This window comes from Plecotus auritus, assembly GCF_963455305.1.
Source record: "Plecotus auritus genome assembly, chromosome: 9".
NCBI classification, from domain to species: Eukaryota; Metazoa; Chordata; class Mammalia; order Chiroptera; family Vespertilionidae; genus Plecotus; species Plecotus auritus.
In genome coordinates this window covers 22,824,138-23,388,771 of record NC_137783.1, presented here as the reverse complement: position 1 = coordinate 23,388,771, position 564,634 = coordinate 22,824,138, and the positions used below count along the sequence as shown (strand labels likewise).

General features: G+C 43.3%; 8 protein-coding genes and 1 pseudogene across 23 annotated transcripts; 3 read left to right on the top strand and 6 right to left on the bottom strand.

Moving 5' to 3' along the window:
- The first annotated feature begins 20,692 nt into the window (after positions 1-20,692).
- On the top strand, positions 20,693-68,857 carry ZNF518A (zinc finger protein 518A). Of its 10 annotated transcripts, none has more exons than XM_080688285.1 (7): positions 20,748-21,117; positions 44,906-44,988; positions 57,337-57,488; positions 60,049-60,164; positions 61,474-61,525; positions 62,058-62,172; positions 62,326-68,857. In XM_080688285.1, exon 7 carries the CDS (start codon positions 62,455-62,457, stop codon positions 66,901-66,903), a length of 4,449 nt encoding a protein of 1,482 aa, XP_080544411.1. In that variant the 5' UTR covers positions 20,748-21,117; positions 44,906-44,988; positions 57,337-57,488; positions 60,049-60,164; positions 61,474-61,525; positions 62,058-62,172; positions 62,326-62,454; the 3' UTR covers positions 66,904-68,857. The 10 variants fall into 10 exon arrangements, with proteins under 10 accessions (XP_080544413.1, XP_080544411.1, XP_080544408.1 ...); XM_080688280.1 differs by lacking the exon at positions 20,748-21,117 and adding an exon at positions 42,394-42,501; XM_080688286.1 differs by lacking the exon at positions 20,748-21,117 and adding an exon at positions 42,872-42,988.
- Positions 68,858-83,474: 14,617 nt separating this feature from the next.
- BLNK (B cell linker) lies at positions 83,475-155,106 on the bottom strand. The gene is made up of 17 exons (XM_080688402.1): positions 154,874-155,106; positions 133,676-133,741; positions 129,923-129,972; positions 123,390-123,430; positions 118,596-118,752; positions 114,087-114,247; positions 111,610-111,691; positions 110,374-110,445; positions 102,298-102,370; positions 101,504-101,531; positions 100,645-100,687; positions 96,106-96,190; positions 95,594-95,625; positions 92,612-92,688; positions 91,736-91,819; positions 89,448-89,603; positions 83,475-84,221 (listed from the first exon to the last, which is right to left on the bottom strand). Exons 1-17 carry the CDS (start codon positions 154,918-154,920, stop codon positions 84,102-84,104), a joined length of 1,374 nt encoding a protein of 457 aa, XP_080544528.1. The 5' UTR covers positions 154,921-155,106; the 3' UTR covers positions 83,475-84,101.
- Positions 155,107-162,122: 7,016 nt separating this feature from the next.
- Positions 162,123-177,648, bottom strand: LOC308257798 (sodium-dependent serotonin transporter-like; the record flags this gene model as incomplete). Its single annotated transcript, XM_080687866.1, has 13 exons — positions 162,123-162,197; positions 165,195-165,362; positions 167,074-167,174; positions 168,598-168,697; positions 169,735-169,866; positions 170,550-170,662; positions 170,914-171,041; positions 172,267-172,370; positions 172,843-172,977; positions 173,524-173,662; positions 174,416-174,635; positions 175,056-175,190; positions 177,306-177,648. 13 exons carry the CDS (start codon positions 177,646-177,648, stop codon positions 162,123-162,125), a joined length of 1,893 nt encoding a protein of 630 aa, XP_080543992.1.
- A 28,473-nt stretch (positions 177,649-206,121) lies between these two features.
- Positions 206,122-228,697, top strand: DNTT (DNA nucleotidylexotransferase; the record flags this gene model as incomplete). Its single annotated transcript, XM_080643036.1, has 11 exons — positions 206,122-206,324; positions 214,064-214,238; positions 214,947-215,075; positions 216,240-216,410; positions 217,418-217,489; positions 219,103-219,226; positions 221,923-222,055; positions 223,099-223,207; positions 224,063-224,308; positions 226,407-226,490; positions 228,416-228,697. The coding sequence occupies 11 exons, from the start codon at positions 206,122-206,124 to the stop codon at positions 228,500-228,502; spliced, it is 1,533 nt and encodes a 510-aa protein (XP_080499162.1). The 3' UTR covers positions 228,503-228,697.
- Positions 228,698-228,842: 145 nt separating this feature from the next.
- OPALIN (oligodendrocytic myelin paranodal and inner loop protein) lies at positions 228,843-244,614 on the bottom strand. Of its 6 annotated transcripts, none has more exons than XR_013959130.1 (8): positions 244,119-244,611; positions 241,183-241,218; positions 238,039-238,074; positions 237,913-237,948; positions 235,286-235,408; positions 233,704-233,760; positions 231,387-231,636; positions 228,843-229,304 (listed from the first exon to the last, which is right to left on the bottom strand). XR_013959130.1 is itself a non-coding variant. In XM_080643038.1 (8 exons), exons 1-7 carry the CDS (start codon positions 244,215-244,217, stop codon positions 231,460-231,462), a joined length of 564 nt encoding a protein of 187 aa, XP_080499164.1. In that variant the 5' UTR covers positions 244,218-244,614; the 3' UTR covers positions 228,843-229,304; position 231,459. The 6 variants fall into 6 exon arrangements, 4 of the variants coding, with proteins under 4 accessions (XP_080499164.1, XP_080499165.1, XP_080499163.1 ...); XR_013959131.1 differs by having other exon boundaries at positions 228,843-230,475; positions 230,572-231,636; positions 244,119-244,610; XM_080643038.1 differs by having other exon boundaries at positions 231,459-231,636; positions 244,119-244,614.
- A 5,505-nt stretch (positions 244,615-250,119) lies between these two features.
- On the bottom strand, positions 250,120-347,603 carry TLL2 (tolloid like 2). The gene is made up of 21 exons (XM_080641231.1): positions 347,142-347,603; positions 330,850-330,960; positions 308,302-308,379; positions 299,021-299,176; positions 296,550-296,667; positions 293,330-293,508; positions 292,265-292,370; positions 289,133-289,257; positions 286,630-286,745; positions 281,198-281,300; positions 273,964-274,080; positions 272,764-272,909; positions 272,077-272,272; positions 264,462-264,587; positions 263,588-263,748; positions 262,799-262,979; positions 260,963-261,088; positions 258,843-258,970; positions 256,091-256,304; positions 253,561-253,811; positions 250,120-251,761 (listed from the first exon to the last, which is right to left on the bottom strand). Exons 1-21 carry the CDS (start codon positions 347,326-347,328, stop codon positions 251,627-251,629), a joined length of 3,060 nt encoding a protein of 1,019 aa, XP_080497357.1. The 5' UTR covers positions 347,329-347,603; the 3' UTR covers positions 250,120-251,626.
- A 7,256-nt stretch (positions 347,604-354,859) lies between these two features.
- On the bottom strand, positions 354,860-407,465 carry TM9SF3 (transmembrane 9 superfamily member 3). The gene is made up of 15 exons (XM_080640419.1): positions 407,194-407,465; positions 398,276-398,471; positions 396,384-396,506; positions 383,051-383,211; positions 381,962-382,039; positions 377,258-377,389; positions 374,890-375,056; positions 372,241-372,335; positions 369,110-369,240; positions 366,377-366,516; positions 363,372-363,440; positions 360,188-360,334; positions 359,697-359,780; positions 359,495-359,571; positions 354,860-356,210 (listed from the first exon to the last, which is right to left on the bottom strand). The coding sequence occupies exons 1-15, from the start codon at positions 407,287-407,289 to the stop codon at positions 356,143-356,145; spliced, it is 1,764 nt and encodes a 587-aa protein (XP_080496545.1). The 5' UTR covers positions 407,290-407,465; the 3' UTR covers positions 354,860-356,142.
- A 7,086-nt stretch (positions 407,466-414,551) lies between these two features.
- Positions 414,552-520,000, bottom strand: PIK3AP1 (phosphoinositide-3-kinase adaptor protein 1). Its single transcript, XM_080687895.1, has 17 exons — positions 519,851-520,000; positions 513,929-514,345; positions 462,323-462,459; positions 459,875-460,019; positions 457,547-457,689; positions 457,287-457,419; positions 454,859-455,055; positions 451,829-452,018; positions 439,841-439,936; positions 437,740-437,934; positions 435,101-435,166; positions 432,774-432,979; positions 431,328-431,400; positions 425,627-425,782; positions 422,785-422,855; positions 421,274-421,392; positions 414,552-416,001 (listed from the first exon to the last, which is right to left on the bottom strand). The coding sequence occupies exons 1-17, from the start codon at positions 519,861-519,863 to the stop codon at positions 415,944-415,946; spliced, it is 2,415 nt and encodes an 804-aa protein (XP_080544021.1). The 5' UTR covers positions 519,864-520,000; the 3' UTR covers positions 414,552-415,943.
- Positions 494,931-495,276, top strand: LOC308257698 (large ribosomal subunit protein P1-like; annotated as a pseudogene). Its single transcript has one exon. The product of its transcript is annotated as a large ribosomal subunit protein P1-like (transcript).
- Positions 520,001-564,634: the final 44,634 nt, after the last annotated feature.

Here is a 564,634-nt window from a genome sequence, read left to right as displayed (position 1 = left end):
CCCCCAACAGGGTGGTACATTTGTTACAATTGATGCAGCTACATTCACTCATCATAATCACCGGAAGCCCATAGTTTACATTATGGTTCAGTCTTGGTGGTATACATTCTTTGGGTATTCACCATTGTTACATACAAGTATTTTAACTGCTAAGAACCCTCCTTACCAATTTATCCCTCCCCATGCTGTCCCCTAACCCTTGGCAAAACACTGATCTTTTAGTCTCCATGATTTTGCCTTTTCTAGAATGTCATACAGTTGGGATCATATAGTACATAGGCTTTCCAGATTTTTTTTTCACTTAGTAATGTGCATTTAAGGTTCCTTCATGTCTTTTCATGGTTTGATAGCCCTTTTCATTGTCTGGATGGATCACAGTTTATTTATCCAGTCACCTACTGAAGGCCATCTTGGTTGCCTCCAAGTTTCAGTGATTATGAATAAAGCTGCTATAAACACCTGTGTGCAGGTTTTACTGTGGACATAAGTTTTAGCTCCTTTGGGGAAATGCCAAGAATCACAGGGCTAGAGTATGTTTAGTTTCATAAAAAACTGCCAAACTATCTTACAAAGTGGTAGTATCATTTTGCCTTCCCACAAGCATTGAGAGTTCCTGTTGCTCTACATCCTCACCAGCCTTTGGTGGTGTCAGTCTTCCAGATTTTGGCCAAATAGATGTGTAGTGGTATCTCATTTTAATTTGCATTTCCCAAATGACAATTGATGTGGAGCAATTTTTCATATGCTTATTTTCTATCTGTATATCTTTGGTGGGTTGTGCATTAAGATCTTTAGCTCATTTTAAAAATCAGGTTGTTTTCTTATTGACTTAAGAGTTCTTTGTATATTTTGGACAGCAACCCTTTATTAAATGCATCTTTTGCAAATATTTTCTTCCAGTTTGTGGCTTGTTTTATTCTCTTGACATTGTTTTTTGCAGAACAAAGTTTCTGATTTTCATGAAGTCTAGCTTATCAATCATTACTTATAGAAGGAAATTACAGATACTAAAAGTCTGGCTAAATAGAGAATTGGTATTATACAATCAGGGCATTACCAAAGTAACTATTAGAATAAAAGTTAAACCTTTCTAATTATTAAAAGAAATACAGCAAACAAAGCAAGCAGTCTATGTAGTAGTAAAATATTTTTAAAAGATATAAATACAGAAAGTGTAGCAAAATAATGTGACAGAACTAAGACCAAACATTAAATTAAAAAATGTAAATGGGCTAAACTCAAGCTATTAAGAGAAAAAGAATTTTAGACTAAGTCACAGAGCAAAACTCAATTCTGTGCTATATAAAAGGCCAACAAAAATAAAATGATGCACACGAGTTGAAGATACAAGGATGAGCAAAGAGATACTACTCAAACAAACAAAAAGCAACATCTTAATAATAGATGAGGCTGAATGCTGGTCCAAATGTATTAAACTAGACCAGAAAAATGGAGGGGGGCACACTATAATGTTAAAGGTTAAAATCTATATATATAAAAAGCCAGTGAGTGACCAGAATGCTGTAACAACTGGAATGACCAGTTGCTATGATGCCCATGTGGGGCTGGCCGGCCAACCTCCCACAGCCCCACCCCCGAGCCAGCCCTGCCCCTGATCAGCCTCTCCCACTCCGATCGAGGGTGGGGCACTGGCTAATCCCCCCGCCCCCGCCCGTGGCCCTTCTCCCCAACCCTGATCCCTCCCCCTACCCTAATAGGGGGTGGGGCCAGCCAGCCAACCTCCTGCAGCCTCTCTCCCCACCCGGCCCCACCCCAGATCAGCCCCCCCACCCCAATTAACCCATGACCCCTCCCCCCAGTCAACTCTGCCCCTGATCGCCCCCCCACACACACACTCCGATCAGGGACAGGGCTGGCGGGCCAACCAACCATGCCCCCCCCAGGCTGCTGGCCCCAGATCGGCCCCCCAACCCCAATTGGGGGTGGGGCCCACCGGCCAATCGCCCTCAGCCCTTCCCCCCAACCCGTCCAGCCCTGATCAGGCTTCAATGGGGCCGGCCGGCCAGCCGACCTCCCACCGTCTCCTCCTCCCAACAGGCCTGGCCCTGATCCACCCCGATTGGGGCCTGGCTGGCCAGACCCTACCTGTTCACAAATTCATGCACTGGGCCTCTAGTTTATGATAAAGATAAACAGTTATGAATATCTGTGGATTAAATAACCTTGCCACAATATTAAGTAAAAACTGTAGAGGATATAAGGAGAAATAAAAGAAAAACATGGGTAGTAAGAAACTAGTTCATCTCAGTCCATGATGATCAAAAATTTAAAAATTAAGTAAAGATATAGAAAATCAACATTATGGAGATCTGATTGACATATATTGAGAAATTCTTAGAAGGGAAATGGTACAGATCTGGCATAACTAAAATGGACAAGATAACAAAGGACATGACAGACAGAACCTGTCACCCATGTCAATAGCAACATTGTTGCCGAAACCAGTTTGGCTCAGTGGATAGAGCATCAGCCTGCAGACTGAAAGGTCCCAGGTTCGATTCCGGTCAAGGGCATGTACCTTGGATGCAGGCACATCCCCAGTGGGAGGTGTGCAGGAAGCAGCTGATTGATGTTTCTCTCTCATAGATGTTTCTAACTCTCTATCCCTCTCCCTTCCTCTCTGTAAAAAATCAATAAAATATATTTTAAAAAAATAGCAACACTGTCACAGTCTTCTGAAAGTCCTCAGACAACTGGAATTGCTTTCGTTGTTTACCCATCTACTAGTCCTATTTAATAAAGAGGGAATATGCTAATTGACCCTCACGCCATTGCAAAAATGGTGGCACCCACAGCCAATAAGGAGGGAATATGCTAATTGACTGCCATGCCCTCAAAGATGGTGGCGCCCAGTCCCCTCAGCCCCACCGGGGCAGCAGGCACCTGGCCGCTCCACGTGCCTGCCTCTGGAGTCCCCCAGCCCCCTCAACCCCCCAGCAGCCCAGGGCTGGCCTGAGGCACAGGCAAGCCTCGGATGGCGACTGCCCAGCCACCCAGGGCCTCCTGGGGCTCAGGTAACCAGGACTGGCCAAGGCTTGCGCTGTCGGCAGTGGCAGCAGCAGAGGTGTGATGGGGCATCACCTTCCCCTGATCACCGGGTTGCCTCCGGCCCCTGAGGGCTCCTGGACTGTGAGAGGGGGCAGGCTGGGCTGAGGGACTCAACCTCCAGTGTGTGAATTTTCATGCACCAGGCCTCTAGTAAGTGCATAAGATCAGAAAACACTGCTAGCTGCCAGCTAATCCTGCAGCTCAGCCAAAGGAAATAGAATCTGTTGCCAATCTGCAGAAGTATTCCCATTTTTGCCTTCATTAGATGAATGTAATCCATTACTGGTTTTCCTTATGCACAAGTAAGTAGTGTACTAATAATTAACTGTACCTAAGTTTTCCTTGATAATATTAAACTCCAATGTAAACTTGCATATAACTTGACTGCATTAATCCATAAAGAAAACTGCAATCAGTCCCCCAAACTAGAATTACTGTAGAAAACATACTCCCATGAAAATGCAATTAATAAAATATATAGAATAGGGCTCAAAAAATCCCAGACAATCCTTCAATCAAATAAGAAATCCAAATCAAAATTTCAGAGTATCTAAAGAATCACTATAATGAAAATTCAACACAGCAGGAACTCAGGGATAAGACTAAAATAATGCTCAAAAGAAAATTAAAATGCACTGAAAAAGTCTAAGAATGAACAAGTAAACCAAACAAAAACAGAAGGAAAAAAATAAAAGCAGACATTAATAAAATAAAAGATTAAAAAATGCATGTATGCAATGCAGCTACACAAAAGAAAATAGAGTTTAAAAGTTGCAAAGGAAGAGGTAAAATTACCACTATTTGCAGATATAATTGTAAACCTGGAAACTCCAAGATAGTTAACTAAAAACGATTACAGACAATAAGTGAATTAAGTAAAGTGGCTGGGTACATAATTAAAATACCTTTTATATATACACACAACTATCATATTTAATAAAAGGTATACTCAGTTATAATGGCCATCAAAAGAAGATAAAATGCCTAGCAATAAATATAAGAAATGTGCAAGATCAAGATGAATAAAACTTTAAAATACTTGTGAGTTACACAAATAAGTACTTGAGTAAGGCATACCATGTTCTTAGATAGGAAGTATCAACATCATAAATATATTGATTCTCTTTAAATTAAATTAATTTATAAATTTACAATCAAGCTAATTTTTAAAAAGAAGTGAGCAAAAAATAAAAAAATGAGCAAGAATGATCAGGAAATACTGACCTCTGACATATTAAAAATATTATAAACCTGAAATAAAACACTATGCTACTGGCATATGAGTTGACAGATAATTCAATAAAAAAAGAATAGATTAAAAAAATAAACCTAAACATGTGGAATTTGATATGTAATAATTATGGTATCTCAAATCAGTGGAGGAAAATATGCATTGTCCAATAAATCAAGTTGCGAAGCCACCTGGAAAAAGAAAATTGCTCCTCATCTTAAAAATTTTGATTTTGAAAGAGAAATCATGGAAGAATTATTTTATAACTTCATAATAATTATTCATAACTTAGAAAAGGGAATAAGTTTTCTAAGTATGTGTAAGAAATCTAGAAGCAATAACATTTATGTAAAATTAATTCCTGTATGGCAAAAATCACCATAACCAAAGTTAAAAGATAATTAACAACATGGGTAAAGTAGTTGCAACTAATCTCCAGGCAAGGGCTAATTTTCCTAACATATAATGAGGGAATAATATAAATAGGCAGTTCCCAGAAACAAACAAACAAACAAACAAACAAATAAATGTCTTGGAAAACAAAATGTTTAACCTCATTTTTAATGTGATAAGAGTGTTGCTTTTCCTCTGGACCCGCGAGTAATAAATGTAACTCCATCTCAAAAAAAAAAAAAAAAAAAAAAAAGAGTGTTAAGAGTGCTGAGGTGGGGAGGCTTCATACTACATTACTTATGGGCATTTTGGATTAATCAGATCCTACGAAGGGCGATTTGGTAATACGTATCAAAATTACAAATGCAAAAATATTTTGACCCAGAAATTCCACTTCTGGGAATGTATCCTACAGGTAGAGTTATATACATATGAAATGAGGTAGGCATAAATTATTTCACCATTGTTGATAAGAGCAAAATATTATAAAAAACTTACATATTCGTCAATAGATGACCTTATTTTATTATTAGAATGACATTTAAAAGAACGATGTATTTTTTTCATACAAACGAATATGGACCATCTTCAAGATATATCAAAGAGTATAGAGTATGCTGCTATTACACCAATGCTTACAGGATCACATGAATTATCTTTTTGGTTTAATGTTCACTGCTTTTTTTTTCTGGATGGTCAACATGTAAAACAAAATGGCACAATTTATACTTTCTTTTTGGTATCTTTTCTGTATATACATATATGCATACTGAATATATTTTTATATTCTACTTTTAGTATGTCACAATACAGTAACTTTTTACATGAAATTTAAATATATCCAAATTAAAGTATATCTTAGATGATTTGTTTGTATTAAATTATATAAATACAAGTTAATCATTTTCCACTGTTTTGAAATTATTTAAAAATACTCAAACATGTATTTTACCACTTTCCCAACAATGGGTATTATTACTAAAATATTTCATCTCTGTAAATATAACAGGTAAAAACATCTCATTTTTGTGTTTATTAGCATTTTCTTAAATTCTGAATATAGTTGAGTATCTTTGGATAAGTTTATTGGTCACTTATAATAATTCTTCTATGAAATTCCTGTTGAGTCCTTTGCCAATTTCTGGGTTGTTCTGTTTTAAAAAGCATTCAATGTAGTTAAGAATTAGCCTATTTTACCTGTTGCAAATATTTTTACCGGTTAAATTTTTCTTTTAACTTTGCTCATAGAATTGGGGGTGCATCTTCCTATCCAAGAATAAGGTCTACCTTTCTATTCACTGAAATCTGTGATGATCCTTAGTACAATATTAAAGTTTTATTCATGTAGATCTTACACATTTCTTATGTTTACTAATGTGAATCTTACCTTTTAAAAAATTATCACAATTGTGAATGAAATTTCTTTTTCCACCAACTTTTTTATCTAGTTATTGTTTGAATGATTTATATTTACAATACTTTTTCAAGATGTTTTTAATTACAGTAAGAATACATGAATGCATGTTTGCATTTGTAAAAGTTTAGATGAATTAAAATTACTTAGAATAAAAAAAAGCTATTCATTTAAAATGTTTAGCTTTACAACCATCCAGTATTCATTTAATTTTTTTTTACTTTTAATAAAATTCAGTTGATTTCTTTGGGTTTTCATTTACACAATCGTATTAATAGCAAAATGATAATTTTGCCTCATTTCCAAAATATAGTTCTTATTTCATTTTATTGGCTATGTCATCCAAAATTAAGTAACGTAATGGTCTGCTGGTTGACATATTAATAAGGCATACTAAAAGTTATAAAAATAATATATTGAATATATGTACATAGATACATGCATATATATGCCCTTAATGCTTAACTTTAGATTTATTTTGTAGGCAAACATTGTTGAATATTTTTTTATTGGAGACTGAGAAAAGATAAGTTGATGACACATTTTATGAAGATGAGTCTAATTAGTATCAGGAGGGATATTTAGTAATTTGGGAATTTTCTTTTTGCAGACTATGTGGGCATGAAATCCTAATGGGGATTACAGATGTGCTCATGGAATATGAAAACAAAAGAAAGACTAGAGATAATCCTGATGAAGCCTGTAGGACTGGACACCATCCAGCCTTTCTCCTATTGATGACTTGAGTCTCTCCAGAGAACATTAAGTGCTTGGTCATCACCTATGGAGCAGTGGAAGGGGGTGGAACTCTGTGTGAATTGTGATAGGAATTTTTAAGGGTGAGGCTTGGCAAGAGCTGCTGCTTTTTGGGATCCAAATAGCGCTCCACTCCCTAGCATCTGGTAGGTGCCTACGATGACTGTACTGTATTTGGGCCGAGTATCAAAAGACTTGCTCCTATCTGGAGTGCCTATGCATTTCTTTATCAGAGCAAGGGTGTGCTGTGCCAGCACAGCCAAGGGTTCGGTGAGCCTGAGGGGGCATGGAGACAGCGAAGGATGTAGAAAAGACATAGAAAATAAGCTGGGTCTAGGTGGATCCCCTGTGTCTGGCTAAGACCACAGAGGAAAGATCCAGAAGGCAAGCTGATGCTTTATTTTATAGTCAGAGGTAAACAAGATAGTGGTCAACATAGTTACAATGTTCTTGTGAGTTTCACTTGTTTTTGGCAGCACTTGCTGCACCTCCCACAGCCCATTAGCTACCCAGGAAGGATCTAGGGAGCGTCATAAGGTCAAGCTTAATTATGCTAAGAGGACTGTGCCCTCTAAGCTGGGACTTGTTTGAGGCTTTGCCAACAGGTCAGTCCGAGGCTTAACCCTATAGCTGCTCCCTACATAAGGGGATTTGGATATAAGGCCTAACAACATTGCTCAGAGACCAAAGGTCTTCCAGTTGTAGAATCTTAATGTTGAAACATTAAAAGTCATCTAATCCAATCCTCTAATCCAGAAATAGCAAATGATGAACTCTCACATCTCAAGCAGGCAGATGTGTCTGAGCTTAGTGTATAGTTGAATTCCAGAACCTATTCTAGAGCTCAGAGAATATGGATAGAGTGGTGGATCACAAGTGTATGGCCCAGGCTGTGTTAACTACCCTAACACTCTTGCTTTCACTCTGCCTCAGTAACAGAGCCCAAGTTTTCAACTGGGCGCATGGTCACCCATATAAATGACTTTCTCAGCCTCCCTTTCAATGAAGTATAGTCATGTGACTAAGTTTCAGCCAATAAAATATAAGTGGAAGCATTGTTTGAGACTTCCGGAAAGTCTCCTTTAAAAGGAGGGAGAGAAATATGCCCAAGGCCATACAACCTGGCAAATGGTGGAGCTGAGACTTACACTCATAACTGTGTGATTCCACTGTCCCTAAGGGCTTGGTGAAATCTGGTGTACATCTAGAGTGCAGTTTGGCAAGCTTAGACCTGCAGATAAGAATACTTTTTCCCTTTTTTAATAGTTGAAAATGAAAGGTCGGGGAGACTCCATGTTCCTTTTGTTCCATGTCTTCCACCTCGTGGAGTCAGGTTCCTGCCCTAGAACCTCTCCAAGAGCCCAACCCACACCTTTGAATTAGCCAATAGAAATGCAAGGGGAAGGTAAGCCGCACCCTGCCCCCATGTGCAACCTGATCCCGACCAATCAGCGGAGGCCACACTACCTCACTCCTCCTACCTCTCCCAGGCCCCCTATAAATCAGCGCATTTGGGGGCTGACTCTCTCTCTCTCTCTCCACCTTGCCGCTGCGCCGGTGGGTGTGTGTGTGGGACTGAGCTCGAGCTAGCTCGATTAAAAGGCTCTTTGCTTTTGCATCGGACTCGGCTCCCTCGTGGTCTTTGGGAATCACGAAATCTGGGCATAACATTTGGGGGCTCGCCTGGGATCCCCAAGAACCTCAAGGGACCCCCGATCCGGAGAGTCTGACTGGCCACGGTAGGTGTCTGTCTGTTCCTTGTCTCTTTTTTGTTTGAGCTCATTTCTGGATCTCTGGCAGTGCCTGAAGCGGTCTAGGTGGACGCACCGGAGGACCACGGGCGGGAGGAATCGGGAGACGTCCCGATCCTCCTTCAGGAGGGACGTGTATTCCCCTCAAACCTCTGGGACGAGGTGGGTCGCTCCCACCGATCGGCGTGAGGCCGTAGTCTGCACTTTCGGTTTTGTCAGTTTTGTTCCAACGGACTCGCGTTGGAAAGCTTGTCTCAAGGGCCCTTTGTTTTGTCTGTGTCTGTGTTTTTCTGTTTTGTTTTGTGGACTCTCTTGACGGACATTATGGGACAGACTCAAACCACTCCTTTAAGCATTATGGTTGATTATTTCAAAGAGGTTAAGGGAAGAACTAGCAACCTCAGTGTAGAGGTCCGGAAGGGCCGGTGGTAAACTTTTTGTTCTAGGGAGTGGCCGACTTTTAGTGTCGGGTGGCCGCCGGAGGGGACCTTCGACCTCCCCACCATCCACCGGGTGAGGGACATCGTCTCTCAGCCCAAGAAGGGACATCCTGATCAACTCCCTTACATTATTACTTGGCAGGACCTCGTGGAAGATCCACCCTCCTGGCTTAAGCCCTTTCTGTCCCTGCGCTCCCTGGAGCTGAAACCCATACTTGCTTTGCAGGAAACGGAGAAGGTGAAGAAGAAGGACCTCATCCCGCCTTCAGCTCCCCTCTACCCTGTCTTTCAGGGGGGAACTGAAGAGGAACTAATCTTTCCTCCCTCATATCAGCCCCCTAGAAGTTCACAGGGGGGCGATGCTCCCATGCAAAAGGGAGCATCTGGGGGCGGAGTTCGGGGAGCGTCTGGGGGCGGAGTTCCGGGAGCATCTGGGGGCGGAGTTCGGGGAGCGTCTGGGGGCCGAGTTCCGGGAGCGTCTGGGGGCGGAGTTCGGGGAGCGTCTGGGGGCGGAGTTCCGGGAGCGTCTGGGGGCGGAGTTCCGGGAGCAGCTGTGGTTCCAGTGGGAAGCCCGCCTCTTACTAGACAAAGGGCTCAGAGGGAACTGTCTGTCACAGCCCCTGACTCCACTATTAAAGCCCTACCTTTACGAGCCGCGGGGCCCCCAGATGCGGGTGGCAATCAACTCCATCACTATTGGCCTTTTGCCACTAGTGACCTTTACAACTGGAAGGCTCAGAATCTTAAGTTCTCTGAGAAGCCAGCAGGGCTTATTGATCTGTTAGATTCTGTCCTTTTTACCCACCAGCCCACGTGGGATGACTGCCAACAGCTTTTACAGGTCCTGTTCACAACTGAGGAGAGGGAAAGAATCCTCAATGAGGCCCGGAAAGTGGTTCCAGGCGTGGACGGGAACCCAACCACCAACCCGGTCCAGATAGATGTCTCTTTTCCCTTAACTAGGCCTGAATGGGATTTCAACACGGCAGAAGGTAAGGAGAGGCTCCGGGTCTACCGCCAGACTCTAATGGGGGGTCTCCGAATGGCTGCTAGAAAGCCAACTAATTTGGCCAAGGTAGGGAATGTTCAGCAGGAAAGGGATGAGTCTCCAGCTGTCTTTTTAGAACGGATCATGGAGGCATACCGCACCTACACCCCCATGAATCCAGAAGCTCCTGAAAACAAGGCAGCTGTGATCATAAGCTTTGTAAACCAATCGGCTGCGGATATTAAAAAGAAACTGCAAAAAGTAGATAGGCTGGGGGAGAAGAGTTTAAAGGACCTACTGGAGGTAGCCGAGAAGGTGTATAATAACAGGGAGCCCCCGGAAGAAAGGCAGGCTCACGCTGCGGCGGCTGCGAGCAGCAAACAAACCCGAGACCTAGGTAAGATCCTGCTCGCCACCACCGCGGACTCTTCCGAGGAACGGAACCGCCGTCTCCGCTGACTCGCCGGCAACCAGGAGGACGGTAAGGGGACCGCCCGGGGCGGGAGGCGGAAGCTGCAGAAAGATCAGTGTGCTTACTGTAGGGAGATAGGGCACTGGAAACAAGAGTGTCCGAAAAGGGCCAGCAAAAAGGGAGGCGAAGCGGATCGAGTGAAGGTCCTGGAGCTAGATGCACTGAGTGATTAGGGGAGTCGGGGTTCGGACCCCCTCCCCGAGCCCAGGGTAACTCTTAGAGTGGAGGGGACCTCCATTGACTTCCTTGTCGACACCGGAGCGCAACACTCAGTCCTCTGTACGCCTCAAGGAAAATTAACAAATAAGTCTTGGGTACAAGGAGCAACTGGTATGAGCCAGTATTCATGGACTACCCGAAGAACGGTGGATTTAGGGACGGGCCGGGTATCCCACTCTTTTATGGTAATTCCGGAATGCCCCTACCCACTGTTAGGATGAGACTTGCTCACTAAGATCGGAGCTCAGATAACTTTCAGACAAGGGGGGCCTCAGGTTACTGAAGGCAAGGGCCACCCCATTCAGGTCCTGACCATAAGGCTGGAGGATGAGTACCGGCTTCACCAAAAAGCCTCTCCAATAGAGGGCTACAGCAGACAACTGACGTGGACTCGGTTGCCTCGGGTTCAAGAACTCGCCCACTATCTTCGAAGAGGCCTTGCACGAGGACCTGGGAATCCTAGAGCAAGTGAATGGGCTCCGGAAGGACCTGACCAACCAGCCCCTTCCAGATGCAGATGTCACCTGGTTCACGGATGGAAGCATCTTCGTACGGGACGGGAGCAGGTATGCGGGTGCAGCTGTAGACACTGAAACGGACACTGTATGGGCAGAGGCTCTGCCTCCAGGACGTCAGCCCAGAGAGCAGAGCTTGTGGCCCTCACCAAGGCCCTGACACTGGGAGCTGGAAAGCGGCTCAACATCTACACAGACAGCCGGTATGCGTTCGCCACCGCTCATGTTCATGGGGCAATCTACCAAGAGAGAGGGCTACTAACAGCAGAGGGGCGGACTATAAAGAATAAACAGGAGATACTCGACTTACTCTCAGCCTTATGGCTCCCTGCCAAATTGGCCATCATACACTGCCAAGGACACCAGAAGGCTGACAACCCAGTGGCAAGAGGAAACCGCAGGGCTGACCAGGCGGCCAAGGCAGTAGCCCTTTCTCCGATCCTCACCATGGCCCTACAGCTCCCAGACCCAGGAGACCCAGTTCTGCCATTTCAGCCAGGATATTCCCTGGAGGAGTTACAGCACATTAGGAAGCTTCCCCAAGCAAAGGAGAAGGGGTGACGGTATATGCTCGAAGACATCTTGCCCAGGTATGGTTTTCCCGCTGAGATAGGGTCAGACAATGGACCAGCTTTTGTCTCGCAGGTAACGCAGGCAGTGGCCAAGGCCATTGGGGCAAATTGGAAATTGCATTGTGCTTATAGGCCCCAAAGCTCAGGGCAAGTAGAAAGGATGAATAGAACTCTAAAAGAGACCCTTACCAAATTGACCATGGAGACTGGCGGGGACTGGGTGGCTCTCCTTTATCGGGTTAGGAACTCCCCCTACACCCTGGGTTTTACTCCTTATGAGATCATGTTTGTCCAGCCACCCCCTATTATCCCCAACCTTAAAGCCGAATTTCTTACAGAATTTGAAAGTCAAGAACTGTTTCTTTCCTTGAGAGGGCTCCAGAGGGCGCACGAGGACATTTGGCCGCACCTCCACGCTATCTACGAGACCGGCCCAGCCCTGACTCCTCATCAGCATAAGCCCGGGGACTGGGTCTACATCAAGAGACACCGCCGGGAGACCCTCAAGCCACGTTGGAAGGGTCCCTACGTTGTGGTGCTGACGACCCCCACCGCTCTCAAGGTAGACGGCGTTGCGACCTGGGTCCATCACACTCACGTCCGATCAGCAGACCCATCTATGATCCAGGAAGACTTTGTCACCAAATGGAGCATCGATCGAGATCAACGCAACCCGCTCAAGCTCAAGCTTCGGCGAGCTCGACCTGCCTGATGCTGGAGGGGGAAGGAAGGCTACCGGATGGGACACCAGGAAGACTTGGGGACTCCGATTTTATCAGTGCAGGGAATTTGGGATGGTGTACCCTCGTGACCCAGGAATGTTGTTCAGTAGAAATACAAACCGACCCATGATTGGGCCTGTAAGTTTCAAGACAAGGGGGGAATGAAAGGGCGGGGAGACTCCATGTTCCTTTTGTTCCATGTCTTCCACCTCGTGGAGTCAGGTTCCCGCCCTAGAACCTCTCCAAGAGCCCAACCCACACCTTTGAATTAGCCAATAGAAATGCAAGGGAAAGTAAGCCGCGCCCTGCCCCCATGTGCAACCTGATCCCGACCAATCAGCGGAGGCCACACTACCTCACCCCTCCTACCTCTCCCAGGCCCCCTATAAATCAGCGCATTTGGGGGCTGACTCTCTCTCCACCTCGCCACTGCACCGGTGTGTGTGTGTGTGTGTGTGTGTGTGTGTGTGTGTGTGTGTGTGTGTGTGGGACTGAGCTCGAGCTAGCTCGATTAAAAGGCTCTTTGCTTTTGCATCGGACTCGGCTCCCTCATGGTCTTTGGGAATCACGAAATCTGGGCATAACAGAAAACAAATCTAAAGAAGAATATTTTTGTGACAGTTTCAGAGTCCATAAATAAAGTTTCATGGAAACAACCACAGTGATGCATTTATATCTTATCAAGGGCTGCTTTTACAGTGACAGAGTTGAAGAGTTGTGACAAAGTCTCTATGGCCTACAAAGAACAAAATATTATCTGGCTCTTAACAAACTGTTACTGGCACCTGGCCTAGAGAAAGGGAAGGGATGTGGTACAAGTAGGATATGTGACTGGGTAGGGATGGTGTAACTCTGGTGGCCATTCTAAAAATTCAAGTGGGCCAGGGGATATTCGCTTAGCAAATATCAGTTGCTTACAAATATTTATTCACTTCACAAAAGCAGGACCAATAAGCACATAAAAAGATCCTCAGCCTCAGTAGCCATCAAAGAAGTGTAAATTAAAACCACAATGAGATACCACTACATGCCTACTAGAATGGCTACATAGTGTTGGTGAGACTATGGAGCAGTAGGAACTCTAAAACATTGCTGGTGGAAATGTAAAATAGTACAACCACTCTGGAAAAAGTTTGGCAGTTTCTTATAAAGTTAAGCATCCACTTACGATATGACCCAAGTCATTCCACTTCTAAGTATTCACCCAAGATAAATGAAAACATATGTCCGAACAAAGGCCAGCCAAAAAACTGGAAACAACCCAAATGTCCCTCCATAGGTGAATGGATCGACAAACTATGGTGTATACACAAATGGAATAGTACTAAGTAGTAAAAATGAACCACTGATATATAAACAACATGGATGAATTTCAAAAACATGATGCTGAATGAAAGAAGCCAGACCCAAAAGAGAATACACTGTATAATTCTTTGTTTGAAATTCTAGGAAAGACAAGTTTATTCCATGATATTAGATCCTCATCTCATGGGAGTTACTCTCAATGGTTGGGCAGTGGTTCTCAACCTTTCTAACGCCGCGACCCTTTAATACAGTTCCTCATGTTGTGGTGACCCCCAACCATAAAATTATTTTCGTTGCTACTTCATAACTGTAATTTTGCTACTGTTAATGAATCGTAATGTAAATATCTGTATTTTCCGATTGTCTTAGACTCTACAGCAGCCTCTCTCTCAAGGAAAACCGCTGCTGTAGAGCCTAAGACCATCGGAAAACACATATTTACATTACGATTCATTAACAGTAGCAAAATTACAGTTATGAAGTAGCAACGAAAATAATTTTATGGTTGGGGGTCACCACAACATGAGGAACTGTATTAAAGGGTCGCGGCGTTAGAAAGGTTGAGAACCACTGGGGTAGGGACTTGAGTGTGGGGAGGGCTGAGTGGAAGGGACACAAGGAAACCTTATAGGGTAAAGGGAATGTTCTATATCTTGACTGTGATGATGGTTATACTAGGTGTGTATATATTTGCCTAGATTTATTGAATGTATACATATTATTGTATATAAATTATAACTTAATAAATTTGAATTTTTAAAAAATATATTTTTATTGATTTCAGAGAGGAAGGGAGAGGGAGAGGGAGAGAGTGATAAAAACAGCAATGATGAGAGAGAATCATCGATTGGCTGCCCCCTGCATGCCCATACTGGGGATGGAGCCCACAACCTCGGTATGTGTCCTGACCAGGAATTGAACTGTGACTTCCTGGTTCATAGGTCAATACTCAATCACTGAGCCATGCCGGCTGGGCAATAAATTTGAATTTTTTAAAAAGGGACCTACTTCTTTAAGACTCAATAATGGGGAGGGAACGATGCTGAGTATGGTTGTGAATTCATGCAGCCATAAGAAATCCCCATAGGACAGGAAAACGGATAAAAATATTGCCTGGCTGACAAATTTTTCTGAGCCTAAAAGGAAGAGATCTCAGACAAAGTCCCTTTTGGAGGCTCCTTGCAATGGAGTCTGTCTAGTTGAGCCATGGAAACCCCAAATTTTATCCTGTATCAGAGTTACCAAACTCCTATAAGTGAGGCTTTTAATACTTGGACCTCTGGAATTCCTTTAAATTGAATAAAAAGTACTTGTGTCTGCTTCTTTAATTACTCTGAAGGCACAAGTCAGCAAGCTGCCCACTTTGAGTCTTCATCTAGCTTAGCTAACATTTCCTTTAAATGTTTCTGTTGGATATAAAATGATTGAGACTGCAGAAGTAACACATTTATTTACCAGTACTAAAATGAAATCAGTTGGTTTGATATAAGTCCCTGTGGAAAACTTGATTTACTAAGGTAACTGGACCTAATCAATTGGAAATCATTACATTGATGGCAATTAAGTAACCTCAACTAAATCAAAATGGTCATCCTTTCTCATAAAAACAAACAAAAACACTAGATGCTTGGAAGTAAAAGAGCAACATTCCAGTCAATCTGAGACTTAGGGACAAAATTCAATAAAATCGGCATCTGATTCCCCTTTCGGGTACAACCTGGACAATGGGGAAGGTTGTGCCCTGGCTGCTGAAGGAATGCAGAGATGGAGGCAGACTGGTCTTATCTGGGAATGGCCAGATGGAACAGATAGTGCCCAGGAACATCAGAAAAGCTTCTCTGAGGCTCCTCCCACAGGAAGCCTGAAATAACACCTGGAGATAGGGATTGTGAAGGCAGCCCAAAAGGGATTTAGGTTAACAGACTGATGTGGATTTGCAACCCTTTCTAGAGTAAAGTCAACTTTATTTTGCCTCTCAATTGAGTTAGAATTAAAAAAAAATTTTTTTAAGATACTAGTTTCAAATATATCCAAGATAAATCTCTGAGAAAAATTGCAATAGTATATGATGATTCTAGTCCTAAGACAATTAGACAAGTAGGAAACACCTTCAAAGAAAGGTATTTGGGATAATGGGAAACAATAGAGAAATCTATGTCTGATCTGGGTTCTTTGAATTTCCAGGATAAAGGCTGGGACTCTGATCAGTTGTAGGAAAGAGAAAAGGGACTTAATGTAAGTCCCCTCAGGAGATTTGCACAACTGCAGAAGAGAATGAGATCTATACAGGTATAAATTGAATGTATTCCGACTAGAATTCAACTGAATGAGGGTTTCAGGTCCTGGGATCAGTCTTCAAAAGAAGCCAACAAAGAATAAAGAATTAGCCAGTTGCTCAGTGGTTAGAGCGCCAGCCCACAGACTGAAGGGTCTTAGGTTTGCTTCCAGTCAAGGGTGCATGCCTCAGTTGCAGGCTCGATCCCTAGCCCTGGCTGGGGCACGTGCAGGAGACAACCAATGGATGTCTCTCTCTCACATTGATGTTTCTCTCTGTCTCTTCTCCTCCCTTCTACTGTCTCTAAAAAAAATCAATGAAAAATATATCCTCATTGAGAATTAACAACAAAAAAAGAAAAAAAGAAGTCATAAACAGAAGAGCTTATGAAGACCCCTGGCCATAAGCAACAGTGCCAGAGCAGGAACCTCAAAAGTGGTGTGAAAGATAATTTCAAAGGAGAAAGTGTAAAGCTTGTAAGAAGCCAAATAAATTTGCAGGATGTTGAAAATTATGGAAGAAGTGTACCAATTGAGAGCATAGGCTTCAATTTACAAAGTGAATCAAAACTGGGTTCTAACCCATCTTCATTATTTATCAGCTATCCAACTTTGGGGAAATTACTTAATCTCCTTGAGCTTTGATTTCCTTTTCTGTAAAGGGGGAACAATATCCATCATACAAGCTTGTTACAAGGATTAAATGTGTTGATGCAGAAAAAGCTTTGCGCTTGACACCTTAAATGTTCAATAAATAGTATTTATTAGCATTAATAACAACTAGCATCTTATAGGCTGGGAAGGGAGCAATACTATACCACTATCATGAAGAAATATTAGTGCTATCATGGATGCTATTTACTTGGAGAATGATGAAGAAAATCATACTAGGGATTAATGAGAAATGGCATTTGGGTTCATTAGTGCCTTCATTACTTACCTGTCTTTTGATCATTAATTTTACTTCAACAAATATTTTTCTAGTGCCTTTTGTGTATCAGGCAATGTGTCAGCCACTGGCTGCATGTAAGCTGCACACTTGATTCAAGTTGTAGAAGGTCCGCATTTTGAGAACCACTGCTATAGAGATTAAATAGACTTTATTAACTACCCCCAAATCTCAATCTCTTCTCATGAACAACTGGTTTTTAAATAGTGTGTTAATCTCTTTTGAGGTTGGAGGTATTCAATAATTTCATTTACACTGATAGTCTCCCCCTATATTCTTTTTACACCTGGTTTATCAGGAACTCCACTATTCATTCTCTCCATCCTCACTCCTATTTTTCATGTTTTTCTATCTTACCCAGAGGAAAATTAATTTATTTCATCAACTCTGAACAGCTGAAATTTCTTCTATTAATAGCCAATTTACCCAGGTTTCTTTAATCTTCTTTGTTTGAATTGAAGTTGGTAAAATATTGTTTAAATGCTGTCTGACAAAATGGACTTTTTAATGAACCTATTAGATCATAAGCTTTAAAATGTGTGGTCCATTTGTAAAACATGAGAAATTTTTTTTATTATTTTTTCCATAATCTCCCCCTGCGTTTGGTGTCCACTGCTCTGATCCAAGGATTGTTAGAAGACAATAGAGGCATTGTAGTGGATTCTGTTTTTGTCTATTCTAGCATCCATTTCCCCTTCCTCCTAATGCAAACATGATTTCTTATGTGCCCCCAGCCTCCACCAAATATTTGAAGCTGACCCTCAACTACAGAAATGGGACTTAGAGGTCTTAAGAGTAATTCATTCTCTTTTCTGGTGCTTGGTTTAGAAATGAGCAGAGACCAATGTGTTGTCTGACATTACCTCACATTGTTGGCTTTTCAAGCCACAGAATAACACTTAAATGATTATCCCAGAAACAGTCTAAAACTCTATAATGATTCCTTTGCCCCCCTCTTGGTTCCAACTGAAAGTACAAACATCATCAGACATACTATAAACATCGCTGAGATTTCTCTAGTTACATTATCTTATACTTGCCCACCCCAAAATTTGAACACTATTCTGTCCATTCACACACTTTAAAAACAAGTTTAAATTATAGTTTATTTTCATCATTCATAACTCAAAATGAATTTAATACTATTTATACATTTGGAAGGATGGTATGCTTCATCACCTCAAGAATACTCAAAAATTGAATAAAGATATCAAACATTTTTCAACTTTTGTTAAAATGAAAATCTCTACATATGAAACAGTGTTCCTATACTTTGGGCAGTTTTAAAAATAAAACCAGTCCAATTCCTTGTTAAGTTTATATGCCAGCATTCACATTTTTACTATACCTCTTCAAGGAAGAAAATATACTCCACTCTTGATGACAATCAAAATAGTGAGCCGAAAAGATGTTGGGAAAGAACAACTACTGTTCTTGCACTTGTGAATGTAAAAAACATTAGCAAACAATTATGGAACTGTTGATACTGTTGTATTTCATGCCCAATTCAAGTCAAACACATTTTTTAAAAAATGTTGTATTTGAAATGAAGATTTAATTTATTCAGCAAATATTTACTGAGCATATACTACAAACTAGGCATTGTTCTGGGTATTGGGATTCAGAGGTGAAAAAGAAAGGCATGGTTCCTACTTTTCCACCACCAAGAAGCTTATATTTTATCTTGAATCATTTACATCTCATGCTTCTTTTACCGAAGTTTTCAGTTATATGAAAGGAAGGGTTCTAGAACATGGCTCTAGTTTGGGGATGATGGGAAAGGAACTTAATCCCTCTTTGACTCAGTTCTCCATCTGTAAAACAGTGAGTTTAATAGAACTAACTGATGTTACTGTAAATATTAAGTGAGGTAATGTGTGTATCAGAATAACACAGAAACTGGCCTATGGTAAATGCTCCATAAAAATTAACTATTTGAGATCCAACTTTGTATTTGGTAGGAAATAATTTAAAGTGATCACTAATTATTCCACATATATGAAGCCCACATCCAGTTATTTGACTAAAATACTGGAAGACTAAATAGACTGGTCAAATATTTGAACTGATTAATTAAAATTTCCATCTGAACAAGTTTGTCCAGGTCCATATGGTATTGTGCCAAGACCTACCTGCAAGAAAACATACAAAAAGAATCAAGGCTATCCATGACCACCACGTTATTAAGTACTCTTATGTGTACAAATGCATTTATAAACACAATCTTAAATAACACATCAACAAGAAAAACTATTTAAAATATTTAAACAGGTCATTTATTTTTGCTTTCTTTAAAATATTGGTATAACTGGTATATCTCAATGCTAGTATAAGAACCACAAGTTTTGGAGGTTAAAATGTACCACAGGGAGCCGAGACTGGTTTGGCTCAGTGGATAGAGCGTCGGCCTGCGGACTGAAAGGTCCCGGGTTCGATTCCGGTCAAGGGCATGTACCTTGGTTGCGGTCACATCCTCAGTGGGAGGTGTGCAGGAGGCAGCTGATCGATGTTTCTCTCTCATCGATGTTTCTGGCTCTCTATCCCTCTCCCTTCCTCTCTGTAAAATATCAATAAAATATATATTTAAAAAAAAAATGTACCACAGGGAGACATGATTTGGCCAGAAGAGTAGTGATTGACATATTACTTTATATATCATAAAGCACTTCTTCAGCCATTACCAACTCAGTGCTTTATATATAGTATGTAGTTGTATATGCAAATCCCAGGTGCTTTTTGTTCAAACAATGGAATGTTCTCAGAAGGGATAAATGTCTAGATTTCTTATTTTCTTTTTTTAGCCTGTCTAGGTGAGCTCTTCTAATTCTGAGTTTAGGTAAAAATTCAAATTATAACACACCATGTTATGTAGAGTCAACCTGCTTTAAATATTAGTTTCCATATTTTTGTTTCTATAAAAAGTAACGTTCTAAATCTGTATTACATATTGTCACACTTAAAAAGTAATTTTAACTACCAGGATATGTTAATACATCAACTCACATTTTTTCCTTTCACCCAATGACAAAACTTACAGGATACCCTGCAGTGAGGAAAACAAACTAAAATTAATATATCTATATCTAAAATTACTGGATTTTTCAGACACGTCTGGCAGTTAAAGCCTTATGAGGTACAATTCTGGCGTCTTCAAGTTTCATTGTAACGACTGTACAGTAGCTAAGCTCAACAACTGGTTGAATATTTTAAATATTAGCCTATTTCCTCATACCAGTGAATTTAAAAAGAATGCTTTTGGTAAAATCTCACCATTATCCAAATTTAAACCTTAAAAGAAAACCCACCACATGAATCAAAATGGGAGCTCTCCCTATTAATTCTGAAAATTAAAACTAACATTATCAGTTTGCTTTGGGATTTAAAAAAACCAACTACATACTGCACTGTACAAATCCTAGGTGTTTTCCAGGATAAAAATCTACTGGTTGAGTATAGTTTGGTCGGCTGGGAGGGGCCCTATGAGGAGCATCTCAGGCGAAATGACCAGGGACCAGACTGCAATGCGCAGCAGCTCAAGCTGCACTTAGTGGGGCGTCCCTTCCCGGGATACTCGGCCCCACCTCTCGGTCCTAGCTGCCCGCCCCTTCCTCCTAAGCCAGCTATGGTAAGCCCGACCACTTCCGGGGCTGAGGGGAGTGACCGGAACAAAAGCCTGGCACATCAAGAAGGTCCGGGTAGGAAGCGAGCCCCACCCTGCCAAGAGGAGCCACTGTTTAAGGAAAACTTGGCGGCAAGTTAACAGGAAGCGAGGAGACGCGGTCCTAGGACCATTTAGGGCACATTGATGCCCAGCAGTCTCATCTTTTGTCTTTTGGAGAGGCTTTCTTGAAGCCCCAAATTCTGAGGGCTTTCCGGGCAATTCGTGGCTCTGCCTTCGTTGCTTCCCCTCACTGATGGCAGCCATGATAATTGCATCCGGGTATTCGAGGAGCCGCGATCAGTTCTCCCGGAAGTGACGCGAGCGCGGAGGAACCTGCAGTTTGGCCGAGGGAGACTGAAGTGAAGGCGCTCCCGGAAGCAGGGCCGGTAGGGTCGCTGGCGGTGGCTGGGGAAGGTCGGGGTTTGACGACAACCAACGCGTTATAATACGTGTTTACTACATGTCAGGCATTGTGCTTAATAGAAGCATTGAAGCATTGCCATTGCCATTTAGTCCCTTTTCCACAACAGTCCCAGGAAGGAGAAACTTCCACTTTCCAAACGGAGAAACAGGTTAAGAAAGAGCCTGTGATTTGTCTAAGAGTATGTAATACTTGGAACTGGTCCAACCCCGTCAGTCGGGCTGCAGAACCTGTGCTTTCAACCTCCTCTGTGGTGCTTCCATTTGAAAAATCCAAACCCCTGGTGCCACTACTGCAAGGGCTGTTCACCTTCAGCTCAGCATCCCGTTGCCCAGGAAGCGTGGCCAGGCCACAGCCACTGTGCTCTTTACGTTGGACACAAGACCAAACTTGGTGCCTGAGTCACTTTCCCTAGCATGAGGACCGGAAATTTCACTTGGTCTCCTGCCCTTGACTGCACATGCAGGGCTCTTTCATTGCAGCGCAGGTTAGCCAAGGAGACTGGCACTGGTTGTTGAGCTCTAACTCCTGTTAGATAGATACTTGTAAATTCAGGACTGTTCAGACAACTCGAGGCTGTCACCATCATAAAATAGTCTTTGGTCTTAACTAAGGACTGACAATTATCTTGGACTTTATAACACATCAGTTGTTTCTTCTGGTTTCCATTTCTAAAGAATCTGACTGAGAACCAATCATTTAATCTTATGTCTACATTTACCAGCCCTCAAATAACGTGGGAATAGCTGCTAAGCTCATAGTTTTGTAAAAACAAATTATGAATAGAAAAAAGCACTAAAAAATACATCAAAATTAACAGTGATAATATTTAAAGAGGGACCATTTAATATTTTTATTTTATTTCCATATCTGCTATAATATATTTTTAATATTGAAAAATATTAAAGACGATAAAACAGTCTTAATTGCCTGCCATTACAGTGAAGAGAAAGGCATGTTGTCCCATTTTGACAAATGGCAGTCCTTGGTACAACTTACATAGAGGAATCCTGTTTGGAATGCATTGGGTTATTTTGTTGGTTTCAAATTTCTGCAAGAGAAGTTGGGAAATACAGTAACGGTCAATAATCCTCATAGGAAAAATGAAGCAAATGAGTAAAACTTGCTGTTTTTTATACACTTTTGTATACAAATATATGACAATCAAAAGTTTTTCTTCTAAAAAAAGGGGGGAGAGGATTTGGGGCACTTGAAATTCAGGAGAACAAGTATAGAGAGCTATTTTTACTTTACCTTTTTTGTGTTACAGCTTTAAGCACTTTATTCAAAATAACGTCTTCATTCTCTATTCTATCCCTATTTTATATGGTGCTGCTTATATTTATGACATTTGACATTTTAAAAAGTTACAAAGTATTGGTTGAGCAGAAAAGATATCTTCTTACATCATTCTTACAGAGATAGGAACCCAAGTAGTTAGTTGTAAGACACTAGATTAATATATTAAGAGTGAAGTGTAATTATTTCTTGGCCTTTTGGTTAAGATCAAATGTAAAAATAAAATGCTGTTAAAAGAAATAAAAGAATTGGATGACTATGTTCACAGAATTGTATACCCATCACATCAACTTGAATCCCTCAAGAAGGCATAGTTGCTTTTTTTTTTTTTTTTAATATATTTTATTGATTTTTTTTACAGAGAGGAAGGGAGAGGGACAGAGAGCCAGAAACATCGATGAGAGAGAAACATCGATCAGCTGCCTCCTGCACACCCCCCACTGGGGACGTGCCCGCAACCAAGGTACATGCCCTTGACCGGAATCGAACCTGGGACACTTCAGTCCGCAGGCCGACGCTCTATCCACTGAGCCAAACCGGTTTCGGCCATAGTTGCTTTTTTTTAATTCTATGAGGCCTTTAGTAGTTGGAATGAGGTTCAGCTGTGAGCACAGAGTAGTGTCTCCAAAATAACAGTTATTTAAACTGATATAGATTTATTTTTTCTTTCAAGAAATCTGGATGAATTCAGTTTGGGATTGGTATGGCTCAGGCCTCTGCTATCTTATTGACCCACTATGTGTTGCTTCTATTTTCCAAAGTCACTTTATGGTCCAAGATGGTTACAAGAGCACTATGTATTCCAGTGAACAGGAAAGATGAAAGGATTAAAAGAATAGAACACCTCTTCATTTAAGGACATTTCCAAAGGCTGTACACAAATTTCTGCAAGAGAGGTTGGGAAAGATAGTTTTGTTTTGTTTTCTAGTAAGCCAGTACCCAGCTAAAATATTTGAGATTTTATTACTCTAGAACAGAAGTAAGAAAATTGGCCCATGAGTCAGCCACCTATTTTTAAAAATAACAGTTTTTTTTTAAATACAGCCCTGCCCATTTTACCTATTGTCTGTGGCTACATGTTTTCTTTAAAACATCTTTATTGTCATGTAATTCACATGCCATACAATTCACTCATTTAAAGCATACAATTCAGTGGCTTTTAGTATATTCAAAGACTCATGTACCACAATCAGTTTAGAATATTTTCCTTGCCATGAAAAGAAACCCCAAACTCCTTAGCTGTTGTCCTTGAACCCTCCATGTCACCCCACATCCAAGACCTAGGCAACCACCTAATCTACTTTCTGTCTCTATAGATTTGCCTATTTTAGACTTTTCATATAAATGGGATCATACAATATGTGGTCTTTTGTGGCTTCTTTCACTTGGCATAATGTTTTCAAGGCTCATTTTAGTTGTAGCATATATTAGTATGGCCAAATAATATTCCATTGTAAGAATATACAGCATATTGTTTGTCTCTTCATCAGTTGATGGAGACTTGGGGTGTTTCCATCTTTTGGCTATTGTGAATAATGCTTCTATAAACATTTGCCTACAAGTTTTTGTGTGGATACATGTTTTCATTTTGGGGGGAGGGGAATATAGCTTGGAGTCAAATTGCTAGGCCATATGGTAACCCTATGTTTAACCATTTGAGAGATTGCTAAACCCCTTCCTCACCCTATTTGTTAACCTACGTTAGACTGGAACATGAGAAAACAATAATCCTTTATTTAAGACACTGAAATAAAGCAAACAAGCCAGCAGTCTACTCTGATTAATACATGAACAGTGTTAAAACATTGCCTTATGGATTTTGATGAGACTGATTTGGGCCAAAATATCCACCATTTAAAGAGAGAAATGTGATTAAGATTTAACCAAGGACCAACCAATGTGGCTCAGTGGTTGAGCATCGACCTATGAACCAGTAGGTCACGGTTCAATTCCTGGTCAGGGCACATGCCCGGGTTGCAGGCTCGATCCCCTGTGTGGGGTGTGCAGGAAACATCAATGATTCTCTCTCATCATTGATGTTTCTATCTCTTTTTCCCTCTCCTTTCCTCCCTGAAATAAATAATATATATTTAAAAAAAAGACTTAACCAAGCTTTATTGAGAAAAGATATAATACTACAGCTATTGGCATCATTCTTTATTCAGAATACATACTAGTTACAAATCAAGTTTGTAGAAGGCCTCTCAACAGTGCTCTAAGATGATCTATTACCTACAGATTGTGTGAACATAAAGACATGGATGATCGCCGAAACCGGTTTGGCTCAGTGGATAGAGCGTCGGCCTGTGGACTGAAGGGTCCTGGGTTCGATTCCGGTCAAGGGCATGTACCTTGGTTGCGGGCACATCCCCAGTGGGAGGTGTGCAGGAGGCAGCTGATCGATGTTTCTCTCTCATCGATGTTTCTAGCTCTCTATCCCTCTCCCTTCCTCTCTCTGTAAAATATCAATAAAATATATTTTTTAAAAAAAGACATGGATGATCTAGAACACAGAGTCAGTTTCCCTGATGACAGTGTAAAAGTTTTCACTGTGTATGTTTGCTACTAGCTATTAGAATCTCGCATCATTTACATTATTCTAAATGTATTCTGTTGAGGCAAGATAACTTGGAATACCAGCTTGCCACATATGTGGTTCTTTACAAACTATCTCCCTTACTACTTCCTCCTTCACTTAGGACAAACTACTGATAAGTGTACAGGCTCTTTGAATGGTTCTAATAAGGCTTTGATGAGGCTGAAGGGGACACCTCTAAACTTGGGTAGCAGAAGCATGGCAGTGAGGTAGAGTGAAGCTGACACGCAAAGAGAAGCTAAGATAAAAGGCTCATGGAAGGAGATCTGAAAATTTTGGTATGTCTGTTTCTGGGAGTTTCTGAGACCCATTATCATTCCTGTCCTTTCAGTAGTCATTTCCTTTTCATTAAAAATCTGCCATATCTTAGTATTTTTCAAATAAATTAATATTTTTCAGACTAATTTGCTTGCTTGAAACAAAAACAAAGACTCAAGCATACATGACTGTTACAAAAATATACAAAAATTATTAAGCAAGAAGTGGGCAGGTTTTCCCCTCATTATACTGAGTTAACTACTCTTAACAATTTGCTTAATATCTTCCCATATTTTTTATAGGTATGTTACACATATGAAATCATATCACCTTATAATGTACTCCCATTTACATTTCACTGTTTTACTAAGCAATGTGTTGTGGAATTCTTTTTATATTAAAACATATAAAATGTACTTCATATTTTTAGTAGGTACATAATATTCTATTATGTGGTTTTGCCCAATTTATTTAACTAATTTCCTATTGATGAATATTTGAAGGATGTTCCCAATTTCATGGTATTACAAAACAAAGATAAAATTCTTTTATTTATTAATTTAGCAAAAATTATTATGCCCATACTATGTGCCAGGCATTTTTCTAGGCAGAGTAATTTCTTAAGTGTTTATTTGTGGGGAGGGGAAGAAATAAACAAGAAAATAAATACACGTGAACTAAATAATTTCATCTAGTGATAAGTTCTGTGAAGATAACAAAACATAAAGATTTGATAAAGAGTGAAAAGTGTGGGTGTAGAATTTCTTTCGATGGGGCATCTGGGCAACTATCCATTTTTGCCTTCTTCTGTAATAATAGAAGTCTCAAATTTAGTGGGGCAAAGGGCTGCCAAAAATAAGATTCAGCCCTTTGCAGTTAGGTCATGTAACTTAGTTCTAGCTAATGAGACATGAGCAGAAGATGTGTGCAAATCTAAAGTCAGACCATCAAAAGGAAGAGTTGTGCCTTTTCCTTCTCCCTCTCCCTTCCTTACTGACTGGAATCAAGATACAGTGGTGCATCACCTTTGGCCATAAGTTAAGGGTAGCAAACTAGAAATGACTGAGCAACGAAACAGAAAGAATTTGATTCCTGACACTGTAAGTCTCCATACAAATCCAACATTGCTTAAACCTAGATTGTTACATGAGAGAGAAATGCTATCAACTATAGGCTGCTGTATTTGCGGCTCTCTATAACAGTAGCTGAACTTATAACCTAATGAATACAACCTACTTCATTGAATTGTAGTAAATATTAAATGAGATAATATAAAAGTACCTAGTAGAGGGATGTAATAAATGTGTACTGAAGTAACTTACCTTGAGGTCTCAAAACAAGCCATGGCAAATTTTAAAATTTAATTCAATTTCTTTTTCTCCTTTCTTTGTGTATCTAATAAACACTTACTGAGCATCTACTATGTGCCAACTACTGTGCTTGTCCCTAGGTACAGAATGGGGAACATATATAATGATATATAGTAATAAAATACTCACAATGAAAAGTACAGGTGTTTACTCTCCAGATGTTGAGATGGAGGAATATGTCTGATGTTACTGGGTAGCAGTGAGTTGCAGCCAGAAGATAAGATACTCAGGTACCCAGATTGGCATCCCATCTTTGCCCTACTGCCCTTTGTATAACAAAGATCACAACCCTGAGCAACTTGTTTTCATCTCCCTGTCAAGAAGGCTGCACTGAGGACTAGCAGGAAATCACAACTATAAAGATGAGGTCATAGTCATTTATCACTAGTCATTTAAGGATTGCAAACTCTAAAAGAAAGAAAATAGATAGGAAAATCCACACAATGAAACAACTTACAACTAATAAGTTAATATTTTCAGATAAGAGGGTATTTGATACATAAAGCAAGAACAAATGATTTTTCAATAATAATTAAAATTTTAGAAATGAAATATATAATTGTTGAAACTAAAACCTCAGTATGTGGGCTGAAGAGCAGAGTAGACATAGCTGAAGATTGGTGTGTTGATAACTAAGTTGGTATGTTGAGCAGTGGAAAGAGAATAAGAAGAAAGATAAGAATAGCTAATCTTATGTAGTGCTTACTATGTTCAAGGCATTGTTCTAAGCTCTTCACAGATTTAAAACTCATATAATTCTCATAACAAGCTTGCCAGGAATGTGCTGTTATTCATATTGTACTGATGAGAAATATAAGGCACAGAAAGGATTAATAACTTACCCAAGGTCACACATCTAGTAAATAGGAGAGCCAGCATTTGAATTCAAGGTTTGGTTCCAGAGTCTATCTTTTAAACAGTAGACTATACTGGAATAATAGAATTTTTAAATGAAATATTGAGAGACATAAAGGATCAATCCAGGAGGAGAAAATACAGAGATGGAGAAGAAATCACAAACGAAAGGCATGAATTCCTGCTGGCCAGGTAGCTTAGCTAGTTAGAGTATCATTCTGATCCACCAAGGTTGTTGGTTTGTTCTTCGGTCAGGGCACATACAAGAAGCAACTAATGAATGCATAAAATAAAGTAAGTTGAACAGTAAATATAAGCCTCTCTCAATCTCTCATATCAATAAAATGTTTTTAAGAAAATATAAGAATTCTTAAATTAGAAGTATCCTTCCTAGTAGGATAAATAAGACATATTAAACATATTATAGTGAAGCTTGGACAAATTGTAGTGAAATTTTAGAACAAAAAGGATGAAGAGACAATTCTAAGAAAGTAGATCTTAATTGTATCCACCCTGCCCAAAGTACTTTGTGAGGTGATAAAGATGTTAATTTGTTTCATTGAAGTAAATTTCACAATGCATACAAATATCAAAACTAGAGGCCCAGTGCACAGATTTGTGCACCGGTGGGGTCCTTTGGCCTGGCCTACGAGGATCAGGCTGAAACCAGCAGTCCGACATCTCCTGAGAGGTCCTGGATTGCAAGAGGGCGCAGGCCAGGCTGAGGGACCCACGGGTCCCTCTGAGATTCATCATTCTGTTCTCCCTGCCCTCTGAGATTCATCAGTCTGTTCCATGTTTCCATGCCTATGGTTTCCGCTCCTGCATTGAGCGTCTGCCCTCTGGTGGTCAGTGCATGTCATAGCTACCAGCCAGTCGGCTGGTCGCTTAGGCTTTTATATCTATAGATATGTCATACACCTTAAATATATGCAATTTTTAGTAGTCAATTATACTTCAGTAAAACTTGAAAAAAAAGAGGCAATCTAAAAAAGTTATTGGAGATAACCTACAAAAGGAATGAGACTCATTGAAGTCAAATTCTCATCAGCAATATTGGATGCAAGAAAAAAAATGCAGCAATATCTTCAAAATGTTAAGAACTTTGAACCCAGTAATCGATTGCTAGCCAAAGCACCTTTCAAATTAAATGATGAAAAAAAGAATATTTTAAGACATCCCAAAGACTAAAAAAATCTATCAGCCACAGATCTTCTGTGAGCATGTTGTCAAAGGAGCACTTCTGGAAAGAAGAAGCAATGAAATATAAGAAAAAAAGATGGATATGCAATTAGTAAAATTTATTAAGTAAATATTGTTTACAAAAAGCTTCTTAATATCAGTCTGGCATATATATTCTAAGTGATATTGATGTCAGTTTGTATTTTCCAAAAAAATGGACATAGGAATACTTTCAGTCCTAAATGTTTTTCTAGAAACTTATTACCCTCCATCAAGAGGTATAATCTATTTCCCTTTGATGTTAGGTAGACTTTTGACTGCTCTGACCAATAGAATGCACGGATGTGATGCTTGCAATGTGACTTTTGAGAGTAGGTCACAAGGATACAGTGTCAGCCTCGCTGTCTCTTATTGGGAAGTTTGCTCTGGCAAAACCAGCCACCATGCTGTGAGGAAGCCCAAACGAGTTTACAAAGAGAGGCCAAACAGAGAGAGCCATGTGAAAAGGAAGTGCGCCTCCCAGCCAGCATCCACCACTAGACTTCTGGGTGAATGAATCATCAGATAATTTCGGTACCCAGCCTTTGAGTCTTCCAACTGAGATGACAAACATTGTAAAACAGACAAGTCATCCCCTTTGTGTCCTGTTTGATTTTCTGACCCACAAAATCCATAAGCGTAACAATTGGTTGTTTTATAATATTAAGCTCTGAGGGTTCCCCCTCCCCAATCATAGAACCTGAAACAGATATCAATCTTATAAGTAGTATACACAGAAGATTGAAGGGAAGTAAAAGCATGGTAAGTTTTTGTCATGTTTGGGGAATGAAATGAATATTGATTAACTCTAGACATGATAGAAAATGGAGTAAGTGCCCTGGCTGGTGCGACTCGGTTGGTTGGAGCATCATCCTGTACACAGAAAGGTCATGGTTTTGATGCCTGGCCAAGTCACATACCTGGGCTGTGTGTTTGATTCTTGGTCAGGGAGCATACAGGAGGCAACTGATCCATGTTTCTCTCTCCTTCTTCCTTCCTCTCTCTCTTAAATCAGTAAGAACATATCCTCAGGTGAGGATTGAAAAAGAAAATTTAAGAAAGTATATGCAAGTGTATTTAAGGATAATAATTAAGTGAAAAGATGCAGATTCAATTTTTAAAAATTAACTTTATTTTGTCTATAAGAAACATCTGAAAATAATACTACAATGAAAGGTTGAAAGTAAAGAGAGAAATAAATAAACCAGGAGACATAGTCTAGCAAACATTATATCAGGCAAAAGACAGTTTAAGTACAATTAAGAATAACGAGACAATTTCATAATGATAAAAGTAAAAATACATCATCAAATCATGAACTTTGCTTTGTCTAACTTGATAACTCAGCATGCATATAGAAAAATGATATAATAAAGGGAAGAAATAGGCAATTTCAAGCCATAGATGAAGATTTAAGATACTCTCAGAAAATGATGGCTCATACAGAAAAAAAGATTATAAAAATATATATCTAAACCTACATGTCAATTTAAATACATATATGTAATACTTTACATCCAACATAGGAAATATGTTCTTTTCAAGCATGCACAGAATATTTACAATAATTGATAAATATATTGAAACATGAATCTTCAACAAACATTTAAAAAATGGTAATATAGAAATAATGTTCTCTGAATGACATGTAATAAAATTAGAAGCCAAAAACGTAGTTTAAAAATTAATCTGGATAACAAAATCTTCACCTCTGAATAACTGAAAGTCCAAATAAGAAATCAAAATGAAAATGATGAAAAAAGTTTAAATGAAATAATTACTTATACATAATTAGTCAGATGCAGTTAAAATGGGGCTAAAAGGGAAATTGGTAGTCTTTATATATTAGAACACAAGAAAAATGAAAAAGAAATAAGCTAAGCACTTAATTCATAAAACTAAAATGAATACAGAGCAAACCCAGAGAGTATGGAAGAAAATAATACATGTGAAAGTAAAATTTAATTGTTTAACAAAACAGGAGAAAAAGAAAGAATACCACTAGAATCTTTTTATTAAAAGAAAAATAGAGAAAGAAGGCAAACATAAAAGATCAAATGGGGAAAATGACTATTGTAGAGTTAAAAATAGCTATAATACACCTAAATTATCATAGGAAAATAATTTGAATGTATATATTCAATAAGTTGGTAAAACTTGGATGAAGTATGTTATTTTCTAGGAAAATATAAATAAAAAATTTAGAAAATTAAGCAAACAATCATTCAAAATTTTAATAATTATTGCCTTGGACAGTTTTGCTCAGTGGTTTGGCCCACACACCAAAGAGTCATGGGTTTGATTCCTGGTCAGGTTTGATCCCTGGCCTCGGTGGGGGCAAGTACAGGAGGCAACCAATTGATGTCTCTCTCTCATATCGATGTTTCTATCTCTGTCTCTTTCTCTCTCTCTTCCTCCCTCCCTCCCTCCCTACCACTCTCTCTAAAAAATCAATGGGGAAAATATCCTTAGGTGAGGTTTAACAAAAAAACAATTATAATCATTATTAAAATTCCTACCCCATTCCCCCACCCCAGATAGGTTTATAGGTAGTTCTAACAAACTTTCAAAGAACACCTAATTACTATCTTATACAAACTGTTGAAAAGGTTCCTTAAAAAGAAAAGGAAATATGACCCAATACTCACATGAAGCCATACAAAGTCAATGAAAAAATTATAGCTAAAATTAATACAGAGTAAACCCTGAGAATGTGGAAGAAAAGAATAAATATTATTATTTTGAACATGGGTGTAAACACACGATCGAAAAATTGAATCAACCCAGCCGGTGTGGCTCAGTTGTTGAGCGTCAACCTATGAACCAGAATGTCATGGTTTGATTCCTGATCAGGGTACATGCCCGGGTTGTGGGTTCGATCCTTGGTGGCAGGCATGCAGGAGGCAGCCAGTCAGTGATTCTCATCACTGATGTTTCTCTCCCTCTCCCTTCCTCTCTGAAATCAATTATATATATATAAAAATTGAGTCAATTATATATATATATATATAAATTGAATCAAGCAACACACTAAAACAATGTATCATGACCAAGTTTAAATCAGAACTTTAACAGTGGTTGAACTAAAGTTTTATTAATATAACTCACAATATTAACAAATCAAATTAACAGTATGACCATTTCAATGGTCAATGAATGAGGCAAAACTGATGATATTAAAAATGTATTCATTATTTAAAAAATAAACCTTTAGCAACCAAGATAAGAAATTCCTAAGTATCATAACTGATATCAATGAAAAGCCCATAAGAATATATTAATGACTAAATTTAGAAGCATTTTCTTCAAAGTTAGGACATGGTGTGAATATTTTCTATCACACCTCTGACTCAAGATTCTACTGGAGACTGCAGCCATGTTGAGATTGTCTTCACATGCATTTAAGATTGTTCCAGGTCTTTCTGGATTGGTAGTGCCTTTCTTTTTATTGCTTAATAATATTCTATTGCATGGATGTACTACAGTTTGTTCATCAGTTTATTCACCCTTTGAAGGACATCTTGGTTGCTTCTAGTTTTGGGCAATTATGTATGAATAATTGTGTGGACATAACTTTTCAATTCATTTGGGCATATACACAGGAGGGCAACTCCTGGATCATATGGTAAGACCATGTTTAGCTTTGCAAAAAATTGCAAAACAATCTTCTAAAGGGGCCGTACCATTTTCATTCCCACCAGCAAAAAGTGAGGGTTCCTGTTGCTCCACATCTTCTTCAGTCTTTGGTTTTTGTATTTCAGATATTCTAATAGGCATGTAGTGGTATATCATTTTAATTTGCATTTCCCTAATGACATATGATGTTGAGAATCTTCTCAAATATGTATTTGCCATCTGTATATCATTTCTGGTGAGGTATTTGTTCATATTTTTAGCTCCTTTTTTTTAAAGTAAGTTGTTTTCTTACTGTTGAGTTTTAAGACTTCTTTGTATATTTGAATAAAAGTCCTTTATTGAGATATTTTCTCCCAGAACATGGCCTCTTTTTTTCGTTCTTTAAATAGTGCATTTCACAGAGCAGAAGTTTTAAATTTTAATGAAGTCCAACTTACCAGTTTTTTCTTTAATGAATCATGCTTTTGGTGTTGTATATAAAAGTCATTGTGAAACCCAATGTCACCTAGATTTTCTCCTGTGTTATCTTCTAGAATTTTTATAGTTTTGCATTTTACACTTAGATATATGATCCATTTTGATGTGAAAGATGTAAGGTCTATATCTAGATTATTTTTTCATTCTTTCATTCATTTTTGTCCATGTGGATATCCTTTTGTTTCAGCACTGTTTGTTAAAAGACTAACCTTTCTCCATTAAAGTGCCTTTGCTCCTTTAGCAACAATCAGTTGCCTGTATCTATGTGTATCTATTTTGGGGTTATCTATTCTGTTCTATTGACCTATTTGTCTGTTCTCTTACCAGTACCACACTGCTTCAAGTATGCGCATTTATAGAAAGTCTTGAAGTCAAGTTGTGTCAATAGTCACGTTATTTTCCTCTACAGTATTTTGTCAACTATTTTAGGTCTTTTGACTTTCCATGTAAACTTGAATTTGTTGATATCCACAAAATAACTTGCTGGAATTTTTATTGGAATTGTATTAGCCTATAGATCAGGTTGGGAATGTTTTAATAATGATTATTAATAAGATGTTTAGATATTTGAAAGACCAAACATCTTAGTAATATTGCTGCTTCTTACCCATGAAGTGGGGCATCTCTCCATTTATTTAGATCCTCTTTGGTTTCTTTCATTAGATTTTGCAGTTCTCCACATGTAGTGCATTTCACAGAGCAGAATTTTAAAATTTTAATGAAGTATAACAATCAATTTTTTCTTTCATGAAAAATGCTTTTGGTATTGTATTTAAAAATCATTGTCAAACCCAGTTTTGTTAGATTTATTCCTAAGTACTTAATTTTTGTGTGCTAATGTAAATAACATTGTGTTTTTAATTTCAAATTTCAATTGTTCATTGCTGGAATAAAGGAAAGCAACTTAATATTTTAAAATATATTTTTATTGATTTCAGAGAGGAAGGAAGAGGGAGAGAGAGACAGAAACATCCATGATGAGAGAGAATCATGGATTGGCTGCCTCCTGCAAGTCCCCCACTGGGGATCGAGCCCACAACCCAGGCATATGCCCTTGACTGGAATTGAACCTGGGACCTTTCAGTTCGTAGACCGACACTCTATCCACTGAGCCAAACCGGCTAGGGCGAAAGCAACTTAATTTTGTATATTAATGTGGTACCCTGAAACCTTGCTATATAACCCTTTATTAGTTTTAGGAGTCTTTTTTTTTAATGTGGTTTCTAATTCTCTTGGTTTTGCTACACAGACAACCATGTCATCTGCAATCAAAAGGAAGTTGTATTACTTCCTTCCCAATCGTATCCATTTAGTTTATTTTCTTTACTTACTAAGAATTTCAGAATGATCGTTAACAGAAGTGAAAGGGGACATCCTTGCCTTATTCCTCATCTTAGCAGAAAGCATCTAATTTATCAGCATTAGGTATAGTGTTAGCTACAGGTATTGTATAGATTTTTAAAAATCAGGTTTAGGAAGTTTCCCTCTAGTTTGCTGAGAGTTTTTATTATGAATGAGTATTATATTTTGGCAAATGCTTTTTCTGTATTCATTGATAGGATCATACGATTTTTTTTTTGCTTCCTAACTCCACCACTCTCATATATTATTCTTGGAATAATTTTCTTTCTAAATTATGTTTTAAAGTTTCTTCAATGAAAGTTGATTGATTGTGAACTTTTTCAGATTTTTGTCTTAAAAATGTCTTTATTTTGTCCTTGATGTTGAAAGATATTTCTGCTTAGTATACAATTATAGGTTATCAATATATCAGTATATTTTTCAGTCTTCTATGGGCAATGTGCTATTGTGCCCTTGAAAAATCATTACTCAATCTAATCATTGCTTTTAAAAAATATATAATATGCCTTTTTTTTTTTTTTTTGCTGCATTTAAGGTTTCTTCCCCCCCCTCCCCCTTTTTTCTTCCCTTCCTTCTCCTTTTCTTCTCTCTCTATATCTTATTTTGGATTTTTTGGACTTTCTGAATATGAAATTTGGTTTCTTTTTTTTTCAATTATAGCAATTTTAAAAATTGATTTGGGGGGCAGAGAAAGAGAGAGAGGGGGGAAGAGAGAGAGAGAGAGAGAGAGAGAGAGACACACCAATTAGTTACCCCTTGCACATACCCCAACCAGGAATCAAACCGCCACCTTTTGGTGTATGGTATGATACTCCAACCGAGTCACATCTGCCAGGGCCAATTATAGCCACTTTTAAGAGGTTGTTTCTTCAAGTATTGACTCTCCAGTATTTTCCCTATTTTTTTTTTCCTGGAACTCTGATTAGATATTCTGGAATTATCACTCTTTCTTGTATCTTAGTTCTTTTTTATTGTTTTTATCTCTTTGACTTTTAAAGCTGCATTTAGTAAATATCTTCAGATCTGTCTTCCACTTGATCACTCCTTTATAAGTTTCCAATATGTAGTTTAATGCAATCCTTGAGTTTTGGTGTTCAATTACTATATTTTTATTTTCTAGAAATTCTGACTGGTAGTTGGTAAATTTCTCTGATCAGTTTTGATAAACTCTTGATTTTTTTTTCCTGAGAGAATTTGTCAACTTTTAGAAGAGAGCACAGAAGAGCCATTTCTTAGAAGGGCAAAAAAAAAATAAATCAACTTTAACAAAGCCTAAAACCAAACCTAGATACCATTAAGATGACCTATTTGTACCATACCTGTTTGCCAGAAGAAAACTTAACTGGCTCAGGAAAGAGATAGGTCATTAAAAATTTTAAATGTTTTCAATACACACTGTCTGGCACCCAGTAAAAATTATGAGGCATGCTATAAAAATATCCAAACAACCAAAAACTAGATTAAAAAGAGATGGTAGAAATATTCTTACAGGTGATTCATATATTGGAGCTATCAGATTGAACCACATTCAGCACGGCCAGATTCCCTGAGCCTGAGGAGGGTTAGCGAGTTATTAAAGAAGATAGACAAGAGAATACAGCTGGAGCCAGCTAGCTCTCTTGTGCCTTGATGAGGACACAGAGAGACCCAGCCTGCAAGCCAAAGTTTTATTTTATAGTCAGAGCACACAAAGCAAAACAAGGGAAGTGGTCAACATGTTTACAATGTTCTTGTGAGTTTCACCTTGTTTTGGCAGCACTTATTGCACCTCCCACAGCCCATTAGCTACTTAGGAAGGAACAAGGGAGGACTATAAGGTCAAGCTTAATTATTCTAGGAGGGCTCTGCCTCCAAGCTGGGACTTGTTTGTGGCCCTGCCACAGGTCAGTCCCAGGCTTAACCCTATAGCCGCTCCCTACATCAGATGATTTAAAATAAAATCATTAATATAGTGAAGAAAATGGAGGAAAATATGGAGAATTTCAGCTGACACTTGGAGCCTATTAAAAAGATCACGTGGTTTTCATTAAATCTATATATTGCTTTCAGTAACATGGACATTTTAACTATGTTGATTCTTCTAATCCATGAACACAAATGGAAGATCTTTTATTTTTGTTGTGTCTTTTTCAATCTCTTTTAATAATACGTTGTAATTTTCAGTATATAGATCCTTCACATCCTTTTTAAAGTTTATTCCTAGGTATTTTATGCTTTTGTTGCAATTGCAAAAGGAATTGTTTTTTCCATTTCTTTTTCTAAATTTCATTGTTAGTATATAGGAATGCAGTAGATTTTTGTACATTGATTTTGTATCCTGCAACTTTACTGTATTTGTTTGTTGGTTCTAATAGTTACTTTTTTGGGGGGAGGGGGAACACTTAGGTTTTCTATATAAATATGTCATCTGCAAAAAGTGACAGTTTTACGGTTTTTTTCTCAGTTTGCATGTCTTTTCTTTCTCTTGCCTGATTGCTCTGGCTAGAACTTCCAGTATTATGTTGAGTAAGAGTAGTGAGAATGGACATCTTGTCTTGTTCCTGATCTTAAGAGGAAAAGCTTTGAGTTTTTCACCATTGAGTATGATATTAACTGAGGGTTTGTTATAGCTCTTTATTATGTTGAGATACTTACCTTCTATACCCATTCTATTATTTTAATCATAAATGGATGTTGTATCTTATCAAATGCTTTTTCAGCATTGATTGATATGATAATATGATTTTTATCCTTTATTTTGTTAATGTGGTGTCTTATATTGACCAATTGGCATATGTTGAACCATCCTTGTGCCCTTTGAATAAAACCCACTTGATCGTGATATATTATTATTTTTAATATATTTTATTGATTTTTTACAGAGAGGAAGGGAGAGGGATAGAGAGTTAGAAACATTGATGAGAGAGAAACATCGATCAGCTGCCTCCTGCACACCTCCTACTGGGGATATGCCTGCAGCTAAGGTACATGCCCTTGACTGGAATCGAACCCGGGACCTCTCAGTCCACAGGCCGATGCTCTATCCACTGAACCAAACCAGTCAGGGCAATATATTATTTTTTTAATGTATTGTTGTATTTGATTTGCTAGTATTTTGTTTAGGATTTTTGCATCTGTATTTATCAGATATATTGATCTGTAGTTTTCTTTTTTGTGTGTTATCCTTGCCAGGTTTTGGTATCAGGGTTATCTTGGCCTCATCAGGGTGAAAGCTGAGGGGCAGCTTTCTTCCAGACAGAAGTGCTGGCACTTTGATGAGCCCTCCCTCTCCACAGAACTGGCAGGGTGACACCATATCTGAGACTCCATCAATCTGGCTCACATTATTGCTCTGACCTGGTGATTCCCTGAAGCCTCAGCCTACTCAACTTCCAGGCCCACCTGAGCTGTTTTCAGTGGCTTTTTCACACAAATGGCCTGTCTTGGATCATGCTTCAGATTTTCCTAAATTCTCTCAAACGAGCAGCATTGGCCTCAGCGTGCCCTGTATCTCTTGCTAAATGGCTCCAGGCACAGCACTAGCATCAGGTGGCCTTGGTTTGAAGCTTGGCCTCACCTGGGTACTTCCAAGCTCAGCCCACATAGAAGCCATCTGCAGATTGCTTTGCATGTAGCTCATGCTGTGTGAACCTGGGCAGAACACAGGTGGCAGCTGATCTTGGCCTGCACCTCCAAGGAGGTCCCAGAACTAGTGCACCCAATAGATAACTTCAGACCACATCACCCAACCCTGTCCACAAGCGATACACTCAAGCTGTTACAGAGCCCTGCTGAAGTAAGTCCTGCTGTGTGGGGTGGGCCTGGGCACAACTGATCCTCCACAGTGGTCAGAGGTTGGTGGTCAGTGGTTGCAGCCAAATCTTACAGCTGATAGGCCTGGGGTTAAGTCCCTCCTATTGACATGACAACAGCAATCAAAGCTCAACTACAACAGGAGGGTTATATACAGCCCACACAGGGGGTACACCTCAAGTGCCCTGCTTGGGTGATTGGGGAGGCTGTCCCACTTGACCATACAGAACACCTAGTACATTAGGCCACTCTACCATGGCTGGGAGACACAGTAGCTCTATCTAATACAGAAAAAAAAAAAAAAGAATCTAATGTAATTGGGGACAGGGAAAGGTACCCCAAACTATTTAAGTCCAATATAGTTTATATAGTGTAAATGTTCTTCACAGTTGACTATAGTATCCACTGAAAGAGCTAAGAGTAACTCTATATTTAATACAAATTTAACAAAAAATAACTATATCCAGAGTCTTGATCATCTAGGAAGTATGAACTGCAAGGAAACTGGAAGAGATGCCTACCTTAAAAAAATATTTCCCATCACCTATTGTAGCATCTGAAATTCCACCTTTGTAATTGCTTTGTTGAATTATTAAATCTTTCAGAGGTTTAAAATTCTCCCATTGAACTGGTGACTACTTGAGGGATCATGCCTTATTTTTTATGGCAGTTTCTGTAACAGAATGATGTTCAAGAAAGTGTCTGCTGAATAGATATTAAATTTTAAAAACACACACACCACATTGCAGCCTAGCTGGTGTGGCTCAGTGGTTGAGCATCGACCACATGGTTCGATTCCAGGTCAGGGCACATCATGCCCAGGTTGTAGGCTTGATCTCCAGCAGGGGGTGTGCAGAAGACAGCCGATTATGTTCAGTTTATGTTCCAACTGACAGATTGAAGAATCAATCAATAATATTCTTTTTTGTTTAATTTTTTTTTTTATTGATTTCAGAGAGGAAGGTAGAGGGAGAAAGAGAAACATCAATGATGAGAGAAACACTGGTTAGCTGCCTCCTGAATGCTCCCCACTCGAGACCAAGCCTGCAACCCAGGCATGTGCCCTTGAACAGAATCAAACCCAGGACCCTTCAGTCCACAGGCCAGCTCTATCCACTGAGCCAAACCGGCGAGGGCTATAATATTCTTTTTTAAAAATTAAATCTTTATTGTTACAAGTATTACATATGTCCCTTTTCCCCCCCATTGACCCCTTCTAGCCCGCCCCTGCCCCTATCCCCCACCACAGGCCTTCACCACCCTATTATTTATGTCCATGGATTATGCATATATGCATACAAATTCTTTGGTTGATCACTTTCTACCCACCATCCTCCCTCCCTTCCCTCTGAGATTCCACAGTCTGTTCCATGCTTCTATGTCTCTGGATCTATTTTGATCAACGGTTTATTTTGTTCATTAGATTCCACATATGAGTGAGATCATGTGATCCTTGTTTTTCTCTGACTGGCTTATTTTGCTTAGCGTAATACTCTCCAGGTTCCTTTATGCTGTCTCAAAGGGTAAGAGAACCTTCTTTTTTACTGATGCATAGTATTCCATGGTATAAAAGTACCACAGCTTTTTAATCCACTCTTCTACTGATGGGCACTTGAGTTGTTTCCAGATCTTAGTTATTGTAACCTATAATATTCTTGACCAAGCAGTGTGACCACTTGAAGCTAGACACCCAGGCTCTTTGTATCTCTTTTTCTCATTCTGGCACTTGATTATATTGTTGGAGGTAGGGAATCTGGACTTAAGTTGAGAGATCAGCAAAAAGGAGAGAGCCATGTTTAAGAGACTCTTGCTGTTAAAATTAATGTCATTTAAATCTTTATGATTATAACAGTTACCATTTATATAATGTTTGTGATATACTAAGACAGTGGTTGGCAAACTCATTAGTCAGCAGAGCCAAATATCAACAGTACAACGATTGAAATTTCTTTTGAGAGCCAAATTTTTTAAACTTAAACTTCTTCTAACGCTACTTCTTCAAAATAGACTCGGCCAGGCCGTGGTATTTTGTGGAAGAGCCACACTCAAGGGGCCAAAGAGCCGCATGTGGCTTGCGAGCCACAGTTTGCCGACCATGGTACTAAGCTATCTATGACTAAAACATGCTTACATTTAAAAAGTATTTTTATTGATTTCAAAGAGGAAGGGAGAGGGAGAGAGAGATAGAAGCATCAATAATGAGAGAGAATTATTGATTAGCTGCCTCCTGACAGCCCCTACTGGGGATCGAACCCGAAACCCGGGCATGTGCCCTTGACGGGAATCAAACCCCAGACCCTGCAGTCTGCACACTGATGCTCTATCCACTGAGCCAAACCGGCTAGGACCAGACTGTGCTTACATTTTAAAAATGCATATATGTTTGTTGTGACTCTTATGGTATGATGTTTTCTGTAATTCAGAGGTGTGAATCTGTAGAGTGAAAAGTAATTCCCACCTATATATTATTTTTAGGAGAAAATTTCACTGTCTTGAAGTGATCTGCTTTATGGCACAACGTCCATGAATTATATATTGAAAAGCAGATAAAAGTTTGTAATCAAGATGGAATGTTTTTGACTATCACCATTTGCACTGTGGTGCAATGGTGTTGGTTACTCTTCTCCAGTCTGTCAACTGTGTTAGTTATGCATTGTATAATTCTGTGAAGCTCAGAAGTTAAATGCACTCAGCCAGGAAATAGTACATCTAGGTCTTCTCCAGAGGAATCAAGTATTTAAAGCATTAATTTAGATGCCCTATCCCCATCAAATACAAACTATTCCAGGATCCTTTCTTAAGCTATGATTTAACTTTCTCTCCTTTGTATTCTTTCTCTCTTGTAAGCCTCTTCTGTCTTTCCTTTCTGTTTTACTCTATTTATTTGTGCTAACCTCAATGTTTAAAATCTAAAAAGAGAGGAAGAGAGTTGGTGGCAGTTATGTGATGCAGATGGAAGAAAAAAGGAGGAAGAAATAAGGTTGGGGACGAATAATTTTACTTAAAAAACACTCCAATTCTTCCATATACGCAGATTTTCCAGGTTTGTAGGTGACTGTATATGTATACGTGAGAATGAAGTTATAAGGTAAATACTGCAGAGAGGGGTGCAATTTCTTAATCTGTAAAACAAACACCACATCTAAACACAGAAGGAACAACTCTGTCCATGTTCCCAGCAATCTTTTTATCTTTTGTTTGCTATTGAGAAAAATTCGTATCCTCTTTCTTCTGTGATGTGTGGGGATATTAAGACTTGGGCAAGGGACTGGAGGATGATGTTTAAGGCAAAATAAAATCCATAACATGTTTCTCATTCCATAATGGCATTCCTTTTGTTATTAACTATAGATTCCTCCCGGTGTAAAGGCGTAAGAGCACAAGATATACAAAACACATCTAATGTGAGTTACCTCTCATTTGCCTTTTCCAGGAGGAATCCGTAGACTAACAGACACTGATAAAAAAGCTCCCTGCAGACAAAATGAGGTTACTTCAGTGTACTTTTTAGTAAAGCATGGAGAAAATCTTATGTATGGCTGGCTACAGGTCGATTTTTTCAAAAGCATACTCTGAGACAATGAGAAATGCTTATGACAGACAACTTTTTTTCAATTATAAACTCCATGTGTACTTCCAAAAAAAAGGGGGACATGAAAATTAGACCAACAATTCTATCGTGGTTTCGCTTTCAATATTTTAGCATATTTCTCTGCTCCAGTCAGTTTTTTTTGTATCTTTGTTAAAAGTAAGATAATTTGTATAAAAAGTGAGGTGAATGAATAAGTTGCGTTTCAAAAATGCTCCAGAAGAGAAACTAGGAGCCATACTGTTCCTTGGGAGGGAAACCCAGTCACGATATTGACCTCTTTGTCAAGCCCCGTCATCATGCGGAGGGATTCTTTCGATGGGATGAGAACCTCCCTTGTTATAACGATAGTTTTCAGATCAGTTATTAAATGTGTACATGTTTGGAGTTCAGTATGTCTTCCACAGCTGCTTGTAGCATCTTTCTTCACTGACATGGGCTGCAAAGGCCGCAGAAATCTGCCTCTCGGAAACAAGGGGCGGGGAGACGCCATTTTCAAAGCCGGAAATGATTAAACCTCAGGATTGAGACCATTCCCAGTCAGCAAGGGCTTGCCAGTAGGACAGTTTTTGGTGAATGCTTATCTAGCATCCCATTGGAAGTAGGATCTCTCGAGCTACTGGTGAACAAAGGGGGTCAGTCACTAGCGCGGCGAACGCCAGGCAACCGCGCTACTTTGAGAGGTCAGCGGCCAGTCCAACTCAATGGCCTAGTCCCGCCAGGCACAGCGCGGGCCCTGCCGGCCTCCGTCCTCTTCCGCTTGCTCCAGGTGCGGCGCGGATCCATCCGCCGCAGCAGGCGCTCCTGGTAGTGCGGCGATCAGCTTTCGGCAATACCCGGATGGAAATGTAATGGCCGCCATCAGGGACTCGCAGGCAATGGGGACCACGACAGGTATTCCCTGTGAGCGGGGCCGCCCAAACTTGTTAGGATGCCGAGACTTATGAAGGGACAGTCAGGGGGCAAAAGGCGAGTTTGTGGGGCGTCAGGGCACCCCGAACCGGCTCGGGAGCCGCCTCAAGATAGGAAGCGCCTGTTAAATAGTCCCGGCCATTTAGTGCTTTCGCCTAACTTGCTGCAAAGTTTTTCTAGGGAAGTTGGTTCTTTCAGTTGGTTCTCTTGCAGGCTGCTAGGGCTAACCTTAGCCTGTGCTTGTTTTCCGTCCGAGCTTTTTCAACTCCCCACTGCCCAGGAGCTGGAGCGGGCGTGCGACACTGTGTGCCTCCGCGCGCCTGAGAGGCAGCGGAACCCCGGAGGAAGGGGCGGATCGGGCGCGGTGTTTGGGACCGAGCGGGGCGCGCGGCGCTCGAAGCACCCACTCGGTGCGTTCCCGGGCCGGTGGAGACTGCTTGGGCGCCCCTCGGACCGCACCTCTCGAGCTGTAGGTTCGCAGCCCCACAGCACCCCAACTCGACGGCGTCCCCATTGTGGGTCCAGTCTATGTTTTTGGAGGTCTTTAATTGCGGATATGCTCAGTTCGCTGGCGCGCGGTCTTCCTCGGAGTTGGCCAAAGGCACTCTTCCCTGCAAACCTCAATCACACCCAGTGGCAGATGGATTTCTTTGTAACTGGCTTTCTCACTTGTAGGGTCCATTTTGAGTCTCTTCTTAACATGGTGTCTTCATTGTCAATTAGATAGTCTCTTCCTAGATGGCTGTAGTAATTGAAAATATATAGGGTTAGTGCACATGAGGTAAAATGTTGTAACTCTTAAATAGACCAACAAAACAGACATGGTAGCTTTGAGGTTAAAAATGCAAAAGTTAAGGTTCAGTTTTCATTTAGGTTTAAATTTGGAGGCATTTAGTGTTTGTGAGGTATTTATCAAAAGTTTAAAAATCCCTAGAAAAAGAAAGTCAATGTTTAAGAAGTCTTAAGAATGTTGAACTTGTTATCATGATTAAACATGAAGACACCATTAGGTTATGAATTTTATGAGCTTGCGCAACTGTTTACTGATATTGTTGAATTGGTTTTTATGCAGCAAGAGATCTGATTCGACTGTACTTTGATGTTATTATCCTCGGGTTGAATAGATAGAAACCATTATAATTGATTCAGTGAAATACCCTAACATTTTCCATAATTTAATTGCTAATCAGTAGAAGTGGGTTCATTGTCTTTCAGCAGAACTATTCTTCCAAAACTGATAAAGACGTTGCATTGTGTTAACATTTTTAGTATGTTACATTTCATAGTGAAGGGTAAGCATACTAGACCATGTTAATTTTTGTTAAAATTCTCATAAATAATATGAGCCCGTACTCTGAAACATTAACAAAAGGGGAGAAAGGGATAAAATACAGGTATCTAACAACCTGTTTTGCAAAATCAAATTTTTCCTTATAGTTGCCATCAAAGTAAGTATAAATATCAATTCAGAGCACTTTATATCTGGTTTTATGGAAGAATTAAAGGAGAGTAACCACAATGGATATCTACTGTGCACATTGATAACGTGTGAGCTTTATATGCTTGAGGTTTTTATCATTAACTTCAAATCCTATCCTACCCTGTCCTGTCCTCTCTGGTAACTGTGATCCCAAAAGTTTTTAAATTTTGAGACATACCAGAATGTATTTTAAATGTATAAATGTACAGACAGGTTGACTTTAAAATATATTTTACACATGCCCTTTGATGTACTTTCATTGTTTACTTTTCTGTTTGGAACTGTTGTTATCAGAAGCATTGTGCCCTTTAGATCCATTAATACAACTTTTTGTTTTTTAATGATAAAATACTTGAGTCTTGCCCAGTTTCCTTCAGGTACTAAAAGTTTTTTGGCAGAGCACTATACACAGAAGAAAAATTTGTAATAAAGTTGAAATTTTTATTAATTATCTGACCTTAGGTGTGTAGGCTATAAATATATTAGTTCTGTATGGTGTATTGGCTTCACACAACGAGCAATTTTCATGGGATGTTAGTTATCAGAAGTGTGTATTAAGAGGTAGCATTGTGGTAGGATAGCTGGGTTGGAATTAGATCCAAATTTTAGTTCTAGCTTTTTGACTTTGTGCAAGACTCATTTTCCCTATCTTGTAATAAATGAGGATATTGAATTAGTTTGATTCTAAGCTTCCCTTTAAGCTTTGAGTTTTCTGACTTTTGTAAATTCATGACATTGTCAGTGGGTAGATATGATAGGTTATTTGCCTAAGTGCAGAGAAGTTTATTTTTCTTCTAAATTTATACACTTAAGTTGAATATGAAGCATAACTGAATTGACAGTATAAAATATTTTACTAATAGTTTTTTGCAGTCAAAGTTTTAAAATCTTGATCTTTATTTCCAGATATCATCTCTTGTGATCACTGTTCCTGATTATGGCTTTGTCCAGGCATTAAATTGTGTGCCTTTTGTTCCTTGAAGAAAGAGGTATGGTAAAGATTGAAGTATTATATAGCCCATTAAGTAGTAACTTAATGTGTTTTAGTCTTAGACAAAATAAAATAGTTATGTATATGAGTTTTCATAAGTTACAATTTTATTTTTGGCTTAAATATTATACATAGTTTTTCATTTTAATAGGAGCAGAAAAAGTAGTTTTTTGTTTTATTGTTTATTATTTAACATTTCATTAGAGAGCCAAAGATGATTTTAACCATATTATCCTTCTAAATATAATGATGGCATTAAGAGCTTTTGAGTAATAAATGATGATAAATATGTTAGGAAGATGTTTTGAAGCTGTATAGATGGCTAGGAGAATGTTTGTGGTTTTCTGTAATTAGCGCATAGTAATGCATCTGAAGAAAGATTGTCTAGTATGATTAATGGCATCTACATTATAAGTCAGAAAAGGACTTGGGAATCACTATAGAGTTATGACTGGTTTCCTGGAGACAGTCATCTGAATATCTTTGTGTGGACAAAAAGAATGGGAAAAATCTGCTGACAGATCCATGGTATTCTAAGGAAAGCTTTTTAAATTCAGTGGAAAATATTGTAGCCTTATAAAAAAACCACAACAACAAAACAAAAACCTGAAATACAACTGTCTTTAAACATGAGTCTCTTGCTGTTTGTTCTTGTGATATCACAGTGTCATAATTCCCCTCATCAAATGCAATAAGTATACACCTAAGTACAACCCTAACTTAGGATTAAGAATATGTACGTAATTACTAAAATAGCTGAAGTAGACAATACCAACTTAAGTTATTACTTTAGTTCCATAAACTTTACCATAAATGTCTTTCTTTTCAGAGCCATTTCCACAAAGGCATGAATTTTTTAACTTTATTAGAAGTTAATTCTAGCAACTACCATAAGTAGAGAGTAACAGAGCTGAATTGAGATACCAGGTTATCATTTATGTTCATTTACCTGCATAATTTCTTCCTACATAATGTTTGTCTAACCTCTTACCACATGAGATTCACATGGGTACTGTGTTAATCAGGAATAGAGACAGTAAGTGCAGAGTGCTAAGAATTTTCTTTACTGTGTTTGATCCAAACTATTCAGAAAAAGTAATAAGATGAAGAATGAAAGCTTCAGCCCTGGCCAGGTGGCTCAGTTCGTTGGAGCATTGTCCCATGCACCAAAGAGTGGCGAGTTCGATTCTGATCAGGGCACATATCCAGGCTTCAGGATCAATCACCAGTCGGGGAGTGTACAGGACACGACCAATCAATATTACTCTCTCTTCTTTCCTCTTTCTCTCAAATCAATAAAAAACTAAAACAAAAAACCCACGACGACACATCCTCTGGTGAGCATTGGAAAAAAACAGAATGAAAATTTCAAATATAATGAAGTAAACAAGAGGCTGCTATATGATGACTGACCAAAATGATTTGGATTATTCCATCTTGAAAAACGGAGCAAAGTGTGACTAAAAATTTAAAATTGTAATTGGTATGACTACATGAAACAAATGCTAGAAAATTAGAATGAAAGTGCATGACTTGAAGCTTAAGAAAATTAAGTGGGTCTTACCTGGGTCTTATTTCAAGAAATGGTCATAGCCTAAGCTGAAAACAAATATTGGCTTTTAAAAGTCAAATTTCAAAATGTGGTAAAATCGTCACCAATTAAAGTTGGGTTGTCAGAGGTTGTTTGTCAGAGAAGATCTATCTATCTGTCTTTCTGTGTACAGTTTTTGTCACCTCAGTATATCATCATTTTGGGAAACCATCCCTTTTCTATTGTGAGTGGTTGATGGGCTATCAGCCAGTCTTATAAGTTTTATAACCCAAGCCTATTCATTCTGTTGCAACAGTGATTGCCTGTTACTCATGCAGACCAAATCAGAATCCTTTGAAATTGATATATGAATGCAAGGAGAAAGATGCTCTCTTCTCTCTAAAGTTGTTAATTTGGGAGTGTGCTAGTGACATTCCCACAGGTATGAGAACCTCTTTGTAGTAGGAATAAGTGGAACCATATAGAAATGGAAGATGGATGAAATAGTGCTAATTTCAGTTAGGGACTATAACTATGAGATATCAGTGTTCTATCTTTTAACTAGAGGCCCGGTGCACGAAATTCGTGCACGGGCGGGGGGGGGGGTATCCCTCAGCCCAGCCTGCACCCTCTCCAGGACCCCTCGAGGGATGTCCGACTCCCCGTTTAGGCCCGATCCCACTAAACGGGCAGTCGGACATCCCTCCCACAATCCAGGACTGCTGGCTCCCAACTGCTCGCCTGCCTGCCTTCCTGATTGCCCCTAACCGCTTCTGCCTGCCAGCCTGATCACCCCCTAACCACTCCCCAGCCAGACTGATTGATGCCTAACTGCTCCCCTGCCAGCCTGTTTGCCCCTAACTGCCTTCCCTTGCAGGCCTGGTCACCCCTAACTACCCTCCCCTGCAGGCCTGGTACCCCCCAACTGCTCTCCCCTGCAGGCCTGGGTCCCCCCCAACTGCCCTTCCCTGCAGGCTTGATCGCCCCCAACTGCCCTCCCTTGCAGGCCTGGTCCCTCCCAACTGCCCTCCGCTGCTGGCCATCTTGTGGTGGCCATCTTGTGTCCACATGGGGGCAGGATCTTTGACCACATGGGGGCAGCCATCTTGTGTGTTGGAGTGATGGTCAGTCTGCATATTACTCTCTTATTAGATAGGATAGAGGCCTGGTGCACGGGTGGGGGCTGGCTGGTTTGCCCTGAAAGGTGTCCCAGATCAGGGTGGGGGTTCCCTTGGGGTGTGGGACGGCCTGGGCGAGGGGCCTATGGTGGTTTTCAGGCCGGCCACGCCCCCCGGCAACCCAAGCAGAGGCCCTGGGATCTGGGATTTATTTATCTTCTACAACTGAAACTTTGTAGCCTGGAGTGGAGCCAAGCCTTCTGCTCGCTCAGTGGCGGCAGCCATTTCTGTTGGGATTTATGTATCTTCTATAATTGAAACTATGTAGCCTTAAGCGGAGGCCAAAGCAGGCCAGGGCTGCAGAAGCTTGGCTTCCTCCATCGCCGCGGGCAACCCTAGCCTCCTGCTCTCTCCAGCTCCGTGGCTGCCGCCATTTCTGTTGGGCTTTATTTATCTTCTATAATTGAAACTTCGTAGCATTGAGTGGAGGCCTGGGCCGGCAAGGGCAGGCGGAAAGCTTGGCTTCCTCTATTGCCAGGTAAACGCAAGCCTCCCTCCTGCTCTCTGTGGCCATAGCCATCTTGGTTGGGTTTATTTGCATATTCCCTCATGATTGGCTGGTGGGCGTGGCTGGTGGGTGTAGCAGAGGTATGGTCAATTTGCATATTACTCTTTTATTAGATAGGATGTTGCGAGCTATTCTGGTGTCCTTCCCAGTCCCTTGGGCCAAAATTCTGTATATAAACTAATTTTAATTGGATTGCAGCAGAATAAATTTAAGACCTGTAACTTCATGTTAATCATTTACATCCATCCATGTACAATTTGCCCTTTTCCTCCACCTTACCAAAGATGCCCTTTATTCATTTATCACTTATGCATGCATGCAGTCCTTCATTTGTTCAACCTAACATTTATTGTCTACTATGTACAAATATGTGCAACTGCATGGTTAGTCAAGGATTATACATACTAGGCTGAGTGAATGGTGGACTTTCTCTAATATAACACACTTTTGTATACTTAAGTTACACAAATCAACAAGCATGTGTTGAGAATAATCAGTGCTGTGCTTAGTAATATCTAGGAATAAATTCTTGATCTTCAAAGTGCTTATAATTTGGTTGAGGTATCCAGATTAATGTATGTGAAATCCTATATAATAAAAGCCTAGGTAGTGTCACGCCCTTGCGCGATGCCGCCACAAGATGGCTGCTACAAGATGGCCGTGTGCACAGTAGAGGCGGGTCCAGTGGCTGCTCCGTGCAATGAGGCCTGGGGGTCCCGTGGTTCTGCGTGGCATGGAGGAGGCCGGTCCTGGTGTCTCTGCCACCTCGCGTGCAGGAGGCGGGTCCTGGCGGAGGAGGCAGGTCGCGGCAGGGAACAGCAGTTGTGTGTGATCGGGCCGGCAGGGGAGGGCAGTTGTGGGTGATCAGGTCTGCAGGGGAGGGCAGTTGGGAGCGATCAGGCCAGCAGGGGAGCGGTTAGAGGGCGATCAGGCTGGCAGGCAGAAGTGGTTGGGGTCAATCAGGCAGGCAGGTGAGCGGTTAGGAGCCAGCAATCCCAGATTGTGAGAGAGATGTCCGACTGCCGGTTTATCAGGCCTAAACTGGCAGTCGGACATCCCCCGAGGGGTCCCAGATTGGAGAGGGTGCAGGCCAGCTTGAGGGAACCACCCCCCATTCGTGCACTGGGCCTCTAGTCTATAATAATACAAGTGTAATATGCTAATTAGACCAGATGTCCTTCCGGACATCCTTCCAGACAGACTTCCGGATGAATCCAGGGCTGCAAAGGAAGCCCAGGTCCAGGTGCCTGCCGGTGGCAGGAGGGAAGCCAGGGTCCCTGGTGCCAGAGGGAAGCCGGTGCCAGCAGCCGGGGGAAGGAAGGCCTACTCTTGCACGAATTTCGTGCATCAGGCCTCTAGTACAATATAAACAGCTAAAACAGGAAAGTGAATGCACACTTGTGTAGTCTGGTTTTTAAGTGAATTTTCATAGGTAGGAAATTAGTTAGGGCTGGCCCAGTCTAGGAAGGTGTCTTAAAGGAGGTATAACTTCAAGTAGATTTTGACTTAATGAAGTGGGTTTTGATAGCCACAGGGAATCCTATATAATAAAAGCCTAACATGCAAATTGACCAAACTGTGGAATGACCAGTCGCTATGATGCGCACTGACCACCAGAGGGCAGATGCTCAATGCAGATTATTAAAATGTCAACTTTCTGCTTCTGCCTAGTCTATCCTTTATATTTTTCTATAGCACTTGTCATCTTTGAATATATTACATAATTTACTTTGTTTATTATCTAAATAATCAGTAAAATGTTAGCTGTTTGAGGGGAGGGATTTTAGTCTGTTTTGTTCCAATACTTGAACAAAGACTGGTACAGATTTGTTGCTAGCTACAAGCCCAGCACTATGCTAGGTGCTGGTAATACAGCAAAGAACAGGACAGATGTGCGCCTTATGCTTATGCAGCTTTTGTTCCCCCAGTGGTAGAGATGGAAAATAAATTGGCCAATAAATAAAATACTGCCAGAAAAAAAATTACAAAAAAAAATACAAAAGACTGAAATAGAGAATTTTTTTCCTGTTTGAGGAGGGGATGACTTATAGGTTGGAGGAGACCTTTCTGAGGCAGTAACATTTGAGCTGAGACCTAAAAGATGAGAAGGATCTAGCCTTATGAAGAATGAGAGAAAGATTATTTCAAGCAGGGAACAGCAGGTGCAAAGGCCTGAGATATGAAGAGAGCAGTTGAGGAACTGAGACTACCTTTGGTAGCTTACTGGAGTATATTTACAGATGGAGAGAGAGTGGTGTGAGATGAAATTGAATAGAAAAGTCCCAGACCAGATGTCACTGTTTCTTGCAGGCCTTGACAGATTAAATCTTATTTGAAGTGCCTTGGGAAGCCACTAAGGAGTTTTAAGCAGGGAAAACTCTGACCTATTTATATTAAGACTAATGGCCCGGTGCATGAAATTTGTATGGGGGGGTTCCCCTCAGCCCAGCCTGTACCCTCTCCAATCGGGGACATCCCTCTTGCAATCTGGGACCACTGGCTCCTAACTGCTCACCTGCCTGCCTGCCTGATCACCCCTAACTGCCTTTGCCTGCCTGCCTGATCGCCCCAACCCCTCTGCCTGCCTGACTGAATGCCCCAACCTCTCTGTCTGCCTGATCGCCCCTAACTGCCTCTGCCTGCCTGCCTGATCGCCCCTAACTGCCCTCCCCTGCTGGCCTGATCTCTCCCCTAACTGATCTCCCCTGCTGGCCTCATCACCCCTAACTGCCTCTGCCTGCCTCATCACCCCTAACTGCCCTCCCCTGCCGGCCTGATCTTGCCCCCAACTGCCCTCCCCTGCTGGCCTGATCTCGCCCCCATCTGCCCTCCCCAGCCGGCCTGATCTCACCCCCAACTGCCCTCCCCTGCCGGCCTGATTTCCCCTAACTGCCCCTGCCTTGGCCCCCACCACCATGGCTTTGTCTGGAGGGAAGTTGGATGTCTGGAAGATGGCTGGTCGACCCGGTCTAATTAGCATATTACCCTCTTATTAGTATAGGTAGATTATACAGTATAGGATTGCTTAAATGGGGGTGGGGGGATTTTTCAGCAGGAGGAGATGCTCTTGGCAGACAAAAATACATTATCTGGACTGATAGCCAGCCATATGCACTATACTGCCAAACCGGTTGTTAAAAAATTGAACCGCCTTCTTACACCTTACACTAAACAGCTGTTGCCCTTAAAACACCCCTTCAGCCTTCACAGTTCACCCAGATTAGGTTCTGATTGGTCAGTTGCTATGCCAGTAAGTGTCAAAAGCTCCGCCTCCTAGGCAGCCATTGGCTCCTCACAGTTCACCCAGATTTGGGTCTGATTGGTCGGTTTCTATGCCAGTCAGCATCTCTGGGCCTATTGCTGGACCTGATCAGAGCGGCAGGGCTCATCAGCAGCTGCCCCAGGCTACTGGTGAGCAGGCTGAACTGCTGACCTCTCAGAGAGAGAGAGGCAAGGGCTGATCAGCTCTTGCCTTTCTCTCTTTCCGGGCCTTGCGAGCAGCCTGGGGTGGCTGCTGAACAACCCCGCCTCTCTCTCTCTCTCTCTCCCCCCCCCCCCACCCGAGCCTGCTGCACGTGCAGCCTGGCGATCGGTCGTCCCTTTAGTCATTTTGGACGTTACAGACCCTGGATCTTTATATTATATAGATTACTCTTGCTCTTGTGTGGAGAATGGAGTCAGTGGATGATGATGGGCAAGGGGAAAACATGGAATGCCACTTAGCAAGACTAGTATTTTAATCAAAGTTGGAGAGAAGAATTCAAAATGTATTTTGACAGGATTGCTGATGGATTAATGGGGAAATAAGAAAAAGAGACTTAAGAATGATTGCTTGATTTTTGGGTTTGGCAACTTGCTACTCTCCAAACATGTTAGACATGCTGTGCTCAGAGTATTAGCACTTACTACTTCTTTTCTTGGAATTGTAGTGCCATATACACTGAGTGGCCAGATTATTATGATCTCTGAATGCATAATAATATGGCTACTTAGTGTGTGTGTGTGTGTGTGTGTGTGTGTGTGTGTGTGTGTGTGTGTATTAGAGTCTTGGTGCATGAATTCATGTATGGGTGGGGTCCAGCCAGCCTGGCCAGGGGGAGGGGACATGGGCGGTTGGCCAGCCTGCCTGCTGGTCAAACTCCTGGTCGAGGGGACAATTTGCATATTAGCCTTTTATTATATAGGATATACACTGAGTGGCCAGATTATTATGCATTCAGAGATCATAATAATCTGGCCACTCAGTGTATATGGGGAAACCTGGAGAGTGGAATTTGTTTTATCCATAGAGGGGGTATTTTGTAGAGCCAGAGAAAAATTCAACAGAAAGTTGAGAGGAAATTCATTATATGTTCTCCCAATCAGGGAGCAATAAATCTGTTGACCCTCTTCCCCCCATCTTGTGTTCAAAATTGTAAGTAAAATCTTCCTATTTTCCTACATCACTGCCACAGCAAGATGACAAACAGAAGAACGAATGAGAAATAAAGTTAATCTTTCTCCTTCCCATACAGAATTTAGTGGTCTTTATTTCACTTTGAACAGATTATTTCTTTCTTGTCCTTGCATTTTACTTTAGGAATTGTCTTTTTAAAATTCTCTGTACCTACTGTGGAATTCTAATCTATGCTAACACTGCCAGTTCTCTGGATCCTCACTTTTTATTTAGATTTCACTTAGTCCTTCAATTTTTTCACTTTCATTTTTACACTCTTTCTACACTGTATCTTGCTTGATTTTTAGTACCATTCTAATATTTCTAAAATAATGCTTTTATAAATTCTCTCTGCTTGAGAACCAACAGTGGTTCCTAGTTACCTTTTATTTCAAGTTTAGCTCTATTCTCTGTAGTTTGTTCTCACTTAAATCCTTATTATACATTCTCTCTTTGATCTAGATCCTACTGTGCAGTAAGAGAAAAAATTTCAATATATATTTTTGTTGATTTCAGAGAGGACTGAGAGAGAAAGAGAAACATCAATAATGAGAAAGAATCATTGATCAGTTGCCTCCTGCATGCCCCTACTGAGGATTAAGCCTGAAATCTGGGCAATGGCCCTGACTGGGAATCCACCTGTGACCTCCTGGTTCTTAGGTTGACACTCAACCACTGAGCCACAGCAGCTGGATGAGAAAAATGCTTTTTTTCCAACATTTCTTTGTTCTGTTTTTCTGGTCCAGGTAGCTTTGCTCCTTTCTTACATATTTAAGTCCCACTACTCTTTAAAGAATCATCATCTTTTCTGTGAAGTAAACACAGTTAACACTGATCTATCACATAATGTCTTAAGAGCCTTTGGTTACAAGTAAGAGAACTAGCTTAAACTAGTTTAAGATAGTGTAAGCTGAAAAGTGGAGATTATTTTAAGGATACAGGATTTCCTAGAATTCAGGGGCAGGAATACACAGGCAGGCCTCAGAACGGAAAAACTTGTGGTGGTGACATTACCCTCTTGGTTTCAATCAAGGTACCCAGAAGAGCTGATGATTTTCTCCCTATTGTTTTGGTTTGTTTTGTGCTATGCCATGGTGTCATTCCTTTAAAAAAAAAAAAATTAACCTGTTTTCAGTAGTTTGGAGGATATCTGTCTATAGATTTGTCTTTGTTTACATAAAAATACACTTATGGACCTTTCCTCTTGATATAAAAACGAAGATCTTTTCTCCTAGTTTAAAAATGCATTACTTGCCTTAATTGGCAACTTCCTTTTTTAAAAACAAAAATATTTGGAATAAACATATTTCTAAGTAATTTCAATACATATACTTCTTTATAATGTTTTCATGTGTACTATAATTTAATCATTTTCCCATTCATGGACATTTAAGTGATACTGCTATATATGTATATGTTGTGCTTTCATTTGAGGTTAGAATATAAAAAGTGATTATGGGAGTATACTTAGAAAATGTGAAGGAAATTGATTTTTAAGGAAACGATAAATTGCCAAAAGTGACTTCAAGCAAACTCGAAGAGCCCAGAAACCGTAGAGTAATTTGTCAAATTGTGAGGCCTTAACTCCACAGAAGTATCAAACTCCATATGGTTTTGTTGGTACAGTCTATGCAGTTTTAAGAAGTGGGCAATTCTCATGTTTAGTGAACTATTCCAGAGCAGATGAAATAACAAAACTCTTAAAGCATCAAAAAAGAGAATTCTAAATAAAATTTTGTCAGAACACAACCAGAACTTTATTAAAGAATGATATCCTTAGCCCCAACCAGGTGGCTCAGTTGGTTGAAGCATTGTCCTGTACACCATATAGGTTGCAGGTTCAATTCCCAGTCAAGGCACATACCTAGGTTGCAGGTTTGATCCCTGATCGGGGCGTGTATGAGAGACAACTGATCAAAGTTTCTCTCTCACATAGATGTTTTTCTCTCCCTCTCTCCCTCTCTTTCGAAAATCAGTGAACATATCCTCGGGTGAGGATAAAGAAAAAAGAATGGTATGCTTACTTAATGCAAAAAGTTCAACATTATACTTGCTATTTGTGTAGTATATAGAAAAAAATAGACTGATGTTACAATTTTCACTAATTCTTTTAGCAATGTACCAAGATCATGAAGCATATTATTAATTGAATATCACTTATTTTAAATTTAAAATACATGTAACTTTTTATATGTATAACAACACTGCATACATAGCTGCCATTCTGGTGGTGCCGGTTCCCTTCACTAGTTTTTTAGGTAACATCATGGCTCACAAATTAATTATTAAATAAACAAAAAAAATCACTTCTCTTAAAGCATGAATTTATGAGTGACATCTAATAGCATAATTCTTCATTCTCTGAGTGTATGTTTATATAGTTAACTTTGTTAAAAGCTTTTCTGCAGTGATGTGATTGGGTACCTATGTGTTGATATGAGGAGTACAACATTGAGTAATATATTTTATTTTAGTTTCTTCTCCATCTTTAGTGTCAACATTCATCAACTTTGTATTGTCTCAAGTTTATTCTTTTAAGTTTGTTCAGGAAAAACTCAGTTTACCACAGAAGTCACTTGCTTTGTTTGAGAATTCCAAAATTTTCATGGCTTCATGCCATTTTTTTTTAACTTCATGCCATTTTTTATAAAGTTTTATAATAGTATGGTCTAGAAGCAAAGAGATTGTCATTCTTGTTACATCCAAATATAAACTATTTGCTTATGCTATGATAAGGAAGTATAGTATGCCAGTGTGGAGGCCATAGTGATCCAAGGACATTTTAAATACTGACCTAAGGCTAGCCAATAATCACTATAAACATTTTCATGTGTGTATGATTGACTTTTTATGTGAGTTTGTATGAGTCCATGTCTGTTTATCTTTCTCTTCTTTATTTTCATCAGTAGTTGTAGCCTGATATATTAAAGCCTGATATATCTACCATTTGTTTTCTGGTTTTTCATTTAATGCCTCTTGGATATCTTCCTATTAATAAATTGTGTTTATAATATATTATCATAAAAATTGAATAATATTTTGTTGAATGAAAATACTATAATTTGTTTTCTGGTGGACATTTAGTTATTTTTAATTTTGTGAATTTTATAAACAATGCTGCAGTGAACATCTCTGATTGTTGTCTTTAAGTACCCACTCTCTCAGCTGTCTGGTATTCCCTATTTCAGTGATTCTGTTTTACCCTCTGTAGAGAATAAATCTTCAGATCTTCTGCTGTGGTGGGGGAACAGCAGTTACCTAGCATAGAATAGGGGAGGGAATCTTAGTCTCTGACCAACTCAAGCAGCTTTCTCCAGATTTCTCTTTATTTTAGCTTTCTACTCCTTTTCCATTTTAGAGTCACTTGGTGCTGCCAGTTCCTAATCCTTTTGAAGATTCAAAGTGTAAAATGGGTTAGTTCTCAGCTTTACCCGCTGTCTGGTATTGTTTTCTTGGGTCTGCAAAGTCCTTTACTACTTATTTATCTGTTTTTTAGTATCTAGAATTTTGTTGCTATTGTTAACTCTTCTGTTTCCCCTTGTTAATTTTTCTTTAAGGACTTACTGTATTTGTCATGTTGCAAATGTTCTCCTTCTCCAGTCTTTCCTGCTTTCTTAACTGTATTAACAAAATACATTTATTTCTATTTTATTGTCAACAGATACTCAAATTATTTATTTTTTTAGTTCTTTTTTTCTGATTGGAATTCAATTTTCTTCAAGTATTTACTTAATACTTTTTTTTCAGAAAGAGATATATGTAGTATATTCTCTGAATTTTTGCATATCTAAATTTGTATTTTCCCTGCACATGTGAGAGTTTACATGGGCATAGGGCTAATTTTTTGGGTTAATTCTTTTCTCTCAGAACTCTATAAATGTTATTTCATTGTTTCTAGCATATAGAATTGTGAGTAAAATGTTTGATTAATATTGTTGTCTGATTAAAGTTGGCATTGTGGATAAAAATTTGAATACCTTTTTAGGTAATTGTTCCTTTCCACCTTTTATAATACTTTATTTTTATCTTTTAAATTAAAAAAAAATTTACTAGGATAAGTTGTAGATACCGAGTTTTATATTCTCCTTCCACTAGTAATCTTGCCAGACATTTGGGGAGCCTTTGATTTGGAAAATTCAAGTCTTAAAAATAACTAAAACCTGTGTAATTTTTTCTTTTTTATTTCAAAATCATTATTTTTCCTACATCTACTTTGAACTCTCATGGCAGTATTTCCCCCCCTATATTATTATTATCTTAAGTCTTAATGAGATTGCCAATTATTACTTGATTTTTTTTTGTTAAAGCTCTCTCCTTTTTCCTACAGTAACTTACATTGTAGTTACTGTTTTAACTGCTGGAATGGGAGAATAGAAGATAGGTTTTGATGAGTGTTCAGGTTATTTGCCCTTTGTTGAACAGCTGCATACAATGATGTTTCTGCCTACTTATCTTTTTTGATGGCATTGATAGTTGAAATGAATTCATAGGCAATAAACCAAGATACTCCTTTTTCTTTTTGGTTAGAGGGAGGGTGGAGGAAAATTAATGTAATGATTTTTCTAACAGCTTAGAGATAACTATTTACTTATGTGGAGAAAGAACAGAAGTCTTAAGCAGAAGGAGATAGCCAGAGATATAGGAAAAGGTATCTTTGTTCAGAAATAATTTCCTCTTCACATCTCTCTTAATAGCTGGTGCTAGCAACCCCCAATTTCTGCTTGGCCTCTGGACCCAGATCAAAGCTTTGGATTCATCCTCTCCTCCTCATACCTCAGCAGAGACTTCTGTTGCCCCAGGGGACTCCACACAGTCTTCCTCTCAAGCCCTTGCTTTCTCTCCCAAGGTATGTTTAGGGGCGGGAGTGGACAGAATTATGTTACTCATTTCTTTAATAAGGGCATAATAGATACTCATTAAATATTTGTTGAGTGAATGCTCCCTAGTAAACCTCTTCTTTAAAAGTGGTGCTTGACAGTTGGTCAACATTTGTTTTCACTCTTCTTTCTCTGGACCATTTCTTACCCAAACACCTGACTGTATATGTATGGAATGTTTTCTAGTTTCTAGCCATTTTGTAGGATTTTGTTAGGTATTCTTTAATTTTTAGTTTGTGTTTCAGTGGGCAATTGGGAAAGGAAGGAAATCAAATTGCTTAAGCTTCCATCTTGGTGCAGGAAGCTCTTCAGGTTACTTTAAAGAAATACTTTATACAAATTGTGTTATTTCAAGGCTTGATGAGACACATGTTGGTCAAGTCTTATGAGGAAATAATCCTATATAATAAAAGCCCAGTGGCTGAATGGCAGAACAAACAGAACAACTGGTTGACCAGTCGCTATGATGTGCACTGACCACCAGGGGGCAGACGCTCATTGCAGGAGCTGCCCCCTGGTGGTCAGTGGTGCTCTCACAGTGGGCTGATCCCCACAGGCCAAGCCCCCCCACCAATGCAGGAATCTCGCGCACTTGGGACTTTAGTACATAAATAGAAGGCAGGAGTTTAAAGAGAAGATTTAAGCTCTAGTTGGGTTTTCTCAGTGGTTAGAATGTCAGCCTGTGGCCCAAAGGGTCACAAATTTGAAATCCGGGTCAATTGATGTGTCTCTCTCACATCAATGTTTTTCTCTTTCTCTGTCTCTCCCCTTTCTTCGACTCTCTAAAAATAAATGGAAAAATAACCTCCGTTTTTGATTAAAAAAATAATTAACAGGTAGATATATCCTTGGATGAGGATTAAATAAGTAAATAATTCAAAATCAGTGATCCTTATTGATGGAGTAGAGATTAGATTTAGTGAAAAGAGCATTAGCTAATAAATTGGAAGATTAAAATTATATTTCTCTTTACTTTTATTATGTTATATGAAATGTCCCCAACATGCTATATATTTTTCCTCATAGGTGGCAATCCCTAGTATAATTTCCTACCGGGGCTTCATCTTTGATTGTTTCCATGTACTACTATAGGTTGAACACAGTTGAAGATAGAATAGATTCTCCAGATTTCAAATTGGAGGGTAAATAAACCCAGAACTACCTAAAATATACAAACTCCATGCCATACGTTAACAATAAAAAAATTGACATTGAACATTAATTATTTAGCAGTTATCAAACTTAAGTAAAAGCTAAGTAGATTTCTTTTTTTTTTTTAAATACATCCCATTGACTTTTTACAGAGAGGAAAGGAGAGGGATAGAGAGTTAGAAACATCGATGAGAGAGAAACATCGATCAGCTGCCTCCGGCACACCTCCCACTGGGAATGTGCCTGCAACCCAGGTACATGCCCTTGACCGGAATCGAACCCGGGACCTTTCAGTCCGCAGGCCGACGCTCTATCCACTGAGCCAAACCAGCTAGGGCTAAGTAGATTTCTTAATAAGTTGATTCCTTTTATCAGCTTTGTTTTGTCTGTGAGGAAAGGGCATGCACTTTAATGGGTAAACTTGGTGATTTGGCTGCCATGTATCCTACTTAATTATTTTCTACTAGAGGCCCAATGCACGAAATTCATGCAAGAGTAGGCCTTCCTTCCCCCAGCTACCGGCACCAGCTTCCCTCCGGCACCTGGGACCTGGACTTCCCTCACAGCCATGGCTTCTTCTGGAAGGACGCCCAGTCTAATTAGCATATTACACTTTTATTATTATAGACTAGAGGCCCGGTGCATGAAAATTCATGCACTGGGGGCGGGGGGTGGGTCCCTCAGCTGCCCCCTCTCACAGTCCGGGAGCCTTCAGGGGCAGGAGGCGACCCGGCGATCAGAGGAAGGCCATGCCCCCTTCACACCTCTGCTGCTGCCACTGCTGGCAGCGCAAGCCTCAGCTGGCCCTGGTTACCTGAGCCTCGGGTGGCCCTGGGTGGCTGGGCAGCCGCTATCCGAGGCTTGCCTGCACCTCGGGCTGGCCCTGGCGGCTGGGGGGCTGAGGGACTCCAGAGGCAGGTGCAGAGAGTAGCTGGGGCCCGCCTAAGGGCGGGCCCAGCCTTGCCGTGTGCCTGCCGCCCCGGTGGGGCTGAGGGGACTGGGCACTGCCATCTTGTGGCTGTGGGCGCCACCATCTTTGAGGGCGTGGCAACCAATTAGCATATTCCCTCCTTATTGGCTGTGGATGTTGCCATCTTTGAGGGCGAGGCAGTCAATTAGCATATTCCCTCATCAGCTGTGGACGCCGCCATCTTTGCGATGGCATGAGGGTCAATTAGCATATTCCCTCTTTATTAGATAGGATTCTTTGTGTAATGAAAAGGTGAGGTTCCTGGATGGTCAACTCTGAATAACAGTGTATTAATGTATATGTCCTGCCTCCTCCTTTAGATTGTAAGCTGGAATAAGGGAAGGACCAACTTTGTGTTGTTTTGTTTTTAATCCTCATCCAAGGATATTTTTCCTTTGGTTTTTTAGAGAGAGTGGAAGAGAGGGAAGAGTAGAAGAGAGAAACATGGATGTGAGAGAGACACATCAATTAGTTGCCTTCTGCACGTGACCCCACTGGAGGTGGGATTGAACCTGTGACCCAGGTACGTACCCTTGACCGGGAATTGAACCTGAGACCCTCTGGTGCGCAGGCTGATGCTCTAACCACTGAACAATGCCAGCCATGGCATGGGACATTTTTTAATCTGTGATACCCATCAAAATGCCTCACATTTGTAGTAAATATTTATTAGTAAATGTTAGTTGATTGAGTTATTTAACACTGGTTATACTTTTACACTGGTTGTCAGATTTTGGCCTATGTGTTTTCTTATAAGAAAAATTTTAAATTGTATAGATATTTTGAAATGGAATTAATGGTATTTAGATATATCAAAATCTGTTCTTTTTTAGCATTACACATATTTTTGGACATATGAAATATTAATGTAAAAACAATTTGCCTTTTGTAATGAAACTCATGATATGGTTTCCTCTTAATTATATGTAGTAATAGAAAAGCTTGGGTATGGATAATCCAGAATGAGCACAATATGATATTCTGGCAAATGAAGAAGAACCATTACTAGTTGTGCTTAAAAAATTTTACATGTTTGCCCTAGCCAGTTTTGCTCAGTGGATAGAATGTCGGCCAGTGGACTGAAGGGTCTGGGTTCAGTTCCTGTCAAGGTCATATACCTGGCTTGCAGGCTCAGTCACTGTCCCGGGTCCTGGCATGTGCGGAAGCAACTAATCGTCTTTCTCTCATATCTACGTTTCTCTCTGTGTCTCTTCCCCCTCCCCCTTTCACTTGCTCTAAAATACCTTTGGGTGAGGATTAACAACAAAATAAGTTTCATATGTTTGAACCCCACCCTCAGATTATGGTATGGTGAAAACGTGATTATGACACTTGCCACTGTTGAGACTGTGATAGTCTTAGGGAATCTTCTCCATTGGTTTGTATTAACCGTCAGATATCATTAAACTTTTTTTCTAGCCATTTATTCTTTTTTTTACTTTTCAAATTTATTTTTATTATTTTTTTAATTCTCAGCTGAGTATATTCTTTCACTGATTCTAGAGAGAGGAAGGGGGTGGGGAGAGATAAAGAGAGAAAAATAAGATAATGTAATTCTTCTAATACACAGTTTGATATTTCACTACTGAACCTTAGATACTCAGATTCCAATCTCAGTAATAAATTATTGTTACATATATTACTTTATTATTTTTTACTCCTTTGAAATTTGAATCCTATTTTCACGTACATGGTAATTACATACAGTAATAATAGTGCCATTTATTTAGCACTTTACAGGTTACTGTTAAATATGTTCTTTATTTAATCTCACAACAATTCCATGAAAGAGGTAGGGGAAGTACTAATTTTTTTAATTTTTTATTTTATAGATGAAGAAACTGAGACACAGAGATTGACACTTGTCTAAAGTTACATAAATCAGTAAGTGTTTGAATTAATGGAGGCAGAAAAGTAATGGGTGCATTCTAATCTGCCAAAGGCTCTCCTTGCTGCCATCTGTCTTAGTTCCAGGAACAAAAAGCCAAATAGTAGATACACTTCAGGAGTACCTCAGGGGAATGTGCTATTCTTTTTCATTTCTTCTGTTTTTTTCTTTTTCTTTTTTTTTTTTTACATGTTAGTAATGATAACATGAGAGAGCAGATAATGTCATTTTGTTGTTTTTAGATTAACAAAACTTTTATTTTAAACATAAATTATCCTTGAGGCACTTAAGGAAGTAGAAAATATGCAGAGAAGTTTGTTGAAATTTTTACAAATTAGTGCTAGCTATAGAGTTAATAGTCAAGTGAGAAAGTTAATGATACTAGTATATGTATATATTTGGAATATAAGGTTTTAAGGGCTCTCTTTTTAAAGATTTAAAAAATCCTGTTTAAAATGAACAATATCATCAACTTACTATAAAAATCTTAGAACTTAAGGGTGCATTTCCAATTGTGGTTTTCTTTAGATGAAGTACAGAGAAGTTGAAGTTTGCTCAGTGCGACACAGCAAAGTTGGAAGTAAAGCTTGTATTCCCTGACTTCCATGTTAGAATTATTTCTACTTCAAACTATTGCTTCTTGGTAAGCTGTTCTTAAAATAATTAACAGGTATTTTGTTAATTTTTTATTCATGTATTTGAGCAACATTCCTATGTTGTGTCAAAATGATCTTAAAAATCTGAAATTTACTGATAACTTTTGTGATGAAAATTTCAACTCTTTGTTTGGTTTTAGGTGAGTTAATGTGGGAAAAATCCTGGTATTGTGAAGATGTTGCGGCATAATATTGCTTCCTGTTTAAATTACAAGTAATATCAAGAGTTTTCAGAAAAAAAAATTGGGATATTTTGTTTTGGTTAAATCATGCCATCTGAACAGAAACAGTTAATTTTTGATGAAAATCAAGCTACTTTAAAAAAAGATTATGATGTGAAAAATGACATAGTTGATACCATCAGATCAGTAAGTAAGCCAGAAATTTTGGAAAGTAGTTTTCATTATAAACTGAAAAATGTGAAAATTGATTTGCCGAAGATAAACATTCCAAATGAAGTCCTATTGAAACATGAAGTTGACAAATACAGAAAACTATTTCAGCATAAACCACAGACTGCAAGGAAATCTATCAATATGAAGACTGGAAGCTGTATAGAGGAGTGTATGTTGCTCCATAAGTCTGAGAAAGTTGAAGAAACGGGTATAAAAATGTCTGCAAAAGTACTCAGTTTCAACTGTTTAAAATGCCAAGATAGCACTCGATATAGCCCAAATGATTTGCAAAAACACTTTCAAATGTGGCACCAGGGTGAATTACCTTCCTATCCTTGTGAAATGTGTAGTTTTTCAGCAAATGACTTCCAGATATTTAAACTACACAGACGAATCCATAGAGGCACTTTAGTAAAATGTGACATTTGTAATGATGAAAAAATATATACTTTATTAGACTTGACAAAACATTTTATATCCACACATTGTGTAAATGGTAGTTTTCAATGTGAAAAGTGCACATTCTCCACCCTGGATGTTGGCACATTTGTTCAGCACATTCATAGACATAATGAAGTCCATTATAAAAGTGATAAATACCATCATATATATTTTACCAGAGGAGAGATTCAGAAGCACCTTCATGTTCATTCTGTTACATTTCCCTTCAATTGTAAATATTGTAGGTTTGGTACTTCAAAGAGAGAGTATCTTGTGAGACATGTCTTAACTTTACACAAAGAACATTTATATGCGAAAGAAAAACTGGAAAAAGACAAATATGAAAAAAGGATGGCACAGACTTCAGTAGGACTTAAGCTAATACTTAAAAGATACAAAATAGGTACATCTAGGAAGATATTCTGGAAACGTAAGAAAATCAATGAAAGTGATCAAAGTATAGAACAAAACACTGAAGTGCTTAAAAACATGAACAAAACACAGGCTAAATCTGAAGACCAGAGCCATCTTACTCAAGAACATTTAAATGAAGAAAAGGATGAACGACTACACTGTGAGAATAATGATAAAACTGCTGAGTCAGAGTCAGAAAAGCCAACTCTTCAGTCCACTGGACAGTATAATAAAGCTGGACAGCTATCAAATATTACTTCCGGTTCCTCAAAAACTGCTGTACAAGGACCTACAGTGGTAACCGTGAAAAATAATAGAATAACAGTTCCAGCTAACTATAGTGCTAAGTTTATGGGCTTCAAGATGGTGGATGGAAAACAACATATTGTAATAAAATTGTTGCCTACCATTAAACAGAATTTATGTTCACCAGGCTCACAGTCAGATGCTGCAAAGGACAGTACTGCAAATTTGCAGCTGCAGACTTTGGACACCACTGGATTTTTAACAAGAGTAAAAACTGAGGTAAGTGACACAGTTTACATGAAAGCACCTACATTTTCATGTTCATCTCCTATACCTGCCGGGAAAGTAACTTCTGAAAAGGAAATAGCTTTGGTATCTCAAATGAGTAATACACTTCAAACAGTGGATGATGAAAAAAGTGTATCTTCTTTGCCAACATCATCAGAATTAGTTACATCATCGGTGAATTTGACCCCAAAAGTTGAAACAAGAGATAATGTTAACTTATTGGGAAGTCATATTACTCATAGTCGCCCTAAGGTATCAGATACTGCCATTAAAAGTCCAGATAAAGTCAACTCTACTACCAAACCAAATGCATACAAAAGTGGAGATATGCATAACTATTGTATTAATTATGTCAACTCTGAATTACCTGTTGAATCTTTCAACCAAGGATCATTACCTTTTCATAATTATTCAAAAGTGAATAATTCTAAAAAACGTCGTAGGTCTTTAGGAATAGCAATGTGTGAAAGCCCTCAAAGAGAATCTTCATCAAGCAAGACGGTTGTTCAGCAACCAGTAAGTGAATCAGTCTCATCACTAGTGAAAAAGGAGAACTCAGACTCAGATAGTATGTTAACTAGCCTTTTAAATACTAAAGATGAAACTTTAAAAACTCAAACTGAAATAGAAGAACAGTGTGTTTTAGAAAAAGGACAAGACATTGATGAACAGAGCCTGTATATTAATGAAAATCAAAATTTAGAGAGCATGACTGAAAAATCTAATGATGACATTTCCATTGTTGAGTCACCTGTGATGCCTAGAATCACATCTGTGTTCTCTCTTCAGAGTGAACAGGCATCAGAATTTTTGCCACCTGAAGTAAACCAGTTGCTTCAAGATGTATTAAAGACAAAATCTGATGTAAAACAAGACTCTAGTAACACTCCAGATAAAGGCCTGTCACTTCACTGTGACCAGTCATTTCAGAAACATGAAGGAGAAGGCAAAATTATTGAATCTTCAAAGGACTTCAAAGTACAAGGCATCTTCCCAATTCCATCTTGTAGTATGGGGATTAATGTGCCACCAAATTATCTGAATTTAAAATGTCATGGAAAAGAAACACAAATGCTGTCAGTGTCACAAGATGTGAGAGATTCAGAGAAGACACCTAAAATTTCAGGTATTGGCACATTACTTAAGACTCAGTCAGATGCAATAATAACGCAGCAGCTCGTAAAAGACAAACTACGTGCCACTACACAAAACTTAGGTTCTTTATATATGCAGAGTCCACTTGTAAATTCAGAACCAAAAAAAGCTGTGTTTGTTCAGACTACAAAAGGCTTTTTTGTACCATTGCACATTGCTAATAAGCCTGGACTACATGTTGTTTCAGGAAAACCACAGGTTAATATGCAAAGTGTACCTGCTACTCTTCTTTTAAACAAGAAACCTGGGATGATTTTAACATTTAATAATGGGAAATTTGAAGGTGTTAACACTGTAAAAAGTGAAAGTGCTCAAGCTGGTGGAACTATAACAAAAGAGCCTTGCAGAACACCTTTTTTAAAGGTAGAACCAAACAATAATTGTCTGACACCTACACTTTGTTCCAGCATTGGCAGTTGCTTGAGCACGAAAAGTAGCTCAGAAAATACTTTGCCATTAAAAGGCCCTTACATTATTAAAACGCCAGCAAGTTCTTCAGGGAAACCTGTGCCTCCTCCTAATATAATAATATCTGAGCATCCGAGCACTAAGTCAAATATCTTGGATCCAGCAAAACAGCAGAAAGAGATTTTTCCAAAACCACCTCTTTTTACCCTCTTGCCTGATGGCAAACAAGCTGTTTTTTTGAAGTGTGTGTTGCCAAATAAAACTGAGCTGCTTAAGCCTAAATTAGTCCAAAATAGTACTTATTATCAAAATATACAGCCAAAGAACCCTGAAGGGACACCACAAAAAATATTGCTGAAAATCTTTAACCCTGTTTTAAATGTGACTGCTGCTAATAATCTGTCAGTAAGCAACTCTGTATTTTCATCACAGAAAGACAATGTATCATCTAATCAGACTGCAGGAGGAGAGCAAAAAGAGCCAGACTCTTCTAGAGATGCCTTACCCTTCTTACTAGATGATATGATGCCAGCAAATGAAATTGTGGTAACTTCTACTGCGACATCTGAGTCTTCTGAGGAACCAGTACATGCCAGTGACCATTCAGAGGCCAGGGTATTGAGGTGTAAAACAAATTGTACAATTGGAAGAAGCTTTAATAAACAAAAGACTTCACCCCAAAATTTTTCAAGAATAAAAACTCATGTAAGAAGTAAAGATTCTGAAACTGGCAGTGTATCTAGAAACAGAAACTGTAAACGAAAGTATAGGAATAGTTTCCAAGAACCTCCAAGAAAAACAACATTACATAGAAAGTGTAAAGAAAAGGTTAAACCTGAAGATGTCCACGAATTATTTGGATTCAGCAGAGCTAGGCTTTCAAAAGATTCAGTCAGAATATTGCGACTTTTCCCCTTTAGTTCCAAACAGCTTGTGAAATGCCCCAGGAGAAATCAACCAGTTGTAGTGTTGAATCATCCGGATGCAGATGCACCAGAAGTAGTAAATGTAATGAAAACTATTTCCAAATTTAATGGACATGTACTTAAGGTTTCATTGTCAGAAAGAACTCTCAGTGCTTTACTGAAACCAGTTTGTTGTAAGCCTTCTAAAACAACTTGTGATTTTTCCAAGAGGCACAAAACATTTAAACCTATTAGTTCAGTGAAAGAAAGATTTGTACTAAAACTAACACTGAAAAAGACAAGCAAAAACAATTACCAGATTGTGAAAACTACCTCTGAAAATGTTGTGAAGGCTACATTTAACTGCTGGTTTTGTGGGAGAGTATTTGACAATCAGGATGCTTGGGCTGGTCATGGGCAGAGACATTTAATGGAAGCTACTCGTGATTGGAATATGTTAGAATAATTTACTGTGAATTACCAAGGAAAAGAAAAAATTATCTTAGGAGAAAACCATGGACTTAACTACCTTAATTTGGACATTTTCTACTTCAATACTGTACCTGAAATTAAACATTTCAAAAGTGACTATATTCCATAGAAGAGAAAAGGTTTTATGTGTGATGTTTGAAAATGTTATTAGTGCACACATAAGTTTTGAAAGAAATTCATCACAGCACAGATGTATCTTGATTTGATTTTTTAAAAATGTGTTCTTGGGAAGTTACGGCTAAAGAAAATTTTGATAAAAATGTTTTCCCAATTTAGTTCTTCAGTGACTTGGTAATGGCTGACAAGCCCCATCATTCCTTCTCTTCCACCAGCCTTATGAATCTGATTAAGTATAGTTCCTCTGTAGAGCTCTTTCACCATGGAACTGAAGGAGTTTCACATCATCTGTGAGGATATATTAAGAGAGCTTGGGTAAAGAACTTACTCTACATCTACTAAATATATAGTTCTTTTGAGAGTACATTTAATTCAGTACAGTACAATTCATAACATTCGAAGACAGTTTTTGATAAGTAAATTATTTTTCTCTCATAAGCTGTGGCCCATGCCAGAGATTGTAACACTCTTCCTAAATGGCAGTCTCAAACATTGCAGTAGACGGGTAGCCTTGAAAGAATTAAACTCTCTAGGTCTAGGATGACGTCCAGTTTAAGAACTTGAACACTTCTGTTGATTATATTCTCCAGTGATCCCCTTACCTAGAATTATGATTATTTGACATAAATTGTTTGTCCCCCGTAAACCAAATTGTCAAATTTTTTTTGGCTGCCAACCCTTTTAAAAAGAGTGGAACATAGAAACACTTTCAAGGGAATGGTTTTTCTCAAAACCTAAAAACTACAGAAACAGTATTTTGAAGCAAAATTAGTAAAGTGAGAAATATTTTTTTCTGTATTTAATTAGTGTCTGAACGTCTCCACATTGGGACAAACCATTTTTGTTAGCATCTTTTCAGTATGTCATAACCCAAAGCAGATTATTTTCTTACTGTTGGTGGTTGAAAATAAGCATTAATAATGTATTCAGTGGCGGTGCATAAAACTTCAGGACGGATTCCTAAGGGACATATCCAACAGAGGTAAAAGTTTTAAAATGGATATATTCATGGCGAGGACAGAATCATCAGTTTAAACTTTTCAGTTTGTAAGTTTGGATCAAGTTTTGTTGGGTAATTGGATAATGGAGTTCTTTTATTGCAAAATTATATACTATATAATTTTTTGTTACAATGTTACTACAAGTATTATGACATTTGACATTTTCATTGGTTGAATGAAAACTTCAGGGCTTCTTTTCTGTACATAAAGAACTTAAACCTTGTACATATTTTTGTAATTTTCAGTTGTGTAAATTTTGCACAGAAAGTTTTAGATATAAAAGTTTATTTTTTTTTTTCAATTTAGTTCTGTGCATGCACTAATAAAACTGGTTGTTTAATTTAAAAGGAATATGTAAGACTTTACCCATGTTATTTTCTTGGTTTTTATTTCAGAAGTAGAATTTTCTTTTTTGGGGTAAATTCATTTTTTTTCAGGGATTGAACACTATTATTAATAAGTGCCTAAAAGATGTGAAACAGTTTACATATATCAACTGTAACAGTAGGTCCCAAATGGGCCCATTCCCCAAATAATTTTATTTTAAAGAAAGCCATACATAGATGCTTCAAGCTAATCTTGCTATGCACATTATACATGTACTGTTTTTGTGCATTTTGTCTACTTTCTTAGTGAAGTATTTTTTGTATAAAACCTGTTAAAATTGTGTTTCTTAAATTGAGCCTAAGAATGGAGTTGATTGGAAACATACAGTGTATATTAATAATGTGTATGGTGTTTAAAGAATGGTAAACATTGTTAATTTCATTGTTAATGGATGTTTTCAATTAAATTTAAGTTTGCGTTTATACAATTTTTCCTGCTGTGCTAAAATTGAATGGGAATTTTATTCTATTAGGAAATAATTTAGATTTTAAAGGTTTGTTTTCTAGTCAACTATGCAAAATAAAGCATGGGCTTCTCCTCCCCCCCAAATCACAGGGGAAATTTGAAACTTTGTTTGAGAAGGGCAACACCATAATTTTACTATGGTTGTGCTTATAAGGAAACCAATAGGGAGCTTTATGCCCTTCAGTAACCTAACAGTAATAAAATTGAAATGCTCTGTTGTTATGAATAGATCTATTACGATGCATCACCCTCTGTGACTAGAGAAGAGAAAGAACAATCTTGCCAATGTTTGCAGCACTATAAAAATACATTTCAAATACCATATGGTCTCACTTATATGTGGAATCTAATGAACAACATTACCTGAGGAACAAAATAGAAATAGAGGCATGGTTACATGGAACAGACTGACAGTTGTCAGAGGGGAAGGTGATTGGGGGACTGGATGACAGAAGGTGAAGGGTTAAACCCCCACCCCTCCCCTCCACACACACACACACACACACACACACACACACACACACACAACAACATATATATGTATACCACATAGACATAGACAACAGTGTGATGATAGCCAGAGCTGGAAAGGGAGGTAGGTGGTGGTGGGCAAGGGGGGATAAATGAGGATGGGAAGAGACTGCTTTGGGCAATGTGCACATGATGCAGTGTGCAGGTGATGTTTTGTTGTACACTTGAAACCTGTATGGTATTTTGAATCACTGTCACACCAGTAAATTTTTAAAAATACATCTCAGAACAGCCAAACCAGTAATAATAAGTAAGTAAGTAAATAATAAATCTAATGTTGAGTTACATACTTTTTACTTAAAGTTTTAAAAGCCGTTTAAAAACACTTAATACCTCAGGTACTCTAGGTAGTCACTTTTTCTGACTATGTTAACATGGATTATTCTGAAGGAGCCAAACCTTTTTGGAGCTACTTTATTGCCAGAGCAGATAATTAAAAAACAAAACTCTCTATCCTTTCTTTTCTCTCTGCTGAAACTGAGCTAAAGATGCCTTTACAAAGAAGAGTAAGTTTTATTTTTGCAATCTAACTTCTGAATCAGGAATTTGTTTATCTCCTCCTCCTCCCCCCCCCCCCCCCATTTATCCATCTCCATTGAAATATGGGCCTCACTATTTGGCACTAACTTCAAAAAAGTTTTAATTTTTTAAAAAAAAATATTTTTATTGATTTCAGAGAGGTAGGGAAAGAGACAAATATCAATGGTGAGATAGATTCATTGATTGGCTGCCTCCTGCACACCCCACACTGGGGATCAAGCCTGCAACCTGGGCATATGCCCTGACTGGGAATCAAACCATGACCTCCTGGTTCATAGGTCAATGCTCAACTTCTGAGCCACACTGGCTGGACAAAAAAAGTTTAATTTTTAAAGTTTACCATCTTCTAAGCATTCAGTAGTAGAGAGTCAAATGTAATAATTTTTTAATGAAATACTAAGGAAATTAATTAGAAGAAAGATTTGTGTGGTAATTATGTTACTGCAAAAAATTACATGTTAAAATAGTATATATAATATAGTATTATAAAATTAAAATACAAAATATTTTAATACCGCTCTTTGTCCTTTCTCTATAATAAAAGTGTCAGAGATGAAAGAAAATTAGTAAAATGTATATGAAAATAATATATAAATTGATAAATAACATGGTATAAAAACAGACATGATATAAAAATTATAAAAACAATGATCGATAAATTGATTAATAACATGATTTAACAACAAAGACATGATATAAAAACAAAAACATAACATTGATAAAAACAATGACTGATAAATTGATTAAACAATAGTTGGTCTTCAGATACATTCTTATCAATGACACCGGCTGCTTTTTGTCTTCAGAGTTATGTTGTGCCAATAGTTGATCTTCAGATACATTCTGGTGTCATGTGCGATTGGTGCCAGTGAGAGCTTTATATGTACCACACATGTACGAGTCAATGTTTATTTTTAAACTAGTGGCCCAGTGCACAGATTCATGCACATTGAAAGGAAATATATTAGAAGAAAAATTTGTGTGGTAATTACATTACTGCAAAAAGTTACATGTCGAAATAGTATATATAATATAGTATTATAAAATTAAAACGTGTGGGATTGGCGCCAGCAAGAGCTTTATATGTATCAGGCATATGTGAGTCAGATGTACCGGCTGGTCAGTCAGTTGGACGGTCAATAAATAAATCGTGATGTGGTTCATGTTGAATGTCAACAAAAACAACCAAATTCACTATCAACAATGACAGATCAAAATGCGTGCGATTGGCGCAAGAGCTTTATACGTATCGCGCATGCACTAGGCAATGTTTGTTTAAATTGCCAGAGACCGTCATATGTACCAGCCGTTTGGATGGACGGTCGGTCACTTAGCCTTATATATAGAAGATTTTGGTTTTGTTAAGGGGTCAGTGAGGTTTTCCAGTAAGGTGTCAGATAGTAAATAACTTGGGCTTTTGTAGGCTATTTAGTCTCTGTCATGACTACTTAACTCTGTCATAATGCAGAAGCAGCCATAGATAATACATTAGTGAATGACTATGCCTGTGTTTTAATATTTTTTAAACATAGGCAGTGGGCCAAATTTAGCCCACCAAATAATTGTCCAGGCTTTGCTATCTCTCAAAATTTTGCTCTTAAGCTAGGATTTTTATTAAAAACAGATGTTTGCTATAGTTTCTTGTGATATACATCACCTATATAAAAGTTACAAACTATAAAAACTAAAATGTATGTAAAGTTTCCAAAGTTGATGTGTTTGTTTAAAAGTGAAGAACTAAATGTAATCAAAGTAATGACTTGGGTAAAGTAGATAGGTCATTTGTGTGCTGAGGGCAGTGCAACTTAGGGAGGTATATTAATTTCTGATTTTTAAAAAATAAAGTGATCCCTTTTCACCACTGACAACTGCTTGCTTAACTTGGAATATGTCCCATTTGTGTTAGGGTATTGGCTCTGTTCCTTGCCATAGCAATTTTCTAGGATCCTTGTTTTCAGCAAAATCCTTGACTCATTATCTAGCAAAACTTGTTGGATTTTCAGGGCATTATTTGTCTCTGGTTAGGAGCTTGGCATTAGCAGAAAAATTCGCTATAATGGAGAGTTGAAATAGCATCAGCTTGATTATTTTGGTGTTCATTGATTCAAGTATGCTTCCCTTAATAACAGGAAAATTAAGAAATAGTCAATATCTTGGGAGCAGTGTTTGACAAAGTCTTCTTTGAATTATTGTTTGACTAGTTTGGTGTCTAAAAGAGTTCTATAATAAATGTCCCAAATTTAAGAATCTGCTTTCTTTAAAAGATGAATATTACTATTAAGACTGTAAACTTTTGGGTGAATAGTGTAGGGAGAGTGTTAATATAATGTACACCAATTTTAAGAATCATGATTTTGGTCAATATCAAGAATGTTCTTAAAAAAAAACCCCACCTCATTCTTAGTAAAGACAGGTATAATATGTTAAAAGAAATTCTTTAATACTTTAGAGTCGTTCAATCAAAAGTCAGGTTATGTTCAGATTACAACTCAAGTTGCTTCTTTCAATTAAGGAGTGCAACATAGATACCTGCTATCATCAATTATTTCATACTAATACAAAAGGATAGGAAAGCAAACTGAAAAACTTGGAAAGAGACCAAATTACTCTGCAAATAACTTGATTTCAGTATTTTGAAAATCTAAAGGAGTACAACATTGAAAATTAGCTTTCCTGAACATTTAACAGGAATCATTTGGGAAACAAAAGAAGACCCACTTGTAATAAAAGTATGGAGCTGCCAAAAGAAAAAAAACAACAAAAAAACTAACAGTGATATTCAGTGTTTCTGAGTGTAAAATTAAATATACTCCTTTTTGGTAGATCCCACTTTTCACACCTGTGTTCCACAGAAGGCTTATATTGAGCAGGTGGTGGCAGCTGGTAGAGGAATCAACCTGCAGATAAGATTGGTAGGGATTATGAAATCTAAAGCACAGACAGAAAAAAGAATGAAGAAAAACATCTTTACAATGCATTCACAAAATTTCAAAGTTGAACCTAAACCAAAATATAAGCAGAAATGATAAAATTGATACTGTAGCAGTAAATAGTTGTGACCCTTTTTTAGGCAAAGTCTTCTTGGATATGACACCAAATTCACACAAAAGAGCAATGAAAAGATACGTAGAATTTTTATTAGAAGGGATCATAGAGCTGATCTATTTCATCTAGTTTGGATTAACAAATTTAATTTCAATAATAAAACTTTGCCTTATATAGCTTCATTTCTCTCCTCCCTGCTGTTGTCACAAATATCTTTACAAATTGTGTGCCCATCAACATAGATTTATAATTATTTATGTATTTGTCTTTTAAATTAGGAGGGGGAAGTTACAAATAATACACTTACTCTGTCTTTTATGTTTACCTGGGCTGGTATTTATATTTACCTTTATTCTGTATTCTTTGTGTGGGGTTTAAATTACTATCTAGTGTCCTTTCATCCAGAACTCCTCCTGTAGCTCTTTCTTTTTTGTAGGACGGGTCTACTAGCAATGGGAATTATCTGACAATTTCTTAAATTTTCCTTTTTGAAGGATAGTTTTGCAGAATATATCTTTGTTGGTGTCCTCTTCTCTCCCCCCCCCCCCCCCCACACACACACACATTCAGCACTTTGACTCATCTCACTGCCCTCTGGTGTCCATGGTTTTTTATGAGAAGTCAGCTGTTAATCTTATTAATGTGATGTGTCACTTCTCTCTGGCTGCTTTCAGGGTTCTCTCTTTGTCTTTTTAAGTTGATTTTTAGAGAGAGAAGAAGGGAGAAAGAGAGAGGGAGAAATACTGATTTGTTGATCCACTTATGCATTTATTGGTTAATTCTTTTAAAAATATTTTTATTGATTTCAGAGAGGAAGAGATAGGGAGAAAGAGAACACCAATGATGAGAGATAATCATTGATCAGCTGCCTCCTGCATGCCCCCAACTGGGGATTGAGCCTGCAACCGGGTATGTGCCTTGACCGGGAATCAAACCATGACTTCCTGGTTCATAGTCGATGCTCAACCACTGAGCCACATCGACCAGTCCATTGGTTGATTTTTGTATGTGCCCTGATCAGGGATTGAACCTGCAACCTTGGCTTACCTGGATGAGGCTTTAATCAACTGTACTACTGGCCAGGGCCTCTTTGTCTTTCAACAGTTTGATTATGATATGTCTGGTACACTTCTCTGAGTTTATTTTAGTTGGAGTTCCTAGAGCTTCATGGATTGGTAGATTAATGTTTATCATCAAATTCTTTCTGATGCATTCTTTTTCTTCTCTCTGAGACTCACATTATGTATATGCTATTCTTGATGGTATTTTACAAATCTCTGAGGCTCTGTTCATTTCATGTTTGTTTTTTCCTTCTGTTCCTCACACTGGTGTCAGTTGACCTATCTTTATGTTCATGAATTCTTTCTTCTGCCTGATCATATCTGTTGGTGATTCCCTTCTAGTGAATTTTTCATTTCATTTATTGTACTTTTTAACTCTGTGTAGACAGTTTTAGAATTAAAAGTTTTTCATAACTTCTATTTATTTTATATATTCTATTGAGTTGAGACATCATTCTCTTTCCTTTTTGTCTTTAAACTTGGTTGGTTTCCTTTAGCTCTTTGACTATATTTAAAACTAGAGGCCTGGTGCATGGGATTTGTGCACTGTTGGGGGCGTGGCCTGCGGTGATCAGCCCGCTGCGGGAGCAGCTGCTCATCCTGGTCAGCCAAGCAGCACTCCCACTGTGGGAGCGCACTGACCACCAGGGGGCAGCTCCTGCATTGAGCATCTGCCCCCTGGTGGTCAATGTGCATCATAAGCGACTGTTGACAGGTCGTTCTGGTCATTCTGCTGTTTGATCACTGGACTTTTATTATATAGGATAAATTAAAATCTTTGATAGAAATTCCAGAGGTTGGGCTTTCTCAGGATATTTCTCTTGGTTGCTTTTCCCTCTGTAGGGGCAATACTTTCCTCTTTCTTTGCAGCCTTGTAAATTTTTTGTTTGTTTTTGAAAACAGGCCATATAAGATGTTATAATGTAGCAACTCTGAAGATCAGGTACTCTGCCTTTCTGTTCCCTTCCCCAGGGTTTGTTGTTGCTGCTTATTGTAGTTGTTTTTGTTTGTTATTAACCTTTCTGAGTTAATTTTTTAAAGTCTCTATTCTTTGTCATGTGTGGCCCTCAACGTTTCTCCTATTTTAGCTTAATGATCAGCTGCTAACTGGACAGAGATTTCCTTAAACACCCCAAGTGAGAAAAAGTCACCCAGTGTTGGCCAAGACTCTCTATTTGTGCTTCTGTGGTGCATCTTTAAAACTCAGCCAGGGACTTTACAACTCTGCCTTAGCCTTCACTTCATATTTTGGCACAGCCTCCAGGTCAGAGATGACAGCTTGTGGCCTTGTCAGGTCTTTCCTTAGCACACACATGGCCCTGGCATCCATGTAGCTTTCTAGATTCCCAGGAATATGTTGAAGCTTTGCAAAGCCCTTTTGGACATCTCATTCCCTGGCTTTTTGGTTAGTCTGTTGTTTGCCTGAATTGTTATCTATCACTTTAGGCAGCAGCAACTAAAACATTTACCTGTTATTCTTTTTAGAATTTCCACTATGTAGCATCTTTAGCTCTGGGTCAGCTTCAAGTCAGACAAAAACCAGTCTTTTAGGAAGTTACCAGACCAAATAATTACAGTTCTTTGTGAATGAGGTCTGTTCTGTTCTCTCTGTTATCAGGAATGGGGACTTGTATTTTCAGAGCTGTGTCTAACATCAAATTAAAAAGTGAAAGAATTAAAACTTAAAAAAAAAAAATCAGGAACAATGAAGGATGTCCAATTTCATTGCTTCTAATTTTTTTGTTGTTGTTGTTAATACTCACCCAAGGATATTTTTCTATTGATTTTTAGAAAGGGTAGAAGGGAGGGGGAGAGACAGAGAAAAATCATGTGAGAGACACATTGATTGGTTGCCTCCTGCACTTGCCCTGACTGGGCCGGGATCGAAGTACATGTCCTTGAATGAAATTGAACCTGGGACGCTTCAGTCCTTGGGCTGATGCTCTATCCACTGAACCAAACCAGGTAGGGCTCACTGCTTCTATTAAACATGGAATTGGTAGTCAGGTCAATTAGGCAAATAAGACATTCAGATGGGAAAGGAAGAATTAAAAATATTTTTGCAGATGACATCATGTAGAAAACCCTAAGAAATCCACTAAAAAAAAAAAACCTCAACTAATAAATGAAATCAGCAAGGATGTAGAAATCAAGATCAACAGAAAAATCACTTCTTCTATACATTGGCAATGAACAATCCTAAAATGAAATTAAGAAAAAAATTCCATTTATAATGGATCTATAGGAATAAAATATTTAGGAATAAATTTGACAAAAAAAATATAAGACTTTTTCATAGAATCTATAAGTATTGTTTGAAAGAAGTTAAGGAAGACCTAAATAATGTGGAGACATCCAATGTTCATGGGTCAGAAGATTTAATTTTGTCAAGACAGTAGTACTCCCCAAATTGATCCATTGATTCAATGCAATTCCTGTTAAATTTCTAGCTATGTCTTTTGCAGAAATTGAGAAGATGATTCTAAAATTCTTATGGAAATGCAAGGGATCCAAAATAGCCAAATAATTTTGAAAAGAATAAAGTTGGAAAACTCATAACTCCCCATTTTAAAACTTACACAATTCTGTAAGACAGTGTAGTACTGACATAAGTATAGACATATAGATCAGTGGAATAGAATTGAGAATCCAGAAATAAACCTACACATTTATGATCAATTGATTTTTGGCCAGAATATCAAGGCAGTTCAATGTGAAAAGTATAGTCTTTTAACAAATGCTAGTGGGACAACTGGATATCCACATGTAAAATAATGCATGTGGACATGTAACTTCACACCATGCATAAAAGCTAACTCAAAATGGATAGACAGAGCTATAAAAGCTGGTGTGACTCAATGGCACATACCTGGGTTGTGGATTTGCTCCCTGCTGCTGGTCAGGGTGTGTGCAGAAGGCACTAATTGATGTGTCTCTCTCACACTGATGTTTCTCTCCTCATCGTTGTCTCCCTGTTACCCTCTCAGGTGAGAATTAAGAACAACAAAAAGTATTAGAAAGAAACATTGGTATAAATCTTTGTGACCTTGAATTAGATAATAATTTCATAAGTAAGACACCAAGAGCACAAAGAAAAGGTGGAATTTGTTAAAATGAAAAAACTTTTGTGTTTTAAAGAACTCAAGAAAGTAAAAAGACAGCCCACAGAATGGGGGAAAATATTTTCAAATCATATATCAGATATGGGAATTGTACCCAGAATATAAAAAAATCACAATAAAAAAATAAAAAGACAACTAAAAATGTTTAAAGGACTTGAATATTTCTGCAAAGAAGATATATAAATAGCTAATAACCAAATGAAAAGATGCTTAATATTTTTAGTCATGAGGAAATTCAAATGAAAACCAAAATGAGATACTTTGCATCATTTAGGATGGGTATAATAAAAAAGACAGAAATTGGAACATTGCAGGTCAGAATGTAAAGTGGTATAGTCATTTTGTGAAACAAACAGTTGGGCATTCCTCATATTGTTAAACAATTTTACCATATGACAGCAATTTATATATATATATATATATATATATATATATATATATATATATATATATCCCAAAGAAATGAAAAAACGTGTACACAAATGTTTATAGCAGTGTTATCCCTAGTAGTTCCAAAGTGGAAACAACTCAAATGATAAATGAATAAACAACATGTTAATATCCATCTATACTAATAATAGAGGAATATGCAAATTGGCCAGGATGCCATCACGTAACGACCAGTCAGGACAGGGCCAGGGCTGCGGCAGAGAGCTGTCAGTACACCTGCACCGGGGGTCTGAAGGGCGTGGAGAGGAAGGGAGAGCAGATAGGCAGTTAGGGGGATCAGGCCAGCAGGGGAGAGCAGTTAGGGCCATCAGGCTGGCAAGGGAGCAGTTAGGGGCATGAGGCAGGCAGGCAGGCAGGTGAGCAGTTAGGAGCCAGTGGTTTTGGATTGCAAGAGGGATCTTGGATTAGTGAGGGTGCAGGCCAGACTGAGGGACCCCTCCCCCCATGCATTAATTTCATGCACCGGGCCTCTAGTATAATATATAATTCAGCAATAAAAAGAAATAGAGTACTAAAAAAAGAAAGAAAGAAATGGAGTACTGATATATTCTATACCATGGGTGAACCTTAAAAATATGCTAAGTGAAAGAACCAATCACATAGGACCATATATAATTCCATTCATATGAAATGTCAAGCAAGAGTATTCAAGTCTATAGATATAAACTTGATTGGTGGTTGACTATGATGGATGTTGATGGAGTGTCTGGTTATGTGTATGGAATTTCTTTTTGAGGTGAGAATGTTCTAAACAGATTGGGATGATGGTTGCACAACTCTGAATATGGTAAAACCCATCAAATTACATAATTGTAAGTGGGTAAATTTTGTAGTATGTGAATTACGTATATCTCTGTAATGCCATTAAAATTATCAACTACTAAAAGTTGATTAACTATTAAAAGGGGAAAACTGGATGCTAGGGAATGCAGAAATGGTGAGTGCAGGAATTAGCTACTATTTATAGGATTGAAAGAGAATAAACAAAAAAGAAACTCATCACTTATAATAGGGCTCTCTATCCCCTAGACCCGTGGTCAGCAAACTTCGGCTCACAAGCCACATGCGGCTCTTTGGCCCCTTGAGTGTGGCTCTTCCACAAAATACCATGGCCTGGGCGAGTCTATTTTGAAGAAGTGGCGTTAGAAGAAGTTTAAGTTTAAAAAATTTGGCTCTCGAAAGAAATTTCAATCGTTGTACTGTTGATATTTGGCTCTGTTGACTAATGAGTTTGCCGACCATTGCCCTAGACTGAGGTTCAGCCCTATTGAAGAGGTTGTAGCTGCCACAGGTACATTCAGCCTGCTAATAGTGAAGAAATTCCCCAGAAATCAGACCTGAGCAGGTCTCTAGGAGTTGTCAATTCAGTGGCTGTGAAACTCATTGGTGGGTACTGATCAGCTAGAGCTGGTCTGCTGTATACAACATGCTGAGTATTAAACCCACTGGGAGCTGTGGGCAACCTTGAGCTGGTCCACAGGAAGTTGCCCCACTGAGTGACAGAGAAACTCACTGTCACTCAGAGGGTGTGGCCAAGTTGGAGCCTATGGGTGGTTGAAAGAAATTCACTGGTGAGCATCAGTGGGCTAGAGCCAGTGAGTAGAAATTGGCCTGGAGAATAGCAGAAAAGCTCAGTGGAGAATGCCACAGGTCAGAAAAAAAAAAAAAGTGACCTGCTAGGTGGCTGAGAAACTCACTAGATAGTGATTGTCACTGGGCTTCCTTAATGCACTCATAAGATAAAAATACACTGGAACCAGGAAGGGATATATATATATTCACCTTTATTGACTGTTCATATCCTGCCTCAGTTGTTTCATTGTTCTGTTAACCTTATCTACAACTCTGAGTCAAGCCCCCATGACTGGCACCCAAATTTTGTCATTTGTTATAATTGAGACTACTGGCTTCTGATCATTGAAGTGCTGCTATCAATGTGCCAGTGTTTATGAAAATTAGCCCTAGCTACCATTAGTCCTGGCTAGCAGATCAGGGCCACCAGTGAATTTCTTAGTGATACCCATCCTCCTCTCACCAGTGCATTTCTGATGGCCATGGTGAATGCCCTTGTCCTTTGGAATGTAATTTTGTGATGGGTCTTATGTCTTTACATAACGTATCCACTCCAGCATGCCCTCTTCCCTGAGTTTTTAAATCCTTCCTCCACTATCTGCCATAGTAATTCAGGCATTTCAGCCTCAAATCAGTAGTGAAGGTCATCATTTTCTCTAGTCTTCCAGAAGCTACCCAATAAGTTTGTACATCTCCTAGGATTTTCGCTAGGGTGTTTAATCCTGTATCCTGAGAATTGCTTCACATGTTTAAATTCTGTTCCTTGGGCTCTCTTTCAGGCAAGTCTGTCACAGCTGCAGTAAGAGTGGTTTGGTTCTCAGAGAGCAGAGTCTCTGAACCATTGCCCTGGTTCAAATTTTCTGGTGGCCACAGGCCTAGTCTTCCCATCTCCATTGTCCCTTTGAACGAACTTAAACAGTCTTCCTATTACAGTAGCTGCAATCTAGTTTACAACGAACGTCCTTGAAACAGAAAACAAGAACTGGAATAGGAGGTTTCCTGCAGCTACTATGCAGTGTACTCCTTGACTAGAACTGCTGTTCTACCACCTAGCTTGCCTGAAAATCTGCTCTATGCAAAATCACTTGTTTGCCAAGCATTGAAAATCATGGACAGGGCCTTTGAGATTGCTGAAGGCTTTTATAATATCACTAGAGGCCCGGTGCACGAAATTTGTACACTTGGGGGGGTGGGTCCCTCAGCATGGCCTGCGCCCTCTCGCAGTCCGGGAGCCCTGGGGGGATGTCCAACTGACGGCTTAGTGGGCCTAAGCCGTCAGTCAGACATCCTTAGCATTGCCACGGAAGCGGGAGAGGCTCCCACCACTGCTGCTGTGTTTGCCAGCCATGAGCCCGGCTTCTGGCTGAGCGGTGCTCCCCCTGTGAGAGCACACTGACCACCAGGGGGCAGCTCCTGCATTGAGTGTCTGGCCCCTGGTGGTCAGCGTGCATCATAGTGACCGGTCATTCCACCATTCGGTCATTTGCATATTAGCCTTTTATTATGTAGGATATGCTGTAGATGAGGCCCCCCAGAACCATAAGAAATGCAAAAAATTCACTGTTAACTCATTCTCGAATTTCCCCCACATAAAATCAAATTCCCCCCCCGCCCCCCGCCCTGTGGGGCATATGCTGCACCTTGGGAACCACTGGGCTTGACACTTTTCCTCTCTGAGCTTCATTTCTGAATACATATGCATATACCATGGGAATTGTAATCTCTTCTCTGCTTACCTCACTGGGTTGTCATGAGGAGGTTCTGAGCTAATAAACCTAGAAATGTTTCATCAAGTAAGTGATGTCTAAATGGGAAGGGATTGTTATTTTTAAGCTCATGGGTACCCTCGCAGGTAGCAGGTGCTGATTAGAGGACGAGGGCATGATTGTTGCCTGGGACTGTAGCTATGGAAGCTTTGCAGAGGGTTCCGCAGGCCTCAGAGGGGCGGGCTCTGGCCAGCAGCCCTGTAGCGGTGGTTGTCCCTAGAGGTGCTGGTGGGGGGCAGGGCGTTAGGGGGGCGCTAGGAGGGTGGCGAGGCTGAAGGGGGAGTAACTGTCAAACCTTCCCGCTTGGTGCCATTCTTTAAATTGTACATGTCTGTTTCAAAGCTGTACCTGCTCAGGGTGGGGCTCCAATCTCCTGGAGCAGGGTGGGGGCCCGAGCCAGGGTGGAGCCAGGAGGGCTAGGAGGGCGGGTTTAGCCACGCCCCCAGCGAGGTTCAGCACACTTCCACTGTGGAGACAGTGCTGCTGCTGTGGGGGGCGGGGGGGGGGGAGGGTCTGACCCTGGGGAGCTGCTCAGGCCTGCTTCCACCTGGGTCTGGAGTTGTAAGGAAGAGAGGCATGCTTGGCCCCAGCGGAGGGGGCCTGGCAGTGGCAGGCCACGGCCCGGGTGCCTCAGGGGCGCTGATTGGTTGCCAGCATGCTGTTGTTGTGGGTGCCCCTGGCGGGGGTGGCGGGGGAAGAGATCAGGAGTCAGAGGTGCAGGCTGCAGCTACCCCCAAGGCTGGGTCTTCTCCCCATCCAGTCAGCCTCACTGTCCCCCCAGGGGTGTGGGGGCTGGGGTAGGGTGTCCGTGCAGGGGGATTGGAAGAGCTTCCCGTGGCTGCTTACTCTTCTTTCTTTGTAGTCCAGGCTCCTGTCAGGCACTCTCCTCAGACCCCTGAGAACTTGGCTCTGGCCGCCTGCCCCCTGCTGTGCGTGCAGCCTCCTGCTGGTCTGTCAATATGCAAATTGGTTGTTACTGGGACACCGTAATGGACAATTAGCATATTACCTCTTTATATGTATAGATAGGAAAGCCTATACCACCTGCAGAGGAGGGTTTTAGAGAAGTATAGAGGGCCGCCCTCCAGTGGACTTCTTGTATGAGGTGGGGAGTTGGGGAGGCTGCTGTCTTGAGTTAGGTGTTTCTCCCAGTTTTGTAGAAGAGTGGATCCCTTGGCAGAGATTGGCTTAATCTCCAAGAAATTCTCATAGCTTCTGCTCCAAGAAATCCACCAGCAGTGCTGAATATCAACCAACTGGATTAATATAATCTCATGGCTACACTCTTCCACTTAGCTGGGTGGAATAGGCCACTGGGAAGAGTAGAGTGGTGATGGGGCAGAAGAGGTTGTTATGGAGCCAGGATCACTGTAGTTACAAAAGGAACCAGTGAGGATTTACTTAAGTAGAAAATAATCCCATGTAACATTTAGGTACACTGATGAACTAGAAAGGTCATACTAGACACTACATATGAATGCTTTGTTTTACAAAGATAAACCGAGTTTTTCCCTAAATGGTGAATTATCTCTTTTAGTACATTCTAAATGATTGTACTGTTTTTCTAGAAGGAAGAAAGATCTTTCCAAACAAAATTTCTAAAACCCATTTGTACCTGATTTCATTGTAAAAAATGTATCTGGATTATATTAGTTTCCTGGTGTTATCATAAAGAAGTACTACAAATGGGGTGACTAAAAAACAAATTTATTGTCTTCCAGTTTTGGAGACTATAAATCTGAAATCAAGGTGTCAGCAGGGCCATGTTCCTTTCGAATCCGGTAGGGAAATCCTTCCTTGCCTCTTCTTAGCTTCTGGTGTTTACTGGCAGTCTTCAGCACGCCTAAGCTTGTAAGTACATCACTTGAATCCTCTGTCTTCACATGGTGTCTTCCCTGGGTATCTCTTCACTCTGTCTTCCCTTTGTGTATGTCTGTGACTGTGTCCAAATTCCCCATTTTTATAAGGAAACAAATCATATTGGATTAGGGCCCACCCTAATAACCTACATCTGTGAAGATCCCATAAGGTCACATTCTGAGGTACTGGGGGTTAGGACTTCAACATATCCTTTTGGGGGAACACAGTTCAACTCATAACATAAATAGTCATCATGACAGTATATGACATTTAAAAATACTTTTACCTTTACAGGTGAGTCTGAGTTACTCTAAAATCATTACCTTCTAGGTTTTCAAAATCCTTTCAGCGATTGCTGTATTATCCAGTGATCAAGTACATTCCTCATTTAATTATTAGATTTATCTTAGTTTATCATTTCAATGCTATCTAAAGTCAAAGTATATTCCATTTTTGGGATGAGCTATGATCTTGGATAGGGCTGCTCACAATGGTATATCTTTTATTCCTTAGTGTTCATCAGTCTGCTTTCCTGCCCTTGTTCTGTGGGATGTTCCCTAGTTTTGTTTTGTCCTCATCTTACTTTGAACCGAATATCAAGTTTAGGGTCCATATAATAGACATGCATACAAAGAGGGTATAATTATTTTAATAAGCAAAGTTAACAACATAATTATGGACAGAAACTTTTAGAAAGGTCATTTATATATCTCCCACAGTTGGGAGTACTCACAAAAGAGAACCATCACACCCCCTTATCTGTACTTATAACTAAACATTGTATTTTATTTTCTACAAATAAAAATTATAACCAAGACATAATTGTCGAGCATTGTCAGTAGATGTCCCGGTTACATTAGTGCACCAGTGAGCAGTGTACTGGCCTAAATTTCCAGCCGTTTTGTTTTATCCAAGACTATACATTTTTCTTACTTTGAGAATAGAGTGTTATTTTCTTACATGATTGAAAATACTTTACACATGTTTCTTTTAAATAAAAACATTTATTGGGAGAATATTAATAGCACGATAACTCAATCTCATTAGATATTAACAGTTCATCAAGTCAGGCAATAGAACAAGTCCATGTGAGCTTCTTCTAAGGAAATGGATGACCACTCCAATAGCTACCTCCATCTTCTATTTTATTATTGGATGATTCATCATCCAAAATATGAAGCTTGGGGACTTTTTCTTAAAAGGAGAAGTAGAGCAAATATCCGACGCAATGATGTTGACCTCCTTTTAAAAAAAATTATGAAACTTTAATGGCATATTTCAGTCTTGTGGAATCCTTTGTGTTATTTTGACTGTCGATAAGAACCAGGGGACTATGTTGATGATTCTTGATAATTTCAGCAACACTTCCAAAATACTAGAGCAAGGAAACATAGATGAATTATAAATTGGTATTAATGTTAACTTTGAGCTGCACTCCCTCATCTCCTTCCATTTCCTCAAGTTAGTCAAAGTTATGAGGTTCCAGCTGACATTCTACCAAAAAAAAAAAAAAAAAAAGTCTAATTTAACAAAGACTGTAACCTTCAAGGTGGCAGACGTTGGCCTTTCTTATATTTAATAATACTAAAAACACAGCGGACAGCTTCAATTAATCTAAGTATTTAGATAAATTAGTTTATTGAGTTATGATGTAATGCTTTAATATTGTCTTTATTTAGTATAAAACTCATACAGTAAATTTCTCTACATTATTCACTGTTAGGCTGCACAGTCTTAGATACAAGGACTGATGTAATAAATTAACCTTAGAATTTAGTGTCAGGAAAGACTTATTTCCAAGATTCATGTTTTTCTTTTTGAATGAATAAGGAGAGCCTTATAAACGATCATATTTCCATTTTTGCTTCAGTGCCCAGTAAATCTAGAGCTAAACTGGTGCCTAATTCATGCTAGGTTCTTACCATTCATACTTATTTTTCAATATATTAATCCCTATTCTCTAGATCTTAAAGTTGTATTTTTTTGAAAAAATGATCAGTGTTTTAAGTGAAAGGTAAATTAAATGTAATACAGACCATGAAATCCAATGCATTGATAATACAAAAGTGCTACAAGCTCACGATCATCAAATAAATGTATTTAGAGTCACTTTTTAAAAAGTGGTGATTGTTTTTGCAGCAGTGCCATGAATTTAGCAATTATTACCAATTGATTTTATTGTCTTTTAATTTTTCAGATAATAATCTGAAACATTTTTAAAAGCCTTATTAATTCTTTAGATAGCTTTCAAAAATCTACATATTGAATAAAGTAAAGTATTCAGAATACTGGCCAACTTTTTCAAATGAAATATCAGTTGTCTCGTAGATAATTGGTCATCTGAATGAGGTCAGGGTGGAGAGGGGAGTGATAGGGACCTTTGAGTATCTTCAGTCTTTATTTCTTACATTCTCTTCAATCATTCATCTCTATTGCAGTTGCCAATGATATTTATAAAGACATTCATTCTATTTGCTTGGCATAGCATGTAGTTAAACTGATGCAGTTGGAAATTAAATTTATGGACTAAAGAACTGGAAATGAAATAGCAAAACCTCTTTGAAATGGATTCCAAGGAAAAAGTGTGTTCTGAACCAAGGAAACATAAGAGAGAGTTGCTATACTTACACAAACAAACATCTCATTCTTTTCTAGTTCCTGAATGTTTTTGAGAATTGCTTAGAGATTTAATGGTTGAAAAAGGGAGTTGAGTTGAAATGTTTGAAGTAGGGAACGATCTTGGCATATTTTTTAAAATTTAAATTGTATGAAGAATTGAACATAACTTAGTTGCATTTTCCCTCAGTGCTCTTTTTTTTCTGTCTATTCTAATTCAGTATATTCAAGATATTCATACATGTAGGATAACTAAAAATCTCATGATTAATAAAATGCAGCAGATGTCAGAGCTATAAAACTACTCAATACTGTATCTATACAATATTAAAACAGTTGCAAAGCCCTGGCTGTTTGGCTCAGTGGATAGAGGGTCAGCCTGGGGACTGAAAGGTCCCAGGTTCAATTCCGGGCAAGGGTACATGCCTGGGTTGTGGGCTCAATTCCCAGTAGGAGGTGTGCAAGAGGCAGCCAATCAGTGATTCTCATCATTGATGTTTCTCTCTCTCTCCCTCTCTCTCTGAAATCAATAAAAATATGTATTAAAAAAACACACAAAACAAACAAAAAACAACAGTTGCATAAAAAAGTTAAACAGTTAATCAATTGGTTACTTTTTCTACCCATATATATCTAAACACAAATACAGACAAACAGACTTTTCAAAGTATCCTCATGATAGACATCATGTAACTAAAGTTTTCATTTTCCATTCAGATGTTTGGTATATGGAGAAATAATCTTTTTATTATAGAACATTTAAGTAAGAATTTTAATGGACTCTGTTAATACTTCCAGATGCCATTATAATAATACTAGAGGCCCGGTGTACGAAATTTGTGCACTGGGGTAAGCAGGGGGTCCCTCAGCCCAGCCTGCACCCTCTCGCAGTCCGGGACCCCTTGGGGGATGTCTGCCTAAGCTGGCAGTTGGACATCCCTCTCGCAATCCAGGATCCCTCGCTCCTTACCGCCCATCTGCTCACTCTTTACCACTTGGCTCGCTGCTTCTTAGCGGCAGGCTCCTTACTGCTCAGCTTGCTGCTGCTTAGTGCTACTGTGAAGGCAGGGGAGGCTCCCGCCACTGCCACTGCGCTCGCCAGCTGTGAGCCTGGCTTCTGGCTGAGCGGCGGTTCCCCCTGTGGGAGCGCACTGACCACCAGGGGGCAGCTCCTGCATAGAGTGTCTGCCCCTGGTGGTCAGTGCACATCATAGTGACCGGTTGTTTTGGTCGTTCTGCCGTAACAGTTTCTTAGGCTTTTATTATATAGATACTACTTATTTTGGAATCCATAGGCTGGATATGTGGGGAGAGAGATAAAGCTCTGATCTATCCATTCTCAGGTAGGGATGAAGATACTTTAGGGCAAGAGAAATTCCTGTTTACCAGAGTTTCCTAGCAGAACAATTAAATCCAGAGCCCCTCTTAGAGCTCAGTTTTAAGATAGAATTTCAGGACCTCTAAAGAAGACAGCTCCCTCACCCACCCTTAAGCCTCATAGAAGTACTGAACCCCTGGAAAGGCTTTAGAATGAAACCACCTGTCCAAAGTCACTCTGTTTTACTAGGGTCATCACCATCTCCTATCACTGATGACTACTATTAGGAGCATTTATTTTAAAAGATTTGTCAGATAAAGTTGCAGTGAGAATGAAAGTTTTTTTGTGAGTAGGGAAAAGCAGACAGTTCTGTTAAAGTTTAACTGAGGTTAATGATAATGCAATCTGTATTTTAAAACCCTACTTTAATCTTGATCAGTTTGTGTTTTCAGATTCAAGAGTTTTGCATTTTCTAACTATCTGAGACTTTATTAAAAGCAAAATAAAATCCCAAACTATAAAAACTCCTATAAGAAAACATGGGAGAAAATCTTCATGAGATTGTATTTGGCAATGATTTCTTGGACTTTATACCCAAAAACACAGGCAACAAAAACAAACTTAAACTTAAAAACTTCTGTTCATCATAGGTCACAATTAACAGAGTGAAAAGTAACCTATGGAATGGAGGAAAATAATTGCAAATCATGTATCTGGAAAGGGGTTAATATCCAGAATAATGAAGAACTCCTGCAACTCAACAATAAAGACTAAATAACTTGATTTAAAAATTGGAAAAGCACTTGAATAGACATTTCTTCAAAGTTGACATACAAATAGCAAACAAACATGAAAAGATGCTAAGATTCACTAACCTTCAGAGAAATGCAAATTAAAACCACAATGAAATATCACTCATTTAGGATAGCTACTAGTTTAAAACACACACCAAATTACAGGGGTTGGCAGGGATGTGGAAAATTTGGATCCCTTGTGCAGTGTTAGTAGGATTATGAAATGATGCAATCACTATGGAAAATAACAAGGCGATTCCCCCAAAAATTAAAAATAGAACTACCATATGATCCAGCAATCCCACTTCTGGATATATGTCCAGAAGAATGGAAAGCAGAGTTTTGAAGAGATATCTGCACACCCATGTTCATAGCAGCACCATTTACAATAGCCAAGAGGTAGAAGTGGCTCAAATGTTCATCAACAGATGAATGAGTAAACAGAATATGAGATATAACAGTGGAATACTATGTAGCCTCAAAAAGAAAAGAAATCCTGTCACATGCTACAACATGGGTGAACCTTAAGGGTATTATGCCACATGAAATAAGGTAGTCACAAAAGGACAAACATTCTATGATCTCATTTATATGAGGTATCCAAAGTAGTCAAATTTATAGAAATAAAATATAAATGGTGGTTGCCAGGGACTGAGAAGAGTGGGAAAGGGGAGTTTTTAATGAGTATAGAGTTTCAGATATGCAAGATAAAAAATTGTGGAGATCTGTTTCACAACATTGTAAATATAATTAACACTACTAGACTTAAACATTTTATTATATGTGTTATGTGGTGTTTTTTTTACCATATTTAAGAAAAAGCAAAATAAAGAATATACTAATTGACATATGACCCTATCAGTTCATTTTACAAATGCTATTCTCCTGCCTGTAATCACTCCATCCCCAAATCAGTTCATTCATTTAATAAGCACTTATCAAGCATCCACTGTAGCTAACCTTGTGCTATGGTTCTAGAAATATAGAGACGAACAAAACATAGTGTAGCCCCTGGCCTCATCTAGTGGAGAAGAGACACTTCAGAAATTATGATACTTTCTAACAATTACTATCTAACAAGTGCTGTGTTTGGAATGGGTGTAGTTATTTCTGAAGGAATACTGAAAATAAACATTTTTGAACTTTTAAAATTCTATTTTCTCTGCTTGGATTGTTCTTTCCACTTCTCATCCATTCCAATTTTCATTCTATTTATTTAAATCAGTGCATCATTCGAGATCAGAACAAGTACCACTCCCTTTCTGACCCCTTATAGGAACAAACTGGCTAAACAGAGATATAGTAAGCATTGAGTTTGGTACAGATTAAAGAGAAGTTGAAGTTCATGTTTGGTTGGTATTCAAGAAAGACCTACTGTAATGCCTTTTTCTTACAGCAGGCCCAAAAGCTCATTCTGGCCCAAGGGTATAGTCTAATGCTTCAACTCAGGTTTTTGCATCTCTTCTGATCCTTCTCTGGTCATCCACCTTGGTACTGTATTTGAATTGAGATCCTAATTCTTGACTTAGGAGCTTTGGACACTGATCTTGATTTCTATAACATTAATTCTAGTTGACATTTCAACCTTGATTTTTATGTTTCCTGGATAAAATACTGAATCAGACTGACCCCACTAAATAACAGAGTAAAAGGACCAAGATGTAGTCTTTACATCATATCAGTCTTTCCTCCTTTCTGTTCTCTCATAGGATATACTGCCCCAATATAGTACTTTATCTACTTATAACATGTGTGCAAGCCTTGGGTCAAGTACTTTTGTATCCTTTCTCCTCATCTCTAGCATCTAATATAGTATGATGCCATTGAGTTCAATACATAGTTATAGAGTTGTATTAAAAGAGAAATTACTGACCTCTTCACCATTTTTTTTTCTGCCCAAAGCATACTGTTTTGTTGCTTCAATAAATCGCACAGGGATATTGTATACTCGCTTATTAAAAAATACAACTAATGTATATGGCTGTTTGGAGTCATGACCAGAGCTTTTCCGAATGAGAAATGATCCATCCTGTTTATTAAATGAAAAGCATAATTATGATTAGTATTACTTATATTTCCACAAGTTAGAAATAAGTTTATGAAAAATAGCTATATTATATTCAAAATACAAGTATTTAGTTATAAGTTTTTCCATTGTTGATAAGTTTGTTTTATTATTTTCCAAGAAAACACTTCAGTAAACTATATATTTATACAAAATATAAACTTATATTTTATACTTATATATGTTTATATATACTTATAAAAATCCTGAAACCAATGCACTTTTTGATGCCCTACATAAAGATATTCTATTTTAGACTTTAGAAATGTGTGAAGGGACACATTAAGATCAAACCTAGAGGGCACTCTTGAACTAGAAACCATGTCCACAAGTTGCCTGTGAATAAAAAAATGTTATCAAACAAATTTTACTCAAAAGTACTTGTAAGAAGAAAGTAGAAATTGGGGGTAAAAATATTTTAGCTGATGAAAATTATCTCCCCCAAAACTTAGATTGAAGCAGATAAAAACTGTAACACAACATTCTAAATTGAAATATTTTATAAAATATTCTAGAATCATAAATTCAAAAATTATGAACAAAAGGACAAAAAAAACAGGAAGAAAATGCTACAACAGTTGAACAAATTCTGCAAAGAAAATAAAGAGAGCTGGCTGGTGTGGCTCAGTGGTTGAGCATCAACACATGAACCAGAAGGTCACAGTTTGATTCTGGGTTAGGGCATTGTGCCTGGGTTGTGGGCTCGATCACCAGTAGGAGGTGTGCAGGAGGCAGCCAATCAATAATTCTCTCTCATAATTGATATTTCTATCTCTCTCTCCCTCTCCCTTCCTCTCTGAAATCAATAAAAAATATTTTTTAAAAAAGACTAAAAAAAAAAAAGAAAAGAAAAAGAAAGACAAACCTGTCTCAGAAATGAAGAAACAATTACAAGATGCCCAAGGGACAACAGCTTCTGAGTTAAGGTATGGAAACCACCAAGACAGAGGGGTGGGAGTGAGGGGAGAGTAAAAAAAAGGAAGTACAACAACAGGGTCAGAGTGGTTGGAATGAAAGAAACAAAAAAGGTCCAAAATACATGTTATTTGAGTCCTTGAAGAAGAAAAACAAAACAATGAACCAGAACTATTCTTTGAGACTATAATTTAAGAAAACATATTGGAAATAAGAGAAAACTTAAATCTACTTATTGAAAGGGCTTCCCTCTGCCTGAAAAAAATTGACCTGGAAAGCAACTCAGAGACATATTCTGGTAAAACTATTAAACTTTAAAAACTAAAATATCAAATTACATATATGGACAAGAAAATAACATTAGCATCAGGTAGAACAAGGCAATCCAGTGGAGCAACACTTAAGCCAAGGATTTTATATCCAGCCAAGATTTCCTCCAGGTATCAGGCTATGAAAAACACTTTTGAATGTGCAAGAAATCAGGGAATAATGTAAACACTGTCCTTCCTGAGACTATAGTACAAGGTGAGCTTCATCAAACAAAAAGAGATAACTGGGAAAGCCAGCAAAGGGAATGATGGAAAGCATTTAATATATTTAATTATAGAGTTAGGACTAAAACAAAGGTGGCAAAAACAGTATGTAAATATTACATATCCTGACAAAGGGTGCAAGTGAAAAAAACAGCAGGGGAAAAGAGAAAGAAAGAGAAATTGGCACTTCAATCTTGGATTGTTCAAACGGTCCCTAGTGTTCCTACATGATTGGGCTTGGATGCTCCCAAAATCTCTTTCCAAGTACTTTGTGCCATCTTGACCTCAGCCTTTGATCCCATGCCCTGGTCCAAAGTAGCCTGTTACTTTGCACTCATGGATGGATCTCATGTAGCACCAAGCCTTTTAGAGATCTCCCCTGGAGCCTTCTTCTCTCTCACTGTTGGGAGAGCAGAGGAGCCTATGGATCCTCGTGGCAATGAAAGGACAAGTAGAGATGAGATGGAGGAACAAAGAGGGAGATGCTTGAAAGAGAGGAGGGAATGGCAGGTCCTTCTGAGTAAGTAAAGAAAAAAGATCCATCCCTGCATCCATAATTATTGCAGTTATTTAATTAGCATATTATTAAGATGACAACTGTGCCTATGACAGGCTGAGGGCAAGATATGAGATTTTAAGCGGCCAAACCTTGTTTGATCTGTATAATGCCTCTTCAGCAGACTTTCGATCACAGGCACCAGCGTACCATGGCTTACAGTGAATGTCAGCTTCCTGCAAAATAGAGGGGATTGCTAAGCAAGAGATGGTCCTTCAAAGACACCATACCTTCTGTGCATGCATGACAGAGTCACATTTTGCCTAACTACGTGTGAACCAGTATTTGTCATGAGTTTATGCTTCCTTTGATCAATCATAGAGTTATACAATTAACTTTTTTTTTTCCCATTTGGCCTTAGCTGCTAACCTTAGAAATTGAACTTAAGAACTAAATCCTGCTAGATTCCTGAACCATTCATTCCTTTCTCCTAAATAAGTTATAATCTCCCTTCCCATTGTGATCTCACTATTTTTGCTTTGTGGAGTGCTTAACAATTTCAAAGTGTTTTCACAGATGTTATTTTATTTGATTCTTGTAACTACTTTGAAGGCAAGGAGGATAAATGCTGTCATCCCTATTTTACATTTGAGAAAGCTTAGAGAGACTTGCCCAAGGACACAGAGATTCCCTTCTCTCTTTATAGACTGTGCTGCTCAGTGTTTTAATATCATATGCCTCCACAGATCTTTCTGAGAAAATTACATAGTTTCAATAGAAACTAGGAGGAACAATAGAAAGCAACACATTTCTTTTCTAGTTTTGAAGAACCACGAAGTGTTATTTAGGGTATCTAGAATACAAAATGGAACAAATGGAGCAAGGTCTTAATAACTGGAAAAAAAAAGTATTCTGTATCCAGCAGTAAATGACAATTTAAAATACTCAAGCTTCACTCCAAACCCTCTCTTCTAAGAAGACATGCCCTTTCTGCAGTTTACCAGTAACAATAAGAGTTCATTTCATACCTGTTCTGACACACTGGAATTAGATGAAAAGTTGGGTAATGGGCCATCCACAGTTGGGCTACCCGCTTCTGGAAATCCTAAAAGGGATTTGGAAAATCAATGGATCTCTGTTATTTCTTGAGCAGTTACTATGCCCATACTTCAACACCATGGTAGTTGCTGCAGGGTACACACACACTGAAAAGTCACACCCACCCACCAAATCCTTAAGAGCAATGGTTCTCAAAGCATAGCCTGAGGCTGCAGGGAATCCCCAAGGTCCTTTCAAGGGGTTTTCCATGTCTTTTTCAAATACAAAGCCTGTGAAGCCCAGTTTTCTTCATGTACTTCAACCAGAAAGACGTAGTGCAACAGATTGAACGTAGAGGCAGATAGGAGGGTCCAGCTGTCTCTATTATTCCAGACATTAGAGAGATCTTAAAAAATGTAAAACAATGCCACTCTTTCCATGAATTGTTTTTGTTTGGAAGATACAGTTATTTTTCATAAAAATATGTTATTTATGTTAACATGCAATGAGTTTACTGGATGACTAAGTATGTTTTAAATGTCTTTTAACGAATACATTCAATATCAATAGAAAGATATAAACCAAAGTTTTTGGGGTCTGATTTTAAGAGCGTTAAATGGTGCCAAGGCCAAAATGTTTGAGAATTGCTGCCTTAGGCATAAATTCAGTCAAGGAGTGAAGACACACGAAATAGAGAAAATTCTTAGCTGGTGTTCATTCGTTCGTTCATTCATTCATTCATGATAATTAATGGGCATGATCAAGGCATTGGGATTACTAGTATACAAGTCAACAAAACAGCAAAATGCCCTGCCCTCCTGGAGCTTAGTCATAAATGCTATGGAGAAAAATAAGCAGGGAAGGGGGTTGGAGGTAGCCTCTGACAAATAGTACGTTTAAATACGCTGGTCAGGGAAGGAAGGCCCCACTGAGGTGACACTTGGGTAAGATCTGCAAATGGAGAGGGAGGAGGCATGTGCTATCCCAGGAAAGAATGTTTCAGGCAGAAGGCGCAGTAAACGCAAGGCCTGGCGTGCGTGAGGAAGAGAGAGGGAGCCCTGTGCCCAGAGTGCAGCGAGGAAAGGAGAGAGCAGTAAGTCAGGCAGGAGGTGAGAAAGGAACCAGGTTTGTAGGACCTGGTGGACCCCTTGACATGACTTGAGCTTTCACAAGCATGGTATGGGAAGCTTTTGGAGGTTTTTGAACAGAGCAGTAATGGGATCTGCGTGTCTTTTAACAAGATCACACTGGCTGCGGGGCTGGAAATAGAAGAGGGCAAGAGCAGAGAGAGGAAGCCAGTTCAGTATTCTGCAAGCCCAGGCAGGAGATGATGGTGGCCTGGAACAAATGGCATCAATGGAAGCAGTGAGAGTTGGATTCCAGATGTAATTTGAAGAAATAGCTGGAACGTGTTTGAAGAAAGCAGGTGAGGAGGTCAGGGTGACCAGAGAAACCAGAGTTGTCCTTAATTAGAAGGCAAAGTCTGCAGGGGAAACAGGTTTAGATACACCGAGTGCTTCAGATAAAAGTGTCCAGACGTTCACAGGAGACAGCAGGATGTTCAAAGTAACAGGAGGGAGCAGGAAGGGCTTGGCAGGCCCAGCAAGGTTGGGTCTGAAGGAAGGGCCGGCTGAGCCAAGGATGGTGGGCTCTCCCCAAGACACACAGTACAAGGTGTTTGGTGGTTTCTGCAGTTTGGGCATTTGGACTTCTAGGCTGACACTTTCAGAACTATAAATATGTGTCAGTCCTGTTCTGTCTTCCACATCTTAGCTCATTTTGTCCTCACATCAGCCCTTTGTGGGAGGAGCTATTAGACCCATTGTACAGAGGAGGCCTTCCCTGACTGCCCATCAAAAACAGAGGTTCTCACTGCCGCCATTACTCTCTTCCCCCACCCTCTGCTCCGTTGCGATGTTTTTCTTTATAGCATGTTAGCATTTACTTGATGTTATATGATTTATCTGGTTGTTTATTTTTTTCCTCTCTGTCGCCTACAGTAGAATAGAAGCTTCATAAGGGCAGGGACTCCGTTTTATTCGCTGTTGTTATTCCCTGTGTCTAGAACAGCGCTTGGCATATGGCAGATGGCCAATAAATACTAGTATTTACCAACTGAAAAAATGACTTTGGGTTGGAAACAATAAAAGGTATCATAAAGCTTTACACAGTGAAACATAGGATTTCTATAGCCCAACCATTTTCACTTTGTGTTCAGAATTTTTAAAAAATTATATTTAGTATATGTTTCATGTAAGATGAATACAAAATTGAATTACAACCTAAAGATCTGATTTCTATTCAGTATAAATGCACAAAAGTTTTTGGTATATAACAATTATTTTCTGTATTTCAATTTATTGAATCTTGATTATTTTGGAATATTTTCCAAATTACCCATGTAAGGTAGGATTTGTTTGTTTGTTTGTTTGTTTTCCTACATTAAATAGAAAGCAAATCAAGGTTTGGATAGTAATGTTTTATAGGCCTAACTTACCTGATGCATTATTTTTAGGGTGATGTAATGTTTGCCTTGGGAAAATTATCCAGATATTTTCCAAATCTTTTCAGGGTACCTTTTGTAGATCGATTTTGTGATAATTAACATGTATTTTAGATTTAATTTAAATAGCTATTATTTATTGAGGACCTTCCATGTACCAAGCACTAGGTACTTTCTATAAATTGTTTTACTTAATCTTCTTTTGAAAACTTCAAAAGAAATTTTCAAACTCTTCTTTTTCTTCTAAAAATGAAAAAGTAAAAATTATCTCAAATCTACTTTTCAAAACAACTCTATGAAAAATATTCTTGGCCCCATTTTACAGATGAAACAGGCTAAAGGGGATACCAAGATACTAAGATCCTCCAGTTGACGTGGCAATGTTGTGTTAGAGCCCAGGTGACTCAGACAGGAAGATCCAGCCTGAACCACTACCTGATATTACTCTTCATGACGCCATAGTACTTACTTGGCAGAGGTTTGGGTTTTTGGTGGACTTGTCTGAAAGGAAGAATTTAAAAATTAATTAAAGGGCAAAGCACAAGATGAATAAGTTTGACTTTCTGTTTACAGTGAATTCTCTATGAACACTCCCATCACCAAGGAATCAACAGGAATTTCCAGTGAACCAGATCTAAAGGTAGGAGAGGCACCAAAACCTTCAAGATAAGAACAATTGTTCCCTTTACTTTTGAAAAAGGAGGAGCCTTGACTAAGGCGCTATATTTTAGTTAATTAAGGCGTTACATTTTAGTTAATTCCAGTAGTGAACCTGAATATTAGGTCTCAGATTCTAAGAAGTTCTTTTAATGTTGTTACCTAGTTAAAAGCTGAACACCCTTTAAAACTTAATTGCAAAGCAATGACATGTCAGATCTTTACCAAGCACCACAAGCGCATGCCACTGTGTGGTGTAACAATGTAGGCATTAATGCCTGCAGCAACAAGAGGAAACTCATTTTTAAAGGAAAGGATTCTTACTTCTGGGCAGGAGGAAGCACTGGTGACTGCATAGCTTCTTGTCTGTGACTAGACCCTCGGTGGCGTTCAGCAGGTATAGGTTTTTCTGTATCAAGAAAATGCTCATATTAGAATTAGAGGGAAATGTCCGTCCCCATGCCCAAACCGAGCAATATCAACCGAGGAGCACTGGATTTGGTCAGATGTCTTCCTATGAACATATTTTCACCAGGGTGCTATCTGTTTGTGCACTTGCCAATCTGGTGATGTGTTTGTGCTATTAGACCAGGACTTTCCCGCTCCCCAGTGTTTCAGGCATGCCCTAATGCCTCTATTTTTATCTCTTAGCAAGGAACATGGGGGCTGACCCCATGGGATTTGGACCTTTAAGTGTGTGACTTCAGGCAGGCGACAGAGATGAGCAAGTTTTAGCTACCTACCTCCTGCTTTCTATGTGGCCCACACACAGGTGTTACCACACCCTGGGTGTGTCTTCATTAGTCATAAGATGCAACTATAAGGAATTTCTTAATGGTAAGTGGTAAAACATGACATTTTAAAAGTGATCTACTCTTTTTGAAAAATTAATTCAGCAAATTCAAGGTTATCTCTATAGCAATGTTCACCTCTCTTACATTTCACCTTGCTTTCCTGAGGGGGAGAGGAAGAGGAGGAGTTATAACTAGTACACAGGGGAATGGGCACAACCCGAAATGTAAGAAATTTATGTTGAAGCCCATCGTGAACTTGCAGCTGAGCCATTAATAGGTGTGATTATAGATTATTTAATGCTTTATCCTCCCTCGAGTTTGGTCTAGAGTGTGTTAAAATCTGGGTATGTCCATGGTGTGTCTCCTGCATGGAAGAAAGGTTGAGAAGTATTGCTCTCCTGTTAGAGGAACCCACAAGGAATAAAAGTAGTAAGATTCTGAGCAGTTCTGGGTTTTGTGCGGTACACTGAAATTCAGAATGCTTGGGCCTCTGAAGATCGTGCTTCAGGTTTGTGGCAAGTTACTCTGAGCTGCCATGGAGACGTTTTGTTCACAACCTAACAACTTGGTAGTTTGAGAAGGAGGAACAATGAACACATTAGGTCCCCACAGCCTTCGGTCACACCTGCTTGGCCCTGCTGTCCTGGAGGCTGCTCCCCATTTGGGGTTTGGATGGCCATTGCCGTGGTCTTGAAATAAGTCACTAAGGAGATGGCATGCCAAGCTCCTGCACTGGGAACGCTTTGGGGATGAGGATATCTGAGCCGCATAGAACATGCCCTGAGCCCTTGCTGAGGACAGCAAGAAATGGAAGGACCTCAAGGCAAAAGCATCAACCAAAAGGCAGACGAAAGCAAAACATCAGAAAGAGAGTGATACTTGGAAATAGTTCTTGGGGGAGAAAAGATGTGTGAGCCGATGTAAAAGCCTATTGAAGAAATTAATGATTAGGACAATTAGACAGACAGGGGAGTTGTAACAGACATTCAGAAAATGTCCACCGTCCATCGTCAGAGAAACCAGAACGCTTTATGTAGATCTGCCCATATTAACTCAGGAAATGGTTAACTCAGAAGAGCACTCCCTAAGCTTTTAACATTAGGTATCCTCAAGTGTGGAATCAGATGGGTGCAGAAATTTAACTCTTACATAGTATTTTAAACGGTGAGATTATGAATGATTCTTACTTCTTTCTGTTTTTGCAAATACAATTTTGTTTTGAGTGGTAATGTTCTAATAAAAAGTAAATGTAAGGAGGATCCAAGATGGCGGCATAGGTAAACACCTAAACTGCTGCCTCGCACAACAATTTCAAAACTTCAACTAAAAGACAAAACGTCTATCACCCAGAACCACGGGAAAGCTGGCTGAGTGGACGTTCCACAACTAGAAGGAAAGAGAAAACAGCATTGAGAGGTGCACAAGCGCTGAAAAGCTGAGGTAAGGAGGTGCATGATCCGGGCTGGCGGCAGGCGTTGCTTTTTTGAACCCGAAGGGAGACAAACCCCCGATTACTCTGAAATCCAGTTTCTGGGGAGACGCGGGGGACCCAAACTCCAGGGGGAAAAGCTGAACTGTCTGCCATCGGGTCAGAAAGTGAGGGTGGCTTGCTTGCAGAGCTGCGCACGGGAATAATTGTTTACTGCGCTGGGGCATGGGTCGCCGGGACGTGGGGACACGGTTGGAGACACAGAGCCGGCTAACTGGCGGCCATCACTGCTTGCCACGCCCTAGCCTAGTGACACCCTGAGACCCCGCCCCGCACAACCTACAAACCCACCCAAGCTCCAAGCAGCAGCTTTAGCATATGAATGGCCTGCCCTATCGCAGCTTAACCTAGCAAACTTGCAGCCTGGGTCAGACAGCTCCAAAACCTCCAAACCCCAAGCAAAGAGGAGAAAACTGTAGTTCTTGCTGTAGCTCCTGCTGGGTGGCCTCAGACAGTAGCTGACCTGCACCCCATTAGAGATCCAGAAGCCAGTGTACCTAGTGGTCAGTGTGAGACACCAGATTTCAACTCCTCACATCCATAAGTGACACATTCAAGAGGCAGACTCAGTGAGCACCAAAGCCCAACTGAAACAAGTCCTGCACCATAAGCGTGTCTCCAGCGCAACAGTTCTTCCATTATAGATACAGCGGGTCCTCATAGCCAATTGGCCTGGAGGTCAATTCCTCGCAGTGTACCAACAGCAATCAAGGCTTAACTACACCAAGACTTTGCACTCAGCCCACAAAGGGGTGTACCAAGAGTGTCCACCTCAGGTGATTGGGGAGGCTGAGCTACTGGCTCCTATAGGCCACCTACCACACAAAGCCACTCCATCAACACAGGGAAGCAGCAAAACGCGGAGACAAAGAAACATGTCACGAATGAAAGAAATGGAGGAAAGCAAACTACTGGATGACATAAGAGTTCAGAACCACATTTATAAGGTTACTCAAGAATCTTCTAAAAACCTCTGAGGAACTTAGTGAGACATTTAAGGATCTTAATGAGAATGCTAAAAAAAAAAAAAAAAAAATGGAAAAGGACCAGTCAGAAATTAAGCACACACTGTCTAAGATAAAGAATATACAGAAACTCAACTGTAGATCAATGTACCCCAAGAATCAAACCAAAGATATGAAATATGCGGAAACAAAAAACACCCAACCAGAAAAACAAAAAGAAAAAAGAATCCAGAAATATGAAGATAGTGTAAGGAGCCTCTGGGACAACTTTAAGCGTACCAACATCCGAATTTTTGGGGTGCCAGAAGAAGAGAGAGAGCAAAATATTGAAAATTTATTAGAAGAAATAATGACAGAAAACTTTCCCTACCTGGTGAAAGAAACAGACTTACAAGTTCAGGAAGCGCACAGAACCCCATACAAGAGGAATCCAAAGAGGACCACACCAAGACACATCATAATTAAAATGCCAAGGGCAAAAGACAAAGAGAGAATCTTGAAAGCAGCAAGAGAAAAACGGTTAGTACCAATATGACTGTCAGCTGATTTCTCGGCAGAAACTATGCAGGCCAGAAGGGAGTGGCAAGAAATATTCAAAGTGATGAACAGCAAGAACCTACAACCAAGATTACTCTACCCAGCAAAGCTATCATTCAGAGTTGAAGGTCAGATAAAGAGCTTCACAGACAAGAAAAAGCTAAAGGAGTTCATCACCACCAAACCAGGATTACATGAAATGCTGAAGGGTATTCTTTAAGAAGAGGAAGAAGAAGAAAAAGGTAAAGATAAAAATTATTACAACAAAATGACATCAAATACATACCTACCAACAAGTGAATCTAAAAATCAAGTGAATAAAAAATCTGAAGAACAGAATGGACTGGTGAATATAATAGAATCAGGGACATAGAAAGGGAGTGGACTGACAATTCTCAGGCGGAAGGGGGTGTGAGGGATGTGGGAAGAGATTGGACAAAAATCTTACACCTATGGATGAAGACGGTGGCAGGGGGTAAGGGCATGGGGTGGGGTGGGGAATCAGGTGGAGGGGAGCTATGGGGGAAAAGAGGAACACCTGTAATAATCTGAACAATAAAGATTTATTAAATTTTAAAAAAAGTAAATGTAAGGTTCGAGGGTTATGATAGAACAAAAAAAGGAAAGCATTTGAAGATGTATTAAGACAGGCATTTGAACTCTGAAAACATTATCTTGAAAACTTAGCAAAAGGACTGATACACATCAACAGGTTTTTAAAAGTTTCGTACCTTAACCAAACAATTAGTCTAAGATACATGAGTGGCCCTGAATTAGCCTTTACACCAATGGAAGGCTATGGCCCTGTTTCTGGCAAGCATATCTGTCAGCAAGCAGACAGGTTTGAGGTGTGTAGACTATAAGCCACCCCACAGATGCTTCCCAGGCAAGCTCAGGTCCTGACCACTGCCACTCACTACTCATTGCAATGGGCGGGCTACTTATTTTAGAAAATTGAGTTGCATGTTTACAATTACCTTATAAATAATGACAGAATTTAGAAAGACATTTATATAGAAATCCTTAATTAAAAAGAGTTTTAGGGGCACACTCCTCCTTTAAAATAAGATAGATTTACCTTCACACACACTTGAGGCATTCTGTTGAGAGGCAAGTGGAGTCTATTAAAAAAAAAAAAAAAGCAAAGATATTCAATACAGTTGAATGTGGAAATAAAAGTCAAAGCAATAATATTATTGAAATAAGTATTTGAGGAGGACATTTCTCTGATGCAAAGCCATTCTTTTAGTCATAAGAGCAACAATCAGACATGCACAGTCTCCAGTCTAACCTTTGCATGAAGTGACAACTCCCTGGAGGTGTCTCATGGGAGGAGCAATGTGGTCTTGGTGTTGGTCCTTCCCTGCGCTGTCTGTGGGGTTGATGGACAGCAGGACCCCCGGCAGCTGCCGGACGGTAGCGCTTATGCAGTGGGAATCCAGCATATGGCTTTTGTCTCAGGACCCACTGTCTCAGGGTTTGGTGGCTGATTATAAATGTCAGGCTACTGAGCAGATACCAGGTCAAGGTGGGCTTCCCTGAGTAGTGGACTGCTCCAGGTTCCCTTTGTTCTGGCCAGAATTTGAGTTTAGTCAGGCCTACGTGTGCCTGCTATGCAATTGTCAGGTCCCAGCCAGAGGGTTGGGAATAGACACAGGGGACCCCCGAGAGGAAGACAGATGTCAGGGGAGGTCGACCCTGGCGACTGATCTGCCAGGGCTACTCAGTCAAGCCGCCGGGGTCAAATGAGGATGAACCCCCAGGCAGCAACTTCCCAGGCTCACTGAGGATTCTGAGTTTTCCTAGGACTGCCCAGATAACACCTTCAGGGCTAAGATTTCTGTGTCCCCTCTGCTGGGAGCATTGTCAACTTTAAATAATGGATAAGAATAAATACTGGGAAACAGGAAGTGTGTTTAACTGCAACAGTAACTTACCGTCTTCAGTGGTGTAGCTGGCTTTTTCCTGGGGGATTAAAAAAGAAAGATTGGCTTTGTTGCAACATGAAAAGATAAAGTAGAACTATCCGCTTATCATTTTCTTCTCAAATTTAAATTAGAGCAATGAAGGTGGTACGAGTGTGTAGGAAGGCTCTCCTGGAAAGGCGGAGAGGAAGGAAGCAGGATTCAGTTGTGCCCGCCCCCCCACCTCACATAGGGTCCACTGGCAGATGGCAAGGGGGTTAATTGGGGATAAACAGGAGCACCAGTAGCCAGGGAGTCAGCATAACTGAGCTCCTGTTCCAGTTCTGGTGCTAATTACTCTGTGACTCGGGCCTCTCTGTCGGCTGTGAGGCTGGTTGGAGATTTAGTTTCCTCATCTGTAAAATGAGGACCAGACTCAGTGTTTTCAATGTGCACACAAAGTCCTCCCATCTGCCAGCAGCACCCCAGGCTACTGCTTGGGGATGGAGACTGGAGATACGAGGGTGGCCATGCAGGTGAGGTTGCAGCTGGCACCTCCTCATGCCAGCTTCCGCCTGCTTCTAGGTGACTGTTCTTTACTAAACTTCTGCCCAGGGTTTCATTCCGAACAGAGAAATCCAAGACCAACACAAGTTTGATCATCATTGTGATTTGTGGTCCTGCAGGTGTGCTCTTCTGGATGGAAACAGTGAGAAAGCACCCTCCACCCCGATTCCTTTTGTGGCTCCTGGCAGGCCCTGCTCATAGCAATGGTGGGACCATCCGCTCCCATCTCACAGAGCTGCTTGTCTGTGGCAGGTACTCACCCGGCCCTGGGCAGTGGGGACGGCACAGCCGGTAATGAAGACGACTTAGTGTCCCAGGCCCCGCTGCTTCGACCTGCACAACATGTACACAGGTCAGTCTCAAGTCCTGAATCTGGGCTGATGGTCACAGGGAGGCTGGGCTCAGGGCAGGCTCAGAAGTACACATATTTATTATTTTCAGTAGAGCATGTATAGGTAATTACATTGAAGCTATAGGGGAAAACCTTTTAGGCAAAGGTGATGAAACATTTTCATAAATATCCACTTATTGGCTCAGAACGAGGATGTGAATTAGGGACTTCATCATAGATACAGAGAACAGACTGATGGCTGCCAAAGGGAAGGGTTTTGGGGGAATAAGGGAAAAGAGTGAAGGGACTGAAAAGTGACAAAATAGACATGGGGATGTAAGTACAGCCTAAAGAATATAGTGAATAATATTAACATTTCTAAGTAACTTCTCTTTTCCCCCATGGGACAAACCCAGAGTCCCTGGTTCTGTGGGCTCAGTGAGAGCCACACAAGGAGTCCTATGGGAGGGAGCCAGGAGCTCACACTTGCACATACGTGCACACCAGAGGTGCCTAGAGATGAGGCACAGACCTGCCACTCCTGATACACACCTGTGGATATTGCTCATTCATAATCACACAAACACTGACACCTACACCTAACTTCACATTCTTAGATACTCATTCATTCATCTGACATCTCAGGGCTTTTGCTCATTGCACAAACAGACAAATCGAGACAAGTTAAGCTACTGTCCTGATCTAATTTCTGAGGTCACAGAAGGGACCCAAAGGGCCTTGTCCACTGCACCCCAATTTTCCCTGACTAATCCTAAAGATAGAAGCCAGACAATCACCATGAGGGAAGAAGATGAGACAGGCAGCACTTCACCACTGGGGCAGAGAGCAGGCCTGGAGGTGGAGAGGACAGAAGCTGAGCCAGCTCCCCTCAGCATCTCCTGGGCCTCCTCTTAGGCCCATGCTCGCCTGCCTGCACATTATTGCTCAGTGAGACAAAGCCTATTTATTGAATTAAATTGAACTGGAAAATATTTTATTAGGAACGTACATTTATAAGTCCACAGTTCCTATTGGACTTAAAGAGGATAGCCTGTAAATGTAGGTTGGACCTGCCCTCAGTCTATGTTATTTTGGTTTGTGAGATAAAGTGCACATAAGTAAACACTGAAGTAATCATCAATTACCAAGAATTCCTGAGGACCTGGTGTGCAGGAAGCATGCAGAGGCTCTATGTTAGGGGCTGGGGAAAAGGGAAGAAGTAATGCTGGGCCGCTGCCCTCACAGAATTTACAACAGGAGAAAACGTGTACCTCATGCCACCTCATCTGATAGGACCACCTATACTAAACACAGAAAAGAAAAGGCCTCATAAAGTATTAAAAATAGAGATCTTAATGTTTATTCTCATGCACTTGACCAGAGAGACCTTTAGGCTTTCCCTCAGAATCCACCTGCTCTTTCTCTACACACAATTCGTTTTCTTTTCTCAATTATAGTTTACATTCCATGTTATTCTGTATTAGTTTCAGATGCACAGCACAGTGGCTAGACAGTCACACACTCTAAGAGTAGTCCCTCCGCTGCCCCAAGCACCACCTGGCCCCATACAGAGCCTTGAAGATATGATTGACCATATTCCCCATGCTGCAATCCGCACCTCCGTGACCACTCTGCAACAGCCAACTTGGACCTCCCAATGCCTTCTTCTACACACGATTCTTACGTAGGGCCCATTGCCACAAACGCTTAGTGGCACAGCGTGGGTGGTGGTGATTTCATGAGCTGCCTTCCCCGACTCCCCATAAAGGAATGCCCCCTCCCGGGAGATTCCTACTTACATGTCACCTAACCTAGATGTGATTTTCAAAACCATTTTGAAAAAGAGACTACATCTGGAATTTGTAACACTGCGTGAGACAATAAACTGAAATATCTGAATATGTAGTATGAGTCCCACTATGTTTCCGTAGCTACTGTATCAAATTGATAGTGTTCTTCAAATTCTTCATAGCTGAGATTGACCTTAAAATACATTTGGCTAGGCCATGGCCAAGTAGCTCAGTTGGTTGGAGCACTGTCCCAATACACCAAGCTTTTGGGTTCGATCCCTGGTCAGGGCACATACAAGAATCAACCAATGAATGCAGATAAGTGGAACAACAAATAGATATCTCTCTCTCTCTAAAAATCAACCAATCAATAAAAATACACTTGGCTACTCATAGATTTTAATGAAGATTTCAGGGGAGAGGAACAAAAACCTTGCCTGAAAAATAAGGAAGTGTAAAGAAGGTCTAAGTCAGCATTTCCTCCCAGGGGTTCTCCTTAAATACCAAGGGCTCGTGTGGCCTGGATTCATTATCATTGTCACATCTGCTGCCTGGTTTTTCTACGCAGCTTCCCTTTCCTTCATATCTCCAAACAGCCTGCCAGCGTCTTCCTTCCCTTTCCCTCCTTATACATAACCTCTGCGATCAGATGGGAAGGCAGGCCCATTCTCCTCTGGTGGTGGGGAGGACAGATTAGTGGAGACCTCTGGTCTCGAATCAAGAACACAAGGTTCGAGTTATTTCTCTGCCAGAAAACTGGCTGGGTGACCGCTTACAAACCACTGTCTCAGTTTCCCCTCTGTGAAACGGGGACACCGCCACCTACCTTACCTAACTCACAGTTACTGTGGTAAGATAATAGGACAACTTCTAAAAAATATATATTTTTATTGATTTTTAAAGAGAGAGGAAGGGAGAGGGGGAGAGAGAAACATCAATAATGAGAATCACTGATCAGCTGCCTGCTGCACGCCCCCTACTAGGGTCAATCCACAATCCCGGGCATATGCCCTTGACCAGAATTGAACCCAGGACCCTTCAGTCTGACGTGCTATCCACTGAGCAAAACCAGCTAGGAGGATAATAGGACAATTTTAAACATGTAAAGCGTTAGCCAAATATAAAGTAATATTGTTGGAAAGGGATTAAAAGTATTTGAGGTTTAAAAACATTACGCTAAGTAAAAAGAGCCAGATGGAAAAGACTACATATTTTATAGCTCCATCTACATGAAATGTCCAGAAAAGACAAATCTATAGCAACAGAAAGCAGACTGGTGGTTGCCCGGGGCTGGGGGTGGGAACAGCATTGGCCATGAATGGGCATAAGGGATCTTTCAGCGTTGAAGTGGGCATGGCAACTTTCTAAAACTGGATTGCAGTTATGGTTACAAAACTCTGTAAATGCAATGATTTGCAAAAATCGTTGAATTGTATATGAAAATTAAGTGAAAAATTACAAGTCATAAAGAAACTTAGTAAATACGATTATTGCTGTTTTTGTGTTACCATCTTGTTATCCACCACCACAGTACCTGAGCACCATACCAGGTACTTTAAATGTGCCTTCTCTGAGCCTCATTTAATGTCCATCGGAGCAAACCGAGTCTCAGAAAGGCCACATGGCAGGGCTGGGGTTGGACACCAAGGCCATTTGAGTTTAAAGCCTGGGCAGCACTTCCCTTTCCAGCCAGTGCCTCATAATGCCACTCTGGGACATGGTTTGGTGTGTGGCTTCACTTGCTGCTTCTCCCTCCATGGGGGAAAGATTAGTGAAACAGAGGTCTGTTTAAAAATAAAAAAATGATTAATAAAAAAGAAACAGAGGTCTGCTTTTGTGGATGCTCATGGAGGCTGGAGCATGACTCTTCTATTTAATGGGCCAGTGACCCTTTCTGCTGTCCTGGGCCTGAAGTCAGACCCAGGGCCACGAATGGACACGACAACCTGGGACCCCCCTCATAGCCAGTAGCTCCCCTCCCCCAGTCCTGACAAGCAAAGAAGTCTTCAGATGTTGCCAAGTGTTCCTGGGGCGGGGGGAGGGAGGGAGGAAGGGCAAAATCACTCTCAGTTAAGAACCAAGTTCTTGGTTGGAATACTCCGAGGGAGAATTTGGGAATGTGATAGAAGGAGACATGTCCAAAAGCATAATGATAAAAGTGAAAAATAAGTTTGTTTTCATTGCATTGAGGAAAATATTATGTTAATAATGATATAGCATTGCAGGCTTTGGACAAGCTGGTACTTACTCAACTAAGAAAGTAATGTACCCTTAGTTTTTCCTTATACCACGTATGTTTTATGCATCATTCTCTTTTTAGTTTTACATATGATGTTGGTAAGTTTCCATAATTCTTTTTTTTTTAGATTTTTTAAATTGAATATATTAGGGTGACCTTGGTTAATAAAATTATACATGTTTCAGGGGTACAATTCTATAATATCATCTGAGTTTCCCTAATTCTTAATGATTCCAATGTTGGCATTCTAAGCCCTCGGGACTGAACTGCCTTTTAGCTGTTATAGACACCACATTATCATTAGGGGCTGCACACCAGCTGGAGCTGCCCTTACTCTCAGGCACTGCAGGGACTCTTGCAAAATAAAGAGATTTAATTGAACAACTTCAGAACAATTTGGCCGATAGGTAACATTTAGCTTACATATTAGCAGGGAATTGTAAATTCCAAAACTCCTCCTGTTTTAGGAAATAAGAGCATAGACTGCTTTTTAATGCTCTTTACTTAAAGAGGAAGTTCAGAAATACAAGCCCTGTTTACCCTCTTCTGACAAAAGTTACAAATCAGCTAGAGGTTGCACACCTTCTTCTAAATGCTCATTTAGAGGTAAGTCACCGTGGGTGTGGGCCTTTCAGTTGGTTTAGAGCAGTGGTTCTTAACTGGGAGCGATTTTGCCTGGCCCCCGACCCCCACCCCACGGACACTTGGCAACATCTGAAGACTTCATTGCTTGTCAGGACTGGGGAAGGGGAGCTACTGGCATCTAGTGGGCAGAGGCCAGGGATGCTGCTAAATATCCCACAATGTACGGACAGCCCCCAGAGCAAAGAATTATCCAGCCCCAAATGCCCATACTACTGAGGCTGAAAAACCCTGATTTAGAGGAGAACTTTATATGAAAAGGAAGATACACAATTGTTTCCTGAGATATGTACAGGATGCTCTGCCAAGACTGTTCATGAATTTAGGCAGGTTAAACTAGGGGTTCTGAATAATAACAGTGATAAGTAACAAAGAACTATCGTTTTAGGAATGTGATTCATATGTCTTTACCCATTTAATCCTCACAATACCCCTAGGTGCAAGTGGCACTTTCTCCTCCATTTTTCAGAGGAGAACACTGAAAAACAGCGAGGTTCCTCAGCTTGTTCGAAGTCTGGTATCTTGCAAGGGTCAGAGCCGGGACCTGAGCCTCTGGCTTTGGAGTCTGTGCTCAGTCCTGCTCAGGGCTTCTCAGTCTGGAACACAAAGGTGAGGGAGAGCCTGCCACTGCACCTAGTCCACTGTGTAACCCCCAGCAAGCACCTTCACAGCCATCAAAGAGCCAAAAGCAAGATTAACCAGAGGCAGCAACATGGTGTGGTACTTGGACAGAAACACCAAGCTGAAACCTTAGCCCTTTCATGATGTCTGTCAGGGCACTGTTGGAAGCTTTGAAAGGATAACAGAGGGTAGGTTATTCTAAGACACACGCATGTAGTCTAATCATTCAAATGATCTCGCTTCCTCCTTCTCCTGTACTTTCTCCTGTCTGTATCCAACAATCATATAATCAGGATGTTATTTTCTTGTTCAGGTTTAGTTTCTTCATCTGATGCCTCTAGTATTAAAATACACCTATACTAGATGGATAGAAAATGAACGAATAAGTCCAATGGGCTAATGCCCTCATGATGGTGCCACGTGATTCTTTAAATACTATAGCCAGTGTTGGGGACTCAGCCACTCTCACAACCAACTGACCCATCCACATTTCAGCACCGACTCTGAGCCAGTTGTGTCTAGGCCCTGGAAACACAGCTGTGAGCAAGACATGACACTGATGTTCTTATAGGAGAGATAGAGAACTCAGGAGGGATCAGAAGATAAAGGGGGAGTGTGGGGAACTATAGGAGTGTACACCAAGGGGGATCTAGCCCAAAATGGGGTCAAGAAAGGCCTCCTGAGCAAGTGACATTGAAGTCAATGTCTTCAAGGAGCTTTCAATGTAGTTAAGGAGATTAGACTAAGACACAAAGTAATTAGAGGACAGGTATGGGGCAAGTGTAAGTGGGATGAGAGGGCAAAGGTAAGCTCTCTCAGGGCTACAGAAACCATAGGAGGCTTCCTGGAGGGGGAGACCTCAGGCTGGGCCTTGAAGGATGGGTAGAATTTGATGTCATAAAAGTGAGAACACAAAGACCAAAAGGTAGGACCCATGAAGGTTTGAGGTGATCAAGTAAAGGAAGCCATGAAATACAGAATGATTGGAGTATTGGGTGTGTTTTAGTAAGAAAAAGTCCTTGTTTGGTAAGAGCATTTTAAGATGCAAACACCAGAGGTGATTAAACTGTTCTTCTAAAGGAGGGTGTAGGCCTTCATTTATCTATTTCAATAAAAGATCTTCTGTCCAGTCATAGCAGCCCTTCTCCTCAGTTATGAGTCAGGAGTCTCCATTTCAGCTGAGATAAAAGCAGTCATCACCGATTACGTTGATATTGACATTTGTTCCCAGGAGTTCAATGAGCTGGACAAGATGACCCTGACTGTTACTCCACAAATATAAAGAGCCCGTGGCTTCCGAGGGAGAGGATAAATAAGACAAGAACTTGTGAAGAGGTTGAACAATTGCACAAGAAATGAATCTAGGAAAAGGTAAAAAAAAAAAATACTCTTCTTCCATATTTTCTCAAGGATCATGGCCCAGGAAGCAGAGTTCCATCTGCCAATCTCTTGTGTTCAGCCTTTAGCTCTGGAGGGGAGGAAGGGTGGGAGGAGAGAGAGACTGAGAGAGATGATAAAGGGGAGAGGGAGGAGGAGGGAGGACTAGAGAGGAGGCTCCTGAACCTCCCTGTGCTGTAAGAGGGTAGGTGTGTACGTACCACTCAGCTTCGTGGGCTTCAGTTTGGGGGTTGCCAAACCCTACAAGAACCTCTGGGAGTTCATGGTTTGGGTAGTGGTGACATGGTAAAAACTAATTTTGTAATGGAATAAAACTGGCAACATATGGAGGCATTCAGAAGCTTAGTCTAGTGACCAAGAAGAGAGCCCTAGAGCAAGGGTGTGGCTAGTGACACAAACAGGCAGAAGGTGTGAGGTGATCAAGTAAAGGAAGCCTGGACTAGGGTGGTGACAACTAAAATAGTAGAAAATTTTCAGGAAAAATAACTAGCAGCCTTTGGAAAGAACACAGGCATGCTGAGACATGCAGGCTGGAGGCCGACATGCAAAGAGCAGTAGGGGATGCCCAAAGGGTGATGGATGCAGTGGGAAGTAGTGGGAATGTCAAGGTGTTCAGAAGGGAAAGCAGGTCAGCATTGGACACCAGAGTTATCACCACAGACAAGAGAAATAAAACCAGAAGAATTAAGGAACCCTAAAGAAAACACATACCATTTCTTTTGTATTTTGCAGGATTTATTTGGGTGGAGATGTTTAATGTAAAAAATAATACCCTTACTGAGCACCTAATGTGGATTGAAAGTTTCACACTCACAATTTCAGAATTCTCCTGTCTCAGTGCACTAACCCCATTTACAGATGAAACAATCTGATGCTTGCAGAGGAAGTACAGGCCCAAAGTGGTACATCTGGTAACTGGGATTCCAACCCAGATCTGTCTGGCTCAAAACCACGCTCTTAACCACCACCATATTCTGAAAGAAGAGCAAGGCTGAGGACTGAATGAGGCAGACATCCTCAGTCAGGGACAGAGGAGAAATCAACAAAGTGCCCATTGAGGTAGGATGAAAACTAGGGCTGGTCTAGTGGAGGTCCAGGTACATCAGAGGGAGGGTGGGTGGGTCCCTTCAACATGGGTGCCACCATGAGGATGAGGGCTTCTGCTATCATTTATTAAGAAATTTGAAAATACAAGTGATTATTTCTTAATATTTGATCTCAGTTGTTTATCTTATTTGCAATAGATTAAAAACCAACCCCCCAAATGTAATCATTCCATGATTTAAAAAAACAGCACATCACACATATTCTTTACCTGAAGCTGTCACTGGAGGAGGGGCTGGCTTCGAGGAGTTATTTGGCTTGGTTGATCTATTCACCATGGGAGCTTAAACACACAAATATGCACATAATGATTATAGATTCAGTCCACTGAAGGGGATTCACACTTATGGGAAAATGCATTGTGGAAATGATGGGTCAGACCAGAGAGTTTGGAGGGAATGGGAAACATACTCATTAAACATATAAGCCATTAAAAAGCCTCCTCAGGAAAAAACAAAAAACAAACAAACAAAACACACACACAACACCGTTAGAATGAATATATTAATGATTAAAGGGATAATGAAATATTTTATGATAAGCATTTTGTTAAAGTGAATACTGGCTTGGAATCCCCTTTGCTAAACTGGAGTTGTAGGAGATGAATATTTTTTTTTTTTATAAATTAGTAGAAGTGTATTGAACCTAATAGTTAAGGGGCCAAATTAACAGCCCCACCCTCCTTGCCACAGCAACACATACCATTTCTTTTGTATTTTCAGGATTTGTTTGGGTGGAGATGTGTAATAGGTGTTTGTTTTCGTGGTGATGGGTGGCCAGGAATTCAGGTGGGTCTTCAAGCCGTTGGTGATGTGTAGGGAATGCCGGAGAGGGTGGCGACATAATGGCGGCGTGAAAACTGAGCACTGCTACTCTAGAGTTTATTAGCTGAGTAATGTTCCCTGAAGAGATCACTCACACAGGAGTACATTCTTCATAGTGACTATATCCAGAGTAAACAGGTGCTGTTCCAAGGAGGGTATGCGGCACTGGCTTTTCAAGATAATTTGTTTGTAATTGCATTTGTTATTCCGTGAAGCATTTACAAACAAAATGTTCCTGAAATAGCATTAAATGTAAAGAACCAGGATACAGAGCATATTTTACTCTCTCATATTTTCCAGGCCTCTGCAGAAATTGTGCCTGGTGCAATATTTGTAAGGCCAGCATGGTGGCTTGTGACTTTGTGAGTATTAGGACAGCTAATGATATGCACCTAGGTGCTTTCATAATTTAAGATGGGAAGAGGACAGAGGAAGAAGGGAAAGACTATGAAATACAGAGATGGCTCACTCAATCTGTCAAAGCAGGCAAATGCTGTGGACACAGACGAGAGAGGCCTGAGCACCATCACTTCTGAGCCCCTTAGTGCTTGCTACCAAATAGTCTCATATACCCCCCGTCCACTGGTAGAAATGTTCAGGTGCTTAAAACTACAAACACTTGCCTTTTTCAGATGGGAGGGAACTGCTTTCTGTGGGATGAATGTAGTTCTCATCTTCATCTTCTACAGGGACCACATAATCAGCCTAAAAGAAATGCATAAGTGAATGAGAAGAATGCTGTACATTCATAGGTTATTGTATGGGAAGAAGTGATTAAAATGTCTTTACTTAAAGAAATTAAATTAAAAAATACCTTTACTGAGATATAATTTATATACCATTAAATTTCCGTACGTAAAGTGCATAATTTAGTGGTTTTTAGTATAGTTGCAGAGTGTGAAACCATCACTGTAATTTAATTTTAAAACATTTTCAACACCCCCAAAAAGGAATGCTATGCCCATTAGTCACTACCCATCTCCTCCCTTCCCATGACCTAGTCAACCAATAATCCACTTTCTGTCTTTAATATTTGCCCATTCTGGACATTGTGTGTAAATGAAATCATACAACATGTAGTCTTTTGTGACTTCTTTCACTTAGTATAATATTTTCAAGGTTCAACCATATATAGGATATATCATTGCTTCATTCCATTTTATGGCCAAATAACATTCCATTGTATGAATATACCATGGTTTGTTTATCCATTCATCAGTTGATGGACATTTGAGTTGTTTTCACTTTTTAACTGTTATGAATAATGTTGCTATGAACATCCATGTGCAAGTTTTTATGTAGGTGTACATTTCTCTTGGGAATATGCCTAGAATTCCTGGGTCATGTTGTAGCTCTATGTTTAACAGTTTGAGGAGTTGCCAAACTCTTTCCCTCCAGCAATTTCTCCACATGCTCACCAATACTTGTTGTCTGTCTGTCTTTTTTATTATAATTATCATCATGGATGTGAAGTAGTATTAACTATGGTTTTGATATGCATTTCCCTGATGGTTAATGATGTTGAGCATCTCAATTCCTTTGACCATTTTGAATCGGGTTGTTTGTATTTTTATTATTGGGTTGTAAGAGTTCTTTAAATGTTCTAAATATAAGTCTCTTATCAGATATATAATTTTAAAAATGTTCTCCCATCCTATAAGTTGTCTTTTTGCTTTCTTGGTGATAACATTTGCAGCACAAAAGTTTTAAATTTTGAAGCTCATTTAAACTATTTTTCTTTTGTTTCTTGTGCTTTTGGTGTTGTATCTAAGAAATCATTGCTTAATCCAAGGTCACAGAGATTTATACACCTGTTTTCTTATAAAAGTTTTATAGTTTTAGCTCTTGCATTTAGGTCTAAGGTCCATTTTTAGTTAATTTTTATATATGGTATGAGAGAGAGTTCCACTTTTATTCATTTGCATATGTCTGCACAGTCATTCTAGCATGGTTTTTTAAAAAAATGATCCTTTCCCCATTGAATTGTCTTGGCACCTGTGTTCATAATTAATTGATCATAAATATAGGATATCAAAAAATGTATACACACACTTTGAATACAGGCAGTGTTTATTAAAATACATTTCATTTTAAAAATGGAGCTATTAGCTGTTAAATTGTGTATACATTTTTTTGGGGCACCTTGTATAGGGAGGGAGTGATTTTTATATTGATATGAATCAAATGAGGTAATCAGATCTCAAAAGTGATTTTACAACCTGCCTTGGTGGGTAGCCAAGATGAGTACTGAGAGAAAAATAAACTAAACCTTTCTTGAGCATATGTTGCCAGGTGTTCATCTGAGTACTTTATATGTGTTGTGTCACTTAATCATTATAACAACGTAATAAGGCAGGTACTACTATCAGCTCTCCCTGCCCACTAGGGGTTTCCTTTATACATCCCACCCCTCTGCATCTTAGAGGAGGACCATGGAGGAGCAGAGAGAAAAGGTGGAGGAATGAAAGCTAGGTGGGGCAGGGCAGAGAGGCAAAGGAGAATAAAGGCAGGAAACTGTCTTACAGAGGAAAGAGAAGATCTCAGGAAACCAGGGGAAGAGAAAGAGGATGATAAGAGGGGCACAGATCTAGTATTGATATTGTACCATATGCCTCCAGGGATTGAAAATGCAGTCCTAGCCAGTTTGGCTCAGTGAATAGAGCGTTGGCCTGCGGACTGAAAGATCCCTGGTTCGATTCTGGTCAAAGGCACATGCCCGGGTTGCAGGCTCGATCCCCAGTGAGGGGCATGCAGGAGGCAGCCAATCAATGATTCTCTCTCATCATTGATGTTTCTATCTCTCTCTCCCTCTCCCTTCTTCTCTGAAATCAATAAAAATATTTTTTTTAAAAAAAGAAAATGCTTATAGTAGGTCATATATGCCATTTTTTTAAGAGAAAGAAAACCACACCCTTTCAGCATAACATTGGAGAGTTAGAGGGTGGCAGTGAAGGCACGAAGTGGCTAGTGCTGGCCAGAGAGCAGGGATGGAAGGAGGAAGACATGCCCGATCCAGACTGTCCTGACGCCTCCCTCCCATCCCACACCACATCCTGCCTTCCACTAGGTCTGGGGAGCCATCAGGATGGTTTTACTTTACCTCATCCTCAAGATCCTTGGGTTTGGGTGGGACTTGAGGTTTCTGCAGAGACGTCGAGGTGGGCATAGTAGAGGCCAGCCTCGCCTTAGCTGAAGGCCAGCTGGGTTTACTGGGAAGGGTCTTGCTGAAGGGTGGAGACTGCCTCTGGCTTGATCGGTTATCTTGAAAGGAACAACAAAGCATGAAATGAAAGGGGCTCCGGGTCATTCCCTGGGAGGAAACCACTGAGCTCTAGAAAGTATAGAACCTCCAGCACCTAAGCAGCCACAAATGAATTGGGGCATTCCTTAAAAGAGTGAAATGACATGTTAGGTAATAAGTTTTAATTGCCCATTGACTTACATTATAAAAAGTAGAAGGTCCTGATCAAAAACATCCTCCCAGAGGAGAGAGAGACCCATGGGCTCAAGAGAGCTGAGGGCCCAGGACCTTCTCACCAGAGGGCACGATGACCTCAGCAGCATGAGGGTCTAAGAGGGGTGCTCCCCCATGGGTTCACATGCTCCATGAACCTTAAGGGCAGAAATTCTCAATCCCACTTACACACAAGAACCACATGGGAGCTTTAAAAAATGCCAAGGCCCAGGACCCACCCCAGACATGACTGATCCTACTCTATAGGTTTGAACTTGTGGAATAGGATCTAGCATTATAGATTTTAAAGGTGCCCCAGGTTATTCTAAGGTGTATTCAGGGTTGCAACTGCTCACCTGGGTGAAACTACATATTCCTCCCCCTCAATGATTTCTCTCAAATCATGGAGAGCTCATGAGTTTCCCCCCCGTCCAGGACTGTCCTTAAGCAGGTATCAGGGAAGCAGTCTAAGCTCTGAAGCCAAATGGCCCTGAGTTTGGTCCCCTGCTCTGCTGCTGACTAGCTGCACTCCTCTGGGCTAGTTGTTATTCAACCTCTCTGGGACTCACATTCCTCATTAACAAAATCTTTATTGTTGAAATTATTACAGATGTCCCTCTTTCCCCACCCCTCAATGGTCCCCCTCCACCTGGTTCCCACCCCACCCCAGGCCTTCACTACCCTATTGTCTGTGTCCATAGGTAATGCATATATGTATATAAGATATTTAATTTCTTCCCACCCCCAACCACCTACCTTTTGAAAATTGTCAGTATGTTCCATTTCCATGCCTCTGATTCAATTTTATTTACTAGTTTATTCTGTTCATTAGATTTCTTATTCATTTATTTTGATAGGTATGTATTAATTGCCATTTTGTTGTTCATATTTTTTATCTTTTTCTTTTTCTTCTTCTTCCTCTTCTTAAAGAATACCCTTCAACATTTCATATAATACTGGATGGTGGTGATGAACTCCTTTAGCTTTCTCTGATCTATGAAGCTGTTTATCTGACCTTCAATTCTAAATGATAGCTTTGCTGTGTAGAGTGAGTAATCTTGGTTGTAGATCCTTGCTATTCATCACTTTAAATATTTCTTGCCACTCCCTTCTGGAGAGTGATCCCTGCGAGGATCTCATAGTTTCTGTTGAGAAATCAGCTGACAGTCCTATTGGCATTCCCGTGTAGGTAACTAACTGCTGTTCTTTTGCTGCTTTTAAGATTCTCTTTTTGTCTTTAGCCCTTGGCATTTTAATTATGATGTGTCTTGGTGTGGTCCTCTTTGGGTTCCTCTTGTTTAGGATTCTCTGTTCTTTCTGGACTTGTAAGTAGATTTCTTTTACCAGGTGGGGGAAGTTTTCTGTCATTATTTCTTCAAATAGGTTTTCAATATCTTGCTCTCTCTCTTCTTCTGGCACCCCCATAACGGAATGTTGGTATTCTTGAAGTTGTCCCAGAGGCTCCTTACACTACCTTCATATTTTTGGATTCTTTTTTCTTTTTGCTCTTCTGGTTGGGTGTTTTTTGCTTCCTCATATTTCAAATAATTGATTTGATTCTCAGAATCCTCTACTCTACTGTTGAATCCCTGTATATTATTATTTTTTTCAGTCAGTGTATGCTTAATTTCTGAATGGTCCTTTTCCATTTTTTTTTTTTGGAGGTTTCTAGAAAATTCTTGAATAACCTTATAACCATGGTTTTGAACTCTACATCCAGTAGTTTGCTTTCTTCCATTTCTTTCATTTGTGATGTATTTTTTGTCTCTGCATCTTGGCTGCTTCCCTGTGTTTGTTTCTATGTATTGGGTAGAGCTGCTAGGTCTCCTTGAGTTGGTAGAGTGACCTTGTGTAGTAGGTATTCTATAGAGCCCAGTGGCTCAGCCTCCCTAGTCACCTGAGCTGGGCACTCTAGGTGCACCCCTTTGTGGGCTGTGAGCACAGTCTTATTGTAGTTGAGACTTGATTGCTGTTGGTGTCACTGGGAGGAATTGACCTCCAGGCCAATTGGCTGTGAGAACAAGCCACGACTACAGTGGGAGAGCTGCTGTGCAGGAGACACCTTTATGGAGCAGGACTTGCTTCAGTGGGGCTTTGGTGCTCACTGAGTCTGCCCCTTGAGTGAGTCACTTATGGACGTGTAGTTGTAATCTGGTATGGCCTGACACTGACCAGTGGGTACACTGACTCTTGGGTCTCCAGGGAGGTGCAAAGTCAGCCACTTCCTGGGGCCACACAGCAGGAGCTACAGAGAGATCTGAAGATTCCTTCTCTTTGTATTGGGTTTGGAAGTGCCCAAATGAGGCCCAGCTGTGAAGCAAGGCAGGCTGGTGCTGGTGCCAGGTCTTGGGCTTTTTATTGATAGGTTTGGGGCTTCCTGACCCAGCTGCAGCTTGTTTGAGAGCAAGGTCAGGCCATTTATATGCAAAAGCCACTGCACACAGCTTGGGTGGGGTTGTAAATTAGATGAGGTGGGGTCTTAGAGAATCACCAGGGTGGAGCAAACAGAAATGGCTGCCAGCATAGGAACAATGATCGCTGCAAGCACCTCTGTCTGAAAGAAAGCTCCCCCGAGTTTCTGCCCCAATGCCAGACAATACAGTTCCTCCTCGTATGTGTCTGTGTCCCCCAAAGCCTCACCCTGGTGCTGGAGCTCAGAGGAAGCAGGACCTTTTAAGTTCTGTTACTGCCTTTTCAGAGGAACAGCTGGGTATCCAGCAGCTTCTGTGTCAATGAGCTCCAATCCCCACTGGTTTTTACAGCCTGTAGGGACTTCTTTTCCCAGCTCTGGGACCCTGGGTTGGGGGTCTGGTGTGTGGCTGGGACCCCTTGCTCCTCCGGGCAGCCTCCGCCGAGACGATCTCCCTCCCCATTAAAAAAGCAGCACACGTGGGTGCTGGACCAGCCCGTTCCACGCCTCCGCACTTCCTACCAGGCTCAGTATGCTTTCTTTTTTACTTCTCTAGTTGTAGGACTTCCACTCAGCCAACTTTCCAGTGGTTCTAGATGATGATTGTTCTGTATTTTAGTTGTAATTATGATGTGGTTGTGGGAGGTGGCGAGTACAGACGTTTACCTATGCCACCATCTTTCTTTCTCTCTCACATTCCTCATTTTTAAAACGAGGATCATCATATCCACCTCAGAGAGATATTGTTTGATCTGTCATATCTTCTTCCTGCCTCAGAAAACCATGTGGGAGCCCAGCCAGTGTGGCTCAGTGTTTGAGTGACAACCCATGAACCAGGAGGTCATGGTTCGATTCCCAGTCAGGGCATGTGCCCGGGTTGCAGGCTCGATCCCCAATGTGGGGTGTGCAGGAGGCAGCCTATCAATGATTCTCTCTTATCATTTATGTTTCTATCTCTCTCTCCCTCTCCCTTCCTCTCTTGAAATCAATAAAAAATATATATTTTAAAAAAAGCCACATTCAGGCCTGGAGGCCAGACCTGAGCTGTGTCCATTTAACCTATGAGGCTAATTCCAGGCTTAAAGCTCCTCATCCCCACCCCCAGTTAAAAGTCTACGGTCTAGACCAGCCTTGGGCAAACTACGGCCCGCGGGCCGGATCCGGCTGTTCTATCCGGTTCTCTTGCTCTCCCCTCCGCTCCTTTACTTTGAATTTATATTAGTTTACACAAACACTCCATCCATGCTTTTGTTCTGGCCCTCCGGTCCAGTTTAAGAACCCATTGTGGCCCTCGAGTCAAAAAGTTTGCCCACCCCTGGTAGACTCTAGACCCAGTGGGGACAGCCAGCCAGTGTGTGGGTGGGAGTGGAAGGAGTGGCAGTAGCAGACACTGGAATCCTTGGTAGCCACCCCTGTTCTGTATAGACCTCTCAAGAGAAATTTGGAACCTTGTGCACAGGAAGCCCGAAGAGAAGTAGGGACTAACCTCGGGGTTGATTTCTCAGACTATTGGGAATTGGGAGCAACCATCAGGGTGTTTTCATTTATCTTTGGTCTGTTTCCAATATTCCTGATTTAGGAAGGATACTTTCCCCCATCAAATGGGCAAGTTTGCCAGCTGGGGCTCCATTACCTGAGTGACCAGATGACCCACCTGGAGATGGTGGGAATGGGAGGTTCTCCGCCAACCTTGGCCTGTCCCCACCTCCCCGCTGAACACCCAGGGTCTGAGGGGACCGCCTCACCTACATACTCGCCCCTGGTGAAGGGCAGGGCTGGGTGAACTGTCCTCGTCTCCTGCTCGACGGGCGGTGGCTCATAACTGTCATCCCCAGTCTCCTCAGCGGGCAGCACGTACATCTCAGAGTCGGAGTGCTCGTCGGGGTTTTCATAGTCGCTGTCCTGCAAGTGCAGACACCGTGCTCAGGGCCCAGCTGTGCCTGGTCGTCAGGACAGACCTGACCTAGAGGGCCAAGCTGCTCCCCCACTGTTGGGATGAGGAAGCCAGGCCTGGACAGGCTGGCTCAGATGGGGTGGAAGCAGGGGTGGGGAACGGGGGCGGGGAGACCAGGTAGACCATTTAACCCGCAGGATGGCTGAACCGTGGGAGAGAAAATATATTTTAAGAAGACAGAAAAATAGAATAACTGTAGGTTTTATTGTCATGAAGGCTGACAGTTGAGGGAAAAATAAGTTTAATAAGGATAGGGCAGTGGTCGGCAAACTGCGGCTCGTGAGCCACATGCGGCTCTTTGGCCCCTTGAATGTGGCTCTTCCACAAAATACCACGGCTTGGGCGAGTCTATTTTGAAGAAGTGGCGTTAGAAGAAGTTTAAGTTTAAAAAATTTGGCTCTCAAAAGAAATGTCAATCATTGTACTGTTGATATTTGGCTCTGTTGACTAATAAGTTTGCCGACCACTGGGATAGGGGAAGGGGACACACAGGAAAACATAAATACCTTTGAGAAGATGAAGTTTAAAAAAAAAAATATATATATATATATATATAACAGAGCTGGTAAGCTAGAGGGGCTGGGCTTCACACGGACTCCACTCTCTATTCTTTTATTAATATAAATTATATTTAAGTTAAGATGGAAAAATACATTGACATGTTTATTCTAGAGTTCAAGCAGTTTGGAAGAATATAACAAAGCCTCCTTCCCAGCCACTCAGTTCCTCTCCCCAGAGGCAAACAGAACCACTAGCTTCGCGTGCATTTTGTTCAGAGCTAGCTTATGTGCATAGCACGCATGCGTATATTTGTGTGGAAGAAATATTTGGTTCAGGAATTAAGAGGTCCTCTGACCTCTGTGTCCATTGCTCTCTCCCCACTGCTGCCTGACAATGCATGATCCACACATGATTTTCCAATGAGTGGGTGATGCATCTGCCCTTTGGCCTGTTTCATTTACTTGCAGTTGTATAACACTGATGCAGGTGTAGTGTTTCCTTCATTGCTGTATCCTCAGGGCCTGTAACAGGGCTGGCACATGATAGGAGCTCAGTATGTTTGGAATGAATGGATAAATACATGAGTGAGGTCTATGCTTTCCTCCTCAGTCTGTAGAGAGATGGGGAGAGGAGAGGAATAGGATGAAGAGTGGGATAAGAAATGAGAAAGGAGGCTGAAAAGAGGGTGTGTTTATTCTTGTCCTAGAGTGGGAGAGAAGGTAGATGGGGTGAGATAAGAAAATTCCTGGAGGGGGGATTTTCCCACACCCCGATCCCAGGAATAGCAGATTTGCGGGGGAAGGGGGCTCAGTAATTCTTCCTGAACCTGAACATGAACTTAGGAGGAATAGAATAATGATAGTAATAATATTATTCTTATAACTGACATTTCTATGTGCTGTATACCTCATTTACTCCTCACCACAATCATGAGATCGTTTTTTAAAACTCTCCTATTTTATACTAGAGGAAACTGAGGCACAGAGGAGTTGAATAATATGAGTCTGCAATCTGTGTTCTGAGAAGTCAATGACTATTCTCAGGCGGGGGGTCTAGGAGGTGAGCTGGGAGTGAAGGAGTGGCTGAGGGAGGCTTATCACGCAAGAGCCTGGCTTCCCATGGCCAGCCTAGTCCAGCATGAGGTGGTTGGAGCCCTGCTCATCCAAGCCAAGGACCCCGTCATTACTGTGGCGGCCTCTCCGGGAGACATCAGGGCAAGTGCAGCTGCTTTAATGAACATCTGGAAAGTGAAAGAATCAGCAGGGACCTGGACCCACGTGCCTGAGAAGAAGGTTTGGGCATCGCTCTTTGTTTCAGTTTTTATGGACCAGGGATGGGACTTCTGAGACTTAATTACCTGGCGGCTGAGGAGCACTGTATATCCTGGGGAGGACTCTGGGGTCCTTGCAGCCCCTCAGGCTGGGCAGCCTGAATGGGAGGATCACATTGGCAGAGGAGGCAGAAAGGAAGGGGAAGAGGGACTCCATGTCAGCTGTTCCTCTGACACTGGGCTGCCTACCAGATGGAGGCAGGAGGACAGGACTGAGACTGTATATCCAGGACCCAGCATAGGCCCTGCAGTAGGACAGGTGCCCACTACACAGCTATGGAATGAATGAATGATTGAGCTGCTGCCTGGGCTCTGCAGGGACTGAGGAAGGAGTGGCTCTCAGGAGAAGTGCTGCACTGGAAAATCTATTCTGTGGGCGATGCACAAGGAGCCCCTTCTGCTCCAAACACAGCAGAATGCATCAAATGCCTCTTTATTTCTTTTTTTAAAAATATGGACTGCTTCATGAATTTGTGTGTCATCCTTGCACGGGGCCATGCTGATCTTCTCTGCATCATTCCAATTTTAGTATATGTACCGCCGAAGTGAGCACTTGAATGCCTTTTTATCAAGAGAATAAAAAAAGGAATATCTTCAAACTTGTGAGAGTTTAAAAAAAATCCTTATATTATAAATTCTGGCAAATTATTATAAATTCTGGCAAACGAAATTTAATCATTAATTCAATATTCAACAAGTGTAATATGTTGGGTAATCTGATGGACACTTGAAGAAGGGAATGTGTAATAAGACAAAATTTCAAGTTGTGCATTTATTCATTTAATCAGTTATTAATTATTGAGTGCCTAGTATGTGCCAGGAATTGTGCTTGACTCTGAGCACACTCCCTCACAGAGATTATATTCTAGCAAGGAAACCTGATGACACACAAATAGTGAAAAATAAATAACAAGTAGACCTTTAAACCCATAAAATGTCTATCACTAGCGATAGATGCACTTAGGGGAATGGTCAGGGGCCTGAGACAGACGCGTAGGGGGCGCGATTCTACCCTGGATGCGGTACCTGGAAGGCCTGCCTGAGGAGACATTTAAACCTAGCCTGGAGGACGAGAAGGAAGAATGGAAGACTGCTCTTCGTTTCTCCTCTTTTGCCTTCTTTTTCCTGCCCAAGGACCACGAGTCTGAAGTCGCTGAGGCAGGCAGGGCCTTGGCATGCTGTAGGAACGGAGGGCAGGCTGTGCGCCTGGGCTGCGATGAGGCCTTGGGAGGGGGTGCACTCGGGGTGGGGAAGGCGGGACAGGTCCACCGGGCCAGATTTCACAGACCCTAGCGGTGGTACAAGTCTGGATTTCGTCCGTTAAGGTCAAAATAATTGAGTGAATGTTTCTCAATCCTTATTACAGTTGGTGCCTTGATTCTGGTTGTTCGACTTTGAGATACGTCTTTTCCTCATCTTCAGGCTGATTTTATTTTGTGCTTCCTAATTCCCCACTGTGTGCTTTTTTTTACCCAGCCAGCAAGCTGAATTTCCTTGGTTTCCCTCAGCATGAGGACCAGCTTCTTAACTTTACTAGGATGTGTCTCAGTGCGCGTAGCCAGCAGGGGGCGCAGTTGCAGTGCTTCTGAGGGATCAGTGACAGCTGGGCTCCGGGAAATAATTCCATGCCCAAGTGACCTGTATGTAGAGAGGCCATTTGTCCCCTCTTTTAAAAAAATCTTTTCTCTGCAGTCGAAAAGGGAGGAACTTCTGGCTCCTTATACTCGGAGTACACTCCAGGTGGTTTACACAGCATGAGCCCAGGGTCAATTCTGGACTCTGGACAGGAGTCCCCCTTCTCATTCTGGCCGCTGAGTAACTGAACACAGTGGGCAAGTCATTTTCATTCTTTTGGCCTTAGTTCCCTTATATGGTATGTTGTCGTGTAGAGACCCTCTTGGATCCGTTCCGGATCTAAAGTTCACAGGTTGGATTCACAGGCATGAATTTGATATATGAGAAATAATTATTGGGAAGAAAAGTTTTTAGGATGTCTTGTCCCTATAAGACTCAGCCTAAGAGCGAAGTGGCTGCTGGGGTTTTGTGGGTTGTAAAGACACCTCGAAGAGGTTTAAAGTTAATTTGGACATGCCACCCCCTCAATGTCATCATGGCCAGGGCCCCCTCTCTCACTCTGGCCTCCGATGCTCTGCTAGCCTGCATGGTCACAGCAAGCACCTTGGAGCCTGTGTCTGAGATCTGAGTGTCTGAGTGAGAATTTTGGAACTGCAAGTTAAATTCTTCATGCCTTCGTTTCTTCAGCTGTAAAACTGGTGGGGCTAACATTCAAAATGTTTAACAATGGCCCTAAAGAGTGTCCCAATGCCCCTGATGTGCCAGGCATTTACTCTTTGGTTGTTGGTTTGTTAGAGCTTCTGGGCAGGGGCCAGGAAGTGATGGGCACTGGGGAATTCAGGACCGAGGCATTTGCTAACTGACATGGAAATATGTAAACAGTTTACCATCTGTTTTGGCCATGCTGGTGAGTACTCTGAATATTAGCAGCAAATGGGGATAAGAATGCTTACAGAGGGCTGTGGTGGGGCTTAGGTGAGGCAATGCACATAAAGCTCTTAGCCTGGCACGGTGAAGCTCAAAGCAGCCTGTATGAGGTTATTGCTGCCTCGTCTGCAGGTGGCCCAGCCATCTCCTCTCGGTGATGTGCAGCTGACCACCAGTGTGTGATTCAGAAATAAACCCTTAGAAAAGCCCTGGTGGAAACAGTACCCTCCTCGTCCCAGGAGCAATACTTACAAAGTCATCTGACCATTGCTCCTCTTCGTCGGCAGGGCTCTCTGAAACGACACGGAGGAGGCAGAATGCAGAAACGTAAATCTTAGCTGGCAGCTCTACCCCGTCCACAGCACCTGCACCTGCCTTCCCTGCCCTGGGGCTTCCTGGTCCCCTTTACTTGACCCTGAATGGTTATTACAGTCATCTAATATTCACCACTTTCAAATCCTTTTTTTTTTTAAAGTCAGTTCTCACAGCATTCAGAGATGTCTCACTGGGAGCAGAGAAATGGTGCATCTGACCCATGTCTGTCTTTGTCAAGGGACATTTTGGGGACCTTAGAGTAACCCAGTAGGAACCTGCAGTCCATACTGTGTTGCTCCCAAGGATTTCTTTGAATCAGTGTGTGGATGGTGCAGTAGGAAGAGCACTGGACCTGGATTCAGACCTAAATTCTCATCCAGGCTCTGCTCCTAACCAGTTGGAGAGTGGGCAAGAACTTCCAGATTTATAAAAAGAGAGAATAACTTCTAAGATTCTCTCTGAAGAAAATTTGTGTCCAGCGCTTTACCACATGCCAGGCATTATTAGGGATTTGCACTCATTTAGCGCTCCTAAAACCCTATTGAGGAAGCTGCGGCCTCAAGAAAATAGGCCATTTGCCCAAGGTCAGATAGTGAATAGTGGAGCCCTACGGGCTGACTTCCAAGTGCGAGCTCTGAAGCCCCATGCCATGCTGCTCACTGTCTTTGAGCTCCAGGGTGCAGGCACCATCCTAGACTCTGCAGGGGCATGAAAATGGAGATGACAGCCCAGCCGGCATGGCTCAGTGGTTGAGCATTGACCTATGAACCAGGAGGTCACAGTTTGATTCCTGGTCAGGGCACATGCCTGGGTTGCGGTCTTGATCCCCAGTGTGGGGTGTGCAGGAGGCAGCCGATCAATGACTCTCTCATCATTGACGTTTCTATCTCCCTCTCCATCTCCATTCCTCTCAATAAAAGAATACTTTTTAAAAAATGGATATGGTCTTAGCTGGTTTGGTTCAGTGGATAGAGCATCAGCTTGTGAACTGAAGGGTCCCAGGTTCAATTCCAGTCAGGGGCATATGCCTGGGTTGCGGGTTTGATCCCCAGTTGGAGGCGTGCACCTGGCACTTACACCCTACAATGGCCACAGTGGCCCCCATCTCAGTGTCTGCTCCAAGCTAAGTCATGTACGGTCCAGTGTCTTGCTTAAAAGCCTGATTCTGTGATTTGTTAGCTGTGTGACCTTAGGTGAATTGCTTACCCCCAGGCCTCAGTTTTCTCATCACTAAAATGGACATGATTAGCAGTACTTATATCATAAGGTTTTGAGAGAATGAAAGTGAAAGGACACATGGAAAGTACTTAGAGGCGTGCCTGACACAGAGTTAGGGCCCAGTGAATGATAGTTATTACTATCGATTGACTTTCTCCCTAATTCTCACAATAACCTGGAAGATAGGTAATCTTATATAGGGATCTGAGGCCTGGGGAAGTTACAAAACTTTTCTTGGTTCACGCAGTGCTTAAGGGACAAAGCCAGGATTCCACCCCAAGTCAAAAGGACCCCAAAGTTCCAGGTCTTCTCACTGAGCCACCCTGTACAACAGTAATAAAAGACCTAGAGTTGAGGAGAACAATTGTGTATCAGACAGTCCAGGTGGTGTAAAATTTCCTGGTGTTTCAGCACTTGGGGTCATGGCCAGGTGCTCGGAAAGATCGAGAAGGGTGTGGTCAGTGAGGGCATGAAGCTTTCTGTCAAAGACGGAATTGAACTGTGCCCTGAAGGACCAGTGGGACTTGAGCAAGAGAATGAAGATGAAGGAGGGCATCTCCCTCTCATCCCCTGAAACAAGCTTGTGTGTCAGTCCCAGAAGCAGGACTTAGCTGAGGGATGGAAGGGGCATCCATAAGGGACAGATGTGCACAGAATGAATGGGCTGCACTGGAGAGTCACAGGAGAATATGCCAGGAGGGAAAACAAAGCTAGATTCACTGCCAGCCAAGGGGTTGTGCCAGCCACAGTGTACACTGTGGTCCTAGTTACAAGCTGGAGATGGGGAAGCTAATGAGTATGGTGTTTGAGTAACTCAGCCATGAAGAGATGAAGGCTGAAATAGGTTGGGGGTCTTGGGAGGGGAGGGACCAGGGGAGCTTCTGCAATGACCTCAGCAGGCTCTGGGGTCACCACCTCTGGAAGGACAGCAAAGGGCTCTGTGGAGTGATCTTGATTGAAGGGGTGAAGGCAAGGGGATGAAGTCAGCCTTTCGGTTCTGGGTCCTCAGGAGCACCAGAGACTGTGGGGCTGTGCTGGTGGCATCCTGGCCATGGACTTTAGGGGTGCACGCCACAGTTGGTGTCTGACACACAGCCTCAGCTGTGGCTCTGATTCCACTCTGGCTGTGCCCTGGACCACGGATCCTCCCATTTCTCCTCCTACAGAGCTGGTGGTGGGATGCAGGGACCAATGGGAAGACCGCAGTGGGATGCAGGAAGGGAAGAAGGAAGGCAGGTGGACCAGCTTTGGTGGTGGGGACAGATTCAGGGAAGGAATATAAAACAGAACTGTAAAGGCAGGGGAGGCTGTGAGTGGACAGTCCCACTAGGTACACCCTGAAAAGATAAAGGAATATGACTTAGTGTGGGAACTGAGGTCAAGGCCAGATCCAGCCTGGCTAGGAGAGGTGACTTGAATTTAAATGCATCTTAGAAATTCCCTTTTTTGGTATGTTTATTCATCCCTACCTAGGGCCCTATTAACAGGGTGCTGAGTGTGCATAGAGGGGGACATAGTCGTGGCTTAGCCATCACCTGGCTGTGTGACCTTGGCTGTCACTTTGCCTCTGTGGTTTCCAGTTATCCCTAACATGAAAAGCTTGGATTGGGTGATCTTCTAGGCTATAAAATACCTTTGAGTCCAAGTTTCATTCCTTTATTCTTAGTTCCATGAGGCAGGACTGATGTGGAATCAGCTCTCCTCATGTGAACTTTGTTGGTAGCACCAGTTAGAGTGTAAATGAGGAGACAGAAAACCAAGCGCTTGCTGGCTTCACTGAGGACATGGAAGCAAAAGCAGTGCTATATTTCACTTCCTTTGTGGACAAAGGGTTGTTATGCATATCCCATCCTTCTGTGGTGGACATTTACCCAGAAATCCCTGTGCAGGTAACTTCCTCTGCCCCACCCCAGCACTTCTCTGATCTCTTCCCTGCATGACATCAGTGGTGGGAGCAGAGGATGGGCCTCCTAGGGACAGCACAGCAGCCTCTGGCTAGCAGAGCCCAAGCATACAAGGAGAGAGGCCTTATTCAGTTCTGACCTCTCAGGGCTTGTGCAGGGACCAGGGGAGCTTCTGCAATGACCTCAGCAGGCTCTGAGGTCACCACGACTGGTTCTCTCTACATCCGCCTCCCTCCCCACTGCCTGCTCCTGAGCCAGACAGACACTAGAGGTTGTTCAACTATGAAAGCACAGGAACTGGAAAGCGGGTTCTGGTGTTAATGTCAGAGGCTCTGGGAGTTCAAAATAGTAAGAAATTCCCCAGAAAAGTGTAACCATCTCAGCTTGGGTCAAAGGGAGGAACAGCGGAATGGGAACTGGGGTGGGTTTCCTGTAGTGGCTGCAGTAATCTTGGGCATGTTACTTAACATTCCTGAGGTGCATTTTCTTCACCTGGCAAATCAAGTTTGACCAAATATAGCAGGCTAATTTTTAATGATAATTTTGTGTGGCCCATGAATATGTCATAAATATCCAAATGGCCCTTGGCAGAAAAAAGGTTCCTCGCCCCTGTAAGGAGAGGAAGGGCTGTGGTGATTCTTCCGCTGACCGCTGTGGCTGCTGGCCCTTTCCATCCTCTGCTTCCTGAAGGTCACCATCACCAAGGTCAACACATTTTCCTAGGTAGAGGGTGGGGAAGCCATTTGCTTCTGGGACTCGAAAAAGGACAGAATTCCCACATATGGGGGAGAGAGGTGGGGCTGTTTCAGGAGTCTTTGGTCGACCCAAATGCTCCAGAGAGTGCCTGACTGGGCTCTGGGGCTCTGGAGGTCTGATGGGCTAAAGTCTCCAAGCACTGGCACCTTCAGGGACCTTGCAGACTCCTTATGTTCAGGAGGAGCTGTCAGGGATGGTTTCCAAGGCCCCAGGCTTGCAACTGTTCAGGGTCCCCAAGGCTCAGAGGAAGCAGCTGGAAATGTTTCTAGAACATGAGTTGGGGCAGGGGGAAGGGGGCAGAGGGAAATGGCAAGGGAGGTACTCACTGCAGGTGGTGATGGTGGTTTTACCAAAAGGACCTTTTCTGGGGACTGGGTGTCAGAGCAGAGGAGAGTAGGCAAGGCCTGGTGAGGGGATCTCAGCAATAGGATGAATTTGTGAGATCCAGGAACTTCAATGGATTTGACAGTTCAGGAGCAGCAGTTAAGGAGAGTTGGTAGATTATAGCAGGATTTCTCAAATTTAATATACGTACATTCAGATACCCTGGAGCTCTAGTTAAAATACAAAATTCTGATCCCTTAGTTCTTGGGGTGGGGCAGAGAGTCTACATTTCTAACCAGCTCCCAGGTAATGCTGATGCTGCACGCTAGGGATCGCACTTTAAGCAGCAAAGGCTTAGAAGACCCAGCTGAGACCCAGAGAGATTAAGTACAAACTGGAAGATGCAAGTTCCTAAAGCCAGGGGAGTTTAGGAGAAGCTTGCTTCATCCCTGGGCCCGGGGCTCCAGAGACCTGCATTTCTGTGCGTGTAGAGTATTAGGGTTGGCGGGAACGTGGCAGAGCTTCTAGTTCAGTCCTGTGTGATATAGAAAGGAGAGGAGAGTGTGTTGTCCAGGGTTACACAGCCTGTGGCTAGGCACTGAAGGACCTTGTACGCAGGCTCAGTGGTTGGCAATTCCTCCTGCTGCTGATGTAAAGCCATGAGAATATAATGCAAAGGTATTTCAGAACAACTCTCTGGTGGAGGTGAGAGGACCACATGGGATTAGGAATTAACAAGACTATTTAGAGGCTCTGTACTGGGACACGCAGGCTTATGACAGGGCTCTGAACTGTAGCTATGTGAATAGAGAGGGACAAACATATTTGAGAGACACTTAAAAGCTAGAATTAATAGGATTTAGAGATTAATTTTTTTTGTAAGGGGGAAGGAAGAGGAGGAATCAATGATGATCTCTAGTGTGTATGGGTTAGGGCCAAGGATGAATAAATGATGACTGTTACCTGGCTTTTGCCCAAGTAAAAAAATACAAGAGAAGGAGGGGTCCGTATGGCCATCAGGACAGACTATGGAAGCCACAAGGAAATGGGTCACATCTATATCCCTCCAGGGCTGCCTGCCCTTGACTGGACCAGACAGGTTTGGGAGGTCATCCCAGGAGATGTCCCAGCAGAAAGTGGGCCTCGTTTGTGGTACATGGTGGTGGGGTAGGTCTAAGCATTGGATTGGATGTTAGACTGTATGACCTCTGGGGCTCCTATTAAACTCCATGATTTCATATTTTCCCATCTAAGCTTTGGGTACTTAACAGGTATAGCCTGCTTTGTTTTCTTTTCATTTTTAGAATTTGGAGAGAAGAATAAGGGTTGTTTTTTGTTGTTGTTGTTTTACTGAGGGCTATATAGATCTGTCCATATCTAAGAAATCTTTACATTTAAGCCATTAGAAATATATTTTAGACCTATCCTCCTAAGGCATCTGTTCTAGAAAAGGGAAGTATGCTGGATAATTTACTTTGCTCACAACTGCCATAAAAACTACCAACCTCAAGAGTAACTATTCTCCCCTGACAAAGTTGATCCTACTTAGAATGGGAAAGGATTGAGTAACCGTGTGCCCCCAATAATTTATCCCCACGCCCTTCAAATATCCATTTTAAGTTCTTTATCCAGGAAGCCTTCCTTTCCCCGCTTCCCCCACATCTTCCACATCAGATTAGATCAGATACTGCTGTAGAACTTTGTGCTTCCCGATCACACTGAAATGTAATTGCTTTTAACACCATCTGTCTTCCCTTCTAGACAATGAAGTCTGTGAGTGTGCTGCTATCTTATTTAGTACTGTGTTTCTACCTGAGACCTTGTATGTGCCTGACACATGGAAGATGCTTAATAAAAGTTTGATAAATAGATGACTGAATGGATGGATGGTTGGTCGGATGGATGGATAGGATTTGGTCATTCTTAAAATTAAGATGGGCACCTTTTGCCCTATCTGGTTTTGCTCAGTGGTTAGAGCCTTGGCCTGTGGACTGAAGAGTCCCGGGTTCAGTTCTGGTCAAGGGCACATGGCCAGGTTGTGGGCTCGATCCCCAGTAGGGGGCGTGCAGGAGGCAGCCAATCAAAGATTCTCTCTCATCATTGATGTTTCAACCTCTCCTTCTCCCTTCCTCTCTGAAATCAATAAAATTTTTTTTTAAAAAATGGGCACCTTTTGTTTCCATGTGAGTAGAACATAGTTCTCTTTTCAAGAAGTAAATATACACCTTAAATTAGTCAAGAATCCAAGTATTTTAGAAATGCTCTTACCAGAGGCATAGTCCCTTCGAGGAACACTTGGAGGTGCTTTGACTTTCAGCCTGTGGGAAACAACCATTAGACAAAAGGTCAGTGGGTAGGACATCTGTTACCAAGGCCCATAATATAAGCAGATATAGAGATAATAGATAGATAACGAATAGAATAATGGCTTTTTTTGGACCCATTGCATCGAAAGACTAAATATATTGAAAATGTAGCCAGGCCATTAATCAGAGGTTTCCCAGCTCTCCCCTTGTCCCCAGTGCACAATGTGGCTGTGACTTGGCAAAGGTGAAGCCAAGCAGAGAAAGGGCTTTGAGAGGTCAGAGTAGAAGCACCGAGGCCAGAGGTTCAAGGAAGATAAGTGATGAATGTCGATTGGTTGATAGGAATGTAAGGGAAGACGTACTCTACTTTAATAAATAATTAATAAACACTTTAATAGGAAAAATTAGTTATAATGAGCACTTTAATTATAGGTTGGACTGAAATTGTTTTTGCGCTATTGAAAAACTGACAAGTGAGCAGTGAGTATCTCTAGGCTGGGGATTGTGATATTTCGCTTAGTTAGAAGTTGAAGTGCTTCAAGTACTTTCAAAACTTCTGTAATATCTTTATACACATATGAAATGTTCTGAATATTCACAATCCTTCCCCACTCATTAAAAGAAGAAAGTTAAAATTACATTTTAAAAATGCATCCCAATTTTTAGGCTTTTTATGAGTATTGTCAACACCTTCCCTTCCATTACAGGTATTTGAAATGGTTAAGGCTTATGGTAAATTATTATTTTTAATAATGGTTACCAATTTTATTTGAGAATGATTTACTTAATTAAAAATTTAAATATATAAGTGAAACCTATATCCAGTAGACTTTGTTTACTAAAATATCACAATCTTTAGAAGCAGCATACAGTATAAGGTAATCATCACATACAAAGCATATTTCCTTTCTTGGAGAAAAAAAAATAGCAGTTCAGAAATTCATGTTTGATTACAAAAAACAAGACTTATAAACCAGAATTGTAATGATGCAAAAATAACAATATTTATATTTGTGTAGAAATCCTGCTTTTTGTTTTCCCAAAGATTCTCACATCTATTATTTCATTCGATTCTCAGAGCAAACCTGCTAGCAGGGTGTGCTGGGGAAGATACGATCGTTAGACCCGTGATGAGGTCCAGAGAGAGAGAGAGAGAGATTGCCAAAGGTGTTGTAGGGAAGAAAAACAAGGCAAAACTGGGTCTGGGCCAGGTCTCTTCATGGACCAGTAGAATTTCAAAAAGCACAAACCAACTATTTCCCACTTTTGTAATCATTTCCTAAAAGAAAAGAAAGGTTATTTTAATCCCCCCCCCCCGCCCCCAAACATATGAAGGTCATCATCTCAGAATAAAGTACAGACTCAAGAAAGGACTGGGTCACTGAACACAGGCCAGGAATAAAAGGTGTGGCTTGGGCCCCACTTAGCAGCCAGCAGCTACACGCCAACCCCCAGCATTTCAAGATCCTTATTTTCTCAGTTGGCCGTGACCAGTGACGACTCTGTCACAGTCTTGGGTTAGGAAACCAGTGTGTTCAACTGTGCTTCCTCCTTTCATGGGGGCACCTGTTGCCTGGCAATGAGTGAGAGCTAAGAACGACAAGTCACTTCAAACCAAAGGGCCATTGACTTCACCGGGGGTCATGACTATGGCAGCCCTATTTTCCAAGCTGAGAAGAAACCTCGGCTTGTCAAGTGAAAGTGCATTTTTTGGAAAACAAGAAGTGCAATGCGTATACTGCAATGGAAACTGCCTGGAAAAATTTGAGCCCTATGGCTGCTGTAAGTATGATTGACCATAGAATGGCCATTTTATATAGAGGCTTCATACTATTGAGAAAACTGCTGCCTTGTAAAACTGGTGGCTGTGAGATAATCTAGAATTGCTAGTGATTAAAACAATGATAGTAGGGCTCTCTCATTTCAATGAAATTCTGAAATAAATGAAAACAATCAACACACCTCTCCTCTCCCAGTCACAGGGTAGACCAGAAAACGAATTCTCCTCCTCCATGATGACTATTGCCCCACAAGCAGAAGACCATTTTAACTATTTTATGATGATCACTTATACATATTGAGACTCATTTACATTTTATAGTGTGAAAACACCACAAAAGTGATTTATTTTAAGTTTTGCAAAGACCAGAAAGAATGAAGATACTGTGCTCTGAAGGCAATGTGCTTTCATACACCATGGGTGGTACTGGGAAAGCAAATTGCTAACATCAATAAAGACTTCAAGGGCACAAATCCTTCAACCCAGAAATTTCATTTCAAGAATTTAGCTTTCTGGTATACTCAAAGTCGGCAAAGGATATTTGTTAAAATATTATTTGTGTCAGTTAAACTGAAAGAAGTGCCCACAAAATTTCGATCTTATCTAAATAGATATTATCAAATTGCCTTCTAAAAATGTTCTGGCCCTAACCGGTTTGGCTCAGTGGCGAGCGTCGGCCTGCGGACTGAAGGGTCCCAGGTTCGATTCTGGTCAAGGGCATGTACCTTGGTTGCGGGCACATACCCAGTAGGGAGTGTACAGGAGGCAGCTGATCGATGTTTCTCTCTCATCGATGTTTCTGACTCTCTATCCCTCTCTCTTCCTCTCTGTAAAATATCAATAAAATATTTTTTAAAAAAAGTTCTTGTTTAAATTCCCAACCTTTCTCCCCTCCCCCCGCCCTTCAAAAAATGTCCAACAATATATGCTTGGTGAAATTAACAATAATATATTTCTAGTAGACTATTAATCAGCTTTTTAAAAGGGAATATGGTTTATTTTCACATACCAACAAAGAAAGATGTGCATGATATACCATTAAGTAAAATCACCAAACAAAGCAAGTTGGTAGAATGGTTTATAAATATGATGCCATTCATGATAAAAATGTTTTGTGTGTATAGGCATGCATTGTATCCATGTTATTGTATGTATATGTCTGTGTAAGCTTATATATATATAGATTTACATACCAAACTCACACATGACAATGTCCATTTTGGGGAGTAGGTTAAAGTGGGGATATGAAGAAGTAGAAGCTTTTGACTTTATACAACTCTGCACTCTTTGATATTTCCCACGCTGGTGAATCTGTATTACTTTCTTAAAAAAACCAAAACTTAAAAACTTAACAAATAACAGTTCTCCTTTTCGCTTGATTTAGATTTTGAGTGTCAAATGCGGGTATGTACAATATCATGTACAATTTTTCTTCTCTTAACAAAAGCTTAAGAGTTTGGGGTGTGCAGGAAGATTTAGAATTCTAGCTTTCCCTCTACAAGTGCCAACTGAAAACACCATTTTGGGCAATACCTGAAAAAGCAGAAATCACAATACGGAAGACAGGTATGGCGTCCCAAAGGATTCTTCCAATCATGTCCTCAAGACCCTTAGCTAAATGGTTTTGGAAGTTGATTTTCCTACTCTGGTAAATGTCATTTTGACATTTGCTCAGCACCTCAGATGGCATCGCTCACCTTTTGAGCAGGAGAGGGAAAGTGAAGTGCCCTGAGAACCACCCCGTTCGCTCAGCACGGTTCCTGAATGTGGCTCTGAGCGCCGTGGACTCCAGCCACGAGTAAGAAAGGGTTACATGCTAAAGAGGTTGCAACTCCTCACCCGGTAACAGAGAACTTTGTTTTTCTCCCCGATTGCAGGCTGGCATAACATGTTGTTCATATAAGTACTCATATAGTGCTCTGGAGTCTAACTTACTTTTTGATTTTGTTCATTATTCCACCATCATTGTTCTTAATATCATGGACCATCTTTTGAAGCTGCCTGTAAGAGACAAAAGTTAAACATAAATATTAATAACTATGTTGATTTTTTAAAAAAATCTTCTATCCTTCTTGAAAAGAGAGACAGAGAGAGATAGAACCCTACCATAAAATCCCATATAGCATGAATTATATTGCATTTCTTTAAGTTTAATTAATCATATTTAATTGAGTTGACCATCTGCTACTTGAGTAGAGGGAAAGGGTGACTGATTCTATGGTTCTATAAGGAATGTGGTCATTGGGCCATGGCCCCATCAGGCGTCTGTGAAAGGGAATTCTGATTCCCAGAGCTGTCTGTTCTGAGGAGACACGTGAGGTCCAAGCCCTCTGATCCCATCATAAGCTCGTTGTTCATCACTTACTGTCCTCTCAGCACCTATATTGCAAGAATGGGGCTACCTTGAAGCACACAGGATAGGCTGAAATCAGGTCCAACATTTTTTTCGTTAACTTTACTAGGTAGAATTTGGAAAAATTCTACCTAGTAATTTTACATGTCATTTAAAAGTTGCACATATAGAAAATCCATAAAGAAAATGATTAGTGAATCTGGTTGCACAGGTATTTGAAACTTCTGTAGAACAAAAGTAATATGCACAAAAATCAAAAGATAAATGACATGCGGAAGAAATATCTGTAACACATAACAATAATGGTAATGATTGCAATAATGACTACAATTTTTGATTTACAAAGAAATCTTACAAAGTAAAAAATGATTAATGATTCAATAGAAAAATGAGCAAAGGATGTGAACATATCGCTAACAGAAAAACATAAGTAGCCAACAGACCAATGAAAAGATATAGATGTATTTTTAAGTATGTTTTTATTTATTTCAGAGAGAGTAAGGGAAAGGGAGAGAGAGATAGAAACATCAACTTGCTGCCTCCTGCACCCTCCCCGCCCCATACCACGCCCCCCCCCCCCCGCCCCCCGCACTGGGGATAAAGCTTGCAATGAGACCCCGGCAAGTGCCCTGACCGGAAATTGAACTGGTGACCTCCTGGTGCATGGGACGATGCTCAACCAACAGAACAACACTGGCTGGGCCCAATGAAAAAATATCATTTGTATTTAAAGAAATCTAAATCAAACAACAGTGAGATATGCTCTGCTTATCAGACTGGCCAAACTTAACTAGTGTGATAATACCCATAGTTAATGAGGGTATGAGAATACAGATATTCTTGGGAATGTAAACTGTTACAGTCAATATCTGTCAAAACTTAAAATGTCCATGCCTTTTGACCCAGAAATTCCATTGTTAGGAATTGCCTTATGAACATGGTCATAAAACTATACTATATATAGATATCCACATTATACACATATAAGCATTATCTATAATAACCCTCATCCTTTCTGCCTTCCCCCTAATAAACCTGGAAACAACCTAAATACCCATCAGTCACTAAAAGGGAACTACTTAAATAAACTTTGATAAAGCTATATGACAGAATACCACAAACCTTTTTTTTTTTAAAAAGCGAACATCTGTATTGCTAGTATATAAAAATCCCCAAGAAATATTAAGTTAAACAAAAATGGAAAAGGAGGAGAAAAAAAAAAAGAAGGAAGGGCAGTTCAGAATAGTGTGCAGTATGTGTCATTTTTATGGGGGGAAAAGGCCATATACATGCATATGTGCTGGTATGTACATAATTTTTTAGAAAGATACACAAGAGGTCATTAAAAGGTTGTTTTCAGAGTCCATAGAGTGTTTTTACACAAATTAGAAAAGGGTACCCCTTTTTTCTGGGTGGACACTGCCCAGTGGCAGGGCACACAGCTTGGCACACAGACAAGGGGATTTCAGGCCCTACCAGTCCTTATATCTGAATTGTGAGGACTGGTGGCTCGGAGTGGGGAAGAGGGCCCCTACTTTATAAAAAGGAGACTTTTACTTTACAGTGAAAACTTTTCTACAGTATTCTTGATAGCATGACCTTTGTGTATGCCTTTTATATCTGTTTTACATACATATATACAGAAGCATGTTGACAGGGCTGGAGGATCGGGCCATGTTTTATTTTCTTCCCAACAACATGGTTCTGCCCTGAGAGAGAAGAATATTTGAATTCACTTTTCAGGCAAGCCTTTCCTTTGTTCTGAGAAAACTGTTTGACTGGGTTTTTGTTAACAAAATGGAAAGATTATACACAATCATTGTACCCAGAGAAAACTGTGATTTCCCATATACCTGAATGCAGATGTCTGGAAGCGGCGCCTTCTGTTGGGTAATACAAATAGTGGTGCACAATTAAGCTTTGCGCAGGTGTGTAAAACCCTGTGGGTTGAGGGGTATCTGGGAGGAATGTTCTCTAGTTCTGTAAGGATTTAGAACCCATATGCTACAAAGCTTTTCGGTGTGGATGGAGCCGTTCAGAGGATGAAAGGACAGCTTGTCAGGTCGGGAGGAGGGAGAGAAGGATGAACAGGTGAAACGGGATTTTTAGGGCACTGGAGATATTTTGTATGATACTGCAATGGTGGCTACATGTAAGAGATGGTCATTGTATCAAAATTTGGAAATAATACTTAAGATATCAGTCTCCCTCATCATTAACATTTAATTGAAGCCTTCCCATTTTTTACTACGTATGTGTAACATGCATAGATTTCACAGAATTAAGCTAATACTTGACATTGTGTAATCTGCATTTTCCACTCAGATCTTGAACATTTTCATAAGTGAGCACCACCCTTAGGTTTTGTCTGCTTAATCAATTAGTCTTTATTTCCTACTTCAAAAGGCCTTTATTTTTAGGTTAACAGTGGGAAGAATTAAAAAAAATTAAATTTATTAAATTTATTTTCAGTTACAGTTGGTGTATAATATCATATTAGTTTCAGGTGTACAACATAGTGATTAACAATGTGACGTGATCTCTCTGATAAGTCTAGTACCCCCTGGCACCATACATGGTTATTACAATATTATAGCCATCTAGTCTTTATCTGCACCTTTCCTCCCCCTGCACACTGAAGGGTCTGGTCTAGCTGAAACTCTGGTCCAAGTGAACATGATGATGGTGAAATGTCGGGACCCTGTGCTGGAGGGAGGAGAGAGAAGACCAGATCAGACTTGAGGAGACTAGGAAGAGCAAAGCCTGTTGAGAATAAGAACTGAATGCCTTGCTTCTAGGAGCCTTGGATCAGGGGATTAGGCCTGAGGGACAGGAGAGAGCAGACTATCTTAGGTCCCCTCCTATGCCTTCAAACCCAGACCACCCTCTCAAACAATTTTCCAGAGTATGATCTGAAGGCTCCCTAACATTGCCATCTGTAAAATGAAGATAGGAATGTGTACCTTGCAGGCTTGGTGTGAAGATGACAGATAGTGGATGTGAAGTGCCTGCCCACACTGGCATTTTCAGCCGAGGATAATGGCTCTTCTAAGACCCCAGGGACTGGATTTGATCAGGAGCAAACTGAAGTTAGAGCTGCCTGCTGGAGACGTGAAGGGGGAACATTTCCATTGGGTAGATTTCCTCCAAGCCAGAGGTGCTCCAGAATTGGGTTTGATTGTGGTTTTGTTGTTGTTACAGCATTTTAGGGGTGTCAGGGGATGGGTGGTGGTAGGGAGACTTGGCTGATAACCCTCCCTAACCTGGCATGGCTGATTGGTACCAATCGGTTAGGAATGGTCTACTGACCTCGGTTCTGCATACAACCCTGGGTATTTATATGCCCTGACATGGAGTGGCATTTTGACCTCTGACCTACAGTAATGTCATTTGCAAATAGATGCATTTCCTGTCCAACTTGTGTGCTTTTAGCCAGTGGGTCTTCCCTGAGGGGTCCACAAAGAATTCCTATTCTGGTAACACTGCCAGTGGTTCTCAACCTTGACCACACACTGGAATCACCTGGAAGCCAATACTCACAACGAGTGTGCACTAAGAATTAGCACTAACAAATGCTTCCACATAGTCATCTGTGCCCAAGTGTAAGAAGAGAGCATCTTAATCCACACTAAGTTTAGTACAAGTAAAATGATGTGCCTGCAAAAAATTAAATTAAATTAAAAAATATAAAATTTGTGAGGATGCGGAGAAAAAGGAACCCTCGTGCACTGCTGGTGGGAATGCAGACTGGTGCAGTCACTGTGGAGAAGAGTAAGGAGTTTCCTCAAAAAACTAAAAATGGAACTCCCATTTGACCCAGTGATCCCACTTCTAGGAATATATCCAAAGAAACTAGAAACACCAATCAGAAAGGATATATGCACCCCTATGTTCATAGCAGCACAATTCACCATAGCTAAGGTTTGGAAACAGCCAAAGTGCCCATCAGCAGATGAGTGGATTAAAAAACTGTGGTACATATACACAATAGAATACTACGCTGTGGTAAAAAAGAAGGAGTTCTTACCATTTGCAACAGCATGGATGGAACTGGAGAGCATTATGCTAAGTGAAATAAGCCAGGCAGAGAAAGATAAATATCACATGATCTCACTCATTTATGGATTATAATGAACAACATAAACTGATGAACAAAAACAGATCCAGAGACAGAGAAACATTGATCAGACCGTCAAACCTCAGAGGGAAGGTAGGGGAGGGTGGGGGTAAGGGAGAGAGATCAACCAAAGGACTTGTATGCATACATATAAGCCTAACCAATGGACACAGACAACAGGGGGGTGAGGGCATGAGTGGGGGGGGAGGGGGGTAATGGGGGAATATGGACACATATGTAACACCTTAATCAATAAAGAAATTAAATATATATATATATATATATATATATATATATATATATATATATATATATGATTGTTGAGTCCTAAACCATACCAATGGAATAAGAATCCTAGGTGGGGCCCAGCAATCTGCATTTTAACAAACTTCCTGGGACTAATGACTCTTAAGCACACGGAAGGTTGAGAACCTTTATTTTAAAGGACCAGGGCAGGTGTATCTCCTTCTAGGCCAGGCTTAATTGCACAGAGCAGAAGAGAGGGCTTGCCAACCTCCAGAGTATCTTCCCACCTGCCTGCTATCACCTGAAATATCTTTAGCAGCAAATTTTATTCTCTACTCCACGCTGGGAAGCCAAAGCCTTACCCAGACGCTCTCTCCAGGAGAGGCGCACACGGACACTCAGGCGTTCTAGTCAATGGTATGATGTCTGTTTTCAACAGGGAAAAAGAGCAGAAAGAATCATCTGTGGGTGCTGACCCATTTTACCTTCACCTGAGCTCAGATCATTACCAGTTGGCACAGAGATACTTCTCATCTGCCAACCTTCTTTTTCTAGGCCTGGCACCAGTGCGGGGACTCTGCCCCAGGAGCCTAGCCTTCTTCAATGAGTTTTGCTTCCAGGTGATTCCAGTGTGTGGCCAAGGTTGAGAACCACTGGCAGTGTTATCAGAATGGGAGTTCTTTGTAGATTCCCCAGGGACGAGCCACTGGCTAAGAGCACACAAGCTGGACAGGCATCCATAGATGCTTACTACACTTCAGAAGGTGGTTTGTAGGCTGAGAACAGCCCCAGGGATGGGGGTGGGGGTCAGAACAAGTCCAGGAAGGACGGGCTGGCAGGACACAGCTCCACGAGGGCCACGGGGCACTGGGAAGGCATCATCAAAGAATAATTGAAGAAAATTGACAGTATTTTATAATACCTTCCCAATATTTTTATTAAATGCAGGAGATGATTTAAAATGTGGTATCATCTGTGAGAAGTGTAGCTTTTAAAATTTAGTAAAAATAAATAAGGATCAGAAAACATCTTGTTTCCTTTTAGCTCTTTAGTGCATTCACAGATGACCATAAAAAGGCAGGTTTTAGGATATTTTTTCACTGTCTTTCCAGAAAAGGTGGGATGCAAAGTAATGTTAATCAGAGAAAAATCCCTGTTTATTTCTTTACTAGAGGCCCGATGCACGAAATTCATGCAAGAGTAGGCGTTCGAAGCCCCTGCTGCCTCGGCCCTCGCTGCCCTGGCTTCGTCCGGAAGGTCATCCAGATGGTCATCCAGAAGGTCGTCTGGACGGTCGTTCCGCTCTTCAGCCGTTGGGTCGATTTACATATTATGCTTTTATTATTATAGATTATTTAATTTTTTTTTTAAGAAAAAGCCTTTAAATTCTAATTATTTTAGGGATTTTCCTTTTCTTTTTTCTTTTTCCATTCAGTATTATTTTGCATTAGTTTCAGGTGTGCAGCATAGTGGTTAGACAATCATATACTTTACAAAGCATTTCCCATAGTTCCAGTACCCACATGGAACTATCGGGAGATAGTACGTAGTTACTACAGAGTATCTTCCCCCCCGCCCGCTGTTAGTACTTATTACAATAAGAAAATCATTGTTTAATCTGGATTTAGGATTAAAGAAGGTCTCATATTACAGCAACTCTTTGTAAACAAAAAGAGCAGGGAACTCCCTCCTCCTTCTTCATCCCCAAATCTTAACCTTGGGTCTTTCACAGCTTTAAGTTTTATTTTTATGTACCTTGAATCAGTAGCACTAGTTATTGGTCATTTAATCTCCAGTCTAATAGCAATTTGTAAAATATTATTTGGTTCATGTGACATCTTTTGTACCTTATATCTTAAACTGTTTTTTTTTGGGGGGGGGGTGAGGGGGTCCTAAACTGAAACTAGTTTTATTTCTTTAGTTTGTGAAAGTAATACAAGCTAATTTTTAAAAAGTCAGATGATCCAGATAGGTAACAAGTGAAAACTACTCATAATTCTTTGCTGAGAACAGGGAAGATCAGAGAGCTGGGAGGATCCTAAGAAGGGGATAACTGATTTAAGGTTTTAAGATGAAGAGACCTGGGAGCTGGATCCTCATGCAAAATAGAAATTCACCAGGCAAAAGGGTGAGGAACAGCAGCCTGGTAGTGGAACAGCAAGTACAAAGGCTCAGAGGTGAGATTGTCTGGGGTGTTGGGGTCTAGTGAGAAGTTGAGAGTGGCAAAAATTGGGGTATTAGAGGAAGGGGTATAGTAAAAATTTAAGCTTGGGGTGCAAGGAGTTAAGGTCTGTGTTAGGCCCAGGAGATGGGGTTTATAAGCGGTGGGAAGCCCTTGCAGAGACCTTTGCTCAGGGGTGGGTCCTGACTGGGGAGAAGAATGGATTCCCGGGAAGGCCTAGGCATGGGGACACTGCTGGCTGGGAGATCAGTATGAAGGCAGCTCTCCTGGGCCCCAGCCCAAGCCAGGGCCATGGGATAGCAAAAGCACTGGGATAATGTTAGGAGTGTCCTTTCAAGCCTCATCTGGGCAGAAGAAACACTTGATGGCCACAAGGCCAACAGCTCTCAAAGAGACATTTGCCTGGACACAGTGCCATATTGGGGCCTAAGGCAAAATAAATCAGCAGTACTAATCCCACCTTCAGTTTTGTTTAAATCCTCACCCAAGGATACGTTTTTATGGATTTTTAGTGAGAGAGAGAGAGAGAGAGAGAGAGAGAGAGAGAGAGAGAGAGAGAGACATCAATTTGTTGTTCCACTTATTTATGCATTCATTGGTTGATTCCTGTATGTGCCCTATCCAGGGATGGAACCTGCAACCTTGGCATACTGAGATGACACTCTAACCAACTGATCTACCCAGCCAGGGCTAGTCCTGTCTTCATTTAAAATGTCAATATCTTCTTCATCAGGGATTTTTTTTTTTTTTGGTATTAATTTTGATTTTTAAAATATTATACTAAATACAGGGTGTCCCCAAAAAATATATACACTTTTTCCTGATAACTCAATTGATGTTTCTTCCTTTTCAGGTTTAACTCATTGGAATTAAAAATTGTACAAAGTTTATATACATTTTTTGGGACACCCTATATTGTTTATCTTGATTTACTGATTTTGGGGGGCTCCCCTTAAAGCTTAAGGTTATTATTTGTTTTACACAAGACATGTGTTTGTTATTTATTCCAAACTCAGTGAATGCGCACCGAGCAAGGCACATGCAGGGCGCAGAGCTAAGCTCAGCACAGATCTTGCCCTCTTGGACTGTAAGGCAGGAGGGAGGTCCCTGACTAAAACCTTGTGACTTGTGTGAAATCAGGGGACAGGTATAAGGAGAGAAGGGTGATTCACACAAAATACCTTCCTTTGGGTAATTTCTGTCTCAAAGCTGAAGTCTCTGCCACCATCCGTCATTTTGAAACAGAATGGCACTTTGTAGTGACTAAGCTGTTATTTGCATGCAGCAGAACTTGTCCTATCGCCAGCTCCCCCTCTGCTCTTTTCATAGCCTCCTGCCCAACTTCCTCGCGCCCCACTTCCCCCAGCCTGGCCTCGCTGTGACTTTATTGATGTTATATTTAGCTTTTCAAAGTAAGCAGCCAAGTCTGCTTCCATCTGGACCGCGAGGCCACGGTGGAGCCGGCACAGAAGTTTCGACGGTCCCTTCCATGGGCAGTAATCCGGGGCAGCCTCCCAAGGCAGAGTTGGCACCCCCAATGCCATTCACAGATGCAGGTGCTGAGGCCCAGCGAGGTCCTCACGCTTGTCTCAGATCACACAGCTTTGAGAGCCTGCTCCTCATTTTGCCTGTCACTCAGGTAGTCACAGAAATTTGGCGGTGCGGCAGACTTAAGGAATGTCCTGGGTCAACCTCCCTTCTTGAAAGGGAGGAAACTGTACTGTAGGGAAATGTTGCCATTGCCCAAGATGAATAGCTGAGGATTCCCCCAGCTCTTTCCATCATACCCTGTTTTTTCCCTTTCCGCACATGGCTGCAGTCTGCCGCTAGAGGATCAGCTTTTCCATGGCAGGGATTTCTTCCACAGCCCAGAGCCACAGTCACAGTCAGAGCCCAAGAAGCCACTCCAGTCAGACTCAGTTAATCAACAGCAGCAACAGTGAATGCCAGCACTTACTGAGCATGGATTATGTGCCAGGTACTCTGCAGGCATTATCTCATTTAGCCCTCACAATTATAGGTAGGTCCTATAATTATCCCCACTTTAAAGACTGGGATAAAAAATAACCACATAACGTAAGATTTACCACCTTAGCTATTTTTACGTGTACAGTTCAGTAGTGTATTCACATACACATTGTTTGAGCACATTGCTGTGATTATCCCAGTTTCATAGATGAGAAAAATTTGCTCCAGGAAGTTAAGTAATTCCCCCCAGGTCCTTCACCTAGCAAACGACAGAGATGGGACTCAAAATCAGGCGATCTGACACCAGGACCTGTGCTCTCAACCACCCCTGGGTGTCACCTGCTAACTTGTTTCAACTTGGTCCCTCACCAGGGCAGGTGACCAGCTGCACCAAGTGCCTCTTTGGGACCTTCCTCTCTGTCCCTGCAGGAGGCATCTAGTCCCTCTGCCAGCCAAGTACTTTTTTTTTTTTTTTTTTTAATATATTTTATTGATTTTTTACAGAGAGGAAGGGAGAGGGATAGAGAGCTAGAAACATCAATGAGAGAGAAACGTCCATCAGCTGCCTCCTGCACACCTCCCACTGGGGATGTGCCCGCAACCGAGGTACATGCCCTTGACCGGAATCGAACCCGGGACCCTTCAGTCCACAGGCCGACGCTCTATCCATTGAGCCAAACCGGTTTCGGCATAGCCAAGTACTTTTACTGGGGACACATGTACCCCTGCTACTGCCTTGCCTGGTCCCCAAGGTCAGACTTGTTGCTGGAGGGGAGCATGGGATCTTAGGGTTTGTTGCAGTCTTTAGGGAGGGGCAGAGAGAAAAGAGGAAGGGACCGATGACAGGAGGAGGGGGAAAGAGAGATGGTGGTGCAGGCAGGTGGCAGGAGGGACTGTGGCACGAGCTCTCTGGCATGGGAACATGATCAGAAGTAGAGGCTGAAAGCTGGAAGGAGGCCTGATGCCACAGCCTCGTGTGTCCTTTCTCGACAACACTGGTCAGAAAGACAACCTAGGAATGCTGGTGGAAGAAATGTGTGCACGTTGCACATAAGCATCTCACAGCCTGGGTTGTCTTACTAACCACCTATTAAATGGGGAAAGTAATTTGCAAGTTTTTCCAGACACTCTACCATTTCTTTTTTTCCCCATCTGAGATTTGCAAATATTTTGTGGTAGTCTTTGGCGCTTCCGAACTGCTGATCTGGGTTATAAGCAGACAGAAACTGGGCTGACTGGGCATAACCATGAGTAGGGATGATTCTACTAAATCCCTGAATCCTTAAAAAAAAATCCTGGCATGCTTTACCCTATCAGAGGCAGCTAGGCATGGGACACATCCCCCTGAACCGATAAGATGACAAGGAAACCATGCTATATTAGCTTTTAAAAGTTCTTAGAAGATTTCATTTGATGTGACACAAGTTTTCCGGCTTTCCCTGTCCCTGGTTTTATGGGCAGGAGCCACTGGGTCCTGAAGGGCTGGCTTGCTTTCCTTCCTCTTCACACTGAGTAAACCTTTTTGGTTCTTGCTCTTACCCACGCATGCAGCAGGGAGGGGCTTGGGAAAAGGAGATCCATTATCTTCCATAATCTGATTCTCAGATTTGTAATACCAAATGACAAATAATTCTAATCAGGTTTCAGAAAATTCTAGGATGTAATCCTATGTACTTCTAGAAAATGAATATGTTTTAAGACTTTGAGCATAACCTAAGGGGGAAAAATGAGTATTAGCTGTGTGTACATGGTACACTATAATATTGATACCCACTCGTCTGGGCATCCATTTGCACAGCTAAGGTGTTTTCAGGGAGTAAATAGTATGGAATGGTATTTCCCATGTACTGGAAAAAATGGACTCAGTTGAGCTCATTTCACTGGGTTCTACATAAAAGGGTATTAGGGGCCTTGGCCGGTTTGGCTCAGTGGATAGAGCATCGGCTTGTGGACTGAAGGGTTCTGGGTTCGATTCCAGTCAAGGGCATGTACCTCGGTTGCAGACTCCATCCCTGGCTCTGGTCAGGGCATGTGTGGGAAGCAACCAATTGATGTGTCTCTCTCACATCGATGTTTCTCTCTGTGTGTCTTTCCCTCTTATTTCCACTCTCTCTAAAAAAAAATCAATGGAAAAATATCCTCAGGTGAGGACTAACAGCAACAAAAAGGATATTGGAGAACATGATGTGTAGGGATTGAAGTGGAAGGAAGCTTTTAATTATTAAAAAACATTCAGAAATGTTTATCGATAATATATTTTTTAAAAAATTTGAAACAATAATTGGTCAAATAAGAATATGATCATGGGTCCCTTAAATATACTATTTTAAGTAAATATGGAAAATAATTTCAATATCAATTTTTTTAATTGTGGTAAAATACACACAATATAAAATTCACCATTTCAACCATTTCAAAGTATACAACTCAGGGGCATTTAGTCATTTACAATGCTGTACAATCACTGCCACCACCTAGTCACAGAACACGTTCATCACCCCGGAAGGAAACCTCATACACATAAAGCAGTCTTTAGCAATTTTGAAGCAGATTCTTTTTCAATCAACTGTTGAGGTATTTACATGAATAGTTTTTGTTTTAATTCTGTTAAGAGGTTGTCTTCAGAATTCAACAGGTATGTTAGGCCCAATCATCTGGGATTGACTTGGCAACCGTGATGATCTTTGAATGTGGAAACGATGTGAAATCAAAAGTCTTTCCATTGTAAAAAGAGAACTTTGCCCCTGAACAGGCTAAAGAGGCCGTTTAAAGGGCAACATAGTCACATATAGTTTTCCAATGACTTAGTATCCCATTTTCCATGTTCCTTTTTTTTTTTTTTTTTTTTTGGAAGTACATTTCTCATGTTTGTATTTGATTCTCCAGTATTTATTTGCACTAAAATAAAATGACAGTTTCTTTCCTGTTCAGTATTAAATATGGACATTAACATGCTTTATGTGCTTGAAAGATTATTCTTCCTTCTGCAACGTTTTACACTTTGAACAAGTAAAGTTGTCAAGTAAACAGCAACAACAAAAAATTGAACATGGGAGGACATTTCTTCTGACTTTGAACTCTAATCCTCGTCCAAGCACCCTTCGTCATGGCCTCCCTGGGAATTCCTTTACGTAGGTGTTGCCTCCCTGCTCTGACCTTTCCTTCTTTCTTATCACCACTTTCTTGAACAATGTTCCATTCTTTCAGCTAACAACTGTTGATGGAGCCACCTCCGTCTGAGCTGGCTCAGATCATTGATTCCTGCCTGGGTGTTAGTGACAGATAACACTAATGCTTGAGCCTGTTACACTTAGTGCTGTCTAATTCTGACCCAAGAATCAGAGACACTGCCTTATCCAACTGGATGCCTTGCTAATGACACAATTCAGGGCATCAGGAAAGCCCAGGCTAGGAGGATTTAAGGGGGACACTCACTGAGCTCTCTCTCTAGTCAACGTAGTTACTGTTACAACACACCCATTATGGTATATATTATCATTCCCATTTTCCAGTTGGTAAAGCTGAGGCTAAAAAAGACATTTTCAAATGAGCTAGTAGGTACAGAGCAAGTACCCAAACCTAGGTCTGCCTGATTCCAAAGCTCATATTCTTTCCAGAACAGCAAATACACCTCTCTGAACACTTCTTAAATTATACCACATTGGTCCTGTACACTCAGTCCACACCTAAGACCAACTCTGCTCCTTATAAGTCATTTTCAGGTTACATTCGTGTTCATTATTGTGGGAACATTCGTTATTTTATTCATTTATTTATTCAGATGGAACAATGCTTTACTCACAGGGAGAAGAGATAGAGCAAAATCAACATCAGTGGTGTGCAATGGTCCCATGTGGCTAACCCCACCTGCCTGCAGCCATTTGGCCTCAGGTAACCCTCTCTCCTGAAAGGCCGTGGTGTGCCTGAGGGCCATTGCCATACGTGCCTAAGCAGAACAAAGGAACAGGAGCACTCCTTGAGCCTGAAACAGGGAAGGATAGTCTCAAACAAGGTGATAAGCTTGGCACAGCCTGCAAGAACGCCTTATCTCTTGGTAAGGAAGTATTCCAGGCCCAAGGCCCATTCTTACGTGGTTGAGTGGGGCTTTGAAATACTGCACGCAGGCGACTGCCTCTCCCAACAATTCTTTATTGGGATTACTTGATTAAATGTCTTTCTTCCCAATGGACTTTGCGGTCCTCAAAGGCAATGACCAGATCAGTGCTCACTGTACAGTAAATGCTCAGTAAATGTCTCTTCATGGAAGAAAGGAAAGAATGAGGGATGAATGAATGAAGCCGTGAATTGCTGATCAGACAGCTGTCAGAGGGGAAAGGGTTTGGGAGGCTACATGAAAGAAGGTGAAGGGATTAAGAAAAAAACACACCATATATATATATAGCACATATACACAGGCAATAATGTGGTGTTAGCCAGAGGGAAAGGGGGTTGAGGGGCCAGTGGGCAAAGGGGAGGGGGAGAATGGGAACAGAAAGAGACTTTGCTTGAGGCAATGGGCACACAATGCAGTGTGTAGATGATGTTTTCTTGAGTTGTACACTTTGCAACCTATATGGTCTTATGAGCCAATGTCACCCTAATAAATTCATTTAAAATTTTTTTTTAAAAGAGAAAGAAGGGGTAAAAAGAGAAGGCAACTGCAGAGGTGCTAGTCTCAACATAATAAGATACCTGGAAGAGACCTAAATTTAGCACCTGGCCAGTGGGAGAATTCTTTAAAACTGTACATCAAACACGTCTGAGTAAGCGTGAGATTCAAGTTTGGACGTGGAAACATGTAAAAGCCTGAAATACTGACAGCATGATTGGGTAGGGCTTCACTGGGGATTCTGACTAGTAAATTAGTTGCCTTTTAATTTAAAAAAAAATGTCTGGTAAAATTTTAGAATCCAGACTAAGTTGGAATGTTTAATTGGCCAGTAAATGACACGGGCCGGGGGGTGGGGAGGAGGGTGTGGCCTGCTCATCTTCCTGGCTGGCAAACATTAAGGTGTAGTTCTAGAACCGGCTCTGTTGGTGCGAGCTTGAACAGGTAACCTCACCTCTCCGGGCCTTGGCTTTCTTACCTGAGAAATAAAGGGGCAGAAGAGATGGCTCCTCAGTCCTTGGCAGGTAAACCTCTATGATCTGGGTAGGGGCTTCTCCATTGATGTCCATGTCCCTACGCATTGTAGGGGGAGCAGGCTCAGCCTCATGGCTCATGGAACCTGTGGCCAGCACTGGCTCCGTAATTTCTGGGGCCGGTGTGCTATGAAAATGCAGGGCCCCTTGTTGAGTATTATGCAGAGTTTCAAGACTGTGACAGCACGGCATTAACTCCAGAATGGGGCTCTTGGCACACGGGCCCTGTGTGAGTGCACAGCCACGTTACCCGGGAGCTCAGTGGCCCCTGCTGCCTGTGGGAAGGGATGCTGTCTGAATGGAGCAGGTCTGTGGCCCCAGCTAGTCTGGGGGAGGCAGGGGTTATGAGTTCCTTTCTCAGGAAAGTGGCTAATGGAGAAGCATGACTCACCAAGGAGGTACATGTCCCTGAAGCTGGCTTCCTTGCCTTACTTTTGAAATTAGCACTGAAACAGCCATGCTGGACTGAAGGAAAATGGCTTGTTTGGGGGCCTAGACCAGAAAGGGTTATAAAAACATTGGAGTTAAAAATAAGCCTGTGGGTGTAGCTGCCCACAGATGCCCTTTCGGAAGGGAGGTAGGGTGGGACAGGTAGGAGAAGGTGAGCCTGTGGGAGGAGCTCTTTGGGAGCAGACAGCCCTCAGCTGTCTGGGTAAGGGCAAGGCCATTTCTACAGTTGCCAAGAGTACTGAAGCCCCTTTAGCTTGGAGGCAGAATCTGGGATTAACCAGGAGCCTGGAGCATCTGACATTACATCAGACAGCAGCCCCACGCCAGCCTGCATCCCTCACATTCCTGATAGCGCAAGAGAATCAGGAAAACTGTTTTCTGACATCTGGATAAGATCGATACCAACTTAGGAAGTCATGGGGAATGGCATAGGGGGAGATAGAGGATTGCTTTATAATAGAACTGGAATAAGCGTATGTGTTTTTTAAGCTGCACCCTCAAAACCCATCCATCATTTTCACAAAATATAGATCATTGGCCCCCGGGAGACCCAGAGGGTGAATACTGCAGTTGAAACTATCCCAGCTGATGAAAAGGTTATTCCAAATTCGTTCCTCACAGACACAGCTGCAGAGTCTTCAAATGTGATGGAGAAGATGTTAAAGGATAGACAAACAAATACCTATTATCTCCCCTCCACGCCTTGATTTGTCTTTATCAGGCACTGTTCCACCCATGGATCTCAAGGCAATACAAGCTGCTCCAGGACAAGAACAAAATGTCTGCCTCTGTCCAGAATTTGGCCATTGGGTCAGATCTGTGAGCCCTTGGACTTTTTAGTAGCTATGTTGTCACTTTCTATCCCAGCTCTGAGGTTTTCCCCTCAAAGAAACTAAGTCTACTTACAGAGGTAGAAACAGAGACTATTCCAGGAGGATCTTATATCTGGAAATTTTTTCCTGCTCCCATTTCCCTACCCAGGAGAGAACAACATGTACCTCAATGGTGCATGCAGTTCATGGAATCTAGTTTTGTTAGACACAAAGTATTTTTTTTTAAAAAAACACACCAAAACAACAACAAACCATTAAAATATAGGCCCAAGTACTTCTAGCCCTTTTCCTTGGCAACCCTTCACTCAAACTATCCCTGACCGAGGAAAATCAGTCCAGTGAGCAGAGGATGCATCAATTGCAAAGTTGCATATATTATATTCTAAATTTTAAGTACACACTGTCACTATAAAATATGCAAATGGATATGTGCTTCTTGGTCTGAATCAGAGTTTTTCAACATTAGCACTATTGACATTTGGGGCCAGATAATCCTTTGCGATGAGGACTGCTCTATACAATGAAGGATGTTTAGAAGCACCCCTGGCATCTACTACTAGGTGCCTATAGCACCTCCCTCCCCAATTGTGGCAATCAAATGTCCCCTAGAGGACAAAATTGACCCTGGTAGAGAACCACTCATCTAAATGATGCAGCTAAGTCTAGGATTTATTAAAAAGCCAAAGAAAGCCATCCAGTATTTTAATTTCCCTATAACAAGCTGTCATTTACTTTCTCTTTTTTTTCTAAACTGTATTCTTTAACAAGGCTAGATTCTTTGATGTCATTGCATAAGGGCAATAGTTAGATCCTCTTTGAAAATGAACCAAACTAGTAAATTCTACAGAAGAGGTTAGTCATCTGTGTGTGTAGGGCGGGGGTGGGGGGGGCACCAAGAGATTGTCTGTAAATGTGTGTCTGAAGCATTTGGTACCAGCCTAGTCTCCTCTAATCCAGTGATGTGGGAGGCAGGGGTGGAATGTAATTGTGGTTCAGTTCTTGGAAACCTAATTAATTGCATCATAGCCCATTTGGAGATCGGTTGCATAGAGGAAGGACTTGTTCAGACATGGCACATAGGTGATCATTGGATTCAGGAGAGTGCGTGCCTTGGATATGTGGACTTTGGTGTAGATTTTCCTGGCACAGCCATGGGTGAGAAAGAGTGCCATGAGTTTTCTTAGCTGATGATTCTGAGATCCACACACACAGAGCAAATATCTCATAATGTGGCTCCTGGGTAGCTTTTCCATAAGGACAAAGAGGCTTCGTCTGCGTAGTCCATCCATCTGTGTGACACAAGATGGCCCAGCTAAGAGGATTCTCAGATGACATAATGTGAGGAGAATGGAAGCCTATCGGATCTCTATCATCAGAAGTGGTGCCTCCTTTTTGCCTTCCCACATCAGCACTGGTCTCTAACCTAAGCTTATAAAGAAGGAGAGGAGAGATGCTCCCTGACATGTGTGTACTCAAGACTTGCTCTATCCACTGTGAGCCCCTGGACAAATATTATAAGTATATTTCAGTCCATGTTATTTTATTTGGTCTTCACAACAAGCCTATGAGGAGGACATCTCTAGTTTTATTTGACAATTGAGGAAACTGAGGCTTAGAGAAGCTGAGTGACTTCCTCAGGACCCATGGTTAGTAACTGGCGATTGGAGTTCAGCCCTTTTGGGCTCCAATTGCATTGTCCTTGTAAATACATCAGGATAATCTTATCTGATGCTCTTATCTGATAATCTTATCTGATTATCCTTCTGGATAATCTTATCTGGATGCTTTCTAGAATCCTTCTCTGGCCCCAGTGTTCAGAGGTGGGCAGTTTCAACATAATAAGAAAAGAGTTTGAAAACAGCTTGTCTCAAATACATGGATAATTCATTCAGGAAATATTTCCTGAGAGTCATGGGATAAAATAACAATGTTAGAAAATGTAACAAATGTTAAGCATGGTCTCCATGCTTAAAGGATCACACAGAGTTGAGAGGGACTTTGGGAATTGTCTGGCCCAAACTCCTTGTTTTGTAGATGTGCGACACAGGGGAGATGAAATTCTATCCAGATGCTGTGGTAGAAAAGGAAGATAAGGGCATATATGGAGGCATCATAAAGGAAAGACTCTCGGGTGTGGTAGGTGAGTGGAGGTGCAGAGAGAAGGATGACTTTGGGTTGATGATGATACTATTGACAGAAACAAGGAGGACCAGAGAGGGTACTAGTGCCAGAAAGGTGAAAAGAAGGTGAATTTGTTTCTTCAGAAATTGGTATGTCAAGTAACTAGAAACTCCAACTGAGAATTCCATGACCTGAGAAGAGAAGTCATATCCCAGCATTTGTTAAATCAGATCTCCAAGTGAGAGTCCTAGCATTAATCCCAGACACCCATGACAGGTCTCTGTCATGCTCAACAGTTTCATAGCCTCTTAGATTAAGGCGGAGGAGGGGTGTTTGTCACACCAACAGTCCATGCAAAGCTTAATGCCACACATGTCAGAATCAACAGGTAAAATCACCAAAATAGCCAGAAAGGAGAACTGAAACTAACATGACATTTATCCATGATTAATGTAAAGTCCCATGTTTATGTTCAGAAAATCAATTGCATCCTATGGATTTAACAAGAATAATAATATTGATATTAATTAAATATAATTTTAAAACTACCATTTTAAAATCCAATATTACAATGTGCCAGATTCACTGAGTGTCACTGCTTCACAAAATAATTTATTTAATCCTTTCAGCAGCCATATGAGATTGATACTGTTAGTATCTCTGTCTTATCAGTTGCAGAAAAGAAACTGGGACCAGGGAGATTAAATACATGTACCTAAAGTTACATATGTGTCAGTTTGACTGAAAACTACTGTAATCTTTAACCAATAAGATAAGGACTGGGAAGACTTGGCTTAACCAGACTCATGTCCAAGACCCTTTGCATTTGTAAAAATAAGTGAACACGTGTTTGCAGGTGCTGCAAAGAAAAATACAAAAGCACAGATGATGAGTCTCTAGGAGGTTATTAAAAGTACAAAATATAAAATTTCCTTTTCAAACTAGTTTCACTAACTTGAAAAGAACATAGTCAACGTAATCAGGATTGTAAATTTTGAAATGTTTACCTAGAAGTGTAAACTTTTTATGACCATAGGAATGTTTACTGTGGAAGGATTGAGAACCCAGGTCTTAGCTGGGTTTCTGATGATATCATTATAACTTAGCCACCTCACCTTCCTCAGTTCTTCCACAGCACAGTCTCAGGGTGATACTGATCCCCAAAGGTGTTCATCAAGGAACCTTCTCTTTCTCCTTCATTTTGAGGATCCCTTGTTTCCTTCCAATCCTGCCTTCCCTCCTTTCCATGGCTGATTCTGCTTTTCCTTCCTTCCTGGTCACTCCTTCCGCTCCAGTTTTTTTCAGCCCTGGGAATATAGCTCCTAGATCAGGGTCATCCCTTTTAGCCACCCTTGATAGATACTCACTATCTTTATAAGTTTGTGGCTAAGAATTTAAGCAAAGTCTCATATAAACTGATAATCCTAAGAGTGTATATACACAACTCGCCACTTATATTGTCATCTGGTGCCAAATAATTGCACAGTTAGGCAACCTTTTGAACTGGTGTTGGGACAGAGGATTTAAATCACAGGGATCAAGTATTTCATTTACCTATTTCTCATTCTCCCATGTAATTACAGAAAAAGATGTAAGATGGTGCTTTAAGTCCATTGTGCTTACAATTTCATTTCTTTCAAAAGTTCCATGTTGACAGTGCACATTTTGCCAATTCTGTAAAGACAACTGAGTAACCAAGTGGAAAAAAAAGTTATTTCTGCCTAAGCCGATGAGTGTAGTGTATGATTATCCACAATATAATTTTGTTTTTCTACCCCATAATCTATGGGTGTATATTACCTATGACCGCTCTATGATCAAGCTGGACTTTGTCCCAGAGGGAGGGATCATCAAGTGATTTAGGTTCTATTGCCTTTCTTTAAATTCCCACTTGTATTTCCTGAAAGAGGTTCTAAGACTTAGTATAGCTCCAGGTTATGTAATATCTCTGAGAAGGACCTTTGAAAACCCTTCTTCTCATTTGAGAGAAGCCCTAAGATCCAGTCCTTGTTAGTTTCTTTGGCATGTCTTTCCTACCTCTTCTTCCCTTTTCCTTCTCACTGCTGTGCCCCAAATCCAGGCATGCAACACTATATGCTTAGCTTACTTAACTGCCCCACCTACTGAGTCTCCCTGCCTCCAGTTGCCACCCCCCTCCAGTCCATCCTGCCAGCTTCCCATAAGTTTGCTGGTATGACACCTCTAACAGTGTAACCCATTCTCCGACCTTGTCCTCACTGTCCTTTGTAATCTGGCCCCACCCGATGCATCCAGCCTTTTCGGGAACTTCTGGTCCCGCACGCCCTACTTTGCTGTCCCTGCTGGGCAGAAAACTCTCATCATCTCACAATGGACCCTTCCGAAGTCCAGTTCCACGTGTCAGCTCCTGTATTTCCTCCCTCCCAGCACATAACGCTTTCCTTCTACTGTTCTTTCACCTATCTCTCAAAGCCTAGCTCTCTTTTCTAAAATTAAACTTATTGGGATGACATCGGTTAATAAGATTATGTAGCTTTCAAGTGTTCAAGTCTGTGATACATGATCTGTATATCTAACTAAAAAGCTTCTGCTCAGCAAAAGAAACCACCAACAAAACAAAAAGGCAACCAACCGAATAGAAGATATTTTCAAAGCCTAGCTCTTGAAGCAAGCACCTTCTCCCTGAAACCTTCTCCAGCTACCCTAATTTCTTTCTTATATTACTACTTCCATGGTTTTCCCAGCCCCCCTACCATGAGGGAACTTGAGACCAAGGGCTTGACAGAGTGCCTTCTTGTCCCCTGTCCCTGCAGATCAGACACAGACACCCAACAACATGCCCTCAAAATGGCTGACCTTGCGATACCGCCTACTGATTTCACATCAAGTTCACTTCCAACTGCATTTACCACGCACCTGCCAGGCACACGGCCCATATTCTAACTATGAAGGTCTGTCCTGCCAATGCCAGGCTAATTTCTCTTAAATTTGGTCTCGAAAATTTTAGTTCCTTGATATTTGTAATAACTTACTTGCTACACAAGTCACACCTGTGAAAAACTGAAGTTCAAATGGTAGTTGGAATATAAAACAGTCATTGAACATTTTAAAAGTCCCAGTCTCCAAAAACCATGGTGCCCTTACAATGAGACAAAAAGAAGACTTTCAAACTCAAAATTTGGGATGTTAACTTTTCCATAGATCAAAGAAGTTTTTTGATTTTTGCCCGGGGTCATTTCTGGTTTATTTGTTCTAAGTGGATTTTTATAGATAATTGTTACACTGACATAAGGACATGAGAAAAACAGACCCAATCTCCCAAAACACTTGTGATATACACACACAAAGTAAATTAATAACATGATTACAACAACCCTTCACATTACATAGCAACCTATAATGAAATTGTTGAGGACCAGATTAGACTATTCCTTAGCAAAAGCTTGCTGTATTCAGACTCTGAAAGCTGACCTTTTGTAGAATTTAAACTTTTTACATTTCTTTTTATTTTCTCTCCAGAGCTTTACACTTTATTATTGGCAACAGCCAACTAGAACAAACCCACTTATTCCTACACACTTCTTTAAAAATCCTGCCCACTTCCCTATAGCAATTGCCATCACTGCCTTAGAACTAGAAAGTATTCTAGGATTTCAGTTTTTCCGAGATGCAGAAAGATCATTGGGAAAAAGCAGAAGGAGAAGGAGAAGGAAAAAAAAGTATTGATTGGGGAGAGTCTTACCTCAACTTTTGACTGGCAGGGACAGTTATTTTATTAAGCTTGTCCATTCTTTTTGGTGATGATAAGAGCCACAAATAACCGTCCAGTGGTAACGTCAGCAGTCTCTGGCCCTCCTAGGGAGTAGCATGATAAACCTTTGATCTCAAGGGCCCCAGTCACTTGAGTCTGATTTCTGAGAGTGCAGGCTGCTGGCAAACACCCTTGCACCAGGGAGAAGTAAAACTTGCTCGAACACATAGCTAAGTTTCATGTTTCTATATAATCATGTGATCTAGGGAGCCAGCCAGCTTGGCTGACTACTCCACGTTGTGTAAACTTTAATAGTGAAACCTATTGGACATGCAAATTTCTTTCCAGCTGCTTTCTTTTATAACCAGATTTGTAACCAGGTCAGGGCAAGCTCTGCTGGTCACTACTTCCTGTTGTCTTGAACACATCTAGTCCTATTTTCAGCAGGTGTCATGCTGTCCCCAGCAGCTTCCTGGGCTCAAGAAAAAGCAGAATAATCCATTCCATCTGAAGGTTTCTTTGGAACTTTATGCTCATTTGCATAAACTCATGGGTAAACTTTTCCACTTAAAGATGGAAGTTATATGAAAATGGCATTTTTATATTGTTCTGCTTATCCCTTCCACCTTCCAAATATTTTTAAAGTAAATATCAGAGTTGTCAGTGGCATAGTGTACTCAGGAAACAGTCACCTCAGAGAATGAGAGTTTTCTTTTCCTGAAGATCTATCTAAAATGGGATGGACAATTCCCTAGGTCAGGTGGAAATAGGTGATCTGGAAAAGGGGAGAGGCTCTCCATCATAAGATGTGTGTCCTCCTTATCAGATTGGTGGAGTCAGGAGTTATGCTGATAGCCAGATGCTTGCAAACAAAACCAGGATGTACCCAAATGTCAGCTGAGAACAAATCTAACCACCTCCCAACAATGCAAGTCTGACATCAGGCCATTTGGAAGTTCCCTGAGAAACAGGGTGCCACTCTCCTCACTGCCTTTGTCCCCTTCTGCCCTCACCCACTGCTCGCTATCTTCTGCTCACCAGACCCAGTGGAGTGCAGACCTGGGAGCAGTAAGGGCATCCCAAGCACAGCAGGTGAGGCGAGGACCAGGGAGGAGGGAAGCACACCTGCAGGGGCTGACCCACCAGAGCGGCCCACTTCCCTTCTGGAAGACTTGACTATTCCTTTGACCTGTTCTGAAAACCTCTGGTATGTTTGTCATTTAGAGAGCAGAAGGCAGATTAGGGTCAGGGAAGAAGGAAATGAGAGGGACCATTCCTTTTATACCTAGGCACACTCTCCTGTAGCCAGCAGGAATGCCCTGCTCACCTTTGTGAGTAGGCACACATTTCCCACAATTATCCAGGTGACCAGTCCTCTCCCCAGTCTAAAGAATACACAGAAAGGACAAAGTAGAGGGCTCCCAAGTAATTCTCCTGTCACAGACCCAAGGTAGAGGAGGAAGAGACAAAGGAGAGAAGACAAAAGGAAGAGAAGGAGGAGGGAGGCAGAGGTGGGGGTGCCAGAGCAGTAGCAGTAGCAATGGCAGAGGTGGAAGCAGTAGATGGATTTCTTCCCTCCTGTGCCTCACCTTTGTGCAGAGGTTCTGTATTTCTCCAGGCACATCTCCATTATTCACATTCATGTACTACATCTGAATTTCTAGTTCGACCAGATGTTTAGGAGCTGAGTCCTCAGAGCTATTGAAGGGTAGGGCCCTTCTGCTTGGCCAAGCCACCGAATTGGCCAGTCTAGCAAGAAGGCAGACAATCTTCGTAAGAAAAATGAGAGCACTTGTCTCTTGCAATCATTTATTTTCCCCAAACAGCTCAATATTCTTGCAGTGTGTCCTGAAGAAGCTCCAAAACTCCTCCCACCCTCTTCCCAGAGTTCCTAACTGAAACCAGTAGTCTAGGATGATGAAGACACATGTAATGTCATTAAGGATCAGGAAAACCAAGCTTCACTGAATGGAATGATGATAATCAGCTTGTTCCTTCCAAATAATGGTAAAGTACACCCATCAGCCACTTGATTTTTCTCTCAACCAAAACTCTGCTCAGCACCTGGGCTGGCAACTTCTTATTTTCCCCAGAGAAAAAGACTGGGGGCCAGAGTTACACTTCTGCTTTTTCTTTTTACAGCCACTTGTCTTTCTTCTTTTTACTGTATTTAGTCTGACATGATAAGAATGAGAGTCTACTTTTTCAGACTGGACACGTTGCCCCATGTGGTGTGTAGCGTGACAGCCACAATGTTCCAGGCGGCCCCAACCATTCAGCAGGTGTAACCAGTTTCCCACCGAGGTCAGTGCAAGCATGGAAATAGAGGACAATGAGTCTTAACCAATACTTATAAAAGGAATGAGATCACAAAACATGGTTTCCGCAGCACGTGAACAACATATCATGCCAGAACAGCATATCTATGCTCACTGTGCCATGTCTCAATCTACATGTGATAGATTAATCACCAGATTAACAGATGAAAAATGGATAATCTCAACTTTAAAGAAACTGAGAACTCCTATACACTGTGGATAAAAATATAAGCAGGTGTAATGACATACTTACCTATGACACAGCATGGGCCATAGACGTAACTGAGCATGAAGAGTATTCCATGTACATCAAGGTCATGCACAAGAATTGTCATTGAAGCACCATTTCTAATAGAAAATAAAATAACCCAATTTCCTATCAACAAGAGAATGAATAGATTAGTTGTGGCATATTCATGCAATGGAGTATTATTACACAGTGAAAAATGAGTGAGCTACAATTGCATTAGTATGGATAAATAACAAAAATAATTTAAGGAATAAAGACAAGTTAAAAAGATCATCTAGCATGATTACAGTTATATTAAGGTTAAAGACATGTAAAACTAACTCATATAATTTATGACATGTACAGATATAGTCAAACCAAGGCAGGGAACGATAAATGTAAAGTTCAGGAAAATGGTTACCAAGGAGTGGGATTGGAGTGAAGGGGCACACAGGGCTTCAATGGCAATGCCAGTGTCCTATTTCTTGAGTGGTGGGTATATAGGTACCTACTGTAGGTATTACATATTTAATAAAAACAAATGAAAGTATTATGGTCTAAAGCCAGGACAGCCTGCCTAAATCTCAGTTAGCTCTGTGAGATGATGAGTCTTGGGAACAAGAAGACAGATAATGCTGAAGCTTGGCATTAAGACCAGCCCTGGTTTCTCGTGGGCTCTTTTCCTTGCATCTATTAATGATAACAAACAACAACATGCTTATTGAATGCTTTCATGTTTGTGTATTATGATGACATTTATTTTACAGGTGAAGAAACTGATTTATAGACCCCAAACTTATGCTACTCATCAGTGGAAGAGCTGGGATTCAAACCCAAGCCTGTTTCCATTGTCTAAGCTGCCAATCAGAGGGCTTTATCATTGCACAAGAGATCTGTGACTCAGTAGAGGGCCCTGTCCTGGCATTAACCATGACCGTGAGGAATCACTTAGTCTCCCTGACCTCAATTTCTCATTAAGTATAGGAAAGGGGATTCAAGGAGGGCTCAGGCTCCTTCTTGGCATCTGGACACTGGTCCATGTGCACATAAATTGGATTCGACCAGTGGAAACACTCTCAGTTTCTAGAAGAGAAAGCTCTGATTGTCCATACTAGATTGCTTCCCAAAGCGGGGCTAGGTGTGTGGCAGTTTACAGAGCTGTGGAAGTAATCTGAGTCCTCACTGGAATTGGGATATCAGCTATTGTTCACCCTCTCTGTCCTGCCATCCACCTGCTGATGGCTTTTCCCTCGCCAGGTCTGGTTTAGCAAACTGCCAAAGAAAGTAGACAGGGTGTAGCATTGGTACTATGCAGTATGGTTCTAACCATAACCTACCCCATGATAGTCAGCCTCACAACAACTCCATGAAGGGGTGTTATTATCATTCCCCATATTACAATCTGAAGCCTGAACCTCAGAAATGTGACATAATTTACCAGAGGCCATTCATCTTGCTGACCCCTGAGCCAGGAGCCTTAACCCCCAAACCATCATTCACTCTCTTTCCTCTCTTGTGCTGGCCCTACTTGGGGTGGGGTGGGGTGGGAATGGGCATGTGTGTGTCCTGCAGGTACAGTGGCCCTGGTAGCTTTCTAATGCATGCAAGCCAAAGTAGCAGGAGCTGGCTGTTTGTCAGACCCAGCTTGGTTAACTGGCCAATGCCAGTTAGGGGCCCAGAAGGAGAAGGGAGCCTGGGTAAGCCAGTGGGGAAAAATAACAGAAGAGGCCATGAAAAGGCAGAGAGAGAAAAGGAAGTGTGGCAGATACTGGTAGAGGTCTGTCTGCTCTCCTTTGTGGGAACTGGGGGGCGGGGGAGGGGGCGCGCAGGGCAGGAAGAGAGAAAGAAGGAAGAAGAGAACAATTCTGTGACTTGAACAAATGTGAAAAGGCTCTTTAGATCTTAAGCTTTCACTTTCTGTGACACAAATCAGTTCCCTATTTTATCTATTCAGTAAACTCAATATTCTATACATCAAATTAGCCTGGAGTGTAGCCTCTGTATATTAGGAGAATAGCTTAGAAGAAAACAGCCTTTCCTCATTGTTTCAGTCCAAGTCCCTGGTTGGCAAGAACATTACAATAGCCTATAATCAGGATAGAAAATTCCTGGCCTGTATGTCATCTTCACCTCCTTCCTTCTCTTCTGTCCTCTGAGCCAATCTGCCAACAAGATTCTCCTTTGTAATATTGCCACCTTTGCCCTGCTCTCACTCCAGCCTGGCCCTCACCTGAATCGCTACTCAACCTCCTATTACTTTTCTGTAGTCAGATCCACCCCGTTCTCATTCCCAGGCCTTGTTCCCAGATAAGGAAGGAAGAACTCTAAATGGATAAAACCAAGCCTCTGCTATATGGATAGTCTTTCCATAAGTCTATTAAAATTAAGTTTGATTTACATATAGGACTGAAGTGATATGGAGCTAGATAATTTAGTTGTTTTATCATTGATTAGCCTTTATTCCCTTTAAGATTTTGATAGGAAAATCTTACACAAGATAAAATTTGCTTTTCTAACCATGCATCTGAAAGTCATACACTACTAAAGCTCAGTTTACTGGATCTATATTTAAGGGCAATGTGTAGAATTTGAAAGGTTATTCACTTAACCTTTTCCAATCAGCCTTACTTAAACTAAATCTTGAAAATTATCTGGAGGGCTCACAATCCTGGTAGTCAACCAGGAAGGGTCCAGGAGTTGGGGTAGGTGCACTTATTTTAAGGCTATCCCAGACTCCAATTACTTTTGAATTGAGGATGACCTTGGTTTAGGTCAAAGTGCCATATCTACGTGCCCGATAAGTGAGAACTGGATTTATCCTCTCTTCACAAAGCAAAGTAACCTCAACGATCAAACTCAAGCCATTTGAAGTCCACAGCTTGAATCAGATAGCCACTGATCACCGAAGATGAATTTGTCAATATCCATCTTCAAAGTAGTTCACAGTCAAGCCACAGTGACAAATGAAATAGGCCAGATTCACAGTGGCACGTTATCCTAAATGTTTAGCAGAGAGAGACAGGAAGATGGCAATAAAGTTCAGCAAATGCTAAAGTCTGGCCCATAAAAAAAGGTGTGTGAGCTCAAGTAGTGTCACTGGGAAAGGAAAAGGTGGCAGAGCATGTTGTAGTAATTATACTCTTCAAATAACATACGTCCACAGTTGAGTAGGTGGAACTTGTTAATGTAAGAAAAATTAGAGGAAATTCATATAGTTTGTAATGGGCACAAAATGTTGGAATAAAGATAAGTAAGGATATCCTGAAACACAGTACACGCAGACATACATGCTCACATGTACAAATTATTTTTCACTTTAGTTCCTTATATCTTCCTCTCCTGACTCCATAGCAACACCTGGATTACAGGGCTCTAGTGGATCCAGCTATAGAATTCTATGCTATTCAGAAAATATATGGCTAGCAAGACAGCATTCCTGTTTTCTCCTACATGGTCTATGCATCCATGAACAGTGACAACTTTAGAAGAAAACAAATGTCTGATACTGTTACCAGACAGGGTCTAGGCCTGGAGTGGGTCTGCTTTGGGCCGGCCAGTAGTATGTGGGTTCTTGACTCCGTGCAGGAAAGATTTCACAATATGAGTCCAGGTGATTTTGAGAATATGTTTATTAAAGCTGGGACAGTGAAGCAAAGGAAGGGCTTTGGTAGAAGAAGCAACAGGAGAGAGCCTAGGCAGGACTGCTTTGGCTCACTGAGAAACAGAAGTCACAGTAAAATAGGTGAGCCCACGTAGGGCTGCTGTTAGCTCACTGGAAAGTCAGAGAGAAGGGGGCCTTGGAGACAGGTTCCGGGGATTAGCCTGGGATGAGCTGCCGTTGCCCATTGCCCACCTGGTTGCAAGTCTTGCAGGGACCCTTAGAGTTTAGGAGAAAGACAGCAGAGACACAAGGCATGGGTGTGCATTAGTGAGAGTGCACAGTAGGTCCTTTGTCTTGACAGGCTTTTTATCTTTGGCAGGTGGGAATCCTTGGGGAGGTTTCAGGAAGAGTCTTAACAGAATATTCATTAGCTTTCCAGGTGTGTCCTTCAGTATGTTGAGTCATCAAAATGTTCATATAGAGGGATCCGGGTTATTTTCTGGTTGCTTTTATTTTTAAAGAATGTCATTGAAGAGGGACTGAGGCCGGCCGTCCTGGGACAGTCTGGAATGTGTAAACAGTTTGCTCCTAAGTGTCCTTGGTTAGGGAATATAAAACCTTGTGATTCACTAGCTGGCTGTAAATTGCTCAAATTGTTTGGCCTTGCTTAATTGTCTCAGTTTCCCTTATTCCACTTGTCAAGGAATTTCCCTAGCTTCTTACTATCCCTCCACAATACTAATGATCATAACAAGAAATGATACAGGAGACATTCACAGATTTGATTCTAGACCTAATCCTAACTGGTATATGGTGGTTTCCATCCTCCATATACACCCTCATGCATCCAAGATAGTCCAGTTCAGCTGCATCACAGAGTCTAACATGGTAATCTGCTGAGGAGACTTCACAGCAACAAGGCCGTAAGAGTCTGGCACCACAGTCTTTTGGGGCTGTGTCTCTATGAAGAAGGCACTTCCATTGTCAGGTTTAGCTCGAAACTCATTTACTTAGAGGGAGAAGATGAGGTGCGACTTGTCAGAACTGGGGGAAGAGGTTGCTGGGAAGCTACTTTCCTCTCATTGAAGCGTTTTATGTGGCATTCAAGCAGATGTCCCCACAGGGAGTTTCTGTTGGTTTTTCTGGAGTGATACTTTTAATCATACGCTGTTGGAAAGAAAATACGATGTTACAAACATTCTTGTAACTTAACAGTACTGAAAAAATATTTCAACATTAATATTAAAACAGAGTTTGAATGGCATTTAACGGCATTTAATAGTAAATTGGAATAGTCTCTTTGACTTTCCTTAAGAAAGGAATTTCCAATTTATTCATTCTCAGGTAGGAATTAAAATGGAATATTCAGGAACTGTAAGCATCTGTAAACTAATTATGAAAGTCATTATATCACTAATGGGAGAAAATGATAAGCCTTCAATAGAACCTCTGCAGGCTTATAACATGCCTTTGACAACCTGGGAAAATGAATCTTTTTTTTTTTTTTCTGGAAGGAGGCGGTTTCCTGTGGCCACACAGGGCTTGGGGAGAAGAGTGAGTGCTGGATCCTGGCCTTCTGCAAGGTGGTAATCTAAGCAATGGATCGCTGTTGGACGCTTACTTATGAGGGACCAGCATCATTGTGTAAGTCACTAGGGAGGGGCTTCTGTCAATGACCTAATCAAGCTGATTTTCCAACCTTGAGACTTGCAGGCTGCAGGTGCATGTGATACCTTCCAAATTATAGGTGAGCAAGTTGGTGGCTCCCTCCACAAACTCCAACCTTATGTATGGCTAGGACCCAAACGAGTTAAACAATTTACCTTTCTCTTAGTCATTTTTTTTTTTTTACCCATACCAAAATTTCATATGAAGTCTCCCTCCCTCACAGATAAAATGTTACAGACCATTGAGTGTGGTATTCATGAAGAATTATAGTCCCTTGGTATTCTGGGGAAAAAAAACATGGCATGCGTTATCCCTCTGAGGCCGAACATGCAGCATGTTAAGGCTTTTGCGAAGTCCGGCAATAAAGAAACCTATTTCACTTGCCTTAATCCAGCATTTGCCAAAACTTTTGAAACTAAATCTTTTCCCCAAGCATCAGGCCTATTGATATCCCATGGGACTACTGCTCCTTAAAATACACTAACATTTGGCCAATGTTAATCCAGCCCAATGAGCACATTTTAAGGATGAAGAAACTCAGGCTCAGAGAAGGTGCATAACTTGCTATAGCTGATTAGGTCTTGTCCCTCCCAGTCCTCCTTGATTGGCTGTATCATGATATTTTTTTAAATATATTTTATTGATTTTTTTTTTACAGAGAGGAAGGGAGAGGGATAGAGAGTTAGAAACATCGATGAGAGAGAAACATCGATCAGCTGCCTCCTGCACACCTACTACTGGGCATGTGCCCGAAACCAAGGTACATGCCCTTGACCGGAATTGAACCTGGGACCTTTCAGTCCGCAGGCCGACGCTCTATCCACTGGGCCAAACTGGTCAGGACTGTATCATGATATTTACTGATAACCCACCATTCCCTGTATGGTGACCTATGGCAATTTGCCTTCATCTATTACTAATAGCCCTACAATCAGCCTCACCTTTATTATTAATGGATCTGAGCTCTGTTAATTATATACTTTTGGGTGGCATTTCCTTATGACCAACGGGGCTGGGGGAGGGCAGGATTTGCAAGAAAGATGACAAATATTCTAGGTGCAGTCTGTGACCAAAGGATACTGACACTTATTAACCTGAGTTCCCAACCGTGACCTTGGCCTCTGGGTTTGAGTCAATAGAACCAGTGGGCCATCATGACTGCCATAAAGGACAACCTGAAGAAACAAATGTAGTGACCCTAGGTAGGTCTGAGCATGTATTTCAAGCAACACCAGAGCCCAAGGCCCTTTGGGAGAAATGAGGTGGTGACAGGACGGGTTTGGGTGCAGGAATTTAGTAATTCCTTGCAGAGTTCTGTTCACCTAGAATTCAGTTTTCCTGTTTGTAAAAATAAATGAACTCAGTTCTCAAGAAGAGCTGATGTTTAATTGCCTCGTGTTCTCTTGCTTGCTGTTTCTTTTAAAATGTTTTAGGAAGATGAGTGTATTGCTCTCTAAGAGCCCACGGACCATCCCATCTCAGTACTCAATTCATTATAGAGTACTATCCCTCCTAGCTTTCCCCAAGTACCACTCTTCCCCTTTGAGCTTATCCCCTGCGAAAGCATCCACCCACAGACTCGTAGGTGACCTAGACTACCAACTTGAGCAACACTGGATGAAAAATGGCACCTCATCTCTCCCTAACCTCTAGCACCAATGTCTACATTTAGCAAACTCTTAATGGCAAACTGAGGGCACGAGAAACTGCACCTAAAGTGAAAGGGCGTTGGCCCAGGAATCAGAAGGCCTGGACTCTGAGCCTCCCTGTACTGTGTGTCCTCGGACAAGTCACCGAAGTAAGGAAATTTTGAGCAGAATTATTCTTAGCCTCTGTATCTTTGTCTCCTAATAATACTTGCCCACCCGCCTCACAAGGTATTTTGATGACAAAATGGGATAATTTACATGAAGATGCTTGGAAAAAGATACGATCTTATACAAATTGTCAGGTTCTGTTATTAAAAATTTTACAGCCCATTATTAATTAAAGAAATGAACCTTGCTATAATGGCAACTTTTTAAAACTCCAATGGCTTAAGCTAAAACTGTGATGTTATTGCAACATCCTTACTTAGTGATGGTTTTCAAAATAGCCCTTGTTACATTGCTGTTAGAAAAATGGCCATGGACATTTCCCACCATAAGCTCCACTTAAATCAAAATGTGTATATTGCCCCAGACACCACCAATTTGATGTCTAGGCCAATGGCAAGCAGGAGGCAAAGTAGTTATCTGGTAAGTTTAGGATGCTACTCATACCCCACACTGTGCACTGTGGTGCTCTCGAGTGTCCAGCTTGCTCTTTTGCTGTTGTATTTGAGGTTTATGGGGAATGCCTGACAGTGGCAGCCATCAGAGGTCTGCATGTATGTGGGTGACTTACCTCCTGTGAACAGAGCATAACATGCGAACCCTTTTCTCCTCAGTTACCAGTCTGAATACACACACACACACACACACACACACACACACACACACGCACACACGCACACACCTCCTTCAGTGTCCCTGGAGTGATGATGAGCCGGTAAGTCATATATATGGGGATGCAGATGAAAGACGAGGTTCCTATGCAGTAACCCAGGATGATACTCCAGTGAGGATAATCATACTGGAAAAGTCGTAACTGTGGCGGGCTCATCAAAAAACTGCAAATGACAAACTAAAACAGAAATTTCAAGAAACATTAAAAATAACATCTGTGCAGCTAGAGATAGTTCTGATACTACGAACACCAAGTGTAAAGTTAAGATACTTTCGGGAAATTCCCCAAATATGATATATCTTAGATTGAACTCTCATACACAAAATTCATTGATTTCTGTGCCTAATTTTCTGCGGAAATAAAACAGCCAGGTGCTTATCTTGATTCCCCCCGCCACCCCCCACCTCAGCCTCCACGGTGGGGATGCCAAGGCCTCAGAATGTTATTTAAGGGAATTACAGCTCCCCATTCAGGGCAAAGGGGAAGAGACAGGCATCCATCAGAAGTATTTGGGCCCCTCTAATCAGAGGGTGGAGCAATAAGCTGGACAGCCCCTCCAAGGCCCCTGCCAGGCTTCGGGCTTCCTATTCCTCTTTGCTTTGCTTTCATTTCCTCCTGCATTCCTCGGCTGTGATTGGTTTTGGTCAGATGGAAGGTACCCATGTCCAGGGGTGATAATAAGGTTCTTACGACCTGAAGAGGATTTGGACTCCTGGGTCTGTGTTCCTCCTCTCTCCTGTCTGGGACTCTCTGCTTTCTGCATTAAGCCTGGGGTTTCAACAAGGCTGGCTGCGCCCTGCGGCGTCTCAACAATGAATGACTGCCTGCCATAGGCCCTCATAATGGAAGGAATAATGGAAGGAAAATGCAGCTTAATACACTCTTTACTTGAAAATTCAGTGAAAATTTTGACCAAGAAAAACTCCATGTCATGCTTCCAACACTCAGGTTCCGAGTTTTCTTATTTCAGTTTGGTTTTTAGAGAAACCCATGGCATAAATATCAGTTTTTACCTAGTATCCACTATGCTGAAATCATTATTGCTCTTGATTTAATTATTTTATAGTCATAAAGAAGACAGTAATGCAAATTATTTGTGTGGTTGCCCGGCCAGTGTGGCTCAGTGCTTGAGCAACAACCTATGAACCAGGAGGTCATGGTTTGATTCCCAGTCAGGGCACATGCCTGGGTTTCGGCTCGATCCCCAGCAGGGGGCATGCAGGAAGCAGCCAATCCATGATTCTCCTCATGGATGTTTCTATCTCTCTCTCCCTCTCCCTTCCTCTCTGAGATACATATATTTTAAAAAATGGTCACAATATTACTGGAACCCTTCCCAGGGCCTGAGGAGTGCCACAATAAATTCTTCCCCTGTCTTGAGCAGCTCTTACTTGTCATGTAATTTTGGATCCTTTACTTAACGTCTCTAAGCCTCATTTTCCTTAAATGTACAACAGGGTATTAGAACTACACTACTTCATAGAATTATTCTGAGGATTAAAAGAGCAATGGGTGTAAGTTTTGCACTAAGGCCTGGTCCTTAATGTTCAAGAAATGTTATTTATCATCACCAGTGAACGGGGGAGTGAAGCAATAAGGTGACTGAGGCCCAGATGATTCTGTGGTGTCAGAAGAGTGGTTAACCCTGGGGGTCACAGCAACTGGGAGGGGACACAGGAGGGGCTTCTGAAGTGCTGGCCCTGTTTTTGTTCCTTGGTATGGTCTTGGCTACAAAAGTGTGCTCAATTTATAAAATTTCATTGAGACGTACACTTAGGATTTGTACCCTTTTCTGTGTATATGTTACACTTCAAAAAAATTTATTTTTTGTAAGTGTTTATGTGGATCTTTCTCCAGGGCCAGAAGGAGGAGGAAAATGATAACTCACCAGGAGAAACAGAGGGCTGATGGCCACCCAGCAGATCCTCCAAAACCACCCAGGGCTGAAGCCCAGCATTTCCTTCACATCGCTGCAGAACTGAGTGATGCCTACAGTCATCCAAAAGAGAGAGAGATTGATCGACAGGGAGAGGACATGGACTGTCTGATCCCTTGATTCTCAGAGAAGCAGCAGCTCTGAAATTTCTCATGGGAGGAAAAGTGGGACAGGGGGACTTGTCACAGAACTTCATTTCACAGCAAGCAACACAGAGTGGGAGAGTAGGTGGACATGCGGGGAGAAACCTAAAGGCCCCTCTCGGCGCCCACACTGCTTTTCTAAGATCTCAGCATATATTTTATTTTATTGTTACTGTATAAAAGCAAGTTAAATTTTGCCTAGGAATGATGAGCCTGCTCAATAGAGACTGACTTTGACCATGTTAACCATGTAGTGGAAACTTCCAAGAGAACATTTTAACCACACCACGGTCCATTCACGTGCCAGGTCACAACCAAGGATCCTCTATAAAGGTAACTGGCATGGAAGTAGAAGTGAGACTCTGACTGGTGAGAAATTGAGACGGGGAAGGAAGGTAGCTCTGTGTTTACTTCCCTGGAGCACCCAGCAATACTTCAGGCAGACCTATAGTGATGCACACACTTAGTTGTCTGAACTACTGAGGAGGTGGGGAGGACTTCTTTTAAAAAACTGAACTCATATGCAACTCAAAATATGGGGATCCCTTTCTCATACTATGTAGAATGACAAATAGGCTAATGCTGATTTACTATCAGAGGAACTAGGAAAATGACTATATTTCAGAATGAAGTAATCACTTCTTGATTTCAAAGATGAAGACAGGCATCTCTGAACCTGGCTGTCTTTATTCACTTCAATTGCCAGTGCCCTCCCCACCCCACCCAGAGGCTCTTGGGACTCCTGCCAATGGACCTGTGTCAGCTCACTATCTCTGCTCTTGTTGGTTTCATCCTTATCAGATTCCACCCCAGGACCAGGTTTTTGTTTTTTTTTTTTTTTTTTGTAGACAATCCAAACAGGAACATTCTTGCCTCTTCCCTAGAAACTAAGCTCCTAAACTCTCCCTCAGGGCTTGGAGGGAGCTCTTGCAAAATTTAAATTGAGGGCCACTCTGTACAACAGTCCACTCTGCCAAATGCATTCACTGTGTGCTAGTTCCTTGTGTTGGGTCCAACTCTTAGAGCCAGCCAGGATCTCAAGCATCCACTGTGGGTGAGCTATTAGGGAACCGCTTTAGCCTGTCTTCACTGGGTAGACATTTAAACCCAGAAAGGAAAAAATGTCCTCCCAAGGATATGAGCAACCTGCTGTAGAGAGTGTGGAGGAGATGGTGACCTGTTTCAGAAGAAGACGCTCAACTGAGCTTATCTTACAGGCAGGAGGTGACATCTTGCACCCTGCCCTGCCCTTCAGTGAAATCAGCCCTTCTCTATTCTGGGGGCTTCAGGCTGATGTAGAAAGGACAGTGGCGGGTAGAAGGAAGCATCTTACCGTAGAACCAATACACAGCAATGGCTTCCAACAGGGCAACAGTGAGCACTGCGGGCCCCGTGGCATACTCCTCCAGCAGCTTCACCACGTAGGCCCCGCCCTGGAAAGGAGATCGGGACCCTGGTTAGGGGCCCTCTGAGGCATTGCCTCCTCTTTACCATAGGGGCCAAAAGAAGCTTTCTAACTAAGGATAATTCTGAAAATGCCACCTTGGACCTAATATAAGTATCTCTCAGACTGGCCTTCTCAGGGTGGGCCAGATTTCACCCCATCAGACACCTCTTCCTCCCTAGGGAGCACTCTCTTCTTGTCTCCTCTCCCCACTAAGTTCTAAGAGACTAACTCAAAAGGGCCTTGATAAACTTTCTTCAATTTACCAAACACCTACTGTGTACTCTACCTTGGAGAATCCCGGTCCCTAAAGACTGAATCTGAGAGAGTCCACAATACCAGACCCACCCAGCACATTGGTCACACTTCTGCCTTCTGTCCTAAATCACAAATCCCTTGGGTCCGGCTCAGGATGTCACCATCCGCTGAAGCTCCACAGACATTGGAGTCATGGCTTGAAGATGCATATCTGCAAAATCTGCCTTGAGTCAGGACACAAGCCCGGGATGCCTGTGGGTACTATCTAATGCCCGTTTTACAGTATTTGCTTCATCTAGCAACAAACAAACAAACAAATACTGGAGAGGGTCTAATTTCTTAACCATTATGAATTCTCTGGAGGAGACAAGGTGACATTACCAGCCTCCAGATGTTCCACATATCAAGACATGAGGGCACTATTGCCATGAAAGCAGCTCTAAGGACTGAAAATAAACTGGAAAAGCAACTCTTAGTTTTTCTCCAGATTTCCTGCCAACCCTGAAATCTAGTTGGATCTTCTGTAAAATGTGAAGAGCCTCTGGATAACTAGCACAGATTCTACAAACAGGTGCCACCAGAACCAACTTTTCTTTTTATCCTTGATGGCAAGCTTTTTTTTTTATAAGCAGCCACAACCTTTTATAAGCCCTTCTTTTGGCCCCAAAGCCAGGGCACCATGTGGGATGGAAGGAAAGGAACGGCTTCATGTCATGTTCTCTTGCCTCCGGGGAGGCTGACTCAAAGGCTGAGGGTCGTGGTACTCACAAAGGTCAGGGTGACCAGGGACCCAAAGAAGCAGGTAATGACCACACCAAGCACAAACAACTCCCGGCGCTTGGACCAGATGTGGGGAAACTCATCCAGCACACCTGTGACCACTGCCTCCAAGCCTGCAAACTGAGAGACACACACAAATGGTCACAGGGAGGCTTTGGGACAAATCTGTTACCTTCTAGGAGCGCGAACAGGAAAGAGGGATTAAGACTGCTGCGTGACCAGTCAAGCTGATCATGACCAGCTCCCCCTATTCTCCAGCCCTCACTGGAAATATATTTTTTTCTGTCTACACTGTCATTTAGAACCCATCCCAAGGAACATGAAGCAAAGAAAATATAGCATATGGACAGAACTTTTTATGTGAGGTCTCTTGGGGAGGCTTTAGTTGCACCAGAAAAGCCAACTCAAAGCCAAGACTCATTCTACACCAAGTGCATAGCGTCAAGCTGAATGTTGGGTGGCAAGGCACTGAGACACAGAGGGACCTTGCCCTGGCCTTTAGCTGCTGCCCTCTGCTCAAGGGAGAGTGGACAGTAATAACAGTTTACATATGCTAGCCCTTGGCCTGTGCTTGTGTACATACACACAGTCGCCCCATTAATGACTCTCTAGGATATTGGAGGATGATAAGCGCAGTTTATGAGGAGTGAACAATGGGCTGGGGGAGCCCCTGGGGGCGGGAGGCAGGCCAGGATGGGAGGGAATGGGTACAACTTCCTCCTTCCCCTCCCCTTCCTCCTCCCCTCCTTTCCCTCCTCCTCTTCTGCCTCCCCAGAGCCAGATTTCCCTCCCCATTCACTCACTGTGCTATCCAAGCCTAGTGTGATTAACATCAAGAAGAAGATGATGGCAAAGAACGTGGATGCCGGCATGTTGGCAATAGCTTCTGCATATGCGATGAAGAGAAGAGTGGGGCCTGAAACAGAGGGGAGAGAGGAGAAGCCCACAGTGTAGTCCAGGCCCCGGTACTGGGTACAAGGGAGCCGCCCCATTCCTACCATGGCCTGGAAAGGGTTGAGCTCTCCAAGGCATTACATTTCTCTAAAATCTTTGAAATTTTTAAAAGAAACATTTAGAAATCACTCAAAAGTTAGATACTGAACAGATCCAGCGAGCAGCAAAGCAATTCATTGGGAGTAAGGGAGCTAAACAGAAGAAAGGTCCTACCCGCATCCTTGGCCACCTCGGACACATCTTCCTTCCTCATCTCAGCCATATATCCAAGCACCGTGAAAATGACAAACCCCGAGAGCAAGCTGGTCATGCAGTTCACTGCACTCGTCACCAGGGCATCTCTGGAGCAGAAAACCCAAGGGGGCTGAGACATTTCCAAATCAGGAGTCTGAGGAGCGTCTGCCTCCAGCTGGGGCAAGGGTGAGCAGGCTGAGCTCACAGGGACTTCAAGCCTGACCTGGTGTCCCCTCCCCTCCTCCCAGCGCCTGGCCTCCCAGACTGCTTGGATCAGCCTCGAAGCACAAGCTGCCATTGTGGGCTCCCATGGCGGGGAGGACCGCAGGTTAGGGGTGGGTTTCTGTCCTCTTGTGAACCAGCACAGCACCCACCTCTCAGTTTCAAACACAGCTGCTCTGAAGTGGGGCCTGGGCTGGAGTGGAAGCCAGAAGGGGACCTTGGCCTCACATTTGTTAAGTCTTCAGATTTAGACTTTTGACACTATGGGCAAATGAGGTTATAAGACTGCCACAGTGATATCCTGACACTTTTAATAGAAGAGCTCATCATCGGACTTCCAGCTGGTGTCCTAACACAAGGCCATATCTCTTGGGTTGTATGTAAATTCATTTAGAAAAACACACACACAAAAAGAAGTTCTGTAATTATCTTATGAATAGCATAATTTGATTGCTGCACCTTGCCATCTGTGATAGAACATTGAAACAAAGCCCACTCCAAAGATGATGAGCGATATTTAAATCATAATTGGTGCAATGCTCTCTGTTTTGTCAACATTTCTGAACTAAGATTTGCCACAAAAATTATGGCATTTTGCATTGGTCAACATAGTTCAATCATACTTTTTGTGTATATATATAGGTTGTCCCCAAAAATGTATACACATACATTGTTGATAGCTCAATTAATGTTTTTTTTTCTTTTCAGATTTAACTGATTGGAATTAATAATTATTCAAAGTATGTATACATTTTTGGGGGGACAACCTGTATACATAAAAAAAATTATCACATTATAATTGTGTTGTTAAATACAATAAGTCAATATAAACATTTAGTGTCTGTTGTAATTTTTGTAAACCTGCTTTAGAATTTCTGAATTAATGTTTTAGTATACAGAGACTCTCACAAAGTGGAAGTGGCCTGAGGCCTCTCTCAACCCCTGAGTGGCCTGGGTGAATTGGTCAGGGACCTGTGGCACCTCTGAGGGTCAGAGTCTCAGCATGGCCCCAGCCAGGTTGGAGGCCATTGGTTCAATCACCTTCCTCCCGACCAGCTGACTTATACCCATCCCACTTTTCATCTTTGCTTGGAGGCCCTTGATACTCACTGATAGCAGTTGTTGCTGAATTTGTTGTAGCTAGCAAAAGCCAGTAGGACCCCAAAGCCAGGACCAAGAGAGAAGAAGATTTGAGAGGCAGCAGCTACCCACACCTGGAACACAGCAGAGGTAGGGTAAGGGCTGAGACCTGGGCCAACACTGGGTGCCAGCAGGGCCAGCACCCTCGGGCCTCCGCGTGGCTGTGTGCCGACACAAAGAAGCAGCTCTCAAGGCTCGTTCCAGGGATGGCCACATCTCAGATGCAAACAAATGCGATTTCTCTTCTTATCACGTAGGCATAAGCCAATCCAGGGCCCTCAACTGTAGGTTATAAGACTGCCACAGTGATATCCTGACACTTTTAATAGAAGAGCTCATCATCGGACTTCCGGCTGGTGTCCTAACACAAGGCCATATCTCTTGGGTTGTATGTAAATTCATTTAGTACTTGTATTTCTGATTTCAAGCATCATTGCAAACTTGCCATTGAACCCACATTTTACTTGTTGCTACTATCCTATTTGGAGGACTAGCTTCACTTAGTAAAATGACAAATAAGTGCACACTGTTTCCTCATCATCTTACCTCTGTCTCCAGGAGTTTCTGCCAGTTCGGTTTCAAGTAGAAGAGAACACCCCTCCAGGCTCCGGGGAGGGTGGCCCCCCTCACCAGCAGGACCAAAAGGACGATGTAAGGGAAGGTGGCTGTCACCCACACCACCTGTGAGGAAGGAGACACATGGCTGTTGGTGTCTTTTATTCTTAAAAACCCCGAAGAAAGGAGGTCTACCTTTCTTTCTTTTCCTTTTTCCCTGTAATTTTAGGAGGCAGGGTGGTGTGGCAGAAAGATCACAGCTTTTGGAATCAGCCAGGGATCTGATCCACCACTTGCTGGTACTAACTACCTCCAAACGCACTCCCCACCTGTAAGTGGGTGAGCTATCTAGCAGGAAACAATCAATAGCCAGTGTGTGTAAAGCACTGGACATGGTCCACGAGGGGTTTCAATAAGTTATTGCCACTATTATTAATTGTGACATTAACAGGGGGTTAAAGAAATTTTTTAGAAATCATGTAATCGTTCTTGGGATTGGCCCATTTCTAGAACTTTCTAATAGATTTGGTGGAGAGAGATTGAGCATCATGGGAGATGTCTGGTGTAGAAGGAAATGTCCCCTGTCTGTGGCTGTCCGGGCTACCGAGTTCTGAATGTGAGAGCTTCTGGGGCCGCTTGGCAGGCCTGGATCAGCCGTCAGAGTTTCCTCACCTTGCCAGATGTTTTGACACCTTTCCAGATGCTAAAGTAGATAACAGCGAAGATCAGCATGATGCAGAGGACCAGCTGCCAGCTGATGCTGCCCAGGTCCTGGAGTCCCGTAGACCGGTGGATCTGCAGGATGTGGCGCCTGGAGTGAAAGAGACAGAAAGGCCCAGGAGATGGTGCGAGCAGTGACCTGAGCACACAGCTGGTGACACCTGCAAGAGGTGCCAAGAGAAGGAATGGACACGGCACTGCAAGCACCAAGTGGTCACTAAGCCTCAGCAAGAGCTGGGATTGGCTCTGCCCAGACTGAAGGAGAGACAACACGTTCAGCCGACCAACCCTGGGGAACGCTCAGCCCCAAGGCAGTCTTCAGGTTGCTCCTTGCCCGGCTCAGGCCTGACCAACCAGGAGACGTGACCAACATGACTGGCTTCAGGGCCATGAGGATTTGTATGTGTGGGTAGAAGGCCCCTTCCCCACCCCAAACGAGCACTCTCTTTGGGCTGCCATCGCCAAAAGGCAGCATTAAAGATACTCCCTACTCCGGGTATCCTCTGCCAAAGGGGAGATCCCACTTAGGAAGTGGACACACGAAACTAGACACTATGTGACTATATTCAAACTACTGAAGTGGTCAGAGGCTTGGCTTCCGTGATACCAGCTGAGAGGAGGGTCCAGGAAGAAGGGAGGTCTGGAGCAGGGGAGGAATTTTGGAATGTGACGGTAGGGATCGTCCTGGGCATGTTAGAGCTGCCTGGCGTGGCACATAGGAAAGGACCAGATGGCACAGATAGCGAGGTTATGGAGCACTCAAGGTAGAGTCCCTCAACTCCAGATCCAGCCTAGGGGTGTGGCCTGCCCTCAACAGACCACCCCCTCACTTACAGGCACTTACGTGTAAAATTCCTCTGCAGGGGACGTGGAGTGGAGTGTCCAGGTGATGTTGTCCTCCGAGAAGTAGTTGGTGCAGTTGCCAGTGTTCCAGGAGTTCTTGCAGTTGGTCCAGGGCAGCTGGGCGGTGAAGGAGGAGATGAGGTAGTAGAGTGCCCAGGCCATGATGGTGTTGTAGTAGAAGGCGGTGTACAGGGCAATGATGCAGGTGGTGTAACCAATCCCTGGCACAGAGGGTGAGGGAGGCCAAGTGTAAGAGGCAGCCCAACAGTGGAGACGGAAACAGGGCAGTGAAGGGCACTGCAGTGGGGGCAGGGAGGGGCTGCCACTCATTTCATTCCCCGAAGACTCCGGGAGGCCGTGGTAAAATGACTTATATGGATTAGCAAGGTTACTTGTTTCAGAAATTGTGTGTGTGTGGCTGTTAATGCTTTTAAGTTTTTCTATTCAATATACTTTTGATGGTCATTTATTCTGTTTCCCTTTAATAGTCTCCTACCACTTGAGCAGTCAAAACTTAATTATTGTACTCAAGTTATCTCCCAGGATTCCCGAAGGCCTAACTCCAGAAGGTCCCCAGCTCCCGCCCAGTGGTGGAAATCACCACTTCTTAGAAAACCCACCCACTCAAGCCTTTCCGTTACCTTTGAAAATCGGGCAGATTTTCCTCCATACTGAAATGCACCCATTTCGGTGGTACTGGCCCAGCACAAGCTCCATGTAGAAGAGTGGGATCCCCCCAAAAATGGCCATGATGGTGTACGGGATAAGGAACGCCCCTGAAACAGATGAAAAACAATTTTACTCCCTGCCCTCATCTGTCCCAGGAAGGCCCAACTGATCTGCACACCAGGGTCCACACCGGGAACCACAGAGCCATCTGACGCTCAGCATCATGGACCATGGCCCTTATGCTGAGTGACGCCGCACTGTGCTCCGCTGGTCTTGGTGCTTTGCCAGGGGCTTTGCCAGGAGTAGCAGCAGACATAGCTGCACGGCGAAAGTGAGGTTTTGGAGGAGGCAGAGAGCAGACGGAAAGAAAGCTGGGCTTGGGAGTCAACAGAACAGGCACTGGGACCAGTTCCACTTCGAACTGCCTGCAGGTCCCGGGGCCACATCTCCTCTCTGAGTATCGGCTCCCCTATCAAATGACTGGGTTGAGGAGAGCTGAGGTTCCCAAACCCAGCCATCCATCCTACTCACGGGTGGGCTTAAAAACATACATCTACCCAGACTTCCTGACACAGGAGCTCCAGGAATGGGTCTCACAAAAAATGTTTAAGCTCCCCAGGGGATTCTGATGCAGCCAGTCATGGATCAGTGTTTGGGAACCTTGGATCAGATCGCCTGTGACAAACAGGTGCGATAATCTACGAGTCACTGAATTAGAACTTTGTTCACTATTGATTATCGATAGCGAGCTATTGCCTTTAATTCCACTGAGCCAGAACACCCCCCACCCCGAGCCACTTTGCCAGATGTGGCTGAACAGGGTAGTTTGTCACAGACTGAGACAGGGCAGAGCTGCTGCATGTGTAGCGATGCTGGTCTTGCATGGCCAAGGCAGAATGTGGAAATGCCAAGTTAAGGCTGCTCGCCTGCAGCCTGAGTTTTAGCCCAAAGGGTGGATGAGCTGTGATTTTCCCTGACAACTTACCCTCCCATTAAGTGCTTTGAACCAAGAAGCCTGAAGTCAGTGTCACTCAGAAAGGTCCCACCTAACTTACAATCTGGGGACATCTGGATTGAGAATAAGAACCGTGCTGTGTTCTCTTGGTGGCATTTGTCCAAAGGGTTTTTGCTTGCCTGACTTCACCGTAGGGAATGAGTGTAGCACTGATGACCCGGCACCTTAAGTAACACTCAGGCTAAAGGTGAGTCCTCCCAAGCTGGAGATAAGGTTCTGCTCCTCCCAGGCAGGGAGTGCTGGGCTCCCCTCCCCTCAACAGGAACTGCTTTTGCAGCTGCATGGACCATGGCCCTTAAAGGCAGCAAAGACAGGCAGTTCTGGGTTAAGCGGTGGACACAAATGAGTTATGCCCCTCCCCCCGCCACCAATCTCTCCCCCCGCTCCCGCAACCTCATTTTAGCTGCCCTCCCAAATCTGTTGCCAGAGCTCCTGTCAAAATAAATGTCGACTGATTTGAGTCCCATCTCCTGTCCTTTTTCTATGATGATGGCAAGTCCAATGTCAGCCCCATACCTACTCACTCCCCTCTTTGGGGTTCCCATATCCATGCCCACTATTTTTTTTATCATGCCTACTATTTTTCATAATCTACAAGTTCACTGCTCTGAAGGTGTTAGGGGTAGAAGGAGGAACAAGAAATAGTCGCTGGCCTCAAAAACCTAACCCTTTTGTTGGAGACACGAGACACATCCATGCATGGCTTGGGGTTGGTATTAATGTCATGTTTGTCTGGCTTCAGCTCTGGATCATGCCTAGACTGTGACTTAAGACTCTGGACCTGAGCTGACACCCTTCTCTGATCTCACACAGGTCCAAAGGCCCAGGAGTGTCTGGACCCTTGAGCTACCACCCATTTTTTCCTGCCACAGATTTCCCCTCTCTGGACTCTGAGCAGAATCTGCCATCAGGAGTGAAGGAGCTCAGCACAGTACAGCTGGTGATCCCCCATCTCGCTGGGTGGAAGTGGAGCTTGGATAATGCAGGGATGAGAAGGGAGCACTGATGGTGGTGGATGATGCTGAAGATCTGCTGAGGTCAGGTTTGGGAGATTTCACCTAGCATCACAGCCCAGAGAGCCTCAGACATGCAGACTTAGTCTGGAGATTTATCTTTTAGATAAGTTTCTATGTCTAAGCAATCATGTTCCCAGACCCATATTGGTTAAGCAAGACAGAAAAGATTGCCCGTGGCTCATGATACTGACCCCCTCCATTCTGGTAACATATGTAGGGAAATCGCCAGACGTTGCCCAGGTCCACGGCATAGCCAATGACCGACAGGAGGAAATCCATCTTCTTGCCCCAGGTCTCCCGTTCCTCTTGGTGAACCTCAGCCACTAGGGCGGTGGTAGCAGCTGGGATGGAGTACGGAGTGTCATCTCCTGCACTGGGGCTCAGAACCGCTGAGTACCCATTGGAGATCTGGCGGGACTCCACCTTATCCCCAGGGGTGGGGACACCTTTCTGTAGAATTCCATTTTCTTGACAGTCTTCCCCATCCTTGCACAGTGATGGCTTCTTCTGGGAATTTAAGGATGTGATCTCCATCCTGTTGGCTAATAGATGATGCTGATGCTCATCGGCCAAGAACCTGAACTGAATTCTTGGTGCACGATCTATGTTAACGGGATTGAGAGCTCTGCTGGAAAGGCACACAGAGAAAGGAGCAGAGAATTAAGCATGTTACTTGGCTTTGGTATTAACGCATCATCCATCTTAAACTACACTGGCTAATGGGATTACAGGTACATCTGTTAAATGTGAGGCATCCTATTTGCTGTGAGAGTCATAAAGTCAACTACATTTTTCAATCTACACAAGATATCAAACCACAACGAAGTAATTTGAAAAGGAAAAAAACAAAAATATGCAGCAGCCCTGGCCAGTTTGGTTCAATTGATTGGGTGGCGACCCGTGTACCAAAGGGGGTCACCGTTTCTATTCCGGGTCAGGGCACATGCCCAGGTTGCGGGCTTGATTCCCAGTCAGTGTGCATGTGGAGGCAGACGTTCGATGTTTCTCTTTCTCTCCCTTTCCCTTCTTCTCTCTCTCTAATATCAATGAAAAACATATTTTGTTTTTTTAAAAAAAGGTTTTCTAAAAAAACACCAAAACCTCCCCACAGCAAATCACCAAGGTCCTTCCCAGGCTCTATTTAAGAACAAAGTGTTGACTTTACTTGGGACTGGAATCTCATGCTGGAGTTTACCAGTAACTCAGAAGAATGTAAGAAGAGGGCTTGTTTCAACAAAGCTCCCGGGAGTACTCACTTGGTCCTGGATGTTGTGCTGGGAAACGAGTAACAAATAAAGAGGCAGTTTTGGCCTGCAAGTAGATAAGGACAGTCCTTCCATTTAAGCTGCACACTCAAAGCATATTTTATGTAAACTACAGGTGTGTACATGAAGAGGAAAATAGTAAAGGACAGAGGTGAAAAGGCCGCCCTTTATGAGGCATCCGCAGCTCCTGAGCTTTGGACTTTTTCACTCTCCCTGTCGCCCAGCTCTTAGAAGCCTTTGGGCAGCTTCTAGCTGGCTTCTGGCTGTGTCCGGTCCCTCTGTGCTTCTCCTTTCTATGTTCCCTAAGGTCCTACTGGGCCTTACACAGCACTGCTGCTCACCATTCATTCTTCGTGCCACTCCCAGCAACTCCTGTGGCTAACCCACTTGTTATTCTGCAGTAGAGGGCAGCGGGGGCACCTCTGATCCACTCCAGAAGATCCAGAGAAAGTAGGTTGGCAGCTACAGATGCCGGTATGGCTGGTACCTCTGTCCCCACACACCGTGGTGGAGAGGGCTGGGCCAGGCCCCCTGAGCCCTCATATCACTGTCGTGTATCGGGGTGTAAGAAAGTCAGCTCAGCTCTCTCTCTTCTGGACTGAGGTCTGAGACGTCAAACATGGGGTAGAAATTCGAGCCCTTTTGGACTTTAAACCTATAATCTGTTATAAAATAGTAAGCAACCAAAACCTTCCAGCTAATTTCATTTCTTCTGGGCCTGAACTTTTCAAACTCTGGAAACAGTGTGGGAGTTGAAACATGTTTCTGTTTAGCTCAGATCACATACCTTTCTAGGAAAAGACATCTAGGGATGCCTGCCACCCCTATTCAAAACTGCAAAGATTTATCCTAACTTTGCAAATCCAACAGCTGGAGGATGGCTAGGCATTGGTAGCTAATAAAAGTGGCAGTGTATGTGGCCTATGTATCTGGGACTTTTAGTGAACATAACTATCACACATGGGAATGTAAAGACAAAACATAATGAGTGGAAAACTAGAACACAATGTAGTGGATTCACACTGATGACTATATACACAAATATGGCAAGAATTAGACATGAACACCAAGAGACACAAGTAATTGGAGTTTTAAGTTTGTTGGGTTCTTTTTGTCTGTACAGTAGGAAACAAAAATTTTTAAAAGATTGATTGTTGCCAAAAATATTACAGCAACAAAAGAGAAACCAGTTCCATGGAGGTAGAGGGTGTATGTACGTAAGGGGTGGGGTAGGTGTACTGGTTTCTACCTTATCTAGCTGTTTGGTCCCACCCCTGACCTTATCCTGGGCTCAAGGGCACAGATACCACTCATACAAGAATACAAATTTCTTACAGTGATCTAAATAAAACCTCATTCTTATCATGTTTACGCTGCTGTCCAGCCTCTCCCTGCTCCCTGGGACCTCAACTAAACTTGATGAACTTTTGAAATAACTACACATTCTCTCATCCACCATAAATAACTATGAGGCCAAGAAAGTTCTCTCTCCCTCTCCCTCTCCTTCTCCCTCTCCCTCTCCCTCTCTCTCTTTCCCTCTCCCTCTCCCTCTCTCTCTTCCTCTCCCTCTCCCTCTCTCCCTCTCCCCTCTCTCTCTTTCCATCTTTTCTCTCTCTCTCTTTTAGAGAGAGAGAAAGGATGGAATGTCAATATATTTAAGTATACAGCTCAATTCAACCTGAACTTGGTAGTCTCTGGCTGTGTTGTTTGAAGAAAGCCTCTGTACTCCCCTCCATTCTATATCAACAACATGCTTTCCACATTAAACACTGAAGAACTGGAAGATTAGGTGGCAGAAGTAAGGAGCTTTACAGCATGCAACCAGATAGTACCCAGTGATGGAACCTGCCCGTGACTGAGGCCCTCCTAGCCTGATCTTTCTTTCTCCACCTTCAAAATTTTACTCAAAATATTCTTCTTCTTTAGAAATGCAACATTCCTCTCATTTAAAATGAACTTTAAAGGGTATCAGCCAACCTTTCTCCAGCATGTCCACCCTGGTCAATGGGAGGGAAACTTCATCCCTTTCTGAGAATGCATTGGTAGGGGAAAACATTTAACCATACTAGTTAGACTCATCATTTTCCTGCTGCAGGAGTCGAATGATTTGTTCTAGATTTCATTGGCTTTCTCCCTTGGAGCACTCTGCAGGGAAGTTGAAACATGTATGTGTTGGTAGACTTTTTGAGGGCCATGTGTCTTCAGGGGCCTCAGGGTCTCAGCCCCCAAGGCATTTATCTGATCTTTTTTTCTCTCTCTGTTTTTAAAATATATTTTTATTGATTTCAGAGAGGAAGGGTGAGGGCGAGAGATAGAAACATCAACGATGAGAGAGGATCATTGATTGGCTGCCTCCTGCACACCCCACACTGGGGATTGAGCCCATAACCTGAGCATGTGCCCTGACCGGGAATCGAACCGTGACCTCCTGGTTCATAAGTTGATACTCAATCACTGAATCACGCCTCTGGGCTATCTGTTATTGATTTCTTGGCAAACTGTCATGAGCAGCTCCTAAAAGAATACACACGACTCTCTATTTTTGTTCTGAGCATTACATTGTTTCCTGAAATATCCCCAGCACTTAGAAAAATGATCAACAGGCTGAAATGGCCCAAGTCATAAGAAAACATGTTAAGAGCGTCCCTCAGCCAACTCAGAGGTTGGTCTTCCCAGAGGTTGGTCTCTCCATCCAGCTCTGCTTTCTGAGGTTCTCCTATTGTGTTCCCAACCCTGACCATAGGAACTCGGGTACAAACACATATGTTATAACTACTTGAAACCCCAAATTGATAAAGATGCCCATATTTTCTTTAACTCACTGCTAGGCCTCTCCCAATGAGAAGAAAATCCCTCCTGCTTACTAATTGGGTTGGCCAGGAGCAGATGGCTTGGCCTAGGCCCCCTTCTGCCTGCAGGGTGCTGCCTGTGAATCCAACTCCTTTCCCTTGTTCTTGACTTTACAGAGCACTGACAGCTGTTTCTACTGAGACCAGCAGATAGCAATGATTAGAGCAAGCTGGCCCAGGAATATAGAACTAAGGGTTGTTAAGGTTGGTTTCTGAGAATGCTCTCTTGAAAGCATTTTTTTTTTTTAAGGTATTTGTATCCAGGATGGTTGCAGAGTAGTGGATGTTACACTGACCTCCTCCCAGGATCAAACTGGAATTATAACTAAAAGATAGAGCAGCCAACCTGAATAACCAACTGAAGACACAAGCTGAAGAGAAGTCTTATAAGCAAGGATTTACAGAAAGACTCGTAGGAAGGGCAGAGATGCTGGTGGCTGGGATTCTGGAGAGATATCTCAGCTGCAAAATTTCCCCCAAGAAGTGTGGGGTCTCATCTTCAAACCAGGATCCCAAGCCCAGCGCACCAGAGCTGGGAAGAAGTGCACAATTAACATCTGGCTGTGAAATTAAGCAGGGATCCTGTCTGGCAGGGAGAGACAGAGTCTGTTAGAGACACAGGCACCCTCTTATAGGCCAACAGACAAAACCTCGTTCACAGCAACTCACACTGGGCCTTTCTGTAATAAGAGATCAAAACGAGGCAAACTCAGATTAATTAATATTTCAGTATCAATTTATTTCAAAATACCTAGATATTTAATAATTTCACTATTTAAACTAGCATAACTCCAATGTTTTGTTAACGAAGACTTTTTTTCTTTACAAAGTGGGCGTGGCCCCTGCCTGAGGGCACTTCTGCAGATCAGGCCCTTCTAGGAGAAAAACTTTGGGGGTTTAGAAGGTTTATTTCCCATAATTGTCTTTCTGAGTAGACTGTAACAACATGAAACCTTGCATATAAAAAGAGATCTTATCCTATTTCAGAATAGGAACAAAAACAACCCCTAAAGTAAATAGGTGAGTACTCCCAGAAGGAGGGACTGGGACATTAGCCTTAGAATCTTATTTTACACTAACCCAGAACAGCAAGTGACCTTTGGCCCAAACAGCAGAAATAGAGGATTCCCTGTGTTCATAAAACGGTGAAGAGTAAACCAAGTCCTCAAAAGATTAGAAAGCAAACAAGGAACGTCCTTAACCAATTTACATTACAGACAGACAAAACTCTCACTAGCTAAGAATTGCAGGCGGCTGGTGCCTTGTGAAGGAGAGCAAGGAGGGTCCCCAAGATTTAGAACTCAGCAGCTGCTGGGAAGTTCCTGCAATCCCTGCCACGGGTTCAGTCTGCCACAAGCAGCTGGGGCCCCACAGCAAAGTGGGATATGCTCCCATCTTTAAATAAATTAAACCAAACAACAAAGAGACACAAAACAACAATCAACAGAGACACCCTATGTACAACATTTACAGGTGTGCACAACCCACAGACAAGAGCTTCACACCATGCTCCTTGTCTGTCCAGCCACAGGAACCTCAGAATGCCCCGTGTTTATAAAACCACCGAAGCAGAGCAATGTCTCTCGTCCCAGAGTGGATCAGAATAGGCCTCAGAGACTAGGCAAGGACTGCTGAAGGTCTCTTGCCACCAGGACCTGATCAGGCTCACCTGCTTCCTCCTCCTATCATACAGAAACGCTTGATTCAACTTACATCTTAGGTGAGATGATGGGGATTGCCGAGGCTGTGGCTGGGTTTCAAAACAGAAAAATTCTGGGCCGTGCTTTGACTAAAAGAGTCCAGGCCTCAGCTCCAGAACCCCAGGCAGCAAGAGAGATCCCTGGTACTCACCCCAGAGTAGTCCCTCGCTTACATCCCATCAGAGTCGCCAGGTTATGTAACCGGACAACCAAGGGGTCCGGGCTGCGTGTCACTACTTCAGCCAATTGAGCAGAGACAGGGTTGAATAATATATGAGCGTTTATGCCAATAATGCCGGCAGATTGAGAGAGCAGCAGGTCATCCACAAAAATCTGCTCTCCTCTCCCTATAAGCCAGCTGCTTATATTGGGTAGAAGGACAAAAACTACGTGGGAAAGTAGGAATTACAGGCATGGAAAGTAGGCACGGTATTATCATTACAGGTTACAAATCATGCGGGCTGGGGCCTGGGGGTCGCAGAAGGCTGGCGCCTCCAGGTGCCCCAGGCCCAGATTACAGACAATAGGGGCTAGGGGTGGAAAAGAGCGGGTGGGTGCCTCCAGGACTAGATGGTTTCAGCCACAAGATTGTAAATCTTTTCATAATGATAAGCTGTTCTTGGGAAAGGAGGATGACTGCATTCCAGTGTCAGCTCCCACGTCCCAGAGTGTACAACTCTCAGCCAGGTTAGATAAGCTTTCTCTAATCAGAACAGCGCCATCATGATCCATATTTCTTATCATTGTAGCTGGTCCCCAATATTCTATTTCTGCCCCTAACAAAATGAAGGGTTTATGATAAAGCTTTTCAGTGATAATTAAATGCCTAAACATGATTTTAACGAATGAAGCCAATAAGAGCGCCTTGGAGAAAGCCTGGTCCCTTGCTTGGTCATGTGGTTCATGGCAGTCTTTCCAGGTAAGGAACGAAGGTTGCTTCCTGAGAGATGGCAAGGAAGAACCTCAAGACATCACTGGGGACCTCAACTTGAGGAAGTCACCCAAGTCTATGGGCACTATAGGCAAGCCTGATGGCAGCTACATGGTTCCACTGCTTTGCCTGTGGGGCTAATTAAAGCTTGATCATGAGATTCCAGCAAAGCATATTTAAAAAAAAACCCACACCTATATGATCAGCTGTTTTTCTTATTGTGTTCATGCAAACAATCAGGCTAAATTGTAAATAAATTGGTCTTAATTTTGCTCTTTAATAAAAATGAGTGTGGTTTTTTTTGGGGGGGGAGGGAATCGTGTTTCAATAGGGAATTATTAGAACTGAAATGTTTGTTCCTTCCACCAGATCATTTGTCGTAATCCTTGCTGTCCTAACTTTTGCCCAATAATAATAAATTTTATAACACAGTTTGTCTCCACCAGGTTATAAGCCCTACTCACATTAAGGGAATACCACCTCTAGACACCATTGCCGCCTCCTTCCATGTCCAGGCCTCATCGTCCCTCTGACGGAGAGCAAGGATCTCTTGACTCTGAAAGAAAACTTCTGTCCCTCCTCAGCATGAAGTTGTTTCAAAAGGAAGCTTATCCCCCTTTTCCATGAAAGAATTCAGCGTCAAGATCCTTGAGCGGGGGTGTGGTAGGCAGTTAGACAGACATAAGCAGAGCAAGGACAATGTGCCAACCAGTGGAGAAATGGATGAGACCCTAAGACATGCATCTCACCACCCCAACAGCTCTGAAGCTGACAATGGAGGAACCTATGCAGATGGACCTTTACATTTTGCCTAACAGGAGTCGGGACACCTGTTGCTAATTTATAGAATTATTCTATTCATTTTTGGCAGGGATGTTTTCTCTAAAGGTTGCTGCAGTAACTTTCTGTGGTGAACGTCTGACTTTTTACCGGGTGTTCTATTTATTGTCTTTAAGTATCTAATAACTACAATACAAATTGTTCTGATCATTTCTCCTTCCCTTATAGTAATGGACATACTAAGCTGCAGGCTGATTGGTTTCTGAAATGTGGGATAACTGTTTATTCATATACTAGAGGCCCGGTGCATGAATTCGTGCACGGGTGGGGTCCCTCAGCCTGGCCCCAGCAATCCCGGCTGATTGGGCAGGCCAGCCAGGGGAAGGGACCACAGGAGGTTCGCCGTGGGAGCATACTGACCACCAGGGGGCAGCTCCTGCATTGAGTGTCTGCCCCCTGGTGGTCAGTGTGTGGCATAGTGACTGGTCAACCGGTCGGTTGGTCATTTGGTTGTAAGGGTCGCTTAGGCTTTTATATTTATAGATATCCCTGCCAACAGGAGGAACAGGGGGCCTTGCTCCTTAAGATGACTGACAGTCTTTATGGGCCCAAAACATCTCAGGGTCCAAACCGAAAGAGACCTTCTCGCAGCCATGGCACCGGACTGCAAAGACGAGGTCCTCATGTGGAGCCCTGTGAATATATTGCTTTAGCCATATTTTTAATGCTGGTAATGGTAGGTTCCCTTAATGCAGAAGTGACCTGGCTGGCGTGTGGCATGGTAAAAGCCCTAAATGCCACTTCCAGGGGGCTATCCAGGGGATAAGTTAAGAACTGAGCCAGGTCAGGGAGGCAGTTCTAGAGAATTGGGCAGCAATAGATTATTTGTTGTTGTGGCATAACCATGGTTGTGAGAAATTTGAAGGAATGTGCTGTTTTAATCTTTCTGACAATTCTCAATTAATAGAAAGCAACATTCAACAAATTAGGGAATCCATCTCCAAGGTAAAACAATGAGAAGGGTTTTTTGGATTTGACTTATCCAACCTAACTGGGTTACAGGAATTCTTTTTAATTTTTCTCCTGTTTACTTTTTGTAGTCTGATAGCTTGCTGCTGTATTTAATGTACTCCTCTTTTTAGATCCTGCATTCGCTGTATTCCATCCCCAAGAACTGCTTTCAAGGCAGAAGAAAATGCAGTCCAGCAGAATGAGATTTTTCATCTAAAACTAATTTCATAGATATAAGATGATAAAAATAGCAGTGGGGAAATGACAGGGACAGAAATAGAATATTGGGGACCAGCTATAATTGTAGAAATATTAATCATGCTCTGTTAACTGTGATTGTTTTAATTAAAGGCACATGCTGACCTGGCTGGGAGTTGCACCTGGAAATGCAGATTATCTTGAAAAGATTAACAACTACGTTGCAGAAACCAGAATCACCAGCCCTTTGAAGACCCCAGCCCTTTGCATACCTGTAAACTGCCCATTTGGCATATCCTCTTTGCCTGCTTCCCCATATAATCTTTGTCCTCCTACCCAGTATAAGCAGCTTTTTGTGGATGAGCTGCTGCTCTCCCATACTGCCTACATTATTGGAATAAACGCTCATGTCTCTACTTAATTGGCTCAGGTAGTGGCAGGCAGCCCGAACCCATTGATTGTACAGTCCATTGAGATAATGCTCTGGAGAATGGCAGTTTTTCACCTATTTTTATAAATTGCCATCAAAGGAGGAGATGTAAGTGGGTTACATAAAATCCATTGGTGATGGATTAGGGAGGTGGGAGAAAGCAAAGCATGAAAACCTCTGGGATTGGATAAAAAGTAAAATGATAGACATGTTTCTTTTACATAGGTGGGTACAGGATAGTTAACAGTCAACAATTAACACTAACAAGTAACAATATACAAATAACAAATAACAATGAGGGAATTTGTGGTCTTAGCCCTGGCACCCTGACACTTTGGTTGTGCCCTGAGGGGTCCAGAAAAAGGGAAGTTACAAGTTTCTCTGACATTCCAAAGGTATGTTATCATAGATGCAAAAAGACAATAAGCTCAGTTAAGATCAAAGTTGATCGTTGTAAGGGAGGATACTGGCCTAGGACATGACTACCCACCATAGACTGCTTTTTAACATAAGTTAAAAAGTTTTAATATCAGACCATCCTTTGTGGTTACTTGAGGTCTCTGAGTTTGCAAGGCCAACACACAGGCCTTTCCTAAGTTAGTCAGGTTAGCACATGGCCCCTTTTGGTCCACAACCTCTATTCTGACTTCCTCTATCTCTTGGTACGTGGACCACAGTTTTGGCTGTTAGCCATATGCCAAATCTAATATTTTTTTCTGGTGCACATCATATCATAAACATTGCAGCAAAAGGACTATATTCTACTTCTTTGGTCTTTCTCTATAGCAAACACAAAACTAGAATATTATTTATAGAGGCCCGGTGCACAAAATTCGTGCATGGGTAGGGTCCCTAGGCCTGGCTGGTGATCAGGGCCGATTGGGATCTTCCAGCTGCCGGCCGGGCCCTCCTTCATTCCTTGCCAACCCCTGGTGGTCAGTGCACGTCATAGTGAGCAATCGAACTCCTGGTCTCCCGTTTGAACTCCCGAGGGGACAATTTGCACATTAGGCTTTTATATAGAGAGATATAATAAATACTTTCTGAATTAGATCTGGCAGTTATTACAAGACGCCTGAAAATAAATAAAGTAAAAAGTAGTTGTGAGATGTACTACTATTTAAACGCAGGAACTGGATTAACGCTAAAAAAAACATTGAGGTTGCCAGCTTCCCACATATAAGGTGCTTGGAAGTTGCAACTCCATTCTAACAACAAGTAAAAAGCTGAACAGAGTGAAAAATCAACAAATCTTGTTTGGCCTGTAAGAGAGGAGAGGACACAGTGCAAACCGCTGCCCACAGGCTTGGAGAGACAGGTGAATATAGGTCATTGCGGCTTATTGGAGCAGGCTCAGGAGGAAATGAGAGAGGGTGTAGAAAAACCCGAACTGGAATCGACAAATTGCTGGAACCTCAGTGGGGACAACTTTGAGAATTAAAAATTACAGGGAGCCCTAGCTGGTTTGGCTCAGTGAATAGAGCTTTGGCCTGCGGACCGAAGGGTCCGGGTTTGATTCCGGTCAAGGGCACATCTATTCTGGTCAAGGGCATGTACCTCAGTTGCAGGCTCCTCCCCAGCCCAGGCCCTGGTCAAGGGACGTGCAGGAGGCAACCAATTGATGTGTTTCTCTCACATCGATGTTTCTCTCTGTCTTTCCCTCTCTCTTCCACTCTCTCTAAAAATCAATGGGAAATATCCTCAGGTGAGGATTAAAAAAAAAAAAATTACAGGGAGAACCAGCCACAAGGGAACCCAACTATATTGTGAGATTTACCTCTAGAAGCTTAAGCAGGTTCCCACAGTAAATATCAGAAAAAACCCCCTTGGGCTTCCAGCAGAGGAGAAGAAAAGAAGCTACTTTTCGGAACACCAGAGCACTTGTTCACTCTTAACGCCTGCCCTCTGGGGAAACTAGGTAACCAAATCCTAACCTGCTGGGGTTTTATCAGAGCCCAAGTGACCTGGGAAAGGGAGAGACCCACTCCAGCTCACTCTAGCCATCCTGTCCCACCGACGGGGAAAGAATAAAAAAGAAAAACGCTCGTGAAGTTCACAGTCCAGGGCATAAGATCACTGAAAAACCGAGACCTAATCATAGGACCACAGCGTGCCTCACCTCCCCCTACACTGCACCACTACATAAACGAAAGACCTGTTTATAGCGGTTCCTTTTACCCAGTATATCATGTCCGTCTACCAAGGAAAAATTACAAGGCATACCAAAAATAAAAACAAAACACAATTCAAAGAGACAGAGCAAGCATCAGACCAGACACGACAGGGATGTTGGAATTATCAGACTGGGAATTTAAGGCATCTATGATTAATGTACTAAGGGTTGTTGTAATGGATCAAGCAGGCAGCATGCAAGAGCAGATAGGCAAAGTAAGCAGTGTGATGGAAATCCTAAGAAAAATACAAAAAGAAATGCAAGAGATTAAAAAATCAAAAACACACTGTAACAGAAATGAAGAGCGCCTTTGATAGGCTTATTAGTAGATTAGGAAACAAAGCTCAAAGCTAGATGATATATTAATAGAATATTCAAAAATTGAAAAGAACAAAGATGGAAAACACCCCCCCCCCCCAAACAGAGTATACAAGGACTGGGGAACACTGAAAAGGTATATATACATATAATGGAAATCCCAGAATGAGAAGAAAGGAACAGAATAAATATTTGAAACCATTATGACTGAAATTTAATTTAATTAAATTAATTTCAGACACCAAGTCATACATCCAGGAAACTCAGAGAACACCAAGCAGGATAATATGTAAATGCAAATATATATATTTACACCACAGGAATTGAAAAGTACTATAAATTAGGGCTTTTTTTTTTTTTGAGAGCCAATTATTAAATATTCACCAACATATCACCTCTCTGGCTCCTCCAGCCTCAGGTTCAAGTACAACAGAATGGTGACAGCACCTTCAAGAGCAGTGAGATCCACCCTGATTAGATATTTTTGTTACATCTCCGTCCCTAAACCAAACACCAAGGCCAAGAAGAAAGGGATGCCCCGTTGTCCACCGGGAGTTGGATTGGAGGCCCACCCAAGCCCATGAATTCGGGTGTTCCCCACAAGGAAATCAGGCTGTCACTGACTTTATAACCACCATAGCTTGTATGCAGTAACTTACACTTAGTTTCAATCTCCCCTAACCCACCTCGAGAATCCTTCTTCCATTCCTCTTGGATGAAAGGCAAGGGGTTCTGGCCCAACGAAGGGAGAGGTGGGGAGGCTGTGATCTCAGACCTCTTTCCTACAGTCTCCCGTCTCCCCCTTTGGTAGGATGATGTCCCCACTACCTTCCCCTGCGCCCTTTACTGCTCATAGCTTGCTTCCAACGTAGACAATTGAAACCTGCATTCCTGTGTTTGTAGTTTCTCGAGATATTTTTAAAAAATAATTTATAAAGGAACCCTCTTGCACTGCTGGTGGGAATGCAGACCGGTGCAGCCACTGTGGAGAACAGTAAGGAGTTTCCCTAAAAAACTAAAAATGGATCTCCCATTTGACCCAGTGATCCCACTTCTAGGAATATATCCCAAGAAACTAGAAACACCAATCAGAAAGGATATATGCACCCCTATGTTCATAGCAGCACAATTCACCATAGCTAAGATTTGGAAACAGCCTAAGTGCCCATCAGCAGATGAGTGGATTAGGAAACTGTGGTACATCTACACAATGGAATACTACGCTGCTCTAAAAAGGAAGGAACGCCTACCATTTGCAACAGCATGGATGGTTCTATAGAGCATTATGCTAAGTGAAATACATCAGTCAGAGAAAGATAAATATCACATGATCTCACTCATTTGTGGATTATAATGAACAACATAAACTGATGAACAAAAACAGATCCAGAGACAGAGAAGCATTGATCAGATGCTAAAACTTCGGAGGGAAGATAGGGGAGAATGGGGGTAAGGGGGAGAGATCAACCAAAGGACTTGTATGCATGCATATAAGCATAACCAATGGACACAGACACCAGGGGGGTGAGGGCATGAGCCGGCGGGGGGGGTTAATGGGGGGATAAGGACATATATGTAATACCTTAATCAAGAAAAAAATAATTTATAGTATTTTTTCCTGTGAGTGGTTCTAGTCAAGTGGAGAAGACACATAAATAATTACAAAGCCATGTGAAGTGTGCTTCCACAGAGAGAGATTTAACTGGGCTGGTAGCTAGCGGGGAGTTAGGAACATGCGGCAGCCCCCCAGAGAAGAGGACTTGTGAGCTGGAGCTTTACATGCACACAGGAAGGCGCCAAGAGGAGCTCAAAGGGGAGTTTCTATTCCAAGAGAACAATGTGGGCTGTGATACCACAGTTCACCCAGCTTCAGTTACCCCTCCTCTCCTTTCCCCCAAACTCTAGGTGCCTCAGGAAAAGTCCCTTCCGCTCTTGCTCTCCTTTGTATTCTGAGCCGAAAACAGAACTCAAACATAGGCCTCACACCAGCACAGTGTGGTGTAGCCTTGTGTGAGGGGACGAAGAGGCTGGCTGGGTCTCTGCAATGACCCACGGCACCTCGGAAATGTCCAGCGGCCCCTGCCACCTTCTCAGATAAATCCTTTCCTCTTCAAGCATAGCACTCAAAGCAAACACATTCTTGCTTTGGTTGGCTTTTCTCTTTGGCTCAGTTGCTGGATTGCCACAGAATTGTTTTATATTTTCATCACCAGATGTTTCTGCAACAGTCTTTTGAGCCTGGGGACCATAGTACATTTATAGCTTTGCTTCTATGGGGAAAAGTGCTTTCAAGTTCCAAACAACCAAGTTACAAATAAATGATTAGACTCAACTGCTTTTAAGCAATGAGCTTCCTGTAATGTTTTGCACACTTCAGTGCTAAAGGCTGGTGTGTGTGTATGTGCGTGTGTGTGTGTGTGTGTGTGTGTGTGTGTGTGTGTGTTTAAAATTTCTAAATATGGGTGCCAGGTGTTCCATTTTCAGACTGACCAAGTGTAACATTTTTTTTCTCTCTCTTAAAGCAACAGAATCATTTCTTTGGTGAACACATATCTGTTTAAGAGAAAACTTGGTGAAATAAATGGCTGGGACCAAAAAAGGAAATAGCAGTGCTAAATATGTAGGGAGAAAAATATATACTTGCACAGAATAAGAAAAGAGGTTAACTTATTTTTAAACTGTATTATTACAGGTTAAGGCAAAATAGTAAAATGACTCCAAGTAGAAGGAGAGAGAGGGATCAAAGCCACCTGTACATGTTGGTGTTATTTTGAGCCCAGTCACCCAAAGAGATCGTCGAGAGAGATTGTTGAGATGTTTCTCCTGTGTTGCAAAACAGGTTCAGACCTAGAAAAATTAAAAACCACACAGTGAAGAGAGCACACAATCTGTCTCCTAGGAAGTCAATACCATCAGATAACGCAGACATCAGAAGGGGTGGCCATGCAAATTGTTTTCTTTGTCTCAAAAGAGGACATTGGGCTCGATACTTGATTAATTTCACTCTCCCACCCGAGATCCCTCTCTCTTTCTTTTCTACACTGTTGACTGATCTTCTCTATTTAGTCTTATTTCTTTCTCACTTCCTCTAACTGTAGGGGATGACAAGGTCATTAATGCTCTTGAACCAAAGAAACTACTTCAACTACAGTATAGTTTCCCCCCCTTTCAAAACCATTAATTTTCTGCTGTTCGTTCAAGATTCAGACCTTTTGTATATGCATTAGCATAAGATATATACATTTTTCCCTATAAGCAATGGTATGTATTTTCTATGTACCTAAATGGTAGGCATTAAAAAAAAAATACTGGTAACTATCAAATTAAACATTAAAAAAACCACAAAACTTGTTTGCCCTTTTGAACCAAGCCTGGTATTTCATAGTGACCAGGACTGGCTACGTATTTTGTGGAATCCAATGCAAAATGAAAATGTGAGGACCCTTGTTCAAATATGATTAAGAACTTCAGGGGGGTGTTAGTAGAGCATTAAACCAAGTGTGAGGCTCAGAGCACACACACGTAGACACAAGCACAATGCTCTGGGCGGGTATAGAATTCATCAGAAATCCACGCTGAAAACGTAATAACCTCACAAAAAGTGCACACATCCTCTGGTGGTTTCCAATACGCTTCCTGAGAATTCACTTATTTACAATAACTGACTCGGAGAAAATATTGTAACTCATAACAGCACCTGGGCCAACTGATGAACAGAATGTTTGGGGTGACCTGTTGTCAAACTTTTAGAACTTAATAACTCAGAATGTGCTAAACAGAGAAGGAACTTGGAAGTCACTTTTCCCCTGGGGCTGGGAACCTTTGTAATGACATATATGGATGAGCCCTGTGTGTTGGGAATCATGATTTGCCTTAGCCATCAGGTAATGGATTGACAGAAGAGCTGATAAAGCCAGGTATACAGCCAAGAGCATTATGAAGAACAGATTTCTCTGGTTCCAACAAAGTAAATCACAGTCAGATTTTTCTTCACCGAGTGGTGCACCTGAATGGTGGCTTTATTGTCTCCTAGTCCTTCTGCTAGTCTCATGGACTGCCATCCCCACCTCCTGGACAATCTACCTTCCCCTTGTGATAACGGAGTCCTTGTCCGGTGTCATTTCTTGCAAATTTGGCGGGGTGTCAGTAGCATCTTCCTCTGCCTAGACTTCTGCTAGCTTTAAAGTGGGGAGGGGCATTTGTCTGTGGGATGGAGAAGGGCGATTGCCTGGATTCCAGTTGCACCTGTCTCCAGCAGGATTGGTTACTGCATTTTCCAAAGGCAAACACAAGCCACCATCATGAGATATTTTCTTGATTACCCACTCCAATCCCCAATCTAGTCTCATGTGAGCATGAGGAATGCATAAACATATCGCTCTCTGCTTCAGAGAGGAGAAAACCAGGGCTACTAAAAAAAAAGGAGGGACTCTGATCCAACCACTGCACTACCTGAACCTTAGCCTTTATTCTGTACTGCCCACAAAACATACTGTCAGTTAAATTATAAAACAGCAAAAGTCTAAGATTTTCTGGGAAATAATTATATTTACAAGATTGCAAATGAGTTCATTCAGGCTCCCTCTGGATTTCCCTGTTTTCTCTCTCCACCAAATCACTCTCCCTCCCCAATGCCGATTCTCCTCCCTCTCCCTCAAAGCCTAGTGGATGATTTTAACTTCCTAATCTTCCCTTCTCTTCCTATCACCACCTCCTCCCACTCAGATGTCAGAAAACAAATAAACAGAAATCAGCGAACTCAGAATACTCACCAGCAGGGAGAAAGAAGCTAGCCATCTCCAAAGAAGTTGGAAGGATTTCAAGAAAGTTAATACATTTCAAAATCTAGAATTGTGTTGCCTAAGTTAACTGGCAATGCTGTACCAACTTGTAAAAGTTAAAATAACTAATGTGTCTATAGACCTTTAAGTGCATAAAACTCTTTCACCTGTATTAATGCAGTTTAATTTCACAATGCAGTATAACATAGATGCTATTATTAGGTCCATTGTACAGAGGAGAAAACTGAGGCACAGAGCAATGGAATGACTTTCCCACAATTACTCAATAGGAAAAGGGAAATCATGTTTTCTAACTTGGAAGCTCATGTTCTTTCCACTCTCCCACGCAGCTAGTTGTTGAACTATTTTTAGTTCAATGCGCACATATTTCTTCTTTTTCCAAATGACAAGAGATACAATTCAGAAGAGCTAAGGGCCTAAAGTCCCGCAGCTTGACATCCTCCTGCTGCCAAATTTAGAAGTCACTCACCTTCTTTCAACACTCCAGTAGGTTTCAAATCAGGGGAGACAATATGGGTCCAATACCTCACTTTATACACAAAAATCAATTCCACGAAGATTAAAGACTTAAACCTGAAAATAAAACCATTTTTAAAACATAAAAGAGAACTAGGGGAATTTTCCCCCCTTGTTTTAGAATCTCAGAGTGGGAGATGACTTTCTAAGTATGACACAAAACATAGAAGTTACAAAAGCTAAAATTGATATATAGACTATATTAAAAAAAAAAAAAGTCTGTGTTCAAGAAAACACCACCCTTTACCAGATAAAAAGTCAGAGGAAAAATTGTACCAGGTATTTGCAACCTATATGCAGGAAAAGGGCTAATTTTGTAATATGTAAACAAATTTCACAAATTGACAAGAAAAATACATACATTCCACAGAAACTAGGCAAAAGATATAAAAGATGTGCAGGGGTGGGGAACCTGTTTTCTGCCAAAGGCCATTTGGATATTTATAACATCAATGGTAGGCCATACAAAATTATAAACGTAAAAATTAGCCTGCTATATTTGGCCAAAAATTTAATTAACTCACCCCTAATCCCTTGGCAGGGCCAGACCAAGTGATTTTGTGGGCCTTATACGGCTCGAGGGTCAGAGGTTCCCCACCCCTGGTTTATAGAAATAGAGACAGCCACTAGACAGATTAAAAAAAAAATGCACAAACTTGGTCAGATGAAAGGAAATGTAAATGAAAACTCCACTGAGATACCTTTTCCAACATCTGATTGGCAAAGATCCCACAGTTTATAACAACACACTGTGTATTAAGAGTATGAGGAAATGGGTCCATTCTCACCTTCCTGGTGTATAATCTGAGTGTAAATTGTTACACCCTCAATGGAGAACAATTTGCAGGTGGGAAAGATCTATAAAAATTTTAATGCACATTTCAAGGATTTAAGCCAGTTACCTTGTCATCAAGTGTAAATGATGGGACCTAGACTTGGCTCCAAACTCCATGCTACTAGTTGTACATGTTACTAATGATTTTTTTCAATAGATGGAGTTACACAAATGTTGATATATATGGGATTTGATATGTATGCTATTTTGTTGTATTGACAACAAGCTTCAAAACTTCATGTCAAATTTTCTGAAGGTGTTAACATCATAGATATTTTTACGCTTAGAAATGTCGAATTTCATGCCCCCCAAAAAGAGCACTTGTGGCAAGTTTTAATTCATTACTTTATTTTGAAGAAAAGTGCTGCTGAAAGTTATCGGATACTTTGGGAAGCTTATAGTGATCATGCTCCATCTCCAGATACTTGTGAACGCTGGTTTAAATGCTTTAAAAGTGATGATTTCTATGTGAAAGACAAAGAACGTCCAGGGCAACCGAAAAAGTTTGAAGACCAACAATTACAAGCATTATTGGATGAAGATGGGTGTCAAACTCAAAAACAACTTGCAGAAAGATTAAATGTTGCTCAGCAAACAATTGTCGATAGTTTACAAGCAATGGGAAAGATTTCAAAGGAAGGAAAATGGGTGAAATGTGTAGCTAGCGATGGACATTACTTTGAATAAAGCACTTTTGATGTTTCTCTTGAAATTATCCTGTTTTCTTTGATTACAAAATCCGCATTTTTAACCGGTTAATGGTTAATCCCCATTTTTAACGGGTTATCAATTAATCCGCATTATTAACTGGTTACCAATTAATCTGCATTATTAATTGGTAACCAGTTAATTCGGGTTAACCATTAACCGGTTAAAAATGCGGATTTTGTAATCAAAGAAAACAGGATAATTTCAAGAGAAACATCAAAAGTGCTTTATTCAAAGTAATGTCCATCGCTAGCTACACATTTTACCCATTTTCCTTCCTTTGAAATCTTTCCCATTGCTTGTAAACTACCGACAATTGTTTGCTGAGCAACATTTAATCTTTCTGCAAGTTGTTTTTGAGTTTGACACCCATCTTCATCCAATAATGCTTGTAATTGTTGGTCTTCAAACTTTTTCGGTTGCCCTGGACGTTCTTTGTCTTTCACATAGAAATCATCACTTTTAAAGTGTTTAAACCAGCGTTCACAAGTATCTGGAGATGGAGCATGTTCACCATAAGCTTCCCAAAGTATACGATAACTTTCAGCAGCACTTTTCTTCAAAATAAAGTAATGAATTAAAACTTCCCACAAATGCTCTTTTTGGGGGGCATGAAATTCGACATTTCTAAGTGTAAAAATTTCTATGATGTCAACACCTTCAGAAAATTTGACATATGAAGTTTCGAAGCTTGCTGTCAATACAACAAAATAGCATACATATCAAACCGCATACATATCAACATTTGTGTAACTCCATCTGTTGAAGAAAATCCGCATTAGTAACCGGTCACATGGTATTTACTGCAGTCTCAGAGCTGCAGGACCACGAGGCCAGAGCAGCACCTACCTATGCGTGAAACAGACATTCCATAAGGAGCTGCAAGTGCAAACAACAGCTTCAATTTTCATGATAAACTGAAAGAAAAGTGCTTATTATGCCTGGCAGAATGGCTCAGGGGGGCTACATTTCCTGCTCAAGCCCACCCCGCTGCTAAACGGCAAAGGCAGAGACAACCAGCTTTTGTGCAGAGCTGCTGCCCCGTCCCCGTTTATGCTGACACCTGGAACCCCAAAAGCTCCGTGGGGGGAGGCGCCTGTATGACACAATGCTGATCCTCAAAATGAACGATATCGTCCAATGCTGACCTTTGCAGATAAAGAGGATGCTGCCCTTTTCCTGCATGATGCGGGGGAAGAAACACAAAGCAGGAAATGAAGGAGTAAGATCTAATTAAATAAAGTAATTTATTCACAACCAAATGCTCCAGCCTTTCTCCAACAGGAATCCCACAACCCAGAGACCTTTTAAGACAGAAAATACTGACACCACATGGTGACAATGAGAACTTCTGTGCCTTCACCGGGCGACAGCTTCATTGGAACGGAAGCGGGACATTGTCTGGCCAGCTCACTGAAGGACTGAAATCGCACCACCTGTGACCAGCACCACTGGCTGGTTCATTGAGCAGCATCTCCTACATGTGTGTGTCAGGATTCGCCCCCACGAAGCTAGCATTTCTTCTTTGCCACCGGAATCCCGGAGGAGGCCAGGGGTGCGGCCCACTGCGGACCTGCCCTTCGAAGTTACCATCCACACTGCCTTGGTCTACAGAGTGTGGCTATATATGCCAGGGTGGGCAAAAGTAGGTTTACAGTTGTGAATGTGCAAAACAGAGTTTATTCTTGTATTATTTAGTCCTTAAGTATTGTGTTATTTATTTGTATTATTTGTCTTCTTATTGTTATTATTTCATAAACTTACTTTTGGGTGATCAATCTTTTGGGTAATGATAGCTCGTAATTTAACCTACTTTTTCCCACCCCTGAATATACATAAGCACATGCAAATTTATTTAAAAACTCATGTGTCAGGGTGCAAGGCCACTTACTTTACCTTTTGTGTACAGAGAAAATGTGAACTCTGTTATTTTGTCTAGAGAAGAGCTGAGTTTCTTCTTGCTGGAATGTGTGTGTGTGGGAGGGGTGTGTAAAGTTTAGTTTCATCTGTCAATTTCAGTCCATCTTCTTGGATAATTCCAGGCACTATAACCCCCTCAAGATGGCGCCTGGGTACATGGAAGAAGCATGTGGCCATCTGTGCTTGTGGCTTTGAGGAGCACTGTCTCACAGGGTGACGATGAAGTGGAGTTTGTACTTACAGGGGCATTGATGCCTTCTCATGATGCCCTGCTTAAAAGCAGTGATTTCATTTAGCAAACCCAAATGTCAAAAGGGAGGAGGAAGGAGCCTGTGTCTCCATATCTTTTTAGCTTTTATAAAGGAAGACAAAGCATAGTTAGCAAGGCAGCCATCCACAACAGATACTCTAAACCAGCGGCTTGTCAACCTCAGCAGCACAGGAGGGTACCTGGGGAGCTGGGGGGAAACACGGATGCTTATTCAGCCTCATCCCCACACCCTGAGATTCTGATTGCATTAGTCTGGGATGGAGCCTGGTGCCTGATATTTTAAAAGCTCAGATAGGGTTGTGTAGCCAGGGTTGTGAACCAAAGTTCTAAGTAGAGAACAAATATTTATGTAATAATGTATGCATGTAACAAACATTGATTTTGCTTTTACCCACTGTTAGGGACTGAATGTGTGTGTCCTTCAGAATTCACATCTTGAAGCCCTAACCCGCAGTGTGATGATATTTGGAAGTAAAGTTTGGGAGACATGAGGTGATGAGGGTGAGATCGGTGCTTTTATAAGACAAAAGACAAGAGGGGTGAGCTCTCTGTGTGTCACGTGGAACACAGCAAGAAGGCAGCCATCTGCAAACCTGTCAGAGAGCTCTCAGCAGGAACCGAATCGGTTGGCACCTTCTGGGAGAAATAAATTTTTACCGTTTAAGCCACCCAGGCAATGGTATTTTTGTTATAGCAGCCCAAACTGACTAAGACACCCACCATGGCCCAAGAGACTTTCAACATCTAGAATTTACAGAATTTTCGTCTCAGAGCTGCCAGCCCCCACTTGGATTTTTCTGGAACTCTCCTCTCCCTATGTTCTCTTTCCAAGCTGGTTTTTCTCTCTGAAGCAAACTTTTTCCTTCAGCAAAAGTTCTTCCTTCTGGACCCTCTTCTGCTTTTTCTAACAAAGCTCAGAATTACTGATAGTGTGTAGGTCTACTTCCTCCGTGACTAAGTAACCTGCTACCTCAGAAAGCTTTTAAGAGGAGCCAGCCTCTTTTGTACCACAGTAGCATATAGTTTATACAAGTTAAAACCTTGGTTAAACACAAACCAGTTAGCAAAGAACTATAAGCTAAACTATTGTCTCTAAAATTTTAAAACATCGAAAATGAAATTTTCTGTTATTTTTAGAAAGTAGATAATAGCTCACAAACCTTTATGGGAAAGGATTACTATGCTGAAAGGGGGTCCCTGATCCCCTCTCCCTAAATTATTCTCTTTGAGAAACACACATTCAAGATGAATTTCTCAGAGTTGTTGTATCAGGAACTGAGTTTCATACCATATTCGCCAATGTGTGATTGTTTCACCTGGGCCTGGGCGGTTGAGCCCCTTTTTCCTCCCAGGTGGTGATAAAAGACTCTCACTTCCTGGCAGGGAATCAGAGAGGGTTTTGGCTGCAGCCCCAGCAAAGCCAGTTTTAGAGAACTGGTTTGGCATAAACACTTGTGGCCCCGAGCATTCCTATTCTATGCGCCAGGGTGGCGCATACGCAGAATTCTTTGGACTCTCTGGATAGAATCAGGTGTGTAATGAGGGGCTGACTTCACTCTGGGGTGCACAGAGAGGTTAAGGATGGTCTCCTTACCTTAAAGAGAGGTCAAGGATGGTCTCCTTATGAGCTAGGTGGAAAGGCAAGCCAGACTTGTCTACATAAAGAAAAATAGTTAGGAGCAGAAGACAATGAAAATGTGTGTTCTAATTGTGAGTTCTCAGGAAGCTGGCCCTGTAATGGGGATTTGTGTGCTGGAAGTCTGTTGGGGCTGCCCTTGGGATTAACGTCTGGGGGAAGTAGACTTAGTGGAGGGAACAGTTGGTCCACGGAGCAGTCACAGGCCTCAGCCAATCCCACAGGATGCTCTGGAGCTAGAGAGCCTTCAGAGTCGTCACCCCTTGAAACAAGGTCTTCATAACTCCAGAAAGGGGTCTGACCCCAGGCCAGGTGGCTCCTTTGGCCAAGAGCCATCAGCTCACAACACACCTAGCAGCAGAGGAAATGAGTATCTCCGACCTGAAGGGGGGTCTATGCAGCAAACCACAGCATCTACCATCAGTGACCAGGGATCTTCTATGGGGGGATTCCAGTGACATTGACTGTGAATGTTTACAGCAGAAGGAGGACAAAGACCCATAACTAAGGGACGAGGAGCAGTCCCAGAATGTGAAGCATAAAGGGTGGGCAAAAGTAGATTTATAGTTGTAATTCAAATAAATAATACAATCATTAAAAAATAATAATTCAAGAATAAACTTTGTGTTCTGTGTACTCACAACTGTAAACCTACTTTTGCCCACCCTGTATCATTATCATCAGACTAGAGGCCCAGTGTGTGAAATTTGTGCACTCAGCCTGGATTGCAAGAGGGTGCAGGCCAGGCCGATGGACCCCACTGGTGCAGGATCCAGGCCAGTGAGGGCCGCAGGAGGGCTCCAGGGCATGTCCAGCCTGTCTTGCTCAGTCCCGATCGATCGGTAGGACCCCAGCAGCAAGCTAACCTACCAGTCGGAGCGTCTGCCCCCTGGTGGTTGGTGCACGTCATAGCAAGCAGTTGAGCAGTCTTTGCATATCATTAGCATATTACGCTTTGGACTGGACACTTAGCATATTAGGCTTTTATTATATGGGGTTATGTGTGTTGTCCATTTCACTGACCTAAGGTCATCTCAACCCTTTGAGTGACAAATAGTACTATAGTATCAAGTTCCCCTCCCCCCCAAAAAAAATCTTGTAAAGAATAAATGAAAATTCCAACCAACTCTTTCAAACTGGAAAGGACAAACACATTTCACATTTGGCTTAATTCTGTATATTTAACAGTTTTGGTTATGATCCTATTGTTTTCTAATTGGTTGTCTAAATTGTTGTGAGAGTCTCTCTTTTGAAAGTTGTTTCTTTATGATTTGCCTTCTTGATCTGTCGCATTTGCCCCCAGGCTCTATTCCTACTGAAATTAGCCTCTTTCAGGTCTTTGCTCAAATGTCACCTCCTCAGTGAGGCCTTCTGAGATCTTAGTTAAAATGCCCTTGTTTCTTTCCATAGCTCTTATCACCATCTGGCCTTGGTCAGTTTATTTATTAATTGTATTTATTGTCTGTTTCCCTTTAATGGAATGTAAATTCCATGAAGGTGGGGATTGTGGGTTTTATTCACTCTATATTCTTATTGTGTAGAATAGTGCCTGGAACCTAGTAGCCACACAGTAAATATTTGTGAGTGAATGAATGAATGAAGCCCCAGTTCAGGCTTCTTTCAGCTCTTTCCTGGCCTATGGCAATAGTCTGGCAACTAAGAGTGTGGATCCACATCTCTGAGGTACCCCCTTCTAGACTAGTCTTCATGTTACTGCTAGACAGACTTTCTCTGGCCTCTGTCCTGCTCAGAAGCTGTCGGTGGCTTCCCATGGCCAACTCAGGCTTTGGGTGCTCTGGAGACTGGCTCCTCCCTCCAGACCCTGGACACATGCCCTCCCCTGCAAGCACCATTCCTGCCTCTCCCCTCCCTTCTCTCCTCCAAATTCCTCCAGCAGGAGAGTGTGAGAAGAGGAGTTAAACATCCTCCAGGGCTCTCTGAAGGGGAATGTAAGGGTAAATGTTAAAGCACTTCATAAAGCCTAATATCTTTACAGATAACCATTATTGCTATTCCATCACGTCATGTGATTATGTCATAGCTTTTCAATGAAATGATATGTGTCCTAAACAATAAGGTAGGACTAAACAAGCTAGCCAGATTCTCCAGTTTACCAATAACAAAGCTGATCCCGTGACACAGATTGCAGTGGTGTGTTGGTCCGGTTTGCCCAGCTAACAAAAATCAAAGGTTAAATATTCCGGAACTTTCCAACATTCAAACGCCACCTATTCAACCCTTGTGCTTAATTCTGCCTCATAGTCCAGAGGGGACAGAGATGTTGTTCCCAGTTACCAGAAAACGCCATCCAGTGAGAATGAAAGGATCTGGGAGAGAGGAGAAGAGCAGTTTGGGGAGGGAGAAGAAAGAGTTCTGTTTTAGGCATTTTGAGTAAGATCCCTAAGGGAACCTAAATGGGTCTGGCACTCAAGAGAGAGGAATGGGCTGAAGATAAAGATTTAAAATCACCTGAGAACTGGAGGACTTCCTCCCAGGTATCCAGGAGTCATTGCTGACCCCTAGTCCCTCCAACCAATAGCCAGCAGCACCGTTATTGGGGCCTGTCACTCTGACTTCAGGCTCTGTTCAGTCTTTTATGACCTCATGCCTAGACTATTACAATTGTCTCTTAATGTCTTCCCTTCTCTCTCTTCCTCCTCTGATTCATCTCATTCATTACCATCTGGATAATTTTACTATGGCACCATTTTATCACATCCTGCTTTTGCTGTATCACCTGCAGCAGCTCCTGATTCATTACAAATAAAATCCCAACTCTCCTATTAAAATTCCCAAATGCTTCCTCGAGGTATCTGTACTTTCTCACCTCTATGCCTGGATCTCATGCTTTCACCTACCATCGTGTGCACAGCTGGAGTTTACGAAACACTTTTGAATGAAGACCAAAAGTCCTAGACAAGCTGCTGCTTCCATCAATTCCCTTGTTCTTGCTATCATTTTTTACCTTGTGGACGAAGGTGAAACCCCAAGTATCACTAAAATATAGAATTTTCTTGTATTTATTAGCATCAAGGTTATATAGCTACAGATTCCTTCTCAATGGCAAAAGGAAAAATTTAAAGATTTTTTTAGACATATCTACAATGGAATGTTACTCAGCACCTCCCCCCCCCCCCAAAAAAAAAAAAAGAATGATATCTTACCATTTGCAACAGCAGGATGGACTTAGAGGGTATTATGCTAAGTGAAATAAGTCAGACAGAGGAAGAAAAATACCATATGATTTCACTTATATGTGGAATCTGAAAATCAAAACAAACAACCAAAACAGAAACAAACTCATAGATACAGAGAACAAACAGATGGTTTCCAGAGGGGAAGGGGCCTGGGGGCTGGGTGAAAGAGGTGAGGGGAATCAGGAAAGTACAAATTGGCAGTAACAAAATAGTCACGGGAATGCAAAGTACAGCACAGGGACTATAGTCCATCATATGGCAATAACTGTGTGGTGTCAGGAGGGTACTAGACTTATTGGGGGAGTCACTTCATAAAGTATGTAAATACCTAACCACTATGCTGTACACCTGAAACTAATATAATATAGAATGTCAACTGTAATTGAAAAAATTTTTAAATAAAATGAAACAACTACCCTAGTGTGTGTGTAAAAAGAAACTACCAGTTTTCCCAAGGAGGCAACTCCAAGCTGCAGAAGACACTTGCTGCCAAGAACCAAACACAGCTGTTCAGGCAGCAGAGGAAGCTGGTGCTCAGTGAAAAAACCAAACCAAACCAAACTCTGCCCGCACAGTCAAGGATGGCAAAGTTCCCAGATGTACAGCTTGAAATACGAGAGGATACCCGGTATTTCATACAAAAGAAAAGAAAACTGCCGGAAGCAGACGTTTTCTCTCTCAAACGGACTTCTCCCAACGCCTGTGCACAGGACAACAGGGCTCCCAGGGCTAGAGCGATGTTTGTTGGTGGGAAGAGGCTCACCCTCCAGTGGACCAGGGAAAACCTGCATCCCTCCCTTCTTCCCTGCCCATACACACGCATGCAATAAAGCTCTCTAAAACCATCATGTGGGTACCAAGTACTGCCCCAAATGGGAAAACAAGTCAATATTGAGCTAAGAGCAGCCGGTGACCAGGTGTGCTCTCGGTTTCCTCCTGGCTGTCATCACCCACCCAAGTCAGGAGCATGGATGTGTCTGACAGCGCGTGGGACTGGCAGGGTGAAGGAGAGGGCAGAATCCGGACCCACAGTGGGCCAGGCCGGTATGTTCATCCTATCTTTTTTTTTTTCCCAATATGTTTTTATTGATTTCAGAGAGAAAGGGGGAGAGAGAGAGAGAGAGAGAGAGAGAGAGAGAGACATCAATGATGAGAGAGAATCATTGATCGGCTGCCTCCAGCATGCCCCCCGCCCCCCCCCTCACTGGGGATTAAGCCCGTAAGCCAGGCATGTGCCCTTGACCGGAATCAAACCCAAGGCCATTAAGTCCACAGCTGATGCTCTATCCACTGAGCCAAACCAACTAGAAGGTAAAAAAAAAAAAAAAAAAAAAAAGTCTAGAGTATGGAACCAGCTGCTGCTGTCAGAGAAATGAACCATGAACTGAAAAGACCCTGACAGTATCATCAAGCAAACCAAGGTGATCAAGTCCTCCTCTCTCCAGCCTTGCAGTCTCCCTCTAGTGCCCCCTACTGGCATAGCCTAGGAGAAAGGTAGAATTGGAGCTAAGAGACAATAAAGAGCCTCAGAACCAGACAGGCATCATCACATTTTAAATTTTTGTGGGAAATATTTTCAATAGCAGTGATTCAAAGCAAATTAAATAAGACATTGACTGGCATAACATGTTAATTTTATAATACACAGAGACCTGATTTCAGATCCAACTGGGACTTCTTTAAAAACAAAATATCAAATCACTACCAACTGATGTCAATTTAAAGTGCTTCCTCTGTGCCTAGCACTCAGCTCAGCAGGCAAAGGAGGTGAGATTTGTACCCACAGCCAGATGTCAGAGCCCGAGCTCTTAGTCATCTCTCTGTGCCAGGTCTCCATCCCGTTTGCCATTTAGGTGACACACAGGTTCTTCCTCTGGCCATACCGTGGGGATGGACACAACAACCCCAGCTCTTGCCAGAATCTTCTGCTTGCTCCGTGATGCAGGGCCACTTGGTAGTTAAGACTGTTCTCCCATGAAGCTTTCAGCATTTCAGTAACCAGAGGCCTAACCAACAGTGAGGGCCAGAATGGACTCAGGTTTTGATCGTTAGCAAGCAGTCATAGCATACCAGAACCACAGAGCTACCTTAAAAGTCCTTACCAGACATTTGAATCCCTTCTGTAACGTTTCCTACCTGAGACCATTTCCTCGCTCTGTGACGCTGAGCGGGTTGTTTAGCCCAATGGGAATGTTAGCACCAGCCCGGCAGGTGTGTGCGGATTCAGTCAGCTGAGGCTTGTCAGTACTTGCTTTTGCCACAAAAGATGCTCAGGAAATGAGATCCATCAAGTGTATCAATGAAAGACACTCATTTCATTTGCACATAAAGTTATGAAAACATCTCTTTATGGCAGTAATTATCATCAAAAGATCATCCCATTTCATCCCAAAAGATCAATTTTTTGAGGCCTATAATGGGCTATTCTCCAGACAAGCTTTTAGTTCACTGAAAAAGCTGAGACAGATAGCATGCAGAGTCTGAAGACCTAATTCAAGATCTGGTTCTGCCACTTATTCTGTGATCTTGAGCAAATTGTCTGAATCTTATTGTTTTTGTTTTGTTTTTTTTCTCATTTATAAAGTGCATCAACATAGCTAAAATGCCCACCATGAAATACTATGGAGCAATTATAAGCAATGATTAGAACACAGAACAACATGGATGGATCTGAAAACATAGTTTGTTTGTTTTTAATATGTGTTTATTGATTTCAGAGAGAGAGAGAGAGAAGGAGAGAGGAAAAGAGAGATAGAAACATCAACGTGAGAGGAATATCAATCAACTGTGTCCTGAACATCCCCTACTGGGGATTGAGTCTGCAACCCAGGCATGTGCCCTGACTGGTAATTGAACTGGTGACCTCTTGGTGCATGGGTTGACACTCAATCCACTGAGCCACACCAGCCTGGCCGAAAACATAGTTTTGAGTGAAATAAGGGATCAGCAGAATAAGAAATATAACAATGCCATTTATGTAAAAGAAAAACAACCACATACAATGTATTATAACAGCCATGTGAATTCTAGAAATCCCATGTATTGCAATGATTGTCTATGAAAGTAAGAGAATGCAAGCAAGTTGGGAGATTAAAATAAATAAAAAATAAAGACAAGAGGGGCCTCAACACATAAACAAACAAACAAGTAAATAAAATGGGGAAAATGATGTTTCCCTACCCTTCTCATAAGATCCGATGAGATTATACACAGCATAGGAAAGCAAAAATTAATTTCCTGTTTCTGTTATGATCTCTACATTGGACAATGAGCTGAAGTGAGGCAGAAATTCCCCATAAATCTTCAGCAGGAAGAATATCACCAGGGAAGGGCCCAGGAACCTTGCCCTGGCTTCAGAGCCTGCTGGTGAGATGACATCAGAGCTCTTCTGAAGGAGGGGTAGACTCTTCCTCACTGCTGGAGACACCACTTTCAGACACAGCTGGAGCAGCAGCAGCCTCCTTCCCATGGACTCAGTGCACATGGCCCACGCGGGCCCTCGGAAGAAGAGACCCAGGCAGATGGGTGCCTCGATGGCTTCTCCTCCTCAGGACATCAAGTTCCGAGATTTGGTCCTCTTCATTTTGGAGAAGAAAATGGGAACAACCCGCAGAGCCTTCCTCATGGAGCTGGCTCGAAGGAAAGGATTCAGGGTGGAGAATGAGCTCAGGTAGGACACCACTGATTCATTTGTGAGTCAGTTTTGTGAACAGCTCCTTTGTAACCCAAGAACCCTGTGTTTCCTCCCATGTGGGGAAGAGGTGATGAAACCAAGGAACAGATCTGAGCCAATTAGTTAGGGGAAATAAGATGAGTGGTGACTGAATAGAATCATATTGAAAATAATTAGCATCCAAAAATAAGTACAATTTTATTTTTTATTTTTTTGCCTTTCACTTTGATGAGATGAGGTATCTAAGGATGATAAACAGAAACCTAGTTGGAAAATTCAAGGCTGAAGCCACTCAATTTCATTCTTGACCAGTTTGAACAAAACACCGCCGAGTTCAATAAAAAAATGTCAGCTACTTTGAGGCAAAAAGAATGGTTTGGCTGCCTGGCTCTCGAGCTAACCATCTGGCTGTGCTGAGGTGACCAGTGTCTGTGACAGGCTAGGATGAGTGACTATAGCTGGCTCATGTAGGCACCCCAATGTGGCCTTGATCTTACTTTTCCAAAGATCCGTGTGAGTGGGTTTGTAGAGAGAAGGATGCTCATTAAAGATTCAGGGGCGACTCGGAAGCTGAGAGTGAAGAGAACGCTCAAGAGAACTGAGACAAGAAGGCAATGGAAGCAACCATTGTGCTGCTTAGACTGGTTCACTCACAAACCCAGTCACATCCCAGCAGTTGGCCTTCTTGCTTTCCTCACTGTTATATAAGCTCTTCACTGGTCTCAAAGAGATGGAAGAGAAAACAAACAATCCAGAAATAAATGGTGTTAAAACCTTTACATAAATAGTTCCAAACAGAACCACCAGGGGACTTGCAGTGAATAAAGAATGATGATTAAAACAATTGGCTGGCTTCCTGGTCAAAGGAATAGACTGACCGATTTCTTTTTTCTTCAGGAAAACCAATAAGAATTCTATGTGAAAATAAATTTGCATTGAAAAAAATAGTCTTGGATGTTTAAAAATAAAACTGACAAGCCTTTCGTGCTGAAGAAATGTCAGCTTCAAATTGCTTGAGAGACATATGTAAAAAGTCGATAATCGGATGTGATAATTTTCATGAGACCCATTATTCATCTGAAAACACCATGTCACAGAAACATTTTCTTTTTCTATCAAAGTGTCCACTCAGAAATTCCTGAGTCTTCCATGGCCTGTCTCCCTTCTGATTTCCCTTTATATGGTCTCCTTTGCCCCTCTCTGCCTCTTTCTTCTCTTTAACCCCTGTCTCATTTGTGATGTTAAACCCAAACTATTGAATTAGGAGGCGGGGAAAGATGACATAGGCAAAGAGGCAGAGAAGGAGCAATATTTTAAAAATAATTTGGAAAGAAAAAAACACACCTAAACACCAGAAATTAAAAGCCTTAGCAAATACGGAACTGCTTTTTTGTGGTAAAGAAATTTGGCGAGGGCCAGGCGGGAAGGTGAGAGCCAGATGGTCAAGGTAGCACTTACATGGAAAGCTCTCTGTTGAACGGTCCATACTTCCAGCAGGGGCTGGCTAGTGAGGTTACAGGCACAGCTACAAACACGTACCTGGTGGCGGAGGCAGGTACTTGGGCAGATTATGGAGGCAAGTTTTTTTCTGGCCAGAGAGCTCTGGAGGCAGCGCTGTGCCCAGATGCCCGCTGCCAGGGGCCAAGCCCAGCTGCTCAGGCGACAGAGGAAACTGGTGCCTGGTGAGCAAACTGCTGCTGTGCGCGCGATGGTGGCAGAGTTCCCAGGCTGGCAGCTCAGCAGACACATTAAATACAAATGTGTTCAATGGCACAAAAATAAACCACAGGAAGTAGAAGTCCTAGCTCGCAAACGGAATTTCTGTACTGAGACATGCACACTTTCACTGGAAAGGACAATAGACATGATTGTGGGGGGAAATCTCTAGATAAGAAATCTAGAGACCTCAAATTCTGGCCCTGACTCTTTCCAGCCATGGCATGTGAGGTGAGACTCCTCCTCTGCTCTCTGACCTTGGTTTCTAGATAAATGGTTTAGTCTGATGTGACCACCCAGTGTAATGCTGGATGCCAATGCGCTTTGATAAATTAAAAGTTATGCAAACATAAAGTGTGATTGTTCTCTTGTTAATTAGCTGGATCCATTGACCTTTACAACACAACACAACCCTGAGGAAAGGGTTCTTTCTCCATAATCTGAACTAGGTCAAATGATATAAACAAGTAGAACAAAGACAGGAAGGAAATAAAAATGTTATAAGTGGTTATTTTTTTGGGGGGGGGGAATAGTAGTGAGGGATTATGGCTAGTTTTATTCTGTTTTCCAAATTGTTTACAATATGCATATATTTTAAAAATGAAAATAAAAGCTGATTTTGATGCTTCTCTATAGTGAAGGCTAGCTATGCCTGTCTTCACTATTCTAAGATTCAGAGAAGGCGGAGCTAAAGGGGGGAAGGGATGTTCCGAAAATAGGCAACAACCTTCATAGTTCCTAGCACATTCTTTGGATTCCAGAAGGATTAAATTTGAGGGAAAATCTGATTCTTCTTTTACCTGGGCCTGAGCACAGCTTAGAAATGGCACACCTGCATGCCCTGAACTGTACTGTCTGGAGCTGTTATATTCCCCAGCACATATGCATATGACCTTCCATGTTGAAGAAGGATGAGCTGTGGCTGGAAGGATGGCTCTCCAGGGTTGTGTCACCGGCAGTTTAACACTTGCTGAGTTCCACTGTTCAAGCAGAAGTCCAGCAGATGACACTTTCGTCCTGCCTAGACCTCCATAACTTGTCTACAAGGGTACCTTTGGAAGGCATTGTCTTCAATAAAAGCAAGACAGACCATTGTGGCATCACAAGTAAAGGGTTCTGTTCATACCCGTTCTGCACAATATTTGTATGGTCCTGGACATGCAAACTAGGAGACATGAACCTTGCCAGCAAAGAGTTTATAATGAGACAGGGGAGTCGGGAATTGTAGCTTAGTTATGATCTAGAATTAAGAGACCATAATATAGTTTCCAAGTGTGTACTAGTCTCCTCCTCCTCCTCCCCCTCCTCCTCCTCCTCCCCCTCCTCCTCCTCTTCCTCCTGCTCCTCCTCCTGCTCCTCTTCCTCCTCCATTTTCTAAATTAGCATTTTCCTTCTCTGATTCCTTTACTTTCCATTCATTTCAATGACCAGAGAGTCAGCCCTTAGGCAAACATTCAGGAGAGAACTCCCAATTTCATTCTCCGTGGGAGGTAAAGGCTGTAACTTGCACCAATGCCTCCTGTCATAATGATTCAAGAAATGTGTTTCTCCTCTGAATAAGCGCCAACTAGCAAATCCAGGTGGCCAGCCACATGGACCAACTCCTCTAGAGCCCCTCAGAGCCTTTCCCCTAACACACCCCAGCCTTTAGAAGGTCTCCTGCCTCGTTTCCTTGAGTTGAACTGCCCTCGTGCTGGACGCTCTTCCCTATTGCAGTAGTTATTACTAAATAAAATCTATCCTTGCAGCTCTTACTAGGGTCCAGCTTTGTTTATCTTTGACAGTGTCCTATCACTTCAAATTCGTGGTGTCTGAAATAAAAATATTAAAGGTCATTGCCAAATAAACTGAACACCAGATGAAAAAGATGCTACCAGCTCTAGAAAATATAATGTTTAACTAGTCCATCTCTAGGCCCCTTCCAGTCCCAGTATCCAAACACATTTTTCTTTATATTTTTTTCTTACTTTTCCCCCCTAACCTTGAACCCTTCCTCCCTATGCCCTTCTATGTCTAAGACCTACGACCCCTGGAAGCCCTCTTAGAGGAGAGAACTTCCTCGCTGGAGCACAGGAGATCTGTGACCTCCCACTGGCTTTACTCCTCATCTCATTCAGTTACCCCCTCTTTGACTCCAAGGGCAAGGGCGTCACCAAGGCCATCATACCCACCTCACTCTCAGACCTCTGACCATTTTCTTACACACAGTAGGCTTCAGGAAATACTTGCTCAAAAGAATGATTTATCTGGTGAATACAGAACCAGCCAGAGGAACTTGTGATTTCCAAGATTAATATTTGTAATTAAATTTTTTTCTACAATGTACCAGTATTACTTTTGTAAGCAGCAAAGTGATACTTTATTTTTATAAATTCAGGAGCATGCGATGTAAACTCTAGTTCAGCTCTGGTCCAAATTACTTTGTATTTCAAAATTTGTGGAATTTAAATTAATAAAAATGCTCACCATACCATTTCAGATGGGCCAAAAAATTAAGGCAAGACCCTCTCAGTCTTACTAAGTCTATCAGGGCTGGAAATGGAACCCTGTCTTGACTGCTTCGATTTTCCTGTTTCAGGGATTCGGAAACAGATCAGTTGCTAAGGGGAATTGGCAGGAGGGTTTTTAAACTGCAAACAGCTCAGCTTAACTGTAAATTACTGTTTAAAGGCATTACTTAAAAAAACAAGTCCTACATCAGATGGGAAGGATCAGAAATGACCTTTCCAGGCAAAGAAAACAGTTTTAAAGACAAAGATAAAAGCAGGTGACTGTCCACGAAAACTGGGAAAGTCAGATTGGGGGTCTGTCTCCAGGCAAAAGGGATGGCTGTCTCTTTCTTCATGGAGAGTTTTTCTAATTATACTGAGAGGCAGGACCAACTAGGAAAAGAAAGACAGGAAGAGCCAGAATACAGATATCAGAGGAAAAATCAGAACTAAAATTTATGAGTTAATTTCATAACTCAGGGCTTTCCAGACATCTGAGTGCCACATTAGGGTTCTTATATCTTTTACCACATGTGTTATCATACACATAATGTGTTTCCTTTCATTGTTCCTAAACTGAATTGTTAAACATAATTTAGCTTTGTCCTAAGGTATAATATAAAAACTATGAAACCCATTCAACCATGCCTGATAGGTATAATTTAAAAATGTAGATATAAATAAACACATATGCCTTTTAAATGTTCTGTTGTACCTGCTAAAATTATCTGTTGTACCTGCAGAGAAAGGCGTACCGTGTTGGGAAACATTGCTGTAATTGAGCACATCCAGTTAAAAGAAGATCTTTCTTTATAGACGTGTTTCTCAAAGTGGAATTCGTGGGCTATTGGCGGGGGGGTGGTTTAAAATATGGGTGCTCCTTGCCCCAACTGGTTTGGCTCAGTGGATAGAGCATCGGCCTGCGGACTCAAGGGTCACAGGTTCGATTACGGTCAAGGGCATGTACCTTGGTTGCGGGCACATCCCCAGTGGGGGATGTGCATGAGGCAGCTGGTTGATGTTTCTCTCTCATTGATGTTTCTAACTCTCCGTCTCCCTTCCTCTCTGTAAAAATCAATAAAATATATTTTTTAAAAATAAAATAAAATATGGGTGCTCCCATGAAGAGGCAGGCGCTATTCCCCTTTCCTTGCATCTGGGAGGGCTTGTGACTGCTTCAACCAATAGAGTGGCATAATGTGACTTTTGAGGCAGGGTCATAAAAGGTCCTGTGGCTTCTGCTATTCCTGGATCCCAGAACCTCCTCAAGGAGTTTGAATGCCCTGAGAGAGGCCATGCAAAGGTGTCAGGTTGACATCTGGCCCGTCGCACCTCCATGGGGACCACACCAAACAGAAGGATCACAAGGATCACCAGCCAAGCTGCCTGAATTCCTGACCCACAAAATTGCAGATATAATGAAATCATTACCTTTGTTAAGCCATTACATTTTGGGGCAATTGGTACGTAGCAATAGATAACTAGGACTGACTGACAATGTCAGAATCATGGAGGGAGTTTGTAAAAAATGCATGTTCCTGGGCCCTAGGTAAGATTTACCCTAGGTAAGAATCTTTGGTAATAGGGCCCAGCATCTGAATTTTAACCCAGCTTTCTGGGTGTCTTGGAGAAACACTAGAGTTTAAGAAACATTCCTGCCCTGACCTGTGCGGCTCAGTTGATTGGATGTCATCCCATGCACTGAAAAGTCACTGGTTCGATGCCTGGTCAGGGCACATGCCCAGGTTTCAAGTTCCATCCTGGTAGGGGGTACGCAGATTGATGGTTTGCTCTCACATCGATGTTTCTCTCTCTCACCTGATTCCTTCCTCTCTCTCTAAAAATCAATAAAAAAAATCTTTAAAAAAAGAGAAATATTCCTTTGGAGCCATTGATTAATCAATTCATTTATTCATTCTACCAGTGGTCTACCTATTGACCATTACTGTGAATCTGGCCACGTGCTTGGCACCAGGCCTGGTTATAACCCAGACTGTAGCCAGGCAAATCAGAACACTGTCCCGGCCTTCAGGACGCTAAGGAGCATGAGGAGCACATTTCAGTTCAGCACCAGTTGCAGAAGAGCCTGTGCATTTGCCCTGTGGGAAGCTGGGGGACAAATTCTATCTCATAACTGCTTTGGTTGGTTCAGGCCTCCCAAACCAGTCCAACACATTACCTAGTCCTGGTTAAGACACTAGGTGCGTTTAAGGAATCGAATCCACTGATATTTCAGGAACAGCCATCTCGGCAGTGCCTTGGGGTCTTTGAAAAGCTGGAGACCGCTTTGTGAGGCTGCCTACCACCTTTCATTATAAGAAGACAGCCCCGGGCAAGGCAGAGACACCTCAGCCGCACTCCAGGTCTTTTTGTCCTTAAAAATGACATTCATGTATATTTTTTCTCCTAAGGAGAAAAATGATGATAGATGGTTCATGACAGAAAACACATTAAAATACCAAAACAAAACCTCACCCAGGACTCTAACCACAGAGTAGTAGAACGTTAAGGGATTGCTTGAGTCATGCACACCTGGGTCTGAATCCTGGCTTTATGTCGCCTCTGTAAGCCTCGGTTTTCTCATCTAAAATTATATTGCCCGCCTCCTAAGACTCTTGGGGGGATCAAGTAAGAATATACTGTTGGGCCTTTGTATCCACTGGTTCCCTGTCCACAGATTCAACCAATTGTAGATGGAAAATAACTTTAAAATTCCAGGAAGTTGATCCCTTAACAGTACAGTATACTAACTATTCACGTAGCACTTACATTGTATAGGTGCTATAGGTAATCTAAAGTGGATTTAAAGTACATGAGAGGGTGTGCGTAGGTTATATGCAAATACTATACCATTTTATGTAAGGGACTAGAGCATCCGAGGATTTTGGTATCCATAGGGGTCTTGAAACCAATCCCCTGTGGATACCGAGGGACAAATGTATACTAGTACATGTGTGTATGTGGTTATTATTTTTTTTTCTAATATTCTGGAGTACTTCTCTCTAGCCTTTGTCTTCTGTGTATGCCTATATGTTATATTTCACCCTTTCCCCGACATTTCCAGGCATCTGGATGTCTCTGTTAGAGGCAGGGCTGTGTCCTCAGTGAGGAGTCAGTGGTGGTGGAGCAGGAGTGGAAAGAGTGGATGGTGAGGGGCATGGGTTTGGAAGATGAGCCCCAGGGCTCCTCCCTCCTGGGTTGAGACACAGCCCAGAGCTCAGAGAGCCTGGCAGCCTCCCTGTGGCTTCTCCACGTTGGTGTGTAACTATGGCAACTGTCCTTTCAGGCTTTCTGGGACAATTCTGTTTGTCTCACAGTTTATTGTCGTTCATATGATATTGGACATAAAACACCAAAACATTCGTTCTACGTGGCAGCAGCAGGGACAGTGCGCTAATGGTATTACATAGGAAGTGTTACTGTGTCTCTGTGGCTGCCCTTTGGCGGGGATGCTCTGAGGACCTTGAGGAGAGAGGAGAGCTTCTGATTCTGAAAGTGCCCACAGCTGGTGATTTGTCTTGCCTTCTGCAGTGATTCCGTCACCCACATTGTGGCAGAAAACAACTCAGGTTCCGATGTCCTGGAGTGGCTTCGGGTGCAGAATGTAAGAGCCAGCTCAGAGCCAGCACTCCTCGACGTCTCCTGGCTGATAGAATGCATGCGCGCAGGAAAGCCAGTGGAGGCGACAGGACAACACCAGCTCGTCGTAAGTGTCCTGGCTGTGGTTCCCACTGTCCTTGGCTTGATGGTTCAGAACCTGGGCTACAGAACCAGCAGACCTGGGCTCTCTGCTCACGCCCTGTGTGCCCCTGGGCAAGTCACTTAGCTTCTCTGAGCTTCAGTCCCCTCCTCTATAACATGGGGTAACAACAGCACCCACTTCAAAACATGAGTCTGAGGGTTAGAATAACATATATGCAAAACACTTAATACAAAGCCTGGCCTTAATAAACGGCAGCTGTTTTTATGAAGAGGTCTACACACCAATTCGAAATGTTGAAGCCTTGATGTTCTGGGGCCAGAGAAGTGGAGGGTTTCTATTTTTTTTTCTTGCTATGACCATTCATAAAGCAAAAGGTTAAGAAAGTTAAGCTCTTAATTCAAAATCCTTCACTAACGTGCTAGAACCCTCAGGAAGAGGTTTGTTTCCTTTTCATAGGAAAGGAAAATGGTATTTCACTGATAGTCCTTTTTCACGTGTGTGTTTTTTTTCCCTGATTGGAAAAATAATGCATGTTAATTATAACAAATTCAAATATTAGAGATTTGTATAATATAAAATTTGACTCTCGTGAAATTTTATCCTCTTTCCAGAGATAATTGCCATCAAACTGCTTCCAATTTTTTCTTCATGCATGTCTATTATTATTACTATTGATTGTTATTAAACATAAATGCTCATGCATTTGTTTAGGTGAGAGGAGACTATTCGGGTGGCCCCAACCCAGAGCCCCAGGAGACTCCACCACTTGCTGGAAGAAAGATCTCTCCATACGCGTGTCAGAGAAGAACCACTTTAAACAACCGAAACCGCATATTCACGGTAATGGGGCTTCACAAAACCCGGGGCCGATGAGGCCTGCAGGTCTTTCCCATGAGTCTACAAATTGTGAATTCTTCTGAAAAGGAAGTTTTTCCCACACTCCCCCCGCCCTCCCAATCCTAATCTCTGGTTTTTCTTTCTATCAAGAATGGGCCTACTTGTATCATGGAAATGGACAAATCTATTTGGATTATACTCTTTAGAGATGGTAGATTACTATTTATTAAGAGTCATCATTATTGGGCATCACACTTGTCAAAGGCAACTATTCGGAAAAAGCAAATACGGTGATTAGTCCAATTGCATAGGCATAGCAATGATGCATAAACAGCCTGAGCTGGGAAACCAAAAGCGCGTCTCAGTTCTGTGATGTTTATGAGCTCGGGGAAGTCAGTTCCTCTCTCTGAGCCCCCATTTCTTCTCCATTCCATTGGAAATGAGCTAGATTACCTCTAAAGCCCCATCCAGCCCTGAAGTTTGGCAATTGCGGTTCAAAGGAGCCTAACAAGCCCACAACTGCTCGTCCTCCGGCATCGAGTCAGTTGTCAGGTGGGTAAAGCATGCAGCACTGTAGTGAGTAGAAGACTTCTGTGCGAGGAGGACCAGGAAGTGGGTGCCATGTGCGCGATGCCACACAGCTGCAGCTGCTTCCTCCTCTGCTAGAAGTGCAAACATACTCCACCTCAAATGACCCCGGCCTCGAGCCGTGCCACCTGTAATTGCACCCGTCATTCGGCCAGCCCGTGTTAAAGCACAGCGTGCTGACTGTGCTTTATAGACCAGCCAAGAGATGGGGGTACCCAGTGGTCAAGGCAGAATCCTGGCCTCGGGCTGGTAGGAACGTCAGGAAGCAAAGAAGGAAGGATCAGTAACTCCAAGTAATGACTGGTAGGATGCAGTGAGCATGAGCTCATGCTTTAGTTAAATCATTTCTGAATATCTAATGGCAGTGAACTCAAAGTTGCCTTCCAAAACACGCTGAGGCCTGTCTTCTTATCAAACAGGAGAGGGAGGGGTGCCAAGGTACTGAAGACCCAATCCTGACCTTCAGGGAAAAGGCCAGGCAGGGTTCTCCAATACTTAAAGGAGAACAAGAGACATTTGCGAGTGACCACGGGGCTAGGAAACAAGGCCGTGTTCTACTCATCTGGTTTTATTCTTCAGGATGCCTTTGAGGTACTGGCTGAAAACTGTGAGTTTAGAGAAAACGAAGGCTCCTGTCTGGCATTCATGAGAGCGGCTTCTGTACTTAAGTCACTGCCATTCACCATCATCAGTATGAAGGACACAGAAGGAATTCCCTGCTTGGGGGACAAAGTGAAGAGTATCATAGAGGTAAGGGTGCAATGTGATTTGTCACACCTCTGACAGGTAAGTAGGTAGGCAGGGAGGGAGGGAGGGAGAGAGAGAGAGAGAGAGAGAGAGAGAGAATAGATGTTCCTGTCAGCTATGTAGATATATTCATGACTTATTTTACTTTCTCTAGATAGATTAGATGGATGATAGATGATAGATACATAGACTCTATAATCAATGTTATGACAGCTGGAGCTATGTGGGGCCAAGTAAGTGGAAAAAGGACTCTCCTGTATTATTACTAATCATAGTGAAAGAATCGAGTGACATCAAAGCTCGACAGCAGGGGATAGTCTGACTTCAGACACAGGCTGGGTGAAGGGCCTCAGTTCCATCAGGGGACATCACCCTCCGGGATGGTGGTGGGTGTAACAGGCAGTGGAGTTGATTCTGCATCTCTGTGTGTAATTTTCGGATAGAGAACCAAGGGTGGGTGCCTATTTATTAAATGATGTGGAAGGATTCCCCAGCAAGGCAGGTTGGTCACCCAGAAGTATGTTTCAGTATAGTCAAGTGCGAGGTCAATTATTTAAGATAAATAATCCTAACTCTATCTAGAGGAGGGTGGGTGGCTCTGAGTCAGACATCATAAGGGCTTGAACTTCGAGTTGGCTTTTCAATGGGTCCGAGCCTAATCCACTCAGATAAAAAAAATCTTTGTTTCAGCAAGTTTGTATCCATTGAAAAGAAAATTATCGCAAATATTTAGACACCTTTGGTCAGTGAATATTCTGGTTAGGTGCTCCATAGATTTGGACCCGAATCATTCTGTACCTTTGTTACAGAGGATTGTAAAGTGACACTTGGAAATAAATGACCTGGGATTTTCAAGATTATAGGGAAATGTCTTGTTTTCTCGGGATAATCTAGGGGAACATCCTCCACACAACGGGTGTGCATTTTCTGAAAAGTCAAGCGATTTCAGCATCTTAGACTGTGATTGTCCAACGTCCCTAATTTAAAATATTTTCCAAATGTCTATGCAGGAAATTATTGAAGATGGAGAAAGTTCTGAAGTTAAAGCTGTGTTAAATGATGAGCGATATCAGTCCTTCAAAGTAAGTGATTTTACACATAGTTATAAAAAATGGTTTTTGGTTAATCCTATTACTTATTCTAGGTGGCTGTATGAGTCAGCTTGGGCTGCCCTAACAAAATGCCATGGAGTAGGAGGCTTAACTAATGACTATTTATTTTCTCACAGTTCTGGAGGCTGGAATTCTGAGCTCAGAATGCCAGCACAGTTGGGTTCTGGTTAGGACTCTCTTTCTGGCTTGCAGGTGCCTTCCTTCTCAGTGGGCCCTCACATGAGATAGAGAGAGAACAAGCTCTCTGGTATCTCTTCTTACAAGGGCACAAATCCTATCATTATGGCTCTACCCTCAAGACCTCATCTAAAGCTAATCACCCCCCAAAGGCCCCATCTCCAAATACCATCACACTGGAGGGTAGGACTTCAGCGTATGGATATATATACTAGACGCCCAATGCACGAAATTCATGCAAGAGTAGGCCTTCGAAGCTGTGGCAGCTGCCTCGATCCTGCAGCTGCAGTCCTGGCTTCGTCCGGAAGGACGTCTGGTCTAATTAGCATATTCTGCTTTATTATTATAAATTTTTTTGGGGGAGGGGGGCTGCAAATCAGCCCATGCCAATGGTCTAGGAAGCAGATGCCTAAATAAGTACAGGTGCTGGAGCTTATTGCCACACTATGATGAGATACAAAGTACCTTACCTTCCAGGAGTCTGTCACTCATGTGCACAAATACCACAGGGACACGACAACCATGGGGCGAAACAAACCTGCTCTCAAAGAGCAAACCTGTGTTGAAAAGCTCCTTCCTGCATCCTTGTCTACTTTGGAGCAGCTTTATTACCTCCCAATGCTCCTTACCGTGGCATTGAGAGACTTCTGCCAATCCCTTCAGTTCAGAAGGGATGCACAGGCCCAAAAGGTGGTAGTGGGCAGGAGCCCGGGCTTGGAGGGCAGACAGACCGGGTTTCAGCCTAGGCCAGGGGTGGGCAAACTTTTTGACTCGAAGGCCACAATGGGTTCTTAAACTGGACCGGAGGGCCGGAACAAAAGCATGGATGGAGTGTTTGTGTGAACTAATATAAATTCAAAGTAAAGGAGCGGAGGGGAGAGCAAGAGAACCCTCTGCTCTTTCGGCTCCGCGGGCCGGATAGAACAGCTGAACGGGCCGGATCCGGCCCGCGGGCCGTAGTTTGCCCACAGCTGGCTAGGCTCTGCCACTCACCAGCTGTGTGATGGTGGAGAATTAGTACAACCTACATGTGCATCCCTCGTTAAAGTGTGAGGATAAATATGCAGAGCATGAGTGTGTGTGAGGGACCCTTGGCAAAGGGAAATGCTGACAGGGATAGCTGTTGTCACAGGAGGACAGCACAGGCCACGCCGTGATCCGATTACTGGGGAGCCCCATGCAGATGCCAGAACCTGCCTCTTCGTGTCTGTTTCATTTATCAGGAGAGGACCCCCCTGAAACAAAAATTTCTCTAAAAAATTACTATCACCCACTTACTTGTCATATTGAGGAGAAACTGGGTCAGAGATTTGCTGACACTTTTTCTTAATCTCTTGACCTTGAGAAGTATCATTTGTTGTCATGACTATTTTAGAACTGAAGGCATGCCTCTCCTCCCCTTTCAGCTCTTTACTTCCGTATTCGGAGTGGGACTGAAGACATCTGAGAAATGGTTCAGGATGGGTTTCAGAACCCTGAGTAAAATAAGGTCGGACAAAACCCTGAAATTCACACGAATGCAGAAAGCAGGTAAATCATGTCTCCTGAAAACGCCCCGTCGTTACCATGGGCTGGGCAGGTGGAGGTAGAGCTCTAAGTCAGCTGCATCTCAACTCTAATCCCCATGAGCTGAGGTGCTCATGTGGCCTCTTTTCCTGCTATGGTTAAAAGCAAACACTTTTGGAATCAGACAGCCCTGGATCCAAATCCTGGCTCCAGCAATCTCCAGCTGTGTGATCTTACGTAAGTGTTAAAATCTCTGAGCTTAAGTTACTCGTCTATAAAAGGGAGTGGGAAATAAATCAGATAATGCAGGCAAAGTCATTAGCCCGGCACAGAGCAAATACGCCCTTCATGTAGTGGTTGCCATTTCTTTTTGTCCAGATGTCAAACCAGGTTGCTCTGTTCATCTGGTTCTTACTGAACTGACCCTTCTACCCTTTGGGTCCCGGTTGGGTAAGAGGCATTGGTGAGGAGTCGAGGGTAGAAAGTTGACATGGAGGATTAACAAGCAAAAAGTATTTGAACAAACTAGAGTTGTCTGCCACAAATATAGATCTGTTTTAGAAACTATAGAACACCAGGACATAGAATGGAAATGGTGGAAATCCAGACATAGGGTTGATCTGGTTGACCCAACCAGACTCCTTAATCTGGGAAGAGAAGACTGTGCTGACACAGGCATCCTGAAAGCCTGGTGGGCCTCCCGGAGGCTGAAAGTGGCTTGGTCACTTCCATTTAGGGAGGGTCCTGCTAAGCCTTTTTTAAATGAAGAAATTCCAAGGCATGGTAAAAAAAATAATTGTACCTGTTTTAAATGTTTACTTTTAACATAGAAATACAACTTAATTGGAATTGGAAAGGGCATCATATCCACAATTGTGGGCCCCGTGGCTTCTGAGTTACACAGAATGATGAAGTTGCCAACATTTTAATGATACAGAAGTAAGGGGATCTTCTACAAGATGAGACTGGAAATAAAAGAAAACAGCTATCTTATGTTTAAGTGTTGAAAAGAAACAAGCAACGGGAAAGTAAACAAATCAGATCTTGGAGGTTCACATCAACATAGCTATACAAAACTCCTACTCATCTCTCATCAAGTTGCTAACCTCAGAGAGATTGCTAATACACTCTATAAGATGCCACATAGGAGATAAAAGAGTCTGGGGGAACAAGAGACCCGGTATTTAATTCTGGGCTCTGGGTTCGATTCCGGTCAAGGGCACATGCCCAGGTTTCCAGCTCTATCCCCCGTAGAGGGTGTGCAGGAGGCAGCTGATCAATTATTCTCTCTCATCATTGATGTTTTTATCTCTCTCACCCTCCTCTTTCCTCTCTGAAATCAATAAAAATATATATTTGGCCTTGAACAATCAATGTCTGAAATATAACATTACTCAGTGTATTGTTTCTTATAATAAGCTAACCTCCCCAATCATACCAAAGAGAAAAGCAAGAAAGCCAATAAAGTTGCTTTCCCAGGCATCAACAAATTATTATAGTCTCTCCAAGTTCATTCCTGATATCTGCACGTGTCCGTAAAGAAATTGTTGTCAATCATGACTTTCGGTGTGTGTACATCCTGAATACACACAGGAATTTTATGGCTACCAAGGGAGTTGCAGTTTGAATATCAGCCATGATGAAATATTTTGTATCAAAAGTCTAATGGAACATTGCTTTTTATTTTTTCACATTAATAAATTATGCATTTAATTTTATTAAATTGATTTTTTATTGCGGTAAGAGCACTTAACATGAGCTCTATCCTCTTAGTAATTTTTCTGCATTGGCATCATAACTTACTTATCCATTTCCATTGTGTGCTAATTAGCTCAACTGTGGTAATTATCAAAACATCACATTGGAAACCTTAAATATATACACAAACTTTCATTTGTCAATGACACTGCCATAAAACCAGGGGGTGGGGAAGAATTCTGAAACAGACTTTGCAATCAGGAATTGGGCTGCCCCTGGAGGTATCAGAGCCTCCCACTGCTAGAGAGGCTTAAGCAGAGTTGGAAGGTCTCCCTCTTGGACCTAGATAAGAGAACAGTGCCTTGTGTTGAAGGAGAGTTCATTGTCCCTCAGGATCTGTGACTCTCCCCCACACCTCTGCTCACCTGTCCTCCAATGCTTCATCTCCAGTCTTGGAGGTAAGGCTTCCACCTCCTTGACTCCTCCGCCTCAATCCCCCTTATGGGATTGTGGGAGTAACCAAGTCATTGCAACTCTTCATCAGAACAATCCTGTCTGAGCTTCCATTTCTTCACGGTGGTCAAAGAGCAACAAGCCCAACCACTGAAGACATTTTGCACGTTAGATGCAAACCTACCCGCTTCCTACTCTTGACTTTAACTTTATTTCATCTATCACCTTCCAACCCTGGACCTTCCCACCCCAAATATTTATGTATTGTCTTCTTTAACAATAGGTGTGGCTTACTGATCAAGAGGGCTGGTTCTTCAATAGGAAGTCAGATTTGAACCGCTTGGTTTCTACAGGGATATGCAAGATTGTTTCTTTCTGAGGAAATTGTGAGCCTCTCAGTCAGAAAGCAAAGAGCCATTGTTACCATGAAAAATTCACAACCGAGAGAACAAATAACACGCGCGTAGCCACGTTAGCTGTACGTGGAGCAGAATCCCTTCCCTTTGCGGGCTGGTCATTTCACATGAGACGTGTCACTCTCTCCATTGGCCTGTCCAATGGCCTCTCAGGATTCCTCTATTATGAAGACCTGGTCAGCTGTGTGACCAAGGCCGAAGCGGAGGCCGTGGGCGTGCTGGTTAAAGAGGCCGTCGGGGCATTTCTCCCGGATGCCTTCGTCACCGTGACAGGAGGATTCCGGAGGTAAATAAAGAGGGTTGCTTTTGCTCTCCCTGCTCTCACACCTTCAGTGGCTCCCCAGGTTCAAAAATTCAGGCTTCTGAACCAGGCACAATAGGTCTTTGGTGCTGTGGCCCCAGCCTCTTTCTGCAGCCTCGTTTCCTGCACCTCGTGTTCCACCCCAGCAACCCCAAGTGGCTCGTCATTCTCTACACACGCAGGGCTGTTTCTTGCCTCTGGGACTTTGCTCAGCTGGATCTTCTGTTTGTCCTGTCTTTCCTCAAATCACCTGGCTGGTGTCTTCTCATCCTTTAAGATTCAATTCAAATGCCACCTCCTCCAGAAAGCCTTCCCTGAGGCCCTCCTCCCTGTGCTGGGCTAGGCCTCCCTTCTCAGTGCTTCCTGGATAGCTGCCAGGTAGTCTGTTTGTATCTGTGCTTTTCCCACTAAGATTTTAGAACTTAGTGCTTGGCGAGAACCAGTGCATGGTGCCTGGCACAAAGTAGGCATTCAAAAATATTGGTTGAGCCAATGAATGAATGAATGAATGAACTCTCCACAGAGATGTGTGCAGGAAAAAGCCTCCATTTGCAGAAAGAGATTCCTTCCCCTCACACCCTCCCCTGACTCTCTCTTTGGCTATCTTACATGGTGCTGTTGGACGTCCTGGCAAGCTGAGCCCTTAATCTATGTGATAATTCTAAGAGCCCCATTTTATATTATGCGAATATAGTTCTTAGTTTGCAGTTATCATGCTTGTCTGTATGTGTGGGGTGGGGGTGCAGGGGGGTGCACTCACATGTGAGTGTGCAGAAGAAATAATCTTCTTTGTCATTTTTTACCCAGACATACATGATCATATACATGTATGATTTTTTAAATTTTTTGTGTCATAAATTTATCTTGCAAGGCGTGGGGTTGTGTAACCAAGTATATTTTGTTTACACAAATGTCTGGAGCATTTTGTGTTGCAAACCTTAAGCATAAGGCATAAAAACAAAGACTATTAAAGATTGAGAGCTAAAAATCTAATTTACTTCCATTTTCTACTGGTTATTTTTCATCAGGGGTAAGAAGATTGGGCATGACGTAGATTTTTTAATTACCAGCCCAGGATCAACAGAGGAGGAAGAACAACAACTTTTACCTAAAGTGATAAACTTATGGGAAAGGAAGGTAAGAAGAAAGGCAAAAGTGGATATTTGGGCACTCAAGCATTGTGTTCATGCCATTGCATTTTACACACTACCTCACAATCATATAATGACTAATCGATCCTCAGTTATTTGCAACAGCTGATACAGTGCCGCATGACATGCCATGAGAGGTACCGCATACACACAGCCTGATTTTGTTGTTGTTGTTCATGGTCGGTTTGTTCTTAAAGGGGAAGGGGAGTTGCTGAGCACTGGCCTGCGATCAGAAATGGGGGGTAGATTCTCTGGCAGCTCTGCTGTGAACGGCCTTGGCTGGGCCTCTGCAACCGCTAAATTCCTCCGCTGCAGAGGGAGGATAGTACACCCCGCCCTGGCTTCCTCTCTGAGCATGGCCAGGTGGGCTCACAGCGCCAGGACAAAACACACCCACGTTCTGCTGGAATCCGTAAGGTGTCCTTTAAGAACCTTCATTAACAGCCTGGTATAAGCCCAGCAGCCTATGCATGTTTCTATCTCTCTCCCTTCCTCTTTTCCTAAAAATATCAATAGAAACATTTTTTTTTTTTAAGAACCTGGTGCCACCCAGCCAGCATGGCTCAGTGGTTGAGCATCAACCTATGAACCAGGAGGTCTTGGTTTGATTCCCAGTCAGGGCACATGCCCAGTAGGGGGCGTGGAGGAGGCAGCCGATGGATGTTCCTCTCACATTGATGTTCCTCTCTCTCTCTCCCTCTCCTCTTCTCTCTGAAAACAATACAAAAATAAAAAAATTAAAAATAATGATAAATAAAAATTTTAAAAGAGCCTGGTGTAAAATCAGGGACCCTGTCCATCGGGGACTCTTCCTGATTTATGTCTTTCCATTTGTTTTCAGGGATTACTTTTATACTATGACCTTATAGAGTCAACATTTGAAAAGTTCAAGTTGCCTAGCAGGAAGGTGGATGCTTTAGATCATTTCCAAAAATGCTTTCTGATTTTAAAATTGCACCATCAGAGGGTAGACAGTGACAAGGCCAGCCAGCAGGAAGGGAAAACCTGGAAGGCCATCCGTGTGGACCTGGTCATGTGCCCCTACGAGCGCCGTGCCTTCGCTCTGCTGGGCTGGACCGGCTCCCGGGTAAGCACTACCTGGATCTTCGCGACTGTGGCTGAGAGCAGTGACAATGGCAGTGGGGGCGGGGTGACAGGAGCGGGCAGTGTCCAGAAAGCTCTACATCCGGCATTCCACCTGCACGTGGTCAAGTGAGACAGATGAATTTCGAAGTTATTCTCAAAGTGTGGTCTCTCAACCAGCAGCATCAGCCTTACCTGGGAACAGGTTAGAAACGTAAATTCTCCACCTCACCCAGAACCACTGAATCCAAAACTCTGGGGATGGAGCCCAGCAATTTGTAGTTGAAAAAGCTTCCCAGGTGATTCCAAAGCAGGTGAAGTGTGAGAGCCACTGAAGCAGAGAAAGCAGCATGGTGGCTCAGAGCACAGGTCTGGCCTCCCCAGACCCGGTCACAAGTCTCTGCACTGCCTCTTAGCAGCTGGGTGGTGTAGGACGAGTTCCCTATGCCCTGTAAGTCTTAGTTTTCCCATCAGGAAAGTGAGGGCGATGACCTCAGCTACCTCCCTGGTTCACAGGATTCAGTGAGATGAAGATGGCAAAGCCCTTGGCACACCCCCAGCACATGGTCCTCCCCCCCCCCCCCCCGCCCCGTTTCACCCATGTCTCAAAGCAGCTGGCTGTTCCTCAGAGAAATGAGTCCTTGGAGGTTTTGAATGACATAACACAAATGAATTGTCCTCAACCTTGAGTTAAATGTCAGGTGTCTTTGCTTTGGGGCTGGAATTATTCCAAAGACCCAGAACACACCTGGCACATAATAGATCATCAACAAATAGTTGTTGAGTGAACATTATTACTCTCCAAATGAAGCCATCATTATAATTTCTAACAGTGTGTGGGGAAATGCTCCTGACATTTTAGCACAGGAGTCCAGGAATATCTCACCACCCAGAACTGGGGAGCCAAGGGCAGCCTCTCAGTGTCCCCATTAGCCCCTCCTCTCCAGACTTCTCACTGTGTGAGCAGCCACTATTCTAAGTGTGGTAGACAGCAGGAGAGTGACCCGGGGCTGGGAGGAGGCTCTGTTGCTAAGCAATACCCCACAGACCAGCAGCTACAGCACCCTCAATCTGCTTCACCCCACTTTCCCCACAATCCTGGCTTCCTCTCTGCTGCATTATAAAGGCCTCCTGGTTGGGAAATCTGTCTTCTCACACACCCAAGTGGTGGGCTAGCAGAGTAGTGCCCAGCTTCAACCTGCTTTCCTGTAATTTAAAAATAAATAAATAAATAAATAAATAAATAAATAAATAAATAAATAAAAGCATTCCTCGCCACTAGAGAGCGCAATTATCCCCAACAAGGAAAGAACAGTATTTCTAGATTTATGCTTCTCAGAAAAATTAACTTCAATGAGAATTTCATTGATTGCCCTCCTATTCCAAGTCGTTCCTGTCCGCTAGCTTAGGCTCCAGGTTTTGCTCCCTGTGACTTCAGAGTCCACCCCTGATCATAGGAGATGCTGCTCTGGGGCAGGTGGCTCAGACCATCAGCTTTACAGAATCTCATAGGAGAGGATGTTAGAACCAGAGGTGACCTTCCTCACGCACTTCTTCCATCATCCTGTTTGAGCAAACAAGATTCAGAGAGGCTGGGTGACTTGTCAAGAGATATACAGCCAGATAGGAACAAAATCCAGGCTGCAATCTGGGTCTCCTGATTCCTCATTCTCTTTTGGAAATGCAGTTTCCAAATTAAAAAACAAAAGTCCCCCAAAATTACTTAAGCATTTACTCTGAACTAGATATTATTCTGTACACAATCCTCACAATGTCCATTTGCTCATTCAACAAACATTTGCTGTACATCAATGTGCCAGGCATATTTGAAGGGGAATATAGTGAAGAACATAAGAAATTGAGTTCCTGTTTCCACAGAGCTGACATTCTAGTGCGAACACGTGAGCACAGAGCTCTGTCATAGCAGAGCTTTGTGCTGGGGGAGAACATTTGAGAATGTTGAGCAGAGTTTAATTCCATTTCGTGGAATGTTTAGTGTTGAGATAGATATTTCATTTTAGGGATGTAGATGCCTCTAAAATGCATAATACTGAAGAGAGTCTAGACTTGATAGTAACTTATTTTACTTATCTCTTGTCCAGCAATTTGAGAGAGACCTCCGGCGCTATGCCACACATGAGCGGAAGATGATGCTAGATAACCATGCTCTGTATGACAAGACCAAGGTAGAGTTGATTCCCTGAGATGGGCTACTTTGACCCTCCTCCCAAGGGCTGGCTCCCTGAACACTTTTCCTGAACTGATTTTAGTGTCCAGTTCCAGTTTTCTTTGCCCAGAATGTCCTGTTCCCATTGATCATAGCTGAGGGCGCCTGGGAAGATCCTAATGGGAGCACAGCCTCCCACCTGGCCCAGAATGCACCTCAGGGGCATTGGGCTCAAAGATGATGAGCTCATGGGGTCCCCAGAACCAGTCCAGCAGTGAATATTCATTGAGTTTAGTATATCCTTGGTATTTGTGATGAGTAACCCCAAAAAAAACCAAAGATCCCCCCAAATCACGAATACCACTCAAGTACTCCTCAAATGCAGCAGGCAGTAGCATTGTGAGTGACCCCTTAGGCCAGGGGTCGGCAAACTGCGGCTCTGTTGACTAATGAGCTTGCCGACCACTGCCTTGGGTCTTCAATGAGAGTCGACTGCCAGAAGGGAAGCATCAGAGCTGCCCTGAGAGGTTGCCGGGCGGTCCGTTAGGCTCATTCACCAGCCATGTTGCTTATTTGGCGTGCTAGCCTGGCAATGTCACAATTCAAACTCATGCAGCAGCAACATGATAAATTACTGTATCCGTTATAGAGAGTTAAAAAAATGTTCACTGTTAGTCCACAAGTGCTGAGGTCTACTGTTCTTACAGTGATCAGGGACACTAAGCTCTGAGAGGAAAGGAGACAGAAAATAACTGAAAGTAATCGTGTTTGCCCTCTAGTTTATAGTCTAAATAAGGTGTGTTTGGTTAGAGCTGTCTTCGTTACAAGTGTCAGGAACCTAACCTAAAATGGCATGGGCACAAAAGAGGAATCTGGCTTCTATACTGTGGCATCTGGGTAATGTTGACTTCAGGTGTGGCTGCATCCAGGCACTCACACAGGTTTCCCTCAGTGCTGGCTTCATCCTTAGGCAGGGTTTTCCCATGAGTCCCATCCTTCCAGCTTAGCTACCCCAACAGAGAAGAGCCTGTTTCCTAATAGTTCCAGCAAGAGCCTGAGCTGATGCTCATTGGCCAGGCCTGGGCCCCGTGCCCATCCTGAATCCATTACGGTGGCTCTGATTGGCTAGACTGGGATTGTGTGTCCCTTTTTGGAGGTGAGATCAGCCCCACCTGATCCTCGGGGACTGAGGGTGGGGGGTGGGGTGTTTCCAAAGAAAAATCAAGGTGCTCTTGTCAGAAGAGAGGGCCCTGGATGTGGCAGGATGTTGAGCGTGTGCATGGAGGCAGATTCACATAACCCTATTTAGGAATACTTGCAAATTGACATAATAATAAGTAGTTCAACATAATCGAGTGTCTCCTATGTACCCAACATTATGGGATGGAGGAGAAGTGGTGTTTGGTCTTAAAGAGAACAAGAGTTGAAGCCTGGTGGGGGTAAGGGAAGGTGTGGAGGGCCAGGGGGAGAACATAACACATAGGAGTATCCAATCCTTATCACTCCTTCTTACCTATAGCAATAGTACTGAATTCTGGCTGCACATTAGAATTACCCAGAGCTTTTAAATAGATTGATTGCAAGAACTCTTCTGATTTCATTAGATTGAGCTCAAGTTTCAATATTTTTTTTTAAAACTTCTTCAGATGGTTTTAATGAACAACTGTGGTTAAGAACCATAGGAAAAATACCAAGTGCCTTTAACTGAATATATGAGGCTGTCATAATTTTACCTTAATTTGTTAAGTGCCATGTTTTGTCGTGGGAAAATATAAAAATTACAGAATTCAGTTAAGATGACTTTTAATGCTCAGAAGCAGGGAATTCTGTTTTGGCAATAATTCATTTTGTCAAGACAGTTTTGCAAGTAACACTTTCCTTATGTTCGCGCTGAGATGCTGAACAAAAATATCTGAATGCACATATTTCTTGTTATGCTTTCAGAGGATATTTCTCGAAGCAGAAAGTGAAGAAGAAATTTTTGCACACCTGGGATTGGATTACATTGACCCATGGGAAAGAAATGCCTAGAAAAATTTGTTGACATTTTTAAAAAAGTCTCAGGTTAAATAAATATGCTTCATGTTATAGTTAACGATGCCTTTGGAAAGCTGGGGATTCTTAAGCCTTACTGAAATGCAGATTGTTTCTCGCAGTGAATCGTTTGGGAAACATGATAAGGCACCACCTGGTAATGGGTTATGCTCTAATAGGCCATTTGGACGACCGCTGCTTAGCATTCGCAATGCATTTTGCCATAGAAACAGTGTTGTAATGGGTGGCTCCTTTCCAGGGAAGCTCAGCAAAGCCCACTTCCCCGCAGAGTAGCTGAAATACTGTGTATTTCCAATAAAAATAGGAGGACACATGATGGTGGAGTCTTCTTCCTTTTATACACTCAAATATTAGAAAAGACTTTTAAACAAAAATACAAAATGAAAGAATAAAGAGTTTAAGGTTTATCGCAAGGGGAGAAACAGGTTTCATTTGGCCAGACATTCCGAGGCAGGAATCATGGAACAAGGAGGTCTGGAAGGGCAATGTCAGAGAGAAATGGCTGATCTGCACAACAGTAAGAGGGCTGCCACCTGGAGGGGAAGGTGGACATTACAGACTGTGGGCCGGGAGGCCAGGAGGCCAGGAGGCCAGGAGGCCAGGAGGAGGAGGAGGGATCCCAGTAGGCCTGAAGTAATGGGAGGATTTGGATCCACACCGTTTTTTGCTCTATAATGGAATTTCATCAATTAGGCTGGTGACTAGTTTGTGGAATTCAGATGTCCTCAGTGCCTTTGGCTTTGGGGGCAGCGCGCCCTCTGGTGGTGAACTGAAGAACCTTTGAAGGCAAGCACAACATGATCATGGGCTGCACTCTGTGGAGGACTGAACATCTCCATCACCAGCCAGCAGAGAGAGTGCCAGCCCCAGGAGTATCCCTGGGATAGCCTTAATTCCAACCCCAGGGCCAATGTCATACTTTAATATAGGCGAAGAAAAACTGCAGATGTGTCACAGGTCCATAAGAACGACTGTTTCACTTTATTCCACAACTAGAGGCCCCGTGCACGAATTCATGCACAGGTGGTGTCCGACTGGCCCCCCTAATTGGGGCCAATCAGGTCAGGCCGCCTGATGGGAGGGGATGTCCCCAATTGGGATGGTGGGGTGGTGATCAGGGGCAGGGCTGGCCAACCAGGGCGAGGGGCCTCGGGTGGTTGGCCAGCCGGCCCCGCCCCCTGGTCAAACTCCCAGTTGGTTCAACTCCCACCTGAGGGGACAATTTACATATTAGCCTTTTATTATATAGGATAAGTTTTTGTGCATTGTAGCAAAAAAAAAAAAAAAAAAAGATAGAAACATTGAACCTTGCTAATTTAGTAGAAACAACTTGAACTAAAGATTCTAAGCAATGGATTGTAAGTGGAATTAAAATAAATGATCCAAAATATGTCACACCTCATTTTATAGACAAAATGGCCAAAGTGACTGCACCTAGGGGATATAGAATACAACTGAATTTCACAAGGGGTTTTGCAAAGCACAGTTGGCATGTAGCAGTGACTGAGTTTGTAGAATCCGTCCTTTGTTATTTGAAGAAGAGGGGAGACAGGATTCCTGGAAGCTTCCTCACAGAAGCGACGGCAAAGGCCTGGCCTGAGCCAGCTAACACTGCACAGCCTTCCCTCACACAGCAGCCACATTGCTACTCAGCCCACCCCTTTGGCCCAGGGTTCATGTACTGAATCCCCTGGATCTCTCTTCTTGACCATGAGCTTTTCCCCATAATAGTCCAAGGACTTGGGCTTTTCTCTCTACTCCCACAAAATGGATATACTAGTAGCCTCATCCTATATAATAAAGAGGTAATATGCAAATTGACCATCACTCCAACACACAATATGGCCACCCCCATGTGGACACAAGATGGCTGCCACAAGATGGCCAGCAGGGGAGGGCAGTTGTGGGCGATCAGGCCAACAGGGGAGGGCAGTTGGGAGGGACCAGGCCTGCAGGGGAAGGCAGTTAGGGGTGACTGGGCCGGTAGAGGAGGGCAGTTGGGGGCAACCAGGCCTACAAGGGAGGACAGTTTGGGGGACCCAGGCCTGCAGGGGATGGCAGTTGGGGGTGACCAGGCCTGCAGGGAAGGGCAGTTGGGGGGGATCAGGCCTGCAGGGGAGAGCATTAGAGGCGACCATGCCTGCAGGGGAGGGCAGTCAGACATCCCTCGAGGGGTCCCCGGTTGGAGAGGGTGCAGGCTGGGCTGAGGGATACACCCCCCCGACACACACACGAATTTTGTGCACCAAGCCTCTAGTTTCTAATAATCATTTAAAACATTATTTACTGTGCACACACACATGCACACAAAGCCCATTGCAATTTGTCTTCCTTAAATATGTCTGATCACATATTTAAGACACAGTGGGAGTAATGAATGGTCCAACCATGTGCTATGCTTGTAGTCAAGGCACGTGTGGCTCCATCTGATTTCTACCCTGAAATATTCAGTAATAGGATCTGCTTTCCCTCAGACACCCCTTTGAGCTTCATTTTTAGATCATGCTGGCCTTGGCCAACCCTCCCATAAAAGCCAGATAAAATGATTTTTTGAGAAATGGGATGTAAAAAAAGGTGAGGAGGCAAGACACTCAGAAATCAAGCCCCCTTTCTAAAATCACACACACACACACACACACACACACACACACACACAGAAAATTTCCACTGGGGTCAGGAACAGAACTCAAGGACTCCTTCTAGATGCATAGTGATCTCACTTGGTGATTCGCTGCTTCTTAAACCACAAGATCTGAGAGCTGGAATGAACCTTGTCAGATCTGTCCCCAAAGAAACAAATCAATCCAAAAGTTTTCCAGATTTGTCAATGAAATTGGATTGGTTACGAAGAGCTTAGCACCTCTCCTCACTCCACGCTCAGATCCCCGGGTCTCCAGCTCTGTGCCAGCTCCAGTTCTGCTCTTTGACCTACATCACTCCAGGCTCAGTCTGGGCACAAGCCACCACAATCCCCTCCTTCTCTCCGTCTCCACAGTCGGACGGTAAGTGTCATGCATGATCTCCTCGCTTCCTGATACAGTCTTCACATATATGTGAGCTTCTTCTGCTCCCACCATGTTCCTCTCACGTGTGGGTGCTCTCCTAGGATTCTTGAGAAAAAAAAAACAGGTTTTAAAAATATAGCAGAGACTTCTGCTTCTGGCCAAGTTGGAGTAACAACCAGATTTACCGTCCCACCTACAAGAACCAAAATTCAGACAAACCGTCTAAAACAATAGTTTTAGAGACACTGGACATCAGCAAGGATGGACAGCGATCCTTAAAAGACAGAAAACAAATAATTGCCTGAGCTTGCTGCCTTGGAGGGTTTTCAGGCCATTCAGCATTCTCTTGCATCATGTCTGTTGTTCTATTCTTTACTTTTAACCTATTAGTGTCTTTATATTTAAAGTGAGTTTTAGTAGGCAATATGTAGTTGTATCTTGCTTTTATATCCAATCTTAATATCTCTGCCTTTTAATTGAGATATTTATACCAACTACATGTAATGGGATATTGACACAGTTGGGTTTAAATCTACCTTCTTGCTATTTGTTTTCTATTTCATGTGTCCATTGTTACTTTTTAAACCTTTTTTCTGCCTTCTCCCATTTAGATTTTAGAAGTGCCTTAAGTTCCATGAAAAAAAAATCTGTTGGGATTTACATTGGAGTTACATTTATTATTGGGATTTACATTGGAGTTACATTTATAATTCCTGTCCAGCCAATTTTAGGGTGTTTGACTTTATGCTATTGAGCTTTCCTATCCAGGAGCATGGTATATAATTCCCATTATTTAGGTCTTATATAATATCTTTTACTAAAGTTTTATTTTTCTCCTTAAAGGGGTTATATTCCTCAGCATTCTATGTATACTTTTTATTGCCACTACAAAATGGTATTTACAAAATTTTTATGTTTTATATTGTCATATTGATTTTTAGAAATACAAATTACTTTTGTATACTAATTTTGTATCCAGTAAACTTGTTAGAATTGCTTGATAATGCTAACAATTTATCTGTAGGTAATCATATCATCTGAAAATAATGAAAGTTTTATTTCTCTCTTTCAGTCTTATATGTCCTAACTTCCTTTTCATATTCTACTGCATTGACTAGGACCATACAATCCTATCTAATAAAAGAGTAATACGCAAATTGACCATCACTCCAACACACAAGATAGCCGCCCCCATGTGGTCAAAGATGGCCGCCCCCATGTGGACACAAAATGGCCGGCACAAGATGGCCGGCAGGGGAGGGCAGTTGTGGGCATCAGGCCTGCAGGGAAGGGCAGTTGGGGGTGATCAGGCCTGCAGGAGAGGGCTGTTAGGGGTGACCAGGCCTGCAGGGGAGGGCAGTGGGGGGGGGGGGACCAGGCCAGCAGAGGAGGGCAGTTACGGGCAATTGGGCTGGCAGGGCAGTGGTTAGGGGGTGATCAGGCTGGAAGGCAGAAGCGGTTAGGGGCAATCAGGCAGGCAGGCAGGTGAGCAGTTGGGAGCCAGCATGCCTGGATTGTGAGAGGGATGCCTGACTGCCCGTTTAGGCCCGATCCTGGTGGCTTTGGGCCTAAACAGGCAGTCGGACATCCCTCGAGGAGTCCCAGATTGGAGAGTGTGCAGGCTGGGCTGAGGGACACACACCTCCGTGCACGAATTTCGTGCACCGGGCCTCTAGTATTGAATAGAAGTGATAATAATGAGCATCCTTGGTTTGTTTCTGACCTTGAAAAGAGAGAATTCATTATCAATTTACCCTTAGGTATAATGTTTGATGTAATTTTTAAAAAAGATATCTCCATTCAATTTAAGAACATTCCTATTCTATTTTTAGTTTGCTAAAGTTTTCACACCACAAATGGCTGTTCAAATTCTGTAGTTTCTTTTCCTATTGAGGTGGTCACATGATTTTTCTCTTTTAATTTGTCAGTAAAATACATTATATAACATTGATTTTCTAATATTAATTCAACCGTGAATTCCTGTCCAGCCAATAAAAGTACTGAGAAGCTCCTGTGTTTGAGTTTCATTTGGTCGTCTCTTTTCCACACGTGCTCATAACTGTACGCTCATAACTGTACTTCTCCTGTGATGCAAAAAGCTTTAAAACCCTTGCTTCACTAGGTTTGTTTACTGTATGATGATATACAGTGATTACAACCAAGAGTTCTTACCTCAGCTATCTTGGGATTGTCATCAATTTCTGAAATTTCATATGGCCTCTCACTTTCCTAAGTTGAAAAGAAAGGAAAGAAGGAAGGAAGGAAGGAAGGAAGGAAGGAAGGAAGGAAGGAAGGAAGGAAGGGAAGAAGGAAGGAAGGAAAGGGGAAGGGAGGGGAGGGGAGGGAAGGGAAGGGAAGGGAAGGGAAGGGAAGGGAAGGGAAGGGAAGGGAAGGGAAGGGAAGGGAAGGGAAGGGAAGGGAAGAAAGACAGAGTCACGCCATTTGCCCATGACCTTGATGTGGTACTTAAACTTAGGTGCACATTACAATCACCAGAGAACTTTGAAAACAAAACAAAATAAGCAAATAGATAATAACTCACCCTTTCCAAAACACAAATAAGAAATTCCATTGTGAGTTACTTCAAAAATAATCCAGGATTGACAGTGTGGAAAAGTGGGTGGGAGTAAAGATGAAATATAATTTGGCAGGAATTGATAATTAGGTTTATCATATGATTCTCTCTACTGCAGTATATGTTTAAACATATCCATAAATTTTAAAAAGTTGTCTTTTAAAGACCAGTGCCACAACTCGATTATCCCATGATACTGATTTAACTGGCCTTGGCGACTGCTATTTTTGTAGCCTCCTAGATGATTTTAAAATGCACCGAAGGTTGAGAAACTACTACTTAATTAATACCACCAGCAAGCACAATACTTCTGAATGGTTAAAGTGTACAGCTTGCCAACACATCTTTACATCCATGATCTCATTTTGTCCCTGCAAATTTGCCTGCCTCTGAAAACAGGTAGGCTGGTTTTATGACTCAGATTAAGTTGAACTAATCAAGGCACAGAAAAGGGTAAGTCACTAGTCCAGGGTCACGTAAGTGATAAAGTGGCAGAGCCAGGGTTGGAACCTCGGTTTCCTACCTCCCTGAGAATGCTGACCTCTGCGAGAACACCAGGAATGTTCACAGAGGATGGAATTAGAACCCAGAGTCCACACGACACGGTTGTATCACAGCCTGGAACCTCGCTGGATATCGGCGAGGTGGCCTTTGCATTCTGAGCGAGGTGCCCAGAGCAACCTGGCACTCGGAGAGGGCAGGGTCGGTAGATTCCCTTGTGACTGGAGTGTGTTCAGATGGGGAAAAGGGCAAAGACAATGGAGCCACGTACTCCGGACATTCACCTGCCAATGACACCTCAGCACCTGTTTCTCCTCTATCTTCCCTAAGATTATCTCCTTTTTTAGGACATTTGTGCCCTCCTATTTCTCAGCTTTAAAAAACACATCCACTGTACAGACACGTTACCACGGCAACAAAGTCCCTCTTCACTGCTACTTTTTGCCACCCCAAATACCATCTTTGTGCCCACGGATGTCCTCACGTGAGCTGAGGTTGTATGACAAACCAGCCCATGAGTCAAACCAGCCCATGAGTCTGAGAAATCGAGGTGCAGGAATGTCCACAGTCTTGTCCTCAGAAAACAGATATAAGTCTAAACACACTTTGCCCAAAAGCCAGTTCACTCAAATACTGATTCCTCCCAACACCTCCAGACCCAAGGAAGCTGCTAATCACCTCAGTGGACTCACTGCTGCTGCTTCTTCTTCGGTGAATCAGAGTAAACAGTAAAGCTACCATCAGGGCTGCGGCCACCAGAGACGGGATGCCTGCGGCTAATCCAATAGAGGGCCCACAGTCCTGACACAGAGAGAAAAGCAGAGTCAGATTCTCTAAGAATAAAGGAAAACTTCAGTCAATTAAAAGTAAGAGTCCTGGCTGGTGTGGCTCAGTTGGTTGAGCATCATCCCATGAACCAAGAGGTTGCTGGTTCAATTCTCTATCAGGCCACATGCCTGGCTTATGGGCTCAGTCCCCAGTAGGGAGCATGCTTCTCTCTCTCTCTCTCTCTCTCTCTCTCTCTCTCTCAAATCAATAAAAAACATATTTAAAAATAATAATAATAATAATAATAATTAAAAAGCCTTCAGGGACCCTAAGTGTTATACAAAATCAAACAGGTAATGAAATATTGTAAAAAAATGTTTGCAATGTACAGTACATGGCAAATGGCTCATTTTCATAGGATTTAATTTACATAGTTTAAGTCAATTAGAAAAAGGTGATAATCCAGTAGAAAAATGACAAAGAATATGAACAGGACATTCTTAGAAACAAAAATACAAATGTCTCATCAACTGAGATCTGATTCAAAGCAACAATTAGGTACCATTTTTATCTATTAGTTTGGCAAAAAGTGAAAGGTTTTATTATATCCCACACCATTTTGATGGGAATTTTTAAATTTTTATTTACATTAAATACATTAACCAATTAATTTTCAAATTCCCACTTTGTTTTGATCCGAGTGGAAATAGCCACATAAATTTTCAGATTTGCAGATTTTCTGGAATTATCAAAGATAATCTGCAGCCCTAGCTGGTTTGGCTCAGTGGATAGAGCATCGGTCTGCAGACTGAAGGGTCCCAGGTTCGATTTTGATCAAGGGCACATGCTGGGTTTCGAGCTCGATCCCCAGTAGGGGATGTGCAGGAGGCAGTTGATCAATGATTCTCTCTCATCATTGATGTTTCTATCTCCCTCTTCCTCTCCCTTCCTCTCTGAAATTAATAAAAATATATTTTTTAAAAAGATAATCTGCAGAATCTGTGTAAATGTGTGATTCTCACATATAACATAAATTCAGAAAAGTATATCAATCATAAATATATAGATTGATGACTTTTCACATAAGGAACCCAGCACCCAGATGAAGAAACAGAACATTGCCAGCACCCAGAAGCCCCCTTTAGTCACCCCGAGTGTAAGACTATCTTGAAATCTATCACCGTAGATTTGGCTGTTTTTCAACACCATATAGATGCATATAGACCAGGGGTGGGCAAACTTTTTGACTCGAGGGCCACAATGGGTTCTTAAACTGGACCGGAGGGCCGGAACAAAAGCATGGATGGAGTGTTTGTGTGAACTAATATAAATTCAAAGAAAACATCATTACATAAAAGGGTACGGTCTTTTTTTTATTTCAATAGTTTTATTCATTTCAAACATTTTAACAAGAAGAATGTAAACACTAATTATTATAATTTGAAACTTCAAAAAATGGAGGAATCATAGCACAATAACATACCTTATATTGAAGATGGCAAAGGCAAAATAAAATTGCCTAACAAAGGAAAGGTACAAAAGCCTTTCAAATTAAACTTAAATATAATAAAATAATTTAAAACTAAAACAAATAGAAAAGAACAAAGTGTGTAAATAGTAAATTAAACATTTTCTTTAGTGCAACTTCCAAATTATGCCCGGGACGTAGATGTAGATGGCAATGTAGACTGGGTTGAAAGGTTTTTGGTCTTTAAAACATCAACTTCAGTGGGAACAGTGTTGTTGGTCTCCTTTTTAGCTAATGCTCTGATACTGTGCTCTCCAGGGGCATGTCTCCCTACATCACCACGATAACGTGTCTCCACATTCCCAGGGTGATGTCGTGATGTCGGGGGACGCGTCCGTGGGCATTACAAGGAGCCTCTGGAAGATTGAGAGGTTGTTCCTTCTACTGAATGGGCGGATATAAATCCGCCCACTTAGAAGAAGGAGCTGCGGCTGTGTTTCCCGACATTGCCATGTTAACACTGCTGCTGGTGAAGGAGCGGAGGGGAGAGCAAGAGAACCATCCGCTCTTTCGGCTCCGTGGGCCGGATAGAACAGCCGAACGGGCAGGATCCGGCCCGCGGGCCGTAGTTTGCCCACGGCTGATATAGACAGTATGTACAGTAAGTCCTCACTTAACACCCAGAGGTTCCTGGGACGTGGTAAAACAACGTACAATGAAACTGGTTTTACCATGGACTGATTAGTAGAAACAAGAGTTCTGTTCCTACAGCATCTCACCAATGCTATAATGAAACAGGGTTGAACAAAACATTCTTCCAGAACCTGCCAACTCTTTTGTGTCTTGCTTCTTTTACTCAACAAATTGTGAAATCCATCTGTGATTTGCATTCTCTTTCTCACTTCTGAGCTGAGTTGGTCATAAAAATAATAGTTGAGCCAGAGTCTGTGCTTGGTAACAGTTCACATATCAAACTTACCTATCCCTCAAAAGAAATGCACAAGATGGGTACAGCATCATTATCCCCATTTTATAAATGATCAAACCAAAATTTAAGTGACATACTCACCACTTCTTTCCCACCTGTAACAACTGGAGAGGTAGTCTGTGTGGAAAAAGAAATGCACAAGATGGGTACAGCATCATTATCCCCATTTTATAAATGATCAAACCAAAATTTAAGTGACATACTCACCACTTCTTTCCCACCTGTAACAACTGGAGAGGTAGTCTGTGTGGAAAAAGAACATATATCTTAAGAAAACAAATGAATATTATTTGTGGAATGAATATGATACAAGACAGTCTGTCCAATGTGAACTGCCTAAAATTCTATCATGCCTAAAATTCACCCCTTTGCTAAACGTTCTATTAAAACAATAGAGACAATTGTGACCGCTGCATCCATCTGTGGCTGGGGTTCAAGGTCTGGAGAAGGGGCTGCACACAAACGGATATACTAGACAAGAAATATCAATTTAGAAGGCCTGGGGGAGCCAGGCAGAGGCTTCACTCTAGTGGAGAAGCTCCCTGAGTCTCCGGACCCATTAACTTTTATTTACTAGAATACACATTTGCCCTTTAGCAAAGCAAACAGGCATCAAAGGCAAAGTTTAGTAAACAATAAAAGGATTATCAGGTTAGGGGATTGCCTTCAGCCATTCAGCCACAAGCAGGGCAATAATATGCTGACTTTCAGCCCTTGCTGAATATCAAAGTCCATTAGCCTTCCAGAGGACTTCTCGCATAATTGTGCTAACTGCTTGATGGTCTTAGCCTCTGGCAACAATGACTGCCAAACAGACCCTTACTGAGACATGAGATTCTTCTACAAGGAAACAGAATTCAGAAACTCAGAAGAGGTCTTTGTTATGTACCCCAGGGATTTGCCCTAACACCCTTTACAACTCAAGAAGGCTTTCTCCAGTCCCTAGTCCCCACATCCTTCCCAGCACACTTTGGGCTTACCTGTCCCCACTGCTAGAGGGAAAAGGTAAAGACTGGCGGAAGCTAGTGAAGGACACCTTATTGTTTTCAAACATGCAATGAAGCAGGTGGCTGTGGGGGATCTGAAATTGTGAACTGTCCATGTTTCTGGGGTAATTCCACACTCTGTGAATGCTTTGCATGTTTCCAGCTCACATCTCCACTCAAGGAGAGGCACTGGATCTCACCTTTTTATGAGCTATTTCAGGTGATAGTCTTACCTGGATCAATAACTCTCAGGGAACCAACATCTACATGAGCAACCAGCCGCTGTCAACTATGCTGAGTGGTCCAGTGTGGGGTTAAGAGGGAAGGTCCTGGGCTCCCTACCTGGAGTGGAATGGTAATGTCTCCACTCACAGGTGAGGGGTCAGATTTCTTCATCTGTAAAATAGGATGCTAGTACCTACCTCCAGGGTTGTAATGAGCACCAGGAGAATAAGCCTTTGTCAGTTTCTTTGAAACTAGGCAAAGCTCTAGTCAGACCTGTTATTTATTTAATATTCTCATCAACCTCATTAATATCTTGGTGTCTCTGGGGTTAAGGCTTTCACAATTTTTATCTCTATTTCACACAAAAAATGAACTAGATCTCACAGACGTTATGGGATTTTGTCTAAGGTTCCACAGATAATCATAAATCTAACCTGAACTTGAGTGACTGAATTCCATGCCTAGGGCTCTTGCCCGCAGAGTTCCCACCAAAGGAGCAATGTGATGAAGGGGGCATTGACATTTGTACTTAAAGGGCTGCAGTGTTACCTAAACACAATCTCACCCCTCCCCCATCTTACCTTAATACTGCATTTGCCTAAAGTGTTTTATTTCTCTGGGTTGTGGTAAGAGTTGAATATAATTTCAGGTAAGATGCTCTATTTTCAGGTTACAGAAATTTACTTCGGCTGGCTTTGACCCCGCTCCCAAAGGATTTAGGGGTGCTTCATGGATCCCCAAAGCAGCGGGAGCCTGGCTCCTCCAGGGAGCGGAGCTGGGGTCTGGGAGTTTGTCAGGACCAAAGCCATCCCTCCTGGGATCTTTCCGTCTTTCCTGGGCACGTAGCCGTTCACATGTGCTCTTCTTTATTTGCTTCCTTCTTTGCACTGAGGATGAATTTTCCCGCATGGTCTGGCCCTAAGCCAAGCTCTTAACCTCTGTGTTACACCGCCTTCCCTGGCCAAATGCTGCGTCCCAACTCAGATTTTGCACTTGACAGTTCAGTATGGCCCAACAGGGACCACTTGCCTCTGTGCCGTGTTCCCAACTCCCTGCAGAGGCTCTGATGAGCTGGGTATCCACCTCTGCCCCTTCCCAGGGCACTGGCACTCAGCTGCACCAAAGGGAGGGGTTATATGGTAAAGACTTAACTGCGAGGTAGGGTGACCGACCATCCTGGTTTTCCAGGGAGGTTGCAGGTTGCAGCACAGCTGGCGTTAAAAGCAGATGGTCCCAGGCAGATCAGGATGGTGGGCCACCTTACACAGGTTCACAGGGAGAGGGGACCATTCCCAGAGAAATGGGCTGTTAACCAAGAAGGCACTCCAGAAGGTGGGGACTAGCATCACAAGGACCTCCCCTCACCCACTCACCTCTCCCCCCCGCCCCCAAAGCTACGGCTTCTTGCTCCTCTGAGTTACCTTCATGGGGTGGCCTCGACAGGATAAGACAAAACCTGGGGTCGCTACAGACCCACTGAGTCTAAGCAGCGCGGGCGGGGCCGGGGGGCGGGGGGGGGGGGCGTTCCAGCCGGGACCATATTAACAGGCTTTGACAGCTCACCGGGGGAGGGGGATTTGTCTGCTGACAACAGGCAGAGGCTGAAGCAAGGAGCCGAGCAAGTCAGGGAGGCTCAGAAGGCAGGGCGCCACCAGGAGGGTGCAGCAGGTGCCAAGGGAGTCTGGGCAGATGCCTAGGGCAGCCAGCAGGGCCACCAGGAAGCCGGCAGTGAGTGACAAGGCTCTATCTTCCTGCTGCTCTCCAGGACCAGGCCCTCGTGTTACAAGGGACTTGAACCCTGGCTCAGGTGTCCGCTTATGAGGTAGATCCAGTTTATTCTCTTCGAATAACCAGACGACTTCATCGGAAACATTTGGCACCGCGAAACCCACTAAGAAGCTGGGCCGGGAAACCGCCTAGCTCCATTTCAGCAGCACTATTGGTCAGAAAACAGCCCTGGATGTTCTTTCTTTTCAAACGCTGTATTTACAATGCTCAGCCTTGGAAAAACGTCAGCAGCCCCAGCTCCTCACCGGGCCTTTGAAGAGCGAGTGCGTGCGGGTGAGGTGTACGTGCTGGTGCTCTGGTGGCCTCGGGGAGGGTCTGCGGTGATGCCTGGTGCATGGGCCGCTGGACTTACCGTGTTGGCAGGCAGCGTGAAGTTCAGTGAAAAACTCTGCAAAAGAGAAGGAAACACCAAAGCTCTCAGGAATGAGCAGCCAGGCTCCCGACCCTTCCACCAGTCACTGACCCTGCAATTCTAAGAGCACTTACTGGTCAGACGGTGTCAGTCGGGTCGTGTCCTCTCCCAATCTCAGCCCAAACAGAGGGCAGGGGAGCAGATGAGCCCGAGCATCATGTCAGTCCTCAGCCAGGGCCAGACAAGGGGCCAGCCTGCAGGACTATTGCCTGAGGGACCCCAATCCAGAAGGCCAGTAAGAACATTACTAGAAATTCAGCAAAGTGCTGGAAATGGTCCTCCCCACCCCAGAATTATTTTCAGGGAGGGGTCTGTGAGAATTTAGAAAGACTTGGTACTTGCTGCTTGGGTTAGGAAGTAAGACCTCCCCGGGGCCGGCTCCAACAAGAACACCTGCTCCCTAAACCCCCTCCCCGGGTCAGAGCCTGAGAAGGACAAGGCTTCTGTGTTTGATGAGTCCAAGGCAGAGGTTCTGGGCTGGGGCTGAGCTGGTCAGGACCACAGAGCAGAAGCTAACCCTTCTCTCCCCTCCCCTCACTCAGCACCCAGCTGCCCCTCTCCCCCTAATATGGAGTCAATGGTTTTGTTTTTTAAATATATGTTGGTTGATTTTTGAGTGGGAGAGGGAGAGAGAGATAGAAACATCAATGATGAGAGAGAATCATTGATCGGCTGCCTCCTGCACGCCCCCCACAGGGGATCAAGCCCACAACCCCGGCATGTGCCCTGACAGGGAATCGAACTGTGACCTCCTGGTTCATAGGTCAATGCTCAACCACTGAGCCAAGCCAGCTGGGCTGGAGTCAATGTTTAAAGTTCATGGGCTCAATGGGGCACCAAATTGTTCACCTGCCCAGGTGCCCACTTATCTGGGTCAGGCCCTGCCAAGGGCTCCACGAGCCTTTCCTCCTCCCATCTTCATCTTCTGTCACCATCTTTTGGGCTCGTCAATGCCAGTCTTTCCAGGCTACTCTTTACCGAGACCAAGGCAGACATTATTCTAGGACCATGGTCGGCAAACTGCGGCTCATGAGCCACATGCGGCTCTTTGGCCCCTTGAGTGTGGCTCTTCCACAAAATACCACGGCCTGGGCGAGTCTATTTTGAAGAAGTGGCATTAGAAGAAGTTTAAGTTTAAAAAATTTGGCTCTCAAAAGAAATTTCAATCGTTGTACTGTTGATATTTGGCTCTGTTGACTAATGAGTTTGCCGACCACTGTTCTAGGACATTGGGGTAAGAGGGACTCTGGGCCATCACAGGTCAGAGTCTTCTTCCTCAAAGGACCTCACCAATGCCCTGGTTGCTAGCACCAACCAAGCCCACAGATGCTGCAAGGACACTTGCTGGTCACTGCACGGAACACAGCTGCCCAGAGCCTTATCTCACCAGTGAGCACTGGGTACTGACGTCAGCAGGCCCAAGACAAAGCTTCCTTTGGGTGACAGCAGACGGGAGGGGCAGCAACAAGTGAGCCATTACATGTGCTGTTTATCAATATTTGGATGACGAAGGTTTTGGCCAATTTCAGAAAGACGTCTATGTTTTGTAGAAACACACTACAGTGCTCTCACGGAGAGAAAAACATCACGTAAAGTTGGGTGGAGAAGAATCTGACGCAGTGTTCTTTAAAGAGGCAGCTGGGTGGGGTGAGGCAACCCTCATCTGGATCTGAGTCCAGACTCAGCCACTTAGAAGCTGTGTGGCCTTGGAAAAGTGACTCAAACTCTCTGGTCTCCATTTCCTCACGCAGATCTCCCAGGCTCAGGTTTTCCATCCTCAAAATGGGGATACAATCAACTTGCCCTGCCCATCTTACAGGATAAGTCCAAAGGAAATAACACTGGGGGCAGCTCCATCCAAACTGTAAAACACTGTAGGTGTGTGAGGGTCCACGTGGTGCCACACTCTTCATGGGCCGGCACAGCAAGGCACAGGGAAAACACTTGGGAAGTTCTTTTTGGATGGAATCACATACATGGATCAGCAATATTCAAAGTACTCGAATCTGGTATAGTACCCCTGTTGCTAAAATGCCCTTATTGTAAGTCTGAGCACAATACGATGTCTACATGATGGTTCTGAAGGCTCTTTAGGATCTCAGCGGCCAAGTGGCACTTGTTATAAGTTTGCTGTTGGTGAGGGGAAGTAGAGAGAGTTGGATAATTACTCTCTGTTATTGAGGGTGTGCTGAGTGTCAGATGCTGCGCTCACCACCTCCCTGTGAAGGGCCTGCTCTCCTCCCTCCATCGCGGGTGAGAACTGAGACCAAAATAGGTCCCCGAATGTCACCAGCTGGTAAGTGGTAGGGGCTGGGTTGGATTGTAGATCCTCCTAACTCCAAAGCCCAAATTCCACTCCTTTCAATTATCTCTTTAATAAAGAATCACAGAAGCCTCTTCTGTTTTCCCTTTTAACTTAGTAAACCTCATTTGAGTCACAAGCAAATATGTATCACAAGCCAATAAAAAAGGTGGAAAGTTTCTGATGCAACATATGAATATCTATATTGCTGACCAGGTAGTAGAAGGCGGACTGAACAATAAGGGATAAAGGCATTGATCAGACCCATTGCTTCACCTGGGAAGTGAATTTAGCTGAAACATCTACTTGGTACCCGTGCCGTATATGAGGTGTTATAAACAGAACCTTAATATTTAAATGAAAGATGAGACCGGCAAGTATTTGATGAGAACTTTACAAAAATGATTAGTATTTTGCACATAGAAAAGTAATTTAAAACCAAGCCCCTTGACTTTATTGTATGAAAGAAACAATTCTATTAGAATTAGAGATGTGAGTTTTAAAAGCCTGGGAATTGATTGTATTCAGAGAGAATGAAGGTTAGGCTGAGAGAAAGATGCTAGCTATCACTTACCATTCCGACAGCCTCCCCAGAACCTTCTCCAAACACTGTCCTCTGCAGGCTCCTTTCTCTCTGGAGTTCTTGGCTTGTGTCTTGCATTTGCAGGGACATCCAACTGGGAGAGCAAGGGTGACAGGGCTAGAGGTGGCTCCAAGAGGGCCCTGGCCAAGCCATTTATGGTCAGGGGAGTAGCCGAGTCCTCGGCCCATCCCTCGAGGAAGACGGTCTCCTGCTCCATAGCCACTGTGTATCCAGGCTCCACAGAGAAGCCAGGTGATCTTCGTCAGCATCAATTATCTCAGGCTCCCGTTCCACCCTCTTTGCCTTTATTTCTTGTCCTTCTTACTTTTCAGGTCCCTTCCTCCGTTACACTTCCCACTCAGCAAAGAACCCACAGCTGGCCCGAGAGCTCAGAGGCTCCTGCAGCTGGAAACTCTTTAGAAACAATGGGCCCCACAAGCTGAGGCTGGCCCAGCTGCTAGACATCGGCATCCCAGCGAGGACGGAGTCAACACGGTACCGGCATCGCTGTGGAGGGGCTGGGACCTGCCCTGTATGTGAGGCAGGACTGTGGCTGCCACAGCAAATACACACCTTGCCTGGTGGAGTTTAGCCTCACCCCTTCCTGTTCTCACACGTTGAATGGGGGCGCTCCTAGAGCTGGAGGAGGCTGTTGACATGGGCTTCTTTTTATTTCTTATGAGTTCTGTTAGGAGTTTGCTTCTTTAAAATAGTGAAGGCGTTGGCGTGTCATGCCAACAAAACAACGGAATTAAGACCAATAAATTTGACTGTTTAAATAAGTACATTTCTTAATTTAGTTAACAAATATTTTTTGCACCTTCTACCTGTTGAGTATTATTTGGGCACTGCTCTCAGAATTGGTGATGAAGACAAAGGAGGCCCCAGCTCGTAGGGACTGTACATTCCAGCGAGGGCAGGAATCACTGTGGAGGAGCAGATGAGCAGAGTGACCCAGAGGCAGCTGAGAGGACATTTAAGTTGCATGTAAAAGAGGAGAAGAGGGTCCCAGGCAGAGGGGACAGCAAAGGCAAAACCCCGGGGCTGAAGCAGTCTGGCACCCTCACACACTGGACAGTGTCATGTGCACCTAGAGCAGTGGTCGGCAAACTCATTAGTCAACAGAGCCAAATATCAACAGTACAACGACTGAAATTTCTTTTGAGAGCTGAAAACCGACTTCTGCGCATGGGCCATGAAGTTTCAATCGCACTGTACGTGCACGCCCACACGTGGTATTTTGTGGAAGAGCCACACTCAAGGGGCCAAAGAGCCGCATGTGGCTCATGAGCCGCGGTTTGCCGACCACTGACCTAGAGCAACAAGACCAGGGAGTGACTCCAGGAGTTAAAGACTGAGTTAGGGACCTATGGTGTGAGCTGGGAGGGCAGGTAAGATTTCTACTGTAGAGCAATGGGAAGCCTTGCCAGGATTTTAAGTGGGACGGGAGCCTGAGCTAATTGATGTTAACAAAGATCACCTGGCCTCTCTGTGGAGCCTGATTACAGGGGACAAGAGTGTTAATGCAGACACTGGTTCGCAGAGTGCAGTGAAGGATGATGGTGGCTGCCTTGGGTTGGGGCAGTGGGAATGGAGAGCAGTTAGTGAGTTAGTGACTCACTGTGGAGGCAGTGGCAATGAGATTTGATGATGGGGGGTGCGGGAGGAGAAATGTGGGGCAGGGGAGGGGAGAAAAGGGGAGGGAAAGAACAGAATGAAGCCAACTCCTGGCTTTGGGGCTTGACTCACAGAGGGGTTGGAGGCACCATTTGTTTAGTCAGGTGATATTGGAAAAATGGATTTAGGGTGTGGGGTCCAGGCAGTGGGATACTGACCTGAACAAGACCAATGTGGTCTTTGCCTCTTGGGGTTTCCAGTTCCCAAGATGATTCCTAAACTGAGTCTATTAGCGCCTGGGCATCATGGAGACATCGTCCAGGAAAGTCTGTAGTGAAAGTCCTAGCGGCTCTTCTGGAAGCTGTGTGGTCTTAGGCGAGTGAAGTAACTCCTTCCAGCCTCAGTCCCAAGCTATAAAATGGGGAGGACACTGTGACAATGACTGGACTCCTTCCCTTACCCAAGTGGTACAAAGCATGCTTCCAACTTTGCTTGGTGGGCGTAGGATCACACCTGGACCAGATAACTGGACCCGGGAACTCCAGCTCATGGTTCCAGCCCCCTCTGGCTAGGCTGTCTGTGGATGGGCAAGGCCAGTGAGGTCCTTTTTGATTCTTTTTGTTTGCTGTGTGTCCACTGACCACCAATTCTCCCTCCAAAGGGCATGTTAGTCCTTTAGCAGAATTGCTAAGACCTCTCTAGTCTGTGGTACCTAGGTCACAAGCATCAAAACAGACTCTGATTACTTTAAGAAGGGGACTTATTGGTTGGGTATAGTGGAGCTCACAGAAAGATGAGAGGGCCAGGGACCTGGGTTCAGGGAAGACTGAGTAGGTGCTCCTGAGGCTTCAGCAGCAGGAACTCCTTGACAGTCCTCTCATGGAATATCCTCCCACGAAAAACAAGCTCTAAAATATCTCAGTTCCTTTCCCTCTTGATGGAGACTAATTCCAGGAAGAGGATCTTATGGTCTGGCTTGAGTCATGTGACCTAAGAGGACCTGCCACCTGGCTGACAATCTGCCCAGTGTGGTCCCTCCAATATGAAAAGAGGTGGTTCTGAAAAAGGAACTTGGCACCATCACCCAAAGAAGGGGGCCTGGGTGAAGGGGGCTCTTCTCCTCTGGAAGTATTAGTCCTGAGAATTATTTCCTGAGAAATTGCAGAAAGAATGCACTTAGTGGGTGAGAGGTTAGGACTGCCAACTCTGAGATTCTCTGCTCATTTATACTTTGCCACCATTTAAATTTGTATAAGCCCAATCACACTGATGGCTTGCCAGGCAACAACTGGTCAGTTTAAAAAGTCGGTCCATTCTACATGATAGATGGCCTTATTCTAATTGTTAAAAATCTTTGTTGAAAATGTCAGTAAGGAAATAGTGATGAAGTAAAATGTTAAAACAAATAGCAGGATTCTGGTCATTTCCCTATGGATGAGTGTCACAGGTGAGAGTCATCACTGGGGTCCATCAGATATTTCTGGTTCACCTCGCTTTTCATCTGAAGTTAAGAGCAGCCATATGACATGTGAGAAGTGACATGTCACACATAGGCATGTAAGAACCAGTGTGTGATTTTCATACTCTCTTTCGCTCTGACATGCTGACATAGGAATCAGCAATGCTCCAGGTAGCAACTCAACTAGTCCATCAGCCCAGCCCAGACTTGATTGATGATGACATGAAAGAGCTACCAGATACCAGAAATGAACATGTAGCATGAACAAGAAATACGCATTTCTTATGTAAAGCATCCTGACATTTGGGGGTTGTTTTATTGCAGCATAAGCTACCTTACACTGACTGATACACCAAGTAGTCCTATCCTTGCACCATTTTGGCTCATCCTTTAGGTACTGGTGACTGCAGAAAGCAGTAAAATCGTAAAACCGTGACACTCTACATATAGCACAAAACAGTGGTGTGTGTTAAATAGTCTGGCATTAATTCTGAGTGTTTTAAAAGATATGGTCCTCTATTATTCTTCCCTGATATGGCCCAAGAAGACCTAAAACTCTCTTCATCTGGTCAACCTAAAAAGACTGTCCTTGATCAGATAAAGTCTCTATCCTTGAGTTATAAATGACCCTGTGTCAGACATGGTCCCCACAGGAAGTTAGTGACATACTCAATTTGAAGTATTTGAGGGGGGCTTATTAAAAGGACTATTTATAAAGGTCCCTGTAGGGGACAGATAATGCAATACCCCAGGTTAGGCCAGCAGCGTGTTATTAGCACCCCTAGACCTGGAAGGAGTGGCTGCTAGAAGCCAGAGAGAAAAGGCTGCCTTATAGAAGCCATGACCTTCAGTTTTAGATGTCAGATGTGGTCCTCGGGCACAAAACCGTGTAGAGATGAGTAGAGAGACTTGCTGAGGGACGAATGGAAGATGTCTATCACATCTACACCCTTGGGGGAACAACCATCTCCACAATCATTATGTTGTCAGATTTCCAGGAAAGGACAACTTTGAGGCCACCTTTAGCTTTGCTCATGACTTTCTGGGTCCAATAGAGAGCTCTGTTCTGGAGTTGGGCACTGGGTACTCACCAGAGAGCAGAGGGCTATAGAGAAGGACCCCCTTTTTCTATGCTCCCCAGATTCTTGTGGCATTGGGAAAAATCACCATGAGGACCAATCCTGTCTGAACTGGTAATATGCACCCAAGACACAGCAATCCATCCACATTCTTTAATAAAACAGTTATTTCTAGACCATATGGTTGTTCCTCTCCACTTTCTCTTTAAAACTGACAACACTTTATGAAATGGAAAATTACACAAATAAAAAATACAATATATTTATAGATAACACTCTAAACAGTTTTTCTTTTTTTTTTTTTTAAAGAAACCTTTTAGGCATTTGGGATTATTTCTCAGAAGTTCAGTCTACAAAGGAAACTTGAAAGACATCTGCTGGAGCCATGGAAGATCTGTTCACAAACTGAACAGTATCAATACCACGAATCACTTGAGACTTATCAAAGGGACCAGATCAATGGCAAATCCCAGTGCAACCTTGCCAGTTAACAAGATTTTACAGATGATTTAAACAGATGATTTATCATGAGTAATAGGAAACTTCCCTTTAGAAGAAATGAAGTTAAAGTGAACCAATGCACAGCCTCGCTTTCTCTGTTTAGAGAAGTCTCATAGGTTAAAGTGAACTCCAGACCCTTACCCTGCCCTGGGGTGCAGGTGCTAGCTTCTGCTAGGCCAGATGACACTAGAATCTGACCAGGCTGAAGACCCAGACCCTAAATATTCATCAGGTCGTCAAGCTAATTCTCTAAACTGAAGCTAGGCTTGGAGCTCTGTGACAGCCCCGAGGCCCAGCACTGATTAAAGGACGAAGCTGGCTGGAGCACTGTCCCTGGCTCCCTCCTCTCCATGCGGGGGTGTATGTGGGAAGGTCACTGAGCACCTGTAAGCACCAAGGCAGGGGCCTGGACCTTTCTGCAGAATGGGCTTTTCTCCGTGAAGCCAGTGTGCAGACACGTGCAGCACCCGCCTCGTGTGGCAATCCCAGAGTGTGGGCTTCCTGGGGAGCGATCTGGCCAGTCCCCGCTGAATCAGAGCTTGTCTTTTCTGGGAATACGTCACTCCCAGAAGGCCCAACAAAGGTTTTCACAAGCGTCCCATTGTTTCAAATTGGCCACAGGTTGATAATTGTTAAAGTTGTGTGCTTTTGAAAATACTGGTACTACAGAGATAAAAATGAGTCCTATTGTTTCTCATGGGGGGAGGGGGGCATATACTGAGGCAAAGCTGCCTGATTCTGACCCCCTCCCACTTCTCCAGGGAATTCATTACTCTTATTTAGACTTCTACAATTGAAACTACAGAATTTTCATGTCCTTGGAGAAAGACTCTTAACAGCCACTTAGATATCCTGATTTCAGCTTTAACTTGGACAGATAAGCTGAGACAAAATAAAACCCAGAAGATACAAAAATCAGAGAAATGGAATCCACTCTCACAGGCAGATGAGACCTGAACCACAAGACAAGCTGCTGCATTTGCTGCATCAAAGATCCGCTGGGCAGGGTCTGCGATACATCACAACATGAGAATGTAGGCTGAGCCTCCAGCCTCAGGGAGGCTGAGAGAGGACTTGGTAAAGGGAAACAACGGATAGATGCGGGGCCGGTCAGGAGGGCCTGCTCAGTAAAACTATGGTCACGGGTCGGCATTTGTCTCACTGCAGGGATTAAGGCTCTGACAGCTGATCTTTTACAGACACACATATATACAGACATATATTATTATTCATAATAATACTTTGATTTTTTTCTGTTTTAAGGAAAAATATTTCCATGCATTTTCCCACCTTTCTTTGTATTATTCTTTCTTTTTCTTTCTTTCTTTTTTTTTTTACTCCCAGCAATCATTTTAATTAGACATAGTCCTCTGGGGGCATACTTTGATCTTTTAAAAATATAACCTTTAACCTTTTGCAAACACTTTGTTTAAAATAATGTTGTTTTCCCCCGAAGGAATTCTGTGCTTGGGAGCTATCTACGCTCTCACTGAAAACACTGGTGCTCCGTCCGGTGTTCAGTACCAACCAGACAGGACGTACAGCTATGTAAACATTATTTAAAATTATTCCAACATAAATACTCTTTTAAAGCTACATACCACAGCTTTTAGCTCATAATGCCCATAGATGCCTTAATGAAATGCCATTCAAAACTACCTCACTGTTTAAAGTTTACCTGGAGGTTCTAAAATCATGTAAACAACATCCTCTACACTTCTCTAGAACAAGTGCCAAGTGTGGTAAATTCCGATTGCAAGTTGGAGATTGGAGACTAACTAGTCTGAGCCAAATCACTAATGCGCTCTTTAACCTGATCAGTTACAGGAAGCTAGTCACAGGTTGACTTGTTCCACAAGGTGTTGATTCTTACATAACTTATAATTAACCAGTTTTCAACAGTGTTCACCCATGAGGGACCTGAACTGGTCCCTCGTAAGATGTCTTTGCACATCTTTGCAAACACAGTTTGCATTGGTTGTCAAGGAGTCAAGGTCGACCAGAGACGGTGCCTCCACAGCTGAAGGAGCAAAGGTTCTAAGCCCATGGGATCCCACGGTGTATAGGTTGAGTCTTCCCAAGGTCAGCGAGCCAAGGAACATTGAAACGAGCCAGGATGTTTTCTTCTCAGCAAACTGGAGACCCTTACACGCCAATGTGCTGCTGGAATTCACAGCAGATGCCTTAGCCCCCTGATGCAATTAGGGATGAGGGGAAAACCTAGGGGGCAGGGAGAGCTGATGACACAGAAGAAAGGCTTGAGGTCTCCTAACTTTGTGACAATGACGATCAATACTCGAGCTCCCTCTGTGTACCACTCACTGTGAAGCCTGTTTCAGTCCTGATGTCCATATTCTTGAGTTTCCTGGTTAACCTGTCTCTGGTAGAGTCTCTGCCCAAAGCTGTGAGTAACAAACCAGCCTTGGCCAAGCTCTCATCCTCATTGCTCAGTGCAGATGGAAGACAGCCGGAGTCTCCAGCACACGGTCAGGTTACTGGCACCTACGGAAGCATGTCCAGAACTGGAGGAATGACCAACCCGAGGACTGGCCTTTTGCCCCATAGGAGTAAGGGACAAGGAGAATGGGTAATGACAGGCATAGCTTGAATAATTAGTGGCTTCAAACCTTAATCTTTAAAAGTCCATAACGGATCATGCTGCAACCGGAATCAAAGGAACATCTCTCTTCCTTGTTGGCCAAACTTCATCAACTACACACCTCCAAGACTAGATTTTGAGGTTTTGTTTGAGAAAAATACTGTACATTGTTTTTAGGGCAGATTTGCAAGGTGCTATTTTTATAAAAAACCTTCTCAATCGCTGTCTTCCGAGAACATCAACATTATTTCTTCATGTGCAGGGCGTCCTGGAACTTGGTGCTGGTGTACCGGGCCTGAAAGCCTTTCTTATTGATGGTGTCATCCGTGTGGAAGCGAATCATCAGAGAATCCCCTGCAGAGTAGATTTCTTCCAATGGCTGAGGGAAGGAGAGAAGAAAACAGAGCACTTTAAGCCACGTGACTGTGGTTGGAGTTTAAAATAAGGATGAGCCAGGACCGTACACAGACATGGGATGGCTGATGGTGCCATGAGGTATCCCTGGGACCACAGACTCTGAAGAGCACCAATACCAGCTCCCTTTTGAAGGAGCTCATTGCAAATTCTGCTCCAGGAGCTCCCAGTTCTGCTTTTCCAAAGACAGCCCTGGACACATCTCACATAGAATTTTTAAAAAAATATATTTTATTGATTTTTTACAGAGAGGAATGGAGAGGGATAGAGAGTTAGAAACATCGATGAGAGAGAAACATCGATCAGCTGCCTCCTGCACACCCCCTACTGGGGATGTGCCCGCAACCAAGGTACATGCCCTTGACCGGAATCGAACCTGGGACCCTTCAGTCCGCGGGCCGACGCTCTACCCACTGAGCCAAAGCGGTCAGGGCTCACATAGAATTTATTAAGTGCACAGATGGGCCAGGCACTGGTCTACGCGCCTTCGGATCCTAGTTCATGTAAATTTTACTAAACTTTACAAGGCAGGTGCGATCTCCATTTTATGCTTGAAGAAACTGAGACTCAAGTGCACACGGATAGGCAGGACCCAAAGCCCGGTCTTTCTGGTGGTCAAGTGTGTACCATGAATCACCCAGCGTTAGGGGCACCATGGTGATTGGTTTGATTGATCTGATTTGATTTGACTGATTTGATTTGATTGATACGATTTGATTGATTGCTTTGATGAAAAGGTGAGACTAAAATTTTCCAGCTTTAAAAATATATTTAGGTGGCCTTACTCCTGAAGTAATTAAGTTTTGACAAGGGATGAACACAAAGTTAACAAGGAAGTATGAAAGAACGAATATAGGTTGCTGCTACCTGCCAGATACTAGTGGAACCAAACTGGACTTCCCACATATTTCACTGCTCAGGACGCCCCAAGGTTTTCCTCTGCACGTGGACCCACATTTTGAAAGATGTTATCTATGGAAGGCGCTGCATTGGTTACGTCACACATTCATCCTTTCTTTTGGGGAGGTACAGGAAGATGAAGGGAAATTACTCGACATATAAATGCCAGTTTGAGGTTCTGCTTAGCACCAGGAGCACCAGTGACTCCAAAATGATTGGCTGTGTGTCCAGCCAATAGCAAAGAAGCTTGAGTGATGAGCCTCAGGGCCGAGGACTGAGGGCCTGGTGTGGGCAGTGCCCAGCGTGGTGCAGCCGGAGTGGGACCAGGGCACTGTTCTGCTGGTCCACACACCTTCACTGAGCACCAGCTATACGGCAGGCCTATGTCAGGTGCTGGGGAAGTGGTGAGCAAAAGGGCTCTGCCCTGTCCCGGGGAGGTGGCCCAGGAAAGAGGTGATAGTGAGAAAAATGGTGATGATCTTGATGATAACCAAAGATGGCGATTTGTCATTTCCATAGGCATTTAGTTTTGCTTGGGTAGAGAACTGTAAATATACAAAAGTACAATCGAAAATGTAAAAAGCCTAAGGCCAAATAAAAATGGGGGGTTGGGGGTAGGTGCTTTGCAAAAATAGGAAACAGTCTTAAATGGAAAATGCTCCTCAGTAGCTGATCTCAGTCCAAAGCCTTTATGAATTGGTCCCTGGCTCCCTCCCAACCTCCTCTCTGACTATTCTCCCCATTTCCCACTGTTTCCCAGAAGAACAGGCCTCCCGGTGGTGTTCATAAGTGGGTGTCTGACTCCACTACTCACACTCTTTATCACCGTGCTCTGTCCCCTGGGCCCAGCGAACTGGGACTCACCCCAGAGCCACAGAAGCGGCCGAGCCTGGGCGCCGTGCTGTCATAGCCGTCGTAGGCCTCCATGTAGTCATAGCCACAGTCCGCCTCCTCCTCGACTTCAAAGGTCCGGAATATCAGCTCCACGCCATAGCCGTCCTCCGCCACAATCACCCAGTCACAGCGGGCCTGACTTGGGTAGTTGTTGTCCCCAAACTGGGCATGGGAATAGAGCTCTTTGGTCTGCACTTCGGCCTTCAGCCTGCCCCCACACTCTGGAGCGAAGAGAGAAGCACGATGCCCCCTCGGCACAGAGAGCCCATTTGCCACCCCCACTGCCCACTTCCCAGTCTGGGACTTCTCTCTGCACACCCCCTCATTCCAGGCCAGTTTTGTCTGCAAAGCCTGTGCGTGCCCTGTGGGAGAGGCCAAACAAGTGTCATCATCCCATTTTACAGAGGAGTAAACAGAGGCCTATGACTCTGAGTTCCAGGGCTCATTGCGGGATCCAAATTGGCCCTTACAGCCAAGGTCCTATGTCCCCAGGCTGAGCCACCTAAGGCCTCCAGGAATATCTGAGCATACTGCTGAAAAAGCTGGCCGCCTGGATCTTGACCACTTAACTCCCTGGAAATGCTAGACCCATCTGCCAAGGGCTCAACCAGCCCAGTTGACTTGCTGTAATTTGTAACTTTTGCCAACAGAGGGCACCAAAAGCACATCAGAACTGCTGGTGAGGTCTGAAACCTAGAAGCTTCAGAATAGACTTGACAGGCTCCTGCATTTCAGAGCACTGACCACAGGCACTCTTGAGGCCCCTGTGCGTGTCACCAGTGAGCTTACCTCATACTTTGTATTCTGTAGTCTTGGCTTCTGGGGTTTTTACTAGAACTGTAACTCTGATTGGCCTGGGTCCCATGCTACCTCGTGTCTAGGCCACTACAGGCCACAAAATATGAATGGATAAATGACAGTGATCAGAGATTAGAAAACATCAGAAACTTTGGAAGCAAATTCCTTGCTGTCTGTCCTCAATGTGTTCCACGCTTCCGAGGGGCCCAGAGCTTCCTGGGGCGTGCCTTCTGCCTCATCCAGGCCCCGCTGGCCCCAGTCCTGTCTGACTGCAACTCCCGGGCCCATCTGTGCTCTGGCTTGGAATTTCTTCTAAGTGTGAGCCTTTGGAAAACCTCACATCCCTGAGATGTCGCTGGCAATGAAATGGGCATACAGCAGGGTAGGGAGACTTCTCTCCCTCCTGCCAGATCCCCTCTCCATCCCCAGGAGGCTGATCTTCAGGTCCACATGACTGGGCCCCCTGCCCTCTGCCTCTGGGTTGGGTTCAGCCAGGGGAAGGACCAGCAGATGAGAGGAGGGAGGAGAGAGGTCAAGGAATTTAGTCCCAGGCTCCTTCCCTGCCTGGTCAACTAAGGCTGCGTTCTTCACCTAAAATCACAGCTGTGTCCAGGTACCCTCTGCTTACCCCCCATTCTGTCGCCAGGCTCCAGAACCTACTCCCTTATCTGGGCCGGGGGGAGGGGTAGTAACAGCCCTATAGTTCTTAGTCCTGGTCGCTGCACTGTCCCCGTGGTGTCCCCACACCCTGCCTGCCCCTCTGCAAATAGTCCCTTGTTAAATTCTCCTCAAATAATGGCTCTATCTGAGTGTGCCCCCATTTCTTGCTGGGACCCTCAAGCTGTGTCTGTCTGTAGGGACAAGAGAGTGAAGTCACTAGTCCATGGCTTTTACATTTCCTGCGGGGAAGCTATAACCCATTGAGGAGCTGAGAGGGTGCAGATAATGGAGTGTTTTCTAGAAGGCAAGGACAGCTAAACCGCCTGAGGTGCTGGTTGTCATTTGGTTTTACCTGATTCATATGTTCTGGCTCTGAAAACAAAGAACGCTGAGGGATGGGGCTGTTCAAGGGATCAGAGAACCTCACAGGGTCCCCTGATCTCAGACTCTGAGTGGGTCTCGGGCAGCCGCCACTTCGCCAAAGGGCCACAATCTAACACCAGAATCAGAGTCAACACTGCTTCCCTGGGTTCTACCCCAGGCAGTGACATTTTAATGGCTAAAGAGCAGAGCCAATCTTCTTACTGACACTCTTCTATTTAACAAAGCAGATGTCAGTTATAAGCATATATATTTCCTCCAAAGGACCAAATAAAGCTTACACTTAAGTGAAGGATTTCAATGGGGAGCAGAACTATTTTCCCTTTTCTGGACCGGTCCTTAGAAAGGGCTGCTCCCCAGCACTCAGCTCCCAGACCTCTGGGTTGCACAGACCAGCAAAATCACAAATAACTTCTTAAAAGAGAGGACGGGAGGAAGGAGGGGGCGGAGGAAATGTGGCACCAATAACATACTGCCCACTTTAAATGTTGTCAGTTGAGGACATTAAAAGAAAGCAACCTCCCCCTACTGTTGCCCATGTTTCGTTTTAAGCGGGACATGCTATCACACGCCTCCCTCCCCCCACAGCCATGTGAAAAGCCAGTCCTGTCCCCGCCTGCCCCCATCCATCTCCAGGCCACGAGGCGGGAGGCCCACGCACCTGTGCTGTGCTCTGCCTGGAAGCCTTTCCTCTGCACCGAGGCGTCTGAATAAAACCTGAGGAACAGGCTGCTGCCCGAAGCCACCACGGGCTCTGGCTTCTTGCTGCCGCAGAAACGGCCAAGGATGGGGGCCAGGGTGTCGGGTCCGTCATACACTTCCAGGTGGTCGTAGGCACATTCCTGGTGCTGCTCGATCTCAAACTCATTAAACGTCTGGAGGTGGAAAAGCACAAAGTGAGGCAAGGGCCTGGCGTTCAGCCGGGGTGGGGAGAGGACCCGGTGAGGCGGGACGCGCACCGGGCCAGCCGGCTGCAGGGGGGACATGGAGCCATGGCGATCATGGTAACATCTGTGGAGAGGCCTGGACTCAGCTCCTCTCTCAGTCTCCAGAACAGCCCCAGGAGGTAAGGACATGGCACTGCCACTGGGACCACTTTGCAGATGAGACGGGGTGGGGCCTGGCGGCGCCTGTGCTCCTCCCATCACATCACGCAGCTTCTCCAGCACAACAGCCCAGTGCTCCTCGGGGCGGGAGCTGCTTTAAGAGCTTTACAAATACTAATCCTCACGATCCTGTGACGTCTCCCATTTTAATCCCCACTTTACAGGCAGGGAAACTGAGGCACAGAGCTGTCAGAGGACTTGCCCAAGGTCCCCGCTTGCATGACGGCGCCCTGACCCTCCGCACTACACCGTGCAATCCTGCAGCACAGTGACGCGCATGAGCTTTATGCGGGCAACCGCTCCCTGTCGGGACTGACGTCAGCTGAATGCCTTTTTCCATGCAGAGCCCTGCATTGTCTCACTCAACCCTGCTGATGCTGGCAGGGAACAACTATTGTTATCCCCAATGTGCAGAGGGGAAACTGAGTCTTAGAGCAGTTAAGTGGCTTGCCTGAGCTTAAACAGCTAGAGGATGGAGCTGGACTTGACTCCAAGCCACACTTCTAACCATCATCAGGCCATCCTGCCTCCCTCCTCCCTGCCCCCCTCCCCCCAAAATGTAGGATTTCTCAGGCGTTGGGCAGTTGACTGACTGATGGCTTGCCTACGGGACAGGTGAGAGGGGACAGTGTTTAATATAGACTTGGATCAAAAGACAGAGTGGGGAGAGAGGACAATAGTTGGGGAAGGGGGCGGTCTCAATTCACAAGAAAGGGACTGGGGAGACAGAGCAGCGATGGGAGTGGAGGGGGCCATTAGCAGTGAAGGCCTTCATAGGAATGACAAGCACATTTGAAATGGGCAAAGCTCTTCACACCTTATAGAAAGGGTCTGGAGAGTGGGGGTGGGGACAGTGGGCAGGAGCAGGAGGGGGAGACCAATGGCACCAGGGTGGGTGATGCACTGGAAGGGAGACAGTGAGCCAGAGAGGCGGGCGCTCCCCACAGGTCCCTGGGACACCTGTGGCTGACCCCATGCAGCAGAACACCAGCTACTCGGAGGTATTCAACTCCCATTCTATGGTAGCAAAAAAATAGAGCATGGTCAATAAAGCCACCACCCACTTCCCAAGGAACTTCTTTTAAAGAACTAGCGCACATATGTATGGACCTCAGATAAATTTGAGGTCTGGCCTAACTGTGGCCACTGAGATCAGTTGTTTTAGGTCTTTAGTACCTTAAAGAACAGAAGACATTTACGGCAACTGCTTGTGGCCCTTGGACAAGAAGCTCCTGTCCAGTTGTGCAGATTGCGATTCCTAACCACAGGGGGCGCCATTCCCCCGCGGTGATCAGATATTTATGTTGCCATTGGGAACAGTTCCCAGCAGATGGCAGTCTCGGGGAAGGATGCCTTTCTAAGGCTCTCTTTTTAATCCACCTGCACGCAGATTCAAGGCTATTCTGATCCACTCGGGAGAGCAGCCCCCGAAAGCATTTCTCACGTGGGCAGCCATACATATGAGGTGCCCACGGTGAGCACCCTGTGTTCAGGGGCCCTGCCTTCTCCACCCCTCGATGTCCCAGGCCTGGCACAGAGAGACACCAGCACCCACGCTCTAGCCCTCCACCCACCTGTCCTCACTGTTCTCGCCCGTCAACACCCTAGCGAACCCCAGGGCCATGGTCTATTTATTATCGTATTCTCCTTTGTTCCCTTCCGTTCTCCCTGTGCTATTGTCCGTGATTCAGAGGGACATCCACGTGCCTTCTGAAGAGCTTACTCATCCCCGGAGTCTAAACAAACCCATTTAAAAACTGTTTGTCTCGAGTACAGCGGCTTCTCCAGAAGGCAGGAGAGGCTGTGTTAGGCTCCAGGGCCTGGGAGTCCCTCTCGGGGCTGAGAAAGAGATTTGTAGGAAAGCCTCCTTTATCTTTGAAATAACTGGGCGTGGTGTGCAGGCCACAGTCTCATGCAGGGGTGGGACTTCAAGAAAAGGTTTGGGAGATACATGTTTTAAATTCAAGAGTGAATGTATTAATTTGTAAAAAAAAAAAAAAAATACCACAGGAAACAAATCTCAAACAGCACCGTGTGGCAGGTTCTACCTCATACTGGTGCCACGGTGCACAGGTGCTGTTCATAGGGCTTGCCTCACCTGCCAACCCGCGCTGAGGCCTTTATGTGAATCCTCTTTTCACCTGCACAACAGCCCCATGAGGAGGCACCCCCATTTTCCAGATCATGAAACTGAGACCTGGAAATGCTGAGTAGCTTCCCCAAGTCTCAGAGCTGAGAGGTGGAAGAGCAGAGACTCACACCACGTCCCTCTGTCCCTGTTGTCCATTAACTACGAAAACGACTCACGAGTTTCACCCTGTGGCCCGCGGTGGAAGAAATGTTCCAGGAGCACTCCCGCCGGCTGGGGTATTTGTCAGGCCAGTTGGGGCTCGCCAGGGTCCCCTCTGCACTGCTGATCTTGTGCGCACAGCCAGCTGGGGGTGGTGGGGGAGACACGCAGAAAGAGACATACTGCACATGGGGGAGTCATAGGAGGCATTCTAAGAAGCCCTCCTCCCCGCCCTCTATCGGTCACGTGATCATTGGGCAATGTGGGAGCTGGAGTCAGCCTGAATCAACACCAGTCAAATCACCTGGCGTAGAGATTTGTCGCTTGATTCGGCTTAACCGCCTTCCTGGTGGTGGCTCAGGAGCCAAGTAATCTTTCTGACTATCACTGTTCACATCATGGCTATCACTAGGAATATGGTAGGGTTCATGGTTAAGAGCACAGGCCCCGGGATCAGATGGACCCTGACTCAAGTCCTGGTTCTGCCACCTTCATGCTGGGACTTTGGGCACTTACCTAAATCTTGGGGTCCTTATCTGTAAAAGGGGTGCCAACCTCACTCAGGGAGATTATGTGAAGGAAGCGAGATGCTTGTAAAAGGCTTAGCAAGTGCTAACCAAGATCTTTACCACTATCTGTTCTCCTTCATATCTATACTCCTTTTATACTCCTTTTTCAGAGCGGTTTCATTTGGAAGCTACAGCTGTTGCCCTGGTTACCTCAATGAGTAGCATTTTGACCCATCGCTAGAGTTTGTCTCCCTCTGTGGCGGGTGCTGTGCTAAGCATTCTGAATGCACCCTCTCATTTTATCCTTCCCACTTTCCAAATGAGAAAAACAAACGTTTAGAGCAGGTAAATGACCTGCTGGTAATGGCTGGAGTCAGGACTCGAACTGGGCCTGCCTTTGCTATCACTGACTAGGAAGTGGAGGGAGCTGAGGAGGTCAGCCTCGACCCCCTGTGGTTTCAGCGGAGGGAACTGGAGGGGGCAGTTAAGAGCAGGTGGGGGGGGGTGGTGAAGTGGCTGCAGGAGGTCCCTACTGCTCACCCCTGCCCTACCCTAGGGGAACCCACAGGAAGGCAGCCACAGCTCAGCTGGCAGGACCTCCGTGGACTTTACATCCCCCGTGGCCTCCCCCACACCACATGAGGCACGTATTGTTCTGGCCGAGGCCCACCTCACAGGGGTTTGACAACAAGTTCCAGAAGGACAGCTCCTTCCAAGTTCTTCCAACCCGCCTCCCAACCCAGCCCATGACTGCCCGTGTCTGTGTCCCAGGGCTGGGCTTGGAGGGCGGCTGCATCCTGCTTCTAAGGACATCTTAGCTCATCCTGTCACAGTCTAGGAAGGGCCTGCGCAGACTGTGAGCCCAGCCAAATCTCACTCGGAAATGTTTATCCCTCGCCCTTGATGTCCTTTGCAGGGCCCTGTGGCTGGGGCCAAGGCCTGGAGGCCTGTGTGTTTATCCGAGATGTTCACACTCCCTTTGCAGGGCGGGGTGAGAACACAGCAAGGCCTTTCCCAAAATGACTGGACAGTCAAAGCCATCTGGTCCTGAGAACTCCCAGGAGTGAATGAAGCAGGGAGCAAAGTTGTCCCAGTTCTATTTTACTATTAGACCTGCATATGGTTAATAATATTATGACATAGATGGTAATGTTTCAAGTGCTTAATATGTGCCAGACTGTCTGAAATACTTTCTAGGCATTCTCTCATTTAATCCTCAGAAAAGCGTTAAGAAGGGGGTAGGCTTAGCCCCCTTTAAACAGAAGAGGAAACTGGGGCTCACAGAGGTTAAGTAACTTCCCCAAGGTCACACAGCTAGTACGTAGCAGAGCCAGGATTTAAACCTGGGTAGTCTGAGCCTGGAGCCTGGGGGGTTAACCACTTTGCAATAATACCTCCAGGAGAGCACGTGCGGGCCCCACATGCCTCCTGAAGGAGTGAGCTGCCCTGAGAACATCAATCCTCAGCAAGAGGGCAGGGGCAGGAGGGGGGAGGCAGATGCTCAGCCGCAGTGGGGCTCACTCTTACACCCAGCACACTCCTGGCAGCCTAGCGTAGGTGGCCCATGCCCTTCCCTCCCCGCCCCGGCCCCCCCCGCCCCCCCGCCCCAGCCCGAGGTCCAGCCTCACCCTCTTTACAGTCGTGTCCGTTCTCGTGGAGCCGGTAGCCGTTCCTGCACCGGCACAGGTAGCTCCCGAACGTGTTGATACACTCGTGCTGGCACCAGCCGTTGTCCTTGGCGCACTCGTCCTTGTCTGGGGAGATCAATGGACTCTCCTTAGGGGAACTGCCAACTTGGGATGGTCGCTCTCAGCTCAGAACCCTACTCAAAAGTGGCCTCCCTACTCCATGATGAACATACAATGACAAGCATATGACTGAACTGAAAAGTGATGTCACACACACAAAAAGTAGCCTCCCTGACTGCCCCGACTCTGATTATCCTTTGCCGGGAGGAGGAGGGAGGCAGCATGTGTTGGGTGTTACATGGCCCTGGAATATATGCAATTCTCCATGCGACTAAAGCACTTAAATATATATATGTTCTCCACCCCTACTCCCCACCAAAACAAGGAGCTCCTCGAAGGATGGGCTAATATTAACAATAATAAAAATACCACCATGTACTGAGTATTTTCTATGCGATGGGCACTCTCCCAAGCACTTTCCATACATATCTAAGTCAATTCTCACACGCCTTAGGAGAAAGGTGCTTATGCTCCCATTTTATAGATAAGAAAACTGAGGCTGAGAATGCTAATGTGCCAAAGATCACTCAGTGAGCAAGTGGCCTATGTGACTGGAGGTCTGGGGTCATCGTTCACAATCCCACGCCACCTCTTGCCTGTGGAGTAGGTAAGTGTGGGGCCAAGGGCCAGCCCTGCTCCACCAGTTCCAGCTGTTGTGACCTCAGGCACCCTTGACCTCCATGCCTCAACTGCCTCATCTTTAAAGAGGAGTCAATACTGGTTCCTTATCTCACAGGGCTGTTGAGAGGAGGAAATGAATTAGTTCAAGGAAAGCCCTTAGAACAGTGTCCAGCCTGGAATAAGTGTTAGCTTTATTTATTACTAGAGGCCTGGTGCATGAAAATCTGTGCACTTGGGGGGTCCCTCAGCCCAGCCTGCTCCCTCTAGCAGTCCGGGACCCCTCCCCTTGGTGCTGCAGAGGAGGTGGGAGAGGCTCCCGCCACCACCACTGCGCTCGCAGCCATCAGCCCGACTTGTGGCTGAGCAGAGCTCCCCCTGTGGGAGTGCACTGACAACCAGGGGGCAGCTCCTGCATTGAGCGTCTGCCCCCTGGTGGTCAGTGTGCATCACAGCGACCGGTCATTCCACAGTTAGGGTCAATTTGCATATTACCCTTTTTTTATATAGGATTATGTTTGAACTCAACTGTTAGGAGGTGTTAGTATTATGGTTCTTCTAGCTCAAGCCAGGGTAGTACGCAGCCCTCTCCTCAGCCAACTTCTGTAATAACAGAGGTCCAACCTCCCTCCTCTGCCCTACCCCAACCGGGGTAACTGCAGGGGTCAGGGGTCAAGGTGGCGTCTCCTCTCTGTACCCTCTGCCTGCTGCAGATAATGGGCCACTGAACACTGTATATCTTAGTCACACCCTCTTGTTCCATGAGGACAGGTAAGAATCCTTGGACAACACTTGAGGAATAGATGAGGATCATCCCACACTAGCTCTGGAACCACAAGCCAGGGGGAACCAGGAAGGAGCCTCCCCAGGGGCTGCAGAGAACACCGTCCTGCCCACAGCTTGATTTCGGGCTTCTGCCTGCAGAGCTGGGAGAGTATGTTGCTTTTGTTCTGAGCCCCGCAGTGGGTGGTAAACGGTTATGGAACTACTGTGAGGCAGGGGCATCGGGCAGAGAGGGGTGGCCAGGTGCCCCGAGGCTGGGAGCTGGCAACGCCAGGTGGCCCTCAGCACTGCGGCCTCCCCTCCAAACCCCCGCACCTGAGAAGAAGTGGGCCCGGAAGCCGCGTTTGGAAACCGTGTTGTCTGACTTGAACTCCACGCGCATGTTGTTGCTCTGCGAGGTGATGACCTCGGGGGTTTCGGAGCCGCAGAACCTGCCATGCAGCCTGGCATCGGGGGACAGGCCGCTGCGCACCTCCACGAAGTCGTACTTACAGACCTGCAAGGAAGTGATGTGGGGAGCTGCCCGGGGCCCCCATGTTCGTGCCCCTGACCCCAGCTCTGCGGGATCCCCTTCCTGAGAGCTGCACCCTGCCAGGGGGCCAGACAGGCTCAGCCAGGTCCAGCAGGAGGGTCCTCTCAACTCCCACTGGGGCCCCTCCAGCCCGAGGGACAGACCTGGGCACCCCTGACTATACTCTGGCTGTAGGGCTCTGCCTGGACCTCGGCTGACTTGGCCATGCCATGACCATTGCCCAAAGGCGGGAACAGGCTGTTGATACCATCCTGGTCCCCAGCTGCACCTCACCCTCTCCATTCCCCTCAGCCAGACACTAACCCCGAGATTCCTTCCCCAGGGGACACGCCTGTCCAGACCACCTCCCCCTCCCTCATCCAAGACCACCTCCTCCACTCTCATCCTGATGCTCCTTGGATTTGTCAGTGACAAGAGGGCCCAAGCAGAGGCTGTGCGGCTGGAACTGCTGCACAAGCAGTCCCCCGGTGCTGTGCAGCGAAGATGCCCAGGAAGCCGCCTCCCTGACGGCTGAGCCCCTCCTGAGTCACAGCCCGACACAATCCCCAACCAATTAGAGCCCAGAAACATACGTCATTGCCTTCCAGTTCAAACACTTCAAACTGAAGGGAGATCTGGTACTGAGCGGGGGCCACCACCTGCCAAACACAGTTTTTGTTGGTAGGGTAGTCCTTGGGCCACCCAGGGCTGGTGATGGTTCCATTCAGCTTGGTAACGAAGCCGCCACAGGCCACTGCACAGGGGAAACAAGCAGAGTTGGTTTGGCGTTAGTTCCAAGTGACTGCCATTTCCCTGAAGCAGCGCTAGGCCGTGCTGTTCTTTGATGATAAAAAAAAAAAAGGTTAGACAATCTGAACCGATGAATTCAGTGTCCTTTCTTCTAGTCCGTTTCAGTGGAGGATTTGGAGGGATAAAGTTGAGGACAAGTCTTTACTGCTTTTAAAAATAAGGGCAATGCATTTGTGCTGACCAGTCACCCAGTGGCGTAGTTGGGGACCTCACATGACTTGGACCAAAGGAAAGTTAGAGATGTTTGCACCAGGCTATGCATTACCTGGTTTAGGTAACAAGCAGCCACACAGGTGGGCAAGGAAGACAGAGCACCAGCCAGGCGGAAATGGAGTGACCGGAACGCGCTCTAGATGAGCCACACCCAAGTGCTCATGGTTTTCTCTGGCTCTTATTTTCTACCTTAGGAATCATGGGAATTTTACACGGTCACAGGAGCAAATAAGTGAAGGCTCCAGTTACAGTTTCTAGGGTGGAATCCATGTGATTTGGGCAGTTCCTCTCACATTCATGACTTGATCCACTTGTGTCTCCCTCCAAGAAGGAGGTGGGTCATCCGCCACAGCTGTTTGTGGTACTTCACAATCAGCCAGCGCACCCACCCTAAGACTTGTCCCCCATCCCCTCTCACTCCGGCGTGGCAGGTCCAACACCCACCTTCACATGCCTTCTTATCGGCGGCCAGCTCATAGCCAGGATCACACGCACACTTGTAGCTGCCCAGAGTGTTGACGCAGCGCTGCTCACACCCGCCACGATCTGGCCAGGAGCACTCATCCACCTCTGTTGGGGCAAAGGTGACTCCGGTTAAATGATGACAAAGCTGCCTGGTCTGTTCCCCATCACAGCCCACATCCTGGGTCCCCAACACGTGTCCTCCAAGCACAAGAATGGCTCCTGGGGGACAGAAGAGTAACTTGTTAGGCAGAAGCAGGGCTCCGCTGGGGAGAGATCAGGCCTGGATACTTTCCTTCGTCGAAGGGTTCAGTCAGCTGTCTTCATTTATGATTTCTAAAAAACCCTCGAAGGTTCCATACCAAAGGCTGAACCCATTTCAATGCCACCAAATCCGCCCCCAGTCCCAAATATGGAACTTCCCAGAGACATTAAATAAAGGGTGAGGAAAAGGGATGCGTTTCTAGATGAAGATGTATAAGTATTCTCCAGGGATAGGACAAGAACCTGCAATTTAGCATTTTTATAAATGATCTGAAGAGGTGGGCACAGGGAGATCTTCAATGTTTCAGAAAACGCCGGGCTCTTAGGTTAGCCTTTGCTCAGGAGAATTCGCAGAAAGAGGCCATAGCGAGACAGTCAGCAGGGGAGCCACATGGGATTCACATCGACAGTGTCTAGGGATGTGTATGGGGCAATTAAGTAATGTAAGTAGGACACCAGAGGAAGAATCAGGGATTCATCAGAGAATCTCCCAGACACATCAGCCCAGGGAACCACTGAAGACAGGAAAATCCCAGGCTTTGGGCATCTCCAAAAAGAGTGTCTGAAATAAAAGGAAAGATCATTATTTTTTGTCGCCAAGTTGTGGTATCTCTATCCCTGAAAGAGAGCATGCAGGCTGTGGCCTGAGCCGAGAGCCTAGTGAAGGGAAATCTGAACACTGAGACATCTTAATAATCATAGTAATGAACTCCAATCTAGGAAGAAGAAAGGGTTTGGGGCAGGGAAGAGAGTATTGGTGGTTTATATTATAAACCAGTGGTCGGCAAACTGTGGCTCATGAGCCACATGCGGCTCTTTGGCCCCTTGAGTGTGGCTCTTCCACAAAATATCACGTGCGGGCGTGCACGTACAGTGCGATTGAAACTTCGTGGCCCATGCGCAGAAGTCGGTTTTCGACTCTCAAAAGAAATTTCAATCGTTGTACTGTTGATATTTGGCTCTGTTGACTAATGAGTTTGCCGACCACTGGTTTATAACACCACAGGAGGTAGGAATAGAGCAAGCACAGAGTTGTCCACAAAAGGACCATATTGCACGTAAGTGGAAGAAATCAGGACATCTTTGAGTTCCTTGGTAAAGACCTGAAAAGGACCTGGGTCCTGCCACTTTAGCAGGGATTCTTTTAAGAACATTTCTGATAGATGGCTTGAAAATGCCCAGAAATAAGGTTCTCGCTGCTTTTCAAAGTATTTCTTGTCCTTTGCAATTTGAATTATCAAAATTCAAAATTCCAACCCATTGGTCCTCCAGAAAATGCAAACCCTCCACCATAATGTCTCCCTCCACTCTGCCCTCTTCCAGATCAAATAAACCCATTTCCTTCCAGCCTTCCTTGTTTAGGATGCACAGAATATTCATCAACCAGGTTGTTCTTCAATGGGTAAAAGACAGTTTGCAAATGTCCCATCATTTTACCTATTGAATAGTAATACAGCTAACTCTAAAGTGATGTGTTCTTAGGCTCAACAAAGCCTTAAATAAGTCTGTCAGTTGGACAGATATGCTCAAGGCAGGGGGTTAAAGTTGTCCATGGCCTCAAATAAATGTAAATGTTAAGTATGCTAAAAGAGTGACAATCCTGCAATTATCACTTTACAATATGCAAAGCACTATCTTCGACATTTGCTAGAACTTATAGAAGGAGGAGAATTGGCAATAAGGAGAAATAGAGTACAGGCCTTAGAGTGAGCCAGACAGACCCGGGTGGGATCTTCCCCAACAAACTGGGTGATTCAACCCCTCTGAGCCTTCCTCCTGCTTTATAATGAGGAAAATAATAATAATAACACCTGATTTTAGGGTTGTGGTGATTGAAAATGACATGTGTGACGTATCCAGCACATAGACACAGAGTCAGACCCGGCAGCTATCCCTACAGACCGCAGAGAGGTTCTTCTGAAATTCCTGTGAGTGCAGAGACACAGTGATGGGGGTAGTGAAAAGAATAAAGTCACCTGGCCGTACCTGAATGAGGTGAGGGTGGACTAGAGCAGGCCTGAGGAGGGGAGTGAGACAAGGCAGGAACAGAAAGAAGGAAAATGTGCCAGGGATGGGCCCATGAAGACTAGATGAGCAGCACCACAGAGTCAAGAAACTGGTTGGTGGGCATAGGGAAAGGGTGGGAAGGAACTGTGGAAAAGGCCCATCAAAACAGACTAAGATGAACAGAGGACCAAGGGGTCGGGGGAGCGGTGAGGGAGGAGACTGATGCCAGAAGATGCTCTGATTATGGACAGGACACATGTATGTCATAGGCAAGAAAGGGAGGATCACAGATGACTAAGCCTCTTAGTGCCATCTTAGCCACATGGAGGGAGGCAGGCTGGGGGCATGGATTTGGGCCTAAATCAAAGGGAATGTAGTTCCTCCAGACAGGAGAAGAATGGGCTGTTTGATCCAGGAAGGTGGGTGACAGGTACATTTACACCTGAGCTCTAGCCAGAAAATGCAGTGGGATGTTTGGCCGTTTCCAATCTTTCCCCAGCGTGGGTGGATGCATGGAAGTGTCTGAGGGACCCTGCTTTCAGTGGGAGCCTGGCTGTCCTCTGTATCACCTCCACACTACGGTGAAGTAGCGTCTGCTCCAAGCCCAAGGGTTTGTGCTTGCTCTGGGCTGTAGTGGCCAAGGCCAAGTCTGCCAGAAAAATTTGGAAGAGTGTGGAGGTGGGAGAAGAAGCTGAACCAGGAATCAGTTTTGCGTAGCGGGAGCTCTGGCTTCTTTGCCTTCTCCAAGTGGTATTAGTGAAAGAAGGAACCATTTTGTGGTTAGATAATGAGCTGACTCAGGTAGGATCCCAAAAATTGTTTCAAAGAGGGTTAAGGAAAGAGAAGGCAGGGCACGTCCCTGAAATTTTGAAGAAGTACCTTGAAAGATGCCAGTGCCCCTCATCAAACACCATATAGTGGTCCATCGGCAATGGGACAGTGGCGAGTGGGGACCGAGGTGGGAATCCTCATATACTTTCGTGGGAAGTGTGTGACCACAATGGCCCTGCCAATCCTCGAATGCTCCTGCCATCTCCTGAAGTAACCAGAAATGTGAGGTGCTCTGCCAGCTGCCCAGCCAGCAGGTTCTGCGAGGGATGCCATCTGGCACCCGGAGAGGGATGCAGAGGCCAGCTGGCACCCTGGTCAGTGTCATACGCCAGCTGGGCCCTGAGCAGCGCCTCTTGCCAACTGGCACCAAGGCCAGAGCTTCTGAGACTTGGTCCAATTCTTCTGCGCGGCCTTCGTAGTTACTCTTCTAGCTCCTTCACTAGAGAAGTCCTGACACACACACTGGGCACTGGGGATTCGTAAGACATCCTACTTATGGTCTCTTGGGAAACGGCTGGGCAAAGAAGCTGGCTGTGCCCAGTCTCTAGACCTGCGCTGAAAATATGGCAGATACCAGCCCCGTGTGGCTATCAAACGTGTGAAATGCAGCTGGTCAAAATTGGGATGTGCTGTGAGTGTAAAGCACACTGGATTTACAACTTAGTATAAAAAAAAACACACCGTAAAGCATCTCATTAATATTGTGTATATTGATTATATATTAAAATGATAGTATTTTTTGTATATTGGGTAAAATAAATGTATTAAAATTAATTTCACCTGTTTCTGTTTTTGCTTTGGTAAGGTGGCTAGCAAGCTTAAAATTACACATGTGGCTTGCATTTGTGATTGGCCTTTTGTATCTGTTGACAGCAGAGCTCTAGACTGCGATCTCCATCTCATTCATCCTCATGGGAACCCCAAAAGGTAGGTAGCAGGTTGCCCAATCCACAGATGAGTCTGAGCCTCACCCATTCATTCATTGCCCAGTAAGTATTTACTGGGGCCACTGTGGGCCAGGCACTGGGAATAGAGTGGAGAACAGAGCAGGTATGATCCGATCTCAGAAAGGAAACCTGGCTGCCAGAGAGCGGATGGCTAGTTAGACACAAGGGCAGGACTCGAAACCGAACTTCAGATGCTGAACCCAGGGCCCTTCTCCCTATACTCCCACTGTGTCAAGAAGGCAGAAAGACAACAGAGTGTCAGCATGAAATCACAAACATGAATAAAAAGTTCAAGCTCCTTTACTTGCCTGTGGCTTTTGGTCTGTCTTGGGAAGAGAGAGTGCTGTCTGTGGAGTCCTGCGGGTCCAGGGTCTAGTTCTCGCTCTGCCTCCTGAGAACTTGCTTCCTCAGCTTGAAAATGGGAGTAATGATAATGCCTACCAAGGGCTGTTCTGAAGATCAAGTGAAGTAACTAATGTTTCTAGCACACTCAATAGATGTCTTTTCTTTGCCCTTTAATAGGTTCCAGGGAGGTTTCCACCAGCTCTGGTTCAGGGTCAAGGTCATTCTCCTTGATATTAAAAAGATGTCAAGCTGGGCCCATTCACTAAGTTGGTATAGTTGGGCCTCAATGAACACCTTCATGGGCTTCTAAAAAGATGTTTGCAAATTGAAATGCCCTTGAAGTAGCTGGGTAACCTGCCCCCCACCCCCAGGCTGAGTCTGAAGGTCTCCTGGCCTCCTCCTAGGTTCACACTTCTTTGGCAATACCATTGCCCATTTGTTTGCAGTCTTTTTCACCACGTTAAGCTCTTGAGAATAAAGACTGTGTCCCTTTTTTGTCCCCAACCCCTAGCACAGCGCCTGACACATTGTTTGATGACTGCTGGATGAATTGAGTGGGGAGGAGGGAGAAGATGGGATCTTCTAACCAGCAAACGGTGCTGGTTATCATGGTTACTTGAAGCAGGCCAGGTTCTCAACTCAGTCCTTACACACTCGCTTAGCATCACAGAGAGAAACACTTCTGTCTGTTGCCCTGACTGGCATCTCCAGTGGGGCTGCCACACAAAATGCAGGTCAGTTACATTTGAATTGGGACATACTTCCACTGAAAGGTCATCCTTCATCTGAAATTCAGATTTCCCTGGACATCCTGCTTTGTTCTGTTTTCTCTAAATCTGACAACCCTAATCTCCAGCTTTGGCTGGTCCTCTCAGAAATGTGCACCGCTGATTAGCAGCAGAACCAGGAATGGGCGTGGGGGCAGTGCCCAGGTATCGCACTGGAAAGAATCCCAATACCCAATGTATAGACCTGGGGATGGAAGTCAGGGGAGAAGAATGACAGGAGAATTAAAATAAATAGAATCAGAATAAAACCTCGTGATCATTCATGACATGCGGCAAAGTAAGGCCTCCCCAAACTGTCCGTGACCTAGCCCCTGACACCTGTGAATCTGTTACCTTACATAGCAAAAAGGACCTTGCAGGTATGATTATATTAAAGATCTTGAAATAGAAGATTTTCTTGTATTATCTGGGTGGGACCAATGTAACTACAAGAAGAGTCAGGGTCAGAAAAAGATGTACCTGCGAAAGCAGAGGTCTATGATGAGAAGGTCTGCATGAGAAAGACCGACTGGCCATTGCTGGCTCAAAGGTGGAAGGGGACGTGAGCCAAGGAGACTGGGGCCTCCTCTAGAAGCTGGGAAAGGCAAGAAAATCTGACTTTGAGAACAGTGAGATAATAAGTTTGTGTTGCTTTAAGCCGCACAGTTTGTGATCACTTATTACAGCAGCAACAGGAAACTGATCCATGGCAACAGAAAGAAGAAATTGTCACGTTTTCCAGAGAGAAAAATAACCATCTCAAACTCCTTCCTAAGCAAAAACAATGAATGGGACTAAACATTTTACCCCGGGTATTCACTCACGCTATGCCATTTTCTCCTGACAACAACTCTGCCATAACCTGGTCATGCCACTTTTACAAATGGAGGGGTTGGGGCTCAGAGAGGTTGTATAACTTGCTCAAGGCCACCCAGCCTGTGTGGCTGCTGCTAAGTCACGTGCAGTCTGGGCAGAGTGGGGCCGGGACAGTGAGTTTCCAGGCACCTCAACTAATACTGTCTTTCTTCCCGTTACAATCACTACCATCTGAAATACTATGGCCTGGCTTTTTTGCTTGGGAAAGAATTAAGTTTTGTCTCCAATTATTGAACACATTATGATCATTATGACTCTATTTCTGTTTGGGTTCTGCTCTCCCCAGATACCTCGAGACAGAAGAAAAGAACGCTCCCCATGCAGTGTGGCACTTTCAGCTCATAAAGTGCCCCACAGCCATCGTTGCGTTGGGCTCCACGACTGGTTCGGTAAAATAGGCAGGTTCCTTCCCCTGTTTTAGGGAAAGGAAAACCGAGGCTTCAGTAGGGACAGATGGCTGCCTGGTCAGAGTCACACGGCTTAAAGTGGGTTCTCCTGACACACATCTGCTTATGCAGAACCTGGGAGAAGGGGCTCAGAGGGGGCAGCTGGGGAGACTGGGAGTAAGGGAGGACCAGGGTTTCTGGGTTGGCACAGCGAGGAGTCCTGGGAGAGGAGAGAAGAAAGGAAAAGCAGCCTTCTTCTGGTGTGAGTGACACCACTAATCAGAGGACCTCCGCTGCAGACTGGATCTCTCCATTCAGTGCTACCAGTGCCCAATCACAACGTATTGGGGAACGTCCAAGATGCCCTTACAGGGTGTGGTCTGAGTGGCTTCCGGGCCCTGAGAGCAGAGAAGGAAGACCTACCCATTCAAGGGAGTCCTGGGAAGCCCGCTGCGCCGGGGCCAGGAATGCAGGCCTTCCCATACCATTCTGGGTCTGGTTTCAACAAGACCCTACAGAGCAGCTGGTCCCTAAGGCAACATAGAGGTTTGTTCCCCGAGCACCAACCCCACCCCCTCACTTTCCATCCTTCCCCACCCACTTGTAGGCTGGGGCTGATGCCTCGGGCAGAAGCCCTGGTGGCCTCTCTGGCCCACACCAGGTAATGCAATGTAATGTCACACTCGCCGTGTTTGGATTCTTGATCTGCCGCTTGACTATCTGAGTGACCCTGGGCAGCCCCTCTCAACACTGATCAAACGTGATCCAAACCCAAAGGGTTATTTTGGAAAATAAATCGTGTAAATCAGTACCTTACACAGTTCCTGGCACACAGTAGGTGCTCAATTAATGCTAGCAACTACACAAATACATATTGTTATCAGTGCTCAGTTTCACTAAGGTTCACTGAGTTGACCTTGTAAACTTATTAAATCGAATTTTCAAGCACAGCAGCAGGACTTTCTGCCACAGAGACCATGGCTGAGCCTGTTCCTGAGTTAGTCATGAACTCTTTTGGGGACCCTAGCACAGCCCTAACATGGGTCACTGGCTCCTCCCTGTAGGGAGCCTTGTTTACAAGGTGCTAGGGTTCTGTATAGGTTTTGTGATTCTTAAGCCAGGGGGGCAATACCTCTTTCTGTGACTAAAAATGGAAATAACTGCTAATTCATACCCTTGAAAAAATTGGCTGCAAAGCCCGCTTTATTGATAGAGCCATCGGACACAAACTTCATCCACATCTGGTTGGAGCTTGATTTCACGTCCTCTGGCTTCTCATAGCCACAGAAGTGGCCAATCAGGGTGCTCTCCTCCGTGGGGCCATCGCGAATCTCCAGGTAGTCGTATGCACAGCTGTCATGCCTTTCGATCTAAAAGGAGAAACAGAGGCAACATAGAAGATGGCCGATGGCTTGGCCTTAAGGTTTCTAATTTAAGAAGGAAACCTCAATATCACTCGGAAAAATCTAACCAAGCGGCCAAAGGACCCAAGTGTGCCCCTGGCTTCTCCAAGCCGCCTCCTACTAGCAAAAACCACGGGTGAATCAAGCTGCAAAGAGACTAAGAAATGGTAAACGGGCAGGATACTTATACAACACTGTCCGGGATCCCATCCTAGACTTTCACTTCGATGACTCCCCCACCCTCTCTAGAAGCCTTCAGAAAGGAGACAGATACGATTTCAAAGTCTGCAAGGCTTTTGATACCAGATGTCTGGGTACAACACACCATGGGCTTGAAATGGCCTCTTAGGTTCCCATTTTCAACCAAACAATGGAAACCCATCTTCACAGAGCAGAGCGTGTCTAGCAAGAGTTGACATTTACTTCATCCTTGGAAAGACCATCTGAGCAGTACTTACGTCAAACACCTGGAAGGTAAGCCCCACGTGAAATCCCTCTGAAACCGTAATCCTCCAAACACATTCCTTGGAAGGTCTGTAGTCATCCGGGTAGTTAGGAGATTGAATCTGACCAGCATCTTTGTTAATGTCTCCCCCACACGTAGCTTTAGAAGGAGAACCAGAGAACCAGCTTTAGAAAGAGAAAGAGGGTCCCTGGTTGGATCTTACGGAGGAAGTTGGCCACTTATCACCACTAGGTGACTCCACTTGCCAACATTTTCATTCCTATCTAACCGAGACTGTGCCTCCCGAAAGGCATAATTTTGTTTGCGACTCAGAATTTTTTCCATAGACAGAAAATAACCATGGGGAGCAGTGCGTGTCCACCTTTGCTGTGCATCAAAATCACTGGGAGAGTGTTCAAGCCATACATGGAGCCGGGGCCACAAGTTCTGAAGGAAGTGGGTCTGGGGAGCTCAGAGCAGCAGTGATATTCGATTCCCTGGGTGACTCTAATGCGGACAGTAGAGGAGAGCTGAGACAGAGGGACAGGCCAGTGTGCACACACATGCACACAGGTGTCCACACATGTTCTTTCTTTCATAAACACAAAACGTTGGCCTCTCCAAAATTACCATTTAAAGCCAAAGGGGGCCTTACTGACCACCTAGTGGGCTCCTTTGGGGGAGGAGGTAACATGTGGGGCAAATAGAAGCAGAATGGCCTGGTGGCAGCTGCCTAGAGCCCAGGCCTACGGTTCCCTCAACTCAAACACCATGGTGGCCTCAGAGGCCCTTCCAAGAAATGTATTTGCAAATTCCCTGGCATTGCCCAAAGTCTCTTTTCACCAATGGAACAAACAGAGGCTCCGACAGGTTCGAAGCTTTTCTCGGGCTCACACAACCATTCAGAGCTGCTCCTTCCATGTCCACAGGGTCCCATACCCCCCCCCCCGCCACCCACCGACACCATTGCGCTGGACTGGAATGGGGTTCAGCAGGGTGGTGACAGGTAGATGACGTCTGTCCTGAAGTGAGCACAGATGGCCCCCTGCTTCCGGAATGTGGAGGAAGGGAACAGTGGATTCCTCAGCCTGGCCCTTGCTGTGGCTGCCCCACCATCAGGGTTCTGGCAGCTGCCACACCTGCCTGGGACAGCGGGCTGCATGGGAAGGACAGCGGCATACTAGGAGCTGCCCAGGTAGCATCGTGAACAAACCTTCATACACCGCGAAGAAACCCTTGCCCAGGATGTTGCTGCTGCTCCGGAACTCCACCCAGAGCCGGCTGTCTGTGGAGACAAGGGGCTCTGGAGCTTTATCGCCGCAAAACCTGCCTGGGAAGCGGAAAAGAACGGTGAGGCTGCGGGTGGACAGTAAGAAGGGGCTCGCTGCAGACAGAGAAGCAGAGTTCCCAATGGGGGTCAAGGTGATCAATAACCCCGCCAAGGTGATCAATAATCCTGCTGGGACAACTCATCCCGGAGCACACACAGGATGAACATGTGGATGGGAACAGTCACCCAGCGTGTGCCTTCTTCAGACTGTCTCAGGGGAATTCCAACCCCAATCCATCGCAGTGCCCGGGGCGTAGCCCAAGCACCACTCCCTCCTGCCAAACGCGACTTGCTGAGGTGCTGAAGGTGTGGGGATAAGGTCTGAGGCGGTGATGACTGTGCCCCCCTGGTGTTTCCCATTACACATACACCCTTCTCTTGTGGGCCACGCCCGAGGGCAGACATTCTGCCTCCTTGCCTCAGAGAAGGCATGCCACAGGTCCCATGATGAAGAAAGCAGATCTTATTGCTTTTGAATGTCACAGTCTAGTCACAATACCAAAGATTTAGAAGACTACACAGTGAATAAGAGCACATTTCCCATCCTTGAAGTCTTAGAAAGATTCCTAGGATGGAGGAGTGAGGGGACCAGGGAGAGAGGGGTTGGAGAGGCACCATGAGCCCTGTCCCGCCCTGAGCTGAGATCTGTGTGGAAGGGATGATAGAGGTGCTCAGTAGGTTTAGGGATCTGGGAGAAGCAGAGAACCGTGCCCCAGTCCCTAGATTTCGCTTGTCCCACTTGGGGTCAGCACAAACATGTCTGCATGGTATGTTAGGACATGAGGCCAGAGACAGGCAGGTATGCAGAGTTCTTCAGGCAAAGCATAGCATGATGGGAGCAATAGGATGCCAGGCTTCTGGGAGGGACATGGAAGTAACTTTCCCATTGTCTGAGGGACTGGGGAGCCATCCAACATCTTCTAGGGAGACATGGACTTGGCTCGAGTGAGACAAGGAGGAGATACAGCAGACACTTAGATGGACAGATGTCTGTAGACGAGACAGGGATGAGGACATCCCAGCATGCCAGCCAGCATAGCAATATGGAGGCCTCCCTGCTGCCACACCCCGACACAAAGTCTGTCCCCCACCAGCACCCCAACCCGGGGGGGAGGGGAGAGGAGGGGACACAAATGGACAGAAATTAAGTTCCCAATACCTGATGGAGAGGGCTCAATACCTGATGGTAGAGGCTGTTACTGAACTTTTGTTACTGAAAATTATAAATAAATGTGTATTTCTTGGACACTTGAGTATGAGTCTGAAATTTGGACCCTCTACAGAGGAAAAGGGGAAAGGCCATGCCTTCCTGGTGCGTGGTCATCCCTGTCCATATTATTCCTAATGCCATGTAAGGTGGCGCGGGGCAAGGACAGGGATGGGGCAGGTGGAAGACAGCTGTGTGGGACTGAGCAGTTCTCAGTGCAGACCAGTCAAGGACTACTTGGACTGGAGGTCACGGTTCTGACAAGTACTCGCTGTGTGAGTCACTCGGAAAATCCATTGAACATTGGGGGACATGAGGAGTGACTGTTAATGGGTATGATTTCTATTGATTGTGGTGATGGTTGTACAACTCTGTGAGCATGCTAGAAAACACTGATGTGGACACTTAAATGGTGAGCTGTGTGGCATGTGAATTATATCTTTCTCTATATTTTTTTTGAAATCCACATTTAGCGAGTACTCTCTTATTGCCAGCACCATGTGAAGTTACACCTTGAAGCTGTAACTCTGCTTTGCCTTTCTGAGAAATGGGGGAGTAATTCATTTCCTAGTGGCCAACTGTGGCACACATTCCTTGGAGAGACACGGGGGTAGAGGCTGCTAATCTCCCTCTGCTTCCTTCCGATTCTGGCCACCTGCAGCCTTTTGGATTTGGTGAGCTTAATATTAGCGCAATGAGCTGAAACTGCTGCCAAGAATTCAGCGAGGAAAAATCTGTGAGAAGCCTATAAATTTTCGATAATGGCTCCTCTGCCATGGCCAATTAGTGTCAATTAGTTCTTGGAAAAGAATACGCAAGCGTGGGGAAGTATTGCTTACCAGTGAGGGGCTGCAGCCGCTGGGCCGCAGTTGGGCAACGCTGGTTCACAAGGAATTCCTTCTTAGCCTAGCCCAAGGGTCAAGTCCAAACGCTCCTTTTAAAGCCCCAGCTGTCACAGCCGCTGGGGACTGTTTCCAAAGGAGAGAGGGACTGCCACTGTCTTGCTGCCTAAGAACCCAACCGGACGTGATAAACCACCCACGGCAGGGCCACCGGACCAGTCTCTGCTCAGTCCTCCGGAGAAGGTAGGGGTTACAGACCAAGGTGTATTTTATGGCCTTGGCAGAGCTAGACTCAGTAGGATAAATTACAACTTATTTCTATGTCTCTCCTCAGGTCACTTGTGATTCTTAACTAGAACCCTCTACAGTGTCCCTGGACTAATGTCTCAACATTCTCTTCTTCACCAAAATGGTACTAATAAAAACCCCCTTTTTATTGAGCATGTTTATACCAGGCACTGCACTAAGCATTTTACACGGATTAGCTAATTGCACCCTCTCTCCCCCCCTGAATTAGGTACTACTATTAATCTCATTTATGAGAAAACTGAGGGTTGGAGAATTTAAGCTGAGTTACACTCTAAGTTGTCAGTAAACACAGGGTTTGAACCGTGGCAGTCTGAGACCTTGACCTTCATCATCAGGTTCACCGTTTTCACCATCATCACCATCGCCACCATCACCACCATCAAAAGGAACTTCCCGGTTTAAAGTACAATTCTAAATGCTGGCATTTCTGGATCAGTAAACATCAGTCTGTTCTGAGAATGTAAACATCATTTCCACTTCCCATTTTGGAAGCACATATGGGAGTGAAGATCAAAGTCTCAACCGTAAAGCAAGCCTGTGGCAATGCCAGGCGGCTCGGCTGTTGGACTCGTTTCTGCTCATTTGGGAGGCTGCCCCTGCCCAGGGAGCCCAGTAGTGGGGCCACGCGACACTGATTGGCCAGCCTGGCCTTTCTGAACTTCCCTCCCCACTTCAGGGAAAGGAGGAGAAAGGGCTTTTGTGTGCATTGTGGTGGTAGAGAATACTCAAGGACAGTTCTGCACACAAGAGTACATTGTTAGAGTCACTCCTCTGCAGAAGTAAGGGAGGGAATCCAATTAACAGGATGGCATTTCAGATAGCTGGGTGAGTGCTCCATGCGGCCACCTTCCTCCCCATTTTAGGTGCCATCTCATAAGTGACCCCTGAAACTGAAAAACCAATTTGATATCTTTAACCAGCCGTGAAATGTTCTCAATCTACTTACATTTCTCTTTAATCACGCTGTGAAAACCCAGGTCCCAAACAGCCTCCTTCCAAGGAGACTTAACAGGCTGGAGAGAAATTGGACTAGAGAAAAGGTGTCAAATTCCTAAATTGCAATCTGGTTCCTGGCTTTGGAGGAGGAGTTTAATAAGGATATCAAGAGAGGAAATGCAGATGAGTGCACGACAAGTAGGCTCCATGGGGCGTCATAAAGGGTTCATTCATAAAAAGTTATGCACCCATTATGCCTGGATTTTCACACACTGCCCTGGGAAAATATGCAATGCACAGTTTTTCAGAGCGAGATGCATACTTTCACAATTCACCCTAATCCGCTCTCCCTCCTGCCAAAGGGGCATTGACCGGCCTCCTCCCGGCAGATTTCATGGCACTGACCCCTCCCAGGGACCAGCTCGGCCCACACAATGCACTTGTTCCAAACACAAAAGTTCACTAACAACTGCATTTGGAAACATCAGAGCGGGCCAAATAGTTGGCAAAGGAGGATTCCTGTGAATGAAGAATGGTTGTAGGCACCGGGCCATGTCTTGGCTGCAAGACACACACACACACACACACACACACACACACACACACACACACACACACTGCAAAAGTGTGTAAAATATAAGCCCACCCAAAACAAAACAAACCATCACCAACAACATCAAAGAACAGAAAAAGCCCCATTTAATCTATGAAAGTGCAGCCAAAAAGACCAGGATCTGCAGTGAGAAAATTGTTCTTTCAAGAAAAGGGAGTGAGTGGCTATCCCTCCGCCATGCCCATTCTGGTGCGTGCCTGGGCCCTCTCTGGGGAACTTCAGTAGCAGAGAGCTTCCTCCTGCTGAGCCCTTTCAGTCTATCCCACTCCTGGGGGAGGATAGGGTTGCCAGATTTAGCAAACAAAAATACAGGAAGCCCAGTTAAATTTGAATTTCAGATAAACAGTGAATGGTACATTTTACCTAGCAATCCTAGGGGGAGACCCTTCTCAGGTACAGTCTCTCCCCATCACCAGGACATCTAAGTTCCGGTCTGACCTCAGCCATTAGCAGGTGGTGTGGCCTTCGAGAGTTGGCCCACACTTGGGGAGCGTGGTTTTTCCCTAAGGATGCGGGATAAGTGACTCTAAGGTCCCTGCCAGGCTGAGGAGTCTGTGTGTGATTCCATGTTCTCATGTAACTGCTCCTTTTACTATCTATCTATATAAAAGCCTAAGTGACCATTGCAACCAAACAGACAACCGAACAGGCTGCATGGGGCGACCAGGCCGGCAGGGGGGTTAGTGAGGGACAACCAAACAACCGAGCAGCGGGCTGCGTGGGGCGACCTGGCCAGCAGGGGGGTTAGTGAGGGGCGACAAAACGACCGAGCAGCGGGCTACGTGGGGCGACCAGGCCGGCAGGGAGGGCAGTTGGGGGTAACCAGGCCGGCAGGGCAGGGGGGCAGTTAGGGGTGATGAGGCAGGCAGGCAGGTGAGCGGTTAGGAGCCAGCGGTCCCAAGGATTGGGCCTAAACCGGCAGTCGGACATCCCCTGAGGGGTCCCAGATTGGAGATGGTGCAGGCTGGACTGAGGGGACCCTCCCCCCACTGTGCACAAATTTTGTGCACCGGGCCTCTAGTTTTAATTATAAGATAACTAGAGGCCCGGTGCACGAATTCATGCACAGGTGGGGTCTGATCAGGCTGGGCTGGCTGGGGAGAGAGGCCTCAGGCAGTTGGTTGGCCAGCCCCTCCCCCTGGTCAAACTCCTGGTTGAACTCCTGGTTGAACTCTCGGTCGAGGGGATGATTTGCATATTACCTTTTATAATATAGGATACCAAATGCATCTGGTGTACTTGGTACTAGACAAGCACATGTACATGCATTTGTAGGTAGGTGGGATCATTCCCTGACCCGGCTCCTAGGAATTCCGATTCAATATTCTCCCAGGAATCTGTACTCAGAAATCTCCCCAGCTGATGCTGGTGTGCAGCCTGGATTAGGAGCCTCTGCCATCAGGAATGCAGCCTCTGTTGTTTTACCACATCCAGTCAGTGTGACAGGTAAAGCCATGCCTCCCTTGGGCTGCTAGCATACATCACGTCTGCTCACATTAGACAGGAGGCAGGAACCCAGGGCAGACAGCCTCCGACCTGCCCTCGGGCGGCATGACCATGTGCCCTGCGGTGTACACACTGTGTATTCATGGCCCGGGGATCCTTTTTTGGCTTGCTTACCTGGACTGCTAACTACCTGATTCCTCCTTGTGTTGGGAGCCTGGGACCCCCACTCAGAGCCTGCCTTGGCTTCTTGCTAGAGCACCCGTGGACACAACTTCCTACCTATTTGTACCTCTAAGAATTTAAATTCATGGCCCTCTGGACAGAGGGGGCTTGTGGGCTCTTCCAGATGGTAGCTGACCTGGCTGAGACCCCTTGGTCATACGAAGCCTAAAACCGCCAGGCCCCCTGGGATCCAGCCAAAGCTTCTGGCTCCGTCTCTTCTGACCTACTCCCGAATCGGACACGACGTCAGGCTCAGCCTGGCTGTGCAACTCCTCAGCTTAGCTCTCTTCTCTCTTTCCTGCTTCCACCTTAGTCAGCTGTCCCTACAGCAGCTCACTCTCAGGCAGTTCACAGCATAACACGGTGGCCTTTCTGTCCATGTGAACATAAGCCAAGGACCAAGCTCTCACCAAGAGCTTAGACTTACAGACCAGAAGCCCACCCTACAGACCACTCTAAAAATGAGGACATTTGTGATCTGCTTCTCTGTCTCCACCACGGCTGCTATTCCTGGGAGATTCCTCATGTCTACTCCCCGGGCACCAAAGCCATTATTCCTCCTTATGACGTTAATCTTCCCTGGTCACCCCTGAGGCAGCTCTCTTCTGGTGACCAATCCTGAATGGACTGACCTTCTTCTTTATGCACCCTGCCCACTGCTTCTCACTCAGGGGTCCAAGCTGCCTTCCCATGTATGAGTTTGTGTACGTTCATCTCTCCAAACTACTACATGCTCATTAAAGAAAAATTAGAAAGTAGAGCTAAACCAGGAGCAACAACAGAGTAAATACTCCATCATCCTGAAATAACCACTCTGTGTAATTTATTTATATTTATAATCCTATTTGATATTCACATTGTAGATCACAGGATGATTTCTTCCAGGTGAATCCAGCCCACACAATGACTTAGGCCATTTTGGTCAGGATATCCACTGTTCAGTTTGCCACACTCCCCTCCACGCCTTGTTTTATCATACTAACCCCACTTCCCTCTTTTACACCTAATTTCTGAAGGCATCTGAGTTTACAGTGCCAGCATAATAAACGTAGAAATGTACTTTTTGTTAGAATGGAATCCTACTGCATATTCTATTTTGTCATACCGTTTTTGGTGAAACAATGTAAATGAACACCTTTCTGTATCAATAAAGGGTCACCTCCAACTTTATTTTTAATGGCTGGATAGTTTTCCATTGAAAGGATGAATCATAAATTTATTCCGCTAGCCCCTGCTGTTGAACATGTAAATTGTTTTCGATTCTTCCTGCTTCAGTGAGCATCCCTGTAGCTAGAGCTTTGCACACTTCCTTAATTAGTTCTCCAGGACAAATTCCAAGAAGTGGAATTGCTGGGTCAAAGGGTATTCACAGTTTTAAAAGCTTTTAACATGTGTGGCCAAATGGAATGTTCAGAGTTTTACAATGACACAGACCCTTGAGAGCTTCCTGTGACTCCGTCTGGATGGACCCTTGCAAACATTAACAGCATCACACAGAACATCCGATCACTCCTCTCTCAAGGCTTTCTTAAGTCAACTCACCCAACAGGGGGGCTTTCCTCCAATAACCATCCCGGACCTCCACGTAATCGTACCAGCACAGGCGGCTTTTAAACAAATCCATGGACGTGAAGTTTAAGACGATCTGTAAAGAGTTACCATAAAGTAAGTTTTGGCAACAAAGCCTGAGGAGTTTTGAAAGACTCATCTCGCATACCGGTGTTCTCACGTTACCCCTTAGCATACAGAGCTCTCAGACCACAGTCGGAGCGTCCTCTCAAAAACACACTCACAGGAAACCGCGTGACATTAAATAATAAACCTTAAGCAGGATGGGGGGTAAACAGAGGAGATGGGTCCTTCGGTTCCGTCTGGGGAATAAGTCGAGCTTTTGAAGTCACTAGGTGGTTTACAGAAAGCAAGATGCATTAAAGCTGGGCCAGGATGCATTGAGCCTGGGGATGCGGAAGGAGGTAAGGGGTCAATGAAGTTCAGAGATACGAAAAGATCTTATAACATCATCAATCATTCTAAAGGGCCTGGGGTTAGCCTGAGTGCATCTGAGCACCTCCGTGATCAATGTCCCCTCGGCCATGACCTCACTCCTCTGGGGTGTGGTGTGTCTAATAGCCTCCCTACAGTTTGCTCGCTTGTTCATTCATTCATTCCACCTACTGTGTGCCAGTCTGTGCTGGCCTATCGAGACAAAGATCAGAAAGACAGGGTTCTTGCCTTTAGGGATCTCAGACAGAGAGGGAAGGGAAGGTGTGTCAAGCCAATTAGAACAGCATGAATAAATGCTGCAAAGAGAGGAATAGGCAGGAAGGGTGTTGAGGAGGCCCAAGGAGAGAGAACTGAATTCTGCCCGGTGACCCTGTAGAAGGCTTCTTGGAGGAGGTGGCATTTAATCTAAGGGGAACAAGGGTCCCGTGGGCCGAGGAATAGGGTGAAAGCATTCTGGTGAGAGGGGTGACATGAGCGAAGGCAAGGACGTGCCTGCAGACCTCACTGCATTGTATGTACACCCAGCCCAGTTCCCTGAGTGTGTGTGTCTGGAACGAGGAAGCAGAGGGGAAATGAGAAGGAGCGAAGGCTGGGAGGTGGGGATCAGTTGGACTGGAAAGGAAGGTTCCAGTTCTTCTGCACATCCTGAGGCCATTCAGTGGACACCTTGTCCCCACTGGTGCAGGGGCTGGGTGACCCTACACACAGGCGCTGCTCCCATGAACTGGCCCTGGTCCCCACCGCAATCCTTCCAGCTCAGGGCTCCGCTGGCAGATGACCCAGAGTTCAGACTTCCCCGCTCCCATCACCCCCATGGATCCCACCGTGCAGGTTGCCGGTGCCTTCTGCACTGAGCATCCGGGGCTCGTCCAGCCCCGCCCTCACGTTGTCGCTGACTGTGCTCAGCGTGTCCCTGCTCCATGATTTCTCGGGTCTTCTTGCTCTGCAGGGTCCCGCTGAGGGCAGCCCTGCTCCATCCCCTGCACCTCTGATCCTACTCCTTTTCCCACCTGGGGAACCTTTCTCTCCCTCAGTTCAACTCTCTCTTGCATCTTCATCCTCCCACTTTAGTTTATATTCAAACAGCCCCAGTCCCTGGTCTCCAAGTAAACCCCTGGGCTGGAGGGCTGCAGGTCAAAGGTTCCAGTGCCCCATTGGCCAAACAGAACAGACTGTTATCTACCTGTCTTTGTTCTCCGTGGGCCCTCTGCTGTGAGCCTCTCCTCTCTGGTTTTGCCGCACTAGCCTGTCCTCTCTCCACTGTCTCTCTTTTCTGCCGGCTCTTGTCTTCTTCACTCCCCATGAACGGTGAGGCCACCTCAAAACAAAGCACTTCCCTTACAGCTTTCCTGTCTGGAGGTGACACCATCGCCCCAATTGCTCAGGTGCAACACCCTGGTGTTATCTCTACTTTTCCCCTACTGTTTATCCCGATGCTGACAGACTCTTTTCCTTTAAGGTGTCTGTGGCCCCTGCTTGAAGGCAGTCTCCAGGCCCCTTCGACAGCTCCTCCTGCATTGCCCTGCTGGGTGGACTCCTGCACCACCCCTGCTGTGCCCACCTCCAGTCTACACAGTAGGGCTTCTAGATCCATCTTGCACTCTTGTCTCATGTTTGCTAGAGCCCTCCTCTGCTCAGAAAACGTCAGTGGCTCCCTCTGCCCCCATCTCATAAATTAAAGTCACTGCTTACCTTCCAGACCCTCCAGTGCCCATCCTAATAGGTGACCTTATCTCTCAGTGTGCCCTAATATAGCCACACAAAGGGAACCCTCCCCAGGCCCCGCTCAAGAGCCCCTCCCCCTCCCTGAGTCCTTCTCTGACACCCGCAGGGACACAGCCTTTCCCTCTCTGGAACTCTCCCCTCTTCTTCTCACAGTGATCCCAGAGCAAGTGTTTTAGAGTCCGGCAGATCTGGATTTCTTCTTAGCGCCACCACTCACTAGCTTTGGGATCTCAGGAAAATACTTGTGCTCTTGGACCTTTAGTCTCTCATCTATAAAACACCATGCACGCCACTGCGTTGTTGAGGGGCTGGCACAGGAAACTGTGCAAAGGGTGTATGGGGCTATGCCTCACACCCAATGTTCAGGTCTCAGGACGAGGAGCGCCTTTGTCCACAAAGCCCTGAGCCCTCCTAGGAAATGAAGAGTCAGTACCAGAAAATAACAGGCCAGCTCCTCTCCTGTGTTGTAGTGTGTGTGTGTGTGTGTGTGTGTGTGTGTGTGTGTGTATGTGTGTGTGAGCGAGAGAGAGAGAGAGAGAGAGAGAGAGAGAGAGAGATGTTGCTCTTTGAAACTAGACCAGTGGTTCTCAACCCTACTTGCACATAGAATCACCTCAGAAGCTTAAAAAAAAATACTGGTGCCACCCTGGCAGGTATGCTCAGTGGTTAGAGCGTCAGCCCGTGCACCGAAGAGTCTCAGGTTCAATTCCCAGTCAAGGGCACAAACCTGGGTTGCAGGTGTGATCCCTGAACCCTATCTGGGAGTGTGTAGGAGGCAACCAATTGATGTCTCTCTCTTATTAATGTGTCTCTCTCTTCCTCTCTCTCTTCTTCCTTCCCCCCTGCCACTCTCTCTAAAAATCAATGGAAAAAATATCCTCGGGTGACAATTAACCAAAAATACAATAAAAAACAATACTGGTGCCAAGCAAATGCTCCTCTTTCAATTGCATTAGACTCCCCAGGGGTGTGGAGGAGCCTAACTAAATTCTGAGTCTCCTGAAGACAGAAACTGTACCTTCCACTCCCTCGCATCCCCCTTCAGTGCTTATGTCCAAGTGGACTGGCTCGGGAGTGCTTGCTAGCTGGTTGCAATATAGTTCTGTAGCCTTTGTTTTTTAAAATTTCAGAAAGGAAATGTTATTACAAATTCCTTGGTAACACATTCATGATCTGAATGAATGGGATAATTATTCAGGCTAATTACTTTAAGTATGTTAGTGAGCCATAAAGACCATAGGGGAAGAGGTGACGAACAGGAGGTGATAATGCGAATCAATCAAGTTTGCTAATTACTAGCAGCTCTGGGGAAGGCTGGGTGAAGCAGAAATTGAAATAATTGGTGCAGGAATCTCAGTGATATGTATTCTCCCTGCCCCCAGTTAGCAATAATAATTAAGGCTGGGCGAAATCTTACACAGTTCAAACACATTACAGAGCCGCTGCTACACAGGGGCAATTCAACAATTTGGGGATTACAAGACCCCTTCCTCCTCCTTCTCCTCCTCCTTCCTGCCTCCCTCCCACTGCTGCCCCCGCAGGCATGGGGATGGCACATTCACCCAAGGTGGACAGTTCTAGAGTTTCTCAGGCTCTAGAGCCAGAGGAAGGGTGTGTGCATGTGTGAGTGTGAGTGTGTGTGTGTGTGTGTGTGTGTGTGTGTGTGTGTGTGTGAATGCATGTTCAAATGTCTTAGCCTGTCCCTTTTGTGGAATTATATAGGAAGACAGTTAAGCATCCTGGCTCTCAGAGTCAAATTGCCTGGGCTCAGCTATCAATTCTGCCACAAACTGAGTAGCCTTGGGCAGGTCCATTCCCTCACCTGCAAAATGGGTGTGGTATCAGCACTTTCCACATGAACTTGTGAGGATTAAACAAGAGTCTCTACATAATATGCTAAGAACAGTACACAGAAAATGCTGCCAATCATCCCGAGCCATTATTTCTCTCTAGTTTTCACACTATCTTTAAAGTGACATTTAAATGAACATCTGTTAATGTTATGAATTTGGAATACTTGTAAGTTGGCTATGGGCACCTGAAAAATTCCAAGACCTCTCACTGCACCCCCAGCTGCAGGTTTTTCATGTGGCCACTCATCTGTCCACACGTTCATTCAACAAATACTTATTGTGTGACTCTGTACCATGGGTTGAGTGCTGGGCTATGTTAGGTGATGGGCTATGTTAGGTGCTGGAGGTGAACAATCTCTGTCCTCGGTGAGTTTAGAAGCGGGCATCCCAGTAAACCAGCATTATAATTTGTGAGACAAGCTACGACAGGTATGACAGAGCAAACATTTCAAAGATAGCTGCATCTATTTTTGAGATAACTTGAACTGTAGAGAGGCGTCATGTAGAAAATTCGTTTTGAACTGCGGAGGCCCAGTTCTCAGTTCTATATCTTACTGTGAACTTGGGTAATTTAGAAAAGGTCTGAGCCTCAGATTGCATGTCCATATAAGTGGGTGTATGGAAATGCACATTGCAATAGGGTCGTGAACATACCTCCTTGGATGAGGGCAAAAGAGGCCCCTGCCCTAGGCTTAGCTCTCAAGAGTCATGGTCTTCAGAGCTAAAGGAACATGCCCACCTAGAGCTTGTCCAGCTTCTAGACCTCACACCAGGAGCCCAGAATCCCAGGATTCCCTGTCCAAACAGCCCCTGAGTCCACTTCCAGGACATGCAAGGACCTCTGCCCTGGATCCATCCTTCCGGGGGAAGACAGCACACCTGGGCAGTCCACTCCCACTGGAAGGGCAGCCAAGCAATGGCTATTTGCAAGGCAAGAGTGAAGGGTGCTCAGGCGTGTGGGCTGAGGGGTCCGCCTGGATGCTCCTGAGACGGGACTAGGGCTGGGAGGAGGAGAGGGCAGCTGTGGGTTGGTATCTAGCTCTCCCCATATTGCCACCTGCCAGAGCAGCACTTTGAGACATTCTCAATTGGCTCCTCACCTTCCAGGGCATTCTGATGGTGCGCTTATCAAGGTAAAGGGATAGAACTTACTTTGTTTTACACACCGCGGGCTTGACTTATCACTCTTATGGACATTTAGTATATAGGATTCCGTCTGTGTCAGGGAGGCTGGCTGAAAAGCCCAGAAGGAAATAACATTAAGCAAGCTAGCACTGCGCCTGGCGCACAGTAGGTGGCCACAACATAGCAGCTGTTATTACTCCTATTAATAATAACTCCTCACACGTCATCCAACTCCAAGACTGTTATGTCATTTCCTGAAGTTCCTACCTTTTCCCCTGGAGTGACCGATATCCTCCAGACGCAGTGGGAATAAGAAGGGTAGCCGTTTGGGAAGCCAGGTGCAGAGAAGTTCCCCGTGGTGTCCTGCAGAGTCTCCCCACATGCTGCACAAGCAAAAGGACAACCACGATTCAGGCGCACACACACACACACACACACACACACACACACACACACACACACACTCCGCCGCAGAGCGCCCTCTACAGGGCTGCTGAGCAGACACACCCCTTTACTAGCCATAGCCTTCAGAACGCATTGGCGAGAAGTGTGCCAGGCCCACTGGCATCTTCCTGGCGAATAAAAGTGAAAATAGAGTCTGGGCACCAAAAAGGAACACCCCAGGAATACCTCTGAGGCTCTCAGGATTGAGTATGCCTAGAGCTGGGTTTGAATCTCAGCTCTCCAGCAGGATGTGTGGTGGTGGCCTTAGTTTTCTTATCTGTTAAATGGGTGTGGCCTGCCCCAAAAGTTAATGAACTCATCTGCACTAAATGAACTGGATCAGCTCGATGCTTGGCACATGGTGAGTGCTCCCCCCATAGCAGCCTTGCAATTACCAATAACAACGTCTGTGGCAGAAAGGATATGAAAGCCCAAGTAGGTAACACAAAAAGAAAAAAAAAAAAAAAAGCTTTAAAAAGCTTTTTTCATATCAGCTATTAGCTTCAACCTTGCCTCTTCTTTGCCTGCTACCCACCTCTAAATGAGCTACCAAATAGTCAAGAAAACAGGAAAAAAAAAATGACCAGAGGACTGGAAAGTAGGAACACTCTACAAGAGGCCATCCTGGTCTTGAATGTTTGAGGGTTGCTGGGCCATGAGTCTAAAACCTAGCCCTTATGTATGTGAAAATATTTCCCTAATTTGTCCTCATACCTGGATGAGTAAGCTTGGACACTGCAGGTTTCATATTCCCCTGACTCCCCGGGACTCGGACCCCAAAGACATAGACACTGGGTTGCTGGGGGCCCCTGCTTTTATGGGGACACCCCCAAAACGTGGGAAAGAGCTCCTTATGCACATTTTCCTGAGTGCAATTCAGACTCTGCACGGCAACCACCCTCGCTTTCAGCTACTGCTTGAAACTCCTGGGAGCTGCAGGAAGGGGTAGCTGGAGAGCGGCCCATCCTCACCTCAGGAAGTCCTGGATATCGGGGCTTCAATATCATGTTACCGAACAACTGCCAGGCATCACGAGGATTATGCCTGGCAGTCACCACCCCCGAGGGCTCCATGGAAATTATTTCAGAATAATCATCAACATTCTGCGGGAACAGATACGTTACTGTATGGCTCCATGGTATCTACCAGCTGCCTCGAATCCTTTTGGGAAGTAAGAGGCATATACATTATAACTAAATAAATACTATGGCATTTCCCAGGGAATGCTATAAGGTTTCTCTTTCAATTCAGCAAGGATACATGATATGTGTGTCCTGTACTGCAGCCCTAATGCACCCCCAGATGAGTAATAGCTGGCTGAACTTATTTCCTAGAGGTTCATGATGGAGCAAAGCCCCGTGACCCTGCTGCTGAGGGCGATGTGATAACCCAGATAGTCTAAGATGGCCCCTATTTCAAATATTCTGTCCCATGATCAACTGTGTGCCTGGTCCGGGGGGTTGAAAAAGGTTCCTGGGCCTGTTGGTAATGGAGTTTCCTTTTTCCACCCCAAAAGCTGCAATGCATTGTCCCATCAGTGGTAAAAACTTGGCTGTGGTAACCAATGCTTTGCATTCAAGTTCAGCAGCTTAAAGGGGTCGATATGAGCTGACCCCGCCCAGGCAGCAGGGGGTGTGATGATGCTGAAGTCAAGGGGACAAAAGACAAACAAGAGGGCAAATTCAAGGGGAGCAGGCTTCTGAGCTGGCAGAGAAGTGGGCATCTGCTCAGAACCCAGTGTACTGCCCAGACTTCAATGGCAGACTGAGGGCCACTGGCCAGCACCCTGGACGGCACCCTGGATGGCCTCTAGAAGAGCCCCAAGACCACAGAAATGACCTCACTTACAGCCCTGAGGACCCTCCACCTTCCAGGGTTTGGGAAGCTGACTCCCACCTTCCAAGAGCATTCTCCTTCATGCTCGGTCTTCCTGCATCACCCTTGCCTCTTGTTTTGCCAAAACACACCCTTTACTCCCATAGAAAGGAGAGGCGCCTTTGCCGCTATGGGGTGCACTGTGGTTCTACAAAGCCTCCTTCCTCTTCTGAACATCAGGGCTTGGCCAGAGCTCTGCAGCGTCCCACAGGTTAAGCTGTGGGCTCCAAGGCCTACTCTTCAGCTCCCTGCGGGCAACCACCTCACCATCTGGGCTTTCTGTACCACCTCACTCCTCCTAACAGCAGCACATTAGGAATCACAGCTGCCAGAGGTCATCTCTCCAGGTCCCCCAAGTTGTCTTCCCAGCCAAGGGGAATGTTTGCAAAGAGCAGTGGAGTCGTGCTTTGGGGACGCTCTGGGGGCCCTGGGACTCCGAGGGTTCAGTTACCTGGGCACTTGTACAGCTTCCTGGCTTGAGCGATGTCTCCCTGACTGAGACGCACGCGCTGGCCAATGGTTGGCCTGACGCCACTGTCATCTCGGCGGGGGAGGATGGTGTCTAAGAAAACCCCTCTACAGGAGGAAAAAAAAGCGAGAGAAAGGAGAGAGAAAAGTCAGGGCTGTCAGGCGTCCGCGCTGGGATTTACAGTCTTCATTTCCTTGCCCATAACCCCATCGACATTCCTCCTCCCTGCCCAGCTCTTGTGCTGGCATTTGAGCATTCCATTTCATCAGCTGCCTGCTCCCTTTCCAGTGGGAAAATGACTCTGCCAAGTTTAAAAATATGCCCTAGCCCAGTGGTCCAAGGGCTTTCCTTACTGATGTTTATTGAGCATTTCCACAAAGCTCTTGACAGGTTCAGGCCCAGGGCCACCATGCTGCAAAACTGCAAGGAACACCATTCAGAGAGATGACGGTGTGAGTGGTGCCCCCTGGAGTTGTGCAATGGGCAGTGCTGAGCATGGACAAGTCTTGGAGAGGCTGCAGAGAGCTCATGGGAATCTGTACAATGTGAGACTGCCAGGGGATGGTCAGGAAGTGCTCGATGAGCTGGTAAAAGTGGGGACTGGAGTTTGGGGGACTCGCTGGCAAGAGGGGTAATCAGATAGAAAGTGAGATGAATGAAGAGAAGTAGGGGTACTCGAGAGAGCCCAGGCCTAGAGATTTCTATGTAAGGCCTGGCTCTGCCACCCGAGTGAGCTCGGACAAGTCCCTTCCCCTCTCTGAGCCTCAGTTTACTTCTCTGAACAGTAAGAGATTGGCCTAGATGGTCTCAGCAGTCCCTTTTAACATTAATGTCTTCTTCTACTCCCACGCAAATAAAGTCTAAAATGACCAAAACAGACAAGTGGATATCAGGATGCCCAGCTGTGTACAGGCTCTATGCACACCTTCATGCTTTGGGCATGGTGTACCCCCTGCCCTCCCCCTCCCCCTCCCCACCCCTGTCTCATCCCCACCCCAGCACATCCTGAGCCACCAGCAAGGTGGTAGGTTCTGGAAGATGTTTACAACAAGAGATGTCCCCTGTATAAACCACCATAGTAATGCTCCCCGCCCCCCGCTTTATGTAGGACAACTCTTAGCATTGACATTCTGCTAAACTAAGGAAAGGTTTGGCAGATGCCTTTTAGGGAATAAAACTCTCCGCTCAGAATTCTCCAAACAAAGACAACACTGTACCAGAGAACTGTCTCCTTATCTCCTGGACCCTCGCCCAACAAGTCCTCCAAAGACACCACTACCCACAGCCCCGGTCCAACCAACGGGAGGGGGAGGAGCTGCAATAAACTCAAGGGAATAAAGTTGGAAGAAGACAGCTCAGTCGTAAAGACACACGAAGATTGGGTTTCCCATCAGCAGGAATAGCATCTGCCTCCCAGATGAGTAAATGTTCTATGGACCATTTTCTGCTCTTTTACAGGGGACATGTGAGCAGAAGTAATGACAGGGAGTTAGGGAGTGGGAAAACTTTGACAAAAAGTGGGCAGGAAAGTCCACCAGTAAGGATGCCATTGATAAACATCCCTCTGAACAAAGGAGCTTTCTGAAGATCCATGCAGAAAACTGCAGACAGGGCAATGCAGGCATCAGCTTGCTATGAAATAGATTTGCCAGAACCTCTGTGAACGCTGGGGCAGAGGTGAGAGGTAGTTGTGGTAGACAAAATAATGAATTATGCCTCCTGATATCCACATCCCTTTGCCACGTGAAGTTGCCACTCCCCATATGAAGAGGTAGTATCTATTTTTCCATCACTTGAATCTGGGCTGGCTCTGTCCCTTGATCTGGCCAATAAAATGTGACAGAAGGGATGTCATGCGAGTTCTAGAGCCTGGGTCTCCAGAGTCCTGCAGTCTGCCAGCTTGTCCTTAAGGAACTTTAAGCTCCCATGGAGTGGAAAGGCCAGTAGCCTCCCAGAGGATCAGAGGTCAGAGTGACGGATGCTTGGGAGTTGGGCCCTGGGTGACCGGCAGGTTTGGGAAATGGAGCAAGGACTAGCTGGGCCACACCACATCAGCCCCAGGGGCTGCGGGCTGCCAAGTGGAGACGTGGCACTGATTTCATGAGGGGACCAGTGTCAAGTTGGTCCAAGTGAGAAGCTGGTCACTTGGGTCTTGTTTCTGTAGCTGTCATAACTCTTTGTATTGCTTTATAACTTATCTATTATTTATTATTAAATATTTATCTGATACAGATGGGTGAAGGACTGACAGATAGGGCTGCATTCATTGCCATATGGGAATCTGAGGCTTCCTCCAGCTGGTTTGGAAACTGAGATTTTGAGGGACCTCCTCTGGGGGCAGGGAGCACTTCTATATACAAAATAGTGGTATGGCCCAGAAGCCAGGGCAGTATTGAAAATATTTAACACCTGGTTCAGCACAACACTAACTCATCAAAACAGATCCTGCCCATAAATAATGGGTCTGGCTGTACTTGGGGATCTCAGCTACCATCGTATGTGACCAGCAGCCAGGAGAACTGGATCTTTGTTCTCACGCCAACCCCAGCTACCTGTGTGCCCTTGAGCTGGCTGGAGCCTCACTTTCTTCACCTCTGAAATGAAGCCATGATTTAGCACCCTCCCAGCTCTGACACGATCTAGCTTCCGATATACCTAGCCTCCTCAAGGAGAACTGGTAAACGCCACAGTGCCTACTTCAAGGGCGGGCTTTAGAACAGCGGTTGCCAACCTTTTGGACCTCGCGGACCACCAGTGGCCCATGGACCACCGGCTGGTGACTGCTGCTTTAGAAGATCCCCCACCCATTGGAAATGTGGCACAGAGCGTCTCGGTTATGATGGCAGCCAGCCTCTCCATAATGTCCCTTTTCCAGTTTGCTGCTTGTGACACTAGGCATGATGGAACACCCACTTCACAATGGGATTCAATCTTATTAGCAGGAGCCTGATTAGATTATATTTCACTGCAGCCCAGCGGCCACTGTATTTCAAGGACAGACACGCCAGCCGTGCTAGGAGCATGCAGAGACCCGCTCTCTGCAGACCTCCAGGAATCCGACCCAAGCCTGTGGCAGGCACAATAAAACAGACGAGGCGAAGCATAGATTCCGACCTTGAGAAGGTGTTCCGGGCGTAGTGCATGATGCTGTCAAAGTCGTATGTCTCTCCGAGAGAGCTCACTTCCCCAGCTTCCATTTTTAAGAAATTATACTCCTGACCTGTGACACAACACTCTGTTAAGGCCTTTGAAAAGCAAGGCAGGCACCTGAAAGGAGGCAGAGGGGGGAAGGAGGGCCCATAGCGACTTCCGAAAGCTCTGTCGGCCCCATCAGTCAAATAACCGGCTTGGTGGTGGTTCTTGTAGCTGCTTTTAAGATTGGAAATTTGAAACTTAGAATAAGCCCTATATCCTCCCAACACCACTACCCAACACCTCTCCCCAAATGCCACTCCAAACTCTTACGCTAAGTTTGTAGACGGGTTAGTTATCAATCTGATTGGGGTGGGAGGGGGGACTCTGCTCTTGCTACTGAAGGAACAAAAGAAAACAAGTCAGAGTTCAGTTCAATCCCAAACAGTTCACAATTCAGACTCTCGAAAGCATTTTTCAGGCAACCATATTCTTCAACCAGATACGTTCACGGTTAATGTGAACTTCTATATAAAATTATTTAACACGAGAAGGTATTTTTTTCAAATCTAGACATTTTATCTGCCTTGGGGAAGAATGTTTCTGGGCAGAAATATTGTTTTTATTTGTACTCATGTCCTAATTGTATTTCAGTTTCAAAAAGATGGGTTGCCTAAGTCAGCAAAAATGACTCTTATAAAAGCAACCAGAACTCTTTTTTTGGCTTAGCTTTGATCCTGCAACAGTGTTGTGGTTGGTTCTGTTCCTTTTAGGAAACGGAATTAGGTTTCATTGTCATTTACAACATGGAAAGTCATTTTGCTTCTGCTCTAAGCTACAAGCTATGGTAATTGACCTCCCAAGAAAAACTACAGATGGACAGTGACAGGCTGGTGGCAAACGCCTGCACAGTGGAGTCCCTGCCTCAATGCTTAGAAATGAGCGCTAGTCAGCTCCCAGCAAACCCTCTCTCCTTCACTCCTGCCTGACCCCGGGGATGCTACCTTCTTGGCCTTTTAACACCCAAACTCCACACAGGCACCTTACCTGGCTGGATGTTTTCTCTGATGATGGTGACATGCTGGTCTCTGTCTGGCCGGGTGTGTTCATGCCAGAACCCAACCACGTGGCCCAGCTCATGAGCCACAATGCCAAACTTGTCACAGTTTTTCCCAATGGATATGGCTTGTGGGCCTCCTCCTCGGCGCCCAACATAGGAGCAACAGCTGGACAGTGCAGAAATACCCAAATCAGCAGGTCAGGGAACAGCAGGGGTGTAATGTGTGTGTGTGCGTGTGTGTCTAAAAGAAACACAATTTTAGAACTGAAGGTTCTCTCGTTGTCCAACTTTCCTCCCAATACAGAAATAACCTCCAAAGGTTCTTGACCTTTCTGGTGCTCATGGATCCTCTTGAAAATCCATGACCTCTCTCCCTGGAATAAAGCACATACACTCCCCAACCCTTCTACTCTGAGTCTTGGCTGGACCATCACCAATGACAAGGAAAAGAGATGGGGAAGGAGGCAGCTGCATTTCTGTAAAGATGCATCTTGGTACTGTTATCAGAAGAGCCTTAGGGATGACTCTCCTTAAGGTCACAATTATTTTTTCAACTAATATTTATCATTATTCCTAACATAGAAAGGTATAAGACAAGAAATTAAAATAGCCATTATCTCATCATACAGATTATATATATACTAGAGGCCTGGTGCACAGATTCATGCACCAGTGGGGTCCCTCAGCCTGGCCTGTGGGGTTCAGGCTGAAAACAACTCTCCGACATCCCCCGAGGAGTCCCAGATTGTGAGAGGGCACAGGGCAGGCAGAGAGACCCCCGTTACACAATCAGGGCTGGGAGGGACTGAGGGAGGGCTCCAGGTCATGTCCGGCCCGTCTCACCCAGTCCTGATCAGCTGGACCTTAGCAGCAAGCTAACCTACAAATTGCAGCATCTGCCCCAACCAGTGCACATCATAGCAACCGGTCGAAGAGTCGAATGAACAGTCGGACACTTAGCATATTAGGCTTTTATTATATAGGATATATATATATATATATATATATATATATATATATATATATGATTTATCCTTGATATCTATTCTTATGCTACATTGGCTATTTTTTAAAAGCAAAACCCCTTGTCCTAGCTGGTTTGGCTCAGTGGATAGAGCATCAGCCTGAGAACTGAAGGGTCTAGGGTTCGATTCCAGTCAAGGATGCATGCCTCACTTGTGGGCTCGATCCCCAGTGGGGGTTGTGCAGGAGGCAGCCGATCAGTGATTCTTTCTCATCATTGATGTTTCTCTCTCTCTCTTTCCCTCTCCCTTCCTCTCTGAAATCATTAAAAAATATTAGAAAAAAACAAACCCAAAAAATGCATGTTGAATTGTGCAGATGATGCTTCTTTAGCATTTCTGAGATACGAATATGGCTTCTTTCCTTTACCCTATCAATATGGTGAGTCATGAAAACAGGTTTCCTAATGTTGAACTAGCCTTGCATTCCTTAGATATACATTCTTGGCAGCCCACTCTTCTATTGTCACACTGCTGTACACTTTGTGCTCATATTTTAGTTAGGATTTGGCATGGCCATTTTTGTCAGATGAGTCTATAATTTTCTCTTTTGGGGTACTATCTTTGTCACTTTTGGGTAACAATGCTTTGATAGTTCCTTAAAAGTAATTTGGAAGGAAGTGTTCTTCTTTTTCTATGCTCTGGAAAGCTTAAATAGTACCAGAATAATCTGTTTCTTGAAGGTTTCAAAGAATTCATCTGTAAAATTCTACATTTGGTGCTTTGAGGGAGAGAGTGTTTTCCCTCAATTTTTCAATTTCTTTCTAATTTACTTTTAGAGAGAGAAAGAGAGAGAGAGAGATTTGTTGTTCTAATTATTTACACATTCATGGTTGATTCCTGTATGTACCCTGACTGGGGATCAAACCCACAACCTTGGCATATGGGGATGATGCTCTAACCAACTAAACTACTCAACCAGAATTAGCCATATCTCTTTAATGTTGAACTAGGCTGTCATTATCTAGACATCTTATAATTTTAATCCTGATTTCTTTATGACTTAAGAGTTGTGAGGGGAGAGGGGCGACCTTTAATTTACCAGGTAATGCAGGGGAGTTTATTTTATTTTTTGTTATGATATTACTATGTCCAGTTCCATAGCTTTGCAATTAGAGAATAAATGGGATTTCTTCCTTTTAGAATTCATTGAGGTATTCTTAATGCTTAATAGATGGACAGTGTCAATAAACGCTCAATAGCCTCTTAAAAAAAGATGTGCTATCAGGTTATAGAATCTAGTTTACCCATAGAAATAACTCTATTAATTATATTTTTTCTAGTTCTCTATAAATCTCTACTTTTTTTTGTCAACTTGACAGTGATCTATGTGCGTTGACAGAAATGAAATAAAGTCCCCTGTTGGTTGTGTTTCTGTCAATCTCCCCTTGAGTTCCTGGGGTTTATTTTATGACTCTTAATACTATGCTATTTGGTACGTAAAGATTTATGACAGTTATATTCTCACTGGAGCTTGTACCCTTTCTCATTATAAAGTCTCACCTTTTTTTTAACACTTTAAAAACAAAACAAAAAATGCTTTGTCTATAACAAAACTTGCGATCCCAGCTTTCTTTTTTGTTAGCATTTGCCTGTATGCTTTCTTTCCTTTTATTTTTAAACCTTCCTGGGTCATTTTCTTCAGTAGTTATCTCATATATACAGCATGTAGTTAGGTTTAAGTTTTTGAAGCCAATATGAGAAGCTTTTTTCTGTCAGTAACCGAGTATATCACACTTACATTTATTGGCATAACGGATAAATGTAGGCATAATCCAGTTACCTTGTTATTTGTTGTGTTTTCCTGAGGAAATCTGTAAGCTCATAAAATTACATGCGGAATTTTACACGTATATACATCCACCAGATTCTCAAGGGGGTCACTGATGTCAAATTGGTTCAGAACCACTTCTCCATATGAAACACTCTCAATTCCTTCAGTTGCTCCTGTGACAGGGCATCCAGACCCCTTGTCTTTCTGGAGTCTCCCTCTTGACCCACCTGCTTTAACGTTGGATGGTGAGATCATTCAGGGCCAGGGGAGTTTCAGACAAACCCCGGGTTCCTATATATTATAGCTCCTTGGAAGTACTTGGTTTTACAGAGAAAATTCAAGACTCGTGAGCCATCAGCGTCGTTTGCCCCTCCTGATTCTACCAAGGTGGCCAAGCTTTTGTTTACTTACCCACAAGTTCTGTAACTGAACACAATAAAGCTTTCTTCGTCTGTCCTCTCTATGAAGGTCACACAGGTGTGCTTCTCCCAGTGTCTCATAGCCTGCTTAAAAATGGCCCTCTGGCTTCCTGAAATGACAAGGCCAGTGCCCATCACTTCACTCATGGTCCCATGCTTTCCTTAGATGCTTTAATGCATGCTGGCTTACAGCACAGCTTGTGCCAATGATAAAAAAAAAAAAAGCTTGTTCCGGTGACTCAGAGTAGAAATGTACTAGGAATAAGGATTTACCTTGCTAAGAATACAATGCAATTTTCCTGAATTACTGAAACAGAGAGAGTAGGAGTTTGTGAATTGGAAGAGAGGGGAAAAATAGATTTTCAAACTATCTAGGCTTCCCAGCTTTTCCTTTGTATTGAAAGTACTTTTCTAAACGTACAAAAAATTATCTTACACAGGTTACCCAAATTGGAAATTTTAGGCTTCTGAAGTAACTCACCAGCACAACATTCCACACCCTCATTTTATTTTATAACCATCAGAGGGCATTCCCCTATGCTCTAAAAATTCTATTTGCATGTACATCCTTGCTACCTTTGCATGGGGTTCAGTGTTTTCTGGAGCAACCTTGAACCTGATTTTCTAAAAAGCCTTTAAAAACAGGTGAATTTTATGCTTTCTCTGAACCTGTGTTCATATTTCCTTGATTAGAAATGTATTGAGAAATAAAACAGTAAGTAAATTGTCTGGGAGTAAGAATAAAGTAGTTGTAAACTCCAGGCTGCTAATTAGAAATAGGGAATAACTATTCTTTTCAAAATCTACCAATCGGAGATGAAGAAGACTATTTTGATCTTGCTAGAAGCAATGAGGGGCTAGCCAGCCGTGGGCAAACTACAGCCCGCGGGCCGGATCCGGCCCGTTCGGCTATTCTATCCGGCCCGTGGATCCGAAAGAGCAGAGGGTTCTCTTGCTCTCCCCTCTGTTCCTTTACTTTGAATTTATATTAGTTCACACAAACACTCCATCCATGCTTTTGTTCCGGCCCTCTGGTCCAGTTTAAGAACCCATTGTGGCCCTCGAGTCAAAAAGTTTGCCCACCCCTGGTAGATGAATAGTTTGGGAAGTACAGAGGTTGGTGGATCTGAATTCTAGAGTGACCTTGATGCAAAAAAACAGCCAACCAACCAACGGCAGGTTCCCAGTCTAAAAGACCTGGGTGTGGTGTCCTATTGTCCCTAGAAATATTCATATAGAACAAAGAGTAGCTTAGCTGCCCTTTTCTTACATCTTTATACTTTGGGTTCAAATTGTTCATAGCTCAATTACTCACCGAAATAGGGATCCCACTAATTACAGGATAACAAAAATCTCTGTAAAGAAAGATCTCTATATAAAATTAGTTTATTTTGATGAAGGTTATATAAATCCTTAATCAGAAAAGCACACCAGGTCTGAAAGAACATCGTTAAGATACCAAATGTTAGAAAGACTATATAAAGCAGGTGCTGGGAGAGAGTATCTGGTTGGGGAGTCAAAGAAGGCCTTTGTGTGGACATGTCATTGATCAGAGACTCCAGTGATCAGAAGAAGCCAGCCAGGAGAAGATGGGAGAAACAACACTCCAGGCAGACAGAGGGACAAGCGCAGGTGTGCTAAGGTGGCAATGAGGTGGGCATGTTCCGGAAAAGAAAGACAACAGGTGAGGCGAGTGCACAGCCACTAAGGAAAGAGGAGGAGAGGAGGTAAAACACTAGCTGGGAGGGGGGCAAGGGCGGCCAGGAGGTCATGGTCAGGACTTTCCGTTGCATCAGTGGTGATGGGAGCCACTGAATGACTTACACATTTTACGATAATAATACCAATAACAAATAATTACTAGCTACTATGTGTTAGGCACTATTCTAAGTGCTTTATCTAAATTAACTCATTTAATTCTCAAAACAATCCTATAGAGTGGAGAATATCATCCCATTTACAGAAGAGGGAACTGGGGCAGGAGGGGTTAATTAAGTAACGGGCCCCAGGGCACACGGATGGTAAGTGCTGCGGCCAGGATTGGGCCCAGATGGACTAACCATGTCTACGGTCCCTCTGGTTACCGTCTGGAGTACTTCTGGGGTGGGGGGTGGGGGTGGTCCAGGGTGCTCAGGCAGAGGACAGGGGAGCCATCATGCATAGCTGCTCACACTCTTCCTTCTGCCTGCCAACCCTGTCTAGCCTTCAAGACCAGGATCATGTATCACCCCTACATGAAGCCTCGGGGACCAGGGGGCCACCTTTGATGGCATCACCCCAACAGAGACTGCAGTTTCCCTGTACCTAGTGCATGAGACGCTGTTTGCATGAGGGAGAGTTAGCAGGCAGGACTGCTGTGACCCCACAGCTGCTCAATCCCACCGAGTCCTTCCTGGGAAGACTATGTCAACCCAGGGAGACCAAACACCAAGCCCCAAAGTAGGCCTCATCAGGGCTACTGACCTGTGAAGTTTCCTCCAATGACGTAGGGGATGACCCCTCCGGGCCATATTCTCTCTGTCCTTGAGGTTGTGGCTCTTCGGACCCGGGAAGAGAAGGTCTCAGCTCTGGTACTCGAGGTCCCAGGGCTCTGCAGAAACATGGCATTCTCCTCACCATCTGCAAGAGAGTCACACTGCCATTTACTTTGCTTTTAATTCATCCTATGCATTATGGTTAAGATACAGTATCTATGAACCCACCAAATGTGTGTTCTAAAGGGAGCATTTGATCTGGTCAGGGTTTTGAACCCGTGGACGGTAATTTTCCAGACAGGGCAAGAACGAGTGTGGTAAGTGTACCAGGCCTATGACGAGAGTGAGTCTGGCTTGCTGGAGGCCTTGAATGAGACCATATGGGGCTTGAGGGCAGCCTATGGACCACAGAATTAAGTGGGCACAGACATCTCACAACCCTTTGGGTTGGAGCCAAGTTAGGGGCATGCTCTCTTCTCAAATCCACCCGTATTTGAGGGAACAAACTGAGTCATAATGTTGAAGTTCAATTTTTTCACTGTATATGACATGGTTTTTGTAAATTGAAATTCTTATTGAGATAATTGTAGATTCACATGCAGTTGCAAGAAATAATAGAGAGACATTTTGTGTACACTTTACTGTTTTCCCCAATAGAAACATTTTACAAAACTATAGTACAATTACAACTGGATTATGGGCATTAACACAATCAACTGGTCTCACTCAGGTTTCTCCAGTACTATGTCTACTCGTGTGTGTGTGTGTGTGTGTGTGTGAGTGTGTGTGTGTGTGTGTGTGTGTGTGTGTGTGTGTGTGAGTGTGTGTGTGTGTGTGTGTGTGTGAGTGTGTGTGTGTGTGTGTGTGTGTGTGTGAGTGTGTGTGTGTGTGTGTGTGTGTGTGTGTGTGTGTGTGTAGGGGGGTGGGGGTAGAGGGGGTGAGGAGGGTGAGGTCTGATGCAGTTTTATCACATGTATAAGTTTCTGTATCCACCATCACATTCTAGATACTGAACAGCTCCATCCTAAGGATCCAGGATCCTTCATGTTACCATAATCACACTTCCTCACTCCTCTCCCCGCCAACCCAACCCTAAACTCCCAACCACTAATCTGGTCTCCATTTCGAAAATGTTTATCATCTGAACACTATTATAAAAATGAAATCCTTGAACACTATTATAAAAATGAAATCCTACAGTATATGACCTTTGGGAATTGGCTTTCCTTACTCAGTGCAATACCCGGAGACTCATCCAACTTGTTGCATGTGTCAATAGTTTCTTTTTGATGCTGATGAGTATTCCCTGATATGTATGCCCTACAGTTTGTTTAACCGTTTACCTCTTGAAGGACTTCTGGGCTGTTTCCTGCTATTACAAATAAAGCTGTTATGAACATTCATGCACTACAGTTTGTGTGAAGATAGTTTTTATTTCTCTGAGATAAATACCCAAGAATGGAATTGCTGAGTCATATAGCAATTGGGTTTATTTCTGGGTCCTCTATTCTGTGCCATTGATCTATATATTTATCCCTCTGCTAATATGACACTGTCTTGATTACTGCAGTTATATAGTGAGGTATTTAATATCAGATAGAGTGAGTACTCCTACTTTAGACTTCTTTTCCATGATTGTTTTAGCTATGTTTTCATGTAAATTTTTATGTGTCTTTCCCTGTAAATTTTAGAATAAGCTTCTCTATACCAACAATAAAACCATGCTGGGATTTTGATAGGAATTACATTAAACCTATAGATCAATTTGGAGAGAATTGGCATCTTTACACCTTAAACAGTCTCATTTTATCCTCCATGTCACTATGCTTTTTTTCACATTTTCTGTCTCCTTATCTCCGTGGTAAAATTTCCATGTTCACCTTCTAATTTTTCACCTAAAATTTCCTAGTTCACTTCACTAATTCTCTCTTTAATTCTGTTCAATATAACGTTTATCCCATTCCAGTTTCAATAAACATCGTTGTCATTTCTAGAGCCCTATTTAGGGGCTTCTAAATTTGCCTGTTCTTTTGTTTTGTTTTTCCCCACTAGGGTTCAGATTCTTCCACTGGCTCTTCAGTTAGTTTATGTATCTTTATTTAATGTCATACAGATTGTTCTATTATTTCTATACCTTGGGGTATTAATTCTCCAACTTATTATCTCTACTGATTCTTCTTCACAGATTAATACCTTTATTTGTGTTTCTCATGTTTTTATTTAAAGTTTTTTTAGGTGAGATGATTCCTTTCCACAGGAGTCCTCTATGCTCTCTCATCATGAGTGTGACCCCGTTTTTCATCTTTTCAGGGTTCTTGGCATGCTGTGGATCCTAGATCCATTATTATGTTAATGTCTAAGTTTAGGGTTTCCATATATCCTATCTAATAAAAGGGTAATATGTAAATTAACCATCACTCCATCACAAAGATGGCAGCACCCATAGCCACAAGATGGCGGCACCCAGTCCTCTCAGCCCTGCCGGAGTCCCCCAGTCCCCGGGGGGGTGGGGGGGGGCAGCCGCTGAGAGCAGGCAGCGTGAGCGGCCTGGCGGAAGGCCTCTGGCCAGGCCGGGGTGCGGATGGGCCTCTGGGCCGCGGACAGCCTCTGGGCAGCAGGCGCAGTGAGGCCAGGCCCCACAGAGAGCTACTGGCGCACAGATTCGTGCGCAGGGCTACTAATAGGAAATATAATTTGAGAACTGATACCTATATGAGGAACAGGCTTTGGGATTCAGTTTCTCATAGAAGATATTTTTCCCCACTTGGAGCCTAGGAAAGATAGCAAGATTTCTTGCCATTCCTGTCAGTTTCAATGTCCTCTGCAGTCTTGCCTCCATCCGAAGGTTCGTTCCATGTGTTTATGTTTCCCATTCTCTTCTGATCGGGGCAATTTCCCGTTCCTTCCTCTGAGCTTAACTCTGTATTTTTAATTTGGGGTGGAGAAGAGGTTACATGTTTTTTCAGCAGTTCTCTGTTTGTATAAGAGGTCCCCACTTGTTCAACGGGTCATATCACCAGAACCAAAAAGTTGGCATGTAATCCATTTTTGAACCTGAAAATAACTGTTTCGCCGCTAGAATTTCTAGATCAGAAGTCGTGCACTTGCAGCTCTTGGGATAAACCCAACCCACAGATGTGTTTTGTTTGGCCTGAACACTTTTGGCCCACACTGTGTTTTGTTTTGTTTTTAATCTTACTTTAGTAGCCAATTTTTAAAAATCAAAAGATTTCACATTTAAAAAATGCAGATTTTCTAGTTTTTCTTTAAAAACGGTAAGACCTGGCAACAGTGAGCTAGTCTTCTGTCATTTACAACCCACTGGAGTTAAGGAGCACCTCCTCCCCACAGTCAGTTTCCGGCATTTCTCTCCCACTTCCCCCGTCCCAGCCCGCCAGCTTCACCCTCTGACATTACCTGCTTGGCCTCTACATATTTCTAACTCGCTATCTCAGTCCTAGACTACAAATTGCACCCAGATTTCAAATATGAGTTGCCCCAGTAGACTGGAAGGTCCCTGGGGGTCAGGAACTGTCACTAGCTTGTTCACACTCTGTTCACACTCAGCACCTTGCCTGGTCGGTGGTAAGCATTCAGGGTTTTCATATTTTGAGTGAATTAATTAAAGAATGGATGAATTATGCTAAAAATAAACAGCCCCACAGTCCAAACAATTCTGTGGTGGAAACCTCTTCGAAATATTGGCAGCCCCGAAACCCTTAATGTTTAAATACTGAGAATCATCACGTCTTAAGTAATCACAGGCAGCGATGTAGCAAGTGGAAGTTTGTTATTCATTTCCCATATGGTTTTCAACAAGTCTCTTAATTTTCCTCTGCCTCCAACTCTCCTTTGGAGAATGGACAAGAATACTTTCCTCTCGGAGGCACTAACACTAAGACAGAGCATGTTTCTCAGACAAGCTGTGTTATACGTGCATGTGACCCAGTACTGTCAGGGCCGGTATGCAGCCGAGTCAGCATGGGAAAGTCTTAAGTGCACCTGGAAAGAAACCAGGCTGTAATTTCCAGAGATGGGTTATTGAATGACAGCTTCCCCCTCGGTCCGGTGAGAAATTTAATTTGCCAAGGACTCAACACAGGAAGCATTTGCCGATTAAAAATATGTCTAAACAGATGTTCCGCTTAGCCTGGAAGAAGGATCTTAATGCAACTGTCATTATTGGATTTTCTTGGATTACTACTATCTGGAACCGGAGTGCAAATAGAAGGATGTAATTATGTATTATGGCCAAGAGTCCTGCATTTAAAAAGGAGCTCAGGGGGTCTGAAAGGATTTAACACGCTGGGGGTGGGGGATAAAGTCCATTTAGATCCTCTGACCCTGGGAGTGGACCCTGTCCTCGCTGAAGAAGCAGAGCGGCCGTAACTATTCAATGTTCCATCTTCAGTGGAAGGCACAGCCGTGTCATAAACAGAACCAGGCCTGACCCGGCCTTCTCAAGCGAGGAACTGTGAATTTTCAATTAGTCAACTGATCACTCCCACACGGGAAGTAAACACCCGGACGGTCCAGCCATCTGCATAACCCTTAGCCCACAGATGATGGGCAAATTTGCACCTGGTCAGAGATGTGGCAATCCTGAGCGACTAAAGAGCAGCTCTTCACTGTGTCAGTGGTTCTCAAACCTAGATGCCCATTTGAATCAACTGGGGAACTTTAAAAAAATGCTGGCCCGGCTGGTGTGGCTCAGTGGTTGATAGGTCAACCAGAAGGTTCATAGGTCAACACTGATTTCTGGTCAGGGCACATGCCCAGGTTGTGGGCTTGATCCCCAATAGGGGGCATGCAGGAGACAGCCGAACAATAATTCTCTCTCATTATTTATGTTTCTTTCTCTCTCCCCGTCTCCTTTCCTCTCTGAAATGAATAAAAAATAAATAAAAAATAAATTCTGGTGTCTGTCCCCTGCCCTGAGGTGGTGACTCAATGGGCCTCCAGTGGAGTCAATGCATCTGTAGTTTTTGAAGCTTTCCAGGTGATTTGCAAGTGCAGGTTAGTTTGAGAACCACCGATATAGCGCAATGGTCAAGAGCAAGGAGTGTGGGGTGAGAGGGACTTAGGTGCAGGGTAAACACTGCCTTTTGCTACCTGTGTGGCCTTGGATAAGCCACCCTCTCCTGAGCCTTCCTTCCTGCTGCATGGTGTTGGTGTGGGCACTGAACCAGGTAATAAATGTCAAGTGCCCACCGTGGTGGGGACGCAAGGTGAGCTGCAGTGATGACTATCAAGGTCTGCATTTGGGGAGAAGCTAGAAAGAATGCCTAAGGTGAGGCTCAGTGGTTACACCCAGATACGCTGATGTAAGTGACTTTCAGGGGTTTAGCACTGAGTGGTGCTTTGCGCCCAAGTTGGTGGGATTCCCTGTTTTCTGGTGCAACCAGATTCCGTTATTTGCTTGGGCACAAAGCCCATAGGGACTGTTCCTGGAAGTGACAGGTCCAGTCTCTGTTATGAATATGGTTCTGGAAATCAGGCCCCAGCACAATCATAGCTTCGTTCATGGAGCAGTCACATACCCACCCTGTTTCATTAATCCCATTATCAGCCCCGAAATGCAGGCTGGGCTCCCATTTCCAGGGAGAGAGGCTCCCGAGACCAGACCGTCTGCTCAGTGAGCAGTTCTCCCAGCCCCTAGCCCTCCCCAGAGCTGGGAGCACAAATCCCACCGTCAGGGCTGAGGGGAGATACATAAAGCCAGGAAATAACCTGGCCACCGAAGCCAGCAGGCCCAGGGCTTCCCTCAGATCCTTTCTCCTGCCTGGGCGGTCTCTTTCTCCGGGAGTGGCGGGGGTTGAGGGGGTGCGGGCAGGTTGTGATGAAAGGAGAATCTGAGATTGACACAACTCGCCCTATCTTTAATTCCAACAAAACAAGAAGCACCCAAGCCGGAGCCTGACAGTGTCCAGGAGGGACGATTGGATGAGAAGGCTGAACGGACAGGCTAGCGCAGCCTGCCCTCACATCCCCTTTGGGGTCTGCTTTCCCCTCAGGATTGCCCTGAATGCTTAAAGAACTGCCCCTCTGAAGCTGTCATACAGAGTGGAGGATCGGCCTGGCCTTGACATTATCCTCTTCAAACAAACCAGGGTCATCTGAGGAGCTGCAGACTATGGATTTAGCCAGCTTTAGGAGTTTGGGGCGTGGTAGATGAGGGAATGCTAGTCATCATCCTCCTTAAAAAACCCCAAGAAAGTCTCTTGTTGCGGTGCGGTATTGTGTACAACCCCTCCGAGACAGAATTTTAATGGGCTGCAGCAGCCTTATTCCTTCCTGTCCCTCTTAATTGTTTCTCTGCAGCTGTGGAACAGCTGTGGGATTCCAGTCCAGAAGTGGACAATGCACTTGCAATGCTGGATAATATAATTCTTGGAGGTGGAGAAGAAGAAGATGAAGCAGAGGAGCTACATTCATGGAGTACCTTTTACACAACAGACACCTGGCTATGCACTTTGTATAAACATTATTTCTAATTCTCTCTAAATCTCTTATGTGGACTTAGATAACTTATCTAAGGTCATAGCTACTAAGTGGCTGAGCTGGGATGCAAACCCAAGTGTGTCTGACTATCCCAGTTTATTTGGTTGGGTCATTTTACACCCAATAAACTAGTAAATATTAAAAACCCTGACAATATCTATTGCTGGTGAGCAGGTGAGAAGCAATGAGGGAAGGTGGCAGATGGTCTCCATATACAGCCACCAGCAAGTTCTGTCATCCCTGTGAGCTCCTGCCACTTACCATATTGGGGATGGAATCTATTTTCTTCTCCTTGAACCTGGGCTGGACTTTGGCTTGTTGTGACCAATAGAATGTGACTGAAGTAGCAGTCAGGGAGTTCTGAGTCCAGGCTTTAAGTCACTAATGGCTTCTGCTTCCTCCCTCTAGGAAGCCAACTGCCATATTATATAAAAGGTCTCTGGCTAGACAACTAAATGGTGAAAGTCCACGTGGAGACAGGAGTCATGTGGGGAGGTACACTGAAGCACCAAGGCTGTGACTAAAGCTTCTTTTGTCCTCCCAGCCCAGCCCAGCTTCTAGCTGAATGTAGTCAAGTGAGTGACCTCAGCCAACGTCAGCCAAAGAACCACACCACTGAGCCCAGTCAACCCACAGAACCATGGAAGATAACAAATCACTGTTTGAAGTCACTAAGTTTGGGGTAGTTTTTATGCGACAGTAAATCACTTAAAACAGGAAGGAAACATTAGGTTTGGCATCTGTATCACTGCATGTGATGGCAAACCCTTCTGTTTTCATTCCCATACCCTATGCTCCACTGTCACCACTAAGTGCTGGTCATCCATGGCCAAAATGAAGTGCCACTGAGTTTGTCAGATGTCTTGGAGCCTGAAAATGCATAAGTCCAAATGCCTTTGAGTAAGGAAAGCAGTTAAATACAGATGTTAGAGGGGGCCTTGCACATGGTTCCAGAAACAAACTGTGGCTGAGAACAAGTGCACAATGTCAAATGGTGGTGGTGGGTAGTGGGAGCCTCTCTCTGAAAGAGGTCACATTGACAAGATGGGCATCAGAAACCGAGTGAAAAAATGGTCAAAGGACAGGAAGAGCTGAGTCACAGAAGTGCACACCCAAATCACTGGCAAAGCTAGGAAAAGACGCTCAAAGTCACCGGCAGTCAGAGAAATATAAATAAGTAACAATAAGCTACCATTCACATTACTGAAAATAACGATAATACCTAGAGTTAGAAAGGATATGGGGAAAGAGACCCAGTTTTAAGTTGCTATGGAAATGTGAATGGTTACACCTTTTGAAACGCAATCTAGCAACACTGTTCATGATGGCAAAAACCTGGAGTGAATATTAATTGATAAAGAAAGGATGAATAAATTATGGTCTAGTCATACCAGTAATATTTTGCAACTATTCAGAAGAATAAATTGAAGTTATAACAAGTGTCTTAGAGGGGTTTCCCATAAGGTATTGATGAATGGGAAAAGCATGATACATAAAAAACATGTATCAAATATGATCCCATTTTTTAAAAAATGACAAAGCTTATAGCTATATATATGTTTGTATGTGTATATGTATAAATCTGTACATAAATATATATGTGCATATATATGCATGGAAGAGTGCATACAAAGTCATTTGCATGCATTACCTGGGAAAGGGTAGGAAAAAAGAAGAGAAGGAGGTAGCCAAATTAAAGGGAAAAGAAAAAAAGGAGACAACACTAAAAAAGTATGTAATTACATCATCACATTTACACATGTGTGAATTATATACATGCATTGTGTGAAATTATGTATATGCATGTGTATCTATGAAATATAAAATAACATTAAAGCAAAAACATAAGATAAAGCAAATAATTAATTTCTACTTCATCCCTACATACTCATCCCCCAAACTTAGGATTCTGGCTCTTTAAAATTATTCCCTTTGCTCTGTGTTAATTTTATGTAGAAGAAATGCCATCGCTGGCAGTGAGCCCTGATTCCCACAGAAAGTAGGCCTCTGAGCAGGAAAAGCTCTCCAAAAGCGAGACACCTTCCCATTACCTCCAGGCTAGAATCTTACAACTTGGAGAGCATTCACAGGCCTGAGCATAATGCAGACAGGAAGTGGTGCTACTTCCAGGCAGGTACCTGCTGATCGGTGGCCTTGCCCACAGACAGCCACAACCTCACCTGCTGCCTCCCCTAACAGCCCAGGCTCCTCTAGTCTACACCCTCCCCTCCCAGCCCCTAACCCAGCTTTATTTTCCTTCCTTGCCTCCAAAGCCCACTTGTTCTGTCAGACCCCAAACTTCATCATCCCTCCTCTCAGCCCTCAGGGGCTTCAACTCACAAGCCAAGTTCTAGAGAGAAAGGTCAAGTACAGATTGCAGAATTTAACTAAAGACCGTACAGTCTCTGAGCAACCAAATGCCACACTCTATCCCTTTCTCTGGCAGCCAGCCCACCCCACTCAACAAAAGGACACACTCCCTCATGCCCACAGACTTCAGGACTTCTTAGTCCACTAAGATAAAAGGTATATAAGAGGTTCCCAAAGCCAGGGTTGTGGAGAGGGAAAATGGGGAGCAACTGCTTAGTTGGTATGGAGTTGGCTTTTCAGGTGTTGAAAACAGCATGGATCTATGGTGATGGCTGCACAGCATTGTGAATGCACGTAATGCTACTCAATGGTACACATAAAAATGGTAAATTTTATGTGAAATTTACCACAGTTTTTTTTTTTTTTAAGTACCCAAAGGCCTGGTGGGCCTCGCATTACCCTTTCTAGCTTCCTCGCTGCTGGCATTCGTGGCTGTAGCATTCGGCCAGCTCTCGAATGACTGGTCTTCAAGTCCACCTGAAGGAAAGAAGAAGAAAAATCTGTGAGGAAACATCAGCCTTCTTTGCACCAGCACCGAGAGGAGGGAGACACCTGGTCACCTGGGGGATGATCAGAATCACCAGCAGAATGGTAAAGATTTGTTCAACAAGGTCTACTGAGCATCTACCATGTGCCAGGACCTGTTCTAGACACTAAGGCAAAAACAAAAACAAAAACCAACCCTGCTTATTTTTAATAACCACACACATAATTCACAAATTATAAACACTCCTTGATCAGCTCAAGGGCACTTGAAGTCAAATATACAAATAAGCAAATCCCAAAGTCAGCTCCCTCGCCCCCACCTCCATGAGAAAGCCTGAATGCAAACAGGACAGGCTCCTGCAGTCCCCCTGCCGTGGAACCCACAGGATGTCATCTGTGCCGCCTTGGCTGAAACAGGCATTCTGGTTTTTCTTTGGGTGAGTCTCCTTTTAGAAATGGCTCTGTTTACTTTGTAAATCAGACTCTGCAGACACCGCCTCAGTCCAGGACAGCGATGCTTGCCAGTAGCCATGATCCATAAGCCGGTTCACATCCCTCCCCACCAGGAACACGGTCAATCACCAATTCTTATTAGACCCACTGCAAGTCATTAGGGATCCAGCAATGAACAAGACAGGCAGGGGTGACATTCTAAATGGGTGGACAGTAAACAGTAAGAAAATAAATAAGATCATTGCAGGTTCAGCAAATGCTCTGAAGATCAAATTCAGTATGTGGTGAAGCATGATTGGAGCAGCTGCTTAGAAGGTGGTCGGAAAAGGCCCTTGTAGGGAGGTGATACTTGGAGATCTAGGTCAGTGCAACCCCAGTAGAAGGCAGAGTGGCGAAAGAACCCAGATCAGGAATAGACTTGGCCTATGGAAGCGCCAACATGGTGGCCGAGGTGGGTAGGGTAGAAAGCAGGAGAGGGACAGAGGGGGGTGCTATTATCTGTTTTACCAAGGTCTCTCTGGCAGGCAAAAGAGAAAGCCGGGTGATCAGTAAGAAGCCTTGTGAAGGTTCAGAGGAGAGACAGCAGTGGATGGGTTGGACAGTGCAATGGAGATGTTGGGGACCTGTCATATTAGAGGTGGAGTTGGAGGCAGAGCAATGAGAGAGGCTGATGGGACTGAGGAGGGCCACCAAGGACTCCTATAGTTGAGGTTGGAAAAACTGAATGGGTAGTGACATCAGAAAGCAGATTTGAGGACAAAACCTGGGTCCCTGAGAGACTATCATACACATGAATCCACACCAGACCCATTACAGGACAATCTATTTACTAATGCAAAATTATTTCTTACCTTCGTTTAGAAATTTGCAACTTCCAAAGCAGTTTCTCCACATCCCCTTTGACTCTTGAGTACCATACTCAGTGGCAGACAGAGTGGCACCCCATTTTACAGAGGAGGAAACTGGGACACAAGATAATTATCCTAGGGTTGTGGATCCCATCAGGGAAGTTGAGGGTTCAGGACAGCCTGATGATCCTCCCCATGTCTCACAGCTAGAAAGGGTCCCAAACACGGAAGCCCATGGTCTGGCCCCAGACAACCCCTGGAGACAGCCCTGCGGTCGCACATCCCAACTCTTGATGTGCAGACTACCTCTTCCTCTCTTGTGACTGACATTGGCGGTGGACCAGGCGCATGCTGACATTCTTGTATGCCTTCATCCTGCTCGTTCCGATGCCTTTCTGGCCAACTCAGAATCCACTCACACACTCCCTGCAGCTGCCGGGGCGTTCGCTGCCAGCTCCCAGCCCTCTGGGTATTCTTCCAGTTGCGATATCATTTCCTCTCGGGCTAAAGGTTGGGGGAAATCCTGATGGTATGAAAATCAATGGCCGGCACAGGAATGTGCCATGTGTGGAGTGAAGGCGAGCCCGAGGCCGAGGCTCTGAGATTCGCTTAGTCTTTCCTCCGCCATGTAACTGTGGGTAAGACCCTGGGTATTAGTATTTTTCATCTGTCAAATGGGCTGTTGTGAGGACCAAATGAGGTAATGAGTTTGTTCAGGAACTCACTCATTCAACAAATATTTATCCAGCACCTGCAACATGCCAGATGCTGTTTCTGCTGTGCAGGATATGACACTGAACAAAGTCTACCCTGACCTCATGGAAATCATATTCTGATGGAGGGCAGGAGAGAAAACAATAAACAAATAGACAACTAAGTATCTAAGTCGGCTGTTAATAAGCACCATGAAGAAAATAAACGAAGGTGAGAGAAACAGTGAATGCGAGGCATGAGGGTGTGTGATTTCAGTGAGGTAGAAAAGCAAAAGCCCAGAGAAAGTGAGGGCGAGAGTCTGCAGCTAAATGAAAGCATTCCAAAGGGAGGGAATAGCAGGTGCAAAGGCCCTGGGGTGGGAGTGTACTTGGCAGGGGGGAAGCGGATATGACTGGACTGGAATGAGCGAGGGAGACAGTAGTAGGCAATGAGGTCAGCGGGCAGTGGAAGGTCTGGAGAGTCAGCTCATGTGAGGCCTTGCAGGCCATTTTCAGCATTGGGGCATTGATCCTGAGAGACCTAGATGGGACCCAGAGGACATGAAAGAGTTTTGTAACTGCAGCTCTGAATATGACCCAGGTTATCAGTAGTGGATAGGAGGGAGACGTAGGAGCTTGGATTTGAAAGAAGATTCCATATAGCACTTGGCCTGGAGGGTTGCTAAGTTAGACCTGCTTGGCTTCTGCACAAGGGGTGGGAAACATAAGAAACAGACCTGTAAGGATACCTGGGCAAAGACTGGTTCAGGTTAGCTGGAGGCTGTGGTTGAGAACTAAGGGGAGTGAAGGGGAGCGGGGTGGTAGAGGCAGGCAGAGGAGGGGATGGGTTGAGGACTTCTGATTCCCTTCACCTCCTGGTGCTCAGGGTTATAAAGCTCTGGAGTTGGGGGAAGACCGGGTGCCCCCAGTAGATGGAGCGGGAAAAGAATCGGTGTTCACTAAGTGTCAATTATGGTGCTGACCATGCACTAAGAACAATGCCAAATACTTTCCTAAAAACCAATGACAAAAGGGCCATAAATATCCCCATTTTATAGATGGAGAAACAAGGCAAAGTGATTTGCCTGTCTTGAGAGAACAGAGATTATTAGTAGTGGTGACAACTGGAGGTGGGTCCTGCCTGATCCCCAAACCTGTACTCCTTCCCCTCAGCCTCATCCCCCCAAAAAACAAGGGGTGCCTGGGAGAGGCTGGTTACTCCCAAGGGACCCATGGCATTTTCAGGGTCTGTGGGGGGACATCCAAAGTCAGTGATGAGGTTGAGGCCATGGGCACAGATCCCTCATCTGTCATCCTTACCTGCAAGAGACGGAAGGCTCTGTCTTTTCTTAGAAGGGCTTTCTCAGAAGCTCAAATGTCATGTTCTAGTACAGCTGAGCCTGGAATCTACTTGGAGTTAATGTGGTTTGGCCACTCCCCTGATGAAAACCCTCGCAAGGCTCCCTACTGCTCTTGGGATGAGTTCCAGCTCCTAACATAACCACTGAGGCCCCCCTGATCTGGGCCCACCTGCCTCCTCCACCTGTGCTTCGGGGCTTCCTGCTACTTTCCCACTCCCATTCTCGGCCTAGCCACCCTAAGCTACTTACAGCACGTGCGTGGATTTCCACTTCTCTCTTAGTGATGCACCTGCCTTTGGCCATACCCACCTCTTCACCTAGCCAACGTCTACTGGTCCTTCAAGTGTCAGCCTGGATACCACTTCCTCTGGGAAGCTGCCCTGTTGATCCTCGCAGGTTAGAGGAGCACCTCTATGCCCTATCACCCCCTGGATTTACATCCCTCATCACAAAGTATTGTGATTTCCTATTTACTCAGCTGCCCCCCACCTCCCAGTCTGGTTTCTAATTTTTAGCATTTTTAAGAAATTGACTTTGTTTTGTCCTAAAACAAACAGCCAGCACTGTGCCTGGCACAGAGCAGGCACTCAATAAAATATGTGATGCATAAAATGGACAGACAGACAGATGGATGGACGGATGGATGGATGACAGTTGCTTGAAAAGAGAACTCAATAGTTTTTAACTCAGAGGAACTGATGGAAAATTTTGTCTTGGTCAGTTTTGGAGGGAGGAAAGCAGATATTCTCGTAGCAATGGTTCTCAGCCTTGGCTGCACTTTGGGATCACCTGAGAAGCTTTTTAGAAAAATACTGATGCCTGGGTCCCCCAGAGGTTCTTATTTAACTGCCCTGGGCCTTGGGATTTTTTAAAGCTCCCAGGTGATTCTAAAACACAGCCAAGGTTGAGATTCAATACTCAGAGAATCCTGTCAGAGGAAGCCCCATCTCAGGATTATTTTCTTACAACCAACCTCTCTCCTTCCAAGCTCACCAGAAATGGAAGATGTGGGACTGGAGACAGACATCAAATGCTAAGAAAAGTCATTTCTCACATCTACACTCGTGGAAAGTGTTGCTCTGTTTCACTAAAAACAGGTGTGGCTGTGGCTAAAACTGCAGTACTAGGCACACAGAACAAGGAACAGAGAAATACAGCCTGATGCAGACAAAGATTCGGGGGCAATGGGGGAGGGACTCAGAGTGTGGGGATATGTTTTTCCTTGGGTGGGATTTCAAGAGAAAAATATTTGGAAAAATAAAACATATATATCCTTATATTTGATCTTTGGTTAATTACCTCTTCAGTCAGAGGATATGCAAAGATCTTGTAGATTTCATTAGTCACAGGGGTTTATTCAAACATCTCCTTTGCATAAGAAACCCAGGCTTACAGCTGGTCTCTGGGAAAGAATGCCCTCCAGGCCTTGAAAAGAGAGCCCGGGGGCTGTTCACGCTCCCGCTGGAACACAGCGGAGGTCAGCGGCCCGCGATGCCTGGGGGCCAGGCTGAAATGTTTCTATCCAGCATTTGCAATTCAATCCCACAGTTTCCTTTATGGAACAATTCACTAAATTCAGAGTTGTTCTTTTTTTCTAATTCACCATATAATTCACCTCCCAAGTTCAATTAAGAAGCAATCTGTTAGCAACTTTGGGAGCAAGCTGCTTTTCTTTGGGAAAGCCCAATTTTCTTCTGCTTCGAACAAAAAAGTGGCTTAATTAGGTGCATCATATGAGCCATTGATGTACACACAACGCCGTCCGCCGTAATTAATGAAATATTGACTATGTATATCCAAAGCCTTCTAGGGTAGAGCCTGGTTCCACACCTCAGTCTTGTTCATTTGAACAATAGTGGCTACGAGTTCATATTCTTAATTTGGTAATTAATAAACAAAATGTCATGTTAATTATTCCCTCCACCTCTCACTCTTAGAGCCAAACACTACTTGGGTTTTGGCTTTCTTAAACACAAGGATAAGTAACATTTTAAGTGCTGATTACTTGCAGGTACAACACATACGTTATCTATTTAAGCCTCAAGCCCCCGCCTCTCAGGTGGGTATATCCCCATTTTACGTTCAGGGTAACTGCGGCTCTCAGCAGTTACAATATCAATGGGTACACACAGCCATTGGGTGGGGAGGTTGAGATTCTTTCCAGATCAGTCTGGTGTCAAAGCCTGTAGTATACATTGCATGCTAAAGTAACCTTACCTGGGCAACCTTTGCGCTCATGTTTCCTGATGTGAATGATGATGACATGAGTGGAGCCATGTTAAAAACAGGGCAGGAGTAGCCATTTCAGAGGAACTACCCTGCACATCTACCTTTTCCTTATCTTCCAAACTGGACAAAACTGCCAACATTCCAAGAAGTCAGTCGGAATGAGAATATCTTGTTTGTAAGGACTGATGGAACTGGACTTCACCAATAATCAACCCAATCAATGAAGTACAAATCTAGCCTTCTTCCAGATGACCAAATCTTAAGCCAATCCATGAGGTACAAATCTAACCTCACCTCATCCAGCACCAATGAAATAACGTACCCCATCTTCCTTCCTTTCCCATGGAACCCTGAGCCCCTCTCCTGTATTGGGGGAACACTATTTGGGTTTTTGCCTGAATCTGTTCTTCCCAGATTAGAATTCTTTGATCTCAAATAAACATTGGTTGCTTCTCATTCAGACTTTTTATTTTTAGGTTAACACTGACTTTTTAATATGTGCAGCCCTGACTCATCAGAGGTAAATCTAGCATGAAACTGCTATGCTTTAGTCTATGAAAAAGAAAAAGTAATTTCCAGTAAAGATCCTAAAAATTGCTTTATTACCAGACCATTCATTCAATACATATTGGCTGAGGGCCTGCTTTGGGCCGCACCGTGCTGGGTTCCTTAAGGCAGAACAGGCAGGGCTTACCTTCATGGTGCCTTCACGGTTCCATGGAGGGAATGAAAATCAACAATAAACAGATCATTTCATGGAGGGATTAAGCACGTTGAAGAAATTAAAACAGAGCTTTTGAAAGAGCAATGGCGGGTGTGAGCTCAGAACGGAGACCTGAATGGTGAAAGGGGGATATTCATTTGGGAACAGTATTCTAGGGGGGAAAAAAAGCAAATAAAAAGTCCTGAAGAAGGAAAATGAGTCTGATATGGCTGGAGCTAGGGCTGACTGAGCCACACCAGCTGCTGCAGTCTCGTCCTCACAACCATGTCTTAAGCAGCCTCAATTTGCCATGCCCTTTGGTCAGATGTAAATGCACAGCAACCCCATGAGTAAGCATCGTTCCTCTTTTACAGAAGATAAAACTGGGGCTCATGAATAAGTTGTCCAAGGTCATCCAGCTGATAAAAGACTAAACTTGCATTCTAAGGTGGGCTCTTCTGACTCCAGAATCCATGCTCATAACCCCTGCCCCTCAACCCTATACCTGTGGTCTGAGCGAGCATTCCAGGCAAGGTCAATGAATGAAATATCTGTACGCCTTGGTCAGAAAACTACCTGCAAGACATACAGGCTCAGCCTAGGTTTCAATTATCCATTAGGTGGAAAAATGACATGACAGTTAAACAGATTGATTCAGGAACGGACTAGGCAACCATGATAGCAATCAATGTGTAATCCTAAGTAATTCGGTACCAAGTAATTGTTATATCTATGCCAAATTTCAAATGCTACAGAAGGGAAGGAGAAATGAGTTAAAAGATTTTTGCCAGTTTCTGTTAATGAAGTGATTTAATATCGGCGAGTGTGTAACAAAATGGGAATCCTTGTACACTGCTGGTGGAGGAGCAATATAAATTGATAACATGTTATGAGGTAATTTAGCAAGATGTACCAAAGTCTTTCAAAACTGATTTTGACCCAAGAACATGACTTCTAGGTTTCTGTATTAAGGAATTGATTGGCAATGAAGACAACGGATGTTCAACTCAACATTTTTTTATGACAAAGACTGTAACAACCACACCCAACGGGGGAGTGGTAAGATGAATTATGATATAATGGAACACTGTGTAACTTTTTAAACTGTTTTAGAAGAAAGTTTCCTAAATGGGAAACATGTTCATAGTATAAGTAAAAAACAGGTTAAGAAGTAGTACCCAGTGTGATTCCAATAGAATCGAATCTGAACCCATGTTTTTAAAAAACATCTACAAAAACAAAAGAAAAAGGAAAAACATTGAATGGAAATACCCACAATGCCCATTGTGATTATCTCTGGTTGGTGATTTTTGGATTAATTTTATTTTCTCATATACTTACCACAATTTCCAAATTTTATTCAATATATTATGTTTTAAAATCAGGAAGTAAAAAGATTTTCAAAAAGAACTAGATTACAGTATACACTTTGTCTAAAAACATGTGCTCTGCAGTTTGTAGTGTGTGAGAGCGTGCGCACACACACGGTTGCTGGGGAAACCTTTAGCTGATAGGAAAGAAACATAGTGTGTTTACACAGATGGAAAGTTGTGGTCCAATCTTTGTTTTCTGCTCTGGCCATGGAGAGAGAAAAATACGGAGTCCACAGCTTGGCACTTACCCTCTCTGTGTTTCGGTTTTCTCATCCATAAAATGGGGTTAAGGGTCTTCACCTCTTAGGGTTGTTATGCCAATTAAGAGCTATACATTCAAGGTATAGAATAATGGCCCATAATCAGCATTCATTGAGTTAGGTATTAGTATTATTACTAGAGGCCCGATGCACGAAATTCTTGCAAGGGGCTCGGCCCCCACAGCTGCGGAGGCTGCCTTGGCCCCCGCAGCCCCGGCTACTTTGGGAAGGTCGGCCGGTCTAATTAGCATGTTATGCTTTTATTATTATAGATTATCACTATTGACTCTAAAACTGTTCTGAAGTCTGAAGGAGCAGATTGGGGTGAAACAATAAGCCACAGAGACAAGACATTTTATACCTGAAGCATCACAAGTCAAGTAAAAAGTTCAAGTTATCCTTAATGTAGACTTAACAAAACCAAGTTTAGGCTGAGAATCCATTGAAAGTCAATGGCAGTCAGTGGGAGAAAAGCATCCACTGTACCCAGGCATGGATTTCCTTAAACCTGGTTCCAAATAGTGCTCACCCATAACAATTTGAGATATCAAATAGCTATTAAAAGTTAACTAAAGATATACTTCAAGACTCTAGTGACTAGAGATTATGTGTAGTCATCCTCTTATCCCCGGGAAAATGGAGCTGATTGGCCCCTTCACTTCCAGCTGAGCTCAGAACCAATGGACTTCCTGGGAACCACCTAAGGATCCCACTTCTGGATAGCTCTCTCACCACCTGCCTTGAATCATGTTAATTCCACAATATGCTAGACTGTGTGGGAGGCACAGCTGTGAACCAGACACTAACCCACCTACAGGAGCCATGAGGCACAAAGAACAGTGAGAGCAATCAGATGAAGGAAATCCCACTCCCAACCTGGAAGTCCAGGCGGGCTTTCTGGAAGTAGCATTGAAGGACATGAAAGGTTACAACAAGTGGAGATGGGAAGGTGTCAGGCAGGAATAGAACACAGAAGGGAAACAATTTGCCCAGCTTTTGCACAGCTTTTTCTATCTAAGTGGTCTTTGTCAAGATATTTAATTGCTTTAGGCTTTAGTTTCCTCATCCAAAAAAACCGACATAATAGGACTCTAACTTTTCAGTTTGTGAGCACACATCAAACAGTGCCTGGCACATTGTAGCCATAATCTTACTAATGATTACTCTTCAGGTCAGTCTTCCCAAATGAAGTTATGCGTTTAATGCAATCATGACTCAAATTCTAAGCTCATCCTCTTGCTTGAAGCCATCCCCCTCCTCTCTGCTTCATTCTCATGTCCCTCATGTTCATTCATTCCTTCATTCTACAAGCTTCTATGGGGCACCTCTCTGTGCCAGGCACTGTACCAGGTGTCAGAGACAGAAAAACAGATCAGACACAGTTCCCACTCTCAAGGAGCTCCTAGCCCTGGTCATACCATGCCTACACTACAATTATTTGTAAACCAATCTGTTGTCCTCACAAGACAACTCCTTAAGGACTGAGACAACACCTCTCTATCTCTACCATTTGGTGTTCACAGCAGATGCTAACAAACACATCCATTTTAATTAGACTGAATTGAATTGGCTAATGCTTGCATATATCATCTCAGCTAATTCTCACGGCACCTGTGTGGGGTAAGGTATTATTATTGTTATCTCCATTTTATAGATGAGGAAATGGAGGTTTAATGAGGTGTAAAGCACATGTGTGTCTTCATAGAAAATCCTAGAGTAATTTTATCACGTGGCCTTTGCACAGATGTCAAATGACCAATAAAGATGTACAAATATCTCAAAGGGCAAACCCCATAAATTGCATCACAGAAACAGTAGCATAGAACTCGGGAAATCAAAGAAAGGAAAAGGCCAACCTAAGTCCTCTCCAGAGAACTAGAGGAGAGAAGCAGAAAGAACAGCACGAAGCTTCATGACCTGTCTCTGACGTTTCAGGACAGAATTCAGCTTGGTTCAAGAAGTGAGGAGCAATGGCTTCACCTTTAAGAGGTAGTACAAGTAACTAGAGGCTAAGGTAACTAACGTTTTTTGGGCGATGGCATATGCCAGTGAAATGTAATGGGCTCTTTGTTTCAGAGTGGTTAATACCCATTAATGGTTCTAACCCACTGATTCACTGGGCCAGAGAGAAACTGTTCTGATGCCAACACACATGCTGGGCCATTAATCACCCCCTGCAAGTCACTGAGTGTCCTGTTTGACTTCTCTGTGTTTTTCCCCCTGTATCATCCAGGGCCTGAGACATGACCTGCTGTGTTGCAAGCAGGTGCCAGAGACTGAAAGTTCATGGAAAAGAAGAAAAGATGTTCCAGAGGAAGGAACTTTTTCCAGCCTACCAGGCAATAGCTGAAGCTCTAGGATCCTCCCCGCTTAAAGGAGATGGGAGAAGTGGCCCTGGCCAGTGTCATCGGACCTGAATGGGGGTCCAAGGATGGTGTCTCTTTCTCAGTGGCCCAATATGCAAACTCAAATGCCTAAGGTTGGGAGGCCAGGCATGTAATACATCGGAGTGAAAGAGGTTGGGTGGGGGATGTGGATAGGGAGTAGTGGGGTCTGTGGCAAATAGCAGAGCACCTGCTCCTCCCGATTTCAACCCATCATCATGCAACTCCGTTGATTGTTACCATGTGGGGTTGCTGGACCCACATGGCCAGATCTTCCAATTTTTCAAGAGTAGCCAAGATTCTGGATATTTATGAGAAACCTGATTTTTAAATGTTGGCAGTAAATTAAAATTCTTTAAGCACTACAAAACAAGCAAAACCCATCTGCAGACCAGATTTGGCTCGTGGGCTGACCCCTTAGAACCTTTGGGCTGCAGAGTAAATGGAAAAGTCATGCCTCTAGGGGGTGCCAATGTCAGGGATGGAAGGAATTCCCTGGGCAATGGCAGCCAAGTTGCAGGGAATGCTGGAGGGTAATGGAGAACCTGGGAAGCAGAAAGCAAGAGGCAGTCGGAGCAGGACAGGGGCTGGGTAAAGATCAGAGATTCAATGTCAAGGCCAACTGGGGTTCTTCTCTCACTGTTTAGGGCATACAGGCTCACTGAAGGACACCAAAGAGAAATAAGATGACCAGAACTCAGGATGGGATCCCACTGGCAACTCTACCACCATCATAACCTTCTCTCTCTGGACTTCCTTGGAAACCAAAGAAATAATGACCTGCAGATGTTATGTAAACAACCTCAGGAGATACGTGACTTTGTCCTATACACCAGCCACAGGTTAGCATGATGGCAGAGGGAAGCCTCATCCAAACTCATATCAGCAGGGCCATCTGCCACCCCTCAAGCTGCGTCACTGGCTTTCCCAGTCCAGCTCACTTGTCACGGGTGTGCAGTGTCTCCATCCTTCACGTGGCTCTGCTGTGGGAGGCAGGTTGACCTTTCTTAACCTCCTCTCTTCAGCCCATTGTTGTTTATTACTAAGATAAGACAAAGGGAGGCTACAATCACATTTTTGCCTACACCTACGGGACCCCACTGGAGGGTCTCTGGAAGGTCTCAGGTTAGATGCAATTGGAGCAGACTGTTCTAAAGTTCCACGAGGTTCAATGAAGGAGGAGCCCAGAACTATTGTTGTCCAATCAGACATGCATGTAGCAGACTCCACGCAGCAGTGAGTCCCCATCCATTCATGGCTTATCTTTGGCAAAAGAACCAAGAAGACTCATTCATGGCCCTCAGGAAGCCTAGAATCCAACCCTCTATTTTACAGATAAGGAAACTGAGGTCCCATAAGGTAAAGTGACATGGCCAATGTCTGCCATATAGTGGGTAATTCTGAAAGTTTGTGGCACTAGTTTTGTCCAAAAACGATATAGTTCACTATCGTGCCCAATAAGAAAATACTTGAGTAGTAAATGCATTTGAATCAAAGGTCCATTCCCAGCTGTAACAAAATGCAAACATCTCAAAGAGGCCAAGAAACACAGAGCAAAGGTGCATAGCTTTAAGAAAACTACAAATGATGAGTTCAAAAATGTTAGGAAGGGATTACTTGTTAGCTAGATCATCTTTTATTTTGTCAAAAAGGATTCACTACAGGTATTCTAAGTCAAGGTGGGAATTTTTTTTCATGTCTAGGTCATTAATGTAGAATGACTGATTGGAGGGCTGCATAAATAACAAGACTTTAAGTATGGTTTATTTCATTTAATTTTGCTTTAGAAATCAATTACCATTTACTTTAAGAACAGGAAACAGAGTACCATTCAATCAATCAATAAATACATACATACATACATACATACATACATACATACATACATACATAGTTAAAGGAGAACAAAAATAGAGTCAGATTAAGAAGAACCAAAATGTGATGCTTGGGGAGGTGAGGCACAATCCTCTTGTTGGCCAAAACCGAGAGGCAAAGATCGGATCCTCAGTCCTGCCCATCCCCAGCGCTCATGTTCTCTGGAACAAAGGCACCCACCCACCACCTGCTTCCATTAGCACTGTTTGCTCCTCTTACCTCTTGGTGGCTCTGTTGTCAGCCCTCTGATCAGCTCACTTGATACTCATTTCCTTGGATATTTCTCCACTCTTAGGACTTCCACGGTACCCTTACATCAGCAGGTACTACAGACATTCAATGGGGGACCTCAAATTGAGGGATCATGATATAGACTTGGGCATGCTGGCCATGATGGGTCAGGTGCAAAAAGAAGAGGCAAAGCAAAAACGAGACACTCCATGGCCCCTGAGAAGAGAAGCCAGCCTTGTTCCTTTCTCTCCAATTTCTAGCCCATTCCCCAAGAGGCCAGCTCTTCTGCTTCTTAGATGGCCATGAGAATATATTTCTAAATAAACTATTTTACTTCAGCTATTCAGAGTGGGATTCTGTACCTTGAAACTGAAGGAAACTTGTCTAGAATGTCAGGTCCTAAGCTCTTGTTTGTCCTGGTTTCTCAAACTAATCTCTCAATTTTGACTCTGGCTCCCAAATCCATGGCCCATTAGGAGGCCTGGGATAAGGGCTCTCTGGATGGATGGATGCCCACAGGTGGTCACTGTCCCTCCCCGACCTGGCTCTCAGCCCCCACTGTGGCTCCAAGTGGACTCCCAGCCCAGTTTCTCCAAATTCTGACCAATGTAGTCACAATAAAAATCAACCAAAAGGTGAATTTTCTTTTCCCAACACTTCAAGTTCACAATGAACTCTGGCTTCCATCCAAGGTATAAGTCAGCCTCTGAATGAGGCCCCAGGGAATGAGATGATAGAATCCTTATGTTGCATTCTTTTTTCCTTCCCAAAGAACAGATGTGCACTTTATCAGATGCCTCTTTATCATCTCAAATCATGTTACTAAATTGAAAACTTTATGGGCGGAATGACTACTAGGCCCTTCCCACTTGTCTCCCAGCTGCCAACTGCTGCTGTGGGCTCACCCGGCCCTATGCTCAGTTGGGGGAGTTGAAAAAGTTTGGGATCAACACTTGAGGATTTTAGCAGCACATCTTTGGACCCGATTTTGATCTGTGGGGTTCTGCTCAATTTCTGATGCTTATCCCCATCTTATTTTCTCAGGCCAAGCTTCTGGCATGTTATTCTCCCTCATACCCTCTTCCCAAAAGAACCAGGGGTCCGTACCTTGTTCTTCTAAGCTCTTGGCACAGAACTGGAACTTTCTGTGAGTTCTAGGCAAGGCCTCTCTGATGCTATTTGCCAGGGTCTCTGGGCTCACATGAACATTGCTGCCTCCACATGGCCCTGCTCTGCCTTCCATCAGGCCCTATGCCCTAGGCTGGCCTCCAACACCAACACTGCCTGGATGACAGCTGTCACTTGGTCAGCTGGGACTTCTCTCCAGGGATGAGTTCTGTCTATTGACAACACCTCCTCTGAGAGGTTGGTGGTCCCCCCAACCAGTGGGAGCGTTTGATCCCAGGTCCCACCCCTCCAGCCTGCCCCATTCCTCCGGTACTCTCAAAGCTTGACCACTATCAATCCCATCATTAAAACTCCATCACCTCAATAGCAGAAGAAAAATGTATAATGCTGTACCCTTGGTGATGAGCACAGAAGTCCCCAGTTAGCATCTGTTACTTGAAGGAAGGAAAGAGGGAAGGAAAGTGACTCTAATCATGAAGTTGGTGTTAGAGGCCAGCAGAGCTGTGGACAGGACACAAGGGGAAAGGTAGGGCAGTGTATAGTAGGAGTTCAGCATAAGATCAAGTTCCAAAAGGTGGGAGCCAAAGCAACATCTGTGGGGCAGGGGTGAAACAAAGTCATCAGCTGAGGGCCCCTCCACAGGTCGGAAAGGAGCCTTGGAGGGGCGAGCAGGAACGCTGGCACTCCTAAGGACCACAGTTCCATCTGGGAATCTGTACAAAGGGCCCAGTAAAAGTAAGTTATTAACCACATGGCCAAAAAATGCCCTTTCCAGACACTCCCTACAGATCTGGGCTTGCCCAGCCTAAGGGCACCACCCCTGAGCATGAGCCTTTCTTTCATTGCTGCCACCCACTCCAGGCTGGGGTCTGAGGCGTCACACATTCAAACAAAAAGTCCTACCCCTAACTGGCCTCTTGGGACATAGAGGAGCAGGGAAGCAAGGAGGCCGCCATATACTTCTGAGGCTCATGGCCCCATCCACAATTCACAAGTGTCTGTCTGGCACCATTTATGTGCCCAGCCTGATGCTGGAACTAAAGAGGGAGGGCCAAGATCAAATAAGGATAAGTCACGGCTGGGAGAGCAGAAGGCAGGAGGAGGTGCAGCCTCAACAATACATGAAACTCATCCTTATCTTTTACCATCACCTCTCAAAGGTAGGGGAGGGGAAACCAAGTCTTTACAGCTCAAGGGGACAGGGTTAGTGGTGATGCCAGCAGCTATTTCTAGAAGTGATGGAGTACATAGGCTAAATGTAGGCCTTTGACGTGAACAGAGTTAAGGCCTACTCTTGGCTCGGCCGATAATTAGTTGTGTGATCAACTACCTACCACATGGAGCTGTTTTGTGAAGATTCAACAAGATCATGTATAGAAAGTATTTAAGACATAAGTAGCACACACCAAATGGTAGTTCTTATTCTTTTTTTGTTGTTGTTGCTATTAAAGAAGAACCAACATTTAATCTATTTTCAGATCTCTGTTTAACCAGCTTCATGACCCCGAGTTTGACTCAGGAAGAAAAGGGAAGTCTTTATGTTGGGGATTGATAGAGATGTCCCATGTGCTGATGGGACCTAAATGCAGGGATCGAATCAGATCACGTTGGTGCAGGCCCAGCTCCAGAGAGCCCATGGGGGTGCTGACCAGCAGTGCAAAGAAAAAGAATCCCAAGGCATTTAGGGAGCCTGGGACACAGAGGTAGGCCAGAGAGAAGAGATGGCAGAAGAGCTGGCCCAGGGATAGCCATGGTGGCTATTATTTATTGAGCACCAGTGTCAGATTCTGGGATAAGTGCATTACCTATTATGCTTTGTCAATGTCCCCTGCAAGACAGGTGCTAACATCCCATTTTATAAGTAGGGAATGAGTCACTCTAAGTCCCACGGCTCATCAAGACAGAGCCAGAGAGGCAAACCTCGGCCTGCCTGACTCCAACATCCACGCCTTTTTACATTGCATTTCTACTCAGTCCAGGAAGAACATCTCCAACAGCGTGGAAACAGACAGGAAAGGGAGACTGTGGACTAGCGCTACATAACTTAGGATCCAGGGAGTAGTTCAACTTCTTGAAATTGCATGCAACATTTTCTGGGTGTGTGTACCTTTTTCTCAGAGAAGTGCTCATAATATTCATCAGACTCTCAAAGGGGTTGTGATCCACAAAATGTCAAGTACAATATAATTAGAGAAAAAACGTCACCAAGACCTTATTCCTTGGGCATCCCTCTTCCTCAGCTCTGAGGAGACAGGGGAAGGATGAGTAAGATTGCTCACTGACAGCTTCCTATCCCTCTCCAGCTTTGCAAGCCAGTGTCCCAGCAGCAGAGGCCACCTATGTTCACAGAGATGGCACTTGGCATTGCATGATGTGAGCGAAAACAGACTTAAACCCAACCAACTGTCTAGCAAGAGTTTAACCTGGCACTCATTCATAAGTTTGGGACATTGTCCCTTCTACAAGATGTCATAGGGAGCCACCACCACTGCCCCCATTCTTATCTGGACACTTGTCAGTTAGCAGCACTCCCAATAAAAAAAATTAAAGAACTCAAGTATGGAGGTATGGAACAGACTGATACTTCGATGTGGGGTTGGGAGGACGAAAAGAGATGAACTTAGTTTATCTCTTCTCGTCCAGAAACATGGGCAATGGGGTAGTGAAAAGCTGGTGGGGGGGGAGGGGTGCTGAGAGGAGGGAGGGAAATTGGGGGGAAATGGGAGATATCTGTAATACTATCAACAATAATATATAGACATAGACATAGATAAAAGAAAGAAAACTGAAGGAAAAATGAAGCCCTGTCTACAAAGTGTGGGGACTGTCTCCATGGGAGGAAGGGCTGAAAAACTACAGCCTGTTGATGGGGCTGCTGAAAACAATCGCACCCAAGAGCCCAGCCTGATGCTGGAACTAAAGAGGGAGGGCCAAGACCAAACAAGGACAAGTCACAGCTGTTGGCAGTCTGGTGGATATGACAAGGCACACACTAAATGGCCAAACCGAGATAACAGAGGGCAGGAGGAGGTGCAGCCTCATCAGTACGTGGAACTCATCCTTATCTTTTACCATTACCTCTCAAAGGTAGAGGTGGGAGACCAAGTCTTCACAGCTCAGGGGGACAGAGTTAGTGGTGATGTATCATAGAAATGTACACTTGAAACCTATACAATTGTATTAACCCATTAGAGGCCCAGTACATGAATTCGTGCACGGGTGGGGGTCACACATTCAAATGCAATCGGAGCAGATCGGGCATCTTGCCCAGTCCCAATTGGGGTGGGACCAGCTGGCTTAGGGGAGGGACCTCAGGAGGTTAGCCAGCCACAGGAGGTTGGCTATGGGAGAGCATTGACCACCAGGGGGCAGCTCCTGCATTGAGCGTATGCCCCCTGGTGGTCAGTGTGCATCATAGCGACCGGTCAACTGGTTGTTTGGTAGACCAGTCGTAATGGTCACTTAGGCTTTCATATATATAGATGTCACCCCAATAAATTTAATTTTAAAACAATGTGTCGAGAGCAGAGACATGTTAGGTCTTTTTTAGACCCTCAAACCTTGAAAGGCTGAACCCAGGACCTGTGTGGGACGTGTGGGTATCTTATGGGTATGCATTAGCCTTTTGTGGTTTCATGTGACCATCTATTCAGATGGGAACACTGAGACCAAGTGCTGGTAACCTGTGCCACTCCAAGTCATAACTAGAATAGGAAAAGGACCTCTAGGAGCAAAAAGGGTCTGCCAGAGGAAGGGGCCTCATCACCCAGAGACGAGGCCCAGAGAGGGGACGGAAGTTATCCAAACTTATATCTATGACTCTCTCCTGCTAATGTGTTATTTTGAACTTGGATGCCCACACAGTTGGCCTTATGCAGATGCCTGAAACTGATGGCAGGAGTTTAGGAAATGAGGATTTAGAGCAAGGTTGGTTTCTTAAATAGAGATGGACATGGCCCAATGGCTCAGAATAGACAAGGCGGGAAACATCGGCTTCCATCAGAGCCAATAAGTAATTAAAACCATTTCCCTTTTCAGAGTCCTTATTACAAAGGTCAAGAAATCAGATCCATTATCCGGATGGCGTAACTGCAGGATGAAATTTCCTCCCCAGGTTTCCAGACATTTGCAAAGATGGGAGTGTTCAACATGGTCTTCCTCGACTCTTTAGGGAAGAGACAAACATGCAAAAAGGCCCAAACATCAACCAGGCCTTTCCTCCACATCTATGTGGCTAGAAGAGAGGTGACAGAGCTCAGCAGTGGGGCTGTCAGGATCTGCACCATCACTTCCAAGAGGACGCCAGAGGCGGGGTGTGTGTCTGTGTGTGTGTCCCGCTAAGTACTTCCTTCACTACACAGCTAATCCGATTAGCAGCTTTAGGAAACTCTGCAATGTTAATTCAAGGGCCCCATTCAGAGAGCAGCCTGGCCAATGCCTGCCCAGAATTCCCATTCTTCTCCCTGCACGTAAAATGCACACAGAAGGACTTTCTCTCCCTCAAGAATGCACTCTTGCCTGCTTGCCCCTGTACATCCAAAACGCTGCTGCCTCTTCCTCTGGCAACTCCCAAGCAGGGGTACTGGCTTGTCCGAAAATTGGGGGAAATTCCAGGAACAAAATGAGGCTATTTTTAACAGCAGTGTCAATCCAGGCGGCCTCCAAAATCAGCAGCTGTGCTGAGTAAAGAGGTGTCTTGAACACAGCAGTTGTAGGACCCTGAGTGAGTCACTGGCTTTCTCTGGGCCTTCGTTTCTTTTTTCTGTAGAATGGGGACTTGGAGCAGAGGGCAAAGTTGGAACAGAGGCTGGAAGGGAGGGTGCTCAGGGCTTATACAAAGTGTCCTTGTGTTTGCTGGAGGATGAGGAGAGGGAAGGGAGCTGGATATGCAGGCTGTGGACAAAGCATGGAGCCTTGGGGGTCAGACTAAGGAATGTTTCTGGTAAGTGATAGGGGGACACTGAAGGTATTTAAGGAGCATGCTTGTATTAGTTGCCTGGGCTGCCAACCTGGGTACAAGGTCTTTGCTCACGCCTTGGTCCAGGGCGAATCCAGCCTACTTTCCAGCGATGGCAAAGGAATGCCTACACGCACCTCTGTTGATCTGCATTCTTTCTGACTGGCAATATAGCGGAGGGTTGGTACAGGGGAGGACCACAGCCTGGGAGGTGGGAAACCTGGGTTCTGCTACTGAGTTCTGGACATTGGGCTCTTCTAGGAAATGAAGCCAACTTGGTCACTTCTAACGCAATGGCATTGTTTCATTCTGCAGCCAGGAGAGCAGCTCCAAGTTCACAGGATGAACCAGGAAGGGAGGCCTCTGTGCCACACTGCATCCCATCCCCCTGCAGGATTCACCTCTGAGCCCCACCAAAACACACACACAAATAAACAAGGGAACTTAGCAAAGCTCTGAAATGAGATAACCTATACCTAAGAATACATCCTTTCAAACATCTGGAAGTACAAAGTAGGGATAAAGGTGTGGTTCCTTTTTAATTTATTTATTTTAAATCAAAGCAAATGTTTAAAGATTTTTGCACAATATTGTTCACGGTAGTAGTTTCTAATAGGAAGAAACATGACAGAAAAAAAAGGGAACAGCCTCCGTGCCCATCTTCACGGGATCAGCTTGATAAACTGTGGCTGAGTTGTGCGTTAGATGCAATAGACCCCAATGTTCCTCCCAAGGTGTCCATCAGGTGTGTTAAATGAAAGATGCAGGTTACACAAGAGGTGGTGAAAAAAATCCCTTTAATACTTTAAAAAGATCTCCATGCACATGGCCCGAATCTAGGGAGGGAATGAGTCCAGCAAACAGATAATGACGGCAATCCCTGGGGCTAGGATAACAGGGGATTTCTACTTTCTACAATTTTGAACTGGGCTTTTTTTTTTTTTTAAGCCCAACTGGAAGTATTAGTTTACTAGTAATCAGCAAAAACAATAAAAATATTCCCATTCTGAAAATAAAATAACTATTTTAGATAGATGCAAAGTACTCTTGGCCCTCAGAGAAAAATAATCCTGATAAAAATTACCTTATCAGAAAAACACACTGGGGGGAAACAATCTCTATCTCTATCTCTATATCAATATAGGTAGGTAGATATATAGATATATAAATATATAGACATATAGATATCAAGCTTAGGAAGGAAGAAACACCAGGTAGGTACATGTTTCAAAGGCCTCTGGCCCAAGCCCCCAATATTCCCATTCTCCACTTTAACTTTAAACCTTCCCAGGTCAGTGGTCTTTCTGCAAATACTACTACTACTACTACTACTGTTATGAAGGAGAAGGAGCAGGAGGAGGAGGAGGAGGAGAATAATTTATATTATTGAGCATTTATTATGTGCCAGACACCATGCTAAGCATTTCACACATATTCTTTCCTTTTCTCCTCAGAACATTATATTCTCATTTGACAAATGAAGAAACTAAGGCCCAGCTCAAGGATTCAAACCCAGGCAGTCTGACCCAATAGCCCACGACTGTGGCCAGTGCTTTAACCACCCTTCTGGAAGCAAAGCCCTGCTGGAGCTCTTCATCTCATAGGCCCCTGCGAGATGGTTCTGTCTACCTGCTCCTTCTCCCTCCTCCGCCAATGTTGGCCAGTACCTTCTAGGTGCAGGGAGCTTTGGGGGATCCAAAGCTTAATAACACATAGACTCTGCCCTCTCTCAGCTCATGGGGGAGAAGAAAAGAGAAGACAGGCTCTCAAGTTCTTAGACCATAAGGCTGACCATGTCGGCACTGGGCTAGTGCAGCGATTTTCAACCAGTGTGCTGCAAGAGTTTTAAAACATGCCATGCCTGACTACTTAGTCAGGGGCACTAACCTCTTTTCCCTCAGATTGTCAAATAAAAAAATGACAACAGCCGTCCAGTGTGAATGAATCAAAATTACACCAATATTTTTTTGTTGTTGTTGGGTCAACAAAAAATATAATAAAACTTTTGGTGTGTCACAGAATTTGAGTAATTAGTTTATGTGTGCCATGAAATGAAAAGGGTGAAAACCACTAGGGTAGTGCTATGAAGGAGGTGGAGGCAGGGTTGCTAGGCTTCCCTTTACTGCAGCAATCCCAGGCAACCTCCCGGACAGCTGGGAATGCAGCTGGCATGGGGGCTAGCCACTCCAGGCCCCTCTATGAGGTATCTCACATTTGCCAAGCCTGGGCCCCTATGCTGTCCCGTGGCAGGTTCCCCAGGAACAGCATATGGGCCACTGATAGGGGCCACCCTGAGCATGCCATGATGGTGATGGATGTCAACTGACTGCTGTGCTGTCCCAGGGAGTGAGGCAGGTCCACAAGACTCAAGAGGCCTCATTGGATCCTACATGGTCACCCCTCCTGCTTTCCAAATCAATATGTACCCATGCAGAGTGTAAACTGGTATAACCACTTTGGCAATCCGTTGGACAGTAGCTACCCAAACTTAATGTATACAGCATCTTTGACCCAGCAATTCTGCTCCTGGGTCTATGCCCAGTAAAAGTGAGGGCTTGTGTCCACCAAAAGACACATACAGAAATGCCAACAGCAGCTTTATTTATCATAGCCGAAAACTGAACTGTCCAAATGTCTGTGAACAGAAGGACGAATACACTAGGGTACTTTCATACAACAGACTACCACACGACAATGAAAGAGAACCAACTACTGCTTCACTCAACCATGTGGGGGAATGTCGCAGCATAAAGCTGAGTGAAAAAGAAACACAAAACTACACATACTACATGATCCCTTTATGCAGGTAAAAAGAATCTGCAGCATAGAGGTCAGACTAGTGGCTACTGTGGGATGGGTACCGATGGGAGAGGTCATAAGGGGTTCAGGAAATGTTCCATACCTTGGTCTGGGTGGTGGTTACATGGACGTATGTAAAAGCTCATTATATTGTATGCTTGGGATATGTGAATTTCACTATTTTTAAGAAATGCAAAAAAAAGTTAAAAATAATTTTAACCACACAAAGATTACAATCGTGTCAACCTCTCTAGACCTCCAGGTAAGAACCTGGGTAAGACTATGCTAGTTGGAGTGGTAGAGATATGAAAAGATGCTTCCTTCTGTTAGAGCTCAATTAAGGTTGTGTATGTTGCTGTGAAAAATAAAGTTTCTAATACAGTTTGTACACTTAAGATTTATTAAGAGAGTAAATCTTATGTTGTGCTCTTACTACAATAATTTCTAAAAGCCTTGAGAAAAAAGGAAAAGAGGGTGGCAGGAAAGGGTCTCAGGGGGTCTTGGGTAGCAGAGACAGAGTAGCATCAGGCACATGTGAGTTTTTGTCACCAAATAAGCCATTGTCAGCCACACCAGCCCATCAGCCCATCAGCCCCACAGTTCAGCCCCCCAGGCTGTTTCTGGGAAGATGATTCCACAGAGCTGGGGTACCTGAGCAAAAGGGGCTGGGCGGTGGGGAGCACTCAAAAGATCAGTCCCATTACTATTCACCCTGAGATGGAGGCAAGGAGGGAGAGTGGAAGACAGCAATCCAAGTCTGAAGCCCACCCGTTTTTCCTGGCCCCAGGGAACTTCTGCCTGGGTTGTCAGCCAAGAGTCAGCCATGGGCAAACATTGCCAGTGCTAATCATTAGCATCACACATGCATTAAATGCATCCCATCCAGAATCCTCTCCAGTTGGGAGTGCTGCACCCCAAGGCCAGAGTCCTGAGAACCTACACTGAGCTCAAGTCTGAACCCACTGAGTCAAGTCTGAACAGGTAGATGAGATTTTCTTAGCAGGATCAGCACACTTGGTGGCTCCAGCTCCACAGCCTCTGGTTCTCCACAGACAAGTGGGCACTGGCCTGGCAGGTCAAACATTGATGACCTGTGGTCCACATCTACCCCTGGTGAGTCCCTGACCCCTCCTTCTGGGGCAGGGCAGGGCGACGACACAGTACTTACCTGTTCGATGTCCCGTTTTCTCCACTGACTGTTTGATCCAGTCTTGGGTCTTGTCAATATGAAATAACTTCAGGTCTTCTTCATCCAGGGCAATGTCTCCCCAAAAGACAGCTGGGAGAAAAAAACAAAACAAAAACATAAGTGGGTCAATTTAAGCTGGAGGTCAAGAAATGGATATACTAATGCCCCAGATGGCATTGGGTGTTGGATAGTAAAACCTAGAAAAGACAGTCCAGCCAATCCAATTTTATCCTGACACAGAGATGGTAGTGAAGAAGGAAAGACAAATAATAATTCTGTGCATTAAAGCCACAGGGCTGGGGCCAACTGTCATAAAGATCAAAGGCCTAGGTCTGTAAGGTATTTTGAAAGGTCACCTGTCTTTCTTTAACTGTAGGCAACTCTGGGCAAAACCACCACAGTAAGGACAGCTGTTTCTCTCTTCTTCAGAGTCCTCAGGATATACATGAAAAATCATAATGTGATAAATAACACTATTGTTCACAATATTTGCTGTCCTTCCCTGTGGGAAGGTTATACTTTCCTGCCACACTGATGTCAGGATGAGCCACTTTACCTGCTCTGACTAATTAAGCATGGGCAGAAGCTTGGAGAGCTAGTACATGATTCTCCGTGTCCTCTTTTTCCTTTTCTAGAAGACAAGCAATATTCCAGATGTGGGTGACTCTATCATTCTGGGTTCTGGAGGAAAGATCATGTGGAGCAGTGGGATGGCTAATAAGTAGCATGAATGAGAAATATAAAAACTTTTTAAAAAAAATCTTTATTGTTGAAAGTATTACATATGTCCCCTTTTTCCCCATAAAAACTTTTACTTATTATAAGCATCTGAGAATTGGGGCTATTTGTTACTGGAGCATAACCTCTTCATCCTGACTAATACAGAAATTGCTATCAAAAGTGGTATACTACTATAACAAATATACATTGTCTTTGGGCAACCCAGTGGGTGTCAAGGAAACTGTTACTACAGGCTGGAAGGAAGTGACCTATATTATGCAGTGATGAAGTATTTGGCAATACTATTGCCTGCATCAGCTTGGAAGGCAGATGGTGAGGTGAATGAGCTTATGGCTTTAAGTGAAGACACTGCAAGTCAGAATGTTAACTTCGTGCTTTGGTCGCCATTAGCTGTGTTTGACGTGATACTACGAGAAAGATAAGGGGTTTTTTTGTTTGTTTGTTGGGGGGGTTGTTTTATTTTGCATCATATCTCTCAAAAATATTTTTTATTGATTTTTTTTTAGAGAGAGGAAGGGAGAGGGCTCACTCCATAACCAACAGAGACCTGGATTTATCCCATGGGAGTGACCTCCAGCAGGTACTCATCTCACCTCATCCCACCTCCACCATTTGGGCCATTTCCTGATTTTCACTTCGACACTTACAACTTGGGCTTGCAGGCGCTTTATTTTTCAATCAGCTTTGCACTTACGGGGCTGATCACAAATGTTGCATGGAAGAGCTGCTGCCGGAACTCGAACGGCCCAATTAAAGCAGTATGGCACCACAGGCATTGCCTGTCCTGGGGAAGAGGGACCTTGGAGGGCGTGTGTGACACTGGGCCAGCGACTTTTCCTTTGCTGGCCCTTTCTTCATGCGTTCAGTGAGACGGCTGCAGTCTTTTTCAAGCACGGTCCACAAACCACTTGTATCAGAGTGTCTTAAGGGGGCTGCTGATATGAAGATCCCCAGGTCTCAACTCAGATTTATGAAATCAGAATCTCTGGGGACAGGGCCCAGAAATAGGCACGTTCCATGCATGCCCCGCCCCGTGGCCAGGCGACTCATCCACACTGCAGGTTGGAGATGAGTGGAGCCCATGGTCTCTGAGGTCTCTGCAGCTCCCCACCATTTCTATGAGTGATATGCAAAGTATCCACCCAGGGCCTGCTGCTTGTCCACCCCAATAACAGGCCACTCAGGAAGGACCTGGCTAATGTTCCAGGAGATAGTCACCTAGAGATAAGCCGAGATTATTGGAGGAACTAAATATGGAGTGTTTGAACCACTGGAATTCCTCTCAGGAAACAGGCTGAGGTGGGGTGGAGGGGCCAGAGGCCTGGAGAGTTACAGGGAAATCCTACCCAGAGACACATTTAGTTCACTTCAAGTTTCCAGCAGGGGGATTTAACAGGTTTAAAGCAGCTTTCTGTGAATCTTTGTTAAGGGAGTGTATGTACAAACAAACAGGGAGGGGTTTTTTTTAGTAAAAAGTTAATCGGCTTAAAGTGTGCAACTAAATAAGCAAAGCTTACATTAAAGTGACCCCACAGAGAAAGGACCCCATGGAAAGAAAGTTCTAGGAAATACAATATGGCCTCTATGTTCTTTTGTAGTTTCACGCCATAAATATTCATGGGGTGGTGTTAATGGGGTCCACAGCTCCATGCAACCACAATAGTTTTTTTGTTTATTCTCAGGACCATGAACTTTGAAACCATAAACCTAAATTTCAGAACTCTGCATTCAGGCGCGTATGCAGAGCAGGAGGGGAGAGGTTCAGCCTGGCGGAGGACAGAGGAGAGGAAATGGGTGAGATGTGAATCATGCCTCCTGGATCTTTCAGTTGAGATTAAAGAGTAGAATCTGTTTAGTATGGGAGGCCTTCTGTCTCCAAGGTCTCCAGCTGCTCCAGCCCGGGGAAATGGCCTTCACGGGATAGATAGCGTGATTACTCAAGCATTGGGCAGATTGGAGTGGGGAGCTGGAAATATTTTAATTGGATCAAACAGATTTGTCGCATGTTTTACCTTGAAGACTTTAAAAAAACTAATTTGAATCATGGGATTTCTAAGATGGAGAGAATTTAAAAGTTATCTAAGCAATGTCCTTATTTTTCATATGAGGAAACTGAGGTCCAAGAAGGCTAAAGGACTTGTTCAAAATATCACGCCAAGAAGCCATGTCTGCTTACTCTAAACCAGTGTTCTTCCCCTACAGCAGGGATGGTAATTATGAACAGCCATGAGCCCCCCTTAACCCTGTCCCCCAGGGCAGATATCCCTAATGCAGTGGTTCTCAACCTTTCTAATGCTGCGACCCTTTAATACAGTTCCTCATTTGTGGTGACCCACAACCATAAAATTATTTTTGTTGCTACTTCATAACTGTAATTTTGCTACCGTTATGAATCGTAATGTAAATATCTGTGTTTTCCGATGGTCTTAGGCTCTACAGCAGTGGTTGAGAACCGCTAGCAGGGTCGCCTAAGACCATACTGTTACAATTCATAACAGTAGCAAAATTACAGTTATGAAGTAGCAACAAAAATAATTTTATGGTTGGGGGTCACCACAAATGAGGAACTGTATTAAAGGGTCGCGGCATTGAAAAGGTTGAGAACCACTGCCCTAATGGATCATGGCCCTGCTGTCCACTGAACCTGGACACAGCCTTTAAATCCATCTCAAGACAGTGCTACTGAGCGCCAGCACAAATTGATATGAATGGCAAATGAGTTGGGAACTATCTGCCAGCTATGCCCTACACCATGCTGGCAACATCCATAACACATTGCCCATTTGTTCCAGCTAAGGATGTTGTACTCAAAACCACTTAACGTCTGAACTTGGGTCCAAGAGTACACACCAGAAACATAGAGGACCTGAAAAACTATAGATCAATCAGGACCTAGGAGAGCACCACACACAGATGGGTATGACATTGCAACTCAGCTCTGAAAACTGATTCCACCTCAAGAGAACCCGCAGCCCTGACTTCCACCTTGGCTGGCATCATTCTATTTTACAGATGACCCAAGAAGGTCTGTCTGGTGGCCACCTTGCTCAAGGCAGATATGGCCTCCCAACTTGACTCTTCATCTATATCACAATATTGCTGCACCAACCAACACATTTCAGAGCATGTCACAGCTTGGCTTCCAAACAGGACTTCCTTGGCTTAAGAAATACCTACTCAGCTAATTTAACAGGAAAAAAAAAAAAAAAAAAGGTTATCCACCAGACTGGCATGAGCAATAGGCCATACTTGCAAGCCTATTTGAGTTTTATAGCTCCAAATAGGTTTCATCTCATGTGCCAACCCCACTCACTTGGTGATGATTCTGTGAGCACTTCTTGGCCCCATAGGCAAGAAAGCCACGATCAATAGCCAGGTCTGCTATTGGCACGGAGGAGTGACATCGCAGGTGCCACACATTGGCCATTTACTAATGTATGTTGTAAAGATACTAAACATTTTCCATCCATGTAAATGAATATGTGTGGCAAGGTCTATGCTATGATTAAAGTTATTCTTTTTATACTTACTCTCCACCCTCTCTGTTCCACTCTGCCCAGGAAGGCTGAGCCTGTGACTGCATCCTCTACTTCCCTCTGGCTTCTGCTTGCAGTCAACCTGGAGGAGACCGGCAGGCCAGAGGGAAGAGGAGAAAGAGAGGCAGGCAATTCTTCCCTGCTTTGGTGCTGTATCTCTAGCACTGCCCTCCGGAAAGGTTCCAGCTTCTGTGACACTGCTCCCTCCCATCTCTTCAGCCACAGGGGTAGCTTGCTGGTCTAGTCTGTTCCCGTAACCCTGGCTCTGTAAGTAGTCCCTTCCTTAGGGTTTCTTCATCTAAAACATCTGGGGTAAAGTTTGCTTCCTGCTGGGACCCTGGCTCCAATAGCCGTTCTAAGAAAATTCTTCCATTATTTTCATAGCTAAATAGAAGGATGGGATTCAGACGGGTAAAGTGAATGGCTACTTTGGCCTAAGATGACACTTTTCACTGCTTAATTCCAGCAGAATATGACTCATTGCTCTCTCACACCTGCTGCATTCCTGCAGCCTGAGCTCACATGGCCTCTGCTCAGTACTGGAGAGAAGGGTACAGTTTAGGTCCTGAAGGCCAGAAGCTTCTTGGGCTCTAATTTTGCATCTATATGCCTGATCCCAGGCCCAGGCACATCTCATAAGCCCTAATATCTCCACTGTGGAATGACCTCCCATTGGGCCGTCAGTCAGCAGTGCAATTCTGTGTGACTCATTCTGAAGCCTAAGGCTCACTGGAGACCCTAAGCAGTGCAGAAAGTGGAAAGACATAGCAGGTGGAGAGCAAAGGGGACCTGGGATCTACCTCCAGCCAGGCCAGCTGCTATCCACATGACCTTGGATAAGAAACTGCCCCTCCCAGGCCCTCAGGGTTCTCACAGGAAACGTAAAAACTCACTCCCAAGGGTTTCTTCCAGCACTAACATTCTACAAGATTTTACTCTAAGATCTTACTTTGGGTATCTCGTTAACGTTCAGTTAATGATAATGGGCCTATCGCCATTATGCTAAATTTTCTTTGTAAATATACAGCAAGTTTAGTCCACTGTGGTAGAGATTGCATACTGCCCACCAATACCTTTCTGCCCTTCTTCCAAAATAACAAGACCTCTGATTTCCAGTCCCAGGCCTTCCTGAAGAAAGAGTTCCCAGAATCCCACATAACTATCTTTGCCATGTGACTGAGTCCTGGCCAATAAGAGGAAAGCTGAATGACAAATGGCATTTCCTGGGAAACAACTTCTCACATACTCTTTGCCCCCTTTTCTTTTCCATGCCTTCTATGTATAGACGGTGTTTGTGATGGTTTAAGCTCTGATTACCATCTTGGACCATGAAGACAAGGTCTCAACCTTGGGTCCCTGAAGGAGATTGGATCTTCTGGACGGGAACTACCTTACTGGGCCTCCACTGCAGACCTCTGGACTGATGTGAGGAAGAAACTTCTAGCTTTTCTAAGCCAGTGTTCCAGCTATTGCCTCTCAGCTCTAAATCTACTCTTCTTAGCCATGCTTTGCAATGCTGGAGCTGGACCCTAGAAACATTTCTCCTTTGCTCTGCCAGGAGAGGGCACTAGAGAGAGGGTACTGTAAGAGGAAGGGGCTTCTCTTATTGGATCTGCTGGTGTTCAGGAAACTCACTGGTGCCCACCCTTCAAAGTTTTGCCAATAATCCAATGGGCAATTCCTGGCTCATCAGCCTTTTCCTGCAGCATCTCTGCGAACGTCTCCAACCTCCAGTGGGCCACAGCCACACCTTCTCCTATGAAGTTAGAATTTCAGCCCACTTTGTGTGGGGGGCGGGGGGGGGGGAGGTGGCTCTTCCACGTTTATTCCTTCCCTAGTAGTTGCTCCCTATAGCTGCTATTTCTGTTGTCTTTAGAGTTTACCTACCTCCTTTAGTAATCAATCCCTTTTTGCTAGTTAATAACCCTTTATATTAAAATTTTAAATTACTGGTGTGGTTTCAGTCTCCCAACTGGACTCTAAAGGACACAGCCCATTAGCTTGGGTCCATCACTAGCAATTTAACCTCAGCTTAACTGGCACAGCCATGCAATGGTCTCCAGGTAAAAGTGAATAGTATGGTACTAAAGAAGCTTTCTCCTTTTCCAAAATCTCTCCGAAATGCATTTGTGACAAAATGACACATATGACAGGTAAAAAGTTGAAGTCCTTAATATTTAAGAGTTCCCTACAAACATTTTAACAAATGAACATCTAATTAGAAAACAAAAGAGCATGAACAGAAAGGGAAGGAAGACAGCACACAATAGGAAATGAACACATCAAAAAAATGCAAATGGTCAAAACATGTTTTTTAAAGTTTAAAATCATTTGAAAAGACATACAATTACAATATAAATGTGAATTAAAGAAATAGCAAAATATTTTTCTCTTATTAAACCAACAAAGACTTTTTTGCTTTTTTAAAAATTTTATTTTATTTTTCCCATCACCATTTTATCCCCTTTATATCCTCTTCCACCTCCACCCCGCCTCCCCAGCCTCACAATCACCACTGTTGTTCATGTCCATGAGTTCTCTCTCTCTCTCTCTTTCTCTCTCTATCTATCTCTCTCCCACCCTCCCTCCCTCCTTCTCTCTCTCTTTTTTGCTCAGTTGCTCAGTCCCTCCATCCCTCCAACACCCCTCCCACCACCAGAGCTGTCTGCCTCCTCTCTATCTATGAGTCTGTCTCCAACCAGCAAAGACTTTTAAAACTAGAATACAAAATGTTAATCTTAATGGGTGTGCAAAAGAATAAACAAATATTTAAAGGGAACTTTAAAAAGAAGAATCAAAAGTCTTAAAAGCATCTATACTTTTGACCCAGCAGTTCTGTGTGTAGGTGACCTCCTAGTTCATAGGTCGACGGTAGAAAATTTTTCTAAAGAAATCATTTAAAATACATAAAAATCTAGCAATAAGAATGACTTCAGCATCATCCTATCTAATAAAGAGGGAATATGCTAATTGACCCTCATGCTGTCGCAAAGATGGCGGTGCCCACAGCCAATAAGGAGGGAATATGTAATTGACTGCCACACCCTCAAAGGTGGCAGCGCCCACAGCCACAAGATGGCGGCACCCAGTACCCTCAGCCCCACTGGGGTGGCAGGCACACGGCAAGGCCAGGCCCGCCCCCAGGCAGGCCCAGCTGTTCCGTGCGCCTGCCTCTGGAAGCCCCCAGTCCCCTCAGCCCCCCAGCCACCCAGGGCCGGACCGAGGCACAGGCAAGCCTCAGATGATGGCTGCCCAGCCACCCAGGGCTGCCCAAGGCTCAGGTAACCAGGGCCGGACGAGGCTTGTGCTGCTGGCAGTGGCAGCAGCAGAGGTGTGATGGGGCATCGCCTATCCCTGATCGCCGGGTCACCTCCTGCCCCTGAGGGCTCCCGGACTGTGAGAGGGGGCAGGCCAGGCTGAGGGACCCCCTTCCAATGCATGAATTTTCATGCACTGGGCCTCTAGTTATTTATAAAAGCAAAAGAATAAGATTGGGGGGGGGGGGTATGTCCAACAATAGGGAATTGATTACATAAATTATGGTGCCTCTATACAATGGTGTACAAAACCATTTTACTAATATTGATGTCATATATGTACACTTATTATATAAGCATCTTTATTGTCATAGAAAGAGTTTCATAGTACTAAGAGAAAGGAATACAAGCAGGTTCAAAGTGGTATATATGGCATTTTTAAAAATAGAAACATGCATAACAAAATGTTAACAATTATTCCAGGCAATGGAATTACTAGACATTTTTACTCTTGCTCTCTATGTTTTCTCCAGTGGGTGTGTCTTAGCTGTGTAGTTGAAAAAAAATTATATGTTAAAAAAATAATCTCCCTTTTCTGCCCATCTCAAGGGCACCCCAATGCTTCCTGAGTATGTCTTAATGAACTAACTCATTTGTGTTTCAAAGATGACTTTGCGACACAGCTCAGCCCGGGATCTCTCTCCCATCTTCCCTTCCCTTCAATTCTCAAGGCCATAGCCCAAGTCTGGTCCTCATGCTCCCAGGCCTAGAACTCCTGGTAGTCTTCCTACTTCCTGCCTCTACAAATCCTAAGCATCACAGGTCTTCATTATGACAGTCCTCTGCTCAAAGACCATCAATATTTCTTAAGAGATGATTCAAATATGCAGTATATCAAGCCTCTTTTAAAAAATATTTTTATTGATTTCAGGGGGAGTATGGGGGGGAGAGAGAGAGAGAAATAGAAATATTAATGATGAGAATCTTGACTGGCTGTCTCCTGCATGCCCCCTACTGAGGATCGAGCCTACAACTCAGACATGTGGCCTGACTGGGAATTGAAAGGTGACCTCCTAGTTCATGGGTCAACGCTCAACCACTGAGCTACACTGGCCTATACCAAGCCTCTTCCTTTTTTTTTCTTTTTTAAAATATATTTTTATTGATTTCAGAGAGGAAGGGAGAGGGAGAGAGAATCATTGATTGGCTGCCTTCTGCATGCCCCATACTGGGGATTGAGCCCCCAACCCAGGCATGTGCCCTGATGGGGAATCAAACCATGACCTCCTGGTTCATAGGTCAATGCTCAACCACTGAGTCATGATGGCTGGGCCCAAGCCTCTTTCAGTCATGTCAATACTACTCTGCGGAGTAAACCAAGGTAAACCTCCAGCTCCAGGCACATCACAACTACTCCTGCTGCTTCACTTTGACTCACACTGTTTCTTCGACCTGAAATGCCTTCCCCTGCATCCCACCTTCTCCACATCCCATCCATTCTTCCAGGAGAAGCTCAGGGTTTACCAGCCTCCTCACCAGGAAGCCTTCCTTGATTGCCTTACGGTGATTGCTACCTTTTCTAAATCCCTATGTGATCTCATTTTTTCACTTGACAAATAGTAGTTGAGCACCCCCATGTGCCAGGTACTGTGCTGGTGACTGAGGAACCAAATGAGTTTAGTTTCCTCCCCTTGGAGCTCGTTATCTGATGTGGTGACAGACATTGAGCAAGTAATCACACCAGGGAATGAACCCGTTATGGACTGTAAAAAATGCCAGTCAGGGAGACAGATGTGATGAGAGATTTAAGAGAAGGGACTTGATTAAAATCAGGGCTCGGGCAGGCCTCAGGAGGAAAGGACATGAAAGCGAAGTCCTGGAGGATGAGCTGGAGGTGACCAGGAGAACAGTCCAGAAGCCTTTCCAGGCAGGGGGGAGAACCTGTGGGAGATGGAGCATGGTGGGTAAGGGGAGGAGGCTGGATGGATAGGAGGGACAGGGTTGGCTGTTACTCTCATCCCAAGAGCAATGGGAAGTCATTACTGGGTTCTAAGCAGGTTGGATTTTGCAAACATGATCAGAAGTTAGTCTCAAAAAGATCCCTCTGCCTGCAACATAGAAAACAGACTGCAGGAGGCAAGAGGAGTTGTAGTAGCCCAAATAAGGGCTAGTGGGGACCCGGCTGGTGTGGTTCAGTGGTTGAACATCAACCCATGAACCAAGAGGTCGCTGGTTCGATTTCCAGTCAGGACATATGCTGGATTGTGGGCTCGACCCTCAGTAGGGGGCATGCAGGAGGCAGCAGATCGATATTTCTATCTCTTCCTTCTTCTCTCTCTAAAAATCAATAAAAACATATTAAAAGAGCTGGTAGGGACCTAGATCAAATAGTGGCAGTGAAGACAGAGAGAAGTGGATTGACTCAATTTTGGAAGCAGAATAGGCAGGACCTGGATTGGACTGCATGAGACGGGGAGGGAGATACAGGTATCCAGGATGGTGCTTGGGTTTCTGTTTTAAGCACCTACGTGGACTCTGGTACCACCTGGTACCTCACCATGGAGCCCAGCCCTTAATGAGCCACCGTAGACTCTGAGCCCAGGAGAAGGGCAGGGAAACTAGTGCCAGTTCAGCGGGAAGAGGAACTGACCCAGGGACACGAAAAAGAGTTAAGGAGGAAGGCAGCCTGCTCCTGTGGGAAACTGGCTCCCGCAAGACTCACATCAATTCAAGGCCAGTAACCCAGGTGGGAGGAAGGGGAGGAGGCTCGGTGCAAATTGCAGGATGAGCTGGGAGATAAGTGGCCCAGCTGGTGGGACCGGCAAAGACTCGGGGGTGAACATCAACACTCAAGGGCTCGAGCAGGCGAGCTTGAGAATATTTATTAGTAATTGACAGAAGTAGAGAGGATGGCGTGATCACAGCTAGGTCTGTAACCAATCAGCAGGGAAGCTCCGTTCCTGTTGCTGTGTATGCATCCAGGCAGAACTGTATTATGAGAGGGCTAAGAGGATACCATGAGAAACCTGCTCATATGCATTTGGTTTATCTGTCATCCTCTCCCTGCTACATGGATGAGAGCGAACAAGCAGTGGAGCAATAAATTATCACTTGCCACAAGCTATGGATCCCAAGAGAACTCTCTGCAGCCCTGAAAGGGAGAGATAAGCACACACAGGCCCCTGAGAGATTGTCACATATAGGGCAATTCTTAAACGGGGAACAATAACAGGACTAATAATAATACTGGCAAGGAGAAGAAGTAAGAATTAATGGCTACTTGCTAAACACTTCATGTTCACTGCCCCAATTCATCCTCAAACAAATCTATTAGATGGGTTTTAATATCGTTCCCATATTCCAGATGAGGAAACTGAGGCAAAGAGGTTAAGAAACTTAGTCAAAACCACACAGGCAGTGAGGATGGACAGGCTTCATGCCACAGGCTGCCTGATGCAAAAAAAAAAAAACAGTCTCTTAAGCAAGATGTTTTATTGCTTCTATCTCCCTGGTTGCCACCCACGCAGGGACCCCTTGGGAAACATTGGCCATATAAGACTTCTTCGTCTGGGAGACAGCTGGACCCACCATCCTCAACAGACCTGACATCCATGCACTGCCCCAGGCCTTTCTGAAAAAGGGACGGAGAAACAGAGAGGGGTACAGGTGCATGATGACACCTTGAATTATTCATTTGTTCTTCCCTATGCAATGGGACTAAGAGCACTGTGAAGGCCAGAAATGCCTCGTTGCTGTTGGAGTCCTAGCCAAGGATAAAGACAAAGGTAGGGAGAAGGTTGGGTGATGGTGCTCTGGGGAAGAAGTTACAAACATGCCCTTCGCATGGGGCAGCATGCAGATGCATGTACTGTGTGCGGAAGGAGCCAGAAGAAGGGGAGTGGTTCCAGGGTTGGAGAGGCCATGTGCTTAGAGGGGAGAACAGAGATTTGAGGAGTTTGTTCTGCCATGTACAAGTTCAATGTCCTGTACGGGTCCCAGTCCAGCCTCTCCCCTCTGCAAGCACACAGACCACCGTCCTGCAATGCCCACAGAATCACAGGAGCCCAGACCGTCTCCTGCCTGAGAGACAAAAGGAGGGACTAGAAGGAAAATGGCTTTGTAAACCATCAGGTGTCACCCAAAGCTCTAAGGCAAAGCTGTAACCAGGTAAAAAGGTAGAGATATGTGAGGATTCATATCTTGTTCTTCCTCTTGGAAAATATGTTGAGGGTTGAGAAGGAAAGGTTTGGGGACCAATGAAGTTATAGCGTCTATTCAGATTGCTTGGCTAGGTCTCTGTGGCAAAAGAACGGGCCCTCCATCAAATGTGAAGCGGGCCCCAATCCTGGTCATACCTTAGCTGTTTGGAATCTGGAGGCCATAGGAAAGGGGAGCAGCTGGGAGGAGCCATTGGCTGAATGAAGGCTCCCGCCCAACACCATTTACACATCTCCAAATACAGTAAGTCCTCAAAAAATAAATGAATTAATTAAAAAATAAAAAACAAATACAATAAGTCCTCACTTAATATCCTCGATAGTTCCTACAGCATCTCATGAACATTTTATAACAAAATGACGTTAAACGAAACGACATTATTTGAGGACCTGCTTCAGTCAGGGGCTGGCTTCTCAGGTGGGGCCCAGATACCTGGTTGGCTTGCAGGACATGGAACCTGCCACCCCAGCCTAACCTCAAGAAAGCCAATGAGAGTCATGGCAGATGCAGAGAGCTTGGGTTTTAGACCAAAGTCTCTGGATATAGAGGAGCTATCTGCCCTGGCATTACAGGCCTTCAGTTGTTCAGATACTTGGTTGTCTGCCACTTAGAAACTTTGTTGGATTTGTATGGGATGATAATAATAAAAAATGATATTATTTACTGACTTTTTACCATGTTCCAGGCATTATTTAAGTGTTTTGTCTATATTCACTCATTTAATCTTCATCATAGCTCCCTGTGGTAGATATTAGTAGACACATTTTACAGATGAGGAAACTGAGATCCAGAAAGCTTAAGCAGATCCCACAGCCATCAAGTGGCTCAGCCAGGATGGGAACCTGGGCAGTTTGCCTCCAGAGTTCGCCCATTTGGCCCCTGGGCTCTCTCACAGGAATAGAAAGTGGTACTGTGCACAGGAGTCAATTTAACTGCACTTTTTACATATTTAGTGAGTGTTTAGCACCGTATCAGGTGCCTTTCATAGAACAACAAGCCTGCGAAGTAGGAGTTTCTATTAACCACATTACAGGAAACTGAGGCTTTAAGAATGAAGGATTGTTCAAGGTCTAACAGCTGGTAAGTGACAGCCGAGAAGGAAACCTAAGTCAGCCTGACTCCAAAGCTTGGGTCCAAAAAAAGGACTGAGGAGGAGCCAGGTGCCCAAACAACAACCATGGCCCAAGACAGGGAGTTCCATGAAAATGACTGAAAGCAGTGATCAGCGGAAGGCCCAGAACTGACCACAGGAGGTGCTGAATGAGACAACCTGCTGACCTGTCTACACTCAGCTTCCATCAGGAGCATTTTCCTGCTGAAAATGCCACGCCCTGAGCTGGAAGCTCCCAGGGACAGGGCTGAGGTCTGGTTGGCACTTAGATCCCCAGCACCTGGGGCAGGACCGTGCACATCCAAGGAGCCAACACATCCGGAGCTGCTGTGGATGGCTCTGTGGTCCAGCTACTGCCACATCCCTCCTCTCATCTCCTCTCACTGTGCTGGACAGAGGATTAAAGGACACTCTCCCAACACACAGGACTGGGCAGGAGAAAGAAGGAAAAATGGGTTCTGCTGATGTCAGAGGGGGGACCTACCTTGGATGATACCACTGAGGACTTTGCTGTCTGCAGAACTTGAGCTCTGACTACTGATGTGGCATCTGAAGTCAAAGGAACATCATTGTCAGGCAGGTCTTGGCAAGAAGCTCAGGTTCTCCAAGTGCAAATGGAACCTTCAAGGCTGCTTGTCTACCCCCAGGACTGGGTCAGAGGTCAATGGAGTGTTGCTCTGGCTATTACTCAGCCCCTAATCCAAAAGGGGCCAATGTGTTTCCCTTCCTGGCCCCCCTCTCCAGATACTACTGCCCCAATGTGAGTCTAGGCCAGAGCTGGGACGTCTGAGTGTTTCCTCCCCCCAACACTGCCCTGGCCCATCCTCATCTTCACTTACTTTTATAAAAAAAAAATCTTTATTGAATTATCAGTCACATACCATAAAATTCACCCTTCACTTATTTTTGAGACCCTGTTTACCAACAATTATCAGGTCTGAATTCAAGAATCCCTAACTAACTACACTGCATGAAATCAATTGTTCATTTATTACAAAAATTCAAATTCCTGTATAGTATTTCAACAAGAATTCAAGAAGTACTTGTGAACACCTGCTCTGTGCTCTCATAATGTGCGCTGGTGAACTGCCTGTTGTACTTCTAGAAGGCTGTTCCCCAGACCAGGGAATTTCCAGAACCAGAGGCAGAGTGAGATGTGGCCTTTTCCCCAGATCTCCCTCGCTGTCGCCCTCTTCTGGCCACTCTTAGCATCAGCATAGCCCAGGGAGAGAGAGGCCAACCATTTGGGAGGATCAAAGATGGCTATGGAGGATGCATGGATCCTCTACTTTCCAGCCTTGCCCATCCATCCCATCTGTCTGTGAAGAGTCACAAAACACGCACATCCTGGTTATCCAGCATTTCCTCCAAAATTCCTGGAGAAAAATGAGGCCCAACAGGCAAACTTACCTCAGGCTGAGACCAGGAGCTGGGAGCTCTCACAGACAGACCTATGCCTCTATCACCTGGATTTGCAGCACCCCGCATAACAGAGGTGCTCAATACATTCCTCAACAAGTTGATCACTTACTTCCCCAGCCCAGACCCCAGCTGCCCACGCTGCCTCCTACAGCCCCCAGCTCACATTCATTCAAGTCAAGGATCTGACAGGTGCAGGTGAAAGTTGATCCACCCTCTTTAACCCCCATCCCATTGTTGGAGCCTCAGTTTCCCTCTTCTCAAGTCAAGACCACCATTCCTACAGTGCTCCCGAGACCTGTGATGAACTGAAATACCTCAGACAGGGCCATGCTACCGGTTGATATTCTCTCAAATTACCCTGGAACCAACTCTTCTGCCCACCTTTCCCACTCAGAAGCCCTGCAAGGTACAGCAATAGGTGGGTATTCTGGAGAAATCTTCCTATACTATAAGAGCAAGCCCCTTAAGCCTGGTTTGATCTTCAACTTTCAAAAGATTCTCAGGTCTCACAACCCCCTAGGTCCTCCAGCCTCCTAGTAACCTGATCTTTTCCAGATTTCACCTAATTCTGACCTGCCCTACGCCAGCTCAGACCACAACCACTGCAGTAGCAATACAAATAATTACAGGGCCAACATCATTATTCCATTTGCAGAGAATTTCCCCATAAATCATCTGAGTCTGCCTATAATTACTGTTCCCAGTTTATTGATTTTTTTTTCTAGAGAGAGAGGAAGGGAGAGGGATAGAAAAACAGCAATGAAAGATTCATTGGCTGCCTCCTGCATGCCCCCTACTGGGGATCGAGCCCACCAGAGCGTGAGCCCTGACCAGGAATCGAACCTGTGACTTCTTGGCTCATGGATAGATGTTCACCACTGAGCCACACCGGCAGGGCTGCTGTCCCCAGTTTAGAGATAAGAGAATTGAGTTTACTCGAGGTCTTCAGGGAGTGAAGAATTGGGCCACTGGCCCATGGCACCTGCCCTTCTGCGGCTGAAGACAGCCTCTTTCCTCTATTGACTCATTTCTGCAGGCCGCCACGTGAAAAGGCCAGACCATGCCTAGAGGTAAAAACCCCTATCCTGGGCCTCTGAGACCATCCTCTACCGGGCACGTGAATACCGCCCTGTCCCAGCTGGGAGTTGCCTCAGATCCATAGGTTCTTTGGAAAATGTGCGTGGACGCTTCTGGGACTGTCCTTTCAACGCGTCTAGCTTGAAAGCCGCGCCCCTCCGGGACACACGAGCCGGTTGGTGGCTTGTGGGACGCGGGCGCTGCATTGCCCCGGTCGCGGTCTGCGCCAGAAGGATCCGTGCGCCCCGGGGCGCCGCTTCCTGACGGGATTACGGCACCTGCCGGCTTCCATCTCTCCCCACGCGGGGCGACCCCCAGGCCGGGACCACACTGAGGGGCCACAGGGAAGTGTGCGGCAACTTGAGTCAAGCACATTCTCCCTCAGCTACCCCGTTCCTTTGCCTGCTGGGAAGCTCTTCGGTTTCTAAAAATTCTCTTCCCACGGCTAACCACCAGATGTAGAAAAACTTTGCGCGAAACTTACAAATGCGGTGAAATCGGAGCCAGCGACTGCATCTGAGCCCGGGAACGCCGCACCCAGCCCCGCCGCTCCGCTCCAGCCACGCGCGTCCGGTGGTGGCCCGGGAAGACCACCTGGCTGTCAGGCGGCCCGGGCGCCCGCCCCAGCCCCGGGCGCCCTGTCGGCCTCAGGCACCCGCCCTGATTCGCTTCGGAAACGCTCCCGCGGCCGCCACCCCAAGCGTAACGCAAACCAGGGGCCCGTCCCGAACCAAGTGGCATTGCAGCCATTCCTCTGGGGCATTGTTTTCCAGGGGAGCCAGGGGACCTCGGGGGAGAGGAGGGGAGGGCAGACCCGCCCCACAGACAGCAGTGCAGGCTGGCCCACCACCTCATTTGCATTTCAAAGGCAAACTTCTGCTGGACTTGCCCGCTGCCTGCGGCACCTACCGGCTTTGCACGGGTCGTGGTAATGTTCCAGCTGCTGCTCCGCGCCCTCCTCGCCCTCCAGCGCTGAGTAGTCCAAGGCTGCGTCCGAGCGCCCCCCAAGGCCCTCGGCGTCGCGGGGCAGCGGCAACAGCAGCAGCAGCAGCAGCAGCAGTAGCCCAAGGGCCCCGAGAGCAGTCGCCCGGGGCATGGTCGCGAGGGACCAGCGGAGACCCAGGGAGTTGCGTGCGCGGAAAGCTGGACTGAGGCGAGGAACGGTCCACAAGGTCGGGTTGGCGGCTGCTGGGCTCGGTGGTTACGCGCGCGTGCCCAGCATGGCTCGGCGCGGAGTGAACAGAACGTGGCGCCCCAGACCTCGTCGGGGATCCAAGGAAGCTGCCGCTCGGAGATACTTGCCCAGCGGCCGAGGCTGCAGCGGCTGGCGACTGTGGCGGTGGTGGCTGTGGTTGGAACAGTGGCCGCTCCGCCCCTCTACACCCGGGCTGGACCACACAGCCCTCGCCAGGGGCCCCGGGCAGCCAATCACTCGGACGCCCGAGGCGAAGCCCCTCCTCTTCCCGGCACCTCCGCAACTTCGGAGGAAGATGCTGAAGGCAAGGACCCTGGGTCCCTGGTGCCCCCACCGGAGAACGCTGCTCCTGAAGATCAAGGCTGGACTTTCCGCCGTGTTTGACTCGCATAACTCACTTTACAACTCCCCAGTGCACACGTGGGCGAAGGCATGCAGCAGTGGCTAGAGCTGTCCGTTTCCCTACCAACTGCTCTCAGACAGTCGTTCCTCTGCAGGGATGAAGTCAGTCTTCTCTCGAGTCGCTTTCAGTGCAGAAAAAAAATAGAGGATTTCCATCTCACCCATGAAGGGGTGCTTTTTGCAGTACCCACCTAACGTAGTGGCTTGAGGAAGAATAATTTAAAATGACTGATTTCCCCTCTAAGTGACCCTATCCTTTAATAAAACAGCCTAAGATGCTTCATACAGGCAAAAAGATTGACAAATGAACAGCTATACAGTGCTATTTGTGTTAAATTACAGACATGCTTTATTAAATAAGCCATTCACCATTAACTTGATGGAATAAAAATGACCAATTTCTAAAGTCTGGGGTTTTTTTGCCAATTAAAAACATATGCCCAAATAATTTAGAATAATCAAGAGATATTTGAAACCCACTCCTATGTTGTCCCTTAAATGTAAAAATTGTCAGAACTGAGCTATTTTGATTTATAGACATAAAAAGTATTATTACCATGAGGCTTTTCAAAGACCTTTTATGCAAGCAAAATTGCCCTAATCAAGAAGTAAAACACACCAAATGTGTGCAGATTTTCAGCATCATGCCCAGAACAATCTTTTTTCATTTAATCTGTAAGCAGAAAAACAGACTGAATTTCCCTTTTGGGTTTTCACATGGTTTCGCAGCCTCTGACGACAAAATAGTCGCCAGGGAGCCCAAAGCTTGGCTTTACACAGGACTCCAAGTTTCCTGCATTATGATCATCTGCCTTCTCCTCTAATAACTACGATAACAAGTCCTTCAAACCAGTGAAGGGTTAAGCTAACCACTGGAAGGGTGCTATGGGATATTTTGTCCTGGCCCTTAGAAAGAAATACAAGTGACCCTGCTTCTTGCTATCAGTGTTCATCAAATAAGCACATACTGGATGGAGCTAGATTGGGCAAGATCTGGCTAGGAACCCACAGGCGGAAGGAATTTGGGGGGAACGGTTGCCACCAAATGGCAGGAAAGACCAAGTGGCCATTAAACAGGCAATAGGTGTGGGAGGGGGTTGAATGGCATTTTCTGCCTGAAGGCTGGAAGGAGTCAAACCCAACGCCATAGTTCTCTGCCTTCAACCCAGTGAAGGTCACCACCTGTCAGTAGACAAGTCCACTGTCAACATCTAAAAGGCCTAACAAACTTCTCGGACACTCCCAGGTCTCCAGATGGCACTAGGCAAACAGCCAACTGGCTTCATTAGCAGGGAACTCCTCTGGAAAACAGACATTCCAGGAGACCTCTTGTGCAAGCACTGAGGTTGTGAGCTTTTATTGCCTCTAATCCCCACCTGGTGAGTAGTTGCTAGGTCTTCGCACCAGCACTTTGTCCAAAAATTTTGAAGACAGTGGTGCTACTGGATGACCAAGCTGCAGTGTTATGTCAGAAGCCCTGTTTAGATGCTACTTTTGCTATCAACCAACATCAACAAAATATTTGGATCATAGGTAAGATAGGAACAGTTGAAAAGGGATGATTAATATCTCTTTTCATTTCTATAGTTCCTGATTTCACTCACCATTTTGTATATGTTTAAAATAAAATTTTTCTTTCATTTAAACCCCATGAAACAACTAGAGGTAGGTTTAAAATAAAAGGCTTCATGATCTAAAGATGCCCAACTCTGTTCCATTAATAAGTTCATAATTGTGGGCTTCCTCCCCCATTGCTCATAATTGTGCAGAAAATCTGCAAATGGCTATACCAGTAAGCTTTTCCCCGTTTAGTCAGATGTCTGTCCTCCACCTAACTCATTCTATCTATACCCTATACCCAGAGCGGCCCATTTCTTTGCGGCAGCTCAAAGCCCTCCAAGTCTACCACGTTCTGACCTCCTGAACAACTACACACAGGCCACCTTTTCCTCATTTTGCTTTCCGGGCCACTACACATCATCTCCTCCTCCAAAGCAGGGAACAGAGCTCCAGAAGAGATGGGTACTCATCTGCTGTCACATTACTGACGACTGAGAAGGTACTTTTGAGTTCTTCGGAGGCGGTAACGAAAATATTTCATAGTTAACAGTGTTCAGCAGCCTTTATCTGAGCTCCTCAGGGTGGCACACCAGGCCCTCCATCAAACATCAGGCCTTCCTTTCCCTACTCCAGCCTTGGCTCTGGCCACCTTATTGCATTAACCACCTTGCAGTGATGCTCATAAGGCCTTGCTGTTTTGCATCTCTCTGCCTGGGACAACTTGATAACCACACAGCTTGCATCAGCATGCCTACATTAAAGCAGCTACCACACTTGTAACACTTACCTATTTATGTCTGTCCCACCCTACTGGCATATAACCTGCAGCAGACCTGTCTGACCAACTCCAACTGGGAACCAACTTCCATTGTATCACTCTCTAGACCAGCCATGGGCAAACTACGGCCCGCGGGCCGGATCCGGCCCGTTCGGCTGTTCTATCCGGCCCGCGGAGCCGAAAGAGCGGAGGGTTCTCTTGCTCTCCCCTCCGCTCCTTTACTTTGAATGTATATTAGTTCACACAAACACTCCATCCACGCTTTTGTTCCGGCCCTCCGGTCCAGTTTAAGAACCCATTGTGGCCCTTGAGTCAAAAAGTTTGCCCACCCCTGCGCCCTTCATTCCTTTCAATGATCTTCAAGGTTAAGTCCCATAATCTTAGTGGCTTAGACTGAACCACTAAGAATAACCATAACATTGGCCAGGTAGAATTAGTTACATCAACTTCTCCCTACAACCACCTCCTCCATTTTTTTTTAAATTTGAAATTCCCATTACTTTAACAATTTAAACCTTTGAAAATAAGTACAAATACATGTGTAGACTACATTACCATTGATATTCTGCCCCCCTTTTCTAATGTTAAACTGTAAATTAACCATTTAATAAAAGTTCTCACGTTGAAATCTAGAAGCTGGTTGTATAACAGATCCCTTATTTCCCTAGTTTTCCAAACAGATTAAAACTGTTCACTAAAGAGATCAAAAGTAATCCAAATTTGTACCAACTTAAACTATTTAGCAATAGGAATTATCAAGTACAGGTGTCGACTGAGGTAGCTAATAAAATCAGGGGGAGGAAAAACAGAGTTGACAACAATTTAAATAACTAGTTAAGACTGGAGATGAAAAAAGTATGGCCCACCCAGCATAGCTCAGTGGTTGAGCGTCAAACTATGAACCAGGAGGTCACTCATTCAGTTCTCAGTCAGGGCACGTGCCAGGTTGCATCCCCAGTAGGGGCGTGCAGGAGGCAGCCAATCAATGGTTCTCTCTCATTATTGGTGTTTCTATCTCTCACTCTTTCTTCCTCTCTGAAATCAGTAAAAATATATTTTAAAAATATGTTTAGAATAAAAGTACAAACACACCGGTAGAAATTAGCCACTGATTTTGATGTAGTACAATAAAGAGAATCCCTTCCATCCATATAGAACACTCATTTTCAGTGTGAACTCTACACGTTATCCGTTCCACAAGCTGGGGAGGTGACATCCATTCTATGGTTACAGCAATAGGACCCTAATCCTGATAACTTCGGGGCTAAAAATAAGAGACCCTTTCACGGCTTCCATAAAACGTAGGTGTCTACCCTATCAGCTCCACAGGATGGTCGTAAGGAAACCTATCTGAAACTCCTTTGTAAAAATAAGTACTAGACAAATGCAACATATTATCAAACAGGAGAATGACAGGCATGGGGGAGTGTGGGGTTTCTGTGTAGGAGTCGGAGCTTGTATGGAAAAGATGTCAAAAAATGATCATAAAAGAAAAATCATTTTTTAAAAAGACAACCCTTTTCATTGTAATGTTCTTTCAACTTTCTGTACATTTTTTTCAAAATACAAAGTTGGGCGAAATAAAATCTTAAATCCTTCATGTCAGGTGTCAGCAAATGATGGCCCCGTCTATTTCTGTTGTTATATTGGAACACATCCATCCTCATCAGTTTATGTACTGTCACTACATGCTACAATAGTCAGTCGCAGCAGAGACCGTATGGTGGTTCTCAAAGCCTCAAACAGTTTCTATTTGGCCCTTTACAGAAAAGGTTTGCTGAACCCTACTTTACGTAATTGCAGGAAGCTATCAGTAATCTCTTCATATGTGTGCCATTAATAACGGGTTATCCCTTATTCTTGGTTCACCTGTTTCAAAAAGCAAAGAAATAAAGGCTCCAAGGGAAGTACATTTAACTTTTTATTACTTTTAAAAATCCAACTTCAGTTAAACAGACTAGATTAGAACCTCAAATGTATTTGATACATTATATACTGGATTTCTATTACTAAAAAGCCAGTTGGAATATGGCCTACACAAACCAAGGGTGTGTACAAAATGGAAGTAATCACCAAGCAATAACTGTTTCCTTCCAACTCTGTCTCCGATTATCTGTGCTCTGTGGGGATTTATAGATTCAAGTTTGAAAGCGCGGAAAGCCTGAGTGGGACTGCTTTTCCAAGTACGCGCTGTTTGCCTTCAAACAGAATTCCATGCTATTGCTTCCTTGCCTTCAGCTCTTACTTATAACGTTTAAAACCTTCAAATGACCTCAACTGATGAATTGGGCTAAACACACAGAATGCTGCTTTATCAGTCAAGTATTAGCAATCTTACTTCAGCAATACTTCAATATAAGTGGCTTTCATAACAGTTCACTTCCATTTCCTAGCACAGTGAAATAACTTAATTTTTTACTATTGTCTTTGCACTCTTCTGCCTACAGCTCCGATAAGAATGTCAAATCAGATAGCTTTTAGAAAATACTCACAGGAGGAACTAATCATTCCTCATACTGAATTTAAATCATACAAAATTTCTGCAGCTGTATGCTAACTTTCTGATCTACCGTACCTCTAAACCTAGTCTAGTCTTTCTGCATACACTTCCAATCTTTTAAAATTGTCACTTATCTATTTAATATCTTGATTGCTAAAATATAGCTTCATAATTAAAATTTTCATGAAGATATAAAACATTAATAAATACCTGTGTTTTCATACATAACTACTCCTATTTATTATGTGTTCCAATAACTCAAGAGAATAAAGCACAAAGACACTCTAAAATCTGAACTTAAAACCCAGGTGGAACTACAGTGTATAGATTACAAACAGGCTTTTCTTTCCCAGACTTCATAAACAGAAGCCCTTCGGTATGTAGCTTTTCCTGAACAAATTACATTAATACATCTTTTCTTTTTTACATTTGTAAAAATTCAGGAAATTTTAAAATAACATTTATTTGCAAGACATTTGGCATAATGTGGATAGTACATATTTAAGAAACAAAAGCTTTATCAAAATGAATACAATTTGTGGATAAACCCTAAATAAAGTTGGCTTTTGGAAGAACTGGAATTTGCAGCAACCATCTTTATAAAGAGGTCCATCCACTCTCAATGGAAAACACCCAAGCATACCATTCACTAGGTAAATACACCATTCCCATTCAGCTATCACCACAGAATAATGAATTTTAAGAGTATGGGGCTTGATTTATGGGCAAACCCAGTACAATCTCGGAGCCCAAACACGACCTAGTAAAGAATGCTTCACCATCCCTCCAGCCTTTTCATTTCCACCTTATCCTACTCTTGTACAAGGAGATATATATATATATATATATATATATATATATATATATATATATATATATAAATTTTAGGAGAAATATGCTTACAGATACAAGGGGAAAGTAAATCTTTAATTTTTGGTCGTGTTCAAAGCATCAGTTGCGAAGTTGAGCAAATAACATTAACAAATGACAGATATGCAGCATTAATGAAGTGGGAAAACCCCATCCTTTAATTATTTAAATAATATTTTATTTTACTAGACTACAACTGAGAGCTAGGGAGCTAAACCATTTGTGAATTACATCTTCTTCAAGACATACCACATCCAGCCCCTCTATGAAGTCATAAATCAGTACACATTTTCTAAAGGACTTTTCAAGGTGATTTATATTCATTTTAATGGACCTCTTAATATACATGGAAATTAGAAAACTATTTTCCACGGAAGATTCCAAAGATTTCAAACAGAGCTCAATTTAATAGAAAAAACTGGTATACCTGAAAGCAGCTAACCCACTGATTCTTTAAAAACCCTAATCTTACCTGCAAAACTCATGAAAAAACAAATTTCATTTTAAAAGCTTGCTGTCCAATTTGCACTCCATCAGACTATATACTGTTAGTTAGAAATATAAGTCATTATATACTGACTTTTCATTTTTCTTATAAGATCCTAAAGGTAGGTAAAAAGGAAGAGAAAATGGAATCACCAGTGTATTACATTTAATATAACATTTTGGTGTGAAGAGGATTTACCTATAACTTCTGATCAAATTTCTGTCAGCCACACTTGAATGGTAAGATATCAAATTTTTTCACTTTATAGTCGTTACATACCACATGTAGGATGCAGAGTTTACTAATTGATAAACATATTTCGTAATGAAAACATCTTACGTAACTATGAATGGCATGAGTTTCACAATAAGGTTTAAATATAGCTGTTCTGACTCTTCTAAAAATACCAATATACAGAATTATTTTAGGTGGTCATTTGCATAGCAAACTATTAAACTAGAAACTCAATGGTTCTAGGAAAACTTCACATTATGGGTAGTTCCAGAAAGATGTATTCAAAATTAAAATCACTTCTTTTAGAAAATTGTAATCTTTATTTGTTCATCCAATAGTAACCTAACCACTTTTACCCCCCACCCATTTCACAGGGTACACCAACCTGAACAGACTTTGTGCCACAATTTCATTTAAAGGGCTTATCATTCACTTCTGACTGTACTGGATAATCTAGATGTAAGCAAGTTTGGGGATTTTAAAGTGTGAGTTCGTGTATTAAAAAAGCATAATTTACAGTTTATTTAAAAACTGCATTCAATAATATTGCCTTTTAAAAAGATAGCTTCAAATTGCAAACACATCTAATTTCACAAAACAATTTGATCAGGAAATTTTATTTTAACATTCTAAAGCAGTAATGCTTTAGATGTTACTTAAGTGCCCCAGACAAGATTAACAAAATTAAAAGTTCCTAAATTACAAATTTAGTTCCTGTTGGAGTCTCAGAAAAGAAACAGAAGAAAACAATCCCCCCCCTTCCCAAAGAAGACACACACACATTTTGAAGAAACCCCAATGTTTCATGCAGTGGTAGGCAAGATGTAAAAAGCTACCCAAATTCACACATTTCTACACCAATCATCACCAGAAAAAAGTACTCCGTAATCAATCTGTACAACCAAATGCATTTGGGAATCTACACCTACATTACATTATTTAATGTTATATACATTTATTACCCGCCCCCCTTGTTTTTAATAATTTCTTATGCAAAACCTTCATTCAAACCCAAAAAAAGATGTAAGACTAACTTGGGGAGTGAGAGGGGGGAGAAAAGATAATCACTTAGGACATTTAGTTAAAATGTACTTTATCTAAATCTCAAAATGTTTAATAAAACAAATATGTTCTCCATTTAACACTTTGCTTTCTAACTGTACAGTAAATTGCATTGTAGAGAGTACACCTCTATCTTCAGACTGTATCTTCTTTGGATGGAATTAAGATGTAACTGGATGGTTTTGAGATAAATACATGGGAAGCTGGTCCAACTAAGATGACAGCAGATATATTACATGCAGAATTTAATGTTTTTAATTCTCTCTTTTAGAAAAAAGATGCATTTGAATTGGGGGAGAAAAATGCTCAAAAAAGAACCCAGGTTCAATATATAAAAATGTCCCACAATAGGTTGATGATAGCAGTAAAAATAAGAGAAAAAAATAATATTTCTGGAACATCATTTTTCAATAACATGGAAACACTAAGTGCTAGGAAGATTTCTATTCATGTAATTTTTAGCATCCAAGTTTCCCTCTAGTCATTTTATTAGAACAAATGCTTTAAATAACTATTTGTCCTCTTCACTGAAGAGAGCTGGTCTATTTCATCTTTAATGAGCTAGTTTTTGGGAAGATTAGCCATGTACTGTAGTAATGCCTACTGCATAAAATCCAAGCATTTGCTGTGAACAGTTGGAGAAAGCAGTCAGTAAGAACCTAGGATCAATGGAAATAGATGTTACTTTACGCCATCCATGAGAGACAGACCCACAAAGTACCCAGTGTTAACGCCCAAATCTCTTCTTGCGCTTTTTTTGCTGTGCAAGTTCCACACTTGTGAAAGAGAAATTGATCCAAAGTTCCAGGTTTTCTTGGGTCTCTAGTCAATTTTCACATTAGTATAGATTTTTCGGACAAAGGCACTTGTTCCCATGTAACCAATTGCTCCTGTAAAGATAAAATAAGGTTTTGAAATAAATACATACAGAGCAATATCCATCATTTACAAACACTAAATGCCCTCTGCTCTGGAGAGTTCTTCTTTTTTATCAAGATAATGTCTTTGTATTAGTATTCTCTTTGAACTTATTAAAATTGTATCATTTGTTTTGCAAATCACCTGTTACTTCCATACACCAAGTTTGACCTGATATATTTTTAGAATTAAGTAACAATTATTATATATGTAATCAATAAATACATGAATTAAAATACATCTCTTATAAAGCAAGAATAATTTGTTAGTAACAAAAATATGTTAAATGAAAAGACAAAATGGGCCATCCTATATAATAAAAAGCTAATATGCAAGTCGACCGAACTGCAGAACAACCGGTCACTATGACGCGCACTGAACACCAGGGGGCAGACGCTCAATGCAGGAGCTGCCCCCTGGTGGTCAGTGCGCTCCCACAGGGAGAGCACCGCTCAGCCAGAAGCCGGGCTCATGGCTGGCGAGCGCAGTGGCGGTGGTGGGAGCCTCTCCCACCTCCGCCTCAGTTGGCCTTCCCCCAAGGGCTCCCGGAGTGCGAGAGGGCACAGGCCGGGTTGAGATAAATACTTCCCCCCCCACTGTACAAATTTCGTGCACCAGGCCTCTAGTGAGATAATAATTATTGATGTTAAGTGTGTTAGGTATATGGGGACTCACTATAGATAGATAAATAAATGGCCTCTATTTTTGTATATATTTGAAAATGTCCCACAATTAAATATTAAAAATTCAAAAAAAACTCAACAAAACAAAGCAAACCTATTTCTAATTATTTTTCAATGAACAGACATTTTATAATATGAATTAATTAGATTACACTTTAAAATACTGATAATTCATTTTGAAATAGATATGTAATACAAGTCCTTACAAGGTAAGAAAAAAATCTTCAGTTTTGTAAAATTTTAATTAGAATCAAAAATTTAACTCGCATAATAACCCTAGCCAGTTTGGCTCAGTGGGTAGGGCGTCGGCCTACAGACTAAAGGGTCTCAGGTTCGATTCCAGCCAAGGGCACATGCCCGGGTTGCGGGCTCGGTCCCCCACAGTAGGGGATGTGCAGGAGGCAGCCAATCAATGATTCTCTCTCATCATTGATGTTTCTATCTCTCTTTCTCTCTCCCTTCCTCTCTGAAATCAATTAAAAAAAAATTTTAACTCGCATAATAACACTAGTTCAATAATCAAATCTAATTTTCCAGACTTATAAAACATTTTTCCCCTTTGAGTGGAGATATGCTTCAAAGCAAAACAGTACCAAACTAGAGAATCATTTTTCCTAATCTTATGGAAGTACCTCAAGAATAAGCTTATAAAAATATGACTTTATAAGAAGAGGGTAGTGAATATGCTCTCTAGAAAAGTAAATGTCCTGGGAATAATATAGAGATATACTTTAATTTTATTGTATAAAATATATTTTTATTGATTTCAGAGAAGGGAGAGGGAGAGAGAGCTAGAGACATCAATGATGAGAGAGAATCATTGATTGGCTGCCTCCTGCACACCCCACACCTGGGATTAAGCCCGCAACCCGGGCATGTGCCCTGACTAGGAATCGAACCGTGACCTCCAGTTCATAGGTCAACGCTCAACCACTGAGCCACACCCGCTGGGCTAGAGACACACTTTTAAACTTAATTTCTTTAAAACTAAAATGCTATTCTATGCTCAAAATATAGATTATAACAATCTATTTCCCACCTTAACATACTTGCTTCCTTTCCTACATTAAAAAATCAATAATATTTTTCTTTCAATTGCTGATACATAATCTGATGAATATAATTCTGTATCATCATGACATCTGAGTAAGTGTCAGCCTGACCTGTTCCCCCTCTGCCCCCCAAAATGAAGGCATATACACCCACTGAAAAATAAATACTGGGACACTGCCAGCACAACAGTCAACTGTAAATGTGCCAAAATTTTCAAGTAGCAAAATGAAATTTCAACAGGAAAAGTACTAAAAAGTTTTACCTAAATTCATTGCATTTTATTTGTAATTGTCAAGATATTACCTCTCTAGGTCAAAGATCATACATCAAGTCAAGGAAAAAAACACACAAAATATTTCTGCATAATCCCATTATTCTATGCCAGTGGTCGGCAAACTCATTAGTCAACAGAGCCAAATATCAGCAGTACAACAACTGAAATTTCTTTTGAGAGCCAAATTTTTAAACTTAAACTTCTTCTAACGCCACTTCTTCAAAATAGACTCGCCCAGGCCGTGGTATTTTGTGGAAGAGCCACACTCAAGGGGCCAAAGAGCCACATGTGGCTCGCGAGCTGCAGTTTGCCGGCCACGGTTCTATACCTTAACGAATGGTGGTGGTAATCAAGAAAGACCTCAGATGAAATAAAGAGGAACTCTATGAGCAATATTCTGAAGAAAGGATGGCCAATAGTACTAAAGGAACCTTCTGATTGACTAAAAAATACATCAGGATGTTCCCAAATCTAGTTTTAACCTTCAGTTCCTATTCATCTTCCCCCTCAAGTTGGTTAATTAATTATCACAAAGAAAGGTTATCTCAACATCTAAATAAACATGTGATTATAATATAGAGAAATGTCTCCCCTTATTGTCTGTGGAATGAGTTTTACTATTTGACAATAGATGTCATTCATAGTGTGTGTGCACGCATGATCATATACATCGTATAAATGAACATATTCTTTTTTTAATTGATACAAAACATATTAGTTTCAATTGTGCAACAGTGATTTGTTATATGTATATACTGTGAAATGATTATCACAATAATTCTATTTAACATCCACCACCATATAGTTACAAATTATTTTTCTGAGAACTTTTAGGATCTAATGTCTTAGCAACTTTCAAATATATGATACAGTACTATTAATCATAGTCACCACGCTGTACATTACATCCCCAGGACTCTGGAAGTTTGTACCTCCAATGTCCACCTCTGACACCCACCAATATGGAGAAAAGATTCTTCTGGCAAAGGAAAAAAGCAATCCTGCTACCCAAAGGGGTCCACAAATGTCATACTAGAACCTAGCTTTTAACAAAATGATTACATCTGCCTTATTCTATTGCCCACCCTATAACTAAAGGTGGGACTAAAAAAAAAAGTCAACCAGACTCTTTTTTTGATGTTACTGATCAAATAAAATGTAATTTCTTAATTTCCCATTACTGTATTTTTCTGATTCTGAAACACTCAAAGATTTACTCATGATATTCCAAGATTTTCGAACTTACCACACATTATCCCCAAGGCTGTGCTAAATACCGCCATATATCCAAAGTAAAATGATGTTTGAAATAAGCCATACATCCTGAAATAAGACAAAATAAATATATATAGTATATCCATTTTCATTCTCAACGTAAGGCCTTAAATGCTAGTATTTAAATGACTAGTTCTGTTCCTAAACACAAATGAGAAAATGTCTCAACTTACTTTGTTTTGAAAAAATAGTAGTAAAAGGAATACATGTAAACATAGATTGCAGTTGATGCAGCAGAGAGAAAACTTGTCCATTGCCTAGGGGGGAAAACATAGCTCTTTAGAATGAATGGCACTGAAATGAGGATTTTAAAAAGCAAATCATTTCATTTTTAAAATCCTTTGAAATTTTGTATATTTAAAAACAAATGATGTACTTCACATTTAAATATGTGAAGCTTCTCATAAAGCTTCTTCCACATCAAGCATTCTGTAAAAATATTTCTAACACAGTGACCCTCATTAATACAAAAAAAAAAATGACTGACATTATAACAGAAAATCTCCATCATCTTTATCTATATCATTTTTATAACTGAAAAATTCCCTATACTATTTTAAGTAGCAAATTTTTTATTCAGATCTTTTACTTCACTCACTTCAAATGAAATCTTATTTTAAAACATTATGGTCCCCAAAGCTTCTTCCCAAAAATAAGTACTCACCACCTATAGTCCTCCGCATTCAGCAGGAAGTATGTGCACACAATGGTCACACAGACAGTCACAATGCACAGGATGACCAGCACCAGCATCATGAAGCCATAGACATAGTAGATCTTATATGCCCAGAAAGAGGTGAAGATGAAATACCTGAGTAAAAGGCAGAAAGACAGCTTTCTAGTTTTTATCTTAACGCTTATCCTGCTCTTGCTCAGTCTCTCAACTTAGTTCTCACTTTAATGTCACTATTTTTCTTTCAAAAACTTCCAATAATTTCCCTTACCTTTTCTCATCTATTAAATACTCTCAAATATTCTTAGGTAATCTTTCAAGAACAATTTTATAGAGGTCAATGGGGGAAAAAGGAAACATATGTAGTATTTTCAACAATAAAGAATTTTTTTTTTAAAAAAAGAAAAATTTGGTAGTAGGCCATTTATGTCAAATCAAACAATGAATTAGAAGCTTAAAGGAGTTAAAATGTGGGGAAAAACCAATAGCTAAAAATTCGTATTTGTAAAAAAGTCAATTCCCTCGCTTTCATTTTTTTCTAAATGCAACACTACTAAAGAAATGTATGTTGTATTTTATAAAATATCCTATTAAGCTAAAAACTAGGTTTGATAGAATAATGATGTATATAAAATTAGGGGTGGGGGGAGAAACTAGGAAAAGAAAGACTAAAGAAGCTTTATGCTATCTTCAGAGGACGGTAAGAGAAAGAGTATTAAGATTTCACTCTAAGATCTGAAATGTAGAACACTGTCACCACCCCAGAAACTCACCCTCATGCCTTTGTAATGACCTCTACCGTTACCCTGAGCAGTACCCACTCTGCCACCTAAGCCTACAACCCTAAACACTTTAGCATAATTTCACCTGGGTTTTCCATTTACATGAAAGAAATCACACATTGTAAAAAATAAAAATAAAAAAAAGACATTTTACACGAAGAAAAAAACCCTTCATTCTAATTCCATTACCCTAGTCTTCATTCAATTAAAAGGGGTATCTTCTAGTCTCTTTTCTTTTTCTTGTTCTCTTGTATTAATTCATTTGTTCATCACTCTTTCAGGATACTTATAGAGCCCTCACCACATTTCAGGGAAGCAGCGAGAATAGAACTATGAAGACAACACAGTCTCCACCCTCATGGAGGGCACTGTTCCGCAGGGACACCAGGAAAGGGGCAATCGTGATGCACTGTGACACATGCTCTGTCAATGCACCAAAGAGGGCAAAAGTAAATGACAAGAATCCGATAAGGTATGTGAATCCGATAAGGCATGTGTAGGATGGAAGGTGAGAAAAAGGGGGTCGGGGGAGCAAAAAGAATGCTCCATGTATAGAAACAGCAAAGGCAAAGGTTCACAAGTGAGAAAATTCACTGTATTTTGAAAAACTCAAAGATCAGTGTGGCTAGAACTTCAACTGAAGGGGTGAAAGCTAAGAGATGAACATGAAAAGGGCCAGATCCTGTATCATGAAGATCCTTATTGGCCTTGTTATGGAATTTGGAGTTACCTCAATGAAAACAAGAGTCTTTAGCAAAGAAGTGACATGATCAGACTGATACCTTAAAAAGATCACTTTGACCACCAAGGGCAGAATGGCACGGTGTGCAGGAGGTCAAAACAGAGGTTAAAGATACAGCAGAAAGGCTAGCTAATGGAACAAAGTACCTGAGAAAACAGAAATAGATGTGAGCCAGTAGGAACTGAGGATGGGGATAGGAGGGGAAAAACAGTCGGCGGTTAAGTCAGGGTGAGGACACAAAGCAGTATCAGATGTAAAAGACAGAAGCTCCCGAACCGGCTGTATTCAACCAGGAGCTAAAGTGACATACACACCAATCCAATCCCTCTACAAGGTATTGACTAAAAGCCATAGCTGGTACGTGAGCACCAGGAGTTTGCCCAAATCTATGCAGTTGTACTTGTGAGTGTAATTAGACAATTTATTTAATGTCACATAAGCCAATAAACATAAGTGCACAAAGGATGTGTGACTTCTAATTATTTTAAATGCTTTGGAAAAATTCAATATGGTGAGTTGCTAAAAAAAGCTATAAAATTAAGTGTGGGTGAAATGACTATAAAAGATTGGGGGACAAATGTTCAAATCTAGAAGGATTCTGCACTTAGAATGCTTCAGACAGGTCTTTATGTTGTTCTTCCTCCACTTTATAAAGGCTGGAAAACACAGAAGATGTATTATGAAGGTCAAAGGAAAAATGACGGAAACACCAACTAGATACAAATTAAAGACTTTGGATTTAAAAAAAAATTTTAAAACTCAGTGAAGAATGTACCTTTAGTTGTTTTAAGTTAAAATAAAATGTTATGTATATATCTTTGTAATTCCCTTACATGAAGCAACTTTATCAATTATCCAACTATCAGATCCAATCATGTTTGTTAAGGAGGCATCCACTGTACCGGAGAGAATCAGCAGTGGGGCAGCTAACAGGAAGTGTGTAAAGGAATTTTGAGCAGTTACAATGACTGGCATTTCATGGGCAGGGGCCAGAGGTGTAGGACTGCAGTTCTTGAGAGAGTGTCATACACAGAACTGCCTTGCCTAAAATGCCAGCACATTCGCATCAAGAAACACTGGAACACAGGCAGAGGAAAGAAAGGCTTACATTTTGCAGTGGTAACCAAGGATGCAGTTGTGAAGCATGGTAATTGGGCACAAGGTGGCATACCTCTCCCCTGTCCCCCGCAAAAAACACATACACATTTCCTAGCACTCCTGCAGGTCTCTGTGGAAGAAAACTAGGAATGATTATGCCTCCAAAGACGTCAGGATAGTCTGACTGGTAGTTAATGGTTTACCTAGTTCTCTGGACACTCAGAAATATTTTAAAAATACAATAAACTCCAGTAATTCCTTACATTGTGCTTGTGACCAAAAGCTGGTCTAGCATTCTCTAGCATGCATGCTTTGATTTCTAAGATTTCTTGTAGAATGAGAGAGGTCTAGAATATAATGTAAAATAAGTATAACCTTCATCTGAATATTTCAGAACAGAGCAGAACACTACTTTTAGATAGATACATAGACCCCTTTCTGGAAGCCATGGAATTAACAGACTAACTCTGATGCTTTCTCATCCTACCCTAACTCCTAAATTCTCTAATTACAATTAAATTCCTCAAAGCATAAATACATTGCCAAAACTTACATTTCAATGAAGATTGAGCCAAAAGGTAAAATTCCTCCCAAGCAAACAATAACTGCAGGCTCCATAAACCTGGAAAATATTAAAATTAACATTAAAGTTCTAGCATGATTTTATGTTATATAAATCCTAGTAACAGAAAGAAGATGCTTCTAAATGATAGAAACGAATCAGTAAAAAAAAAAAATTAAAATACAAAGAGGTACAACACAGAGGTGGGACTTCAAATTAGTTCTAGAACAGAGTCAAAATTCTTTCCAGCACTAACGGCTGAGATAAGAATTTAGGAAACACAACTTCTTGCCAGTGAAACAACTCTAAGTCTTAAGACCCCTATCTCAATAATGTTTCCCAAAGTGTGGCCTTGCCATTTCTTTGCTCAGTCTTTCATTGGTATAGTAATTCCTTTTGCTATGAGTTATACAATGAAGATATTATGAGTTCTGCATTATAATAGAGCCAAAGAATGAAAAATTAAATTTCAAACCTCATTCATTCACTCAACAAACATTTTACTACTTGCAACTGGAAATTCACTACCTGGAATGCCTTATCTGGTCTCATACTTCCCTGCAAGTATTAGCTCAAGTGTCATCATAACACCTTCTCTAAGTCTCCCAGGAAGAGAAGGGTCCTTCCACTGTCCTTTGAATACAACTCCCCCACAGCAGTTAACACACTCTACTGTACCTGTCTAATTACATACATATCATACCTCACTGGATAAACTCTGCCAGGCAGAAGCTATTCAGCTACGTATTCCCAGTGCCCAGCAGTGCCTGGCACATAAATGGTACTAAACTAATAACTCTGGAATGAACAAACTAAAAAACTGAGAGGAAAATAAAAGAATTTGAAAGCTGGAAAAACTTAAAAATCATTTAATTTAGTATTCTTTCCTCATTTTATAGAAAGTCAAGACCTATAGAGGTTAAAAATGATTTGCCCAGCCCTGGCCAGTGTAGCTCAGTGGTAGAGCATCGGCCTTTGGACCAAAGGGTATTGGGTTCAATCCCTGGTCAAGGTCATGTATTTGGGTTGCAGGTTTGTTCCCCAGGGGGCACGTGCGGGAGGCAACCAATGGATGTGTCTCTCTCACATTGATGTTTCTCTCTCTCTCTCTCTCTTTCTCCCCCTCCCTCCCTTCCACTCTCTCTAAAAATCAATGGAAAAAATATCCTCGGGTGAGGATTAACAAAAAACAAAAACAAACAAACAAAAAAAATCTGCCCAAGATGATACAGTGAGAGCCAGATCTAGTCTTCAGATTCTGGTTCCCATGTGTCTATATAAAGCAAAAGAAAAGACACACAAGCCTTCCCACACCTCAATTTAATCCATGGTTGGCAAGGCCATGTGTTGTTCCTTCCTCTCCTTCAGCAGCCCTAGTGACCTAGAGAACCGTTTTGATTTCTGACTATGCTTTCCCTTTAAACTTATCCTCCCCAATAAGAGGTGAACATCAGGATATCAATGGGCCTCAACAATCAAATTTGAAAAATATAGTTGAGTTATAAAACAGACTAGAAAATTCTCTTAAGACCAATCTTAGAAAAACTTCCCCAGTAATAGGTGAACATCAAGATATCAATAAGCCTTAACAATAAAATCTTTTAAATATAGCTGAGTTAAAAAAACAGACTAAAAAATTCTCATAAGCCCAATCTAAGATGAAAAGAACAAGGATAATTACTAAAACTAGAACAGATGACTCTCCTTTAAACTATAGGAGCTATTTTATTCAGCCTTTCTTTCTATAAATGTCTACATTCCTCCAAGTCTACAAAACATTGTATAAGTACCTGAATATGTTACATTTAAATGTGGGAAATAGGAACAGAGGGTTCAACATATAACCCTTATTATGAATATGTAGTCTTCTGTACAGCAAATCTTATGAGATGGGGAATGTAATAAATGTACAGTTAACACTATTTTTATATGCAAGAATTAGGAAAAAAAGAATGCTGAATAGAATAAATCAATTTAATAAATATTAAATTATATATAATATTCAGCTTACTAATTTTAAGAGGAAAAATATGTAAGTGTTGAGTTCACATTTTGTTCAGATTTTAATTACAAGAATTAGAAATATAAAGATATTAGTGACATCTCATTTTATGTCTAAAATTTGAAACAATACAAATCATTTCAAATTAAAAATCATCAAGAATCATATTTTGAAGGCTGATTGGTCTATTAAACTGTAAACTCTGTTGCAATTGAAGAGTCTCTTCATCTGTTAAACAAAAATACTTGTCATCTTTTGTCAGGATTAATCTTGAATTATAGGAAGGCCTCAAGAACACAGTTGGTGCATACAATGTGACAGAATGTATTTGAGAGATTCTATGTATCCAAGAAATGAAGATAAAGACCGCAAGTCAGTAAACTACAATCGGTCTCAACCCTAATTCATCTCTCATTGGTAGAACATATCTGGCTATAAGTGTATGCCAGTATTGTTTAGAATGATAAATATCTGGAAAGGAAAATCAAATGATAAATGAGGCATTGGCAAACTTTTTCTGTGAAGGTTTAGATAGTAAATACTTCAGGTTTTGCAGGTGATATGGTCTCTGATACAACTTTCTCAACTCTAATGCTGAACTGTAAAAGCAATCAGGGACAACATGTGAACGAACAGGCATGTTCCAACAAGACTTATTGTAATAAAAACAGCAGAAAGTCAAATTTGGCCTGTAGACTGCAGTTATACAACTGTTGCAGCTTTAGTTCTCACCCACCCTTACACACAGTATACTTATCAAAGCATTTGACTTATCTGTAAATGGCACCAATATTCAGAAACTGAAATAAGGATAAAATTTATTACTACTTCTAACAAATAGGTTGAAGGAAAATGTAAAAAGACAAATTAAGTCAAAACTTAAGACAGTCATTCTTATAAATACAATTCAATTCTAAAAGGTGCATACATATAACACCCTTAACAACTTCCATATTGTGAGAAACAGTCACATAAGATTTAGCATTCTCTTTACCATTTCTTCTCCGGTATGGGACGAGGCACAGCATTGACACGACAAGGAAAGTTGGGCTGACCTGACAGATTTCGGCCAAGTATTGTACCAACAAGATTTAGAGGAAGAATAACAAAAAAACAGATGCAACAAACGGCCACCTGTAAATTAAATTAAAATGTATGTGATTACTCAGAACGGTAACATTAATAAAAATAAATAAAAGAGATATAAAAATTTAAACACAATTTGATCACAAAAGAAAATGTCTAGGTTCAATATAGTTTAAAATTGTGCAGGATATACACAAAAGAAAATAGGAAAAGAATGTGCTTTAAAATATTAGAATTGAACTAAATATAAGCTGAAGTATTTCCTATCTACTTCACTTCCCTATTTTTCCTATTCTTCCATACTGTTTCTGCTGGAATACTTTTTTCTCTTCTTTCACTTTCAACTGCCATGCTTGTAACATAGCCTTTATTTTTCCTCATTATAACCAACTTATTTAGTACTTGGTTACACTTTATTGAGCTCCTAATATGCACAAAGAGCTTTACATATGTTATTTCACTATTTTATGAATGAAGAAAATAAGACTTAAGAGAGGCTTAGTAACTTCTATGATCACACAGCAAGCAGGTAGCCAGACTAAAATTTCAATTCAGATCTGCCTGTTTAAAAGTCCATGCTCAGCCCTAGCTGGTTTGGCTCAGTAGATAGAGTATGGGCCTGTGGACTTAAGGGTCTGGGGTTCGATTCCAGTCGAGGGCACATGCCTGGGTTGTGGGCTCGATCCCCAGTAGGGGGCATGCAGGAGACAGCCAATCAATGATTTTCATCATTGATGTTTCTATCTCTCCCTTCCTCTCTGAAATCAACAAAAATATATATTTAAAAGACCATGCTCATTTCTATTCTAAACTGCCTTTGGATCTTAACAATAGAAGCATAGCTCTATTTATTATATATGTCATTACTAAAATAATATGAGTATATTTTTGCTATTAGTAATTCCAAGTCTAACTTACAGGGAAGACCATGTCAGGATTCTAGAACCAAAGTAATCAGTTAGGAAAATATATATTTTTTTTCTTTATATAAATCTGGGCAAATAAGGGGACAAACTCGAGCTCTTTTCCAGCTAGCCTCTGGTTAAGATCACTTCACTCTGAACTTCTGAAAAATTAAGTAGGACTGAATCACCTCTAAGATCTCTTTTTAATTATACATTTTCGGGTTCTAATAAGTAGAAAGTAAAAATTAGAAAAAAGTTGAAAACTGTAAAGAAATAAGAGAAATGAAGAACAGTCACTAAAAGAATCTATAAACAGCCTCATTAAGACATTATCAACTGTTTATCATTTGTTCGCTATTACTCTCATCTCTTGTCTGAATTTTTTATATAGGATAAAAAATATAAGCAGTTTGTTAGAAACTGTTAGTGATTAAACTGAAACCAATTTTCTTCTCCTTTAAGTTCAAGTTCTGAATGAGTTTACTTGCAGAATACTCTGAGATTGCAAGGGGAACTGTTTTAAAAAAAAAAGTCATATGGAACTAAATCATCCGTGAAGCCAGGATTTTTCTCAATACTGATATTCAACCAAATAAATTGGTTACTGAAGATAGGACTGACCTGTTAAAACTGACCTTGATATCAGATCTGTATTCATCACAACTTTATTGCTCTCATAAATTGAAAATGTTAAAATACTGAATTTGCAAAATGTATTTATACTAATAGAATCATGCTTATATCTTCTCCTATATTTTGCTTCCATATTAAGGTTTTATTTTAAAATTAAATTTAGAGTTAAAAAACCATTAGTCTAATACACTGGTGAAAACCCTGGAACTCAAACCAATACAGGGCCCTCCCCAAGCTCGTCACTGTTCATGGACCAATGGAGAGTGAAAACAGGCAGAGAAAAAACTCACTGCAGGTTGGGCCTCCCATCTATATATATATATAAAAGCCCAGCGACCGTTGTGGTGGAATGACCAGAATGACCGTTCGCTATGACCCACACTGACCACCAGGGAGCAGATGATGCTCAACGCAGGAGCTGCCCCTGGTGGTCGTGTGCTCCCACAGGGGAGTGCTGCTCAGCCAGAAGCTGAGCTCACGGCTGGCGAGCGCAGCAGCGGTGGCAGGAGCCTCTCACACCTCCAAGGCAGCGCTAAGGAGCAGCAAGCCCGGCTTCTCAGGGATCAGGCCTAAGCTGGCAGGCGGACATCCCCTGAGGGGTCCCAAACTGCAAGAGGACACAGGCCGGGCTGAGGAACCCCATGCCCCCTAGTGCATGAATTTCGTGCACCGGACCTCCAGTATCTACAATAAGAACCAGTTAGAAACAAGTATTGCCACCCTAGCCGGTTGCTCAGTGCTTAGAGCATCGGCCCATATACTGAAGGGATGTGGGTTTGATTCCAGTCAAGGGCACATACCTCAGTTGCAGGTTCGATCCCCCCGGGGCTGCATGCAGGAGGCAACCAATTCATGTGTGACATCAATGTTTCTCTCTCTCTGTCTCTCCCCCATCCCCTTACACCCTCTCTAAAAATCAATGGAAAAAATATCTTCCAGTGAAGATTAATTTAAAAAAAAAGAAAAGAAAAGAAACAAGTATTTCCTCTCTGAAATCAATAAAAATACATTTTTTAAAAATAAAAGTGCTTTGGAGAGATTGCAGGCCTCATATTAAAATGTTTATACTTTTTCAGTTTAAAAGTATGACTCAAGCAACTTACCATTGTTCCAAAAGGAATGGCTCTTGAAGCATGGTAATAAATGGCTATAAAATTGATGAAGAAGGCAGTACCACACACCATAGCTGGGATAAGGAATGCCCCAATAAACATCTGCTTTATCCATCTCCTTCCTGGAAGAGAAGGGAAACTATGAAAATCAGAGAGATAGACAGACAGGCATATATTAATGGTTAAGAGCTGATTATTTAGTTCCTAATTTGACTTCCTAATAACTATTTCAAAACATTAGCTAGTAAAGACCAGTCTGGCTATTCAAGTGCATCTAATGGAAATGCAGTTTTTGAAGAGGATGTACTGGAAAAGAGCAATGAACTAGTAAAATATTCTGATGTTTTGTCTTGATTCTGCCACTGATCTGCTGTGAACTTTGGTAAGCCACGCCATCGTTCTGGGCTATACGTTGGCTTAGAAGGGTGTTTTCAAACTGTTGCTTGGAGCTCTGGAGCTTCTTGTAGGTGCCAATGGAGTCTCTGGTGAAAAAAGAGCCCAGGTCACCAGGCCCTGCTTCAACCAGGATAAGTTCAACTTTACAGTTTTACACATTGGGGTTTCAGGGAAGCTTCACTGGGAAAGAGGGCTGTACTGCTCTAAAAAAATAAAAATTAAAAAACCCTAGGTTAAACAGTCCCTAAATTTACTCTTAGCTCTCTCATTATAATTATAAATATATATATTTAAATGTATTTCCATGTTTTAAAAGGAAAAAACAATGGAATGTGTTTCATGAGCCTCTCAGCAATTAGAACTATAGATGCATAAGCTTTATTATTTCTTTGCACCTCTTTGTATTGCCAAAATTCTATGCAGTGAGCATCTATTATTGAAACAACAAAGGGAAGTCATTTTTAAAGTAAGCAATAAAAAACTGTAAATCCCGTTCAGTGACCAAGAAAGCACCCAGAGCTACCTTTCCGTAACACAGCAGAGGGCACAAGCCAGTGCACCGATGTGGAGGCACCTGCACACTGCTTAGGGACAAACTGGAAGGATTTAACGCTGGCTCACTATTATCACTCAGCCCCACAGTCATAAGCTATAGTGACCCAAACAGAAAACATTACAGGAAATACAAACAATAACCTAATTTTTGTTTTCTTTTTCTACATAAAGCTCTTTTTAAATAAATATGTCTCATAGAGTTACTACCCCAAATCTTTACATTTCTCCAGAAAAACTCCTTGACTCTGAACTTTCTCCTTTATTTAATTTCTTTCTCAGGAAGTTTCAAGAACCCCTCCTTTCCAAACTAATACCCAGCATTTAAACAACACCAAAAGGATAGCAACTAATTAATGTTATGTATTATTTCTCCTATTTAATTCCAAGTGTTTCCTAGCAGTCTCTTTTCCTGTACTTTCCATTATCTTCTCAGATTCAGGCAAGTATTAATAACTTCCATATTCAACTCTCTCTCTCTTTCCTTCCAACAGTCAAAAAGAATCCCTCCTTCCCCTCCCCCCCCAAAAAGAGTCCCACCTACATTCCACTGGGTACAACCAGTGCATCTTTAGCCCAGGAATCTGCACTGCAGTGTTCCCTACCACTCCCCATGCCCTTGGACATTCTGCTCAAGTCCCAGGCCACCCCCAGCTGCAAACTGGGTCTGGAGCATTACCCAGTGCATTGAGGACAGTGTGAAGACCCTGAGCTTCATTGTTATGAAACCTTAACTCTGAAAATTCTTGACTCTCCGAGCTGACCTCTATACTAACTTGGTTTTTAGGGATAGTTTAAACAAAGTATCAGGACACAATTACGCCTCCTCAGGGCACTGTCAATCAGACAATAACCTTTATTCCTGGTAAGATTTGATACTCCTAGGGGCTTTTGTTTGAACTCTGTCAGCTTTCAAGCATTAGTATAGTTAAGTCTGGTTGGGTGTTCTGAACTTGCAATCAGATTAAAAGCAAATTTATGTCCAAGTAGGAATAAATTTCCTGTTTTAAATAAATTTGTTTCTGCTGTGAAGACTTTTCTGGGGGCTCATAAACTGTAAAAATCTCAGAGATCAAATTCAAAATAGAAGTTGCTTTAGGCATCCTTATTTCCTCAGGATGGTAGTCCTACAGGATAAGACTCACTTCTCCCTTTTTGGAGGTAGAATGTAGAGGCTGACCGCCTAACTAAAATACTCAGGAATTCATGATGACACCACCTCAGGCCATCCAGAGAATCACCTAAATTGAAGGTACAGAACAATAAAAAGAAAGGATAAACTAGGATTTCCTGGAGGAATTTTCAATGATTGTATGCTCTGAGCTCCTATAACCCATAAGTCTGATCTACTAAAAGAAAACAGTATCACCTAATGCTGACATTGCTTAGGATGGGCTGGGAAAAATCACATTAGGAAATCTTATCCTTAGGAATGTGATTTTAAGGTCCTTCATTCATAACCTGAACTATCCAAATCTACTACCTTCAGCACATTTCTGACTCCTGACAATTACAGGGAACACAAATAACTTAAGGACCCTTAAATGCCATCACAAGAAAGAAACAGCAAAAAACAAGTACCCTTGTATCCCCTATGTATTCCCCCATCATACCAGGTCACAAAAGTAAAGAAACAAGGGAGTATTTAAAATAAAGTGCTCATAAGCAAAAGATTGTGACACAGAATAACAGAAATCTTTGTGCAGGGTCCTCTGATAAACATTTAAGAGTCAACAGAAATAAAGAGCTATTCTTCCTATTCCCTTTCCACTGTCCAGACACTTTCTCCATAAGCCATAAAACATGCCTTTATAGTCAACTACAAAGCTATAATCTATGTGGAGGCCTCCCATGGAGCACATGTAGGGGGCTAGGCACCTCCAAGTAAAATAATATCAATAACTTATATATACTTTCTACTACATGTTCCTCAGGCCTAACTGCTTAGTGAGCAATGGAAAGAACCTATTCATTGTTGACAATTTTAGAAAATAAACTGCAAGGAAGTTCCATAAAGGCAAGATAGAACACATAATAGGTATGATGGAGATTATGTGAAATGGGATAGCAAAGAATTTTACAATGCCTGTATTGCCCATTTTAAATTCTAAATACCTCACCATAAAATATTAGCATCTATAATTAAAAATACAAAGTGATAACTCATAAGTTACCTCCTTGTCTAGCATACAAACTTCCTCCAAAGTAACCATTCACTGGAGACGTAGCAGCATAGACAAATATGGCTGTACTGAGCATTGATCCCCTCCTAAGAAGGTGAAAAGATGTGTAAGATAAATTAAAACCAACAACTTGAAAAACATATCATATAACCTATCACATTAACATTAGTTTAATTTCAAAGATAAATTTAACAGGAACACAAAAATATCATCCTGGGCCCTGGCTGGGTAGCTGAGTTGGTTAGAGCATTGTCCTGATATGCCAAGGTTTTGGGGGTTCGATCCCTGGCCAGGATACACAAAAGAATCAACCAATGAATGCACAAATGGGTGGAGCAACAAATCGATGTCTGTCTCTCTCTGTCTCCACCACTTCCCTGTGTCTCTCGCTCTAAAAATCAATCAATAAAAATATATATACCATCCTGGACTGCAAAAGGTTGCCTAGTTAATGAATTTCCAGTTAAAATTACACTTAAATGGTTCAGGCTGATGATGATCCTCATTTTTTTAAATCTGCAGTAAATTTCATAATATATTCTGAAGAAATACAGGGAGGGAAAAAAACAGGTTTATAGTTGTTTATATGGAAAATAATACAATTAATACATGAAAAAACGGTGTTTCATGTACTCAACTGTAAACCTACATTTTCCCACCTTGTATATTATATTTCTTTGGCAAAAATATTAGAAGCTGGCACTAAAACTGTTTTTGTAACCCTGTGAGCCAATCACATCATATGGAAAAGAATATTCATCTGTTAAGAAAATTAGAATATTCCTCTTTATAATTTAACTGCTTAAGTTTCTTGCCTGCTGACAGAAATATAACGTAAGTAGTAGTAAAATCTATTATATTATTGTTATTATTTTAAATAGTATAACACTGAGACTCTTTTTATTTAGTTTTCCTTATACAGTTAAAAGTTGTGTTTTTTAAAAATCCATTGCTCCACAAATCACCTTCATTCATTTCAGCAATTTCTAACCTCCTCTTACAACAATGGTATCTAGGATATTCAGACCAACCCTCTTGAGTAAAACTAGACAAAATTTTTTAAATGCCTAATTGCAAAGAGAAAAATTAAAAGTGACAGTATCACTTGCCATAATATAGAAATGTACTTAACCCACTAACAATAAAGACCATTTCTGAAACTCACTATAACTAGGAAGGCAAAATATGTTCTAGAAAATATTAGAAGCTCTATCCATAGATATAACATATATCCTTGTCAGTTTGAGCTAAAGAATACTCTTTTTGAAGAGAATTTATAAGAACATAACACTAATGTGTGCACTGGGAGGATATACAATTTTTATAAATTAACCACCTTCTGGGTAATAATTATTATTATATTCTACTTAAAATACAAAGACATTGTATAGACTTGAAATATGTAATACTCCTCTGCCCAAACACCTATGCTCAATTTCTAAAAGTGGATATGTAATAGTTAAAGCATTTCAATGTTCAATTTCCATCAATATATAGCTAAATATAAATGTGGTAATAAATAAGAATGTGTCATTCCTGAGTTTAAAAGATCACAGATCTCAAAGTCGGTTTTAAAAACTGAATTAGTTTTTTCAAGAACCCAATTAAACAATGCAAAGATTCACTTATTCCTTCTAGACTATCAACAATTTCAACCCACTTTCTGTTTATAACTAGGTGTGTGAGGCTCACATAGGGCTAACAATGCTGAAAGGCTGTTTTAATCTAAGACCAATCTAATACAGCCAGCATCCTATATAATAAAAGGCTAATATGCAAATTGTCCCCTTGGGAGTTCAAATGGGAGATGTGGAGTTCGATCCTTCGTTTACCACCAGAGGGCAGTGCAGAACATGGTGGGCAACCAGCAGCAGTGGCAGGGCGCTGAGGGAGTGAGGGAAGGAGGTGGTGGGGAGGCCAGGAGGTGGGGAACCTGATGGGCCTGATCGCCGGCCAGGCTTAGGGGCCCTACCTGTGCTCAAATTTCGTGCACCGGGCCTCTAGTTTTTAATAATAGCAGAGAGGGATCAAAAAGGCTGCTTATTGTGACTGAGAGACCAAAATGACTACCAGGAATTAAAGCTTGCAGTCCCCAGAGACATTTCCACTAAATGGAAAAATGTACCAGGAACCATGGAAAGATTGGGTAAGAAGTTATCCAATTATTTTTCTAACCTCATGTGCCTTTTCCAACACTCTTTTTACTATTATTTACAATGATTTTTTCTGGTCTATAGAGAGTCTCCCAGTTTTGAGGTATATGTGAAGAACTCATTCAGTACTGTGAAAACCTTGTGCTTCTTATGAAGATCTAACTGGATCTTCAGCTTTCAAAAAAAAAAGCCTTATAAATTTTGTCACATAGTTCTGGACTACAAGTAACTCTCTCAGTCTAATGGGACATAACCTTTATAACCAACCAGAATGTTCAGTAAGGCTAGTAAGTTTTAGCATTTAACAGAAAAATATACTTATACCTGAAGATTACCGTTCATTATTTGTCTTAATAATGACATTTATGCTATTTAAATTCTAAAAATTGTAATAAGCAAATATTTAATTATGACTGACTTTTTAAAAGGTTCCAATTATTAAAATGATTCAAGAGCAACAAAAAAGTAATAAAGTACAAGCACTTACTCTGTATATAAATCTTCTATCATTGCAACAATAATAACAATGAAAGACACAGCAAATATCTGACATCCAGAACCAATGAGAGAGGAAAATATCAGTGGGTGACTTGATGGTCTAAATACATCGCCATGCACCTGCTTCCATCCATATTCATCTCCTAGGTCTCTATCCTAAATACATCAATATGGAGACAGAAGAGAAAATCATTCAGAATGAAAATAAAATACAGAAAATAGGTGAAAATTATTAGAATTGTAAGTATCCTCTCTCCAAACTTACAGCTATTTAAAGGGGTTCAAAATATCAAGAAAAGAAATGTCAAATTTAAAATAATCACTGCCTTAATAACTTTTACTGAGGCTTAGGAAGGTGCTTTCTGTTCTGTTCTGAGAAATATCAAAGAATGAAAAAAGAAAATAGTCTACAGCAAAAAGAAATGGTGAAATTGGGAGAATAGCACACTGACTCTCTTAACATCACTTTCAGACACTACTCTTGCCATTTACATCATGACTGTGGCTCATATGTGACCAGGGGCCAGGTAGAAAAGAAGAAGAGTATCAAAACCAGTACTAGATGCCCTAACAGTACAGAAATGTCCTTTATAGCCTGGACTCTAAGAAAACATATGGGGAAAATATTGAACAGTTAAATAATAATATTTTTAAATAAATGGTATTTTTAAGATATTTGGTTTTTCCTTTTTTTTTTTTGACAATATTACAGATGTCTCCCATTTTTTCTCTTTTTGCCCACCTCTATCCAACCCCCGCCCCACCTTGGACCTTCCCCATGCTATTATCTGTATTTATGAATTATGCATATGTGTTCTTTGGTTAATCTCCTTTCCAACCTGAGTAAACAAGTATCTAAAACAAAGTTTTTAAAGAAATAACAGCCCGTCAGGATAATCTTACTTTGTGGGGGGGAGATCCTGGTCAGATATGTTTTAGAAGCACCAAATATTTTATCTATCCTCTGATACTTCACAATGCACATTAGCATATTAAAATTTAAATGTTTAACTGTTTCCCAACTAATTTAATGATGGAGCATGCAAGAATGGGCCTTCCTTCCCCTGGCTGCAGGCACTGCCTTCGCTCAGGCCAGAGCAGCCTTTTCACTACAGCCCGGAGCTGCCTTTCCGCCTTCCACACTGCCCAGAGGCCCTGAGCAGCTGGGGTGGTGCTGAACACCTGCATCGTCACCATGGCGACAACGCAAGCATCCCACCCCGCCCCCGGCCACTCGGCGCCTGCGTATGCAAATTAACCCACCATCTTTATTGGGTTAATTTGCACACTCACTCCTGATTGGATGGTGGGTGTTGCAAAGGTATGGTCAATTTGCATCTTACTCTTTTATTAGTGTAGATGGAGCATATCTTCATACAACAGCCGTTAACATTCTACAGAATACATTTTTTCTCACTTACAATATCTATATATACAAAAGGCTAAGCAACCATCTGACCGGTAGCTATGAAGTGCACTGACCACCAGTGGGCAGATGCTCAAGGCAGGAGCTGCCCAGCTGCAGTGACTTGGCACAGCGGTTCTCGGGTGATGCACCCTAGAATCAGAGAGCAGGGAGCCCGATTCCGGGGTGCGTCACCCGAGAACTGCCTTCTTGCAATCTGGGACCCCCCTCAGGAGATGTCGGAGAGCCGGTTTCAGCCCGATCCCCGTAGGCCAGGCCAAGGGACCCCACCTGACGGAGGGACCCCACTCCCTCTGCAGACGCCCATCGAGCCGAGGTGCAGCCCCAAGTGCGGCTGGCCAGGGAGGGACCCTGGCAGGTTGGTTCTGTGGCGTGTCTGGCCCGTCTCACTGAGTCCCGCCCCGCTGGCCACCTTCTAATTAATTTCCTTTCAATGTGCATGTGCACTGGGCACTAGTTGGTCCGTAATTTTATAAAAATATTTAGAAAACAAACCCCTTCCTATTAAACTAAATGTAAATTAATACTTTTGCCAACTCCCTGAATTGTACACCATATTTAATAGTATTAGAAAGACAACCAACACAGGTCTATAATCTCCTAGCTGCAATTTTGAAATCAAAAGCTCTGAAAACTGAAAGTTTGTTTCATAAATTTGGCATATCCTTATTTTGAGGCAAAACTTGGACTGAACTAACAATGGGTTATTTATACTGTTTATCCCACTTGAGGTGAACATTCATGTTTTGCTGAAAAAAATTAAGATTTGATTAGAGATCCCCGCCAAGAGTTTACACCTTTCTAAAAACTGAAAATTCTGAATTCTGAAACCTACCTGACCTCAAGATTGTGGACCTTCAATCCAACATTCAAAACACAGTAACATTGAGTTAATTTGTTTTTATAAGTATAATATAAAATGTTTGCTCACCATATCATCCATTTCTTCTTCTTTACTGTACCGAGCATAATCTTTTCTCAAAGTTCTCATTAAAATCATTGAAACTAAGCCCACCAAGAAGATAACCATCATGAAGGAGTTGAAAATTGAAAACCAATGAATCTAAAAAGAACAGAAAATATTACTCACATAAAAATAGCAGTCACAAAATTCACAGGTCCCATGAAGACCATGGGATGCTAAGGCAAAAAAAAAAAAATATTTTAAAACTTTTACATAAAAATCTAAACTTCAGACACACTGGGGATGAGTATTCACTATACAATGGAATTTGTTTTCTTTTCAGTAAGTTTCAGATACACTAAGAACATGATATTGTTTATAGAGATTTTTCACAATCCAATTATACAAATAAAGTACAATTTGGCTATAAAACATAGACTAGTCAGCATTACAGAGAAAGAACCTGGAGCTTTAGTCAAAAAGGCCTGGGTAGTCCAGGCTCTGCCAATTTCTAGCTATGTGACCCCAATATCCCTATAAATGAAGAAAATAATACTATCTCATGATTTGTATGGTTTAATAACATATAAAAGTATGGCACCATGTCTGGCACAGAGCAGTGAATGATGTTAGTTTCCTTCCCTCTAACTGAGCAACAATCTGAAAATCTTCTTAGAACAGAAAGATTAAACCATCATAGTTGGCAGGCACGGACATAGGCCACCTTCCGGAATCATCTGCTTCACTTTCAGTTTGTCCTCTCACTCTGCTGCCATCATTATTCACTCCTTTCCAAACTAGCTCTCCATGGTGCAGAGAACACTAAGGTATCCCATAGTTTCATAATGTTCCCAAGGCTCTTGACTTTGATTTCACCCACACATTTGTCACAAAATTATGTCCACATCCTGATTCATATCATCACAAGGTACTACTGTATCTCTGCGTGCCTCTCAGAACTGAGTGCATCTGGCTTCCACTAGGTCTGGAGCACTGTCCAGTAATTCCTTTACATTCAATTCCCAAAATAGAAACAGATTCAAAATTGTCTTCTCTCTTCAAGGCCCCATTTTCATTTATTTTTTTGTATTATCCTCCTAGCCTTTTATTCCTCCTGTCAATCTCCTAGAAATTGTTTCTCCTCTTACACCACTCCTTGAGGTGCTTTTCCCCCACCCTCTCATTTTGAACCCCAAAGCTTATACCTTTCTCCCCACCATCAGTAATCTCCAAAGGTCCCTATCTATAATAGTACCTACTACCTGGGATTATTATATGTTTTAAGCAAGATAATGAATGTAAAGCATATAGCATAGTGCCTGACATATAATAAAACACTAAAAAAAATTTTAAGTTATTATTACTATTATCTTTTCAAGTGTTTGCTTGATCTTTTGTCTACTCACTGTCTCAATGTTCTTTTTACCTCCCTCCTTTCAATGACAACACTTTCCAAATGAGGAGACTACAGGTTCTACTTCCCTCACTTACTCCTAAACACAATGCCATTTCACTTTGTCCCACAAAATTTCTCTCAAAGATCTGCCATGAACGTCTAAGTCAATTCAGTGATTCAGCGGTCAATTAGCTGCCCCCACTCTCCTTGCTCTCCCTGCCATGTTTGATCTTTGCTGACACTGCCATCCTACTTCACTGACTGCTGCTTCTCCTCTTTCATCCTTGATGCCGGCTCCTCCCACCTTTGTGAACTTTTCCAAAAGCTTCAGTCTTGGTACTCAGCAGAGATTTCCTGGGGCTCTCAGAACTTTTAACTAGAATTCTAATGATGATGGTAACACCCTCTGCCACCTACCCCACCCGCCCCAAATCTCTAGCTCTCTTTCTCCCATTCATGTTTCAGACTTTAGCTAATTCTGATCATTTCCACTTGAATGTCTTTCTGGAATTTCAGACTGCCCTAAAATAAACTATTAATCTTCTGTCTCACATATAACAACTCTCTTCTGACTTCTAACTTCTACTAATGGTACTAACATTTGGCTTTGAGAATCTGAAATTATCTCTGGTTTTTCCTTCTCCTTAATCCTTCCTTGGTAATAATTACTAGCCCTTTTTTTTCACTTTGGAATGTCTCTTGCATCTAACCCTTCCTCTCCATTCCCATGCCATCCCCTCACACCCTGATAATTCTAATGGCCTCCTAGTTGGCCTTCTTTATTTTTGGTCTCTCCCCTTCCTTTCAAACTGTTCTATAAAAAGTTACCCAGTGGAACTTTCTGAAACATCATGTTCATATATTACTGCTCTAAAACTTACAGTGACTCCACTCCCTATTTCCTCACATATCAAATCTAAACTATTTCCCTAATATTATGTACCCTTTGTAATATGGCCACCTCACTTTATGTAGACAACCTTTCTTTCCATTGTATCCTATATTCCAATAAGGCCTATTCTTCCTCAGTGACCCACAAGTACAGCACACTCATTTCCACCTATGTAGCCTTCTCATAATTCCTCTCACATGGGATCTACTTCGGTCCACATTTGAAAATTCTACTACTGTTTAAAGCCCAACTCAACAACCCTTTCTTCCATACAATCTCTCACTGGCATAGTCTAGTTATTCATAGACATACTCCTGCTCTAAACTTCTACAAGTTCACACATAGAATTTTTAACATGAAGAATACACTATCTTATATAATTAGGATAGATTTTAACTTGGGGTAATATGCTGAGTTGTACACTAGTGTGAAAGACAGTCCTGGCTGTTACTCACCCTGAGGATTCAGGCAAGTGACAACTCTATGGCTCTCCCTGAAAAACAGGAGACAGCCACTTGCCTCTGCCTCTTCATGAGATCTCTTTCTTCATTCAACAATTTAATGAATACTTACTGATATTATAAAGAAAGTAATGAATGCATTATATTTTGGAATATTTGCAAAAAGAGTTACATAAATTTTAAGTTTATCACAAAAGTATCATTCAAAATTTATAAAAGCAGCCTATAATTATAGGCTTCTTCCAAGATTTGATTTTGTTCTCACCCTGGGAAATTAATGACCCAAAAAAAGACGAAAGAGAAAAGATCTGCCGAGACCGGTTTGGCTCAGTGGATAGAGCGTCGGCCTGCGGACTGAGGGGTCCCGGGTTCGATTCCGGTCAAGGGCATGTACATTGGTTGCGGGCACATCCCCAGCGGGAGGTGTGCAGGAGGCAGCTGATCGATGTTTCTCTCTCATCGATGTTTCTAGCTCTCTATCCCTCTCCCTTCCTCTCTGTAAAATATCAATAAAAAGAAAAAAAAAAAAAGAGAGAGAGAAAAGATCTTCTTATTATACTGCTAATATTTTCTAACAAAACTCTGTATTTTCTAATCAAATATTTGAACTTCAAACCAATACCTATTATAATGTACCACTAATAACCTGACACTTTATAATATCCACTAATTCAAAAATGATGTACTGTGATTTTTAAATTATCATACGGAACATATTTCTTAAAATAATAAAGAAATCAGATGTCACAAAGGAGTTACTAACTCCACAAACTACTGATTCCAGCACCCTCTAGTGTTGCTAATCTTAAGCAGAGCCCAGGTTTGTCATGAATTTTCGAACACTGGAGAAGAATAGCTAACCACAGCACCAGTGCTGCCTTACTGAGCACCTGCTATGCGTCAAACACTGAACGAGGTACTTTATAATACACTATCAAATGGAATTTCACAGCAATTATGCAAGGTACTATAATCCTTGCTTCACTACTAAGGAGACAGAAGCTTAAGAACTGAGTAATCGGACCAAGGTTATAGTTGGTGGCAGACAGACTGTATCAGCTCTAGCGTCTAAGCCTGCACTTGTAATCATTGTATTAGAAACAATCCTTGCACTTATGTGGTAGATCCCATCCTGCCTACTTAAGGAAAATCTGTAGTTAATTCTCCCGTTCTCCTGCACTGTCCATTTTGCACACTCTACTGAACCCTGTTCAACATATAAACATGTTTTTCTTACATCTCAAAAAAAGAAAATCTCCTGACTCCATCTTTTCTACTAGCTATTGTACCGTTTCTTTGCTCCCTTTACCAGTCAAACTTGCTGTCTTCAAATCTTCTCCTCTCATTCTCTTACAATGGCTCTGTTCAGATTTTGCCCCACCACCACACCAAAACCACTTTGTCCAGCTCACCAATGACTCTGGGTGAATCCAATAGTCACTTTCAGAACCCTTCTCACTTGACCCATCAGCAACAATTCAGAACTAATCTCTCTATCCTTCATTATACACTTTCTTCTCTTGATTTCCAGGAATACCATACAATTGTGTCCCCTCTACTTTACTGGTATCTCCTCAAAGCCTTTAGCTGATTTCTCTTTCCCCTATTCTCCCCCAATTTTAATTACTGCCCCCAGGGCTCAGCCCTTAGTCCTCTTCTATTTCCACATACTCTTCCCTGGTAAATGCATCCAGTCTCACAGCTTTATATACTATGTGCAGATCGATATATCCAACTGGCTAGTCGGTATCTCTATTTGGATGTCTTACAGACACTGCAAAACAAAACAAACACGTCCTAAACTGTACTCTGATTTTCCCCTCCAAACCTCCTCCTATCATCTTTTCCACACTGAGTTTATTAGTTATATCTCTGAAATCCACAGCCCTAGCACAGTACCCTACATATGACAAATGCTCATTAGTATTTGTTAAACTGATTAGAGCACATATTGAATATATTAAAATACACAATTTACCTACCCTGTGTTGAAAAAAAGATGGATCAAGATACTTGTCAAATCTGTCTTCAAATTTTACATCTGACTTTTTCCATTTTACCTGAAAAAAAGTTTTCATTTGAAAATCAAGGCCAGTAAACAAATTAATAATCTGATAACCAAACTCTGAGCAAAATTTGAAAAGATTTACATACTTAGAATAAGAAATTACAGAAATGGTAGAAAATTACTACCAATTTCAGAAGTTGAAAGATATATCATAAACTAACCAACTTTCCTCTGTAATAACAAAACTTACAACTTAGAAGAATCATTTCAGTTTTCAAGAATTATTAACTATTGCTGACTTATATATTCTGACTCAATAAATGTGATAAGAACTCAATTAGACTAATTAAAATAAGAATCTGTATGTGTTTATCTTTATATTGCAATAGTTATTATAATTATCACATTTCTTCATTACTTCAGTTGTGCAAATATGATTTGCACTAGGTACATATGTATAAACCTTGAAAATTTTTCAAAACTGGCTACTACCAATTGACTCATTCCAGTTACCAGAAAAACAAACAAACAAAAAAACAACAGGCTACCTACATCAGATTTCTCTTCTTCCCACTATTTTTAATTGTAATGGAAGAGAATTAACTTGACAGTCACAAAGGACTCTGACAAGCTCTTACGCTGTAGAACATTTTATTCCAATTGATAGAGCAAAAATGGTAAACTATACCCATCCAGTACTTTTCAATAGAACATCATCTCTATCTGAAACAGTAAAAGGGAAAGAAAACAAGGAACACTGCGATCTCAATTGTAACCATAAAAATACATGACTAGGTTAATTAGCTGCCCAGTAACAATAGTAAACTTTGCTATAGCAAATGGTAGGTACTGCAAATGCATAATTGGTATCTACTTCTACAGACTTGAAGCAAATCTCCTTGCTTTTAAGAGGCTTACTTACATACATTGAGAAAATAGTTTTAATATTTCTTGTCATCCAATTTCAAGCTATATTTTCATTTACTAAAGTTGAAAAATGCACTTAATTTCTTATATTAGGTCACAAACCCTTCTCCCTATATCAAATTATATAAATACTTACTGAATATGACATCTGGATTTTAGTATTGGGAACCAATTTCACTTTTCCTTCACTAGTTAGATTAACATCAACAATTCGATTACCATTAAACCCTATTTCAAGTTTTTTGTAGGTCCAAAGATAGTAATCTTCTCCATTTTCATCTGCTTCACCAACAATACCTACAAAAGAAATAACACATTATACAAGGTAATTTCACTTAATATTTAAAATATGTTAGAACCAAAATATCATAAAATGTTTTTATAAAAAAGCATTATTACCATTATTCTTCATCGTTAGAATAAGGCAAAAGTGCAGGCTGGACTTCCACTCTTTGTTAACTACTTGGCTAACACAAACCATGATCACATGGTAAAAAAAAAAAAAAAAAGTTATATATAACCTATCAGTATAACCTATCACTAATTTGATTCTTGAAGTTCATGCTTTATCATTAGTATCACCTTCATTATAATAATTATCACCTTATCTGTGTATACCCCCAACAGTTGAAAGTTTAGTCAAACTAAAATTAAAACTAAGGTCTCCACAGGCCCAGTCCAGTACTTTCTCTAATAACCCTATGATGTACCCATTCCGAATAAGCTGCACATATGTGTATATGAGTATCAGAACTTAAAATGCCTCCTTTTTTATAGCTCAAGTTCTAGACTACATTAAAATGAAAGAAGGCCTGGAATCATAAAAATCCTAAAAGAAAACATAGGCAGTAAACTTTTTTGACATCAGTTTTAGCAATATTTTTTTGAATATGTCTCTTCAGGCAAGGGCAACAAAAGAAAAAAATAAGCAAATAGGACTATACCAAATTAAAAAGCTTTTGCACAGCAAAGGAAACCATCAACAAAATGAAAAGGGGAGAAGATATGTGCAAATGGTTTATCCAATAAGGGGTTTAATATCCAAAGTATATAAAGAACTCATACAACCAGATATCAAAAAACCAACTTAAAAATGGGCAGAATATAAGGTAACAGAAGAAGATTTGACTTTGGGTGGTGGGCACGAGGTGCAATATACAGATCTTGTGACATAGATACCCATACCTGAAACCTGTATGTTCATGTTGACCAATGTCACCCCAATCACTTTAATAAATAAATTTAAAAATTTTCTAAATGGGGAGAAGACTTAAACAGACATTTTTCCAAAGAAGACATACAGATGACCAACAGGCACATGAAAGGATGCTCAACATCACTAATCAGCAGGGAAATGCAAATCAAAACCACGACATACCACCTCACACCTATCAGACTGGCTATTATCAAAATGGCATAAAATAAGTGTTGGTTAGGATGTAAAGAAAAAGGAACCCTCAGACACTGCTGGAGGGAATATAAACTGGTACAGCCACTAGGAACTTCATGCTGTTCCTCAAAAAATTAATAAAAATAGAACTACAATACAACCCAGCAATTCCACTTTGGGGTATTTATTTAAAGAAAACAAAAACACTAATTCAGCATTACCAATTCAGCACACCTATGTTCATTGCAGCATTATTTACAATAGCCAAAATATGGAAACACCCTAAGTATCCAATGACAGATGAATGGATAAAGAAGATGTGGTACATATATACAATGGAATACTACTCAGCCATATAAAAGAATGAAATCTTACTATTTGCAACAACATAAACGGACCTAGAGAGTATTATGCTAAATGAAATAAGTCAGAGAAAGACAAATACTATATGACTTCATTTATATGTGGAATCTAAAAAACAAGACAAATGAACAAATAAAACAAAAATAGACTCAGATACATAGAACAAACTGGTGGTTGCCAGAAAGACAGGAGATGGGAACATAGGCAAAATAGATGAAAGGATTAAAGGGTATGAACTTTTAGTTATAAAATAAATAAGTCACGGGAAAGAAACACACAGCACAGAGAATATAGTCAATAATCTATATATATAAAAGCCAAGCAACCAGAACGACTGGTCACCATGACACACACTGCGGCCGGGCACAGAGAATATAGTCAATAATCTATATATATAAAAGCCAAGCAACGGGAACGACTGGTCACCATGACACACACTGCGGCCGGCATAGAGAATATAGTCAATAATCTATATATAAAAGCCAAGCAACGGGAACGACTGGTCACCATGACACACACTGCGGCCGGGCATAGAGAATATAGTCAATAATCTATACATATAAAAGCCAAGCAACCAGAACGACTGGTCACCATGACACACACTGCGGCCGGGCACAGAGAATATAGTCAATAATCTATATATATAAAAGCCAAGCAACCAGAACGACTGGTCACCATGACACACACTGCGGCCGGGCACAGAGAATATAGTCAATAATCTATATATATAAAAGCCAAGCAACGGGAACGACTGGTCACCATGACACATACTGCAGCCGGGCATAGAGAATATAGTCAATAATCTATATATATAAAAGCCAAGCAACCAGAACGACTGGTCACCATGACACACACTGCGGCCGGGCATAGAGAATATAGTCAATAATCTATATATATAAAAGCCAAGCGACGGGAACGACTGGTCACCATGACACACACTGCGGCCGGGCACAGAGAATATAGTCAATAATCTATATATAAAAGCCAAGCAACGGGAACGACTGGTCACCATGACAAACACTGCGGCCGGGCATAGAGAATATAGTCAATAATCTATATATAAAAGTCAAGCAACAGGAACGACTGGTCACCATGACACACACTGCGGCCAGGCACAGAGAATATAGTCAATAATCTATATATAAAAGCCAAGCAACGGGAACGACTGGTCACCATGACAAACACTGCGGCCGGGCATAGAGAATATAGTCAATAATCTATATATAAAAGTCAAGCAACAGGAACGACTGGTCACCATGACACACACTGCGGCCGGGCACAGAGAATATAGTCAATAATCTATATATAAAAGCCAAGCAACGGGAACGACTGGTCACCATGACAAACACTGAGGCCGGGCACAGAGAATATAGTCAATAATCTATATATAAAAGTCAAGCAACGGGAACGACTGGTCACCATGACAAACACTGCGGCCGGGCATAGAGAATATAGTCAATAATCTATATATATAAAAGCCAAGCGACCGGAACGACTGGTCACCATGACAAACACTGCGGCCGGGCATAGAGAATATAGTCAATAATCTATATATAAAAGCCAAGCAACCGGAACGACTGGTCACCATGACGCACACTGCGGCCGGGCAACCAGCCCTGTCAGGGGCGGGGCCAGCTGGCCAACCTCCCGTCCTCCCACGCCCTCCTGCTGGCCTGGCCCCAAATGGCCCTGATCAGGGCAGGCCGGCTGGACCCCACCGGTGCACAAATTCATGCACCGGGCCTCTAGTATTGTAATAACTATATGATGACAAAAGATAACTAGACCTATCATGGTGATCACTGAATAATGTATATAAATATTGAATTGCTATGTTGTACACCTGAAATGAATATAATAAGTCAATTATACTTCAACTAGTGCCCCGGTGCATGGATTCATGCACATGGAAAGGAAATTAATTAGAAGGTGGCCAGTGAGGCGGGACTGGGTGAGATGGTCCGGATACCCCTGGAGCCAACCTCCTGCGGTCCCTCCCTGGCCAGCCGCACCTGGGGCTGCGCCGTGGATACAAGGGCGTCTGCGGAGTGAACAGGGTCCCTCCGGCAGGTGGGGTCCCTCGGCCTGGCCTACGGGGATCGGGCTGAAACCAGCTCTCCGACATCCCCCAAGGGGTCCCTGATTGCAAGAGGGCGGTTCTCGGGTGACGCATCCCGGAATCAGGCTCCCTCCTCTCTGCTTCCGGATGCGTCACCCGAGAACTGCCGCTTCCAAGTCACCGCACTCGGCAGCTCCTGCATTGAGCGTCTGCCCCCTGGTGGTCAGTGCGTGTCATACCTACCAGCCGGTCAGACGGTCGCTTAGCCTTTTATATATATAGATAAAAAAATGAAAGAAGTGTTGAAGATAAATGGTAATGAGGCAATAGTTTAAAATGATCACTTTGATCACAACTAGGATATTAGAAGAGTTAGACCTAAACAGTGTGAGGCAGTAAGTGGTAGGTAAAGATCTATCTCTTGTGCCCATATACTACTATCAGCTATTTAACCAATATTCCCTACCCAAGCCTGTATACTTCCCAAGAGCCTTATGCTTAAAGATAATCCTTAAGGCCTTTCCTCTATGATCAACGCATTTCATGAAAGTATTATGGGGAGGGGGGAATACTTCTTAAAGGATTATTTTTATTAACTCAAGTTGCTCTCTCTAATTGGTACAAATTTAAGGAATACAGATTTGTTTTGTTTGGGGTTGTAGAGAGATAATGAAATTCTTCTAATAATTTCATCAAGGTTTGTTTATCTATCTACTCTGGGGGTAGAGATACAATTACAGCAAGTAAAAAGCTATTCTCAAAGGGGCTTTTAAAAGAGTTTCAAACATTTACCCCAAGAAAAGCCAGATAAAAAAAAATTACTTTCTGAGAAGAATTCACATGGTTCAGACATTCTAGGACACCCAAAAGAATCTCCCCTAAATATGGCAGACCCTGGAATCCCAGGGCTAAAGAAGATTTAAGACAAGAAAGTATAGTTGCCATATTGTAAGGAGGCCCACAGAAATAACTGAAAGAAACTTAAGGTTCCAGATAAGAAACGCATAAGCAATGGAGAAGACCAGAGGAGGAGCCCGATATCTCACCAAAAAAAGGAAATCCAAACTAATGGGTTCTCCAGTGGTCGGCAAACTGCGGCTCACAAGCCACATGCGGCTCCGGAGCTGCAGTTTGCCGCTCTGTTGACTAATGAGTTTGCCGACCACTGGGATAGGGGCTTAATCACAAGGAACAACAACAGCCTGTAATTACTGGAATCGAGAGTCTAGGTCAGTGGTCGGCAAACTCATTAGTCAACAGAGCAGCAAACCGCAGCTCGCGAGCCGCATGTGGCTCACGAGCCGCAGTTTGCTGACCACTGTTCTAAACTATAGGCTCAGAAATCATTAGCAAAATTTCAGTATGTCTTCCTGATACCCTCAGAACTGATCTCAGAAATGTCTGTTTTAATGTAATACTAATTACAGTCATTTATATGAAATTCTTACTATTTATACCTAATTAACATGCAACACAGTAACGATGATGCATACAATTATATCCTAAGATTAACTTTTGTATAAATTTCATCTTAGTACCACACTAAACTCTGATCATATACAGTACATGTGCAGTCTTTCCGTTTGCTGCTCATGAATATAGTAGTCTGCTAACAATTTTAAGAATCAGAGTATTAATTTTACATGAGAACAGGTGTCCCAATTCTACCACCACCACCCAGAAAAGGCTAACAGAAAAACCACTAAAAAAAATGTGACCAAATATGCTAGCTATGATAGCTGGCTGTGCTTTGCAGTTTAAATAACTGAACAAGTCTAACAGAAACAATGTTTGGATTATGCCATAGCTCTTCTCCATTAATAGGGATAAACAAACTAAAGAAAAAAGTTAAGGAGCTGCGGGCTTGGACGCGGAGTCTGCGCCATCTTGATCCGGAAAGTGGAGCTTATCTGAAGCCTGAAAATCCACAAAGGCGGCACCCCAGGAACAGCTGCGAGCCCCAGAACAACGCTCCCCAACTGGCGCAAGCACACGGGTTCAGAGAAGCTCTACACTCCACTACGGAAAGGTCAGATTTCGCCTGGGATAAGGTGAGGTCTATGGTCCCGGCGGGAGAGAGGAACGCGCGTTTTGCGGGAGCTGGAGGACCAGGGAAGTCTGTGCCTAGAAAAATCCGTGGCTGTAGGGGCTGGCGTGATCTGTGACTGTGGAAAGGGGTCCTCAGAGCTGCTAAGAGAAGGGCACTCTAAAAAGCAACCCATTTTGATCTGAAGTGCAGGGACACCCTAAGAATTTCAGGCAGTCCAGACTTACGCGCAGCCCGTGCGCTCCCTGGGTGCCTGGGCTTACTCGCAGTCCCGGAATTCGCACACTTGGGCTTTTTCCTCTTCAAATCCTTGCATCTGATTACTAAGCCCAATACATAGTATCACCCAGTTGGGGACACCCTGGGAGACTGCAGGGGAAGGTTATTTTTCTGGAACCTGGGGATCGGAGCGGGGAGTGACCATCAGAGAGCCAGCTCTGAGGCAGCCCACTCCCACAGGCCCGTGGCGAGTGCCACAGGGAAAGAAGGCTCTAACACTGCCTAGAGAGGCCATAGATAGACCCGGAAGTCAATCCAGAAACACTGCCACCCAGGGGCTGAATCACAAATTGACTCTTGTGTAATCAAAAATAAAGGAATACGAGAAATTAAGACACACCGCCTGCTTAAAATCAGGACTGGCTTACAACACCGAAAAGCAGTGGATCGCAGGGAACTGCAATACTGCCTGGACTGAGAAACAGGCGTGCCAAACAGAAAAACAGAGGAAGTGAATGACCTTCACTACTCCACATTTTATTTTTACCTTTTATTTTTTTTATTATTTTTATTTTTTTTAAATTTTCATTTTTTGCATCTTTTAATCAAGAAACTTTTTTTTCTTTTTTCATCACTTGATTTTACCTTTTTAATGATTACATTTTTATTTTCAATCCGTATTATTACTACTGCTATTTTATCTTTTTTTTTTTTTTAAAGTGTCATTTTATTTTCTCTTCATTTTATTTTGGGATTAGGGTTCTACATTCTATTTTTTATCTTTCCTTTAGCATCGTTTTACTCTATCTCAACTCTACCTTTAGGCCATCACTCTCTTCCTAACCTCCCCCTTTTCAGTGTCCTGTTTGTCTTACCCTTTTACTGCTTTAGATTTTCCCTATTCTTTCTGTTTACCCCTTGTTAAAATTTCACCCTACTTACATATCTAATCTCCAATCCCCTGCTCCAAGTCCACATACACCTTTCCCTTCGCTGTCTGAGTTATCCATAAACTTGTCCTTATCTCTGTCCTTTTGTTGTTGTTTGCTTGAATGTAGATTATATCCAATTTTTATGCTTTTTTTGTGAGATTGTTTTGCTTATTCTTCTTTTATTTATTTGTTTGTTTTGTGCTTCAGCTTTCCCTTGCCTCACTCCATATTAATTGGTGTTGTAGTTTGTACTAATCCCCAGGCACTTGTTGCTGGCATTTGCTGGGATTAGTGATTGTTCTATTGGAGTTTTATCCCCAATATATATAGTCTGTTCCCCTTTCTCTCTTAGTCAATTTCTTGTCTCTCTTACTTTTTTTTTTTTCTCTTTACTTTCCCTTTTCCCAATTTCATTTTCACACTCCCTTTTTCTTTTTTTTTTTCTTTCTTTCTTTTTTCCTCTTCTTCTTTCTCTTCTATCACCTAATTTGCCTTTCTCTGGTGGTCACCTTTATTGGAGGTTATTAATATCGTGAATACATTCCTGTTCAGTGCCTTGTGAGTTGTACCTGGTAGTGCTGTATTCTGTGCCTTTAAATCAACCCAGGAGAGAGAGAACTACATAACCAGACACCCAGAGAAGAGAGACCATGGGGAGACAAAGAAGCAGCCCGCATATGAAAGAAAAGCAGGCATCACCAGAAAAGGAAGTAAACGAAATGGAGGCAAGCAACCTTCCAGAAAAAGAATTCAGAGAAATGGTCATAAGGTGGCTGAAAAGAATGGAAGACAAATTCGACAATATGAGCAAGAACCAAGAGGAAATGAAGAAGAACCAAGAAGAAATGAAAAATGACATCGCTGCTGTAAAGAACTCAATAGAAAGCATCAAGAGTAGACTAGAAGAAGCAGAGGACCGCATCAGTGAGCTAGAAGACAAGATGGAAAAAAATACCCAAGAAAAGCAACTTCTAGAAAAAAAAATTAAAAGGCAGGAGGAGAGTCTAAGGGAACTTTGGGACAACACGAAACAAAACAACATCCGCATAATAGGGGTTCCAGAAGGAAAGGAAGCTGAGCAAGGAATAGAAAATCTCTTTGAAGAAATAATGACAGAAAATTTCCCAGATATAGGGAAGAAAAAACCCACACAAATCCAAGAAGCTCACAGAGTCCCAAGCAAAATGAACCCCAAAAGACCGACGCCAAGGCACATTATAATTAAATTGGCAAACACCAACGACAAAGTAAGAATCTTAAAAGCAGCAAGAGAGAGACAGAAAGTTACATACAAAGGAACCCCCATCAGACTAGCAACTGATTTCTCAACAGAAACTCATCAGGCCAGAAGGGAATGGAATGAAATATACAAAGTCATGCAAAGGAAGGGGCTGAATCCAAGAATACTGTACCCAGCAAGGCTGTCAATCAAAATTGAAGGTGAAATCAGGAGCTTCACAGACAAAAAAGGACTAAGGGAATTTATTACCACCAAACCAGCAATGCAAGAAATGCTAAAGGGTCTACTGTAAAAAAAAAAAAAAAAAAAAAGAAAGAAAGAAAGAAAGAAAGAAACAGGAAGCGAAGAAGTAACACAGGGGTAAAGAATAGGAATGGCGACAAATAAGTACCTATCAATAATAACTTTAAATGTAAATGGATTAAATGCCCCAATCAAAAGACATAGGGTAACAGATTGGATAAGAAAACACGACCCATATATCTGCTGTCTACAAGAAACCCACCTCAGAAAAAAAGACGCACACAGACTGAGGGTGAAGGGATGGAAAAAGGTTTTCCAGGCAAATGGAACTGAAAAAAAAGCTGGGGTAGCAATACTTATTTCTGACAAATTAGATCTCAAACTGAAGGACATAACAAGAGATAAGGAAGGCCATTTCATAATACTAAAGGGAGCAATCCAACAAGAAGAAATAACTCTGGTAAACATATATGCACCCAATACAGGAGCACCCAAATACATAAAAAAACTCCTGGAAGATATCAAGGGAGACATTGACAGCAATACAATCATAGTAGGAGACTTTAATACCCCACTATCACCATTGGACAAATCCTCTAAACAAAACATCAGCAAAGAAACATCAATCCTAAATGACTCACTAGACCAGATGGAATTAATTGACATCTTCAGAACATTTCACCCCAAAGCCACAGAATATACATTCTTCTCAAGCGCACATGGGTCATTTTCAAAGATAGACCATATGTTGGGACATAGGCAAAGTCTCTTCAAATTCAAGAAGATAGAAATCATATCAAGCATCTTCTCAGACCACAGTGGCATAAAACTGGAAATCAACTACAATAAAAACAACCCAAAGAAATCAAACACATGGAGACTAAACAGCATGCTATTAAACCATGACTGGGTTACCAGAGAGATCAAAGAAGAAATAAAAAACATCATGACAACAAATGACAATGAAAACACTACAATCCAAAATCTATGGGACACAGCGAAAGCAGTCTTGAGAGGGAAGTTCATAGCTCTACAAGCCTACTGCAAAAAACAAGAAACAGGGGTAATAAATTACCTAACCCAACAACTCAAAGAGTTAGAAAAAGAGCAACAAGAAAAGCCCAGTGTAAGCAGAAGGAAGGAAATAATAAAGATCAGAGCACAGATAAACGACATAGAGACCAAAGAAACAATACAAAAGATCAACAAAACCAAGAGCTGGTTCTTTGAAAGGATAAACAAGATTGATGAACCTCTAGCCAGGCTCACCAAGAAGCAAAGGGAGAGGACCCAAATAAACAAGATCAGAAATGAAAGAGGTGAAATAACAACAGATCCCGCCGAAATACAAAGGATTGTTAAAAAATACTACGAACAACTCTATTCCAACAAACTGGACAACCTGGAGGAAATGGACATATTCCTAGAAAAATATAACCTTCCAAAACTCAATCAGGAAGAATCTAAACAGCTCAACATGCCAGTAACTATGGAAGAAATTGAAGCAGTCATCAAAGAGCTTCCGGCAAACAAAAGCCCGGGGCCAGACGGCTTCACTGGAGAGTTCTACCAAACATTCAAGGAAGAACTAAAACCTATCCTCCTCAGACTATTCCAAAAAATTCAAGAGGAAGGAACACTTCCAAGCTCCTTCTATGAAGCCAGCATCACCCTAATACCAAAACCAGATAAAGACAACACAATGAAAGAGAATTACAGGCCAATATCCCTCATGAATGTAGATGCCAAAATCCTCAACAAAATTCTAGCAAATAGGATCCAGCAGTACATCAGAAAGATCATACACCATGACCAAGTAGGGTTTATCCCAGGAATGCAAGGATGGTTCAATATCCGCAAATCAATAAATGTGATACATCACATAAACAAACTGAGAGATAAAAATCACATAGTCATATCAATTGATGCAGAAAAAGCATTTGACAAAATCCAACACCCTTTCTTGATAAAAACTCTCAACAAGGTGGGAATAGAAGGATCATACCTCAACATCATAAAAGCTATATATGATAAACCCACAGCTAACATCATACTCAATGGGCAAAAACTAAAACCATTTCCCCTAAGAACAGGAACAAGACAGGGATGCCCACTCTCACCACTCCTGTTTGACATAGTACTGGAAGTATTAGCCACTGCAATTAGACAAGAAGAAGAAATAAAAGGCATCCAAATTGGAAAAGAAGAAGTAAAGCTGTCCTTATTTGCAGATGACATGATATTGTACATAAAAAACCCGAAAGACTCCATCAAAAAACTAACAGACTTAATAAATGAATTCGGCAATGTAGCAGGATACAAAATTAACACCAAGAAATCTATGGCATTTCTATACACCAACAATGAACTTACAGAAAGAGAGACTAAAAAAGCAATCCCATTTTCCATCGCACCAAAAAAATTAAGATACTTAGGAATAAACCTAACCAAGGAGGTAAAAGACCTATATGCGGAAAACTACAGGACACTGAAAAAAGAGATAGAGGAAGATGTAAACAGATGGAAGAACATACCATGTTCATGGATTGGTAGAATCAACATCATTAAAATGTCCATACTACCCAAAGCAATCTATAGATTCAATGCACTCCCCATTAAAATACCAACGGCGTATTTCACAGACCTAGAAAGAACTCTCCAAAAATTCATCTGGAATAAAAAAAGACCCCGAATAGCCACAGCAATCCTGAGAAAGAAGAATAAAGTAGGAGGGATCTCAATACCAGATTTCAAGCTGTATTACAAAGCCACTGTCATCAAAACAGCCTGGTACTGGCACAAGAACAGACATATAGATCAATGGAACAGAATAGAGAATCCAGATATCGACCCAAACCAATATGCGCATTTAATATTTGACAAAGGAGGCATGAACATACAATGGAGTCAAGACAGTCTCTTTAATAAATGGTGTTGGGAAAATTGGACAGATACATGCAAAAAAATGAAACTAGATCACCAACTTACACCATACACAAAAATAAACTCAAAATGGGTACAGGACTTAAATATAAGACGGGAAACCATAAAAATACTAGAGGAATCCACAGGCAGCAAAATCTCAGACATATGCCAAAAGAACTTTTTCAGTGATACTGCCCCTAGGGCAATGGAAGCCAAACAGAAAATAAACAAATGGGACTACATCAAAATAAAAAGCTTTTGCACAGCAAAAGAAACCATCAACAAAACAACAAGAAACCCCACTGTATGGGAGAACATATTTGCAAATGGTATCACTGATAAAGGTTTAATTTCCAACATCTACAGGCAGCTTATACAACTTAATAAAAGGAAGATAAATGATCCAATAAAAAAATGGGCAACGGACCTAAATAGAAGCTTTTCGAAAGAAGACAGAAGGAAGGCCAAGAGACACATGAAAACATGCTCAAAGTCACTAATTATCCGAGAGATGCAAATCAAAACAACAATGCGATACCATCTCACACCTGTCAGAATGGCTATCATCAACAAATCAACAAACGACAAGTGTTGGCGAGGATGCGGAGAAAAAGGAACCCTCGTGCACTGCTGGTGGGAATGCAGACTGGTGCAGCCACTGTGGAGAACAGTATGGAGTTTCCTCAAAAAACTGAAAATGGAACTCGAATTTGACCCAGTAATCCCACTCCTAGGAATATATCCTAAGAAACCAGAAACACCAATCAGAAAGGATATATGCACCCCTATGTTCATAGCAGCACAATTTACAATAGCTAAGATTTGGAAACAGCCTAGGTGCCCATCAGCAGATGACTGGATCAGAAAACTATGGTACATCTACACAATGGAATACTATGCTGCCGTAAAAAAGAAGGAATTACTACCATTTGTAGGCACTTGGATGGAATTAGAGAACATTATGCTAAGTGAAATAAGCCAGTCAATGAAAGAAAAATACCACATGATCCCACTCATTTGGGGATAATGAAAAACATTATAAACTGATGAACAAAAAGATAGTTACAGAGGCAGTAAAGCATCAAACAGACTGTCAAATTACAGTGGTAAGGTTAGGGAGAGGTGGGGGAAATAAGAGATCAACTGAAGGACTTATATGCATGTATATAAGAGTAACCAACGGATGCAAAACATTGGGGGGTGAGGGCATGTATGGGAGTGGGGTGGGGGTGGGGGGCAATGGTAAGATATGTACACATATAATACCTTAATAAAAATTTGAAAAAAAAAAAAAAAAAAAAAAAAAAGAAAAAAGTTAAACATAAAAAAGCTTAAACAAAAAAAATTTTAAACATATATAGTTTTGTAAAATAACATAGGAACTAGCAAAACAAATCATTCGGGAACCTATCATATCTAAAACCCATACTACCACAGTTCCACATGAGACAAAACCAGAATAAAATTTCAAAGTCCTATTTAGTTCCTTTGGTTGCATTTGACAGTGCAAGTCAAAATAACATATGAGAAAAATGGGGGGAGGGGAAATATTTTGGATTGTTCAAAGCAACTTTTAATCCCTTGAATACGAAAAGTTATACTGCATAAAATTTATATATTGAGGGAGTTTCACTTAAGGTTTGGCAATATCAAAAACCTGTCAAGTAACAGGGGACCAAAAAATTGCTATTAAAATTATTCTATGGCCGAAACCGGTTTGGCTCAGTGGATAGAGCGTCAGCCTGCGGACTGAAAGGTCCCAGGTTCGATTCCGGTCAAGGGCATGTACCTTGGTTGTGGGCACATCCCCAGTGGGGGGTGTGCAGGAGGCAGCTGATCGATGTTTCTCTCTCATCGATGTTTCTAACTCTCTATCCCTCTCCCTTCCTCTCTGTAAAATATCAATAAAATATATTTTTTTAAAAAATTATTCTATGGAAAATAGTGAAAACACATTTACTGATTTAGTATATAATCACCTTAACAGAGTCATTACATAAATCATATTATGCAAATATTCCCAAACTTTAAATATAACATACAATACTCACCCCATATCGGTAAGTCATCTATGTACATCTGGTACCAGTAGTGATTTTTGATAGCATACACAAATGCATCTCTCTTTTCTTTATCTAAGTCAATTTCACAGTAAGTGGCTGGCATCACATCATCTGCATAAAATAAAAATTGCAAATTAACACATTGGTTTGCAAAATAGTTACAGAAAAAAAAAAAAAAAAAAAAAAAAAACAGAAGAAAAAATTCAACTGGAGGTGCAATGCTGACAAGACTCCAAGGAACCACCAACTCTCAGTGAATAACACCTGGCCAGTTCTTGTTCTTTTCATCTAAAAGTGCTTAGTCTGAAGGGAAAATAAATCCCACTTTGATAGCCCATGAAAACTGACCCCCTCTACCTAAAGAAAGAAGAAAGGCTAAGACAGCTGAATGAGTCTCTTCTTCAGTAAATAAGGGTAAGGATTTCAAAAAGTGATGAAATCTGTCCATCGTAACAAAGTAGGATTCAGGGTTTTTGCCTATTTTCTCTCTCTGATTCCTTTTTAATAAATTAGAAATGTGCGTCAAATGGAGCAAGTATGTAAATAAACGTAGTACTGAGTTTCTCGAAGATCACACATTCTAGTCTGTTTTCTCCTTACACAAGCCTCAGGGCAAGTTTACAATAATTCATAGAGCTATAGGCTAGGTAGGTGACTGTGGTTTAAATTTATAACTTAATTTTATAATTAAGCGCCAAGGAATGTAATGGGGGAAAAGAATGCAAATATGTATACCTATTTTCAACAAAAAATATTCTAAAAACAAGAATAAAATTTAACAAATCAAAATTAAACATTATCTTTAAAATACCTCATTTCACATCCTCCTCCCAAAAGTGCTAAAAATAACAGGAGTCAGTTACTGTTCATTTTACACATGTAGGTAATGAAGTCAAATTGGAGTAAACAACTTGACTGAAACCAATACAATAAAAGAAATAGGATTAAAATTCAAAGCTCCTGATTACAAGATCCATGCTCTCTTAAAAAATCAAGACACCTAATCAAAGATCCTGCAAAAATTCAACTTTTCAGGCTTCTGCTTACCAGATTAAAAATGTCTATCAGAAAATACCTCTCTGATAAACTTCACATAGGAAAATAAAAAGTATAAACACACTCAAAAGACCTGATAAAATAGATACTTGAAAAATAAATAAGGAGGATCTTTTCCAATTTTAACACTTTTTTTACTTCAAATTTAAAATCACACTATCCTGTAAGTATTGAGAGTATAAATTAATACAGCACTTTTAAATACATTCTAAGCCAATGGTACAAGTTTGAAATTAAGGATTTACACAAAATATTTAAGTATCCATACACCCCATTACATCCCCGCACCTCAGAAATTACTCCATTATGAATCTATGAAGGTTTTCCCCAACCACATATGTCTAATTAGTCACTAGAGGGTTTACTAGAAAACACTTTTGAGAAATATGCTAGGAAAATATAATTTTATTAACAATTATTTATTTTACTTTATAACATTCAAAATAAATCTTTGTTATGGAGGGGGACCTATGGGGGGGAAAGGGGACATCTATTTCCAACAATAAATTTACTAGTAAATAAATAAATCTTTGTTAGTTTTCCTAAATGCAATACACTTAACTTATAGGTTAAAACATTTCTTAGAGTCTAGAGCAGTGGTACTCAACTAAGAGCTATTAGCAATGTCTGAAGACTTTCTGGTTGTCACAACTGAATAGTGCTACTCGCATCTAGTGGGTAAAGAAGCAAGAGATACTTCTACAATGTACAGGTCAGCCTCCCCACATAAAGAATTATCCAGCTGTAATGTCAATAGTTCCAAAGCTCAGAAACCCTGGTCTATAATATAACTTATATTAGAAGGACTATTAAGGTTTACTTACCTTTGAATTTAATATCCAGACCACTAAATTCCAATTCAACGCCTTGAAGTGCTTCTCCCAGAGTTTCATGGTAATGACTGATACTTCTTTTTGACCCCACACAAAATGGAAGTGAAAAGTATTTATATGTCTCTTGTCGATTATGGTAGGGCCCAACAGTATTCATCCATAAAACAACTTCCTCTTTATCTTGATACTGAAATTTAAAAAAGCAAAAAAATAATAATTTAAAAAATACATTTATCCCTAGCCGGTTTGGCTCAGTGGATAGAGCACTGGCCCTCAGACTGTAGGGTCCCAGGTTTGATTCCAGTCAAGGGCACATATCTCGGTTGTAGGCTCGATCACCGGCCCAGTCGGGGTACATGCAGAAGGCAACCAATTGATATGTTTCTCTCACATAGTTGTTTCTCTCTCTCCATCTCTTCCCCTCCCCTCCACTCTCTCTAAGATCAATGGAAAAATATCCTTGAGTGAGGACTAACAAAACCAAAAAAAAAAAAAAAACAGTGTGTGTGTCACACACTGTTTTTTTATATTTTGTCATATATATATATATATATACATATATACACACACACACACACACACACACACACACACACACACACACATACACATAACAAACAGTCCCTTAATTTTATATATATAGAAACTCCAAAAATCTGTTGCCAGCAAGCACAAATAAAATTTCATCTCCTTTCTAATCTTTTCCATGCCATTGGTCAAAGCACTAGAGAGGAGAGAAATGATTAAACAAGAGAAAACCTATGAAATCGCCATCTATTCAAACCATCTTTCTACCTTCCCCTTTATTAGTATGAAAGACATGTATCATATTTATATTTCTTTAAATAAATAATTATAGTTGTACCCATCAGTGAATACCACACTGGAGTGGTCCAAATAACTTTGGGTAGATGACTTCACCTTTCCAGGGTCCAACTGGGGGATTTGCCAAAGATTTCTAAGATCTCAAGTCTAAATGTCCTATGATTCTATAAAAAGCAATTATCCAAGTAATTTAAAAACTAGGAACCCTAATTAGCAATATAAAGTCAACATAGTATACAATTTAAGTCAACTAATAGTACGGAAGTTAAATCACTGAATAATTATTTACTGAGTGCCTACCATGTGCCAAACAGTAACTGTGTTTGTGAGGATACAGCATTGAACAAGACATGTTCCCAGCCCTACTGGAGCTTAGAGCCTAAAGGGAAAGATGGACATTGAATAAGCAATCACAATCAAGTAGGATGCTGTGAAGAAGCATATAACACAGGAAGGTCTCCCACTAGCCCAACTACCAAATCCTTAGCTCCAATCCTCCACCTAAAACTAATAAACATTTTCAATCAAAATCCAACATCTTCTAAACCAAACTTATCCCATCCAAATCCACCCCCTGTCCAACTTTGTTTTTCTAATGGTACCACCATTCTCTCAGACATGGAGTTCAAACACCAAGTTCCTCTGCATTCCAAAAAACACTGACTTGCCTATTCTTACCTAAAGCATCTGCCTTTCCTTTTGATTCACTGCACCACCATCCTAGAACTGAGGCCTAATCACCTATCTTCAAACATAATAAATGTCTCATTGTTCATATAACACATCATCCAGGTCAACAAGGAAATAATGAACTATCTCACTTTTTGGCTAAATAAGACATGTACTAAGCACAGTATTAGTGTTAAGGATATACAGATAAATAAAATAATGTCCTTTCCTTTACGAAGTTTACAATCCATAGAAAAGCCAGACAAGTAAATGATTAACAATGAAGATATGTGTTACAATTAAGATAATAATGGGCTATCATAGCACGATTAATTCTGCTTTGACAGAGAAGGGTCAGGATAAACAACAGTATAGAACAGCGGTCGCCAACCGGTGGTGTGCAGACCACTGGTAGTCTGTGAGGTCCGAAAGGTTGGCAACCTCTGGTATAGAAAATCATAAACTATTTCAAGTGAATTCAGAAAAACAGCTGATAATCTTCATGTATGAAGGAATGAACCCATACATCGCCATTCAGTTCCATCCAATGCTTATGGTCACACAGGACTACTCAATCAAGGTAATCCTTTCTGCTAAACAATATGGATACAGTAAAAGAATTCTCAAACCAATGCTCTAAACCAGTGGTCGGCAAACCGCGGCTCGCGAGCCACATGCGGCTCGCGAGCCGTGGTTTGCCACTCTGTTGACTAATGAGTTTGCCAACCACTGCTCTAAACCAAGCACTATCAACTGACTGAGTTGGTATTAGAATGGAAAACTGTTCAGTAGGCAGGAGGCTCTCTCCACAACATAACGTATACAAAAAGTACTTAAAAATATGATGAAAAGAACACTGGAAAAAGATGCTGAAATGTAAAAGTTCCTTAGCAACTCAGTAAAAGAAGTCTGAAGTATGTGCACTAACTGCAATAAGTACCCTTTTAGAAAAATAAGGAAGGGGAGGTAACAAAATACATCCATTTAGGATGTTGAACGAGAGGACCTATTAATGAGGACCTTGCCATTAATCCTGCTGAAAGTCTGCAAAAATGTTTAAATGTAACTCATAAAAATAAGCACAAAAACACTTTTCCTATAAATCCTAACATTCATATTCCTTTAAAAAGACAAAAATTTGAACAGTAATTATTGCTAAAATAGGGCGTTTATTTTATACAAACTGAAACACAGAACTCAAGTAATTTAATGTGTGTTAAACTACATATTCTGAAATCACTCATTTTAAACATTTATGAAACCTGTTAAGAGAACAGAGTTGTGATGAAATGATGCAAACTGTAAGAAAACATATACCATTTTGTAGTCTAAAATTCCTTCTGGGAAGAGGACTGAAAATAGTAATTTAAAATATATAAATACTAGAGGCCTAGTGCACAGATGCGTGCACTGGTGAGGTCCCTCGGCTTGGCCTGCAGGGATTGGGCTGAAACCGGCTCTCCAACATCCCGAGGGGTCCTGGATTGCGAGAGGGCAGTTCTTGGGTGACACATCCCAGAATCGGGCTCCCTCTTCGTGGTTCCAGGTGCGTCACCCAAGAACCGCAGCTGCCAAGTCACCGCAGAGGCAGCTCCTGCATTGAGTGTCTGCCCCCTGGTTGTCAGTGTGCATCACAGCTACCGGTCAGAGCGTCTGCCCCCTGGTGGTCATTGCATGTCATACCTACCAGTCGGACAGTTGCTTAGGCTTTTATATATATAGATAGTATATGTATATGTAATATATTCAGTCATATATAATACTTTTATAAACACACATGTACTCACACATAACCATACAATGGTTAGGGTCAATATTAAAGCAAAAATATTTCTTTTACATTGCAAATTTGCAGAACATGATCAGATATGAACTTAAAATATTTACTTTTCATTGCAGTTCTTGATCGTCCCTAAGAATAAGCACTCCCAAGACAAGGTAAAAACAAGAGTTATTTTTCAAGAGAGAAAATGTGTTTTAAAATATCTTGAAACTAGAAAATACCAAAAGGAAGACTTCACAGAACTTTTGAAGGAGAAAAATAAAATCTTCCTTTTGCTAAAACTGCTGAGAAAGTCCTTGAGTTTCCCAATTCCATGGGAAGAAAGCCACAGGTAAGGAAGGCTCTTCCTCCACCTGTGAAGTGTAACCAGGAGACTGGGAGAAAAAGTCAAGGAAGCACAGCAGTGGATCAGGGGATCCCTAGTTATGGCTGTAATCCTTCTATGAGGCCTCCCTCAGAAGTAGTCATGAGAGGCCAATTCAGACTACCTGCATTCTTCACCTCACCATTCTATTCATTTTCCAGCTCTCAGAAGAGTTTCACTGTTACACATTCAACTCTGAGCTGTCCACTCCAGCCACAATGATCTCTGATACTGTCTTCCCTTCCTTTCCTGCTCCACCTTTTCCTTATGTCATTCCACCAAATCTATAATGTCCTCCTCTCCACCTACCCCATTTCTACTTATCCTTCAGAACTGCTCAAATCCTTTCTCAAATCCTCACTCACATCCTCGGGTAAGGCCTTAACAGACCAATCCCTAACTTGCAATATCTCACCATCTTTTCTAATAGTATCATTAGCTAACACTTAATAAGCACATACCATGTGCTAGGCATAGCTCTAAGTTTTTTACATAAACATTTAATCCTCTCAAAACTTTAAGATAGGTCCTCTTATTTTCCCCATTTTACAGATGAAAACAAACCAAAGAACATAGATATTAAGTAATTTGTCCAAGATCATATAACTAGTACCCAAGTTTACAACATTAGGACTACACTTTTACTAGTCCCTAGTCAGTCTCATTAACTAAAGAGCAAAACTAAATGAAGAAAATAGGAAAAAAAGCAAAGTTGTACAAAGCAAGTAAAGACAGTAATGAATAGTAAACAACTTTTCCATATGAGCCTTTAATTTGCCCTAAAGAAAAAAATAAAAAAATACCTTCCTAAGAAGCTACCTTGAGATTGTGCTCTAATCTCAAGAAGTCACCAAGGCTGGGCCTCTCTTATTTAAATACTGTTTATGTGTTGGGAAAGGAAGTTTCCCTACTTGATAGAGATCATGAATTAATTTTTCTCAGAAAGAACACTTTAGGAAATAATGCTACTGATGTACTTATGTAAAATCTGAATAAAGAAATCAGAATTTATATAGACAGGCAAAGAACTGAGGACTCAGAATACGTCATCATTTTATACGGGATGAGTGTTTGCTTTAAAATAGACATCTGAAGAAGCAAAATCCAGTTCTGAAAGTGTTTCACAAATCATAAATTCAATACCTTTTCATTATTTATGTAAGACAGATACATCAGAATTCAAATACAAATAAATCAGAAGGGGTATTTTTAGACAGTCTCTTGAGATAACCTCTCTCTCTCTCTCCTCCCCTCCTCTCTAATAGCTTTGTACCTAAATAAACTTTTAGTCTATCATAGAGTACAGCTGAAAATAGGACAATGAATTATGGCATTTCCTAAAATTAGATAGATATTAGAGCACTAACAAATTCACTTGTAGTACACAGTTTCTTCTCTTTATAAATATTCACATAAGTTTTAGGCATTCCTATGCCCCCAACAGTGACAAAAACAAAAGGCTGCCATTTGCGAAAGTAAAGCAAACAAAATAATTTCTGAAAACACTGAACGGTCTAGTGTTTACAGCAGAAGCAAATAAGCTATCCTAGACACAGATCCCAACATTGCCGACAGAAGTACAGTGAGCCACAAAGAAATGAGCGTTAAGCCTAGGTAAGGCCCCTAACGCACAACAGGAGTCTTAAGTGAATAATGGTCTGAGTTTGTTCACTGTGCTTTGAGCAACAGGGTTTCGTGCTTCCAACATTGCATATTCTTGTCCCTAGTAACTCCCTAATTACTCAGGTCACTCAACAAGGACTAATTAAATACCATTTCTTGTGCCAAGCACAGAGCCTCAATATGTAGCTGACAAAAATTTTAAAAATTGACTTTATGGTCTTAAGGAAACAGAACCCATAAAAATTCAAGGCTACAGTACAAATCATAATATGCTTTAAAATTCCTGTGCCCTTGATTATTGTTTTTTTTGGTGCTGACATCTTTGCCTAGTATTAATATGGATATTGTATGGACAAGACAGGTAGACAAAGCAAGGACCAGAGAGATCAGGAAGCTCAGATTCTTTCTGTGGCCTTGGGCCAGTCACTGGGTCTCTTTAAGCCTTCAGGAAAAATAGTGTGTTGGATACAATGGCCTCAAGTCTTTCCAGTTCTAAAATTCTATGACTGCCAGTTTGAAAACTTTTTAATGGCATCCTCTGGAATCTTAGGAGACATGGTAATCTAACTCTAGATACTTCCAAGTGCCCTGAGTTTCAGAAAGCCAAAAAAGCATAAACCACATCCTACATATCTTTCACTCATTCTGAAGAGTCCTTTTTTTGACCCTTCAATCACGTATTAAGAGCCTATCTTTAATTTTTATTCCAAACAATGTCCTGTAATTCATGTGATTCAACTTTTAAAAACTGAAGGGAACACATCTTTATAAATTCTAGATGTAGGTATACTCTAAAAGTCAACAAAATAAAAACGCAGGACTCCCTGCTCAAAAATTAATAATTCCAAGATGGTGACAGCAGAGCATTAAACCAGGCAGTCCTTACGTGTTTGCACATATAACGTGACTGCTCAGGTCACATGCCCATAAGTCAGTCCTATACTTCTTTAACAACCTATTATGTAACTAGAATTATCCAAATACTTCTGTAATTATTTAAAAATACTATCAATACAGAGAACTATTCGATTTAATGCCAAGTGTTTTACTGCCCTATTTTTAGCATAAAGGGCTGTAGAAGCATATCCTATGAGTATAGAAGACTATTAATTCAAATTGCCTTAGTTCAAATCCTCTATCCCTACTGGCTGCGTGGCCTTGAGCAAGTAACTTAACTCTCTGGCACTGGTTTTCTCATCTATAAAAAGGGCATAATATCTTTCACTTCACAAAGTTATTAATATGTTTACAATGAGTTAATATACATAAAGTACTTAGAACAATGACTAGCACATATTGCTAGAAAAATCCTTTTAGTTATTATTTCTAACTAGAAACTGTCTTCACAGAAAGTTAATCTAAAGGGTAAGCTTAGCCCAGCCAGCATGGCTCAGTGGTTGCGTGTCAACCTATGAACAAGGAGGTCCTGGTTCAATTCCCAGTCAGGGAACATGCCCAGATCCCCTGTGTGGGACATGCAGGAGGCAACCTGTCAATGATTCTCTCATCACTGATGTTTCTATCTCTCTCTCCCTCTCCCTTCCTCTCTGAAATCAATAAAAAAATTTAAAAATAAAGGGTAAACTTAAACTTTTGAAAACTGTTCTTTAATAATTCAATTCCACAAATACTTAATAAGCATCTACTCAGCAACAACCTTCCCTTAGCAATTTTCCTCCTCCTTCAGTATCATTCTTTCTTCACTGGCTACTTCTGACCTTACTGGTATGAAAAAAATTCACTTAATCATAGCCTTTTTAGTACTGTTACCTGGCAAAGGTAAATGCCTAGCTTTAAAAAAATATTTTCAAAAAACTTGAAAGTAGTAAAATATTTTGGCTAATAGTAAAAAGTATATATGAGTGACACTTAAATTTTATATTTATAGCAATGCTATTCTTCCTATAACTTTTTTTTTGCTTTCTTAATAGTTATTAATAGGTAACTGAGTGAGAACAATCCAAAGTAGACATGGATTCCAAATTTTTGTCCAGCAATTATCTCATACACATATTCTCTCAGAAACCTCTTATCAAATACTGTATATGCAATTACTGATTCAAAAATTTAAAATGTTCCTGGCAAAAAAATTCAGTGCAATTAGTATTTGCATTTTAAATATGTAAATTAATCTAAGACCATTTTATACACCTCCAATTTTTGAAATTTTAATGAATAGTTTTTCCCATTTATAGCAGTTCATTATAAAATATAAGATAAAAAAGTATACTACTACTCTTGGCTTATATGCCGGTATAGTGGAAGTACAGTTAAGAGAGAATTCTGAGTTTTACATGGTAACTTTCCTTAGTTAAGTGTTCAAAAAACTGGAAAAATATTAGAAACCGTATCATTAACTAAAAGGATGGCCATTGGAAATGAAGTTATTACACTTTGAGACACGTTACCTTACAGAACAACAGTAAATAGTTTTTAATGTAAGTGTTTAACCTCTGAACAAAATTATGGTAAGGTGAAAAGTCACAAATATAGTACAAAAACATGTCACCGACGTGGGATTTGTCTCTTAAAAAAATACACAGATAAGAAGTTTCCGGCTGTGATTGAAGGTAATGTAGCCAAAAGTTTAGAGGTAAAACAAGAGCCTAGCTAACCCAGGGAGTGGAGAAAATAAGTCTGATCAATTACAAATAACATCTAAAGTAGGCTACATTGACGACTGCTTCATTTCCTTACTTATCAGGAACGACAGAAGACTCCGCCAAATCTTTCAGATTTAGTACATGCATTACCTTTCATGCAAAATCGTATCACTAATGAATTAAAGTATAAAAAACAATTACTCGCCAAGAAATCTGTCAATTTCTATTACTTTCCTGCCTTGCTCTACCATCCTAAAAACCTCGGTTACTTGAATAGTCATTAAGATCCATGACAACTGAACAGCCAAGGAACTTTAGAATAAATGCAAACAGGACTGCTGCAGGCAGACAAGACGGGGAAACTGAGGCCCCCTTACAGTCAGAAGCTGCCCTAGTTGGAGACCACGGGGATCGGAGCTTCCTCCAGGGGCTGGAGAGGGTAAGGACTAAGTTACAAGAAAGTCTCGGAAGTGAGTGCGTGTAGGCTGAGTGCATGCACACGTGTAAACTGCTCTTCACCCCAAGTTTATCAATGCTGTCACCACGCCAGCGTTTCAGTCCGGTTTGGGCAGGAGGGACAACAAGGGCCGGCGAGGACCGTAAAGGGGTGGATATTTCCTGGTTGGGTATGACGGGTAATCGCATCCATCTTCCGCTGGGTCGTAGCCCCCAGTAGCCAGAGCGCAGCTAGCCCCGACCTGGCCTGCCTGCGACCCCCCACCCCGCGGTGAAGTGAGCCCGGACCCTCACCACGCTCCTTCCCCGGCCTCAGGAGCCCCAGACCCAGGGGTGGGGCGCCATCTAGGTCCGGGTCGGAGAAAGAGGCCCAGGCACTCGGGCGCCGAGTCCTGTCCCGGGAGCGCAAGGAAATGCCTCCTCCCAGCTCCCGGGTTCCTGCTCCGCCAGGCCCAACCGGAAGGCGCCCTCAGACGGCCAAGGGCTCCACCGGGCCGTCGGGCTTTCCAGGCCGCGCCGGGCCTGCCGGGGCAGCGAGGCGGGGAGCAGGCCGGGGGCGGCCGCGTCGGCCGGGCGCGCCTCTCACCGTGTGCTCGTGCTCGTCCGCCCGGGCCCGGGGCAGCAGCAGCAGCAACAGCGCGGCGGCCGCCGCCACGCCGGGAGCGCCCGGCAGCGGCCTCATCCTCCGCGCTCCCACCGGCCCGGCGCCCGCCCACCGACTCCTCCTCCGCCGCCGCCGCAGCCGATTCGCATCCACCGGGCGCGGACAGACGCACGGGGCCCGGACTCCGCCGCTGGCTCCTCGGCGCCGCCGCCGACACCGCCCGCTCTGTAGCTTCCCCCGCCCCCCGGCGCCTCCTCTGCCTCTTCCTCTGACTCAGCCACGTCATCCGGCCACCCCGGCACACGCCGGAAGTGCCGTGCGACGCGGGCCGCAACCGCCGCCGGCCGCCCCGCCCGGGCCGCGCGAGCCACGGCCGCCCTGGGTCCCGGAGGCCCGGCGCGCGGACGCGGCTGCAGCGCCGGTGACCCAGCCCGAACCTCGGGGCCGAAGCCGCCTCGGACCGCGTCCCGGCGCTCGGAGTCGTGCGCCCTCGGCCAGAACGCCCACCTTCCCGCCTCCCTTTCCTAGGCTGTGAGATGGGGTCTCACCTGCCGCCTCTCGAGCTGGGGCGATCGGAGCACATAACCCTTTGCAGGCACTGCCGCTGTGCGTGAATCACGAGGTCATGAAATCATCATTATGGGAGATTGTTAAATTTATACCGGGTTGAACAAGTGTTTTAAAATCACCGGCTATTTATTAGACCCCTACTATTCAATCTTGTTGAAATTCTTGTTCATTTATTTATTTATTGGTCTCCAGTCCATAAACATAAATGCCCCCTGGAATCTAAGCGCCCCCCTCCCCCCCCCCCCCCCCCCCCCCCGCCCAAGCAGGGATCCCGTCCACTGCTGTGTTTCCTGTGCCGGGAACAGTACCAGTCTCAGGGTAGGAACTCCAAAAACATCTGTCAAATAAACATGAATATGGCACCACCACACACCATCCTCTAAGCCAAAAATCTGGAACTTGTAGTCGGATTGTCTGTACCTCTCAGCCGTCAGAAGTCAACAGTTCCAGCACTAGGTCTCTTAGAAATATCTCAAGAGTTTATTTTTCCTCTTTCCTCTGCCAGGAACAGCCAACAGTCTCCAGCAGGATCCCTGCCACCAATCTTCCCTCCCTGTTTATTCTCTCCAACAGGGGCCAGAGTGACCTTTCTAAAAAGAAACCTGATGATACCGCTCTCTTGCTTAAAACACTCCTTGAATAGTGTTTAAATAACTCATGGAATCACAGCTAAGATTTTCATCTTCCAGGCACTATTCTGAGCCCATTATACGGACTGACTCATTTAATGCTCACAAAAAAGAAAACCTTATGCAACAGGTATTATCACTATGTTCATTGTACAGATACCTGAAGCACAGAGAGGTAAGTGGCTTGCTGAAAGGCCAAACCCAAGCAGTCCGGTTCCAGAACCTGTCTTTCTTACTACTAATAGATTACCATTCATGCCGCCATTTTATTTTATTTTATTTATTTTTTTAAAAATATATTTTATTGATTTTTTACAGAGAGGAAGGGAGAGAGATAGAGAGCTAGAAACATCTATGAGAGAGAAACATCCATCAACTGCCTCCTGCACACTTCCTACTGGGGATGTGCCTGCAACCAAGGTACATGCCCTTGACCAGAATCGAACCTGGGACCCTTGAGTCCACAGGCCGACACTCTATCCACTGAGCCAAACCGGTTAGGGCAATGCCGCCATTTTAAAAAAGGAAATAGCCCCGTGTGTCTGGCATGGAATGATATCAGAGAGATACTTTTAAATGAAAGAAGTTGAAAAAATAGTGCATAATTCCATTTTAAATGGTAATGTATTAGTCTACCATCGAAAACAACCTGAAAGATTATGACACAACCATTAAGATATTTAACTCTCTACTTTGTACATGCCTATAAATATTTGGATGTTTTTTACAATGAGCAAACGTAATGTGAAAAAAGAAATCTTTGCTAAAGGACAGTCCTGTTAGCATTGCAGCTGCACAATCAGATCCTGATTTACCTCCCCAGCTTTACATCCCACTGGTCTCCATCCTTTATTCCCCAAATACGCCACCTTCTTTTCTATCTCTGTGCCTTTGTGCTTGATGTTCCTTTCGCCTGGGATGCAAATAAATGGACAGCGGTTGGGGGTCTCTTTCCAGGCCTGACTAAACTGTCACCTCTTCAGGGAAGCCTTGCATCAGGAAGGTGAGCCTCTCTTCTTCCGGACCCCAATCGCATTTGGCATGTTACATTATACTTACCATCTGGTCCCATTTCCTCTTCTATACTACATCTTGACCTTTTTTGAGGACAAATACTACCAATTGTTTTTCTTTATATCTGTTCCAACTGCAGGAATAGTGCTTGTCACATCACAGACATTCAATAACTATTTCAAGAATGAATAAGTGAAGGCACATTAGTAAGTGAAAGTCAAATAGCATAGCATGATTTAAAGAACACTTTCTAGCTAGTCTAAGAGATATTACAAGGCAGTACATGATTAATTGCTGAATGAATCATATACCAGTAATTGCTATAGAAATCAGAGGTGGTGTCTTATACATCTTTGTATATTCCCCTGAGCACCTCCCGTGGTGACTTGCTCATGGTGAAGTTCTGTGAATGAATAATCACTGCTTTTGAATCAAGTGATGATGGGCAATTGAAGAACAAGTGTTGTAAGTGCTGAATTAAGATGGATGAATAGTTTCTTGCTTAAACAGCCATCACCAGCCCCACATATTTGAGTCAGTAAGCTTTTGCTATGTGTGGGGAGCACTGGATTGGTAATTGCTTGGGGATGGGGAGGACACAAGAAAAGGTATATTCATTTGGGGAGTGCTGACTTAAAACCAGGAAACATTACATATACAACAGAGAATGGCATAACAGTGTACCAAAAAAAGAACTACACAAAATGTGACCAACTGTGCAAATGTTCCACAGGCAAAGGAGTGATGGGCAATGAGAGAAGAGGAAACCCTGTTTTGGTGGAGTATTTGGGAAAATATAATGGTGGGAAGAGCATGTAGGGCCATTAATTCAACAACTATTTATTGAGCATCTATTATGTGCCAGAACTTTGGTAGGTACTAGTGTTGTGGAGCGAACGCGAGTAAAGACCACTGGAGTCCAGACCAAATTAAAATTTAGGGAGCCTTTATTGCCGGCCGGCGACTGTTCTCTCTCCACGCAGGGAGATCAGAGAGCAGCCCCGACCCTTTGTGTCCAACCATATTTAAACCCGTTCACTACATCCTGTTTTTTGCAGAGCAAACAGTCTAAAACAATTTAAAACCAAGCAGTTTTCCTTAATTAAAGAGCCAGCCCTATTTGCGCTTAGTGGTTATCTCGCTGCTGGCCTTGGAAACAACACAGTTCTATCCAATTAAAAAATGCACCTGGCATGGCATTGAGAGTATGGGCATATCTAGTCTCTGGCCTACAAGGTCAGACAGCTAAGTTTATCTTCCTCATTATTCAAGCAGGCTAGAAAGCAAAGTTATTTTTTAGAATAAGAGTTCATCTAAAAAAACAGCAGAGAATTCCAAACAGTAGTTTTACAAAATAGGGGTTAGCCCTCTCACTAGGAGGAAGCATGCTCAAAAATTCCCACTCTCCAACACTAGAAAATACAATAAGTGGCTTTAGGTGATAAAAGTTTGGTAGCAGATATGGGAAAAAGGAATAGATAAAGTAACTGATTAGAGGAAAAGGACTGTGGCTTCAAAGATCCTTGGAATCTGATGACCTCAGGCTCAGAAGCAGAACTCAGAAGCATCATCAAATTCAGGGCTGTTCTGTCACACTGGGGAGTGGAAAATATTGACACATCTTATTTCACCAGTTTCTTCATCTAAGATTAATGACCTCATTCCCCTAATACCAATAAGGTGGGGCGGGGAGGGGGGGGGGGAAATGCCGTTGAACAGAACTCTCCCCCTCCAGCTGTACAGCCTCTCCTTTTGGTGGTTCTAATAAGACTCAATTGGTTATAGAGTCTATGACCAGTAAATGATCCAGAAAACTACAATTTCAATCTTTTTTAAAGATTTTTTTATTGATTTTTACAGAGAGAAGGGATAGGGGAGGGAAAGAACCATTGATGCAAGAGCGACACATCCATTGGCTGCCTCCCACCAGGAACTGAGCCTACAACCAGGGCATGCACCCCAACTGACTGGGAATCAAACCAGCAACCCCTGGGTGCCCAGGACAATGCCCAACCTACTGAGTCACACCACCAGCCAGGGTCACAATTTCAATTTTTTATTCTCATTCTTAATAAATGATCATCCAAAGTCTTGGTCTACAGATGACAACATGTCTTCTGATTTCCACCCTCAGCTACCTTTTCTTGGAAATTCTATTCCTTCTTTCTGCTTTGGTATGTTTGTCTTTCTAATTATTCTGGGGTGAGCAGTCCTTCTATTGCTATTACCACCTTTCACCTCTACCTTTTCTGTTCTAGCCGAAATGTTCTAGGTAGTAAAGAACTTTATCATTGGCCTGATTTCTTTTCTTTAGGAAGAAATCACTTAAAAACACTTGGTTCTTAGACTGAAGAGCAACTACGGCTGTTAATTTCTTTGTTCAGTTTCTATTTCACTGTTTCTCACACATTTAAAAAAACTGATCTGGTACAGCAATGATACAGGGCAAGAAACAGCAGCTGCCACATAATAAGATCCCTTGCCAATTAGGTGGTGACTCCAGTAAGGTGCCACCCTGCTTCTTCAGGATGAGGGATTCCCCCACTCCTTGCCTTAGACTTGGACTGAGAGTTGAAGGAGCCTGGAGTTATTACTACACACAAAACTCTTCATAGATGATGAAGCAGACCAGGGGAGTCAAGTTATGTGATCTCCAGGTTTCCTGACTTCCAAGCCAATGTTCTCTCTCTACATCATGCTAACTCTTACTGCATGCATAGCTAGCTAAAACAGGTATTTCATGGGTTAAATGGGCTTTGGCGGGCTAGCCTGGGAACCTACTATTTATTACAGTTTCTATGAGAAAACGAATTCTGAGTTGTGCCTGAGAATTCAGAACGTATTTCCAACCTCCTACTCTTCTTTTCACCACCCTGGTGAACACATTAGGAATGTGTTCATTCCCGGCCATTAGGAATGAAAGAGGAAGGCCATGTTGTCTTCTTAATAACACACTTGGAAATAAACATAACACAATTTATTGATAAAACTGAAGCAAATGTTTATACAGACAGCCTCCACAAATTTGAGGATTAATGGTTAGGAGGAATCTTTTAAAGTTATCCAAATTAGCCACTTGTCTTTCTTAGAAATAAATCTGTTCCTAATGCTTCCTCAGCCAACCAGCTGCAAAACCACACATTATTCTTTGAAAGAGGAGCACAGAAAACCAGCTTGCTTCCTGGGGCGTACGGGAGAGGAATCTGAAAATCCCAGCTATTGGGGTGATAAAGGACAGACGAGGACCTCTCCTTTTTAATAATAAAGCAAAATAAAGGGGTGGGGATAAAGGTAGAGCATTTAGATTGACTTGGAAAAATACTCCTTGAGGTCATTTACATAGTATCACTTTGCCTAATTATGACAAAGCATTGGGGATTACTCACATCATTAAATATGTCAAGTTAAATTATTTGATTGCAACAACCAACCTTCTGTTCATAGTTTCTAAGTCTTCATACTTTCTTGCTTATATAGTTGGGTTATGTGCTCACAGGTTTTAATACAAGATAAAGGAACAGTGCTCACCTAGAAACTGGAGGACAATGTACCTTGTACAATTAGAGGCAAAGACAATGGCAATGAATATGACTAATTATTTTACTTCCTATTGCACCAGCTTGTAAAATCGCAGGGAAGGATGGTGACAGCAGAGCTGTCTCCCGAAGCATCATATAGGAAACTTTTCCAGAGTTTCTTAGGACACCTTGTTACAACACAGCTTGTGATCCTCATTGTATTGAAATCCATGGTTTTGTTACATAACGTATTCCTAAAAATGTGTGCAAAAGTTGGGTAGTGGAAGTTGAATAAATTTATGTTATAATGGGTGGTTCTTTATCTAGAAAAATGACAAGTTTTTTTTTACCTCATCATCAGAGAGTTCTTTGATATTACACAGTACCAGTGTTTCATCAAAATTTTTTCATTTTCTTCTTTTACTTTTACACATGACCAATCACTTTGGGTATTCAACGAACATCTAGTGAGGGTTTAAGACTTTCCATTTTTGACTTGACACTCCTGAAACCCAGGTTTCTCAATAGCACTTCAATTTTATGTTTTCCACTTATTTTCACATATGCAGTAAGATATCCCAGTATTGCACAAACAATGATGTGTATGTAAAGATGCTGACACTATGGACTGGCAATAGATTGCACCATGTTATTGATCTAAATGCTGGTCAATCAGAGAATTTACAAAAATATAAATCTGGCATCCAAAACAAGGATTAGAGGTATTAAATATTTTAAAAATATAGCTTTTATCAAAATCCAGTGTGGTAAATACGGAGACTGTCTATAAATGAAAGGAAGGACAACCATACAAACATGATAATGTCTTGTTCTCCTTTTATCTCACATTACCCTGTTTCTCCCAAATAAGTGACAAGGAGAGTAAGGGGCCATTGAGGAGTGGCTACTATGTGCCAGACATAAGGTAGGTAGGTTATTTGCATAAACACACACACTCTCTCTTTTTCTTTTATCCTCACCCAAGGATATGGAGAGAGAGAGAGAGAGAGAGAGAGAGAGAGAGAGAGAGAGAGAGAGAGAGAGAAAGAAAGAAACATCAATGTGAGAAACATTGATCTGTTGCCTCCCTTACATGCCCCAACTGGGGATCGAACCCACAACCTATGTATGTTCCCTGACCTGGAACCGAACCTGCAACCTTTTGGTGTATCGAACGATGCCCCAACCAACTGAGTCACCCAGCCAGGTGCACAAACACTCTCTTGATGGTCATGGCCAATAGTGTATTTTATGTCAGAAAAAAACAACAACCAAGATCTCAGAAGCTATTAACTTCAATAGACCTTGTTCGCTGGACTGAGGAATGAGATCGAAAAAGAAACTTTAGCCAAAACCGGTTTGGCTCAGTGGATAGAGCGTTGGCCTGCGGACTGAGGGGTCCCGGGTTCGATTCCGGTCAAGGGCACGTAACTTGGTTGCGGGCACATCCCCAGTAGGGGGTGTGCAAGAGGCAGCTGATCGATGTTTCTCTCTCATCGATGTTTCTAACTCTCTATCCCTCTTCCTTCCTCTCTGTAAAAAATCAATAAAATATATTTAAAAAAAAAAAAGAAAAAGAAACTTTAATTATTAAAAAAGAACCCAATAAAACTGTACTAAATGATCTTTAATAGTGTGGCTTTTATACACCTGTGTAGGACAGAGAATAATTTCCTGGAAAACCACAAGATTTCTGACATTTTTTAAAATTAATAGGTCCAATACAAATTTTATTATATGTATAAATATAAAATTAAGGACCTGTGTTTTGAAGATAGATTGATGTGGCAAGGACTAAAAATTAATAACATACTTTAGGCTCTATATTCTCTGCACAAACAGATTTCCCAGCCCAGTGGTAATAATAGGTGTATAAGAAAATAACTATTTCTACTTTAGGCTCTTCCTTCCCCTTCTACCCCTTAGCCAAGGACCCTCCTCTCTCTTTATGGCCAGAACTAAGACCTATAAAGACGGCAGAGCAATAAATGGGGTCCCTGGCATCCCAAGCTTCTGGTTCCAACCACTAATAGATGTTCCTTGGCAGCATCACTTTTTTGAAAGCACACTGAAGTATTAATGCCCAAGTTTGGGGGAATACATGGGAAATCATGGAAGAAACTTCTGGAGGACAAGAGTCAGTCACTGACTGAATGTCTACATCTGGGCACTGCCTGAGGGAGCGGGCTTGGCTGTTTGGAGATGGAAAGTATGGTCACCTGGAATTCGCAGGCCCAGATTCTGAACTGCCTCTTCCTCTAGGCAGCCGAATACTCTCAGATCCAGACGTCTGTGGAACCTTGAATTTGACTTCTAGATCAGGGAAGCTGGGACTAATCCCTCTCTGAAGGCCTTTTCAGATTGTTGTCTGTGACCAGCCCTGGCATTTACACACCCTCCTGCGTTTGACTGCAACACCAGCCTCCTGTTCCCAGTCTCTCAGTCTTCATACTTTGTTATTTACATAGTTGGGTATCTGCTCACAGGTTTTAATACAAGATGAAGGAACAGTGCTGGCCTGTTCAACAGAAAAGTCGAAGAATCGTTTAAAAATCAGGATATGTCTTCTTACTTGAATACTGTAAGTACTAAACCATGACCACTTGTAGAAATTAGTCTGGACTAACAAATAAGTAAGGCCTAATATAAATGCATTTCAGTAAAATCATGTGTAATGTACATTTCTAACCAATCTTTCAGGCTTCCGACATGTCAAATTAGAGGTAAGTATCCCAACTAAGTCTTCATCCTTTTGGCAAACAAGGGTATGGGTCAATATACTTGGCAATGGTGACTAAAGCCCTTAGTTTTTCCCTCCTTCATGCCTCAATAATATCTTCTTTAAGGAAAGCCCGAACCAGCAGCGCCGCAACAATATCAGTAATGAGAGTGGGTCTCAAGGTCAGCAGTCACGCCATAAAATGCAACATGAAGACATCATTAGCAGGTTGGAAACTGCTCGTCTCCAAGTCCTGGAGTAGGCAGCTTTCAGGAGGTGGAATCAACGACCTCTGCGTGGAACAGGTGGAGGAGGGTGGAAGATCTCCCTGGCCGGAGGCCTGGAATGAAAGGTAAAGCAAAAGCATGACCTTGCAGATTGTGATGTGAACAGGATTTCCTATGTCAAACACTGCAAATGAGGAAGGATTCCTCTCTCCAGGTTGAAAACGCACCGTAACAGTTTAGTGATTGCCAGAGCGGAAGGGGGCTGGGGAGAGGAAGAAAAGGGAAAGAAGGGATAAATGGTGATAAAAGGAGACTTGACTTTGGGTGGTGAACACATACAATATAATATACAGATGATGTCTTGTAGAATTGTGCACCTGAAACCTGTATAGTTTCATTGACCAGTGTCACCCCAACAAATTCAATAAAAATAAAAAAGAAAATGCACCGTGATATTTATTGGAATCATTCTTATTAGGTACTATGCTATGTGTATAATTATAATAGATACTTTTATTTGAGATGGAAGAGTCTTTAACCTTTGTAATTACTGCATAATAATTTTTTTAAAAGAAAGATAAAGCAACTATTTAAAAATGAATTTGATTAAGTAGTTCTTATGCATCCATGATTTGCTGCAAATTTGGTCTGTTATACAGAGGACATGTTCCTTAATTAATGAAACTGGCCATACATAGGGACCTCCGAGTGACATACATGCTAGCTGTGGCTCACCATCCTCACTACACATTAGAATCACCAGTCGAGCTTTGAAAAATACCAATCCACAGGCTCTATCCCAGACCCATTCCATCATAACCGCTAGAGGATTGGGCTCAAGCATCAGAACATTTTAATAGTATCTCTCCCCCAACCAATTGTATTAACCAAGCATTTCGTTTTCTGATGTTTTAACATCTGGGGTCTTGCTGATCTGGGCCTGAAGAGGCTGCCCCTCGAAGGGTAAACTAATTCCTAGAGATAGCAAACAATGTACCTGGGAGCACACCTTTCATAGTACCCAGAACTGGAGGGGGGACTATCCACCTGCCCTAACCACCTCAGGGCTAGGTGCCTGACACTAGAGGCAACCCCTTTGCTCCAGGCCTGCTGAAATTACTCAGTTCTAAATCTGCTAACCATCTCACTGCTCCTTCCTGTGGAAACCACAACAAAAGCTCTTCTCACCTACAGTTTTCCCCTCCCATTCTCCTGACTAAACCCAGTGCCCTCCCTCCCCCACCCCTTTGGGATCTGTGAGTATAACAAACTGTCTTTTCAACAGCAGTCATCCCTGATCTGTTGACTTGCCATACCTTAATTGACAAACACCTTAATTGTAAATTGAATAATGACAAAACCTTAATTGTAAAACACCAGGAATTCAAATATGCAGCCAGGCAGGAGACACACTATAGCAGGAAGGTCCCTTGAGAGAAGAAGTGAGAATTTCCGGTCTGCTTCTCACAATGACTTCCTCATGGGATCACTAGGTGTGTTATCCCCACGCCACATTTGCTTTCCTAAAGCCCCCCTCCCTGATATTCTGGATGCTTTTTGAATAGTCCTAAATGACACTCCAGATAGACTTGGATAAGTCCTTTTACAAACAGGTGCAACGATTGCAGGTGGTATTTCCACATGTGTGCTCTAGACCCAATATCAATTCTCTTGGAAGCAAGTCAGTAAGTCAAGAAAGAAAGCTTTGTCAGGTGCTGCAGTTGAACTGTGTTACCCTGGAGTTGCATACTTGAGGATTAAATGAATCAGTGAGTAAATATTTACTAAATGTCTTCTGAATGCACATTTTGTATAGGTCAAGGAAATGACAAGAATGGGAAAAGAAAGGCTCTCTCAGGAATGACAGAGAGAGGCAGAAGTAGGAAAAAATAACCACAGATATCCTCAGGAAGTCCTGCTGTGGCCCCTGGGAGTAGCTGGTTTTATATGGTTGTCTCTTTATCCAGAGAAAACAAATGGGCAAATCCCCTTCCATCTCCCCAGTCTACCCTATGAACTGTGGGCTTATAGGAGAAAGCCAGGGACAGTCAGATGATACCACTTCTTCCTTCCTTCCTTTCTCCTTCCTTTCTCCCTTCTTCCTTCCTTCTTTCCTTCCTTCCTCCCTCCCTTCTTCCTTTCTCCCTTCTTCCTTCCTTCCTTCCTTCCTTCCTTCCTTCCTTCCTTCCTTCCTTCCTTTCTCCTTTCTACCTTCCTTTCTCCCTCCTTCCTTCCTTCTTTCCTTCCTTCCTTCCTCCCTTCTACCTTTCTCCTTTCCTTTCTTCCTTCCTTCCTTCCTTCCTTCCTTCCTTCCTTCCTTCCTTCCTTCCTTCCTCCCTTCTTCCTTTCTCCCTTCTTCCTTCCTTCATCCCTCCTTCCTTCCCTTCTTTCCTTCCTTCCTTCCTTCCTTCCTTCCTTCCTTCCTTCCTTCCTTCCTTCTTTCCTTTCTATAGTAGGTAAATATCTATTATCCATCTACTCCTGGATATGGGATGAAATAACAACAAGTAAAATGGGCATAGATTCCATATTCACGGTGCTGAGAATGTCATAGATGAGAATGACAATAAAGAAAGTCAGTACTCTACTGAGTGTTTTGACCAGGAAAGTCATAACCTATGGGAGCATATAGCAGAGACACTTATGCACATGTCTGAAGGACGAGTTCAAGTTCTCTGAACCTACCAAACACAGGTAATGACACCTCCATTGGAATATTTTGTGAGGATTGGACATCACTATTGGAAAGAGGGTAGCACAGTTTCTGGCTTAGAGTAGGCACTCAAGAAGTAAAGCTAATAATTTATCAATATAATTAAAGATCTATTCTTAGATCTTTTTCCTACGTATGCTCTCTGAGCCTTACTTTCATCTTCCACCACGAAGATCACCATGATTCCCTCCTCGCCCCACTCTGCAACTGGGTTGGGTCGGCAAACAAACCATCTCTAACTTTCATTCTGATGAGCAACCCCAGAGAAGGTTTGGAAGTCCCATCTCAGGGAAATGGATTTGTGATTTTAAACATTTCAGAACCATGGGAGAAAAGAAGTATTGAACCAACCAAGGGTGGCCTGTGGGGAGACAGCCTCTGCAGGACCCTGGGAAGCCAGAGCCAGAGACACGACTGTCCAGAGATACTGGGCACTGGTTGCTTTCTCCTCCCTGTTGAGGGTTGAGGTCTCAAAGATAAGTTTAGTTCAAGAACCCAGCAATCTGATGTTGGTTAACATTCTTTTAAAGCAGCACTGCTGTCTTGCTGGGTATGATTTTGTATGGTCATAGCATTGGTAAAAAATATATGTTGAAGTTTCTCTATTAATAAGTAAATAGCTTTGGTCTCAAGTCCCCTCACTCCCTGACCACTTCAGTCCCTCCTGGAACTCCACAGGCCTCTTTACAAGCCCAGCTTTAGGATTAACCCGGTACTGCGGGAGCCCCCAGAAGTGTGTTTGGATTAGGTGGTAGTGGGCTATGCCTTAAAGGGGACTTCATAGATTGTTAGTGACTGGCAAATCACTAGTAAATGGCAAAATAAGTTCAAAAACAAAAGGGCAATGGCTCAGCAAGAATTTTTTTTTTCTCATCTGGCAGGACCTTACCGAAGAAGAGGAAGGCATTGCCAGGTACCCACCCTATAGGGACTAAGAAGCCATGCAAAGATAAAGTGCATCTATCTGTTCCTGCTCTTGTCACATCTGCCTTCCCTGATCTTGAAATATGCTGGGAACTTACACCAGGTGGGAGTGTGAAGCCGCTTTCCACTAACCCAGCCGTGGGCAAACTACGGCCCGCGGGCCGGATCCGGCTGTTCTATCCGGTTCTCTTGCTCTCCCCTCCGCTCCTTTACTTTGAATTTATATTAGTTCACACAAACACTCCATCCATGCTTTTGTTCCGGCCCTCTGGTCCAGTTTAAGAACCCACTGTGGCCCTTGAGTCAAAAAGTTTGCCCACCCCTGCACTAAGCTATAGTCCACCTGTGGTAGATGACATGAGGCTAACTGTTTAACCCAAACTAAACAGTACCAGTCCATCCACCCACCCACTCTTTCATTTACATGGTAAATATAAATATTTGTTCAATTTCTAGTATGTTCTGGTTACGATGGTAAGCATGGAGAGAGTAGAAAAAAAATTTTTTTAATCAAAAATAGTTTCTATTCTCTTGAGGTTCACCATCGACTTGAGGAGACGGGTATGTAAACATGGGCCACAATGTGGAATGAAGTATCATCGAGGTGTTTGGGGAATCACAAGAAAGTTCACCCAAGAGCATCAGGGAAGGCTTCAGAGAGGAGGTGGTACTTGGACTGAGTCTTAAAAGATGTGTCAGGATTTCCTAAGCAGAGACTGAAGACAGCATTTCAGGCAAAAGGAGCAGATTGAAGAAAGACAGGGTACAAACTGGCACAGCTCCCTGGGGATTTTAAAGGGGTGGAGCCTTGGTGAATACAGCAGGGGGGTGGGACTTAAGGCTAGACGGAGATTAGAGCTTGCTAAAAAATATAGAATTAAATGTGAAAGCGTATATGCCAGGAAGTGACACCATCAGCTATTTCTGTTCTAGAAAGTGCACTCTGGTTGCAGTGTGGAGGAGGGACCGACTGGAGGCAGAGAGGTAAATATGGGCCTCTGTGGATGAACTTAGGTACTGGCAGATGGAGAGGAGGGGGTGCATCTGAGAGCTGGAAGGGCAGCAGAATGGACAGGGCCTGGAGACACGCTGGATGTGGGAGCTGCGAGGGAGGCAGGAATGGAGTTACACTAAGTTGAGGCACATGAATGTTCATTAATTCAGCCAAGTTCACAAGTGACAGCCGGAGGAGACCTGTCTCCAGGTGGCAAGGTACTAGAGCCATGCTCCTCGCCACCATTCCATGCTGCCTCTCCCCTTAATTTTCATTCCCAATTCCATCTTGCCTCCTGGTTCCCAAAAGGCACTGTCTTCACAATACAGCCAAGGGAATTAGTTAGTAGGGAGCTAAATTATAATAAAATAGATACAAATTGTTCAAAAAGTTGATGTTTGCCAATGTATTTCATCGATGAAATATTTCATTTGCTATTAAAAGTGTGTGCAACTGAATAAAGCATCACTTAAATTAATGAAGCGTCCACCCTGAAATATGACAAAAGCAGGCACTCATTCTTAGGTCATCTTAGATGTCCCCAACTCCTCCTCTCCCCCGGGATTTATCTTCCACCAGGAAGATCATCATGATTCGCTCCTGGCCCCTCTTCTCTCTGATGCCCTACTCTGCAACTGAGATGGGTCAACAAACGAACCATCTCTAAATTCCATTCTGATGAACAACTTAAATTAACAACTTAAACAAGATTCAGAAAGTGAGGGGAAAACTTTCCTATCAGCTTCAATGTTACCTCTGTGAGGCAGCTCGGGGAGGCACCCTGGGGGGCCTATCAAGGGGCAGGGCTGGTGTTCCGTCCACTTGTAGGGGGCCTGGACTCCGACTTCTGGTAACCTCAGGGACTTCATTATCCTACAGCAAAAAACAAAAAACAAAAAACAAAAAACAAAAACACAAGAAGGATTGGTGAAAATTACATCACACAACCAGCATGTGCTAAGTTCCCAGCATATTTCAAGATCAGGGAAGGCAGATGGACAGATACCACTATCCCCAAAGCCCCTCCGCCTCCTCAGCCTTTGGCTGAAGGTTATTCACAAACTTATCATCAACCCAGCAAAACCAAGGCAGCTTTCCACTGACTCCTGGAGCCGCTCAGGAGACAATCAGGCCCACATGATCATTAATGGTCCTTGCTATTCAAAGCACAGTCTCTGGGCCATCAAGGTCAGCATCACCTGGACACTTGTGAGAAATGACAGGATCTCAGGTTGCTCCTTGGACCTGCTCAGTCATAACTTGCATTTTAACCAGATCTTAGGCAACTCTTATGCATATTAAAGTTTGAGAAGCACTGCTCTATACAACCAGCTAGAGCTGGAGAGTTTTTATTTTTAAACAGAAGTCCCTTTGGGGGACAACAGAACCGTCATAGGGTAAAACAAGCTGTGCACTGAAGGGGTGGTCCACTCCGAGGACCCTTTCTCAGGGAGTCTCCTGGGTGATTCTTTCCCTTGTGACCCCTACCACTTGTCCCAGCCTCTGTTCCCGGAGTCAGAACCATAAGCCAAATTGGGCCTCAGCCTACGTCAGCTAGCGACTCCCTGCTAGGAGGTCTTGTGGCTCTCAAGGGACTATTTGCCACTATACCTGTGGAGGCAGAAAAGGCCAGGGAGCTTTGAGAAAAGAGAGCGGATATGCACAGAGAAGTAGAGACTATAGAGCTTGTGGCCCTGAGAAACACAGACCAGGGCACTGGCTCTAGCATCTCGCCACTCCTGATCTAGGCCCCAAACTGCAATCGCTGTGCTGATTCCCTGAGACTCATCCAGCTCCTTCTCATAGATGCCCCTTTGGCTTAACTAGCCTGAGTGGATTTCTTCCCTCCCTCCCTCATGCCTTCCCTCCCTTCTTTCCTTTCTTCCTTCTTTCCTCTTTTTATTGAGATGAAATTCTAAACATAAATTAAACCATTATAAAGCCAGCAGCTCACAGTGGCATTTAGTATATTCACAATATTGTGCAACCACTAACTACCTCTATCTAGTCCCTAATCATTTTCATCACCCTTAAAGGAAACACTGTACCCTTTGAGCCGGTTCTGCTCATTTCCCCCTCCCCCAGCCCCTGGCAACCACCAATTTGCATTCTGTCTCCATGGACCTACCCATTCAAGACAGTTCATATAAATGGAATCCCACAATATGTGATCCTTTGTATCTGGCTTCTTTCACCTGGATTTCTATTTCTTGCGATGAAATGACCCCTAGGACAAGACAGATGGGGGTCTCGGCTCTCACTCACCTCATTGTCCCCCTCCATCCCGCTGCTCACACTGAGGAGGCTCCGAGTGCTGGATCGGTTACTCATGCTACCTGAAGGGTACAAACAAAATCAGCAGGACCTTACATTCTCTCAGGCTAAAATACAATGCACAACTCTAACTTACTTATTTTTACCGATAGCAACAATACATAAGCTGCGAATATACGTGTCTTCAAATGTTGCCATCTTATACCATTTTACTAGTTTTTCTTTCAGTATAAAACAAAATGGTTCACCTTTTTATTACATATTTTGCTTTACAACTACTATTTTCGGAGGGCTTCCCACACATTATCCTATATAATAAAAGGCTAATATGCAAATCAACCAAACAGCGAAACGACCAGTTGCTATGATGTGCACTGACCATCAGGGGGCAGATGCTCAATGCAGGAGCTGTCCCCTGGTGGTCAGTGTGCTCCCACAGGGGGAGTGCCGCTCAGCCAGAAGCCGGGCTCATGGCTGGCGAGTGCAGCGATGGTGGCTGGAGCCTCCCCGCCTGTGCGGCAGCGCTAAGGATGTCAGTCAGACATCCCCCAAGGGCCCCTGAACAGCGAGAGGACACCCCCCAGGCTGAGGGGACCCCCCAAGTGCACAAATTTCGTGCACTAGGCCTCTAGTGTGCTATGAACACATGATCGCTTAACCCCTATGAAAATGCTATGTGGTACTAGCATTCTGATTTGACAGACAGGGAAGCGGAGATGCTCTATTTCTCACTTGTTCGGGCTACTTCTGAAAGCTGCAAACAAATTTTGTTGCTGAAGTTTTCTACTTAGAAATTATGTCAAACATGTGCATGTATCACAATTGTACAATCCAGAGGGAATGTGGGCAAGCAAGTCATCAGCCTGCAGAGGGTGAGGGCCTCAGCCTCCTTCACAAATGAATGTTCGTTTCAAGCCACTGTGTTTGGGGTGGTGTGTTACATAGCAATAGGTAACTGAAACTGTCTAACAGCGACCGGATGCAGTCTACAGCCACAGGGTAGGGTAAAATCCATCAGTGTCATTTACTAACATTTTCCAGCCAGATGAGCTAGCCATCCCTAGGCTATCAACCACTGCACAGGGTAAGAAGCACCGTTTATGTTTTCCGTTCTGTTCCTACCCCAAACTAACTCAAAGTAAAACATGTGCATAAAGTCTTTAAAATTAATCTGTACCTGAACCGAGGACTTTGCCTTTGTCTTGTTAAATTTCCCCTCCCCCTCCCCTACAGTGGACTGCCCTCACCCTGAGAGGGTTCCAGGCATCCTCAAACTACGGCCCGCGGGCCACATGCGGCCCGCCGAGGACATTTATCTGGCCCGCCGGGTGCCGCTGCCTGTCCTGCTTAGCAGCCGACTCGTCCCGGGCCCGCAGTGCGCATAGGAATTTGTTCATAGTTTTTTTTTTTTAAAACTATAGTCCGGCCCTCCAACGGTCTGAGGGACAGTGAACTGGCCCCGTTTAAAAAGTTTGAGGACCCCTGGTTTATACCACTTCTGTCCTCCAGGAAACATCTGAGAGATGGGCCATGCGCCCCTTGCTTCCTCCATCACCTGTGATCACTGGAAAAATCTCTCTCACTTCTGAAGTCATCAGAATTCTCTAAATTGCCTTAAGGAAATTTTAGATACACATTATTGCCCCCATAATGTAAGGGGAAGTTCTCTCTGTCCAGTCTAGACTGCCCATGTGGTCATGTGATACGCTTTGGGCCTGTTTTGACAGGTAATAGTGGCAGGAATGTTAACCTGAGAGGAGCTGGATTCCACTCCCATTTTGCCACTCACTGGCTGTGTGACCTTGGGCAAAACTCTTTCCTTTTCTGGATTACAAATACTCTATCTGTAAAGTAAGGAGGGAGACTAGTTCAGAGGTTCTTGACCTAAAAGTGAGCAAAAGTTTGTGTGTGTGTGTGTGTGTGTGTGTGTGTGTGTGTGTGCCCCCATTATACCTCTATTGCCTGACATTCCTGTTCCAACATCCAATGCCAATGCCTGACATTTAAGGAGACATGAGTCCTGAAATTCAGCTTGTCTCTGGCTCTTTCACGGCATTCCTAGCTGTTTTGATAACACTAAAATGCATGAAAGAAAGGAAACTCATCTACTCGGGTGGTGAAGTCAGCTAACACCGCCTTGGATGCAGAAACAAAGTCCCCAGCTCCTGCCTGCACATCATCGCCTATTGTCTGCTGCAATCAGGCTCCTATTCAAGTTTTCAAGCCAAAAGGAAGACATTTCCTAATTAAATCCTCACCCATATTGTTGGAATTCTCAAATTTGAGTCCATTGTTTTCTAATGTTTTTAACTTTGTGCCCTTTCCCTCTCCTTAACACAGTTGAGGAAGCAAAAAGAATAATGGTTAAAGTCTTGGCCCTGGATCAGTCTATCTGAGTTCAAATCCCAGCTCTACCACTTACCAGCTATTTAACGGAGGGCAAGGCACTTAGCCTCCAGTCTCCTCCCATGCAGTCATGATGATAATTAAGTGAAAGAAGCTATGGAAGAGACTTAGCATGTAGTAAATGCCCAATGTTAACTAGTATTGTACTAGATTTTTATATTTATACAAGGGCTAGGGTAGCAATTATCATGCAACCTGGCTTTAGGGAGTATTTGTGTAATGGATCTTTGGTCCCTGAAAAAAGGTGATACTCACAGGTTAAATGCCCCCCTTTTCTTACACCTCCCAAACCCAAAGCAGGCTCCCATTGAGATGTGTGGGGCTCATTACAGAGCTTGTGTCCGAGGCCCAAAGGCACCAGCCGGCTGGAGTCAGCTGTGAAAGCACCTTCTCCCCACCCCACCCCCACCAGGCTCAGCCTGCTCACTGGCTGTGCTGGAGGTGCTGTCTGTCTTCCAGTCTCCTCGTCGTAGCTCCGTCCTTGGGGGGAAGACGCTTTTCCTGGGGCCGCTCTCATAGACTCCAATCTCCACTTTGCTGGGCAGCAGCTGTGAGTGCCTAATTGGGACGGTGATCTCCAAGGCTGGAAAGAGAGGAAAAAGGAATAAGCTTCAAGGCACTAGACTGCCATTTACCAAAGTGCTTGGCTGTTCCCTCTCCATCTGCCTCCCTCACCTGAACCTGGACGGTGTCTGGAGGAGAGCGGAGAGGAGAGAGAAAAGAGGAGAGGAAGAGGAGGGAGAACAGATGGGGTTCTGCCCAATTCAGCACCGAAACTCCACAGAATCCTGTGTGACCATTGCTGGGGAGCAAAACAGAGAGATGGAGGATGTGAGAAAGAGCAGGGAAGTGCTTCCTTCCCGGGTAGTGGAAAGAATATTTGATTAGGGCAGTGGTCAGCAAACAGCAGCTCGTGAGCCGCCTCGATTTGCCGCTCTGTTGACTAATGAGTTTGCCGACCACTGGATTAGGGAAAGGTTTGGGATTCCAGCTATGGAACGGGAGTCATTCAGTTGACCTCTCTGAATTAGTTCCCTTTTTGAGGAGGGGATGTGCACATCATTGGTCCTAATAATAGGTTATCCTGTGCATTAGGTAGAATTCTTTTATTTTTTTATTATGAATTTCAAAGAGGGAGGGAGAGGGAGAGAGAGATAGAAACATCAATGATGAGAGAGAATCACTGATCAGCTGCCCCCCTCCCCCCACCCCCGCCGCATGCCCCACACTGGGGATCTAGCCCGCAACGGGGACATGTGCCCTGATTAGGAAGCAAACCATGACCTCCTGGTTCATAGGTTGATGCCCAACAGCTGAGTCATGCCAGCCGGGCAACATTAGGTACAATTCTAAGAGCAGCCATATTTTTAGCTCCTTGAAACCTCCCGGCACCATGAAATAAACACTATTGTCATCATTCCCAACAGAAACTAAGGCATGGCAAGTGAGGCAGCACGCCCCCAATATAGAGCTGGTAAGTGGGACAGCTGGGTCTCGAAGCAGGCTCCAAAGTTCAGGCTCTTCGGCACTACTCACACTGCCTCTCAATCCCACAATAAAGGATGATGATGGGTGGGTGGCTCACAACTGCCAGCAGGGAGTTGTGAAAGGTGGCCCAATGGCCTGAGAAAGATTTTCAGACTTGCAAGACTGATGGATGGTTTGACACCACAGATTCAGAAAGATAGATTATTTCTTTCCCCTGCAAAGCATGGACCTGATCTCTCTCTCTCTCTTTTGCTTTTTAAATCTTCACCCAAGGATATGTTTTCCATTGCTTTTCAGAGAGGTAGGGAGGGGGAGAAAGAAAAAATAATTTATGTGAGAGACACACTGATTGGCTACCTCCTTCAAGCTCCCACATCGGGGCTAGGGATCAAACCTGCAAACCAGGTATGTGCCTTTTGACAGGGAATCAAACCCGAGACCCTTCCGTGTGTAGGCCACGGCCCTAACCACTGAGAAATACCAGCCAGGGCTGACCTGATCTTTTTATTGGCTTAGCCCTGCCCAGTGGTTGACCTTTATTTCTCCCTAGATGTCCACCCCTGGGTTCTATGCCCAGAAAACAACTCCTGCCGTATGAGCAGAATAAAACATCTACAGGTGGCACACTAGCTTCCTCCCTAGGGAAGTGTAAAAGCCAGGTGAGCTCCCCTAGCTGCCATGAGGCAGGACCTCTGGGGAGAGGTGCAAGCTCACATGTACATGCCACCTTATCTTCCAGGTACCACTTCCTCCTCCACCCCACTCTTCTATGGGATAGGCATAGCAGGAAGTTCAGGGAGTCCAAAGGTAGAGGTGGCTCTGTTTGCCAAAGCCAGAAGTCTGCCAGTAAGGGCCCATGGATAAGCTAGAACAGTATGAAAGAGCTGCTGTGAAGACAGGATAGACCAAGTGTATGATAAACATTCTGCACGGAGAATATTAAAAAGGTGCACTGTTGGCCCTGGCTGGGTGGCTCAGTTGGTTGGAGTGTCATCCTGGACACCAAAAGGTTGCAGGCTCAATTCCTGGTCGGGGCACATACCTAGGTTGCAGGTTTGATCCCCAGTGGGAGCAATTGATCGATGTTTCTATCTATCTATCTATCTATCTATCTATCTATCTATCTATCTATCTCCCTTCCACACTCTCTAAAAATCAATAAAATCATATCCTCAGGTGAGGATTAAAAAAAAAAGGTGCATTGTTGGTTTGTGAAGGCACAAGCTCTCCTCATTCTAGAGACTCCAGTCCCAAGTGCAGTGTGTGGTCTGAGTATTAAACCAGCTTTTCAGGTCTCTGTGTAGCACACATCTTTTCACCTCCTCGGGCTCTCTTGGTTACAGCTGAATGGTGGAAGCAGCCACCCACGCTGGGAACTACATGGGCAGAGACTAGCAGGGTGTACCCGCATATGGGTGTTAGCCTATGGGTTTTTAGGGTCCAAATAACTGTCTTACTTTTTTGTCTCTCTCAGCTTTGACATAGCATGTTTTTTTTTGTTGTTGTTTATATATTTTTTCTTGATCTCAGAGAGGAAGGAAGAGGGAGAGAATCATTGATCAGCTGCCTCTTGCACTCCCCCTATTGGATGGAGCCAGAAACCCGGGCATGTGCCCCAACCAGGAATTGAACTGGACTTCCTGGTTCACAGGTGGACACTCAACCACTGAACCACACTGGTTGGGCCCTGGCATGGTGTTTTTTTAAACAACAATCTTTTAAAGGGAGGTTCCTGTTTGTTTCACTCACTTCAATGAGGCAATATTCCACTCTCAACCAATTCTAGGAGGAAGAAAAGTAGAATACATGCGGGGGGAGGGGGGGCGGGAAGGGAGTCAAAAGTTTAAAAAAATCAAGTAAAGCCAGTCTAAATGTCTACAAAATCCTGACACTCTTTGAACAAAGGAACAATGCCAGGAAAACTAGTTATCATTACTAGATTGCATAGGACTTTCCCCAAAGTGCGTTCACATGTGTTACTATACCTCCTTTGAACATCACCACTTCTCCATTAAGTAAGTAAGTCAGGTGTAACCATGGATGAGGAAACTGAGGCACAGAGTGGTTCAAGGAATTGTCCTGGATTATAAAATGATTCAGTGACCACATGGGGATCAGAACTCAGGTTTCCTGGGACCCAGCCTGCTGCTCTTGGTCCTGCCCCGGACCGGCCACAGACACACCCAGAACACAAATATTGATTGTCTTCTCTGTGGGGCCGAGTGTTCAACAAATCAGGAGCCACGCCAGCCCTTTTCTGCTTTCCTACACCATCAATGCTCTGCACCATCCCAGTAAGAGCAAAATAGCTCCCTAGGGCTGAAGAAAGACTGGCAAGTTATTATGAACAAATTCTTATTTTTTAATTATCCGTGCTGTGCTAACCCAAATTAAAGGAAAAGGATCATTGTTTTTCTTTTCTAAGGCAAATGAAGTTTCTAAATGAAGAGAGGCAGTCTTTGTGTCTAGAGTAGGCTCCATTTCTGGAAAATGTCCTTTAACCAGAAATGCCATCCGTCAACCCTCATTTTCCTATAGATCAATGTTATTCTGTGCCAATGGTTTTCAAATGGTTTTTGTGAAGCAGAATTCTTTCCTCTAGTGAAAATGGAAGCTTGGTGTAGAAAACAAATTTCTTAAAGGAGCTGTGATGGTTGAAGCAGAGTAAGTGGCCTCAAACTCTGTTCCAATCCTAATCTCTTCCCCCATCTCCCACCCCACCCCCAATCCCAACCCCCCATCCCCACAAGCCTGCACACAGTGTGAAAATCCCTAGAATAGGCAATTACAAGTTAGTATGTTACTAAATATATATGTAATGGAGTTTTATGGAGATAACTAATAGATCATATTTACTCAACCACAAATAATGCCTTCTCTTTGGCAGGTGCTCTGAAGCCCGTGGGCCATGCCGTCCAGTGCAGGGTCTGACTCCCAACTGCTGAGGCTTCCTCTGGTAGTCAGATTGCAAGGGCCCCCCATCCCCACCCCCAGCAGGCCTCAACCAAAGACTTGGGAGCTGGTGTCTGAATGCCCTAGCTCTCTTCCCCCTCGTGCATCATCACACACATCACCAAATTGCAGCTTTCTTGATGCTGCCTATATTTAAAATCTTTTTTTTTTAAATATTTTATTGATATTTCACAGAGAGGAAGGGAGAGGGATAGAGAGCCAGAAACATCGATGAGAGAGAAACATCGATCAGCTGCCTCCTGCACACCTCCCACTGAGGATGTGCCCGCAACCCAGGTACATGCCCTTGACCGGAATCGAACCCGGGACCCTTCAGTCCGCAGGCCGACGCTCTATCCACTGAGCCAAACCGGTTTCGGCTATATTTAAAATCTTGAACGCTTCGTTTAATCAAGGCTTCTGTTGTTGAGTTCATGTATTCTAGTTTTAAAAAGCACCTCTGCCCTAGCCAGTTTGTCTCAATGGATAGAGCGTTGGCCATCGGACTGAAGGGTCCTAGGTTTGATTCTGGTCAAGGGCACACACCTCGGTTGCAGGCTCCAAACCAACCCTGGTTGGGGCATGTGCAGGAGGCAACCAATTGATGTGTCACATTGATGTTTCTCTCTCTCTCCCTCTCCCTCTCCCTTCCACTCTCTCTAAAAAAATCAATGGAAAAATAACCTTCGGTGAGGATTACCAAAAAATAAAAATAAAAAGCACCTCAGTCCCTTTACTACCTAGAGCCCTACTGTCCAATCCAAAGATGACTTGCAAATCTTGAACCAGATTTTCTGCCTTTTCTCCTTTCTCCTCCTCTCACCAGCAGGGCAGACACGTGTGGACTTAACTAGTGGCAGCATACTTTTAAAATCCAGTCACTCAAGAAGACATCAAGAGGTCATCAGGATGACCTCTCTGACCTTCTGCCATGGGTAAAACCTGTTTATACCCTTCTTCTCCCAAATATTAAAAATCGTTAATACTCACTAGGCTGTTGATGGCAGCTGGAGAAAGACTTATCTCTTTATGTAATGAGGCTCCATTCAAGATCTGAGAGCCCCTGGGAGCCTTTTTTTTTTTGCCAGCTCCTCTAAGTGCAAGGCTGGCTAGAACAAACCATAGAGAAACCACCTGCCACAGGTTCTCAGTGGGAACATGCAGTGTGAGCAAATGCCCACTCCTTGCAGGGTGTTGGTGCCACGTGGAGGATGAGTCAAGGGGAACAGAGGGGCCTGGTCCTCAGTGTGCACACTGGGATTCATGGCCATGACACATGGCAGGAGCCCTGCTAGGCGTGGGCCCTGGGCTTCTGACGCAGTGTGTGGTGTGGACACCGATGACACAATTCCCTGCTTGAATCAAAACAGGTACCATGCAAATGGGATTTTCTCCTTTCTCTGCACAAAAACCGTATCTTCCTGGATGCCCGGGGGAGAGCTGGTGCCTGGGGAGAAACCATCCTCTTGGAGTGGGAGGGAAGAGGGATGCAGAGTTCAAGCCATCCATTCATTCACTTGCTGACTGGCATGTCTTATGTCCCAGGTACTAGACATAGAGAATTAACAAGGCGAAGCCATTGCCCAAAAGGACGTCACAGTCTAGCAGAGGACCCAGATATGTAAACTGGGTGACAGGTGCTGGGCAAGCAGCAAACTCCCTCCCCCCTCCCCTCCGAAGCCACATACCTGTCTGCTTTCCTGTTTTGTGCTTCTCTCTCTGTCTTCGGGTGATGCTATCTCTTAGCCGTTTAAGATTTTCCTGGGGAAAAATTAGTTTGTTTTTAAAGTATGCATCAGAGTTACACCCTCTAGGCATTAGAGTCTCTTTTTGATTTTGTGCTGTTTGTAAGATGTATCACACTGCAATCATATCTCCAACATGCAAATGAGGCTGAGTGCATTTGCATTCTGCCCCCAGAGAAATCCAAGCACTCTTAGAAGCTGTGCCTGAAGAGGAGAGAGAGGCACCTTGTCCACAATAAAGTGTCTCCCCTCCCCCTGTTTCCCAGCTCCTTCCCAGCCTTATAACCCACTGCCATCCTCCTTGTATGCCCCTTAGCCAAGCCAGTCTGTTACCTGCTCACAAACACTCCATGCACACTCCTGCCTCAGAAATTGTGTTCTGATTCCCCTGACTTTGAAGGACATCGATTGCTTCCCATAATTCTGTTGCAGGCCTGGGTCAAGGCTCCCCTTCTCCCTAAAGCCTTCCTACTCTGCTCTGGTCCTTTGTGACTGCCCATGCCATCTGGCACTGGGCTATGCTGCGTGTGTGTGTGTGTGTGTGTGTGTGTGTATGTGTGTGTGTGTGTGTGTTTTCTTCAGAGACACTGTGAACTCTTAAAGGGCGAGACCAGGTCCTGCATCTTTCTGTAATTCTGCAGTCAGGTCTATTGTAGTCATCCAATAAATGTTGAATAGACATGTGAGGGTGGAAATTTGTTGCTATTTTAGTCAATAAACAACAACCACTGGAAGTGAAGAGTCTGTGCATTCTAGGGAAAATGCCCCCCAGACTAACATCCAGACATGCAGAAGGGTCACATGCGAGAGGCCAGGCTGCAAGGTGGGCTGGGCTGTGACTGTAACCTAGAGACTAAGCTTGGCCCACGGAGCAGTAGGGAAGCAGTGAAGTTGTGTGTGTGTGTGTGTGTGTGTGTGTGTGTGTGTGTGTGTGTATGTGTGTGTGTGTTTTAACTTGGGTGGTTTTATATCTACGACTTATTTTATCGTATTTCTTGGGAGCTTTCCAAGTTCTCTTTGAATTCTAAAGTGTGATAGTTGTGTAGGAGTCTTCCACTAGGAGGAGAGACACAGACTCTGAAAAGAAAAAGCTGGAGAGCAAAAGGCCCCCTGCGGAGGGAAGCCACAGCCACAGATTTGGGGCTTACAGCTGAGTCTTTGCTCCTGATCTCCAGCCTGGAGACAACCAGAAGAGCCATCCAGCTCTCAGCCAGGGGACCATGGTGGTGACAGGTGACAGATCCACACACGTGCTGACTCACGATAACACTCAAAAGGCCCCACCTCAGGGGCTCAGTTGCAGCCACACAAAAGACATCTGTGGGCCCGGCCCTCCACTCCTGTCCAGGAGAAACAGACACGAAACCAATTCCTTCCGGAGCCAGCTACCTGCTGGAAGCGAAAGGATTCCGACCGCTTCTTCTGGTTGAGCTGCCACTCTTTGAAGTGGAGCACAGCTTCGTCCACGTTGACGATGCCCAGCTTCACCTGCTCCTGGAGGGTGATGAGCTGCCGCTGGCCTGGCGTTTTCATCCCAGCAAAAGGATCATATATACTTGACGGGGGCCTGTCTCTCCATGGTCTGACAGGAGGCTCTGGAAAGGAAAGCTAAACTCAGCTTGACAGCTCCCGCACTGGGGTATCAGGGATGAGTGGGTTAACAAGGCTGGCCCTGGGCTCAAGGACGTGTCTCACAAGAACAACTGCATGTGAAACCAAGAAGGGGCGCAGATGATATGGGATCAGAGAGAGGGAAGCAGCTAATAACGTCAAAGCCTATTACACGAAAGTAGAAAAGGCCACAACATTTTAGGGAGGTCTGAAATCTGCTGATGAGTAAATGAAATCCCTCAAACCTGAATTACTGAGAGGCCTTTAGACCAGCATCTCTCAATCTAGGCATTAGGGACATTCTGGCCGAATTCTTTGTCATTGGGAGACTGTCTTGTGCACCGCAGGATGTTTAGCATCATCCCTGGCCTCTACCCACTAGATGCCAATAACACCCGCTTCCTCATTTGTGACAACCAAAAATGTCCCAGACATTGCCAACTGTCCTGGGTGGGTGGGGAGGAAAAAGCACCCCCAGTTGAGAACCACTGCTTTAGACTAAAATCCACTCCCAGAAGAGAATTTACAGGGAAGTCTAGCCAGGATGCTCTCCCACACTCCCAGCTCTCCCCATCCTCCCTGCCTCTGAGCAGCGTGGAGCACAAGGATGGTGGACCTATGGGCATGAGATGCCTGAAGAGACTGGAATGCCAATGGAATCATGACCCAGGGCCAACGTCACCAGGTGTAAATTAGGTGCTGGGTCCCAGCGGGCTCTCCTTGCGTTGTGCCAACCTCTCCTCCACATTACAAATTCATAGTTCTCTGCTTTTGAGATCCGAGGGAAATATGAAGTGAACCTCTCTCTCTCCCCCAGGCTGTCACTCCCCCAAGTTCTGTGGGGAATGAGCTACTTGCCGAGGTGATGGGGCCCCTGGAACATGGGAAGACAACTTGACATTTGACTGTTCAGTTCATGTGGAGCTATCCTCGATTCTATATTTCTCTAGCAGGACCCAATTTGGACACTGTGATTCAGGGAGATGGCAAGAAGGAAAAAGAAAGGTGGCTTCCCCAGTGGGTATTCAAAAAAGCCTCAGAGGAGTTTATCTATCAGTCTTCCCAATTATTCGCTCATCTGTCTACACACACTCACATGCCTTTCTCCGGGTTTGCCCTCCTGGAGTGTATCGCGAGATAAAGTGTGAGGAGCAAACAAAATGTATAAGCCAACCAATTCCAATCTACAGCCTTAGGGATGCCTTCCAATGTTTAGAGGGTGTTGTCGCTCCTTTTCTAAAGAATCATCAATGGGATAATATGGAATGCCTCTGTTTAGCACAAGGAAATTAATCAAGAAGAAAAGAACACCTATCTCCTCAAGCTTCCTTAAAAAAAGTCTTTTAAAAAAGAAAGATGCTACTCAATGGCAAGCAAATGTCTCTTAAATAAGCCAGAGAAAGACAAGTATCACATGATCTCACATATATGTGTAATCTTATGAACAAAATGAACTGATGAGCAATATATCCAGAGACATGGAAGCTTGGAACAGACCGACGAATCTCAGAAGGAAGGGGGTGGAAGACTTGGGAATAGATTAACCAAAGAGCTTACATGCATGAATAAATAACCGATGGACACAGAAAATAGTGCGGTAAGCTGGCGCGGGGGGTGGGGGGGGGGCGGGGGTAGGGTGTGGTCAGATGGAAGGGGGGGCAAAGGGGGACATCTGTAATACTTTCAACAATAACGATAAATTTTTAAAAATAGTTGCATTAATATATACTTTAGCTAGGATAGATAGGGTAAGTAAGTAACATGGTGGGACTGTATCATTGGGTCAAGACTGAGTGCTGGGCCACCCACATACAACCTATTGAGATTGAACTCAATGTTCAGATTATACGTTTGTCTGCTGTTACAGACACTTTCTAGAGTGTTACTATCCCTAGTGTGATCAATATGTACAATATTTGTGGGCACCCCAATCTCTTCTCCCTTTCCTTTCCCATCAGTACAGGATTCTCAGGCAGCTCTACCCACGGTATTTATCAACGCCAACTAAGGATTTGCCGTGACACCTGGAAATCACTGAAACATTAACACTTCTCTCCCCTGGAAGTTCAGGTCGGACAGAAGGGAGCTGAGGACAACTGGCTTACCTTTCCTGATGCTCTCTGAGGAAACATAGAAATTCCCAGGCCGCTCTTGACTTTTTTCTGCAAAAACTGTGAGATAAACAGTATTCTAGGTAAAAGCCAAATCAGATCTCTTTCTAAAGGGCTTTAAAATGTCTTCTACATTTGCAAAAATTACCAAGACCTTGTACAAAATTGTAATCATAATGACCTCACACCTTGGACCATGTATGCAGTTCTGTAAATCAACACTCTCAGAGAAGCAACTAATGAGCAGAAGTTGCAGGGATTAGGAGCCGAGGACAAACCAAACAGACAAGGTCTCAAAGGTCAGAAAGACAAAGCCAGATTGTTACAGAGAAGGGCGATGGAAACGACGTGCACTGGATCCCCGAAAGCCTGAAGCTAGCCATGGAACCCCTTGAAGCTTGCCAATAAAAGGAAGTGCCACTTAACATGTCAACGAGTGGCATAAGACAGAACGCGGAGCAGTGGAACAGGAGCAATGTGCACAGATCCAAAAGAATTAAGATGAAGTCACTCATGAATAGCAGACCCATAGAGGCTAATAGGGAAAACTAAAGTGACCAATGTCCACCTAGTGGCCTGCGTAGTGGTTAAGACTCCCTGGGCTCTGCACAAGAGTCCCTGGATTCAAATGCTGGCTTCCACTTATGAGCCACATGATCTTAAACAAGAGGCTTGCTCTCTCCTGGCCTCAGTTTTGCTGTCTGTAGAATGAGAATGAGAATAGTATCTTCCTTGTTGGGTTGCTGTGGGGATTACATGAGTTAATACGTGGCAAGTACTTAGACAAGTGCCTGGCACATGTAAGCTCTCAATTGTAGCTTTGATTCTCATTATTCACATCTAAACCTTGAAATTGATGCCAATAGGACAGTAATACCTAGGCATGCTACTTAACACAACTTATGTCACTACAGCGCCTTAGAGTTTATAAAGTAGTTCCCCAGGTATTATTTCATTTTTCTCTTACAATAAGGCTATAGAGAGTATTATTATGCATTAATATGATATATTCACCAGTGCATGCATATATTATTATGATACCCATTTTGTAGATGAGGAAGCTAAAGAGAGTGCAATGACTTACACCCAATGTCCCATACTGTACAGCTGGTAAATGTAAGGGCTAGGGCATGAACCCAGGTTTTCAGGTTTCCAAACCACTGCCCTTCTTGTCTTCTCCTACCTCTCTCCTTTCTTTTGCTTACCCACCGTTTCTTAGCAAGTCTGTTAGTGCTCTTTAGGAATCACCCATGCCCCTGTTCTAACTGCCTCCCCGAAATGAGCTGTGCCATCAACACCTTATCCTTCACCCATGGACACAGACAACAGTGCGGCATGCCGGGCGAGGAAGGTGTGGTCGGGTGGAAGGGGGGAAAAGGGGGACATCTGTAATACTTCCATCATTCACCCTCTGCCATGTAGGCCTATTTGCATGCCTCTTCATTGGTTCCCTTACAAGCAGACCTGAGACAAGGATCCAAGCACAAGTAGTCTATGTGGGAGGTAATGGAGGTGAGGCAGAGAAGTAGACAAAGTAGTAATTGCTGGGTTATCCAGTAAGTTAGCATGGTGGGCAAGCTGGGGAGTTCTGGAAAACAATGTTGAGGACACACTTCTGAGTTCTCCCAGGAGAGAGGCAAGTATATTGGGGTACTCATCCTCCAAACTCTTCCAGTCTGTCTTGCAAGGGTTCAGAGACGGCTCTGGCTGCCAAAGAAAGCCATCAGGCTAAGAGACACAGGTCCCGGCAGGCCGGGTCCAGCCAGTGGGCAGAAATGTAAAGAGCTCAGAGGATGGGGGAAGGGCACCAACAGTGTCCACTACAAACACCAACCACCTGGGACTCTGGTTGAGGGCTACCTCCCCAATTTATGATATCCTTTTGCCACCCCTTCCACAACCTGCTTATACTATTAAAAATGGAATGAAGGTAAGGTACACAGATCTGGTAATTCTTTTACTCTTACTATACTTGTAATCATATTAATGCAATGAAGTCCTAAAAGACAGTGAAACTGACAATGCATCTGATCAGCATCTGATGTCATAGGGATCATTACGAAGTCAAAACCTAATTATCAACAATTTTTATTAATGTAGGTAAGCATACAGCCTAGCTTAATGGCTGCAAGTCTGTGAAGATAGCCTCCCTGAGTTCAAATCCTGGCTCTGCTATATGGTAATCAACCGACTTCTGTAAGCCTCCATTTTCCTCATCTGTAAAATGGGGATGATAATGGTCCATACCTAATAGATTATTGTAAAGGTTAAATGACATGCTCTGGATAGAGCACTCTTGGTGTATTTCAATAAATGTTAGCTATTAAAAATTAATAATAATAAGAGTTTCAAGAGATAAAAATTTAGCAGGATTCTTGTCTTGTGGACTCCCAGGAAACTTGTGTGCCTCTGTCTTTATACTGTGTACGAATGCTTTCAGGAAGGCCAGACTGGATCTGATCATTGCCCCTAGTCTAGTTCTGGAATCTGCCCCAAGCTCTGACACTGTCCCTTGGGGCTGGTTGGAGACCCTCAGACCATCTGAGTGATGCTGGTTCAGAAGCTAGAGGATCTAGGCCTTCCTGCTGAGAAGCTCTGAATACCCCCCAGGCATCATTCCCTGCCACACTTGCCTTTAGAAATGTATGGTTCATTGTCGGGCACCTGGTGAGCACCAGAAGCACTGGCCTCTGGCCTGGGCACTGGGACGGGGGGCCTGCTGGCCAGGTCCAGGGAAAAGGCCTCGTCGTCTTCCACTGTATGATAAACATCTTCCGGATCATGATGGAACGGCTCCTTCTCCAGAGCGGCGATGCCCACATTATTGCCTAGAAACACAGTAAAAGGTGACTGAAAGCAGTGGTTGAGAACCCCATGCAAAGCAACCGAGAAAACACTGATGTCACCTTCATTTGCCCCCATCAATGCAGGAAAAGGAAGTGAGCTCTAGGCTCTATCATCTTAATTTTACTGCTGAGACTCAGTTATTCGTCCCATTAGAACTAAGGAAAGGGGAGTACAGCCCTAAAGCCCAAGGACACTTGGAACCAACCCCTGGGTCTGGGCAGCACTGTGAGGGTGGCTCGGAGGCCTCACCACCAACAGCTCCAGCACCCTCCCCTTCAGCATCAAAATGACTATAGCAAACCCCTCCCAAGGACTTCCTCTGTGCCCAGCACTGCTCCAAGTGTATTACCCACATTGATTCCTTTGATTGTATAACAACGCTGTGGAGTAACTATAGTCATTATTCTCATTTTGCAGAAAAAGAACCTGGGGCCTTGGGGATTTAAATAACTTGCTCAGAGTCACTTAGAGCCAGATTGGGGCCCAGGAACACTGGTTCCAGAGCTTGTGCTCCTAGCCAGCAAGCTCTACTGCCTCTCTTGCAACCTTTGCCGCCACTCTGCTCCCCAGTGACAAAAACACTTAGGACTGAAGCTTGCCTCCCACCCTCTGTCCCTCCGATTTTCTCGGCCTCCTTCCTGGTAACAGGCTGAAATGCTCTGTGCTCAGACCCAAACACAAGGTCCTCTTGTCTTCAGGAATCTCAGCCGACCTGTATGCCAGCCACACCTCATACATGAGAGCTGTGTGACCTTGAACATGTTATGTAACATGTTCTCTGAGCCTGATTTCCCTCTGAGACCTACTCACAGGAATACTGTGAGGACAAAATGAGATAATAAAGGGAAAGCACCCAGCTCAGGGTATGCTCATAGTAGGGGCTTTCCTCTACCTTCCTTCTTCTCTCTAGCACCATTCAGCCAACAAATCTGTATTCAATGCCTGATTGAGATACAGGGATGAATGAAGCCTGGGTCTCCTTCCTATGGGATGTCTAATCTAGTACTTATTAGGGATTTTTCATTGCATTTTCTGAGCAGTGGGGAGACCGCTCTTGACTTCCCTGTGATTTGTCTACTAATACAACTTTTCTTTGCTCTTCACTGTCAAAACTATTTTTCCCATCCTACATTCTTAGCACCCTGCCTTCTACACCTATTTGAGCAATAGACCCCACTATAAATTATAAATGATTGAACAGAGTTAAGGGATTACTCATATAACTTAACACCTTCCACCTTTGACACCTTCGATAATGATAAGAAAAGAATACCAACAATAATACACCTTGACTACCTGTTCTATTTTTGGCCCTGCCCTGAGGCCTAATGTACAATAACTCATTTAATTCTCACAACATTCATCTGACTTTACAACTGGGGAAACTGAGATTAAAAAGTGTTGAGTAACTTGCCCAAGTTTTTCCTGCTAACTGAGGAGGAATTGAGGCTGTGTTCTTAGCCACTATGCAATTCAGCCTCAACTTAATAATAGTGATGCATATTCTCTTATATTCTCCTTCATCAGAGAGAAAGTAAGTCAAATCTTATTTTTCTTTGTCCCCCAGCCCAACATCCACAATAGTGATTTGCTCATAGTAAGTACTCAATAAATTTTGATTAAATAAAAAGAAACATGTGCATTTAAAAAAAGGTCTTGCTGAAGGCAACTTGTTAATCCAGATGAATTGCTGCAGTGGTGGGAACTTCTGGCCTCCTGTAACAGGCTGATGGGTGAGCCAGTGGGGTAGAATGCCTTCAATCACCCGTATGCCATGTACATGGAAACCCACTCCTTGAGTGGAGCAACTTTCAGATGTAACCACGCAATGTCTTACATGTGTTTTTCTTTCTCCCTTTTGCTTCCCTGCTCATAGCTACAACTTACTTTCTAAAAACTTGCGGATCATAGAGTCCTTAGTGGTCCGGGAGAAACTTTCTCCAGCGATTGGGCTAGATGTACTGGCCTGAAGCATTTCGACATCTAGAAGGAAAAGGAGATTAAGAGGTAATAAGTTGTTCTTCCACACAAGCAAGGAGGTTTTTCAGATGAATATAAAAATTTTAACAAATCAAGAGATCTTGAACCAAGAGATTCAAGAATTCATTAATCTATTCATCTACTCATCTATCCATCATACTTATCTATCCACTACAGGCCCAGTGCACAAATTCATGCATGGGTGGGATCCCTCGGCCTGGCCAGTGATTGGGACCAATCAGGGCCATCTTGCCCAGTCCCATTCGGGGCGGTAGGAGCCAGCTGACTGGGGAGAGACCACAGGAGGTTGGCCGGCCAGGAAGGGACCGCAGAAGGGCTCCAGGGCATGTCTGACCCTCTCACCCAGTCCTGATTGGCCAGACCCCAGCAGCAAGCTAACCTACCGGTCTGAGTATCTGCCCCCTGGTGGTCAGTGCACATCATAGCAACTGGTTGAGCAGTCGAGTCGACTTATCGGTCAGACACTTAGCATATTACACTTTCATTATATAGGATTCATCCATCCATCCATCCATCCATCCATCCATCTACTCAAAAAGAACACAGAGTAAATGTGGAGTATAAAGAAGAGCAACATTCACAATCCTCAGGCCCTTTCCTGGACCACAAGGCTCAAAAGGTATGAATAAAGTTAAAGATTATACAATCTGGTGAATTTGTATTCTTTGGAAGTGTGATATAAGGAATTGCATAGAATTACTCATACAAATTCACCAGATTGTCTTTAACTAGTCCCCAAAGATCAAAGTAGTAAGGAAACAGTATATGTGTGTATAATAATGAAATTCAAACCATTTTTTCTGAAAGTATACTATTCAACTTCAAACTACATATTTTGCTTAACCAAGTAAGTCCTCAGTAATTGTGTAATATGACATAGTGAGGACAACCTCTTGATAATATCAAAGCTCTACTTTAAACACATGGCTGAACTTTTACTCCCAAAACACATATTTCAGCGTCATAAAGTACTGTACTGTTGATTGCTCGGGTTTAAGTGGATTTACTGTGGTAATTGAATGGTTTTCACACAGTTTTCGTCTCCAGGGGTTTATGCTTAATAGTGAAAGCCAAAGGTCAATGTGCTTCCTCCTTATAACGAACCAATTACATGGGTGACCTAAAAACCAAGTTCTTGTTTTGTTTTTCAGATGGTATTATTATGATTTTGAGGTGGTACTATGTTGTAGAAGTGGCTCTAACACATACATTCTTTCCAATTGTTGCATAATGTTCCATCTATATTAATAAAAGCCTTGGGGACAATCAGGCCTGCAGGGGAGGGCAGTTGGGGGCCACCAGGCCAGGAGGGGAGCAGTTAGGCATTAATCAGGTTGGCAGGGGAGTGGTTAGGGGGCGATCAAGTTGGCAGGCAGAAGTGGTTAGGGGCAATCAGGCAGGCAGGTTAGAAGCCAGCGGTCCCAGATTGTGAGGGGGATGTCCGACTGCCGGTTTAGGCTTGATCTCTGGATCGGGCCTAAACCAGCAGTCGGACATCCCCAAGGGGTCCCAGATTGGAGAGGGTGCAGGCCAGGCTGAGGGACATGCCCCCCCATGCATGAATTTTGTGCACCGGGCCACTAGTTCTTAAAACCACAATTGATCTACTCTTTGTTATTCATGATTCCATTTTTTTTTTTTTTGCTGTTATAAACAATGCCATGGTTACATATTTTAAAATTTACATTTGAAAGAATATTGTAAAATATTCTTTCAAATGCAAATGCCTTTTGAGTCCTGTGGTTCAGGAAAGGGCCTGAGGGTCGTGAATGAGACATGGTCTTTGGTATCCTGGGGACCTAGGTTCAAGCCCTGGTTCTGACACTTATTAGCTCTGCATCCTTGGGCAAGTTACTTGCTATCACTGAGCTTCTATATCTCCATCTGTAAAGTGGGGATAAATAACAGTATCCACGTCATAGGAAGACTATACGTGCCGATTGAGACAATGCTTATAAAATGCTTATCAGCAGTGCCAGGCACTAGATATTAGTGGTAATCATTATCATTATATTGAGGCAACCTAGACAGTGTATTGGTTTCTTGTTGTTGTAACAAATGACCACAAGCTTAGTGGCGAAAAACAAGAATATAACATACTATCTTACAGTTCGGTAGTTCAGAAGTCTGAAATGGCTCTCCCTGGGATAATCTCAAGGTTTTGGCAGGACTACATCCCTTCCCAGGAGCTCGAGGGGAGCATCTGTCTCCTTGACCTTTCCAGCTTCCAGAGGCTGCCTTCCTTCCTTGGCACCAGGCCCTCTTCCTCCAGCTTCAAAGCCAGCAATGTTGGGCAGAAAGCTCCGCTGAACCAAGTCCTGCTCATGGTGCCATCTCTGATTTCTTCTTCCATTTTTAAGGACCCTGTGATTACACTGGACCCACCCCGATAATCCAGTATATTCCCTTTACCTTAAGGCCAGCTGATTAGCAAACAATTCCACCTGCAACTGTAATTCTTCTTTGCCATGTAACCGAGCATATTCACAGATTCAGGGACATTATTCTGCTTACCACAGATGGGACCAAATTATCAGTACCGTCAGCCTGGGAGTAGGACACACTCAATTAAATCATGTCCACAGAGGACTCAGCAGCCCTGGCCTGATACAGGCACTGGTCTCTATTGAGTCTCTGGATGTGCACTGCCTCCAAGGAAGTTACCTGAAATTGATCTTATTGCCATTTATATTTTAAATAAAACGGTTCTTTTTATACTGAATTGAATATAAATATCTTTGAATTAGACCAGGAACAGCAAATACATACATTGGCCTCCATGTCCCTATTCTATACTTAAGGCAAACATTACTGATCCATCATAGCATTGTTCCTGGCCTCAGAATTCTTCTCCACACAGCTCCCCAGCCACTCAATACCAGCTAACTGACATTGGCACTGGAAATTATTTTTAAGAAAAAAAACCAAGATGGCGGCATAGGTAAACACCTAAACTGCTGCCTCGCACAACAATTTCAAAACTACAACTAAAAGACAGAACGGACACCATCCAGAACCGCAGGAAAGCTGACTGAGTGAAAATTCTACAACTAGAAGGATAGAGAAAAGCTCACAGAGAATTGGAGGTACGGCAAAGGGTCTTTGTGCGCGCAGAGAGGAAGGGCGGCTGAGAGCCTGGCTGACTTTCTCTGGCGGAAGGGGGAAGGGAGCCCCCGACCGAACTGAACCCCGGTTCTGACTGCACTGAAACCCTGTTCCGGGCGAGCCCCTGGGGACCCACGCTCTTGTGGGGGGAGTCTGGACTCTCGGGCGGAGACTCAGGAGCCGGGGAAGGCGGAGGACTGAAAGTCCGCTCGCGCCAGTGCGCACAAAGGCTGCGGAGGCTGCCACAGGCATTCCCTAGCGGAAGGGAGTGAGAGGCTCCTGACGGCACTGAACCTCAGTTCCGACTGAAGTGAGCCCCAGTTCTGACTGCAGTGAACCCCAGTTCCAGGCGAGCCCCTGGGGACCCACGCTCTTGTGGGGGGAGTCTGGACTCTCGGGCGGAGAATCGGGAGCCGGGAAGGCAGAGGACTGAAGGCACACACGTGCGCGCAAGGGCAAGGCTGACGGGAAGCCAAGACTGAGACTCCACCCCATCCAAGCTGAGCACAGAGGCTATTGCAATTTGGCAAGTCTAATCCTATAAGGCTGTCTCCAGCACCGGACTTCTCCCAGCATAGACACAGCTGATCCTTACAGCCAACTGGCCTGGAGGTCAATTCTTCCCAGTTACACCAACAACAATCAAGACTTAATTACAACAAGGCTGTACACACAGTCCACAAAGGGGTGCACCAAGGGTGTCCACCTCAGGTTAACTGGGGAGGCAGACCCACTAGGCCAAATTGGAAACCTAGCACACAAATCTACCAACCCAGGGAAGCAGTGAAAATGCGGCGTCTAAAAATCAGATCACAAACAAAAGAAATGGAGGAAAACAAACGACTGGACATAGAATTCAAAACCACAGCTATAAGGCTTTTTAAGAATATCCTAGAAAAGGCCGATAAATATAACGAGACCCTCGAAGAGATGAAAAAGGACCAACTAGAAATTAAACATACACTGACTGAAATAAAAAATATTATACAGAGACCCAAAAACAGACAAGAGGAACACAAAAATCAAGTCAAAGAATTGAAATACAAAGAAGCAAAAAACACTCAACCGAAAAAGCAAAAAGCAAAAAAAAAAAAATCCAAAAAGTTGAAGATAATCTAAGAAGACTCTGGGACAACTTCAAGCGTACCAACATCAGAATTATGGGGGTGCCAGAAGAAGAGAGAGAGCAAGATACTGAAAACCTATTTGAAGAAATAATGACCGAAAACTTCCCCCACCTGGTGAAAGAAATAGACTTACAAGTCCAGGAAGCCCACAGAACCCCAAACAAAAGGAATCCAAAGAGGACTACACCAAGACACATCATAATTAAAATGCCAAGAGCAAAAGACAAAGAGAGAATATTAAAAGCAGCAAGAGAAAAACAGTTAGTTACCTACAAGGGAGCACCCATACGACTGTCAGCTGACTTTTCAACAGAAACTATGCAGGCCAGACGGGAGTGGCAAGAAATTTTCAATGTGATGAGTAGCAAGAACCTACAACCAAGATTACTCTACCCAGCAAAGCTATCATTCAGAATTGAAGGGCAGATAAAGAGTTTCACAGACAAGAAAAAGCTAAAGGAGTTCATCACCACCAAACCAGTATTATATGAAATGCTGAAAGGTATTCTTAAAGAAGAGGAAGAAGAAAAAAGGAAAGATAAAAATTATGAACAACAAATACATATCTATCAACAAGTGAACCTAAAAATCAAGTAAATTAAAAACCTGAGGAACAGAATAATCTGGTGAATATAATAGAATCAGGGGCATAGAAAGGGAGTGGACTGATAATTCTCAGGGGGAAAGGGGTATGGGGGGGTTCATAAAGAGACTGGACAAAAATCATACACCTATGGATGAGGACAGTGGGGGGTAGGTAAGGGCAGAAGGTGGGGTGGGAAATGGGTGGAGGGGAGCTATGGGGGAAAAAAGGAGAAATAATTGTAATAATCTGAATAAAGATTTATTTAATAAAAAATAAAAAAAAAAGAAATTATTTTTAAGACACTATTACCACGCCTATCTCAGGCAGTAAGTCCTCGTAGTAGTAGAAACTACCTTTATAACAATAAAGAAAAGAAGAAGTACCTCGCTGAAGGAGTTCGTGAGCGATAAGATTCTCTCAAACTCTAAATTTGACAACCCAAGTGTACCCACAACCCAGGCACACGGTGAGCAGCACACGAGTGACTAAAACGCAGGAAATTCTGGAGGTGCAGGGACATAGGACGTTTTGTAAAGGAAAGCAGGACAATAAATCCCTGCATTCCTGGATGCTTGGGGTTTGTACTTCAGATTCCAAGTGCTTAACCTTCATCCCTCACCAGTTAAAAATAAACTGAAATGTGACGAAACCTGCTGGTCTAAGGAGAAAGTGTGAAGTTCTTTCATTGCAGCGGAGAGGAAAAAAATAAAAACACAAGGAGACTCTGGGGCCACAGTCTCCTCCGGGAAGAGGCAGCTGCAGAGTTAGCCTGTACTTTACTGAGGGAGTCAATCAGAAAGAACCCTTTCCCGGGAAGAAAGAAGCATGAACAGATGAGAGAAAGCCTGGCAGGTGCTTACTTCGGGAATCAGTCCAGAGCCAGAATGAATTTGCAAAGAAGCCCATGTGATACTCCTCATGGGACATAAATCTAGATTACTTAGCTGCAGTAGAAACTCCATTCAGATTACGTGTTGTTAATTTAATATAAAACCTAATCTGGGTACATAATACAGTAAAATGTCAGGTGCTGAGAGACTATTCTTCTGGAAAGGCTCTCAACCCCTGAAAGCAGGCCAACTGAATGTTTTTCCAGTGTTTTTGTGGCCGAAAAAGAGCCTCAGAGGCAGGAGCAGCGTGATTGCCCCTTTGAAGATAACCTGAAACGGGATTGGTTTCTAGGTGGAATGGATGCTTTGATCGACCATGTCAATGAGAAAGTCCAACCTTCCCAGACCCCAGAGGAGATGTAATGGGAAGGAGACAGAAGACAGAGAGAGAGAGAGGGAGAGTCACATATATACAGAAAGAAACAAAAAGAGAGATGGGGTGGGGGAGGGGAGGGAGTTGCAGTAGGAGAGGAACAGAGACAGAAAGATAGACAGATAGACAGAAACAGGGGCAGAGAGACAGAGAGAGGAGGGCAGTCTGAAATCAGAGCGGCTAAGGAATGGTTGGCAATGAAAAAGAAGGGGCTAAGAATGAAGGGGTTAGGAGAGGCAACCCAGTTAAGTTCTGTGGATTCTGATGCAGACAAGGGCTTCAATGCAGTGCTCTGGCAAGCACAGACCCTGCCGTGCAGGAAGGAGTGCACGGTGGGGTGCGGTGAGCACCATGACTTGCTAAGTCACCCCTCCATTCACCTCCATAGCTGCCCTCTCGGGGTACTGTATCCTTTTCCTGCATGGCACTGTCACGGTTTATAGTTATATATTTCATTATGTGATCCTTTTGTTTAATGTCCAGCTCTCCTGCTGCAAGGGAAGCTCTGGAAGGCAGGGATCATGTGGCTTTTGTGCTGACTTGCGTCACCTGGCACAGCGACTTAACACACGAGGGGTTCGATAAACACTGCTGAACGCATGAATGTGTGAGTGCACAAACTAATGAGGAGCACACAAATGAATGCGTGGAGGTACTGGGGCTTTATGAAGGAATCTGGGCATCTCCCAAGCTGAGAAAAGAGAAGGGCAACTCAGGCAGCAGGAATAGCACAAGAGAAAGTACAGAGACATGAACGACAAGCCCACCTGGAGCGGCTGAGGAGTCAGTACCACCCTGAGGTGTCCCACACTCAGGACACCTAGCAGATGTCTCACTACCACCTCCCAGGAAAGTGAAGTCTCTGCGCTGGAATGCCAACAAACTATTCCACCCCACAAAGTCTAGAACTGCTTCTTGTTTTCTGGTACTCTCAAAGGCAAAAAACAGTTGAGCACCTACTGTGTACAGCACTGTGGATAATGCATGCTTCCTGGCTGCGGGAGGAGCAGATAACCAGAGAGGCATGTACAGAAGCACAGCGCACAGTAGTCTGCATGCAGTGCCCGAGGAAAGCACGAGGAAGCAAGTTAAATGACCGTGGTGAGGATTTTATCGTATTGACTTTATTTTTTTAAATATTTTTATTGATTTCAGAGAGGAAGGAAGAGGGAGAGAGAGAGAAACATCCATGATGAGAGAGAATCATGGATCAGCTGCCTCCTGCAAGTCCCCCACTGGGGATCAAGCCCACAACCCGGGCATGTGCCCTTGACCGGAATCGAACTTGGGACCTTTCAGTTCGCAGGCTGACGCTCTATCCACTGAGCCAAACCGGCTAGGGCTATTGTATTAACTTTAAAACATTCAATCCAGTAGGTTTCACTACGGACCTATGTCCCCAACACAATTCTCTGTACATTTGGAGGATCAAAAAGCAACAGACATCGGAAGTGCCCTGAGCCTCCCTTTGCCCTGCTGGGTCAGTTTCAGCCCTGGACAGGGCAGGAACAGAATGAGTTCCTTGCTGGTAAGACCTCATGCCTTGCCCCCAGCCCCACTGCCCCTAAAGCATTTATTGGCTCCAGCAGCCAGAATCTTCCCGAGATGGGAAGCAGGAGGATGGCAGAGCCTCAGCGGCCGCAGGAAAGAAGACTCCTGAGAGTGCAGACAGGGAAGGCGGCATGTTCCAAATCAATAATAACAATTTTGCTTAGAAAGGCGCCTCCTTCAGCTGGGCTCAGACCTGCCATGGCGGGGCTGCAAGGCCCTTCACTGTGCCCCCAGCGTGGAGGGGACCTAGCTTGCAGAGAGGGGCTGTAATCAGAGAGCTCGGGTAAAGAAAGACTGGAGATGATCTGTTACAAAGACGCCAGTTACCAAGGGGGTTGCTAAGGGCTCAGTCAGCTCTCTGCCACACACAAACCTGAGCTGCAGAACCGGGCGGAGGGAGCAGGGGTGCAAAAGAAAAGTTCAAGACAGGAGCCACATGAAGCAGAACAGCCTCTGGGATGGATTAGAGTGACGGCTGTGAGTTTAGTTTCCAGTAGGGAGATATTACACATTTCACCTTTTGCCCCTTTCCCCTTTTGAAGAAAGACAAGCCTCTGAGATATTTAAGCGAAGCTAAATCCACAAGCATATTACCTTGGAAACAGTTGAACAAGGGCCTCCCAGAAATGGTTCCTGAGGCCTCAGTGCCCAGAGCCTCAGGGAACCTTTCCAAACAAAGTGTATTAGCTAAGTCAGAGGGCCACCAGGACCACTGTATCATTCTCTGAGGCAAGGACAGGGGCAAAAGATCAGGAGATAGTGAAAACACCCAAAGGGAGGTGTGTCTTTATTTTTTAGTGTTTGCATAAGCCTGACCTTAATGAAGACATTTATTTCTTATATAGTAAGGTGAGGGTGTTGGTGGTTTAAATCTGTGGAATCTTGAACAAAAAAATTCTCAAGAGAATTGGGAGCAAAGTTGAAGGTTTGATAACATAGAAATGTAATTGCCACCTGGTGGCAGCATATCTAAACTAAAGATTCTGAATGTGAGGGTGTGCGTGTGTATGTGTGCATGCATGCTTGCGTGTGTGTATGTGTGTGTGTGTGTGTGTGTGTGTGTACTCACCCACACAAATTCAGGGGGAAGGAAAGATTGGAGTAGAATAAAAAGCAGGGTCAGAACCCAACCTTGCTCCCCAGACCCCCTCCATTCAACATTGTGAGTTTCCCTGACAACCTTCCTACTTACTGTTTGTTTTAGACTCCCTTTGGAGAGGAGGGCCTCATTACTCTCCCTTTTCCAAAACGCAAGTCAGAAGAGGCAGTTTTGTCCGAACACAGCTAAGTGACCTCCAAAGCAGTGGTAAGAAGCTGACCTAAAGCCTGCACTCCATGTTGGTCCTGAGAGCAAGTGAATGAATGAATGAATGAATGAACACTATATTCCTTAATATGTTATTTGCAGGGCAGAAGTGATAATGCATGGTCTCTGGCTTCCCAACTGGGCAACACTTGTTCTCCAAATGTACTTTTGTGAAGGGGTCTCTGTCCCAGATTGGAAAGGACTGTGTCTTGGTCTCCCTTGTCTTCCCAATACCAGAAGTGAGTAACTGAAATGCAGTAGATGCTCCAGAAATGCTTATTGGGTACATGGAGATGTATGGATGTGCAAGGGCAGGGGGCACCAGAGGCTATGTGAGCTCATGTCTGGGCCGTAGAAAGAGCAAGCAGGAAGTGAAATAAGCCAGTCAGAGAAAGACAAGTATCACATGATCTCACTCATATATGGAATCTAATGAACAAAATAGATCCAGAGACATAGAAGCATAGGACAGATTGCGGAATCTCAAAGGGAAAGCGGGGGAGGATGGGTAGGGGGGAAGTGATCAACCAAAAAAAATTATATGAAATATGCATAGCCCATGGACACAGACAATAGTGGTGGTGAAGGCCTGGGGCGGGAGACAGGAGGCAGGGATCAATGTGAGGAATAGGGGGACATATGTAATATTTTCAACAACAAAGGTTTTTTAAAAAGAAAAAAAGAAAGAACAAGCAGGGCTGCAGCCACTAAATGGTTTTTCTAAAGAAACCAGGACTAAACTTCGTGGTGTTAGATGGAAATTTCTGGCACAGAATAAAGAATATGGTCCTAGAGACAGCGAGACCTGGGTTCAAATCTGAACTCCAACAATGGTTAGACTTTGGGAAAGTTGTGTAACCTCTCTGTGCACCAGTTTCCTCTTTCATAAAATGGAGGTTAATAAACGCATTCTTGTACAGTTGCTTCAAGGGTTTGGTGAGATAGAGGATTTGGATGGTGGGGATGACACCCTCTCTCCTCACTTCCCTGCCCGGTCACCGCTCTTTCGGGAAGAGCGCCCACCAGTCCTTCCAGTCTTCCCAGTTAGGTGCTGAAAGGGAGCTTCTACCACTCTTTCCCTCTCCCCCCGCTCCCTCAGAGGAGCAGCCAATCTCACCAGCAAGCACCTAATAACCGTTGGACCACACCTTCCAGGTGCTGGGTTTGCAGGGTCAAGGGTGTTGCTGGTGTCAGGGTCTGCCTCTGGCCCCCTTACGCACCCACTCCTCCTGTTGCAAGGCATCCTCTTGGTGCCCGCTTGTCTGTTCATGGATGGGAAACCAGGCCCATCTCCCCGGGGGCCCAGGGCCCTGCTGTCTTCTTCTGAGGCTGCAAGTTGGCAATGCTCAATCTAGCCCATTCCAGAAAACTCTCCACCAATAAAGCCGATACGTTGATGGGTATTGTGTCTTATCTTTCTTAAATCTATTCATTAGACCAGAGGGAAGGAGCGCTAAGTCTCAGGCCGTGTCTTGAGTACTTAGCATTGGGTAGCAAAAGGCGGGGATACATTAAGAAGGCTCTTAGAGGGCTGGCGGCAGGTGCTCCTGCTTCCACCCTGGTGTGTGCACGGGAACCAACATTACTTACCGGTGGCTCTCAAGGGGAGCAGCACTGCCCTCTAGAGGGCGTTTGGAAAATCGATGAGAGTGTTTTGGGTTGTCACCATGATGGAGGGACACTATTGTTGTTTAGCAGAACAAGAGGGAAAGCTACTGGACACCCACAATGTGTGGGACAGCCCTGCACGGGAAGTGTTTCATGTCCCTAATGGCTTTTAAATATTTCCCCAGACATGCAGATAGGCTAAAAATCTGCCTATGATACATATTTATACATATGCGTGTGTCTGTATATATCTGTGTATATGTATGTGCGCATATATTTTTATTTAATATTAGAAGGCACAGGAAAAGTATGGACAAATATACCCACCAAACTATTACCAGTGCTATAATGGTTAGGTGGGTAGAGTTATATGGACTTTTAATAACAACTCAGTTACATATTTCTATTTTGTTTTAAGTTTTTGTAAAAATGTATTACTTTTACAATGAAAAAACAACAACAATTAGTGTAAACAAAAATGGGCAAAATCTGTTAAGCAATTTACCAAAAAAAAAAAAAAAAGCATGTTCTGGAGATATATTTTGAAAATAAGTTTATTATATATCAATTTAATAAAATCAGGCTACCAAAAAAAAAAAACCCTGCTTATCATTTTCTGAACCCTAAGAGCAAACTTCTTTGTATATAAATACAACTTGTATTTTTGTATGGCTTTAGTATGCACTGAATTTTCACCATTTGAAAAATTATTGTTCTGATGCCAACACTGTTGGCAGTATCTGAGTCCCCAATACAATAGATACGTGTCGGTCAGCACATGAGGCCGGACATTGGCAGTGATTCTGAGCACAGACATCTGTATCCAGCTATCCCATTATGTCCTCCTGTGCAGGCACACCTGAGAATTTCCTCTCTTTTTTTATATTAGTACTATTTTATATTTATAGTTCTCGTTCATATTTTACTTAGGGTGTATATTTGATTTCTAGGTTACATTATATATGAAACTCACATCAGGGTAGTAAAGGGGGCATTCCTGGAAAATTGTTTACTGTAAATAGGGCCCGTGGGGACTGACAGGGTTGAAAGCCGCTGTTTCAGCATCTCGGATCACGAGACAATGCCTTCATCAGCTCTGACTTCCAGGACCTTGCTGAAACTTCCAGTCATGCAATAGCCACAGCAGAGGACGTTTGGAGAAAGATTCTGCTTGTCTCAACACATGATGGCAGCTCTAACTTTGCAAAAAACAGGATCCTCATCTCTCTGGGGTAAGGTGCAGTCAGCAGGGACTTCCCCCATCCACCAGAGTGAAGAAAGCCTTTTGTCAGCGAAACATGGAAGCAGAACTGGGCTGTGCTACTTACAGAGGTCTTCAGTGGCGTCGGGGACGAGGGCAGCCATGGACTCGTACAGTTCCTCGTCACAGCCCGGGTTGAGGGAGCATTTCATGAGCAGGTCTGTGGAAAGGTGGGCCATGGACTCGTACACGTCGTCAGCCTCCTCCCCTTGCATCAGTTCCTCTTTGATGTGACTCTTCAGCATGTCCACCGTTTCCTGAAAGAGAACAGGGGACCCACAGGCACACTGAGGCACCCCGAGAGGGCTTGCGACTGGCAAAGCAAAGGCTCCCAGGGGTCAGGGCTTTGGCCCCCAGCACTAAGCACAGACTCACACATCCAGGAGACACTCGTTCATGTCCAAAGACCAGACGATACAAATGTACAACCTTCTCATGAGCACCTATTATGGGCCAGGTCCGATGCTAGGTATTTGACTACTAGACATTATGTCATTCTTTCTAACACGGCTTGAGAGAGATGCAATATTCCCGAGTTCACAGATGAGAAAACCAAAGCTCAGAAAAGTGTACTGCCTTTCCTTACATAGGGCCTGCAATCCTGGCTGCTGACATTCCCACTACTCCCTAGTGGTTCCTCAAAAGGGAACAAATGGCATGCAAGGGTGTAACCCTTACTGACTAGCCACATGGAGATTCAAATGGGATAAATGGGCTGCAGCTAAGGTGTGCTTGCACTTCTGTGTAGTCAGAGTCCCTCAAGAACCTCATTCACTAGTCCCCGCTCCTGCCAGCAGACTGCTCCAGAGCCCTTCTCCAAAGTGCCTCCTCGGCTTTATACCCTGTGTGCCCAGGTCGGGCCGGCTGCCTCTCTCATTTGGTCTCTAGGTGATTGTGAAGCCAGAGAGCTGGTTTCTCTGAAACCCCTGCACAACTTTTCGTGGTAAGAAACTTCGGTGTTTCACAATCCTTATTTCAGCATCAACCCACAGAGATACTCATTTTCATCATCGCTGTCCCAAGAGAGCTAATCTGCTATCACACTCCGTGTTGATTTCCTAATGAGACCCAAGGAGTGGACCAGCTGGCAGCTGTGAGTGTTGGAGACTCAAGGTCTGGCATTTGGTTTTGATTTGGTGGAAAGAGGAAATGGGACAGTTCTTAGAGGTCATAAACAACACGCAGGGACAACCTTTTGGTACAATGCTAAAGATGCATTGGTTGAAGGGAATTACAGCCAGAGAACAAGGGTGATATGAGAAATGTGAGCCAGACTAACTTCAGTGCAAGCTGGACATGCATCTTTCAACCTCCCTGTGACATACGGGAAGTAGGATAGCAAGCCTCGGCTTTGGCAGAAAACCAGGTTCAGATCCTATCTCCACCCTTACTAGTATGTGACACAAGGCATAGTTACTCCATCTTTCTAAGCCCTTTCCTTGATTGTTAGAGGGAGAGGACAATATTGTCAACTTCAAAGGATTGTGGTGAGGATTAAAAGAGATCATGCATTTGCCAATCAAATAAATTTAATAGGTAGCAGTGATTATTATGAACACAGTATTGTCCTTAATAAAAACTACTGGCACGGAAATGAAACACTGCATTTTATACATTTGTGACTTCAAAGTGAAGCTGAGTAAACACTCCCAGACTGTGAGCACCGTTAGCTTCATTTATGTCAATGATGCCCCAAACAGGCATTCAGGTTAGTCTATTCACTCAACATACTTAGTCACCCCCAGACTTTGGGAAGACCCCTCTATGTGCCTCGGTGAGTCACTGTCTTGTAGACTGTCAAATACAGAGCAGAGCTCCGTTTCTGTGGTGGTGTCGGGCTCACTCATATCTGGAGATAGAGAGCCGGACAGGATTGTGTTTATTGTCCCTTTTGAGGTCACAACCCCATTCCAGAGGCCGAGGTATTCTTACGTCCTGAAGATGGAGGAAAACAAAAAAAGGGTAGAGTCAAGGGGAAGGGCAGCTGCTTCCAAGACAATGGAAGCAATACTGGGGTATGGAATAAAGTCTAGCCACGGGGGAAGATTACCCTCAAAGAAGGACCAGGAGTTGTGATGAAGTAGGACCTGCGGGGCCAACACCAGGTGAGCAGATAAACTGGCCATATCTACCTTAAGACAGGCAGAGGCTCAGAAAGAGACGAGCTGTCAGCAAAAGGTGGGACTTCACGTTGGACTCCCTGAAATCTCAGGTGCAGAGTTTTATAGTGTTTTCTGCTAAGAAAGGAACCAATCCTAACACAGTTCACCTGAGCCTGAGTGTGGGTGAGGCAGCTGGGAGCATCCCACCAAGGTGCCTTGGAAGTGGGTGGGGAGGTGATTGGGGAAGAGGAATCAGCATCATCAAACCTTCAGTGGATTCATTCCACAAACGTCTCTTTAAATTCTTTAAAGGTGGGCCTCGGTACTTTACCTATCTTGTCTGCTTTTATCCTCAAAATAATGTACGGGTAGAGCTATGATTATCTTCCTTCTGCATACTAGGAAAGAAAGAGAGTGAGAGAGAGAGAGACAGAGAGAGAGAGAGAGAGAGAGAGAGAGAGAGAGAGAGAGAGAGAGAGAGAGAGAGAGAGAACACGATTTGCCCAAAATCATGTGGCTGACAAGTGTTAATATGGAAACTTGGACTCGGGTCCATGTGACTCCAGGGCTCTTTTTGTTTTAAATTCTCATCCAAGGACATATTCATTGATTTTTTTTTTTTTTTTTTTTTTTTTTTTTAGAGAAATGAGAAGAGAGAGAGTGAAAGAGAAATGTTGATATAAGAGAGAAACATTGATCAGTAGCCTCTGCATATGCCCCCACCGGGCCAGGGGTTGAACCTGAAATCTAGGTATGTGCCCCAACTGGGAATAGAACCCACAACTTCTCAATGTACGGGATGACACTCCAACCCACCCAGCCACACCTGCCAGGGCTCCAGGGCTCATTTCTTAAGGCCACACATACTGGCGCCTCCAGAAGAGCCACACGAGGACATGGTAGAGATGAAATCTGACCACGTCTCTGCTGAAAAGGCAGCCCTAGGACAACACAGTGCATTTCCGATCCTGGGGCCTCTCCCGCCTTGACCTTACCACATATTCATCGATGAACTGCCGCAGGTCCCTGAAGCCATGTTTCTCAGCAATGGTGTTGGGGTAGTGGCCGTGTTTGTTGGCCACACTGTATGCCTGTAGGGCTCCCGGGCAGGTGAGCAACAAAGCAGTGAGGTTCTTCAGTCCGTACTTCGCAGCAAAATGCAACAAGGTGGGCAGCTCTTCATCCCTCTGATCTGAAAAAACGTCAAGGAAACTTAATGGGCAGATAACATTGAAGGCAGAGGGCACCCTTGTTCTGGGATTTGAAGCTGGCATGCCTCATATGGCATCTAGCAGACACTCAATCGTTAGTTACTTCTTGGTTGATTGGCTTAACATCTGACAACTTCCTTCAGGGCATCACTGAAGATTATGCCCTCAGATGACAGAAGAAATGATATTTTAATTAATTAGCAAATCTAATAATATCCTACCTCCTTTCTCTAAGAGGATCAGAGAATCCTGAGAAATAATACTAATGCAAAATGTGACTTTCTAAAGGCTTAAAAAGCAGCCACAAAGTACAACAGGAACCATGTTTTGACCTCTGCAAATTTCAGGGTACTTTAAAGCAACTGTTTTATGCTTAAAAAAGAAGAAGAAGAAGCCTGGCCGGTATGGTTCAGTGGTTGAGTGTTCGACCTATGAACCATGTGGTTGTGGTTTGATTCCTGGTCAGGGCACATGCCCAGGTTGCAGGCTCAATCCCCAGGAGGGGAAGTGCAGGAGGCAGTCGATCAATGATTCTCTCCCATCATTGATGTCTCTATCTCTCTCTCCCTCTCCTTTCCTCTCTGAACAATATATATATATATATATATATATATATATATATATATATATATATATATATATGAAGTCCATCTTCATAGCTCTTATTCCCAATTTCATAAAGTATGTCAAGTAATCCTGAGTATGTTGCTTAGTCTTTCCCTGGGCCTTAGTTTTGAACCAGAAAGTATTTCCAGACTATCTTAAAGGGAACTGGAAAGATTAATGGGATGGTATTCAGTAAGGTCCTTGTTTAAAACAGGTTTTGAATGTTCGTATTAATGCAATGTGAACCCTAGGATGCATGTTAACCTCTGATTGGTGAGAAACAAAGTACTGCTGAGAGTCACTGGATCCCCATGACTCCCTCTACCTACTAATAACTGAATACAGCAAGTTAAATTCGACCACGAAACAGACATGAAAAATATTTTTTTGGTCTTGTTTTCATAAAAGTTGACTTCTAAACCCAACAGTAATATTTAGACAGACAGATAGATAGGTGATATATGTATCTATAAATACACATATATGTTTCTGTACATATATATAAATAGATATATATGTTTTTAAATAAGACAAACCTAGCTTCCTGTTCACCAGGATATGATCCTTGGGATGAAGGGTCTGAAAATGTCCCTAGGATCCCACATTGTCAGGCTATGGCATAGTCCTTCCTGAGCCCCAAACTTAAGAATAGAGAATATTAACACCTGCTGGAAGTGATGCAAGAACACTCCATAGCAGGACAACGGGGAGAGGCAACAGGAGATTGCCCCCAGGAGAAGGACTTGAAGGCAATCTAACCTCATCCTGTGGTTCTCTTAGGCTATGGAAGGATGGAACACAGACAGAGGGTAGCCAGGACGCGGGTCCCATTGTGCCGTGCAACTATGGCATGAAGGAAGAGTGGTGTCCACAGAAGCACCATAAGAAGCCTCCTGTCCAGCGGGCCAGGCACCCTCCCCATGCAAGTGGTTCTCCCAGCTCCAGCCATGTCACACATGCACCCAAGACTGCTCCTTCCTCATCAAATATTTGTTTTGAGCCTACAATGAGCCACCAAGCACAGTCCCAGCCCTCACTGAGCTAGCAAAGAAGACAGACACAGCCGAAGAGCACTAGGACAGTGGATAGCCAACATGCTAGGAAAGCCCCCAGCACGTAGATGAAACCTACTGAAGGTTCCAGAAAAAAAGCGCAACCTAAGCTGCTACGGGGAGATGAAGAGAATGTAGCCAGGCAAAAGGCAACCAAGAAGAGCCAGAAGAACTGTATTCCTGAGTCAAGGTGGCAAGAGGCAGGGCAGAATTTTCATTAGGCGAAAGGAGTTCATACCTTCTGTAGAGCAGAGGGCAGAAGCCAAGGGAGAGAGTAGAGAGAAATGAGAGCAGAAATGCAGCAAGAGCCCTTGGGAAGAATTTTGCAAGCAAGCTAAGAAGTTTGGACTTGTGAACAAAGGTTTTTTAGGAAGGGGGTGTGGTATTCAGATGTATAATGTGGAAGAATCTCTGGCTAGCCAGTGAGGAATGAATGCTTCTCAAAGGAAGAGCTGTATAGCAGGAAGCCGTCAGATGTATGGGTTGACTCTATACTGAACCAGCAAACTGGAATCACCCATAGATGGCTTCTTGAGGTTTGACTGTTGGCTTACTTGTCATCATATCTTCTTCTTCCAGCTGGTTGATTCCAAAGAGGTGCAGTCCACTTGCGGGGATGTTGTTCTTCAGGGACTCAGTGAGCAGTTTATCGAGCGTCTCTGTGTTGTAGGGCACAATTTTAAAGGCCTGAATACAAAAGTGAAGACAGTCAGATTTTAAATCAAGCTATTCCCACCCAGCAGATTCAAGGCTGATAAACCATGAGCTGAAATTACATGTCCAGAAGATTCAGGTTTCCTTTCAACATCTTTACCTGACACATGAATTCCACAGGATTCGCAGCATTGGACAATAAATTCCCGATTTCTTCCATGTCAGTGTAATAGCTGATAATGGCTTCGCACACCACTAAGTCCCCGGAATATATCTTCAGAGAAACATTCCCAGAAGAAAGGGCTGAACAGAAGAAAAGATACTATAAAAGTGCCCGGGAAGAACAAGTGTCCAGGGAAAAGTGTTTATGGATTCATCTTAATGGTGAAGAAATTAATTGGGGGCTGGAAGAAAGATCTTGGAGGTGAGCTGGGGGTGGGGAAGTGAGGGAAAGGACAGAAGCAGACAAGGAACAGACTAGCACATGACAGGGCTCAGAGTCAGAGGAATTATTGTCATTGGGTCTGAAATTTAATTTTTGAATGATTTTCATGTTTGTTCAGTACTATAGGTCCAGTGCTGCAATAAACAGGAAGAAGAGTTGAATTTAAAGAAATTTATATGAAGGCCAGTGGTTGCCAGAAGGTGGGAGGGATCCTGGTAGAAACTCCACACTTGGCCACATCTGGCCAGTAGAACTGATTCACTGCGCTGCTGTCATTACAAAGAGCTCTCCCTGCGTGCTCTCTTCTGCACCACAGGAAGGGGTTTTGAGGGGAAAAGAAAAAATTAAAAATACCCCAACCACAAAGATTCAAGTCATAAAAGAGGAAATGCGACAAGTAGAGAACATGGAAAAATATTCAACCTCACTAGTAATCAAAGAAATGCAAATTAAAACAATGGGCTACTTTAAAAAACATATCAAATTAGCAAAAATATTTAATGATAATGATGATGGTATAGCAAAATAAACTTGACAGTAGCAATATTTCAGAAAGCATTATTTTCCAGGATCCTTAAAAATACCCATTATTTCAGAGATTCCATCTGGAGGAAATAATCCTAAATACAAAAGGAAAAAACAACAACACATCTGCTAGCTAAGGATGCTCAATATTTATCATAATTTAAAACAATAAAAATACAATAAGAAATCAGAAATTACATAAATATGCAACAATGAGGAAATGAAAAATTAAAAGATAACACTTATTTTCAACTGAGTATCATGCAGCTTTAAAAATTATGGTTAGCCTGGCTAGCATGGCTCAGTGGTTGAGCATCAACCTATGAACCCGGAGGTCATGGTTCAATTCCCGGTCAGGGCACATGCCAGAGTTGCAGGCTCGATCCCCACTGGGTGGTGTTCAGGAGGCAGCTGATCAATGATTCTCTCTTATCATTGATGTTTCTATCTCTCTCTCCTTCTCCCTTCCTCTCTGAAATCAATAATAAAATATTTTTTTAAAAAAAAAGTATGGTTATAAGATACAAGCCCAACACAAGGAACTGGCTTTATAAATTATGGTGCATCTAAACAATGGCTTACCTTGCAACCAGTAAGCATCATGTTGTAAAAGAATATTTATTAATGTGGATAATGAAAGTGGGTTATGAGACAGTATGAAGCCATGTACATAGATATGGAAAAATACAGAAACCAGTGATTTCCTTTGGGGTGGGCATATGGGTAATTTTCTACATGCTTTCCTTTATGATTAATTTATTCTTCATTTTTTCTGTATTGAACACACATTATTTTTGTAACAGAAAATAAATGTGTTATAAAATGGAAAGTTATGCCCTAGCTGGTTTTGTTCAGTGGATAGAGAGAGCATGGGCTCACAGACTGAAAGGTCTCAGGTTTGATGCCAGTCAAGGGCACATGCCTGGGTTGCCAGCTTGATTCCCAGTTGGGGGTATGCAGGAGGCAGCAGATCAATAAATCTCTCTCATCATAATATTTCTATCTCTCTCTCCCTCTCCCTTCCTCTCTGAAATCAATAAAAATATAAAAAATAAATAAAATAAAATAAAATGGAAAGTTACAAAGTCCATGTAATAGCATGGGGGAGGGGAGAGGGATGGGGAGAGAATAAATATAAGATTACATAAAAAGAACAGAATATCAGGTAATAGATACTACTGAAACAACTATGTTTTTAAAAATTGTGAAAAAGGCCCAAAAGATTCAATGGTGGCCTGATGACTTTTTTTTTTTTTGACTTTTCTCTAATTTCCAAAAAGTTTAATATGTTAACTTTCTAATGATAAAAATTTTAATATAGCCATTGTCCCCCCACCCCCATCACACATAGATGTTTCTGCCATTCCTTTTCCTTTAAGCAGAACATGACAACCAAATCCAAATCTGGGCTGACACTTTGCTCAGCTGCTAAATAAAGACAGACAAGGAAAAGAAAGCAAGAGGGGGCCTCTTCCCTGACATGATGCCTAATCTCTGGAGGTACCGGGGGCAACTTACCAGGGGCCTTCACGGAAACGGTGTACTCATTCTCCAGCTTGCCTTCCACTCTAATGGAGGGAGAATCCTCTGGAGAAAATTCTGCTTCTGTCGTCACTCTCTCATCCAGCTTACATTTCACAATGACGTAGACAGTGGTTTCTGCCTGAAATGGGACACCAGTCATCAGCCCCTTTCCCTCCTGGGTGCCCTACTAGGGTGCCCAGCCACGGGTCTCCCACTCCCAGAGCCCCAGCCTTATCTAGAGAGGCTGTTCTAGAACAGGGTGGGTCTGCAGTCCACTGTTTGCTTCAGGTCCCAAGGATACAAGTTCCAAAACCAAGAGTAAACATTTATAAACCTTCATAGCAATTTGATGGAGTAATCCTTTGTATGGTGAACCTAATAATTTAAAAACCCAAGGCTTATATTTTATATGTCTTATGATTTCATTTTTATAGCTTTTCTTTTATATTGTATTTGATAAAAGCATCGGTCCATGGCAGAACTGGAAATTTAGAAACAAAATATCAAAAAGTTCTTCACCACAGACAGCTGGGGAAGCACTGTTCTAGACGAGTCTTGCTACCCAAAGTGAGGTCAAGGGACTAGAAGCAGTGGCTTCCCCTGGAAGTCTGTTATAAATGCAGATGCTCAGGCCCTACCTGGACCCACTGAACCAGAGTCTGCATTTTACCAAGACCTTGGGGGACGCATGCACCTTATAGTGGGAGAGGCACCTGCCTAGAGAAGCTCTTTTGTTCTACAACTGAATGCTGTTCGTGGAAGGACAAAAATAACTTACTGGGGATTAATTTTCCAAAGGCACTGAGCAAATTGAATAGCTATTTTGCTTTGCTTTAAGATCTCTTGCTGAGCCTGCCAAACACAATTATCTTGTTTCACTGGTTGGGGAATGGTCCTCCAAGACATTGAACTGGTAAGAATAGCCCCTCCCCTCACCCTCACCTCACCCCCCCAAAAATAAACGTGCAAAGGAGATATTTCTGGCCAAAGCGAATCCCCAAATGTTTATCCTAAGATTTTGCTATAAAGTCCTCACAGTCCCCTCATGACAAAGGCTGTGATTTTACAACAGATGAGGATGGGGCGTGGTCCTGGCTCCTGGGGGCTGCTGAGGCTGAGTGTGAATGTGCTGTGGTTAACCTGACTCCTGCTGCAGGCCCAGCCAGCTGCTCCTCCCAGGGAGTGTGGGGAGCCAGACAGAATGAGTGTGTCTGTTCTATTGACAGTCAGGACCCAACCCCAGCCCAGCTGCCTCAGGACCCAGAGATCTAAAGTAGGCAACAAGGAGCACGAATCCTGGGTTAGTGAGAGCCCCGATGGGAGAAGGAAGAAACGCCTGGAGAATCAGGGAGGCATGCGAAGGGCATCGTTCTTTACTTCCAAACCCGGCACTGACTGGCACCCGCCAGCCTGATCTCAGGATGAGTAGCAGGAAGGAGTGCGGAGCGAACTGCGAGAAGCATGCTCCATTTCAATGGCTGTGTGGCCCTGCCAGTCATCTCAGGCCCGGTGTCACCAGATTCTGATTCCAAGAAAGCTGGAAACACAGATTTTCACGCCTAACTTTTAAAACACTCAGCAGTCCAAAACAAACATGTCTGGGTTCCATCCAGCCCAAGCAGCAGTTTGCAACCCTCATGTAGAGAGAGTCCTTGCCTTGTGACCTCAGGCAGCACGGAAAACCACTCACACGGCCAAAGACACTGGTACTTCCCATTGCCACAGCCTCAAGGAGCTCACAGTGGCAAACTCAGCAAAGGGCTTGTATCCACAGGGAAGCATGTTGCTGCTCTGAGCTAATATAACACATTGTTCATCAGGAAAGGAAAGATCATGAGAAACTATCCATACTACAGTAGACTTCAAATGACAGTGGCCTTCACAAGTCACCTGTTGACTTATGTCCCACCCCTGAAAATGATACGTTATGCTTAGGCATCAACCTTATCCCTTCAGCAAGCACTATTTGCCAGCACATTTAAGCCATCAAGCTCCATGGCACTCACTTGGGCCATGCCAGTGGCCAGTGAGTGAAGAAGGCAGCTCTCAAAATGCCTCGCATCCCTTCCTCCCAGCACTACACTGATGTGGCAGGAACAAAGCTGGCCTCTAACTCTGCGGGTGGCACAAGTGTCCTGCCATGCTCATGTCTGCTGGTCTCCCGCCTGTTCTAAGTTTTGGATCCATGAACTAAATGTCTTAGATTGATGGCACATACATTCCTGGACTTGTCTCTCTTTCACTTCAAAGAGTGAGTTGTGCCCAAGGCCCAGGTACTGGGGTTCCTGGGACAGCTACTATACCGGGAACCCCACAGGAAGGCTGGGATTACACTAAGGTGCAACAGGTGAACCCGACTCCCTTTACTCCAAAAAATGCATCTATTGAACAGCCTGAAAGCCCATGTTCTGACATCAACCCACCGGCCCCAGAAGTGCCTACCCCACAGCGGATGCGGTCTGGCTGCACCACCATCAGGTTCCCAGGTGAAGTGTCCAGTGGCAGGCTCTGCTGCTTCGAGTAGGGCAGGACCTTCTCGTCCTCAGTTTCAGTGTCGGTGACTGAGTCACAGCCAGAATCTACAGAACAGAGAACAATGTTGAATGGGATAGAAGGAAGGAGAACTGATGGGCATGTTCCACACCATGAAAGCCCCAAACATTACCAAATAGGAAATGGTTCTGAATGTTAAACAAATATAAGCTGAAGGGAGTGACTCAGGAAATCATGAAAGAGAACCTAATTATGAAAAGTCAACCACCACGTAGGCCACAGGGTAGGGTGACAGTGAGGGGCTGAGGTGGAGAGGAAAGTCTGAGGCAGACGACTGTCTGAGGCTGGCAAGTCCAGTCTCAACCAATAGGCTTCTGGAAGCTTTACCTCGGGACTTATTGCAGGGCTGCCTTTGGTGGTTGTGAGGAAAGGAGGTTCCTTCTTCTCAAGTTGGGTCAAGAATGGACTGCCCATGCTCGGCCAGCATGGCTCAGTGGTTGAGTGTCAACCTATGAACCAGGAAGTCACAGTTCGATTCCTGGTCATGGCATATGCCCAGGTTGCAGGCTGGATCCTCATGACTAGCCAATGTACCTTCTCCAGAGCCACAGTGAAAAGCAATCATTTTCAACAAATCTTAGATCAGTATAACCACGTTTCAGATCAGTATCACAGCTAACACCTCTACTAGAGCATGCACAGATTCAGAGCAGGTGAGCAGGGGTGTGCAGATGTGTGGGTGATGGCACACACAAGATGGTGTTGAGATGGTGTGAATGGAATCTGCCAGAACTCCAAGGCAGGGGCTGTAAGCCAGGGTCCATCCATTGATAGGATACTTGTGTGCAAGGTTCTGTGTGTGCATGTGTGTATGTTTGCTATACTTTTCTGGAGACAGTTCCCAGATTAAATCAGATCCTCAAAAAGAGACAAATGGTAAAGAATGGTTGAGAGGAGAGGGAAGGTTCACCATCCTTTTCTTGGGCTTGCTGTCTGCATTCCAAAACCACCTTCAGAGCCAGCCAAGTATGTTAGGCACTGAGAGGACATGAGGATGGACCAGACATCGATCCTGCCTTCATAGAGCCCACAATCTGAAAGGGTGGCTGGATGAGAGGTCAGAGTTAGCTTGGACAATCCCTACAGGATGGCCTCCCAGGGAAGGAGTTGGTTTCCTGCAGAGCTTGTGGTGACCCATGCTGGTAGAAAGCTGAGGTGACTGGTGGACATGTCCCCACAGAAAGCTGTAACCACAGGCTTGCACGCTAGACCCCAGTTCATGCCAGCAGAGAGGCTGTGCTCCCACAATCTTGAAGGCTGAGGTGGGGGAGCAGAGCTAGGGATAAGGTCCTAGGCAAGAACCCACAAGACCTACTCAGGTCAGGGGAGGGGCTAGACCTGATATATGTGGTGACAGATGTCTACTCACTCCCCCAGAGTGTGATGGGCATTGAGGCACACAATCCTACAGCTCCTCCCTCTCCATGTTTTCTCCCAAGATGCATTATTCCAGAAGGCCTGGCTGAGTAAGTTCAGATCGCTTTTGTGCAACAGAAAACCAGGCAGAATATAGTGCTAAGAGTTGGGGCAAAGGACCCTGGGAGTTCCAAGGAGGGTAATATTGTTTTTCACTAGGCATCAGCGCTATCATACTCCTTTCCTTTCTAGTCCTGCCGACTCCCCTCGCTCAGTGCTAATATCCCTCTGCAGTCATCTTCCACCTCCCTGCTCTCTGAGCCAAATTAACTGAAGGCCGCCATTTTCTCTGCTGGATCTGCCTTTTCCCACACCCTTCTCTCCTTGATCAGCTACTTTTAAAACATCTCAGGTCCATCCCCATGAACAGAGCTGCACACGCCACCCAAGCAACTCCCATCAACCATGGAGCCTATGAATGAGAGAGTCCAAAAGATCAGGAATAATGAATATTACTCTTCTTAGTAATTACATGCTATCATATCAAGCTTCCATTTTTATTATTAGATGACTGAACATCCCAATTTTTCATTTCTGAGGTTCTTCCTGGATGAGAAAATAACCCTACTGACTTAAAACATTCCATCAGTTACTTAAAACTGCAAAACACTACCCAGAACTACTTATTAGTCCAGAATTGTTTAGATACTCTCTTGACAATTACCTATTCTATTTTAATATACAGGCATAATCTCCTTGGGATAGACCAACTATACAATCTACCATTGCTTCAAAAAAGGAAAACCTTTTTATTTCTTCCAAATTGCTGACCCATTTGTCTAGCCAAAGAGTCAAAGTTCTGGTAATTATAGTTAACAAAAGAATAAAGAAAATATAAATAAGCCAAATGAGAAAAAGATAACAGCAGATATGAAGAATTTTTAGAAACACATTGATGTGATAACTCTCTGCTAAGAATTTTGAAAATTTCAATATAATTTTTATAGAAAAATATAAATTATCTCAAAATACATAGAAACCCTGACTAAATCAATAATCATGGGGGGGGGGGGAAAAACTTCCTTGGTTTTCAAATAAAGCCACACACCGCTTTTTGCATTGTTTTTTAAATTGTTGCAATGATGTTCTCCTTTGTAATATTCATTTTCCTATGTAAGAAAATTATATATATACTAGAGGCCCGGTGCATGAAATTCGTGCACTGGGGGCAGGGGGGTGGGGGGTCCCTCAGCCCAGCCTGTGCCCTCTCATAGTCTGGGAGCCTCATGATCGATTGCCCCAAAGAGGTCGGCCCTGTCCACCCAGCCGGGGCTCCGCGATGGATCACCCCACAGAGGGAGGCCCCTCCCACCCTCTGCAGCACTGCTGCGGGGTACCCTGGGCCTCCCTTTTTGGGGCGATGGATCGCACTGCACAGAGGGAGGCCCTGCCCACCCACCGGACAGTGGCCTGGGCCTCCCTCTTTGGGGCGATCATGGAGCCCCCAGATTGATCAATCGCCCCGATGGCTGGTGGCCTGGGCATCCCTCTGCAGGGTGATCATGGGGCAATGGCCGGGCCCCCGGACAATCGCATTGCACCTGCCTTGGCTGGCCTGGCGCCAGTGGGTGTCATAGCGAGGTGGTCCATAAGGTTGTCCGGATGATTGTTCAGTCAATTTGCATATTATGCTTTTATTATTATAGATAATATGTATTCTTCTAAAGTTTAAAAAAACAATCAAGGGTAGTCTTATTTTACATTAAAGTCATAAAAAATTAAAAAGAGTGATTAAATATGATAACCCACAAATCAAGCCTTATTCTCATGAAAACATGTGATCAAGAAAGCATTAAAAATCAGTTTAGAATAAAGAAAATAGTTGGTGAGAAAAATGGCTCAGCTGATTGTGCTAGAGAAATTCAGTTATTTGGGATGGGTGTGGAGGGGCAGAGGGACTATTTAGAGTCTTCCTAGTTCTCATAAATTCCAAAATTAAATTTAGATTAATTACAGATTGAAATAAAAATCAAATAAAACAAATTCTAAAACTTAAAATGTTGAAAATGTGGTTGAAAGCTTTATCACTGGTTTGGGGATAGATCTGTTCATCTTAAACACATGAAGAAATATAATCCAAACAAGCAATAGAGTTGATGACATGAATTTAAAACTTCATTAAATAAAAATGTAAAAACATAAAAACTCAATCATCCTACATAATAAAAGCCTAATATGCAGAATGACTGGTCACTATGACTCGCACTGACCACCAAGGAGCAGACACTCAACTCAGGAGCTGCCCCCAGCCAAGGCGGGTACCAGTGGGCGGGCCCCCCGTCACCCCGCCGGTCACCCCACAGAGGGAGGCGACCGGTGGCAGCAGCAGGGGGCAGGGCCAGTGAGCGGACAGCACCAGGCCGGCTTAGGCGGGTGCCAGTGGGGGCCCCCCAATCGCCCTGCCAGTTACCCCACAGATCGACCCTGATTGCTGGCCAGGCCTAGGGACCCTACCCGTGTTTGAATTTCGTGCACGGGGCCTCTAGTAATGTTTATAAAAGCATTAGTCATAACAGCCAAATGGTGGGGAAAACCAAGTGCCCATCAACTGACGAATTGTATTATTCAGACATAAAAAGGAATAAAATATAATACATGCTACATTATAGATGAACATTATAAATACATGCTACAATATAGATGAACATTATAAATACATGCTACAATATAGATGAACATTATAAACACATGCTACATTATAGATGAACATTATAAACACTATGCTGAGTGAAATAAGCCAGCCACAAAAAAACCCACACATGTCAGATGATTCCAATATATGATATGTCTAGAATAGGCAAACCTAAAGAGACAGAAAGTAGATTAGTGGCTGCTGAGGACTGAGGAGCTTGGATTGGGTGGGGCGAGGTCAGGAAGTGATAGCTAAAGGATATGGGGTTTCTTTCTGAGGTGATGAAAATATTCTAGAATTAGTTGTGGCAATAGTTGCACAAGCCTGTGACTATACAAAAAAAATTACTGGCAGGAAGAGATTAACCCAAGAACATATGCACATATGCATGACCCATGGACACAGACAATAGCGCAGTGAAGGCCTGGGGGTTGCGGGAGTGAGGTGGAGAGGGTCAATGGGGGGAAAAGGGGAAAACATCTGTAATACTTTCAACAATAAACATACATTTTGAAAAATCATTGAATGTACACTTTAAATGGGTAAGTTGTGTTATGCAAATTACGTCTCAATAAAGCTGTTACCAAAAAAATCTCAGGGCAAATCACAAACTGGTTAAACTTTGAAATAAATATGCCAAGGAACTAATCTCCTTTATATATATTAAGTGTCATAGAAATCTTTTTAAAAACACCCAAAGCCCAATAAGTAGATAATTCACAAAGAAAGAAATACAATTTACCTCTCTCTACACACACACACACACACACACACACACACACACACACACATACACACATCATTCATTATCACTAATCACCATGGAGTTACAAATAAATACAAATAACATATTGCTATTTTACCTTTTCAAATAAGGAAATGTTTGAAGGTGAGGTAGGACAGATACTCACATTTGATGCTGACAAAAGCATAAACTGCTAAGATCTTTCTGGAAAGCCATGTGTCTGTATACCAAGAAAGGGAAAGTCTTTTAAATGTTCAAACCTTTGGCCACATAATTTTACTTCTAAAAATCTCTCTTGAGGAAGAAAATAAGTGTTCAAAATGCAGAGAAAGATAATGAACCAAGATCTCTGCTAAACCATTCTTTCCATCAGTGAAAATCAGAAAATAACCTAACTGATGAAAAAATACTATTTTCCAAGACTTTTAGGTAAAGGTTTACCACATTGTGTGAAGCAAAAAAGGCAGGATATAGAATCATACATCTGAGAGTGTTGGATATTAATTACAGAAAGAAAACTGCATTTTAAAGGGTCAGAAGAAAATGTGTGGTTGGATTGTGCATGGTCCTTCCCTCCCTTCCTCTTTTCTTCCTTCCTTCCAACCTTCCATGTGCTTTCATATTTTCTACAGTGAGAAAGAACCTTGGTAATGGAGCAGGGGGTGAGAAGGAAAGTAGCAACTGAGTGTTGGCTAATTATTTCACCAGCTTGGCATAAATGAGATTGATCCTAACAGTGCAGCACTTGGCAGCTATTCCCCAGGGTCAGTGGAAACAATTCCTTGGAGCAGGTCTATTCTTTAAGTCCCCTTAGATAGCTCCCAGCAGCTAATTCATTTAGGGAATCCAGGCAGGAGGCCACTCACTCCCCTGGCGGTGCTGATTGACAAGCCCATCACTTTGGTTCCTCCCAGTCAAGTTGGCCTCTTCCATGGCACACTTCAGACTGGGCCAGGGTACAGCAGATCCAAAGTTTCTTCTGAAGGAAATGCCAACCCAGACATAAGCACTACTGAAACCCACCTGACAGAGTGAGATGGCCCCAAACTGTTTTATTAAACACTAGAGGCGCGGTGCACTAATTTGTGCATAGCTAGAGTGGGGGGATCCGGTCAGCCTGCCCCATCAGGCCGATTGCACCCGGCAGCCTGGGGGAGAAGCCACGGGCAGTTGGCTGGCCGGCCCCACCCCCGATGGGGGGGGGGTGATCGGGGGCGGGGCAGCCAAGGGAAGGGGCTGTGAGCAGTTGGCCAGCCAGCTCTGCCCCCTGGTCGAACTCCCAGTCAAACTCCCAGTGGAGGGGACAATTTGCATATTAGCCTTTTATTATATAGGATGTAGACCCCTCTCGACCCCTCACCACCTTGAAGACAATTCCACCTTTGCTGTCCTGAAACTCAAAAATTACATCTTTGAGTGAAAAGATTCTGAAAACCCCAAAGATACTCCCCAATATCAAATATTATTAAGATACCAATAGTATCCTCATGCTTTAAAATTTAACAATGTACCTTGGCTTTTTTAAAAAAAATATATTTTACAGAGAGGAAGGGAGAGGGATAGAGAGCTAGAAACATCGACCAGCTGCCTCCTGCACACCTCCCACTGGGGATGTGCCCGCAACCAAGGTACATGCCCTTGACTGGAATCGAACCCGGGACCCTTAGGTCCGCAGGCCGACGCTCTGTCCACTGAGCCAAACCGGTTTTGGCTGTACCTTGGCTTTAATGAGATCTAGAGATACTGTGGAGATATTATAGAAAAAGACTTTCTTTGTGCATTTAGCTCCCCAAAGGCTAACCTATAAAGGACACAAGTGGCAAACACTCTTAGAATCCAGTGGCAGGAAAAGTCTATCCCTTCAGAGAGCTTGCCTGCTTTCTCTTCGACAGTAAGAACAAGCTAACATGATGGTGTGTTTCACCTTTTGCCCTTGCTGCCAAGTGACAATTTTGGTCTTTAATGGCTACTATGTTCTCAAGACCAAGGTCTTTGGTCTTGCCTATTTCTCTTCTTCTTCATATTTTTTTAAATATATTTTATTGATTTTTTTTTACAGAGTGGAAAGGAGAGGGACAGAGAGTTAGAAACATCGATGAGAGAGAAACATCAATAAGCTGCCTCCTGCACATACTGGAGATGTGTCCCCAACCAAGGTACATGCCCCCGACCGGAATCGAACCTGGGACCTCCAGTCCGCAGGCCGACGCTCCATCCACTGAGCCAAACCGGCCAGGGTTCTTCTTCTTCATACTGTGTTTAAAATTGAAGCATGTTTCAAATACTTTGGAGATTTGGCAGGATGTGAATTAATATTTCTCAAACTGGCCAAAAGTCCTCAGATACAGTCCCTATGAGAATCTGTGCTTGGGCTTTTCACTTCGATAAGTGGCATTTGTGACAAGTGAATACAAGGTTTCTCGCACACAGTACTACACATGGAGAAATGTTGGGGGAGAGCCAAGTCCCAAAATACAACCCCCCACCCGGCAGAATCTGTGAGCCCTACAGCCTCATGCACCGTTCATGACGCTGCTCCAATAATCCAGCATCGTCTATGACACAAATGTAGTCAGTTTGCCTTTTACTTTATACGTCTATTTGTACCTTGTTCATTTGCTTTGCTTTCAGAGTTGGGAAAGAACAGTGAGCATAAGAAGTTGATTATGTTTATACATATTAAATGGCATCATAATAATCTGTCAACAACTAAAGGTTCATAATTCTTCCCCTCCACAAGGGAGTCTAGATATTATTTGGATCTAAAAAAACAACAAACTATGAATTTTAAATAAAACGAGTATATGTATGCACTTGGATTCACAACCAGCCACATGAAGCAGCATATTAGGTAAGAGGACTGGTGACAGATACCCTATTATTACTAATAATGATAACAATAAAAGTTACTATTTACTGAATATTGTGATGACTACACAATAGTCTTAATTCTCACAATGACCCTGTGAGGTAGAAATCACTATCCCATCCCCACTTTATAGATGGAAACACTGTGCCTGAAGGATTGAAGTCACCTGACCAAGGAACGCAGCAAGCAAGCGGCAGAGAAGGCACTTGTCCCAGGTGTCTGCACTGCCTCCTTGGTTGATGTGGTCCAGGGCAGGAAGCAACGTCACTTACTATTCTTGGTCTGGGTTGTGGCGGCAGCTCAGGAGACTTCATGTGGGTTTCCACTTACCAATGCCTGGTGGGGCCGCCTTAGTTAGGTATATCGTGGCGCACCACCAGGGCCAACAGGCACATTTCACCAATGGGGTTTAAGTCAAGAGGCACCAAAAGCCAACGGGTCCAGCTAGAGTCCTGTGTGATCGAGGGACCTCTGACCCAAGGCTGTGCTCTCTTACTTTCCAATTAACTTTCAGACCACAGTGCCAGTGTTTACCGCCTCTGTCCTGCATGCTGGCTGGCACTCAGCCGGATCTATGGTTTTTGGCAGCCTGTGGGAGGATAAGGTAAGGAGAACAAAAGAATGGCATGTGCTGATTTTGGAGAGGTGTTTTCAGAATACACAAGCTAACTTCTCTTCTAAGATAATGCTAAGCTTTGGGAAAAGTATAAATAAAGATTGTTCTTTAAAATGACCACAGTGTCTATTTGTTGAGCATTTACTATATCCCATACAAAATCCTTAACATATATGATCCTATTTTATCACCACTAAGGAACTGGACATTCTGCCCATTTTACAGATGAGAAATCTATGGCACAGAAATTTAAGTTAGTTGTCCAAGTCATACAGTATATGCTGTATGGAAATTTCACCCCCAAATCCATGCTTTCACACACTCTGACAGCATTTCCCACAGTGTGAGCCACACACCCTGGTGGTACGGGACATGATTCTAAAGTGTACAGCAAATATTCAGGGATACTGAGAAAGCAGTGTGAGAAGGTGGTCCCGTTTCACTTCTTTAATCCCACTTATATCAAGTAGAAAGGCTCCATTGGGCGAGAGGGGGCCTTTAATTCCTCTTTAACATGCATATCCTCTTTGCACCACAGACAGAACAGGCCATAAACCCACAGGCTTCTGTTGGCATGATTATCTAGTACAGAGGTCAGCAGACTCGTTAGTCAACAGAACCAAATATCAACAGTACAACGATTGAAATTTCTTTTGAGAGCCAAATTTTTTAAACTTAAACTTCTTCTAACGCCACTTCTTTAAAATAGACTTGTCCAGGCAATGGTATTTTGTGGAAGAGCCACACTCAAGGGGCCAAAGAGCCGCATGTGGCTCGCGAGCCACAGTTTGCCGACCACGGATCTAGTAGAATTGAATACATTACTTTTCACTGTTTTATTTTTATAGTTACCTTTTTATATCAAGAGACTGGTTTTTCAATTATAGTGACAAAGTTTCCTTTTAAAATAAATTGACAGCCGAAACCGGTTTGGCTCAGTGGATAGAGCGTCGGCCTGCGGACTGAAGGGTCCCGGGTTCGATTCCGGTCAAGGGCATGTACCTTGGTTGCGGGCACATCTCCAGTGGGAGGTGTGCAGGAGGCAGCTGATCGATGTTTCTCTCTCATCGATGTTTCTAGCTCTCTACCCTCTCCCTTCCTCTCTGTGAAATATCAATAAAATATATTTTAAAAAAAATAAAAAAAATAAAATAAAATAAATTGACAAATAAAATATTGTAAATAGTACAATGGAAAAGTTCTAGAAATAGTTAGTGCTGATGGTTGTACAACATTGTGAATGTAATTAATGCCACTGAGTTGTAGACTTGAAATTGGTTAAAATGGCAAATATGTTTTATATATTTTGCCACAATTTTTAAATATTGATAATGTAATATACCCCCCCTAATTCATTGACTACTTTAAATGGGTGTATTGGCCCAGACAGTGTGGCTCAGTGATTGAGCATCAATCCAGGAAACAAGAAGTCACCGGATCAACTCCCAGTCAGGGCATATGCCCAGGTTGTGGGCTCAATCCCCAGTACAGGGCCTGCAGGAGGCAGCTGATTGATGTTTCTCTCACATCAATGCTTCTATCCCTCTCCCTTCCTCTCTAAAAATCAATAAAAGCATATTTCAAAATAAATAAATGGGTGAATTGCATGGCACATAAATATTTCAATAAAGCTGTTACAAATAAACTGAAAACCATGTTGATGATTCTCATATGACTGAAGTTTGAGAAAAGCTGAATTATATTATACTGCTCCATTTTGATAAGCAAAGTTTAGTAGTGACTTTTAAAATAAGGTAAAGTGAAGGTGGAAAGAGGGGGAAGACAGCCTGTAGCGTAAACATGTTGATTTATTTTCTCTGAGTTTTGGATGCCAAGGAAAAAGAAAGTGAACAGAGAAGAAAATTAAGGAGATTACATTTCAACTGAGAATTAAGACTTTTTCACCAATCTAGCCAAAAATGGAATAAAACAGAAATGGTCATTGGGGCCAGACAGGGAAATGTGTGTTTCTGGGCTGAAATTAAGTAGGAGATCATCAATTTATGTCCAGAATTTCTAGTGTGGCTGATACAAGAGAAAGTGGAGAAAATTCAAGATTTATTGGAGAAAGGCAGAAATGAATTGACAAGCAACCTAGGTAGTGGGGTCCACAAATGAAAGGGGCCATGTTCCCTCTTCATTTGCATCCCAGGTCCAGGACCCAAATTTAACATTGCACTGATGGGGCAGGAATATAGAGAGCCTGAAGTCTGGAAACCTCTGAAGGCTGTTCCACTCAGAATAAAATTTCTAATCCTATCTAATAAAAGAGTAATATGCAAATTAACCATCACTCTGCTACACCCACAAGCCACACCCATTAGCCACGCCCACTGGCCACTCAGGAGCGAGTATGCAAATTAACCCCAACCAAGATGGCTGCGGCCACAGAGAGAGCAGGAGGGAGGCTTGGGTTTCCGCGGCGATGGAGGAAGCCAACCTTTCCGCACACCCTGGCCGGCCCAGGCCTCCGCTTAAGGCTACAAAGTTTCAATTATAGAAGATACATAAATCCCAACAGAAATGGCTGCCGCCTCGGAGTGAGCAGAAGGGTTGGCTCCACTCCAGGCTACAAAGTTTCAATTGTAGAAGATAAATAAACCCCAGATACGAGGGCCTCCGCTTGGGTCGCCGGGGGGCATGGCTGGCCTGCAAACCACCACAGGCCCCTCACCCAGGCCGCCCCATGCCCCAAGGGAACCCCCACCCTGATCCGGGACACCCTTCAGGGCAAACCAGCTGGCCCCCACCCATGCACCAGGCCTCTATCCTATCTAATAAAAGAGTATTATGCAGATTGACCATCACTCCAACACACAAGATGGCTGCCCCCATGTGGTCAAAGATGGCTGCCCCCATGTGGAAACAAGATGGCCAGCACAAGATGGCCAGCAGGGGAGGGCAGTTGGGAGGGACCAGGCCTGCAAGGGAGGGCAGCTGGGGGTGATCAAGCCTCCAGGGGAGGGCAGTTAGGGGTGACCAGGCCTGCAGAGAAGGGCAGTTGGGGGGGACCCAGGCTTGCAGGGGAGAGCAGTTGGGGGTGACCAGGCCAGCAGAGGAGGGAAGTTGGGGACAAACAGGCTGGCAGGGAGCAGTTAGGCATCAATCAGGCTGGCAGGGGAGTGGTTAGGGGGTAATCAGGCTGGCAGGCAGAAGCAGTTAGGGGCAATCAGGAAGGCAGACAGGCGAGCAGTTGGGAGCCAGAAGTCCTGGATTGTGAGAGGGGTCCCAGATTGGAGAGGGTGCAGGCTGGGCTGAGGGACACCCCACCCCCCGTGCACGAATTTCGTGCACCGGGCCTCTAGTCTATTATAATTCTCATCCATCTAACTAAGCCACGAGGATGAAGTCATAAAACAAATCTCTCAAAGCCCAACATAAAATGTGCTGAAACCTGAGCTTCCTCATCACCTAGCTAGTGTATACTGTACATGTATGACATGGGTCCATGGGGGATCCTAAGAGCGTGTTCTCTATAGCCTGGGCCTTACAGAGCTTACAGCTGAACTGGGAAGACAACGCTCCACTTAAAGAAACTGAGAACTGTGTGATGCCCTCCCCACAAGCACTAACCTGTGTGATGAGACCATAAATATCACTATTTATGAAATGAGTTATGTTTCTAAGTGTTTAGAAAGCGCCGGGACAGAAGTTTGGTGAAATTGAGAAAGACTTCCTGAAGGATAAAGAAGAGAAGTTAACTTACTTCAATTAGGTCAAATAGCTTTTGGGTACTGAGGTTACCCTTCTGTGAAAAAGGTATATTTTCTATTTAAAATAATAAAATAACTCATAATTCATTTCTTCATTTCTTCAACAAATATGTATTGCCTATCAATGAATAACAAATATTCAAAGCCTTGCCTAGGCCTCTCCCCTAAGAAATGTTAAGATGAGAAATTTTCTGTCCTCACTAATTTTGGGGGACCAAAGAAGAGAGAAATAGATTATTTCCCACTTCCAGAAACAAATAAGAACAGGAATAGCTTTAAAATAAAACATTATGGGAAATAAGCAGGGATTTATAAAATGCAGTTTATGGCCACGAGAAAAAACAAAGAAAGAAGGACATCCCCAAAGAAGTGACAAGTAGAATCTTGAAAGGCACAGAGAATGCTGAAGTGGGGTCAGAAAGACGGCTCGCAGCGGTAAAGGTATGATTAAGGACACAGAGGCATGAGAGCAAATGGTATGCTTGGGCTAAGGGAAGCAAAGTGGGGGCACCTTCTAGATTGGGGTGAGGGATGAGAAAGGTAGGGGAGCATCAGTGTCAGACAGGACCCCGAATACCAGTCAAGGAGTTGGACTGTATGTCAAAGGTCTGTCTGCAAAGAGTATTCATGAGAAAAAGAAATTCTATAAAATATAGATCAACCTTGGCTAGATGGCTCAGTTGGTTAGAGCACCATCCCGTACTCAAACGGTTGCAGTTCAATTCCCAGTCAGGGCACATATCTAGGTTGTGGGTTTAGTTCCCGGTCAGGGCACGTATGAGAGGCAATCAGTTGATATTTCTCTCTCATATCAATGTTACTCTCTCTCTCCCTCTTCCTTTTCCTCTAAAATCAATAAAAACATATCCTCAGATGAAGATTAAAAATATAGATAGTTAGCCCTGACCAGTGTGGCTCAGGTGGTTCAGTGTCAGTCAACCTATGCATTGAAAGGTCGATGGTTCGATCCCAAATCAGGGCACCTACCCAGGTTTCGGGTTTGATCCCAGGTAGGGGTATATGGGAGGCAACTGCTCAATGTTTCTCTCTCTCATCGATGTTTTTTTCTCGCTCTCTCCTTCTCCCTTCCTCTTTCTCTAAAATCAATAAAAGCATATTTTAAAAATAAATAGAAAATGTAGTTTTATTTTTTTAAAGGCTGAAGAATTTTATTTGCTTGTTTTTGCTATAATTCCAGACACACAAACAGGATATATCAGCTCTTTTGTAAATCTGGGTCAGAATTGAGAAGGGGAGTGGCTGACCATACATCACACTCTGAGCAAGCTGGTGGCTAACAAAGTGTTACCAAGCCAACATCTTGCTCTATCCGCTTCCAGGAGCAAATAAAATGCTATAATGAACCTGATGTCTGAAAGTGTACCACAAGCATGGTTCACAAAATGCTTAGAATAATTATTCTTAAGTATATCAAGCATTTCTCCTACTGTGTATCTTGTTTGCAACAGCTAGTAGCTAAGAAAATCAATGTCATGGCTATTGTGTCCTTAGAACACACGATGGAGACCTCAGACCTGGCCTTGTCCCCAAATTCCAAATGAAGGAGCCAAATGAAGGAGCTTTTGCTCCACTGTCAAATCATGTGGGACCGAGGGGGGAGGTGAGAGGCTGGCAAAGGTGGGGCTCAGATCTTGAGTTTCAATATCCTCTTTCTCCCCCCAGCTTCCTGGCAAACATCAAGACTGCTTTTTCATTTTCATTTTAGTCATCACCCTGGGTCTTTCTTTGCCCTTGTTTACCCACCTTGGTTACTGGGTATTGAATTTCCCGTCCAACTAACCCCTTTCATTCAAAAAGGTTCCAACACAGTGACAAGTATACCCAACCCACAAGTAACCAGCTACCCCCAAATGCACATACAGTTATCAATCAGAATGAAGTTGAGCGTCAGTAGAATACCAGAACCCTTCCCTCCACATTCTTACAGGCACTAAAGGCAGGGGACGGAGGAGGTGACGACTATTTAGTGGCATTAGAGTGAGTTCATTAAAGTGACAGGAATAATTGTCCTTGTCACCTTCGTCATCATCATCACCATCATTTGCCCGAAAGGTAAGGCAGAGTCCTGTAGACACATATCCAATTCAGGCTTTAGATAAACTCATGGTGCCACTCTGTCTCCCTGGAAACAAGAAGAGAGGAAGAGAAGGGAGGAAGAAGACTGAATCCACTCCTCCCACAAGGCCATGCTGACTTCCTTTCCCAACACAGGCTGGCTCACCTGTCACAGCCAACTTGCTTTGCCTTCCAGATGTTCGGTGCCAGCTGCAGATTCCTGAGGTTGCCCAGCTGCACTACACATTGGTGGGTTTGCAGCGCTGGGTAGAGGGTTTTGGATCAGGAATCTTCCCCAGTCTTTTCCAGCTCATGTACACAAGGAGCTATTCTTCTTTTATTCACCAGGTAATCCCCATGATCGTCCCTCAAGACACTTAAAGTTCAGGATAAGGGAGCAAGGCAGAAAGGAGGAGAGCAGACCTCAGGCTTCTAAGACCTTTATCCAGACCCCACCTAGTTGCTCTAAATGAATTAGTCAAAGTGTTAGTTTTGTTTTGTTGCAAAGCAAAGGATGACGGTTCTTCCTTCCCCTCCCCAACTCACCCACCCTGCTCTTCAGCTTGAATAAAAATAGCCCCACATTGAGACTGCCATGACAACCAACCTGTGCTGTCCACCAATGATAAAAACCTGTGTGCACACCCCTCACCCTCCCAGATGGGGCCAGGGCCCTCTAACCCTCTCCCAACTTCAACCTTCAGGAAATTTCCCTGATAACTAGATCCAATTTACTCCATTCTCATCCAAGAAGCCAAGGGTTACTGGGAGTTCTGGCACCACCCAGTGTCTCAGAACTTTTTAACTTGTTCTCATTTGCTCCTTTCACGGTCCCCAGGCACCTGTGACAGATGGTACTATCTTCATTTTACAGGGAAAACTGGGGGGTCAGGACGGAAACTGATGAGTCCCACGTCATCAGCTGCTGATTTAATTATAGAACCACATTTAGAACTCAAGGTTCCCATCTTCTAACCAGTTCCCAGACTGAAGGAAAAGCTGATCTCAGGAAACATGACCCCAGTGGAGAAATAATTCTCCTGGGTGGGCAGCTTCCTGGCCACAGACGCAACCAGTCTCTGGGATAAATCTGGGAAGGATTGTGGAAAACTCTGCTGCCTCGCCATGGGAAATGGGTTCCACAGAAACCCACCTCTTTCCTGGACCCAGCATCTCTGGGACTGCTCTAGCCAAGCACAGCTTCATTGGCCAAGTTCGCCAAGGTCCTTAAGAAGCACTGTTCATACCTGCATCCCAAAGGCCACCCCTGAGGAGGAAGTGCTCCACTAGGACTCTCAGGACTGGGGGCCTGCAGGCCCCTGTTTCATCGTTCAGGAAACCCCAGTGTTGCTAATAAAGCTGTAGATACCACAGCCCCGGTGAAGGCTTCCTCTTTCTTCATCTCTTTCCGACACTTATAAATGTGCTTCCTCTCTCTATGTAAATTTTGTTCATAAGGCCGGGCCCAGGCTTGTGATGAGGCCATTAATAACTAGTCTTTAAACAGCCTCTTTCTGGTTTCCTGGTTCAGGAATCAATTCCAATCTAAACAGACACTGATGCCTGGCTTTGCTAGTGTCAGGACAGACAAATGGGCTTCGTTTGTGGAAGGCCACAAAAATGCGGTTCCTTTTCACTCAACCAAGAACTGTGAGGTCAAAGCAACTCTTGATAATAGAAGCGAGCTTAGGAAATTGTGAAGAAAATTCCCTTCCTTTGTCTCTCTACCACTCAACCTTCAAACTTCCAGGAAAGGCTGAGAGGGTATTTTCTTGCCCCTACTTTTGCTGATCGTTAGCACTCTAACCCGCTGAGACTATGAAATTGGACTGGTCAGTTTCACTTTCTATTTCTAGGAAGGGTAACTTTCTCTCACTCCTCACCCTGAAAGGGGTACCTGGCTTCACATTATGGTCAAGTTGGGGTGGGGACGTGATCCTCCTGGGTGATCGCTTAGAGATACGAAACAGTAAGATGGCACTCCAAATTTGACTTAAACAATTACAGGACAAAATAAAAACTCTTTAATCCTGGGCTGCTGATTGTCCCCAGTAATTAAAACCAGAGCTACTAAAGGCAAGGCTCTAAAGACTTAGCAGAATATTTCCTAGCAACAGAAATGCAGCTACTGAGGGGTTCTGGGACAGTGCAGTCAGCGAGGCCACAGAAGGCCTGCACTCAAGTCCCAACTCTACCATTTACCAGGGTAATCAGGACTTTTCTAAGTTTCAGTTTTCTCTTCCTTAAAATGAGAATATTTATACCTGTCTGGCCTGCGATAAGCTTGTTGGGAGTAAGTGACAAACACACAGAAGCCCTTGGAAAACTGAAAAGTATTAGATGACATTAAGTATTTGCTATTTTTGTTATTATTCATTTAGCAAATGGAGAGTTCCTACGAAACGATGCTCCATGTAGAAAGGGACAGGTGTGCACCTCTGCTTCCCATAGTCCAGAGCTAGTCAATCAAATGGGCCCAGGAAGTGAGTATCAGGCAGCCTAGGGATGCTCCAGATAGCCAAGGAGATAGGAGACAGCGGAGATGTAGCCACCTCCACGTAGGAGCAGTGAGTCGTGATTCTCTACAACATAGTCGGCGAACTGCCTCCACTGGATAACCCAGCAAGATTGTTCTCACTGTCGCAGCCAATGAGGATTTTAAAGGGGAACCAAGCTGCTCTGGGCTCAGAGTTATTGCTGTAGTAGAAGCCTGCACTCCCCAGACACGGTCACGCTCTCTTACAACAAGGCAGCATGGCAAGGGGCAGCGTGGCACAGCAATAAGCTCAAGGGCTCTGCCTGCGTTCAAACCCCACATCTGCCACTTTCTATCTGCCACCCACCAGTGCCTCAGTTTCTCCAGGTGCAAACGGAGATAATAATACCACCTACCTCATACAATAGTTGTAAGTATAGAATAAGTTGATTCTTATAAAACCCTTAAAAGAGCACCAGGCAGAGAAGAAACTCAGAGTCATTAGCAATTACTGTTGTTTATCTGTTGACCAAATTGTTCTTCCACCAGACTGTGATTCCCCTTAGGGCAGAGTCCCTGACATTCATCTTTGGATCCCCAGAGCCTAAGACACAGTGAGAAGTCAATAAATGCTTCTTGCATGAATAGATGGATCAATGGATGAGATGAGACCAACCACCTAAGTGACTAACAAGAGAGAAAGTACAACACAGGGAGGACCACAGCAAGGCTTCACACCTTGTGGCTTTTAGTGTGGAATCTGGAGGGAACAGGAAAGTAACTTCCCAATTCATGCTAGCAGGCTGAACCCAGCTGCCCTGAAAATTCACCATGGTGCATTGTGTTAGTCCAGGTTTTCTGAGAAGCAAACAGTAAAATGAGATTAAAATGCAAAGATTTTATCAGGGAAAATGCCTGAGACAGAAAATGGGAGGGGGGCTGGGAGACCTATCAGATGATCTGGGTCCAAATGAAGAAGAGGGGGGAGGATGGGTGGAAGGGTCCTAGACCACTGAGCTAAGGAAAGTTTTGCAAATCTGTCAGGAATCCTCAAGCTGAAGCTGACCACTGGAGACCCGTGTCTTCCAGGAGCCGACCTGCTATAGTGTCTCTGCTGAGCTCAGTCATCGGATGATGACTTTCCTGTGGGAAGTGCGACCTTGGTCAAATGCTGTGATGGTTTCACAGCACAGCCTAGGGGGCCCTTGGTCAATTCTACCCCCAGCAGCTAGGGGTCTGCCAGGTGCATGCAGAGTAGTCCTTAACAACATGGAATTTGGAGCACAGACAATGTAGAATTGACCTCAGCTCTTACCTGTTGGTTACCTTAGGCCAGTGGTCAGCAAACTCATTAGTCAACAGAGCCAAATATCAACAGTACAACGATTAAAATTTCTTTTGAGAGCCGAATTTTTTAAACTTAAACTTCTTCTAACGCCACTTCTTCAAAATAGACTCGCCCAGGCTGTGGTATTTTGTAGAAGAGCCACACTCAAGGGGCCAAAGAGCCACATGTGGCTCACGAGCCACGGTTTGCCGACCACTGCCTTAGGCAAGTTACTCAACCTCTCAAAGCCTCGTTTTCCTTATTTGAGAAATGGAAATTATAATTCCAGCCTCTCAGAATTGTTGTCAAACACTCTAACCCATAGTAAGTGCTCCATGAAAGGCAGTTGCCATATCCCTGACCATTATTATCCTATCTAATAAAGAGGGAATATGCTAATTAACCATCACTCCATCACAAAGATGGCTACACCCACAGCTGAGGCCAAGTTCCCATAAGGAGCTGTAATGAGCAATCAGCAGGGACCTGAGGCTATGCCCTCCCCCACCCCCGTGGGGCTTGACAGGGGACCTCAGGCCGCACCCCCCACCCAGCAGGGCTTGACAGGGGACCTCAAGGTGCACTTCCCGTCCTGGTGCTGAGCTAGGGGACGTCAGACTGCACCCCCCGCCTGGCAGGGCTTGACAGGGGACCTCAGGCCATGCCTCCTGCCTTGGCACCAGGCTGGGGGACCTCAGGCCGCAACCTCCACCCGGTGGGGCTTGATGGGGACCTCAGGCCACAACCCCCACCCTGGTGCCAGGCCAGGGGACCTGAGGCCACGCCCCTCCGCCCGACGAGGCTTGACGGGGGGACCTCAAGGTGCGCTTCCCGTCCTGGTGCTGGGCTAGGGGACCTCAGGCTGCTCCCTCTTCCCCAGCACCAGGCCGGGGGACCTGAGGCTGCGCCCTCCTGCCTGGTGGGGCTTGACAGGGGACCTCAGGCCGTGCTCCCCACCCAGCAGAGCTTGATGGGGACCTCAAGGTGCACCCCCAGTGCTGGGTCAGGGGCACTCAGGCCGCACCCCCCGCCCAGTGGGGCTTGACAGAGGACCTGAGGCTGTGCCCCCCTCCTGGCAGGGCTTGACAGGGGACCTCAGGCCATGCCCCCCACCCAGTGGGGTTTGACAGGGGATCTCAGGCCATGTCCCACACCTCGTAGGGCTTGATGGGGGACCTCAAGGCATGCCCCCCCCACCCTGGTCTGGGCTGGGGGACCTCAGGCCACGCCCCCCATCCTGGCGCCAGGCTAGGGGACCTGAGGCTATGTCCCCTACCCGGCGGGGCTTTACCAGGGTGGGAATGGCCAGGTCTGGATCTAGCCCAATGGGGGGGGTGGGCGGCCGGGTCTGGATCTCATGCGATTTTGAGGCGCATGTGGGTGGGCGGGGACTTGACTCTGGGTCTCGTGGTGTGCCCCAGACTCTGACAGGAGGAAGGTTTTCATATACATTTTACTAATTTTCTTTCATCTCTGACACTTCTATTATAGAGAATGGGCAAATAGCAATATTAAATTATTTCCTCCAATTAATCTCCTTTTAATGTGCACGAATTTCGTGCACCGGGCCACTAGTTATTAATAATGAAGGACTTCTATTAGCAATTAGGACATGAGAGCAGCCCCCACTGTTGCACACATGTGTTTTAGTTTTATGTCTACCCCAAGGACATGGAACGTAAGCCTGGAACCATGGTTTGGCAATATCACAATTCAAACAACCAAACCAGTTTGTCTACAAATTAAAGGTCACAGGGGCTTTCCTAGTTGGGCTATTTCCTGGAGGGAAGGTCAAGGTGGGTTGTATTGTGTCAGAATCCATCTACAGCCACAAACCCCTCTCCTTTCTTCCATGAGCCACTGTCTGTCCTCCAAGGAAAGTGTGGCCAGGCAACCCTCCCCCAAGAAGAAGGCCATTGCTGGGCTCCTTGCTATGCTGCACACGTTCTGAGCACCTGTTTTGGAATTCTGCTTGCTTTTGTTTCTGTGACCTTAATATTTTGGCCAACATTCTGGTATTGGCCATCGCCTGGCTACTGCTGACTTCTGACCAGTATATCTGATTGGAGTCACAGAGTTGTCAGCTTCTTAGCCTGGCTGTGACCTGAGGCCATGAAAGCTGTAATTGCCTCAGGTCAGCTGGCTCAGGCCTCTCCCAGCCTTGCTGACCCTCGTGCCTTGGTGGCAGTAACAACTAAGAACCTACAAGGAAAGGAAAGGAGCCCCCAGACAAACTGGAAACCACACTGTTGTTACCTCTTCCTCCATCACCTCAGAGGCCATTTCTGCAGTCCCTCCCTTCCCAGAGGGTCACCAAAAACACACATTGGGATTTCAGCGGGCGGCGGGGGGTGGGGTAGGGGGTGGTAGGGGCGGTTGGTTTGGTTTGGTTTTTGTCTTTGAATAAATGACCTTCAGTTTTTTCTAATCGAAAAGAGTAAAACTTAAACTAAAAAGTATTGATTTTGTTTAATAATTAATGGCTTAGGAAAGCTGATCAACCTGTACTTCTAGAATAGTAGTCTCCGCTTTAACAGGAACTTTACTGGGGAATTTTAAGTTTCTGTGTTGGCACAGGAGTCCAACCCTGGAACTGCTTTGTTTCAGCCTGAGGCTGGGAAGCAGAAGGCAGACAATACAGGAACTAGTTGAACCCTCCCAACAAAGCTGAACTGGGCCTTCCCATCTGAGGGACCAGAAGGTCACTCTCTGAAGTGGAAGTAAAGCCACAAAACAGAAACAGGCTGGCCACCTGCTCGTCAGCCTCCAACATGAACACTAAGCCCATCGCTGAACGTGGCTTTTCCCCATGGGTCCCCGCCCCAGCCAGAGCTAGAGAAGCACTGGGCCAACCTGACACCAGACACGCCCAGTGTCTGGGACAGAGAATTCCCATCACCAGAGACAAACCATGGTTGGGTCACCTTTTGCCCCATTTACACACAAAAAATATTGACAAGTCATCAGCCTCTTGACACCACCTTTGCCTCTTCTTTACATTAATCCTTCTCAGTAATTTTTTAAAATATATTTTTATTGATTTCAAAGAGGAAGGGAGAAGGAGAGTAAGAGATAAAAACACCGATGGTGAGAGAGAATCATTGATCAGCTGCCTCATGCACGCCTCCTGCTGGGATCAAGCCCACAACCCAGAAATGTGCCCTTGACTGGAATCGAACCTGGGACCCTTCAGTCTGCAAGCCAACGCTCTACCACTGAGCCAAACCAGCGAGGGTCCTCTCAGTAATTTTTTAAAAAATTAATCAGATGCTGTTTCCTTGCATATCCAAATTCTTAGGAAAATTATACCCTGAGGTAAAGCCTAACAGTCTCCTACTCCTTCCTACCTCTCAACGATCCATCAACTACTTAACCCCAGATGAGTCACTTCCCTGTTCTCAGTTGTTCTCCTCTGTGTTTACACAGAGTGGACAATACAATTTGACTTTGGAGGCCCTGTCCAGTCCTGCCACTCTGTGAGTGACACCCCACTAAACACAAAGTGCAGTCCTTTGATTTTCTGCGAACATTTCTCCCCCACAAGCCCGGTTTGGTTAGGTATAGTATGAGACTGCAGCATGAGAGCACACTTTGTGGTTCAGAGTCCAGAGCATGAGCGCAAAATACCGTCTTCACTGTTATTTTATATTAATTACAGGAACTGCTAGAAATCTGATCAACACTGGGATCAGAATCAAGAAAAATCTGTTCTAGTGATTCCCATCTTCTCACAGGGGAGGTGGGAATGTTTTTAAATGTCCTGCCAGAGTAATGAATTAGAGTGGTGAAATTGTGTAGCTCTTAAAGCTTAGTCAATATTCTGATATAATTTTGTATTTAAACTTTTAAAAACTATTATTTTTATAATATGAACCATGGAAGGGGTCATTTGTCAAAAGGGCGCCTGAGTTCAGGCAGGTTGAAAACTGTTCCCCTGACATCCTTGCAACCTTTTGTCTATCTGTCTGCCACTCTCCTCAGCACCTGTGCCCCTCCCACTAATACCCATAACCCACAGGACCCTGTTCATGGGCACTCTTCCTCTCCGGGATTTTGCAGTCCCTTTGTATGTGGTGTTTTGCAAATCCAACAGTCACAATATGGTTGATTTTCCCTTTGGTCAAGGTTCAGCAACCTTCCAAAGGTGGGCGTACCAGACAGCCCCTGTAGGGGGAGAGGAGAGTGGGTCTCTGGTATGAAGTGGGCAGAGAGCACCTGGAAGGCTCTGTTGCACAGAAACCTCCCCCACCTCCACATTTTACTAATAAAAGCTTCAGTAGAGTTACTATACGGGGGATAATGCAAATGCCCTGGGGAAAGATTCCGCTTCATGGTCACACCTTAGAAGGAATTATTTTTGAACTAGAGGCCTGGTGCTCGAATTTGTGCACCAGTGGGGTCCCTCGGCCTGGCCTGGGGGGATCGGGCTGAAACCGGCTCTTGACATCCCTTAGGGGTCCCAGCAGCAAGCTAACCTATCCATCGGAGCATCTTCCCCCTGGTGGTCAGTGCCCATCATAGCGACCGGTCAAATAGTCGGACACTTAGCATATTAGGCTTTAATTATATAGGGTATTAGTTCACCAGGGCTTAAAAGATACTTAAGAATAAGTTAGAGCAAAATTCCACTCAATAAAGGATTTTTAAAAGTCATCATCAACTTCTATTTGAACACTTATTGTAACAAAAGCTCCCTTCTTAAAAGGGTCTACTCCACTGATGAGCATTTGGAATTATCTGTGAAAGCTCATTTTTATGTTTGGCCAACCCTGTAGAATCTGTTAAAATGGTTCTCCTCCAATAAAGGAAATCCCAACTTAAAATGCCTTCAACAATAAGGACATTTATCTCTCAGACCAGAAAGTACAGCAGTTGGATAGATTTGGGGGTTAGCTAATATAAGGGCTCAATGACATCATCAAGGCCCCAGGTTCTTTCCACTTCTCTATTTACAGAAATTTTCAACTGGTGTGCTGCAAGAATTTTTAAATATGCAATGCCTGACTTTAGTCAGGGGCACTGAACTCTTTTCCCTTAAACTGTCGAATAAAAAAATGACAGTAGCCAACACAGCAATAGCTGTCTGGTGTGAATGCCCTGTCTTAAACCATAAATACATAAGTCATATGTAAAAAGGTAGCACCCAGAATGAAACACCATACATCGTAGAATGCAGCGAAATTACAATATTCCAAGGTTGGGGAGCTATATTTTTATTAATGTAGCTTAATATAGTCATAGCTTTCAGTGGCAACATCATACTGTTGGTTCCTTATCAATCAAGTAGTCATCTATAACCTGCAGTTCATTTTCACAGTTAATGCCACGGGGGATTTCTGCCATGCTGTGTTAGTTGAACTGCTTTTATGGACCTAGGAGCAGAACTTAGGATCATCCAAATTGAACTAGATCAAGATAATTCTGAATAATTCTTATAATCAGATGATTCTGATAATTCTGAATTCTGCCACTCAGTGTAATAACTACCTAGCCACCTACAAATGTTATCCATCTATAAATCTGTATTAGTTTGCTAGGGCTGCCATAACAAAACAATACGGATGCGATGGCTTAAATATAAGAAACTTATTTTGTCATAGTGCTGGAGGCTAGAAGTCCAAGATTAAGATGTTAGCAGGTTTGGTTTCTTCTGAGAACTCTTTCCTTGGCTTGCAGATGGCTGGCTGCCTTCTTGCTGTGTCTTCAAATGGTCTTTCCTCTGAGCACACACATCTAGGTCCTAATCCCTTCTTATAAGGGCATCAGTCATATTGGATTAGGGTTTACCCTAATGAGTTCACATTCACCTTAGTGACCTCTTAAAAGACCTTATCTCCAAATACAGCCATATTCTGAGGTACTAATGATTAGGATTTCAACATATGAATTGGGGGTGGGGGTGGGGTGGACATAATTCAACCCAAACAAATTTGAAATCTGACTTTTGTATTTGCCTCAAAGGCTGAGAAAAACTGGACAGGAAATCTGAGACCACAGTCTCTGCACTCCACTAGACAATCCTTTAAGGATAATCATTAAGGGATAACCATTAACCCAATTACCTTCTTGTGTTATGCTCAGGTCAGCCCCTCTGGAGAGGGGATTTTGACTAAGTTTGGGAGAGTGTTGAAGAGAAAGATCATTCTGGAACTGGAGTATTTCTAGTTGAGCAAAAAGAGGGCTCTATCAGAGTGTTTCCACAGGCAGAGTGGGTGACTTTGGACATAAAGATGCTGAATCATGAGGCTGCTGAGCAGTGAATTATAATGGAAAAGGTTGAAGGAAAAAGAGCTAGGTGATCAAATTCAATTACTTCCCAATTTCACTTAAGACATGCGTAGGGGCAACTGAAACTGAGACACTGATAATTATCCTGAATGTTCATACCATAGATTGACTAAGCCTGTCTTCATTACTTTGGTCTGCAATTAGCCAGGTGGTCAGTGATGACTTGGCATTTTGCCTGGACTTGAAGAGCCATGTTTCTATAGACATGATGAATGGAAAGCAATTGGTATGCTTTCTCAATCTTTTCTTTTAAAAATATACACACACAAATAAAAATAATAAATAAATATAGGGGGTACTATTAGAGCAACTACACATAAATACTAAAGAATTAAGTAGGTGGCACTGAAGAGTATGATTTACATAAATAAACACCTGTTCTAGTTAGCTCAGTTACTCACTGATCCTTAACTGTTCCTTTTTAGATTAAATTGCAAAAGTCTGCTCTCCAGGGTGCATTTAGAATTCTAATGCCTGAAGCTTTAGGGTAACATGATGTTATTAACCCCTCTGCCAGGGTTTGTTTGTTTGTTTGTTTGTTTTTAATACTCACCCAAGGATATTTTCCCATTGATTTTTAGAGAGAGTGGAAGGGAGGAAGGAGGGGTTGACTCCTACGCACCCTGACCTGAGCCAGGGATCCAGCCTGCAACAGAGGAATGTGCCCTTGACCCGGAAGCAAACCCCTGACCCTTCAGTCTGCAGGCCAGTGCTCTAACTACTGAGCCAAACTGGCTAGGGCTGTTTGTTTGTTCGTTCAGTTTTCTTCTTGCTGGTTTGAGCAAGCACTCAAAAGATGGGATACCGTGGTTGGAGTGTCTGTACAGGTCACTCAGCCCTCTATCAGTTCCTATATCAGATGCTTGAATCTCCTTTCCCAGGCCAAATGCCTACTTAAAGCCAATGATACTGGCACATGGGAGTTCACCCTGGCAAGACCTGCCTCCTCTGGAGGAAGCTCTCTCATCTTCAATTTCCTCAAGGAAAAAATTGTCAAGGGAGAAGAGAAGCATCATTTTTCATTCCCTGCTCTAATTTGTATGGCCTTGGTCACCATTACAAAATTAGTCTGTGATGACATGACACCTGGGTGGAGAGAGAGCTGTGTCACCCCATCTCTTTTTTTTTTTTTTTTTTTTTGGCCTCATTAATAGATGCTTTTTAGCTACTTACCAACTGACACCAAGCCTTGCCTTTGGCCTCTAATCAAACCCTTCACAGGGTTTTATATAAACTGAAATTTACATTCAATCATCACCATAGCAACCATCACACAGAATTAGATACTTCTTCCCCTCTGACATAATCTACTTTTTTTCAAAAAGCTGTTTTTCTCTTCAGTTGAAAATCCAAGCTATTCAGAAGATAACCATTAAAAATCTATTTGGAAAAACGACATTCAAACAGAATGTAAAAATGTTCTAAAAATAGACATTTGAAGTGGTTTCTAGACAACACCATATACTTTCTCCCTCCACTGGTGGCCATACGTTGCTGAAGTCTCAAGGATCGGGCCCTGTGCTGGAAATTGTTAAAATAAAGACAAGGCTTCCCTCCTAAGTCTGACAACCATCTCCTGCAAGATGCCCCAGGATAACAACCCCAAGCTAAGGCAGAACATTCTAATTTCAAAAAGGAAATTTGTACTCATCTCTTTACTCCTATGCACCTCAAGATCTTTACTGCTCTAATTCCTTGGTATAGCAGATGTCCTATACCAAAAGGTCAGAAAAATCTTAATGCATTTTCTCTGAATGAACACTCAAGGTTGTGTGTGTGTGTGTGTGTGTGTGTGTGTGTGTGTGTGTGTGTGTGTGTATATATATATATATATATATATATATATATATATATATATATGAAATGAATGAAGCCCATCCCGGTCTCAACTTCGTGATAGTTCACTTTTATCACGAAGAACTGGTACACCTCACCAGAGGACACTCACTTTGAGATTCCTGGAAACTGACTTGCTCCCAATGCAATTCTGCCACTTAGGACTTACAGCTGAATTTCACCCCAAATGATAAAGAAGGCTCCCCCAAATGCTCCTACCAATCAGGAGTTGTGAAAAGCAATGAAAGACAGCTCTTTAAGGTTTTCAGTCATTCTTTTCCATCCAAGACCACTGACAGCTACTGGAAAGGAAGGGGCAGGGAGAAGAGGGGAGGTTGGTGGACAAAGGGCTATGTCCAAATAGTTGCCAAAAAATCGCTTCTCGGCCTTTTGGCTAAGATCAAGTGCAAATAGTTGCCAAAATATCTGATATGCCTAGAAGGGAGAAATTTTACATACTAAGTGAAATAACATTTGTGGGGAAAGTGCTAGACCAGACAGGGGACGCTGCTTTTCTCTCAAGTGTCACCATCAGTGGAATGGGGTGCATGCCTAGAACCTGAGTCAGACCACTGCGGAGGCCCAGTCCTCACTCAATGAGAACAGATGTCTTGGTCCATCAACGAAGTCTGACCTGGGAGCAGGCAAGCTGCACTTTACCATATGTCCCACTGTTCCAGACCACGGGAGGGGGAGCCCAGGCAGTGCTGGAGGGGGAATGGGGAAATGCATGCTCTATGGTACTTGGGAGAGTGTGTGGCAATAGTCAAAAAGAAAATCCAATGAATTCAAAATTAATGAACATGTGTCACCAATCTTAAGAAAAACTTTTGAGGCACAACTGGCAAAATTTAAGGCAGAATGGGTAACTTCCAATGTCTGAAAAGGATAAGAGTCAACTAAACACAATCCATATTAAGGGGGGAAATGTCCCAAGAAGCATAAAATGTAGAAAACTTAAATATGATCACAGAAATCATAGATCGGAGCATTTGAGGTGACACCCTCTGACAGTATATCATGTTGCAAATTAACAAGACAAATCAAGGATGAGATTCAAGTCCTTTATAAGAAATGAAGGGTCTCACCAATAAATACAGGCAACCAACACTGGAGTTCTTGGCTTTTCGTTTGTTTTTGTTTTTTTAAAGATCAGTAGGAAGATTGCACTCCCCAACACAGCCTCCTGGTAATGATGCAGATGTGTGGCTTTTGTGGTCAAAGGGAGCAAAGCATGTCATTTTTAGCATCTTAGGGCAGTAGACTTAACTTCTTTTGAAAATATATAAATAAATATATCCACAAAAGCCACAAAGTTCAGCTTGCAAGTTATTTATGTCGATTTTTTTTCTTAGATGAGCAATATATAATCTACAATGACCCCAGTGTGGTTTTGGGGTGGTCATTCCAGTGGTCATCAAACTCATGATGTACAAACCTGTCACTGGTGTGAATTTAGCAAAGAGAGAGCACCTCCAAGTCTCCCCAACTCTGTTCAGGTCCATGAAGGTTGGAGTAGAGGCAGCCAGACTGTAGTTCAGCAAGAAAGGCTGCTGACCATCCTCAACTCCCTCTGGTCCCTGGTGCCACTTCTAAAACTAGATTGACAATAAATGATGGGTCTCGTAGCTCCTGCAATGGAAATAACTCATCTCCTCACCCTCATTGCAGAGGGAATTGTCATACCTGACATGCATTCCAGGGATGAAAAGTTTGCTGAGTATTTACTACATTCCAGGCAGTGAGCTAGATACACGGCCGACCCAGCTGGATATATTCTGCTTTGCAGTTTGCTTTCTATTTTAGCTCATGGACAGCTGTCCTCTAACTGGTCTTCTTGCTTCATTTCTCAAGGACCTCACTGTCTTTGGGTCATGGGATCTAAACATAATAACTCCAGAACAAAGAGAAAGGCTCAACAACAGGAGAACGCTTCATGTGTTCGCCATGAAAAAGGACAGAAAAGTGACAACACGAGCTCTCCAAATCTCCGTGTCTGGGAGAGGACATCTTCATTCAGGACATGTCAACAAAAATCTGAAATTCATTTTACTTCAGGAAAGAAGGTTAACAGAAAGCTTCCAATGGCTTTTTTTTTTTTTTTTTTAAGTATTGGGTTGCAGGACCATAATGAATAAAGAGAATTTGAGAAGGTTTGTTCTATCGGTCTTTTTTTTTTTTTTTTTTTTTTTAATATATTTTATTGATTTTTTACAGAGAGGAAGGAAGAGGGATAGAGAGTTTGAAACATCGATGAGAGAGAAACATCGATCAGCTGCCTCCCGCACACCCCCCACCGGGGATGTGCCCGCAACCAAGTTACGTGCCCTTGACCGGAATCGAACCTGGGACCCCCCAGTCCACAGGCCGACGCTCTATCCACTGAGCCAAACCGGTTTTGGCTCTATCGGTCTTTTTGAGGCTAATCTCGAGAAGGACCAACATGTCCTAAGACAGAAAATGTAACAGGATGGAGAATGGGGCTTGGGTGACAGGGGAGGGTGCCCGAGCCAGCTGAGGTCTAGAGGACCTGACATACATACACGGGAACCCCAGGAGCTCCATGTTTAATACATCGGGGGTGTACATAGGTTTTGTTCAGAGGACAAAAAGCTTCTGCTGCTAAAAGAAAAAAAAATCTAAGGAGTACTCCAATAAAATTGCAGAAGTCAGCAGGGCCCAGATGGTAGAGAGCTTTGAACTATCCTATGGTCATTGATTCCCCATTTGAATTTTAGAGAACTCATTCTGGTGGAGGAAGGGCTGGAGAGATATGAGATGGAAACAAGAAGCCAATTAGAAGACAGGTGTTGATGAGCTAATATAAAAAGCAAGCTACATAATAAACACAATGATCTATAAAAATTATATAGATCCACATGTGTAGGTGTCATAAATTCACAGAAAAGGATCAACTCATTGAAAAAAAATAAGTTGCAGAATAATATGTACACAATGACTCTATTAATAGTGAAAAAATGCCTCTGTGAATGTTATATAAATTCATTAAAATGTTCTGGAAAGACACACCCAACCGTTTATGGTAGTTAACCTTTATGGGATAGAATGAAGATATGGGGAAGTAAAATGAATATTTTTACTCTTTCCTCTACAGACTTCTGATGGTTAGAAAAATTTTTATAACAAGAATGTATTACTTTTATAATTTTAAGAGACTTCTAAAACTTAAAAAATAAAAGATACAGTTTCTGTGACAAGAAATGATCAGGGCTTACATAGCCATGAGAGCAGAGAGGGGAGAATAAACCGTGCAGACAGATGCTGACAAAAGAGCAGAGACCAGCCTGGGTGAGGCTGGAGTCAGTTACATTTCCTGACAGCCCCAGGAGGTGGACATTTTCACTTCGTTTTACAGATGATGAAATGGAGTCTTGGAGAGCCTTGCCCCCAAATCTAGAACTGGTTACCAAAGCCAGACTAGAACCTTGGCCCACCTGACTCCAAATCTTAGACTTTCTGCCTTAGCCAACTGATTTCCTTCATATTCAGGGCCTTTTTAACTTCCTTTTCCTTGCTCAAATGCTGACCTGATGCAGCAGTAGGGAACTAGGGTGCTAGTTCTAACAGCACAGGGAGCACTGGAGAAAATGGTAAGGTTGAAACATGCTCCCATCTTCCCAATGGGTGGTAAGTCCCAGATGCTGAAACCAGCTATTAACGACCAGTGCCCACATGCCAGCTTAGCTCATGTGGATTCTTGAGTGGAGGGCCTATGTTTTCTACAGAATCCGCAATGCCTCTGCAGCATCTAATATAGCACCAAGTCCTCACTAAATTTACTGAGTGGGTGTTTAATAACTATATATTAATGGGAGGGAAGCAGTCTCACCTGAAGCAAATATGAAACTGCATTTGATTCTGAAAGCATTTTTCCCCCCCAACAACTCAGGATGTAGGCAGTCAATGCACAACTGTGACAGATAATGGCTGTGATCCTACTGAGAGGGTAATTTTATCACTCTGTTTTAAAGCTGCTTCGGTAGGAAAGCAACTACAATATCTTTGCTCCAAGACTTCAATCAAACAGACAAGCAAGCAAAAAACGTTTACTAAAATCTCTGTGTGCCCACACTGTCCCTAGGCACAATGGAGAACCCTACAGAAGGATAATCCATGGCCTCTTCCTAAGGAATTTACACTCTGGCTGGGAAACCAACCCGAAATTCATAAAGTGATTAGATAAAAGCCTGTTTCCTCTGGATATCCAGCAAATGCGTTCCATAGACTTCAGAGAGAGGAGAAACCATGGATACTAGAATCTAAAGAAGAGGGACTTGGGTGGTGGAGTCAAGGCTAGACACACAAAAGAGACAGGGCTTCTCCCCAGCTTCTTAGGACCATAATGGCATTTCACAGTATCCAGAAAAGCATCCATAGATTTCAGGCTACTCGCCCCCAGCATGGCGTGGCTGCATGGCCAGAACTATTCAACGTCCTGACCACCACTCCGTCCATTTCTGTGCCGACAGGCTATTGCAGATTTAGGAACAAAAATCCCACACCATATACCCCTTGGGATTTCCACTGTTTATTCAATAGGCAACACTGGCATCAGTCTTTGTCATTCCAGCCGACCACCATTCCCCACCCACACCACAGATGAGACGAGGCCTGTGCAAACACACTGCCTAAGATCTGTAGGGTGAATAACTACTGATAGTAATGGGGGGCTGTGATAAGAATCAAAGGGCAAGGATATGTCAGAGGAACTTAGCACTTGATGCTATCTCAACAAAATACAGTAGCCTGTGGAAATTTACTATAACATCCATTCAGAAAATCTCATTTCTCATGTAAGTAGGATCTAAATGCATTCAGCTCTATGTCCAACTGACATTGGGGGAAAGGTTGCCTCAAAAACTAGGGTCAGCCCTAGCCGCTTTGGCTCAGTGGATAGAGCGTCGGCCTGCAGACTGAAGGGTCCCAAGGTTCAACTCCAGTCAAGGGCACATGCCTGAGTTGCGGGCTCGATCCCCAGTAGGGGGTGTGCCGATCAATGATTCTCTCTTATCATTGATGTTTCTATCTCTCCCTCTCCCTTCCTCTCTGAAATCAATAAAAATATTTAAAAAATAAATAAAACTAGGGTCAGCCCTGTCACTGGGCTGAAACAGTCTCTCCAAAAGCCATTTTGGTCATATTGTTGCCCCAACCAATAAAAGGCCCTCTGAGATAAGAGTGACAAAGCTCTTTAAAATTTGTTTAATTTTCCAATTATAATTAACATACAATATTATATTCGTTTCAGGTTTACAACATAGTGATTAAGCATTTATGTAACTTACAAAGTGAGCACTCTGCTAAGTCTAATATTCATTGGGGACAAGATCTTTATTCTGCTGAAGGTCCTTATCCCACTGACTCAAGTTGATCTTTATAATTTTCCACCCACTCTCCCTCCCCAACCACTTCTTAGCTCCAATTAAAGTGCATTCTGTGGTTTCCTACCCCTCTATCTTGCCCATGGTGTTCCCTCCTCCTGGGACATCATTCCCTCCCATTCACACTAATGCCTCTGAAATCCAACCCTCTACTCCGGTGCCATCTCCTCCATGAAGTTTTCAACTGACCACCCCATTGAAAGTGCTTTTTTTCTGACTTCTATATGCATGCCAGTTCCATAGGAGGCATCTTTCATTCTTATGGACTGAACTCACCCACTAAGCTGTGTCCTCTTTCTCCACCTAACAAGCTAGCACCAAGTCCTGCTGGTTCTGCTTGCTTTTCATCTCTCAAAGTGTCTCTTCCTCTCCATTCTCACTGCCTCTGTTGAGCTCAGGCCCACATCACCCTGGAAGACACAAATAGCCTCCAGTCCTGCCCACATAGCCACCAGACTGAACTTACTGTAAAAAAAAATCGATTCTGATCATGCTTTCAGCCCTTCAATGTCTCCCCATGGTCTTCAGAGCAGTCTAAGCTGCTTAGATAAGTAAGAGGCTTTTTAGTATCTGATCTTCCCTCTAACCTTCCCAGGAAAGCAATGGACCAATTCTAAAACTTTAGTGCCCATTAGAATCACCTAGGGTGCTTGTTAAAAAATATACACTGAGTGGCCAGATTATTATGATCTCTGAACACATAATAATCTGGCCACTTAGTGTGTGTGTGTGTGTGTGTGTGTGTGTGTGTGTGTATATATATATATATTAGAGGCCTGGTGCATGAATTCGTGCCATGGGTGGGGTCTGGCCAGCCTGGCCAGGGGGATGGGACATGGGCGGTTGGCCGGCCTGCCTGCTGGTTGAGGGGACAATTTATATTAGCCTTATATTATATAGGATATACACTGAGTGGCCAGATTATTATGCGTTCAGAGATCATAATAATCTGGCCACTCAGTGTATATACCTGCTTTCCCCAGCTGCCAGTAAGGTGCTCAGTTCTTCCGAGGAAGCTAAGGACACGTTGGGGTGAGGCCCTCACTTCATCCGGCGACTAGCACTGCTCCCAGCAGCGCTCGCCCAGCACTCACCCTCTCCATGGCCTCAGTCTCGGAGCTCGCCTGCATCTACTACTGGGCACTTATCCTGCACCACAATGAAGTGATAGTGATGGAGGATAAGATCAATGCCCTCATTAAAGCAGCTGGTGTAAATGTTGAACCTTTCTGGCCAGGCTTGTTTGCAAAGGCTCTGGACAATGTCAACATTGGAAGTCTCATTGCAATGTAGGGGCTGGTGGACCTGCCCCTGCAGCTAGTGCTGCACCAGCAGGAGATCCTGCCCCCTCCACCGCTGCTGCCCCAGCTGAGGAGAAGAAAGTGGAGCAAAGAAAGAACAATCTGAAGAGTCTGATGATGACATGGGCTTTGGTCTTTTTTACTAAACTAGCTCTTTTGTAACACAGTCAATAAAAGCTGACCTCTGTTGCAAAAAAAAAAAAAAAAAAAAACACCAAAAAACATATACCCAGTCTGTTCCACCAGACAGTCTGGTTCATTAAGTAACTGGGAAAGCCCAGGAGCATGAATATTGAAGGAAAAAAAAAAGGTGGTGCTCAATTATTCTTGGGAAACATGGGTACTTACAAAAATATGAAGTTCTGCCAAAACCGGTTTGGCTCAGTGGATAGAGCGTCGGCCTGCGGACTGAAGGGTCCTGGGTTCGATTCCGGTCAAGGGCATGTACCTTGGTTGCGGGCACATCCCCAGTGGGAGGTGTGCAGGAGGCAGCTGATCGATGTTTCTCTCTCATCTATGTTTCTAGCTCTCTATCCCTCTCCCTTCCTCTCTGTAAAATATCAATAAAATATATTTTTAAAAAAATATGAAGTTCAAAATATTTGGTTCATCATCAAAACAAAAAATATATGGTTCTGATGAAGGTATTGTGAGGATCACATTTTGAGAACACCTGGTAGAGACATTGTGCAAATGGGATTAGACACAAATATTTTTTGAGAAGCCATTGAATGCAGTGGTTAAGAGTAGAGGCTTGGGAGCAAACCTGAATTTTCCACAAGCCATTGGGAAAGTAACTTACTGTTTCTGTGCCTCATCTGCAAAATCTATATATATAAAAGGAAGGATAATATGCAGTGTCCCCTCGGGAGTTTGACTGGGAGACCGGGAATTCGAGCGCTCGCTATGACATGTGCTGACCACCGGGGGCGGTGGGGAACATGGCAGGCACTGAGGGAGCGAGGGAAGGATGAGGCTGGGAGATGGGGAGGCGGGGAGGGGGAACTGCGTGGTGGTGGTGGTGGTGGCGGCACACAGGTGGTGAGGGAAGGAGGCAGGGAGGTGGGGAGGCAGGGAACCTAATGGGCCCTGATCGCCGGCCAGGCCTAGGGACCCTACCTGGGAATGAATTTTGTGCACCGAGCCTCTAGTAGAGATAATAACAGTATTTATCTTATAGGTTAAGATTAAATGAGATCATTATTATAAAATGGTTAGCACAGCATTTAGCACTGTAAACCAATGCTATAACTGGTGGAAGAAAAACAGTGAAAAGCAACAATGTCCTGGTTTTTATTTTGCAGTGCTTCTCAGTTGGAAGAGACTTTAGAGATTCCCTCTATAGTATTATTAGCAGATGTTTATCCAACTTTAACCTGAAGGCTTCCAATGACTGGGGCCTCTGGCCACTACCTCCTGAGGCAGCCTTTCCATTGTTAAGGCATCACAGAGGTTAACTTCTTCCTTTCTAGTAGAATTCTGCTTGTCAGATATCACTGTCCATGAGTCCTAATCTGCCCTTTGGAGCATCATCAAACCACACCATTCTTATTTCCATAAGAGTCTTTCAAAGGTTTGAAGGTAATTATCATGGCTTTCCTTCTTGATGAAGACAGTGAAGTATAGGGATGAAACTCTGAGTTCAGAGTTAGAGGCCTGGGCTTTTGTCATGACCAGCTGGGTATCTTTGGGCAAGTCACTTAACAATGCTGAGCCTCAGTTCCACTCTAGCCCAAAATTCTATGATTCTACTATTTCTTCTATTGTTTATTTCTTCTATCCTCAGGCACAGTTATTTCTTCCATTCCTCAGGCACAGGCATGTTTCCAGACCCCTCACTGTGGTGGTTGTCTTTTGCATTGTTTGACAAGAACAGAACAACAGTTCCCCTTTGGGAAAATTGTTGATCTCTCACTCATACCAAGTGGTTTGAATGGAAAATGCCAAGTTTTTAGACATCTCGCACCCCAGGCTATCAACATGGGCCAATCCCCTGGCCACAGTTAACTGGCCTAGAGTTAGGCACCTTACCCAAGTTTAACTAATTAGACCAGAGAGAACAATTATTCATTCCTCTCTGGAGGTGAAATTGAAACGAGTGAGGTGACAGCTCCTAAGGGTTGTAATTCTCCTTTTTGGAGCTGACTTACCAGAGAATGACACCTACATGCAGAGAGACACAAAAAAGAGGTGGTGAGGCAATCTTTTTTTTTTTTTTTGTGGTGGCATAAGAAACCCTCATTTTATTTTATTTTTATTAATTTCTTTATTGATTAAGGTATCACATATTTGTCCTCATCCCCCCATTCCCATCCCAAACCCCTCCCCACGCATGCCCCCATCCCCCTGTTGTCTGTGACCACTGGTTAGGCTTATATGCATGCATACAAGTCCTTTGGTTGATCTCTCCCCCTTACCCCCACCCTCCCCTACCTTCCCTCTGAGGTTTGACAGTCTGATTGATGCTTCCCTGTCTCCAGGTCTATAACCATTACTGCTTATCTCATTTTCGGTTCTTATAAGTGAGGCAATCTTATGAAGTTCAAGTCCTTGGTTCCAGGTTATCTCTGAGGACCAACTGCACTCCTGCCCTTCCCATTGTTTGGTTAATTCCCCTTTTGCCCTAGCTGGGGTTCTGTCCTTACAAACAAACAAGTCTAGAGTAATACACTCGCCTTTCTAAGCAGCCCTCAAATGGAGATAGCTCTGGTTTATCTGTTCCCCTTCCCAACCCTTTCAGCTAACTCTCCATTCCCCCAATCTCTAACAACAGCTATTTCCGATGGGTCCGTGTATAATACTAAAAGGGCTGTCACACCCTGGCCAATGTTCTCAGTGGTTAGAACATCGGTCCAAGCACCGAAGGGTCACGGATTCGATTCCCAGTCTAGGGCACACACCTGGGTTGCAGGTTCAATCCCCAGCCCCAGTCAGGGTGCCTGTGGGAGGCAACCAATCCATGAGTCTCACATTGATGTTTCTCTCTCTCTCTCCATCTCTCCCTCCCTCCCTTCCTTCCACTCTATCTAAAATTAATGGAAAAAATATCCTCGAGTGAGGATTAATAAAAACAAAAAAGGGCTGTCGCTTCCTTTAGTCTGGCCCTTGTTCAGAAGGGCATTTCAAGACTCCATCTTAGAGCAGTCGTGCTTCCTTGCTGATTCATACTCAGCATGTGGTCCCCTCAAACCCCCAGCTCTTTTTCACATAAACCATGGAAGCCAGAGCTTTCCCTTTGCTATGTTACAATTGTATGGTTGGGTTTGTTTTGTTTTGGGGGCTGAGAAGTGAAACTCGGGTCCTAATTGCAAATAAACACTTAGCCTTGTTAAATGTTATATGCTGGATTGGGGTTAGTGTTCCAGCCTGCTGAGATTGTTTTGACTAGGATTCCATCATCGGTACAAAGCTTCCCAACTGGTCTACCAAATGCACCAGGTTACAGATGTGCCAGGATGTTCATTCCCTCACTTCTCTGCTTGATGGAATGAAGTTTGGGGCTCTGAACCCACATTATAGCTTCCAACTCTGGCAGCCATATTATTTTCTGTATTTCCACCTTGTTGACTAGTGGCTCCCGACTCTGTTTTCCAATCAGAGACTCAAAAGCTAAATAGTTTCCATAGTACAGGCAAGTTTTAATCACGTGTACGCCCTGGAAGGCAGGATGTTGAAGGATTTCTATAACCTATGGGACTCTGAATTCTAAGTGACTACAAAATAAACATTTAGGCCACCAAATTACTGTATGGTTATCTCGGCATTCCATTTTTCCTGAAAAAACATAACACAAAAATCCATAATCACAGTCGGAAGCTTTGAGAAATAATATCCAGAAAGTTTTATCAAATGAAAGGGGACTCTGTTTCAGAACGAGTAACAGGTTAACTTCATTTGGAATGCCAAATGCCACATCCTGCCACAGAAATGTTTCCTCACATTTCACATGCTCAAAAATAAGTAAGTAAATAAATAAATAAATAAATAAGAGTCAACAGTGAATGCTAATATTCTTCTACCTGCAAGTTTTAACTTTAGCCACGGCCTCAAACATTAGCTGTATGTGTAAAAGGAAGCTTATGTTAGTCCAATTTAAAAGTAGAGCATTTTCATTTCATCATCAGCCTCCCCTCTATTTCCTGTGTTATCAGATGTCAGAGAGAGAGCCAGCAGTCTGATTGTGAAACTGGCAATTCGGCAGACAAAATATGCACATTCAACCAGCATTCTTTCAAATGAGAACCTAGTATGGATCCAACCTCGTAAGAGTCACAGAGAAGATACACACCAGCAGAAGGCATAAACCCAGGGGAAAAAAAGGTACCAAGGAATTCCTGAACCAACAAAGCCGATTCCAGAGGTCTCCTCTAACTCCAGGGATTTCTTCAGTTCAATATTCTCCTTCAGAAAGGACACACTCAGTTTAACCTCTGCTCCTAATAGACTCCCATGGCCCCATGGAGCTAACAAGTCCAATTGTTAACTAGCTTCTGTAACAGCATATCTGATTCTGTTGTGGGACAGGCTGTCCTATCTGGTATTTTTAAGTATGGAGATAGTAAAAAAGACGCCCTCTGAATTAACTTGGAGGGTTTCTGTTTAGTCATATCCTGACTATGTGACCACAAGACATGGAAACTGACACTCCAAATGGCACCAGCAGTGCAGGCCCCTAAGGAGGATGCTCATGGGGGAAAAACAATTTTCTCCAACTGGGACATTCAAAATGGGCTCAAGTGTAAGGAAGATGGACAGCCATCCATGAATGTACCCACCCATCTAGTCATCCACCCATCCCTCGTTTACTAGGTAGGCGCCTACCATATAAACATTGTCAGTAGAGACCAGCATTGTCTGTTTGATTCTTGTATGTGCCCTGACTGGGGATCGAACCCACAACCTTGGTGTATCGGGATGATGCTCTAACCAATTGAGCTACATGTCCAGGGCAAGACCAGCATGTCATTTAAAAACATAAATACAAGCCTTAGCTGGTTTGGCTCAGTGGATAGAGCATCGGCCTGCGGACTGAAAGGTCCCAGGTTCGATTCTGGTGAAGGGCATGTACCTTGGTTGCGGGCACATCCCCAGTAGGGGGTGTGCAGGAGGTGGCTGATAGATGTTTCTCTCCCATCGATGTTTCTAACTCTCTATCCCTCTCCCTTCCTCTCTGTAAAAAATCAATAAAATATATTTTAAAAAACACACATAAATACGGTGAAAATGAACTAGTTGCCAAATGTTTTCTTTCACCATAGAAAAGACATTTTTCTGTGTCTTGGGAAACCAACTGACTGGTGTTTGTGTGTCAATTTTACCAAACTGGCTAAATTAGGAAGTTTCTGCTCATAAGGCCATATGACAAGCCAACAGTGGTTTCAGTGATTTCTCTAATGGGCAGCTAAAAAGTCATTCACAGCATAAATCATCCTATGTCCTTGGCCATCTCAGACATACTCTCAGTCATGTGAATGGCACTGGAAACAAACTGAAAGCCGTCAAAACATCCTGTAATCGTAGACCCACTTTGTCATGCATATTTGCCCCCATTACCCTGCCCCCATTACCTTCCTATGAACCCACATTCATAAATCTACATGTAGCCCATAACAAACGGTATGTGTAAAACGTTAAATACATGAATTCTTTCTTTCTCACACAGATAGTAAGACTGAACTTGGGCTAAGTCCGTAAACAGAAAGCTATTTTTATGTCATTTAAGTTCCTGTTTAAAATTCTGTTGTAAAAGATAACTTGTTAGCTGAAATAATATACTATATTTTCATGCGATTTTGAAAACTATCAGACTGAGACCCAGCAACACAAGGTAAGATATGTAACAATCACACATAGTTAAAATCATGGAACTTCATGGCTGTAAAGGTTTGAGATGTTAACGTGTGCCCTTCCGAGCATTTTTAAAAGGGTAAGAACTGATCCAGGGTGGCCAAATGACTTGCCCAAGGTGGCAAACCAGTTAGCGTCAGAGTTCATGAACTATACACCCATATTCTCTTACTATTTGTCATAAAGAGTGTAGTAACCAACAGAGCAAGATACTGAAAACCTATTTGAAGAAATAATGACCGAAAACTTCCCCCACCTGGTGAAAGAAATAGACTTACAAGTCCAGGAAGCGCGCAGAACCCCAAACAAAAGGAATCCAAAGAGGACCACACCAAGACACATCATAATTAAAATGCCAAGAGCAAAAGACAAAGAGAGAATATTAAAAGCAGCAAGAGAAAAACAGTTAGTTACCTACAAGGGAGCACCCATACGATTGTCAGCTGATTTCTCAACAGAAACTATGCAGGCCAGACGGGAGTGGCAAGAAATTTTCAATGTGATGAATAGCAAGAACCTACAACCAAGATTACTCTACCCAGCAAAGCTATCATTCAGAATTGAAGAGCAGATAAAGAGCTTCACAGATAAGAAAAAGCTAAAGGAGTTCATCACCACCAAACCAGTATTATATGAAATGCTGAAAGGTATTCTTAAAGAAGAGGAAGAAGAAAAAAGTAAAGATAAAAATTATGAACAACAAATACATATCTATCAACAAGTGAACCTAAAAATCAAGTGAATTAAAAACCTGAGGAACAGAATAGTCTGGTGAATATAATAGAATCAGGGGCATAGAAAGGGAGTGGACTGATAATTCTCAGGGGGAAAGGGGTTGGGGGGGGTTCATGAAGAGACTGGACAAAAATCATACACCTATGGATGAGAACAGTGGGGGGAGGTAAGGGCAGAAGGTGGGGTGGGAACTGGGTGGAGGGGAGCTATAGGGGGAAAAAGGAGAAACAATTGTAATAATCTGAATAAAGATTTATTAAAAGAAAAAAAATGAGATTAAAAAAAAAGAAAAAGAAAAGAAAAAAAAAAGAGTGTAGTAACATAAGAGGACATCAATTCAAATCTGATTTGACAAGAGTAAACATGTCTCAAAGATATGCAGCTGTCCCCTCTTTGAGTCATTAACCCACACCCAGACAGTGACAGTACAGATATTACAGCAATAACACACACCAACACCACGTCGATTCCCCTTACACAGAAGAGCAGCCTAATGAAGTCGAGAAGACCCAGGAGTTTACACAATGTAACTTAACCTGAAGCTTGGCCTACTCGGATTAGCTGGGTACAAGCCCAACTTTTTCCTCTAGATCCATAAAAACCCCCATGACACCAACATTTTTCTCTTTTAAAAGCCCTAACTAAAAGTAAAACATGAACACAGTAGAGAAATTAAACCAATGGAGAAATGTCTAAAACAAAAAGTTCAAAATATCCTTCATTCACCCAAAAACAACCACTACCAACAATTTTTTGTGTATTCTTTCAGGAGAAAAGTTACACACACACACACACACACACACACACACACACACACACAATTTTAAAAAGTTATGTGTTCACGCGCGCGCGCGCGCGCGCGTGTGTGTGTGTGTGTGTGTGTGTGTGTGTGTGTGTGTGTGTGTGTTATGAGCACCCTGGTTTGAATCTGTCTTCACATTGATTGCCAGGAGCTCAATCTCACTAGTTCAGATGATAAACTGGTCACTTCAAGGACAGAAACCCTGTTGTTAATCAAAGTTAATTTGCTCTTAACTGACACTGTATTTCTGGACAAAGGGACAGAGATAGGGGAAGAATAGGGATGGAAAGTAGGAAAGAGAAAATTAGTGAGAAAAGGAAAGAAAAAGAGAAAGAGAAAGATACGGACCAGCACCTGACAGATGCTCATTCAGTACTTTCTGAATGACTGACTGCCAAATAAACGAATGAATGAAGAAACTGGGATAGGCATTTTTTTTTTTTTTTTTTTTTTTTTTTTTTTTTGTCTTAAGGCACCTTTATTCTCTGGCCTCAAATAAAGTTGTTTCTTATACAACGACATAAGTAAAAACATGTACAAGATTCAGAAATTAAAATAGAAAGAAAAAACCCCTCACATGATTCCAACCAACATCAAAAAAAACCATGTTTAATATTTGGCATGTTTCTTCGACTTATTAGTCCCTATTCTCTCATGTGTAATTGGATTATACTATAAATACTTTGTGTTTTGTTCATTTCACCTATAAGCATTTCCTATTGTAAACATTTTAAAGGCTACATAATATTCCACCACGTGGATAAACCATAGTTTAATCATTTCCATATTGAGATCAAATTGACAAATAAATGAAAGCAGAATTTGCAGGAGGAAATAAAATGATCACATAAGGAGTGTTCTAATATATATGGTATTAAATAGTACAGAATGACCCATGCTTTCCATTCTTGTTGTGATAGGCATATTTTTACACATGACATTTAACATATCAAATGATATGGCTCCAATTCTCTAAAAAGTAAGCATCCTTCTTGATCCACACTATCTAGTATGGTAGCCACTGGCCATGCGTGAATATTTGAAATGTATTCTTACAGTGTAAAATATACACCAAATTTCGAAGACTGAGTATTTTTTAAAGGATATAAAAGATCTCATTAATAATTCTTATATTGATTATATGTTAAAATGAGAATATTTTAGATATATTGGGTTAAGAAACCATGTTTTTAAAATTAATACACCTGTTTCTTTTTCTTTCTTTTTTTTACTGCAGCTACTAGAAAACTTTAAATTGCATAAGTTGCTCACATTATACATTTTTTTTTATAGTCCTGGTCTGGACTGTAGATACTATTGCAGCAGTGACTATATCGGTCTTTCTCGGATCTATCCCAGCACCTAGTACAGGGCCCTGAGAATAGTAAATGCCCAAAAAATATGTACCAGGTGAGAAGTTGTCTGTGGTGTCCAGATAAGGCAATAACTAAGCCTCAGACTGCAAGGCAGGAGGCCCTGGCCCAGATCCTAGCTCTAACGTAAAAGCAGCTCTGTGACCTTGGATAAGTCATTGAACATGGCTAGGCCTTCTTTTCCTCATCTTTAAGTTGGAGATGATATCTGCCTTTTAAGAAAATTGCATGGACCAAATAAAATAATGTCTATAAAGGGCTTTGAAATGGGAAAAATAGATGTCCGGTCCCTCCAAAGTTTCAGTATTCTCTTCTAGCAACAGTCCCAGGAGAAGCCAGATGCAGAAAATACTGAAACAACAGGGTATGAAACTAACCGATTAAATTCCTATCACTGATATTTCGATTCCAGCACATGTTAGAAAACTTAGGTCAGGACAGGTGCAGACTTGAGATTCTCACACTGATGGAAACTTCAGCATTCATCACCCCTTGTCACTACATCTCACCAACACAGTTGACAAAGGGACTTGCAGATACTTTCCTTGAGGGACCACAGAAAGACCAACAAACTGAGAGGAGAAGGCTGTCTATGGGTGGTTGACCAAGCAGCAGAGTGGCCAATTTCTCTATGACTCCTGGGGCTCACGGCCTTGTGGGGAGTTTATAATCTTGGGGGACTCTCAGGCCTTAAGGGAAAAGTTCCATGGGCACAAAAATCTATCATGGGCATTCATCCTTGTTGACGGTTTGGGGCACAGCTAGGAGAGGGGAGGTATCTTATTTTACAAGGCAATCAGGGTACCTGGCAAGGGGAGTCCGAAGGACACTTGGGCAGACTGTAAGTGTTTTCGTGACACCAGGACGGATTTCACCATCTCCGTTGGGCATCTTCTTCCCCAAATCAAAGGTCATTTCAAAAGGGAAGATTGTATGAAGAAAGCATCCTTTAGTAGGGGGGATCTTGAGGAGCCCACTGCAGACTAACCTACCACAGAGAAAAAGCAGACCCAACAACCCACAGCCCCGAGGCGGGAGACCAGCAGAACAAAAATAATCCATTTCAAGGGGCTCCAGGTCAGATTCTTCCCTCAGGCTCTGCAAGGCACCGCAGAAGCCCCAGAAGTCAATGACTTACCATCAGCAAGGCCACCACACCTAGGAGAACAAGGAGGGTGCAACGACTTCCCCTTTGCTGTGAGGGTCTGACCCTCTTCCCCTCTTTAAGGGCTGCTGCCTGTGACGTGGAAGGGAGTTGTGCCATGGCCAAGCTCTGAAACCTTGGGACCAGTGCCCCGTGACCTGCATCGCAACAGCCCACAGGGCCTGAGCTGCTGCTGACTCGTCCAACCAGAACACCAAGGACAGGACAGCAGCCACAGAGCAGAGCCAAGAACACAACCACCCAGCAGAACCAACTGTGGAGGCTCTCTGAAATTCATATTACCAGGATCAGCCCCTCAGGATTCTGGCTCAGTAGGTCCGGAGTGGGGCCCAGGCGCCTATATTTTAAACAAAGTGCAGGGCAAGGCCAATGCCCAGCCTGACGTGGGAACCTGTGGTATAAAGAAACATTATTTTCCCTAATCCTTTCTCGATTCATGAGGTTTCTCCATCCTTCTTATCTCCATGAGGAAGAGGAGAGTGGGGAGAAGAGACTTAGAGGAAAGCAAGGCCGAGTGGAGAGCATGCTAGAGTCTGAAGGCCTGAGGTTCCAAAGTGAACTGTTCCCAGTCTTTATTCAAGTCATTTAACCTCTCTGAACCTCAGTTTCCTCTTCTGTGGAATGGTGGTCAAGCCATCTACCCACTCAGGGCTGTGGGGGGAATAAATGCATATGCCGTGTTCATGACTCATAGTGGCTGTCAGACAATCATTTATCTGATTATGAGCACTCTCCATAAAGGGAAGGATGGGTGCAGGGCTGTTCTCCATATGAGGATCTTTGCAAGAGATACTATAAATTTGAATAATTGACTTAGGCATAAAGGGAAAGAAAAGGTGAAATAAATGGCAACAACATAAAACTGTAGTAAGGGTAGCCATGGATTCAGGTTAAATGGGGAGGGTGTGGAGATGCACAGAGCAGGTGGGAAAACCTGTCTCTGGGAGACTACAAAGATATGGTGGGGAGGAAATCAACAGGGATTCACAAAGATTTAGGCACAAAGTTACATGAAGTTTTACTGCAATGTTACTTAAAAGGGAAAAAGTGGAAATAACCTAAAGGTATCTTTTTTTTTTAAAACATTTTGATGAACATACATCACTTTATTTCAGGAAAAAAAAATGTTCCTTTTCAAATGTAGGGAAAGATTTTGGAATCCATGGATTAGCTGAAAGCATGTTTAAATATCTCAATGATTTTTCTTTTAAATTCCAGTTAGAATTTTAGAACATTAATATCAACAAAGGAAGGCCAGATGTGGGGCCAAGTAATCATGATTTGGGGTAACATCAGAACTTCTGACGCACAAAGGGTATGAGAAGGATGGAGGAGGCAAAGAGAAACGAAATCATATAAAGAAGCAGATGAGATCTCTGAATCATATTAGGAGAATCAGGTATAGTGCTTCCCTTCCCCCTCCACACAGACAAACACATAATGATGAGAACTTTTGAAATAAAACTCAATATCGCCCACCAAGTCCTTTCCCACACAGGCTCACTAATCTATTTTTGTATTCCAGTGAGATTTGCAGCAAATAATAGATTTCCAGTAAAGAGGAAATAATTTCTGTGCTGTAACTGGGTTTTTCTCACTTCCTTTTTTTAAAATAATCACCCAAGTCCAAAGTTTCAGAACAACAATACAGTCTTTTTTTGCTCTGGATATATATCCCTGCAGACATTTTGGAACTAAACTGCATCCGTGAAACGTTCTAGGTAATTTGCTTAGAAAACTTATAATAATATATTATGGCACTGGGGCTGGAAGCAGCCTTCTAAATCATCTGGTCCAACCCATCATTTCGCAGATAAAGATCTTGAGAAATAAATTGGCTGCTCCAACACACTTAAGTGTCTAATTAAAACATCTGCTGAGAGAGGATCCAAGATGGCGGCATAAGTAAACAGCTAAACTGCTGCCTCGCACAAAAATTTTAAAACTACAACTAAAAGACAAAACGTCTATCACCCAGAACCACGGGAAAGCTGGCTGAGTGGAAGTTCTACAACTAGAAGGAAAGAGAAAACAGCATTGAGAGGTGCACAAGCGCTGAAAAGCTGAGGTACGGAGGCACGCATATCGGGCTGGTGACGGGTGACTGGGAGCGCTGCTTTTTTCAACCCAAAGGGAGACAAGCTCCCGATTACTCCAGACTCCAGTTTCTGGGGAGACGCAGGGGACCCAAACTCCTACGGGGAGAAGCTGGACTGTATGCCATCGGGTTGGAAAGTGAAGGTGGCTTGCTTGCAGGGCTACGCGCAGGAATAATTGTTTACTGTGCTGGGGCGCAGGACACAGGGACACGGTCGGAGACGCAGAGCCGGCTAACTGGCAGCCATCACTGTTTGCCATGCCCTAGCCTAGTGATGCCCTGAGACCCTGCCCCGCACAATCTACAAACCCACCCAAGCCCCAAGCAGCAGCTTTAGCATATGAATGGCCTGCCCTATCGCAGCTTAACCTAGCAAACTTGCAGCCCGGGTCAAACAGCTCCAAAACCTCCAAACCCCAAGCAAAGGAGAAAACTGTAGTTCTCGGTGTAGCTCCTGCTGGGTGGCCTCAGACAGTAGCTGACCTGCACCCCATTGGAGATCCAGAAACCAGTGTACCTAGTGGTCAGTGTGAGACACCAGATTTCAACTCCTCACATCCATAAGTGACACATTCAAGAGGCAGACTCAGTGAGCACCAAAGCCCCACTGAAACAAGTCCTGCACCATAAGCGTGTCTCCAGTGCAGCAGTTCTTCCATTATAGACACAGTGGGTCCTCACAGCCAAATGGCCTGGAGATCAATTCCTCCCAGTGTACCAATAGCAATCAAGGCTTAACTACACCAAGACTTTGCACTCAGCCCACAAAGGGGTGTACCAAGAGCATCCACCTCAGGTGATTGGGGAGGCTGAGCTACTGGCCTCTATAGGTCACCTACCACACAAAGCCACTCCATCAACACAGGGAAGCAACAAAATGCAGAGACAAATAAACATGTCACGAATGAAAGAAATGGAGGAAAGCAAACTACTGGACAACATAGAGTTCAGAACCACATTTATAAGGTTACTCAAGAATCTTCTAAAACCTGCCGAGAAATTTGATGAGACCTCCAAGGAGCTTAGTGAGACCTTCAAGGACCTTAATGAGAATGCCAAAAAAATGGAAAAGGACCAGTCAGAAATTAAGCACTGTCTAAAATAAAAAATATACAGAAACTCAACTGTGGATCAACGTACCTCAAGAATCAAACCAAAGATCTGAAATATGAGAAAACAAAAAACACCCAACCAGAAAAACAAAAAGAAAAAAGAATCCAAAAATATGAAGATAATGTAAGGAGCCTCTGGGAAAACTTTAAGCGTACCAACATCTGAATTTTTGGGGTGCCAGAAGAAGAGAGAGAGCAAAATATTGAAAACCTGTTAGAAGAAATAATGACAGAAAACTTTCCCTACCTGGTGAAAGAAATAGACTTACAAGTTCAGGAAGCACACAGAACCCCATACAAGAGGAATCCAAAGAGGACCACACCAAGACACATCATAATTAAAATGCCAAGGGCAAAAGACAAAGAGAGAATCTTGAAAGCAGCAAGAGAAAAACGGTTAGTTACCTCAAGGGAGTACCCATACGACTGTCAGCTGATTTCTCAACAGAAACTATGCAGGCCAGAAGGGAGTGGCAAGAAATATTCAAAGTGATGAACAGCAAGAACCTACAACCAAGATTACTCTACCCAGCAAAGCTATTATTCAGAGTTGAAGGTCAGATAAAGAGCTTCACAGACAAGAAAAAGCTAAAGGAGTTCATCACCACCAAACCAGGATTACATGAAATGCTGAAGGGTATTCTTTAAGAAGAGGAAGAAGAAGAAAAAGGTAAAGATAAAAATTATGAACAACAAAATGACATCAAATACATACCTACCAACAAGTGAATCTAAAAATCAAGTGAATAAAAAATCTGAAGAACAGAATGGACTGGTGAATATAATAAAATCAGGGACATAGAAAGGGAGTGGATTGACAATTCTCAGGGGGAACGGGGTGTGAGGGGTGCGGGAAGAGACTGGAAAAAAAATCTTACACCTATGGATGAAGGCAGTGGCGGAGGGTAAGGGCATGGGGTGGGGTGGGGAATCAGGTGGAGGGGAGCTATGGGGGAAGAAAAAGAGGAACACCTGTAATAATCTGAACAATAAAGATTTATTTAAAAAAAAAAAAGAAAAAAAATCTGCTCAATTTTAAGGTAGCTGATAAATTTGGAAAGAGGGGGTGGAAAACAAAACCTCTAAAACGTTTTTAGTGCAATAGTAATTATGAACAACGGGCCTATTAAATGAAGAAGCCATAAGGATAGTAATGAAAGTATACCTCCACTCCAATAGCAGGACTACTTACTTACATCTGGAAAACTAAGAGATTAAAATCTGCTAGAGCTAACTCATGGATTCTGTGAGTCGGGGCATAGGAAGAGAATTTAGGAGCTCTACACTGAAATCTGCTGGCCTAGGCACCAACACTAGCCTAATTTTACACTGAAATTCATGGGCATCCAGGAGTCTCCCTGATGTGATGATGCCTCCATTTCCAGAAAAGTGAGAAAATGGTCCATGCATAACAGAGGTGCATGACCGCTGATCCGGTAAAGGGAGGGTGGCTTAGAACCTTGCTTGATGTGGACCCCTGACCAATGGCATCAGCATCACCTGGCTGCTTGTCAGAAATGCAGGATCTTGGGCCCCACCCAGACCTACGGAGTCAGAATACGCATAGTTCAAGATCCCCAGGGCCTCTAGGAATATATCCTAAGAAACCAGAAACACCAATCAGAAAGGATATATGCACCCCTATGTTCATAGCAGCTCAATTTACAATAGCTAAGATTTGGAAACAGCCTAGGTGCCCGTCAGCAGATGACTGGATCAGAAAACTATGGTACATCTACACAATGGAATACTATGCTGCCATAAAAAAGAAGGAATTACTACCATTTGTAGGCACCTGGATGGAATTAGAGAACATTATGCTAAGTGAAATAAGCCAGTCAATGAAAGAAAAATACCACATGATCTCACTCATTTGGGGATAATGAAAAACATTATAAACTGATGAACAAAAAGATAGTTACAGAGGCAGTAAAGCATCAAACAGACTGTCTAATTACAGCGGGAAGTTTAGGGAGAGGTGGGGGAAATAAGAGATCAACTGAAGGACTTGTATGCATGCATATAAGAGTAACCAACGGATGCAAAACATTGGGGGGTGAGGGCATGTATGGGAGTGGGGTGGGGGGGGGGGGCAATGGTAAGATATGTACACATATAATGCCTTAATAAAAATTTGAAAAAAAAAAAAAAAAGATCCCCAGGGCCTCCTGAGAAACATTTATTTACATAACGCAGCAGTAAGAAAAAAGTATAATTGATGACCTGTAACTGCATTTAACCTAAGTTTCTGGAATAATTACCTCCTTTACCAGCTCTACTCCCTAAAGCTTTTTTAAAAAATATATTTTTTTATTGATTTCAGAGAGGAAAGGAGAGGGAGAGAGAGAGATAAACATCAATGATCAGAGAATTATTGATTGGCTGCCTTCTGCATGCCCACACTGGGGATCGAACCATGACCTCACGGTTCATAGGTTGATGCTCAACCACTGAGACATGCCAGTTGGGCTAACGCTATTGATCTTTGAGCCTTATTTTAAATTTTAAATGGTCTAAAGTTTAGCCTACATTTTAAATGCTCAGTGAATATCTTATTAAGTAGTCATGGTCTTTTCACAAAATATCTCACAGTTAAGAAACAATGTAAATATAAATATTCTGGGAGCTTCACCATCTCCAAAGGCCACCCACTCCATCTTTGCATACTCAAATTGATACTAAGCTTTCCTGAAATTTGTCTCCCCGTAGCTTTCAATAACCCTACAATCAGTAAGCCCATGATTATTGGCCCTACCAGTAGTTTATCCCCATTATCAAGTTTTCATTATATTTTCCACTGGGATTTTTTTTTAATGCACAAAGTCAAAGAAACAAGTTTCAGGTATTTATTTCTCATAGACCTGGGGCAGCTTATTGTAGTGGGGTATATGAAATTTTTATTTTTTGCTTTTATTTTGGGATACCTTAGGAAAACCTCACAGGTACAAGAGGAGTATTAAAATAAACTATCACAAGTTATAGAGAATGTAACCAAGGATATAATTATGCCAGATTTCCAGTGTTGGGGATAATACTGATTCCCGGGAATCAAAGCAGGTGTGAAATAGGGCAAGAAGGTGATGCTTCAAAAATGTTTGAGACTCTCTGGCCTAGACTACTAGCCCTGGAAAATGTCTTAGGTCAAGTCTAATTCCACTTCTTACAGAGAAGGAAAGTGAAACCCAAAGAAGCTGAGCGACTTGCCCAGTATTAGCCATCTCATTAGCAGCAGAGCCAGGCAATGGAGTGCCTCTAATCGCAGTTCAAAGGTCTTTTTGCTACACTGCCAGACTCAGAGTCTTAAGTTTGTTAAGAAAGCTTGTCTGGCCCAGCCAGGTGTGGCTCAGTGGTTGAGCATTGACCTATGAACCCGGAGGTCACGGTTCGATTCCTGGTCAGGGCACAGGCCCAGGTTGCAGGCTGGATCCCCAGTGGGAGGGCCTGCAGGAGGCAGCCAATCAATGATCATCTCTCATCATTAATGTTTCTATCTCTCTCTCCCATCCTTAGCAGATTTTCTGCTAAGCAGCTTATTTTACTCTCCCATTAAAATCGACTTTCTGATGAAAGTTTCTTTGCTCTCAGAACAGAAACACGGCTGTGAAACACTTCATTCTTTCTGAAACACTTGAAACTAAACACTCAAAGTAGACTGAGCCAGAGTTGTAAGTAAAAAGTAAAATACAGGCAATCAATTTTCTGGGCATCTAAACATTGGATGCATCCAAACAATATTTTAGTATATATGCTGCCAACGTGAGCAATCCAAACAATATTTTATAAATCCAAATTTTTAAAAGTAACACCACTGTAATGTTTTAAAGAAAAATCAGTTAAAGCATAGAGCATGAGGTGCCGGTATAGTGATATTTCATCCAGGGAGCTCTGATTGATTGGTTGGTGGGTCCCAGTGGCCAGCCCACAAGATTATAATGAACCCCATTGCAGTGACATAAGCTAATCCTCAGAAATACAGTTGTGTCTCACTTCTTTGTAAATTTAGGCAGATCACAACTCTCTCAAATCAATGAAGTGTGACCAAGCAAGTATGAATCGTGTGCTTTCTGTATCATCGTATCCTCCTGAAATAAAAATAAGCAAGCCCAGGAAAAATTACTAATCCAGGTCCCAAGCATCTCAGGTGAGATCTTTAGGCTAACACTAGTCATTTATGTGACAAAATGAGCTGGGGTCCCACTGTGTTCCATGACCTGCTTGTATTTATTGATTTAAAGCAACCTATTCCTGATATAAAAGCAGCTTAGGGAGTTACAAAGTATTAACTATTTTAAAATTTAAATACAGTTTAATTGATTTCAGAGAGGAATGTAGAGGGAGAGAGAGATAGAAAAATCAGTGATGAGAGAGAATTATTGATTGGCTGCCTCCTGCATGCCCCACACTGGGAATCGAGCCTGCCACCTGGGCCTGTGCCCTGACTAGGAATTGAACCATGACCTCCTGGTCCATAGGTCGACATTCAACCACTGAGCCACACCAACCAGGCTACAGTATTAACTTTTTACGGTCAATAAAAATTTGTGAATTCTTAATTCGGTTCACTAAATGCGATAGGGGAGGATGAATTAAATCAATGCCCAAGTCCCACCAGGGATAACTGAACATCACTCCATAATTTTCAGGCTTCTTTGTTGGCATTAGGTTCACAAGATCTTAAGAGAACAGAAGCCTGAGAACATAGCCTGCTCATAGCCCTCGGTGAGGCAAGAATGGAAAACAAAATGAGGAAGAAAGGCTGTGACATGTATTCATACAAAAGTATATCTTCCGTTACTGCTCATCAGAGTGTATGTCATACTTCCTGGGCCGCTCAAGTCATTAGCCCTGGCAGAGAGGATGGGAATTTTCCCACTTCACAAGAAGAAACAGGGCAAAAAACAGAAGCCAGGTTGGCGGGAAACGGAGGGTTGTTTCCCTATAAATATGTTATCCAAAAGTGATACCTTTTCAACAAAAATCCTACAGTCATATGATGGTAAAATGGAAATGGCTTGCAAGCAGGAAGGCTAGCAGTCTTGTTCTTCACGCTCCCACCAAACTAGGTCTCATCCTCCCACCCCCACGGCCCTCTCCTAGGCTGGGACCTGTGTCCTGCATCTTCCAAGGTGTAGGAAATTCTAACAGGCTTTTGTCCTAGCTCAGAATCCAAGGGAAAGTTTCACCTTCCTCGCCTTCGGTCCAAGAGACCTATCCTATCATTATCCCATCCCAGGAACAGGCTGTTCTACACCAATAAGTACAACTGGGACTCTTAGCATAGGGAGGCCCAGGTTCATTTTGTAATATAAATGACTGTCAACGTGACGGTGTCTCCCCTGAAATGCCTAGGGCCTGGGTAACTGTGTGTGTTTTTTAAATCCTCACCCAAGGGTATGTTTTATTGGTTTTAGAGAGAGGAAAGGAGAGAGAGAGGGAAGGAGGGAAGGAGGGAGGGAGGGAGGGAGAGAGGGAGAAAAAGAGAGAAGCATGGGTGTGAGGGAGAAACATCAATCACTGTCTCCGTACACACCCCGACCTGGAACTGAGCCTGCACCCTTTTTGGTGTACTGGACAACACCCCAACCAACTGAGCGCCCCGGCCAGGGCAGGGTTAGTCATTTTTCTAGGGCTTGCTCATCTGCACTTCAGAGGAGAGAGACCCTTACCTTCAGACATGGCCTTCTTCACAGCTGCCACGTACGTCTCGGGCTCGTCGTCACAGGTGAGCTCCTGCCAGTGTGCCCAGTCTGGAAAGAAGTCCAGGAACTGCTTGCTGTTCTGCACCCCGCAGAGCAGCCGGACCATGCGGTGCGGCGGGTGGAAGGCTCTCTGCAGCAGCGGCAGCTGGGCCGGCTGGCCGAAGTGCTGCACCAGCTCTGCCGACAGCAGCACCACGATGCAGCGTGTGCTGAGGAAGAAGGTCAGGTCCTCAGCTGAGAAGAAAGCGTCAGGGCCCAGCCGGTAAGTCAGCGTCTTCTGGCCACGGACCTGCCGACTGGACAGGAAAAGGTTCTGGAGGTATTGGCACCATTCCTCAGCATCCGGGCTATAGACCAGGAGAATGTCACACCTTCGGAACACCCCTGAGCAAGAACAAGGCACTTATGTTAACACGCCTGCTTCCCAAGACCTGCATGGTATACCATCCAGATGGAGAGCCGAGCACCCACAGTCTTTCACTGCTTACCTCCAGTGGACCTGTTTGACTTCTTTCCCTACTTACAGCTGGTGTTACAACTATTCCAGACTCTGCTTTTGCTCAAACATACAAATGCCACGTCAGATGCTTGCATTAGCTATTACTTCTGCTGGCATACTCTTCCCCCCATGGCTGGTACAATACAGGATTGAGTTTGGAAGAGCTTGGGGGGCCCTGGCCAGGGTGGCTCAGTTGATTGGAGCATCATCCCATGCACCAAAAGGGCACATACCTAGGTTGTGGGTTCAGTCCTCAGTTGGGGCACATATAAGAGGCAACCAATTGATGTTTCTCTCACCTCTCTCTCTCTCTCTCCCTTCCTCACTCTAAAATCAGTAAAAAGTATGTCCTTAGGTGAAGATTTAAATAGTGTGCGTGTGTGTGTGTGGGGGGGGGTGTCTTTTGGGGATCCCTTGGCCCAAATGCCTCTTTTAAAGATAAAAGAACAACAACACTTCAGCTGTGAAGATGAAGGAAATTACTTAAATTCACACTCAGTAATTAGTCACAGAGCCAAGACCAAATAGGTTAGGAGAATAAGATCTCAGAAAGGCTGTGGTCCCATACATTAGTGATGAAGAAGCCGTTGGCAATGTCCCAATGGGTTGACAAGTGATGGCAAGGAAGTGAAGAAGAGATTTCCTAGAGTATAAGAAGTTATCTTAAGAAGACAGTGGTGGGCCTAGAGCAGGGGTCCTCAAACTATTTAAACGGGGGGCCAGTTCACTGTCCCTCAGACCGTTGGAGGGCCAAACTATAGTTTAAAAAAAAAAACTATGAACAAATTCCTATGCGCACTGCGGGCCTGGGACGAGTCGACTGCTAAGCAGGACAGGCAGCGGCACCCGGCAGGCCGGATAAATGTCCTCGGCGGGCCGCATGTGGCCCGCGGGCCGTAGTTTGAAGACGCCTGGCCTAGAGCATCATTTCAATACGCCAAGGTTAAAGGTTCAGTCCTCCATCAGGGCACATACAAGAAGCAACCAATGAAGGCATACGTAAGTGGAACAGCAAATCCATGTTTCTCTCTCAACTCAAATTTAAAAAAAAAGAAGGTAGTGTGGCTCGTGCAACACTGATTGATTGATGAGCAGGAAACCAGTGACTATGGTGCCCTGACCCCGTGGCCCTGAGCCATTTATGCCACTTTTATGAGGAGACAGTGACCCAAAAGCAAAACAGCAGGTTTTAGATTGACAAGTTCTAGGCCACTGAGGGAATAAGTACTCAATTCACCCTGGATCCCGCCTCACCACTCCCTGCCTCTCTGTTAACAGACATCACAAAACCTGTGGTTCATTAAAGATCTCTTGTCATCAAGGAAAGTTTAAATGTTAGTAACAGCAGGAACTGAGTGTGGAGTATCCAGGAACTCTCTACTATCTTCACAGTTTTTCTATAAATCGAAAACATCTAAACATCTAAAATAAAAATTTAAATATACAGTTGAAATAAAAAGCACTTGTGGGATTAGCCTCTTCTAATGAAACAAGGTTTTTAGTATCTTCACACAAATATACATATTTAAAATGTCTCATTCCAGGGGGTCTGGTGTTAAATTTGACCCCTTCCCCTCCCCCCCTCGACCCCCCCCCCCCCCCTCAGCTTTGCGCAAAAGTGCTTGAGAAGGAAGTGGTCACTGCCTCAGACCAGTTAATATCACAACTTATTTGGTCACCACCAACTTGTAGCGTGACTTCAGACCAATAGACTAAATCTAAGCAAATTCTGCCTCAATGTAAATGAGGACAACAGACTCTATCGCCGTCCTGGATTTTGCTCTGCTGCTGAAATTGAAAGCTGGGGAAGTTGTAAAAAAAAGTCCAAAGTGAAAGTTAAAGTCCCTCCATAACATGCTGAGCAATGACCGAGGTCTAAATGCCTTGTAAGCAACTCCGTCTCCTATAGGGGGCGCTCCTTTCTTCAAGAATAATTCCCTTCCTTTAACCATAAGTCACTTCTTCAAATATGCTAAATCAATTCTCTCATTTTTTGGTTATTAAAAGACATGAAATACTTGGACCAACAAGGGGTCATAAATGCTAGACTGGAAAAGGTCTCTGTCGAGCTTAAGGGACAGGTTTGGCTATGGAAGGAGCTAGGAAGGCAAGCAGAAGAGCAGGGGCTGGCTGGTGGCAATAGGGAGTGAGGGTGGTGGTAAGGAACACAGTGCCTGAGAGGTTCCTTTAAGAGATTCAGAATCCACCTGAGAAGAGAACAAAGAGGAAGTTCTTCTCAAACTACCCAGCCCAGACCATTTCTTTAATCTGTAGGTGACGCTGGCACATGATGCATCTGTCCTGGAGCCCCATGTTTGAATCTGCACTGAAAAGGGATGTGACAGAGGGAAGGTGACCGGGATAGGGAGAGATCTGCACATTGTTCAGGTGAGGAGTTTTCAGACCCTGAAGATTTCAAGTTTAGAAACTTGTTAGGAGTACTGAGGGACCTCAAGGATCAGTGGAAAAATTAAAGGTTCCTTCAAGCCCTGTTTTCCTATAAGTACAAGGATGGTAGAAGGATCTGGAGATAAAATAAGCAGGAAGAGGTAGGAGAGCTTTCTTCAAAGGTCTGAAGATGACGCATGGAGAAAACAATTGTAGTCTTCATCAACCACACTTGGCCACTAAGGAAAGTTATGTATGGCCTCCTTCTCCTCTCTCTCATGTGCAAATAACAAGAGATGCCATCAGATGCCAAGGACAGGGAGCCAAGATTTTCCTTGACTTCAACAAGCAAATATGCCTTTCAAAAACAAAAGACTAATGATTACCCGTCAGTAGAAGGAAATTTAAGGAAACCACATGATTCAGCCATGAAAAGGAATGCGGCACTGATGATGCATGTTAAACCTGGATGAACCTAGAAATTATTATGCTACATGAAAGAAGCCAGTCACCATATTACATGGTCCCATTTATATGAAAGTCCAAAGTAGGGAAATCTATGGAGACAGAGAGTAGGATTTGGGAATGGGGAGAAGGAGGGAAGCAGGGGGTGGGTGACAGCTGAAACAGAAGACGTTTCTTTTTGAGGTGATGAAAATGTTCTGAAATTGACTGTGGTGATGGTTGTGCATATGTGTGAAGATACTAAAAACCACTGAATTGTACACGTTAAATGAGTGGATTGGATTTTTAACATGAGAAGGAAAAGGGGAATGAGCGGGAGGAAGAGGAGGAGCAAGAGAAGGTGGAGGAGGAAGAGGAGAAGGGGGAGAGGAAGAAGACAACATGGAAGACTGGCCTGGATGACAGCATCTTGGCAAGAGATACTCTCACCACTGTGAGCTGCCACCATGGGTCACTGTATCTCCAGACCTCAGGGAGCCCCAAGGGCACCAGAGACCCAACTCCTATTTGCAGCACCTAGCCGCAGAGGATGCTGATGCTTCCAACCATTATAGACGTCTACAGAAGCCACTACAGGGCCCTAAACCTCAGAGTTGGCCACTGGCTTAGAATTGCTATGGGAATGGGAGCACGCCCTCTAGCCGGCCCCTTCAGCCACACTCACTCGAATGATGCACACAGGGAGGACACTAAGGGAGGGCTTCTTCAGCCCCCTCTGCCCAACCCCCATCCCTGCCCCGTTTGTTTCCTAGGCCTAACAGCCCAGGGCCTGTTCCCTGCCATAGAAGGTGATGGGCACCTCACTCACCTCATCTCCTACTTCTCCCCAATCACCCACCTACTCTGGCAAACTGCTCCTTCAATACACCACATACACCCATTTACTGTTCTTCTACCTGGAATACTCTCCCCCCAAAGCTCCCACACACACCCCCCCCACACACACACACACTTCAGTTCTTTGCTCAAATGTTTATGAAGACTAACCTAGCTGCCTCATTTAAAATTATAACCCCAACCCCCTTTACCCCTGTCTATTGTTTTCCCATGCACTTCTCATAGCATGTCTTTTCCTTATTAAGTGTATTGTCTGCCTTCCCCCACTACTCCATAAGCTGCATGGGGCCATCGCTTCTGTCTGTTTCATTTACTGAATATTTACTTGACACCTAGAACAGTGCCTAGAATCAGCAGGCATGCAGTAAGTATGTGTTGTATGAATGAATTCCCTCCAGATAACTCTGCTTCAGCTTTCAAATGAAGTGTGTGGACTACAAACCTTCTGTTAGCAACGGTTCCTTATTCACAATACAGCTTCTTGACCTTCAGAGGCTCGCTAGGGAGGCAGGAGGCGGTCAGCTACCTTTCCACCACCCTTAAATAGGAAGCCCGTCTCGCCAAAGTGAAGAGAACTGTCACCACTGGCCTTTCCTACCCCTACTTCCGAAGCGCCATTGGAAGGCTAGATCTCAGGGGGTCTAGCATCTGCCCACATCCTCCAAAAGCAGTGCCTTCTCCTGGCCAGCTAGATTTTATCTTTCAAGAGGTTTTTACATCCTGTGTTCACCAGTTATCTCTACTAAAACATCATGCGATGAGCAAGGAAAACACGAGTAAACCCACTTGCAAACATGGTAACTGTAATATTCTCATCTAGTAATTCTTTGTTTGTTTACGCTTTCCTCTATAAGACTATGAACTCAGGAGCAGAGACCAGGCATGTCCTGGGCACCATTGGAGAACATATTTAGGTGCATATTATCCCTCAACGTGCGTTGTAAGTGCTCATTAGCTGTCTCTACTCTCATCATTATCACATGCTTCGTCCAAAATCGCAGTGAGTGCGTGACTTGCCAAGTGTACACACCCCATGAACCAAGAGGAACCCAAAGGTTCATCAGCCTCCAGGCACCTTATGATGGATAGATACAGAGTGGTTCCCCATTCTTCAAAGTTCTGCAAAGGACATAGGAAAAGTAAAGCTAAAGGAATGGTGTTCCTAGGTTCCCATCGAAATTCCAGACGAAAAACAAAGCCTAGGGTAGAGGAAGCGGGCTGGTGGCCCCAGGGCCGCCGGAGATCTCCGGTGCCAACCTGGGACTGCCTGGGCGCCCCCTATCGGCCCTAGAAGCGTTTCGCCGGCACCGACAAGTCGGCTTTCTCCCTTCTTTCAACTCCGACTCTGGGTCCGCAGGCAGAGTTGGACCAACAAGGGAAACGACCCTCAAAAGGTCCGAGAGCTAGTGACGAGGGAGAAAAGCAGACTTGGAAGATGGGGACAGAGGAGGGTCCGGCAGGGGCTGCAAAGATTCGCGCAACAGGCTGGGAAGGGGAACGGGGGAAAGTTGGGGTGGGCGGTTTGCGACAGGGAACTGGGGAAAAGAACCGAAAGAACACAGGTCCTGCACCAAAGAGGCCCCACCGAGTGGGGAGCCGGCCGTGCTCGGAGGGCTGCGGGGGGCCAGAGAGCGCGAGGAGGGAGAGAGGGGGGCACCCCAGCGCCGAGGCTACCGAGGGCCGGTGCCCTGCCTACGCACCTGAGGCTGCCATGCCGCTGGCGCAGCTCTCATGCCCGGCTCGCCGAGTGCGCGGGGCTGGTGCCCGGAGCCGGGCCGGGGGCGTCCCTGGACGCGGGCCGGAGGGGGTGCCGGCTGAGCTCTGCACCGGCCGCGGCTCTGACGCTTCCTCCCTCCGGGCAGCGACGATTCTCAGCGAGGGCGTGTCCACAGGGCCCGCCCGCCGGCGCCTGCGGGGCTCAGCCCCGGCACCTGCACCCCGGCTGGCCGTTGCGGAGGGGAAGTGAGAATCCCCGTCCCGGCCGCCAGCCAGCTCCCTGCACGGCCTCCGCTCCCCTCATCACTCGGGTAGGGAAGAGCCCGGGGGCTTCCTACCACGTGCGCCCACTCCTCTGGACATCAGCCCGATCTCATCTCTACCAAAGGGCAGCCCGAGATGGAGCGGGTGCTGAGGGCGGAGGGGGAGGAAGAAGGTTGAGCTCCCTGCAGGACCTCTGTGACCTCTAACGGGGTGGGGAGGAGTTGGAGGGTGATGGGCACAGATGGCCGAGACATCTCCCCATCCCCTGGGGCTTTGTCCCTGAGCCGCTGCCCCGGCAGGAAAGGGGAGGGGGCAGGAAGGGGAAGAGGCACCTTCCCTGGCACCTGGCCCGGGTGCTTGGTGTTGCCCTTGGTTACCCTCCAGTGACCTTTTGGTAACTCCCTGGACCTGGTCTCCTGGCGGCTCATGAATATTAATAATAGTGTCATATGATGAGTGATGATATAATTATCTTTTTGCCTTTAATGCATGTGAGGTAGCACCCATCATTGTCTTCATGGCAGAGCTGAAGAAATTAGCCAAAAACTGCATCTTGCTCAGACAATGCTCCGAGTTCCCTAAGGGCCTGAGTCCGGAGGCAGAGCTCTCTCTGAAGTCCTGGTCCTCCCTTTGCCTGCCCCTGTCATGGATCTGTCCTCTTGGATCTTCAACAATGCAGGGTCCAGAGGATGGGTGCAGAGATGAAGGAACGCTAGGCTTAGGGAGAAATAAACGAAATGGATTTCGGAATGGGAATGCCAAGGCTGAGGCCCATCATTCGTTTTCTACTGCTGCCGTAACAAATTCCCACAAACCTAGTGACCTAAGAGATCACATGTTTACTACCATCCTGCTCCGCATTGCAAGTCCAACGTGAGTGGCACTGGGCTAAAATCCAGGGTCGGCAGGTTGGCTCCAGGAGAGAATCCACTTCCTTGTCTTTTTCAGCCTCTAGAGATGACAGACACTGGCTCATGGCCTCCTTCGCTTCAAAGCCAGCAACAGAACACCACTCTGACTCTGCTTCCCGGGACATCACATTTCTCTCTGACTCTCTCATCTGCCTCCCTCTGCCACTTTTGAGGATTCTAATGATTACATTGATCCTACCCAGAGAGTCCAGGAAGATCTCCCTATTCTAAGGTCAGCTGACTAGCAACTTTAATACCATCTATAACCTTAATTCTCTTCTGCTATGTAACATAACATATCCACAGGTTCTAGGGGTCAGGACATAGACATCTCCTGGGTGGGGGGAGGGCATTACTCTGCCTTCCACAGGCCTGGAATTCCAAGAGATGAGCTTGCTACCTGCTATACCTTACACCTACTCCATACTTTCAGGACTTCTCTGCCCTCTAGACCAAGTTACACACACACACACACACACACACACACACACACACACATAATCATGCACTGTCACAGACCTGTATTCTTCTTTAGTAAAAATTACATAGATATTTTTGTGCAATTACTTATTTAAATTTGTGTCTCCTCCATTCAACCCTAAGCCCATCAGAGGCAGGATCCAAGCCTACCTTTTTCACTATGGAACTTCCAGCACTTGGAGCCAAACCTGTTGAGAATATGCTCAGAAAGTACTTGAATGAATGAATGAATATGACCAGGAAATCCTTAAACTTGAGACAGAAGGATAAAATGGACTTTTCAGGCACTGGAAATCTTGGAGGAGGGGAATATAAAATGTCAAAATAAAAGCCATTAGAGTAAGGAAAACAGTGAACTAAAGTTTGGAAATGTTGAGTTTGAGATACCCATGGGATAGCCTGGGGGCTATGTCATTGTAGAAGAGAGAGCTAGGGCTTATACAGGGGTCCTCAAACTTTTTAAACAGGGGGCCAGTTCACTGTCCCTCAGACCGTTGGAGGGCTGGACTATAGTTTAAAAAAAAACTATGAACAAATTCCTATGCGCACTGCGGGTCCCCGACGAGTTGGCTGCTAAGCAGGACAGGCAGCGGCACCCGGCGGGCTGGATAAATGTCCTCGGCAGGCCACATGTGGCCCGCGGGCCATAGTTTGAGGACGCCTGGCTTAGAACCTGGATGGGATGTCACCCTTGGAATTAAAACTGCCTGAGTGAGTGGGGGATAAGAAATAGAGAGCAAGAACCTGGACTCAAAGGCAGAGCCATGGGGAAGGGCCATGCTCAGGGGCCAGAGAAAGAAAAGTTTGCAAAGGATTGCAGAGTAGCCAAAGAGGTGGGAGAAGAGGCAGGTCAGAAAAACCAGGAAGCCACGGAAGGAGGGTTTTGAGGAGAAGTTTGTAAGCAAGGTTGATCACTGTGAGGGGTCGGGAAGAATAAGATTTGACATAAAAATAACAGGTCGCGGTGGCCACCAGTAACATCTGGGAGAGCAACCTGGAACCGCAGAACCTGGACTGCTGAAAGATGAAGAGAGCGAGTAGGTGGTGAGGAAGGCAGCTGGGACAGGATCAGAGATCTGAACAGAAAGATAGGGGTCCCAAATTCTTATCTCAGTCCTTAAATTCTCTCCAAACCCACTTTGGGTTGTTGGGCAAGCTGTAAACTCCAAAAATCCTCTGTTTCCTCATGTGTACAGAGGTCATTCCAGTTCAGAAATATTAGGGCCCTACCCTGTACAATACCCTATTTGGAGAACCTTGCTTGAACACCGGTCTTCTAGATTCTATATGCTCCTGCACCCTCCCTCACTCTCTTCTCAAGCCCGAGGACCTGGCTGGTCTATATTCCTTGTCAGAGTCTTTTCTACTGAAGGTATATTCATCTATTTGAGGTCATCTCCTCTGATCACACATACCCCACCCCCCTATCCAAATGCATGGTCTTCCTTTCAGCTCCAGATGTTAAGGAGTGAGGGCCCTTTTCTGCTTCCTAACCAAGAGAATCTTTGAAACAAAAGCATACTTCCATGTGTTGTATGCAAATACTTGTTACAACTGTTAGAGGGTGTGTGATAGTTGTGGATGAGGTCTTGAGTGCTAAATCACCTGTCCAAACTCTAAACACTCCCACTGCTGCACAGCATTGACCTCTGGAATTTGGCCATGAAAGGGACTCTGAGGCCAACATTTCCTTGGGGAGATGACATCAGTAATCCCTGACACTGGCAATTCCACCCGGTTTCTTTGTAGAGCAATTGGTGTTCGGTGTGGGGAAGTGGTGTCTGTTTCTGCATCTCCATTTGATGGTTCCTGTAGAACATGGAGGGGAGTGAGGCTGCCCCCCGAAGGGCCCTGCTCTGCCCCTGTGCACTGGCTCTTGGGGAAGGTTCTGCACTCAATCCCTTCAGTACTGAGTGGCCCACAGATGGGTTCTAGGCAGTATGGAGAACCTGGACTTGGCTGCTGCCCAACAGTCTTGTTGGCTTGGCAAATATGTAGGGCCATAGAGATGAACACATGTCATCTAAGGAGCATAGGAGTGAGGAAGAGGGAAGAAATACCTGCTTATGTCTTGCAAATGTTATAGCATCATCTCTCATGCCTGGGGATCAGAGCCTTTTGCCTGGTTATCGAGACCTCACTTGCACCTGGCTGGCACAAGAGGGCACCATTGCAACTAATCCCTTACTATGGTGCTGTTCTCAGAAAGTCCACAAGAGGGCGCTATAGCAAACCCTCCCTGCAGGGCAAGAGTTGGGGGCAGAACCAGGATTAGAATCCTGATCCTGATTCCTACTCTGATCTTCTGTTTGCTTGCTTGCTTGCTTGCTTGCTTGTTTGTTTGGGGGGAACGAGATACTTTTATAAAACCTTAATCATATTTCGGATACAATTTTAAATTTAATTTTACTTGAATTTCACAAAAGAAAAAGAGAAGTTGATGGAATTGCTGAATTCAAATAAATAGACAAGAGATACTTCCCCTAAAATGTCCCTTCAAGATTAAAAAAAGAGAGAAAAGAAACTGTGAGAACATTAAAGGTTGGTCATTATGATTTTTTCCAAGGACATATTTTCATTTTTGTTTGTATAGACTGACTTCTTGCTGTGAAAGATGAGTTTGTTGGCCCAGCCACACCGACATGAACACACTGTTCTGAAAATATTGAAGCCTTCTGTACCAGTTGGTAAATATCAGCCACTGGACTATCCCCAGGGCTCTCCCTCTCTCCTGGCTGCCCCATCCCACCACCAGGGCCAACCCCAACCCCAACCCCCATCTCCCCAGGACGCAGAGTTACAGGGGAAAGGGGACTTTAGTCCCATCTCCCAGGCACCTTCAACAGGCACCACTTCGGGCTCCAAGCAGCTTAGCGTCCATCTGTTTTACATAATGGCCTCAGGTAAGGCTTTGTTTGCAGAAAGTATTCAGTGTGAAAACTGATTGAAAACCCCTGCTCAAGGTCAGTCCTCAGGCCCTGGCAGGTTTGCACAGTCCTGGATTTCTGAGGATGGAGGCCTTTCTCCCCAAAACACTAGCTCCTTATGAAGTCAAGTGCAAGTCTTCATCCTGGTGTGATTGTTACCTTGCATCCAAATGGGCAAAGACACAGCCTTGCGGGTATTACGGAGACTGCCTCTGAGCTGGCTCCAAATGGGATGAGGCAGAAGGTGCTGGAGCCCAGGCTCAAGTGGAGGCGGCAGGAAGGGAGTGGGCTTTGCTCCGCCATCTCCCTGGGACCCAGAGCACCAGAGTCCCCTTTCCCTGGCGCCCTCAACAGGCACCACTTTGCCCCAAGCAGCTAAGTTTCCATCTGTTTTAGGTCATGGCCATTTTTTTTTATCTTGAAGGGATATTTTAGGAGAAGTGTCTCTTGTCTAGAGGAAATATTTATTTGAATTCAGCAATTCCATCAACTTCTCTTTCTTTTTCTTTTGTGAAATTCGAGTAAAATCAGGTAAGGCGTTGTTTGCAGAAAGGACTCAGTGTGGAAACCCTTTGAAGTCCCCTGCTCAAGGTCAGCCCTCAGGCCCTCGCAAGCATGCATGGTCCTGGATTTCAGAGGATGGAGGCCTTTCTCCCAATGCTCCCAAACACACCGAGCTCCTTATGAAGTCAAGTGCACGTCTGCATCCCGGTGTGATTACCTTGCATCCTAATGGACAACAAACACAGGCCTGTGGGTATAGAGAGGACCCCTGAGCCGGCTGCCAATGGGATGAGGCAGAAGGTGCTGGAGCCCAGGCTCAAGTGGAGGCGGCAGGAAGGGAGCGAGCTTTGCTCCGTGCCCAGGCCTGTGCCAGGTGCTCACGGTCCATCTCAGCCATGGGCAAACTACGGCCCGCGGGCCGGATCCGGCCCTTTCGGCTGTTCTATCCGCCCGCGGAGCCGAAAGAGCAGAGGGTTCTCTTGTTCTCCCCTCCGCTCCTTCACCAGCAGCAGCGTTAACATGGCAACGTCGGAAACACAGCCGCAGCTCCTTCTTCTGAGTGGGCGGATTTATATCCGCCCATTCAGTAGAAGGAACAACCTCTCAATCTTCCAGAGGCTCCTTGTAATGCCCGCGGACGCGTCCCCCGACATCACCCTGGGAATGCGGAGACACGTTATCGTGGTGATGTAGGGAGACACGCCCCTGGAGAGCACAGTATCAGAGCATTAGCTAAAAAGGAGACCAACAACACTGTTCCCACTGAAGTTGATGTTTTAAAGACAAAAAACCTTTCAACCCAGTCTACATTGCCATCTACATCTACGTCCCGGGCATAATTTGGAAGTTGCACTAAAGAAAATGTTTAATTTACTGTTTACACATTTTGTTCTTTTCTATTTGTTTTAGTTTTAAATTATTTTATTATATTTAAGTTTAATTTGAAAAGCTTTTGTACCTTTCCTTTGTTAGGCAATTTTATTTTGCCTTTGCCATCTTCAATATAAGGTATGTTATTGTGCTATGATTCCTCCATTTTTTGAAGTTTCAAATTATAATAATTAGTGTTTACATTCTTCTTGTTAAAATGTTTGAAATGAATAAAACTATTGAAATAAAAAAAAAGACCGTACCCTTTTATGTAATGATGTTTACTTTGAATTCATATTAGTTCACACAAACACTCCATCCATGCTTTTGTTCCGGCCCTCCGGTCCAGTTTAAGAATCCATTGTGGCCCTCGAGTCAAAAAGTTTGCCCACCCCTGGTCCAGATCCTCTCCAATCCTATGAGAGGTGTTTCTTTGCTCCCTCCACTCCCTTCCTCCTTCCCTTCCTTCCGGCTTTACTGAGCACCTGTCTGTGCCAGGCGCTGGGGTACAAAGGCAAAGCTCCGATCGCCAAGACCTCACCGCCCCCTGAGATCATCATCGAGAAAACGGCTGTGACCGTGGTGGGCGCAGGATGCAGGGCGAGCCCCAAGGGACTTGGGGAAGATTCTCCAGTGGAGTTCAAGCCGCCGGGACCTGAAGGCCGAGGAAGGGCATTCCAGATGGAGGGAACTGCATGTGGGAAGGCAAGGAGGCAGAAAAGAGCCCGCCTGGTCTGGGAACCGTGGGAGGGCGATGGAGCCCAGGTCAAGGATATCTGCTGGGTGAGGTTGGGGTCCCAGAACCCACTCCCTGGACCCTCTGCCTTCTTGACCTCCTTTGCTCCCGCCTAAGAAGAGGCCCAGCTGCACAAATGGATGCTTTGACATTGGAGAGAAGGACTGAGGAAGGAGGGGCCAACTGATGTGTGTTTTGGGATCGCTTCTCAGATGCTTCTACCCCTGCTCCTCCTCCTCCTCTGACCATGGCAACCGGGATGCAGCTGGGGAAGCCACCTATGAGCTGGGCTGAGTTGAGGGGGAGGTGGGCTGGGGGTAGGGACCTCTGCTCCCCCTCTCTGAGCCTCAGTCTTGGCATCTAGACTATGGGCACGGCAACCCAGTAGTGGGCTCCTGTCAACCCAGGTGCTCCAGGAAGCCCAGGCCGAGGTGGAAGGTAAGGGCGGGGCTGGGCCTGGGCAAGGTGGTGGGGAGTCCCTGAGCCACGCGGCCTGCGCTTCCCACCCAGCAGCCTGCCTGGTGTGCCCACTGCACTGTCACTGCGGAGGAGCCCCAGGAAGCAGGAGACGGGGCCGAGGCACAGACACAAGGATGGATCTCCCAGTGAGCCCCGCAGTGAGCGGTCTAGGGGGCGGGGGGCGGGGTCTCCCCTGTCCGGGCACAGGGCTCAGCTGTTCCCAGAACCCGGTCAAAGCCCCAAAAGGAGGGGTCTGCTGCTCCGATGGCTACAGACTGGCCTAAACCAACAGGAACATGCGCTGTCCCCATCTGGGTGCCAGAATCTGAAATCAGGGCGTCTAGTGCTGTGCTCCCTCGAAGGGCTCCAGGGCAGGGTCCTTCCTGCCTCCTCAGCTTCTGGGGGCTCCTGGCAGCATCCCTTCAATCTTCACGTGGCCCCGCCCCCCTGTTCACGTGACTTCTCGTGCGTATTTATGTATTCTGGTGTTTTTTTAGCTATATTTTGCCACCTATTGTTTTCCCTACCAATAAAAAACAGCTAATGTAGGAAATTCTTTCCTTGATCTGATGCTTTACTTTGTAGTTCTTTCCCATAAATCTGCCACATTACAAAAAAGAAGATTACAGACCAACTTAATCCTCCCAGAAGTTTAAACCAAACTTAAAAAATGTGTAGGATAAGCCCAATTTAGCATGATTTATCATTCTTTACATATTGTCAATTACTAATAGTTTGTTAAGAATTTTTTCATCTGTGTTCATGGGGAATATTGGTCTGTAATTTTCTTTTTTTAAAATGTCTTTATGAGTTCAGTTTGGTTCGAATAAAATCTTATAAAAATTCAAAAAAAGTCTTTTATTAGTTTTTGGTATGAGGTTTAATCTGGCCTTTAAAAAGTTTGCAAGTATTTCCTTCTCCATATTCTATTACAGAACCATGTAAGAGAAATCATGATTCATTGGTGTCATGCCTGTCTTAAAAGTTTGATTGAATTAGCCATGAAACTGATCTAGACCTAAACTTTTCTTTGCATAAAAGTTTTGTTATTAAAATTAAACAATTTTAATTTTATCAGTATTCAGGCTATTCAGATTTTGCATTTCATCTTGTGCCAGTATTGGTAAATTGTATTCTTCGCAGAATCCGTCCATTGCATTTGTTTTAAAATTCTATTTTTAAATATGAAGTCATTCATACTAGTTCTTTTTTTTTTTTTTTTTTTTAAATATATTTTATTGATTTTTTACAGAGAGGAAGGGAGAGGGATAGAGAGTTAGACACATCGATGAGAGAGAAACATCGATCAGCTGCCTCCTGCACACCTCCCACTGGGGATGTGCCCGCAACCAAGGTACATGCCCTTCACCGGAATCGAACCCGGGACCCTTCAGTCCGCAGGCTGACGCTCTATCCACTGAGCCAAACCGGTTTCGGCCATACTAGTTCTTATTATGCTTGTAGTGTGTAGGATCTGTAATGATAGCCCCTCTTTTATTTCTGTTATTGGTAGTTTCTCTCTCTGTTTCTCTCTTTCTCTCTAAATGTTTGCCAATTTTATTGAACTCTCCAAAGAAACTGCTTTTGGTTTTGTTAATTTTTCTCTGTTGTTTGTTTTCTACTTTGTTGGTTTGGGCTCTTTATTATTGCCTTCCTTCTGTTTACTTTGTTTTTTTATTGTTGAAGGATTACATATGTCCCCTTCCCCCCATCCTGGTCCCCATCGAGCCCGACCCAACCCCCCACCTCCTGCCCCAGGCCTTCACCTCCCTATTGTCTGTGTCCATGGGTTATGCATATGTGCATAACAAGGTCTTTGGTTGACTACCTCCCACCCACCTTCCCTCCTCCGCCTTCCCTCCCAGATTCCGCACTCTGTTCCATGCTTCCATGTCTCTGGATCCAGTCCGTTCATCATTTTATTTTGTTCATTAGATTCCACATATGAGTGAGATCATGTGATACTTGTCTTTCTCTGACTGGCTTATTTTGCTTAGCATAGTACTCTCCAGGTCCCTTCATGCTGTCTCAAAGGGTGAGAGATCCTTCTTTTTTACTGCTACATACTAGTATTACATGGTATAAATGTGCCACAGCTTTTTTATCCACTCATCTACTGATGGGCACTTGGGCTGTTTCCAGATCTTAGCTATTGTAAATTGTGCTGTTATGAACATGGGGTGCATACATACTTCCTTTTTTTTGTAACATATTGTTATTGATTTCAGAGAGGAAGGGAGAGGGAAAGAGAGATAGAAACATCAATGATGAGAGAGAATCATTGATCAGCTGCCTCCTGCATGCACCACACTGGGGATTGAGCCCGCAACCAGGGCATATGCCCTGACCAGGAATCGAACTGTGACCTTCTGGTGCATAGTTCGATGCTCAACCACTGAGCCATGCTGGCTGGGCTGCATACATTCTTTCTGATTGGTATTTCGGTTTTCTTAGGATATGTTCCTAGAAGTGGGATAACTGGGGCAAATGGCAGTTCCATATTTAATTTTTTGAGGAAACTCCATACTGTTTTCCATAATGGCTGCACCAGTTTGCATTCCCACTAGCAGTGTACTTGGGTGCCCTTTTCTCCACATCATCGCCAGCACTTGTCATTTCCTTATTTGTTGATAGTAGCCATTCTGGCAGATGTGAGGTGCTACCTCATTGTCATTTTAATTTGCATCTCTCTGCTGATCAGTGACTTTGAGCATTTTTTCATATCTCTTAGCCATCTATATGTCCACTTTGGAGAAGTGTCTATTTAGGTCCTTTGTCCATTTTTTTTTATTGGATTGTTTGTCTTCCTTTTGTTAAGTTGTATGAGTTCCTTATATATTTTGGATATTATCCCTTTATCAGATGTGTCATTGCCAAATATGTTCTCCCATACAGTGGGCTCCCTTTTCGTTTTGTTGATGGTTTCTTTTGCTGTGCAGAAGCTTTTTATTTTGATGAAGTCCCATTTGTTTATTTTCTCCTTAGTTTCCTTTGCCCTAGGTAGGAGAAGTATCCATAAACATATTGCTACCAGAGATGTCTGAGATTTTGCTGTCTATGGTTTCTTCTAGGATTTTTATTGTTTCTGGCTTACATTTAGGTCTTTTATCCATTTTTAGTTTATTCTTGTGCATGGTGTAAGTTGGTGGTCTAGTTTCATTTTTTTTGCACGTATCTGTCCAATTTTCCCAACACCATTTATTGAAGAGACTCTCTTGCCCCCTTTGTCAAATATTAATTGAGCATAATGGTCATTTTCTGGGGTCTCTGTTCTGTTCCATTGATCTCCTAGTATATGCCTGTTCTTGTGCCAGTACCAGGCTATTTTGATTACAGTGGCTTTGTAGTAAAACTTGCAATTTGGTATTGTGATTCCTCCAACTTTGTTCTTCTTTCCCAAGATTGCTACAGCTATTCGGGGTCATTTTTGGTTCCATATAAATTTTTGGCATATTTGTTCTAGATCTGTGAAATATGCTATTGGTATTTTATTTTATTTTTTTTTAATATGTTTTATTGATTTTTTACAGAGAGGAAAGGAGAGAGATAGAGAGTTAGAAACATCAATCAGCTGCCTCCCGCACACCTCCCACTGGGGATCTGCCCACAACCAAGGTACATGCCCTTGACCAGAATTGAACCTGGGACCCTTCAGTCTGCAGGCCGACACTCTATCCACTAAGCCAAACCAGTTAGGGCATATGCTGTTGGTATTTTAATAGGGATTGCATTGAATCTGTAGATTGCCTTGGGTAGTATGGACATTTTAATGATGTTAATTCTATCAATCTGTGAACACGGTAGATTCTTTCACTTGTTTATATTTTCCTCTGTCTCTTTTTTCAATGTCCTGTAGTTTTCCAAGTATAAGTCTTTTACCTCCTTGGTTAAGTTTATTCCTAAGTATCTTAATTTTTTTGTTGCAATGGTAAATGGAATCACTTGTTTAGTTTCTCTTTCTGAGAATTCATTATTAGTGTATAAAAAAGCCATTGATTTCTGGGTGTTGATTTTGTATCTTGCTACATTGCCAAATTCACTTATTAAATCTAGTAATTTTATGGTGGAGTCTTTAGGGTTTTCTATGTACAATATCATGTAGTCTGCGAAGAATGAGAGTTTTACTTCCTCCTTTCCGGTTTGGAAGCCTTTTATTTCTTCTTCTTGTCCGTTAGCTATGGCTAGCACTTCCAGTACTATATCGAATAGGAGTGTGAAAGTGGGTATCCCTGTCTTGTTCCTCTTCTTAGGGGAAATGGTTTTAGTTTTTGCCCATTGAGTATGATGTTGGCTATAGGTTTGTCATATATGGCCTTTATCATGTTGAGATATGATCCCTCTATTCCCACTTTGCTGAGAGATTTTATCAAAAATGGGTGTTGGATTTTGTCGAATGCCTTTTCTGTGTCTATTGATATGATCGTGTGATTTTTGTCTCTCAATTTGTTTATGTGATGTATCACATTTATTGATTTGCGAATATTGTAGGAGCCTTGCATCCCTGGAATAAATCCCACTTGGTCATGGTGTATGATCTTTTTCATATATTTCTGGATCCAATTTGCTAATATTTTATTGAGGCTTTTAGCATCTATGTTCATCAGGGATGTTGGCTTGTAATCCTCTTTCTTTGTAGTGTCTTTATCTGGTTTTGGAATTAGAATAATGCTGACCTCATAGAGAGAGCTTGAAAGTGTTCCTTCCTCTTGGCTTTTTTGGAATAGTTTGAGGAGTATAGGTTTTAGTTCTTCTTTGAATGTTTGGTAAAACTCCCCTGTGAAGCCATCCAGAGCCGGGCTTTTATTTGCTGGGATTATTTTTATTGCTGCTTCTATTTTATCAGTTATTGGCCTATTCAGGTTTTCTGATTCAGTTTTTGGAGGTTGCATTTTTCTAGGAATTTGTTCATTTAATCCACATTGTCCAGCTTGTTGGCATATAGTTGTTCATAGTATTTTCTTGGCAATTCTTTGTATTTCGGTGGTGTCAGTGGTTACTTCACCACTTTCATTTCTGATCTTATTTATTTGGGTACTTTCTCTTTGTTTCTTGATGAGTCTGGCTAACGGTTCATCAATCTTGGTTTCATTGATTTTTTTTGTATTTTTTTATTTTTTTTTTAAATATATTTTATTGATATTTTACAGAGAGGAAGGGAAAGGGATAGAGAGCTAGAAACATCGATGAGAGAGAAACATCTATCAGCTGCCTCCTGCACACCCCCTACTGGGGATATGCCCGCAACCAAGGTACATGCCCTTGACCGGAATTGAACCCGGGACCCTTGAGTCCGCAGGCCGACACTCTATCCACTGAGCCAAACCGGTTTTGGCTGTATTTTTTTTTTTTTTTTTTTTTTTTAGTCTCTATGCCCTTTATTCTGCTCTAATCTTTATTATTTCCTCCCTTCTGCTTACTCTGGGCTTTTCTTGTTGTCCTCTTTCTATTTCTTTACATTGTAGGAATAAGTAGTTTATTGCTGATTTTTCTTGTGTTTTTGAGGTAGGCCTGTAGTGCTACGAACTTCCTTCTCAGGACTGCTGTTGTGGTGTCCCAGAGATTTTGAGTTGTTGTGTGTTCATTTTCATTTGTTTCCAGGAAGTTTTTATTTCTTTCTTGATCTCATTGGTAATCCATTCGTTTTTTAATAACATGCTATTTAGCATCCATGTGTTTGTTTTGTGTTTTTTTAATCCTCATCCAAGGATATTTTCCCAATGATTTTTAGAGAGAGTGGAAGAGAGAGGGAAAGACAGAGAGAAATATCAATGTGAGAGAAACACATCAATAGGTTGCCTCCTGCATAAGCCCTGGCGTGCAACCGAGGTACATGCCCTTGACCGGAATCGAACCTGGGACCCTTCGGTCCACAGGCCAATGCTCTATTCACTGAACTAAACCGGAAACTGGCTAGAGCAGCCTCCATTGTTTGAATACTTTTGGGTGTTTTTACTGTAGTTGATTTCTAATTTCATTCTACTGTGATCTGAGAAGATGCTTGATATGATTTCAATCCTCTTGAACTTGTAGAGGTTTGTTTTGTGTCCTTACATGTGGTCTACCTTTGTGAATGACCCATGTGCACTTGAGAAGAATGTATATTCTGCAGCTTTGGGGTGAAATGTTCTATAAATGTCAATTAAATCTCTCTGATCCAGCATGTCTTTTAGAGTCACTGTTTCCTTGTTAATTTTTTATCTGGAAGATTTATCCAGTGGAGTCAGCAGGTTGTTAAAGTTCCCCAACACCTTACTTTGTGTTACAGTTGTACATATAATCCTATATAATAAAAGGATAATATGCAAATTGACCCCAATGGCGGAATGACCAGTCGCTATGACATGCACTGACCACCAGGGGGCAGATGCTCAACTCAGGAGCTGCACCCTAGTGGTCAGTGTGCTCCCACAGGGAGTGCGCTGCTCAGCCACAAGCCGGGCAGACGGCTGCAAGCGCAGCGGTGGTGGTGGCAGGAGCTTCTCCTGCTTCCACGGCAGCACTAAGGCCTGTGGGGAGCAGGCCTAAGCCGCCAGTCGGACATTCCCTGAGAGCTCCTGGGCTTCCAAGGGATATATGACTGTTAGCTTAGGCCCAATCCCCTGGGGAGCGGGCCTAAACGAGCAGGTGGACATCCCCCAACGGGTCCCAGACTGCCAGAGGGTGCAGGCCAGGCTGAGGAACCCCCCGAGTGCATGAATTTTCATGCACCGGGCTTCTAGTACTTACATGTTCATGATATTAACATTCACAAGACAATGTTATCATTTTTACATCAAATGTTGTCTTAATACATGTTATTTTAAATGAATTAAAAGGGGAAATAATCATTTACATTTTTATATTTATTCCACTTCTGGTACATGTCCATGTACTGACTAAAATCATCTCTTAAACCAACTAATATCATTTTAGTAGCTATAACATGGAATCAGAGGTGTCCTTACATAGTAATTAAGATCACTGGCTACATTAAAAAAGTCAGCAGATGTTTGAGCAGAGTTTGCTCTCTTGCTGTCTCCTTTTTGAGGTGACCCTCCTCACTTTCCAGGTACTGTATCCTCTGATCCTTCAAGACAGTTGGACAATGTTTGATCTACCTGAATTTTAGCTGCCTCAGCGGGCATGAGCTGGGGCCAGCGGCCTGGCAAAAAGCTATAAAACTGAGAAACCCAGTGCTGTTCACTCCCCTCCAGTGCCTGCCTGCTTTTTGTTACCCTCTAGTGCTTTAGGTACTTGCTGTTTCCGTTTGTTTTGTCCAGAGTTTATGGTGCTACCTGTGAAAGGAAAGGGTTGGTCCAATAATAGCCACTCCTCTATTGTTGGAATCTAAAATCACTAGCATCTCGAGCCCAATGAAGAGATAGATCAGCTGGACAGTTGCCTGAGGTGCCACTCTGTAAGGAATACTAACACATCACAGGAATAAATCAGAAAAATGGCGCCAATTGCCTTAGCCAGTGTGGTTCAGTTGGTTGGATTGTCATCCTATACACCTAAAGGTGGTGGGTTCAATTCCTGGTCAGGGCACATACCCAAGTTGCAGGTTCAATCCCCAGTCAGGGCACGTAACAGGAGGCAACGAATTGATGTTTCTCTCTCACATTGATGTTTCTCCCTCTCTCTCTCTCATATCAATAAAAAATAAAGATAAAAAAAAATATGGTGCCAATTAACTCAAGTTTCCATGGATTACTCCTTATATAATAGATGAAATGCAAATTGTTTCCTCTGTCCCTTAAGTAAACCCATCTCTCAAGTGGACATTTAAGAACTAAAAAGTCCATTGATCCAGACATGCCTGTAGGTCAACACACATATATCTAACTCATTCTTTTAAAAAGTTGTGTAATACTACACAGTACTATAATATATGAAGTCTCCTCTACTGATGGAAGTTTACGTTAGAAGTTATTATTTTTCTTCAGGTTAGATGTATCTTTTTGCCCCTGCAAAGCTATGGTACATTTTCTTAAAGGTATTTCTTTATGTACTGTTGCTATTCTTTCTGTAGACGGATTACAAAAAGCAATATTGCTGGATTGAAGGATATATGCATTTTTTAATACATAAAGTTAGAATATTTTCCAGAGAGGCTGTATAAATTCATATTCCACACCCATTTTGATAGTCTCACCAGCCTTCGTTATTTTTGCCAATCTAATAGATCAAAATGCTATACTCTTTATTGTTTTAATTTGTATTTTCTTGAATACCATTGAGGTTGAGAATCTTTTCGTATTGTTGATGATTTACACTTTTTTTCTGGAAGTGTCTATTGATGTGCTTGGTCAAATTCAAATTGGATTGTCTTTTATAAAATTGGTTTGTAGGAGCTATGGTACATTAGCAACATTTGTCCTTTGTCATCTACATTTTAAGTATTTAGTCTATCATTTGTCTTTTGACTTTGCTTATAGTATCTTTGGCTGTACAATAATATGTTCATTTTTAAGAGGTGACATATGACTATTATGTTTAGGAGGTGGTGATCATTAGGCTATCTAGGTTTAATCTTTTGCTTTAGAAGGTCTTCTTTACTTTACGATTTTATAAAATATTAGATACACTTGTATCTAATATTTTTATATCTCATATTTAGATTTTTAATCCATCTGGCATTTATTTTTGCACATAATGTGGGATAGAAGTGTAACCATGTTTTCTTCCAGATGGATAATCAGTTCTGCCAGCATTATATATGAAGTAATTTATCTTTCCCCTCTAAATGAAATGTTATTTTTATTTCTATTAAGTCCTCATTTAAATTTGCTTCTGCACTCTTTATTAGGTTCTTCTTATATTACAGTCACTCACTGCTTAACGGCAAGTATACTATGTTCTTAGGTAAGCAATTTTATAGAGTGCATTTACACAAACCGAGATGGTATAGCCCACTACACACCTAGGATATATGTATGGTATAGCCTATTACTCCTAGGCTACAATCAGTACAGCATGTTACTGTACAAAACAACATGAGGTTAAAGCATAAGAGTAAACAATGCAATCAAGAGATGTGGCATACTGTTTTATAGAAAACATTTTTCGATGTCTATAAGTAGAAAAATAACAATAAAAAGTATAGTTAATGCATAAACCAGTAACATAGCAGTGTATCATCATTATCAAGTATTATATATTATATACAGTATAGTTGTATGTGCCATACAGTTCAATTTTTCTCTCATAAGTTCCAGAGATATTTCTCTAACTAGTAACTAGACATTTAAACCTCAACATTTCCAAAACTAAAATCTATAAACCAGTCCTGAAAGTCTCCGTCTTGTAGCGCACCACCACCCACCTACCTCAGTCAAAAGCTGGGGTCATCCTCTCTTTCTCCCTCTCCCTCACCACCCAGGTCCAGTTCCCATGTCCAACAAATACAATTTTTTTTTCTGCCTTGATTGCATTCTCCTCTCTCCACCCCCACAGCCCCATGTCCTAATTCAAACTCCATCATTTCTTCTCTGGATCCCTGGATCAACCCCCTAATTGGTCTTCCTGCCTAGAGTCTTTGATCCTCTCATCTATTTTCCGCAAGAATAATCTTTCCAAAGCACAAATCAGCATGTCCTTTGCCTGTTTAAACCCTCTCAATGAATCTTCATAGTAGGTTGTAATCCCTAACTACAGTACCTGTGCTATTTCCTATTCTTCCTCACCATCTTCTCCCTCTGCTCCTCCCTCCCCATCAACAACCACTCTCTGCTTGAAACTTATTTATAGTTCCTGTTAATGTGCCTTGCTGTTTCACTTTCACACCTCATACCTCTACCTTGAGACCGTTTCCACTCCCCCACCCCACCCCCGCCCCCTCCCTTCCTCAGGCCTCAGGTCAGAGAGCCTCCCTCTGGTTAGCTTTCCCAGCTTATCTTATCTCCCTCTCATTTCCCCTCCCCCACTCCTTGCTACTCCAGCTTGCAGGACTCTGTGGTGGATTCCATTGCCTGTCTCCCCCATGAGACAAAGAGCTCCCAGGGGCCCAGACTGTGTCTTGTACACCATTGGACCCCCACGACGAGGTACATCATAGATGCTCAGAAAATGTTGGCCAAATAAACGAATAGATGCCTGAAGGTCAGGAACAGAGGGGCACAGAAGAGACAGAATTTGAGAAAGTGAGTGTTTGTTTGCTTTTAGTCATGGGGAAGCTTCAGGGTAAAAGGGTGTGTTTTTTTGTTTGTTTTTGTTTTTTAAATTTTTTTTATTTATTTTTTACAGAAAGGAAGGGAGAGGGATAGAGAGTTAGAAACATCGATGAGAGAGAAACATCGATCAGCTGCCTCCTGCACACTCCCCACTGGGGATGTGCTGCAACCAAGGTACATGCCCTTGACCGGAATCGAACCTGGGACCCTTCAGTCCGCAGGCCGATGCTCTATCCACTGAGCCAAACCGGTTAGGGCAGAGTGTGTGTTTTTAATATTGATATACTAAATAAATATACAGACATAGTAAGTAAATCTATAGTTAACTATTATTCTTAATATAATATTATTGAATTATTATTAATAATTGAATATTATTATTCAGAAATGTTTCTAATTATATTTGTTTTTTTTATTTATATTTGTAAATACATTATCAATCAATCTATTCACTAAAAAAGAGTCTGGAAGAAAATATATCTAAATAGATGGAGTTGAAGTGAGATTATAGATGACTTTCCTTCTTTTAATTTTTCTGATAAAAAATGTATGAATTGGCCCTAGCCGGTTGCTCAGTGGTTAGAGCATCAGCCTGCAAACTGAAGGGTCACAGGTTTGATTCTGGTCAAGGGCACCTACCTAAGTTATAGGATCTATCCCTGGCCCCAGTCAGGGTGCGTGTGAGAGGCATCCGATCCATGTGTCTCTTTCACATTGATGTTGCTCTCTGTCTCCCCTGCTCCCTTTCACTCTCTCTAAAAGTCAATGGGAGAGAAAAATATCCTCCCATATTAACAACAAAAAAGTATGAATTTTATCATGAGAAATAACATTATTTAAAAGACAGCTCATTCTATCTGCAAATGCAAAAAAAAAAGACTTCTTTTTTAGCTGTAGACCACCTAGCTCTAGGGTTCCTCACGGCCTAGTTTAAGAACCACTGTCCTGTCTTGCATCTCACAAACATGCTCAGCAGCCCTTTCACTGGGGCTGCTCTGGTCTTCTCGACCCAGGCTTGCCCCCAGCGTGCTAGGCCTCCAGGGGCCGGCCATCTGTGAGCCATGCTGTTCTCAGTAACTGGGTAAGAAATCTGAGCTTCCTCTCCTGGGCAGTCTGCAGACTTTGCTCAGGAGGTGGGAGATGAGTGTCCTCTGAGTTATGAAGGGGCTGTTGCCTCCTGGAGCTTTCTCTGGAGGGAGGACTTTCCTCCTCTGGGACACTCGCTTCTTCGCCTCCCCCCACTAGCAGTTGAATAGGGGCTCCTGAGACCAGGGCTTAGGTCAACCAGCTTGGGGTCATTAGCTTTGTGGGTGCACAATGTCCTCCTCATCTGGCACTCTACCTTTAAATTTCCTTCAAGTCCACATCACAATTTGCCAACTAAAAGCTTCATTTCTATTTAGATTTTCTGTAAGTCCTTGCCACCCCTCTTCTGTGATGTCTATTGGTGTAGGGCCACTGTCTTTTCCAAGTCTGGCCAACCTTCTAGCAGAATTCCATCAACAATCAGCCAATCCAATATGATAATCTATGCTAATAAAAGGGTAATATACTAATTAGACTGGACATCTTCCGGACATCCTTCTGAACAAAGCCACGGTGGCAGGGGCCGAGGCAGAGGCAGTTAGGGGAGATCAGGCCGGCAGGGGGGAGCAATTAGGGGGCGATCAGGCTGGCAGAAGGGAACAGTTAGGGGGTGGTCAGGCCAGCAGGGGGGCAGTAAGGGGTGACTAGGCCGGTGGGGGGGGGCCAGTTAGGAGCAACCAGGCTGGCAGGGAGGGGGCAGTTGGGGGCAACCTGGCCGGCAGCAGGGGGCAGTTAGGGGTGACCAGGCAGGTGAGTGATTAGGAGCCAGTGGTCCAGGATTGTGAGAGGGATGTCCAACTGCCAGCTTAGGCCAAGTCGGGACTAAACTGGCAGTCGGACATCCCCCAAGGGGTCCCAGATTGGAGAGGATGCAGGCTGGGCTGAGGGGACACCCTCCACCCCCGTGCATGAATTTCATGCACCAGGCCTCTAGTATTATATAATATATATCCTTTTTAATATGACTAGTTTTTCATTCTAAGAAATTCTCAGCCCCTAGAAAATTACACATACATATGTTGAAATTTCTTCCTGTAGCACCCAAGGAGCTGAGTAGAAAAGAGCCCCTGGTTTCACTGCCTGTAGAACTCAGCAGGCGCCTGCAGACCTTTCGACATGGACACTTCCCCTTTAGGGCCCTGGAACCCAGACCTGAACTGCAAAGTCACGCTCAGCAGCTGCCTCTCACAGCTTCACTTGACCACAGCTTTGCTCAAGGACGGTTCCTTCCTGGCTCTTCTCTGTTTCTCAGCTCTGCTTCTTGGCTTGCTGTCCCTCTAGCTGCTCCTGTTCTCCCCTGAGCCTCCTCCCTCTCCCTCCCTCACCAGACAGGCACTCGGGGTCAAGCAAACTCTGCCTCACCTGTTCCTTTCTCCTTTATCCCATTGATGCCATCCACACAGGCTTCCCTCACTTTCCCCTCCATGCTCACTATTTTTTTCCAGTTTGTTGTTATTGTTATTGTTGCTTTACTTTTTAATATAAAACTTACACTTATCAGGAAAGAGCAGGTAGAGTAAGCCCTCGCTTGATCTTCCTGCGTATTGACTGTTGGCTGGAACTGGTTTTTAAAAAAAAGTAAAGGTTTTAATGGTTCCCTTCTTCCCCCAAAAAACATTTTCTTTAGGGCAAAAATAAGAAGTGTGACTATGGTAAGAAGACCCGTTTGAGGTCTATGGAGCAATGCAATATTGCCCCTATGTTAAATTTATCCGAATTGATTAACATTCAGGAAATCCTAGATACAAAAATTAATGAATACTCATTGCAGAAAAATTAAAATATAACCAATTCAAAAGGCAGAAGTAAGGACGAGCTGCAGTCTCATCGCCTGCACTCAGAACACACTCACGCGGAGGCAGTGCAAGGCTCTCCGGCTTTCCCCAGGCCTGTGCCGAACGCAGGGCCACAGGCCCCCATCCACAAGTCCAGAAAGTAAACGCCGCGGAAGCACAAGGTCGTTGTGTTTTTGCTTTTGCTTTTGTTTTTCTAAGTTTGCAGCAAATTTCTTTGGCTGCACAACCTGAGCCAAACCGATAAAGTCTCTGGTCATGTTTCACTGCATACATTTTAATGGGTTTGATTGTGAATTGCTGCCTCAGACACTAAGGGATTTCCATAATTATACACCTTTGTAAAGTCTGAAAAGTTCTGAATGCCAAAGCACATCTGACCTCTAGGGGTCAAAACTGTGGGCCTAGATACTTAAAAGGAGTGAAGATGATAATAATGATGATGCTGTGTGCAGCTCCATGCTATAGGTATTGCTAAGCACTTTGCATATATTAATTAATTAATTCCCCTAACACCCCACGAGGTAGGTACTTTTCTCTTCACCTCCATTTTAGACATGAGGAAAGGGATAATATTGTACCTACTGTTTTATCGCCTGCTTCTGGACCTGCTAATGTGTCTTGAGTATCTTTCAAGTGAATACTTCAGTGAATATTAACCTACAGCTTTAGGACCTGCCTTACATCCTATTATGTGACTGTACTGTCACTCAGACAGGCTTCGGGTGTTGGACCTTTGGGTTGTTTTCACACCCTCTCCTTTGGATGCATTTCATCCCCCCATGGTTTTCAGTAGAGGTCTGTCAGTTGTCCCTCTCATGCCTTTGACTCTGAAAGGATGGCACATATCAATATTCTTTGGCTCCTTGAAAGTCAGTCCTTTCAGGGTGGGGGTTGGGGGACGCATGGAGGGATAGAGTAAAAATGAAGAAAAAAACTCATGGACACAGACAACAATGTGTGATTGCCAGGGGGAGAGGGAGTGGGAAGATGGGGAGGTGAGGGAGGTGGAGGAGGGTATAGGGGGCATAAATGGTGATGGACAAGACTTGACTTGGGGTGGTGAATGCACAATAGAGTGTACAGATTATATGTTGTAAATTGTGGATCTAAACCCTGTGTACTTTTGTTAACCAGTGTCACCCAGTAAATTCAATTTAAAAAAGGAAGGCCTTTCTATCTCTTGACCATCTCCTTTATATTTTTTATTTTGTTGTTACTCTAACAGAAACATGTTCATCCTCTCTATGTTCCAATTTTCCAGCATTTGAGAAATCCATTTTGCCATTATTGGTGCAGGATCTGAATGGCAATTGTCTCTCACTTCATGCAACACATCTTCTTTTGTTTCCTACCCGTAACTCCTATCGGTTCTACTAACCTACTTCCCCTTTTGTGTGACTTTGTTTCAGAAGGTTAGCATGTCATCTACATGAGATCTGTATTTCTAGTGCCTGATGCTAAATATTTTATCAAATGGGTCTTTTTTTGATGTCTATTTATTTTCATTCTTTTCTCAATGTTGCCACTAAAATGGTTTCATGACACTTGTATTAGTTTCCTATGGCTGCTGTGACAAATGGTCACAAACATGGTGGCTTAAAACAACAGAAATTCATTTTTTCACAGTTCAGAAGGCCCAGAGAATGCATGCTAAAGCACTGGTGTGACTTGTTCCACAAATGGTAACTATGACAACTATTTATATTGTGATCTGATCTCTCCTTAAAATTATAGATTGTTTTTAATTATAAAAGAAATAGTAATTCACACTTATGGTAAAGAGTATAAAGTAACACCTCCTGGCTCTCCAAAAGTCCCAGCCCTAGTCCCTGGAAGTAGCTATGGTTAACAGTATTTTCTGTATGGTTCCACAAAATGTTCTATGCATTTGGAAGTACATATTCATTCATTCCACAAACAGTCTCATAAGAGCTCACAGCCTGCTTTTTTCACTAAATCATTGTCCTAGCTGTGTTCCCCCAAAAGCAGACTCTGATATGGACTTTCGTATGCAGAATGCTTAGTAGGAAGTGCTCTTGGGGGCAACTTCTGTGGAATGGAGGACAGGAGCAGGAGTGGACAAAGGGAGAAGTCAAGATGCTTGCATAGCCTTGGCCAACCCCATCAGAACTCCAGTTTCGTGGACCCTCAGAATTGCCCTGCACTGTGTTGGTCCCAAAGGCCTGGCCCTTTACACCCTCACTGCTCTAAGTGGCCAGCTGGGGAAGGGCATGCCCCTGGACAAGGAAGCTGTCTGCTGCTGAGGCCATCGCTGAAGGGGATGACAGCTGAAGACTGTCCACACTCCCAGACACCACTCCCTGCAGCTGAACATGCTGGGGTCTGCCGGAAACAGATCATTGTCTCACTAATTAGAAAGGTGTGGACAAGGAACCTGGAAGGCTGGTCTACCTTGAAGCTCTGAAAGGTCAGAGCCAACCACTCCCTATCTGAGACAATGGTAGCTGAAGCAACTTCCCCACCAAATAATCATGTAAATCCTTACTGATAAGATAATCTGCCTGTTACTGGAATTGCCTGCCTAAGGGCAATGGGTGTATCCCAAACCTGAATAAAAGGGATGGCAAGGCCAAAGCAAAGCGTAGTCCTCCCACTAGAGGTGGGCTTCTGCCTGGCCCCCATTTCCCAAATTAATATTTTTCTAGTCTTTTTTCATTTGTGTGCGGCCTTCTCCAGAACCCGAACCCTGAACCGGAACCCTGAACCACGCGGCACGTGAAAGGGGTTCCCACAGGGGTCCACCTCAGTGACATTGGGATGACAGCAAGACAGAGCCTAGAGCTGCCCACAGATGCCACATGAGAACTCCAATGAAATAATGGTATCCAACTGCCGTAGCCTGCTTGTCTAAACAGAAGGAAGACCCAACTCCTTTAGACCGAGTGAGTCTGGCTGTGTGGGACTGTGTTAACTTTAAATTAGTTTCACGTGAATTTTTACTGTCTGGGGACAGTCACCATAACCTTGCCTTCCCCTTTTGACTGCAGAACTTCTGGTTCCCCTTTGGCAGGGCTGTATGGTGAAGGGCTGAGGGAGAGGACACAATAAGCCCCAAAGCACATTTCTCTGACAAATAGTGAAAACAGAAAGTGGCTGAGAATTCCCTTCCTATGAAACATAAGCACAAAGGTCATTCATACCGTGACTTCTCCTTCCCACGGTCTTTCAGTCTTTTTCTATGCTCAGCACTTGCTGAATCAAATCCCAAGGTGAGAATTTGGGAGCATTGCCGCGTAGTCTAAAAAGACAGGTGCCACTGCCTGCCGAGATGATGTCCCCACGGGGGGCTACTATGTAACCTGGCATACTCAAATGGTAGCCTCACCCCTTCCTGGCCCTCCCTTTCTTCCTTCTCCCTCAAACTTAGGCATCCACTCATCCAAAGGAAGGCAAGAGGTAGATTAGGAAGAGATAGGCCAGGCCCTGGGGATGGAAAACTACTTAAAAACAAGATTTGTGTTTTAATTAATATTGTCAGTGGGAATGTACCATTTCAAACCATTTTGAAAAACTGTTTGTCAATCTCCTATAAAGTTAAATAAATACCATATGAGCCAGCCATTCCATAACTAGATAAATGAAAAACCATATTCATGCAATGACTTCTACATGATTGTTCATAGCAGCTTATTCATAATAGCAGCTGGAGACAACCCAAATGTTCATCAGTTAAAAAGTGTGATATGTTATTATCATGGAACACCAATGAGAAGTAAAAAGGAATGAACTATTGACACACATGAAATATGAATGAATCTCAAAACATGCTGAATGAAAGTACATACTGTCTGATTCCATTTATATAAAGTTCTAGAAAATTCAGTTTAGCCGATAGTGACAGAAAGCAGATCCACAGTTGCCTGGGCTAAAAGATAGGAGGGAATTGACTATAAACGGCATAAGAGGACTGATGGAAATATTATGTATCTAAATTATGGTGGCAATTTCGTGTGTATATAAATTAATCAAAATTCATTGAAATACATACTTTAAATAAATGGATTTCATTATATGCAATATATTCCTCAAAAAGGTTGAATAAAAAATAAAATGTGTGGGCAAGAATATTAAAGGAAAATGTGAAAAGGAAGTGAAACCAAAGTTTAAGCTTTTCACCTATTTTAACTTATTATCATTTACATTAAAACTATGTGACAGCCCAGCCAGCGACTCAGTGGGTGAGTGTTGACCTATGAATCAGGAGCTCAGGGTTCAATTCCTGGTCAGGGCACATGCCGGGGTTGCAGACTTGATCCCCAGTAGGGGGAGTGCAGAAGGCAGCTGATCAATGATTCTCTTTCATCATTGATGTTTCCATCTCTCTCTCTCCCTCTCTCTTGACTTCTCTGAAATCAATAATAAAAATTAAATAAAGAAGGAAACCAATAGTGAACATCATATGTAATGGTGAAACAAGTATTTCAATTACAAGTGCCATTGTTCTGGAGGCTCATTCTAGAGCAGGGGTGGGCAAACTTTTTGACTCGAGGGCCACAATGGGTTCTTAAACTGGACCGGAGGGCCGGAACAAAAGCATGGATGGAGAGTTTGTGTGAACTAATATAAATTCAAAGTAAAGGAGCGGAGGGGAGAGCAAGAGAACCCTCTGCTCTTTCGGCTCCGCGGGCGGATAGAACAGCCAAACAGGCCGGATCCGGCCCGCAGGCCGTAGTTTGCCCACGGCTGTTCTAGAGTCATCACTGGGACTCAACAAAGGAAATACATACATCCTAGGAGATACATATATACATACATCCTAGAAAATGTGCTGGAAGGATATGGGGGTGTATTTCTTTATCATAATGATCCGGAGTATAATAATAGCAAACATTGATTAGGGTCCAAAGATACTAGATATTTGCAATCCAAGACCCCACTTCCCATACAACTTTCTAATGTCCAACTCCATTTTATATATAAACAAAAAGCATTTATTTTGCAAAAATGTAATACATGCTGAAAATTTTTTCAGAAGTTAAACAATGAAATGATTTGCCCTGACTGGTTTGGCTCAGTGAATAGAGCTTCTGCCTGCGGACTCAAGGGTCCCAGGTTCGATTCCAGTCAAGGGCATGTACCTTGGTTGCGGGCACATCCCCAGTAGGGGGTGTTCAGGAGGCAGCTGATCGATGTTTCTCTCTCATCGATGTTTCTAACTCTCTCTCCCTCTCTCTTCCTCTCTGTAAAAAAATCAATAAAATATATTTAAAAAAACAACAATGAAATAATTTGAAGGAATATTGTATGCACTTGTCTTTTCCCCAAAACTTTACCAGGAGTTGTTGACTATTTAGAAAAATCTTACCTGTAGCAACACTGTAGATACTTGAATAGCCTGTACAACACACCTATATTAGTCTACATTTGTAGTTGTCACATTCCCCATGATAATGGTCATAGATAGAAGTATCTGACAACTTCATTATGGCTGTTAGTATATTTATGTCCCAAACATTTACACATTGAAATAATACTTCCTTATAATAAAATACTTTTCCTTTAGTTCGTCCTACATTACATTATGGCATCATACTAATGGTTAGAAATCATGATGTTAAGTAGTTTATCTTACCTATGAATTTCATTTCAGATTATTGAAGGTGCTGTTACATAATTTTTGTTATACTAATAAATCAGATAGAATTGAGAACCATTGCTCTAGTGCAACAAAGTAATAGAAAGAAAATAGAGGAAAGAAAAAATAGAAGCTGATTGTTAGAGGTATAATTCTATTCTTAGAAAGTCAACTAAAATGCATTAAAATTGGTAACAGATTACTATGGTAGCATTTAAAGGATAGCTGTAAAAGGTCTGACTGATGGTTATGAAACATGCAATGGTTTTATTTTTCTTTTCTTTTTTTTAAAATTTTTTAAAAATATATTTTATTGATTTTTTACAGAGAGGAAGAGAGAGGGAGAGAGAGTTAGAAACATCGATGAGAGAGAAACATCGATCAGCTGCCTCCTGCACACCTCCCACTGGGGATGTGCCCGCAACCAAGGTACATGCCCTTGACTGAAATCGAACCTGGGACCCTTCAGTCTGCAGGCCGAAGCTCTATCCACTGAGCCAAACCGGTTAGGGCAGTTTTATTTTTCTTGATAAATATCCACTTAGTTTTGTAAGCCTCACTCCCCCACCTAACCCCACTAGCAGGGATGGGATGCAGGGTGGGGATGAGGACTAAGCATTGCCATGAATGTCTCTTCGGCTATGTGTAATAATTTCACTCCTTGTGGTGGTCATTTCTTACAGAGGTACAGAGAGGGGCTGGTGAGTAGAGGAGAACAAGGTTTACATTCTCTCTCTGACTCCCTCTCATCTGTTCCCTGGGTCAAAGCTCTCAGCAAAGGAGACTAGACCACAATAATGGATGGTCAGCGGGGAAGGCTTTGCCCCTGGGCCATGACTGTTCTGAGACTTTTCCCATTTTGTTTAAGACACAGAGGAAGAAAGAAAAAACAAAAAATTTTAAAGGAACAGAAAAGAATAATAGTAAACAAAAAAGAAAATTACATATAGGCATGCTCAGAAAAAGGAAAAAAAAGGACATGCTACCAAATATTAAGGTACTTGGCTCACTTGGGGTGTGGAGAAGGTTGGGGGGCATTATAAGTGACTTTTCCTTTACATGATTCTATATTTTAAAAACTTTACAATATGATCCAGCAACTCTACTCTTAGATATATACCCAAGAGAAATAAAACATGTGTCCACACGAAAACTGTACACAAACGTTCATAGCAGCACTATTCATAACAGCCCAAAAAGTGGAAATAACCCAAATGCCCATCAACTGATAACTGAATAAATAAAATGTGGTATACCCACATGGTGGATTTTTTGGCAATAAAAGGAAATGAGATACTGATGTGTGCTACAACATAGATGATCTTTGAAGATGTTATGCTAAGTGAAAGAAGCCAGTCACATATTATATGTTTCCATTTATATGAAAAGTCCAGAAGAGACAAATTTATGATAGGAAGTAGATTAGTGGCTATCCAGAGTTGGGAGAATAAGGCGAGTGAGGGGGGTGAAAGCTAAGGGATACAAGGTTTCCTTTGGAGTAATGAGAATTGATGGTGGTGATAAAGGCCAGTAAAAGCCAGTGAACTGTACGTTTTAAATGGGTCCTATTGTACACTATGTGAATTGCATCTCAATAAATTGTTAATATAAACTTTACAGAGAGAGTGTATTACTTTTATGCTAATAAAAGTTAGTGATTTTGTATGTTAGATGTATACATTACCATACATATTTATTATATATTAGAGATTTGCCACTGAAATTCCAAAATTATTGTAATAAGACTTTGCTTTGGGTCCCCTGGATAATTACTCTTATACACTAGAGGCCCGGTGCACGAAATTCATGCACGAGGTGGGTGGGGATGTCCCTCAGCCCAGCCTGCACCCTCTCCAATCTGGGACCCCTCGAAGGATGTCCGACTGCCCGTTTAGGCCTGATTCCAGTGGGATTGGGCCTAAACGGGCAGTCGGACATTCCTCTCACAATCCAGGACTGCTGGCTCCCAACTGCTCACCTGCCTGCCTTCCTGATTGCCCCTAACCGCTTCTGCCTGCCAGCCTGATCACCTCCTAACCACTCCCCTGCCATCCTGATTGATGCCTAACTGCCCTCCCCTGCAGGCCTCGTCACCCCTAACTGCCCTCCCCTGCAGGCCTGGTCCCCCCACAACTGCCCTCCTCTGCAGGCCTGGTCACCCCTAACTGCCCTCCCCTGCAGGCCTGGGTTCCTCCCAACTGCCTTTCCCTGCAGGCCTGGTCGCCCCTAACTTCCCTCCTCTGCCGGCTTGGTCACCCCTAACTTCCCTCCCCTGCAGGCTTGATTGCCCCCAACTGCCCTCCCTTGCAGGCCTGGTCCCTCCCAACTGCCCTCCCCTGCTGGCCATCTTGTGGCGGCCATCTTGTGTCCACATGGGGGCAGGATCTTTGACCACATGGGGGCAGCCATCTTGTGTGTTGGAGTGATGGTCAATCTGCATATTACTCTTTTATTAGATAGGATAGAGGCCTGGTGCATGGGTGGGGGCCAGCTGGTTTGCCCTGAAGGGTGTCCCGGATAAGGGTGGGGGTTCCCTTGGGGCGTGGGGCAGCCTGCGCGAGGGACCTGTGGTGGTTTGCAGTCCAGCCACGCCCCCTGGCGACCCAAGCGGAGGCCCTGGTATCTGGGGTTTATTTATCTTCTACAATTGAAACTTTGTAGCCTGGAGTGGAGCCAAGCCTTCTACTTGCTCTGTGGTGGCAGCCATTTCTGTTGGGATTTATGTATCTTCTATAATTGAAACTTTGTAGCCTTAAGTGAAGCCTGGACCAGCCTCCTGCACTTTCCAGCTCAGTGGCTGCCGCCATTTCTGTTTGGGTTTATGTATCTTCTATCATTGAAACTTTGTAGCCTTGAGTGGAGGCCTAGGCCGGCAAGGGCAGGCGGAAAGCTTGGCTTCCTCCATTGCCGGGGAAACCCAAGCCTCCCTCCTGGTCTCTGTGGCCGTAGCCATCTTGGTTGGGTTTATTTGCATTTTCACTCCTGATTGGCTGGTGGGCGTGGCTTGTGGGTGTAGCAGAGTGATGGTTAATTTGCATATTACTCTTTTATTAGATAGGATTGTAAGCTTTTTAAAACTCAGGGGTGAGGACACTTTCTTTGATGAATGGTGTTGGAATAATTAGACAGTAATTTGGGGAGGAAATTAAATCAGATCCATATCTTACAACACATTGCAAAAAGATACTTCAGATTGGTTGAAGTGTTCAATATAAAAATCACATTAAATATAATAAAAAGGAAATGAGAATAGAGTATTTATCAGATCTGCAGAGGGCTGGTAACTTTCTCAATTCTAAATACAATAAAAAAGTATCACTAAAACCAGACATTCAAAAATCTTTTTTTTTCATTGTACACCTTGACAATTAAACAAAATTAAAATAAAATGCCATCAGATTAAAATATTTATTTTAAAAAGACAAAGGATTAATACGAAGATCTCATTCTAGCTATGAAAAGAAAAGAAAAAAAGAATCCAGTTGGTGAATAGGTAAAAAAAATGACCAGACAATTTGCATTGGGGAATGAATAGTAAACAGACATATAAAAAGTCTCATAATTGCTAGTAATCAAAGTTATGCAAATTAAAACAACTGCATTCTGAATGCTGGCACTACTATGTTAATCTACATGGTTGCCTTGGATTCTGGACCTTAACTTGCTTCAGCAAATAGACCTTATCTCCCCTTCTCCCTCTTGTGCAGAGCTAAATTAGTGCTCAAATCAATATGCTCATGAGCTACACAAGGTTAAAATTATCTTCCACTTATTCTCCTTTCCCCCTACCTTCATGCCCCATATCTTTTCTAGGGGGAAAAATGTTAGCAAACATGTATCAAAACACACTGCCTCCAAGTCTTCTTCTTCTTTTGTTAAGTAAACAAGTTATAGGTCTATAAAGCATACTTGAATGGACTTTTTAATCTAGCAGCTACCAGGTGTCTCATGGATTCCTTCAGTCATTGTTTAGCAGAAAGGCTCTGAGGGGGGGTGACATCACCCAGCGTTTACAGCTTTCCCTGACTCCTAGTCCTTGCCTTGTGTTCTTCCCAGCCCCTGCCATTGTTCCTGCTCAACATCTGTCCATGAACCCGTCTTCCTTTAGTTTTGTGCTTCCCACAAATTTGCCTCTTACACAGTGTCTCTCTGAAACTGACTCTTCAAGCCTGTTGATTGACTCTTGCCATACATTCCCCCTACTTCTTATAAGAAAAGGTATTCATTGTTTTATTTTTAGAGTGATGCTGTTAAATTAGCCAAAAAAGCAAAAATAATTTAACTAAAAATTTTTAAATAATATTTGTTGCTAGTGCACTGGTACAATCTCATGGCACTAAGAGCAGTGGGAAATGATAGAAGGCCATTACATTGTGCATTCTTTTCAATTCTGTGAATGTGTGCAGGTGTGTGTAGCTATTCATTATAGTAACATTTATAATGGCAAAAGAAAAATGGTGCTTTTTAAATGTATAGCTATCAGGAAAGAGTTCAGTTGTGAGCCTAACCCTTTGCAAAGATTGATTAGAATAAGGATGGACACCTCACCCAATCCATCAGCCTGCCAGGGACCTATATCATTTGTGTGACCTGGCCAAAAAATAAAAAAAAATAATAATAAAAAAGATAAACTGGGCTTCTTAGAATCTCTTTTAAATGAAGTAATACCTACTGCCAATTGAGTGTAGCTATTAGAGCTGGAATACCATCTAGCATCTAGAGCAGTAGTTCTTTAACTTTAACTTTAATATGCATGCGAATCACCTAAAATACAGATTGTTAAAATATAGATTGTGCCCTGGCTGGTGTGACTCAGTTAGTTGAGCATCATCCCATGCACTGAAAGGTTGCTGGGTTGATTCTGGGTCAGGGCACATGCCCAGGTTGTGGCTTGATCCCCAGTAGGGGGTATGCAGGAGGCAGCCAGCCCATCAATGTTCTGCTCTCACATAAATGTTTCTCTCTTTTTTTTCTCTCTCTCTTCCCCTCGCCCACCCTCTCTCTCTAAAATCAGTAAAAACATATACACTGAGTGGCCAGATTATTATGATCTCTGCATGCATAATAATCTGGCCACTCGGTGTATATCCTATATAATAAAAGGCTAATATACAAATTGTCCCCTCGACCAGGAGTTGGACCAGCAGGCAGGCCGGCCAACCGCCTATGTCCCCTCCCCCCTGGCCAGGCTGGCCAGACCCCACCCATGCATGAATTCATGCACCGAGCCTCTAATATATATACACTGAATGGCCAGGTTATTATGCATTCAGAGATCATAATAATCTGGCATATATATATATATATATATATATATATATATATATATATATTGCTGGGCCCCACCAGAGTCTGGGATGGGACCCAAGAATATGCATTTCTAACAAGTTCCCAGACCTTTCTTTTCTTTTCTTTTTTTTTAAAGAACCATGTTTTATTTTTTTAAATATTTTTATTTATTTCAGAGAAGAAGGGAGAGGGAGAGAGAGATAGAAACATCAGTGATGAGAGAGAATCATTGATCAACTGCCCCTGCCGGAAACCGATCAGAGCCTATTCAAGAATGCAAATGATCCTTTCCACTAATATTTACAGGGCAAACTAAGATTGTTGTTAGAGTATTAAATTTTTTTAATATATTTTATTGATATTTTACAGAGAGGAAGAGAGAGGGAAAGAGAGCTAGAAACATCGATGAGAGAGAAACATCGATCAGCTGCCTCCTGCACACCTCCCACTGGGGATGTGCCCACAACCAAGGTACATGCCCTTGACCGGAATCGAACCCGGGACCCTTCAGTCCGCAGGCCGAAGCTCTATCCACTGAGCCAAACCGGTTTCGGCTAGAGTATTAAATTTGACAGTAAAATAGTAGTCAAGTTTTCAGATTAATTTAAATTGGCTAATTGAAATAAGTGAATATTCAAGAAAATTTAATTGTACTGGACAAAAAGCTGTTCCTAAAGTATCAACTAAAATTTCTATTGGTAGTTCATCTCATGGTAAAATTGCTTAACATGCAATGAACCTAAAGCAGTCATATTTTTGTGCAAAAAATTAAAATTTAAAGTTATCAAGACTGCATTATAAAAATTTTCCAAAAGCCTCCTAATAATTAAATTTAAAAAAGGGGGGGGGGAATAGTGGAGTAATATTATGTAAGGAAAATATCCTGTAAGTAAATTACATCTAGAAAAATTTTTACTTTGAAAATTAATTTTCATTTGTAATGCTAACAGCAAGACACCCATGAAAAACACATATGGTGTTAAAATAAGCCAAAGGAAAATCATTTGGGCAAAAATAAAAAGGATCCCAAGTCAAATTACAGAAAAGACTCCTTTATTCAACTAAGACCTTGTCTATACAAAAAGAAATTGACAGCCAGTTTGAAATTGAATTGCCATGGCCTAGAGCAAAGAATATCCTTATATGATATTATTCTACAATGTCATTATAATTTTTGATATTTTTACAACAGCATATTGTACAAGTATCCCAAACAAACTTACAAACTAATTCTTTGAATGTTTGGCAGCAATTTAAAAAAGGACATAAAAGGATTTAATCCCTTCCACTGTGTAGAGGGCCCCCGGGAAGGCACCTGAGCATTCTATATTGGCCCCTCTTGTCCTTTTTGCCAAGAGGGACCCTTTTCTTACAATCCAATTGCTCACAGCTGTTGTCTGAGCTTTAGGTTGAAGCCTCGTAGTGGCTGGTACCATGGATCTGTCTCTCGCCCAATGGTATGAGCTGGGCCCTCCCTGGAAAAGAAACCTGGGTTCCCCAAGATCTGTGATCAATGCTGGGGCCCCACCAGTGGCCGAGGTGGGATCCCCAGGCAGGTGCTGGGCGTGGAGGCCACAGGGGTATAGACTACCAAGGAGACAGAAATGAACCTCACATTACCCTGCTTGGCCCCGGAGGATGGCTGGTTAGCCAGAGACGGGTAAGATTCCTCAAGGAAGGAACAACCTAAGACAGGCACAGTTGCAGAGGGGCCATCAGGAGAGAACTTGGGGGGTCAACAGAGGTGGGGCATAGACCCTCACCCCCCCAACCTTGCAGGGGCCTGAATCCCAGCCCCTTCTGAGGGAGGTCTCCTGCCCCACGGCTGCTTCGCTTCCCACGCCCAGCTCAGATTGGGATCCAGGTAACAGAGACTTGGCCTAGCTCAGATCGGGACCCAGGCAACAGACAGAGACTTGACCGACAGCAGCTGCCCTATATCTAAATCCAACTTAGCATCAGGAATGCTCCAGCCACGAAGACAAGAGGAGAAACAGTCCAGAGATGGAAGACGCTGATGATGCCTTGCCATTCTAGCAGTCAGAAGCTGTGCGTCGCTGCAGGTTGCCCAGGACCAAACCAGAGAGGGTCGGACCTGCATTACCACCATTTGTCCACCATCCAGAACTGAAATATCATTGCTGACATGTACACATAAGGAACTGTTTGACATTGAAACTGGGACTCAGAACTGTTAGACATTGAAATTGGGACTCAAACATTTTTTGTTCTCATATTTCTAGTCTGCAGATGCAAGATTTTTTAAAGAAAAGAAACGGGGGAGATGCCGGAAACAGATCATTGTCTCACTAATAGAAAGATGTGGTCAAGGAACCTGGAAGGCTGATCAACCTTGAAGCTCTGAAAGGTCAGAGCCAACCACTCCTTATCTAATTGAGACAATGGTAACTGAAGCAACTTACCCACCAAATAATCATGTAAATCCTTACTGATAAAATAATCTGCCTGTTACTGGAATTACTTGCCTAAGGGCAATGGGTGCATCCCAAACCTGAATAAAAGGGATGGCAAGGCCAAAGCAAAGGGTAGTCCTCCCACTAGAGGTGGGCTCCCGCCTGGCCCCCAATATTCCCAAGTTAATACTTTTCTAGTCTTTTTTCATTTGTGTGCGGCCTTCTCCAGAACCTGAACCCTGAACCAGAACTCTGAACCACGCGGGACGTGAAAGGGGTTCCCACATGCCCCCTACTGGGGATTGAGCCCTCAATCCAGGCATGTGCCCTTGACCGGAATCAAACCGGGGACTCTTTAGTCCACAGGCCAATGCTCTATCCACTGAGCCAAACCAGACCATTTTGATGCTACTGGCTCAGGGACCACACTTTGAGAATCACCAATCAGGAAATTGTCAAGGTGTAACTATTTCTGGACCCTGAGCAAACAGCAGATGTGCAGAAGAGAGAAGGATGGAGAAGACCACAGCAGGAAGGAGAAACCTGACGTGATTCCTGACTGCTTTCCAGTTCCCTTGAACCCAGCTGTATTTGGGTTCCTGATTTTAGATCCTCTGTGACCTCCCTGTACTCTTATTCTCAATTCCCCTTGATTTTACTTGAGTGAGTCTCCTTGCAATGTACCAGGTAAAAAGCCTGCCTAGAACATAGTTGAAAAAATATTATGCCCTCCAATGGACACAAAGTTCATTAGTCCCAACTCCATTCCGACCCACACACTGGGTAACCACGGTTAACAGATTGGTCTTTATCTTTCCATATCTTTGTCTAAGCTCCATATACACATATATGCAATGGTTTTACTATTTCTTTTGCAAAACTTAAATTGTTCTAAGTTAGGATTAAGATTCTACTCCTGCAATAGGCTTAAACAAGCTGGAAATTTACTTCTCTCTTGCAGAATAGTCCTGAGGCAGGTGATCCAAGGCAAGGTGGATCTATTCTCTGAGGTCACCTTGGAGCTCCACCACCCTTGGGGTTGCCACAACCACACTTTCCACAGTGGTTCACACCATATCTATACTCCAGTCAACAGGAAGGGGAAAGGATGAGGGCATGGAGGCCTTCCTTTTCTTTAAGAAGGGGATCTCAAATGTACACAGATCACTTCTAATCATTTCCCTCTTGGTCATAATTTAGAACAATACACACAACTAATTGCAAAGGAGGCTTGGAAATAGTCTTTAGCTAGCCAGTCATGTGCCTGGTTAAAATTTGGAGGTTCTTGGGGTGGGGGAGGGGGAAGTGGGAGAATGAATCTTGGGGGACATTTAGCAGTCTCTGCCACACAGACGATACACAGTGCTTTGTCATTTGCTTATTTATAATATTCCTCTGAATCAATAAATATAGATCCAATATGGTTTAATATGTGTCTAATATCTCACTGTACAGTTATAATTCACCCAACTATTTTTATATTGGTAAATATTCCGGTTAAGTTCATCTTTCTATACCCATAAAGTTTCTTCAATAAACATGCTTGTTCATAGATTCTTGCTTCCTAGAGCTTTGGTTTCTGTAAGATGAATTGCCCAAATGAGTCAAAGAATATATGCATTTTTAATTTTTATATATATTGCCAAATTACTCTTCCAAAAGGCTACAATAATGTTATACATTCACCAGCAATTCCTCATATCATTAATGCTCTTATTTTTTGCCCATGTGAATGGGTTAGAAATTCTACCTCATTGTTGTTTAAGTTTGGATTTCTCTTGGGTACAGGTGAGGTTGAGGGTATTGGTTTCTTTATTGAAGATTTGGCTTCCCTCTTCTTGTATTGCTGGTTCATATCTGTATCCATAAGGATCCCAGCAGGAAACAGAATTCATCCCAGATGGTTCAAATAAAGGGACTGTAATAAAGGCACCACTTCCAGAGCTGGGGCAGGACTGAGGGAGTAAATAGAATATGGGAAGCTGGTGAGACAGCCAGAGATAAAACAGCAGGAAGCTGTTTCTGCCTCCCAGGGCTGAAGGGACAAGATAGAGAACTAGTGATCCCTGGTGAGTACTAAACCATGGAGAAAAACCTGTCCTGTGGGAGCTGTTGAGATGGAAACTTCTCAACCTTTCTTTCCGTCAGCCCTCCAGTTTCCTGTTGGTTCTTCCCTTTTGCCAAAGTCGATGGGCAAGCCCACTAGCAAGAATCCTAGGTGATGCAACCCACAGGCTAAGCTCCCAGGGCACAGATGCAGGCAGATGGCCGAGAACAGACCTGGGGAACAAACAAGGAAACCAGCTCAGTATCCATTACCCTTTTTCTATCTGTAAGGAAGAATCAAAGTCTGAGTGAGGGAGAGGATAGTTAAGAAATTCATGAAAAAAATTTGGGGGTAGAGACAAGACATACAAGATACTAAGAATTTCTGTAACACTGTTCTAATCAAAAGAGTATAGTTGATATTGTCCCTAGGGGAAACTGTCAATTAAAGAGAGAGGGGTTTTGCTCAGCCAGGGTGCTCAGTGGTTGAGTGTTGACCCATGAACCAGGAGGTCACAGTTCGATTCCCCATCAGGGCACATGTCTGGGTTGCAGGCTTGATCCCCGATGTGGGCATGCAGGAGGCAGCCAATCAATGATTCTCTCTCATTATTGATGTTTCTATCTCTCTCTCTCCCTCTCCTTTCCTTTCTGAAATAAATTTTAAAAATATATTTTAAAGAAAGAGATGCACACTTAAACAACTAGTTATCTTACTACCCATGATATGGGCAAAAATGTAAAATGTTGCTACAATCTAATGCTGTTGAATAATGGGCATGGCATTCTTGGTCACTCTAACAAAGTAATAAATTAATAAATTTATTTCATACCTTATTTCTTTTGCTTGATTGACTGTATTTCCAAGCAAATGATATTTTATCACCAGCTGCTGAGGATAACACCTGAATGAGATGTGAAACAACACAAATCAGAAACTGTAGCATGTGGAAGTCTGCTCACCGTGCTGGGTGACAGAAGTGATGCTCTGCCTTCCACTTTCCCAATGTTCTGTAATGTGGTTTTTCACAATTCCGGGAGGAATATTAGCAGAAAAAAAAATAATGTTCCATTGTTTCCTAAGCATACTGCTTGTTTTATGCAGTCCATATGTAACTTACTCTTCCACCAAATGAACTCTCCAACAGTATGAGGTAACTAAGAACAAAATTCTCATTTCCAAATAAAGCCTTTTGTTTTATTTTCTTCTTTACTTGCAGGTAGAGAAAGAGGAAGTATCCGAAGAAGCTGTAGGTGGGGATTTTGATCCACATAAAGAAACACAATCCAGAAAGGGTTGCTCTTATTCTTCAGAAGAGAAACTGTAAGCTAGGAGAGGCAAGATCTCAAGAAACAGAAAAGATGTAAATGTGTAGCAGTTGCCACTGGCCTTTATTATAAACTAGAGGCCCAGTGCACGAGAGTCATGCACTCAGGGGAGGGGGGTCTCCTCAGCCTGGCCTGCGCCCTCTCGCAGTCCAGGAGCCCTTGGGGGATGTCCAACTGACGGCTTAGGCCCACTCCCTGCCTAAGCCATCAGTTGGACATCCTTAGCACTGCTGCAGAGAGATGGAGGCGGGAGAGGTTCCTGCCACTGCTGCTGCACTCGCCAGCCGTGAGCCAAGAGCCGTGAGCCTGGCTTCTGGCTGAGCAGCGCTCCCCCTGTGGGGGTGCACTGACCACCAGGGGGCAGCTCCTGCGTTGAGCATCTGCCCCTGGTGGTCAGTGCACATCATAACAACCGGTCATTCTGCTGTTTGGTCAATTTGCATATTACCCTTTTATTTTATTGGACTAGAGGCCCGGTGCACAAATTCGTGCACGGGTGGGGTCCAGCCAGCCTGCCCCAATGAGAGCCAATCAGGCCAGGCTGGCAGGACGGAGGGGATGCGGTAGGTTGGCCAGCCCCTCCCCCAATCGGGGTGGGGGGGCCAATTGGGGGCAGGGATGGCCTGGGCGAGGGGCCACGGGAGGTTGGGGGGGCGCCGATAGGGGACCCGATCTGGCTGGTTGGCTGCCGCAGTGCATGTTATAGCAATCAGTCATTCTGGCATTCTGGTCACTTGGCTTTTATATATATAGATCAGCAATTTCCAACCAGTGTGCCATGGCACACTGGTGTGCCTCAAGAATTTTTAAAGTAGGCAACACCTGACTATTTAGTCGGGGGCACTGACCTCTTTTCCCTTAGGTTGTCAAATAAAACAAAGACAGCAGTTAATACAGTAGCATCTGGTGTGAGTGCTCTGTCTTAAACCATATGTAGGTCATATAATAGAGTTTTTTCTTTTTTTTTTAATGTATTTTATTTATTTATTACAGAGAGGGATAGAGAGTTAGAAACATCGATGAGAGAGAAACATCGATCAGCTGCCTCCTGCACACCTCCTACTGGGGATGTGCCTGCAACCAAGGTACATGCCCTTGACTGGAATTGAACCTGGGACCCTTGAGTCCGCAGGCCGACACTCTATCCACTGAGCCAAACCGGTTAGGGTAGAGTTTTTTCTTATTGGTCACGTCGCTTAATAAGGTTGTGTCTGGTTGGTTAACTCTTGGTACCAGAAATCCTTATATACAAATACAGACACATGATTTTTCAAAATGTCACTTTGGAGCAAAAAGGGTAATTACTGTTATTATTGTTATTATTATTTTGTAAACCAATCAAAATTATACCTATTTTTTGTTGGATTGGCAAAAAAACATATTTTTGGTGTGCTACAGAATTCTAATAATTAGTTTATATGTGCCATGAGATGAAAGGGTTGAAAATCACGGTTATAGATCATTCTGCAGGGGTTTTTATCTGCTTGTGGTCCAGCCCCCCTCTCTGCCGTCACAGGCCTCTCAGAAGGAAGACCTTTCTGATGCAGGCTAACCACTAGGTGGCACTGTGCACTGCTGGACTAGTTCTCCTAATTGCCCAGCTGAAGGGCTTTCGTTTCTATGGACAGATCCTTTTCAGGCCTGCAGAATCATAATTCTCCAAAATCCAGAAACTCAGCCAGTTTTGAGAGCCATCTCATTTTTATCATAAAGGAAAGAATTTGGGGTTGTGGATTGGGAGGGTTCTCCACTTTAAATATTTTCTGGAATTAGTCCCTTCCTAATTTATTACTGTAGAGTGTGTCCAGCCTCTAAGGGCTTCTCAAGGTGCCCAGTGGCAGGTGAGCTATGAACTATGCAGCTGGAAGACAAGTGTGTGCAGTGTAGAGTACATGGAGATTCTTCATGTGACCCCAGAAAAAATGAAAATCTCCCAAACACCTCAGCCCTTGCTGAACCTGTTGCTCATGAGCAACTTAGCAGCAGAATAAGGAGCTATACTTGGAAGAAGTAGAATCCAGACATAACCCACCAGAGGCACGTCTTTGAGATTGTAAGAAACATCAACTAAGTCATCAAGTGGCAGGCCCTGTCCCCTTCATCCAGAACCTTCCAGGCTCCAATGGTCCTCAGCTGAGAATCGCATCATGTCCAGTAGATTGGCATCATCACCTTCCCTCCAACTCCCATGGGAGTGGTATTGACAGTGTTGCCTGCCACTGACAACAGTAGCATCCTGAAGACAGGTCTTCCCATTTGATTAATGAAAACCAAAATAAGAAGCACAGAATCCCAGGCATACCTGGGTCCCAAGACCTTGAAACCACTCTGAGGACGTTGTCTTTTCATCAAGAGAATCAGCTCTTGGAGAGGAGGTTCTTTGGGCAGGAGCAGGAAACGTAGATGGAGGACCTAAAGGAAAAGGTGAGCTAGACTATGATGCCACAGAGAGCATCCTATCACTTGGCACATACTCCCAGGTCCCTGAAGTCACTGAATGAGCTGGTATGTCCTTCAGCAGCCTGTTGTCCAGTCTGTCTAATGTAAAGAATGTAAAGCCACTGGAAGGTTCTGCTGCCCTCTCCCCTGACAGCTGAAGCCTAGCCTCAACTCAGGGCATCCTGGACCTCCAGCCACATGTGGTTACCAAGGTCTTATGGAGCTAGATGTTGATCTGGACCAAATGTCCTTCCTTAATTTTGAAGATGACTAGATGATTGACAGTATGAAAAAACAGACCAGGTGATGCCACTGCTCTCCTGAGCCTAGCTTTCTTCATGTCAGTTCAGCTTCCAGAAACATCCAAGGAGAGATCTTGAGCGCAGGTGCCGGCCCAGGCAGAAGTGACCTGATTTGGCCTCGGGCTTTCACAGAGGAGATACAGGAGCTATGGGCTGCCACTGATGAAGGTGGTGGTGAGGGGTCTAAGAGAATTCTATAAACCTGGCACTTTGAAGTAGTGCTTTTCCAGTTGTGGTCCCTAGACCTTAAGCATCAGCATCCCCTGGGAACTTGTTAGCAATGAAAGACCTAAGACCTGCCCTAACCGGTTTGGCTCCGTGGATAGAGCATCGGCCTGCAGACTCAAGGGTCCCAGGTTCGATTCCGGTCAAGGGCATGTACCTTGGTTGCGGGCACATACCCGGTGGGGAGTGTGCAGGAGGCAGCTGATCGATGTTTCTCTCTCATCGATGTGTCTAACTATCTCTCTCCTTTCCTCTCTGTAAAAAAAAATCAATAAAATATATTAAAAAAAAAAAAAAAGAAAGACCTAAGACCTCCTGAATGAGAAACTCTTGGGATTGGGCCTCCCACATACACAAACTGTGTTTTATAAAGTCTTTCAGGTGATTCTGATGCAAAAGTTTTGAAACACTGCCTAACACGATACATAATTAAAGGCAGTCCTGCCTCCATCCCAGGCACCATCTTAGTGGCTACATGTATAGCTTCAGCAAGCCTCCGGGGGTGATGATTAAAAGCATTCTCATTGTCTGGCTTTACTAGCATATTTTCCTGTGTACAGAATGCTGCCTGTGCTGGGCATCAGAAAGAACACAGCCCTTGTTGTTCAAGATTGTTGTTGTAAAGCCCAAAACATAGTAGTTGCAATAAGATAAGATGTTATATCTATACGGTGCTATACACATTGAATCTCATATACATAACATTGAATGAAAAAAAAAGCCAGATACAAAAGATTACATATTCTGTGACTTTGTATCTAGGAATACCAAGAAAGGGCAAAACTAACCACGATCGAAGTCAGAAAAGAAGTTACCTTTGATTGGGTATTATTGACGTAGGGGAGGAAGTATTGACTGACAGAGGGATAAAGGGGTGTCTGGGACCCTGGAATAGGTTGCATGGGTGCATAGGCATTTTCAAAAGTCCTTAGGTGCTACACTTAAGAAAAAAAGAAACAGGAAGTGTTCCTACTTAGATGATTGAAAACATATTCCAAGGAGAGGGAGTAAGGTGAGGTGGGAAGCTATGGGCTGTACAGAGAGTAATGACAAACTAGTTTGTTGAGAGTAGAGTATGGGTGAAGAGGAACAAGCAGCAAACAAAAATGGATATATCTTTAAGTCTACTGGAAGAGACTGAGGCAATAAAAACAAACCATAATAGTGATCATATAAACATAGGAATGAACCGAGGAGGGGACCTAGCTGCCAGCTCAGCTTGGCAGGAGGGAGGGTGGGAGGGTTAAAGAAACGTGGAAAAAAAAGTATTTAGTCATGAGTCAAGGAGCTGATCTGCAATTTGTTTTAAGTCTGCACAAATCCCCAACAAATGGTTGTGAAGTTTCCTATGAAAGGAAATCCAAAAATCTAGAAACGGATTCCAAGATCCATCAAGGAGCAAAGAAGGGGTTAATGAAGCAACTGTCTGACCCAGGAGGAAAGGAACTATACAGAATAGTGGAGTTTTGTGCCCTAAATTGTTATCCACTGGTCCTTTGGAACTGAAGCAGCAGAAATTTAAAGGCTTGGCATCAGGCTTGAATCTCTCAAAATTTAAACTCCTACCAAAATTTATATATTTTTCTTAATGTGGGGTTCTTTATGTAGTAGATCAAAACTTTTGAATATATTATTTATAAAAACCTATTTTTTTAAAAAAGAGAGAAAAGTAAACATTGCAGATGAGAGCTTAGCTGGAAATGAAAGCAGGAATACAAGTATAAAAAAATGAAAATAAGATAAAGAAAGAAGAAAGAAAGGGGAGAGGTAGAAATAGAATAAATGCAAACGACAGTCATTTATATGATTGGATCCCCAAGTAGAAAACAAAGCAATGAAACACAACTAACATATGAAGCACAACTATATGTGCCCTTTGGCAGCACATATACTAAAAGTTGGAACAATATGGAGAAGATTAACATGGCCCCTGCACAAGGATGACACACAAATTCATAAATCACTCAATGTGTTTGTGTGTGAGTGTGTATACCCTTTCTAATAAAGAGGGAATATGCTAATTGACCATCACTCCGTCACAAAGATGGCTGCACCCACAGCTGAGGCCAAGTTCCCATAAGGAGCCTTAATGAGCAATCAGCAGGGACCTGAGGCTACGCCCTCCCCCGCCCCCATGGGGCTTGACAGGGGACCTCAGGCCACATCCCTCACCTGGCAGGGCTTGACAGGGGACCTCAAGGTGCGCTTCCCAACCTGGTGCTGGGCTAGGGGACCTCAGGCTGCTCACCCCACCCCAGCGCCAGGCTGGGGGACCTCAGGCTGCTCACCCTGCCCCAGCGCCAGGCCGGGTAACCTCAGGCCTCGCCCCCCACCCATGCACCAGGCCGGGGGACCTCAGGCTGCACCCCCCCTGCCTGGTGGGGCTTGACAAGGGTGGGACTGGCCAGGTCTGGATCTAGCCCAATGGGGGCGGGGCCTGCCGGGTCTGGGTCTCACGCGATTTTTGAGGTGCATGTGGGTGGGTGGGGACTTGACTCTGAGTCCCGTGGTGTGCCCCAGACTCTGACAGGAGGAAGGTTTTCATATACATTTTACTAATTTTCTTTCATCTCTGACACTTCTATTATAAAGGGCAAATAGCAATATTAAATTATTTCCTCTAATTAATCCCCTTTTAATGTGCACAAATTTTGTGCACCGGACCACGAGTCTATACTAATAAAAGCATAATATGCTAATTAGACTGAACGACCTTCCGGACGTGATTCCAGACATCCTTCCGGACAAAGCCATGATGGCAGAGGCCGAGGCAGAGGTGATTAGGGGTGATCAGGCCGGCAGGGGAGCAGTTAGGGGTGATCAGGCAGGCAGGCAGAGGGGTTAGGGGCAATAAGGTAGGCAGGCAGGAGAGCAGTTAGGAGCCAGCAGTTCCGGATTGTGAGAGGGATGTCCAAATCCAGCAGTTGGACATCCCCTGAGGGGTCCTGGATTGGAAAGGGTGCAGGCCGGACTGAGGGACCCCCCCCCATGCACAAATTTTGTGCACCGGGCCTCTAGTATATATATATATATATATATATATATATATATATATATATAGTCTATATAATAAAAGGCTAATATGCAAATCAATCAAATGGTGGAATGACTGATCGCTATGATGCTCACTGACCACTAGGGGGCAGATGCTCAATGCAGGAGCTGCCTCCTGGTAGTCAGTGTGCTCCCACAGGGGGAGCACTGCGCAGCCAAATGCCCTGAGCTGGGCTTATTGCTGGCGGGCATAGCAGCTGAGGCCGGAGCCCCTCCCACCTCCACGGCAGCGCTAAGGATGTCCGACTGATGGTTTAGGCCCATGGGGAGCGGGCCTAAGCCATCAGTCAGACATCCCCCAAGGGCTCCTGGACTGCGAGGGGGCGCAGGCCAGGCTGAGGGACCCCCTCCCCCAAGTGCACAAATTTCACTCCCCGGGCCTCTATTATAAAAATAAAGCCCTGGCCGGGTAACTCAATTGGTTAGAGTGTCATCCTGATATGTCAAGGTTGCTGGTTTGATCCCTGGTCAGGGCACATACAGGAATCAACCAATGAATGTATAAATAAGTGGAACAACAAATGTTTTTCTCTTCTTCTCTCTCTCTCTCTCATCAATTTTTTAAAAGGAGGGACTAACACTTAAAATTCTAATTAAGAAACATTTTCAGAAACAACTGAAGTCCTGAACCAACATATTGAAAAGGCCTATGAAGTATTGAAAAAAATTAACCAGAAATGATTAAATCTGAGATATATCTGAGCAAAACTATCAGATTTTAAAGTTAAAAAAAAAAAATTCTGAAAGCCTGAAGGCAAAAAAGGACTTAATAACTTGCAAGTGCAAAAGAATGAGGATAGTATCACACTTCTCAAAAGCAAGGCAAAAATGGAGCAGCATTTTCTAGAAACTGAATAAAAAAAGCGTAATCCAGGGCAGCCTAACTATTATTCAAGTGTCAAAACAAAACAAAACAAAACAAAACAAAAAACCCCACATTTTCAGCATACAGGAACTAACGGCCTTTTTATAAAAAAAAAAAAAATATTTTATTGATTTTTTACAGAGAGGAAGGGAGAGGGATAGAGAGTCAGAAACATCGATGAGAGAGAAACATCAATCAGCTGCCTCCTGCACACCTCCCACTGGGGATGTGCCCGCCACCAAAGTACATGCCCTTGACCGGAATCGAACCTGGGACCTTTCAGTCCGCAGGCCGACGCTCTATCCACTGAGCAAAACCAGTTAGGGCCTAAGGGCCTTTCTTAAAGAATCTCTTAGAGCTTAAGCTTTATCCAACCAAGAGATGACTTGGAAAATTTTAACAAAAGGACTGATGGTGAGTATTTCAATATAGATAACTTTAAATCAAAGACTAAAAAAGGTGAGAATGAGGTAGAAGACCAATGTACAAATGTAATATATTGTGGCAAAGTAGAAATAATACACCTGAAAAATGGGGGAAGAAACGGGAAGGAGGAAAGTAGGAAAAGCTGGATGATCTTATGGATATATATATAAATTTTCCACCCTGAACACATCTTCTCGTGTATTAAAAAAATTCTTAAAAATTGATCACATAGTAGGGCATAAGAAAAACTTTAGTAAGTTCTATGAGGTGCACATTTCACAAACAACACTCTCTGGTCACAATGCAATAAAACAAAACTATTAATAAAAAATTTTAAAGGAAAAAATAATTTTAAAGGATCCTATACCCTTAAAAATCTTAAAAACTTTATATAAAATAATGTAATAGTTTAAGAGGAGATGCAACAAGAAGAAAACTTTTTGTAACTATGTGTGGTGATGGGTGTTAATTGCTTTATATATAGATTGTAGTGGTGTTACACTGATATACACATTTGTCAAAACTCATCAAACTGTACACTTAACATAAGTGCATTTTCCCCAGATATATTGAGATATAATTGACAAATAACATTGTGT

What these genes read in the sequence shown, in the direction of transcription:
- ZNF518A (XM_080688287.1), top strand. Translation starts at nt 62,455, where the DNA reads ATGCCATCTGAACAGAAACAGTTAATTTTTGATGAAAATCAAGCTACT.
- BLNK (XM_080688402.1), bottom strand. Translation starts at nt 154,920, where the DNA reads ATGGACAAGCTTAATAAAATAACTGTCCCTGCCAGTCAAAAGTTGAG. An exon ending in ATTCCAGTGTGTCAGAACAG is followed by an intron (nt 91,820 to 92,611) that starts GTATGAAATGAA and finishes TCTATTTTGCAG; the next exon opens with GAAGCTGACATTCACTGTAA. An exon ending in CATTATACAGATCAAACAAG is followed by an intron (nt 89,604 to 91,735) that starts GTTTGGCCGCTT and finishes TTTAATAAACAG; the next exon opens with GATGGATCATTTCTCATTCG.
- OPALIN (XM_080643038.1), bottom strand. Translation starts at nt 244,217, where the DNA reads ATGTCCCTGCAAATGCAAGACACAAGCCAAGAACTCCAGAGAGAAAGG. An exon ending in GCAGCAGTGAGTCCACTGAG is followed by an intron (nt 233,761 to 235,285) that starts GTGATTAGCAGC and finishes TTTTCAACTTAG; the next exon opens with GAAAGTGAGAGGCCATATGA. An exon ending in ACAATCCCAAGATAGCTGAG is followed by an intron (nt 231,637 to 233,703) that starts GTAAGAACTCTT and finishes TTTTTTCTCAAG; the next exon opens with AATCCTAGGAGAGCACCCAC.
- TLL2 (XM_080641231.1), bottom strand. Translation starts at nt 347,328, where the DNA reads ATGCCCCGGGCGACTGCTCTCGGGGCCCTTGGGCTACTGCTGCTGCTG. An exon ending in CGGGCCACAGGGTGAAACTC is followed by an intron (nt 256,305 to 258,842) that starts GTGAGTCGTTTT and finishes TTCCACCTCCAG; the next exon opens with ACGTTTAATGAGTTTGAGAT. An exon ending in GCCGCTTCTGTGGCTCTGGG is followed by an intron (nt 251,762 to 253,560) that starts GTGAGTCCCAGT and finishes TCCTTCCCTCAG; the next exon opens with CCATTGGAAGAAATCTACTC.
- TM9SF3 (XM_080640419.1), bottom strand. Translation starts at nt 407,289, where the DNA reads ATGAGGCCGCTGCCGGGCGCTCCCGGCGTGGCGGCGGCCGCCGCGCTG. An exon ending in GGCTCAATCTTCATTGAAAT is followed by an intron (nt 360,335 to 363,371) that starts GTAAGTTTTGGC and finishes CCTTTTACTCAG; the next exon opens with GTATTTCATCTTCACCTCTT. An exon ending in AGCCTTGGGGATAATGTGTG is followed by an intron (nt 356,211 to 359,494) that starts GTAAGTTCGAAA and finishes TTATCTTTACAG; the next exon opens with GAGCAATTGGTTACATGGGA.
- PIK3AP1 (XM_080687895.1), bottom strand. An exon ending in CTCAGAGAGCATCAGGAAAG is followed by an intron (nt 432,980 to 435,100) that starts GTAAGCCAGTTG and finishes TTTCCTTTCCAG; the next exon opens with AGCCTCCTGTCAGACCATGG. An exon ending in CAAAACAGGAAAGCAGACAG is followed by an intron (nt 425,783 to 431,327) that starts GTATGTGGCTTC and finishes CTCTCTTTCCAG; the next exon opens with CCTTGGAGATCACCGTCCCA.